Here is a 576,716-nt window from a genome sequence, read left to right on the forward strand (position 1 = left end):
ATCACTGCCCGATATGATAACAGTGCCACAGCTTATCCATTTTGATGGTCATTTTCAGTTGCAGGTCTGCATGCAATAGGAAATAGAATGAGACACACGATATATTTTATACCAACTGTGAAAGAATGAAGACCTTCTAGGTTGAGCTTAGGGAAGAATTTCAGCAGCTGAATATTAATGAAGCCATAGAACATAATCACGTGCTTAGTCTTATGCCAAACGTGGTGAATGGGTGAATTGAGGCCTCAGTTTCCTTGACCTCCACAAGAAATAATCTGGTCAGCCAGAGGTGAAAGTATCCATAATCAAATCACAAAAATCATGATAATTCCAACCCCGTTTTAGACATTTCTCTCATTTCAATTAGCAATCCATCAAAACTGAAAAGTAAGGCAGGGAAAGAGATGAGTTTAGCTCCTTCCTGGATCTGGGAAGCTAGCTGCTGAATACGTTACTTTAATAAAACCCATGGGAAACTTAGAAGGCTTGGATTTGTTCTGTTGTTATTAAAAGAATGTTTTAGTAGAGTGCATAATTTGATTTTGTTCTGCTTGCCATTTGATCAAGTAAACTTGATTTCCACATATTCAATTACCTTTGCCTGTAAAGCTGCTTCACTCCTTTAAATAATAATTCCATTTTGGTTCAGTTTTTACTGAACATTGGATTCTCTTTTGACTTTGAAATCATGGACTAAGCGAAATGTAGGGCTTATGTTACTGGGCCTGATTTCCATTAACATTATGGCCTATTGACGTTAATCTAATTTTGTAACAGGACCATGTACTTGATGTGAATAGAGTTAAGGTCCAGTGTTGGGCTCCTTTGCTCTTCCGGAGCACAGTAGAAGGACATGGTGCAAACTAGAAGCGGGTCCTTGTGATACATTTTTGTCTGAAGTAACAATACTAGAAATAGCTGAATATCATCTGAAGGGAGTAGTTTGACCTACTGTAGCATCACCATGCAAGGGAGATGACACTAAATAGCTGGACAATCCCGAAAGTTTTCTAAATCAAACAGATTTTATAGTGAAGGGTCAGAGCAAAGTGACTATTTGCTATATATTTAAGCACTAATTGTTCAGATCACTACATGGACTATTTTACTACTATTAACTGAAAGCAATATAAGAATGGAAAACATTTGAGAGTAAGTTATCTAGGAGTCACCCACCACTCCATATTTTACATGCTGGTACTGTTAGCACAACAAAGTGAGGCACATCCAGTGTATTTATTCACCAGGCTGCTAACAAAATACAATACTTGACCTTTCGCTTTCCTGCCTCTTTTAAAAGCCGAAGGCAGAGGCTGCTAGTCAGCACTCTTGAGTGTCAGTCCAGCTCTCGTCCTACTAATGTGGCTTGGTGCATGGTGGTTGGGAAAATCCCATAAGAAGAGGATCTCTCTTTTGTTTTCCCATTGAGATATCAATATTTACATCACAGATGCAAAAAGTCCCAGGTTTAATGACTACCTCTAGGGAGCCTTGAGGTTCATAAGAACTTGCAATTTTTTTTTTTTTTAATGTACTTTCCCTGTGGCTTTTGGTCCTGCTGCCATAATTTAGACTCTGTGACAATATACCTCCATTGCAGTTTTTCTCCCAAGATTCCCGTCTTGGTTAGCTCTATCGTTAATTCCTACACCTTTCTAACATTTTTTTTTGTTTTTAGAAGACAGATAGCTTTTTCCAGCTTAATTTTACAACGTTCATCCCAAATTGCTCCTGTTTGACTTCATTTCCTGTTCTCTGTGTTCCTTTTTGGATAGGCTTTGTCCATTCTTGCAACTTCTGTTGCATTATTGGTCTGGCGTGAATGCTACCAATGGTGCAAACACTCGAGTAAATCGAGCACACATATTTCCACCTTCATGCTCTAAGTCTATATAGTGCAATAAAATTAATAGACAAACACTAGAAAGATCTAATGAAAATGCATGTTATGAAAATGATGCCTTTTCAAGGGCAGTTTAATTGAATGAAATATCCACATTTACAAATTGATCTTTAAACTTCTATCCCGATTTTAAGTACAGAAAAAATAACTCATGCAATTTGTATTTTTTTTTTTTTAACTATGAGAGAGGCATTCCAATTTGCTTGGGAATCCAGGCTCTGTTGTTTTGGAAGCAAGTGCTTGCATGTGGTAAACCATAGGTACAAATAAAAAGTATGTCTTTGAAAAACTGGAATCCAGAATGCTTTGTTTTCACACAGTATGCATAGAAAAGAATCTCATGAAATGACATTGAAAAGACTAGTAATAAGAGAGAACACTGGTTGTGGTACATAAAATAATGACTAATTTTAACACATGCTGTGTCACTGTATCAGAGAGGAACAAAAGGAGATTCAATGAATTTTGAAGGAAACAAATTTAAAGCCAATAAAATGAATTTCCCTCTAGTACAATGAGTAACTGGCATACTTAAGTCATTACCACAAGATACAGTATCAGAAATAAACATTTCTGTGAATAAGGAGAACAGTTATATTAGGCTGGATAGAAAATTTATGTGGGATATAAACCTTCATGATTCAGGACATAAAGCAGATACTAAATAACAGGGGTTGGCAAGACATGTTCCCTAAGGGCAGAGTAATCTTACATGGTGTTCTCACCCTTTCCTGTGACACATTTTGAGGTACTAGTAGGTCTTGAAGAAAAGGTACCGAATTAGGTGGAACAATGATATAATTAAACATGGCAATTCTTTTGCTCAAACATACTGTTTCTGGGCATGAGCTTTCACATAAAGTATCAGATATCTCTAATCTTTAGATTATGCTCAACATAAAGAAACTTTAAAGCTTTTACCTTTTTTTAAAAAAATATAAAATATAGTTTGAAACTCAACCCTCTACCCAATGTTCCTCATTTCCTGTCTGATGAATTGACTCACTTCAGATAGCCCCGATAATTTCCAACATTAAGCCATGTCTCTCTTTGCAGTTCTTTTTCCTTACTTAACTTCACACCCTGAATATAAAGTAGCGCTCAAGGCAACTGCTTGTGGTTTGTCCTGTCAGTTCCTAAATGGGAAAACATGTGATGTGGTAAACTTCTTGTCCTACTTATCTTCATTCAAAACGCTTTACCCTTTTAATCCTACAGGGACATTTTGCAGAAACTTCACACCTTCATGTCACTTTCTGTTTAGTTTCAAGGTTGCCTGAATTGCAATTAGTCGACATCTGGACTTTCATTTGAGACAATGTCACTTCCTGAGAACATTTCCGGATGATACAAAGTTATCTCTTAGGCTCTGCTGTTTAATTAGAAATTCCAATTAGTTATTCTTCATGTCCCTTCATATTTCTTGTGTTCTGCAGAGGAAAGTCCTCCTTACCCTACGGGTTCAGAGGAGAATTTTGTCAGGACTTGCTGCCTTCTTCCAACTAAGTGTAAAATTGGCCTAGATAGAGTGAACTGCTATCAGTATAATCTGTTTGTTTCCTTTCATACCGTGAGAGGATTTAATTACAGAAATTGATGTAGAAGATTCAGATTTTCTTATTTTATATGTGTAGGTGAACCAAGATCTTAGAAAAATCTAGCTGAAGGAAAAGATGTGGTCATGCAACTAGGCAAAAAGGTAGTATCATGAGTGTCCTCTATTTTTATGCTTTCTACTGTTATGTTTTCTACTTTATCCATACCTGACTCTCTTTAATTCAGCATTCTTCTGCCTCATCTCCAAAATCACTTCCTTAATCTTACCTTATTTCACAGATTGGTAGTGTGAACATCAGATAAAAGGAACTGCATATTCAGCAATAGAAACTAATCTCTCATGTCTTTTCTTGTCTGTAGGAAGAAGAGAAGAAGAAAAGGTAGAGATTTGTATTACTGCCACTTGATGTTAAATGAAAGAATAACAAAAAATGGTAGGACTCAGAAGGTCATATGTAGTCCATCCCCTTACTTTAGAGTAAAATCAGCCACAAGGACGTCCTTCATGGCAGGTGATTGTGTAAGCTGCTATTAAAACCCTCCAGAGATGAAGGTTCCTCAGCTCTCATGGGCATGCCATTCCAGGACTTTCTTTGTCCTACTGGTTCTCCCAGTGCCTCACCAATATATTTCTTGTTGCTCTTCAAGCTCTGTAGTTCTTATGCCAGCAATGAACATGAAAAGCAAACCTTTCCTCTTTGCTTTTGGCTTTTGCACACCTGAAATCTGTTCTGACGTCTCCCCTTCTGCTTGCCTCCTCACTCCAGTCAGCCCCTACTTTGTTTTCTTTAGCCTAACAGAATCAATTCTTTAAGCCTTTTTTGGGTGGTGTTTTCTAGATCATTCTTGTTTCACTCTTCTGGATTGTTTTTGGTGGATCTGCCTCTTTCTTGATATGTAGTCCTCAAACCGCATACTGTTTGTTGATTGAGTTGAATGAAAGGACAGCTGGGTTAGTTAAATATCACATACTAGAGAACAATTCCAATGGCCACTTTCATTGCAAGAAGAGTTCTTGTTTTGCAAGGAGTTTTTGATTTGTGCAGTGTTCCCCTGCAGACACTGAATTCTTATCAGAAGGAACACTTCCCAGCCAGCTCTTCCCCATCTTGTGTTTCTGTGGTGGTTCCCCAATTTAGTTTCATCTTTTTATTTTTCAGACAATTTCTCTAGTTTGGCAGAATAATTTAGAATTATAATCCTGTTCTCAAATACACTCATTGTTTCTGCTAGCTTTGTGTCATCTCTAAGTGAAACAAGCATGCTCTCTATTCCCTCATCCCGGACATTAATTAATAATTTTTTTTTTTGTAGAGCCAGAACAGGGGCAGACCCTGCCTGATGTAGGCTTGCATTTTGACAATTTCCTAGCAATTAAGTTTCTCTTATAGCTGTTCAATTAGTCTTTATCTATTAAGTCTTTCATATTTTCCTAGCTTGGCTCTGGGGTTGTCACAAAAAAACTATATCAAAAGCCTAGATGATATCAAGATAAGACACCTACTGCTTCTTTTTTATTTACTAACCCAATTATGTATTGTATAACAAAATGAGACTTGTTTGACAGGATATGTTCTTGAAAAATCCATTCCCTTCTTATCTTTCAGCAGTTTCAGAACTCATCTCATGCCTCTGCACTGGGTGTGGGTGCCCAGGTGCTAGCAGCAGCGGTGGGGGTGCCCTGTGCAGGGTGGCCTACAGAGGTGGCCCGGTGCCAGCCACAGCCAGTTCCAGGAGGCTCCAAGGGCCCCAGCGCAGGGCACAGCTGAGCCCCTCAGCCCCAGCTGGGCACCTCGGGGAAAGCCTGGGGAAGGAAGGGCAAAACAGCCCTGCCAGCCCCGAGGGGAGAGCAGGAGGAGGGGAGGAGGGGCTCCGGGCGCCCTGGCAGAGATGCCCCTGTGGCCCTGGGAGAGACGCTGGTCAGGAAAGAAGGGCTGAAGTTCAGCCCGGGAAAAGGGATAGGAGGAAGATATTGTGTCTTTATTTCTCACTATCCGTGATAACTGGCAATAAATTAAATTTTTTTTTTTCCCAAATTGAGTCAGTTTTGCCCTTGATGGTAACAGGTAAGAGATCTCTTTGTCTTTATCTTGGCCTAAGAGACTTTCCATCTTAGTTCCTCCCGCTGACCCGTTGAAGAGGGAAAATGAAAGTGGCTGGGTGGGCATCTGGCTGATGGTCAAAGTCAATCTATCACAGCAGCCTACAAATACTTTGGTTATTTGTTCTTGGATTTTTTAAAGAATTGCAGTTTATCTGACTAGTCCATAATTTCCTTTTTTCTTTTCCCTAATCTTCACTTTTCTCTTCTGTAAAGATATCCGCTATGTTTACCTTTTTTTCAGTCTTCTGATACCTCATCCACCGTTCACAGGTTCTCAGCAGTAAGTATCAAGTGTCCTGAAATTATTATTCTCAAAGCGTTCTAGGGTAGAGTTCAGTTTATTTGAAAACATCTGATTTACGCAAAGGCTCTTAACCTTTGTTCTTCCCTTAATCTAACATTTCACCAACTTTATTAGCGATACTAACCGTGGTAGCTATCTTAAATGTCCTTGTGGACACTTAGAGTCTCATTCAATGCCTTTATTGCGAAGAAGTTCAGAACAGTATGATATAAGTGGGCAGACTTGTTTTGTTTTGTTTTGTTTTGTTTTTTTAATACACTTGGTTTATCAAAGCTGAATATCTGGAAGATTTGATCATAGAATAGAATCGTAGAGTAGTTTGGGTTGGAAGGGACCTTTAAAGGTCAGCTGGTCCAACCCCCCTGCAAGGGGCAGGGACATCCCTGACTAGATCAGGTTTCTCAGAGCCCTGTCCAGCCTGACCTTGAATGTTTTCAGGGACAGGGCATCTACTACCTCTCTGGGCAATTCATTCTGTGCCCAGCCTTTATTTGTGCTTCAGATTGCCCTGGCCCACATTCAGGACCTTGCACTTGGCCTGGTTGAACTTCATGAGGTTTGCACAGGCCCATCTCTTCAGCCTGTAAGGGTCCCTCTGGATGGCATCCCTCCCTTCCAGTGTGTCGATGGCACCACACAGCTTGGTGTCGTCGGCGAACTTGCTGAGGGTGCACTCTATCCCACTGTCCATGTCACTGATAAAGATGTTAAACAGGGCCGGTCCCAATACTGACCCCTGAGGAATGCCACTCGTCACCGGTCTCCACTTGGACATTGAACTGTTGACCGCAACTCTCTGAGTTCGGCTGTCCATCCAACTCTTTATCCACCACGTGGTTTGTCTGTGTGGTGGTTTAGCCCGGATCACCACACAGTTTCTTATTCACCCTGCCCCTACCTAGTGGGACAGGGGAGAGAAATTGGGAAGAAAGGAAAACTCGTGGGTTGAGATAAAAACAGTTTACTGAAAATACTAAAAACTACAAAGCTAACAGGATATAAGGATATTAATATCTACAAAATATACAAAATGAACAATGTACAATTTCTCACCACCCGATGTCCGAATGACCGACGCAGCCCGTCCTGAGCAGTGATCACAGGAACAACACCGAGCAGCAAGCAAAGGGGGAGAGCAAGCTAGCAAGGTAGAGGGAACGATGCCAGCAAGCAAGAGAGAAGAAAAGAATGCCAAGGGTGCCCGAACGGATACCCGACAAGAAAAGGAATAACTGAAAATGATGCCCCCTCCCATGGGCAACCCCCACTTATATACTGAGCATGACGTTTATGGCATGGAATACTCTCTTTGGCCAGTTTGGATCAATTATTCTGTCTGTCTTTTGCCCAGCTTCCCGCATCTGCACGTTAACGCGACCTTAACGAGACTTGGAAAGCCAGACAGTGTCCTTGGTCTCATTAACAACAACTCGTATCATCAGAATGTTTTTATCAACATTCTTCACACACAAAATCCAAAACACACCGGCTACTGAGAAGAAAATTAACTCCATCCCTGCTGAAACCAGGACAGTCTGTCAAATCCATGTCTCTCCAGCTTAGAGAGAAGGATGTCGTGCAGGACAGTGTCAAATGCTTTGCACAAGTCCAGGTAGATGACATGAGCTGGTCGTCCCGTATCCACTGATGCTGTAACCCCATCATAGGCCACTAAATTGCTCTGGCACGATTTGCACTTAGTGAAGCCATATTGGCTGTCACCAGTCACCTCCTTATTTTCCATGTGCCTTAGCATGGTTTCTGGGAGGATCTGCTCCATTGGATGCTCACTTTCCACCGTTGATATAAAAAAATCTTATCATGAAGACTTGAAATTTCATTTCTAAATTGCTTCTTTGGGTTGCATGGCATTTACCTGTCTGAGCCAAAGGGATAGAATCTGACATTTATACTTTTTCATCATCGATATGCCTCTTGTCATTGACTGCAAAAATAGCTACTGAAAGGGTGATGAGGAAGCCAATATTCTGTGTCAATGCTACTGAGGGATTTCTGTGTGCATGGAGAATGCTCATCATCTAAGCCTTTTTCTGTTCCACTTTTTTCCTGCAAAGGAATACAAAGCCGCTGTGAATGAATGGCAGGATCTGGATGTTTGTATAAGTTAGAAGAGCATTATCTCTTCCTTTCTTAAGACACTTTGATCCATGAAGCACAAGTAAGAGTATAGCTGCAGGCTGTAAGAATATCCTGATACCTCTAAACTGTGCAAAGTAAAAGGCCTTGCTAGAGAAATTGTCATGTATTCCATGTGTATACAGCATAAGTTACTGTCTGTGGTATTGTTGGAGATTGGAAAATAACACCTCCTGATTGAAGCTGTGTAGCCTGATAACTCCATTCCATTAGAGGTAAACAAGATCAAGTCTTCTGGTTTGTGTAAGCCTCCAAAAAAAATTTCTTGCAAGTCAGACCTTTGTGTCTCAAGGGACTGGATCTGACAGTTACTGAGGTGAAGGATCAATTTCATTTTAGCTTTGGGTCAAGCCATGCATAGCAGCTTTAGAGTTAAGCAAAAAAAAAGGAAGTTTTTTTACATGTTAATTGTTCAGAAGCACTACTTTTGACGAAAGAATACCTGACTCCATTATTCTTTGAAAATCATAGAATCATAGGATCATAGAATGGTTAGAGTTGGAAGGAACCTTCAAAGGTCATCTAGTCCAACCCCCCTGCAAAAAGCAGGGGCATCCCTGAGTAGATCAGGTTGCTCAGAGCCTCATCCAGCCTGGCCTTGAATGTTTCCAGGGATGGGGCTTCCACCGCCTTTCTGGGCAACCTGTTCCAGTGTTCTACAACCCTCAGTGTAAAAATTTTTTTCCTAATACCCAATCTAAATCTACCTCCCTCTATTTTAAAACCATTACCCCTAGTCCTATCACAACAGGCCCTGCTGAACAGCCTCTCCCCATCTTTCTTGTAGGTCCCCTTGAGGTACTGGAAGACCACTATAAGGTCTTGCTGGAGCCTCCTCTTCTCCAGGCTGAACAGCCCCAACTCTCTCAGCCTGTCCTCATAAGAGAGGTGCTCCAGCCCTTTTATCATCTTTGTGGCCCTCCTCTGGACCCTCTCCAGCTGGTCCATGTCCTTCTCATGTTGGGGGCTCCAGAACTGGACACAGTACTCCAGGTGGAGTCTCACCAGGGCAGAGTAGAGGGGGAGAATCACCTCCCTCGACCTGCTGGCCATGCTCCTCTTGATGCAGCCCAGGATGCGGTTCGCCTTCTGGGCCGCAAGAGCACATTGCCAACTCGTGTTGAGTTTCTCGTCCACCAGCACTCCCAAGTCCTTCTCCTCAGGGCTGCTCTTGATCCATTCTCCACCCAGCCTGTATTTATGCCTGGGATTGGCACATCCCGGGTGCAGGACCCTACACTTGGCCTGGTTGAACTTCATGAGGTTTGCACGGGCCCACCTCTCCAGCCTGTCAAGGTCCCTCTGGAGGGCATCCCTCCCTTCCAGTGTGTTGATGGCACCACACAGCTTGGTGTCGTCGGCGAACTTGCTGAGGGTGCACTCTATCCCACTGTCCATGTTGCCGACAAAGATGTTGAACAGGGCTGGGCCCAACACGGACCCCTGAGGGATGCCACTCATGACCGGTCTCCACATGGACATTGAGCTGTTGACCACTACTCTCTGAGTGCGGCCATCCAGTCAACTCCTTACCCACCGAGGGGTCCATCCATCAAACCCATGCCTCTCTAGTTTAGAGAGAAGGATATCGTGTGGGACAGTGTCAAAAGCTTTGCACAACTCCGGGTAGATTATATCCGTTGCTCATCCCTTGTCCACCGATGCTGTCACCCCATCATAGAAGGCCACCAAATTGGTCAGGCGCGATCTGCCCTTGGTGAAGCCCTGTTGGCTGTCACCAACCTCCTTGCTCTCCATGTGCCTTAGCATGGTTTCCAGGAGAATCTGCACCATGACCTTGGCAGGCACAGAGGAGAGGCTGACCGGCCTGTAGTTACCCGGGTCTTCCTTGTTCCCCTTTTTAAAAATTGGGGTTATGTTCCCCCTCTTCCAGTCATCGGGGACTTCACTAGACTGCCACAATTTCTCAAATACAATTGCCAGTGTCTTGGCAACTTCATCCTCCAGTTCCCTCAGGACCCGCAGATGGATCTCATCAGGTCCCATGAACTTGTGCACTTTCAAGTTCCTAAGATGTTCCCAAACCTGCTCTTGGAGTACAACGGGCGGTTCTTCAACCTCGCAGTCCCTGCTTGTACTTTCCACAGCTTGGGTGGTGAGACAAGAGCCCTTGTCGGTGAAGACTGAGGCCAAAAAGTCATTGAGTACCTCAGCCTGTCAGAAGGAACATCCTTCTTTTCCCTTTTAATTTGTATCAGACTTTTATTTATTTTTAACACAGAATCATGGAAAAGACCACTTGCAAGACTGAATTTGAGCTGTCTGGTTTTGCCCCAAAAAGTAACTGTATGTATGGATGTCAGCACAGAATCTACATTAATATATAAAATACTCACATGCAGTAAAAACAGATAGAAACAGCAGATGAGCCAGAGCAAGCACAGTGTGAAGCTATTGCAGCAAGGCAAATTCAAAGCAAATACTGAAACAAATGAGGTGGCAGACAACAGTATGAATGTTAATGAACCAAAAGCAATACAGCGGAAAACTATTAAATGCAGTTGTGGTGCATGAACAATATATTGCTTTAAAAGGTGCTTTCCTCTATTGGTGGAATGTAAAGACATAAAATTTCATGCAATATTTATGAAACATTCAGTCCAAATATCTCATTACTCATTGGTGCTATAGGTCTGTGTTTTGAATAGCTATGGAAATCTGTAAATCTTTAACTAGATTTTCAGGAGTCATTCATATGACTTTAGGAAAAAAGTATCTGAAAACATCAGTAGTGACTGTGAATTCTCCCTAGGTTTGCACTGCTATTATTTCACTACTCTGGTAATAACATCTATCAAGATCTTTCTTAAACAAAGTGTAAAGCACTCTTAATTTCATAGGACATGGCAGTCATAAAGTGTCTTCAACTTGATTTGTTTGTTTCAAGCCATCAGCAGAATTTTGGAGTCCACAGAGTCCCCAGTGACTCCTATATGACATCCTATACTGAAGAAAATAGGTGATTTGCCTTGAAATATTACTCAGAAGCTGTATTTCTGCAGATATTTTGTCTTAGTGAGTTATTCTGACTCAGCTTTTAGCTGGTATCCATTTCTAGTTGTCTGTACATGCCTCTTTGAGCAGTCCTCAGCAGACTGTTGCCGTAGACTGACTTTGGATCATCTGACTTTTGCACATCCAAGCCCAACTTACAACACCCTTTTCCAATGCAAAGTGCTCGCATACTTGATCAGCTCCTTTGGGAAGGGAGAAGTGGTTCTTATAATTTTGACTTTTCTGGACCTTCTCTTTTCCTTCCTGGATTTGGCTCCCAGGTGAAATGCCTGGAAATAAGCCACTTCACAGGGTAAAAACTTCAATATGAGCAGCCTGTGTTCAGCTGAGCAAGGTATAAAAAGCGGACAGCTTTATTCCTGGTGACCCAGTACATTTGTGAAGCATTTACAGCAGTCTAATTCTGTGTCACCACTTGCACATTTTACTAGACACCCAACTTGCTTTGAAAACAGCATCATTGTGCCATAAAAGTGATATATGCACCTCTTTTGAACATCTTCCTATTTTTATGTTCATGAAACTTGAAAGAAGTTGAAACGCATGCAGTTCTAGCTTTCAGTTGTCCCTGTTAAATGTGTTAACCAGAAGCTAAATAAAATCAGCTGGCTCTCAGAGTGCTAAAACCAATTCAGACATGTGGAGCACAAATTATGGATTGGCAATAGCTGGATCAGGTTTGCAGAACTTCTGTATTACATAATTGCTTTATCTCAGCAGATTCAGTGGAATAGCTGCTATTCTCTTAATAAAATTAAACTAGTGACATCTGGGGAAGAAATGCTGTCAAAAATGATACAATTCCAGCACAAAATCATGAAGTAAAAGTGAACCCTTTTATTAACACTTCTTGTTACCTAGCCAGCACTACTGCTCAAGAAAACAGAAGCTACCATCCCTCTGAGATGCTGTGAGGAGGACTTTGGCATATGCAGGGGCTACTGCAACTTCCCCTATTTTGCTTCGTGACAGGTATGCGGTGTGTATCTATGCTAAGCAGTTTGTTATGGTGCTAAGCAATATTTCTAAGGTGGCCATGGTCCCACCCAGCCTTGAGGGGGTTAGATCCAGAGCTGGTGGCACTTTGCATCAAATTTACACTCACTGCAGACATTTTTTAATAACAGTGGAAGACATCAGGCAGTAAAGAGTCAGGATTCGTCCTCAGGGCTCTTTCATGTGATCCAGGAAGGCTTTTCTGTCACAACAGCTCAGTATCTCTGAGTCCTACAGCAGCAGAGTTTCTTGCTGTTTGCTTATGCAGGCTGTCTCTGATGGCTGCTTCTTGTCTTGCTTTGGTGAAAATCCATCTGTCAGCTACTTGGAAGATGAAGTGAGAGGAGGAAAGAGTGGCAGAAACAGGAAAACAGTTCTAAGTCAGGAAATAACTAAAACTGATTATAGCAATAAACTCTTCAGACAACAATGGGTTATTTGATAATAATAAAAATATGTTGTAAACTCATGGACCAGAAGTAGTCTGAATTTCAAAATGGTGAATGCTTAAAAGAGATGTGCCCATTCCTAAAAAAAAAAAAAAAAAATTCCAAAAGTTATTCTTGTCACTTTACTTGTCTTTTATGTTAATTTTTCATACAGTCAAAACTGATAATTGCTTCACGAAAGATTTGGGTTTAAAAGCCTGGGTTAGAAGATGTTGTGTTTGAAGACCTCTCTCTTAGCAGGTATCATGATCTATAATCTGAGAAAGAATTTGAGACTAGTTGGGCTCCACAGTCATGAGGCAAAACCAAATGCTAGGGTTTTTGAGCTACTGACTATAGGGAAAACAATTTGACATTACACAAACAAATTATGCACATCTAAGTGCGTTCCTTGGTTTAAAGCTTCTGTGCATTCTGTTGCATTTCTTTTACTGAGATTAGAAATTACTGGTGTAATCTTTAACCCTTATTCAACCACAACTCCCAGTGAATTTTACAGAATTAAGAGATAAACTGAAGTTGTCTCCAGTCATTTTCTCACAGAAAGCTTCTTCAGGGCTATTCTTAGTCACAGAACTGTCATTACAAAATTGCCGTCTGACCATTCCTCCTCTATGCTGATGTTTTGAAGACTTTTGGCTCATAACTCCTCTGCTTCTAATGACTTTACTCTTAATATTCTAATTGATTCAGACGCAGGGCATGACAATATTTAGTGTACCTCCTGACAAGGTAAAAATAGGGCCAAAATGCCCAGTAACTTCTCCAGACTTTCAAAAGAGAAATAGTTCTGTTGATTTTGAGCAAAAGGTAATTTAAAGATTAATAATCAAAACAATTCTAAGGACTTTCTCTTACTTTCTCTTTCTTTCATGCAGATTTAATATTTATCCTTAATTGGTAGGTTTTTTTTGTGGGGTTTTTTGTTTGGGTTTTGGTGGGGTTTTTTTTTTGTTTAAAATTAAAACCACATAGCTTGAAATCACCTACATTAATTCCAATGTCCAGAAAATGCAATTGTTTGAATAAAATAAGAGTTGTTTAATAATACCACTAGAAATCTACATGACATTATTTGCATGTTATTCTCAGAATCTAATTTACTCTAGGTTTTAAATATGGATTCAGTTCTTTGGTTTTTTTCAGACAATTTATTAGTCAACGTCTACCATATAATAGGAAATGTCAAAGCTCTGTTATAGTGGCAAAACAAACCAAACCCTAAAATCTACATCAAAGCAAGAATAAAACAATTTTGCCAAGAGAAGCCTGCAGAAATTGTATTAACCTCAGCTGCAGTTTATGGCCAGGCTGTAGGATGAGAGAGGAATAAATTGGTGGCTGATTGATCTTAGTCTTTTCTAGAGTGCAACGGGGTATTGAGGACTGGAGCTGTGTTAACCTATTATACACGGGACATCGCCGCTGTTTTTGTAGGGCTATAGACATGTCGGAAAGGGAGGGACCAGTCTGTTTCATCAGCTTTGCTGCCATCTTACTGCAGTGCTTTAGAGCAGATAACATGTTCTGGTCCTCCTCTGGGGGTACATAAACATTGCATTTCAACATAATTTAGTGGGTACTGTACAGAAGAAAATATCTAATTTTCAGGAAAACAAACAGGAAACATTACAGGAATTTAACAGGCAGAATGAGAATCTAATTAAGTAACAGCAACAACTGGCCCTACTGCAACTGTTCTTGTCTCAGTGGCATTTCTTGCCACAGATATCACTGCCAGAAATGATAAAAGGATGTGGTGCAATAAGGAACCATCCTCCCTCAACAAAAGCAGTGATCAGTCCTTTTACATTTGCAAAGGAAAACTTCCTGCCAGCAAGCTGGATAAATACATTGTGTGGGACCCAGCAGTCTGTCCTATGCATTTGTCAAGTGCCAGTGCAGTTCTGGTGGTTTTATGCTTACTCAAGTTATCAAACAAGGATCATTTAGTCTGGCACAAAGGAGTCTATGCACTTTACAAGTATGAAGCACTAAGACAATAAACAAAGGTGTTATACTTCACAATGTAAAGACCCTCCTGACACATCACAGGCCAGGAATAAAGCTGATATGACAGCTGTAGCATAGGCTTTTTTATATGCTGTCTTCAGTAACATAAATAATAAAAGTTAATGGAAATGCCTATGGGAAAAAAATATTGTTCCACAACAGAGGGATATCTTTCCCGAATAGAGTTTTAGCAAAAGACTGCTGCATTGTTTAAATCCATGTAAGCCCAGATTTGGGGACCAGTGCTAGATATAAGTGATATGCAGATACAGTTGTAGCATCCCTGCAAAGGACCGCATTTCATCCATGAAAAAGCAAAACAATGAGAAACTGCTTTTTCTGCCTGGGGGTGGGGGCGGGAGGGGCAGTTTACTAATGCCAGAATACTCTATCAAGCAGAAGTTCAGTGCTTATTCTTTGTGTTAATGAGCATCTTTTTTTTTTTCCCTGTAATTCCAGAGCTACATTTCCAAGGAGGCCATGTCAGGTGGACTCTTAGAGCATTTCCCCTAACCTACTAATGCACAGGCAAAGTAGCTCTCAAGAGGCTGCCTACCTTGTCACACCCATTTCACTCTTAACATTTGTAAAACTCCAGGTCACCCTAGGAGCATCACCTGGTTATTTTTTATTAAGAACTTGTGTATGCACAGCTGTGTGCATATGAACATATTTGCTTGTGAAGTACATATATCTGACTAGCTTCTGTGCGTTTTATAGCATAACAAAAATAACTTTGTAACTTTAGGAACATCAAAATGTAACAAAAGCATATACTTTTCAAATAAAATGAAATAAGTTCCAGGTACTTGTAAAGGCTTCCACTGCAATGACTGGAGACACATTTCAGCCACTGTATTGTACGTATCAGACATGATTGGTAATCATTCCTGTCACAGCTGAGGAACTGGGAAGGGTGAAAGCAGACAGCAAAGGAGTCAGAATGGAACAATTACAGAAAACTGTCAAAAATGTATGCAAAAAAAAAAGATTAAGAGCTACCACAGACATGTATGACATGCTGAAATGAGTGAAAAATCACCACAGTGACCTAAAAAGGATACATAATCCTATTTTACTACTCTAAATGTCTTTGTGAAGCAATGCCGAAAATTTCAACATAACCTGGTCACAAACATCATTGATTTCAAAAGGTGAAAAATGAGATCATTAGTCTTTGGAAGCCGTGGTGGAAATGTACAACAGAGTTAGAGACCTTTATGCAAATGTTTCTGAAATCCTGCTCTAGCCTATATTTGGGTGTGTGAGGTTTAATTATGAGTAGGATCAAAGATATCTTGAAAAGAGATATTCCTGTTTTATGTGTATGTATATATCGACATTTATATCTCAAGATCACAGAAGTTGGTTACGAGCAGCAATGATAGTGATGCAAGTTATATTATGGCATTGGTAGGACATTTCACCTGCAGCAGAGGCAGAATGGATTACCTTTCTCTGTGGCCTTTAATTAGGGTATATAGCCTTCTAGAGACCCTCTTCTGTGGCATAAATGTACAATTTTGTCAATTAGAAAAGCTTGTTGTCAAAATATTGTTTTCATATTTGTAACAGGACTCTAACAAAAATATATTTAGGGTTAAATATTCTGCATTTGAACATCAGCATTGTTCTGTTGACCTCAATGAAGGATGTGTACCAGAGAATTTAGTCTTCATAGGAGAGGCATTTTAACTGTGTTCAGATTTCCAAAGGATTTAACTACTTTTTATGTAGGTAATGGAACTAGTTATTTCTCTTCTGGGTGACATTCCATTCTGCTTGTTTTCTTTTATTCTGGATTGATCAAAAGCAGCATTTCCAAAAGTTCATGGAAAAAATATTTTTCTAATTTTTCAGTCTTTGGGCCACTTTTTTTTTTCAAATATTTACAATAGATTTTGTGAGTTCTGTCCCATTTTTTTTTGTAATTTCCTTTTTCTTAAAGATACAGGATGCTATTTTTGAAAATTGTTTAATATTGCTGCAGTATTTCCTGTTTCCAAAGTTTCAAATGCTCCTTACCAGCTGCTCTAGTGCATTTATTACAGTCCTGCTAGGAATTGTACATTTACCCTAGCTATAAAGAACAATACGTTTTCTTCAGGGAAGTTAATTTTGGTAAGAAAAACAAGTTTGCTCAGTGGAACTCTTCCTTTCTGTTTTCCAAGCTTATTCCTTTCATATATGCTTTTCCAAATGTGGATAAAAAAGCTTTTGTGAAAAGGAAAAGTGTACAAATGCTTAGACAGAGGGAACTTTGAATGTGAGGGAAGGTAAAAATCTCAGTAGGTAGGAGACCTACCAAGTGAAAGGATAACTATAGGGAAAAGGAACAAATGGTCATCTTTCCCTATGCCTTCTTCTAATCCCTAAGGCAGAAGGATCTACCTGCCTTTGTCACACAGTAGGATTGATAACGCAAAGGACAAATATTCTTTTCTGCTGTTATGTCTTTATAGGTCTCTTCCTGCTGTGCTTAAGTGGTGCAAACTCCCACAGAGTTTTCTTTTGCAAGAATGAAATAATCAGTCCCTGACAGGGTAGAACCAAGAGACAGGGCAGGTAAGGTAGCATTTACCTCACGCCTCCCAAAATACATATGGATCTTCTTCCAGGCAAAGAAGTAAAAGTACATTTCTTAAATCTCAGATCTGTAGCAGGCTATTACTGGTTTATACAAAGGTAGTCAAAAGGTTAGTAGATCGTGCCTGATGAAAATCTTCTGAGAATAACTCCATTTGAAAGATGTGTACTATCTTACAACAACTGTGTAGACAAACTAAACCAAAACATAGGAAATACGTGTAGGGCTGGAAGGTTGGTGCTTGTTTAGAGGAGGAAAAAAAAACCCCAAACATATGTAAAAGTGCTAGATTCTTCTGAATACAGTGCAGTCTGCCAAGAAAGAAAATGAGAAGATATATGAGCTTCGTTGCAGAGCAAAAGAAATTATAAACTAGCAATGAAAATAAAATAATAAAAAATTAGAACACTACATGAATGGTGGTAAGATTTATTACAAAAGGATGTGATAAGCCAGAACAGCCATGGGCCAAATCAATCATTTTCCATCCATGTACAGCTTGTTTGAACATAGTAGGGTTCAGCCACATATCCAGGCTGAACTTAATCTAATATCCTTCAGAACTGATGATGAGTAGGAGTGGAAGAAAGAAAAGAAGTGAAAGACTATCTGAAGTTATGTAATGACACATCAACATGATTTCACATCTATGCAATCGTAGACTGAGGACATGTATTTACATGTACTCAGATGACCTTTAGAGAACCCTAATTCTGAATTAATGTGAAGCTACTCTGAATTGTCTTCTCATTTTTCTCACAGAAATTATCTGATAGAGTTGTGAGGCATCAAATGAAGAGTCGTTTGATCATTCATATTGGGAAACAATTCATTGCTACTGCAACAATACTTAATGCTAGTGAAAAAAAAAAACTTTGTATTAGCTGTACCTTGAGAAGACAGAACTAAGACAGCTGTTTTCTAAAATTGTGTATCATTTGTAGTAGACCATGGTCTTAAAATGCATTTGATGAGCTTAGGTGAAGAAATATTTTATTTCTCTTTTGATTGAACCTCACCAGTCTTTTGTTTAGATTAGACTTTTTGTTTTCCTGACATCATTTTTTATTCTTCCTAATCTGATCCCTATTGTAAAAAAAACTCAAAAATTTGTATTTTCAAATAAATGTGTACAGTGTATCTATACTAACATTTTCAAATATAGTAAACCATGGAAAACTGCTAAATCAAAAGGCAAAAGTTTCTCACTAAGCATTTACAGGTTTTAAGTATTAAATTCTGAAACTTGATAAGCTGATGGCAAAAGGTAACCATAACCCCTGTCAGAGCCCAGATAATCTTGGAAACTGCAAAATAAAATATTACCTTTAAAAAAGGATCTGCTTACAACTGGCACTATTGCATTAAAATACTGCTTGTTGAGTCTTCAAGATTTAGAGTTTTGATACTATTTTGCTAAAATGTTGATTGATTGAGACTTTATTCCTTGTGTTCCGTATATGAACTTCAAATAGGCTTATTAGCTGGACCTCATATTACATGTGAAATCCATTTAGGCTCCTCATTTTAGTCTCTTTTGTAAAGGACTTAATATTTTGTGGTTTTCTTGGGCTTTATTAAGACTAACATGAAAAGGAGGCTTCTGTTGACCCTTCTGAACTTCGCTCCAGAGATAGACACAGGAAGGCACTGATTTCTGGAATGCATTTGTCTTTCTGGTCTGTGAGGACTGCCAAGGTGCTGAGCCTTCAAAAAATCTGTTCTCAGGCCTTCCTTCACAACAGTTTGGGAAGGGTGTGTGTTAAGAGAAAAGGACTTCACAGTATCATTTTTTTTTTAATTTTATGGATGTTAATATGACTGAAGATATTTTTGTGAGGTAGTTACATTTTAGGGTGCATTAGGTGCTCTGTTGCCTCTTTTTATGCATCCACTGTTCATATTAATATTTTCTAAGAGCATCTGTATTATGTGCTAGGTGTTAGTGTCACTTATAAAATTAAATTAACTAGGATGTTCTGAAATTGTCTTTAAAGGTCAAATTATAATAATCTTACCCAGAGTAGTACTTTTACTCAAAGCTAAGTCTAGGTAAATCAATAGCACTATAGAAGAAATAAGATTAGAGACATAAAAGGACTTTGACACCATATACCCTCCTAAATGTACTTATCAGTGCCCAAATTCAGATGTTTAAATTCTCAGAATTCTTGTTTGTTTCCTGAAAAACTTGGAGATATTAAAATTTTACTCCTAAACTTTCTATCTAAAAGTCTCCACCAGTATAATTTCACAGCAACATTGAGATCTGCTTCTGGCTGATCAGAAGACTTGATAATATGGAACATACAGGTGCCTGCTTCTTTCCTGTGTTTCCCCAGCTACATAAACTACTTGTTCCTCTGCTTATCTCGTAAAACTGTATCTCAAAGATATTCCTAAAATATGTGGAGCAGACACAACTGCTCCAGTCATCAGCCCTGTGAGTACTCTGAACTACAGTTCACTTAGTCTTTCCTGTCAATTGTTGTGTTTGATATATGCCTTTAAACTTACTCAGAGTAAGGACCAAAACCTCAGTACTGCTCTTCAGAGGCAATAACTGTAATCTATGGTGCCACATTTCGCTGACCTAGTGTTTGTGTAACTCCTTTTTAGGCAAAGTAGAAAGCTATCTGTACAAGAATTGAGAAAGAGCCACACCAGCATATCTGACAGTTCAGACCTCTCAGCTGAAGGATGTATACATACAAGGAAGAATCGGAAGGAAACTTTGGAACTCTTTGCTTCTTTACTCCAAGCAGTTGCTATAACCATTGAGCTACTCAGTGTTGTGAGAGTGCTGTAGGAATGGAGTAATCCACCATACAAACCATGTTATGATGGAAAATCACAAATATGGAGCTGGGCAGCTCCAAGCAATCTAACTTTAGATGTTTACTTTTGATAATAATCTTAATGGTGATTCTCTGATCACTTTACTGATTTCTGTTTCTCTCTTTCCTCAGTGCTTAATTCTTCCCAAGAACTGTGTTGAAAGAGATCTGGTTTATGGATGGGAAACCTGTAGGAAGCAGTGGCCTTTAGATTTTGGCTGATTTTGCAGAGGAGTTCTGGAACAGCACAGACAGTGTCGGTAAAGGAACATCCAAACTAGGTATGATTGGGTTAGCACACCTACTGAAAGCTATGAAGATTCACTGTTGATTGTAATATGTTCTAGTAAAAAGCAAGATATATAAGGCTTAGGCAGAAAAGAGGGAAGCTTACCAAGCTAGAATGTTTATTCTGAGTTTAGTTCAGGAGTTTAGCTATCCAATTAACATCTAAAAGTGAGTCTGAGGTTTTGAATTCACCTACTGCTTTTGGAAATGCTACTAGGAGTGCCTCCCTCTAGTGTACCCCTCAGCATGCCATAATTTTGATCCAAACAGTTTCCAATACATCTTCTGACATACTCAGTGGTGCATTTTGTTGTGCTGCATTGTGCATTGTGCACACATGGTGGCACAGGGCTTCTGCCTTGGCAGCCTATCCGAAGGGTGCTAGAGGGAACTCACAGACATAGTATGGATGATAACAGCTAGGGAAATCCTATTAGCCTTCTTTCTTCCTTTCTAGTACAGAAATAGCATTGTGAAAACGAGCTGGAAAACTTTCTAATAAAACTATCTCAGGCAGGTTTCTAACCATGCATTTGAGCATGCATCACCACTCAGCTATGACTGAACCTACGAGGATATCAGTCCTCAATGTTGTGTGGCTTCCACTCTTTTTCCAATTCTTTTTTGTTTGTTTCAGTAGATTTTTAAAGTCTAAATAGACACAAAGGCAAGTACTTGCTTGTGAGGACACAACGTATTAAGGTAGTCATTTTTCATGTTTAATGACTGTCATGACTACCCTTCAGCCGCCGGGTGCATCATTTAGCTCTTTGTTCCCGATGTCATTCATTGAACTGTCAGCATTTGTCATTTGCTGTGCAAGCAGCCCTGTTGCAGATACTAGTGATTCTGTTAAAGCCCAGCTTTGATACTTGAAAAAGATGGCTTGTTTGCTGCCTTCATATGCCTTTGCGTGATCAGAGAGGCAAACCCTCAGGGCACCAAGTGCATAGAGGTTCCTACTTCAGCACCCATTTTTCAGACCATAGATTATAACTGAATAAAACCTCTGCTACAAATATTTCCAAGATTGGAAAGAGTCTAAACCAAGACCCCTTCTTAAGCTTCCTTTTGCAAATGTCCAGAGCCAATTGGTTTTCTCTCAAGGCACTGAAGCTTCAAGCCATCTCTCTATGAGCACAGTTGGCTTTCGTTTTCCTATTCAAAGTCTTTTACTGAGGTGAATGGGAAGGGAAGTATTTTACAGAGCACTTGAATCTCTGATTAAGTATGACCTTAAACAAATTGCCTGTGGAAACTGGAATTGTGTATGGCTACTAGGCTTTCCAGGCACGATTTTCTTATCCTTTCCATGTCAAATTACTGATCTCTGTGCTTGATGTCTCAGCAGTATTTGGCTCTCACAGGGAAATTTAGGATGCAAGCAAGCTTTTTTTCCATAGTCCTACTCAGAGTTCTGAAAAGGAGAGAAATGCAGCCAGGCCTCCATATGTCTATAGCGCTGCTGTGTGGAAGACATCTTCTGTGTGCTCATTCTTGTTCCAGAGCCCTTTTTGCATTAGAACAGGGGATAAGATCTACTGTCCTTTGGTGTGTGCCTCAAAGTAAAGAGGACAACTGAGGGAGAGGAGGTAAAAGTAGTATTTTCTCATTTACAAAAAAGCCCCCGCTAAAAAAAAAGCAAAACCAAAGGAAAAGCTTATGAAGGGTTCTTGATATAATGTGCATTGTTCCTCACTGAGCCATCAGATCACTGAGAGTTCTCGGGCAAGCCACATACTTTCTTTTGCCAACATACAAAAGCTGGGAATGGCAATGATATTTGTGAAGCTCCTTGAGACCTGTGGGTGAAAAATACTAACTGTATGCTGACAATACTTTTTTTTTTTTTTTTTTTCTGTAGTAAAAGGCACAGTCTGCCAAGAAAACTTTGGCAAACTGTTTGTTCCCTGCTGTGTTCCTCATTTCTGCTTGTCCCTGCTATGTAATTACTTTCTAAGTGTTAAGTCTCTGGATATACTTTGCTGCTCACTGTTGTGTATCGTATTCATTGTATATCAAGCCCAGCGGAGACCTCGTCCCTGCTAGGTGTTCTAGTGAGCCGAATGAGATGGAGAAGAACAAGACACCTTCTGGAGAAAAGGTTATGAGAAGAAAAAAACCAACCCAAACAGTTAATACACAGCAGCTTCTGGTGTGTATTTAATCTAAAATTTCTAGGATACTTCATCTAGCCACTTTCTTCTGCCCTGCTATTAGCCAGTGACATTTTAAACCCTTCTGCTGTCAGCAGATTGGCCTGTAAAGTGCTCTTTGTCATTTATTGAAAAGGTTTTATGGAGAAAGAAAACAAGACTGTTTAGTTAGATAATAGTTCAGGGCAGTCTAAACAGGCAAGGAGAATGACAACCACTACCTGCTGTCCAATACAAAACTGTTTTATTTGCATCTGCTGTTTCTCCTCCAACTGCTGTTTGTTTCCCTACATTCTTTGTGGATGGTTTAAATGGAGGGAAATAATTCTAATCATCGCATGAATGAAAGCACAGGGAAGCCATTTGCATTCTGTAGATTCATATCTAAGTGGTAATATATGGTGTATTCGCTGATATTCAGAAACTAGACTGCAGTTTATTACTGGCTGCAAAATGGGAAGAGTTCTCCAGAAAAATTCTGAATATATTAGTACTTTAAATAATTTTTTATCTTAGCCACAAGGTTGGGGTTTTTTTTTGTTTTTTTTTTTTGTTGTGTTTTTTTTTTTTAAAGGTGTTGATCAGAAAGCTACTGTAACAAACAGTTTAAAAATAATGAAATATTAACTTTTTTTTTTTAAATATATTCTACACAGGCTTAGAACTCACTGACTTCTAGTTACATTTCCCAAAGCTAGTACTGAAGCTAGAATCCTACTATTAAGTTATCTGACTAGTATTTTTGGAGTATAATATGATCAACAGCAGGGATATGAAGGAGGAGACTAATTACTCATTTCATTAAAGAGCAATGTTGCAGAGTTCAGGAAAAGAAATAATTGCAATAACCCTCACTAGAGTAAAAGAGTGGCCAGTGTCAACAAAATGAGTGGGATTGTCTCCTTTCCCTCTGCTGCCTTTTGTCCCCAGAAGGGTTTCTTGTGATTTCAGCAATCGTTGACAGGAGTCAGTTGAGTGCTGACATGTATTGTGGCACCTGTAAGCATTTTTGACATAATTGACATAGTCCTGCAGGGTTTTGACAAGTTTGTCAACCTAATGAATGGGCAACTGAGCTTTAAAACCTACACTAAAGGTCATCTAAGTTGCTCAATGGAGGATGAAAAATTCTGGTAACCAAATAATACCTTCTGACTTATTCTTCTGGCCTAGAAACAGCAAGGGTGCGGGACACTTTACAGCCTCTCCCCTCCAGTATTGCTTATGACACTTAATGGGAAGGGGAGGGGGGAAACTGTGAAGAGTGGTTTTTTTCTGTTTTTTTTTTTTAAAAAGCAAAATTTGAGAAACCTTCATGGATAGTAATACATTTAACAGGAAATGGCCCTGCTTAGATTAGTGCAACTGCAGTTGTCTTCTTATAAAAGCAGAGTAGATCTTGTTTATGAGAGAAAATGAGTCCCCATAGCAATAAAGCATCTGTGTTTTGCTATAGCCACATATATAACCTTGAGGTTATAAAAGAGTAAAAATATTTGGTTTTCAAAAATCATCAACCTTCAACAAAAAGAGTTTTGCTTGGCAGGCAATGTGTAGACTGAGCCACATGGCTTGTACTAACAATTAGGTTACAGCAAGTAGACAAGGTATCCACAAATCATCTGAGCTTTTGTAGCTGTGTAAACAGTTAGAGCAGACTGAAAACCTACCCATGGAGAGTCGCCAACACTCAGCTGACAAGCAGTAGCCTCTTAGATTGCTGCAACTCAATCATGGTTCACATCATGGTGGAGCAGTAAGACCTATCAGAATACTCAGGATTTTTTGTTTGTGGAAGTCCTGTGTTTTCCTTGCCCATAACTAGATCTTACAGTATTTGAAATAAACATAATTTTGCCTTACATAAGAACTCCATGACTGCACTTTTAACAGTGCCTTCCAAAGGTCAAAGATATACTGGCTAGGAAAAACATATATTAACCCTACTTTAGGGAAATACTAGCATTTCTTCGATTGCAGTTCCATACTCTTGTTTAAGTGATCCAAAGCACAGATGACTGCATTTAGCTGATATTTCTCCTTCTTGACAAGACAAGGAGTCTACGGACTGACCTCAGTGAGACGGGGATATTGACTGTGGTGGGGTTTTGTACTCAAATGGCAAAATAAACATCCCATCAATAATATGTTTTCAGAGCAAACCGCAGTGTTACACTAATTTTAGCAAAGTCGTCAGATCAGTAGCAATAACAACCTGATTAATTTTTACAGGATTAGAATTGCTTCACTGCAGTTAATGACCATTTGTCAAGCGCATACTATTATGGACTATACCAAACAAGCTTTAGCAATTGAGAGGGGCCAGGGAGTAGAAAAGGAAAACATAAACCTAATATTTTGTGATTAAATTCCTGGGTTTACTTAACTGCTTTTCCAGCTGCATAAAATTGATGTATTTTCCTTTCAGGAAAAGGTAATATTTGTGATGCAGAAGGCAATTTTCAAGCTGTCTGTGAGGAATTCTAGCCTCCTATTAAGATATCTAAGCAAAACCTCTTGCTTTGTATACACTGCCTCATACTGCACTTCTCTCTGGCTCTGTGGTCATCTTGGAGTCATCACGCTGGTGGTTTACTTGACCGCATTCCTGCAGCCTGGGTTCTGCTTTAAACTAAGATAGATGTTAATGAGCTGTTATTGATTCCTCACCGGTAAGGTAGCAAGAGGATTTTTTTCTCTGTTTATGAGTAGAACTGTCAAATAAGAGATTTTGTGACATTCAGTTGCTGAAAGAAGAGGGAATGACTGAGATATATGTAGTATATTTTTGTGTAAAATGCCAATATTGACAGAAGAAAATAATCTATCCTTGATGATATTTGCAATTAGACAGGTAACCAAATTAACTCATTGTGAGTTTTTCTCTGCATTTGGAAATTCACACTTGTATCTACATCCTCACGAAAAATCGCACTTTTTTAATGTGTCAGACCCAAACCATTGATCCACACAAGGCTGAACTCACTGGTGTCTAAAAACCAGATGAGATCAGAAATTTTTGGTGCCTTAACTTGTTCATGTTCATAAAAATGAGAAAAAATATACATAAAAGCACAACTTTTCTATCTATTTGTTGACGTATTTAAATACCAAGTTTTTTAATACCGGTTCTCTCAGGTATTATGAAAATTTTCTCTTGCTTGTTCAGTTTGTCCTCAGTTTGAGGAGGAAATATTATAGATGTGTCTTTATATTCAATATTGGGTTTATTTCTGTTTGAGGGCTTTGGAATCTCAGAGGCACAAACTAGACCTTCTGAAGTGCAGTAACTCTGGTAATTTTCATGCACTTTAATAGCTGTAAACTAGAAACTACTTTTATTTTTCTCTTTCCCTTTCACTTTTATGTTTTTAATCGCATTTTCCACTCATGCCACTCCAGGCGATATGACTCATGTTTCATCTGTAAGATTTGAACAAAATATTTGCTTTTTTATTGTTATGCAGATCATTGATATCATTCTGCCATATCTCCACTGATAGTTCAGAAGACATTAGGGAACTGATTGTAAGGATAAACTAACATTTACTTTACGTCAGCTCCCCATGAAGACAATCAATCGGACAGCGAATGAGAAATTGTTTGTTAGTCTGCAGCAGTCTTAGAAGTAAATATACCGATTCTTTTTAAATGTTATAAACATTGCATGTATAACCTCCTAGGGCAAAAACCTTTAAATAGTTGACAACTGCAATGATATTTTTTCTTTCCACCTGTTGTAAATGTTCAGGTGGTCTGGAACATTAGGATGTTAGTAAGACAATTAACTTGAATATCATTGAACTTCAACTAGCCACCATTAAAATTGAGTGCTGTAGAAATAAAATAAGAATTGTGAATACTTTCAGTTTTTTCAAATGCTACAATACAGACATCTATGAAACCTCTACCTGGAACTAGAATATTTTATATTCAGTTTTGTGTTTGTAAAGTGTATTGGGAGCAAGAATGGTTGGGATAAAAACACAGATTAAATAACTGCATACTTAGTAAGCACCTTCCTCCTTACAGGCTGAATGAGAAAGGAGTTTGCTTGGACAAAATACTGTATTATGTAATTAAAGATATTTTCAGGGAAGAACATAATGAAGATTGAAAAGGTGAGCTTAGTTCTGCCATTTTCTAAGTCCTGAGTATTTTACTTTGCAGTCCTAATACAGTTTTCTTTGTGAGTGTTTTGGAGTTAGTATGGGATTTAGTATGTGAAGAACGTTGATAATACACTGATGTTGTTAGTTGTTGCTAAGAGAGCAAGGACTTTTCCTAGCTTCCCAGGTTTTGCTAATGTGCAGGTGCAAAAAGCTGGGTGGGGTATAGCCAATACAGTTGACCCAAACTCACCAAAGGAATTATTCCATACTGTAGACATCATGGTCAATATATAAGAGGGGACTGGCCAGTGGACTTCTCTCTCTCTCAGCAAATTGTGGTTCCAAAATTGCTGCTTGGGACATCACTGTTCCGAGATCGCTGCTTGGGATTGTTCCAAGACTGCTCTCAGTTCTGTTCTATGATCACTGTTCAGGACGGTCTGTAGCAGTTGAGTCATTGGGCGATGAGAAATCATTCATTGTTTGCTTTGTATATTTTATTATCCTTATATTTTATAATAATAATAATAATTAATGTATATATGGTTATTATTGTCTCTTCCTTTGCTGTCCTTCTATACTGATTTTATCTCAACCCATGAATTTTTATTTGCTCTCTGATTCTCTCCTCTGTTCCCCCGGGGAGAGGGAGCAAGCTGCTGTGTGATACGTAGTTGCCGACTGGGGTTATACCACAATGGTAAGAAACACAAGAGTTCTCATGGCAACTACTTTCTTGAGTGTCTGTTTCAAAACCAAACAAAATTATTCATTTTTCCCCTCATGGGTATCATTTTAGCTAAGCCTTTTCTGTCTTTCCAATGCAGATATTAAGTTTGAGAGACTCAAACTGCATTCTGTATTCCAAGTGCAGCTGTAGTAACTGAGAGTACAAAACAAATATCACCTGAGTTGCTGTGTTAGACGTTCCTGTGCAGCTTCTCTACTGTAGAACTTAGCTTGGTTTTTGCAACACAACTTATTTGGAAAATCATGTTTAGTTTATAGCCAGTAATTTCCAAATCTTACATATAATTTATGTAGATATGCAGTGTACTTGAGTGTGGAAGACACACATGCAACAAAGATACTGATTTGCTCTCTGACTTCACTAAAAACAAACAAACAAACAAGCCACCTTAAAAATTCTCTGCAGAAAGACACTGAATAACTTCTCAAATATAATTTCTATTACAACCTCCATACTAAATGTTACCTACCCCTTTCAGGAGACTGTCTGGCAGCAGGTATAGAACAGAAGGCGTAGGAAGCCTCGCAACAGTTACAAGATTATTTTGCCATAAGATAATGTTTCCTATTAATTGCCAATGGTTAATATCTGGCTGAGGTCCAGAAACATGAAGGAGTTACTTTCCATATTGTTTTTATGCTAATGTAGCTGTCTGTGATCTTGACAACCCCATTACTGTAGGTAATGGAGCTCTGGGGAATTTCATGCATTAGAAAAAAAAATGGAAAACAAGCAATAGAAAACATAGTTTGGGGACATTTGAAGGGCTTTGCATGAAGCCAGCATGGAGATAATAATCCATTCCAGACAAAGCTGATTCTTGCAGAACAGTTCTGATGCCCATTTACTTGGGCTGAGTGGTTCTGTGTGATGAGCTTTCTCAGATCTCAGAGGATGGAGGAACTTGAGATGAAGATATTTGAGTAGCCAGCCCAAGACTTTGGTCAGCTTTATGGTCCCAGCTTTTGTGTTAGCCACAGCTGGCTACAAGCAGAGTTGGTTGCTTTCTGTGGATCCCACCTCCTCTGCTCTGGGATAGAGCAGCTTGGTGCTGAAGCATCCAGGCTAGCTCCAAATGCCCTTTCTCTCGTATGGCTCTCTGCTTCAGCTAGTACTCCTGGGTATTATTAATGCCTGGAGATGGCCAGTCTGATTGTCTAAGAACCTGTGGCACATCTGAACACAGGCTGTATATACCATCTGCAGATAATTGACACTTATCTCCACTTGTCCAGCTAGTACCTAAATGCTCATATATTCCTGCTATGAGTGAAAGGAAATGCAACTGGAAAGCAATTAGGTCTGCTGTCATGGCAAGCTATGTTAAAAAGCACCACCCTACTCTGCAAAAATGTGTCCAGTGAATTTCATGCACATCTTTTCCTGGACTGATGGTATGTGAACCTGCGTGGAAAGGAAACCAAGCACATGTAGGGAAATAATGAACTCTGGAGGTGCAGCTGGACAGATCCAAGCCCAGCTCCGTGGACTGGCTGCCTTTCAACCTGTTAATTGACCTGCTTTCTCTTCCCCCATCCCTCCTCACACAGAGGACCCAGCCTAGGATAACTTTCATCTGTGCAGATAAACTGCAACACTAAGAAATTAAGTGATTAACTAACTTCAGTGGCAGCAAGCCTTATTTTCTTATCCTTTTACCTAGCTATGCTCTTCCCTGTCCTACTCTCTTTCCCATGGTGCGAGGAACCTACTTTTATTCCCAGTTATCCTTAGAACAATAAAATCCAGTATCACCTATGTGTCTGTGACATTCTGAGCTCATTTGACTTGATGTAGCTACTACAAGATATCCATAAGCTCCCCACTGAGTTGCAAAAGGCAGAACACAACACAGGGCAAATATGCATCCTTCCAAAAACTGCTATCACAAGAGATGAAAATCTGGGAAGTAATGTGCTGCCTTAGTCTCTCAATTCTGCTTCTGGATTTTTTAAAGATTTTCTTCTCCACTTTTTTTTTCCCATGCAAATACCTTCCTCTATAGTGATGACAGCTAAAGGAAAAGCTATGTTTAAAACAAACAAACAATTAATATTAATCAAATATTTATGAGCATGCATGATGAATATTTATGAAAAATATCAGTGTCTGTTGAAGATGTAAGATGAGAATTAGTTGTAAACTCTTTGTGTGAAAATAAAAATATACAGTAACCATTAATTATGTAGCTACTATTATTAGGTACCATTACAGCTAAGTGAAGCTTTCAAATTATTTATTCACTTGCAGATAGGCTGACTGAAATGATTCATAAGTTTGCTAAATTGTTTTGGCCAAGAGCAAACTAGAAATTTTATTCCGAAATTTTATTCCAAAATTTTTTAAAAAATGTGGTTTTAAAAAAAAAATTCAAATCAGTTCTTTACATCAGATGTGCCAAAGTGTAATTAAAAAAAAAAAAATTTGACACAAGTTCCTTTTAGAGGCACACCGAAACTAATTTCTGGTTGATAGAGAATTCATATTCTCACTTTTTTTTTTTTGTTTGTTTGTTTGCTTATCGAAGTGAAAAATTATTACTGGAACTGAACACAGTTCACCAAATTAGAATGTTTTATATAGGGCTGTATTGGTGGTATAGGATGATTCTAGTATTTCTGTGGGAAAAGTGGGATTTCTTTTTCTCTTGCATTTCTTTGCATCAAGAGCTCTTGAATACAGCAGCTTTTAATGACACTAGGCTAGCCTAGTTAAGTCCAGACTTGAATTCAAGAGCATGTTTTTAATAGCAAAGGTAATTAACTTTCAAACAATTTACCTAAGAATGTAACAGATTCTTTTTATCTTGAATGATATTAATTGAGATGGGATGTCTTTCTAAAAATATGCTTATGGTTACTCAGAAGTTATGGGTGGAATACAAATTTTTCTTGCTCATGTTACATGGGAGGTCAGGCTGGGTGCATGTGTGTGGTTTCTCTTTTTTTTCCCCTGACATTAAAATGTAGAAATCTACGAATAGGAACAATTTAATCTTTGATCTAAACTTTCATCTTTTGATTTTTTCCCTGGCTCGATAGTAAAGCTGTCAATCAAGGACAGCCTATTTTATTATTTATCTCTATCAAACTGACATACAGTCAGCTTGACAAGATGATTGCTGCACACGTTGATATCAGTATTTGGTCACAAGTTTAAGTGCCCAGTTCTGGAACATTTTCTGAGGTGGATATTGTCATATGTCAGCCAACTTCAATGTAATCGATGGTGCCATTTATGAACCTGAAGCAAATATCCTTGACATCTATAGAAAGACAACCACTGAATTTATGGTGTTCCAGGTCATACCACAAATGCGTTATGATCAGATCTTAGAAACCTGGACTCAGATGGGTTACTCCAGCCCCTTTTATCTCCTCTGGTAATGTGCTAGCATACACCAGCACTGCTGCGGTGGTCAATGCTGCATGTGCAGTCTGAACCCGGCAGCAGACAAAACCTGCTGGACTCCTGAGATCTGCTGCCCTTGCAGGTTGCTGGGGCTAGCAGGAGCCTGCCTTTGCACTGGGAGATGCCACAGTGTTCAGGAGGGACACAAGCTGTCTGGTCTGCCCAGCTCTTTTCCTGGGATAGAGCTGGGAGGACAGAGGCAGGGACATGTGCTGGGCCAGGCATGGAGCCCAGGCACAGTCACAGCAAAGGGAGCTGGATGCTCTGCATGGAAGTCCTTGTTTGTTGGTGTGCCGCTGGGAGTGAAGAGTGGGACCTCATCTCCAGCCTAGCCTTGAGGAGGCACTTGAAATGCCAGTGGACTTCTGTTTCCTCTGAGTTCCCAAGGACCCCATAGAGGAGGTGACTTGCCAGCTCCTCTGAGCAGTTAATGAATGAGGAAAGACAGCAAAGTCGAAGCTGCACCCACGTGCTGACCCTCCTCATCCTTCCTTGCTCTACTCTTTGCAGGTGGTTGCCCAGGCTTACCTCTGTGAGCTGGGGATCTTCTGCTGAGCCATGTAATAGTGTGGTCTGCTTGGAAGCAGACCACCTACTCAGGTAAGCGATGCAACAATAGTTAACAGGTTTGGAACTGAGTAGTATTAGCAGCTGATTAATTTTGTTAGTATCTTCTATATAGTTGTTTTTTTTTTTTATTTCACTTATTGCTAGGGAGCTACCATTCATCAGCTGTCTCATAGCTTGCACAGTTTACCACTTAATTGGGAACTTGATTCACTCGTATGGTCCATACTGAGATGAAGAAAAATATCTTGGTAGATATATACTCATTATATAGTGTATGAGCACTACTTGTATATGTCAAAAACAGCTCTTTGGTGTCCTCAGGAAATGGTCTCAAACACTAATAAAAAGTTTTCATGTTACCTTTCAACATCAGTTCAAAGAAGTTGTTGGTGTCTGCATAAAAATAAGTTTCGTTGCACAGTGATTGAATTTTAATAATCTTTTAGATTTTTAGGACTTCAGTTACAGTTTATTCCTGTCTTATTTTCTTTCTCTCCCTCCCTCTTTCAGCACTTTCCCCCTTAATCTCTTTCTCAGTAGGAGAAAACCTGCCTCTGGGGTACAAGTAGGAGGAGCAGAGAAGATGAAGGATCAAGCTAAATTAGGATGTCTTGAAACACAGAAGGTCACAACCCCACATTTTTCTGAGAGCAAATTTCCTTCTATCGACTCTGTAACATTAAGCAGGATTCAAACTGATTTAATTTTCAACCCCTCTGCCTACTCCCCCCCCCGACATTTTTCTTTTTCTCTCTAGACAACAGATGTCAATGTCTTTTTAAGCTGTTGATGATTAACTGCGAACACCGTACTGTTAAAAAATCCCAGTCACATTTTTCAAATCCTTCAGAAGTGTAACTGATAAAATGCTCACCACAGCAATGAACATGATCTTATTGCAGGTTTTTTGAAGTGAAAAACTTATTTTTCCCCTTTCTCTTCCTGCTTCATCTCAAATACATTTAAATTACTCCTAAAAAGTATGCATCCATTTATTAGAGCTGCATATGTAAAGATTTTTACTGGGGGTTTTTGTTTGTTTGTTTGTTTTCTGGTTCTGAAGAGGGTATGCATGTGAATTTGCAGCACAACAGCCTTTGAAGCAATAGCTTTTGTTGTGAGGCTGAAATCTAGCCTTGTTACTAACTTAACTTATTCACACCAAAGGCATAAATTCTTTGGAATAAATCTACACAATCCCTGCCAAGGTGGATATCCTCGCATAGGTGGAAATGTGAAAGGATAGTTAACCTGCTTTCTTCTCATCCTGAACTCTATTTCCCTCTATTGAATCTTTTTCTATTGTTGGGGGTCTGTTTATTTATTTAAGGAGGAAAGAAAATAAAGACCCCAAAGGAAGGATAATAATTAATTTCTTTGCCATGCACTTGAATCATTTAATACAGGAAGTCTACATGGGGACGTTCCTATGTAAAGTCATAAGACCTTATTTTTGTAGCTTTTTTTTTTGGCATTAGTGTGAAAAATGCACAGGGTTTTTTTTGAGGGGGAATGACTTTTTTTTTTTCCCTGTGATTCTAATGAGTCAATAACCTCCTCTTCTTTGCTTTTCTTGTTTGTTTTTCTTGTGGTTTTTTTTGTTTGCTTTCTTTTTTTTTTTTTTTTTTTTTTTTTAAATTGCTCTCTTGTGTTTTTTAACCTTCCTCCACAGCAGATAAAGAAGGATTGCTGCTATGTGCTAAGGTAACAGCAATTATATTTCCTCTCTGTTTATTCAGCAACAATCTAGATATTGGAGCTGTCAGAAATCTCCTGACAAGTCTATCATTGGGTCTGTGGCAGATCAGTAAGAGCTAATGAAAAGATATATAGGTGTGGTAATCTGTTGCAAGACCTGAGGGACTATGGTTAATGCTACTGTAAAAGGCTGGGAAAACTAACTGGAGCGTGGTCTGGCTAAACTGAGATCTTAATCTGGCAAATTCTTGAAATCTAATCTTAACTTTATGCACCTGTGTAAATCAGTAGGCGTGCTTGCACAGCATGTGGAGATAAGTATTTGCATACAACTTTGTAGGTTGGTGTTGTTATGATGTAAAGTCTTCAAAGATGTTTGGTTTTGGTTTTTTTTCCCTCTCCTGTCTGCAGTGCTAGTAAGCCTTGACTGGCATGTGGTCCTTAAAGAGCTGTTAGAAATAGTCATCGTTATTGTCTAGGTAAAAATATTGATTTTTCAAAGCTGCAGCTGGACTGTTTAGTTGGGCCTTCTCTGCAGGCAGGTGAACTTAATTTCCACTCCCAGTACTGTACCCTGATGTCTCGCTGCTTACTAATGTTCTGAGAATTTCCCATGCCCATTGCTAGGTATTTTGGACAAGAATATAGAAAGCGATGGGACCACGTGTGCCAGTGAATCACTTCTTCTGTAGCCAGAGGCATTTCATCTAAAAGGATTCACTGGGATACCTGCAGGGCTGCTGCTTCTCCTGCAGTGTTCCCTCACACAGCTCAACACAAATGTACCAGTGGGATGAGGACATTAATATGGCAGGAGACTAAACAGGTGCCGAAGACAAGGCAGAGCTTTGAGTAGGACAAGGGAAATGGCAGCCCTTTAAAGTGCTCTGTTGCTATTTCAGCAGCAGGTTCTGAGTTTTCAGCTACTTCTAGGGTTTTTGTGGTGTTTTTGGTGTGGTTTGGTTTTTTTGTTTGTTTGTTTTTTGTTTGTTTGTTTGGTTTGTTTGTTTGTTTGTTTGTTTGTTTTCCTAACACCAGAAGTAGCTCAGTAATAAAAGTTTACTCTTATTTCTACAAAGGAAAAACATTAAAATTTGTTATTGAGGCCAGTAACTGGATAAAAAGGCTACTAGCTCCATCGGTATAGAGAAAAGAGGATATGAATTTTAGGAAATTTTAAGTAAGCAAATTAGCAAATGTGTATTTGGAAAAACACAGAAGGAGGTTTGTATAATCTATCCATTCTTGACATAGAATAATAGAATCACAGAATGGCTTGGGTTGGAAGGGATCTTTAATGCTCATCTAGTCAGCCCCCCTGCAAGGAGCAGGGACATCTCCAACCAGACGAGGTTGCTCAGAGACCTGTCCAACCTGGCCTTGAACGTTTCCAGGGATGGGGCATCCACCACCTCTCCAGGCAACCTGTTCCAGTGTTTCATAACCCTCATTGTAAAAAAAAATTTCCTGATGTCTAACCTGAATCTACCTTCTTCTATGTTAAAACTGTTACCCCTCATTGTTTCACAACAGGCGCTGCTAAAGAGTTTCTCTCTATCTTTCCTATAGGCCCCCTTGAGGTACTGGAAGGCCACTATAAGGTCTCCCCAGAGCCTCCCCTTCTCCAGGCTGAACAGCCCCAACTCTCTCAGCCTGTCCTCACGGGAGAGGTGCTCCAGCCCTCTGACCATCTTTGTGGCCCTCCTCTGGACTCTCTCCAACTAGTCCATGTCCTTCTTATGTTGGGGGCTCCAGAAATGGACGCAGTACTCCAGATGGAGTCTCATGAGAGCAGAGTAGAGGGGCAGAATCACCTCCCTTGACCTGCTGGCCATGCTTCTTTTGATGCAGCCCAGGATGCGGCTGGCTTTCTGGACTGCAAATGTGCTGAGACCCACTTTTTAGAGTGGAAAGGCACTCTGGGGAAAAAAAAAAAAAGCTATACAGCACTGTTTTTAAAAAGAGCTTAAAAGGAACAAAGTAATAGTTTGGTGGTTTTTATTTAAAATAAAGAAAAGTCCCACTATACCAGTAATTAGCCTCCTCAGGATGTGTGTTATTCAGACGGCTGCATGCTTCTTAGGTGGCCAAAAGGGAAGGCACTGTGCTTTCATCCTCTTCCCTAGTGCAACAAATCCAAGGTATGCACCAGTCACTTATTAATGCACACCATGTTGAGGCTTAATGCTATTGTACCTGTTCTTTTTCAAGCTCCAGGCTGGTTGTACAAGGAAATGCTGCAGAACAGCTTTGGGAGCAAAAGTCACAGTTAGGGATTGTGTTCAAGCATTGATGATATTGTAGAAACTCTTTTATCGTTTTCCTATTTTTTGTTAATAAAGGACTGTTTCATTGGCTATACACTTTAAAGTAAATTTCTCAGTCATCTTTAGAAAAGCTAGTTTCAGCCACCTAAACATCTCAGAAGGAAAAACAAATTAGGTGGAATTTTACCCGCTTTTCATATATCACTGTGATGTCAAAGTAGCTGTTTATTCCTTACCGTGCCCTTCATTTTCCTATTGAAACAGCTTAAAACAATCTATTTTTTTTTTCCTAGAAGTTGGAAGCTTCCTAACACAGCAGATAGTCCACTCCTAAATAAAGACTAGAAAGGCATCTTTGATGTTTTCATGATCTTGTACATCAAGAATGGCCATTAAACACAGTCAGTGCTTCCACAATGGAGGGAGGAGGGGAGGATACCTGTCTGTGTAAAAGTTAGAGAAGGATAGAAGATATATTTCCCTGATGTCACTGGATAGAAATGGAAAAGCAAAGACTGAGAAACAAGATCTCACTGAAAACTAGGAATTTTTGAAATAATCTTTTCTCCTTTAAAAATGTTCCTGTTTTGGAAAAAGATTGCGTTTGTTAAAGACCATTTTGCACTACTCTTTCAACCAGCTCTGGAGAAGATGCACTTCTCCAGTCTGGTGCATGTGTGAAGATGCAAACCCTTCTGGTTTGAACATTTAGTATTCTTTTGGGCAGAGAAGAGACACTGGTTAAGGAACAGGGTATTTGTTGTTCCTGACACAGCGGTTGGTCTGTCTGTTTGGCACAGAAGTAGTCCTTGGCTGAGAGAACACACAAAAGCACATTACTGGGCACCTCTCTGGTGCCTGGCCAGGAGCACTTTCACAATCTGCATGGAAGGACTGCCACTGAATAGAAATGGGGAAGTGGGGAGGCTTCTTGCTGGGCAGAGAGCTCCGCAGCGCTGACCCTTCCTCTTCCTCGGCTTGCACCAGGCTCAAGGTATGGCAGTTCTGTCATGCCTGGCAGCCTCGCTTCATTGTTTTTTAATCAGCTGTCTCTATCCTGCCAAAAATTGGAGGTAGAGTGATTAGGACAATTAAAATGGATGGTTTGTCACATAAAGAGCTTGGACTGTTGTTTGGTTTGTAACAGCCCTGGGTAATACTGGCTGTATCTCTGGAGGGCTGTGTAATAAACAAACTTGGTGTGCTGATAACCATGTTTTTATGCCAGTCTTTATGACTCTTCTTCTTATTATCATCGTGCTATTGTTATATCATAAAAGCCAGTAAATTTACTGAGCTCCAAAACACCTGTTAACTAAAATCATGCTGCAAACATGCTTTAAAGGTATACCCCTGCAAATGTTTTTTTTCTGATCATTACTTCACAAGACCACATGGGAAAAAATTGCAAGATTATGATCTAAGAGATTATAAATAAAGAAAACAATGACCCCATTGCTGTATTTCTACTCTGAAAAAATATTTTAAATATATTCAATATTAAATGAAATAGGGTAGGTACCTATGTTGTTAGATTCACCCATGTGGTTTTGAAGAAATGTGCATTCACTCACCTTTTGAGACTTCAGGTTTAGATGGTAATTAGGTATTTGCCTTTCCCCCACCTTCATTCAGTCCTATAGAAGCACGATTTTCCAATTACAGGCAGGCTTTAGGATGGGAGTATAATTGTGCATGTGTGGCTACTTTTTGTGGACACATGAAATTGATGAGTACTTATGATTGCCTGAATGAGCCCAGATTCAAGGAACAAATACAGAATCATAGAATCATAGAATAGTTAGCGTTACCTGCTATGTATGTCTGTTCCATGGGGTGAATAACTTGTCTCAGCATTGCTATATTAACATTAATAATGTGTCCGATATGATTGCTATCAAGGAATTTTTGTGCTGTGCCACAGACCTCAACTACAAAAGTCTGTTAAATGAAGTCTTATCTGCCTTCATTTTTTCCAGGTTTCAGTTATTACTATTTACATTTTTTGACCATGAAGTGACAAAAAAAAGTTGAGATTTTTGAGCTATGGTGAACATCTCTATTTCATAGGCTCATAATTCATGAAATTCTTGTCTAATTTACTGCAAATTTGACCTCAGCTCGAGACCTAGACTACAAATCTTGAGGCCAATATATGATTTGTGAATCTGGAATTTAGAACTGGGGATAAGAGCCAAGTTTTGTAGCCTTAATTAAGGGGACTCTTGCTGTTCCTTAATGTATCTTTCCTAGCTCTTCATGCTTCAAAATACAGGCATATGAGTAATGCATCTTCCTTTTTTTTTATCTGGTGCCTATTTAAAAATCCTCAAGTGAAGTAATGCAATGGAGCTCCATAGAGATCAGCACACCTGATTTACACTATCTTCACTATTTGCTCAGTAACCTGAGGAATACTGTATAGCCTTGATGTGCTACCACTCCATGTTTTGCAGTGGTCCCATATTTTCAGCAAACAGAATACCTTTAAAGAGGGAAAACTATCAATATACTTCAAATTGTTGCTTGCATAAAGCCACGTGAAAGCCCTCAGTAGAAATACTTTTCTTGCCCTTTCTGTTGAAGCAGAGCTGTAGGGGGAAGCTGATGTGGAGAGATGCAACATGAATCTTTCCACTGTTTTATAGGAAATAATTTCTTCCTTACTGGGTTACAGCCATTTTGTTCAAATCTTGCAGTTTGTATTCTGTCATTTTATCAGCCTTTCTTGAGTATGTTAGCTTCCACTTTAACACAGTGGCTTTTATAAGTGAGATGAATAGTTCACTGCTTGGTTGTTGTGTCCTGGGGCATCTTCCAAATATAATTATCAAATATGAATGTAATGGCTTTCTATTTTTTTTTACACCAAGTCCATAGAATTATTATTTCAGCATAGGGTATGCTATCAGTTTATTACAATGTCAGATGCCAGTCTTTTGTTTGAGACGACCTGGAACAGCTTATTTTTCTAATAAAATATTGTACACTGTTTGTAACTCCAATATTCTCAGCTTTAGTAATGAATGAAAAACACAATCAAAGTAAGAATGTTTCAATATATCAAACTCATTCCAGTCATTATCAGAATATGGTGAGATGGGGAAGGACAATTTCACCCTGAAGAAATCACTGTAACCTATACACAGCATAGAATTAAGTAATAAAGAGCAAGTGGATGTACATGATATTTGATTTCTAGAAAGATGGCGAATATGTTCAGCTCTCCCATCTGTCCAGAAAATAAATGCTTTACCAATGAGTGGTGTTTTACTGCTATCCCAATACAGCTTTTCTGCATGATTCTTTTTTCACATAAATGTCCTTTATGGAATTTAAAACTTCCCTCAGATTTATTAGGATCTTACTTTATTTTTTTTTTTTACTTTATTTTTTTTTTTTTTTAGCAAGCCTACTGATTATTCATCATAGGACACTTCTTCCAGTAGTCTCAAGAGAGTTAGGCACCTCAATCCTACTGATTTTCAGTAAGAAGGAGGTATTGATCTTTGATGCTTTGAAAGTAGGAGTTTCTCTCATTATTTAATTCAGAGTGAGAATCATAATACTGAGAAAATGCAAGCCTTGCTCACAAAATAATCCTTTGACAGGACAACTCATATCAAGGGAGCTAGTCATGGTAGGAATGATATTTCATCCATTCCAGCTTGGTGTTTAGACCCACATATAGTTAATTATCAAATTCACAATCATAGTCCTGAAACTAAACCAACCACTAAAGGATGTATGAAGGAGAAGAGACTTAAAAAAGATTGCCTCATCATTCTTCCTACTTATAAAATACCTGTTTAGCTTTTTTCCCTTTTCAAGAGATGGAGAGAATGGTTTGGTTTCTATGCTGGAAAGAACCACTTTCACAGGAACACCTTATGTCTAAGATGCTTTATTTTCAGTGGCTTACTTAAGTTTCCCTTTTGTTCATTTTTCAGGAATGTGGCTGGTTCCCTAAATGACACAGTAAAAGCCTCTGTGTTGACAGGAAGCCTTTTCCAAAGGTTAATTATTTTATGAGAAAAGAAATTACTCCTATATTGCCTGTTAACCTTTGTTTTTTCTTTCTTTCTTTTTTTTTTTTTTTTTTAATTATTTCCTTCAGTTATGTGACTGCTTGGGAGTCACAAGAGCTTTTTTAACTTTCTAATTTAGCTTATGTTTTAAATATTTTTCTCAAATCTGAACCTTATCTTGTTAATCTTGTTTGTTCTAGAGAGAATAGATTAAATTCCTTTAATTGTCCACTTTATTAAATTCCTAGTATAATTTATTAGTCTAACAAAATCAGACAAGTAGGAAATTTAATTGCTTAAAAGTGCATAACCCATTGCTACTGCAGACTTTCTCATAAATGTATGTTACTGTTATGAAAGATAATTAAAATGAAAATTGTTTTCTTTTAATTAGACTTTCATAATGAGCATTTTTCACTACCCAAAATAATTAGGTTTTCGAATGATACACTTTTATTTAAAAATACTAACTATATAAGTTCCTTATCTTCTTCCCAGAAAAGAAGTATCTGATTTTGTTTCAATTTCATGTGCCTCCATTTTCACCAACCTTGGTGAGGTAGCAGAGCATGCTGACTCCTGTTCTACAAGTGAGAGGTGGAGGCAAGGTGACATTAGAGAAGTTCACTTTGCCTCCTTGATGCTATTGTAGGTGTTTCACTAGGACCCAAGCTGCCTGAAATTAGGAGCTAGATTCTCTCTGTAGCTACTAAATAGGCTCCTGGGGTTCCTGTAGCCTTCAAAATGGGAGTCCCAGTTACCCTGGGTTAGACACCTATGCAGAATGAATATCCTCATTGTCCAAGATAGCTTACAAGCTGATCCAAAAAATACTTCCACAGATTTGGTCAACAGGCTTTTTGAGGCACTCCAGTCTGGTGTGGTTTTGGCAGTTCTCAGTGCTTTGTCTAAAAGGCTGCAATCATAGGCTTTCAAGAACATTAGTCACACTCTGTTATAAAGAGCTGGAAAAGACCTCCAGGTACCTGACTTGCATTTTGAAAGCAGCCATTGTACCAACTTCAAAGGCATGTTCTACCCCTTGTTTTACACTGAGACACGAACATGCCTGGATCTGACTTTAGGGAGCTGTGCTGGCAGACATGATTAAGAAAACTGACAGTGCATACGTCAGTACTGAATCTCTGAATTTGACTCAAGGAGGTCCTGATAATTCGAAACAGTCATCTTGACATCAGCTTTATTAATTCAAGTGTTTGGTGTTCCACGCTCCACCATATTCTTCAGCAGTATCAGGCACAAGTTACTTTTACAGTTGTTGCCCATGGCAATAAGACAGCAGCAGAATTCCAGGTGAACATACTGTACAATCAAGGGATAATCTTCAGTCATTTACAAAAACTGGAGCTCCATAGAAAAACAGGCCTTGTTGCAGACAATTTAAGTTTTTTTATGTGCCTTCCTTTTTCTACTCTTTATGCCATATTGTGTTGGTGGTGTTTTATTGGCTTTTACTCTAATATTCCATGCCCAATTGCATTTTCAGTGGTATTTTTTCCGTTTTGGTTATGTTATTTTTATACTCTTCCTATTCCCTGAATATTAAAAGGTGTATTTTGAATTTAATTACTTATTCTTTGCTATTAATTATGAGAGAACATTTCTGAATAACTGCACTGAATTTTCTTAAGCCAGCATAGCTCTGGAATGCTAAGAGATGTAGATGCACACTGACTAAAAGAAACAAAAAAAAATGTAACAAAGCCCTGAAATGGTTTAATTTACATGTTGGTTATGAGTTAAATGCCGTTATCATTAACTTGCTATTACTAATAACTAAGCAGTAACTATTGTAGGTCTTGATTTTACAAAGGATGAGGCTGAAGAATGAATGACTTTAAATATCAAAGAAGCATTTTATCTGAATTTTCTGAGAGGAAAATGTGTATAATTAAGGTAAAAATTCACTATGAGATATATGGCTTACACTGTGAAAACCTCAAGTTAAGAGACTAAGTACAATTCACTCAGTAATTCACTCACAGTAATGAATGAATTTAGTAAAATGCATAAAGAGTATGCCTAAATTTCAGTATTTAATTTTTGAATCTAATCAAACAAGATGCATGTGACTTTTAATTGGCTTTTGATATCAGAGTAAATTTTATATAGTGATGGGCTGCAAAACCTGTAGACAGGACAATCATGGATGTGTTCAGATGCTCAAGATGAAATTTACCTGGGTTTTCATGAACGCCAAAAAGAACAGATACTACTTTTCTTTCTTATTTCTGGTATTTCCAAGTTACAGTGGAGTTGTGATAGTGTTACATGTTCTTACAAGAAAAAAGAATTAACAATTTAAGGACATGAAGAGTCTGACAACTTTCTTCAGTCTTAGATTTTGAAAAACTTTCTCATCTTGAGCCCCCAAGTAGGGATTCTTCCTCCTACATGCCTCATTTTTCTGCATGTGGCTTTCCTTGCAAATCGTGTCTCTTCACCCTAAGTTTGGGTACAATTGTTGCCTATTTTCTTCCTCTCCCCTAGAAGAATATTCTTAACATCTGTACCACCGCCCAGTTTTTCAACAACTGAGTAGCTGTGTGACTACACTTCCCAAAATCCTTTTGATTAGGATCCCCCCTCCCTGCATTGTGTCATTGCCTGTTTTTGCCTTCCAGCTGAGATGCTTAGTGTTCTTTTTTGCTATTGTAATCTTCCCTTGAAAACAATAAAAAAGCACTTTGCAAAACTCACCTCATCAAGAAAGGACAGAACAGATCTTTATTCTGCAGGACCATATGCCTCTTGGAGAAAAGATAACTGTTGGGAATGGTTTTTGCAAGATCTGGTGCTTTTGGAAGCCTGTTAGAGAAGAACCCAAATGCCCGACTTATTCCTCTTTTTCAGATTTTGTTCTTAGAAAAGAAGGTTTTAATATAACTGTCTGAGACAGCACAGTATCTTCTAAAGGATCAAGGTCTTATAAAAGTACAGTAACAGCTGTCAGAAAACTGAGTTTGCTACTCAGTAGAATTCTGTGCAGTCCAGTACATAATTAGCAACTTATTCCCCATCTGAGAAAGAGAGATGAATAAAACACGTTGCCACATTTTCAAAAGAGCTTCAGCCCAGCGTGTGATATTCAGCTTAAAGTTTTGCACATGCAGTCATTTGGGCCAGGGTTTTTCTCCTTGCCAGAATTTGTGTCTGGGAATTGCAGCTTTCAGAGTTGCTTCTTATGTATTCTCTTTGTATGGTCCGATTTGGTCTTTCTACAAGTGAAATCAGCCTTGTGTGACCAAAACCATTTTTTCTTTTTAACCCTCAGGCTAAGGTATTGTATTTGAGAGATGTGTAGAATGGCCCAGCAACTCTTAACTCTTGCTGGAGAGTTTATGATCACCTACTATTTACTTCAGCTCTGGACACTGGCTGCCGATGTTCACACAGTTTTCAAAACCTAGCTTCTACTCCGTGAAATTCCTTGGTTAGAGGAATTCTTATGATAACACTGCTTAGTAGGAAGGCAGAAGAAAACAGTTGTTTTTAGTATTCCTGCAAGGGAAAGTACCTTCCAAGGCACTGTGCCTATCAGTTATTTCTTTCAATGTGTTGTGAAAATGTCCTGATAAAGGTATCTTCATTTTTGCCTCCATAGCTCACTCCAGTCTAAGCAAGTTCTTGGTTTACAGGTTTCAATGGATGGATGACACAATGTAGATGGACAGTTTTTTGAGCCACAAATTCTGTGGACACTTCCCATGTTGCGGTAATATGAAAACTTTCTGCCTCATAGGCAAAGTCTCTGAAAGATACTTGTTTCTTTTCCACAAATGCCACCAGAACTAGCTGTTCTTCATTAACTTTTTCACAAGGTGGGAGCAAAGAAAGGCCAATAGTCTCTAAATAAGAAAATGTGCCGCCCACTGATTCAGCAACTAGCCAAACAGACTTCCTAAGGAAGTGGAAATTACAGTGATTTTCCCTCCTGTTTTAACCAAGTCTAACAAATGGATTATCTATGACATGTAATGTTTGATTTTTCTCATTTTTGTACTTGGATTTTGTTCAATTTAGTTTCTTTTTATTTTCTGCTGGGGTAGCTTTTCTCTTCCAGCTCTACAGACACAAGTCAGGTAGGAGCCCTGAAGGCCAGAATAAAAAGTTCGAGGGAGGCACAGGGGACCAAATTCTCCTAAGCTATGTCTGACTCCCTTGAACTCAATCAAATGACACGAGGAATTGAGCAGACTGGAAGCCGGCTCTTAGTAATGCTGTCAACTCCTACTAACTTATCTTTTCTAAATCTGTATGGCACTGTAGGAAAGCTCATTTCATCCTCTTTTTAACTGAGCCTCTGATGTAGCCATTTTTCAATGGCACTTACACACCTATGGGGTGTGGTGGGGGGGGGTTCTGCAGGGCTTTTTTGGCTATTAAAAAGGGATTGCTACAGGGTTAGAGCCTCACCTTGGGGAGAGCAGTGGTCTTTCCTTAGTGCCAACATTAAATTGGAATTGTCTAGAGAATTTTGGAAAGTGCTTTCTGGACTTTCCTGCTTTAAAAGCACCCTCAGTCCTTCTGACTCTAGATGTCTCTGATTTCTGGGAACTGAACTGTTTTATTTGCTGAATGGCAGGCTCCCCACCATTCCTCTCCTCCCCTGTCAGAGAGACTCCTTGTATGCCTTCCACTGTCCATGGCTTGCTCTGAGCAAATGCCATTATTGTCTGTGCATTTGATCACTCAGGTTACACCAAAGTTACCGGAGCTCTAGAAAATACACATACAACTGCATCAAAAGGCACTTTGAGGAGAGTGAGTCCATTGGTGCACACACAACTGTAACACCTGAAAAACTGTTCTTGCTGTCATTCTTCTGCATTGTGTCATTTTGCCTCTTTTTGGCCTTGCGATAATGAGTTGCACTCTGTTACTGTACCTGTCCCTTAATCCAAGCCGCTGTCTCTTCAACCTTACTTAGAAGCTTGACTGAGTTTGGAAAGGAAATTGAAAGAAGTGTTTTTAACATTTCCTGTTGCTAAGTTCTGCTACACTGATGTAACCTCTTATTACATCATTGCACAACTTGTTATCCCGAGGATAACTCCACTTCCTTGGAGAGTTAAATGAAGCCTGGGGAGGTAGCAGGGACACAAGGAATTTAAATCCTCTCAGTCAGGTTTAGACCTGGTGTAAGGAGTCCCTTAGGCAAACTGGGACTTGATTATGTAGTCACCTATGCAAGGTTAGAGTATTGTCACATCAGAGAAAGGGCCTCAGACTGAAATATGGTGTCCAGATTTAGATACTATACTTGCGGAAAGAAGTGGTCCAATGTGAGATTCCAGGGACTGAAGGGCATGTTGTGTGATCAAAGACAGAACATGTGGGAGCAGTTCAGTCAAGGGAAGGAAGGGCTGGGCTGGAAAGCACCTGCTTATATGACGCAAAACATGAAAAAAGGATTGATACAGATGGAAAGGGAATAAACTGTTCTGTATCTCGTGTGTCAGAAACAAGGCGATAGTTTTCAGAAAGGGAGATGTTGTTGTCGTAGTTCAGCCCCAATGGGGACCAGACTACGCAGTCTCTCTCTCACTCCCCCCACTCTCCGAGAGAATAGGAGGAGATTTGACAAACAAAAGAAAACCAGGAAAAAAAAAAACAAACACAGGGGTTGAGATTGAACAAAAAAGTAAATTTAACAGTAATGACAGAAGAAAACAAGAGAGTGATGGAACACCAATACAGTATAATAGCTCACAACAGATCTCCACATCCAGTCTCTTCCAACTAGGAGAGCCTCCCTTTAGCACCCTCCCCACTTATATACTGAGCATGATGTCAGATGGAATGGAATAGCCCTTTGGCTAATTTGGGTAAATTAACCCCAGCTGTTAGCTAATTAGTTAACTATCCCAGCCATAGGGGCTACTAGCTTCAGTTCTCCACCCAGCTCAGGTAAATATTAACTCTATCCTGGCCAGAACCAGGACAGTTGTGTATCAATCAAGGCTTGTAGATCACCAGGATAGTTAAGCATCAGAATAAATTTTCTGGAAAGAGGGGCAAATCTTCAGACGGTGTTTATGAGCAGATTAGACAAGCATTTGGTGGTGAAGAAATAGTTTATAACTGATTTTGTCTTGAGGTAGGAGTGTAGAGCAGGGGACTCCTTGAGGTGTATTTCAGCCTATTTCATATCGTTTTTCATGCTCGGGGCAGAAGGTGGTGGTGAAACAGGCTGTATGCATCCAAGGAAATAATTCTCTCTCTAAGATCTATGAAGTGTTAGCTGTCCCTCAGTCTGTCTGCATGCAAGTAATGGATTTTAATTTACAGGTACTACATGTACAGTGTGTTATTTAGTGGACAGTGTTTCAGAATAATGCAATGAAAGTTGAACACTTTTCCTTGCCAATAATCTTCAGAAACTTCTTGTTGCACTGCTTGCAACACATTCCAAATTTGAACTGCTGAGGTCTACATAAATTCAGGTTATCCATACAGCCATGCAGAAAATCTCCAAGATGAGTTCTGTATTAATAGCAAGAAAGGGTGAGTCAGTCAGCTAACTTAATGATCTGGCCTATAATTTGAATCCATTGAAAGCTGTCTGTAAGCACCTCTGGGAGCAGAAATCAAGCATGACCTTGACTTACAGTAGTATGAATTAAATAATCTTGTAATTTTTCTGACAATCACTGTTGTCACACAAATAGTTCAGATTAGCAGAACAGCACAGGTGTCATCTTGTAGCACACTCAAGGTTCCTTTCAGTGTAGTCTTTCATTTCTTTCAAAGGATGCTTGTACCATTGTTTTTGATTTTCTGCATTACAGAACTTAGAGGACCTTCTTAACGATGTTAAGGGTCACACAAGGGTAATGCATTTCAAATGTATTACTCTACTTGCATGAGGACTTTCCTTTTTATTCCATTACGTAAAGAGGATTTCTGGTTATAATGGATAACAAGTAGCCTTGACACTAAGGGGGTAGGTAGTACCCAGTCCAGTATTCAGACACAGTCAGTTTTCCAGTCCTGTATTCAAATACAAAGAAAAACTTGTCTTTTTCTCCACATCATAGTATTTGTTATTTATCCCTTTGACTCTGGCCACTACAGACACTTACCTATGTGATATGTTGTTCCTGTGGCTAGATAGGTTAAATCCAACCTTCCTGGTTCCCACTACAAGTTCTTTGATGCAACTTATTTTTGTCAAGACAGTAATATTTCTTTCTCTATATTTTTCTTGTTTTTTTTTTTTCCTGTTAGGTTGGAAGGTAGCTTTCAATGCTCTTTGTTCTTTGCTCTCCTTTATTGATAGTCTTTTATCCATTTAACTTTCAGAGCAAAGAAGTGAAAACAAACAGAAATAAGAAGCAGAGCCTCCCTTTAGAAATAAGGGTTATTTCCTCTTTGTGAAACAAAAGGGCAAAGAATTAGGGAATATAAAGTTTACAGACATTGAGTGCATCCCAGTTTTTGAGAATGGTGTTCCGTTTTGCCTTTTTTGAGTTGTTTCTTTGCCATCTTGCTTGAACTGGTAGAAGATCTCAACAAAAGAGGATTAATTACTTTTTTTTATTAGAGCTATGAAATCATCATATTGTGTTGAATCAGAAGCCAGCAGAACCTAATGATTCACAAATGGAAGGGGTTTAGCCCATCAGTTAAAATAAAAAAAAAAACAACCACTCTTCTTCATAAGCTACTTGAGACAGTTAGGAAAACAGCATATATGGTGTAAGCAGGTAATTTCAGTCAATGTAAGCATGCAATTTACATTAATTATGATTTCTTTCTGTCTGCAAACACCTCATAAAGTACACATTTCAACTAATATATTCACTTGGCTCCACACAGCACACAGTGATTTAATTTTATTGTAGTGCTTCTCTTTTTATAGATGCTTAAGAGTGGAAGTGATATGAGTTTTGAAGGTAGTGTAGTACAGAATGATATTAAAATATTTGACTGCTCCTTAACTGTAGGAAATTTTCAGCCTTCCAAACTGAAATTACTGTGCTTCTCTTAGGAACTGAAAAGATTTCCTAATTTTTAACATTTTCTTCAAGTCAAAAGTTCAGGACCATGATGTGTAGAAATATATTCCCCACCTCCATCTTCATGGGTTAGTAAATGATGTCTCAAACTGCTGAGGAGCAATGCGCTACAGTGTTGTGACCTGTGGCAAATAGTCATTTGCAAAGAATATATTTTCTATGTGCTGTTTGCAAAAAGAATAGGGAAAGAGTAAAACCACAGTGCCTATATTTCAACAGACTTCAGGGAACATCAAACCAAATCTCACTGTAAGTTGACATCTCCTCAATGAAGAAATCTAGCTTCATGTTACTGTCAATTGGTATTGTAGCATACTTGGAGTCAACTTCTTAATGGAACAGAAGATTTTACTTGCCTCTTTCTCCCCATTGTAGCATTTGTTATTTATTCCCTGCACCCTGACTGCTATGGACAATATAACTGCGTGATATGCTGTTTCTGTGGCATGTTAGGTTAAACCCAAGCTGTTGTATTACACAGCATACTTTCTGTCAGCCTCCTAGCACAATAGGAGACTTTGCTTGTATGAGTTTTTATATCCATGCACACACAGACATGCACAAGTAAGTAATGCAGCACAGGGTATGTATAGTGCACCTGTCAAATGTATAAATGCAGAGTGGATACAGCTATCTGAAAGAGATAGTGTCAATCAGATCTATGAGAAGGGGGGAGAAGGGGGGTATTGTAGTAGATGGCATATCTGCTGAAAGCAGGTAATTTTAATTATCTAAGATAGTTTGAAGCTATGAATAATTTATTACCCATAGAAGTCTTTTTTTTTTAAGGCTTCTAATCCTGGTGAGCCTCTGATATTCAGATCACAGTCCCTGATGCTTCCCTATTTGAACTGTTACTCTGGAGGCACTGGATAGAAGCTATATGTTTCTCTGTAGCTAGTCAGCATAGATTGAGTTGTTTTGACAGCCCAGCATGAGACTGTAATAGTCCAGCTAAAGATCTGAAAAATACAACACACAATGGAAAATAAAACATTTCCTTGGACAGTGGTAACCACACTGAACAATACACAGCACAAATCAAGCAGAGTTTGGCGGTTGGCTTTGGTTGGTTGGAGCAGCCTTTCTCGCAGCTATGAACACAGCAATGTTTTCCTATAGGCTGATAACAATTAAGAGGAAAAATACTATTAGAGTACACTAGTTAGGAGTTCAGCCACACCATTTCTCTGTTTGAACTCCTTTGAAGCCTGCAGGTTTTATGTTTCCTGCAGATTTGCTAGAAATTAGCAGCTAATGCTCCCCCATAAAAAGCCTGTTTCTCTCTAGGTAGCCTGGGCTGAGTGGGACAAGATTGAAATGTTGGCACAGGGGCAAACCAAAAGCTTGAAAGCAGAAGCACCCACTCTCCCATGCAATTAATCCACTTTTATTTTATTTTATTTTATTTTACAGGTGCCTAAGCATCAAAGAAGGTGGGGAGAATAAATAAGAATGAGGAGCAGGTTCTTGGAAGTTGTCCTGGTTCTGGTCGGGATAGAGTTAATGTTCACCTGAGCTGTGAGGCAAACTGGAGCTGGTGGCACCTGTGGCTGGGGGACACAGCTGGGATAGTTTACCCAAATTGGCCAAAGGGCTGTTCCATCCCTTGTGACATCATGCTCAGTAAATAAATTGGGGATGGTGCTAAGGGGCAAGTTCCTGCTACTTGGAGGAAGCTGGATATCAGAATCCGCTGTGAGCTTTTGTACTGTAAATTATGTGCTTAAGTATTTTCTGTTATTGGTTTTGTTTTCCATCTCTGTTTTCTTTTTCTCCTTTTCCTGGGCTTAACTTCATTTCAAATTATTTCTATGTTCCTCTCCTGTTCCGAGTGGGACAATAGGGAACGGGGCATGTTGTCAGTTCATCACACGTCGCTTTACACTGCTCCTTCCTCCTCCAGGGAAGGACTCTTCACATTCCTCCCCTACTCCAGCGTGGGGTCCCTCACGTGGGCTACAGTCCTTCACAAACTGCTCTGGTGTGGGCAATTCCCTCTGGAATGGCTGCCCCAGGATGGGCCCTCCATGGGCCACAGCCTCCTTTGGGCATCCACCTGCTCTGGCATGGGGTCCTCCATGGGCTGCAGGTGGATCTCTGCTCCTCTGTGGACCTCCATGGGCTGCAGGGGAATCTTGTCAGGAGCGACTTTAGTCCTCCCTCTCCTTCTTCACTGACCTTGGCATCTGCAGCTGCTGTTCTCACAATAAATTCTTCACAATCAGGCTGAGGCAGATGCCTCTCAGGTTCTCCTCACATTTCCTCTCTTCAGTTCTTGCATCTGGGCTAGGCTGAGTCAGGCTTAGACAACGGCAGGAGGCCAGAGGGTGAAGGCTGCAAGGCCCACAAGGCTCACTCCTCCCCCTCTCTGCCCCCTGCTTCTGCTTCTCTCTCTCTCTCTCTTTTTTTTTCTTTTTTTTTTTTTCTTAAATTTATTTATTTTACCCTTTCTTAAATACGTTATCACAGAGGTGTTACCACTGCCACCCATTGGCTCAGCCCTGGCCAGCAGCAGGTTTACCCTACCCCTGGCCAAGTCCCACTAGACTTGGGGGAAACTTCTAGCAGCTTTTCACAGAACCTGACACTGTAGCCCCCTCCACTACACAAAGCCAACACAGAGGTGGAAGTAAAAGATAGGGAAGCATCCAAGAGGTGGGAAATGCGGGTGATGTGTGAAGCACATGTGTGTCATGAGGTAGGCAGGATGGATGAGGACAGAGAGTAGCTGAGGGAGCAGAGAAGAGGCTGACTTCATTGGGATGGTTAAAAATAGGGCAAGCCTCCCTAGAGCTGCTAAGATGTCTTTTATGCTCAAGTCTGAAGTTCACAATGAATGGCTAGGGGCTCCATTAAGCAACGCACTCAGGCAAGAGCCTAGAACTGGTGAGATACCTAGGGATCTTAGTGAACCATAGATGAAGGTAAACCATGGCTTAAGTCCATCTGTAAGCCTCTGCTGCATTTTGAGAGGCTGATGGATATGACAGGACAGAATTTTCTATCTGTATGTGTCCTCTCGAGGTGATAAATCTGGAGAACTGGAAGAAGGTGTTCAGACATGGGGTTTGAGAGCTTAGAGGAAACCAGTGTGGCATCAAAGAGGACTGAAGAAACCCTAAAGTCTTTGTCAGATTCCCTTCTCTGCCCCAAGTCCCTAGCCCAGCCATGAAAAGACTCAGAAAATGGGGAAAGTATTACATCAAATGAGCAGTTCTTAGGTCAAAAGCAAGCACAGGATAAAGCTAGCCCACAAAAGGCAGAAGGTGGTAATACATAGAGCAATGGAGGTTAGGTGAGGAAGCTAAAGGAAATCTGTCTGATGTAATGCAACACAATCTATTACAGCTTTCCTTGTTTGATATATTCTGTCCCTTGTTAACAGTATTATTTTACTTGCATTGTCTAATGCATATTGTAAAATGTGCAAGTTTCACACAGTAACTGAGGTAGTTTTGCTATAGGAACTCTAATTGCTGAATTGTTTGATTTTTATGTGCTGTATTTTTTCCAGGCAGTAATGCAGTGTTGCTGAATTGTACAGGCAACATGTATGTAAAAAAGACAGAGAGGCATGTATGTGTGTAAACACTCCTCCCTGCATAACCCTGGTGAGGATTTTGCTGAATTTCCAGTTTATAATCTGGCTTCAGTGCCGGCCTTGCCACCAAATTATTTTAAAATGAGTTGTAGAGAAAAGCCTCTTGAGGCAGTGAAACAGCAGGTGCCTGCTTAGTTTGTTGTGGTGGCACCTTATGAATAACTCAATTGATGTCCATATGCTTCCGTTCACTCTTGCTCACAGCAATATTACTTTAAACACTGAGCACTCCGGCATCTGATGCCAAAGGTTTTATTCACACACACACAAAAAAATGACATATTGGAAGGAAAACATGTTTTACTGCACACATTGCTTTGTCATCCAAACCCATTTTCAGTGCCAAAAGCTGATGCAAAGCTCAGGTACGGGAACAGTGAAAAATGAAAATTGTATGACTTGTTGTGCAATGATATATTAAAATAGGCTCTGAGATCACATAAGAGGTGTCTGGTAGAAAAATTTGAAATTCACCTATACAGAATGCTTTGCTTGAATTAGCGGTTTGCAAAATCTCTGAGGCTAATCTTTTAGCCTTGGAAAATAAGCCTGGAAGTTTGTATGTGGCAGATGCCTGAGTAATGTCCCTGTCCACTCACATGCAGCAAACTGTCCGTTAGGTATTAGGAGAGTAGGATCTTGTGTTACCTGTGCACTGGAGTGTGATCTAGGTTTCAAAACTAATGCTGATAGGAACAAGCATGTTCACATGTCATGGTGATACTAATGTGGTTCGGGTCTCAGTGTCTGATACCAGTGTGGAGGCAGCATGTCCTTTGAAGTGATACGCCTCTCTCTTAGCAGGGTGTGTTTCCTTCAGTGCAGTACCACGCTAGTGCACCTCTCCCTCTTCCAGTTCAGAGCTACTATGACCATCAGACATTAAAGTGTAGTGTAGACCTGGTGTACTGAGGTGTCTGTGTGTCAAGGAAAAAGTATAAATGGAAAGATTAAACAAAGAAAGATGTTTGATTTGTTTAGTCTGAAGAAGCGGAGGCTGAGGGGAGACCTTATGACTCTCTACAAATACCTGAAAGGAGGTTGTAGTGAGGTGGGTATTGGTCTCTTCTCCAGGGGCAAGTTGCAGCAGGGGAGGTTTAGGTTGGATATTAGGAAACATTTCTTTACTGAAAGAGTGGTCAAGCACTGGAGCAGGCTGCCCAGGGAAGTGGTGGAGTCACCATCCCTGGAGGTGTTCAGAAAATGTGTAGACGTGGCACTTTGGGACGTGGTTTAGAGGCGTGGTGGTGTTAGGTTGACAGTTGGACTTGATGATCTTAGAGGTCTTTTCCAACCTTAATGATTCTATGATTCTATGTACATCCTACTCTGACAGGCAAACACCCAAGGATGTCATACAATGCTATATGTGTTTCTTACTAAGTTTTAGTCACCACCTGCCTATGCAATAGGATCACAATAACTTGATGATGTACAAAAGAGGAGGGAGGATTTATATTTCCTAGGTTTCAGATACTTAGATACTTAACTTATATGGTTAGTCATCTTAATCTCCCTAGGTTGTTAGATGAGAAAGAAACTTCCCTAAGAACAGAAGCTTAAGTTTCTGTCTGAAAGAATTCTGTGGAGGAGCAACATAGCATGGTGGGACCGGGATAATTTTTTTTTTTTTTTTGATTCATAGTATTGTGCACATGTAGTTATCCTCAACCCTTGGGTGATAGTTCACACTGAAGAAAACTAAAAATGCATGCATACTGCTTTTGCACCAAGTGGATAACCCTGAACAAAGCCATATGATGCTGAAGCTGGGATGCTTCTCGTGTTGGGGATGATTCTGGGCTGCCAATGCATGGTAGTGGAAGATACCTCTTGGTTGCACAGAATAGGGCATTGAGCTTTGGAAACAGGTGATATTAAAAGTGCAATCTTGCTCCTGATGTTTCCCTGACAGCTAGTTTAGCCAAGAGACTTGTGTGATTTATATGTAATCTTTTTCTTCTCTTAAGCTTGGCATTAACAATGCAGGATATAAGTGTGCTGGGACAATAGATGTAAAAATAAGTCAGCTTCTGTTAAGTCCAGTAATCAAACTTCTTGAATAACTCAGTTTAAGATCACTGCATGTTCTATGCTTATGTTTTCATGCTAAAGCTTATTATTGAGAAAGCCTCTCCAGTGCAGCCTCCTTTCGTGAATGTAGTCACAGGATTATTGCATTGCTGTCTTCCATATGCTACTGCGTTGACTCAAATTAATTGCAGATACATTTAGAACACTGAATTAAGTATGAAAATGTGGTTTTAAGATGAACAGTCATCACTAGATCATTTTAATGATCTGTTTATCCCTTAAAATAATCTGCTGAATTTATTTTTTCTAGCTATGAAGTGGCTGAGTGATGCCCTGAGTCAAGACTGGCCAGTTATTGCTACATATTGCATCTCGGTCTGATTTGTAGATGGATATGAAAGATGACAGTTTTTAAAGGGAATGTAATATATATATTTAATGGCATTTATATATTTTAGCTTTAGAACATGCTTTGGTTTCATGGCATTTTCTATATTTATGACACGATTTTTTTGTTTCATCTAAAATACTGTTATTGGCCTGCTCGTCAGCTATGATTCATGGTAGCAAAAATATCAATTTTCAGAAGCAAATGTTCTCTAGTACTAGTAGGGTGTGCTACAGACTATATAATAACATTAGGAGAAAAATTCTCAGTATGTATTTAGTTGTTCAGTTGAGGTTACTCAGTATGCCTGCTTTTTTTTTTTAATGCTGCTCTATATTTTTCTTATACTATCCCCAAACTATTTCCAATCCAGCCTTCCTTAATGAATCTAGCCTTAGGGTTATTGTACTGTGTTCTCTGGGGAGACATCTTTCTAGTTTGAATACACATAGGATTACACTTAGAAAACCGTGCTAGGTATGGAAATGTCTTTAAGAGATCTCATCAGTTTTATATCTATATCTGTCTATACCTATATCTCTACTAGAAAGCAATTCCTTCAGTGTCCCTTATAGAATAAGTATTGTGAAAATATTGAAAATAATAAACGCTATTACAAACAATAGCTAATGAAGGATAGAATATGAAAAACAATAAGTTAATTCATTCCAAATAATATAGTGCTTGGCTCCTGGATTCAGAAAAGGTGTATCACTGCTCTGTCCTGGTGTAGTTGTCTTTTACATGGCCAATGTACATGAGCAGTAGTAATTTAAATTCCACTCTTAATCTGGGTGATGAGGCCCAGTTGTGAGGAGCAAGTAATGTTGCTACTTCTTTCCTTCAGATTCTGCAGTGAAAGCCCCTTTAAAACATGTCTAAGGTGTCTTTGCAGCTCATCTTAAAAATACCGCTAGCAGTTGTGCTGAATTGCTGTGATGGTTCAGAGCACATACTTCCCTGGCCTGTCTCAGCGGTTTGCTTTCTTATCCACTTTAGCTACACAAGGTTAATTTATGTGTTGCTTTTACACGTGATTCAGTTGACAAGATTTAGTTGTGTCAATGCAAGGAGTTTGCATGTTTGGTTTTTTTTTTTCTTTTGCCTGTAGCCTGGATGAGTAGGTTATGGGACAATATGTTAATGGTGTGTATGCATGAATCACTGACTATGTCTGCATGTCAGAGAGGAGAAATTTCTGAGTCCCACCACTTCTGGAGATATATCAATAAGAAGTCTACATTATCTATGTCACCTTGATTCCTTAGTACACTCACTCACAGCTTCAGTCAGTTATTACGATTAACAGTAAAGTTCAGGAGAAATCCCCCAAAAATGATAAAATTTCATGAAAAAGAACAACTTTAGATTGTATTAGATTATAGGTATTTTGACTTTGCTATGCATTTGGGGCAGGGGGCGGGAGTGGAGGTGGAATCTCAAAATTACCAGATCTTCTAATAGCTGTTCACCCTTTATTTCGCCAAAGCTCAAATGTGTTGCGAGTCTTGCCATGGGAATATGTTACTCCATATTATTGGAGAGATTTCAAAGTCCCATGAAACAGAAGACTACAGTGTTGAGCTCTTTCAAGCCACCCCTATCTCCTGCTTGTCCCACTGCTACAATCCCGCACCTTTTTCAAAGTTAGTCAGAGCAACAGCAGCCACTGATAGCCTGAGGCTAGTTTCCCCCATGTAATGCCCGTCTTGTCCTGGGCTTGAGTCAAATCTAAAAAAAACCTACTGTTATTTCCTTTCTTGCCTTAACCTCAGATTCAATCAAAGTGGCTGCAAGTCCAATATTAGTTCTCTCGTTACCTCTTCAGTCAGCTACAAGACCCAGCTCTTGTAATTTCTGTGAGCTGGGGTCACAGTTCAGAGACTCATTGTCCCTCTCCTCAGTGCCTGACTAATGAGCTGTGCACCTTTATGTTTTCATATAATTTTGCAGAGGTTGATTGTCTATATGCACTTCCAGGTTCCATTCTAACACACTATTTTATCTCTACCTATAGCTTTGTCTTGGAAAATTAGATGGTGAAAGCACTGAAGCACAAGCTTAAATCTGTCTCTGTGGAGGAAAGCACTCAGACATGTGCTTAAATGTAAATATGTGCTTAGATCCTATCATTAAGTCAAAGAGACTCAAGTGCATGCTTCAAGTTAAGCATATGCTTACATCCTTTTTGAATAGTGATGCTTTTCTGAATTGGCACCTTGACTTGACCAGAAAATTGACACATTTCCTATGAAAGAAAGGAAATCTTTCTGCAAAGTCTAAAGGCATCTTGTCAGACTTTTTAAGTTATAGGTCATTTAAAAATATGCTGATTTGAAATTTGAATTTCTGTCTAAGCTTTTCTTTTTGTATGCCTAGTATAAAAATGATTTGTTAGCACTTAAGCTTTTGAGACTGGTCATTTACAAGGCTATAGTTAATACCTTAAAATGTTATAATGAATTATAAGTAAGCTTCTGGAAAAGCTCTAAAATCTGATTTTCATGTCTGATACCAATTGCTGACTCTTAAAGATCATGTATGAACTCAATGTGGAGGCACACTTTATCTGAGATTTGCTTGACAGGAAGTACTCACACATGTAACTGATGCTACTCTTCGATGGAGGCATAGGATTGGACTAGACAGATCCCTTAGCATATCAGATATAACATATTCTCGGTTCCCATTCAGTTATATCTCCTTCAAAATAAATTAATTATCTCTATTTGGAGGAAGTAGATGGTGATGAGGTTACGATCACATTAGCACAGATATCTGGAAACAGATCCAATTCATATAGCTCCATGTTGTTCATACTCATGTTGTTTAATCCCTCCTACTAACTTGTGACTGTGTCAAAAGAGTGATTTTTCTTTAGCACTGATGGTCAAAAAAATCATGTGCTCTAGGTGTGAATAAGTTGGCTTCTGCTAAGGGTAGCATTAGAATCATAGAATGGTTAGGGTTGGAAGGGACCTTCAATAGTCATCTAGTCCAACCCCCCTGCAAGAAGCAGGGAGGTCCCCCACTAGAACAGGTTGCTCAGAGCCTCATCCAACCTGGCCTTGGGATGGGGCATCCACCATCTCTCTGGGCAACCTGTTCCAGTGTTCTATAACCCTCATTGTAAAAACTTTTTTCCTAATATGCAATCTAAATCTACCTCCCTCTGTCTTAAAACCATTACCCCTCGTCCTATCACAACAGGCCCTACTAAACAGCCTCTCCCCATCTTTCTTGTAGGCCCCCTTGAGGTACTGGAAGACCACTATAAGGTCTCCCTGGAGCCTCCTCTTCTCCAGGCTGAACAGCCCCAACTCTCTCAGCCTGTCCTCATAAGAGAGGTGCTCCAGCCCTTTTATCATCTTTGTGGCCCTCCTCTGGACCTTCTCCAACTGGTCCATGTCCTTCTTATGTTGGGGGCTCCAGAACTGAATGTAGTACTCCATGTGGGGTCTCACCAGTGCAGAGGGGCAGAATCACCTCCATCGACCTGCTGGCCATGCTCCTCTTGATGCAGCCCAGGATGCGGTTGGCTTTCTGGGCCGCAAGGGTACATGGCTGGCTCATGTTGAGCTTCTCGTCCACCAGCACTGCCAAGGCCTTCTCCTCAGGGCTGTTCTCAATCCATTCTCTGCCCAGCCTTTATTTGTGCCTGGGATTGCCACGACCTGGGTGCAGGACCTTACACTTGGCCTGGTTGAACTTCATGAGGCTGGCACGGGCCCACCTCTCCAGCCTGTCCAGGTCCCTCTGGATGGTATCCCTCCCTTCCAGCATGTTGACGGCACCACACAGCTTGGTGTCATCGGCGAACTTGCTGAGGGTGCACTCTATCCCACTGTCCATGTCGCCGACAAAGATGTTGAACAGGGCCAGGCCCAACACGGACCCCTGAGGGACACCACTCATGACCAGTCTCCACATGGACATTGAGCTGTTGACCACCATTCTCTGAGTGCGGCCATCCAGCCAACTCCTTACCCACCGAGTGGTCCGTCCATCAAACCCATGCCTTTCTAGTTTAGAGAGAAGGATGTCGTGTGGGACAGTGTCAAAAGCTTTGCACAAGTCCAGGTAGATTATATCCGTTGCTTGTCCCTTGTCCACCGATGCTGTCACCCCGTCATAGAAGGCCACCAAATTGGTCAGGTACGATCTGCCCTTGGTGAAGCCATGTTGGCTGTCACGAACCACCTCCTTGCTCTCCATGTGCCTTAGCATGGTTTCCAGGAGAATCTGCACCATGACCTTGCCAGGCACAGAGGTGAGGCTGACCGGCCTGTAGTTGCCTGGGTCTAAAAGTAGTAGAAGGATACTTTTATAGTTAAGAACAAAGAAGGCTTACTTTGAGTTGAGTAGGCTGGAGCAAGGTGAGCGTGACCCAAACATAAGGACCTGTTTTGCTTTGGCGGCATCTGTGTGCAAGAAGCAGTCAATGATGTATGTAAGCCTTTATTGCTACATCTTCCCTAGTGAATTTAATAATTTTGGGAAAATTCTGGATTGATGAGCCCAACTGGTATACAAAGATTTGCTTTCACATAAAGAAACTCTCCTAGCCTCCAAAATCAGGTAGCTATATGTAAGCTGCATCTTACCAATGATCTTTGCCAGTATTTAACTCCTGAACTGTAACTGGGCATTGTTTAGGAAAGTATTAGTTAGCATAGCCCTGATGCGTGCCAGGCCCTGCTCTAACAGTTTCACAGCACAAATAATTGTGTTTCAGTGACTGGGAGTACTGCCCGGCAGAGTTTAGTTTACCAGACAGCATGTTTGTAGCAAATAGGGCCAATTTTTTTTTTCTTTGTCGTAGGGGACATAATCCTTGTACTTTGACAGATTAAACTGAGAGGACATTAGACCCGTGGAATGAAAACATGGAGACAAAATTTATTGGAAGTCCTACAGACTCCATAATGCTCAGGGCTCTTCCTCCATGGAGGAAAGGAAGTCATGGCAGCTGATATAATGTCCCTGCTCCAGAGTAACATTGTCTTTCTTTGCCAAAGGGAAAAAAATGCAAAAGTTTTGAGTGTTAGAGCTCAGGATCTTCTATAGGTTGTTCAGGCATGGCAGGCTTCCTGTAACCTAGTTCTTGGTACAATAGCTGAAAAACAAAGGCAAAAGGGAGAAGGCGATTTACATAGTGGGTCTTCTCTCTGGGTTGCATAGTATCTTGTGTGGCTATCTTTTCAGTCCTCTACTTTATGCTCAGACTGCAGTGACTGACTTTCAGCCCCGAATAACTGAACTTCAGAGAGTTTCTGCTTTAATCCCTTGGTTGCCCATTCTCTGCATCCTCAGCATTTTCCCTACAACTGGGGCTCCAAGGGGGAAGCATGGTGAGGTAGCTTCCCCTTACACTGAAGGCATTCAGCACCGAGGAGCGCATCCCTGATGCTGCAGGAGACGTAAAAGGACAGAGGTTTGGATCAGAGGTGGTAGTATAAGACTGTAATTCAATTGTTGAGCTGAGCTGAAGAGTTAGAAATTGCTCCTGAACTCTCTCAGTGAATCAGGAATATTGCTGCTTTGTGAATTTAGAGACTTTGTATGAGATTAAGTTAGTTAATACATAAAAGATGTTTAGACAACACTGTGGTGAGTGGCAATGTGAAGTCAATCTCTCTATCAATAGCAGCTTGTGAACCATTTTAGAGTATCTTCTATAGTGTTTTCTCTGTCTCAAATTATGTCTTTTTTTTTTTATTTTGGAGAGATACCATCAGCAGGAGGCTCAGAAATGTCAACTGTAATTAAAAATGTAATTTTCAAAGGCATTTTGCAGTTTATTCACATGGTAAATGGTTTCCTACCCTCTGAACTTTCAGCCTGCTGAGCTGAGCTGAAGAGTTAGACATTTTCTTAAAATCCTCACATTCTCTCACAAGCATAACAAGGCACTTGTCAGCTGAACAAGTTGGCAATGAAGAGTTCAGCTAATGGTGTAGAGCTTGAAAACATAACAAAGGGGTTTGTTTGTTCACCAGAGTTTTCATCCCTGTCAAATTACTTACTGAAACTTCCATTCTGCTCTATTTTAACATTTTAGTCCTTTGTTTCTTCTCTCACTCTTTTTCTACTTCAGACATTACTTTCTTGTTTCTCTATCCAAATGAAAATATAATCCCATTAACCTCTACTTCTATCTAAATCTGTCTTGTCTGTGGTCTCTAATGCCCTAGGCTTGTCGGAGAGCTGATTATGCTTTAGATGGTTTCCTTTGCCTGGTATTTGAGCACCTAACAATCAAAAATATTTTTTTTTCTTGTGACATCTCTGCGAGGAAAGGAAGTGCTATTATTAAACATTCATTAAACAAGAGAGAGGCTGATTCTATAGCCCAGTGATTAGGGCAGTCACCAGGTTCATGGTAGCCTCAAGTTACTGATCTGTCATTACTCATGCAAAGTAATTGAGCAGCTGGGTGAACTGCCTTACTCAAAGCTTGTGTTGAGCTCTTCTGTGGGATGTGGAATGTCTCAGTTGCACTTCCTACCCCACATTGTGGTTTGACTCCTTATTTAGGACCTCTCATTTAGGGCTATCTCTGTCCATACCTATTGTCCCTGTACCTCCAGCTGCTTTCATTTGGGTTCAGTAAGGCTCTGCTCCCTATTGCTGACCTAGCTCTGCTGCCTAGACTGACAGATGACAAGTTTCAACATATTCTCCTGACCATTGTGAGAACGCCTTTGTGAAGCTTTAGGCTGAGCCAGATCCCTGAGCGGCTCAGGAGTTGTTGGGTGGTGTGAGTGGTTACAGGGATTTGGCAATACAGACTGACAGCAACGCAGAGGTTTATGAGATTAGGTGGGGGCTAAGCAATGGTTTTGAGACCTGCCAGGGATTTACATGATAGATGGTGGTGCCTGCTACCTTGGAAGAGTAAGGTAAGTCTATCAGGCTAAATCTCTTACCTATCCTGGGGATTTATCTCATGGATGAATTGTACAGAGAGGAGGAGTTGAACTTTGGGGGAAAAGAGACATAAATGCAATGCATTGTAACTTGGAGTAGCTGTGAAAGACAGTGAATTTAGTGCATTAACTGAATTTAAAAATTAAAAAAAAAAAAAGGGGAGGGGTGAAAGTGTGCAACTAACAAGAGCTACTGGCTATTACCGTTAAGATTATTTGTTTATTGCTTCTCTTTTCCAGAGTGTAATTTGTCTTTGTCTTTTTAGACTTTACACTGTAGAGCAAAGATTGTCCTCCTGTGCTTAGAAAATATGCCACTGTAATGTAAATCAGTTTCTGTAAAACAGACCATATGTCTTCCCTCTATCCTTACCTTTTAATGTGAGAGGTTAACTAATACTCAAACCTTACACATACAGATGAGGATTCTCTTCTTTCTAGAATTGTTACCAAAGTTGTATCAGGCTATTCTCACACCTAGTAGAAAGCTTGGTGCTTCTTATGTGTGAAGCTCAGACTTTTTGTGGAAAGGCAGCCCTAGGACTCGGTCAGGTATATGCAGTTTTGTAGCTGAAGTCGCTGGGGCTGCCTCCACATCCTGGAATGTGCACTGAAAGAGTACAGCATCACTGGAGCCTGAGAGACAAGTTCCTTCAGAAATTTAGTATCCTGAATTTTTCATATAGGTTGTCCTCCGGAAGGGTGCAGTGCTTGAGGTTTGCATCAATCACAGGCTTTGCAGAGTGATTCAGATTTGCTCTGTGGTTATCAATCACTGCGGAGGCACCACTGGGCAGGGGTGGTGCAACCCATGTCAATGAACAGCCTCGGGTCATTAACATACTATGTTAATCCACTAAGAGCAAATACTGGCTACCATATTGTCTGCTACCTCAAAAAGTCTGAAATGTGGCAGATCAGCTAACAATACTTGCTCTTTTTCTCTGGCAGACTTTCTTCTGTCCTCCAGAGTAGTTTCGCACAAGAATGCACTCTTGAGGATTGCACTTTGGAACAAACAATGTATCAACCTGATTTCATGACAGTGCATAATCTAACTGTCCTGCTTTCACTTGCAGTACCAGTAAACTAGATTAAAGAAAGTGTTGACAGACCATTTTGCCTTGGAAATATACCTTTCCTTCAAATTAGTGTATCTAACTATGTTTATTTTCCCAAAGATTAGAGAAAAAAAGTAATTAAGGGGGGAGTGAGTATCTTCATAGTACTGCAGTGTTTTATTTTAAGTGCAACATTTTATTTTTTCTTTTTGAAATTACTTCTTATTTTAAATGAGAATACAGAATGAGGAAAAAATTAATTCCTGTCATAATTTTCTTTATGACAGAATTCTGCAGTGTTTGGACCTTTTTTTTTCCTATTCAGGATGAATCTGACTTTTAAAATCTTGAAATCCTCCCCAAATTGAATTTGAATTCTCTGTGCAGTTCTCATTATCAACAGATGATTGCCTAAAACCACAAAAGGTACAAAAGGAATCACAGTATTTACTAATTGCATCTCAGACACTTCTCCCCTCCTAGTTGGCAATGGCAGAGCTCTGCTTCCCCTTCACCTGTAATTTTTCTTCCTTTTCTGCCCAACTCCTTTACCTGCTGGCTGTATTAAGGTTTTAAAAACTGTTCTTGTAGATTGCTAAGATTATGACAACAAAGCTGAAAGAAAAAAAAAGAATTGGCTAGGAAATGTGAACATAAAGGAAAATTTTGCCATATATTTAATAGTTTTCAATGCAGTTTTAAAGAGCACTGAGACTGATTTATATTTTTCATTGTTTTTACACTTTAGTCTTTTATTCTTTACTTACCTCAATGTACCAGAGAGAAGAATACATTCCAATCTTTCTTCTGATCTATCTCCTAATAATGACTAGCTAAGAGGGCCTTTAAGGGCTTATCTTACTTTCTGCAATGCTTTATATTTGATGTTTCAGAGGTCATGAAATTATTAAAAATTCAGCGAAGTCTGTTGATTCAATGACACCCTCTGGCAAGCTGACTAAAGTGCTAGGGAAATATTTTATGAATTTTAAGTGAACCAACAATTAATTTAATGTGTAGAACCCTTCTAGTACTGTGTGATAACCCAGAGGCTGGACCAGATATTTTTCCCATAGACCTTCCTAATTTGAGGTATTTTAGTCAAGTCTCTGTAATGCCTTTTTCCAGGGGAAACAGTGCTCTGTCTCCCAGTAACCTTGACTCTAGGTATCCATAGCTGTTCTCATTTGGACACATCAGCGAAGAGTTTGGAGGCTTCCCATCAAGCAGAGGAATCGTTCTTGATGACTAGGCTCGCTAGCTGGGTTTAACTGCTTGATCTTTTTCATGATATTCAGTCTCAATGCATTTACTGCTCAGCAGGAGTCCTCTAATTCCAGTGTAGATAGGCTGCAATAAACTTCCAGAGGAGAAAGTAATATACTGATTTTTAAAAACAGTATTGATGATTAAAATTTCATAACTGCAGGGCATTTAGTAGTGTTTGAACAATGAGATTGCTTAATTGACTGATCATGCTGAAACGTGTATTTCTATAGATCTCTCATTCACATTTCAGCTTTAGCAACAGTAAAGTCAGTTGACTTTCACTCATGCAAAGCTCATTTAAGAGTCTAATCAAATGGCCACTGCATTCCACTAGGAAGTTTTGTTCCAGATCTTCTTGTTTTTTTCAGTAAATAATAACAATTTAAAAAAAATCAGTTCTAGAGGATGAAAGTCTGGTTGGATTTACAAAGTATGCACACTTAATTTATTGAATCCTGTGTAGAGACATTTCCTCTGTAAATTTGAAGAGTCTGGCCCAACATACAGCATATAAATGATAGTCTGTCCTGTATTGTTTCACACTGGTGAGCTCTCAATAGCTCAAAATTTTCCTCAGAGGATAAGAAAATAAAACTAAAACTAAATGTAATTGCATAATTTCTATTAGTTTGTCAACTCTGCAACTCTAAACACTTTTATATCATGCTCCAAGGGAACTTTGTTTTGTAATGGTTGTCTTTCTTCATTGTCTATGCTGATTATACTTTTTTTTTTTTTTTTAAGGTAAAACTCCTGCCCAAACAGCTCTTGAGTCCCTGTTTAATTAAAAGAGAGACACCCTTAGGACATTGTACAGATTTGTCAGCAATGTACTGTCACTAAAAGGCTTCAGCGTTAATCATGCAGTCTTTGTCTTGAGTTTGTTTGAATTGAAAAATGATGAGAAGGAAGGTGAGAGTTGTGCTTTTAGTGGCCCTTCAGTGCTACAGCAAATTGCAGTCTGGCATGTTTCCCCTCACAGGTCACATCCCTCCTTTAAAGATGTCCTCATCACTGCCATTTTGGGAAATCTTTGAGCATCTCAGCACAGCGTGCCTGTCACTGCAGTGCTTTGCGAGAAGCATTAATTCCCTGAAGAACAGTCAATGATAAATTTGCGCATTTGATGTGAGAAAGGATGCATGAGAGGGAAGGAGCCGAGGAAAGAGAGGAGGCTGTTTTGCTCTGAGAAAATACAGAAATGATGTCTTAGTATTGGGTCATATCCTTCACATCTTGAGGATGTCATCCTACATCAACATGAAGGTTTGTTTACAGCAATTTTCGGTGAAGCATGGCTGTCTTTAAACAATTTGCTGATACTGAGAAGTAGTTTAGAAAGTAGAATAGGACCAATGCAAGGAAAGGATTGGTTAGGGGTACTGATATGGGTTCTTGCATCATGGTCACGACAAAATAGCCATGTTAGTGTCCCACAGCAGATTTCACTGACCTCAGCTTGACAATATACTGGAGGAGAAGCTGACTGGACAGTCCTGAGTAGCTGTTACTGACACAACAGCTTCTCCTCCTCAAGATCCCATGGGCTGAAGTACCAAACCACTGAAGCTCAGGCTGTCCTGGGAAGAAAAGCACAGCCCTTTCAGCATCATTAGACTTGTACAGCTGGTGCTGAGGTAACAACCTATGCTTTGCACAGAAATGGAATTACATAAGTATATACTCTAGCTCATTAGTCTATCTGTACAACAACAATTAGCAATGTCTTTGGAGCTGAGCCTCACCGGAAAAAAAAGTAATAGTTTTGCATGTCTTTCCAAGCTCATCAGCAGCTGAAAACTGCTTCTGCTATGATCTTCCCTTTAGCTTTTGCTTCACCCAGCACCCTTTGGATATCTCACTGTTTCATTTTGCAGCACCCCAAGCTCCTGGCACATGGTGCGGGGGGCCATGAGCTGGCTGGGCATAGAGCAAATCCAGGGACAGAAGACCTGATTCATGTGGGTCCTGTGTAGTCTTTTGATCCTCATACAGGACTTACTTATCTTCCACGAATGACTAATTTGATTTTACTAATTTGGTTTTCAAATGCAGTATTCGTAGGTATCACTCTTGTCTATCTGTTGCAATGATCTCTATTTCTGTCTAGGTGTCTTTGCAAAGCTGGAAGCAGGAATTAACTGCTGTAGCTTCTCATGGCGCACTTTTCCCAGGAGAGCAGTCGAATGCACAAAGGCTTTTTCATGAAAAGCTGCTTCTCTTTCTTTTGCCATAGAGATGTTGAGACTGTGAACTGTAGATTCTTGTATCTCTGATTGTGAGTGCAGAGAGTTGGTTGATTATGAGGTACTGGGTGTACTGAAACACATCTTAAAATATGCTTTCCCATGAGAGGAATACCTGGAGGGTAACTGTCATTATCTGACTAGGAGCTGAAGGGCAAGTGACCCTTGGGGAGAACAGGGGAGGACTTTTCTGAGATGGACAGCCTGTCAAGACATGTCTCACTCTAAGAAAAAAAGTTTATGTCCAGTTTTACATGGTGATACAGGTTTTTTAATACTCTGGCTGTGAATCCAGACTCTGTACTTCCCTGCCTGCACTTCCTTTTCTGCATTGTTTCTGCATAAGGAATATTCTTGTAGTTGAACTTTGAATCTCTGACTTGAATAAACAAGAGCCACTAAATCACATTCCTTCACCTTAAAATACTGCTTCAAAAATAAGCAGCATCTCTCTTTACAGCTTTCTGTTGTAATCTGGACATCGAAACCTGTCTGAAATTCTTGACTAAGATTTGCTGGAAAACTGCAATTCTAAACAGAGCTTAGGATTTCTGTTACTCATCTGAAGAGAACACTTTATCGCAGGTGAGGTACATATCCATCTCACTATGTATAGTGAAGTGATGTGTGTTTATGCTAGACAGAGAAAGAGAAAGAAAATGCAAGGGAGTTGTAGGTCTTCAGTTATAAAACTTTTAAAACATATTGATATTTTTTCACATATCATATTTACTACTTAAAACTGCTCCATTGCATAACAGCACTAGATTTTACACCTGAATTTCAAATATGGCTAGATATTCAGCCAGTAAATGCTGCAGCTTTTTGATTTCAAAGGAACTATGCTGATAAATACAGAGGGCTGCCTGCATAGTATAATATAAAGCCTCTTGTCTTGATTCCTGTATCAACACTAAAATGCAATGTGTATCACTTTACACAGAAAGTGTGCTGAACCATTAGGAGAAGTAGTCAGGAGTGCTGAACAGCTTATGCAAAGAAAAAGTGTGAAATGCAATTCCAAAGCAAGAAATGTGGGAAAGGAAATCTGTGTGGATGCCTTTCTGTGCTCTCAGCTCGTCTTCTTTCAAACAAAAATGTTGCATTGGAGTCTTTTATACGTGGCTGGAGCAGTGTAGATGTATATATATGTAGGTATTCATTCTGTCATTCTCCATTATTTTGCTCTCTTTGCATAAAGAGAAAGAGCCTTCCAAAGTGCCTCCCTTGTCAGGCAGAGCTACTTCTGCCATGTCAGTCCAAGGGCTGGGGCTCTGTGCAAATACAGGGCACAGAGAGAAAACTACTTGACTTTGTAGGGGTGAAATACAGTATTATATTGTAACTTTTCCTGCTAGAAGGACTAACATCCATACTTACTCCAGTGTACCACACAGGCTTTTGGGGGTCCTGGCTCTTTACAAAGCTGGATCTTTTTCTACAAGCATGGCTACTGCTGTATTTTCTGGGTCAGTTTTAGGTGTTGAGCCACTGGTGCTTTCTCAGGAGTTCTCCCATAAAAGCCAGAAAATTACATGGCCCCTGGGCCAGCTCTTCTGAGCCTCAAATTAATTCACACAATGGAGGAAGGTAGGAGAAATAATACAGTAGAAGAGAGTGATGTGGGCACTGCCTTTGGCAAAAACATCTCTGATAGTTTTGATGTGCATTTTCCTCAACAGGACTGATTTTTGTCGTGCTGAATGTATTCTATTGTTGTAGCTTTTTCAAATTAAAAGAAAAGAGAAAAAAATGAAGCCTTTGATTAATATCTGGTTTCATTTGAGCTTTGTCAGTGATGGGTGCATTTAAATATTCCTGTCAGGGTGAGCAAGAATGAGATATTTCTATTAGGAGCACAGCACGCAGCCTTCTAAGGAAACACACACCTTGCATCTTGAGTTTTGGATTGCTGAACCAAGAGTAAGACCGGATATGAAAGTTTCCATCAGTTGGGAACTGTAAAACGAGGTAAAAAGCAGAAAGAATATGTTCAACTTCTGACAAACCAAGATCGTATACATTGGGGATATTACAATAACCTTCCTCTACTTAATGTTGCTACTTTTTTCCTTTCATGATAGAAAAACCTCATCAAATCTAAAACACAAGCAGAACATTGCAGAGGTGGATTCCTGGATATAGCTCTTTAAAACTTATGTACTGTAAACAAGACTCCAGATCCACAGGTAGGGAAAACTGAAACAATTCCTCAGAAGGCAAAATCTCTGATTAAAAACTGAAGTCAGCTGAGTTATACCAGTGAACTCAACCTGAAGACCTGGCCTAAGGCTTCATTGGATGTTTTAAAATCTTTCTTACTAAAGCAGTTTTTCTTTGGTATTTTCCTACTCATAATACATTTTTTTTTAGGCTTACAGGAGTTGCTCACCATAAATACAAATCAACTGTTTGTCCATTCTCAATTTACTCATCCACACACCAGGACAGCAACTTAATTGCAGGAGCTCCCCATGGGGAATGGTGAACTTAAATATGCCTGGTGTATATTGTCTAGGCAGTGGAGTGAAGAAAGGCTCAAGTCCTGAAGAAAAGCATGAGAATGGAGCTGGGAAAGAAAAAGGACATAAAAAAAAATCCTCCCTGTCACAGGCCAATTGACTTTGTTAATAATTGCCTTGTCCTCCTGGGAGGCTCAGAGGTAGGAATGAATTTAAAGACTGTTTATTGCTTTAGGGCAGGATCTACGGAGGGACTTTGGTAGTTTAGTGCTTTTTAGTGGAATCCACAGTCACTTAGGGGTGACTCATAAGTGGTCTTTATCTCCTAAAATGCCGTACTAGGCTCCCAGATCCAAAAAACCCCTGTATTTTCATAATGATTGCAGCTGTTCCAGCCTTGGAGGAATCTAAAGAGCATAGAAACCAAAATTCCTGCCAGTAAAACTTACAATTGCTCTACAGCCTGTGCATAAGTGCTTTGGTCTTGACATCACTGAGTGGCCTGGCACTTCTCTCAGGACTGTTTACCTGGTTAGTGTCTTGTCATTCCAGAAGCACAGGGCTTTGATTTCAGAGACTCTCTCAAAAACAGACTGTGCATGAAACATGGTGTCGTGGTTTTGTTAGTGAGGGGGACCCTAAGGAGGTCGCTTCTGTAGGAAACTGCTAGAAGTCGCTCCCCTTTGTTCAGTGGACTCGGCCGGACCTAGGGCGAACCTGCTGCTGGCCAAGGCCGAGCCGATTGGTAGCAGAATGTCTCGTGATAACGCCTCTGCGATAACGTATTTAAGAAGGGGAAAACAGAAAAAAAAAAGAGAAGAGAAGATGTGAAGAAGCTGAGCGGGGGCAGAGGCGCAGAGGGGGAGGCGCAGGCCTCATGGGCCTTGCAGGCCTCACCCTCTGGCCTCTCGTCAGGCAGCCTACTGGGCCCGACTCAGTCCAGCCCGGCTGCAAGAAGTGGAAAGGAGATGAGAAGTGAATAAGATGTAAAAAAAGATCCTGAGAGACATCTACCAGCCTGTTGTGAGGAACGGCTGCAGATGCCAAGGTCAGTTCAGAGTGAGGGGGAGGAGTAATGCGGCTCCTGGCCAAGATTCCCCTGCAGCCTGTGGTGACGACCATGGTGGAGCAGGTTGTCCCCCTGCAGCCCATGGAGGTCCACGGAGGAGCAGAGAACCACTTGGAGCCCGTGAAGGACCCCGTACCGGGGGAGGTGGATGCCTGAAGGAGGCTGTGGCCTGTGGAGGGCCCGCTGGGACAGCTGTTCTAGAGGGACTGCACCCGTGGAAGAGATGACCCACGCCGGAGCAGTTCCATGAAGGACTGTGGCCCGTGGGAGGGACCCCACGATGGAGTAGGGGAGGAATGTGAGGAGTTCTTCCCCCGAGCATGAAAGCAGCGGCGTAAAACAACGTATGATGAACTGACTGCAACCCCCATTCCCTCTTCCCCCCTGTGCCGCTCGGGGGGGCGGGGAAGGTAGTAGAGATAATGTTAAGCTTGGGAAGAGGGAGGGGTGGGTGGAAGTTATCTTGTTCTCTGTCTCATTATCCTGCTGTTTGTAATAATAAATGAATAGTTTTCCCCAAGTCGAGTCTGTTTTGCCCGTGACGGTAACTTTAAGGATTTCTCCCTGTCCTTATCTCAAACCTCGAGCCATTTTTCTTATGTTTTCTCTCCCTCTTCTCTCGAAGGGTGGGGGGAGTGAGAGAGAGACTGCATAGTCTGGTCCTGATCGGGGCTGAACTACGACACATGGTTAACAGAATAGAGGCAGCACGTCCTTTTTAGCCGATGGCATGCCAAGTAGCATAGTCTTAAGTGATAAAAACCAACATTTAGCTTCTCCCACTGCCTGAGGGAACTTGAACCTAGCAGAATAATCCTGCTAGTAGCAGTGTGGTGCTATAGAAGCAAAACTCTCAATCTGTCCTACCAACAGAATTCTGTGTAGCACAGAGTAGTAACTTTGTTGGTCTAGACAGTACCAACCCTAGTGACAGAGACACTCAGCACAAATGGGGAAGTTTTTTCCAGTTTCTACTCTTCGAACTTTTCTAGGAAGCACTCCATGCAGCAAGGCCTGGAGAGTCATGACTTGTCTTGCTTTCCCCATTCCTTTCTGTTAAATACCCAGTTACGCCATGCAAGACTCAAGTCTCTCTCATGTTCTTGTACACTTTGAATGGTCTATGTTCTAGCAGCTGGGGCACTGTGGAGGAGATGTGTGGTCAAATCTCTTTGATCAGAGGGTGGACATCAGTTCTATCCTTCACCTTCTGCACACCAGCTGTGGAGCAGTCAGGATGCAGTAGTCATATTCAGATCAGGAATTAAGCCTGGTGTGGGAGATAGTCAAATCTTACTGTATATGTGAGTAGCTTGAGCTGAGTGTTGGGATGCTCTTGGTGTATTCAAGGTGTGTCTTGCTGTAGACACCTATGGACCTGTATCAATAATAAATTAGGTAGTTTTGAGCTGTAGCTAGTTCTAGGGATAGCTGTAAAACAAGTATTTTCAATATATCTGTTATGACTTTGAAAGCCTGAAGTGATACTTGGCAACAGGTGTCATTTCATGCATCTCTCCTTTACTGTATCTAGCTCTTGAGCTGTACCCAGATTGTAGGCCTGAACATGAGATATATCTTCTTCATGCAAAGATCAGATATGAAATAATGATCATTTACTGTCTTATTGGTATCAAAGCAGTGGGAGCTTGGTCCTCATTTTGTTAGAGAACAGTCAGTAAGAGAACAGCCACCCATACTGATTGTCAGAGGAGAGTTTGTTAGCTGTTATCAAAGCCCTAATGGCACAACTTGTTAACAAAAAGGATGCAAGGAAGTAGCGATGCAACTAACCAGTTAGTTTCTAAACAAATCAAGGTTTTACTTTAACAGTCATGTATCTTTTTTTTTTTTAAAAAAAAAAGTCTATCTTTTTTTTAAAAAAAAACCTTTGAGATCTGTGTTTATCTGGTTATCTCTGCAACCACAGGGGTGCAACACCTAAGATGTCACATAAAAAGGCTTCATCATGTACCCCAAAGTCTGTAGCATCAAATATCAAGAGGCTTTCAATAAAACTACTGAAGTTGATAACATGCAAGGCCAAAACCCCTTCTCCTTCTTGCGCACTTAGTGGTTTAGAATCATAGAATGGTTAGGGTTGGAAGGGACCTTCAAAGGTCATCTAGTCCAAACCCCCTGCAAGGAGCAGGGACATCCCCGACTAGATCAGGTTGCTCAGAGCCTCATCCAGCCTGGCCTTGAACGTTTCCAGGGATGGGGCTTCCACCACCTTGCTGGGCAACCTGTTCCAGTGTTCTACAACCCTCATTGTAAAAAATTTTTTCCTAATATCCAAGTTTCCTATCTGCTGCCCTTTACACGGCATCAGAATCAAGGCTTCACAGCATTAACTTACTCCTGCCTCAGGCTACTGAGATCCTGAGTTACAGAGCCAGCAGGGAATAATTTTTACCTCCTCTGTGCAGGGCAGCTTGCAATGAAAGGATAGTCCGCTGCTTTCGACCCTGTGCCACAGCTGAGCTGCTCTGGAGACCACTGCTTGGACAGTCTGTGCTGAGAGCAGACACTCCATTTGCCCAGGGCGTTTCTTCTGGGAACGGGAATAACAGTGGCATGAGGACTTTTATGATATGATGGAAATCAAGTGGTCACTATGGGGGGATGGAGAGATTTAGCTGCTGAAATTATTAAAGGATCTCATCCTGTGTATCTTTGTTTCTTGTCTGTAAGCCATGGAAAGTGACGCTTCTGTGGCTCATCAGGGCTCTGTGAAGATAGGCAGACTCGATGGCTATGCTCAGTGGGACTGGTAGTAAGACAGATGCACCCAAGATATATCGAGTGTTGCGTCACTGAGTACATTTGGCCTCTTCTATTGATAATCTGCCATTTTTAACTTGTCTTCATAAGTTATGCAAGGACCACTTTTTCAAAAGGAAATTGTATTCGTCAGTTACAGATTTTCATGCTGTTTTCCTGTTCTCAGGATTTGAGTAGATCCTGAAATTATCAAGGAGAGTCAATGCTGTTCTGCAACAGCAGTGATTGCCCTCACACAATGGCCCCCCCCTTTTTGTTCCTCCATCTCTAAATATGGTTTTACATGACAAATTGTAATGGTGCACTGCAAGCTGTTATAGCCTGTTGGGTAAATGATTAACATTTCAAATATATTTATAATTTAATTTCTAAATACTTACTCAAAGGACTATAATGACTCAATTTTAATTTATCTTATATCCAATCCAATTTTTGTAACATTTATTAATTCCTTTTATTCCTGATTCAGAAGTATAACATGCCAATTAGAAACAGATTAAAAAGCCTATTTACTCCAAACCATTGCATGCCATCAAGTAAATAACACATTGTAAAAAAAAAAAATCCCTGATTATGCATAGTGTAACAAGCATGCTTGCAATTACATATTTCTATAGCAGACCATTATATTTAGCACATTCTCAGCTGGTTTAGTCACTTATTTTCTTCAACAGTATTTATATTCTTTTACGCAACTCAAAAACTTTCTCAGGTATTTCTGCCATAGCTTAGCTTCCCACAGGTTTTCTAGTGATACAGTGCAACTATAATTTGTGCTACTAGACTCCTGGCAAGGAAATGTGTAGAACAGTGGCTTCTGGCTGCTCTGGCAAGAAACTTGCTCACTCTAGCTGCATGGATTTTTTTTGCATATTCCACTCAGATCAAGACCTCTCAACATATTAAAGTATATAGATTTCTTATTTTTGGTCATAGCTGTAAGCCCTACCACTGGTCAGATTCCTGTATCTTCTTGTTTTGTTGTTTTGTTTTTTTTTTTAACTTACAATGCAAGAGAGGGAAAAATAGTTTTTTTTTGCTTTCACTGGAGAACAATACTAGAAGATACATACCTTTAAATCATCCTCGTATTCTGCTAAGACAACAGCTGGAAAAAGATGACTCATGTTCTGTTGATTAATTTATGGCAGCCTTATGGATGATCCAGTGAATTTACACATGGCTAGGGATGGTCCTGTTCTAACTTCCAGCAAAAAAATTCCAACAATAAGTTCCAGGCATCTCTATTTCAACACCCAGGAGTGCATGCTCTGCTGAGATCTAGGGAGCCTCAGGTAATTCTGCTTATCATGACTCCAAGATTATGACTCCATTTTTACTAAAGTCAGGAGAAGAAATAGCTGCAGCCTTTCCTTTCCTCATAGCACAGTGGTTGTTGGCAAATACTGCCTTTTCATGTGAACTAAGGCGTGGAAACTAAGACCTATGTACTCTGTCATAGGATTGTACTGCATATCAAGGCTTATACTGAGAGAGTAAGAATGTGTACATGTGTAGAACAGGCATGATCCTCTCCAGAGAAAGGAAGGTGTATTCTTAGGTAAATAATTCTGACTACTAGCTGTAGTAACCAAGAAGATGAAAAGATATTTTTGACCAGCTGTATCAGAGGCTTCTCTTATGACTCCACACAGTCATCTAGCCAGCCCACATCTTCTGCTATGATATGCCATAGGATAGCAACCAAGTGGAAATGTGCATTGTTGTGACGATACAGGAATATGAAATAATGTTGGCTGCTAGAAACATTGTGCAACTCTGTGACCTAAATCAACTCAACCAGAATCCATTAAATGATTTAATTTTTGTCCATCCAGCTATTGATTATACTTATAGTGCAATACAGCAGTGACAGCAGCAGTGCTAAGAGTCTGAACAGAATTATTAAAAGACACTGCTTTGCAAAGTGAATGGATGTCTGATAGGAAGGACTTAAAACAATAAATCTTTGACAGCACTGATTCAGTCTTTGTGAAATGACTAACTGATTGCCACAGACTTTTAATGTCAAAACATCAGATTGTGCAGGTGCCTGAAAATAAGCATGCATTGTAATACTGGTGTCTTTTATATTTTCCCGACAGTAAAGGAATACTTTCAGGTATTACAAAAGAGGATGTGTGATATGAAAAATGGGATAATACAGACTACTGCTCAAAGGGGAATGCTAATGCGTTATTACGGGAATGATGATATACTCATTGTGCATTTGTGGTGCAGTGGGTTTCTATACCGAGGTAGGTGGCTAATTTATCTCTCTAACACATGACCTATATAGATGGCGCAACAGCCTACTAGCCACTGAGGCTGCTTCATAAAGGGACACAAATTTCTTTTCAGGAGTCTGGGGCCTGGAAGGTGCATATATTTAGCTGTGGATGCCTTCACTGTTGTCTTGCAGATTTTCTGGAGCATCAGGGCATGAGAGAGTGGGTTTGCCCCCTCATGGTTTGCCAATGACATCATAGGGTTTGCAGATACGGTTCAACTGCCTGTAAGTAAAGCCTTGCTGGCAGCAGAAGCAATGAGGTGAATAAAGCACATACTTGTGCCTAATTCAGTCTAGACGTGTAGATAAGTAAATTCATGTGGCTGCCTTCATGATTCAGAGTGTAGGTGAAGAGCAAAAAGGAATAAACAAACAGAAAATTTGAACTGATTGGAGTCATGTGTGGCCAGTGTATCTCAACTGGCACAAAGCAAAGCTGAAATCGGCTGGTGAAAGACAACTTTATTCTGCAGTCAGGGAAGGGGCTAGCAGGACTCACCCACAGAGAACTAGAGCACTTTGTCATGGCTCTGAGAGCACCACCACCCTGGCTGTTGGCCCTGACCTGCCTGCCCGGTGCCTCCCCCAGCCCTCCCTATGGCCCAGGAGCCCTGGTTCTCCCCAGCCTGGGGTCAGTTGTCCTGGTCCCTATACCCAGGTGCTCAGGCAGTGCAGGACGATGCCCTGGCAGGAACGGCACTGCCTGTCCTGTGGTCGCCCTCAGCTCCTTGCTCAAACTCCGCTGCAGAGCAGCATGCTCCTGCTGCTCCCTGACATGTTTGTTGAAGCAGCCTCATCCTTGAGCAACAGCACAGCTTGTACATGGGTGATACATCACATATGGCTGGTGGGGAAAGGAAGCTTAGGGATGTATGCACCTGACTTTCTAAGCAGGCAGTAAACTGTAGGCCAAAAGCTGCTGTAGCACCAAGACTGTCTGATCTGAAGAGCTCAGGTGCCTGTAAGGTGTTCAAGAGACCTCTAGAAATACTGCAATGCAGGCTTCCAAAAGGCAGAAGAGAAATGAGCCAAAAGGTAATTTCCAGCTTTTGTGAGTATACAAACAGGGGAATAAAACCAATCATGTTACTGTACAATGTGCCTTTGTCCTTAACGCTCTGTACCAATGCATAAGAAACATATACTACAGTGTCTTTGAGATGGATTCTTCGTATGAGACATTAATGAATTTCAGAGCAGGCTTACATGAAGAGCAGTGCTAGAGGTGGCCTGGGAGTTAGAAGTAGGAGTGGGGAAGCCCAAGAAGGCATGGGGCAAGAGAGGGAAGTAATTTGTGAAAGGGTGAGGAGGTAGCTAGTTTTCCAAAGAGGCTCTTCATCAAACTGAGCAAGACAGAATAGTAATGATAAAATATAGTGAATACCAGTAAAAAAACTGACAGGATTCTTTATGAACATACTTGAACTTTCCCCTGTGCCAGCTTTCACTGCTCCTTAGTAGACAGACTGAGGAACACAAGCCTGTCTGTCTCTGTGGGACCACGGAGGGCCTACTTACATCCTGATTTACTATAACCATTTTGGGGAAAATTGCCAGCTGCATTCCTCAGAGGCAGAGGAGAGGAGCAGAGCAGAGAGACAAAGGCAAGTTCACAGTTGACAGAGTGTCCCTCTGGACATCAGTTAGTAGCAATGCCGATGCAGTCTTGATTGGCCTTTAATTGTCAGTCTTTAAAGGACTCTTTTTGTGGTAGTGGGAAAACCACAAGACAGAACTCTCTCTCTTCCCTTACAGTCTGCAGTAGCAGAGGTGGAGAAAGGAGCATGTTCTTCCTTTTTTGGATTCCTTTTACCACATTCCAGAAACTATTAACAGAAGATGTAGACCCTTCCCTTCTCAATACCAGCCCTGTTGCATTAGATCCTGCTGCAGTAAGGATCATCTCTTTTGATCCTTGCTGGATTCACAGACTGTAAACAAAGGTTGATACTCCTTTTCTACCAAAAAGAAGTCCCATGTGGTTAGAGTACATTTTAGTGTACAAACCATAAGTACAGCATTAACGACTGTCTGTTTACAGCAACATTGTTTTTGCAAGAGGCTTGAAAGGTTTTGCACTGTATTTAGCATGCACAGTTCCCACATAAAATGCTGCAGGTGCTATTTTTATTCTTCTCCTTTGGAAGTGTGGCTTTACAATTTTGAAAACAGAAAAAAAGAATAAATGCTTCACCACAAGTTGTGGTTTACATTTTGCCTAATATCATCTTAGCAAATTTCATAAGACGTGTTTGTGGAAAAAAAAAAATCAAATGCCATGATCACTCCAAGCAAGATGCATTACCTTAATAACATTTTTTTTTAATTAAATATACAGGAAAAAAAATTTCTGTCACTTGGAGTAAGTTCTGAGCTGAAAAGTTTCATTATCCACTCCCTCCACCATACATATACAAGCGTTGCTGAATAGCCACGTTTGGCTCTTAATACGTTTGCACGATTATAGCAGTGTGTAAGGCTGGACCCAGACATCACAGATTCTGCTAAAATCTGGGTAGTTAGACTAAGGAGAAAACAAATTATTTTTTTCGTGTTACAATACATAAAAGAAAAAATATTTGTTAGAATAGAAAACAAATATGAAAATGTGAATTAAGAGGGTGATTAAAACACAGGATTTACTATGTCTAAGAGTTAGTACTGAAACTCCTGCTGAAATCAGTAGCAAGATTTAACCCTAACTATCTGCAGCATTCATGTTTGTTCAGATTCTGAAGTGGAGCTGTGCCTACTGCAAATTGTTTCTTTTATCCTCTGAAATCCAGGAAGATAAACTCTGTGACACAGAATAATAAATGAATGTATGTTTTCTTTCATTGCTGGGGGGCTTCAAAGCAGCACAATACTGCACTATTTAATCTTGAAATCCTTGTTCTAATGAAAGCTGTTCTGCCTTCCTAAAGATGTGCTCTTGTTAAAAGCATAGAAGAGAACACAAGTCATGAGTATACACACCTATGTATGTATATAATTATCTTATGGGGAGCATTGCCTGTGATGGCAAACGCATAATTTTAATCCTTTTCAAATTAGTTTTCTTTATATAAAAATTCCAATAGCATGATAATGAGTGCCATCTCTGTTCTCTGCAAGATAAAAACCATTTTACAGTGCTGAGTTCCTTGATGGCAGTTGCCTGTGATTTAGAGGAAATGAGCAATTCTACCAAACTTACTGTTTAAAAAGTTGTAGCTAGTGTATAGTCCCTGTCTCATATGCAACCAGCATGATGAATAGCCTATGACACATTATGTGGAAAGGTTGATGGAGAAAAGGTGAAGTTGTCTTGGTCCGTATCTGCAAAAACTGAACCTTTACATCTTGATAGAGTGTTATACTGTCAACCCATGGAGAAAAGTATGCCATGTTCTTGTAGCACATTCATACTTGGCACTTAGGAGGACATTAGAGCCCAGAAGCTAATAAATGGAATCATTTAATAGAGGGAGTATAACATGTTTTTCTGTCAAATGTCACTTTAGCATTTAGAAACACAGGGATGGCAATCCCAGGTCGGAGGAATGTTCCATCTGGTCTGGTTACCCAGAGAAAACTCAAAAAGTCAGTGAAGCAAAACCACCTGCTTGTGGAGAAGTTCCTCCTTGATTCCCTACAATCTTTTACCCTTACATGTATTACTCCCATTCATTCCAAAAACCATCTCTGTGTACTTGCTCCAGCTGCCTCCTGAAGGTAGACCCAAATAGACCCTGAGGATGAGACTGACAGATAACAGCCTGACCTGGCGTGTGTCCTGGGGGCACGGGTGTTGGGAGTCTCCTTCAGCACAACAGGTTCTAGGAGTCCAAGTACATCCAGCAGATTTGATGCCAATTGACATTTTCAAATAGATTGTTGAAAGGCAATGCACTCACCTGCAAAGCAGGCATGAGCATGGGCCATGGCTGGAGTGGAGGCAGTGCTGGCCTCACAGATGCTCCAGTCTCTGCTGTTGCACCTTATTGGAGCTGCAAGCATCATCATTATCTCTGGGAAAGTATAATCCCTTCCTGTATCTCAATGTATTTTTGGTCTCCAGTGATCTCCTTTAGCAATAAGTTCCACAGATTATTTATGTACTTTGGCATCTGTTATATATTCATGATGTCTTTCTGAACCTGTTATTAAATATCACTTGATTTCTCTTTTAAGGAGAGTAAACAAGAACTCTTCTTTCCTCACTCTTACTATTATGTTTTTATACACTTATCTAGTCCCTTCTGTAAGACTCTTCCAATCTATTGAATTCGGTGCCAGACTCCCAACAATGCAAATAATGTGAACTTTAAGGAGAGATTGAGTAGGGGATATTGTGAATAAAGGCTACACATCAGCCTAAGACACCCATGACAGTTTTTGTAAAGCTAAACAGGGAAACTAAGGATGTGTAATATGTTCCTCCTTGTTTTTTCTTCTTCATCTCCACCTCCACTAAGAACTTTGTGAGGAATGAGAATCATTGAAGAGCCAAAACCACCAAACACTGTTGCAACTCAGGATATCACTTGCTGCCTGTGAAATTCTCTCTGAAAAAAGTTTCATTTCTGAATCACTAATTGGGAAGAAGCCAAAGTGAATTTAGCACTGATGTTTAACTAAAAGATCTCTCCATGCTCAAATACTATACATAAATATTATTTATGTCCTTATGATCCCAGTATCAGTGTGAAATGAATATACTGACTGGAAAAAAAAAAAAAAGTGGTGTTTTGTCCAAAAATTTAAAAAAAGAAAAAAGTCTACATGTCTTCAGGATGGACTTTGGTTTCAGAATCAGAATTGAGCTTTATGCCTCCCTTTGCTCCTGGTCTGGTAGGTTCTTAGGCTCAATCTTGTCACATCTCTGTGTCTCAGTTCCTCAGCCTACCCTTCTTGCGCTGGCAGTGTGTGCTGTGGCAAGGTGAGGTAACTTTCACATGTGTATATATAAAGTCAGAGCTTGACATTGAGCACTAGTGTGAAACAGTGTATATATTGTCTGAATATTCTGAACAATCCCATGTCTTCATGTGTTGAGTTTGGTGCTAGGAAACCACAAGGTTAAATACTTAACCACAAGGTTACTACTTAAATATTTTGAATTTCTTTTTTCTTCTAGGTTCTTAGACTTTAGGGTGTGTTTGCTTCTTCTTTTTTTTTTGTCGTCTCCTCCTGAATGATGAAGATTGGAAAAATACTTAAGAAAATCACAGATTTAGTTGTTAAAGATATAACATAAACTCCCAATATTGCAATAAAATTGTGGGAGTTGCAAACACTGTGTACAATTAAAATCATACTGAACAGCAGGAATTCAAAGAGTCACGGTGTTACGGGAATGATCATGAACATGCATATGCTTTCCAGATTGTTCACTGACACTTAAATGTATTACAGGAAGATGAGGATTACCTAGTTAAAGTTTTCACAGTGGTTTGAAGAAAAGTGTTAATTAAGTTTTAATCTTTATTGTTTTATTATTAAGTCCTCCAAATATAGTTTGGGACTTCATTGCAAACTCCAAATTCAACCCTGTTTCAGTGAAAAGTCTTTCAAGCGCTATTAGGTAATTTGTAGTTAGCAAATAATAGAAACTTTGTTAAGAATTTGCTGTGGATCCAACCAGGACTAAATCACAGGAATTCTAATTTGCAAGATATTTACGTTGGTCTTTTGTGTGTGTGTGTGTGTCTGTTGATTGCACTCAACTAAACTAAATCTTTCTTTCATATTTCTCATTAAACAGAAATTTCAGCAAATATGTTTGGTAAACAGAAAAGAACAAATTAAAATAAAATATACTCCCTAGTGCCTTAAAGTTGCCAAGTAAAACAGAGCATTCTTGCGACTTCTGCCTCTGATGGCAGATTCTTCCAGCAGCTGGTGGGATCTCTGGATATGGGACAGTACAGCCTTGCTGAGGACACTATCCCAAGCCAAGGACTCAGATTCTCCACACTGCCCTTGACTTGTCAGGACTAAGCTATTTTTTTTTTTAATTTATGTTTTTAAGAATTCAGGGATACCTCTTCCCTCAGCTCATTGTGAAAAAGAAAAAAATATGAACAGTGAGGAAAAGCCTCTGTCAGCAAAAATATCTGAATTTTGTAGAGTGAGGCCAGAATAAACCAATCAGAGGAGCTAGTCTGACTTCTTGCATAACATAGGGCAAAAGACCTCCACAAGTAATTTCTGCATTAAGCCTATTATTTCTGCTTGAACTGCAGGATGCTCTCCACTCTCATTAGTTGTGTCTCTTCCTAATCATTATAAGAAAAGCTTTTATACTAATAATGTTATTTACACAGATTGTAAATATTCAGTACTTATTAGGATATAAAATATGACGCCAGATTTGAACAATTTATAGTTTAACCTTTCTTTGCTATGTTATCTGACATTCTCTGGACTCTTTTCTGCAGTGTAATACATTTTATTTAACGAATAACATTTGGCAACAGTCTGTCTCTCTTTTTCCTCATTTTTCTTGCTTTTTTTTTTTCCTTTTTTCAAGCTGTCTGGGCTCATCTAGTGGTTTTTTTGTCTGGTTCATTGGTTTCTTTTTTTTGTGTGTAGGGTTTTTTTTAAACATTTCTGTATATATATATTGTATTATTTATGAACTATTTATCTCTTCCTTAACTTTTAAAATGATCCTTTGCCTTATAGTAAGACTCACCTGGGACAGCAAGCCAAACAACTCAGAGCTCTTTCACTTAAAAAGAGAAGAAAAGCTCAGCATTTACTCTCTAGGCAGATTTCCTGGAGCTTGTCCAGCTCTAGCTTAAATTATCTTCATGAGGCTGTTGTTAGCAGTTGCACTGTTGCATTATGCATGATTCTTGACGGCTCCTAGTATGAACAAACCACAGTGTTTGGTTAGTGGATTTCAATTTTATGCTAAGCTGTACAATTTGGTGGTGTTATTTAGGTTAATATGCTATTATTTTGCATATTTATAACTCTCCCATTACGTTTTCATTAATAATGATGTCATGTTTTGTAGCAAGGATCAATAAGACTTCTAGTGTGTAATGTTTACGTATTTATATTATTACAGTATAATAAGTCTCTTAGGCAGCTCTCTGCATTGGAATAACTTTGTAGATGCGTCTTTCAGGTAATTTCATGCCTACACTGGCTGCTTGAATAGCAGTGATGCACTCTGCTGAGATTAAATCTAGCCCACAACTAGTATGTAAGTATCAGAACAGGCAATCTATCTTCAATGTCTGCATCAGAAAATAAATGGTCATGCATTTCCACTTCCACTGGATGGATTCTCTTTTGCCTGTTGTGTTGCTTTTGCCCTTCCACAAGTGGTATTTTCGTAAGCATAACTCTGAAGAGCACTTCTGCACTCTCTCGCGCAGTCATTCCTTTTAGAGAGATATACTGAGCTTGTGGATGCGTACAGCACCTCTTGAAGGAAAATCTTCAGGCTCTTCCTTATAAAAGTTCCCTTGCTACCCAACAGATGCTTTGTTTACTTCCCTTTGCACTGTCAGAAGCTTTCTTTAGTTGGTGTTATACCATGCAAACCAGCAGTAATATCATGAAGACCACTTGCCTGGTCCTTTTGCACACCAGAAGGCTCATCAGTGACCCTAACTCAGTGGTTGAAGTAAGGGGCTGCACACGGGCAGGCAGCTGGCTGTTATGACTGAGACCCTTGGGGCAAAAAGGTTTACTTGCCAATCTCCCACTATGCTCCGTATTCTCACTGTTAATAGTGATCACTGTAGTGTGAATGAGGATCGCTGACTGATTATAGAGAGCTAGATTACATCCTGTTAATTCCTTAATGGGTGCAAGAAGCTTGTTCATCTGCCTGTGTGTTTGTGCAGGAGCATGCAAAAGTGCAGTGGTGCATCAGAGTGCACAGACACTTTTCCTGTGGTGCTGGCTAGATGAAGGTGGCCAGGAAAAGCTGGAGTCACCTCTTCTTCTGTAGTTCTCTACCCTGCCCTTCCCCCATGGTCACATCCTGACCCCCCTAACCCAAACTAGAGGTTCACTGAATGAGAGTCCAGCAGGTATGCTCTTTCAGGTTGTGGAGAAGATGCACACTGGGACGCTGTGAAGTCTGCAACAGTGTCAAAAGATCATGCAGTACAGATGACTGGCATTGCCAAATCAAGTGTCAGAAAGTGGCAGGATATCACAGGAAGCAGAGCAAGGTTGTAAAAACAAAACCAACAATAAACCACTTGAATGTGATTGAAAAAAGCAAAATGGCAATAAGGTTTTTTTTTTTTTGTTTAATATTGCAGAATAATAAACAAGTCCATAAGGATAACATTTCACAAAATTTCACTCTTGTATTCCTTTCACAGGTATCTTGCTGGCTCCCAACAAACTCCTGTTCCTCTGTGAAAATGCTCCTGTTTTATGATGTTTTACCTCAAGGGAAGAAATGTTATACAGGATGTTCTTACTCAGACCCCAGAGTAGGGGTGAAAAGGTGGAGCTTGGACAACTTATCTAACCAGACAGACACTTCTCTTTTCACTCATCATTCTTTAAGTGCTTCCCTTTATTGCACTTAAATGTAAGATCTCATGGCTTGAAAATTGTGAGAATAAAAAAAAAATCATTTTTCCCTTTTACGTTTTTAAGCATTTAGTACTAGCAGTTTCTAGGCTTTTCCCTTTTACCAGAAACTTATTGTTTCCTTTCTTTAGTAAAGGTAGAAGCTATTCCTTGTTTAAGAATGACATGTCATAGCACAAGACTTACAACACATTTCTGAGCAAAGCTGAACTTAGTTCAGTGATCTGGCCCATGGCGAACAGCCTAAGCCACGTCTGACACAAATGCAGATCACAGAACCTCCACCACCAGCAAAACTCCATCAGGAATTGTACCTATGCCTCCTGGAGCAATAAGCTAAGCACACACACACATCTGCTCTCTCTCTGCTACTCTTCTTCCTCCCAGAAGTCATCCTCCGATCAGAGCCGTGCCTTTTGCAGAGACCTCGCAGGCAGCCAATGGTATACAAGGTCTCTGAAAGGCCTGTGTGTACATCCTCATCTAGTGAATATTTATGTCTGAGGTATTTTTCATTTTCATTTTCAATTCAAAGAAAAACAAAATTTACACAATGTTTTTAACATTTATAACTGTAGAGGGAAGAATAGCACACAAATAAACTACTACTGCAGGCTTTTTTTTTTTTATCATATGTTGGTAATGAGTCAAACACTAGTGACTAGTTCTTGCCAAGATTTAAAAAAAGCTTGAATGCTTGTGTAAAGCTGTCCACTCATATGCACAAAAGTTTGGTTCTAAATTTCATTTCTCACTTTCATTCCTGAAAAAGACAATGCTGGCTGTAGTCAGCTGTTTTACTCCTTTCAAACTGTGTTAACATCTGCTCATCCCCAGGCTTTAGGCTGGGCCTTTGACTCTTTCCCATGGCACTACACAATGACATGGTTCCTTTGGTTTGGTGTGGGCATTTGCATTTCCACTATTTATTAATAAAAAAATAGATTTGTGTTTATGGCATTAGGCTAAAGTTTGGCCTCCACTCCCCACCAATGTCATTTCAGGGTGTTGTACATATATTGTTTATGAAACGCTGTGGTACCCTTCAGGCTACAGATATATAAAAACAGGCTAAAAAATTTTAGCTCCATTTGGTGCTGCTGAGGAGCAAAGCAATTTATAATTTGTCTCTGCACCCTTGTGCTTTCAATTACTGTACTTTTGGTTTGTTTTTTTCTGCTGTTAGTGTGATTTAGTTAGCAGAGCATCTAGTATTCATACCAGTATCCTAAATGTAATGGTCTTTACAGAGTAACAGGTCACTTATGAATCTGGTGTATGAATCTGGTCTTGAGTTCTAGCTTCATTAGAACTGACAAAGCTGCAGCTGTTTGCACCCTTGCTGAAGTTACCAGTTCCATAAATCATGTGAAGTAATTGTTATAATGCTAAAGTCATATGAAGAACTTGAATAAAGAGTGTTCTTCCAATACCCAATTATGTGTATGTCTGAAGTCTCTGTTTAAGCATTTTCAGTACTGTATTTCTCTTGTGGATAGTACACTCCATTTACAGAAGAATACCTGCACATAAGCAGCCATGACATTCTTTAGTGGATAAAAATAATACATATTATTTTGCAGTCACATAGTCAAAGAGAAAGCAAAAAGCCTTAGATTGCATATAGAGATGAAAACCCCTGCTCTCTGCATTCTCTACAGTTCAGAAGTACACTTGCAATGCTCAGGAGACGTACAATTGAGCACAGGCACCAGATACACAGAGTCAGTTTCTTATTCTGGTGAGGCCAAATGTCATTCTTCTGTATTGAGCCTCTGAGACTGGCTATAAAAACAGCAGGCATTGATTCTGTTCTTATTTTGTTTACGGACCATAAGAGAAGCTTATGAAAATGTCAAGTTCAGATCACTGAAAAATGAAATCCTCTGTTTATTCTAATTTTGGCCTCATCCACACACTTTTACTCTGCCTCTATCTCCATCTATATGGAAATTTTTTACTTCATATTGTCATAGAGTGGAATTCAAAATGAAAAAGATGTCTAGAATATTGTTTAAAAACTCATGCACAGAAATGTACATACAAAAATTCATACCTGTTTTAGCATCCATATTATAACCTCAGAAATTGTAAGCTAGGTACTTTATTCTCAAAAAATCTGTTTACATGTCTAATTCTCCTACCTTTTACACCAGATGTATTCTACTTTATCTCAGTTGTCTTGACTAGATTATGACTGATGTAACAGAAAGTGAAATTGAGTCAGTCAAACCCATAAATACCCACTTTGGAAAGCCGTTGTAGCAGCTGTGTGTTAAAATTAGGAACATAAGTACTGTGACATTTTTTGTGAGCAATTGGATGACTGACCTTTTAAAAATTTGAGGCTCAGGTTAGACCATCGCCTTCATCCTGCTTGTGAGACAGAGGTTACTGCTTAAAGTGTATTTATGAATGTCTTGAAATACTTACTTTTCTCATCCTTCTTACTGTTACCAAATCCTGCTGTACTTGGCTGTCCATCACAATCAGTGCAAGCTGGTATCACAGCACAACTCTGGGGCTTGTGTTCCCAAAGACTCATCCTCTGGGTCTTCCGTTATACTGAAAAGGATACTCTGCAGTTTGGACCACAGTGTTTAGACAGCTTATTGATGTCCTGTTTATCCTAATTAAGACTCCTATAATAATTATTTTCACACTTGGACATTTGGATAAAATTACACATTTGTTTTTAGAGACAAGTCCTAGTTTAGTCTGCTCCTCCAAGTCTTTCTTTTAAGCTGAGCTTCTTCTCAACTTTAATTTGGAACGCACAAAAATAATACAAACAGTATTATTTTAATGATACAAACAGTATTATTAAAATTCTATACACACATGTGTGTATAGTATTTTAATACTATACACACGCATGGACAAATACTTATATATACACATCTACGTGTTCACAATATCTGTTATTCATAAAATATAAGTAGTTGCTGGTTCAAGTTCTTATTTGCTGCATAATGATATAATTTCAGTCTGCTATTTCAGAAACACTTCAAGACCATAATTTCTATTCTCCTTTTTTCTTTTTTGGAGGTAGGATGGGATGTGTTATTATATTGTGTGCAACGAAACGCCTCCTGGTTTATCCAGATTAACAAAACTGAGGCCACAGCATCTCACAGGAAGATACTTGACAAAAATATTATTGAACATAATAGGAGAAGAATAAGAATGCAAGTCAATCCATGAAGTTCAGAGATTCTTGCTACTTTTTTTTTTTTTAACAGGAGCTATATTTATTAAAATACCTTGTTGGTTTTAGAGGGACAGAGACGATTTCTGATGGATGACACAGTGGTGTTTGACAGAAAAATCATGCATGGGTGCTGAACTCTTCTCTCACCTTTCTCAATCACCAGAAAACAAATTGGAAAAGTGGAAATAGCAAGGTCAGGTCAGGTGAATGCCTACTTAAACATTTCATAGGGTGCAGGGTGCAGAGCAGTGATCTGCTTTCATGTTCCATTAATTCAGAGACAGCTGTCATTTATCTTTTGATGGAAGCTAGAGGTTGAAATGCTTGACACAACATATCAGGCCTAATATGGGAAGATAAGAGCAATGTGGGCTCAGTTGTGCAAAAGTGAGTTACTGTACAAAGAAGTTTCATAGTTCTGCTACTGATGTTTAGCGAAGAACCTTCGCCACATTTCAGCAAATACAAATTGCCCAGCTATAGCTTAAAAAAAGAAAGACCAAGGATTGCATGGGGAATTAACCACATAATTTCTATTAGAGACTGTATGAGTTGCATGGCTAAATCCTCATGAAACTTCTTAAATGCTTAATAGCTGTATGTCCATAAAAGAATTTTAAAGATAGCTTTTGAAATGCAGGTAGGTAGGCAAAAAGTTAAATAAATTGGTGAGGAAGCACTCCTTTTTGCCTCTGGAAAAACTGACTGCAAGATGACAACTCAAACGTACCTGTTTCTTTAGTTGTCAAAGTATTAGCATCTGCAAGTCAATTTGGTGGGAAATACCACTAAAAAGATGAAAGAGAGCAAAACTAAAAACAATTTCAATAAAGACTCACTCAATAGTGCTACAGATCCAAGACAATAAAAGTACTTTCTATAAAAACTGAAGTGTGTGAGGGGGGTGACAGTAAAACACAAAAGTGAACCTCTAAAAAGTACATTTAACACAAGAATATATACTATGTGCATTAGAAATAGTAGAGAAAATTAGCACAGAATGCGTCTGACTCAAGAAGAGATCTCATATGTGGCAAAGGGTTTAGGAGCTAATGAGCCGATGCTTGTACAACCCTATATCTTAACCCTCCCTTGCTTTAAGAATGAAAAGGGCTCTCCACCACCTTTCACAATTCAGATGGGACTATTAAGGGTACTGGGGCTTCCTGGCAGGTTCTTTGTGCCTTTGGATACTCAAACTTCACAGGTCATAGCTCTCGTGAAGACATCTCACTGACACCTCTATTCTATTTAAGTCGTGTGCATCTTACCTTTCCCTCCATGCATGAACAGATAATATTAACAACTTGGAAAAGAGGTGTTGAGAAAACATGTATGTGCCTTCACACAATTCATGGGCAAACAGGCGGAAGTATCACCCTGTGTTTCACAGAGGAAGCTCCAGAGACTACCCTGTCTCACTGATCCGACTTTGGGAACCACAACTTTAAATTTACAGGATGACACTTTGTTCTCAGTAATCTGTAGTGATAGAGAGAATAGGTGAGTCCAGACTTTCAATTGTCAGATATAGGTTATGAATTACTGGTCCTAACTCCTCCTGCTCATGACTCACACTTAGTTTTTCCAGACTGATGTGGGGTATCTATTCTAGTAATGTCATCTTGATGAAGGTCTGAATTTGAATTTATATTTACTGCCTCTTGAAATGAAAAGCTCTCAAGGTCTAGATATTTTTGTCCAGTCCTGGCTCTAGCAGGAGAGCAGGAGCAGCAAAAATTGCTGACATACTTTCTGTTCAGCTTTGCATGACTTTTAAGAACTTACTCTGTCGTAGCAGAAAAAGTTCTGTGCTTGTCATTGCCTAAATGTTGTTGTGTGATTTTTTTTTTTAACTTTGCTTGAGTGTAACCATTTTTGAGTCTGAAGAAAACAGAGGTAAAACATTTTTCCCTTGCTAAAGAAAAATTGCTTAAAATATTGTCCTGAAAAAGCAAGAAAGAAATGAGAGTTGAAAACAAAACAAAAGCTCTGTATCAAGAATTGACTCTGACTGCAATAGAAAAAAAAAAGAGGTGTTAATTGATTCAAGATGCCTATCTTTTTTTTTTTTTTTTAAAAAAAAAAAACATACTGAGAATTAATAGCTTGGTTGGCCTTCTGAGAATTTCTTCCCCTTTGGCTTCCCCCACCCAAGTACTTTGAAATACCTTGTTTCAAAATACTAGGGACATCCAGTGTTGCAGGAAAATCTCCTGTGATTCTTGTAAGATGTCAAGGAACTGTAACAGAGCTTCGGTATACTCAGAAAAAAAATACTGGTATGATTCAGTATCACATTATACGAGAAATGCGCCTTACTGGGCTGTTTTGATGCTACTCAATGAAATACGATGTTACTCGGAGTAAGCAAGATAAATTAATCTGCCCATAACACCTATTTCTTTTCAGCTGCAAAAAAATCCTGGATGGGAGGTGCAGATTTTATGAGCCATTTTCAGGTAAAAAAAGTAATGGAAGATGCTAAGAGGGAAGCAAGGACCCTCCTTTTCCCTGGGCTCTGCACCTCATGTGTAAATGCTGTTATTCTACTCACACAAAAGAAAGAAATATGAGTTTATACATTTCAAAGACACAGGCAGCACTCTAAAACAATTAAGAATGGAGAAATGAGGGAGGCCCTTTGTGTTCATTGCCATGGCTCAGTCAGGCTGGGCTGCAGCATGGGGTCCCGGTGAGTTTGAGGGAAGTAGCAGTAGGCACGGTGTCTGGAAAGGGCTGGACAGATGGCTGCTGGGTACCCTTCCAGGAGGTCTGTTTCTCCAAGCAAAAGTGATGCCTCAGTGGCGTTGCTGAATCTCTCTGTCTCTCAGAGCATCAGGCTGGTGCCTCCCAAGCAGCTGCTGCCAGAGGTGCACGACGTTTCGTGGCACAGTCTGCTCGGCAGTTCTGTGTTCACTTGTAACACACCTCTGCTGTAACATGCCTCTGCAAAACAAACGTGGCTCCGGTTTAGATATTTCTCCAGTGATGGGATCATTGTTGCAGTCTGAAGTGCTGAGACGACCTGGTGTCTTAATTTAAATGTCATCTGAGATTTCTTTGATCCTTCTGTTATTCAGGAGAATAATCACCATCTTTAGGGTTCCTTTACATTTATTGAGAATATAGATCAAGGCTAGGGAGGCAGTTGGTTTTTTTTTAATAAAAATTAAAGTAAAAAGGTAAAAAGGTAGATTTCCCTGGAACAAACTTAAGCCATTTATATAGGTCAAGGTCATGATGTCTGAATAAACGGGATACAAAGTTCCCCGTGCTACTTTATGCCTCCTTAGATCTTTCTTATGTTCACTCAGTAGAAGAAAGCAGGAGCTTCCCACTCACTCTGTTAAGCGGGAAGAGACTGCAATGAGTAGGAAGTTAACAAGTGAGCTGATGCAGAGGAGGTGGCATGCATCCTTCATTGTAAAGCTGGAGCAGAATGTTGCCTTCCTGCTCCAGGGGAGAAGTAATTCATTCACAACTATATTTGCTGGGTACAAGCAAGACCTTTATCTAGAGGCATAATCTGTTCCTCAGGGCTTCTACTGAATTCGATTAGAGAGGGGTTGTTGTTTTTTTTCTGTCTGTTTTTCTAACGCAAGCACTAAATAATGACCTGAGATTACCTCTAGACTGAGGGTTTGACAACATTCCCGTACTCCATTTTGCTAAAATAAGACTGGCACCCAGCAAAGGATATATACAATAGCTTTGAAATGTCATATTAAATTGGGTAGAGGGATACGACCTTGCTCTCCCCTTCCCCGTATACTGCAAGAATGGTTATTTTTGTTTCACACTGTTCAGGTTTAAGGAAGCCACTAATTTATATAGGGCATGCTCAGAGGCTTAGCATAATCATTCCCAGAGTAACATGACTGTTTCCATTAGCATAATTATGCCCATACTCATTACATGATTCATATTCTTATAATTTTTTTTTAGGAGTCACAATTCCCCACTTTATTAGATTTGTCTTTTCTGAAGAATTGTTCTAATTTTTTTAATCATCCTTTATTTTTCAATTTAACTTCCAGAGGTGAAATGGGAAATTTAGTTTCTTTCTGAGTAACTTCCCCTAGCTGAAACTGTGACTTGAGTCACGATAAGTTAAGCGAGGAGAAACTAGAACTGAAGCCTATGGCTCTCGGAAGCTGTGCCCATCTGATTTTTGTATCACGTTTGCTTTTCATTTTTGTTATTTCCTAAGAGATAGGGCAAGAGTTGTGTTCTCATCTGTACTCTCTGCACTCTCACTGTTTTCTTCTAGTTGTTAAAGGATCATATTACCCCTCCACCTTTCTTACTGAATCAGGAAATACATATTGTTCCAATTTCAAATGCTGCAGTGTGGGTGAGAGCATATAGACCTAAACAGAAGCTGAACGGACCATTTAGCAGACAGCAGTTTCCTGTATCCAACTGCTTACACACAGAAACCCAATAGGGCTTAGCTGACACAAACTATGATGGGTTTCTTCAGGCTTAAAGAGGTTGCCATATCCTATTTTAGAACAGCTGCTACATAACTGCTGGTCATATGGCAGCCTTTAGGAAACTATCCTGTAAGGGAAAAATCCCCATATTTTAGAAGTCTCATATATATGTGTGTGTGCATATATATAAATTATTCGAGTTTTCAGGATGATCTCTCCAAAGAAAGAGTCTTGATTCACATGCCATTGAAAATCCTGTGTCCCAAGAAACAAAGTTAAGCACTATGATTATGTTGCCTACACCCGGGACTAGATTTTTAAGGGGGAGGGAAGAAGGAGGGAGACAGTGGAAGTGAAAGCTGCAGTATTTCTTTAATTACTTCTTACTTGTGGGGAACTGATCCCAGGAAAACAATATCCCACCTTCAATATGCCATGTGCAAAATACTGTTATGCTTGCAGCTTTGTGTCAGTCAAATATGATAAATCTTCTTTTCCCCAATGCTAACACTTTTCTCTGTGTTGCTCTCAATTTTACACAGACAGAGACATCACAGAGTTTTCACCTTCCCAGTTAGAATAGCACGTGTTTTCTGGCAGTTGTCTGGTTAGGAGAAGGGGATGGGAACTGGATTCCTCTGCTTAGTGTGACTCTCCGAGTGTGGTTTTTTTTTTTTTTTTGTCAGAATCACTAACTGATTTGAACATGGTCTGGAGGAGTGACCACTGCTTGGACTCAGGAAGTCCTCATTAATACTCACCGCTAACACAACTACAAGAAGAGAATGAAGATTCTTTGTGTCTCACCTCAGACATCTAAATTAGGCTGGAAATCTAGACTCCATACAAAGGAATTCCTTCATCTGGAACTCTGAATTAGCTAGCTAGAAGGAGTACACTTAGGTGGAGTGACTACTCTCCTTTGGCAAAACAATTGGTACCTCTTGCCTCAGCTGGTGAAAGTCCAAATAGTTTCACTGAAGCTGATAGATCCTCACTCCATCTTCACGATTGCACAACTTGTGTCCCTTTTTCCAACATGTTAAAAATGCAGAAATACACCTACAAGGACAAGAAATGGCTTTTATCAGAAAGATTGTTGTTTATTCCAGCTCAGTGTGGCAAATTGCTGTGCAGATGTCTTTGAAGAGTTGGACTTGGAGCTTCAAACTGTTTCATCATCCAACCATTTACTTGTGTTTTTTTTTTTCTCAGAATTTTTTGAAGTCTGTGAATGTATAATTTATGATACTTCCCTCTGTCGTGTGACAATGAATGGCAATGGGCTTCTTGAAGAAGCAGCTTAGCTTTTGAGAAGCACCTAACTGAAGAATTCACTTAAACTGCCGTCATCCTCCATTCTTATCTTCAAGATCCACAAACTTGATGGCTTGAAGCACCTGCAAAAACTTCCCTCATAGTGAAATTTTGGTGAAATACAATCCTAGTGAAGCTGATGATCTCTCTTTGAGTCCTTAAACTTTCTTACTGTATGAGCTACTTCTTACTATATGAGCTGCTACTTCCTCACAATACCATTTTGTTGACACTATCTTTTTCTGTGACATTCATGCTGGCTACTAATTTTACCCATCAGAGCTAAATGAAGTTAATACACAGGAGCTGGGATAGCAATGCTTGATTTCGTTCTTTGTTTCATTTCCTTCTGCCACCACTACAGGTATCCTTCTGTATGATCTTTCCAGTTTCATCAGAAGATCCTTCCAATGTAAAAGAACAGGAGTTAGAATGTCCCTATATACATTCATAGCTTTAAAAAACATTGTTGGGAATTAGGTGACTACTACTCCATGCAAAATTGCTCAAAGGTATGGCCTGTTAAGTCCTTTGTATTACCTAAGCTTAACCAAGGCTTGGAACTTAGTCCTTCTAAGGTCCCTTCTACTGTCAATTGAATAGAAACACTGTTAGATAATAATGTAGTCCACCTAAAGTCTGAGGTTACATCTCTGTCCCTCCATTGATGATAAAAGAGAATACAGTTGTTTCTATTAAGTGAGAAAACTGCAGGTCTAAGTATTGAGAACAAAATAAAAATTTGCTGCAGAATGAATACCCATCACTCACTCATACTGCTTCTCAGAAAGTACATTCAAAGTTCGTATGTGTCTTTCTTTTATTTTTCTTTTTTATTCATTTTTTTTTTAATAAATCCAAGAGTGCAATGGGTTATGCATTATTCTCCCTTTGGAAAAAGAAATAATTACTGCTTTATTTATCTTCATTTACTGTTATATGGATGTTCAGGACCAGATATGGTTTGATTTTTAAATGTTCTTTATGTTGAGGAGAATATTATGAATCAAGCTCCCCACAGAATCAACGAATAACTTACGTTGGACTAGAGGTCACCTATCCCAGATGCTTGCTTAAAGCAGCTCCAGTCAGATCAGGTGCTCAGGGCCATGCCTAATCAGATTTTTAACATCTCCAAGGATGGAAATTACACAGCCTCTCTGTGCAACTTTTTCTAGTACTTGACCACCCTCTTGGTAGTTTGCTTTTTTTCTCCCTGCTTATACCAAATTGGAATTTCCCACGTTCCAGCTTATGTTTGTTGCCTTTCATCCTGCCCAGAAAAGTTGTAGATGCCCCATCATTAGAAGTGTTCAAGGTCAGGTTGGATGGGACTTTGCGCAACCTGATCTAGTGAAAGACATCTCTGATCATGGCAGGGAATAGTTGGACTATATGATCTTTAAAGGTCCTTTCCCATACTTCCATATCATTCTGCAGTTCTATATGATCCTTCCTCTATGCACCTCTGAGAAGAGCCTAGCTTAGTCTTCTCTACCCCAACTCATAACATTTTCATACATAGCAGTAAGGTGTCTCCTCAGTCTTCTTCAGGCTGGACAAACCCAGCTCTCCTAGCCTCTCTTTGCACACTGTGGGCTTCTGCCTCCAACAACCTTGGTGGTCCTCTGATAGACTCACTCTAAGTCTGTGGTCTGTGGATAAGTGTCTGTCTTGTACTGTGGAGCTCAAAACTGGACACAGCTGCCCAGTACTCCCAGGTCCTTTTTTGCAAAGCTGATTTGCAGCTGATTGGATCTTTGCCTGTACTGATGCACAGAATTATACCTCCCCAACTGAAGGACTTGACATTTACTCTTGGTCATCTTCATGAGGTTCCCATCAGTCCCTTTTTTCCAGCTTACCTGTATCCCTTTGAATAGCAACTCTGTCCTTCAGGGACTGACCAGTTTGATATTGTCCGAAAACTTGCTGAGATTCTACTCTCCATCATCCAATGTAATTGATAAAGACACTGAACAATACTGGGGCTTGTATTAAGCCCAGAAGGACACTACTAGTAGCTGACTGCCGGTTGGACTTCATACTGCTTTACACCATACATTGAGTCCAACGATCCAGTCAATTTTCCATCTATATTTTTGACCACTTCCCCAGTCACTTCCTAGGCCCATTTACCTGGAAAGAATATTTAGCACTGGGAAGGGAAAGTCTCTGCTTTGTTAATTAAAAAAAAATTATGTATAATAAAAAATTTTATATTGCTGCTATTTCATGCAAAGTTTTATTTATTAAATAAAAATCAGCATCTAAAATGTTTTTATTTTGGATTATTAGTAACTCTGATGCAAAAGGCCCATTTTAATATAGATATGGTTTAACATTTCATGGAAACCCACAAAGGGAAGTGGATGAAGTTGAAAACTACATTAATTAAGTTTATTTTACTTTTTAATAAAAAAAAATATTTTAAAGTTATGTATTTATTTCACACATCTCTTTCAATAACATGTGCTATCTCCAGGGTGAAATGTATTTGAGATCATTGGACAAAAAGCTCTCAGTAGCAGCAATGACCTGTTGCCAGCGTGTTGAAGAAAAAGTTTGGGTGTTTTTTTTTTTCTATATTATTCTAATATTTCTTTAACAAAGAGAAAAAAAAATAACTGGACTCCTTAAAGCTTGCCTCTACTCTCATAAACTGAAAATCTCTTATTTATTTTCTGTGACAACTGCACTTTAAAGAAACAAGAGAACATGAGCTACTTTCCAATCCATTTAGCTGTGAATGAGTCTCATGACAACTGAGTACCCTAGGGAGACTCTGGAGTTAGTCACCAGAGCCCCCTGTGTGACTTCCCTGATGACTTCACTTTTGTTATTGCATAGCAGGACTATAATGCCAGTGACTCAGTAAAGCACACAACCAATTCTTTACTCCTCCTACATAGCGAGACAAGGTGTGATATAACTCTGTTATGCATGAGATACTGCTTGCTTGTCGCAATGCTGAGCTACCTCCTTGGACTCCAGGCCCCTTAACCTCATAGTACAAGTAATCCTTTCTTGGTCAGTGAAATGAATGAGTAAAATTCAGCCTACTTATAAGTCGTGCTTGCAGCACTGGTATTTGCAAGGAAGCCCTTGTTGACAAAGGTACAGTTCATCTGATACCTGGCTAGGTCAAGGCTAAGCAATGCTGTTACTTGAGTACATTTTGTTCACTGCCACATGCATTGAAAATATGTATTTTTGTTGTAAGCATGTTTATCTGTGATGGTTTAGCCCGAATCACCACACAGTTTCTTGCTCACCCTCCCCCTCCTCAGGGGGATGGGGGAGAGAATTGTGAAGGAAGGAGAACTCATGGGTTGAGATAAAGACAATTTACTAAAATAAAAAGGGAAAACTACAATAATAACAGAATATAAGGATATTAAAAATATACAAAGTGAACAATATGTGTTTTCTCACCACCCGATGTCCCAATGACCGGTACAGCCTGTCCCAGGCAGCGATCACAGAAACAAAACAGAGCAGCAAGCAAAGGAGCAAAAGGGAGCCAGGAAGGTAGAGGGAACGATGCCAGCAAAACGAGCAGGAAAGATGGATGCCAGGAAGGCAGATACCCACCCTCGCCTGCCCCCGTGAGCATGATGTTTATAGCATGGAATACTCTCTTTGGCCAGTTTGGATCAATTATTCTGTCTGTCTTTCTCCCAGCTTCCTGCATCTGCAAATTAGCAAGACTTGGAAAGCAGGACGGTGTCCTTGGTCTCATTCACAACAACTCATATCATCAGGGTGTTTATCAACATTCTTCACACATGAAATCCAAAACATACCAGCTACTGAGAGGAAAAATTAACTCCATCCCTGCCAAAACCAGGACATTATTGTAACCTAACAAACAGAGTCACCCATTAATCAGCAAAATAGAGGTTGCCATGCTGAAACAGTTCAGATGCCCTTGTCCCATGTCCATCCCTTGTGTACACTGACACTGATTGCTTTGGGGGAAAGCAAAAGTAGTCTTGCAGAACAATTATGCCATACATTGGTCCAGGAAATGTTCCTTCTTAGTGACGACTACATAGCTAGATTATGCTCTGAAATCATAGAGAACTGAATTTAACCTTAAAAACATGAATTTGAGTACTGAGTATCTTTACTGCCTACACATTTATGTAGCTTTTTCTGAGTCGGGTAACTTGACTTGCTGTTGCAACACGCTGCTAATGAAAAATGTGGAAGGAGCAGAAGAAGGAGAGAAAGGGTATATCCACATCACTTACATTCTAATGAGGTAATGGGAGCTGTATAAGTTAAGAGGTTTATTTCCCTGGGCTCCCTGTATTGCTGATGGAGACAAATGCATTTCTCCAGAGAGGGGCCCAGGGTAGAAGCATCACTTTGGTGCTCTGACTCCTTCCAGGGTGGACTTGTCCTTTTTCTCTCTGCTGATTGCACAGCCAGTACAGAAACATTAACCTGCTGCCTGAAGCCATCAGTCTCACAGGTGGCAATGGCTTCCACTGTGCAGGATCCTTTTCCAGTTTCCTATGTGCATGTGTAAGAATGAGGGCTATGGTCTGAATTTTTTTCAGTATCTACAAAGGTCCTTTGCAGGATGAGGAGTAAGGGTAGCAAGGTGAAGAGTAAATGCTAAGAAATAACATCTGGAAGTGAAGCCATGTTGTCTTTATTTGACTTGACTTGCTTACATTGCAACTCTGTTTTCCAGGTTTCCATAACAATCCCATATGGCTGTGGCTTAACCACCTCATGCTATTTTTCCTGACTTTTTAATATCTAACAAAATGCTTTGAATCAATATATCCAATAGGCTGCCTCGGTGATGTTGTATAAAGTAATGAACGATTAAATAAACCTAGAGCTAAAAATGGATTTTTAAAAGATTTTTAATCTTATCCCCTTTCTGTTGCTAGATTTGTGTTGTTACAGTTAGAGCAGCCAGTGGCTGTTTAGGCGTATGGTGCATACAAGCCCACATTATAGTGATAGCTAGGCCCATATATGCTTGGCTTTGTCTGTTGGCTTAGTATGATTAATTACAGCACAGAGTACTTCCACAGCTGGAATCATGCGGAGAACCCTGGCTGGTTGTATACCTGCCTTAATCTGTTGAAAATGTCTGCAGATAATGTTAGGTAATGGGCTTGCGTGTCCACAGTATTTGATGTCATTTTAATAGCAGGATGTAGAGGGATTGCTAAAAGTGAGCCAAGTACAGAAATAAAGTAAGCCAGTCTGGGGCAGAGCTAGCATTTAATGGTCCTTATCTATATGATTGCATAATCCTTGGTGCTAATCTCAGGCTTCTGTCTTAAGTAAACATGAGCTGTCTGTATTTTTCTAGGAGAAGTAGCCCTTGAGGCATTTATCCATTCCTGGGGTGAAACTGTTACGAGTTCATCAATGGTGTGGTCACAGTTCCTTGTATTAAGACTGAAGAAATGTGAAAACCCTGTCTGCAGCTCCTGTGAGAAGTGGGGGACAGACAGAGGAGCTAAAAGAACCTAGAAGGATGTGAGGTTCCTAATAAACACCTTTCCCCATCACATTTGTTTTCACATTTGCTACTTCAACAGATTTGCATCCTCTTTATCCATTCAGGGAAATTTGCCTGTTCTAAAGAAGGCAAAACCAGCCCTACTTGGTGATTTGGAAAAGCGTCATTTTGATGGGGGAGTGCAACCCACCAGCTAAGTCAGAACCTCCATTTTAAGCTCTGTCTTTCTGGATAGCCTTCAGCTCAGTTTCAACCAATGCCAACCTGGTTACACTAAACTTCTGTTTCTACATGTGTCATACTTAAGGAATGGGCGTACAGAAGTCCAGAGAGGAAAGAAAAACATATATTTCTTTGAATGACTGCTCTTCCAGCACATAGTGGTCTCTACTCCTTTTTCTGAGCTTCAGAGCCCTCTGCTTTTATCTTCTTTCTCACTCCTGCTGCACTTTTGGAGTCATTTGCCCAACCTGCCACCTTCCTCACTCTTTCTGTAGCACCAGAATCCCCAGGGTTACCTGTGTCTTTAGAAAGAAACCACCCTCAACTTTTTGCCACCATAAAAAGGGAACCTCTCCATAGCCAAGCTTATCCTAAGGTTCAAAGGCAGCCCACAAAAGCAGAGCCATAGAGGGGTTCAGTGGCTATGGTGCCTGATATTTGCAGCCACTGAATTCCAACCTCAGTTTCCCCCTGTATCTTTGTGCTCTCAAATCCCTGTACGTTAACTTGTCTGTGAATACGGCTGCAAATGGCAGCATTTATGCATTTCTGATTGAACTGTAAGTATCTTAGACTGAATCAGAAACATCCTGAGAAAAATGAATAAATATTTATTTTCAAAGATACACGTGAAATTTCTGCTCTGTGGAGCATTTTATGACTCATTCAAAGAGATGGTTTTTTTCCTCACACATTGCCTCATTCTCTAACTTCTCAAGTTGTTTGCCGCCTTCTTGTTTTTCAGGATATTTTTCTCTCTCTCATCATCATCAGTGCAAGAATCCAGTAATTGTGATGGAGTTTCGCACAAACACAGGTTTCCGTCTGAACCGTTACACTGACTCTGTTCAATTTCTTGAATGAAGTAAGTGTAAAGAAACGGTGCTAAAGGATTTTCTTAAAAGTAGCTTTGACTTTATATTTGGGAACCTTACTAACATTACTGTTGCCTGTTATACCATAAAGAGTAGTCTTGGGCAAAAACCTGTAAAGAGATTTGCTCCAATAACTGATGATTTCTTCTCTTCAAATTGCCTTGCATTGTATTACAGTGTTTGCTTCTACAGATACAAATTCAAATCTGTAGGACTACTTTCAAATACAGTACTCCAGCACGGTAAGTGTTTACTAGAGACTTTCTACTGCTGAAATGAGGTGAAGAATGAATACCATTTGAGAAAAGTCAGCAGAGGGATTTGGTGATGAATCAAAGTTCAGAAATTTGCAGTTTCTAATGTGAATGACTCTGCTCACACTTCACCTGTGTCTTAAGTTATGACAATAATAATATTTTTTTTTTTCACTGTTTTTGCCTCTGAGTAGTTGTCAGGAGTCTCACTCTGCAGCCTGGAGACAACAGAGACGGTATTCTGTGATTAAAAGTTAGGGAGTTTTTAATGAGAGCTCCAAGGCTGATTCATAGTTCAAAGTTATGCAGAAGGTTTCTTTTTTCTTTGCCTTTTTTTTTTTTTTAATCAAAAGCAGATAATTCATTTTTATCTCAGACAAAAATATGATAATGGTTAATTCATTGGGAGGGGAGAAGGAATGTAGGGAGTTACTGATAGAATTTAAATAAAAAATTTTAGAGGTCTAATATTTTATTTCATTTCAGAAATGTAATAAATCTTATAAAAGGCCTTACACAATTTCTGCTTGAAGATATTGCACTGTGATAATGATGCCATGCCCTTGCCAGTCAATTTCTTGATTTGTTCAGGTTATTCCAATAATATCTACATTTCATGGGAGAGTATTTACATTCAAATCTTCCCTGAGATTTGTCATGCCCTGTTGTCATCATGTTTTCTCCTGTGTCACCTTCAAGGACTGATAGGGCATGAGAATCTGTAGGAATAAACAGGACTTGAAATCCCCAGTGAAAGAAGCTGTGCCTCAGCCCTGTGGGGAACTGAGCTCCTTCACTCCCACTGATGTCATTAGTGCTCCAGGAGACTCAGCATTTTGGAGAAGATGCTCAGCGCCTAGCAGAATTAGGATGTAATTGCCAATTTCAACCCTATGTACAGAATTGTGTCTCAGGCCGGGAGATGGGAAGGAAGTAGCAAGTAAGTTACAGAAAGCCATATGTAAACATTACTGATTGCTTTTGTAGAAGTAGTTGTCCCTTTGGAGAGCAACTTTTTCATTTCTAAAGACCCCTGCCCTGTAGTAATATACTGAAGGTTACTGAAAAGAACCACAGCTACGCTCCCGGAAAACACGTATTCTCTCTAGCTAGTGTGTTTGATTCCTGGAAATGGAAAAGAGTGCAGGGAATAGAAATGACTGTGTCTAATCAGATTAAATGGATATCTTATTAGTTATTCCACATAATTGGAATCTTTCACAAACTGTAAGAATTCACCTCTATTATAGCACAGGAAAAAATGGGAGTTTATTAGTGAGATTTGGGCTAATGGGAGAATTTTAGAGGGTAAAGACAAGTATGAGAGACGAAGAAAGCAGTGATTGGAAATTACAGTGTAACGTATCCCCTAACAAGGGATAAATAATTTAGGATCTGTTTTTATAGTAAGGGACAGTTACTTTCATGACAGTTTTTGTTTGGTCATTAACCAGCCAGATCAGACCATGGACTGGCAAGACGCTTGAAATATCCTTTAAAGAAACTTTAAACTTTTTGAAAACTTATTTTGCAACCTGAACACTCAGTTTGGAGGATGAGGCATAGGTATGTAGGTGTAGTAGGCTATGAAAGTGGAGAAGTAGATCTTTACATGTTAGGTTTTTTGTGAGTTGAGATTTTTATTTCAGAATTTTAAAAAATATTTTAAATTTGAAAGCAAAACCATTTCTAGTCAAAACAAAACATGTGGAGATAAAGATATGTGGGATTTTCTCATTCCCTCAAATAATCTTGTAAACTTACTGTGCTTTCAAGATAGCCATAGTGTACAGAAGGATGGGGTAAATGCCTAGTTTTGTCATTAATTTATATCTTGCATTTGTACTAGTGTAATGAATGTGCTAACTTTGTTTATATGTAATGCACAATAAATCACCCCCCTCTATCTATCACTGAATAACGACTGAAATAGCTCTTAAAACATAGAGTGTTTTAGACACTGAAACAATGCTGTCTTCAACAGCAATCCTCATTAGGGTTGTGCTGAGGCCCACACGTAGCACTGACCTCCGTCCATAGCCATAACTCTCACTGGCATCAGTCTGAGCATAACTGCATATTTGAGCATAATCTTCCACTATATGTGCATGGAGAATGCAAGTGTATTTTTATGATGAATGCCAGAGTCCATCAGGAAATAACTACACGGTCTTAAATTAAATTGCAACAAGTGTAACTACAGGCAAGGAAAGATCTTGAGCAGAGCCCTGTAATTTTTTCCATTCTTAGTTTGTAAGGCTGGTTTCCCTGCTGCTCCTCATAAACTGCTCCTCAGTGCAAAGTTGCCCCTATGAGAAACGAGGGACTCAATACCCTACAGGCAACATCCACCCTTTTCCAGTTTGCCCCCATCCCAGAAGGAAAAGAGGTTGCTGTTGTAATGTCTCCACAGCAGTGACAAACTGTGTGAGAGCAAGCACAGCTGTCCTGGCTGTTCCAGCTGCCTGCAGCTGTCTGAGCACATGGCTGGGTGCTAAGGCTGGTCTGTTCTGCTCTGTGATGTGCAAGTCTTGGAGCAGACCTACGAACATTGAGCCCCTTGATGTGCACATTTTCCTTCTTTCTAGACAGCTGGATGCAGTGTGGCTTGATTCAGAAGCATGCCAGAGGTCCTTGCAAAGTGGGGTCCTAAAAACTTGAGCTTTCTACTGCTGGAATGCTCAAGGACAGAGCCCCTCAACTGTGTCTGAGTGAGCACTTGGGCACCAACGCTGAGGGCGGATGGCGGCTACGTCACTGCACATACTGAACCATGCCTGTATTTTGATGCAAGTACCGTACAAAATGGTATTTAAAAGTAACCTGTGGTCAGAACTAGCAAGTGCAATTTACACAGCTCCGGCACTTCCCTGCTTGTCAAAAATTCACTCCAGTGGGGATTCCTTGCTCAATTTGCTCAGAGGCAGAGCCTGTCTTTGCCAACTAGGCGGTCTTGCACATCCCAACATTAGCATATTTCTATTAATCCATATGTTACTTTGTTCAATTATGACATGTTTCTTCATTCTTAGCCTGAAGCGATATTTGAGATATCACCCCAATACTCTGTAATTGTAAAGATATATCCTATACATTGTACTGAAAAATTGTAAGACTTGAAGAGCATGCAGACTACTCAGGCATTCTATTCTTTTAGTACAGTATAGAGAATAATTATGGTTTCTCATATTCTCCGAGTAATTAATTTGAAGAATTTAATTATATTTTTCAAATTAATTATTAATGTATTATTCACCCAGCATAGTCAGTTCATAATTCATAGATGTATTAGTCAAGTAATTTAGTTGATGAATTTCATAGTTTTGAATAAGTTATTCCATTTTTTTTAATTATTCACTCGGCTCTAGGAGTATCTGTTGACTCTTGAATATTAGATATAGTATGGCAACTTCTTTTTTTTCAGTGTCTTGTGAACACCTGATATTATATCCAAAAGCTAGTGAAATGCTGTCCAGCCCTGAAATGTGTGTTTATGTAAGGTTACTTTACAAATAAATGGCAGTTTAATCTGACTAGCAAATTCAGATTTGGGATCTTTGTGCCTATTTAAATTTAAACTTCAGTTTTCTTACAGTATGTTCTCGTAAACTAAGGGGCTTTTTTTTTTGCCATGTTTTCCCCTCATTTAAACTTATATAGGAACTTACAGCGAAATCCAGTCCTCACATCTACCTTTCACTAATGCTAGAATTACTCCCATGATGACATACTTATTCATTAGTCTATAAATTTGTCATCACTTTTGTGCTCAGGTAATTCTGTTTATATCAGGGAACTTCTAACCAGGGTAGAAGAGAACAGAAATAAGATCTCTACCGTATGCTGCCGGTTCGACAGGATACTTAAGTTAGCCTAAACAGTAAGTATATAAGTGGCCTAGACAACTTCCAGGGAAAATAGTCTTACCATACTGGGAGCAGCACCTCTGGTTGTTTATCAGGTAAAAATTTTGTTGTCGCAGAGGAATAACATGCAGGATGAATTATCAAATCTTTCCATATCTAGATTTAGTGATTGTATCACATAACTGGGGTCCAAAATGCTGGTGGAAAACCAGAGGAGAATACGTATAATACATATGTGTGGTTTTACGTGTTTTTTTAGACAGAGAGTGTCTTGTGTATGAGTGTATAACACAATAGTCAATTCTGGGAAATAACAGAGCAAGTTAAAAGCTCTCAGTGAAATATCCTTTATAATGTTTCTAGGTTCCTTATTCTGCTAAACAAAGTGATTTCTGGTTTGCTTTTTTTTTTTTTTTTTGTATAGTCACATCTTTTTATCTAAGAAAAGTTTGTCCTGTATCTTAAAAAAATTACTATGACTTTAACTACATTCACATGACTCTTGAAATGATTTTAATGTTAAGCATAGCACTGTAACACTGATCTCTGGAATAGAATCAATAGATTGAGATTTTCTTCCCTATATGGACCTCAGGGAGGTTTCTTTCTAACAGCTCTTAAAACAAGAAAGCTTTTTTTTTCAAAACAACCCTATATTTAGAATACATTGGTTCCAAGATCTCTGCATATTAATGTTATCACATTTACAATTTTTTTGTATTGCTGTTTGATACAACTGCAGCATCTGTTAAATCCAAAACACAGCACTATATGCCAAACTTTTTGTGATTTCCAAATCCATGATTAGATACCATATTCTAAAAGAAAAATCTCCAGCTACAGGTTGCTTCTTTCACTGAGGAAGGTGTTTGTGTTTTGGGTTGTTACCTCGCTAACAGGCAGTCCATATGGTGGTAAATCCTGTAAACTAACTATAACTAGGTGTAAAATTCATAGGGAAAAAATGTAATTTATCACAAGTGCACAGCTGGTGTCTGCTTCGAAGTGGTTGTTTCCTAATCTGATCCCAACCTGTTCACAGTCCTATTATTGAGCTATAAAATCAATAACAAATAGCATGCATGATCCCCTAAGAGATTAACCATTTATTCCAGCTGTGAAGAACAAATGAAGGTTAAAGCAAAAGAGCTGCTTTAAGAAACGTGTATGCATGTTTATAGATGCGTGTGCACATTAAATGAAAAAAAGTAAGCCTCTTTTAGAGTAATTGACAATAACTGCAGTAACAACATAGAGTGTTTTGTTTGTTTTGAATTATGGTTATTTTTTCAAGCAGCTGATTTTCAAGCTCAGATTTACATACAGTTTGCTCTCTGTGTGCTCCCAAAAGTGTTTGGAATGGATTTATGTTTGTTCTTTTCCCCAGATGTTTCAGTATTACTTTGCTCTTTTCTTTAATCGCAACTAATATCTCAGGGAGTACTGCCTGGGGCACATGGAGCATAAGCACCGAAAGCTGCGACAGTAAAAAATATAGTAGCTGAAATTGTCATGCCCTTTCTTCCTGGCTCACAGCCGTAAAAGCTGTGGATGTTTTAATGTGTGCATGTGCAATGGGAAGGAAGTGAGAGATCAGAGACTTGGTGAGCAGTGACAAGGGTGAGAAATGAGTGGAAGGAGAAAAAGTGGGGAGCGGAATGGCTCTGGGTGGGCAGAGGGGCATGAGAGGTGACCAAGGGACTTAGCAGGGCATGGGGGGAGAGATGCAGGCACTGTGTGTGGCATGCTGGCCTGTTAAAAGGGGAGCGGGAATGAGAGGAACTTCCACAGGATTTTGCAGTATTCCTAGGGATTGATTGTGCTGGCAGCATCTAAAACCTCAATTTTTGAGAAAAATACAGGTCTTAGCCTTAGATATGGCAGAGCCAAACTGAAAGCAGTTGTTCCAAAGGCAAAAATACTTCCTTCTGAGTCAAATTCCTCCTGTTTGATGCGCAAAGATATCTGATATAATCTTAACATCAAGACTCTGTCTATCTCCCCGCACAGCAGTTAGAAAGATGCTATTACCATTTTAATAAAATTAAGCATTCCTCTTACTATTCTTGGATTTTTTCAACCCTCTGCATGACACTACTTAGCCCTTTGTACCAGTTGGTCTGCATTCTTTATCTCTGAATTGGTTGCAGGTCATCATTTTGCATTGTATGTACTTTGTAAAGCACTTTACATTGGAAGACACTCGTGGTGATTTCACTTTAGCCTAATTCTATCAACCGCAGAAGTGCTGTTCCTAGTTTTGATGAAACAAGATCAGAATTTGACCTCAAAACACTCCAGTGAGAACAGTATTATTTATACTTATTTTGTGGAAGGATAAATTGAAACACCGGGTTTAAGTGACTTGCCTGAAGGCATGAAACTTCTCAGTGCATTAGCAGAGAGTCTAACACATGAATCTAGATGCCAATGTTGTTGCTCTAAATGACAGATGAACTCTGCACTCAGGACTGTGCTTAGATGGAAAAATCTACTAACATGAATGGACGTATAAAACCGATTTAAGCCAGGAAAGAGTCAGGCCTTTGCTTACTTTCCAGGAGCAGAAAAGCGTTTCTGAACTACCTCTTCTGCAAGCATGACAGCTGCTTACAAGATAGGGAAAATCCTCTTTGAAAAGGTGCATTCTGCAGGTTTGAAGACTGTCCGGTAACAGAAAGCCAATTCTTTCCTTCTCACTTCTCAGAGAGAATAGTATTGGAAAAAAAAAAAAAAAAAGAAAAAAGAGAACTCCCAAAGAAAAATATATGCCAAGTTTAATAATTTTCTTTTTTTTTCTTTATTTGTAATTTAATTCTTTAACATCGCTATAACATTGTAATTGTTTATTCATTGATCTGAGACACTCAGTGGAATTCCTTCACTGCGAGCATTGCAGTAAAATTACAACACACAGGAGACAGATCAGGCTTGTACCCCTGGCAGTCTGGTGGGTACTAAATATCTTCAAAGTCAACACATTTGCTGATGGGCAATAAGAAAGAAGAAGAAAAGTGACTTCTTCTCCAGTCCTCTGCTATTTTTAGTGCCTCTGTGGCTGTCTATATACTTTTTTTTTTTTTTGTGTAGTCTGCTCTATCAGTCATGAAGCTACCTCAGCTCAGCTCCAGCCTTGGTGGCATTATCTCAGGCTGTCATACAGATACAGTGTACTGAGAAATGCTGCACACCCCTTGTGAATGACGGGCAGCAGAGACAGCGCAATGCGGGTAATGACATGTCTGAGTTTTATACTTCTTATTCCCTTTACAGATGTAACGCCGGAAGTTTGATGCACTTTAAAGATTATGCTGAATTTTGTGAACTGTTTTGCAGTAAGATATTTGATGCAGAGGATACCAAGAAGAGCTGACAAAGAAACTATTTGATGTTCCTTTTAAGCCTGTGGAAAGCCTGCTCTCAGACTGTAATTTCCTGGAATTTATTATTCACAATTATTCACTGCATTTTGTTTTGGCAAATCTTTTTAACTCTGTTTTGATCATGCACAGTCTTCCATGAATAATCATCATTTCAGACTGAAGCTGTTGTGATAGGTCAAAAGAGAGATACGGCACTGTCATGTTTGTGACTGGAAATGGAAGAAACCACTTCTAGTGCAGCATTTGCAAACATGGATATAAAATTTGGCACCTGTAAATATTCATGTACATACACTTGCAACTGTGCTCTGGGCTTGATCCAAAGCCACTAGAGGTAACAGAAAGAATGAATATTCATGTTACTAAAACTTAATTCCTATATGGTTCACTGAAAGCAAATGTTAAGAGAAAGCAATATAGACAAAAAATGTATTAATGCCACTAAGTATGCACAGGAAAAAAAGGTCCTACTTATTACATTCAAATACTGGTGTGTTTTTGGTTTGCATATATGTTAATATGAAATAACATGCATGCACACAAACTCTTTCTCTTTTAAGCACTATCTTTCCAAACCACAGAAGATTACCAAAGAGAAACTAGGAAAAAGCTAGAAGTTTGCAATATGTGAAACTGGTCCAACAGAAAGGAAGCACATATATATTTTTCCCTATATATAACAGGAAACTGAAAGAGTTGGAAAGTTTGATTTAATTTAGCATACTTTCCCACAAAGCTCAATACGTGAGGTAGCAGTTTCACTATGGACTTGTGAAGCTTTCATTTTCTCTTAGGACATGCACCTAACCTCCCACATATGTGAAATTACCTACATTTCAGTCACCCAAATTGAGCAATATAGCAGAGCAACACAACCAAAGAAGAGTGCATCTGATAGGTTTGATTCAGCTGTTACTATTTTATTTATTTTAAAATCTTTTTTTTCTCTAACAGAAAGGTAGAAAAAAAAAAAAGAGAGAAATGATCTTGAATGAGTCTGAAGAGGCAAATGCACACCTAGAATGCAGAAATTTCCCTATCAGGCAGAGGCTGAACTTGGGAAATGAAGTCATTTGAAGCCGACATTGATTTTACTTGAATTGTGTTCTCTGAGGACATGTAGTCAACTTCACACAACATTGCTATGGGGCAGCCTTCAGATGTCAGCCTCCCAAACTCTGCCTTTAAGTCAAGCTCAGGTCATTCATGAGAAAAGTAGGTGTTAAGATAGAATATCACTCATACTAGATCATCATAGATCTTTAAACTTTACGAAAATCTGTCATCACCCCTATGATTAGTTAATTAACAGAATTGGTGCTTATAGTGCTATAGATCCTCATAATTTGCACAATATAAGCTGAATGGAGGAGTTCACATGTTTGCGTTTGCCTATCTAGCAAAACTTACTATGTACATTCAGGACAATACATTTTTAATGCAGAATAACCTGTCATTGTGTAGTCCAAACATATGGGCTCTATTGTCAGCTGGTATAAATGTCCTACCGCCACTTAAAAAGAGCTGTGTTGTCTTGGACTGAGCACTCATTTCTTTACAGGCTGCTTAGTGCATGAGAATAATCAGCAAAGTAAGTAACAGGGCACCATTTCGTATCCTTTGCTTTCAAAGTCCAAGAGTACTTAACGGTGTGCTTGTGTGAACAGGAATGGTTTGTCTGATGTTACAAAAGAAAAGACTGAACATCAAATACATCAACAAATTCTATTCCAAAAATGAACAATCTCCTGCTATAAGGAAAGCAAACACCCATGAATGAGGGGGAAAAAAAAATCCTAAACCTAATTATTTTGCCAATGAGATAGTTTGTACTCAGCACAGAGTATTCAGAGTCTCTAAGTCAGTCTCCACAAGGCAGAGCTTTGCACCAGAGCAACCCTGTTTCAACTTCCATATGTGAAGAATAATGTCCAAATGTTGCCATAGGATTACATGGCTGCAACTAGACAGTGACAGTAACTGTGCAAGTTTGGAAGTCTCCTCACTTGCACTCCAGCTGTAGGGCTCAGGAAGTGGTTAGAGAAGAGAGCAGAATTTTTTTTCCCTGCCCCTACCTTCAACGCAAGCTTTATAAATTGAGTGACAGCATTTTTCCAGACTATTTTGGTACCTTCAAATAGGTACCTTCAATAGGTACCTTGGCAAATCTGAAGGTCAGCACTGGGCAGCTGTGAAGCTGTAAGTGGAATAATTGCAGTGACTGGCTGCTCTTCAGTATGGATCCTGAGTAAAAAGAAACATCTTGTATAAACCGTAGACAATTGTACTGCACTGTAAATAACGTGAAATGAATTTTTGGTTCTCCTGAAGTCCTTGGAGTTTGAGGTGAGAGGAAGAGCTACCTGGAATTCTTAGTCTTCATTCTAGTTCAGAAGAACCTTTCTCAAATTGGGACAAAAAGATGCAATTTCTTACAACATGCCATTTCCAAATCATTTAACTTCAGAAATATCTAAGTAGTCCCATGATGTGCTTCATTTTATTAAATGTAAAGCATTTTTTTTACTTGTTCTGACTTTTCTATTATTAGCTAAAGGATAATAAGATTTTTGCTGGGTGTGATAAATGTTCATAAAATCACAAATCAAAACAGTCACTGAAACAATGTTTTTTGACCTTGTCAAAATGAAGTATTTCAAAAAACTTGTGTAAAAAGATTTTGTTTATCTGTACATTCCAGAAAATGTTTGGTGTAATTGAACCAGCATTCTCCAAAGGAAAACTGTTCTATCTGTAAAAATAATAGATCAGCTTTCATCACAACGCAAAAGCAAACAAATAAGGAGATGGTGGAAAAACCTTAAGCAAAAAAACAGTGGTTGTGCAAGATTTTCAGAGGGCCTGAGAGATACAGGAGGTCAAACTATAATATCACTGAAGCTGGTGGGATTTCTGACAATTACTTTAATGTGACTAGTGTTCTACTCTTTATCTTAGAAGAATGAAACATTATCTATTTGAAGGCCCAGAGAACATCAGATGTTTCTTGAGACTACACTGACAGAATCCGGTCTCTCTGATGTATTTGATGAATAAATAGAGGTGTGTACATATATATGTATATATAAATGTACATGGTCAACTGGGGATGCCATACACCAAAGTACAGCGGCTGAGATTGTGGATGTTGGAGTCCAAGCGCATAATGAAGCTCCAGTATTTGTATTTGAAGCCCATTGTGATAAACTACAAACTAAGTCTGATCAACAATGCCCCTTTATGGCTACTTTGGATGCATAGTAGGGGGATCAGAATGAGATGCTGATTTCATTTGAATTTCTGCCCTTACTTCCACAGGACTGTAGTTTTGGCATTGTTTGCCTTTGCTGCAAAGTTCATTTCTGTTACAACATCTGTTCATGTACAGGAGTCTGTTTCTGCTTCATTTATGGTACATGTATTGCTGTTTCACCACTAGACATCGCTTGTTTGCTGCTCCTGCTTGTTTTCTGCAACAGCTATGCTCTTTCTTCTTATGTCTGCTGTGCCAAACCCATATCTACATGTAGCCAGGCCTCTGCCTTAAGCATTTGATGTGTCCTAGCAAGGGATGGTTTTCATTTCACTTCTAAATTAATCTCCTTCTCACACAGATCTGTTGTGATAATCCTACATTTTCTACTGTAATGCATTTAAATCACAAATACAGAACCAGCAAAATAAGGTAAGAGGAAATGTTACATACAATAAAATAAATTAATTTCTTAGCATTTTAAGATTTCATTCTTTTTTCATTTTTTTTAAAATCTACTTCTGGGGAGAGGTAAGTTGAGGGAGGATTTTTTTTTGTATCTTATTTGATGTCCAGTCATTTGTTGTTTATAAGTATCTGTAAAGATTTGCACAAGGATTATGCTGCATATCACAAATCTTACTGATATTCATAGGAAATTTGCACAAATACTTGAAAATATCTGTTTTCACTGTAATTTCCCCTCTTTTTTACTCTTTTTTTTTTTGTTGTTGTTGTTGTTGTTGTTCATTTTGTGGTTAGAAATTATCTCCTATAGCTTCCAGATCAATATCACAAAATTAAGAGTATTTCTGTAGCAAGCTTTCTCTAAACTGTTCAAAGACAACTTTTAAGTCTTTCCAGCATGCTGTCACCAGGATTTTGTTGCTAGAGAAACAAGATGCAAAGTGATATGGCATTGAATAGGTAAGCTTTCATCCAGTACCAGATGCTCCAAGTGCACCTGCGTCTCCAAGTGCATCTGAGGCTAACTCCAAGAGATGATAGAAGTGTACCAACCATGATCATCTCTTTCAACGGCCCCTGCTCACAAAGGGAAACTATCTGAGATAATGAATCATTGTCAGAGATCACACTGTAAACCAGAGAAATAGCCTTTTGGGTTGAAAGCTTCTTAGTCATGCAAAGAATGATGTTCAGATAAATTCTGAGTCATTTGCTGAGCTTATTTGCACTGAAAAAAAATGCTGGCTACATGTATGCTAGTAAACTGAGCAGCGCTAGGGCTTGTTGTCTTGTTCTCAGGTTAGCTGGCACAGTCTAGACCCTTCCTATTGCTAAGTTCTCTTGTTTTCAAGGCAGGCTGCTAACAGTTAAGCTTCCAACTGGGAACCAGTGGAGAATAGTCCTTGCTTTGTGTTGACTCCCAGTTTGTGCCCAGTAAATGTTCTGGAAAAGCGTCACTTGCTGGGCCAAAGCTATGCTAATGACTGTCAGTTATGAACAGAATATGAACTTAGAAATTCCTAAGAGTACTACTTAGTTTACAAGTATATATGTTCCCTATGATTATATCCTAAAATAAAAGGTATATTTTCAGGGAAGAAAGTGTTACTTAGCATAAGCACTACCTTCCAAAAGTCGCCTTTTGCAGTAACATTTTCCTTTTTATACGGTATCCGCAGAGAGCAAATAGCAATAAGTTCACTGTGAAGAACATCGTACTTACTATTCTCTATAGTATGCTATATGAAATGTGCAGTTTTACCTGTGCCTCTTTAAAGGCTTCTGAAAAAGAAAAGCAGCCTGAAGTCTATGCTGGGAATATGCTAATTAAGAGATGTGATTGAAATGTTAATCAAGATATTCTAAGGCTGACAAAGGAAGGAGATGTCTTAATCCTCCACATTACCATGAGATCTTCCATTGCCTAGTCATAGCAGAGAAAAAGCAAAAGAAACTGAGATGGAGGGAGACCTTGCTTATTGTGGGCTATGAGTCTGCTGTGTGTCTCTAGTATTTGCAGTCAACAATGGCTGAATGCTAACACAGAGCTCTGAGACTTCTCCTGGGCATGCCAGATCAGGGACAGACTTTTGAAGCTAATTACTGAACCTGAAATGCTTGCAAAGATGAATTGTTAGCAGCAGCCTTAATAATTCATTTTTTCATTTAAGCTCTTTGTAGCTTTGTTTTGTTACTGCAGATCTCTGGTTTACATAAACATGCCTTTTAAATCTCGTCTAGTAATAAGGTGGATGCTGAATAACCTGAAAAGACATTGCACTTTTAAAAATATGTTGAACTCAAAGCTGTCTAAAAGGATTGGACCTCTTTTGGAATGGCCAGTACTTGAATGAATTCAGGCACAGCACTCATATGGCAAAAAAAGATGCACCTCCACTGAGTTACAAGAGTTTAGGAGCCAGTAATGTGGTTTTGTGGTAGAGGATCTTCTTGAAATCAGTGCTAGCCAGGCAAGTTTCTTTGGTAGCAGGGTCTTAGTGACAGCATTTTCAGATGTATTGGTGGCTTAAAAAATGCACTTAAGTTGATTTGTCTGTGCAGCAGCTGTTCTGGCAAATATTATTTATTAGGTTACTATGTGGCTTTGGGAGGACTTACCATTTTGTGTTCACAAAATTTAAGGAAGATAAAATTTTATTTCCAGCTGGTTAGCTCCTAAAGTTATTCTAATTATCCCTTTTTTACCTTTGCTCCTTTTTTTTTTTTTTTTTCCTCTGAGTCATGCCAACAAATAGTCCTAGCAGTCATGAACTGCATTTTTATGGTTTGGATCTCTAAAGTGAACCTGTTAGTGTTGCGAATTCAAGGTCCATACTTCCATACTACACATGCTTTTTAGGGAAGGAAAGTTATTTCAGGCTACACCTAGCATGGTCCCATGGACTAATACCCCACTAGCATTTGGACCAGGTTATCTGTGCTCTTGGTGTTCATTGCCCAGTTTAATTTCATCCAACATGGATATTGATCATACACTCTTAGACTGCTACACAGTGTGAAACAAATTGTGTGGTACGTGGGAATGACTGAGCTATTTGCTTCAAAAGCACACTCCTGATCTGGACTAAAACACCAGTATGAACACACTCCATTCAAAGAGCGTGTGAAAATACAATTTCAAAACTTATTAGGGATGTCAGGGTGATTTTGATGATGCTATTGAATGAAATGAACAGGAAGAGGGCATCTAAATCCTTTAGAAAATTGTTCTGAGCCATAATCATAGAATCATAGAATGGTTTGAGTCGGAAGCAACCTCAAAGATTGAGTTCCAACTCTCCTGCCATGGGCAGGGACACCTTCCACTAGACCAGGTCACTCAAAGCCCCATCCAACCTGACCTTGAACACTTCCTGGGATGGGGCATCCATAACTTCTCTGGGCAACCAGTTCTAGTGTTTCACAACCCTTGCAGTAAAGAATTTCTTCCTTATATCTAACTTGCATTTACCCTCTTCCAGTTTAAAGCCCTTACCCTTTGTCCAGTCACTACATGCCCTTGTAAAAAGTCCCTCCTCAGTTTTCTTGTAGATCTGCTTTAGGTACTGGAAGGCTTCTATAAGGTCTCCCTCTTCTCGTGACTGAACAACCCCAGCTCTCTCCCCCTTTCTTCATAAGAAAGGTGCTTCAGGCCTTTGATCAACTTTGTGGCCCTCCTCTGCACTCGCTCCAAAAGATCCATGTCCTCCTTATGTTGGGGGCTCAAGAGCAGAATGCAGTAATGTCATTTGCAATTTTAAATCTCTCTTTGGAACACTCAAAATATCAAGTAAAATATTAACAGAAAAAAATCCAACAATGCGGTACTACAATTATAGAAAAAAATATTAAAAGCAAATACAGTCAAACTAACATGCTTATACTTGTTGTTTGAAATTAGTTGGCACTGGTATTTATTTGTTTGGAGGACTGGGAGTTTTGGTTGTTTCATTGAGTTGAGTGTAGATTTTTTTTTCTGCTCTTCTTTGCTTTTAATTCTTTATGTAGTTGACCTTTCTAGCACAGCAGTTTGGGACCACCACTGATGAAATGTTATTAATATCTTAGCACAGCTACATTAATAATCCAAAGGAAACACAGCTAAACATGATCTTTCCAAGTTGCTCAGTGACTTAGCACCAATGGTGTGCACAGCTGGCGTAGGTGACCTGTTTTCAGCAGGAGCCCTAGATACCCTTATTCCCTGTGGTGAAGAGAAGGTGATCCTGTTGGCTGCATCATCTTGGACCGACACCATATTCGAGGCAGAAGCTGTTTCTCAGTAGAACTTTCGTGAGCTCAAGGTAGCTGACTTTGCTAGAGCATCGGTTGCAGTGGATGCTCAGTGCCTCTGAAAACTCAGTGTAAAATTTATTTGGACCCCAGAATCAAAATATAGACAACTGGATGACTGGGCAATTTAGAAGATGCAACAAACAGATTTGCAGTTTTACTGCATGCAGATTCTCTGGCAAGGCTAGGCAGAGAGTGCTGAGCGTTCTGCCTTCCAGTTCTCTTTCCAGATCACAGGATGGATTGCTTCATCTTAAAAGATCATATGAACTGTTAATATTTTTAACATTTATTAACCCCTCCTGCAGACTGTTAATTAAATAATGCAGACTCAAGCCTTAATTCCTTTGGTGCTGACTAGATATCTCTTCCACTTGACACAATTTCATTTATCATTACCCTCTGTCCCTTGTGTTTAATTTTCAGATGAACTAAATGCCTGCATTTGATATTTAAGATACCCTATTAAATGTGGCTGTGAACATAACAAACATAAGCAGTGCTACCAGAAGTTGGTACAGTGAAGCAAATAAACAAGCCTGACTGTAGGAAATTGCATCCTGAAAAGTGTGAGGAAAGAACCTTGAATAAGTCTGTCTTTTAATTTAAACTTACAAAGAATAGTAGTTAATAAGCCTTTGCTGAAATGTGGCAATGTTCTCCACATGTGACAGGTTTAAGTTTACACATAAATGTTGGAGGGAATAGATGAGCTGATTGCCAAAAATGTGATCCTAAGTTATGGTAACCCTTTACCCCAGCTTGACTCTTTATTATATCATGCGGCTGTGAGCCATACCAGAGCAAAAGGAATGCTTTGATGAATGTGCTCTCTTAAAGCAGTTAAGTTAATGTTCCCATAAAACTTGGGGAAGCATGCAAATTAGTGTCCTCTTCTGGATGCAGATAAAAGGCACTATTTACAAATACAAAATAATTGTTTGGCAAGCAATATAACCTTTTTCACAGTCAGTGTTATACAATAAACAATATCAGAGGTTTCAAAATCCAGGTAACAAGAGCACTGGGAGAATGGTGCTTCTCCCACTGGAATTTTGTATTGATTTCCAAAGCTGACTTTGGAAGATAGGCTGTGGTTAAGAAAGAGAAGGCTGTTTCCACGATAAATAAAATCTGCCTCCTGGCTGATCACCTTCACAGCTATCCTTTGGTAGATCCAAAATTTTTCATAAAATCCAAATATGGATTTTAAATCCACAAATCCAAAAATGGATTTTTCATTATCCATTTTGTCCCAGCAGTGGCATGATTTTCGATACCAAGAGTGGAAGTGTTGGAGAGGAAACAGATAGCAGGTACTGTCCATCCAGCAGGGCAGAAGGTTGTCACAAAGCAAACATTTATTATTTTCTTTCACAAACGTTACTGAGAAAGGCTTCCCCACCACAAATGTAAAAATGCATGTGGTGAAATCCTGAGAAAGGTACTGCACAAGAGCAGAGCTTGTTGCATTGGTGTATCTCAGAATTCAAGATGGAAAAGGGCAGAGCAGACTTTCTTCATCTCTATAAATAACAAGCTGCTTTTTGTCTGTATTAAAAGATTTACAGAATCCTTTCTTTTGGCACTTGATTACTTTAGCTGGCAGTATAAACAAAGGAACTCCATGAACACAGCAAATCAGAGAAGAAAAATGGCTGTGCAATCCTACTGGGATTCCTCAAACCAAGGCAGTTGGACCTCTCACACATTAGATACTGTTTCTTGATTTTTTTTTTCCCCCCTTTACTGTCAACACCAGCACAGTGAGGACAGAGTGGAGGAAAGGCAGCCAAGTGTTCAGAAATTAAGGGGAAATTAAGTTTTGACCCATGGGCTGTCTAGACCTTGCCTTAGCAGTTTTAGTCAATCCCAAAGTGCTTCAGTTGTCTACACTAAAGCTCTTCCTGAAATAGTGGCAAAACAAAACAGATCCTGCAGGCAGAGGAACAAGTGCTTTGCTACACCAATTGCCATATTTACTACCAAAGGCACAGATTTGACATTAGAACTGATAGCAACATTTTAAAATAACTTTCCTATAAAATTTCAAAATAGATTTTTAAGTTAAAAATGCTTTTCAGAAAAATGCAACAAATGCCATAAATTCAAACACATTTGTAAATTTTGCCTTTCATTTATAAAATTTTGACTCCTTCCTTCCCTTTACTGAATCCCACACCAGCACTTAATAATGTATCCACTTGTCCTGGTTTTGGCAGGGATGGAGTTAATTTTTCCTCTCAGTAGCTGGTATGTTTTGGATTTTGTGTGTGAAGAATGTTCATAAACACCCTGATGATACCAGTTGTTGTGAATGAGACCAAGGACACTGTCCTGCTTTCCAGGACTCGCTAATTTGCAGATGCAGGAAGCTGGGAGAAAGACAGACAGAATAATTGACCCAAACTGGCCAAAGAGAGTATTCCATGCCATAAACGTCATGCTCAGTATGTAAGTGGGGGCAGGCGAGGGTGGGTATCTGCCTTCCTGGCATCCATCCTTCCTGCTTGTTTTTGCTGGCATCGTTCCCCCTACCTTGCTGGCTCCCTTTTGCTCCTTTGCTTGCTGCTCGGTTTTGTTTCCGTGATCGCTGCTCGGGATGGGCTGTATTGGTCATTGGGACATCGGGTGGTGAGAAAACACATATTGTTCACTTTGTATATTTTTAATATCCTCATATTCTGTTATTATTGTAGTTTTCCCTTTTATTTTAGTAAATTGTCTTTATCTCAACCCATGAGTTCTCCTTCCTTCCCAATTCTCTCCCCCATTCCCCTGGGGCGGGGGAGAGTGAGCGAGAAACTGTGTGGTGATTTGTGCTAAACCATTACACCACTATTACAGGAAGGGAAGAGATAGTCAAAGAAAGAGTTTCAGTCATCATAAAGGTTGCAAAAAAAAAAGTCTATTATTAAAAAAAAGTTTTCAAAGATAAATCACATAATTTTTTTCTGATTACAGTGATCCTAGAGTTTCATGAACTTCACTTTGTTTTGTGATCTAAGACGGCTATCCTGGTTATTCCCAGGCTATATCTTAATGAGATTTGATGCTATTAACAACAAGATTAAAATTTTAATGTTCTTTTACACTCTACCATAGTTGTTTTCTGAAAATTTTATTGGAAGTCATATTAGCAGATATCCTTTTCCACTATAATTTTTAAAATGTAAATATTATATTGCAAACATACTGGTTCACATGTTTACATACACAGGAAAGTACATGAAAATGAATGAGACCATGTTTTTAGCAATAACTGAAAAATGTTATTCTCTTACCCAGAATTAATACATGGTGTATGTAACTCACATATTTTATAACTCACTCTGTTCAACTAAATGTGTTCTTATCAAAATCCAGTTATGAAAGCTGTCCACAGAGTACATGACTGATCCATGCTGACTGGATGTGCCTGTAAATCTGAGACAGGGAAGAAATGTGTGCCTAAATTGAAACTTAATTAAAGCAGAGAAATAATATCTCTTTACCTATAGTGAATGCAATCATGAGGTCTCTCTCTTCATTTCTCTTTCTAAGATTACTTCTCTTTTCCTATAGATTTTTGTATTTTCATAAAATAAACTTTATCTAATGTGCACATCAATTTATTGTACAATTTATTTTTCAGTCATTGTATCCAAACTCCCCGTGTTAGATATGAAAATAGGAAAATCCTGTAGTTCTGTAAATGCTTTTTGTAGGAATTCGGTAGGCTCTGAGTGGGCTGCAGAGCCCTTTACACCAGATGGCAAGTGTGTCCCTTTCTCTAAGTAACAACAGGGGACTTCGGTGGCTGCAGAAAAGGGCCTTCTGTCTTGGCTGTCCACACAGTACTACATCTTTCACCGTTCCCCTAAACAGAGCTAACCTGGCAGCAGGGAAGATGAGTTCAGCAGGGATAACATGGGAAATAAGGCTAAAACAGAACAGCAGTTATCAACCAGCAAACATGCCTGAGAAAGGGAGTGAGGTTAGGAGTGCTGGGAAATGGCACTGCTGCTTGTGAGTTGGTTTCTGTCAACAAACAAAGTTATTTCACCTCTATTTGGGCTGAAAGACCTGATCATCTCTTTTGGAGAAAATATGGTTATCTTAGTGGTTCTGTGAAATCTCTTTTTTTTTTTTTTTTTTTCCAACACAACAAAGCACTATTATATTCAATATTACACAGCCATGAATATATGCCTTTGAGAAATCATATCTGTAGGATTGAGACTAATGATAGATCTTAATTTTGGTTAACTTTGTCTTTCTGCCTTACATTAAAGATAAGCAGAGTATGAAAACAAAGCATCCTGGCTTATACAAGCAAAACTCAATTGGTTGATCGTAACAGTCCATAACAGATAGCAGAAAAAGAAAAACAATAAGAAAAATAATTAGAGAAATTTTTAATAGGAACTGTTTCAGAATAAGTTATGGATGAAACTTCCACAGTTTGAAGAAGAAACCAGAATGTTGACACATTACTGTGCTAGTAACTGTATTGTGCTCATACAATACCCCCACAATTACAGCAGAATTTTACACCATGGAATTAGAATAAGCCTGGAGCTAGCTGTACATTGATGAATCAAGTCCCAAAAAAACGCTTATCTGGAGCCATGTCTATCAAGATTTTGGCAAAATGCTTCTCCATGGTTTCAAGCAGCTTTTGTGAAAATCATCTTTCTTTTGCTACTTCAGCATTTCTGTTCTTATAAAAAAAAAGTAATTAAAAGCTTCCTCATCTTTCCTCCTTGATACTGAAAGTTGGACGAAATGAACAAATACCTGGAGATAACTTTATTTCTATCTATTTTCTATCAGTCACCAAAATTTTCTGAAAACATGAGGGAAAATGTTGTAGAAAATGTTAATTTTGATCTAGCAGGCTGTGATGTTTTTGTGGCATACTTATTACGGGAAGAAAGAGAAGGTAATTCTAAGTATTTTGGCTGTATTTTTAAAACAGGATTTTTTTAGCTTTTGTTTTTTGGAGTTCTTAGAGATAATTAGGTCACAAAACATACCAGTAATATCAAGACCTCCATTTGGATGCAGTTAGTCTAGAGTAAAGTCTTGTAAAACTACAGAGGATATGCTTTCCAGAACACAAGTTTATGCAAATTGGACTGTACACATGCATTTTTTTAACAATAAGGCAGTACATCTGTAATTTTATCGGCAGAATCTAATGCTAAATGTGCTACCTTTCAAAGATGTTTTAATTTGGTCCTGAACTGAGCCTGAAACTCTACAAGTTAAGAATTTAATATTTAAGGTTTTAGTTTTTTTTTTATTATTTTTAAACTTTCTGGAAAGTGAATCTCAGCAGCATGCAACTTTGTAGTGTTGCATATTGATTAGTATTAAGACAAGTAAAAATACTGAACCATGACATTTAGTAATATAAACAGAAATCTTGATTCCACTTAGCCCTCTCTAGCTGGTATCTGAGGGATACAATATGCTACACAATCAGGCCCTGATTACTGCACTAGAAAGAGATTCCCAAAGTGATTGGTTGGTTTGTGGAGTTGTTTTTTTTTTTTTTTTGGAGGGGGGAACTAGTTTCAGCAAAAGTGAAACATTCCATGCTAAAATGATGATTTCCCTTAACGTCTACAATTTTTCATCACAAAAGCCAAAACAAAATGTTTTAAGAAAGGTAACACTAATGTCACCCTGAGATTTTGCAGCATTTTCCAGGTGCTGCAGTTTTTGTATTAAATGCTCCTGTTTTCCTCTCTGACTGAGGCTTGTGGGTAAGTCCCTTTCCCCTTTACAGCTGAGACTCCTCTCAGGCTGAATGTTGGTCCACACTGCAGAGCTGATGACGGTGCAGCTGTTAGCAACCTCGCAGCAGTCAGTGATGGGCTGTGCACCAAAACACACTGGCAGCAAGTATTACCTGCACCCAAGCCAGAAGGCAATGCTGCGTTGCTCTTAGTTCTACAGCCAGTGCAACCACCAACGCGCAGCGCATGTGCATCTCAAATCACTCCTGTCTGTGAAAGTTCAGGTTAAGGAAAACTATCACTGATATGTTTAGAAATAAAACACAGCAAATTTTATGCACCAGTTTGGGCTTTTTCTTATTTACGTACTACATGTGCTAGCTGACTTTCTCATCAAGATGTAAGATGAAGATAAAGATTGAAATATTTATGATTTACTATGCAATGGACTTTGGGATTTTTTTTTAAGACCTCCAGAATGACACATTGGTGCTACCACACCTTCCAAGCTAGAGCTGGGAAGGACAAGCACATATGCTGCCTCACAGCCAGTGTAGGACTACAACAAAAATCAGAGATTTAGGGCACATGTTTAAAAATCTGGAATCTTTTATTTTTGTGTTATTTTGAAGAAGGAGTAAGTGATCTACCTCAGGTATGTAAGGCCTATTTTTATATAGACTAAGAACATTTTTAGTACTTTTGCATGAAGTAAATAATCTTTAAAAGAACTGTAAATAGAATTTGTTTTGTCATTAAAGACCTTTAATACTGCCACAATGAGAAAATGGGAATCTGTATCCAAGCATTACTCAAGTCAATAGTTTCACCTTTTCTTCTGCAAATTTTACCCCTAGCCCTTAGCTCCTGACTCATCAATAACTTTCTGAGTGCTTTTTGTTGCTCCATGACAAAAAGTGTATTTTAGACTGAAAATCCTCTGCTCTGTTAGCTTGTGCTAGCTTGTTTTTCTCTTTTAAGAAATCAGTAAAATATATCTGTGTGCATTCTATTCAGCTTGCTTGGATATCACACTGAAATGTAAACTTTTATATTTATACAAATGCTATATATTTTTTGAATATTTTTTCAGAATGTTGTCCCTGCCTGGGAGACCACAAGTTTTTTTTTATTTTGTACTTTATTTTTTTTATTGCCATGTTGATGTGTGTAAAGGTGAACAACATTTACTGAGAAAAAAAAATGTTTAATAGAGGAAAAATTGGTTTTAATTTTTTAAATAATTGTATCTGTGTTCAGACTCTTTTTAATTTTTTTTTTTTTATTTCCTTGATAATGGTAAATGGGAAAAAATGAGGAGGGAGAAAATAATAAGGAGAGAGGAAAAGTGCAAAACCAGGATGTTATTTTTTTTTCCCTAGGATTTTCAGTGAAAGAAGACAGAACTCTTAAAAATTTGCAGATTGAGAACAGCTTCCTACAAAGCATATTCCTCCTCTTAAGCGTCTCATTTGTATTTGCACACAGTTATGACCATGTTTCTTCTCTATATGTGGCAATACAGAAGACAAAATGAAAAATGCGGTGTTTGTCGCAATAAGGTACCAGGATTTTCTCCCTCTCCTTGCCCAGCAGAAGTTAGCTGGTTAGAACAGCTGTAGCTGCATTCCTCACTGTTTTGACTGTGTCTCCTCTGAGTGACTATTACAGTCTTCCTCCTTTCTCAGTTTGAACTTAATGATTTTCTTAGTTAAAGTAGACAAAAACGAGGATCTGTCCTACTGCAGGTGTTTAAACACAGTGGGTATGTGTATGCGGATACAGGGCATAGGACTCCTTTTCTGGCTTTGCGAGAGATGCCACCTGGAAAGAGCTTATTAAAAAGACAACAGGTTAAATTTCACATCAGGTTTCTGAACATAACTTTCCAATGTCTCTTTTCTGGTCTTCTATTATCTCCCATCAACCTATTTTCTTATTTTCTCATCTGGCAGCCTCTTCAAATACACGTGAATGATGATTCAAGTGCTTCAGAAGCTGTTGTTTTCAACTTTTATTAATGTTTCCTAACCCATTCTCTTGTTTTCCTACTGACAGGCTGCCAAAATCACCCTCTGGTGAATTCCAAAATGGTCTGAGTAGTAGAAATTGAACAAAAAAATTGTTATAGATAATTCCTCGATCAGATCTTAGTCACAGAAAATATTTGACAGTGCACACATCTCTATGTTTAAGCAGTCCATAACATAAAATTGTCAGTTTTTCTTTCTTTAAGTGCAAGAAGCACATCGTTAGATCAAAGATATTTCATTTAACTGGGTACTATACTTGATTCTGCATAATTTTTCGTTGATTCTGGAGATTCAGCTTAGGCTAGGATTTTGACCATGTCCAAGAGTGTACACCATTCCCTCCTGCTTCTGGGAATAATACGCTGGAGTGGTAATCAAATCTGAGTTGTTTCATCCCAGATGTCATTCAACACAGCATTACCAGTAATAGCCTGCCAAGAAATGTTTCTGCCAAGTTCCAAACCTGGATCTCAAATGAAGCAAAGGACAAAATTTATTCCAAGAAACTGAGCTAGAGATTGTGTTCTGATTACAATCTATTTTGGGATAGGATTTCAGGATTTTGATAACTGCTGTGTGAATACTCATACACATAGACATGATCAATAAAGTTCATACTTTATGTTTCCCACTTGTGAAGCTTGCTTGAATTTGATTTATTATTTTTTTTCCTGCACCTTGGGACACATTATTACAGATTTACAATGGACAGTCAATTCATAGTGTTTAATTTAAACACTGCTGGGACTTTGTACAAAAGTTTGAGACCACTAAAACAAATCTTAAGTTAGTATCCTAAAAAAAAAAATTGTTTTTTTTAAAAATAAACTGACATAAGAAGAAAACGAACACCAGAAAGAATGGGAGAAAAAGGAATAATTGATTTTAAAAGTGTGTAAAAATGAAATAATCATCATTGTGAAGCCCATCATATAGGAACTGGATAAGAAGGGGAATACAGTTGTGCCTTGCAGAGGATCACAAGGATAAAGAAAGAAGAGTGGTGATGAATATCTAACTTTGATAACTTTTATAAGTAACACCTTATAATGTTCCACTGATGTTCTTAGAATACCAGGATTTCGCTTGGCTGTGGGATTTTGATTGTTCAGTTAAAACTGGAAATAAAACAAAATTTAAAAAAAAGACATGAGAAGGGAAGAAAAAAAGGGCAGAGAAAAGGGGGAAAGACCCAGGCAGAGTGAGATTCTGCAGTGCTCATGGAAATGCCATCATTTCTTCTGATGGTTCTTGACAATATTACAGCTGCATGCTGCTCCACCTGTTTTTCAGGTCTTTACTCCTCACTTTACTCACTAATCCATTTATTTCAATAATTGCTAGCGCTCAGAAAGGAAGGTTGGTTACAGCAACTTGAAATAATTAATCTTATTTGTTTGTAAATTTATTGACCGCAACTGTTTCGGTAAATGAACTTCAGCTACGGGCTGCAATAGCCTCACTGATATGCAGATTGATATCAATTACATTTCTGAATGCATAAATTTTCTTGTACAAACACCAAATCACTACTTACAAGCCTGTCTGTCCTGATCTAGCACCCTCTGAAGTCTTTAATTAGATGCATACATCCACCAGGGTGTTCTTTTAAACTTCATTTGTCCCTAACAACATTTGCACCATTGAAAGCTCAGTGTTTGAGTGCAGGTTAAAATTTACACTGTGTGATTACTTTCAGCAGCAATGCTAGAGGTCTTGCTGTGAAGGTGAAGAAATTGTGGGTGATTAAGTAGTATAACATACTCCAGAGGGCATGCATTTGCTGGAGAATGTCTTGTGTGAGGTATCCTTTCATCTGTTTAGTTACTCCATCAATAGGAAATGCAGTAAAACCTAAACTCCGAAGTCACACATTCTTACAGGTTAATGCTAAATCATCAGCATGCCTGTCTTCAAACACTAACTGATGAATCCTCACAGCAGCCCTGCTTGTGAAGTACATATTATTCTTGTTTTATAGGCTAGACTGGGAAGACAAGAAGGCTTAGACCAGTCATTTAAGGCTCAGACACTGTTGGACTCCCCAGATAGAAGGATTTCTGACCAAACACAAAACCTGCAGGTTAATCTCAAAATAAGTCTTACACAAGGAAAAATAATACTTGATGGTGGGGTAAACACAGTCGAAATGAATAAAAAATCACTGCACTGGAAGGAAGTAGAAAAATGATCTGTATAAGGTTAAACAAAATAAAGAAACACTTTGTTTAGTTTATTAAGCAGACAAAGCCTTATATTTACACAAAATTACTGTAACCCTGCGTTTAGAAACCTTATATGTACATACAAGTATTATAATCCTAGGTTTAGAAATTAACCCTTGAATGGGTTTAGAAACTTCATGGTTCTTTGAAAAGAAGGAAATTAAAGGTATTTGCAAGCCTGTTTGTCTTCTAATAAGTAGCCATGTTTGAGAGAGACCTTGGTCCTAAACTTTAATATTGCTTTTTAGGTAAAATTGCCTTCAATTACACTGAAATCTAGTATTGCTTAATAAAATGTGGTACTACACTGAATTAAAGGGGGAATTTTGTGTTCATAAGACTCTAGAACAGAAAAATAGAAGAGTACAAAATTATTAAACTGATTTACTTATAAAGTGTGGAAAATAAGGCAGATGAATCAAGTAGAAAATAACAAGAAAATTCACAAGATGCCACTCACACTAGCCCAGTTTTGGACCTTGCTGCAACCCTATTGATACAATAAGGTATCTTAATTTTTACAGGCTTTTGCAGTAATTTGTGGCTGTGTATGCTGGTGGGGATACTCAGTCTACAAACAATTGACACTGCACCCTCCATGGATCAAGAGGGTTGAAGACATCATCTTGTCATAGACTCTGTATTAGGCGGGAACAAAAAAAAAAAGCCATGTTGTTAGAACACTGTGTGTGCACAATAAGGTTTTGAATGTCTTTTGGAAAACTCTTCACCAGACTTTAACAACAACTTGGTTTTAATCTTTGTTATTTTCAGCCCTTTATTTATTTTAAAAGGCATAGTGGAAATTGGCTACATCTGTGCTCAAGGTTGCTAAAACATGTCACATACAAATTACAGTCATTTGCTTTTTAAAAAATCCCTCAAAACTTCCTCAAAAGTGTTGAGACTTACATTTCTGACATCCTAAATGATTTAGAAAGCCATGTGTGAAAGGTGGAAAGAATGAAAAAAAATCGCTGGTCCTTAAATGCCTTGTTACTATTGGACCAATTCCTCTTTTCATATTAGGCTGAAATGATACAACAGGGGGGCACAGCACAACAGGATACATCCAAGCACATTTCTTTGCATGGGATAAGTTTGCATGGTCTTTGTGTCAGCCCAGGTTACACAAGGTTCTTAATTTGTAGGACCACAATTTACAGCCATCCCAAATAACTTGTAGATCCTTAACTTATAAGTCATAAGAAGACATAAGCATTAATAATACCATTCCAGCTGGGTAATAAAACAGGAAATTGTATGTAAACTAAAATAATGACCAGTTGTTTTTTCACCTAACAAAAGTAGTGAATTCTTTAGAAAAATGCCCGTTGTTACTTTTGCTTCCCTTCTTGTTAGCCCTAGCTTTAAATGTGACCAGAAGGTTAAGGCTTGACTTACCACTGTGAACTTTGTAGACTGTAAAACAGTGGTTTTGTCACCAGTGGCAAAATCCACAAAGACTTTGAGTATTACTGATCGTAGTTCCTGAAAAGTTGATGCAATGGCTGTCTTAGGTAGGCCAAGAAACTTTTAGCATGAGTAGAAGGGGATTATCAGATATTTGGTACTACCAGAGATGTGAGGAAAGTTGGCAATTGAGCAAGGATTGTCAGAGGCTGTGAATGTAAAAGACACTTTATAATGGCGGAATTATAATTGCAGTGATTTTTCAAATGTGAATAGGAAAACAACCACCTGTTAAATCATATTGATTTAAATCACAAAAGCTATTGAATTTTCCATAAGCAGCTGGATGTTCTGCTGTCATGTATTTTCTGAAAGAGAAAGTAAAATAAAACTGTAAGAGGCAGAAACTGTAAAAGAAACAGTGGGGAAAGGAAGGTTTGGAGTTCCCATTATCTCTTGGGTAGATATGCCTTTGCTGGATAATTGTACTTTGGATTGATTTGCTGCCTCTGGCACTTTGTTTGGAAGACGATTTTTATTTGTCCCTTCTCCCCAACCTCTTCCACTTTATTATTTAAAACCTAATTATCTTATGAAATACTAATTGCCAATCTGGACAACTTAATTTTCCAGCCTCCAAAGTCTCCATTATTTCTACTTGCCATTTTTGACACAGGAACACTTGCAGGGAACAGTTTTACTTTTATGACTAGTTCTCCAGCCACCATAGGCAGGAGCTCAGACACGTCATAAGATCCCACATTTTTGCCCAAAGCGAGTATCTACATTTTACATCCCTTTTTTTTTTTTTTGTCCCAGGCTTTGATAGAATATGCAACCTGATATCAGATGATGGTGGGGACTGGGAAAATGAGACAGCTCTAAATTCAATGTGTGAAGTTTCTAGGCCTACTTTGAATGAAGCAGATGGAGCTGCCTGCCCTGATGGTAAGTAGGAACTGCCTGGAACCAGGCAAGTACAACAGATCCTGCATATCTCTAATTTCCAAGATTTGTGGGACTACACAATTTACAACCCGTGAAACATGAAACGAAACTGTGAGATTTTTAATATCCTTGAGAAGTCAAAGTTAGTTCACTTGTAGGTTGTTTCCCCCTAGATGTTATCTTCGCTCTTTTTCTTCTCTTTTTCACTTCTCCTTCAATGGAACAAACTGTAACCTTCTGAAAGCAGATAGCCCCTGTGGCCCTTTTGCCTTTTAAATAGCAGTGACATAACCTGCATCCCACACACTTCCAAGATAAGGTTAGCAAGGTAAGACTTAAAAGCACTGCTATATTTTTAGCTTACATCTGCTTTGATATGAATATTTTGGTGCTGCTATGGAGTAATAAAAAAGAAACCACAATAAAACCCCAGTGCGTGGCATGGTTTCCAAGCCTATTTATATTATGAGTGGACCTAGAAGCAGAGATCAAACCAACACACACGTATTTTTCTATCAATGCATAAATCTAGGCAGCTAAAGGTACATATATATATGCATCTTTTGTATATGTCTCTGCCAATATGTTATGCTTGTTTGTTTTTGAACAGGTCCACAGTAAATCCCTTTCCAGTTCAATGGAAATAACTTTTATCCAAGAAAAAAAAAATAAGCCAGTCTATTTAGGATGACTGAAACTCTAACACTGAGAAATCAAGAACCAATGGCTTGGTAGGGTCAATGCTGCCCTCTGCTCATGGGTGAAGGGTGAAATACTGTCTCTTTTGAAAGCCTCATCCAACACCAGTTATTCACACTTGTCTTTGCGGAGTGTTTTTTTTCAAACAGAGAATAGAAGGACAGAAACACGGAATGAAGGATGAATAATTTAAAAAGGATGCCATTCCCTCTTTGGAGTAAAGTAATTTTAAGGAGAGTTTTGCCAGAATATTCTGTTAAATTTTGTTACATAATATTGTATTACCTTGGGCAGTTTTTCACAGTCTGTGGAGTTTTTATTTACCTATGATTTAAACCTAGGAAGCCCTGCAAATTTCATTGGCATTGTTTTACACTGTGTAAATTAAGTTAGCATCCAACATTTGCTTTCTCTGACCTGCTCAGTTATCATATTTCCTCTTTTATGAATCTCTGACTAATGTATTTACAGCAACAGTACTCACAACACCACATGCCTGGTGGCACAGTCTGGTATTGGGTTAATCTGAGGGAGAGGGGGAATTGACAGCACTGCAAACTGCAGGAGCAAAAGAGGCTTATTAAAAAAAAAAAAGCTTATAACTTTTGGGGAATGCTTCAGGATAACGGAGCAAAAGCATTCACATTGAAAATGCAATTGTAAGGAAAGAAACTGAAAAATAGAAAACTCAGAGTTCCTCATGTATCTGCACTGCCTGACTTTATACCAGGTCTACCAATTGCAAGATGATCTTCCTGACAGACAGACCTGCTTATAAGGTCAGCTGGAAACAGGAAATTCAAACTGTCTTAATGAGAATCAGTAAGAAATGCTGCAGCTGAAATTTCTCCTTTTCCACTGGAACACGACAGTTTGTCACAATTAAAATGTTTCTCAGGAACAACATGGTTTTAAGCAATTTTCCAAGCAGATTTCTTGTCTTGAAACTACTTTCCATTGACCAGAAACTCTGTCTCAAGCCCTCTGCTGCAGGATTCCCAGTTTCCCAAGAGCTCCCCATAGCCATCCTGGGGAGAACAGGTGGGTTAGGCTGTCTATGCATCCAAATCATTTACTTATTTATAGCTAGCCACTTGAGCAGACTGATTTTGGTGCTACTTGGGAAGCCATGTTAGACTGCTTATGGAAAGTGACGCGTAATGCCAGTGTTTGGACCTTTGTCTGAACTCTAGAGAAATGTAAACAACAATTTAAAAAAAAAATAAATAATCATGATTTGTTAAATTATTATAATTCTAGAAATTTTCTTGGCAAATTTTCACCTTCTGTTTCATTTACTCTGAGACTTAATTAGTACTGACTAATAGGCAATCAGAGTTTAACGAGCAAGGTGGCAATTCACATGAAAGTTTATAATTCCTTAGAGTTCTCCTCCTTCTCCCCAAATTTTTATGATTGTGCTTAATGCTTCAATATTTTCCAGTTAGTCCTGATGAAGCAGCTGTGGATGCAGACTGCTATTTGGATCTCTACTACGTTAACAGTGTTTCCAGTAATGTTGTTTTTTTTTTTTTAGCAATTGGTTCTGTTTTGAAGATACTACCACCTGTCTTTGAGTGATTTAATCCTCAGCTAAATCCTGGTGACCGACCACTCGACCACTTGTTTTGCAAACAACTGAGGTACCCTTTTCTCCTTCCCTGTTTTTGTCACTCGAAAATAGTGTCACTGGCTTTAAGTAGATACCTTGAACTTTCAGTATCATGCCAGGTGCCATACTCCAAAGTGAAAGAATCTTCTGATAGAATTTTGACTACAGGAGGCTTCTTTGACTACTTGCATATTTTTGCGAGCTTTGTTATAGGAAGGTTTTAGTTTGGAAATACCCTAGAGATAGAGTACTTTTCTGGATTAATAGATTTATGCAAACTTCTAGAGATGTAATTCTATTATGCTGTACCTTGTTGGTGAAGAAAGTTACATTCTACATAGGTGTGATCTTGGTGCTTCTCTTCTGACATCCTACCTGCCTGAGCACAAATGCTTTTATTCCTGGACTCAGCTTCCTACAGTCTCCAGCATGTGCCGACATTAGCAATTTTATGAGAACTTTTGCCATATTACATTTGATGAGATAAAGGACAAATCCTTCCAAACAGGAAAACTCCTTATTTTCCTCATTTACTTTTTGCTAAGTAAAAGTTTACTGAAATGGATTTTATTCAAAGTCACAATAAAAAAAAATATAAGAAGTACAAAATACATCGATGTTTCACATAATTGACTAGTATTTTTCAATGTCAGAGGCAAACCTTCAGTTTGAGATCAATGTATTTATCTATATCTATTGATGATCTGGCCTGGAAAAAATTAACATGTAAATATGTCTGTCAAGAAGTGATGATCTTGTAAGAAAACATTCTCTGCTGTTTATCAAGGCTGTAACTGTAGTAGATTCTTAATGTTGCACTTAGTAATCTTGTATTTAACATTTACTTTAATACTTAGGCGCCTTCTGTGCAATAAACCAGCTTGACAGGGGAAAAAAAAAAGATCTGTTTAACATATTGGTGCTATAATCCTTGTAAAGCTAACTTCCGTTAAGCAAAGGGTGCAAAGCACACAATGAGCAAGAAAGGAAGTAAAGAGAAAAGTTGGAAAATGTTTCCAAAATGACAGTACATGTTAATGATCTGATCACAAAAATTGTCCTTCAAACTGGAGTGTGTAGTAAATAGTAATGAATAAATGTACTTGTCAGGAAGATTTGATTTGTCTAGCAAATCCTTACTGACATATACACTCATTTACCAGTATATAGCCTTTTGAAAATGCCATTCCAGCAGAGTATAAAAAAGGTTATTTAGATTAAGTATAGTAACAAGGTGAGCGACATACTGAGTTCATTGGACTGCAGGAGCACTGATTTAATACCCAGTGCTCCACTACTCTGAATGAAACCACCCCTGAAAAAAAAACAATAAGAAAGAAACAGCATATAAAAACAAGCATAATGGTGTAAAAAGAAAAATATGAGTTTCAGTGTAACGCTGTATACCATCAATATTTACATTCAGCCTGTGAATGATAATGCTGGAAGTGGTATAAAGGTATTAGATGGTGCAGAAACCAGCACCACCACCCCCACCCACCTCACTTCCTGACAGCAAAAATGTGAGAGCTAATAATTTGCCTTCATGAGGAACATTTGAAGTCAGCAATTCGTATTAGAAGGATAAAAATGTCAAAGCCAACTTTACATGGCACTCTTATGTCTACCTTCCTCATTCAGAGGAATTACATGAGAGGGTCACATTCTGCACTCAGCTGCACTTTGTCTTTTTTTTGCAAGGATCCTAAGCTAGTAAAAAAGCAGTCTCACTTTTGGGTTCATTAAAGCAATGCTAGTATCTCATGACACTTTGAGTTTAATGCTTACATACCAGCTTGTATTTTTTCCATGTCTTCTCTTAATTTTATTGCCATCTAGAGCTATCTTAGGTCTTTCTATATAAAATTTTTGCTGTTATAGGTTAACATTCTCTTCCTTCAGCCCAGCCCTTTGTCAGGAGCAGTTCAAGCATGACTGACAGGTCAGTCATTATTATGATTGCTTCCTTGCACACGGACAGCACAGGTCTGACACAGGAAGAAACAAGGAGCATCAAACTAAATCCAAATATAGAGCTGGAGGAATACCTGTGCACGTAGACACCTGCATGCACACACACACATGTGCACGCACACATCCACACGCACATAGCTATGATATAAAGGATCAGCCGTTTCACATTTGTGAGCAGTACAATTGTACATTGTGGTAAAAAAATACATGCAGAATTCTCAGATGGCAGCATATAGGTAATATATGGCTATGCCAGGGTTTTTCACTATTATTCTTTATAGCAAGGAGCAGTATGCAGTGTAAGTATGCTTTATGGTGTTCCTTTCCTAGGAGCGTGTTTTACAGTCTTCATTTCTCCAGCGTATGTAGAACAGAGAGGAAGCAAAAAGGGTACTGCATTGAACAGTGTTAGCTCATAAGTAATATACAACCATTTTATTCAGGCCTCTGGGTCAGGTGCCATAACAAAATCTCTTCTGCCATCCACAAGGCTGGGGAAAATAATGTTTGAAGCTGCTTAGCTTGTGTGGTCCTTAATATGTTTTCTGCTCCACTGTGCCCAGCAGAATTCAGAGGTGCTTACCGAGGGCCAGTCTTTTTTGCCTAGGCAAACTAAGCATCAGTTTATGCTCAAAGACTTCCCAGAAGACCTAGGTAATTGCAGCTGCATATTCTGCTCATGTTTAGGAGAAAAAGTGTAATTTTTTGAGAAAAGTATGTTGTCCAGTTGGGTCATCGCTAGTTCTTGCCTGAATAGTGAAAGACAGAGAACAATTTTCTACTTCCACCTTCACAAAAGGCAATTACTGGAATTATTTCAGGGGATTAAGAAAGATTCCCTACAAGTTTGTGCGGGCTCATTAGCCCCACTCTCCTTTTTCTTCTTTCTCTTTCCCCTGAGGTTTTTCTTTTTTTTTTTTTTTTTTTTAATCCAGGCCCATCTTTTTCTCTTTTCTGTAGAAGAAACAGCGCTCGCATGCTTGTGGCAGAGCAGAATAATCAGGTCAGTTGAAAAGGCAGGAGATGCAGAGGGGAAAGGAGGAACAGAGGGACGTGCTCTTTCTTCCTCCAGCTTCCTTTCCTCAGATTGTGCTCTGCTGTCACTCCAAGAATGAGGACCAAATAAATTGGCTGATGCTCGTATGAAGCCTTCAATTGGTACTGTGCTGTGGCAGCAGGACAACATGCACATAATCTTCAACCTATTTTAAAGAGTTTAGTGTGTCTGTAGTTTACCTGCTCACATATTTCCTGTACAATTTATTGAAAAAATAGATCGGTTTTCCGTAGGACTACATTTTTTTTTTTTAACTCACTATGGGATCAGTTATTTTTAAAAAGTTGAAATGGAATAGAATTATGAAACCCAATATCTGTTAATTGTTGGGTTTTTTTTTGGAGGGGCTAGCAAAAACTATTCATTGAAACATTCTTTTTATTCAAAATCTCATTTCTATGAAAAAGGGGGAAAAAGTTTAAAAAAAAAGTATTTTGACTAGTTACAATCATAAACAAAGACTCATAGAAAGCTTTTTTATCTTGTGCATCTTTAAAAGCTAGTCTAGGTAGGCTCAGATAAAGCCTCTCCTGGGTACCTGGGTATGTCTGCAGGGGCTGATCCGTGTCTCCTTGCATACTAAACGATCCACAGCAGTGCCTCTGTCTGTGCCTCTTTCCTTTTTTCTCTCCCTCTCTGTTCATAGCAGTATGTTTTTCTTGGGTGCTTCACTGTAAAGCTGAATTATGTGCTTATGCGCAGCAAAGCGTTCAGAGTTCCCAATCTGAGCTTAATTGAAGGAATGGAGGTTGGCTGAGCACTCCTAGTATGAAACTTCCTGAAGGTCCAAATAAAATTTATTTTGGACTAACAAGGTTACTCAGGATTCTCCCTTTCCAGTGACAAAAATGCCAGATGACACCTTTATCATATTGCCACTTATAGCCTGAGCAAGAAAGGCACAGTTAAAAGGCAGATCCAAAGCCCACTGAGATAAATGAGAGCTCTTGCACTATTCAGAGACAGTGGGATTGGGCCAATAACTGAAGGGCTGCATTTGGGCTCCTTCCTTATCACCTTTATGCAGGACTATGAATTACCATTTCAGAGCCTTCTCCTCTTCAAACCAACATAGTTACTATTGGAAAACTATATACCGCAATAAAGAATCCTGTCCTCGTATGTCCCAAATCAATAAATAACTCACTTCTAACTGAAATTATAGAAGACATTTTGCACTTCAACTGCCCATTGTAAGAATACAAAACACAAAATCTTATTAAATTATTAAGCAGAAACAGATCCTTTTAAATTCCCTGTTTAGTACTCATGGTATGATGCAAAAGCCTTATTTCCCTTTAATTGGCTTATCTATAAAAATTATAATTTTCAGAGAGTTGGTGGTGAAATCCCTCAGGACTTCAGGAAGCATAATTCCCTTTTTAAAATTCTCTACATTTATTAATGAACTTGAAAAATAACACTTAAAATTGCTCAGTAGGTTTTCCCTCCTGTGCATTGTACTCTCTACAAGAGTTTCATAGTGAACTTCAGGCAGTTCTTCCTAATTTTTACCTTCAGGCTATGTTTCCCAAGTGCTAACCTGGATAATCACTATTAAATCCTGTCCATTAATTGTTTGTGAGAAAATGGAAGGTTGCAGATCACTTCTAGTTCACCAAGGCCAATACATGTGAGGGGAGTGGTATGCTGAGGGGAAAAAGACATGCTCACCCTCTCTTTCATCACCGTGCTTTTCAAGTCTACACTTTTTTATTTTCATACTAGAAGAGAACAACTGTAATAGTTTAGATCTTGCCAGCCTAGTTTATATTAAGGGAAATGGGAAGGTGCAAAAGCAGATTCTCAGTCAACTCTTATCTATTAGGCCTATCTTTATTGTTCTGTCAGCTCTACAGGATTCAGCAAAGTGGGGTCTAGACCTATCATTGGACTCTTCGGTGTTAGTGCAATGCAAATAAAATATGTTACCAGCAACCTGGAAGGCACAAGCTGGTCATGTATTCTATAAATGATGTAATATTCTGATGAAAGCCAGCAACAACTGGCTGTTTTTCTTTGCAAGCTGACAGATCATTGAATCTTTTTCTGATATACGAAAGAAGAAAATATTTTTTTGCATACATAGACTCAGCTTAAAACCAATCAAATATAGATTCACGTCTCCTCAATGGAGAGTATGGTTCAGAAACCATTTAATACATTGGCTATAGAACAGAACACAGGGCATTACAGGACTCAGCTGACTGATAACACAAACTCCGCACACATAAATTTCAGGTTTTTTTTCTGTTATCTCATGTAGAATTTCCTTAAGTTTTACTCCCACAGGAAGTAATCCAAAAGGTTTTAAATAAACAGCACTCTACCGTTTCAATCTTTGCTTTCTCATTGAAGACTGTAACAGGGACACCAACTCAACTGAGATACTTATGCTTTGAAAAGTTATCTAACACTTCATGTAGAAGTAACCTGAAGTAAAGGTATAGTTTATTTGTCCTCTATGTACTTAGGTCATTTTTTATTCAGTAATCTTGAAACAAAAGCTGCCATGTGATTATTAATAGTTTCTTATTAAACCTTGTCAGACAGTGTATGGTGACTTGGAGGGCAGGCACCCTCAGTCCTGAGCAAATGAGATCAGAAAATGTTGCTGAAGTGTTATTACAGAAATTCTTTTCTTTGCAAACATCCTTTTCTCACTTTTCAGGAGAAGAAGGCAGAACACTAAATATGTATATTCTTCATAGGAAACCTTCCATTAGTGTAAACTGGGATTTGTAACATTGACTGGGATGAATGGCATCCAGGGAGGATTTGACTGCTGGTCAGGGGAAAGACTTGGACTTATGACAATTGCGGTGAAGATTTGGAAATGCTGGCAGATGACAAGGGGTGTGGTAGGCTTGGGCAGGAGCACATCAGCATGAAGGGAAGAGTGTTTGTGGAAATTTTGCAGTTAGGTTGTGGTTTTTTGGAACATAGTATTGCAAAGGTGGTTTTAAGGGATGCAGTAGCACTAGTTACGGATAATTCCAATGTGCTATGTTGAGACAAAGTGGTGTTTACAGTTTTTAGCCTTGGTGAGAGTCCTCCTGCCCTATCAGGTCTTGTGAAAAGAAACCCTGTCCCAGGCTGCAGGTAAAGGAGACAGAAGGAGAAGGAATGAAACTGCAAAATGCTCATGCAATGACCAGAATGTGAGCCCTTCATCTCAGTCAGGTAAGGTTTTTAACGCTAGTTTTACAGATCTGCTCTTACTTTCCTTGGAATACACATTCACTTTGCCATGCGATGTGCTGAGTTTCTTTTCTAATTAAATTGAGATCACTTGGTAAAAGCCAAGCCCACAGTCATATCTGTGTTTGAGAGAGAGGTGAAATAAGACAGAGATGTAATTTGGTATAACTGGCTTAGCCAACCAATTGTTTGAAAAAAGGAGGAAAAAGTAAAGGGAAAAAATAAAAATACTTTTTACTTGCAATTTACTTCTTCCAAGATAAATCAAGAGCAACATCACTGCAGCAAATGGAATTATAATGATGTAAAACTAGGAAAGGCAAAGGGAGAATAACTCTCAAGTTGTGTTAATAACCTGGATTTATGGTTCATGGCTGTAGAAAGAATGCAAATTTGTGATTTTTCGGCTTTTTCTCTAACAGATCAAAAAATAGATACTTATAAATGTATCAGGAATTTTAAGTGGAACAAGATTTTATTTTATTTCATTTTATTTCATTTTATTTTATTTTATTTTATTTTATTATTATTATTTTCTTAGTAAATTAGAATGCAAAATTAATACCTTTTGACATAATATTTTTCCTGATTGCCTTAATTGTTAAGGTTTTGGGGTTTTTTAAAAATATAATTTCCTTTTTAGTCTTCATGTCATATAATCCTCAGACATCTTATAAAACAGTGATGTGGACCTGACCAAGTATGTGGAAACTGCAGAAGGCTGTAATCTAGAATCAAAACCTTATCTTCTTTTGTGTATAGGCAGATATTTCTATATTACTAAGAGCTTTATTGCAAAACAGGAAATGTACTTTTTTTTTTTGATGGGGAAATTGAAGCAAGGTACAAAACTGTGTTTCAGTAATCAAAGTATCTGTTTTTTTTTTTAAGTTCATACTGATGAATAAATAAGGACTGATATCATCTTTGTATTACCACTCTTTTCTGATCATCTGTTCTGTGAATTCCATTAAGCAATGCTTAACACTGACCAAAAGCAAAATTCCTCATGTCTGTTTTTAGCAAGAATTCAGCATACAGTTTAAACTCTTACCAGTGGCACTGTTAGCAAACCATCTATGGCAATGGATCTAGGCAGTTAGGTGTATCATGACATTTTTTCTGTTTCTTCACTCAATGAATGATCATATTAGTGCTGCAAGCACAAATACTATCATTTGCCTTTGCCAATATACTGTCAATGCTCGTCAAACTTGAATATAAAATAAGGTACAAACAAAGCAGAACTGGTTGTATTTAAAATATGGGCAAACATTTTCAGAAACTATTTTGCATTATTTTTTTTCTTTGTTCAGCATTCTTAGTTCCCAGTGGTATGATGAGAGTTTGAAACATGGAATGTCTCCCAGAGGTGCTCAGCAATTTGCAAGAACAGCCCCATAGTTCATACATCTTTGGTTCAACGGCTTCAAAATAAATTAAAATATTTCTATTTTCTGCTGGCACTGATAGAGATTGAATAGGCAGCACTGTTTGAGCAACTAATTGGGTTGACAATGTAATCAATGCATTATTGTAATGGTTGGTATAACTGGCTATCAATGGTAAATTTAAAAAAAAACAACTAAGAAACAAACTAAGAAAAAAAAAGAAAGGACACTTCAAATAATCTCTTTGTAGCCTGATTAACCGCAAAATTTTTCTTATAAACTGTGACTAGACTATCCTTAGTATACAAGCCACCAGCTTTGTGCAGTGAAGAACACTTTTGTTGCAAAAAATGGTGTATGTTCCAAGGTACTGGCAACTACTGGTTATGCTGGTGGACTAGATGTCTAATCCAAGATATTAAAGGCAATGCCCATGATTCAGTTGTAAATAAAACTTTATTTTATCAATTGTTTCAGAAAAGTCATAGGGAGAAGACTGGGTAGTTAAATGGAGATGTATTAGCATGATTTCTGACACATAATGTGCAAAGGATTACATACTACGACTGTAAAGTATTAGAGGACGTTCCACAAAGGAATCCCTGCCCTATGACTCATAGCTATCAGAATGAAAGCATCAAGGTGATGCACAAGGTACTGTAATGCTGAGGAAACAAACTACAGACATATGCAAGAGAAAAAATTTCAAGTGTGTCATAGCAGTGTGATTACTCTACTGCTTTAAATAAAAATCAATACCAAATCTTTTCATTTTCCAGAGCTTTGTGCATCTGATACAGCCCTTTTCCATTTTCATTTCATGTCAAACCTGTAGAGATAAGATAACAGAGGTCACAATTTTGGAGCTTTCTTTAGGAAAAAAGTTAATTTTTGCAAGAAATCAAATCTCAGTGTAATGTTTCTCTAAACAAGCTGAAGTAAAATGTACTGTGGATAGAATGGGGTAAATACTTTTAGCCAAGAAATCTATCTGCTGGTATTATTTACTGCATGCCCGTGGCAACTCAAAGTGTCCTTGTGTTTGTTATTAGAATTTGCCCAAAGTATTTTTTCCTGGTTTTGTTTATTTATCTCCATTGGTTTTGTGGTGAAAATATTGATGGTGATATTCAGTCTGCATTATTCAACATTTACGTGTTGGTTAGTTATGATTGATGAGATAAATTACATGTTTTTCAATTTATCTGGTGTGATGAGTCACTTTGTAGAAGTACCAACAATAAAATTTATTAGTATTTATACAAATAACTAATTGACAAATAAATTCTAAGTATAAGCATATGAAATTTCTTACTTTTTAATGATGAACTCTAGCTCTCTAATTTCAGGCCCACAAGTACTGAAAGCACAGTATTCCTATTGCAGAACGAGACTCTCTGTCTTATTGGTGCTTTTACCTTTAGTGTAAATTCTCAAGTCCAGGTGTAGAGGCCTGAAGTATCATGACAATATTTTTATTCACAATCCTTGCAATAAGATCTTCAAAACATCTTCTCCAAAGCTTGTTAACAGAAGCCTTAATTTTGACCTACTCAAGAATTAATCCAACTATTAAAATTACTAAAATGTTTGCCTGTTTAATAAAGCACTCTTGAGGTTAATAACCTGCAAATCTGACCTACTCATCATTACTATGACTGCTATTTTTTTTTTAATAACTTTGTGGAATCTATTTTTTTTTCTTCCAGAGGAAGAATTTGGTGATATTTTGTTTATAATACAGGTGCTTAAATTAGCTTCTCTACAGAAATGCATTGTGGGTCTATTTAAGGATAATGTTCCAAGTATTGTGATACATGTAGACTTTGCTAGAATATCATATGAGGTATAAAAAGCAGATTATCTGCAGAAAAATGGCTCTCAGAGGGAAGTAGAAATAGCACAGCTTGAAATGCCTTGTGCTTTGTAATGTCCTTAGCCACCAGCAAGGCAAGTGTCCTGTGGAAAAGACAAATGCTTGACTTCACAGTATATACAAGGATGTAGTGCAGGAGGGTTTGCTGGGTGAATATAAAAACACAAGTGGCAATTGGTTCTTCTCTCACAGCACTCCTATTGGCATAGTACTTCAGGGGAATAATCCTGACTGCGATCTGGATAAATAAAAGCAATGATTTATGTTTTTCCTTAAACTCACAACTTGAGGGTAGAAGGACGGAGGGAAAGAAAGAACACACTTTACTCCAGAGGCAATTGTTCAAATTTTGCCTACAAATTTGTGAAACCAGGATTTCACTCTCTAGTTTCTACAACTGAGGACAATAGGGAACTCTACCAGAGGCATTACACAGATTCCCCTGAGGGCTGACCCGTTAAAATTTCAGCTTTTTTTTCCCTCCTTTTCTCTCTCTTCAATTTTTTTCTGGTAGGATCAACCGTAGGCAGTAAAACTAGCTAGCTTCTCATATATACTGAAGGACATGAAAAAAATATCCATTTATTACTGATATTTGTTGACCCAAGTTTAGTAAATGACTTGCCAGGAAAGCTTTAACTTGACCCACTTAGAAGCTACAGACTGTCTACATGAGCCAAGTTAGATGAGCACTAACTTAACCTTAAACCTCTATCTGCTACATCAGTGAAAACTAGCAACTTCAGAAAAGCAGCATGCTTTGCATAGTAAATCATCAGGAAAGTTTCAGGTCAAAATAGGATAAGGACTTTCTCACATGGCAGCATCCTACTTTATCCTCTATCACATACAAAACTCATACTTATTGTAGTAGAATTGGCCCAAATGCTTAATAATTAAAAAAAAAAATGCTACTTGCTTAAAATCACATTTCAGATAAGTATGTTTTATACAAAGTATCTAAGGTGAACAGTATCTTGGGAATCCACTGAGAGTAAATACTGGTAGATTAAGTTAAAACACACCAGTTTTTTTAAGAGGATATTCTCTGTGTGTGCATGAGAGAGAGAACGTCTGTGTTTTGCACAAATATGTCCACTCAGAGATGTAGGACTTGGTTTGTTACTGCTTTTTATTTTGCATAATATTTTGTTATGGCAGGCTAAATAAGATATAAATTCTACCAAATGCTACCAACTCAAAACAGTAGTGTTTCACATACTTCACTAGTATACATGTTCTTATGAGCTACAGAGCAATTGTGACTGCAGCCCATTAAATGCATGCCATTAGCTTCACTGACATAAACCATGCCGAAGAGCAATGAAGCATTATGAATATCTATGATGAAGGAGATAACAAACACAAATTCCAACTATTATTACATAAAAGCAGGAGAAAAACTATTGTTAACAAAATGCAAACAAACAAACCCAATCATATATTTTATAGTTGAAGCAAAAATAAAGCTTCAGCAATTTCTTCCTGGGAAATTGAAATACATGTGACCCAATAAAAAGCTGATTAAATTGTAATACAGCAACAGAAGAATGTTCTCTGTAATGACTCTAGCCCAACCTCCTAAGCAGGATCTCCACCTTCACCAGTTTCAAGTCTAAATGTCTCCAGTAACTACATAAAATTAGGGTCAATGTAATAATGTTGATGGTCAAATGATATATCACTAGTAGGCTGAGCAAGAAAGAACACAACAAGCTGTTTGTTTGCATTGTTTCAGCATTTTGTAGAGCAAGTCTAACTGTGTATATGAAAAGATTTCAACATAAAAAAAAATCACAGCATGTTACATGGCTGTTACTAGTTGGGTAAGATGAAGAAACCTAATAGGAACAAATCCTCATGATGTGGCTAAATAAAGTTGCAAAATATTTCAGTCTCTACATAGATGGAGTAAATCTCTGGTTTCTCATGAAGGAAGATAGCATTAGTCCTGACAGTTCCTGCTTGGTTCAATAATAAGAGGGATGGACATAAAAACTGACATTTGGATTTCATTTCATAAGTTTACATTTGCAGCTTTTAATTAAACTGTATAACATTATGTAATTAGGACACTTGGGGGTGTAAAGAACAAATCTGTGACATGCAGCAATATAAACTTTTTCCATTGCATTATGAGTATAGAATGAAGAAAATAATTTGTCAATACAAGGTTTATTTAACCTGTCTATGCTCTGTGACATTTGAAATAATTAGATTTTAGTTTATTCTCCTTTAAAGGCAACATTGCCTGTTTAGGTAATGTTCAATGGGTTTGTATAAAGAAAAGTAGAGATTTAGATGTCTCAAAGTCAAAAGTTTGCAGAGATAAAAGTAGAAAGAAATAAAAAGAAAACATAGATAAACATAGAGCAGACAAAAAAACATAAAAAATTGAAGGGTGACTGGATAGAAGAGAGAAGGCTGACGAAAAAGCTAATTTTGGAAAAGAAAAGACTTTGTTTAAGCTTAGTGTAAATCTGTGTCCAGCTGAATAATGTCACAGATATTAAGTATGCAAAGGAACTGTGGTAGATATAAAGTTCATTCACAGTGCAAACTTTGAGTAGTGTTTTGCTTTGTTAATGTAATGGGTGAATGGAGCAGACATCTACACTTCTCTGAGTTTTATTTTTCTCCAGTTTGTGCTGAACTTCATCTGTACAGGTTACTAAAGTCTGGCCCATACCATAGATCAGGGAGGTTTGCACTGATGGCTTTGGGTAGACCTAGAACAACGAAAATGAATAGTTATTTGATTTCTCATGTAGGTTATAGGGGGTCAGTTTTTGTCTAAAAATTAATTTAAATAATTGGGAATTAGGTAATTTCAGATCTATTTCATTTCAATTTTATTTAAGCTGTGTCCAAATCTTGAGAAAATTAGTTGTCCTGTGGAGGACCAAGTAGTTTTCACTGTGCTCAGGAGTGGATGAGGATTATAATGGAAGTTATCAAATTATTGGCAGTTGTCCCTATTATTATTATTCTTATAATCAGTGTGAATATTCTAAGATTCCAGTTTTAGGCTTGAACTCTCTTATATGTCAAAATTTAATGGTGCACTTAATTTTTTTCATATTGATTTTTATACTTTATGTTATTTCTTTAAGCTCTCTAGGGAGATTTGGAATTGAACTCAGTAAAGAATAAAAAGAATCCATACTTAGACTTATTGAAAACAAATCTGTATTAAAAATTAAGAGTGAGAATTTTCAGAAGTCCTTACAGGCTTTAGTTATCTATTATAAATTTAAAAGGAGATCAGTACCAAAGACTCTCAGCCTCCCTCGAAGAAGTCATCTTTAAAAATCCTCTTGAAAGCAAGAAATATTACAGAAAATGTGCAACTCCTTTGCCACAGATCTAATCAGATCTGATCGTTAACTTCATGTCCATCACAGGCAATACTTCTCACTGCTTTATGCAAGAAACGCTGGAGAAAAAGAAAGATGATATAGGGCTTTTTGGAGAAAAGTTCTCCAAAAAAAGATGTGAATTGGGAACTGTGTATTTATGTGTACATATAGGTTGTTTTAAATATTTTGTAAAGTGTGATAAAATGTTTCCTAAGTTTTCACAATAGTTAGGAATATATCTGACCTTCTAGGATTTTGGCAACTTGAGAAAAGACCTACCTTCTTCTGAGTTCCGTGTATTATAACTGCCCTAACATTTGCTCTCCTTCATTGCTTTCAGAACATCTTTTACCTTCCTTGAATGATGCAATCAACACTCTAACTACCATTAAAGGATTCATGTTCAGATTTGGACTGTACACCATTCCATAATTAAAAGTTCAAAAGTATCAAAAATGTCATAGAGAATATTTAGCAGAGGGAGGGACTTTAACATGGTCTGGAGTGTCAGGAAAAAAAAAGACCACATTATCTTCTGAATCTGAGTCAGATTTAACAGGTCTACTGATGTCAGTAGAAGGCTGAACCATTTTGTGATTGTGCTTAGTTATGAACAAAGCCCTCAAACAGAAGGAATATATCCCCTTTGTTCCTTCCAGTACCAAACCATTTCCAGTCTACCAACCATTACATATTTTAATGGTTTCAATTCACATCGCCTTGCATGGTGGAGAAAGGATCATTACTCAAGACTGGATTCCAGTAGTAGTACAAGGATACAGGCAGAAAAAGATGCAGGCCACAATAACAGAAGAATTTGCCTGTCCTACTTCTCTTTCAGATGGACTGCAGCAAGGTGAGAAATTACATTGCCTAGAAAATCCTCTAATTATTATTTTAATGCATTGGCAATCAACATAAAGGAAAAAAAAGGCACTTTTTAGTGATCACAGTGATTGCAATTTATAATGGCACTAAGATGGGGAGCAGGAAATGGAATGAGCAGAAGTATCTGTTTGGTGGGGCAGACAGTGAAACATTTCCATGTGTTTCCACATTCTTCTATCCAGTGCATTTTATTTCCAGGATTACATACTTGTCTGGACTGTACAGCTAAACAGTTTTTACTCTGTGCAGAACTCACAGCCCCAGTACATTGATGGACTCATTTTGCAGAAATGTCTTGCAATTTTTTTACCAAAAACTTGCATAGGCAATTTACTTGAATACATACGATCCTTATTTTCAAAGGTTTTTTCAAAGACTTTAAAGAATGTCCCAAATCCTACCTTAATCTGTGGGAGTCTTTTCTTTTACTTCAATAGACTTTAGATCAACATCTCACATTTTTGGAAGAGGGGAAAACAAAAAAAAAAAGAAGGAAAGGGGGGAAAGCAGAGTTTCTTCCTCTTAAGCCCCAAAGGTCAGTTGTATTAAAAATGAGATTAAGTCAGCTTCCTTAAGTTTAGGAACATACTTGTGTGTTTTCCATTCCATCACACACTTCAAGGTTACCATGACACTTGTTAGAGTGTACAAGGATACAAAATACCCACTGTTTGTGGCAGAAGAAAGTGTATTGTGATTTTTCTTTCTTTTTGCATTGGTTATGGATACAGGTGAAAACTGGGAACATGGGCACAGATTTACCATCAAATGAGCTTCCCAGAAGACATATTAATTGAAACCACAAATTTAAGTGAGTGATATAAAATATATGCTATGAGCGAAACTTAAATTCGTAATAAGAATTATTTTCACTGAAGAAATTGGAATCTAAGAGTGAAGCCAATTCTGTTGCAGAATTTAAATTTATTTTGTAACTTTCATTTATCAAGTTCTCAGTTCATGTAAAGCATTGCAATTTCATAGATTTTAGTGGAGCTCTGCAGCTTACACTACCCAAAGATCTCACTTAGAAGTGTATCCAGTGAAAAAAAACTCAGATGTCAAGTACTGAGTACTCTGATAAATAACCCCAATAAAGATTTTAGTAATTCAGTCAGAATACTGAATGTACCTGAACACCATATTTTCCTACAAAATTAGAAAATTTTCCTTTTGTTTATTTCCTGTATTTATATGGACATGGTCTTGTTTTGATTAGTTTCTGAAAGTGGTTCAACCCATGTCTTAGAGATGTGTCTTAGGTGATCTGCTGTCAGGATTATGCTTGTATCCCTTCAAAGGAGATGATGTTCTGTAAATATTATGTGGTAGCCATTGTTGTTGTTGCCGTTGTCAGGAGAGTTAATAAAACTGGCAAGGAGGCAGAGCTCAGCCTCTTTGAGCTATTGCCTGTTGAACATTCACAGCATTTTTTTTTGTCTTGTCTTGGACAGGCCTTGACAACTTACTTGAAGAGAAAATTATTTCAATTTTTATTCTGGTCTTACCTAAGTCTCAGGGGCAGTGCTTGTGGTGGTGGACTTGTTTTTGAAGGCAGCTATTTTTGTTCCACTAAAGAAGCTGCCCACAGCCCCTCAGACTGCATATTTGTCTTTGCAGTACATGTTTCACTGCCATGGTCTGCTAGATCACATGGTGACAGATAGAGGGACCTAGTTCACTGCCTGATTCTGGAAGGGGTTGATGGGCCTGCTAGGGGTGTAACTCTGTCTTCCTACCCCATATCACCTGCACTTGAATGGTCAGATGCAATGGGTGAACCAGATCCTGTAGCAGCATCTCCTGTTTTACTTACCACCAGGATAACTCAATGTCTCTGTTATCGTTGGCAGAATTTGCCTATAACAGTCATGTCCACCCTTCCGCACAGCAGACTTCTCTTTACATGCAGTATGGTTTTCAACGCTGTGGCCACCCAGTTACTCTGTCAACTGTCCAGGGCTTTTCCACTGAGGATTCCTTTGAGCGGTTGCAACGTCTATATTTGATTCTTCAAGAGCACCTGGAAAAAGCAGGGACTGATTTCAAAGTCTATTCAGATAGATGTCAGCAACCAGCACAGGACTTTGTGGTTGAGGACTATGTTTGGTTGTCTGGTGAACATGTTCATTCAGTGCATCCTTCTAAATTGGACCATCATCGCCTGGACCCCTATATCTGGATATAGGTTCAACTGGATCACTTCCAGCCACAGCCTCCACCTCTGCCTCCAGTTATGGTCTAAGGCCAGAGGGAATACCATGTCTGGGCTGTTTTGGATTCTGAGATATCACTGGATACCCTACAGTATTTGATTTGAGCTTGGAGGACCATGCCTGTGTCAGAGGTGCATGCCCAGCCAAAGATTTGAGATTTTCATGCTTGTTATCATGCTAAGTCAGGTCCACTGGAGGGTGAAGGGGCACACCCTGGATGAGGGAGGTTCTGCTTACATCCTTTCAAAGGAGGTGGTGTTCTATAAATATTATGTCTTCAGTAGCCATTGTCATTGTTGTTGCTGTTGTCAGGAGAGATAATAGAACTGACAAGTAGGCAGAGCTCAGCCTCTTCAAACTACTGACTGTTAGAGCCTTCTCATGCCATGTTCCTGCCCTTTGTCTTGGGACTGCCCTGACTCCTGCCTACTAGGCGTGACCATCCCTTAGACTATATGATTAGTCTGTAGGCAGCTGAGTAATACAATATCAGTTCTAGCCCTAGATGTGGAAACAAACAAACCAACCAACCAAACAAGTTTTGTTTGTTTGGTTTTTTTTAGCATTCAGTAACGTAACGTAGAACACAATGGGATCCCAATCTGGCCTTCAGCACTTGCATCTTGCTAGAAGACATGTGGAGAGGCAACAATAACTAGGCCCTTTTCCCATTAAAATCTATGTGTAATAGGAAAACTATCTGAATGGAAGATTAGGAAAATTGTCTGAATTCTTCCTTAGTAGCCTGCTCAGAAAAAAAAAAAGTGAGGCATGCTCAGTATAAGGCTTTGTAACTCTCATAATGCATTACTGAATGAGGCCCCATCTGGTTGTTTAAGTGAAGTGTTAGTTTTCATCCCAGATAGATTCCCCAGTGCGGCTGTACCACAAGCCATGCTGCCAAGAGAAGCAACAGCAGCAGAGTGTGCATGATAATAATAATAACGTGAAGAAAACTTATCTCATTAAGGAATTGGCTCAATGTATAAGCAATGAGGACTCAGTAGACATCCACAGTGTACTGCAGCTTTGCTCTGTGAGGATTTTAGCCACGCTTACACAGAACCAGGGCTATGCTATTACTGCAACAAGGCAAGACAAGACTTCATAGTTTAAAACCAGGTTTTTTTATGCTTTATAATTTTAACTACAGTTTGATTGGGGGCTGGCAAGAAAAGAGTAAGTTGTTTTGCTGTATTAAGGATCAATATTTGGATCAATCAAATCCTTTAAAAAACCTGTCACTTGTGTTGTTCATCAGAAAAGAATTTATTGTTGGCTCTGTTTGTTACCTCACCATGCTTACAATCACCTGGAACTGAGAAATTAGTGGCTAAAATCTCTTGCTGTTTAGTGACTTTTTAACTGACAGTGCAATGCTGCCCCATTCAGTTTTAAAAACACTTGTCACTTTTAAATATTATTTTTTTTCATTGCACCACATTGGTTTTGCAGTTAAATTATTTGACAAAAAGTCTGTACCACTGGAAGCTTTACTACTGACTTCAGTGGGAGCACGACTGGGATCCGTACAAATCTTTCTGTTGGCTTAAACAGACTTTAGATAATTGTCCCTGGTTTCAGGTTATACTTGGCTGCCAGTCTTGAGTTAAAATGAAATAACATGACTCCCTCAGGTGAGAAAGAATAGAATAATGCTTTTTCTTGCCTCTACAGTACACCCATTGACAATGCCTAGTTGATACATCTTTTTGTAAGTATTTCTTACAAAAGAAAGTCATAGCTTTTCAAAGGCAGCCCTTCCACAACCTTGATCTTTGTGCATATCACTTACCCTGTATCAAAACTGTTGTATCTTAATTTACGAAAAGCTGTAGAACTTCACAGGAGTTGTGCCTTGCATGTTTTGGCAAAGTATAAAGAAAATCAGCTGAGTGCTTTCTTTGTAGAAGATTCTGTAGTTGCACATCACTTCCCATTCAATAAGTCTATTTCTTCTCTTCCTTGGACAGGAAGGGCATATTTTGCAATTATAACAAGGGCATGGTCTAATCTACCTGAGTGTTCTACTTCTTGAGATCAGCAATAAACTTGAAGTATAACTCACATGAAGAATTTCAGCATTTCATAACAAAATGTTTGTACAGTTCTGGTTGAAAAATTAAAGAAGCCTATTTCTTACATAGTCAACTCTTTTTTTTTTTTTTTCTGTGGAAAGTAGGTAATTTTCCCACATACATACCATACATACATTAAAAAAAAAATGCAGACTTTCATGGAGAAACAGTTTTTACAAATGAGTTCAGTTAAAAGTAATGAAGGTACATTAACTTCCTAAGAGCAGAGACATTATAGGCAGTCAGCTCTTGAGGATTTTCTCTGTCCTTGTCTCAGGATAGAGCATATCTGAGTATAATCAACAGTGACAGCCAATCTGATTTTAATTCTCTTAAAAGACCAAAAGTGGGAAATAGTCATACACAACTCTCTAGCATAGCGTTACTTAGACAATTTAAGTCAATCTTTATGGTTATTGAGATGTGTACAATTTGTTTATTGGACTTTCTTATTTTTATATTTCTAAAGAGCTTATAGCTTCTTTCATTTGTAATTCACAAACTGACAACCCAGGTTCATTTGATTTGTCAGCTGACTCTCAATAGTTCTGCCAAGCTGGAGCTTAATAAGAGTTAAAAACAAAATAACAAACTTGAAAAATCAGTTCTTGACTGCGACAATATAGTTCAATTTGCAGCATCTCCAAAACAAAAAATCAAAAACCTCCTGGGAAAAATTAGCACAGCAATAATGAGTGTAAAAGTAAAGCATAATGCATAAAAAAAGACATTGAGTATTATCTTAATTTCAAAGATAATATGTAAGTAACTATCTTTTTCTACATATTATTAACCTTTAAAAAGTGCGCATGCAACTTCAGATTTTCCCTGACCATCTGGCTACTGAAATCCCTAGTAATAGGAACAATGAAATCCAAGCCATGGCAAGTTTCTATCTAAAATCTAGGGGGACCAAAACTTAAAAGTTGCTTCATAAATGCTGCTGTTTTTCGTATCTGCTTCATTCGATGACAGCACTGCGGGGATCAACATTAACCTCTCATTCTTTTTCCTTAGTATCCATCAGCTAAAGGACATTCTTCTTGGGTTATTGCTAATTTTGATGTATGACCAAGATGTCATCATTTTGAGGAGAGAAAACTTGGTTCAGGTTTTAAAAATACAGATAACTCCTTAAAGTGAACTTCAGATTCATATTATTTTTCTGTGCTGTGAATCACTTCCTATTGTTGTGGATAATTTGAACATCCAAATTCCTGTGTCATAAAGCTTCAAATCCCTGCCTTCTACCTCAGGACATCACAGCTAAAATTTAGTGTTAAAATCTGGCCTAATCCCTTTAATTTTTTTACATGAATTAGGACAATTTGTTCAACCTCCAGATGTATCCTACAGGCAAAATTTCCAGGTGGATGTCAAATATTAGACAAAAGTCACTGGCTTATGAATAGTTCCTTTCATTGATGAGTCTACAAGCATCTTAAAAAAAAAAAGAAAAATAAAGGCAAACAATTGTGATCGTCTTACAGATGGAGAAACTAAAATCTGAAGGTAAATGTCCTACTCACTGTTACACTATAGGAGAGCTGCAGGCCTGGAAACAGTAACCAGAGCTGATCTTAAGTAATTTCTTGGGTCTGAAGTAGGAAACATCATGGCAAATACTAAATGAAAAAGTTGTAAGATCTTTACATAACTTACCAGCGTTTGCTGAAATTATAAAGCAAGAGAGATAATTTCAAATGGTCTTATTTAGTCTATAGATTTTTGTAAAACAATTTTGAGTTACTATGGTCTCTCATCATAACTTCTTCATGCATTTTGTAATCTACTGCAACTTGTTAGATTTGCTTCTCTTACACCCACTACAGAGTACCCAGTGCAGGGACAAATTACAGCCTCACAAACCACTGCTTGGAAACTCCCCTCATGCCCTACTGTTTGACAGTCAGCACAATTCATTACTAAGAGGATGGACCTGTTAATCTACTGTGAAGCAAAATAGGAACCTCAGTCTCTGGTACCAGTATAATGAAATGAGGAGAAACACAAGAAACTGAGGTGAACAGAAATAGCTTCCTTCAGCCAATAACAAGACTCAACTAGCAAAAATGAGTTCTGAGAAAAAGATTCAAGTCTACGACTTAATCATTGCTGTGTTTTTATGTTAGAGTAGATCAAACATCTACATGGTGTTATATGCTGCATTATCAGAAATGATCAACAGCAACCTGTTTCAAATTGTAGAGAAGTAACCTTGACTGCGGCAACAGATACACAGATCAAGTCAAACCACACAAGAGACTCTCCTGAGGATCCAAATCTTCCAGAGTGTCTTCAGTTTATTTCACATTTCTTTGTAATATGACTCAATCTAAAAGTTATTTTAAAAAGGGTCAATAATTTTGGAATAATTTTGCTTCCAAGAGTTCAGAATGTTGTTTCATAAAAGGCTCTGTACAATTATTATATATAAATATCCAAAAATCTATGTTGTTTTATAAAAGCAGAAGGCTGGAAAGAGGTTTGCTATGATAGTAGCCCTAAATAGACTTCCAGAAATGTATTTGCTTTGATGCAGACCGTAGTCATTCATCCATTGCACTTTTCATGTAAAGTGAACCCAGGGACTAAAAAGAAACATTACAATCCAGTAAAGAAACAATGACAAATGCTGAAGGTCTTGCTGGGAGTTAATTTGCAGTCTGTGATGAAAAATGAAATAGTTTTGACAGGAACCTGAATGAAAGAAACACTTCTAATTGATGACGTCAACAGCAAAATTAAATAAGTTCCTGCACGTGGAATGGTATGTCAGGTTTGGAATGACTGTATGTATCAGCATTTATTTTTTCATGACAGATACTGTATTTAACACACAGGTTCACATCAGCTTACTGTAGCTCCAGATTGCTGGTCCACACAGTATGTTGCAGGATGAAGCTATGAATTTATTAAACAAAATGTATTTTATGACAAAGTACATCATCCAATCATGGAAAAGAAACAAGTACTTGGCTTTAGGCAACCAAACGCTGATCCCCAAAGGAATACTTGCAAGCAGTCCATTTGCAATAACACAGACTACAAGTTGCTTGTGCAGAATCATCAGCAAGCAGTTGGAAGGAACAAACAAATGGTAGAAATAATTGTCCACTCATAGGTAATTACCACAAAAAGAAAAAGAGCTAAAGTAATTGAATAAAATGTACACACATTGTTTACTCAGCTCTATTAGCAGCAAGCAGCACGCTCTCATTAAAACTAAAGACGAGAAATAAAACATTGCTTAGAGCGTCAGTGAAACAGTGATATTACTTTCCACAACATTACCTGGCATTTTAAAGAACGCTAACAGAACACATGAATTCAAAAGGACCCTATAAATAGATTTGCAAGTGAACCTATTCTGTATAGATTACATACTATGACTGCCAAAGTTTTCAGTGGAAAACAGGCAACAATTTAAGAGTTGGATTTCACTTCTTCTGAAGTCGAGAGCAGTTTGCTGTTGTCTTTGATAAACCTTAGCAACTGGTACTGGAAAAAGAAATAAAAATACTAAAATTCAGTCAGAGTTGCAATCTTTCCAATGGTAACTTTTTAGGAGAAAGACATTTTGCAGTCATGTTTATTTTTTGAATGTGCTTCTGCTTCTGTATTGTTTGAAGACTTTTTTGGTGTTCTTTTTGTGGTAGGGGAACTTAATTTTTATCTTCTTTTAAAAAATATGAATAGCCTATATGAATCTGCCCTTTCTTGTTTCAAGAAGGCTTGGCTGAAATGAATCTTCCCCTTCACCTCCCCATACTTTATCAAGAAACTCAAGAACTGAGCAAGTTAACTTCTCTTTACTCATACAGCAAGCCTATAAAGATTTCACTTCCCCTGGGGCTTTAAGTAAATAGGCATCAGAGAAGTGATGGGAGAGCTATAAGACTAGATTTATTGCTACATCATTCATTCTACTGGACAGACTGGACTTAATGGAAGTTTTGCAGGCCAAATTTAAAAATTGCAGTATAGTTATATAGATACTACCTATAGTTTATTATACACACATGTATAAATATGTGTGTACATACACAAATACACACTTATTTGTATTGATACCCACCTATGTCTACTTATTCTAGTGTGTCTTTTGTCTCCTCTCTGATGCAATTTTTCCTTTATTTGAGCATTTAAAAGACACCCATTAACTTGATGACAAAGCTGAACCCAGGTCCAAAATAAAAACATTTCATATATTGGCTAAGATTAAACTTGAATTGCAACTTCGCTTTTCAAGACAATCTTTAAATATAAGCCACCCACCTTTCTGAATTTTTAAACAAGATACACAACAAAGTCATCCTTAAAACCACTTTTACATTAGTAGATCATACAACTGAGTCTGCAAGGAGAAAACCTTATTTATTATTTATATTTCAGTAGCACACAGTGTGTAAGGCTCTGTCCATAGAGACAGACAGACAGGCAGGTCCATTGATTTCCTGCAGCATTTCTAAGTACAGGTTTTCAAAAAACCTCAAAAGGGACTCTATGCTGATGTCCAAAATAAAAGAGCAAAGAGATGGTATCTGGCCATATATCTTGGTATTACAAGCACTACTTAAGCTATGTAACCCATCATGAGGCAAAATTCCCCACACTGGCTTGAAAACTTAGGTCTAGAATTCAAAACAGCTTAGGCACATCAATTTAGTCCAGGCTTATTAGCCCAAATAAGAGATAAGTCTAATTAGCTAGGATGCTACTCCATTCTAGCACTGTCCAGGACAGTGTCTTGCTATACTGTTGTTGGGCGGGAAAGTGAGGAGAATAGGAAATAGACTGTGGTCCCACAACCGTATTATATTATCCTAAGTGCACTAGCATAGTGCTTTGTCTTTTATTTGCCTCGTTTCCCAAGTGCTCTTCTTCAAACTCAAGCACCATGTATACACTCCTGCACTTTGAAAGGCCAGTCTGATCCTGTGATATTGACTGTATTGCACTGTGGGCATATAAGGTCATTCAGTGCTAACCTAGAGTAGAATAGTGTGCTACAGATAGAATATGGATCACTTATACCCTCCTATCCTCTTGCCGGGATCCCATACAGCTCCAATGTAACTTCATCTGCCCAACAGAAATTCTGCAAGCAGTCATGATCAAAATTGTTTCAGCCCTGCAATGTATGAGCCTTGACTAAATGTTCAGACTCTTTGAGATCCAAGTATAACGTCAGAAAAGTTGGTAGATTCAAGGACCAACTCTGAAGACAAGTTTTCTCATAGAGCTAGTCTAAACAGGAACAGTTCTGAAGAAGAAAGAGATTCAACCAAGACCAAGGAATGTTTGCCTGTGGCCACGTTAATTTCCAGCATAAATCTGCAAGCTTCATTTACCTTCACCGTACAATGCACTTGTTTTAAGATTATAGTCATACATGGATAGAAAAGTATACATTTTAAATAACAATCTGGTCACTGACACATTTTGATGTCACATTCCAGACTTGCTTCTGAAGGAATAATCACCAAAGTCATCAGGCACACTATCCAAAATGCTGGCTGAAATCAAGCTTTTTAATTTAGATCTAAGCTCTTTTGTAAGTTGTTTGGATCACAGCTAAGAAAATACTTTAAAATGAGCATCCTATTTGGAACTGATGATCCTCACATTCAGATATTAAAACTGGAATTCTACATTATTTTTTCTTGAATAATACTGTCTGTTGAAGCATATAGGGTTTTTCTTACAGTGATTCCATGTAGATGACCGCTGCTCATAGTGTTCACAGTGAACACTCTTAAGGGCTTGGGTTTAGTGACATGGGTGAAGAAAAAAGCTTTAAAAAGCATGACTTTTTTCTTCTGGTTCATAGAATCATAGAATAGAGAATCATTAGGTTTGGAAAGGACCTTTAAAGGTCACCTAGTCCAACCCCCCCGCAAGGAGCAAGGACATCTCCAACTACATCAGGTTGCTCAGAGCCCTGTTGAACCTGGCCTTGAATGTTTCCAGGGATGGGGCATCCACCTCCTCTCTGTTCCAGTGTTCCATCACCCTCATTGTAAAAAAAAAATTTTCCTAATATCTAATCTGAATCTACCTTCCTCTATTTTAATACCATTACCCCTCGTCCTATCACAACAGGCCCTGCTGAAAATTTTCTCCCCATCTTTCCTGTTAGCTCTCTTTAGGTACTGGAAGACTGCTATAAGGTCTCTCTGAAGCCTCCTCTTCTTCAGGCTGAACACTCCCGACTCTCTCAGCCTGTTCTCATAGGAGAGGTTCTCCAGCCTTCTGATCATCTTTGTGGCTCTTATGGTTCTACCATAAATATGTTCTGTGAATTCAGGAATCTTGTCTTTCTCTGCTTGGTTTATCACATGTAAGTGGATACTAGCAAAATTTCTTATTGTCAGAACTATTATGAGAGACAATTAATTCATAATTCCAAAAGTGATAGGAGGCTAGCAGAAGAAAAGTGCTATACTGATGTGAAGGTACGCTTCCTTTAAGAGATAAGCAGATTTCAAACTCTGCATGAATAAAAAGAATAAGCAACTTTTTTTTTTTTTTTCCTACCTCACCTCTAGGAACAGAAACATGGGATGTGCCTGAAAAGAACACAAATAAGCACTTAAACATTAGGCACAATAAGCAAAATTTATATTGGTGACTGAAGTATTGCACTACTCATGCTAATTTGACAGGACAGTGAGGTATAAAGCAAAAAGAAGCATAAAAGAAGTCTCATGACAGGCATGAGACAAATGAAGGAAAGGACAAGGAAGGGCTTTGCCTACTCCAGGGCTTTGGAAAAACTGATTTCACCAGTGAAGCAGCACTGCACTCAGCAGAGCTAGGCTGATTTGTACCAGCTCAAGATATGTTTTCCCAAGGCTGAGACTCCTATGGGTTTTTCTTCAGTAGACGAGAAAGCCAAAAAAGTGAGCTCTTCCTTTTCACAAGAATTTTTCTTTCTTTTTTTTCCTCAAAGTTAATTTCTTAAAATTCAGAGTTATTTAACAGCTGCCTCACCTCCACCCTTCTCAGACTCCTCTCTGATATCCCATAGCCCTCAGGAGACAAAGTAAAATGACAGATGAACAGTAAGGTTAAAAAGGTTTCTGGGGATCAATTCCACAACCAGGAAGGGAGGAGAAGACATGGGTTTACAGTCTGAAGGTCAATTCAATGTATTCTCCAGAGAGGCCATTTCCTGGAATATAAGTAATTTAAAGGGTGACGTGTCAGAAGCATTTTTGGGGCCTGATCCAGCAGCAATAATTGCAGCTTTCCAGGTGAGGTAGACTTTGGGTTCTCATTAGTGCTATAGGGTTGTAATTCGGCACTCATTTGCACTTCTGCCTTGTGTGATCAATCTTTGGCAGCTCACCTATACAGCAAGAGGCCAGCATGCTGCAAACAAACAAGTGTCCCTCCTTGCCTCCCAGTGAAACTGTATGCCAAGTCGCTTCCACTTGAGGAAGAAAACCTTACATGAAAGTGGGATTTCTGCTTTCAGTCTGTTTTCATCTCTGATGAACTCTTTATTTATCCTTTACCCTCTATGAGACTGTTGAAGAAAATTATGTGGTCAAAGGACAGAAAGCATTTGCTTTGAAGTCTTATCCATTGTATGAGACTACGGGTGAGAGGTGGAAAAAGAAATTAGTGCCATGAAGCCCACAAACAGATAATTGCTAGGTAGGATAAAAAGGCTGTAGCCCTTTCCATGTCACCATTTTCCTCTGTGGGACACACGTTGTCTGCCATTTGGTTAGAATTACATTCAGCTGCAGAATTCCCTTACTCACAGCATAACTGCATTCATTTAACAGACGCCATTCTTTGCTATAAAAAAAAAATTTAAAACCCATCCTCCCTCCCCAAATGAAATTTACATCTACATTATTTCTGTGCTTAGTCACATTATTTCAAAGATTAAAGTATCTGCTGCACCCACATGCCATCAGCTGTGTATATAAAGCACGCACACATGTATTTAGACACATATATGAAAATATATATTGACACATTCAGATACATCTTTATGCATTAAAATATATTTTTACACATAGGTGTATAAACACATAATTTATTGTGCCTATACATTTATTTCTAAGAAATTACATAAAATATTTTACAAACTTTGGGCCTGTTATCAAACCACAGCATCCAAGAGATATATATACTTTAATCAGTAATAGTCTATGTGCATATACACATGTACACATATGCACATGTGTATATGAGCACGTGTGGGCAGACACACACAAAAAATACAGTGTCCATACGCTTCTTAATCTGCGAAACACGCTTTCCAGTTAAGGCACTATGATCAACAAATGAAGCAGAAAACACCCTGTACTCTACAAATCAGATGCTATCTTGAGGCTCCAAGGAGTTCTTAATTGACTAGGGTGAGGTCAGGTGCTAAAATGATTGAGCAGCAATGACGTGCACAAAAACATTTTTTGCTGCTTCAGTTTCCTTTCCTGACATCCAGGAAATATCTTTCAAAGAAAGGATAGAACCTTTAAAAGGGTCAACAGTGCAAGAGGACAGGATTTTACACTGAACATTTGAAAGAATAAAGAAAATACCCAGTGCTAAGATTTATGCAAGACAGCATGGGCGACATTAGTTTGCAATTGTGAAAACAGGATATTGAGCTTTATTTCAACTTCTGTCCCAAATATGCAGTGTGATCACTTAATCTTTCTTTATCCCTGTATCTTCAAATGAAATTGGAAATGCTTTGTTGCAGACATTGAACTCTGTACATCTCCAAACAAAATTAAGACTCAAGTCAGGAAGAGGGCAACTGAATTGCACCTCTCTTAGCTAAATTTAATAGGTATGTGAAAGTACAGTCAAAGTTATTAATTTTAGGCTTCGTATGGTTATTAATCTAAAATAGGAAGTAATGCTAATTAATTAAGCCTAATTTTACATATCAGTGACAGCAGTATTCCCTTAGGTTCACATCAGAAAACAAGTGTTATACTTTGTGTATTCATGTTCATTTTAATTTGACTGCTTTTACATAAACTATTACATGAATATGTGCAGGAATAGACATACACAATGAGACATCATCATGACCTTAAACCCTACTCTTGTTTCCTACTACCAATTGTTTAAATGGTCTTCTTTTCCTCAGTCTTCAGGATCTGTTGTGGCTCAGAAACTGAATTAGCATTCTGCTTTTAATTTAAATCTAGAACTACATACATATGGAATTATATTTTCCCTGAACTTTGCAAATATTACACTTTCATGATGGATAATGCACTCAATGAATGAAAAATATTTGTTCGTTACTTCTTACAATTGTAAATATTTTGAGGACAAGACAATATTAACAGGTACCTTGTAAAAATTTAATAGTTAATTTACCTCAGAGAATGTGTTCCAGAAGGCTGTAATCTTTCCATATTCACTAGGATTATGATAGTTTGCATGGCTCTGCTCTGTCCTTTATTCCCTGTATTCCCTGTTTGTACCAGAACTTTCTCTGTTTCTCCCTCTATGTTTTTTTTTTCATAATCAATCACCTTTTTATAATTTTTATTTCTCTCTCTTTCAGACCTCCCTTTCATTTATGACTGATTCTTTGTCTTCCTACCACCTTTCCTATTTCTCAGTATCTAGGTCCACATCTGCTTCCTCTCTTGTCTGCTTTTGTTCCCGAAGTCTAGGTTCCCAATTTCTCCATATCCTTATAATGCTACCAATTCTATCTCAATTTTGCTGATACCTCACAGTACATAATTCCTACTTCACTGCTTGGCCACCAACTGAGATTTGATTGACTGTCTGGGGACAGATAGGACTGAATAAGCTGCTATTTAAATGTTTTCATGGCCAGCTTTTTAAAGTGCACAAAAAAACTGAGACCATCAACCTTCAGCACTTGCCTGCAAATTTCAAACTCACTGTGTTTAATTGGATTTGGAAAAATAATCCCACAAATCTTGCCTCCATTATATATTGAGACAATATGTCCACAGTCTCACTCCAATCTACTCTGGAGCACTGAACCCTGGCAGGGAATTTTGAATGCCGCTCTATCTCTCTGAAATCTTTCCTGCTGCAGCAATTTTTCAGTATCATTGAAGTCCTGGCATGCCAGTTTATTTATAATTAATACAGATCACTTAAGTTTTCATTGCAGAACACCAAAGAGTCATTGTTTCATGTTATTTGGATGCTACCTTGCCAATAAATATTTGGAGTTGAGGTTCTGTCAAGCATTGAACTTTTTTTATGGAACATGAGTAACCAGATGATGAAAAGCAGATCTTTCCTCCCAGAGAATAAATCTTTAGTGGATTCTTCATGCTCTTTGAACACAGAAAAAAATAAAATAAAATCAAGACTCGTACCACACACTATGTTTACTTTGAATTAATACAAAGTAGACAGAAGTTAAATATTTAAGATATGACCCATACAACGGGGAAAGTAATTTTGCTTTTCATAAACACTGTCAGATTTCAAATAAGTATTTTCTCAATAAGCCATGAAATTAATATCTGAGAACAATTCTCTGATGAAACTCCCCTCCTAAATGGGACCTCATCTTTCTGAATTCTTGTTTGAAAATTCCATTGTAAATCAGGCTCTACAAAACTGCTTAATTTATTTAAGAAAGAATTAATGACTTCTCCTTTATGAGAGACTTAGGGCAAACAAAGCAGTATGGATAAAACAAAAACAAGTGAACTTTTTTTTCTCTTCTGTCAAAGCAAACATGACCTAATCCCCTTTTAAGAACGAGACAGAATAAATAACTGGATTAATTTCATGTAACTTTCTAGTAAGATTAGGAAGAAATATAAGTACAAAGGTAAAATTAATATTGCAAAATAGTCTTCAATAACATCATGCCCTTTTTCTCCAGCTCTGGGTCCAATGGAGTCCAGGCAGCCCTTGAGAAATTAAGAAAAAGTACTGTTAGAAAAGATGAACTTAAGAGTTTTGGTCGAAAGAAAGGGTATGTTTCCCTCATTCTCACAGAGAGTTTGCTGCTTCATTTCACAGTTTTTCTGTCAGGAGAGTATTGAGTCCATTATTTGTCTCAAAAAAGGAAGAAAACTGCGGTCCTTTAGTCAGATGGATTCCCATGGATTTCCATGGTCTGGCAAGCTCTCAGGCACTATCCTCATTGACTATGTGAGCTGATTAAAACACCAGCTTATTACTTTGCATGGTGTCCCACTGCAACAGAACAGAGAGTCTTTCACAGCTTCAGGAAAATCACAAACCACAGAAAATTCATACAAATGTGAAAATGAACATACAAGGTTCAAGTACTCCTTCTTTAACTTGAATTTCAATTTGGTTTATTTCTGTATTGCTAATTGCTAATTAACTTTTGATGTCACATGCTGTTTTCCATGGCTAATATTTCAGGTATTATAAAATCTGTCAGAAAAAAACTGGGGATTTTGACTGGGGACTTATGGAACATTTGGCTGTCAGCAAGGAACGAGAGGCAGCTCAGATTTTTGGTATGAGCTCATTAAAGTCATGTGTCTTAACAATCAGCACAGAGATTGCTATGCACAAGAAGAAAACATGCATTCTCAGGTAAGAGAGTTAACACCTCCCTAGAAGTAATAGATTACTTGCTTTTAAAGGGGAGATAATATTATTGACTGATGAAAGGGAGAATGATGGAACATCTGATTTATGAGGGGTTTCAATTACAAATTTCACTAAAAAAAGCATTAACTGTGATAAGACAGCTGACATAGCCTCATTCACAGTGGGGTAAGAACTCAGTTCAACATAAAAGAGCCGTTTAGAGGCCCCTTGTAAATGTTTTGCTGAAACTAAATTGAACAAAGAAAAATTTAGTCTAGAATACCTAAGGAGTGTCTGAAACATTCTCAAACAGTATTGGGATTATCTATGAGAATTTGTGGAGAGCAAGTACATTTTCAGGAGACTCCAAAAATGCAAAAAGTATTAGTCTGTAAAGAGAAAGGCAGGAGAAAGCATGAATCAGGACATTATAGATCAGACTTTCAGAGTTCCTAGAAAGACAGATATAGATATAGATATAGATGATATAAAACCAATTATATTAAAAAACCCTACGACCACCACAAAAAAAAAAAATCCCTTTTAAAGACTTTAAAGAATAACAAGATGGGAAGTAACAGTCAGCATAGATTTGTCAAGAAAAAATTATATCAGACCAGCTTGATTAGGGCTTCTGAGAAAAGGTAGCTGGTAATGTGTGTGGAGTAGCAGAAGGCATAATAACTAGAGAGATTGACAGGTATGCTCTTTATAAATCTGTAGAGTACTCAGAGTAAAACTATAATTTTCAAAACTCAAAAATATTTGGTTGAAATAAACTGTTCTACTTATGCCTTGCAGATAGGACAGGAAGTAATGGGCTTAAATGACAGCAAGAAAGATTTAGGTTGGCAATTGGGAGAAATCTTTCCAACTATAGACATAGCAGAGTACTAATGTACACTGCCAAGGGAGAATGTGCAAACTTCTGCCACTGGAAGTTTTCAAGAACTGGTGAGACAAAAATCTGTCAAGAATAGTTTAGCTCATCTTGCCTTTGGGCAAGTAGTCGGATTAGATGACCTCTTAGGAACCTATTTACTATGATTTCTGTGATTCCCGTGTAAACATAACACATTGACTTAAATTCAATTAATATCTAGAAACTTACATAAACTACTTTAAGAAAAATGAAAAATAAAATTTACACTTAACACAAAGAAATGTTATGTATGGAAGTTAGACAGTTTCATTGTTTTACAAAAATCAGAAGGATGGGGAATGCCCATCACAGACACAGCTGCATGATGAACTTCTGCCTCCATGCTGGCAGCTGGCTACAGTTATGTTTCACAGCACATTTAGCTACTTGCCTTCTGCACTACATTTATATTGGGAGAAAAATGCAGTGTCTTAGTTCTAGCAGAACTTTCAGCTCAAACGGCTTAGTGTCTGTAAAACTACCTAGACGTGAAGACTCAGGATAAATCATTTGTGTAGTGACAGTCCTCTAGAATACAGCTCCCCACCCTCAATGTCCAGAGGTACCATCAGGTTTGCCCACAGGATGTGAGAAGACACCCAGGTGCGTACCTATCTAGGGTGCGCACTGGCAAGGACAGCATGATAGAGGTATGGCTTCTTATACAGGCTTGGTCAAGCTCAGGCTTGGGAGCTGAGGTTGCTTTAGGAAAGACATTGTTAAGAGCATGAGAAGTCTGCATAAAGCCTGCAAAAGCATCGTGTTCTACAAAACAGAGGTCATTAGCTGACACTGGATGCCAAACAGTGAGGATCTTCTCGATGACTGCTGTGCTCCAAAGATTTCGTTTAATCCTCCTTACTTAAAGCATTTACTTGAGGCACATAAAATAAAGCTTAGCTATCCTAATCTCCCTCTTTTCCAACTTGGTAAGAGTGAAAGATTCAGAAAATTTAAGTTACACTCCCTTTTGACTACAGAGGGAGCCTAGGAGGGCCAAGCCCCTCATTCAAACACATCAGTTAAGTCTCTCAAGGTAGGAGTGATGAAGGTAAAGTTCTGGGCCCAGGTTATCTGCCTAAGTCAAGAGAGATGAATCTGGGCTAACTCAACACTTCATTCATCAGCCAGGATAACTTTGCAGTGTGTAGATCAATTGGAGATTCAACAGAATAGTACAAAGACTCTCATAACAATATACCCTCAAAACCACTCTTCTGTTTCCCTGCTCTTAGAAATGAGGGAAAGGGGGTCTCTGGCAGGAAGGATATGGCTTTCAAGAAAATTAAGAGTTCTATATAACACAATGACATTTGAGGATACAGGGAGTGGGGAAAGTTACAGACATTGTCCTGATCTCTACTATTGTTGGATTGTTTTTCTGCATGAATATCTTTCCATTCATGAGCACGGAATCCATAAGAGTGATCCTATAGTTTCCTTCCTTGCAGAAGAAAGAATTGTGTGCAGAGGGTCAGCTCTTTTTCATGTACAGGTCTCAGGAGGGAACCAGGCTCTATAGCAGGAAGTACTGAACATCTTGCAAGGGATCTTGAGAAATCTGCAGCCACCTTTTGCAGACTCCAAAGGCTTGGGGAGTTCAGATTGTGTTTGTTTATTCAGTAAGCTGAACACTTACCTGATTGCAACAAACTTCAAGAGCTATTGGGGATTAAGGATCACTACGGCAGATATCTGAAAAAGAGAGATTATCATACATTGACTTGTGAGTGTGCATGATGCACATCTTTGTGCAAATAGATAAACACAGTTATTCACTAGAGCATGTGATACTAGCTAGCTGTGAAATAGAGCCAGGTGAATTCAATTTTAGTAGAGGACAAAAATGTTCCATGTCTTCTCCATTCTAGAGTAATTCAGTTGCTGGTGGTGGTTGCTAGAGACCACTTTCGAGTAACTGTGCACAGTAGCATATGGCTGCTCTGTGGGTATTTTAAAAGATGATTTCCTAACTATGAAAAAAACCCAGGCAGAATTAATAAAAGTCAAAGAAGTGCTTGGGTGGTTGAGCTTTTCACAGTGAACACATTATGGTGTCTGAAGGAATCCAAGACATGCAGTTCTGCATCAAGCAAATTTTCTTAATTTCCAGTGCAGCACCAAAGTTAATATAATTGCAAATAGAACTTATTGTAAGTCTCATATTTTCTTATGGTCTGGTAATTTCCCAATATTTACCTTTGAAATACAGAGGTAAAATGTGATAATCCCAGTGGGGTTTGAAATCTAATTATTTCAGTCAAGGAACACAAAATAAAACAAAAGCACCAAATTCCTCATCGGAGTGAACAAGGATGCTGCAACTTCAGGTTCACATCAACACAGGGACTCAAAGGGCTAGAAAAGAGCTTATAATGTCTCTACCATGTAAACTAGTTTAAAACAATGCTTGTCAGGTTACAGCTGGAGTATTATGTACAGTTTTGGTCCCCATAATTCAAAAAAGACACAGACAGACTGGAGAGGGTCCAAAGGAGGTCCATGAAGATAATCAAAGGGCTGGAGGACCTTTGAGGAGAGACTGAAGGAGTTCAGTTTTCTCCCTGAAGAAGAGATGGCTCAATGGGGACCTCATCACAGTATTCCAGTACTTAAAGGCTGGTTACAAAGAGGACAAATAAAGATTTTTAAAAGTTCAGTTCTCAAAGCTCCTCAGCAGCTGAAGTTCAACCTTGGCAGTGCTTGTTTTCTTGCTGTTGCCTACTATTTGCTCATGCGCAGCTTGCTTTTGATATGAATGGGCAGTTAGGCTTCCAGCAAATTCATGCCTAAATTACTTTGAGGTATGCAGTTTACTTTTTCCTTCTGCCTTCAATGCAATGGACATTCATAAAGTTCATCTGACTAACAAAAACTATTGAGGAAGGTGAAGAAGCAAATAAGTTTCCCTAATTTCCTCTGAGGTTTATAAGTCTAACACAGGATGTACATAATTTACACATGCCCTATTGAACAGAGGTGCTTTTGACAACCAGAGCCTTTCCTAGACTTATGTGATTTTGAAAAACAAAGGCATTGAGATTGAATAATATACATTCTCTCTAGCTATCATCCTCACAGAGCATAAATATATATAAATATAATGTGCAACCTGGTTGACCTCTTCCCTTGTAAGAATTTAGTGGCAGATGATATTTAGAAATTACTGTTATCATTCTAAATAGGCTGAACAAATGAATAGGACTATAAGGAAGTTACAAAATATTTTGGATTATCCCCATAAAACTGAAAGATCCTTGTTATATTCAAAAGTCATAAGTGAATCGAAAGATTCGACTTTTGCCTTTAATATATATTTAGTCAGCGTATCCAACATTATCTTTTGTTTTTTCTGTGTTACTGAGAAATTATTTAAAAAGAGGTGAAAATCATTATAACATATTGATACTGAAATAAGAGTTCAGTATACAGTACATTATGCAAGGGAGAAGAAATACGAAGACATTTATTATTTATTAGAAAAGTTGCTATATAGCCAGTTAATAGGGAAAAAACTCTGACAATTACACTTACTAATTTGTAATGAGCTATTAGAGAAATAACTTTGGAGGATAAGTAAGTGATTTTTTAAACATGAAAAACAGTGAGGCAAGCAAGTTTGTCACTTAATGCCCTCTGCTCATTTTAAATGAAAACATTTTCTTTTGAGTCTTTCCCCATACTTGATACATTCACTCTCCTTTTTCTCCTCCCAGTTCTTTTTTTTTTTTTTCATTTGCACAGCCTGCTTCACAGCAGGTGCATATTCCCTGAAGTAATTGCAGGCCATGGAGAGTCCACACTGGAACAGGTTTATCCTGAAGGACTGCAGCCCTTGGGAAGGCCTCACATTGGAGCAAAGGAAAATCCTGAGAAGGAAGGAGCAGTAGAGAGGAGCTGTCATGGACTGACTGCAGCCCCCCATTCCCCATCACCGTGCACTGCTCAGGGGAGAGGAGGTAGAGGAGTTGGGGATGAGAGAGTGAAGTTGAGCCTGGGAAGGGCTGGGAGCAGGCCTTTAATTCTTGTCTGTTTCTCAACATCCAACCCTGTTTTAATTGGCAATGAATTGAACTAATTTTCTCCAAATAGAATCTGTTTTGCCCATGACAGTGACTGGTAAAGTTATCTCCCTGTCTTTATCTCAACCCAGGAGCTTTTCTGTCTTATTTTCTTCCCCTATCTTGTTGAGGAGGGGGAGTGAGAAAGCAGCTGGGTGGGCATCCGGCAACTGGCCAAGGCCAACCCACCATGGAGTGTCTCATTCTCTGGAGCCTACAGCAAAACTTGAACTCTAACAGATTTTATCTAGCAGTCAAATAACATTCTGTGATTGCAATGCTTCTATTTCATTGTGAAACTTAATGCATGTTTCTCTCCTTCAGGTTGAAAGACAGGGTATATGCAAAAATACTTAAACCTAGCCTGCCATTTTCTCTAATATAAGGCAAGTCAAAGTGTATCCATAGTCCAATGTCATATATATAAACTTTCTTAAAAAAATACATGCTAACATGTGTGGATACCTTCCTAAAAATAAAAATTTCTCCCAATTTTGAAGAGAGGGCGTTTTAGCCTACAGAGCTCAGCCACTAAAGTTTACATGCCACTGAAGCAGAATCTAAGGCCAACTTGAAAGACAACAAAAAAAATTATCAGAGGAAGAATGGAAAATATAGATCAAATTTCGGCAAAAATGAATAACTGAACTCTGTGTCAAATTTTTCATAGGAAACAAACGTACTCCTTTTAAAACACAGTGATGAAGTAATTGCTCTAATAGCCTAATACTTTGGTCAAGACAAAAGTCACATGCATTCCTTTCTTCTCCAAATAGTGACACATAGCAGAAAATGAGGAAACTCTCTTAAACCTGCTACATTTGTATATTAACGTGACAATTCAAAATGTTTAAGAGTAACATACAGAAGTGGTGGCCTTCTGAAGAGACAAAATCAATTACTGAGCACGCTGCTGCCAGAATGATTTGAGTTTTGGCCCCATTTCTCTTTCCTTTCAGTTTCTCACTCTTCTGTTTGGAAATATTGAATGGCCTAGATTTATTAACCAAGAATGACAGCTCCATAGGCAGCCAACCAAGCCATCCAAAGACTCTTATTTCTTCATTTATTAATTTATTTGTTTTACTGAGTGCATTATGTAGCTCAGCTATTAAATGTACAGTTTTCAAAAATATAAGTTCAAAGTAAGTGACTTTTGTTTGTGTGAGTGTCAGAGAGAATACGCATCCATTTGTTATTTAGAGTGAGGGTTAACAATTCTGTATTGGCTCCAGTTTGTACTCTTCTGCAGTAATATTTCCTGTCCATTTGGCTTCAGAGGAATATTTTATTTCACCGTTTTGGCCATGGCATAATAGAGAAATCTGCACACCTCTGCAGGCCAGATTCAGACATACAAAGCTGTGCCCAGTAACACCTTTTCCCCCAGTATAATATGACTGAGAGGAAAGACGATTCTAAGTAAATATGTCACCATCTAACACTGGCTTATACATTTTTAAAAATACTTTATATTTGGAAAGTGATGTACTGAATTAATGATAATTATTAAAAAAAAAATAGTAGCGATCAAATGTTTTATGCAAAAGAAATACCAGAAATGAGAAAATTGTAGCTCTAAAGATTTAAATACCTTTGTGACTAGTAATGCCAGAAACAGGTGTAAGGATTATATAATTAAAAAAAAAAAAACACAGAGAGGCAATTATATCAGACACTTTTTTGTTTGGTTTTTTTTTTTTTTTACAGAGGCCATTATTGTAAGGAGCTATCCAGTAGCTGTAAAACATTCATGGCCAAGTTATAAACACAAACACAGCCAGTGCCTTGGCAGAAGGAATTATGTTGCCAAAGATAAAGTAGACAGTTGGTGTTTGATTATTTACCTGACCTGTGTAAGCAAGTGACCATTTAGGTCGAAAATATAAGTAGAACCAAAATTGTTGTACATTTTGTTATCCTTGGGGTATTGCCATTGCAAATATATAGACCAAATTATAAAGTGAAAAAATATTTTTCAAACTGAAGAAATTGAAAAGATCAAAAGTTATCTTGTTCTTCTGAAAAAACTTATCAACAGCACTCCAAATATTTTTAGGAAAAGGCATTCACTGTACCAAAATTAGTAGTTGTGATGTTGCATGGTAAAATATATGAAATGAGACTCAAGAGACATTGAATCTCAGATTTAGAGTACATCTGTTTATGAGTTAGAAATGTGTATTTATGAGAAATTTTACTATTAGTATACATCTACTGCTAAATAATCTAATATTTTTATTTATTTGCATGTCTGTGAGAGGCAGAGTAAGCTTCTCTCGGATAGGTCTTGTTGCTGCTATTCACCTGGGCCATTGGTCTTGTTAAGCCTCTGAATTAACACTCTTCAAGAAAAATAAGAATAATGATCTCTTAAAGAGGTAAATGAATGTGTTCATGCTATAAAGAGAATCTAGAGAAAAAGGCTGTACAAAATATCTAGTTTCAGGTATTTGAACTCAGAAAAAGAATTTGGGGTTGGTATACTTTGCTGCAAGAATTTGATGCTCACTGGTCTTTTCCAAATAAAGACATCTGAGATAAAGTAAATATTTAGGTTTTATCCTTTACACAATATGACATTTTCATTTGCTTTGCAGTTGTCCTCTTTGATAGATGAAGGTGAGATAACTCAAGTTTCTTCCAAAGAAATGAAACAATCTGATAACTTTATAAAGACTAGTATTCCATTTCAGTGCTTCATAGACAAGTAGATAAACACATTAGATTATTATTAGGGATATTAATTATTATGTCACTTTGACACATAGAACAGATCACCTTGTACTTATATGTATTGATCAATGGTTTCGGATTTTTTATAGAAGCATCCTAAGATAGCAGTAACTGCAAAGTTCTGTCATCTTTCCTTTCTTTATATTATCCTATAGTTCTGTGAATATGAATACCTGAAGATTGTTAATGTAATAAAATATATGCAAGGAATATGGTTTCATGAACCATTGAGATTCACTTGCCTTCTATAGACCTTTAAATATGACCAAAGTCTAAAGCTAAAGCTTGTCTTTAGATAGACTTGGATATGGCTCAAATTATTTGAATCTGGCTATTGTGACTTCATCGGAAATTCTACATTTCCTTAGAGGAATTTGAGAATGAATGCTTCTAGCTTAGCGCTGCTGGAAACACGAAGCAAACAATCCTTCATCAGACTGTGTCTCTGTTACTAACAACAAGGAACAGTGATATAAATGTGGTAAGGAGATACTAAAAACTGCACTTGGACTATGTGTTGATTAACTTAAATTAAAAAGAAATACATGAAATTGTAGAAAACGAATATTCTTTTCATTTGGATAAACCTTGAAAGAATAATGGTGATACTGTCCTTCAAAGATCTATCAATTTTACTCCAAGTAAGGCAGGAAAGCATTGAGGAAAGAATTCTAGATGTAACTAGACAAATAACTTCTTCAAAAAGACAGTAAGAATAAATAGGAAGTCTACAAGGACCGTAAAAAGAGGGATCAGCAAAGAAAACTCCATCAGGGAGGTGTTAGATCTTGCAAATGATGTTTTAACAAGTAAAAGCTTCTTCAGCTATATAAAGTGGAAAAGAGCAAGGAAAGCAGAAGTGGGGTCAGTACACAATGGGGATATCTTAGAGATTAAAAGTGACCTGGGAATTGCCCTCAAATAAATAAGCAATTTTGCCCCAGTTTTCAGTAGAATTATGGTGCTTGGCAATGTCTGTCCCATAGAGATCGTCCCCACTGACACAAAAGACTTTCTTTCCTGCACTAAGTAAGAAAAATGACTGTGGTAATTATATCACAGTTGCTTATTCAAATTTATACCTATTTATGGAAACACATTTATGGCAACAGCTAATTTACATTCAAGCAAATTCAGTTTCACCCATTGTTAATAGCTCAGGATTACTGTAGCTATTGAGAATTCAGATCTCCCCTGGTTCCTTTTTTTTTTTTGGTAGTGAGAATCTCCAAATTCATCCCATTTCTTTTGAGTGGATTATTCCTCACTTCTAAATCAGTGAAAGTATTAATCATCTTTTCCAACTGAATGAGTTTGAATTCCTTTGTTTCCTGGCCCCTTAAAAGTCAAGTTAAAAAAAGACCAAGCAGGTTGCTAAATTGGTTATTTGAAACTTTTCTCTTTTCCCCATAGGACAGTGAAAAGGTATATGGGAGGACAGATCTTTCTCTTTGAGCTCTGTATGTTCAGCAATATAAAAGCAAAGCCTCCTGAGAACTGGAGCCTACACGCTCAAGCGTACACTTCCTCTTGTGAAAAAAAAAGAAAAAAAAAGAAATGTTGTTTAGCAGAGGTCATTATTTATTTTTTTAACTGTTACAGAATCTTCACAAAAAACCTCCAAATCTAGCACAGAGAAATGATAATAGCACAGCAGATAATATGCTACATGAAGACACAACTTCCATACAGACAGGTAGATACATGTATGCATACATGTTACATATTCTAGAACCACCTGGATTTAAAAGATTAAAGTAGGTCTTCGCTGCTTTGTTTCAGGTATCTTTCAAATGGGGCAGTTTGAGTAATAAGAATTTGGATATGGAAATTGCCACTCTAATGTCAAAGCAGAAGCCAAAGAGCATTTTGACTTTCTGAGCACTTTTTGAGTATTTAAGGAGGAATTAGTTATCTCCACTTCTAAAGTGAGGAAAAAAATTATATATGCAATCACATGTGAAGGGAGAATGGCAGGATTTTTTTTCCTCATCTATCATAGGGAAAAAATGGACAATACTACTTTTAGCCTACATTCAATAATAAGCAAAGTATTAGCACAAACTCTGAAGGAAAACATAACTAAGGAGATGGAAGTATTTAAAAGTTGCATAAAATCAGGAAAAGGTTTTTAGTGTTTTATTTTACTAAACCTTTCCTGACAGTTTTTTTTTATTATTCTTTTTCTTAATTGGCATTCATAAGGTGAAAGAGAGACTATTTGGGAGGAAGAACAATATAATAAATAGAGCAAAAGGAATAAACTGAAGAAATTTAGGATGGAAAATAGAAAGGTTTCTATTGCAAGTAGCAGTTTCTGAGAATACTTTAATTCATTTTAAGATAGACTTTACTTGGTCTATGAAAGGAATTAAACAAAGTGGTTGCCCATGATTGCAGAGAATTGCCCTTGATAATCCAGATAACCCTTTCTAGCTCTATTTGGCTAAGACATGACATACTTCAGGTTGGGGTTATTGAACGAACTACTTACTACAGCTTCCCATGGGGATTATTTCACTCACTTTACCCCAGCAACTCCTCCATACTGTCTGCATCAGTCAGGAGCTTGTGGAGAGAGGCTCAGCAAGGAAGTTATGAAATCTACCATAAGATCTGGCACCAAGTAAGATCCCTGACTGAGCTGAGTAAACTGTTGTCTTATTTGGTCCAATTTTGGGTTTGTTAAACACCTAGCCCCTCACAGAATTTACTTCTCGTGAACTGCTGAGTTCTCTCATAACCCACTGATGTTAGTGCAAGTTGAAGGCAATCTTTTAAGGGCCATACAAGAGCAATCCTAATCCACAGGGCACCATTTAGCGACATAGAGTCATGCTTTTTTGAGATGGCCAGGTTTTCTTACACCCCATGTCCAAATCCCTGCAAGTTCCACCTGATCTTTACATCTTTCTGAGCTATGACAAAGACATTTTTTACAATGAGGATGGTGAAACACTGGAACAGGTTGCCCAGAGAGGTGGTAGATGCCCCATCCCTGGAAACATTCAAGGCCAGGTTGGACAGGGCTCTGAGCAACCTGCTTTAATTGGAGATGTCCGTGCTCCTTGCACGGTCACCTAGGTGACCTTTAAAGGTCCCTTCCAACTCAAACTATTCTATGATTCTATTTCATGTTTCTATACTAAATTTCCAGAGTGCTTTTAAGGTGAAACCTTTCTACTAGGACAAACAAATGTCATGACTTTTTTTTTTTGTAGAAGCTGCAGCTTATTCCAGTTTTCTCAGATCGTATTTGTTCTTCCTCTACAAGTCTCTTTTCTGTTTACTGCTGGGTTACTGCTTTCAAGCCCAAAAGCAAATACATTTTCATAGAGCTGTGTATATGCTGTATTGTTTGTGAATGTTCTTTGGAAACTAGGTACTTATTATTGTTGTTGTTGCTATTACTATTATTATTATTATTATTATTATTATTATTATTATTATTATTATTATTATTAACACTACTACTAATAATAATTTGAGTTTGTGAGACAAGTTAAAAAAAATCACATCCAGCTTATCTAGCATTCACTTCTCTGCTAAGGAAATCAGATAAATAGATAGGTGGTGTATCGTATTATGGTATGCCATAGTGATATGATCTTGCTCTAACACAGAACAACAGAGAAGAAGGTCTGGTAAAATCTACTCACAAAGAAGATGACAGTTACTTGCTGGTTCCCACTGTGTGGAAAGAAGCAGTGAGGCTAGGTAGTGCCTCCACACCAGGGATGGGAAGATGCTGAGGCTCTTTCTGTTCCCAGAGTCTTAGATCCCACCTAAAGTTTTGACTCCAGTGTAATTCTTATATTCCCTAGAATTTGGAGTCCCTCAGAAGTAGGCTAGGACAAGTATCTGAGGCCTCATTCTCTACAATGAGTGGAGAGTAGAACTCACTACCTACTGAGGTAGGAGAGGGAGGAGTCCCTTGACTCCCTCCGTGGGGAGCTGTTGCCCTCCTTTTCACTCCACTGCTGAGACAGCGACAGGGCCTACAGCTCCCTCTAAATCGCAATTCCCGGAGGTAAGTGATCATCTATTTTAAAAGAAGAAAATGTCAGTAAGATTTCAGGGCTCCTGGTGTGGAGAAAAGTCTGAAGACATAAGCCCTGAGGGTTCAGTAAGTAAGGCAATTTTTAAAAAGAAAAATAGCACTATTTTTAAATGTCATTGCTTTTTTTTTTTTTTTTTTGGGGGGGGGGGAGATGAGGGAAGAGAGCAGAACTGAGGACAAGAAAAATTAATTTTGTTTTTTTTAAAAACAACCTGAGATTTGCACTCTTGCACTGTCCTCCACAAGGCCAAAATGTATTCAAAAAGCTTGCTCTTGCATGTTTTGGCTTTGTATGTATAGGATGGAACTACAAATGAGCAATAATTTTGCCACTGTTAACAGTTTGTATAATGTACAATAGAGGGATGGCTTTTCCTCCTGTCTTCTGTGCAGAATCAGAGACAGCTGATATGATTTTTCCCTTATGCAAAAGACAAGTCAAAACCATAATTTTAACTGTTCCCTAATGTGCATTTAATAATTATATGACAAGGGTTTTTTTTTTTTCCAGTGCTATTAGTTTGTTTGAACACAGTATTTTGAGAGTCCCAGACATTTTTCTCTTTGTTGACTCATTAGTACCAAAATGCCATTTCTAAAATGCCTTTTACAAAAGACCAAGAAAAACAGAATTAGTTATCTGCAGACAGTGAAAGCAGATAATTAAGAAGGAATATAGATATGTCAAAGCACATATTTGGTCGCTATGATAGATCTTACAAAAACAATTAGGAATATGGTTAGAGAGGAGGAATTTATTTCGGATAAGACAAAAAAACAAAACTGGTATTATCAAAATTTAAATAAAACCTCCCTAAAATAATTCCACACTTGATAACATTTCACATTTTTATGTGTATCTTTGGGATATTTCTACCAACCTAACAGACCTGACAATACCAATATTTTCAAGGCCAAGGCTTCTGGGAAAAAAAAAAAAAAAAAAAAAAAGACTTCAAAGAAGACATCAGAAGCCCATTCAGACACCTGATAAACTTACTGGGGCAAATGCAAATATGTTAGGACATGAGCCATTTAGTGTCTGTGCTATATCACTATTCACCGTTCTGAAGTTATAGATTAGTACAAAATCTAATCAGTTCTTCAGACAACCTTTATAAAATAAATTGCTATTTGCAGAGCAAGTCTTATATTGCATATTGAAGTGACTTCCTCCATTTGTTACTTCTCTGTGTTTATACATTGAAGAAGAGAAGGTAAAACAGAATATAACAATAGATATCATTTCATAAAGCAAAACAACTTGACCATTTGTTTTGCCATTCTTGTGTGGTTAAAGATAGGCTGGGAAGAGACAATTTATTTATAAAACAGATATTTAATTTGCAATGCATCTTGACAATGCAATATACTCGACTGTAAAAAGCCTGTGTAGTCCTTGGAGCTTTGAGAGCTTTGGATAACTCTACAGAGTTATGACAGCATATATGAGTGAGTTTTAATTATATTAGTAATGGCACTCTGTCATGGAATCAAACAAAACAGAATCTTTAAGCCACAATTTTTACCTGCAAGTATGATCACATTCAACCCTCAGAAGGGAAAGAAAATGAGCACCTCCTCAGCCCTAAACAAAACATAAGATCACTCCAACACTTTGGCTTTTCAGGGGAAAAGGGAAAGATTTTTCTGCTATAATGTAGCTGTGCAAACAGAGAAGAAAGCACAATTTCTACAAGGTAGCTTGCCTTTGACACAGAATAATTTATCTACCTGTCAAAGTACAGCAGTAGGTGTGATCTGTATGCCAAGCTGCTAGGAAATGCATGTCTAATTTTCTACCTGTCTTATAGCAGCTAAAATACGGCAGGTACAGTACATATGACCTAAAAGAATATTCATAACTGCATAGTACACAAATGGTCATGAAACTACGTGTTGGGTTTGTGTAGTGGGGAATGATTACAGCGGCAACTTTTGCGAGAAGCTGCTAGATGTTTCCCCTTTGTCCAGTGGACCTGTCTGGCTCCAGGGTGGACCCGTTGCAGGCCGGGGCTGAGGCAATTGGCAATGGTGATAACATCTCTGTGTTAACATATTTAAGAAGGGGAAAATAAAGCAGAAGTGCAGGTAGAGAGAGGGAGGCATGGGCTTAGCCCTCTGACCTCTTGCCAGGTGACTGTCTGGCCTGGCCTGGCTGACAGAAGAGAGGAAAGGAGAGAAGAGAAAAGAGAATATATGAGAGAATACGAGAGGTGTCTGCCTGAGTCCTGTTATGAGGAATTGCTTGTAAGAGAAATGGCTGCAGACGCCAAGATCAGTGAAGAAGGAGGAGGAGGAGTAATGCTGCTCACAGCAGAGATTCCCCTGCAGCCCATGGTGCAGCCTGTGGTGCAGACCTTGGTGAGGCAGGCTGTCCCCCTGCAGCCCATGGAGGTCCACAGAGGAGCAGAGATCCACCAGAGGATCCCATGCTGGGGCAGGCGGATGCCCAGAGGAGGCTGTGGCCCATGGAGGGCTTGTGCTGGGGCAGCTAGTTCCTGAGGGACGGCGCCCCATGGAAAAATGACCCACCCTGGTGCAGTTCATGGACTGTAGCCCGTAGGTGGGACCCCACAATGGAGCAGGGGAGGATTGTGAGGAGTTCTTTTCCCGAGGAGGAAGGAGCAGCGTAAAGCAACAAGTGATCAACTGACCACAACTCCCATTCCCTATTGCCCCTCTGCTGCTCAGGGAAAGAGAAAAGGTGTTCTAGTCAGGAATGAAGTTAAGCCTGGGAAGAGGGGAGGAGTTGCGGGGGGGGGGATGAGGGGGAGTGTTCTTAAGATGTAGTTTGTGTCTCATTATCCTACTTTGGTTTTATTGTTATTAAATTGAATTAGTTTTCCCCAAGTTGAGTCTCTTCTGCCCGTAATGGTAACTGTTGAGTGATTTCTCCCTGTCCTTATCTTGAACCTCAAGCCTCTTGTTATATTATCTCCCCCTCATTCTCTTGGAGGGTGCGTAAGCATCTGTGTAGGGCTAAATTATGACAAACTATTGTTACCTATGCAACCATTCTGCTGGCACTTGCTCCTTTTAAATCAAAGTATGGCACAGAATGGCCATTTTATCTCTTGCACTTATACAGTTTATAACATGACTGTTTTACAGACTGATAGAAAAGAAGCTGTGATCAGACACTCTGCAACAGAACCTAAGCCCATAGCATTTAACTTTTTTTCAGTATTAGCTTTCCAATAGAAAGGTAGACTTCTTTAGAAATTTAGTATAACTATCACAATTGCATCAAAACTTACATCTCTGAAATTGTTTTCTTAGTTGCCTTTCTTGGGCTTCACAGGAATCCATGAACCCTGCACATCATAGGCTAAAAACTTCCCTTCCCATTAAATTAATTTAAAAAATATACATCTTTTGTTTGGACTTATTAACTAGACCAGGGAATTTAGCTGAGAAATAGAAATAAGAAAATGAATTAGTTTCTTCACTCATTTCAGTATAACTACTCAACTATTAAAGTCTATCTGATTTAAGACTGATAGAAATTTTGAATTTAGAGAAAAATCCTTAAAGTTTCATCTGTGTTCACTGTTGTAGGACTATTTTTATGAAATAACTCCTATACTGAAATACTAATATCCAGATGTGAAGTCTATTTGCAAAAATTATCTCTGTTCCTTGCAGAAATGGTAATTTGTTCATGTTAGCAGTGCTTGTCAGAAGGTAGACATACATTAATATTTTAGAGACCAGCCTGCTCCAGAACATAACCCTATTCCTCTTATTCCAACTAGTGAAGCATTTTATTTTTCCTTAACTTCGCAGAAAGTAACATAGTTCTTTCCAAGCCTGCACTGGTCAGAAAAAGAGAATTTGAGAGTAAATATTTGCCATTGAGGGGATATCATCTAGCTAACACTGTAATTCCTGTAAGAGGTACAATACTCAACTGTTCTTAGGTACTGAAGTTACTGTTGCAAATGACGATGTAAAATCCTAAATCCATTAAAGTAAACATGAATCAGATGATCTTTGAAGATGGATTGAACTCAGGCTATAATAGTAACCAATTGTCAAGTCCCCCAAATTATCTTATTTTAAGATCTATACTCTCCTTTAGTTTACTGTAATGAGCAACATTTGGAAGCATAGAAACAATGCTGGGTTAAAGTATAAGAAGAATCCTGATGTCCCCCTTTTAAACAAAACACAGCACTGGGGCAAAAATCACATATTGTATTCTTGTAATATTTCACAGTCTTAGACATTTTACTAATGAAAAAGTAAGTGTGTCAACAACAGAAAATAGTTATTTGCGTTGAAATACATACAATAAGCTAAATACACTGTCGCTAGGTGTAGATTTATGCATAAATACTGACCAGACAAGGCTCTAGCATTCTTGGATGCTGGTTTGAACATTAACAGCTGTTGCTACCCTGTAATGTGTTTGCATTTAAGAAGGCTTGCAGGTGTGTAATCATCAGCTTGAAAACAGAAAAAGGATTTCAGCTCCACACACAGCTTGTAATCCTTGTTCCTTCTGCTATGCTCTGCCATTTCCCTCCTTCTTCCCTTCTTTTTAAATGCATAAATACGTATTTTTATTTCTTTTATTTTGCTTGAGGATAAAAAGAGCTTTAGGGAAATGTTAACTGCATGAAAACACCAGGAAACTACCCTATAGTTTCTTCCCTTCCATCACTATGGTGCAGGTACTTGTTTATTTCACATGCCAGTTTTCAATAATGTTTCCACTGCTGTGTCCCTTTTCTTAGCTGCTGGAAAAATTCCTTGCAGATAACTGCAGTTGTGCTTAGTGATGCTGCTGAGCACATGGCTCCTGTTACAAACTAAGAATATATGCAGAAACAAGCTAAAATACTGTAACCTTTGACTTGGAGGTTTAATTGGCTTAAGAAGACTATATTCTAAACACTTTCATATGAATTTATAATAAGGGAACCATAGGAACAGTGATTCATGGAAAAATCTACTTTGAAAGGGACCTTTGGAGATCATCTGCCATAACCTTCTGTTGAGAGCAAGGCCTTATTCAGGGTCTTATCAAACTAAGTCTTGAATATCTGCAACAGGGAGATTCCTTCGGGCAACTTGTCCCAATTCTCAGTCATTCTAGTTGTAAGTAACTTTCTCTTATACACAAGCTGAATTTACCCTGAAGCAACTTGTGCCTGTTTTCTTTCCTCCTGTTGCCATGCAGCCTCATGAAGAGGGTATGTTTGTCTCCTCTATAACTATCTTTTAGATATTGGAAAACTGTGATGAGCTCCACCTGAGCCTTCTCTTCACAACTCAAATCCTTCAAACTTTCTTCATATGTTAAGTTTCTAATCCTCTGACCATGTTACTGGTCCTCTCCTGGACCCTCTCCAATTTTTCAGTGTCTCTTTTGAACTGGGAGGATCAGTATTTCAGGTGTAGCCTAACAAGTTCCTATATGGTCAACAAATAAAATTGCTAGTAATTCTATCTCCAGGAACAAAAATAACTTAACAAAAATTAATGTTTGTTTAAATATCATACTATTTTTTCAAAACCTGAGAATTAGGGTAGCAACATATCAGAAAGTGCAGATCCGTCTGCAAACAGCAAGCAGATAAAATTCTCATGTATTTAGTAACTTTAGTACAGTTTGTGTTCTTTTAAGTACCTAAAAAGGGAAAGGTTATAAGAGGAAAAAAAGGAGGAAGTTCTATTTCCAATAAATGGAACAAATGCAACAACTCTTGACTGGTAAATATTTATTCATATCTTCTATTTCAGGTGAAGTTCTAATAAGTTATTATTCAGCATTTTTACTAAAATCTCAAGAATAACAGCTTGGTCACAAAAGAAAACTGCTAGTATAGATCTTGAAATATATAACTGGAATATAGAATGTAAAATATATAGTATGTAACAGTTTAGCAATTATGTGAGTGTGATTGTGTATGGACATTTGTGTTCACAGAATACACATATAAATGAGGATGTAAGTAAGAAATTTGCAGATTGAAAATTTGCTTCTGTGCATGCAGAAATGGTTAATTTGCATGAACATAATTATATATCTAAACAGGTACTCACTGACCAGATCATTGGTTCCTCTTACGCCTTCCTTAATTTCTTCTAGTTTTGTCTTCGCTTTGCTGTAGGTGCCCATCTTCCACAGCCTACATAATGGAGGAGGAGAGCTTGCCATAGAAAAAACAGATGAACAGCAGGGCTTTTTCATTTCCAGAGCAGATATATAAAAAGGACTTTGCTTCAGAAAGTTTAGCATGATGTTAGTTTGAAGGAGTAGGAAGGTGAAATTTGTACCATTTATTTAGTTGGATGTACTGTTTTCCTGTGCTGAAGTACTTGAGATATTTTCAGTTTGGATAAAGAGAAAAAAAAGGAAGCTGTAAAATTAAATCCATGTGAAATTCTTTCTTCTTGCTGTATTTTGTTCATTTAGTTAGCAGAGTGCTTTGTTATTTTCTTTTCTTCAAGAGATAAACTACCTTGTTTAACAGAGATCTCTCTGTCCAGGCTGCAGTGAGAGGGTTAATGTGCATATTCCTATGCTCCTCTCTCCTATGGTCATTGATCTTTCAGCTTCTAGGTTCCGTTAAACCATCGGTACAGGTTGTTAGCAATATTTTTGTAAAATAGTTTTGTCTAAAGACGTCTTATCTAGTGGAAGACTAGATTGATGATTGTCTCCTAATGATTTCCAAGCATTTCCTTCAGCCTTCCTGTTTGCAAAGCTGGTATGGTATGTCAAAAGCCCCATTGTTTGTCCTAACATGAACATTTTTAGAAAGATATTTTCTACTGAATGTTTCTGGGTTGGAGATTCAATTTTGCTGGCAGATCTGTATAAGGCAATGAGATCACATTGATATCACAGACCAGTAAGTATTTCCAATTTGAGGAGTTCTCATCTTTCCAGCAGATGAGATTACAAATAGAATCATAGAATCAGAGAACAGTTACAGTTGGAAGGGACCTTCAAAGGTCATCTAGTCCAACCTCCCTGCAAGGAGCAGGGACATCCCCAACTAGATCAGGTTGCTCAGAGCCTCATCCAGCCTGGCCTTGAATGTTTCCAGGGATGGGGCATCCACGACCTCTCTGGGAAACCTGTTCCAGTGTTCTACAACCCTCATGGTAAAAATTTTTTCCTAATATCTAAATCTAAATCTACCCCCCTCTATTTTAAAACCATTACCCCTCGTCCTATAGCAACAGGCCCTACGGAACAGCCTCTCCCCATCTTTCTTGTAGTCCCCCTTGACGTACTGGAAGACGGCTATCAGGTCTCCCCAGAGCCTCCTCTTCTCCAGGCTGAACAGCCCCAATTCTCTCAGCCTGTCCTCATAGGAAAGGTGCTCCAGCCCTCTTATCACCTCCTCTGGACCTTCTCCAGCTGGTCCATGTCATTCTTATGTTGGGGGCTCCAGAACTGGACACAGTACTCCAGGTGGGGTCTCACCAGGGCAGAGTAGAGGGGGAGAATCACCTCCCTTGACCTGCTGGCCACGCTCCTCTTGATGCAGCCCAGGATGTGGTTGGCCTTCTGGGCTGCAAGAGCACATTGCCGGCTCATGTTGAGCTTCTCCTCAGGGCTGCTCTCAATCCATTCTCCGCCCAGCCTGTATTTGTGCCTGGGATTGCCATAGCCCAGGTGCAGAACCTTGCACTTGGCCTGGCTGAACTTCATGAGCTTGGCACGGGCCCACCTCTCCAGCCTGTCAAGGTCCCTCTGGAGGGCATCCCTCCCTTCCAGCGTGTCGACAGCACCACACAACTTGGTGTCATCGGCGAACTTGCTGAGGGTGCACTCTATCCCACTGTCCATGTCGCCGACAAAGATGTTGAACCGGGCCGGGCCCAACACGGACCCCTGAGGGACGCCACTCGTGACCGGTCTCCACTTGGACATTGAGCCGTTGACCACCATTCTCTGAGTGCGGCCATCCAGCCAACTCCTTATCCACCGAGTGGTCCGTCCATCAAACCCATGCCTCTCTAGAGAGAAGGATATCGTGTGGGACAGTGTCAAAAGCTTTGCACAAGTCCAGGTAGATGATATCCATTTCTTGTCGCTTGTCCACCAATGCTGTCACCCCATCATAGAAGGCCACCAAATTGGTCAGGCACGATCTGCCCTTGGTGAAGCCCTGTTGGCTGTCACCAACAACCTCCTTGCTCTCCATGTGCCTCAGCATGGATTTACAGGAGAACTTGCCAGGCACAGAGGTAAGGCTGACCAGCCTGTAGTTGCCCGGGTCGTCGTTGTTCCCCTTTTTAAAAATAGGTGTTATGTTCCCTCTCTTCCAGTCATCGGCAACCTCACCAGACTGCCATGATTTCTCAAATACAATGGCCAGTGGCTTGGCAACTTCATCTGCTAGTTCCCTGAGGACCCGTGGATGGATCTCATCAGGTCCCATGGACTTGTGCACCTTCAAGTTCCTCAGATGTTCCCGAACCTCCTCTTCGAGTACAGTAGGTGGTTCTTCATCCTCCCAGTCCCTTCTTGTGCCTTCCACAGCTTGGGTGGTGAGACAAGAGCCCTTATCAGTGAAGACTGAGGCAAAAAAGTCATTGAGTACCTAAGCCTTCTCTATGTCCTGGGTAACTAGGACACCGGGTTCCTTCCGGAGGGGGCCTACATTTTCCTTGGACTTTCTTTTGTCCCCTACATACCTATATAAGCTCTTCTTGTTGCATTTTATATCCCTGGCCAGATTAAATTCTGTCAGGGCTTTAGCCTTCCTCACCTGATCCCTGGCCACTCACGCAGCCTCTTTGTAGTCCTCCCAGGCTACCTGTCTCCGTTTCCACCCTCTATAGTCTTTCCTCTTCACTTTCAGTTGGTTCAGGAGCTCCTTACTCATCCACGCAGGCCTCTGGGCCTTTTTGCCCCACTTGTTCTTCATCAGCATGCACCTCTGCTGAGCTGGGAGGAGGTGCTCCTTGAATGTGGACCAACTTTCCTGTGCCCCTCTTCCCTCCAGGGCCGCCTCCCATGGCACTTTGCCCATCAGGTCCCTGAAGAGGCCAAAGTCCACCTTCTTGAAGTCTAGGGCTGAGAGCTTGCCATGTAGTTTCCTCGCTGCCTTGTGGATCTTGAACTCCACTGTGTCGTGGTCGCTGCAGCCAAGGCTGTCCTTTAGTTTCACATCCCCCACCAGTCCCTCCCTGTTGGTGAGCACAAGGTCAAGCATGGCACCCCTCCTTGTCGGCTCCTCTATCGCCTGCAGGAGGAAGTTATCGTCCATACATTCCAGGAACCTCCTGGACGGCCTGTCCCCTGCCGTGTTGTCTCTCCAACAGATGTCAGGGTGGTTGAAGTCCCCCATGAGGACCAGGGCTTGTGACCATGAGGCTGCTCCTATCTGGCTATAGAGTGCTTCGTCTGCTCTGTCCTCCTGGCCAGGTGGCCTGGAACAGACCCCCACCATAATGTCCCCTGTCCGTCCCTGTCCTCTAATCTTGACTCATAAGCTCTCTGTCAGCTCCTCCTCCATCCCCAGGCAGAGCTCCACACACTCCAGACGGTTGCTGTCATAGAGAGTGATACCCCCTCCTCGTCTCCCCTTCCTGTCCTTTCTAAAAAGCCTATACCCCTCCATGTTGATGCTCCAGTCGTACGGGTCATCCCACCACGTCTCTTCTATGCTGGAATTTAATCTGGAAAGCACTGTGTGGAAAATATGCAAAGAGGACTGATATCTGACCTGTAAATGAATAATTTGTATGAACTTAAGAGAGTGCTCTAAGTTTTGCAAAACTCTATTATACATTTTCCCAATAAAGGAGTACAGTTACTGAGCACCAAAGCTTTCTGCTTAAGAGATCTCTTCTGCAATTTCCTCTATCTGTTACCTTACTGAAAAGACAGAAAACAGAAAACAACATTCGCTATTAGTTTATTGCTTCGGCTTAGGGATTCTCATATTAGTGTTAACTGGCACTGAGAATAGCAGGTGGTAATTTCCAATGGAAATGAGCAGCTACTAGAACAGACAACCTTCGTTAACTTACACACTGTGCAGTGCTTCTCTGGAATATTATAAACTGTGGGCTCTTTCTCATTTGTCCTTATTTTAGCTGACATTGTCATTCATGCCTATACTGTGAGTGTAGTGTAAATGATGATCTAATGTCACTTCTATAATTACTTGGCACCCTGAATAAACTGTAATCCTTCTGGGTCAATAACTGCTCTCAGTTTGACATTCAATAAACAAGCTTTGAGAATTGCTGTAGTTTCACTTTTTTTTTTCTTCCTAGTGCTTTTAGTGAATGCTATTTAGGCATAGTTCAGGACCCTTAAAAAAAGAAAGGAAATAACTGTACACAGTGCAAGACTCCTGAAGGGATGCCTCTGATTTCAGCACTTACAAATGCCTCTCACCTGTATGGCCCAATTCAGCTCCAATGGAAGTTTTAAGAATGACTCCAAGGGGAGGCTGCTCTGTGCACAGTCATGAACTACAGTTTTAAGGGCACATATTACAGGTATTTTGACTACATCTGTTGCAGCCTTGCTCCGTGCCTCAGGATTTTTGACAAAACTTGACTTTTGTTGCTGTAGCTTCGAACGTGGCTCCACATAATGCAATCCAGCTAGGTGTAACCAAGTCTTTCAGTCACAAAATAAAACCGCCTCTGTTATGCACGAGGATGACACCTAACCAGGACAAATCAAGCACTGTTGCAATGCTGTCTGTGTTGGTTTCTGCTGTACTTACAATCACATAACAATTGCTGTTCAATGACTATTCAGAGTCTAAGTGTGCTGACTGCCTAAAGATCACAGTGACCATGAGTTTCATTCTCAGTTTTCCTATTTTCTTCATCTTCAACATTACAGAAGCAACACCTGCTTTACTTCTGCAGTATCATATCCTAACTAACTGCACGTACCACTGTCTAAGAAAAAGAAAACCGCTAGTCCTTTTTTTGCCAAACCCAAGGAAGACTTTGTTGGCTGGTAGGATTAATCATGAGGCAACTGCAGACACAACAGTCATTGCAAAAAAAAAAAAAAAAAAGGATAAATTAGGATTATTATGAGGCTGAGATGCAAATTATTAATAAACAGCAAAGGTAAAGAAATATGGCAAACCTCCTGTAAGGTGAGGGTGGAGAAAATAGAAACAGCAACAAAAAGATCATAGGAAAGATGGAGAAAAAGTTCTAGTGGATGCAGTAGGGCATGCATTTTCATGTCAGAGACTTTTTGTATTATTTTCACGTATTATTCATATTTGCTCTTTATTATTTTATTTATTATTTAGAGGTATGCTTTGCATACAGCTATGAACAACTTTTGAGTCATTGTTATAAGTTGATACTATAAACAGTAATAAGCAAGCTGCATTCCTGCCAGCAAAGCTGTGTCTCAACACTATGGACTAAGGCATAAGAGCAAATTCAGGTTTGCCTACTTGAAAATCTGAGTTGTGATGGACCAATTCTGTGCTTCATCTAAAAATAAATGCACAGGTATATCACATTAAAATACAGCATACTGCTCCCAGATAAACCATTCATGAACATGCTGAGAAAGAGTTAAATTTAACATAGTTGGCATAGCAGCAAGAATGGGGAAATGGAGTTGCTTTTTTGGCTTGTATTGCTAAGTAGCAGAAACATGCCCAAGTCCTGCATCAGGGAGGCTGTTGGTCTATAGACAAATGTCCTGGATAGTCTAGCAGACACTCTTGGGATTTTCAGAAAAAATATGCATGCAGTTCTTTTGCCCAAGATACTTTTTAATGCCAACATGCAATGACATCCATGGAGATAATTTCTTTGTGCAGTTATGTAGCAGAGGGTCCATAAAAATGCTTTTAATATTCTCAAGAGTAAGAGTTGCAGCCTTAATCACATCATCCAAAATAAGTTCTTTAAATTGTTCCCTACCAAAATACCCACAGCTTGGACTCCTACAACAAACACTTCTCCCTATGTCTGGGAATTAAGGTTGCCACACAGGTTACAATCCTTGCAGTTTCACAACACTTCCAAAGTAAAAGGAAGAAAAATACTTGGATCCTCTACATATCACTAAAAGAATCTTTATAGGGCACCAAGTATGGAGGGGAAATAGAAATGTAGATGGCTTTCATTATTATTTTGTCCCCTCAAACAATCATGCTGCCTTTCTTGGTCAGTGTGTTTGTCAGGAACCTTTCACGGGCATTCAAAGACTGACTCAGATCAGGAAGCACAAAGAGAAAACTGAGCAATGAGGAGCTGGGAGGATCCAACACTGCAGAAGAAACAGAAGACCTGAGGCAGAAAGAGCAGAGGACTGAAAGAAGCAGAGGGGATAGTGCCATAGGACACCATGCATCTGCAAAATAGTGGAGATAATTGCATATATTGGCCCAAAATTCTCTCTATCGTTTCCAATGCACAGCAAGTAATATTGACTCTTTGTGCTGCTGTAAGTGCTTTCTAGGACAGTGAACAATACAATCTATGTCTTTATCAACTGCATGCTGGACAAGCGGAGAATAAAACTAAGTATGGCAAATCTTTGAGGACTAAGCCTCGATAAACAGCTTGCACTCTCCTCACGCTGATTTTTTAATTTTGTTTTTTAAATACCAGGAAAATACTGTTCAATGTTTTTCATCATTTTTAACTTCTCAATAACAATTTTCTTTTAGCACAATGATAAATCCCTTTGTTGCTTTTCAAAGGTCTTTTAGTATGTTAATAAAACATTTTTCAAATATTGTCATCAGAATAATGTATTGCATAGTTCTATACTTGTTTTTCATGGAATGATTAAGTTTCATTGCTTTTATTTGCCTTTTTGCATGCAATAAAAAAAGCTAAAGATGCAAAATTGCATGCACTGTGTTAAAATGTATGTGTTAAAATATTATCCAGGTTTTCCTCTCAAAGAACTGTTGACAGTACTCCATATATACCTAATATTGATCATTCAGGCTGCACAAACAATAAAAATATTTTTTCATAGCACACCACTTAGTAATTTTTTTAAAGCATATCTTAGTCTAAAAGCTTGACAGCTGACTCTAATAAATGCCCTTATTGAAGACCACTCTATCTGCAACTGTCATCTCTCTGACAAGGCACCCCTCTAAAGACACTGAAGCATGCAGTAATGCCAAGAGTATTTGTCTTCGTGAGATCTAGGCTACCACAAGGTCTTTCCCAAAGAAAGATTTTTCTGCACAAGAGCCACACTAAAGATATACTGAGAAAGACTGTTAGACTGGGACCCAAAACCCTACAAATCTCAGGATCCAGAAAGTATTTTTTTTTTCTTTTCTGGAAGCAAGCAAGTGAGAATATAAGCATAATAACCAGTTTTGCACTATGCAGCATAAAGAGATACACAAGATAGGAAGTGAAAGGTGGCAAAACTTGCTGATGTAGATACAGGCTTAGACAGTGGACATAGTGTAAGTGTTATTCTTTGGGACACCTGCAAACGTAACAGATTTTTTTGAGTGGAGAGAATGGTGTCAATCTTTGTTCTGACAGTGTCTTTACATGTGATCTACAGCGTTGTGTTAGAAGATGCAAAGCACTTCTCCACAAGCTTGGTCTCAAGTCGAGGAGGTTCAGCAGGGTCCAGAGAAGCAGAGTCTACTTTTTCATTCTTATCCTTAAATCTATTCTCTATAGCATGATCATGACACTTCAGATCTGTGTTAGGTATCACTGTCTTCACATCTCTGAAATACTCTGGATGACTTTAACAGTTAAAGTTACAAAAAACTTCTTCTGAGTTTGACAACAGCTGTCAGTAAGGGATGGGAGAACAGATGACTGGCCAGCATCCTTTGAAAGTGAATAGTGAGACAACTTGCTTCCTATGTTACACTGAAAGACCCTTGGTCCTGACTGTCAGATGTTACAATTTTTATAAGCTTATTGTGTGTTAATTGCCCTTCTTTTTCCAAGTTTTTTTTTTTTTCTAGAAAGATTATGGCTTTCAGAACAAAAAAAAAAAAACAAAAACAAAAACTAAAATAAAATTAAACCACTTACACATGGCATTGATTTTTTTTTTCCTCAAATTGCATGGCCATTTCATATCTTCCTCTGATTCCTCCACTCTTTTTTGGCACAATCAACTGAGTAGTAAAAAGATTGCTAATAAAGAGCCTGTGTTTCATAGTCCCTAGTGTGCAATCAAAGCTTGAAACCAGGGGAGTGTTGTCAGCTGCACCACTCATTTCTTGTTGTATGGCTCAAGCCAAGGCTGCTCTGAATGCCTGTGGTAACCACTGAAGTAGCAGTGAGGAGAGGCAGAAGCGAGAAATGGAGAACTGTCTGTCTTCAGTAGGGAAACGGCAGCACTTATCAGGTTTCATATAATTCACACAGAGACTGGTACCTGTATAGGAATTACAAAATACTGGGGATGGAATATTAAGCATCTTTGCACTTGATTGAAAAGCTCAGACCTAGGCTAGGTCTGCGTGGCCCAAAATCTGTCATTATTTAGTAGTTGTTCAGTGCTCTGTGTAAAGTGAATTGATAGGTTCATTTAGCTTTTGGAGAAAAGTGACCAGTTTCTTTAAAGTACCATTAAAGAACAACTTTATCTGGTAGTCTAAGGAGAGAGACTAAAGGTTAAGATAAGCCAGGTATCATTTCAAATTTCTGTTTAAAGCAATTGGAAATTGAAAAAATGTCCTTATTTTTTTTACATATAATTTTCAGACTATTCTCAATTGCAATTTATTAGTACTTAACTTTTTTTTTAGTAAATGGTCTCATCTGGATTCAAAATCTTCCCTGGAATACTGAAAATTAATATACTGTTTTCCTTTGTTATCTTGGCTTACCGTTTTTACAGATGGTTAGGTTTGGGTTACATGTTCTCTAACAAAAGAGGCCCAGTGCAGAGAGAGGCAGAATAGGAAGCCGAGTAGGGTGTCTGAGACTGGAGATTCTGAGAGTTTGGACAGGATTACCTATAGTTTTTTTTTTGGTTTTTTTTTTTTTATTTTTCATTTTATGCTGCAGAAAATAAAAAGCTTGTAGAACATTATTGAGAGAAAGGCAGTTCACACTTACCTTCTTTCACTGAAAGTCTAGTGCCACAGTTTCTGTACCTGGGTACCAACAGTCTGATCATGGAGACACTGGCAGACCTCTGTTCAGTGAGGAAACTGGTTAAGAAAATAACACTCAAAGGGGAAAGGCTTATATTTTCCCAGGTACTAGTCAAGAAAATAACTCTCTTAATGTATTTTATTCTAACTTTTATTATGGTTTTAAATTTAAGTCTCTGTCCACTGTCTCTTCCTTTTCTTCCCCATTTTTTACTGCAGGTAACCATCAAATTCTCCCAAACTTACAAACAGCTTTGCACATTTGATAAATTACAGCATTTGTAAAAAAAAACTTTAATTGCTTTAAAGCAATAATGCCCCTGTCTTCAGACTCTTCCCTTCTGTTTTGCTTATCTAGAGAAGACTTACACTATGTGTTTGGAAGCACAATGTCCTTTTACCTTTCTTTACCTCATGAGAGTCTAACTAAACACTTCCAATTACAGTAATTTCAAGTGACTCTGTTCAACCCATACGGAACCAGAGTATTGTGTCTTTGCAAGAGTACATTGTTAATTCTTACTTGAGTAAGTTCCCTCCATTCCCACAAGGCAAATACTGCAATTTCCTCACAGCACATAATATCAGCTTGCTTCTATGACTAAAATCCATAATATATCTTTAAGAAAAGAACAGTATTGGAGATACAGCCTTATATAGAAATAACATCCGCAGTTTTTCAAAAGTACCATGCTATAGCTGACATATATATATTTTTTTTAAGAGCTTATGGCTGGGTCTGGTCAGAAAAAAAAAAAATAAAAGAGCAAGATAGGCACCTGCAATAGCACCATCTGCTGGTCCTTCTAATTTGGTAAAAATTGACAGCCTCTGACTGAAAAATGTACTGCTCATCATGGACACTGTTTACATACACTTACTTGTAGGGAACTGCCAGTATGAATGTAAAATTTTGCAGTAAAAAGTAGCTCATTCTAGTCCATAATGATTTGCTTTTTGCAGAGTGGACAAGAGTTGACAGGAGTTCAAGTTTCTTTTAATACTAAGAAGTGAACTTTAAAATAGGAATGACTGTCTCCTGCTTGCATTTTACCTTACCTTAGGATGAAAAATAAGAAATTTAAGGTATCATGTGTGATGCATGCAATTTATCTGGAAGGGTATTTGTACCACGTAACTTCTTTTCAGAATACTTTCCCTTAAAATGGAAGATACTTATTATGAAAACAGACATTAGTTCACATATTGGATTTAATTTCCATTTATTAAACTCCAATTATATTTTCAAGATTGAGTAAGCAAAGACAGAGTCAGACTTACTGAGTATAAAGCATGATAAAGAAGAAAATTTTACAAATGGAAAGAAAAAGAATGAGGTGAAATCTTAGTGCTACCAACCTTCATTATCAGCACCCTTTAAAAAAAGCAGGGTTGTCTTCAGAGAGCTCTGTCAGCAGAGCTCCTCAGCTGCTGCTAAAGTTAAGTGAGGATACCAAACACAGAATGTCTAACTTTCAAATAACAAAAGATAGTATATAAAGAATTTGTAAATCAAAATAATTTGCAAATACAACTGTGTGTCAGACAATATCAACCACTTGGTCATCAAGCAGTCTTTTTTTAGGATTTTATTCACTTCTTGCAACAAAGAAGAAAAGATAATATTCAGTTAGCACTGGATCTTCTACCAATACCCAGATTGTTTGCTTCTAGAAAATTTTTTTTGAAATCTTACAAAAAAAGTTTTCCCAAAAGACTTGCATTATTTTCCAGTTTGCATCAGATAACTCCCAAAACAGTATCTTGTACCATTACTGAATTTTGGATTATTTCACAGAAGCAAATCAGAATGGAGCTCAATGATGTGTTTCAGATAATTACTTATTCACCAAAAATATGTGAGCCAAAATGGAGGCCTTCAAGAAGTCCTATGTATAAAGTTGAATTATCCAGCAATGTTTAGCCAAAATGAAGAAAATGTGGCAGAAATGGTGAAAGTTTGTTTCAGTACTTCCAAAACATTTGTTTTTCACACACTAGTAATAAAAGCCAAGGCAATGAAGGATTAGCTACATCAGATCAGTACTACTGATGACAAAGGGTAAGGAAACGACCTGCAGAAGGTCTCCAAGGAAACCACTGGCAGAACCAGAAACTGAGGCCAATTCATAGTGTCACACTCCAGTTGCTATTTGCTAGACTATAGAAAAGGTCACTGAATGTCTTCAAAACTTAAAGGTTTCTGTAATAAAGTCTGTAAGAAAAATATGCTTGATTCTTATTAGTAGATGACAGGGTTGCAATAAAACCCTAGCAAAAAGCATAGATATATACTGACCCATGTACCAGAAGGGAATCAGGTATTATAGGTTTCCCTTATTATGAAATATTAATTGAACTCAGTCTCCATTTGCCAAAAACATAGGACACCCAAATCCATGGAAGTATTTTGCATGCATAAAGGCCCTGTAACTGGATATATTTTAATTTATTAGGAATCCACCTTTGTTAGCCATTAGAATATGTAGCACTCTTTACCAAACTTCTTTAAAGATCACTAACATAAGATGAATGTTTCATAGACCTTGTCAAAATAACTTAAAAACAATTTGTTCTATTGAAGTGTCATACTAGAACCACAGCTTTTCTCAGAAACATGCAGTTTTGATAAAAATTTCAAAAAGGAGTATTTTATTTTAACTTTAGCTTCTTTTTAAACATATTCAGGCAGAATTTTTAGTAAAATACAAGAAAGACAAGCCTGAGCAGTCAGTACTGTTGTCACAAAGACTGTCATTTGTAAGATCCATGCTCAAATTTATGCTGTTATTATTATTCTTCAAATATTTTTCCAGAACAGAAGGCCATATAAACAAATCTTGTTTCATTTACATTCTATTCTTAACCACCAAATAATACAGCCCAATGTACTACATGATCATACAAAGTGGAACAGCTGTAATAGCACAAGTTGAAGAGAAAAGCTGAAGTCACATTCTGTAGCAAAGTAGGATGCTCAAGTGATTCAAGTATATCTGAAGCATTCTTTTTCTTCCTCATATTTCTTTCCACAAAGACATAAGGAAAGCTCATTTAAATCAAAATCAGACTAAAGTCACTGCTATAAACAAAGCATAATTTCGTGCACAATTACTTTTCCCTGCCTTCTTGATTTTATACTGTACTTATAGTAAAATAATGCTTTCCTAAACAGAGGTATGCACATGTAAATTTCCTAACACTTTTTGTTCAGTTTCCTTCATTTCCCACAACAGTTTAAAAAGATCTTTCTCTTCTTTCCTAAGTTCTTTTTGTAGAATGAACCTACTTGAACACCAAAAATCCTCTGTGACTTCCCTGAAATAGTGAAGTGATTACTGTTTTAAACAGAAAGATTCACCAAAAAAAAAAAAAAGAGGTTTATGTGTTTCTTTGTGCTTCATGCTATGTATGTTTCTTAGCATTTGTGCCATAGCCAGCAGTTGAGGGAGGTGATTCTGCCCCTCTGCTCCACTCTCTTGAGATCCCACCTGGAGTACTGCATCCAGCTCTGGAGCCCCCAACATAAGAAGGACATGGACCTGTTGGAGAGAGTCCAGAGGAGGGCCACAAAGATGATCAGAGGCCTGGAGCACCTCTCCTATGAGGACAGGCTGAGAGAGTTGGGTCTGTTCAGCCTGGAGAAGAGAAGGCTCCAGTGAGACCTTATAGTGGTCTTCCAGTACCTCAAGGGGGCTTGTAAGAAAGATGTGCAGAAAGTATTTAGCAGGTTCTGTTGTGAAAGGACAAGGGGTAATGGTTTAAAAGAGAAGGAGGTAGATTCAGACTGGACATCAGTAAAATTTTTTTTCACAGTGAGGATGGTGGAACACTGGAATAGGTTGGCCAGAGAGGTGGTTGATGCCTCATCCCTGGAAACATTCAAGGCCAGGGTGGATAAGGCTCTGAGCAACCTGATCTAGTTGGAGATGTCCCTGCTCCTTTGAAGGTCCCTTCCAATCCTAACCATTCTATAATTCTATGATAATTTCTTGACAAAATTATTGAAATAAGTGATGATGCACGTAAATCGGAATGTGAGTGTATCATGTCTGAATGCTACATGGACACAGAAAACTAACAAGCTCTGACATGATACACACGTGAATTTGCTGACATTTGTTCAGTTTTCTCCATTTCTCCCATCAGTCCAAAAAGATTCCTTGGCGCATGTGACCCTTCTTACAGTGCAAAGAACCTTCTAGGAGAAAAAAAAAGAATAGCTATATCTAAATGACTCACAGAATAACTATATTTTGTAATATATTTAGATTAGTTTAGAATAAGTCATAATAGTTCAGACTATTTAGCTGTAACACAACATAATATTTACATTGCCAGACAAACAACCAAGAATGTGTTAAACAACAGATTAGAAAACATCCTTGTGATATTTCTGTCCTTCTCAAAGAAACTCTTGCCATCAGTATAATGAACCACTTCGCTCCTTTATTCAGTACCACTATATGGTTTATTTTTTTGTGACACACATTTCATTTTACACAAACTAGTTAAAACACTGCCTGTAAAAGAAATCAATCTCATCAACTCAGAGGGGGCAATTTTTTTTCATCTCCAGTTTGACAGGAAAGGATACTGCAAAATGAATTACTAGAGGAAAGATGTGAGGATTACTTTTAAGTACTTGCTGACATGTTCCTCCCAGATATCTTTTGGCACAGTTTCACTGGGAACAGACTCAAGTTTTACAGAAAAAAAAAAGTGTTTACAGAGGACCAATAGTTAATGTAATAGATTTTATCAGCACAGCATCCTGGGTTGCATCACAAGAAGTGTGGCCAGCATGTCAAGTGAGATGATTCTCCCCCTCTACTCTGCTCTGGTGAGATCCCATCTGGAGTGCTGCATCCACCTCTGGAGCCCCCAACATAAGAAGGACATGGATCTGTTGGAGCGAGTCCAGAGGAGACTCTATTTCAAAGCCATTACCCCTCATCCTATGGGAAGAAACTCTTTAGCAGGGCCTGTTGTGATTGGACAAGGGGTAATGGTTTTAAAATAGAGGGAGGTAGATTTTGACTGGCTATAAGGAAGAAATTTTTTACAATGAGAGTGGTGGAACACTTGAAAAGTCTGCTCAGAGAGGTGGTGGAAGCCCCATCCCTGGAAACATTCAAGGCCAGGTTGGATGGGGCTCTGAGCAACCTGCTTTGTTGAAGATGTCTCTGCTCCTTGCAAAGGGGTAGTTGGACTAGATGACCTTTAAAGGTCCCTTCCAACCCAAAGTATTCTATGATTCTAACACGAACAAAACCTATAGTATTGATGTTCCTACCATATATAATAGTTTACAGTGCTTGTAGGTGCTTCATGACTAATGGAGTCAGGAGAGTATAATGCTTTCAAAACGGAAGATACTTAAATATAGGATTTTAATCCTTTTTTTGCTTGTCTGAAGGAAAGAAAATTCAGGACTGTTCTTAGGTGACTGATGTTGAAGTGAAGCTGTGAGGGATAACTACAAATGCCAATGAGCAATCTCCAGTGTGAAAAGGACAACTCTGAACTACAGGGGACTTCCAAAATTCCATACTCTTTATGTAAATTACGTGCTACTCCCTATAATACAACTGGTTTTTTTTTTCCCATGCTGCAGTTGGAGAACAGGGTCCTTAGTAATTCTTTCCAGATATCTTGTACATGATTGCTTCTTCAATGTATGGTTTCCTTCTCTGACTGTGTTAACAGAGAGAAAAGCATCTTCCTTCTCTGATGTATGCATGTACAGACATGTGTAAACATATTCACATATGTATTTCTTATAGTATGCAGCAAAACTTCTGTATCCTTTGGGTATCTGAAATGCTGTAGTATAATGGATGAGGGCATTAGGGAAAGTCTTTAAGCTTGCTATCATTTAAGAAAAATCTTTATATGTTCCATTTATATTGTTTTCTCTAGTCTATTCCACTAATTCATGAGGAACAGTTCTGTTGTTAGGGTTACTAACACAGAAAATGAGAGAGAAGAAGTACTCCTGAGTAAAAACCTTATAAACAGCTATTCAGTGAATTTAATTCTTTCTGGAATACTGCCATCAATTACTTTTTGGCATGTTGGCTTACACAGTATTTTATACCAGCAGTTGCTGTGTGTACAAACCATCAGAGCATTTTGTAAGTTTCAGCCTGGCTTGACTTGAGCTTACACAGACTAGGGAAATGAGAAAATAAAAACAGAAGTAAAACTTGATATCAATGTTATTGATAACAAGGGACAGACAGTCTATCCACCCTCCTTGAACTGTGATGATTTTGTTTCCCTTCTTTCTCTGACATTTTTTAGTCTAGAGATTCCTGTTTTATATAAATGAGATTTAATTTCAAGGAAAGTAAAAGGCTCATCCTGGAACATTCTCAATGGTCTTGTAGTGAATGATCCAGTAAAAGCAACATGCATGTAGAAGGACTACATGGACTTTTGTGTGGAGTTCTGCATGGCATTTGTGTGGACTTTTAGACATGAAGTGCTCATTTTACACATGAAGCATGCATGAACAAATATTTTCATAACTCTAATGAGACCAGTGAAGCTAAGATAGTTTTAATTCAGGAGGGCTCACTAATTCTTAGTCCAGGCCAGCAGGGAAACTGTCATGTCCAGCCACCTGTATTTCTGACAATAACCAATACCACATACGGAAGAAAAAATAATGTACAATTGTGGACTGAGACAGTGAGGAAGTATTTCTTTATCCTAAATGTCTAACGACTGAAGTGCAGCCTAGTGTTTATAGCCTTAATCTACACTGACTTTGTGACTTTTTTATTGCAAGCATAGATACTCTTGTTCTCCATGAATATATTAGGCTGTTTTGAATCTAAAAGATAACTTGTGGAACAAATTATCTCAAGCTAATGACAAACTGTGTATAAATTTATTTCCTTTCTATTCATTTGAAAAGGGTTGCCTTTCTGTCTTATAGACTGTCATACCAAGTTATTAGAGGAGCTGATTTTGTTTGCTGTCCCTATATCATAAATTACTTTGTACAGTTCTGTACCTTCCTTTTTATTGACTTTTCTCTAATCCTATAAAAGTTAAACATGTTTTCTCTTTAAATGCTGCTGGACTTTGTTAATTGTATATATATAAGAATGTATAATGTGCACATTCAAGAGTAGATGAAACATTGAGATCTATATGTCAGTTGCATAACTTTATAAAAACATGGAACTTGCTCTATTTAATTAAAGGTAAAACTATTTTCTTTCTCATTAAGATAACTGTCAATTACTTTTATAAAATGTCATAATTAGCTTTAATGTCTAGTTTCTCAGAAAATGTTTACATGAATCTTAGGTCAAAGTGTGTCAAATAGTGTTTACAAATGAAAATATGTATCAAATTTCTCTCTCAATTTTCATAATCCATTGTTTCTGATATGAATAAATTTCAACAACAAAACTGAATTTATGTTTCTTGCTTTCCAATGTTAAATTTAGCTAGCTTTCCTAAGTATGAAGGCCATTACAAAAACTAAGACTATACAGAATTTTATGAAAATATAAATTAACCGCAATTGTCTACTTCAGTGGTTAGCAACCATAAACAAGAAAAGTCTGTGCCTTCTTTATGCTGAGTACCACAGAGTGTAGTGAAGGTTTCAGAGTGAATTGGATGCAGATACCCAATTCTTACACAAGTCATGTTTTGTTTATAAATTTTTGGCCTATTATTTAACATTTAGAATACCCTGCATCTAAGAAAGAATACTCTTCTGAGCACTGAATGAATAGTAAAAAACAGTGCTTGCCCCAAAGTGCTCACAGACTGAAAGGGCTCATGATCAAAAAGCTTTGGTTGAGAAACTGAAGTAAGGAATCTGAAGTGTTAACAAAAAACCACCTCATTCAACTGGCTGAAAGGGAAAGTATTTGAGAGAGGCTTCATTGGGAAAAAAAAAAGTTCTACAAAACAATATTGTCTAGAAGAAATTTTAAATTCAGACACGCATAGACTACACTCTCTATTCTCAGTGAGAATTGTCTGCCTATTGCAGAGAGCAGAGTTCATCTTCAGCAACTTCGGCACAGCTCCTGAGTGATGCTTTGTACATTGTACAAAGCTTACATTATTCCTAGGTTGACAAAAATAACAGACAAGATTCTCCCCTGGTCTCTTTGGCTTTTTGCCATTATACCCATTACTGAAACAAATTGTTCAATCCTCATTATAAGGATGAGGTCATGTCTTGTGATGTAGTTTTGGGGCTAATTTCCTGAGTGAATCGGGAATGTACAGCTCACTTAAGGCATGTTCCAAAATTCAGTGAAATCAGAGGAACTATGTAATGAATGCTGGATTAAGCCCTTCCTTACTAGTTAGGAAGAAAGAGATACACTCTTTTAGCCCCACAGTTAAAAGCAGCATCAAATACCTCAACCATTGAGTTATTGCAAGTAGAGAATATAGGATAATCCATAGGGTGAACAGAAATCAAAGAACAGAAAATATTTCCTAATTTTATGATAGGGATAAGAGTATTAAGTTTTGCCCTCTATGATGTTTTTTATACTTGCTAACATTCAAAATAATTAACTATTTTCAAATGAAAAATCAATTTAAAATAAAGCCTTCAATAACCAAAGTGCTGAATATGTATAAAGAGTTGAAAGCCTTATTAAAATCTCCACTCTCAGCTAATAATATGTTCTTTGCTTTCAGTTTCAGGAAGAGGAAAAGCTTTCTGTCCTACAGACAATACTAAAACAAACAGACATCAAATATGATGTAACATTTTAAATAATAGAGAAGTCAGTAAAACAATATGCTAAGTTTCAGGAATTTACCTTATCTTCCTAACAAAGGAAAAAATGATGGTAACTATAACAGACTCAAAGAAGTGGTCTGTAAGTGGTATATTAAAAAGTATCTCAGAAAAGCTTGGAAGATGATTATTTGAATTGAGAACTTGAGAACCGAGTCAGAAATTCAAACACAAAGAAATATTGATATTCTACTTCTGATGTTTTCTATCTCTGTTTGCACTGACAAAGATGAATTTCTCAGTGGAAAAACCATAGCTGGTTTGTTGAGCCTGTGTATTTTCTATTTTCAAATGTCCCATCTAAAAGACATCAAATAAACAATATATGACACCTATCTTCAGTGCAGATGTAAGTCCAGCATTTTATAGCACAAATTTATCTGGAAACACTGTCAGATACTTTGGTCAAGACTAACCTAACTGAAAGTTGCAAATATATTTTTAAGGGAAAATAAATGAAACTTAAATGTTTCTTCTCCTTAAATAGATAGAAATCATATTCTTTTTCTTTTTCTTTTTTTTTTTTGCACATGGTATGTAACATTATAAAAAGATTAATTTAAAATACATCAAATATTTACAGTTAAAGCATTCATGTGTGTATACATGTGCATCCATGTACATATGCATGAAAATACATGTATGCATCTATAGAAATTCATTGTCACTTTCATACTCACATTCAACATGATAGCGAGATAAACGACCCTGAGTATAAATGAGAATAAGACCTTATGTTTTCCAGTTGCAGAGAGTGGATCATTACCTTAGCATAACACTTGACATACTGGTCAAACTGAAATGCACAAGAGCACAGAGTTAAAATATTATTTTAAGAGGGAAGGGGCACAAGGATCAGATCTCAGGAAAGTGCCTCAGGTCAAAATCCTTAGTCTACATGAAGAAAGTAAAGCTCTGCTGTTTCTGTGATGCTACTTTGCACTTGCACTCAGGGAAGGATTTATGAGAAAATGACAGAGTCCTTCAAAGGCTCTGGTTTGTTTTTTAGGTTTCTTTCCTTTGGCATTCTCCTGTAAACAACGTAACACTGAAAACACTCTCCCTTCTGACTAAACAGATGAAAAGCTCTTTTGGTGGAATTGTTGGTTTAAAAAAAAATACAATCAATTTTATCTAGAAAGAACAAGTAAAACGGCTTGAATTCCAGCAGCCTTTATCTCCATTTCATGATTTTGTCTGTAAATATTTACTTACGAACTTTTGCCACAGACAGTGGCATTTGGATGAAGATCAGTATTGACTTCTGATCTATAAACCACTGTATTAGATATGATAATAAATCTAGAGAATCTCAACTCCAAAGTCTTGTGAGATCTTCTACACTGTTACATTTTGAATATAAATCTGACTGAGTATTTTCAATTTATAGTCACTGTAAGCCTCAGGTGCACACAATTAATGCTCAGCACAACAAAAAAAAAGAGAAAGATAAAGAAATCTTTAAGTCATATGTCTGCTTCTCTAACCTTGTGATATCCAAGACTTGTAAATGCCCTTCTGTATAATCCAGGGCAGCCTAAAGTCTCACCTGCTTTCAATTACACAGACTTCAGGGACTGCCTAAAAGCTTGGCAGTATAAAAAATCCTGACCTGTTCCTTCTTGCCCAAATAATTGACAGAATGGCTGGGAACCACATAAGAAAGGCTATGCAGAAAAAAAGACACAATTGAGTCAAACCCTTGAGTAAAGACTAGAAGGTTCAAGCATTAGAAATGTACAGTAAGGTTAAGTAGTATGCATGCATCTCATATTTCACTTGATAAACACTAAGATGCTACTAAGAATAAAGATTTATAAAGCAGATTTGATGGCTTATGGGTATAAGCAATCATCAGGACTGAGACTTTGAAAAACACCAGTTAAAAATATTACCCTTTCCCTTCTTCAAACTAACCAGATTGATGCGGTCTGTCTCTTAGACAAGACAAAAGATATTAATAGATATACTGGAATATACTCCATAATATTGAACTATACTGTTCATCTCTCTGATATAAATGTGACTCCTTAGAATAAGGAAGTATTTATATAGCATAGTACTCTTGTGAAAAGAAGAATACAAAAAAAAATTGTGGAAAATTTGTGTGAAGTGGAGTTTAAAAGTGAAAAAAAGTAGAGAAGTAGCATGCAACTTTAATGAAACCTTTCTCATCTTACTGTCACCATTACATTACTCAAGGTAGAGCCTCCAAGAGTGGAGCAGAGGGGGAAATTCACCTCCGTTGACCTGCTGGCCACACTCCTCTTCATGCAGCCCAGGATGCGGTTGGCCGCCTGGGCTGCAAGTGCACATTGCTGGTTCATGTTGAGCTTCTTGTCCACCAGCACTCCCAAGTCCTTGTCCTTAGGGCTGCTCTCAATCTATTCTCTGCCCAGAGCCTGTATTTGTGCCTGAGATTGCCCTGATCCATGTGCAGGACCTTGCACTTGGCCTGGTTGAACTTCAGGAGGTTGGCATGGGTCTACCTCTCCAGCCTGTTAATGTCCCTCTGGATGGCATCCCTCCCTCCCAGCGTGTCGACGGCACCACACAGCTTGGTGTTATCGGTGAACTTGCTGAGGGTGCACTCTATCCCACTGTCCCTGACACCAACAAAGATATTAAACAAGGCCAGTCCAAACACCACCTCCTGAGGAATGCCACTCATCACTGGTCTCCACTTGGACATTGAGCCGTTGACCACAACTCTTTCGAGTGTAGCCATCCAGCCAATTCCTTATCCACCGAGTGGTCCATCCATCAAATCCATCTCTCTCCAGTTTAGAGACAAGGATGTCATGTGGGACAGTGTCAAATGCTTTGTGCAAGTCCAGGTAGATGATGTCAGTTGCTCATCCCTTGTCCACCGATCCTGTAACCCTGTCATAGAAGGCCACCAAATTGGTCAGGTGCAATTTGCCCTTCGTGAAGCCATGTTGGCTGTCACCATCCACTTCCTTGCTCTCCATGTGCCTTAGCATGGATTTACAGGAGAACTTGCCAGGCACAGAGGTAAGGCTGACCAGCCTGTAGTTCCCCAGGTCTTCCTTGTTTCCCTTTTTAAAAACGGGGTTATGTTTCCCCTTTTCCAGTCACCAGGAACCTCACTGTATTGCCATGACTTCTCAAATATGATGGACAGCAGCTTGGCAACTTCATCCGTCAATTCCCTCAGGACCCATGGATGCATCTCATCAGGTCCCACAGGCTTGTGCTTTTTGATTGTGAATATGCCAGTCTTCAAACACTTCTGCTCTGTTCATTCATAGCTGTGATTTTTTTTCCACCCTAGGCAAGCTGAACTGACAGTCTACAACACATATATTTCAGAATTTTCTTTTTTTTGGGGGGAATTTGGTTCGTTGTGGAGTTTTTTTGCTCTGTATGTTCGCTTTCAGCTTTTGTCCTACAGTGAATGTGACAATGAACCAACCATTTGTGTTACCTCTCATATAGATCATCATTATGTGTTATTTATGATGTAATAGTGCATAATTTTTTATGACAGGAGTACAAATCATTGTACTGTTGTTTCCGCAAATGCCATAATAACAAGTAGATTTTAGTAAAAGTACAGAAAATGAAAGCAAATTTCAAATTTTCTAATATCAAGGTTTGCATCTATTTAAAAACAGATTAAGCAAGAAATGGATTTTGCCTGAAAGTTTTGTCAATTGTCTGGAATCTTAATGCGAATGTGCAATTGAAATGAGGTTAATCTGCAATAAAGGTCTTGTCTAAAGTTCAAGGAAAAAAAATCTGAATCTTTCTATTGCCAGGAGAGGCTGTCTTGAGAAAAAATGTTGGTGATCATCTCATATAAATAATTCCAGACAAAGCAGAAAAGACTAGGGAAACTGCAATTGCTATTGCTTTTGCTTCTACAGTCCGCCACTACACTTGTCCCTTATGTCATCAAAAAAGTAGGAAGGAGAAAGATGCAATTTCTTTAACTGAATAACTTGCTTGTTAGGACAAGTTAATGATTCTCTTCTGAACTGAAATACACATGCCACAGTGATCAATTTGTGCAGTATTGCCCACTTTAAAAAGATATCTGAATTTCTCCATGGTACATGAGTAACTTATTTCAACTTCTGCTACACAATGAGAAAACTCCCAGTACCACCTTCAATATCTGGAATACATTCCAGATAAAGTCTACCTGACTATGTCTACCCAAGTATAATGGAAAAATGATGTCATTTTCTCCAAAAGTTTTCACGTGAATCTATCCAAGTTCAATAAATATCAAGGAGTGTGTGGCCTCAAGCATCAGTAACAATACTAAAAATTATTAAATCATTTAATAACAACTTTCCCACATGGGTATTCAGGAGCAATCTTTTGTAGGCTTAGATTCCAGTCACAAAGTTCAAAGTAGCACTAGCAATTGCTCTCCTAGCTTGAATGGTAAAGTTTTACAACCTTTCTGTGAAGAAACTGAACAAAAGTTTATGCTGTTAGATGTAACTATTTGTGATTAATTCAAAGAGTAATGATCTCCTGCCTTGCTAGCAAACAAGCTGGTGTCCATGGAGGAAAATTTCATCTTTATATATAAAGCAAAACCTTCTGAGTGTGCCATCCAATGTAAATATACATATATTTTTCCATTTCCAAGGTTTCTTTAAAATTCACGATTCAGCCACCAACATTCCTAGGTAAATTTCACATTTCTGCAGTATTGAGCAAGTTTAAGGGCTAAGTTATTTTTAATTCAAAACTTCTTTTCTATGTAACTTAGTTTAAATGTTTAGGGATAGTTGTCATTTTAGGCTACATTTTTTATACTGAATAATTCAGCCAAGGTCCTTTGCGTTTATCAGGAGCTGACTTCAATTAACATGTACAGTGTAGATACCCAAATGTATGTGCATAGACAGGATATGTTCATTATGAAATAATGTCAGAAAATATAAGTACATTCAATTATGTACTTGGTCAATAAAAATTTAATTTATAACATTAAGTATTTTTTTTTCTTTCCATAAAGTAATGCACATTTTATCCTCCAGTACTTAATGTCATAATTCTGACTATCTAGGAGTAGTAACTGTCAGAGTATTATTTTCACATTCATTTTCAGATTAATTCAGAAGGAATAATTTCTGCTATGAAATTGTTTGTTCATGAACATTTTGGACATAGAAATGTTGCAACATCATACCTCCAGACTGTCAAGAAAATGTAACAACACAAAGAGTAATAACCAACTTATTTTTATTTAAGAAGATTATTTTATTATTCTTTTTTTTTTATATAGGTTAGAATTTAAAAGACTTGGAAGTATCACTAAGATAATATTTTACAGTGGAAACAAATGAAAAACAATTTAAAGTTTTCTGAAGTTAAAATTGTATTGGCATATATAATTATTGACATATCAGTACTAGTTGACTCTCTGATGAAAGGGTAGGTGAGACTGCTGAGGGTAGCTTTAAAATATGCTCTGGTCATCTGTGCAAATTTAGCCTAAACATACAGTATTAATTCTGCTATTTAGTTAAAAAATGAGACCAGTTACTACAGCAACCATTGAAATATATGTGGTATATAGTATGTTATCTGCAAGATATAGAAAAATTTATTGCAGAAATTAATTACTGTCAGTTGGATTTACATTGATGTACAATACTCTCTTAAATAAAATAAGAAACTCCACATATTTTATTTTTTCTCAGAAGATACTGGTTTCTATTTCTAACTATACTTAAATATTAACATGGCTGGCTCCATTATGCTTGTGACTGACTATTTCATTTTATTGATGAGGATTTTGATAGAGCTTCTACGCTTACCCCTAAAGACAGACAGACAAAGATTAATTAACCCCCAAACTAATACAAGAGAAAGGAGAAATCTTATGGGATTCTTTATCAGAAAAATATTTTCCTAATCTCTGATTGTTAAAGTCTTTCTTATACTCTGAAGTAAGAGTTTTCTATCCTTTCTAAAATTCTCTGCTTTCTAGTATGGCTCTCACACTGTTGAAGTCACGGGAAACACATTCAGTTCAATTGGTGCAAGGTCAAATACTTAATCCTTACTATTATACATTTGTATATTCTTGTTATTCGTGTAAATGTTGAATCCTGTTTTCAATCCTGATAAGCTCTTGGCCTCAGTGATACCTTGAGGCAATGAGTTCCCAAAGCTACTTGTGTGAAAATGTACTTCCTTTTATCGGTCGTAAAGTTGCTGCATTTCAATTTCCCTGAATGTCTAGTATTGCTAGTGAAGGTGAAGGGACATGTCTGTTTTAATTCTTCTCTGCACAATATTAATTTATACACTTGCACTTTTTTTTCAGTCCTAATTGTCCTCTTTCTTAAGTAAATATTTCAGCCCTTTTCAGTCATATAGAGAATTTTGAGTGCCTTTTCTTTCTGCTGAAAGTAATGCTGAGAGAGTCTGTTCTTGGTTTAATTTAACATTAGGTAGCAGGACTGCTACTTCCACATTCTGACCTAGAAATATATCTTTTCTTGATGTTACATTTAATTTGATTTTAAAATAAATGTTAATTTAACTATTTTGGGAAAGATCTTAAACAGCTCTGATGTACAGGAAATGTTTTCCACTAGCTAAGCTTCCTAAACTATATATGAGAAAAATTTATGTAGACAAGACTTTGGAGTATAGAAGCAGATAAATAAATTAGAAAGAGTTGTGGACAGATTTATAGATTTTATGCATTTTAATTGCACTGGCACTTTCATTTTTCTGTAATTGCATTTTAATTGCATATATTTTTCTAAATTTTAAAAAGTAGTTAAAATGGCATTGTACTAGATGAAATAATTTCAGGCACTTACTGCAGATGCCTTAAACAATTCATGTGTGGAACAATTTCATAGTCCTATTACAGAAGACATTTAAAAATTGCACTTGACTAATTCTGCCTGCAATCAGCAATTGTTTTTTAGTCATCAAAGAAAGCAAAGCTGAAACCTGTGAACATAAGAAAGCCTATTCCTTTTGCCTTCTCGGAGGCCTCTTGAGGCTCTGAAGCTTTAAGAACCATACAACTTAGATGTCTCCTTCCAAATTTAGGAGACTAGCTCAAAGAATTTTGCTTTTGGATATGGCTCTTATTGTTTGTTACTTTCTGATTCATTTTCATGGGGTATCTGCCTGAATTTTAAGCTTTTAAAACCAGAAATTCTCCCACGTTTCACTATATGGCTAGTGCTTTATATTCCCTTATGAGAAACATTTTACAATACATTATTTATTGAAAATGTTGGACTTTCTTTGAGTACCAGTCCCATATGTAATGTGTGTTGTGCTTCCTAGTGACTACAGTTAATTTGTGGAACCATGTATCATTGTAGAAAATTCCAGCCTTTGAATTCTAATAGTTGCAATCATCTAGCAAGCTCCCTATACTGCAGCCATTAATATTACAATTAATATTATTTTAGCGGCCAGAAGCCATATCGAAGACGAAGACTCATTTTGTACAAGGCACTAACATATTTTACAATAATCCTTCAAGGATTTGTTATTGAATTTAAAACTAGAGGTAAATGTGACTATGACAGACAAACAAAAAAAAAAAAGGTAAAGGAGATAGCAAACAGCATCTCTGCCTGAAATTTATTGCTGCATATCTATGGTTTTCATTGTACTATCAATGTTTAAGCTAAACTGCTCAGTTAATTCTTTAGGAGTTCTGCTTAAAAGCAATAAATTACAGTATAGCTCTTCATGTTTGATTTTTGCTTTTTTTTTTGCCAGCATGCATCTTGCTTTGCATAGTCCAGGGTATGTTTATTAGTATGTAGGTTATTTCCTCTGGTCTCATAAACAAATGAACAATTATTTACACAGATTCTGTATTGGTGAACTAATAAACTGTTTATAGGCCATTGCTAATGAGAAGCAATTATTCATAATTTTAGATTTTGAAATGTTTATAGAGACAGCTCAGTGTACTAAAGTATATGAAACTATTAAGTTTCTCACAGACCAGTGACGTGCACCATTAGTGACTAGCACAAAGGCAGTGCAAAAAAAATAGCAGACAATTACAGCTGGATAAGAATGAAAACTAGAAAGTGAACAGAGAAACTTCTCTGATTCAATATACACAATAGTGAAATGAATTTGCTGTCTTCATTCTGTTTCTGCCCATGTAAAAGTCCCCCTTGGCTTTAATATTGGAAATAGTTGATAGGGCATAGAGCAAATTTTCCAAACACCTACATTTTTAAATAGGAGTTATCTATACATTACCCTTTCCAAGGATAAACATAAAAAAATATAATGTGCAGCTTACTTTAGCTTAATATATAATGAACAATAACAGCAATAACATTTAGAACTTTCATAGCAATTTTCATTTGAATATCTCAAAGCAGCTTACACAAGGGGGATAGTAGAGCAGCTCTGGCATCAAAGAGCCTTTCAAACTCACACATCATACATTTGACAAAGTGTAAAGAACACAAAGTCTGAGTAATATGTTCATCCCATAGGTAAAGTTACAGCTAATGGATAAGTGCTACATATTGAGTTTCTTTTAGCGACAATCTAAAAGAAGGAGAACTGCAGCACTGAAGCTATGAAAATATGTGAAACTGAAGGCCTAAAGGTTAGCACCCTGACTTCCACCAAAAAGTAGAAGCTGAATTCTAGGCCGGTAAAACATGCATCACAATGCTTTGAATATTGGTCACACAGGTATCTCCCCACCTTCACTGCGGGATGAGGAATGGCACTAGGACTTAAAACCTACCAGTTCTGACTGTACCTTGTGAAAGAATCAGGCAAGGAATAAATCAATAAAATTATTATCTTTACATATAACCTTTTTTTTTTTATGGACAGTCAAAGGAAGAAGAAAGAAAGTTCAAAAAAATTCAGCAGAAGGTTTTGCAAAGGAAAATCTCAACGGAAAAAAAACCCAGAATTTTAGCAAAAATATTTCAATAAACTTTTATTTGTGGAGGCAGTGTTGTTAAAAAGAGCAACCCTCACCTCCACAGTTCTCCTTTTTCTCCAGTTTTTCTTTCTTCATCTCTTTTGTCAGCTTTTTGCACTAGAAAAATTGGACAATATGAGGTTAAAGACAAAAGGTAGGAGGAAAAGAAATGAAAATAAAAATATTTCCTACTGATTTTTTTTTCTTTTTTTTTATCCAAAACATAATGTGAACATTAAAGTTTTTCACTTTTCTAAGTAAATTTTTCAGGAATAAGGACATACAGACCATATACAGTACCCAGTACATTGTTGTGGGAGACAAATAATAATTTTATATTTCTGTCACAAGTAATTTCTGAACAATTGCATTCCTGGTGTTTCTGCCTAATGTCTTTTACTACTCCATCTGATGCCTACATAATTGTTGACAATAGAAAACAGTCAGGAAAGATCACCTGCAATTTCACTCTTGTTTCTCTTAAAAAGTCAAGAGGGAAAAAAAAAAAAGCAACATCCTAGCAACTTACAGCACATTTTTCTATAATTTTCTGTTGATCTCTCTTTTGAAATACTGCTAGACAGACGGCAGGTTATATATCAATGCTTCTTTGATCTCCTACATTTAATTGGGGACACCAACAAGATCTTTCATGTTTAGAGGCCAGTGATAGGCAAAAGGCAATATTTCATGTAAAATCTGACAAATTGTCTTTTCTTATTTTCTTTTTTCCTTTTTAAATTTTTTTTTTATTTTTTTCTCTTTCTTCACTATGGATGGACGACCAAGCAGTTTCTTTGTTGGCTTAACGCTGTCAACTTCTGCCTCAGAGATTTAAGAAATAGAGATTAATACGAAAAGGAGAACATTCATTCCCATAGCAGAGTGACTAGCCTGAATCTTTGCTGCTTTTTTTTTGGTGGAAGCAAATGTGACGTGTATATGCACTGAAGCCACTTGACCTAATATAAGATTAAGCAATATATTTTGTGTTTAAGGTAAAATTAAATTAATTTCTGTTTCAGGAGGTTACCTCCTTGTATGATGAAATATGTTTTATGAGAATTTGGCGCTTGAAAGGCAAGGCTCTGCACACTGAAGATATCCAACGAGCCAACACAATGGAACAGTAGGCTTTTCCTGTACTAATCACCTGTAGACAACTCTGTACTTTAACATCCTTCTTTGTTCTTCCGCTAAAAATTAAATCAGAAGAGGCTTTATGAGATGAAAAAAAAAAAGCATTTAATTCCATCTGATAAATTAAGATGTTACCAAACCTTTTAGGATTAGATTGACTTGTATAAAGGCATAAGAGAAATTATCGAACTCCGTTTTTTCTATGTCGATCTTGGCATTGGACCTCCATGATGTTTTGTACAGTGTTACATCCTAACACATAGTGAGTGAAGGAGATGGTGTATACAGAAATTAAATGAACAGTCCTTATTTGCAGCAAATATAATCTTGCCACTTATAGAGGTACTAAAGGAAAAAACCCGCAAGATATACCATATATTATCCTCTTTATTGTGACCTTTTTTCACTTGTGCAACAATTCTCAGTATTTTGCTCTAAACTTGAGAGGTATTTTAAATCAATGCTAAAGTGAATGGCATATGTTTAAAGTGAGTGACTGATTGACTAGGCAATTAGCAATGTCTATTTACCTTCAAGACCTGAGATATTGCTGTGCAGTCATTTTAGTTGCACTGTATTGCTCTTCTAGCATGTAAACAGAAACTATGGAATTCATTTTTTAGAATAATTTTTTTAAAATTTTAAGTTAAAGGAAAATTAGAAAACTATCTGTAATCTCCTCCTTTGGTATGAACTTCTGTTGAACAAGCAAGACGACCACATTCTGCTAGAACAGAATTTAACTCTTGAAGCTGAGTGTTGTTGATTAAGCAATTGTTCCTGTTAAAGCAAAAGGCCTTACTGGTTATAGGGGCCATCTGGAAATTGACCGTTTTTACCTAGTAATCATCAAATCTGATTGATGGGTTGTATTTTCATCTTACCTATTGCTAATAAGCTTCTTTGTATCTGTCTATTTAGAATTCTTGTATCTTTAAAACAGGTTAATTTAAAAGGTCACCTTATCAAACATTTTGCTATTGACTAAAATCTGTAGTCAGCCAATTATGCTTCATTTATGTGGCTGCCTACCTGCTGTCCTGTGATTGCCCATAAGCTTTTGTCTGAAACATCTGATCACCTTTAGAAATGTGGCGATATTTAAATATACATAATCTTGAACCTCTTTGCTCCTAACTTAGATTGCATTGACTTCAGACCATAGGCAGCTGGTGGGATTAAATTTCATATCAAACGTAATGGGTGAGATTCTAGACTGACTAAAGTAGAAAAATTTGGATGAAATTCAATGAGGTCCAGTGTTCACTCACATTTTCAATTTGTAGTAAGAGAACAGACAAATCATCACTTACAGCTATTTGATCTAGCATCAATGAAGTCAACTAGAAAAACTATGATTGACTTCAAAAGTCATGGATTGGTTCCAAAAGGAATGATTTTAACCGTCTGAAGACTCCTCAGCTTTTCAAACCACTTCAGGTAGAATAGAGGCCAAATCCAAAGGACACAATAAAAAGAATAACTATTGATATAAAAGCAATGAACCTCATCTCTTTCTCTTTTTTTATTTTGTAGTAGGATGGAGCTCACTCAATGAGTGGGAAGATGAGTGATTTCATGTTACCATGCCCACATTGCAAACTTTTCCTATCACGTAAGTAATTCATGTGCACTACATTATCAGAAGTGAAAATTGTCTTGTATTTCAGGCTTAACGTGAAAAGCCATTGGGCAACATAATAACCTCTTCAGTTGTCGTTTCTAAGGTCTAAGTAAACCAGACTTGTGAATACTGAGATAAAGATGAAGTATGGCTATTATAGTACTTCTATGCAAAAATCATCACCTTGTATATGACAGTGGTTTGTCATAATCTAGGACAATAATAGAAGACAAGAAAAATATTTTGTGAGTGTATTGCAAATGAAAGAGTTGCTCATGATGGATGAACAACAAAGAAGCATTAGTTTCTACCTGTGTAAAGTATTTGATAGATTCAAAGTTCTTGGAGGAAAAAGATTGCTGTCTGGCTTCCTGCGTATCACAGTATACAGGACCTTCTTGTTCTTCGTCTCAGCCTGTCTATAGCAATTTACTAATGCTAAGTCTCAACAGCATGTTTATGGACAACTGTGAGACATAGCTAGATGTATTTCACCCATTGCTAAGGCAAATATGGAAAGAATACTGTCTGAGAAAACACTGCAACATTGCATAACAAATTAGCATGAGATGTGAAGTAACATAAAACTTCATTAGCAACCTAAACATGCAAGTTTAATTACCTAAGTTGGATTTTTTTGTATGTTTGATAACAGAAAAGAACTGAAATCTGATTTCTTTAAATAGTTTCTCTGAAAATTTTTCAGAACTCTGAAAGGAGTTCATCAGGCAGTAGCTTTGGGGAGCACAGTCCAACATGTTCAATGACAGAAGAAGGCACAGATGATGTGCTAGAAATATTCCCCCTTATATAAACTTCCCACATTCTTCCACTAGCACAGACAATTTATTACCCTGAATGAAATCACAAGTTTTCAATGTATCTTACACTACCAAATCAAGAATAAAATCTACAGTATGAAACTAAATTACAATATAAAATTTCCTTATTTCCTTTGAGTTTCACATTGTAAAGAAGATAAATTTCTTTTTATTATTTAAAAATCACAGCAAGCTAAGTTTTGGGAATAAAACCCAGCACAATCTCCTTGAACAGATCTTTCTTGGGTACTGAAGAGCTGTGGTGCAAATTTACTACAGATCTTACTATAGTTTCAAAATTTTGAAAGCTGTCAATATTATTGGGTCTTACAGTCAGTTTAAGGAAAGACTGAAACCTGCAATGGAGTAGGAAAAAGACCTAAGCCTCCACCTCCCACCGATCCCACCCTCAATTCTGATTTTAACAGAAATCCCACTGTTTTATCAGTATCAATATGTATTGGTGTCTTGCCCATCTTTCTAAAAAAAAGCATATGCAAAATAGATTAACATGACTGAAAATTTATTCTGATTACTCACTATACTGCAACACAAAACCAATGATAAAAATATTTTTACATACTTTTATAAGATAATATTAATATTTTAAAATAGTTTATGTCATTTATCAGTTCGTGATACCACTTCTATGATCGAATTTTTAATTGCCTCTAGAGGAAAAACAAATAATCCCAAATTAATTAAATAAACAATCCCAAATTAATTAAACAAACATTAACTGCTGACCACAATTCTTGTTCTGATGTTAAAAAAAAAGTGAATTCAGTTAGCAAAACTAATAAATAAAAAAAGTTTTAGAAAGTGTTCTCTTATACCTCAAAACCGCAATGTACAAATGGATTTGAAAAATCCAAATTTTCTAATAGATTGTAATCATAATACAAAAGGAATCCCATTATTTCCTTCTTATTAACACTATGTAGTTTACAGGATGAATTTAAAACACTTTTCTCAATTGCTACGTTCATGGCACAGTTTGTAATTATAAGTAAAGGTTATAAAATTTTAACTACTGTTTAGTGACTGCTGCCAAGAAACACTTTCCAGCAATTTAAACAATTCAGAGGACAGACCAAGAGGCCAAGAAAAACAAATACGTTATAGCACTTTGACACAGAAGTCGGACAGAGAGAGAAACGATGCCTGGACAGACAGGAATTGGATAGAAAATTATAAACAGGTAATTGAGAAAAAATTAGAGATTTCCTGTTAAAGTCTTTTTTTATTCCCTGTGTTTACATAAACAAACAAACAAACCCCAAACCCTGAAAGACTAAAATAACTTGCTCTGAATACTCACAGAATAAAATATTTTCATGATTTCTTTCTTCTTCAAAGAAACATGACGGAAACAATGATTCAATTTAATGAGTTGTCTCAAACTCATAGAAATTAGCTCAAAAACTATTTCACTAAATAGCTTCTGATTAAAAAACAGAACTCCAAATTACATAAAACAATGTTACAGCATCACTAAAATTATGGCAAACTTCTATTGTATCTCATTTTAGATGCTGCAGCTTTTGTTGATGATACTATTTTCTTCTTAAATGAAAACTTGATATAACCTGAAAATAATTCTTTGGAAAAAACCCTAGGTCACCTGATGCTTCAGCCTGTTTTCTCAGTTTGAAAATTGAACACTGTTCTGGTTTTCTTTAGTAAAGGGGGCCCTAAGGTGGTAGCTTCTCTAGGAAACTGCTGGAAGTTGCTCCCCTTTGTTCAGTGGACTCAGCTGGGCCTAGGGCGGACCCACTGCTGGCCAAGGCCGAGCCAATTGGTATCAGAATGTCCCGTGATAATGCCTCTGCGATAACATATTTAAGAAGGGGAAAACAGGAAAGAAAAAGAAGAGAAGATGTGAAGCAACTGAGTGGGGGCAGAGAGGGGGGAGGTGTGAGCCTTGTGGGCGTTGCAGGACTCACCCTCTGGCCTCTCGCTAGGCAGCCTACTGGGCCCGACTCGGCCCAGCCTGGCTGCAAGAAATGGAGAGGAGATGAGAAGTGAATAAGATGTAAAAAGGATCCTGAGAGGCATCTGCCAGCCTGTTGTGAGGACCAGCTGCAGACGCCAAGGTCAGTTCAGAAGGAGGGGGAGGAGTAATGCGGTTCCTGGCCAAGATTCCCCTGCAGCCTGTGGTGATGACCATGGTGGAGCAGGTTGTCCCCCTGCAGCCCATGGAGGTCCACGGAGGAGCAGAGATCCACCTGCAGCCCGTGGAGAACCCCATACCAGGGGAGGTGGAGGCCTGAAGGAGGCTGTGGCCCGTGGAGGGACTGCACCCCGTGGAAGAGATGACCCATGCCGGAGCGGTTTCACAAAGGACTGTGGCCCGTGGGAGGGACCTCACAAACAAGCAGGGGAGGAATGTGAGGAGTTCTTCCCCTGATGACGAAGTAGCGTCGTGGAACAACGCGTGATGAACTGACCGCAACCCCCATTCCCTCTTCCCCCCTGTGCCACTCGGGGGGGGGAAGGTAGTAGAGATAATGTTAAGCCCGGGAAGAGGGAGGGGTGGGAGGAGGTTATCTTGTTCTCTGTCTCATTCTCCTGCTAGTTTTAGAAATAAATGAATAGTTTTCCCCAAGTCGAGTCTGTTTTGCCCGTGATGGTAACTTTAAGGATTTCTCCCCGTCCTTATCTAAAACCTCGAGCCATTTTTCTTATATCATCTCTCCCTGTTCTCTCGGAGGGTGGGGGGAGCGAGAGAGAGACTGTGTAGTCTGGTCCCGATTGGGGCTGAACTATGACAAACACCTATAGAATAAATTTTGAATTTAATTTCACAGGCTAGGAAAAAACCAGAACTTTTCTATTTCTGCTTGGTTTTAGTTTGTTTGTATGTTTTTTCTCCCCTACTTAATAGATTTATTATCTATTGCAATGGTAGGTGCAATAATGAAGGACACAACACCAGCTCAAGGTGAACTGAAGTAGGCCACTCTGGGCGCACGGCTGGTCTGATCCGGCAGGGACCCTCTTACACTGCAGAGAATCAGAACTCCTAGTCTGGCTATGTTTTTGAGCTCTCAAATTAAATAACACCTATTTTTAGATCAGACATCCTTTCTGGAGTATGCTTGGTTGCTTTTTGCATATGTAGTTTACATCATGTCTTCTTACATGGTTCTGAAGTGTTAAATATGATGAAACTAATTTTTTTTTTGTGATGGAATTCAAATGTAACTACTGGAAATAAAGTTAAAATTGTGAAACCATTTAGACTTTAATAGACCTTAATTAATAAGAAGCCTTATTTGTTCTGAGTATCTCTAGCCAGTATGCTGATACAGTGTGTTTAATGCAGCAGACAGAAATTACTGAGTATGTTTAGTACAAAGAATGAGTCTGAGAGCCATCTCAAAGGCAATGTCTTGATGACTCTTTACAAGAACCTTAGAAATAAAATTATTTTTCAGTTTTTGCCTGATTGTTACTTTATGCCTCAAACAGCAGGCCATGACATAGTAATTATTCTAGAAAATTGGCAGGTGCAGTAGTTTCAGTTACAATTACTAATACATACAAAAATACATATGTGCACATGGATTAACATACTAATCCATACTGTTAATACATTTTATTCTAATATAGTGATAGTTTGCTAGAAAGAAAGTATTTAGAGCTGTTAGCTTTTGGGTGTTTCTTTTTTTTTCAGCTTTCCTGAAATTTGAGAGCAACGCAGATAAGGAAACTTTTATCTTTGCTTCTTCCTCATGTCCACAACACACATCAGCTGGCCAAAAATTGAGCTTTCAGTTGAGACAAGTGGTAGAGATTGGAATTTAGGTAATCCAGCCCTTATTACACTAATTCACATGATTGTGACATAAAACACTGGAAGGTGTTTAATTTTCTTACCAGAAAGTTTCCCAAGAGTTCATCAAAACAAACACTTGAACCTCCCTCTCATACAGTGCTAACCTTTCATATTTAACATCATGGGGGTATGATTACAGGAAAAAATTTTACAGTAATTAACCACATATATACCTACATATAAATTTGGAACTAATACACCTTCTGAATGTCCTTCCACTAAAAAAAAAACTAATACAGTTTGGGGTCAGCTTAGCGAAGATCTATCTGGATGCCCTTCTGAAAGATAAGCAGGAATTCAACCAGAAGCTATGGGTTTAATGAGGAAAATAATGTGACATTTTTTGATCTGATTTATGTGGGAGATCATATTGAATTTTCCAATTCCATTGTATGATGTATTTTATTACAGAATTGTATGATTTAAGAATGTATTGTTCAAATATCCCTCCACTAGAAAAGTCAATCATAATGGAAAAATAATGCAAGTTGCATACTTCCATGGAGTCAAACTATCATACAGCTTAATTATACATTTGACCTGGTGTTATTACCATCTTTATGAGCTTGGGTATCAAGAGTAGTAACATTGTAGAGTTTTGTCATAGTGATGTTCAGTACACACATGCTCCCCTCTTGGTTAGTCTTCATGCCTAGGTCACATTAGTTCTTCTCTCTACTGAAGTCAACTATTGACATGTTTAATAGCCACATGATGCACGAACAGAAAACTTAGTCAGTTTTTCTCATTACCTTGCTCTGCCTGGTTGGTAGTCTTTTGTGTTGGGTTAAGTTTAAGTCCATTTCTACTTCTGATGAATGTGATTTTTTTTTATTGCATTATATCTAATTCACTGTGGCTAGCAGGGTAACAAATGGACAAGCTATAAGCTGGGGCTATAGAGGCTGGCAGTTTTCAACACTGTGATAAGCTACTGCTTTATTATCAGAAATCAAAGAATACTTCAATGATACTGGCCATAGTTACGGTCATGATTTATTAGCCTCACGTAACAACTTGGTGTATGGTGCCCTGCCTTTTCTCAATTTCTGTTTTGCTGTAGTTGGCATTATAAAATCTCAGTTCTCTTGTATATAATCTTTGTCTCCGTAATATAAGAGAAGGCAGGAAAAGATGTGCAGCACAGAGCTGGAGAGGCTAATAATTGTGAAGTTTTATTTAAGGCCTTTATGGAAAAAAACACCAACCTCTTCAGTCAAAATTGAATGAACATGCACATCTCTGACATCTCTTCCTTCTTAACATGCTTTTAAAAGATTTTCTTTAAACAAACCATTTTATTGCATTTGCATTTCAATACTATGCATAGAAAGATAACAACATGATTTTCCTAAGCAATCCTAAAACTGGTCAAGAAATAATTATTTTGACAAAGACTAAACTGTCTTATTTTCATTTAGGATTTCTTTCACCTTTTTTTTTCCTGTGAAAAAACCAGCAATGTTTACAATTTTAGAATTTTCTTTCCCAAAAAGGTACATTTTCTAGAAAATTAACTGTTCTTTGGGCTCAGGTCAATGCTTAGGGATTAAATAAGCAAAGAAATCCATAGAGTTAGGCATCATGAACATGATATGAACTACACAGTTTCGCCAACAAAAAGATTTGCGTCTAAGAGTAAAGATGGGGTAACAGTTGTCACAAATACGTTCTGTTTCTGCTGAACTGTTTTCAAATTCTTTGTCCTGGTCTGCTCTTGACAACATAGACAAACAACAAACTTTTGCATCCATGACGCCATCCCAGTATCAAGTTTACCAACCATTGAGATCAAGGGACATCTTGGTACTTAACCTTTCATTATTGCCATCATAGCTGTTCAAGAGAAACGAGACAAACAATATAAGAAAAAGGAAGTGACGAAACCTAGATTTCTCCTTATCTCCATTTAATACATTCTGCAGCTTGTAATCTAGCATAGAAACAGTGCTCTTTAAAGCCCAGTAGTCAAGGTCCGGATAGCTTGTTCAGGCTATTTAATGAGTTAGCTCTTAGCAATTCTTTGTTCTTAAGTTGTCTTACCATATTGGTCATGAACCAGACTGTTATGTTTGTTGTGTATCTTTACCTGTATCCCATAGATCCCCACAGTATTTTGGTGAAGTAAGTTATCCCATTCCCTCTGAAAGGATCCTCAGCATTCTTTGTGTCATAGCTGAATTGAGACCCAAATCACACAACTCATAGCATACTAGGGCCTGAATGGGGACCTGTCAGCTCCAAGGTTTCTGTCTAGGAAAAAAAAAAAAAGTGCTTAATTCATCCACATATCTATGTCTAGCCTGTCACCTTGGTACTCTGCTTAGGTTGTCATGTCCTGAGAATAAAATAATTCTGTTACCAGCACTTTTATTAGTTTATCACATCTATTTATACCTTGGTACTGCATTTTTCAGCACAGGAAATTACCTCTTTTGCCCCTCTTTTTCATTCTACTGAGCCTTTCTGTCAACAGTTGTCAAACAGTGGTCTGTGGTCCAGAAAAAAAAAGAGAAAAACGTCACTGGTTTGGTTTAGTTTTCTGAAAAAATGGTGTTTTATTGTTTTGTCGCCAAAATTCAAGAGTTCCTGACCTACCTCATTTCAATATTTCTCTCAAAATTTTCCTGTCAGCTCCATCCTCTTTCCAGATATTACTGATTCCTAATTTATTCTCATCTAGTTGCTTTTATTCCCACACTCGTGTACAGATTTGGCTACTGCAGCTGTCATTTAACTTCAGAACAGAGATGACCATAGCTTACTTGGTCCCAAAATTGCATACTAATATGCTGTCTTGATCAGAGAATGCCTATCATTTTTTCTTTTTTCCTCATGATAGTCTTTCCTAGAATCAGAGTTTTCAAGTTTCCAGTTTCCTGGTAGAGGGAATCAAGAGTCTTTGCAAGCTGACACAACACCATATTTTCCAGGGTCTCTAGATATACAAGATATATATACCCTATATATGTCTCTGAAAATAAATTTGATAGATATTTTCAGTTACCAGTTGTACATAAAGAAAAATAGCACTTGAATATGTCCGGAGGCTGCAAGATCAAGCCCTTAGTTTTAACATTCTATTTCGTATATTTAGACTAAATTGAATGTTTGATGAATCTTACAATTTTCCAAGCTTTCTACAGAAATGTCATGTTTATAACTTTGCATGAAATTCTAGACTTACCACAGTCAATAGGAGTATTCCATTAGTAATGACAGGGAGAGATTCTAGACATAACTACAGATTAAGACTTTCTGTCAGATAATTTCTATTCTTTTACTCAGCACTCTGGCACAATTCTGCAACACAGAATCCTTGAGCAAATTCTATCAGAAGTATGGTAAAGTAGTGTACTAAGAATCTAGAAATGGTCCCTAGCTGTGTCACAGATTCAACGTGTGACGTTAGGAAGGGCCCTTAAACCCTACACTCCTTTTTTTTTTTTTTTTTCTCAAATAGAAAACATGGATTGATTCTAATACTCAATGTTAATAGAACACCGTTGTTCCTTTAGATTTTGGATTTCCTGGAACGGAACCATTTATTGCTATGTGCATTTAGTTGAGTGTGTTTTAATATAAATAGTGAAAACCCACAGGGTTTTTCAAGAATCAAAAGAAAGTTTATATTTTCTTATTTAGACAATTCTATAGAATTAGAGCTGAGCAAAAATCTATTTCCCTTTCATCCCACAATATTCCAAGAAGAACAAAAATGGTAATTCTACAACTAAAACAATTACAAATATTTTGTAAAAAGATTACAGGGAACACTACACAATTGATTACTGCAAAAGTGTTAGACATCTATTCAAATCCTTCTTTTGCCACTTTCCCCCATACATAACATAATATATGTTCTCTGGAAAAAAGAAAAAAAGTCTGACTCTATAAAGAAAGAGTCAGGAGACAATCTGTTAACCAATTGCATTTGTTTGGAATATTATTTTGTCATTCAACATATGATATAAATTTGTAGGCAAAAAGACAATAAACTTCTTGTACAGAGACTGGGCTTTATGACTGTAATCATCAGACATAAAAAGTTCATATAGTGTTCTTATGACAACATTTTAATCTAGATTACCAGTATGGACCTGAAAAACCATGGATCTCTCTATGAGAAAGAAAAGTCAGAGCAGATGTTCTTGAGAAGACCAGCTACCAAAGACAGTATGCCATTATTCTTTAATGTAATTAAAGATAAAAAGATAAAATGCAGCATTTTTCTTCTTTTGTAAAAAAAAGTGTCAAGGCTATCTCATATTTGAAAAAATATTAAATTAAAGTAATTCTCAAAGTAGTTTCAAGATAAACGAAGAAGACCTGAATATTCTTACTTCTAGGACTTCATGAATTTTATTCTTCAGTCTTTCTTACCCAGTTGAATGCTGGACACCTTGCCTACTAAAACTTCCCTTTAAAGTTCTGCAGATTTGTAAAGTGTAGACTTTATCACCTGCTAAACTCCATCTAGAAAGTTATATGACAATATAATATATCAAGGCATTGCAAAGAGAACGCAGTTCACTGGACTGCAATTAAGCTGACATAAGGTCTAATTCAAGTTACTTCTGCAAGGTGGCTTGAGTAGATAATTTCTTTACTGTATTCTCATCTGCAAACTGGGCTTTCGTGTTTACTAATGAAAAGGGCTATCTAAAATTTGTCTAGGTGTTAAAAAGGTGGCAATTATCTGATACTTACTAACAGATCTTTTTCTAATTATCTGTTTAAATTAAATGTTGGTATTAACTCTCTTACTCTGAAGTCTAAACCAGTAAAAAGAGAGGACATAGTATTTCAATTTCAATTTATACAGTCCGTACATACATATGGGTTTTTTTTACCGTAAGCCTGTGGCTCAACGATAAATACTTTATTAAGGTGGTAAGTAATCTTTCTCAAAACATTATATTTAACATTTAAGTTCTGACTTGGACATACCTACGGTACTTCCTCTTTGCATCAAGGAAGTTACACATCCAGCTAATGAAAATTCATTCACTTGAAAGCCAAAGCATGCCTGATTACCCCAAATCAGTTCCTCATCTTTCAGTGACCCTAAATAGGTAAAAATTCCTAATAAGTTCAGTGTGGGACCAGGCTTACTAGAGGCAAAGACAGAAAAAATAAAAAGTATTCCTTGTTCACCAGCTGTTTTCTGTCTCCTAAGCTAGCCAAGATACATTTTACATTTTACATATACATTTTCTAGTGAGACTGGTTTTTGATTTACTGCACATTTTCAGCATCTGTCCAGCATATCCAGATTTCTTTGGAATCCAGGAGGCTGAGAAGGGAAATAATAGCAAGAAAATTCATGCCAGTCTTTTCCTGTGGCAGTCCTGGAGCTCACGCGCAGGGTATATATTCTGGTCTGTTCTGCTTGAAGGCTGGTGATTACATGTCCAAGATGAAAAGCTCCTCTGCATTATGAACCTTTTAGTTACAAATGAGCATTTCTTGATGCATATTAAACTTGACACATTAACTCCTGGATGAATTGCTTACAAAGGGAGCTGCTTAAGACTATTAAGATATATGCAGTGAAATCCTAGGTGCTAAGTAGAGTTAACATTATTCCAAAGTGTATTTGTTTTTAAAGTGTCTGGTTTAGCTTAAGTTTCTCTCTTTAATCATGCATACTGCCCCAGGCTGCCAAAAAGGCAGCCATCAGCATTGCTTAGTGAAGGCAGCTTAGTGCTGTCAGCCATCTTATCTCCCCTGCTGCATGAGCGATAGCTTTTATCTGCCAGTATAAACATTAAAATGGAACTATAATCCTACTTTAGCCCTACAGAAGATTTCCAGCTGTTTCTTAGATATGAAGAAACTCCTCCCATTACAGAAAGGCATATCTGTCTGTTTGTGTGCTTATTTGTGCATACGTGTGCTTGGACAGTAAAAATCATGATTTTTAGAAATTTATCTGGAAAAGGAAATTCTACCTTAGGAACTTTTTTTTTTTTTTTGAAATAGCTAGAGAAGGCAGGGACCTAGTTTTATAGAGCAATCCCAATGTAACATATAGAATGCAATTTAAAATATCTACACATATTGATAACATGGCATCACAACGTAATATGCTTTAAAACTTTTTTCTTTTTAATGCACTGTTCAACTTTAATTTCACAACTTTTCGTGCACAGCACCTCAGACCATCAGTTTAAATGAGGAAATAAAAGACAGCAAAGGTGCAAGCACATGAAATCCTAAAAATAAGTGTGTTTCAGCATTACTTAAGAAATAAAAAAAAAAATTTTTAATCAATGTGGGAAGATAATTTCACCATTTCTGTGGGGAACTGAAAGTTCTTTCCTTCTAGGTCATTGGTTGAATACAATAACATTTTCCAAAGCATGTTATGATTAAGTATGCAAATCTAGAAAATACTATTTTTTTTTTTCCTAAAATGAAGAAAAACATGCAAGGTAGTTTAGAGATATATAGTCTTACCATTCCTTTAACAGCTCTCTCTGTCCTCCTGTCACTGCCCCTGCCTGCAGCCATATCATTATAGATCCTTTGTCCTATAGAACTACCATTTGGAACAACTTCATCTTTTTACTGAAACGATACTTCTTTTTTTTTTCTGACCTTAAATAATCAGTTTCTTAATTTTAGTTGCTTTCCTCTCCTGTTAATGTTGTGTGCAACCTCACTTTGGTTGGGAATACAAGGAATGCTGTTTGTTGAGCTGAGGTTGGCAGGAAAGAAGAAAAGGTGGATAGTAATGGGTTGTCTCTCTTTCACTGTTACCCTGTTTCCTCAAAATGGAGTGTGGATCAGACCAGGGAATAGAAAGTGTAAAGATCTCATCCATCAAGACACAAAATTCCCAGTTTCCCAGTTGACCACTGACTTCCGTTGAAGCTTTTGAAAGATTCCGACTTCCTTCAGCAATTCTGAATTAAACTCCAAATTGTATGCAAATTATGGAAAAGGTGGTTATATGTGTAACTCAAAAAGTGTAATTAGTTGTCATTATGTCAACTCAAATGTTTGAAGTAGTATTCTTCCCTAATGTGGTGGTTTAGCCCAGATCACCACACAGTTTTCTTATTCACCCTGCCCCTACCTAGTGGGACAGGGGAGAGAAATTGGGAAGAAAGGAAAACTCGTGGGTTGAGATAAAAACAGTTTACTAAAAATACTAAAAACTACAAAGCTAACAGGATATAAGGATATTAATATCTACAAAATATGCAAAATGAACAATGTACAATTTCTCACCACCCGAAGTCCGAATGACCAACGCAGCCCGTCCTGAGCAGTGATCACAGGAACAACACCGAGCAGCAAGCAAAAAAGGGGGGAGAGCAAGCTAGCAAGGTAGAGGGAACGATGCCAGCAAGCAAGAGAGAAGAAAAGAATGCCAAGGGTGCCCGAACGGATACCCGACAAGAAAAAGAATAACTGAAAATGATGCCCCCTCCCATGGGCAACCCCCACTTATATACTGAGCATGACGTTTATGGCATGGAATACTCTCTTTGGCCAGTTTGGATCAATTATTCTGTCTGTCTTTTGCCCAGCTTCCCGCATCTGCACGTTAACGAGACTTGGAAAGCCAGACAGTGTCCTTGGTCTCATTCACAACAACTCGTATCGTCAGAATGTTTTTATCAACATTCTTCACACACAAAATCCAAAACACATCGGCTACTGAGAAGAAAATTAACTCCATCCCTGCTGAAACCAGGACACCTAAACTTTTATAGGAGTCCTTAAAATATTTCTGTTGGATTATCAAAGCCATACAAAGGGTTTTGATTCCCAATTATCATCAGAAATTAATTGAAAGAGGGTTTTGAAATCCCTTATGTACAGTTCTGTGTATGCAACTCACATAATATGGATAAGCAGAAATTAATAGGAAATGACTGCCCCCAATGCCTTGAAAGCCTTGGCTTTCTGTTATACTGAAAATAAAGTTATTATATTTTTGAAAATTCTAACAACTCTAATGTTATTCCCTAGCTTTAAAATGACAACGAAATGCTCAGCAACAAATAATAGAAATTTAAACTGTCACATTTTTAACTGTCAAATGTGTGTTTACATAGCAGATAGAGATGGTTACAACAGGGATAACCTCAGCTAGTTTAACAAGATAGGAGCACATTTCTAATAAAAAAAGCACATGTAAATGCATTATTATGTTTAATAGACTCTCTTTACTTCTTCTTCTCACTTAATACCTTCCAAGGAGCTCTGATTGTAGCAGCTTCTAAGCTTCTGTAGAAGCATTTGACATTCTTACCCTGGAATTTGATGCAGTAATGTGCCCTCAAATCAAGACAAGTCTCATCAGAAGGGGATTGTTACTGTCCTCCCTCACTAAAATCAATAGTTTATACCAACTATATTAGATCAGGCTAGATATATGAACTGTTCCTGATGTTATGCTAACTGCATAAAAGTAAGCACATTAAAATCGTAAATAAATAAACTCAACTGATCATTTCCATTTGGAGTATACTCTCTTGATGAAAAAAGAAATCTCAATCCACTCTATTTGCACTGAATACATCATATGTATGAATACAAACACAGAATTATGAAATTATTCTAGCCCCTGTTAAAATCAGAAGAAAAAAAAATACCTTTCTCTTTCTGTAGACATTGGATCAAGCCCTTTACAAGCAGTTCCAGTGAAAACAATGAAACTGCTTGTGACAGAATTTGTCCAGAACTTTTAGTAATTATTCTGATAACATCTGAAGCAAAGATAATACGATGGAAATTAAAAAGAGAAAGGTGCTATTTTAAATCAAACTCAGGGTTTTTTTAATGTAAATTTTTGTCTTGTATAAAGATGATTAAAATGGAACAAATTGTTAAAATAATTCCTAACTTCCTAGTGATACTGAATGAGGGAGAAATTTTACACTGAAGAGATAATTGACATATTTAGCTAATCTTTTATTAATGTAGCACAATTGTAACATACATCTTGTCTCAGAAAAGTCAGCATGGAAGTTTTTATGTCATTATGCTGTGACTCTATTTTTAATAATTCTCTGTAGATTCAGTTTTTCTTAACAAAAAAGAGATTTTTCATTTTTATGTGTGCTGTATACTACACAGTTCTATTCAGTGAAAAGCAGGTTCCTTTCAGTATTAAATTTTTATGCAACACACTCCTATTGTGGGAACTATGCAGAACTTTCACTGATAATCTAAAGAAAGAAATAATAATTACAATTTATGCTTTTAATGTATAACATTTTATACAAAATTATGTTTTATGGAATGTGTAAAACAATACATTTTCAATCACAAAAAGTCACTATATTACCAAGAGGTTTGTGATATCTCAAAAAACTACACAGAATGTTAATAACTTTTAATTCTTTGGTGCATTAATATGAAAAATTCTACTCTAATTTTGCCATCAGTATTTCAGAATAACAAATCTCTCCAAGATTGCAGCAGTGCATGCTATAAATTAATGATAGATACATACTTGACAAACCATCTCTGGACATAAAGAATAGACAAGGATTCCGTATTTATTGAAGGACAAAAAAGAATTCCTCTTTCACCCAGATATCAAGAGGGAAAGAGTATGAATGTCCTCAGATGTCCACTCCAATTTCTTAGCAAGATTACAAGCAACCAGAAATGGAATAATGTTTACAGAATCCATTCTGTATTTTAAATGTAGCTACCTAAGACAGAGATTGGAGAACCTGGTTAGTGCTACATGAATACTCAAATTGGAAAGAGTATTCTTTAATAACACAAATACCATTGCACTTCTGCAGTGATTTTTACTATTTGGATTGTAGAAGTCTTATTAATTGGGAATCCAGTTCTCCAAATCTCTGAGCATCCAGAGAGGACACATCATCTAGGAACATGAAAACATAGTGTAACATATCATTGGTCTTAATAATAAGCTATTATGTGTATGAAGTTATGTTTTTAGAATTAAAGAATGCTTAAGGTTGGAGGAGACCTCCTGAGGTCATCTAGTCCAAACTCCTGCTCAAAGCAGGGACATGATACTCCAGATACAGTTGTACAAATGTTGAACAGAGGGGAAGGATCAACTGCTCATGGCCTACTTGCCACACTCTTGCTAATGCAGCCCAGGATGCTGTTAGTCTTCTTTTACGCAAAGCACATTGCTGAGTCCTCTTCAGTTTGCTGTTCACCATACCCCTTGTGTTCTGCTCTGCAAAGCTGTTTTCTTAGCCAACTCCTATCTTGTACCATTGTGTGGGCTTATTCTACCTTAGGTGTATGAAGTTGCATTTGCCTTTGTTCAATTCCATGAAGTCTCTGTTAGGCCATCTTCCCCCACTGGTCTAGGTCACACTAGCAGCCCTACCCTCCCGCATATTGACCATGACACACAGTTCAGTATTTACTGTGAATTTCTGAGGGTACATCTCACTTCATATTCCATGTCATTAATAAAGTAATTCAGTAGTCTTGGTGCCAGGATCAGTCACTGAGGAATATCACTAAGAAACTATTTGCCAGAGGTCCTTCCAAATTTCTGTTCACTTTGTAGTGCTCTTATCCAGTCCATATCTCACCAATTTGCCTATTATGACACAATGGGAGATGAGATCAGGAGCCTTGCTAAAGTCAAGGAAAATCACCTCTGCTCTCTCCTTGTTCACAGTGTTGGCCTTCTCATAATGATGTACCGAGATTATTTGCATTTGGTAAATTGCTGATAGCTGTTCCTGATCACTGTCTTGTCATTCATTAATTTGGAAATGGCTTCCACTGGATTTTCTCCATAACATCCTCAAGGACGAAGCTGAGGCTGACTAGTCTGCAGTTCTCTGGTTCTTCCCTCTTGCTTTTCTTGAAGATGATTATGATGTTCATCTTTTTCCAATTACCAGCAAGTTCCCTGATTGGCATGATTGTTCAAATATGGTAAAGGTCTTGCAGTGACATTGGTCAGCTCCCTCAGTACCCCTGCAAGCATCCCATCTCAGGCCATTGTCTTCCATACATCTAGATGGCACAGGTGCTTCCTAACTGTATCTTTCTCCAGTGTGGTTACTGTTTCACTCCCAAAGACTCTGCTAGCAGACTCAAGGACCTGAATCATCTAAGGGCAAACTTCATCAGTTAAAAAAAAAAAAAAAAAACAAAATCAAAAGGGCATAGAGTATCTGGACCTTTTCCATGTCCCGTGTCGCCAGATTCCTCACTTCACTAGATATTGAATCCACCTTTTTTGTAGTCTTTTTGCTGCTGTTGTGTTTATAGAAGTAGGTATCTACTAGAAGTAAGTGATAAGAAGAAACAATTTTCTATTTTTTTCTCTCTTTACAAGACAGAGGGGAAAAACGTTTCAGCCAACTCCATCTGTGATCAGAAACTAGAGGTGAGGGAGAATCATGCAAAAATAATATTTTTCTAAATTGCTGATGTTAAAAAATAGCAAATACTCAACCAACTTATTCTTAATTAATCTGAAGAGCACATTCCACAACAATTTTGGTCCAGAAAATATTACTTATTAAATATTCATAAATTTAAAAAAAATACAAAGATATGTTAGTATGGCTGGCATGCATGTTTCATTAAGCACTCTAAACTGTTTACTTTTCTTGGTGAATTGGATACAGTTCTCAGGCAGCATAAACTGATTTAAATTGTGCTATGACAGTTCCCCACTTCCCTCCCTCTTCCTTTATAGCAGCTCCAGCATTCATTTGGCCTTCCAATGAATCAATTCAACTTACTGAGCATTCAGGAAACTATTCTGTTTCTTTGGTTAGTTTTCTGCTGACTTTGCAAGTGAACTGACACATCAGAGAGCCAAGATAAGCAAATGTGGCAGAGCAAAGGGTGCACTGGCATTTAGGCTTACTCGATATCTCATGAAGCTGCATCCTGAATTAGTATCCAAAATATAATGCTAGACTAGATATTTGAAATGCTATGTTTCTATTTGCATCTTGTTTATTCTTTCTATTAATTATTACAATAGCAGCTAGAAGTCCATTAGAATTGTCTGTGAGGTATCGTTCAAACACAGTGTAAGAAAAAATCACCATCCAAATGGATATGGCAAAGGAGAGACAGAAAAACAGAAGTACAGTATCTTCTCCAAACAGTGTCAGTGTGTGAACTGAAAGCAGAACTCAGGTCCCCTTCATTTCATTTTATACCTGTCTGTTGGGGAGAAATTAGGGTTATAAGTGCAGTTTCTGCTCAAAAACATTCAGCACCCCACATATGAATACTGGAGTTGTTCTCCCTGACTAGGAAGTATTTTTGAATTATAGAATCATATAATAGAATCATAGAATGGTTAGGGTTGGAAGGGACCTTTAAAGGTCATCTAGTCCAACCTCCCTGCAAGAAGCAGGGACATCTCCAACCAGATCAGGTTGCTCAGAGCCCCATTGAACCTGGCCTTCAATGTTTCCAGGGATGGGGCATCAACCACCTCTCTGGGCAACCTGTTCCGATGTTCTTCTAAATGCTGACAAGGTTTGACAGTGAAATCGTAGTCCTCATAGAAATCAATAACAAAACCAGTAATTCATTTCCAGCTCCAATTTATTTTAATAAAACAGTATCTGCTGAAGCTTGGAGTGCAAACAGATTCTGAGATAGGTCTCCCTGTGCATGATCATTAGTGCAAGGCAAAGGTAAAAAGCTCAACAACAAGGAAAGACCCCGCATTTTATAGACATGGTTCAACTTAAAGAAGATTCTGATCAATATTTATTTAATCTGAAAAAGTAAATGTGGGGGGTTTTTTCCTTGTTTTTTTTTTTTCTTTTTTTTTTCTTTTTTTTTTATTTCTTTAGACTATTTTATAAACTACTAAATTTAGGGAAATACTGGTTTGGTTTTTAAAACCCTGGCTACATAAAACCCCTGGATCAAGAGAAGAAAGCATCAGCAAAGCTACAGGTAGTTAACTTTAATGCTGGAATGATATTTTACTGTATCTCCAGAAGGAAAAATAACCAAAAGCAGTAAAATCCATGGTGTGCTTTTTATGTGGCAGGGGCAGCCCCCATGCGGGGCGGCGTGCGGGGCAGCACATGGGGTGGCCCAGTGCCGGTCACAGCCGGTTCCAGGCGGCTCCAAGGGCCCAAGTGCAGGGCACAGCTGAGCCCCTCAGTCGCGCAGGTGCCGCGGGGAAAACCTGGAGAAGGAAGAGCAAAACGCTGCCTGGCAGCCAGGGCTGAGGGAAATGGGGTGAGAAACAGCCCTGCCAGCCCCGAGGGGAGAGCGGGAGGAGGGCAGGAGGGGCTCCAGGCGCCCCGGCAGAGATGCCTCTGCGGCCCCAGGAGAAGATCCTGGTGAGGCCGGTTGTCCCCCTGCAGCCCTTGGGAAGGCCTTGAGCTGGGGCGGGGAAAAGTGTGAGGAGGAAGGGGTGGCAGAGAGGAGCTACTGTGGGCTGACCGCAACCCCCCATTCCCCATCCCCCTGCACTGCTCAAAGGGGTGGAGGTAGAGGAGTCGGGGATGAAGGAGTGAAGTTGCACCAGGGAAAAGGGAGAAACGGGGAGAAAGTGGTTTAGGTTTTGTCTTTATTTCTTACTGTCCTACTCTATTTTAGTTGCAAGAAATTAAATTATTATTCATCAAGTTGAGTCTGTTTGCCATGATGGTACTTGGTAAGACATCTCCCTGTCTTTATCTCAGCCTAGGAGCTTTTTCATCTTATATTCTCCTCCTGTCTTGTTGAGGAGGGGGAGTGAGAGAGCAGCTGGGTGGGAATCTGGCAGCCAGCCAAGATCAACTTACTGTATCCATCTGATTCAGGAAAGTCTAGTTGAGTTTTTCCTTGCAGAACATATGCAAGGAGAAGGATAAAGAATTGGCTGGATGGCTGCACTCAAAGAGTAGTGGTTAACGGCTCAATGTCCAGGTGGAGACCAGTGATGAGTGGCATTCCTCAGGGGTATTGGGCCTGGCCCTCTTTAATATCTTTGTCGACGATATGGACAGAGGGATAGAGTGCACCCTCAGCAAGTTCACCGACAACACCAGGCTGTGTGGTATGGCTGATACGCTGGAGGGGAGGGATGCCATCCAGAGGGACCTTGACAGGCTGGAGAGGTGGGCCTGTGCAAATCTCATGAACTTCAACCAGGCCAAGTGCAAGGTCCTGCACACGGATTGGGGCAATCCCAGGCACAAATACAGGCTGGGCAGAGAATGGATCAAGAGCAGCCCTAAGGACAAGGACTTGGGAGTGCTGGTGGACAAGAAGCTCAACATGAGCCAGCAATGTGCACTTGCAGCCCAGAAAGCCAACTACATCCTGGACTGCATCAAAAGAAGCATGGCCAACAGGTCGAGGGAGGTGATTCTGCCCCTGTGCTGTGCTCTTGTGAGACCCCACCTGGAGTACTGTGTTCGACTCTGGAGCCCGAAACAGAAGAAGGACATGGACCTGTTGCAGTGAGTCGAGAGAAGGGCCATGAAGAGGGTCAGAGGGCTGGAGCACCTCTCCTATAAGGAGAGGCTGAGACAGTTGGGACTGTTCAGCCTGGAGAAGAAAAGGCTCCAGGGAGACCTTATAGCAGTCTTCCAGTACCTAAATTGGGCTTATAAGATGGGAAGAAACTCTTTAGCAGGACCTGTTGTGATAGGATGAGGGGTAATGGTTTTAAAATAGAAGGAAGCAGATTCAGACTTAATATAAGGAAAAAGTTTTTTTTACAATGAGGGTGGTGGAACACGTGAACAGGTTGCCCAGAGAGGTGGTGGATGCCCCATCCCTGGAAACATTCAAGGCCAGGTTGAATGGGGCTCTGAGCAGCCTGATCTGGTTGGAGATGTCCCTGCTTCTTGCAGGGGGGTTGGACTAGATGACCTTTAAAGGTCCCTTCCAACCAAAACCTTTCTATGATTCTATGTTTCTATAAAATATAAGCCAGAGTAAGGAATAAGATTGCTGATTATCTGCTTTTTTAGGTTAACCTAAAAATATACTAAACATGTTTCCTTACTACGCTACATTATTTAAAGTTTTTTCTGCACCTCTCCCATTTAATTAACTACTAAGAAAATAAACTGCCATTCTGTATATGTTTAAATGAAACAGGATGTCTTCACTCATCTACAGTTTCCCATTCCAATTTAGCTCGCCTTATCTAAAAAGTAATAATGTAATGAAAATTCATAGAATTACTCTACTACAGTAAAGCTAAAATAAGTGTCTCTTTCCCATCTCCCACAGATTAAGTAACCTGCACTACCACTGACCTGGAGGACTGAATATCCCTCCTTCACCTTACCAGCCTTTACGTTCTCCCAAACGAAGCACATACTTCTGTAGAGCAGAGTTGAGTGAACTCATTGGGCACTCAGCAAAAAGGTTGTAGGATGTGAAAAGAAGGCCAGTTGCTATGGCCATTCTGGAAGTCTGCCCAAACTGTTGTTTCTCAAGGAAAAAGAAGAAGGAATGCATAACTTTAGAGACACCAGGTGCTCAATCAGGCAGTCTGAATCTAAATAAATATATACCTTGTAGAGATAAGATACCTGGGTGGCAAAGGTAGCTGTGGAGTGTTGAGGGAAGCTAGAAACAGGGTCTTGAGGTGGACACTCATCCATGTTCACATTGCTGTCACAGATGATAACTTTAATGAGTATCGTTAGAAAAATGGTGAAAATTAATTATTAAATATCCAGATACTATAGAACACTTAAGTACTCCAACAGGAGCTATAGCCTATAGTTTTTTTTGCTCTTTCTTTTTCTTGCAGGTGATTTGAGAAGCAGAAATTAGAAATTACATTAGAGATTTAGAGTTCTTAAAACTAATTTCTATTTTGTGTTTATTGTACCATTCAAAAGTGAATTATTCAAGCTATAAAGTCAATAGGACATAAACTCACTTTTAATTCTTTGATTGATAGGAATACATTTAAGCATATACTTAAGAGATTAAGCCTTCACTGCTGAATTAAAGACTGTTGGGACTTTGTGGCATTGGTAGCATCATAGATCTTTGACAGTGATATACATAATTAATTAATGTCTTAGAGGAACAGGTAAGATTTTCAAGCTCTTCATAACAGAGAACTTTCCTTAATTATTTACATCCAAAATGAAAATGCATTGTATTGCACGAATTCTCTGAGGTGTACATCTGTAGAGAAGATGGGCCAGTCTATTCAGGTGAGCATTAAGATTAGATCTCCTTAACAGTACCCCTCTGCTTCTCCAAATCTCAGTTTACTAATGATCTTTAAGGAAGTAGAACTGTGTCAGTGATGCCAAAAAAAGACTGTATCCTCTTATAAAATTCCATAGTCTTTTTCAGGAGTACACCCGTGGGCTATCAAGCCAATGGCAGCATATACATTGATTTCCAACAGTCTTAGGTTTCACATAGTGCAGCTAGAAATCATTACCATAAGTAAAAAAGTTCCATCTGAAAGAGGAAAATTTTACTTCTGAACATTGTTGTCTTCTTAGGAAGGACAGTTGGCCTGGATGGCTTTTTGGGGGAAGAAATACAGGGATGAGTGCTAGAGGGTCCAGGATCATAGTTGTTGACTGAAGCTTATTTGAGCACTACAGTAATACAGCGATAAACAACAATTAATAAATAAAAAGCAAATACCACTTTAACTTTATAATTGAGGTCAGATGTCTCTCTCAAGCCTATGTTCTAACACCACAGATTATTTGTTTTGGTGCAGAAATTAAGAGGCATAGCTCTTGGGGCTGAACAATGTCAGTAGGTGAGAGTAGTTCATTCAATTGTTCTTACAGCACATAAAATCTATGAGAGTATGAGCTTTGGAGCTGAACTTTGCATACCAAAATATTTGTTCTCCTACGTATGAAAAAAAAACAAAGCTCCTTTATGTAAGACAGTTGACATTCCAGAATAAAGTGCATCAGCCTGCTTTCTGTAATATTTTCTGTCAGATCCATTGTGAGAAAATTAACCTTTACGTATCTGGCTGCACACACGTTACATAAAGTGCCAGTTTTTGCAAAAATTTCTCTAATGTTCTTTACTATGATATAGGCTGCTGTTTTAAAAGATACTGTGCTATTTCATCGGTAAAGCAATGAATTTCAAGATGTATTTGATAAGATTTGGGCTGAAATAACCTTTAACAATTTTGTATTTTACAATTACTGCTCCTGAATTTGTACTTGCATATTTTATTAGTTACTAGTTTTGTTATTATTTGATACTTGTAGGCTGCTAGCAACAGACAGTTTATACTGTATTTGATTACACAGTTAGACAAAACTATTCAGCACAATATAGTGTAATCAGAACTACTCAAAAAATCAGCTTAGCCTTGATCTTGTAAAATCATGTGTGGTCTAAATATACAACTTGCCCTTTTCAAGAAGATATTCTGTAGCAGGAATGTGCACGAACAAGGCCTTTATTTTCTTCTTTCCTTCTGTAAAGACTAAGTAAACTTAAATGACAATATCAATCTGATATGAATGTTCCCTGTGGGACTTTCAAGAAAAGTAAAAAGGAACCTGCTTCATTTCTGGTCCAGAGCATAAGAAGTGCTAGCAAGTTACAGTGCAAAGTTAGGGATGCAGGACTGAAAACAATTAGATCTGTAAAACTGAAAAGGTCCAAGAACAGCTCTGTTTGGAGTTTTATTTTTTCAAAAGATTTTTTTTTCCCTCACCAGAAAACACTGATTCTGTAATACTCAATACTCCCCATGAAGACACTTCAGAAACATATATCAAAATCATTTATGTTCTTTGGGACTAGGATAAAACTACTTGGCTTTGGAATCTGTTTCTTTCTTAGTCCTTACTTATAGCTGAAGGATCACAGCATCTAACTTTGTATTTCAATGACTGCAAAAGTCACCTGAGATGGGAAAAAAAATGTACAAGGGTGAATATCTGATTATTTTAAAGAGGTAGCAAAAGGGCTGAGCAAGCCTGGCCCATAATAATAAATCACCAGGTGGCTACAGGTCTTATGGGGAAAAAAATCAAGTCTGAGTCTCCTACTTCCTAAATCAAGACCCTCGTTACCAGAATTTTCGGTATTTTCACTTCTGCATAGTAAAATAGCATAAAAGACTGTGTCAAATATTTGTCTCAACATTGTCAAAACATCAAACCAGCACCCAAACAATGGAACTTCAGTTAAACCATAGGACGAGAGTCTTCCTGTTATCTTGCAAGCCAATTCCCGTTATCATGCAAGCCAACTCCTGTTGTCTTGCAAGCCAACTCCTGTTGTCCTGTGAACCTGAATGCAGAGCTGATTCTGAGAAATTTAGCCCTACCCCCCGGCATGCACCCAGAGACGGTACATATCACCCAGTAATGGGCATATCACCGCCAGGTGAGGGGTGCGGCTAGGAAAACCAGCTCTTGGGATACAATGAGCATGCAACGAAACGAACAACAAAAGGATGAAAACAACCAACATAAAAGGGGAGTAAACATTAAGGGAAAAAAACATCGACAGAATCCATGTCAACAGAATCAACATCAACCGAGTGAACCGGACTGTCGGGACGCCGCAGCTCTGTGGTGGTAGCTATTGCAACTGAAACTCTTTTTTTTTCTTCCTCTTTCCTTTCTTTCTCTCTTTTCTCTTGCATTTGCGAACTTGTTCTCAGGTAAATAAAGTTACCTGATGCTTGACTCTGTTTTGAGTCTTAATTCTGTTCCCGAGAATACGAGCAAAACCATGCTCTGGTGTGTGAGAGGTTGGTCTAGCCACCCCTAGCCTCCCAGACTTGTCTGAGGTCAGCTAGAACGTAAGGGGGCCTTTCTCTCATCCGAAATCAGAGCGTGACAAATGGATCACTCTCCTGAAGAACTGGAAAAGCTTTCTAAGCTTGAAAATGTACACAGAAACTGGAAGTATTTCCAACACAGCTCTAAGGACCCAGAAAATGGGGAAAATATCATCCTGGACCAGAATCCCTGCCATCACGGAAGTACTGACAAAATTCAAAGTCACATTGCTTTTCATTATCAATAATTGTTGCACTGGTAGTCTGAAGCAGCATCTAAAGATTTGCTTTCTTTTTCAAAGTTTACCTGAGCCTCTTTAACCTGGCTATGCATTTTTCAAAACAGATTTTTTCATGCTTTTATAATTTCAATATTTCCTGTTTTAGAATAGCTCAAAAATCTAAGAAGATCAGAGTTTTCCAACACCTTATTTTCAGATTTTTGCTCTTGACCTCAGGAAGTGAAGAAAACTAAATGTACCATGATTGTCTCAATCTCTAAAAACTTTAGTTTCATTTTGAAGTTCCAACACAATTTCAGCCTGACAATATTTTTTTGCTCCTTTTACAAATTCCTCAAAATTTGTTTTCACAATTTGCAGGCTACTATCAGGGCTACCTACCTACTAACTCTGTTACTAACACCAAGTAAAGCCCTGTTACATTAAAACACTTTTACTTTTTCCTTCTCCTGCATGAGGAAGATTACATTATGGAAGAAAAAGCTGCCTGTTTTGAAAAACGAAGCTTAAAGCAACTCTTACATTTCATGGCCATTAATGGTAATTTGTGCCTCTGTGACTCAAGGTCAGAAAATCACTAAAGCAGGTAGGTGACAATCCTCAATCTTGTCCCAAGTGCAAATGTTATATAAAATACATATTGTTTGCATTTTAACTGGTCTGTGCTTTACCAACTAGAAATATGAAGTCAGAGAGTGGAAAGTCTTATTTGAAGTTGCATTCATGAACTCCACCAAACCGAGTCCTCACAGTAAGTGTTTCTCATAATTTTAGAGGCAGAAATTACACAGAACAGTACATTTTTATGTACAAGTGTTAATGGCCTTTTCAATCTCTCTCTAACCTAGAGCTATAAATACAGACTAATGTGAGAATCTGCCACCTTTTTGTCTGGAGTTATACTAGCATAACTACACCAGCCTCAGAGCACAGACAGTATGTACACTAGCAGAAGGAATTTCTCCCTCAGTAGTTTTGCTACCTCTCTGCAAAATATGCTATAAGCTGGCAAAGTCTCTTCTGCTAGGAAAGCTGCATGTAGGGGTTTTTCCCACAGCAGAATGATTTCAGCTGGGGTGTGGCTTTCTCACATTATGTATTGACAAAACTAGACTGCAAAACTTGTGGATCAAGCTTAGATATCTGGCCTTGCTGTCTTGGTCCATTTCCATCCATCTGCCATCTTCCTGGCAGCCAACTCTGTCTAGAAAATCTGAGTACAAGGAACCTGATTTAAAGTTGGTGCAGAACAATAGAAAAAAAAGATCCATAGGCGTGGCTAGGCTTTAAGATAGCTGAATGCTATGAATTTCCTAATTTGTATCTCCAGCAAAAATATTTATCTTCTTCCTGTACTCTAACCCTTGTACATCAATGTTTCCAGATATACTTCCTAAACAGTGTGCAATCAAAACAATGTCCTCCCCAAAATTTAATTCCTAAACCAGTAAAAGCTACAATTAGTGTTTAAAAAAAAAAAAAAGAATTAAAAAAAAAAAGAAAAGAGGGTTAGGGAGAATCAGGAGGATCATATCTTAGCATTTCTTGCAGCTTCTTAGAACTTATCTTCAGTACAAAGTTCTGTATCAACAGCAAAAACAAAGCATGTACAATAACATGTTTGGTGAATGGAGCTAATGTGATCCTTCGCTGGGTTACTTCAGCAAAGATCACTGACGTACAGTCTCTACGGTATTTTCTTGACACTGGTGTAAGGACGAATAGGATTTCATTCAACTCAATCATGGAAAATTTTAATGCCTTTAAAGACCCTCACTTTCATTATATATCTAGATATATTTTAAACATAAAATTAAACATAGCTAGTTAGTTTGCAGAGCAGACTCATATTAGTATTATGTGCTTTTCTGTGTTTGTTGCAAAGTTCTAGCTATGGTATGTTGACATTTTTGTTGATGTACTCACCTTCCAGGCAGCTAACTCTCTGGTATAACACTTCTCAGAATGGCCTGCTGCATCAAATGTGAGAAGTTTGTGCGGTTCCAATTTCAAATGTCTCTCAACTATCTTGTATTTTGTTTGGAGCTTTCCAATGTTATTGGAGCTCTCTCATTTGAAAGTATTAAGCTGTTTCCTCAGGCACAGGATGCCTTTTTTCCAGACTTGTTCCTTTGAGATCTGAGCAGCAAATTTGGGTTTAATCCACTTCCATCTTCATTGCGGTTTAACTGTAAGCAGCTGTTACCCCTTCTTTAACAGTTTGCTTGCTGTCAGCCAGCCTGAGGCACCCACCGCATGATATCCGTCCTTGGTTCTAAATATACACCTGCACAATATATTTTCTTGGGGCAAGAGTAGAGCAAAGGGACTCTTGCTTCCTTTTGCACAACTGTACTTTCATCTTTTGACTGGAAAACTTTATTTATTCCCTGTAGTTACACCTAGCAACTTTTCATCTTTTGAATAGAAGGGTTAATTCTACTTTTAGCAGAGTCTGAAAATGTACTACAGCTTCATTGCCTCTTTTACTAGATGCAAAATGCAAATCTGTTACCCCATAAATCTAATTTCAGCTTAATCTAGAAAATTCAGACAGGTTTTAGTAAAGAGAATGGCAGGTGTGGTTAACTATCATGCTACTAGAAGTAGGCTCAGAAAATATGTGTGTAAAATGGTAACATTTTGCAGAAGAGAGCAGTAGATTTAAGTGTGATAGTGAACATGTCAACCATAAATATAAAAATGTCAAAAAGTGAAAGAAAATTCTATAGTATGATGGACAAAAAAGAGCGTAACAACACAGAAACTTGTTATTACATTTTTCGTTTCCTGGGCTTACATGAGGGCACTGTATGACAGATTGATGGGTCATAGTAATGGAATCAAAAGTGAAGGCTAGAGAAGTACCTTTCACTGAAAAACCAACCAACCAACCAACCAAAAAAACCAAACAAACAAACCAAAAAACCAACCAACCAAAAAAAAAAAAACCAACAGTCCTTAGCACTCGTTTCCCTAAAGAGTATGTGATTTGTAGAAGATTTCAAACCTCTAACTTCCTCTGCAAGACTGGACCCATTTAAGATAAGTTAAAGTGGGTACCAAAAAAAAAGAAGCAGTGTCACCTATCTGTAGCCATTCTTAAACTGAAGGCCAAAGCAGACATGAAGTATGTGCCTTACACAACTTAGAGTCTAGTTACCAGGTGAAAGTACAAGTGCATGCTGTTGAAGTATTTCAGTCTCTGAGTCAGATTCCAGGATGAACAAATCAAAGGAGGAGAGCTCAAGGCAGCAGGAGTCACACGTCTAGTTTGGATTTGTGAATATAGATGGCTGGACTGAGGCTGTGGTCTGGAATCTTTCCACAGTTCAGTTCATCTTTTCATTTGGGCTGACTGCTAGCAGAAATAGGAATGCACACAATTGTCTAAATTAATTGTCATTTTCTTGTTTGCCAATACTGCTAGTTTTAATAATCTAGTTTATTTTCAAGACCTACCAGCAGTATATTCATATGCTTTATACCTTTTACATCAGTCTAAGAATTTCAGTCAATTTGCTTTACCATGCATCAGATATGTAGCTGCACTATTTATTGATTCCTCACTTCCACCCACAAATGGCCTATAAAACCTTTCAAAACAAAGTGTATGATTTACAAGGCAATCTCAGCAAGAAGCAGCAAATGGTCTCATACATTCAAATGCCCCTGCAAGATAAAGTAAATACACTGGGTGAAATGTAAGTTGTTCTATATGATGCTGAAGTATGCCTCAGGCATTTTTTATGTATAGAGATCATCTAGTAACCTAGTCTCAGATTTAAAACTATTTATTGTCAGGGACCAAATGCTTAATCAGAATACTGAGTGTTTCTTCAACAACAGCAAAAAAAGGTAATGACTTTTTCTTGTTGTTATTTTTTTTTTTCCCCACAAAAATAATGCAAGGGAAATATGTGCTTGGTAAGCTTACCATTGTCTCAGGTAGGGGCCATTTCCTGCAAAAGTAATTGTGCTCTAGATGCAAGTTGTCCAAATCAGTTGGAACAACATAGTCCACTGCATGTGGCATAGAATAGAAATGTTCACATAGTGCTGTTTTGAACAGCAGTATCAGTCCCTCTACATTTTGAGATATACATCAGAGGAGTCACAAGTTTCCCATACAATGAAATGCAATATGCAGCATGTCCTGCATAATCAAAGCCAACAGGACATCAGACATCTGAGTCTTATAAAAAGTTGTTCCATGGTGCTAGTGATAAGGAAATAAAAATTTCAAGGAGTAGGAGTCTGAATTCAGATTCCTAAATGCATGTTTAGGCACCTAATAAAGGCCTAGTGTTTAAATACGGTAAGATGTGTAGCTGTCTGTCAATGGAGTGGCCTTGAGGGTTTTTTTTTCCCCAAAAAATGTTATGTCTAAAAAAGTATTTAAGTAAGCGTTACACTTTTCATAACATTTTCAGCAGCAAACTTAAAAAAAATCTGGAATATTCCATTTTACTTCTGTTTAGAGTAACTCAAAACGTATAATTTTTTTTTTTGGGGCATAATAATACTGAAGTTTTCAAATGACCTCTGTGCTAATTGGATTCTGGAGAAAGTTTTAAAAAAGTATAATTTTTCCCAGTTCATAGTAAGTGGACATTTCTATACGTCAGCATTTCTTCAGAAATTACTTTTTTTTTTTGTTCTTAAATTTCTGTTCAGTTGTAGCATAAATCTACAGTGGAATTCTAACTAATGCAATGAAGCTTACTAGTGCTCCGAAGAATCAGGATATTAAATAAGTCAAGCTAGATGTGTAAATAATGCACTTGCTAAAAATAAGTCTAGTTAGTCTTAAGAATAATTGGTTTAAAACAGTGGAATGATGCCAAAAAGGTGAAGGTATAATGCAGAGGAAGCATAATGAAAAAGAATGTGGAAAATATGAAGAAAAATAGACATATTAATGCATCATTAAAATTTTCACTGCAGTAGATAAAGCATGTTAAACATCAGGCTATAAATATGTATAGTTATATAGTTTAATTTTACACAAGGGACTGGAGAATATTTTCAGATTTTAATTCCTAAACAGCAGATATATTTTATTTTTTTAATGTCAAATTTAGTTTTAAATTATACCATTTAGAAATCTGTGGCAAATACGGCAAGATATATTCAATGTTAACTGTTATACCCCAATGTGCTGTATAGGCAAACATATGCTGTATTCATTTATTATATCCTGTGGACAGAATTTAATACTTCTCTTTAACTTTGAGCACTAAATGGCAAAATGAATCTACAGAAAGAAACGAGCTGTATACAGGGTTACATGTGGATGAAGGGAGTTACAACTCCACTTACTTTCTTATTTGGTGGGTTATAAACGGATAAAAATCAAAGGAAACCTCTCAACACTAGTATTATTGGATGATGAAACTTTTTTGAGAGAGATTATACATGATTTGTAGAGGTCAGCACCAAGTAAAATTTCAAGGAGGATTTAACATTAATTAACTATCTTAAAACTTTTTGTAAGTACAAAAAAAAAAAAAATTCACCAGCTATTCCCTCTTGCTGAGTCCATCGTTTACTCACTGTTCTATATGATTGCCACTTTGAATTAAACACCTTTTCACACCATTTGCTGTGCAGATGGCAAAGTGCTCTGCGAATGACAGAGTTGAAACCCCAGGAGCTCTGAGCAGTGCACTGGAAATACATCACAATACGCAGATACCTATTATCTACTCTTGACTTGGCTGTAATCTCCTTCTCCAAATCCTTGACTGTCTGCTCTTCCTTTTGGCTTTTTTTTTTTTCTCAGAATACCCCACCTTTGCACCTTTTTTAGAGAGCTCTGGAGAGGAGATCTCTGTCAATGTCTAGACCACCCTCTGTGAAGTTCAACAGATCGACAATTTGCACCTTTCACTGCCTGGCATCCAGCAGTGGGTATCGTCTCTTCTGTGCTCTGAACTGTGAACATGTTTAGCAGTGGTGTGAGAAAAAGAACTACTTAAAGCAGCTGTAGAGCAAATCCTGTGATGCTCCCCATGCCCCTGGGCCATCCAGATTCTGCCAATTGCTGCTCTGGAAGGTGGATGGAGGAGCAGGGACATCGCACCACCTCTCTTCCATATGTCCTGCTGACCTTGTGGTATTCACATGTCCTTCACATCTGCACTCAACCCTTTCTCAGCATTCACATCTTGCTATCAGCTTAAACCTCTGTCACCAGATTTTCAGATGGTCATTTCCTAGCCAGATCTCAAGAACTGTACTCTATCCACCCTGCTCATTCTTCTTCTCAGTCATATTTGACAGTTAACCATATTCTTCTACATGACATGTTCTCCTCTGAGATACATTGCTATCTAAGTCTGAGCCCTTTCCCGTGTCTCCTCCTAGTCTTTTAGTCACTTGTTACTCATTGTGTCCTTTAACAAATGTTTTCTTCTTCAAATTCCTCTGTGCTTTCTAGAGTTCAGTCACAACTCTTCATTCTCTTTGGATTCTTAAGTTAATTTCAATCATATTTACAGACTTAACTCTGATTTTTTTTTTGTAGATTCCATATTCCAAAAGTGTGTCTTAAATTATCAGCTTCTGTCTCTAAAATAAATAACTAGCACTTCACAGCTTTCTTTCTTTCTCCCAACTCATTTGCCGTACTTCACCTCACTTCACACTTCAGTGCTTACTTTGGCATTATCAGATTTTGACAAGTCTCATCATCCTCAAATCAAAGTTACATTAATACTCACAAATTTTCTGTATAGTGTTTTCAACTTTAGCCATTGATAAAATGGCAGCTTGCCATCTTCTTATAACACCTTTCTCAAGTTTAAGACTACAATAATTTTCAACCATCCTCCTTCAGAAGGATGGTTAAGGAAGTTTATTCATCCTGGCTTCCCTTTTGCTCGTTTCTCTACTCATTATTAATGTCTTCTGTATTATACCAAACATACGTTATATGTTTTCATTCCCAGGCCTCATCAAGTACCTCTCTATTGTCATATTTAAAAGGAAAACTTTGTCTCCTCTTTCTAAAGTTTAATATTCTGTTACTTCTTTTTTTTATTGGAATAGTCTATGAACATCTGGCTTTTAATTCCATCTTAAAAATCCTTCTTTTTAGAGACATCTTTAATGAACATGAAAATTTCGTACTTCTGCTGTACTGAGATCACTCTCATTTTCTTGTGCTCTTCCAGTTGACTATCTCCAGTTGTTACTTCTTGTTATATACTATAAACTCTTTGAAGCTGGGATGGTCTTTCCATTATGTTTTGGGTCAGTATGTTACTGGTCCATGACAATATTCTTGCCCTTTCATGAATTGCCTCCAAAATTTGCTACTTTTACTGGACCACTGTTCCAGGGAAAGTCCATAAAATGCTTCTCATTTTTTCAAGGATTTAATTTGCTCATTAGCAATTTTGTTTTTCAATAAATTAATGTAATTTAATATAGATTCCTAAAACTAAGGGCAAAGCTTCAGATTTATTACATGAGTGAGTTATCACAAGGAGCTGGAGGTACAAAAGTGAAATGCATAATGGACACTCCTATGTCTGGATTTCAGAAAGGAACAGGAATCTGATCTTTGCTTACTGGGGAATTCTCAGAGGCAATTCATATAAGCGAGTGACTGCCTATGGGCATAAGTGACTGTTTATGGACACTTCATGTGGGAGTGGAATACCCTGCTGTGTCCTACAGAAGGGAATGAGGTCAAACAAAATTGAGTCAAAAAAAAAAAAGGGAAGAGAAGAATTGCATGGAAATTTAGAAATAGCTTGGCCTTTTATTCTAAGAGGGAAAAAAGACCAATCAACAATACTGAAGAAAGAAATAAAAGATCCTATCGACAGATTTTAAGAAATTGAATAAACTTGAGTCCGACCAAATCTGCAGATAGAAGCAATGTCAAACCTGTTACTGTGGAAAAGTTGCATAGACTTGAACAACTGAAAAAATGCTTGCAAAAGAATTTATATCACTTCGAGAAAAATAGGCACAAAAAAATCCCTTAAAAAATACTCTTGTGACAGTTCATACCTTTCCAATATATCTTTTTGATAAAAATTATACATGATATGAGCCTATTGTACTGCACTCCCCTTCTCCAATATAAATACAGATTCTGAGAAAAGGAATCATTAAAAAGTAATCTGTGTTTTTTTGTTTGTTTTTCAGATCTGAGTGAAAATTATTGACTTCACATTGAAGAAAAAAAAAAAAAGAAATGCAACTAACATTTGTAGTAAATACTAGTATATGTAGTAAATAGTCTGAAAAAGAAATTTAGAACTGCAACCACAGTAATTAGCAATTTACAGCTGTTGCAGCAATGAGTTAGTGAAGTACCTGAGAGGTTATTTTTATCAGACTCCTATCTTAGTGAGGCAGGTTTCCTCTTCCTTTCTATGCCATTTATGGATCCCTGTTAGGAAGAGAGAACTGCATAATACACAAACTTTCCTCATTGGAGTGTCTATGTTCTTTTCTGCTGTATTCTACCAACACGATTCTTTTCCTTAAAAAAAATCTGAGCAGATTCAATCTGAGGTCTTATTACGCTTAATAAAATATTCTGCATCTTCTTTTCAGGAAGAACTGTCTGCTGGTGCCTCACATTGTTTAAGGATGTAACTCAGAATTGGTTTTGCTTTTTGAATATTTTAAATTAGCAGTAGGGAAATCTGGTGTGTTGTTGGTCTCAAGTCTCCCTATCAGCTTTGTTCAAGTCTAGAAGTTAATCTGAAGTGCTGTGTGCACCATTACTCGCTATTCTAACAAGAAGGAAATCCTCTTTTTCTGAGAGCCCACATCTGCCCATTCATACACTAAGCAAGAATGATTCCTGTTGCATACTTTTTTTTCCAAGACCAGCGCATAGATTGTTTCAGACATAACCTACCAGCCATTTACAGCTGAGACCCAAAGACAGGGAGCCTTGCACTGAATCAGGGCAGATGCCACTGAATGTGGCTCCATTCACAAAGAAAATCTAACAGGAGAGCAGATTCCCCAGGAGGAGCAGAGGGCAACAGTCTCCCCCACACTTAACCCAGTGCCTGGCACCTCATGCCCTGGGAGACACCAACTCTCTTCCTCTGGCTGCTAATCAGGTAAGCCTTTCCATGAGTGTCTCTCTTAGATTCAACGGCTGAGGTAACATAGGTCAAGTAATTTATGCAGTGTGAATATGGAATTACACACTGGTCTAAAAATACTTATTTTAACATGTTAGCAATAATCTGAAAAAGTTTTTATGTCAGATGAGCTATTGTTTTCACTGAAATAAAGCCATTTTGATGTCAATGAAGAGAAATAGTATGATTTATCTGTACTTAGATGTCTAATATAGCATGAAATTAATTATTTCCTGGGAGCATTTATTTCTCTTTACTAACTATAGAAAGGGAGCCTAGGGTGATTCCAATGTAGATACTTGGATAAATGAATCTCAGATATGCAAGGCAGTCAACTTCATGTGTTTAGCTACAGCTTACCTGAGACAAGCCAGTTAGTCAGATTAACCATAACTCACAAACTGGTTTAGCAGTGCTTTACTTCTAATAATTCAGCTCACACATCTGTGCAGTGTCAGTAAGAAAGTAAAATAAAAGGAAATACTCCCTGTGCAGCCCAAGATTCCTAGTTGTACCAAGAGGCTCCGTGCTTTATAACTGGACCCAGACATATCTCTTACCTGAACTCTGCAGCAGACAGGAATTACTGTTCATTCATACCCAGCTCTGGAGTGGGAGGTCCTCCAGTATTTATGACCAGATATGCAGAAAACTCACCTCTCTTTGCGATAAGCCAGTGAAAGGATGTAGGTATCATAGATCCTACTATAAAGGACCTAGGTACCTAGCTGGGGAGTAGAAGGGTCTTACCATTAATTGGATTGTGAATGGCAGTATGTTTATTAGCCAGTAGCTCAGTGTTTAACAGCATGAACTCAAGAGCAGAATCCCCATCTGCCAGTAACTTGTATTACTGAGATGAAACAGATGGCAAAGCTAATGGAGTTGAAATTAAAACTCTCAGCCTACATTTACACCTAACTGCATCACTTCTAACTGCCTTATGATTGGCTGCAGAGGGGGAAAAAGCTTGATATTCTGTAGTTCTAAAACACCTAAATACAAGGAATAGGAAGAAATACTACTGCATTCCTCAGGCCACAGGAGAGGAGCTGTGCACCTGAGAAGATATCTGACACCATTGATGAGTTCTCAGCCTATTTTGAAGCATGAGCCTTTTTTTTTTACTCCAAGTGTGTCTAAGCTGAAACAGAAAATTATGGTTCTAACTCAGATAAGCCAGGCTCAGCAGTGAAATAGATAGGCACTTTCACCCATTCCTACAGTCTCAGCCATAGTGTTTTCAAATGATTGATTTTTCATCAGAGCTCAACATTAAACTTGATTGCAGGCAACTTCAAGTTAAAATAGATTTCTTTTTAAGGGGAATGAAGTTGTATAAAAGAAAACCAAAGCCACTTCCTTCCACCAATATAATGGATTGTTTACTGTGTTTTACTCTGAAAAAGCACCCGGCATATGCATTATATTTTCAACTCCCAGCAGTATGAATAGGTAAAATTAGGTTAATAATTCCTGTTGACGCAAAAACCTAAATGTTATCTGCAAAAAGTCCTTATAATTCTAATTCTTAAAAATGCATATAGGTGAACATTTAATTTTTGTCATAGAGATACATTATGTAAATTTTGAGACTATGATATTTCTTACCTTGCAGTGGGACTTGGACATTTCTTTAGCAAAACTGAACTCAGCATTAATTCCAAGTAATTAGTAAGAGCTCTGTATTGATGTCCTGGTTTTGGCAGGGATGGAGTTAATTTTTCCTCTCAGTAGCTGGTATGTTTTGGATTTTGTGTGTGAAGAATGTTCATAAACACCCTGATGATACCAGTTGTTGTGAATGAGACCAAGGACACCGTCCTGCTTTCCAAGTCTCGCTAATTTGCAGATGCAGGAAGCTGGGAGAAAGACAGACAGCATAATTGATCCAAACTGGCCAAAGAGAGTATTCCATGCCATAAACGTCATGCTCAGTATATAAGTGGGGGCAGGCGAGGGTGGGTATCTGCCTTCCTGGCATCCATCCTTCCTGCTTGTTTTTTCTGGCATCGTTCCCCCTACCTTGCTGGCCCCTTTTTTGCTCCTTTGCTTGCTGCTCGGTTTTGTTTCCGTGATCGCTGCTCGGGACGGGCTGTATTGGTCATTGGGACATCGGGTGGTGAGAAAACACATATTGTTCACTTTCTATATTTTTGATATCCTTATATTCTGTTATTATTGTAGTTTTCCCTTTTATTTTAGTAAATTGTCTTCATCTCAACCCACGAGTTCTCCTTCCTTCCCAATTCTCTCCCCCATCCCCCTGGGGGACAATTGAAGTGGAATGTTTGTAAGGATTTGGGATATTTTACCTGTAGTACAACCTGATCTTCCATCTTATTAGCACCACATAAAAATTAAGCATAAGAGCATAATATAATTCTTAATTTATAATGAATTTTGTAATTCATGACAGAACATAAGATTTTTTTTTATAGGCATGGTTTAGTGTAGGATAGTCTTGATTGTCCGAAATGTCACTGAATCTGGTAATTATAGAATGTGTGAGATCTTCATTAAAAATCTACTTTAAGGAAATTAGTTAATGCAAATATATGTTTTGGTTTGGTTTGGTTTGGTTTTTTAATATGTTTTTTTTGTTTTTCTTCCTGGGTCACAAACAGTTTACTGTAAAATTTTGCACTGGTTTAAAAGTACTAGAAATATCTGGGTTTTATTACTCCTGTCACTCTTTAAAATGAGAAATTACAGTTCCTTCTTTACCTTCTCCTTCCAAGAGAGTACAGTAGCATTGTAAAAATAACCATGCAGCATGGCCTTTTTTTGTTTAATGTTTCTAGTGGCTAATTCTTTCTTACATCATCAGATCATTCATCTGTGTAATTTTATCATTTCTGTAAATTCCTGAATAGCCTCAGAAATAAAATACTACTCTCCATAAAGAGATACAAAGGTTTTGGTCTTATATTTCTTCATGGAAAAAGATCCAATTTCATTTCACCAACTTTAGCTGCTTTAAAGTTACATCTCTCGCCTGAGTTAGTTCCTGAGATTGCCTCACTAGTCAGGTCTCAAGATGCCTATCTTCAGCCTAGAAGAAGCTTAGAAAACCAAAATGGTGTAGCTTCCTCATTTTGGAATAGCTAAAGCTAGGGGACAAGAATCCAATCTGGAGTCATAATTTTAAAATCATAGTATCATCATTACTTGGAGTATAATGTTTTCTTAGTGCAACATCTGAATACATTCTGGACACTAAAGAAGAGTTCTACAGTATTATGGATGTAATTAAAACATATGATTTATTAAAGCTCATAGAGAATATACAAAGGGAAGTATCCCAAACAAGAAAACATCTTTCCATGTTAATATCCTACCATCCTACTCTACTCTTGGGCCTTTTTTGTGTTTAGTTCAATTTTTGAATGAAATATTAACTGCATTTTACAAAAATTATGGAAAAATCTATTCTGATAAGAGGTTAAAATATGTTTTAGACTGCAAGTATTTTAAGGTTACAAAGATTAATTTAATTTAATTTATTTTGTTTTGTTTTAAACATCTGCTATGATATGCAGCAGAAAAGGAGCGCTTTCAAACTTTCCAGACTAGTCATGCCTCAGAATTTCTAACTGCTGGAACTTTCAGGCGAATCTGTTCAGAATTGCAGTGAGAGGATACATATGGTTCTCCTTGCCTCCTGGCCTAGCATCAAGCCATGAGGAACTTTCTGATAGCACTTACCTTGATTGAAACTGAATCACTGTACTGTTCCAGAACTGGTTTTGGCTTGCCCGTATTCCTTCCTTCTGAACTACTGTAAAATCACATCCCCATCCCTCCTGATAATGTTTATCTGGAGCTTGTGTGTAAGTTTGGAGTGAACTGTTGGTATGTTACCACCTTTTAATAACTTATCCCTGCTTTCACAATTTTTTTTTTTTTAATCAATGCAATCCCTCTGATGCTGCAGAAAGGAAAGACTGATAGATTTTTTTTTTTGTCTTCACAGTCTTTCTGTTCTCATCTCAGTCTTCTGTGCATACAGAAAAAAAAACCCTAAGTTCCCAAGAGAGGCTTCTGTTCTCTCAAGTATCAGGACAACTCTGCTGTCTCCCAGGAGTGGAGTGGTGCCATAGCAATGCAACTTGATCAAGTATTAGAGCCGTTGGTTTTATGCTGGAGTTGAAGTCACTAGCAAAGACCACAGCAGACTGGACTGAGTACCACCTTGAGGGAAAAAAAAAAACAAACAAAAAACCAAGAACACAAAAAATTCCCTGCAAGTACAGCAATGACTTTAGATGAGAGTAATCATCAGACTTACTGGTCGATTGTTCATGATTTAACTTAAAAGGAAGAAAACTGAATTTTCACAATACAAACATGCTAAGAATTACCCTATTAAAAAGGAAAATAAGCATCATACTATCAACAATACAGGAAAGTATTCCTTTTTTTTTATTAATATCCCATGACATTTAAATGTGTACTTCTATTTGATACTTATAGTGGCCATAGGACTAACATTTATGTTGCCGTGTGTCTTTTTTGGAGTCTATGGTTATTCTGATAGTTTGAAGTTTTCTGCATATTCAGGTGTTCATTGTACAGTGTCTGTCTGAACAGACACTACAAGTTCACATTGTTAAACTTTTCACCACATAGGGGCTAGAAACTTCCCTTGAAATAACGGGCTGACATTTTGATGTAATCTCATGATCTCAAAACAGAAGTGGAACTCTAAGTTGAGGCCCTTGCTTTAATCTTATCTTCAGCTGGAGGGTGGAAAACTACATTACCGCAACTGATAATTACTATTTCTACTGCTGTGCTCCTATGAAACTATTTTATTCAAAGTAATATACATTATTTTTGTTGAGGTTTCTGAATTATGTCTCCTACACTTTAGATTAAATTTTAAAAATTATTGTCTTTCACTTTGTATGCACTTCTGTCTTGTTATCCACATCTACAGGGAGAGAATGCACAGCAACATATCCTGTGTAGTAAGAACAAATAAAGTTCTAAATGGTTTAGTGTAGTAATTGAGTAGAAGATAAAAGAGCCATCCTGAATCCTATTAACAATAATATAGTTTATACTATACAGAAATACCACAATACACACACAGCTGTAATATCTGAGCGTTTTTTTAGAGCAGATTAATTGAAAAAAAATGCATACTTGATTCTATATATTGTAACTTAATATTTTAACCTCTTTCCCATAAAGAATCATCCATTCCCTGGAAGCATATCGTTCATACCCCAATGCTTTTGTATGTAGATAAGAAAGAGGTACTGCAAAGGTGAATTCCAATGGATAAATCATTTTCACATATATAAAACCAAGAAAAATTACTGTTGCCTCATTTTTTTTTCCCCACAGCACACGAATAGGACTCTATTAAAAAGAATGAATTCAATCATTATTTCATGGTGGCATTATTTCTTAGCAGATCTGGGGCTGCTGTATCAATGAAGTTCTCCAATGAGTTATGTAAATAGAAGCTGAGTACTCTGTTTATGCCTGGGGGTTTAATTCCCATCTTACAAGAGAACTTATGGAAAGGTATTATTCCAAGGGACATGTTAACACAAGATAATGTGATTTATGCTCAATATCTATCATAACGGCAGACTCTGGACAGATGTCGTTGTTTGTCAAAACCACAGAGTAAAGCAAAGCAGAACATCTTAATCGGATAAGGATGTTTATACTTTCTTTCAAAAGAGATACCATACAGAACTCTTAACCACAGCTTATCAAGGAGACAGAAGAACAGACTGAGAATCACTGCTACTCCAGAGAAATCTCAGTAAACCTTGTGTCATATAGAATTTTCCATGTGCTAAGACTAAGGGGAACATAGATAGCAAGATAGACTTTGGATGCTTTCTGCAAGATGGAAATAGAGGAGCATCCACTTGCTCTCCGTACACAGTGCAGAGAGAGAGTGTCCTGGTTTCGGCAGGGATGGAGTTAATTTTTCTCTCAGTAGCCAGTGTTCTTTGGATTTCGTTTGTGAAGAATGTTGATAAAAACACTCTGATGGTATGAGTTGTGAATGAGACCAAGGACACTGTCTGGCTTTCCAAGTCTCATTTTACTGAGCAGGAAGCTGAGTAAAAGTCAGACAGAATAATTGACCCAGACTGGCCAAAAAGAGTATTCCGTGCCATAAATGTTATGCTCAGTATATAAGTGGGGGTTGCCCCTGGGAGGGGGCATCCTTGGCATCCTTTGCATCCATCTTTCCACCTCTATCTTGCTTGCTGGCATCATTCCCTCTACTTTGCTGGCTCGCTTTCTCTCCTTTAATTGCTGCTCGGTTTTCTTTTCCATGATTGCTGCTCCGGATGGGCTGTATCGGTCATTGGGACATCAGGTGGTGAGAAATTGTACAGTGTTCATTTTGTATATATTAATATCCTTATATTCTGTTATTATTGTAGTTTTCCTTTGCTATGTTAGTAAACTGTCTTCGTCTCAACCCATAAGTTTTCCTTTCTTCCCAATTTGTCTCCCCTATCCCACTAGGAAGGGGGAGAGTGAGTGAGAAATTGTGTGGTGATGAGGGCTAAATCACCACAGAGATACAGATCGACATGTCCTTCCTTGGATGTTGTTGGGTGTCTCAGATCTGTTGGCTGTGTTGGTTCTCTTTTGCCTACAAGGAACAAAGAAGGACCTAAAACTGCTTTAATTCCTAAATAGATTTCCTGAGGGAAAATAAACGAAATTCAGCCAAGAAAGATGGCTCCCTTGGTCTTCCTCTCACTATCTGATATCTTTTTTTGCATACAGTAATATTCTGGTGTTACAAGGAACTTTGCTTATAAACTTTCCAGGGATAAAATTCCACCACTTTACATTAACACTCTACAGGAGACTTTAGTATGTTCTCTTCATTGAAGAAAACCTGGAACGATCAATTCAAATGAGAAAAATTTCCACCACATATGTCTGATATGTAGTGCTTTTTTTTTTTTTTTCAGATACTGATACTTATTATGGGTATTTGAGGAAATAATTTTGTCTTTACCAGATGTTTTATATTTTGAAATTTGTATAAGTATAATTATATATATTTTATACTTTGTAGCAATTACACAATGGAGTTACAGATGTAAGAATATTGTGAGCTCAATGCTAAATCTTTACAAGATTTTTTTCCCCCTTCATTAGTAGGACAACAGTTAGATAGATTCATGTCTGTATGCACAACTGATAAATATTTCAATGTTCTGTGGAATAGCTGCTAGCATTTTTTAATCAGTATTAGGTCTTTTCCTCAAAAAAATATCTTCCTTTCTGATCTACAAAGCTACCTGTTTCATAGTATCTATTTCACAGAGGTATCCAGTTTCCTAGGAATTTATTCTACTTATTTTGTGAATGGTTCTGCATTTCCCTAAAAAACAACCTCCTTCCCCCTCAAAAAAAAAAAAAACCCAACAAGCCCACAAAAACCACAAAACAACTCAACAAATGTCTTCCTCTGTTTCACTTTCTATTCTGGTGAAGCATGGAAAACTTTTCAAATGGTTTTGGGAATCAAAAATTTGACATTGGATAGGAGAAAACAAACTTAGTAATGTAAAGGAAGACATTTTTGCAAATGAGTAAGATATTTCATTGCTATATAAATCCTCAGAATCAAAGCACTGCACTTTTCAACTCTTATATTTGAACTTCTTCAGAATTTCAGAAGTGTGGAGTGCTGAAAATCTCATTGACTTTCTGACTAATAGGAAGAGTGTTGGTGCTTGTGAAAAATTTGAGTTCCCTGTTTAAAAGGCCATTCTTTAGTACGGATCTTTGAAATCGGTGTGATTCTCTTGATTAATAAAAATATCAAAATAATTTTGCAATGATAGTCTACTATAAAAACAGCATATATAGGTTTTTAAACTCTGGTTTTGCATATGTGCCTTGCGATTAAACTATACTCTATTGTTCTAAGGAAAACTCAGAGGAGGATGAAAATGCCGTCACAAAACTAAATAGTTTCTTCAGTGTGCAGTCTGATATTGCTATGAATCCAGAACTAAACATATTTAGAATCATAGAATCACAGAATCATATATTGGTTTGGGTTGGAAGGGACCATTAAAGGTTACCTAGTCCAACTCCCCTGCAAGAAGCACAGACATCTTCAACTAGATCAGGTTGCTCAGAGCATCATCCAACCTGGCCTTGAATGTTTCCAGGGATGGGGCATCTACCACATCTCTGGGCAACCTGTGCCAGTGTTCCATCATCCTCCTTGTAAAAAATTTCTTCCTTATTTCAAGTCTGAATCTGCCTGCTTCTATTTTAAAACCATTACTCCTCATCCTATCACAACAGGCCCTGCTAAAGAGTTTCTCCCTGTCTTTCCTGTAAGCTCCCTTTAGGTACTGGAAGGCCACTATAAGGTCTCCCCAAACCCTTCTCTTCTCCGGACTGAACAACCTCAACCCTCTCAATCTCCAGCCCTCTGATCATCTTCATGGCCCTCCTTGTTTCTTTTAACTACTGCTATTTAGTGGAAAAGACGGCATCATATTTATTTTAACAGCTGTCCAGAAGTCAGTTCAAGCAAACTTGGCTGGCTTGGTACACATACACAAAAAACTGGAAACGATCCACTCAGAAGAGGAAAACATAAATGAAAAAGGAAAAAGACTGTAATGATCTTACGTTGAGTTAACTATTCTATGCAGCATACAGATCTGAACAAGCTTCCTGGGAACCATGTAAGTCGTAAGTCTTGAACTTGACAGTTGGGTGGGTTTTTCTCCAGTATTAGATAATTTTATTTCCTCTCCTTATGTTGTTTATTTATTTTTGTGTCTATAAACATACAAAAGCTAACATTACATTTTGATAAAACGCATAATGGGTCAGAAAATGGAAGAAAAGGCTTTGAGACAGGACTGTTTCTTGAGTCAGAGAGACTTATGTCAATTTCCAGAGCAAATTTTTTATTTCGTGTTGCATGGAAGATGCACTCTCCTTTCTTTTTTTTCTTTTTTTTTCTTTTTTTTCTTTTTTTTTCTTTTTTTTTTTTATGTTTACAGTGCAAGGTATTTGAATTGTATTTTCTTATCTTATATTTTTATTATTTGTTTATCAAAACACAAAATAGTTATAATTAAATCCTTCCCTGTATATTTTCTAACTACATACGAGAAATAAGTCTGTCCATAGGTCTGGTAATGGGGAGGAAGGGAGTACAATGCAAAATAATTAGAAGGATTAACTTAACTCTCATTGGGATTTGAAAGTAGAAATTCCAGATGCTGCTGTTATTGACTAATCTTAGCTTTTGTATCTGTCCATTAGCTCCATGCAAATGTGAGTAACTCATGACCTATTTTAGTAGAAAATTGAGGTTAAAGGCTTTCTTTCTCATCCCAGTCACCCTCCCACAAAGTTAAACCAATCTTGTCTTGCTGCAGCCTTGCTATTGGTGTTCCTCATGCTCTATCCATCTTTTTGAAACCTGGGTCTTTGCAATACCTGATGTTCAATAAGCAAGGTGATAGAGAAGCATCTGTTGTTGCAGTTTGCTTTCCTGATTGTCCTGGTTTCAGCAGGGATGGAGTTAATTTTCTTCTCAGTAGCCGGTGTGTTTTGGATTTCGTGTGTGAAGAATGTTGATAAAAACACTCTGATGATATGAGTTGTTGTTAATGAGACCAAGGACACTGTCTGGCTTTCCAAGTCTCACTAACGTGCAGATGCGGGAAGCTGGGCGAAAGACAGACAGAATAATTGATCCAAACTGGCCAAAGAGAGTATCCCATGCCATAAACATCATGCTCAGTATATAAGTGGGGGTTGCCCATGGGAGGGGGCACTCTTTTCGCGAGTTTCTTTGCGGGCACCTTTGGCATCCTTTTCTTCTCTCTTGCTTGCTGGCATTGTTCCCTCTACCTTGCTAGCTTGCTCTCCCCGCTTTGCTTGCTGCTCGGTGTCATTCCTGTGATTGCTGCTCAGGACGGGCTGCGTCGGTCATTCAGACATTGGGTGGTGAGAAATTGTACATTGTTCATTTTGTATATTTTGTATATATTAATATCCTTATATCCTGTTAGCTTTGTAGTTTTTAGTTTTTTTAGTAAACTGTTTTTATCTCAACCCACGAGTTTTCCTTTCTTCCCAATTTCTCTCCCCCGTCCCACTGGGTAGGGGGAGGGTGAATGAGAAACTGTGTGGTGACCCGGGCTAAACCACCACACTGATAAACAGAATACATGGCTGCTTTACTTATTTAAAGGGGGATCTGAGTTACTTGAAACATGTATCTTTTCTTCCTCCTCTCTGATGAGGATTCAATCATCCAGGAAATTTTGCCGAGGAACTGACTTATCAAAATACAGAAAGCTGCTAACAGAAGCTGGGAGGCAGCCAACAGGTTGACACTTAGCTATGACAAAAAGTGAAAGCAACATGTAATTCAAATACCAGAAAAGGGCAGAGAAATTTGTTCTATCAGTGGTGGTTGTTCTTCAAGGAGAACTTGTCATGAATGTTCTTCATTTTCTTGTCATGAGCAATCTTCATCTTGAACATCATTACAGTTAGAAAGTTAAAGTTTATAATGGTTTTCAGGCCCGTCAGTCTCTTAAAAAATGCTTCAGGCCACTAAATATTCATGTAACTAGAGAACTGAATGATTAATGGCAATGCATAAGAGTAAGGAAAAAGTAGTGCTCATTTATGATATCCTCTATTATTACAACGGTGGTAAAAGAACTCTGGCAAGATCCAAATCCAAGCAGAATTAAATTTTGAAATTGGGTTGAGGAAGCTGGACATGGTTCTGCAGTTGGTATCTATTCAGAGTTAAAAATAAAGGCCTAGAAACATTTTTACAGTCTTTTGAACATTGAAACTAACTTCTACTTTTTCATTGTGTTCTATTAATAAAATGGCAATAGCATGACAAGGTGGCAGGGGGTAGAACTCAGAAGGTGTAGTTTTCACTGGGTAAACGATTTCATTAAGAAGGAATTCACCTCCAGCACTGAGGTGTTTGAAACTATGTGCCAACTGTGGAGCCATGCAGAACTGTGACTTCTGAAGTGCAGGATTTGGACATTTTGCTGGATCCAGTGCCACTAGATTTTTACTCAAACTGTAGAACCTCAGTGCGTGTCCTGCCTGACTCCGTGTCAGGGAAACATCTGGATGTGCCCCAAATGCCTGTTCCTTCCGTCCCATGATTGAATTCCCATCAAAAGGTTGCCTAGAGGCACAGTGATTTTTTAAATCACTAGGAAACTGAGCTTGGTCTGGACAGGTCTAAAAGAGTCCATCAGCATACCAGGGCACCCACATGACCTGCAAACTAGATACAGTATAAAAGTCTCTCACCTCTACCTTACCATGAAACACTGCACTTAACAGATATCAAAACTATTCACAAAGCAAAGAAGTTGTATTCTAAATAGCAGGCTGCTCCTCTCCTTTGTAATTTATGAGCAAGTAGGAGAGCTATTCCGAATTATGTTGTCAGGACTGCTTTATCCATGCAACCTGAACCACAGCGTACATTACAATCCTTCCTACTCTTTCTCCTAACTATGGTGTAATACTTATGCAAACACTGTTGAGCTACCTATAATTCCCCAAAATACTGGATTTGCAAGTGGAACTATGACTTACTATTTGGAGATGGTTTATGGCCACTCTTCTCTGGTTACTTAAAACCGGAGAAGCAGAATCCCCAAGTGTGTTTTCCACCCCACCAGCACAGATTGCTCATCCAAATATAACAATGACAATAAAGTAGTTGCATGAAACCATCTCAGCTGGTTGTGCTCTCACCTGCTTATTCCAAAATGTATAAAAGTGCAGATACAGTGAAGCATAGTCCACTTGGAATTACAACAAAATGGTGTTAGATTGCAAGCAAAAAAAAAAGTAGCAATGACAGGAAACTGTGAAAGCTGGCTAACTTTTTCATTGCTATGGTTTGGGTTCTTTTTTTTTATTAAGAGTCAGGCCTATATTTATTTCCACACTTAAAAATTTTTAGAGTTTAGTACAATTTTTTCTTAAGCAGAATAGTGCAATTGGTACACATAGTAGAGTGGATGCTACTGTATTACTATAATAGTTCTTCTACCACAATAATCAAATGTGAATAAGCTGTTCCAGTGGAAATGTTTTTATACCAGTTCACCTATACCCACTCAAGAGCTTGTATCTTTTTTAACCTTACCAAGTTCAAGATGATAAAGTACTGCAAACATCACATGTAAACAAACCTCTTAAATTCCATAGGTGAAATTATGACTCACTAATTTAAATTTGGCTAGGAATACCCAGCTGTGCTGTTTTCCCATTTGTCAGATAGGATTAACAGTGTTTACTTACCTCATAGCAGTGCAGGGACGATTGATTGTTGTCTGTATGTTTTCAATCTTTTGAGGATGAAAGGTGCTACATAGATACTAACCACCACAAAAGAAGCTATAATGACCTACAGAACAAGATCCTGCTTAGTTATGTGATGCTTTCCACTGGAACTGGCTGTTCACAGGCATGAATTCCTTCTTGAAATCTAGAAAGTGAATGCTTTTCAGTGTTTATGAGATTTTTAGGTCTGAGCAAAACCAACTGTAATGCTAATCAGTGTGTAGTGGGTAAAAAAAGTACTTATAAAATCATTAATTGTGTCTCATCCAAGGTGCAGCAGTGATTTTGTGAGAGGATAAGTTGCATTCTCTTGCTCTCTCCCGAAGGAACTCTAAGGGCTGCCCCATGTTGTACACCTGTTACTGTACTTTAAGCAGGACCTTGTCTTCCAACTAAGAAGCAGTAGGTGCTTCCCCTGTGACTTACAACAATTATTATTAAGAGCACAATTGTCAATGCTGAGAAATCTATAAATTGATCAATTGATAAACAGATGACTTTATAAATATAGGCATCAATCCCACTTTTCAGGATAGGTTATCTTTTATTATTTCTTTGGTTTATTATTTGTTTTAGTCTTTTATTATTTCAACAGGCTTGATCAATATTTTACACAGATTTATTGTGTAGCTCCAAAGGTTTGGTTATGAAGCACTGTGGTTAGAGGTCTGATTTATCTTAAAAATGCACAGAATTCAGTGTACTATTGGATCTAATCACACATTTCTCTAAAAATCCTTGGAGCATCAGTTATGCTTTTTCTTCAGAGTAGAATCTGAAAATCTGTCTCAGAATATACTACCAATTACATGACTTTCATCTTCCCATCTAGGTAAACTAAGCCAGTGGAAATAAACTAAATTAATGGATCTATAACTGTTCATATAATCCAACATTTTTTTCATGAAGAGATATTTATGAAGAGATATTCTTGAAGAGAGTGTATGCATAAGCCTGGGGGGTTATGTTTATTCCTAGGATTATAGAAGTATAGTTTTACTTTTTGTTTTTATCAGTCTTTTTTTTTTTTTTGTACAAATATATACATTTTATTCTTAAGTATGCATTTTGGTTTATTTCTCTCTTATATCCTCTCTATGTTAAGCTTTATTTTGGAAAATTAAAAAAAAAATGTTGATACTTGGAAAACAAAATATTTTTAAAGAAAGAACTTAAAATAACAAGAAGATTCCCAATCACTCTCCAGCTCATTCTGCGTGTCTTAAAATCTTACGTTTTCAGAATAAAATGTGATGAAAGAAGATGTTGGTGAAATTGAGATTCTAGTTTGTACTGAATCATAAAAAAAAGTAGAGAACACATCTTTTGACATGAATCTTGCTTTCTAACAACAGAATGAAATTTCTATTCATGTTCTTGAATCCGCATGTTCCAGGTACTTATTCCAGTATCTTTTTTTTTTTTTTACTCTGAACCCATCAAACTTTGCTGTTCTTAATCCAGACACTTTCAGAAAATGTAATAATAAATATTTACACCATTACGGTAACTATTTCATGTGTACATGAGGCAAGTACATTAATTTTAACATCTTACAGTTAACTGATAATAGCCAGTTTAATCTTTCTTTTTTCTTTTTTTTTCCTTCTCAAATGAAGCCACCTTGTTGCTATTCCTCTTTTTTTTTTTTACCATTATTTTTAAATCAATATTTGAAAGGTTTGAAAAAAAGTGTGATAATAATATCTGAAGTTATTCAGAATAAATCTGTGTCAAAAAAAAGCTACCACATTATTAACTAAATATAGCATATTCAGAGATCATCAGTAAAGAATGACCAACTATTTATAATCTCTAGATTTAATTTGTTCACTTTTCGTAACAATTTGTTTCTTTGTCCTGCAGCCATTGGTTATTTGTTTGAAAATCAGAGTGAGAGAAAAAACAGATTCATGTCAAAGAGATGCTTTCCAAAGCATCTCCTCATCTTTGTGGATGAAGAAGATATACACAAGAGCACAGACAAGTGTTTTTCTATTAATCAATCATCTGAACAGCTGAACTGGATGTTCACTAAGGCCTTGTGTCTAACAGAAGACCTATTTGTCTCCTAACTTTCGGTGAAAGCACTTCCTGACGTCACACTTCTGCAAGGTCTCTTTTTTTTTTCTTTTTTTTTCCCCTTTTTTTTCCTAATTAAATTTCAAAGGTTTTATTTTTGGAGGACTGAAACAGAGAAGAAGTAAGGAATCTCTTTAGGGCAGGTGATTACTTATCTAACCAAGATGAGTAGGCAGGAAAACGGGTCCAAATAATTATGTTGTTTTTAAAGTGGCATAATCAAACTTGGCATTCAATTATATATAGCCCTGAAATATAAATGTAATTATGTTTGTCCATGGCAGAGGTACCACAAACCTTCCCTTATGATACTTTGTCAGGGGATATGAACAATTCTGCAGTATAGTCAGGGATTATGAGCAGAGAAGGGAATGTGTCCAATACGTACGTGGAGATAGACATTACTTTCCCCAACCCCTTGAAGCCTCCTGCCAATCTCTTGGCATTTTTTGCAACAGACAACACTTTGGCTACAATTTTGAGCTTGTTGCCAGCTTTCTGAACACACCGAGTATACCAGTTGTAGGCCAGGCACATGCTGGAGCTAAGCAGAACTATAAGCTAATCCCTAAATCAAGATTTCTGCTGTAGCAAAGCATAAAGATGAAAACTACTGAACCATTTCAGGTTCAGACCTAAAACTGTCTAGCTGATTTCCTTTATCTGGTTGAAAACCATACCTGGCCCATGAAAAAAACAGAGTAGCAATGACCCACCCAGTCCTCCAGGTTTCTGTGGATCCTACCAAAACCCACATTTGAAAGCAAAGCTAACATTACCTCCCTCCCTGTTACATCAAATTAGTGAGGGACAAATTTTTAAACCTAGGAAATAAATATTAGATTTTATTTGCAGATGGAAATTATGTGGGCAGATAACTTCAGGAATATAACTATAAAAATGGCTGAAGCTGGACGCACTTGAGGCTGGAAAGGAAGTCACCCTCAGAGATAACTATAGAACTTGGAAACTCCTGGTTATAGGAAAAATGCTTAGGTTTCTTATTTTTAACTTTCCTCCTGTCCCTCTGAAATGTCCCCCAGAGAGCCAGATTCCTTTCAGCTACATAGAATTTCAAACAGTTAAAAGAGGGAGATCAGAGAAAGAAGAAAAAATTGCATTTTCAAGATTCAAATTATGTATTTTAACTTCAAATATAAATTAACTATAGTCTTCCTTCTGCACAATTATTTCAAAAAGAACAAATCCAACAACAACAACAAAAAAAACCCAACTGCTAAACCTTTAGTCATGCCCAACAGAGAATATTAACTTTCAGAACCTTTTAAAAGTGGTTTTGCTGGCTTCATAGAAAAGTGCATGGCATGCACTGCATAGTCCTGGTCTAATCAAAAATAATTTCATTAAAAAATTGCTGCATAGGTGTTTTTTTCCACTAGACTACACACAGCATTTAAAGTTATCTTTCCCTTTTTCCCTTTGGACTTTAATGCTTACAAATGGAGTTTCATGCTTGATGAAACAAAGACTCTCAGGCTGCTTAGGCAACCACAAGCAACAGGACAGGAAGATGCCAGTCTGGGGTGGAATCTGAAATCACAGGCAAAACCATATCAGGCTGGGATTCTGCTTATGGTACCTCCAGTGCCTACCCAATAGAAGAGAGGAATAGCAACTTTTATGATTTCATTGTGAAATTCTTTACAGTTATACAAGTCGCTGGCTCTGTACACTGTAAAGATCCAGTTCCTGGAGTCATGCTACTATGGAAAAGATTGGTTCTTTCACACTCCTTTCAGATATCCTATGTTCTTTTTTTGGGTATCCTATTATTTTTAGAACAAGTTGTGCTAGTTCTTGTGTTTGGCAAAACAATACTCATCCTGGCTGCATAGTCCTATCCCCCTAGAATAAAAGTTTAGCCCAGAGATGACTCCCTTTGAGAAGATAACAAAGAGGGCTCCTAAGAATAATATGAATGAAAAAAAATTATTTCTGCCTCACTGAGCAGGCCATCAGAGACCCTGGGGGCAGTGCACAATTGCTATGTTGACTGACTGAAAATCAAGAGAATTCATATTGTCTTAAGGGAATGGACCTCTAGTCTCCCAATATGCACATAACACATGCTCGGTCCTTTCCTATTGAATCCAGTTCACTGCCTCATTTCTTCCTGGAATGAATACTGAGTAGCAACTTGATTAGCATGTTTTGTTTCCTGTTAAACTAAAATAATAATTAAAAAAAATCCTCTGAACTCATTCAGATAGAGGGAAAAACATCAGCCCACTCATACAGCACAAAATGTCTTGAATTAATCTTATCCTTTCAATATGCAACTGTGTTATATAGTCGAGCACAGCCTGTACTACTGAATTGCTTGATATGGCTTTACATTAGAGTGATGCTATTGAGATAGTTGAACCCTTGCACTACTAAGCTCATGGGGGACCACCCTACAGCAAAGCTAACAGGATAAATCAGAAATTACTTCAAGACAAGGAGTAATCAAATTCACAGTACTGGATAATATAAGAGAAAGAACTGAGCAATTATGCAGCCAGAGCAAAAATAATTGTTTAGACAGATACCGAGCACGGGAAAGAATTAATATGAAGATACACACAAAATGTTAGGATCAGAGAAGATATAGATATAGGTTTGACATAATATAGAGAGAAACTCTTTAGCAGGGCCTGTTGTGATGGGAGGAGGAGTAGTGTTTTTAAAACAGAAGGAAGCAGATTCAGACTTGATATAAGAAAAAAATTGTTTACAATGATGGTGGTGGAAGACTGGAACAGGTTGCCTGGGGAGGTGGTAGATGCTCTATGCCTGGAAACATTCAATGCCAGGCTGGACAGGGCTCTTAGCAACATGATCTAGTGAAGATGACACTGCTGCTTGCAGGGGGCTTGGACTAGATGACCTTTAAAGGTCCCTTCCAACTCAAACTATTCTATGATTCTATGATTGTATGTTTCTATAGAGTTGCTTACATTGCTCTGAAGGATTCTGTATGAACTATAGGTATACTATAGGTTGTGCATTTTACAAAAAAAAGAAAAAGGTCAGTGTGTTGTCTTTACAGTGTTAGTTCTTATCAGAGCATGGGCCTAATGTCTGATCTCTGGAAAGCAGTTCTTAGCTCAGTGATGCTGAGGATAAAACATAGACCAGGCACTTCTTAGGCTGTTCTCCACAGTATTTCTTCTGGTTGCCTGCTATCAGCATAATCATACATGTAACCATTCTCTTTCATAAGGGCAGTTATTTTTATTCATAAAGACAGTAGTGTGACAGGAGTCAGACTGTCACTTTTCCATAGTGACACATTAAGTCTACCTTACTGTAGCAGTTATTGCTGCCCTGAGAGGTCTCACATTCTGTTGAATTCGTATAATTGGAATTGCTCTTTCCACAAAGGTCTCAGATAACCTTTTGTATCAATAGTATTTCCTACCTTTTACTTCTGCCACAGTTTTGTGGTGCTTAAACTGACTTGTGGACAGCCTCCCCACAGCTCTGTATCCTCAAATCTTCTGTGTTAACACTTGAGAGCACCACGTCAATACTGATCACAGTGTTTGGACCATGTGGCACAGGGACCCAACAGCACAGGACTCACCATAGGACTCACCTCAGGTGAGCACATCCATAGCTGTCACATTTGGACACGTCACTGGTGAGAAAGTTTAATAATTTTTTTAAAATAAATAAATAAATTAGTCAAGCCACTGTCACAGTCCTGCTACTTAAATATGCCCATGTCTATAGCAATGCAGTACAAATGATGGGTATTAAAAGGATTTTAATCTATTTCATTTCTGAGAAAACAGAGATTTTTTTTTCCTGTGCCCAGCACCAAAAAAAAAAAAAAAACCAAAACAATCAGGCTTTCACAAACTGCAGTCCAAATCTTGCATTAAACATGACTGATTTTATGTCTTACTTCAGTGGTAGAGATTTCTGGAGATTTCAGTAGGAGTCTGCAGCACACATCAAAACATACATATGTACTTGTTTGGATTCCCACAGCTTTGCTTAATTCCCATTGAGTGAATAAAAGCATTCTGGTTTATTTAAACAGCTTTTTGATCCATACCAGTCTCCTTTGAAGTGGCCAAATTCTGTTGACTGAGAACTAACCCCCTAAGAGTTATCACTGCATGCATCTATTTCCTTGTTTCATGATTTATTTTTTTTTCCCTGCCAGCATGATTAACTTTTTGAAATGGTACTAAGAACTCTTTTGCTAATCATAAACCTTAACTTGAAATTCTCTCTACAGCCATCAAATTCCAACGACAAATAGATTTTGATTAAAATGATGAGACACTTTGTACAAGTAGATCCATTAGAGACATGTTACACATTCACAAATTCCTCAGTGTCTTCTAGTTAACATTATTTTTCTTAATGTTGGGGATTTTTTCCCTTCCTTTTTTTTTAGCTGTTGACTTTACCTACATATTCCTCTCAAATGGAACAAAACATTAGATTATTAAGAGTAATGACCATCTTCCTACTACTTCCTTGTGCAAATGCAGTATAAATTGACCCAAACCAGACTGTACACTGTGCTGGGCCTGTGAAATGAAAATCTGTATTATAAAAAGTGGACCTTTTCTATTTTAGAGAACTCAAATAAATTATTATCGGCACTTGGTTGTTACAAAGCGTTACAATCAAGAAATAGAGACGTAAGAAAATTAGTTCCTTTACTGAATATGGATCAACCTTTGTGCTTAGTTTAATCTGCTTTCTCTGAGCAGAAATTTGCCACATTTAAGGGCATTTCATAGTCTTTCATGACATGGAAAGTGACAGATAATATTATTCTATCAGATGCTAGAAAAAGAAACAGTTCTAAAATATTATCATTAATGTTGTAATCCCTAAACTGGTCCTTCACTTTTCAAACATTACAATAATCATATTCAATGATGTGTTAATATTCTAGCATTAAAAATTGTGTCTATTCAGGATTATCTCCCCTTCTAACAGCAAATATTTTAAGTCTATTACATTCTTTCTCTTCCTAAGGTCTTTGACACTAGAATTCTCTAAATAACAAGATAAATACATTTTAATTACAAACTTTCAGAAGATTGCAGCATCCTGTAATTGTTGATGATCTGCTCTGTCTAGGCCAAGGTGATGTCACAGTTATGTCATATTGGATTATATTGCTGTTTTTCATGCAGGATATTGCATGTCCTCCAGAGATGGACCTTTCATATAACGAAAATGTGAACTTCGTTCCCAGTTCAATTATAAGAAGTTTGCTACTTTTTTCCTTTTGTAAATTCTCTGTGGACTTCCAGTTTGCTGCAAGTAGACTAATTTCTTTCTTAAACACTTTTTCCTCTGAGGCAAACATGGTTAAATTGTGTCATCTAGTACTTGTTCATAACTGCATTGCAGTTGGAATTGCAAGGCTGTGTTCACAAAATAGTGATTCCACATACACAGAAAGCAGCAGCTCCTAATCGAGGAAAATAATCTTTTAACGGATTCTCTAGCAGTTCCAGATACCCAGGCACATCTAGACTAGAGGCTTAAATGTTAATCTCTAAAATACAGTGAATTTTTCCATGTAGAAATATAATTTATTAAATTTTATACATTTCCATTTAGACTGTTTGAAATTAACATTTCATTTTGAAATTTTTTTTTTAATGTAAGACAATTCTTTTTTTAACTGCAAATAAAAAAAAAATCCCTCTATTACATATTTTTAGAATTTGGTTTCACACTCTACCTTCTTTTTCTTCATTTGACTGGGGGAAAAAAAATTAACAGAGGGTAAAGAAATAGCTCTGTCATATTTTTTTTTTTTGTATTTTTTTAAAAAAACTGTTTTCTAGATTATCCTAGCTAGAAGCCGAAAAGCATGGAAAGTAGCTCTTTTCATGTTTTTCCCTTTGTCTCATTCCTTTCATTATTCTTGATTGATGGCAACTGACTTTTCCAAAAGAATTAAGGCAGGGGAATGATATCCACACTGTGAACAGTCATAACGTGGCCTGGAATCCCTTACGACAACATTTTAAAATAAGAACAGGAAACATGACAATATTCAGTACTCTGCCCCATTCCTGGGCAGAATATCTGCTTGAAAGCTATAGTACGTGTGGCAAATAATAGCTGGTAGGAGTTGTCATAAGCTTCTTCAAAGCCACCTATAGTCCAGGATATGACTCTGATATTCTGCTAAATTATACTATGTGTACTAAACTATGTTTCAAAATATTATTGTTATGAGTACATAAGACAGCCACAGGTAGAACTAGTGTCGCATTGTTTCGTTCATAAAAGAATAGAATGGACACTTTATGACAATTTGGTCCACCAATTAACAAAGCTTAAATTTAGGACCTGTTTTCACCTCAGAATTGTAAAAAAACGTGTGATCCTAAATGCCAGGTTTTATTTGTTGAGGTTACAAAATGTTAGTCCAGAATAAGGCAAGGCAGACAACAGTCTGGTTTTAGAGCTGTGTAATGTTTTTACAGACATAAAATTGTTGCTTATTGGTATGCTTTAGAACACAGTTACTTCTTGCGAATCTCAAATGTGTGTCTTAGTATGCCAAAGTATGATGAGCCATGCTTTCAGAATAAAAGGCATAATTACAAACAATTGCAACCTGTGGTACATAAATCAAAGCATCGCAGCTGAGCTACCTCCTGCACCTACCAGCAAATGTGTATCAGTTCCCACTGTCCTTCCAGAGCACAGAAGAGAAAGCCAAAACTCTGTAGTCCATTAGCAATACAAATGCAATATATTTCTCCTAATTACTTTTTAATTTCCATCTCATTTATGTGTAGTAGCTGCAGAAGGAAAAAGAGTTCTATTCCTTATTCTGCCACCGTCTTGCTTATTTGACCTTTGTCATATTACATAGTCTGTTGCTTAATTGATTCTTCTGCATCATATGTATAATTAAAACTACTTACCTTTAGGTGTTAGGTGGACTGAAGTTTACCTTTTACACTCTGGGAGAAATTTTTTAAAGAAGCAGCTCAATTTAATATTATTCTTTAAATTTCATATTGTTACTTACAGTCTCGGACTTAAAATCAGTTCACTAGGTTATGTCATTTTATCCACTAGCTACAAATTATTTTAACATTTTCGATTTTAATGTAATTTAGCTTAAACTTCAATACCAGAAATATTTTTCTCCATTTTTTCAGCCAGTGAAAAGAAGGACTCCATAGTCTAAGGAAGAATTTGTTTTCTTTCTTTCTTAATACTACTATGTAGGATCTTACCCTGACTATTGAAAAAAAGGACCTAATTCAGAAGTTTTATATAAGATAAGTAGCATTGCTGAATAGAGATCAAAATGTACAGGATCTTCCTGGAAATCAAGACAATGGAAATCAATGATCACCATAAGTGTAGTTTATATAGAATTTTCTTTTTTCCCATAAATTGGACCTTACTTTATTAAACAAACCTATTGACTTCCATGTGATCGCCTATAGACTAAGAAAAAAATCAGTGCCGTGGAGATTTTATTGTGCTGTGTTGTGCAGTCTTACTCCAAATACAGACAGACAAAAATATCCAAAAGTGCCTATGATATGAAAAAAATAGGCAAGTACAAAGGACAAAGACAGAACGTAACATGTAGAGACTAGGTACTAAGTATAGAACATAAAAATGTAGGTAGATTGTGTGTGTTGTACTGAATGGTAAGACAGAGGAGTGATTAGCACAGTTATTGTTACTTGTACTTAACACTTACACTAAATTTCACTTTGAAATGCTGAGCCTGCCATTTCTCCTGTGAATAACTTATACCTTATTGTCATTTCTGTGCTTGTGTCTGTGTAGAAGCAGCCTTCAAAGGAAAATATCATTTCAGATGCATTGTATGTACAACAAAATGTAAATCAAATCTTCTCTCTTGGTTGTCTTGTTTTTCCTCCTTATGGTCCTCTGCAAAGCAGAAGTATCTCGTCAGGATAAGTCACCTCAGTCACTCAGCTGTCATCGTTGTGAAAGCAGTCAAAGAATATCCAAAAGTGAACTGCAGAAGACTCTTCTGCAGATAGGAATACAATATTGGTGCTGTCTGTTCATGTCTTTACTTATCAGCTGACAGATCATTTACTAAATGCAGACAGAGTATAAATGTAATAAATACGGAGTCATGCACAGAAATAACACGTCAACTGATCAAAAAGGAGAATTAACACAAGTGTTAATAACAGTTTCACAGATATATATTCCAACTTATGAACATGAAACCTGAGACTATAAGAATATTTATTCAGACATAGTAGCATATGTATTTTCAATTACTATTGACAAGTCCGTGACACGATGTTGCTGAAAATTGCGCTATGAAGAATGGACTTTATGCTCAGGACTTTATGGTAAAACTCATGCTCAGTCTGATTTGAGCTGCTTGAGTGTGTTGAGAGTGATAAAGTTGATCTTGTTTACAAGTGAAATTTTTAATGCTGGTAGATCAGTGCAACTGTAGGCCTGATCCATATAAAGTGCTGAAACTTTCTAGATTCACTTGGGATTAGGAGTCAAACCCCAAGTAAAACTTTTCTGTAACTGACACTTTTACAGTCATACTAAATCCAAATAGGCAGTGCTACTTGAAGGTGTGGCTTCTATTGCCAGTGTTACCTCAAAAATCTATCAGATAATTTACTTAACCTCTGTACATATAATTTCCTTATTTTTTAGAAAAAGGATATCATCATCTCCCATCCTATTGAAAGGCTTTCAGATTTGGGAAGGAAAGATTTTATACAGACAAAAAGCAGTTGTTAATCATGGTTATCAATTTAGAAGTTTAATTTAACCAAAGTAAAATATCACCATGTCTATGTTCCATTGTATCATTGCATGCCCGTTATAACTGTTATGTGATCTGTTATTGTGAGAATTTGAGATCTCTTTTGTGACACAAGTTGAAAACATGAAGGAAACTCATGTTACAATGTGTACTGTGGAAATAATTTTCTCAACATCTTTATCTAATAAAGTAGCCTCATAAAATAGCCTTTATCTAAAATAACCTATACATCCAAGAGTATATTCAAGCCTGGATATAGACAAATCTTTCTATTGAATTTCACTGTTGCTGGAAAGCAAGGGAATTTCTGGAATGAGTGAGAAGAGGATATAAGAAAAACCAAACACTGTTCTTGAGTGGTCCATTCTTCATGTGTTTGACTACTTGCTGAATTCATGTCCATGCAGTGCCTGTGGTGCCCCACTTGAGGTTATAAGATGGATTTTCTAAAACTTAGTCTCTCTATCTACAAAGAAGACAGAAACCGAAGACCAGTATTTTCCAAGAACATTTACAAGCAGTTTGAAAATTCAATGGGGAGCCTAGCTTGCAAATATTGTATCTAGATTTTGGTAAGCTGCAGAAGTTGGTGTGCCTTCACGGACATTTGAGCTAGGCCACACGGTCTTCTCTTATAGCACTGCTGGCTTGCACTAAAAGCACGTAGCGCCTTCCCAAACAACTACTTCCAGAACAATCACATATTCCCTCTCTTCAGCACAATTAAGTCAGCTGTTGAACCAGAAGATTAGGATAGGCCCCATCACAGTGTGACTGAGATGCTTTCAGACACATCAACAGTGGTCTCCTAGACAGCGAGTAATCCACAATAACAGCAGTAGTATAACTGCCCTTGTCCAAATATTGGCTCACTAATTGGCCAGTTGTGGCCCCCAATTTTTTTCTCTGCCAGGATGGATATTCTGTTAGATACATGCTACTGATATTCTTTAGAGTTATAAATTGTCTCTAAATTTATGGCATGGTCATAAATTGCATGTGTATTCATTCTGTTTTTCTAAAGTTAGCTAGTCACAGCTCTTTTGTCTGTCTTCTAAAGACTCACAGGATCCCATGATTAAGAGTTGTCGATTCTTGTCCTTGATAGACATGAAACTGTCTTACTTCAGGGAAAGGCTGTTTTCATCCATACCAAACGGTATGCTGTCAGTGTAATAATGACGAAGAGAAGTAGCTGGGTTGTGTAAGTGATGGTGCCACCTCGTGGTGAAATCATGGGTGCCTTGTGGGTATGAGGAAATCACAAGAGTGGCCCCACCAGCTGTGGCTCCCATACTGGAGAACCTGTCAAATCCTTGGGCTGGCTTCATGAGCCTTCTTTTCACTTTCCTTGTGTCAAAAAATGGAAGCTAAGTCAACAAGGCAGCAAAATCGGTGAGGATGCTGAAGGGATAAGCTATGGTACTGACACAGACTGATAAGGGTGGTCATAGGGTTACTGTCTTGTGGCACGAATGTGAGAAGGGACGGCTTTGACCCACAGCAGAGAAAGGTGGGATCCTAGCCATCTATAGCATTATCTTAGTTGGTGTGTAGTGTGAATGTAACAGATCTTGCAGGTGAAATACAGGACTGTGGCATGGCAATGTATGGGTCAGTCAACCTCAGATTGCTATCATGAAGACTACTCTCAGGAGTAGCCTGTAGCTATTAAACCTCTATAATACTCTGTCTGCATAGCCAGAGAGGGCTTCTTGGCATAATATAAATCTAAAATTATTGTTTTCTTCTTTGTTTTTCATACCAAAGGCAAATTGTATCATACTATCAAACTGTTTGGTGTGTGTCGCCAAAAAGCTGGTGAAGAGTATATTTATGTTTACCTTAATTTTTCTTCTTCTTATATCCATTTTCAGTAGGTCCCACTGGGGCCTCAGAAATGGACCTTAGGCCTGAAGGAGGTAGAAACATCAACAGAAGATAATAAGAAGGGCTGCACCTTTGCTGTTGCATTGTGTGTATAATGTACAACAGCTGCTTTTGCAGCAGCTGGAAGGAAACAATTAGCACACCAAAGAGACCTGTTATAGTGTCACATCACAAATCCTTGAGTGACTGAGACCTTAGGCTTCAAATATACAGACAACTTAATATATTTAAAGAGGCACTGTCAAGCTGAAATCTAGTCAGTAAAAAAAAAAAAAAAAGAGTTAAACGTAATTACAGGTACTCTGTAAGCCCCTGAGTCCTCCAGCAATTTTATTTTTCATGTTAGCCATCATCCCACTTATTCTTTGAACAGTAGAGTCTAGGAACAATAGAAGGAACAGGGCAGAACAAAGGACACAAAAGAGAGGCAATTTACTGTTTCCCCAACTTAGCTGACAATATTCTGTAATTTCTGACAAGAAAGGGAAGTAGCAAAAGAAAAACAGATATATTAAATTTAATATATAAACATATTATTTTTCTTTCAATTTATTTGATCTTGTGTTAGATCTTTTATGGTCAGCATTTTTAAGCTTCTTTCTTTCCCATTAACACACGTCACCAACATATAGGATTCTCCTGTTTACTTACTTTAAAAAGCAAGAAGAAAGCTAGAGACATTTTCCTTTTTCTTTACCATAACTGAGAATTTCTCAAAGTAATCTGAAAACTGTAATCTCACCAAGAGGGTGGTAAAAACATATTTTCATTAGATAAGCACCATGTTTAACATCCTCTTTTTATTCATAGAATCATAGAATCATTTAGGTGGGAAATAATCTTTAAGATCATCAAGTCCAACAATTAACTTAACGCTGCCAAGTCCACCACTAAATCATGTCTCTAAGCACCATATCTACCTCTTTTAAATACCTCCAAGGATGGTGATCCACCACTAAATCATGTCTCTAAGCACCATATCTACCTCTTTTAAATAACTCCAAGGATGGTGACTCAACCACTTCCCTGGGCAGCCTGTTCCAATGCTTGACAACCCTTTCAGTGGAAAAATTTTTCCTAATATCCAATCTAACCCTCCCCTGGTGCAACTTGAAGCCATTTCCTCTTGTGCTGTCACTTGTTACTTGGGAGAAACATCCCTCTAGCTACAACCTCCTTTCAGGTAGAGAGGAGGTTATCAAAGAAACTAGTCAAAGAAACTAGTTTGTGCCTTAAAATTTACTTACACACTAAGGTACATTTATAATTTAAATTATTAATGATAGCTTTAATTGTACTAAAGCGTGAAAACACTCCCACAAATATGAAAAAAAAAAAGATAGACATAGTAAAGAGGATCTTTTCTTACAGCCACTGTATTTCCACTTGATTTCTGGCCTTAAATAACTCTGAGTTCAACTAGTATCAGCAAAAACACCTTTCAAAACCTGAGCTTAAAAGTTCCATATACAACAACTGCCCACTCTCATTAGAATGATTGGAAAAATGCCAAAAAGCATTAAGTGGTTAAGGAGGACAGGTAATTTGGGATGTCTGTTTCAGTGAAGTAAGTTGTCTTCTGTTGCTAAAGGCTTTTGGAGACTGAGATCACCAGTACCAAGTGAATAATTTTTTCTTCTTCTTTTTCTTCCTTTTTCTCAAAGATAGAATGATAGTGCCATCCAGACTAGAGTCAGGATGGTTAAACAGGATGAGCAGGAGACGACAAAATGTGGGTGATGCAAGCTGGCCTTGCAGCAATGCCACACGGCCCCTTGAGGTCTCTCAACGTCAGTGGAGGGGTACAGGTTACAGCGTATCTTCATTACTGTGGTATGGACTCCATCACATATAGAGCAGTCAAGCTGAACATAAGGAGCAGGACAGGAATGCTGTAGCCATGCTGGAGTTTCTGCACCTACCACCCAGTGCCTGCTCACCAGAACTCCCAGGTGAGTGGGCAGTCATGGTCAGACTAACGCCACCAGAATAATTCTTATGTCTTCCTCCTGACTGCTATTTCCCCCTTTTGCTTCCTTGGATACCTTCTTATGGGATAATAACCACCTCCAGAACAATTAACTAAACTTACTGCTTACTATTGTGCAATTTCTAACTGGCAGCCACAATCACTGAAGGGACTGGCACTAATGATCCCAGAACCCTTTGTCAGGGACAAACTGCAACAAGTGTTTACTGTCACACCTTCTCGTCTCCCTGTTTTAATCAAACTTTACAGAATTATCAAAAGCTCTTTCCTCGGGCTAATGCCAAAGCAAGAATAACAGGTTGGTAGTCTTATTTATACCTTTTTTTTTTTCTCTCAGTGTCAATAATTGCATTTAAACACCAGTATTCTACATTTTTGCTCTGAAATTAACAGTGACCCTGAACAGAGACCATATATATTATTGATGGAATATAATGTACTTCACTGACAATGATTTAAAGTTTATTGGGAAAAAAATCCCTAAAGCCATCAAAGCTGAAAAAGAAAAGACTTCTGAAAAATATCACAATAGATAGTGAGGGAAAAGAGGAAAAACTGACAGACAGATATTTCGTGGAAAGGAAGAGCTAATTATTGTCTTTTAGCAAATCTGATTTTTTTTTCCATCCCAAAGATGTTACTGCTCTAAAGAATACGTAAGAGAAAGCAGCCAAAGAAGGATTTGCATTTTCGTAGTGTTTGCTCTTATGAGAAGGGAAACAGAAAGGAAAAAAAGGGTTAAATTTATTCCCTTTAGAAAAGGAAAGACTTTGAGGTGACCTACTTAGCTCCAGTGGTCTTTGTTACTTGGCAACATATGAAATAAGATGGCAAACAGAATAAACGTGTTTAAGAGCTAGCAAAGACATTTTTATAGACAAAGGGGTTAAATGATATAGTTACAAAGCAGAAAGGTGAGGTTAAAATAAATCTAAAGGACACAGTCTTACTGAGGCATGTAGCCTTTTCCTGACCAGCAATCCTTTATGTCCTTATGATAGGTTTATTAATTGAAATAAAAGAGAAAGTTTTACATGTGCTAGCTCCAGTAAGTGTGCAGTAAGTGAAATTGTATGTTTAAGAAAGAAAAATACGACTTCTACACACCATTTTTTTTCATTATTTCCTAAATTTTGTTTTCAGAAGTAACCATGTCATTTCCACTGACTAGAGGTGAGGAGAGAGGTATCTTTGAATGTATTAGGGCTAACATATCCTTGACTATGCCAGACCCTGCCTGCTTCCCATCCCAGTCCTCTGCTATCCACAAATGTCACTATTCTGATCGAAGGCTTGTGAGTACTACTCTTCAGTAACCACTAAGTGCGTCCAGACACAGAATCAAGCTTTGGACCTTTAAAACCTCTCAAAAATTGTGTCAAAAGGTTTTACAATCTGTGAGAAAAACTAAGGAAGATTAAAGTGATTAAACAACAACAACAAGACTTTTAAGGTGGAAGAGCATAGGTGACTTGTCCAATCCTGTTTGACATCTGTCTTCTAAATTTTGGTGTGTTTCACAGTATTTAATTCTACTAATTGTCATCTGCTATTACTCTGCAAAGTATCAGTTCAGAAGATGAAGTGAAGAACAACCTCAATACATTTTAGAAAAAAAAAAATTAAAATATTTCCTATGGGAGGCTCAGGGTGAGAGGAAAGGAGGTAATTCTAGAGACAGGACTTGGTAGTGACTGTGGACAATGCAATAAATCCCTTTTCCTGCACACAGGAACCACAAGGATGCTGCCCTCAGCATGGCCAGAAGGACTTTTGGGTGCTTTCTCTGGGAATTTATAGCAAAAGGTGACATCAGAGAGCAGATGGCGTAACCCAGAAAGTCGTTATTATTGCCTGCGATTTAGACACATCTGACAAGCCTTTGGCTACTGGCCAGCCTGCCTCTTTTCCTCATACCTGCTCTGAAAACTGTTACCATGTGCCCCTACTGGCACAGCTGCTGGGGAAGGCAGGAAGAGTGAGGGCAAGATCCTTATAGATGAGATTGGTTCCTCATGAGTTTGGAAGGCACAGACTCAGATGTGAGAACTACAAGGCTTGTGTCTAGGTAAAATCCTTTTCTATATGTACATAAAGGTAAATATATATGCATATACTTAGAGCTGAAACAACAGTATATTTCATATTTTTCAGAACTAGTGAAAATTATTTCTTTTTACCTGCAGGAGGCTTCATCCATTCATAACCCTAAACAAATGTGACTAGCTTTCAACAAAATATATTCTTATATTATAACTTCCTAGTAGAAGAAGAGAAAATTGAAACTACAATTCAGCAAAAACACTCAATGTTTTAGGTTAAATTTGATCAAATTAAGCAAATTAAAAGCCATTGTAACATTTTAAATTTAGCAGAAAATCACGTGAAAAAGTTTCAGTTATACAAATGTTTTGTTAAGTTCTAACTTTTTTAACAATAACTCTTTAGGAGACCAGTTACCTTGGAAAAACTACTACCAGAGTATAATATGAAACAACATGAAGAGATGCTCCATCAATGATATAAAAAATGCCAGTAGAAAAGTTACATCATCAAATTCTATCCTTCACTCCCTTTTACCTCCAAATCATGCCAGATTGGTCTGTGATTTTTTTTTGACTGTTTAAAGCAGATTGCCAATGAAGGAAATGTAGTGAGAAGGATGCAATACTTTATTGTCCTGTCACAAGGGAACAGAGAACTGGCAAATCATGACTGCTGCCTTATTGATTAAAAATCCAAAAGATGAAAGAAATAATGCAGTGCAACACTTTTTGAAAACAAACAAACAAACAGACAGACCAAACACAACAAGAAAATACATGCTAATCTCAAATTTTTTTTTGGCTTTGATTATCCAAAAGTCAGATTGCTCAAAATTTGGACATATTGTTCCTCTCCCATTTCAAAACTCAAATAGAAACGTATTTTGCTTAAAATGAACTGTAATTGCCTGTATTTTTCAAAGGACCCTTGAGTCAGCTAGATAACAGGAGTTTAGCTCTATTTAGCAAATATAAGCAGAAAATACACATCCATAGAGAAGCATAATGCAGCTCTCATGGGCTCAGACAACAGCAATGTTTCTTTGCTAGATGTCCAAGATTTTAGTCCATAAGGGTCTTGCTTTAAATCTCTCCATGGCAATAGGAGAGATTAGATACTCAGCTGAAGAAAATAATCATAGCTTCATGGATTTTAATGAAGGTAACACACACTAGTTAAGAATCTGTACCCCTTATCTTAGCAATAAACTGTGGTCCAAGGAAATATCCTTCCTCCATTAAAGTCCGTTTTACTGGTTGATTACCAGTCCGCAATATGGTACCTATGTGTTGTAAGTGTAAATTGTAGCTTGAATGGCTTTTTTTTTTTTCACTGAAATTCAGGTTTGTGTTTAGCACATCACTTGTGATAAATATCTTAACTTTTATCCATTGCAGGAGAGATTGTGTTTGATTCCTGAGCATGATGGTATTTATGATAAAAATGTAAAAAAGACAAAATTCTGACATGGATCTTAAGTCCCCTGAAGGGTGAATTTGTAGATCAGTAGCAGAAGCTGTGGCAAGAATTGATACAGCTACGCTAAATAATCTGACAGATATGACTCATGCTGTCTACCCACTAACTTAAACATCAAGAACATTTTATAATGTTTGGATGCTATGTTTTCATCTTAAAACACTAGAAATATTTCGTCTTGCTCAAGGACTTACGGTTAGAAGTGAACATGCTCCTCCTCTCATGTATTTACTGGCTACTAGAAACGACATTTTCTTGCATTGCATTTTAAGTTTTTCTGTATCCATTTATGTACAGGTACATATGTATTGCCAAAACATCCCCCTCCCCCTCAAACTTTCTGGTTCAGGTAAACCTGTACCTAATCTTGTTTTAGAAAAAGGGCAGAGAAAACATCAGTGGAAAGATTCCCAACCTAAGCAAAAAAAAAGTTTCACACCATTTCTTTCCCTTTATCCTTTTCCTCCCAACACCTGCCACTGCTTCTTCACACCACTTCCTCACTGCTATACTGCTCAGTACTGCAGAGGTATATCAGCCTTTACTCTAGAGCTCCAGCTCAAGTTAAGAAACATGATGGAATTTATTTGGTTCTTTCCGATCTCACCTACTTTACATCCTCCTAAAACTTTAAGGTCTTTTTTGAGCAATTCCAATGGTGAATATACAACAGTAAAACAAATTGTGTAAACGAATGACTAATGTGACAGGAAAAAACCTTTGTTCCAGTAGGAACTTTCTGTTTGCAATCAACATCACTTCTCTATATGGGGTGGGGGACGGAAAGGAAAGGAGAGGAACAGTTGACTTTTAAACTGTGGTGTTGTCAATCAAGTCTTTGAGGGTACATGATCCTCTCTTTCTGGATACAGGCACATGTATTAGTGATACATACAGGGAACTCTGGATCATTTTCCTTGTAGAAATGTACAATTGAAGATATACAAATACATACAGAATCATTCTACCATTGACTGTGGAAACAGTAAGTATTTTGGGGAAAAGGCCTTTAAAAAAAAAAGTTGAAATATATCTAATAACTTCACAGATATATATATATACTGGAGACAAAAGCTATTCACTTAACATAAGCTTTTCACTATCTTTTTCTTTCTAATAAGAAAAAAAGTGTTATTCAATCAAATGTATCTTGAGAAAATCATATCCCCTACAGGTCAGAGAAAACTTAAGGCTCAGGAGCCATAACAGCTGCGAATGTTAAAATCTTCTACGATCACATGCAGAAAAATAAAATCCAGTGATTTTTAATGGGAAAGGAAAAGTGAATTGTCATCTGAAAGGATTAAGTTAAATCTTTAATCTCCCCATTTCTCCATATGGAAAATACCACCTAAGCCGTTTCTCTCAAAAATGATGAAAAAAATTGCACCATTTTTCAAGTTATTCTTTGTTATCAGCACATTTTTTAACCATTCCATCATTTTTATCCTACATGCATTGCTTCTTTAAATCTACTGGGGCATGGTGGGAGAATGAAGAAGGTCTAGAGTTTCAAAAGTCTTGCTGTTTTAGTACATTCTCAGCTTTTGCTATACTCACAGCACCAAGAGTAAATAAATTACAAATGACCAGAACCCTGCGCCCTCATCCTCCAGAAGGAACTTGGAGCTATATCCATTAATCATATGATTCCAATTCTGATGCAGGTAGTGTCTGCCAGGTGCAAGCCAGCACAGTAAAAGCATTTGGCCAAGAAGCTACACTTTAAAATTAGATGATTTTTAGACTCATTTTTCTCTAGACTGGTTAGGCCTCTGATGTTAAAAATAAATAAAGTCTGATAGAAGTTAACAGGTAAAAGAAGGATGTTACTTCTGACAGAAATTAATTCCATGAGCATTCATTGCTTCCCATCTATTTTCTAGTCCAAGAAAAAGTAGAAGCCAGGGCCAGAAAATACTGTCAGAGAAAAATGGTCTTTGTAGAATAATTTCTACCACACAGAGCAGTTCCCAGCAATTGCTCTACATTGACTCTGTGTGCTACTAAAGCTTCAAGGTGGAAAAGTTTTAACCATCAGCCAAGATCTACATAGAGTATGTAGTTGGATGGAAATCTGTGAAATGGATATTCCACCTGTTTATCCCTACATGTTCTAAACAATTGGCAATAATTCTTGTCTGTTCTTAAAAATGTCCACTGAAGGACATTTCCAATTCTAAATGGATTTCAGTGCTCCAAGACTACTCAGTTAGGAACTGTGATCTACAACACACAGGCTGGAATTAAAGCCCACTCTCTTTTGTCCTTTCTACTGACAAGTCAGGAGAGATATTTCTTCCATCTTTGTCCAGTCCCCTGCATATTAAGGATTACTGTGCCAACCTCTCTCCTTTGCCCAGTTTACCAAGTGCTCACTGCTTTATTTTTTCCAGGTCTGTGACATCTCTAGTTTGTTCATGCATTTCTTCCACATCTGCACTGTCCTGATATTAAGTTAATGCAAAGAGATCACAAACAAGTTCAAGAACTCTGCTTTGCTATAATTTGCACAGATGCTCAGTAGCAGGTTATCAAAACTTCCAGCTGCTTAAGATCTAGTAGGTTAGGTGAGATACCATAGCTAGACTATTAGACTAAAAACCAGGACACCTAGTTGTATCTCTACCAGCAAACTTCCAGTAGATATGTTATTTCAGAACTGCACTTTCATGAACATATATCTAGATATTTTCTACTCACTTTTGAAAATAGTTTTAGAGCTATAGCTGAAAAAGTAACATTTTCCTATCCAAAAAAAAATGGATCTATTTTATATACATGGTTGTTTTTAAGAAGAAGCTATGTGAACACTTACTCTACTAAGACTGTGACTATACTCTCCTTGGTAGTTTTACTGGACTTCAGGCTTAAGTTCCCAGAGCCAAGTGCTCCAGGAATTTGTATCTACAATGTCAGTAGGGAATAGTTTGAGTATAAAGTGTCCTTGTCTGAGCCTGCAGAGCTAGCTGGCTTGCTTCAGGTAGCGTATGGGTATGTATGCACTGGGACATAGAATCATAGAATAGTTTGCATTGGAAGGCACCTTTAAAGGTCATCTAGTCCAACCCCCCTGCAAGGAGCAGGGACATCCCCCACTAGATCAGGTTGCTCAGAGCCCTGTCCAACCTGGCCTTGAATGTTTCCAGGGATGGGGCATCCACTGCCTCTCTGGGCAACCTGTTCCAGTGTTCCACCACCCTCATTGTAAAAAATTTCTTCCTTATATCAAGTCTGAATCTGCTTCCTTCTATTTTAAAACAATTACCCCTCATCCTATCACAACAGGCCCTGCTAAGGAGTTTCTCCTCATCTTTCCTGTAGGTCCCCTCGAGGTACTGGAAGACCACTGTAAGGTCTCCCTGGAGCCTTCTCTTCTCCAGGCTGAACAGCCCCAACTCTCTCAGCCTGTCCTCACAGGAGAGATACTCCAGGCTTCTGATCATCTTTGTGGCCCTCCTCTGGACTCACTCCAACAGGTCCACATTCTTCATATTCTGTTATACATGTTATATGAATAATCAAGGGCTATGAACTGATAACCCATCATAAAATGTATTTATGACATCTGCAGAGCTGAACCTGTTCAGAGTAGTGCTGACTTAGATTAACATGCTCATTAAATCTGTAAAGCTTGTGGCAGTCAATCTTTTCCCCTCCTCCCCCCATTAGTAATTTATCCAGCAGAAGACTTTGACAAGTCAAAAGCCATCTCAGCAGTGGGTGAAATAAATAAAAAGAGGAGATACTTATTTCAACAAAACTGCTTAATGTAGTACAGATATTAGGTAAATCTTATATAGTGGTAATAGGAAAGAAGAAACATTGCTTTTTTTCACACATGGAGAGTCACTGCAAACCTTCATGCACTTGCCTTACTGAGGAGTTCCTGGTACTTTCATTGCAACTGAACCCTTCATTTCCCTTACCCTCAAGGACCTTTCAGCACTTCAGTGACTCCAGTATCCCATAAATCTGTGAGAATTCTTGCCTAACTTCCAGAGAACACTGGTTCTTATCAGTAGAGATAAAGCTTCACGTACACATCTGACTTTTAAAAACACAGCTGAAGCCTTCAAATATTCTGAAGTACTTAAGCAATACATGTCTTAATGTTAGGAGTAGCCATTGTTAAGCCTTAGAGAAAATCTACTGCTGACAAGGATTTGTGATATTCCTCATACCGTATAACACTAATAAATGTCACATTCACATCCCAAATCATGCAAGACAAATAATATTAATTATTTTTGACTAAACTTTAATGTTTGTACTTAAAACATTGTCTATTTAAAGAATGAGGAAGGTGGAGAGGGAGAAGACTAAAAAAACCATCCTGAAACTCGTGCAAAATACTCCTGTTGTGTAAGGGAAATAATATTAAATTGTAAGACTATATTGACAGCTGTAGTCCAAGTAACATGCCAATGTTACATAAAGACCCTAAAATCTTGTCTTTAAAAATGCAGCTCTAAAAAGGAGGGAAAATGAAGGGATATCCAAGTCCTGAAGTGAGTAGTCTCAAGTAAACCAATAGCTTTGTTTGTTTGTTTGTTTTTGTTTGTTTTTTTTTTTTTATTTCTAACACATCACTGTAAATCTAGAGTAATCTGACAGAGGAAAACAACACAAAAAAAGGTAATGTAATTTTACAGTGGATGTTTCTTCTGCAGTAAGCTGTCATTATAGCTAATTGCAAGCACTAAATGAAAGACAACTGAGTCTGTTTTGTCAATTTTGACTACTGTATTAGCATTTATATTTGATACAACGTGAATGATATTTCATTTTCAATATATGCTCTTCACTTTGAAGCTTTATCCACATGAATATTGCCAATGAATCAAGTTGTGAACTAAGTAGCAATGGCAAACCACAATAGCTCAAGAGGTTACATCCTATTATTGTCTTGAAGTAGTTGCTGATCAGAAGGTTAGGTAGCTTGTTCACATAATGCGGTTTTGTTTTATTCTTGTTCAGAAAATCCTGGCCTACCTGGTTAACTTTTACCAGCAAAATTAAGGTTTAAGTCTCTGCTTTAAAGAAAGCAAGCTGAGAACTGAAATCTCACTTTACCAGAGCACAAAACCTTTGGTGATTGCCTGAGCTATTAAGCGAGTCTTCTACTTCATCTTTCCTGTGAGAGTGGTTTCCTGCTTTTTAAGCAATTAATCATTGGAGGAGAGAAGCAGAAGTAACCAGTGGCTCTTATGAGCAGAATTTTTTCTTCCTCATCTCCAGCTACATCCCTTCTTTGTTTCAGACCTCTGACCTCTCTGGTGTTACATGTGACTGGTCTCAATGGAGACTTATATGGAGACAATTAAACCTCAGGACTCTTGAATAGTGGGGTTGTATCACAGTAGCTATAGTAAGAAGAGCCTGGATGTCTTCCAATGTATATTTATAATGCTGACAGTGGTACTGTGTGCTACTTATCTCAAGACAATGTAAATTACTCAGGAAAGAAAAATATATTTTCATAGTCATTTGCAGATGGGCCTTACCCAAAACTCAGAATCTGAATTACCCTGATGTTTAGAAAATGCAGAATCTGACTTTAGATCTTAATTTTGCTCAATGGTTTACAAGCATTGCTGATTTCAAATTTCAGGTTTTGGTTCTGAATAAATGTTTTTAAGTATAAAGTGATAATTTCTCCCTGCAGCATACATATAAATTCTTAGCAAAGCCTGCAGGTCTAAGTTAAATGCAATCATGCCTTACATGTAGAAGTTATGTCTCATTTTAAAAAATACTAGATGAGGAGGGCAAACAAGTTCCCATTTCTCTCAGGTGCTGCTGAATCTAGATATCCTTGGTAATAGCTATATCTAATTATGTGTTACTGCCTAATCCAACAAGCTGCCCTCGTAAGCACTTCTGGCAGTAGCTTTCTTACTAATTTATATGTTAATTTTCCAGTAATGTTGAAAATTGTAGCCAAAATTTTCTTACAATATATTTCCTTGGGCAATCTTCTAATTTTAGATTTTGTGACTTCATTAAATTTGCACTTTACTGTAATCCTATGTAAGGCTTGATCCAAAATCATCAAAATCAAGGCATACCTTTATTTTGATATACACAAGCACACACACATACTCACGTGAGAATTTTTCTATTGGTATTCACTTATTGAAAGAGAGAAATATGATAGGAAGTTTTTGCAACTGATAGTACTATATATTTCACTGACATTTGTCTCAAATTTGAGATTGTTTACCAGATTTTTTTTTCTGATTCCTAACATTCCAATCTATTTGGAAAAATATTTAATAAGAATCAAACAGAGAAAAATGAAATAATATACTTTCTAAAAGTCAAATAATACCAATTTCACTATTCAATATATTCAGTCTGTATTTTGAAGCTTTATCTGTAACTCTACTTTGCATTCTAACTTTGACCTCTTTTCTTAATTAAAATCTAAGAGTTCATACAGGAGTTTGTAAAGAAAATGAAATACAAGTGAGAAAATATAAACACATTAATTACAAGGATGCTGTCATATATAAAAGTTGGGGCTGAGTAGATGATTACAGTCCTAATTTAGATTGACTTTGGAATACTTTCTAATTCTTTTGGAATACTAAGCAAGGATTGATTTTTTTAATCTCAAGTGTTTTCTACAGGAAGTTCACTGATATTACAGGGCCATGTATTGATAGATCTTTCTCCTCCCACACTTATTCTGCATGTGCTTAGTGCAGCATTTTAATTATTTCACTTAAAATGTCATTTCTCTAAGTTAGCTGTCAGCATTTTAGTATGAAGTCTGATTTTTGAAGGTTTATAAGTAATTCTTGAATCTATTATAAATGTAGGGTTGAAATATAATATATGGAATTTAATCACAGATATATTTTCTTGTGAAATTTCAAAACATCTTGCTAGCCATTGTACTTAAAAGCCCATATGGTGATATCAAGTGGGCACAAAAAACCTCCAAGTGTCAAGTACAAGTATATATTCCTGAGCAGATATATATTAGTGAAATAAGACTTTCCTTGTGAAATTATACAGTGTCTTTTTAATACTAATATACAATATAATCTTAGTTTCAACATGGTGTCATAAAATGCAGTGCTGGCATCCAAATTTTAAATGGAAGCTCTGGCTTTGAGTTCAGAGGTCCTTCCTTGAACCAATGCAGAAGTCATAGAATCACAGAATCATATAACAGTTTGAGTTGGAAGGGACCATTAAAGGTCATCTAGTCCAACTCCCCTGCAAGAAGCACGGACATCTCCAACTAGATCAGGTTGCTCAGAGCCTCATCCAACCTGGCCTTGAATGTTTCCAGGGATGGGGCATCGACCACCTCTCTGGGCAATCTGTGCCAGTGTTTCACCACCCTCAGTGTAAAAAAATTCTTCCTGATGTCTAATCTGAATCTACCCCTCATCCTATTGCAACAGGCCCTGCTAAAGGGTTTCTCTCTGTCTTTCCTGTAGGTCCCCTTTAGGTATTGGAAGACCACTATAAGGTCTCCCCGGAGCCTCCTCTTCTCCAGCCTGAACAGCCCCAACTCTCTCAGCCTGTCCTCATAGGAAAGGTGCTCCAGCCCTCTGATCATCTTTGTGGCCCTCCTTTGGACTCTCTCCAACAGGTTGATGTCTTTCTTCTGTTGGGGGCTCCAGAGCTGGACACAGTACTCCAGGTGGGGTCTCATGAGAGCAGAGTAGAGGGGTAGAATTACCTCTCTCGATCTGCTGCTCCTTTTGATGCAGCCCAGGATGTGGTTGGCTTTCTGGGCTGCAAGTGCACACTGCCTGCTCATGTTCAGATTCTCATTCACCAGCACACTCAAAGCCTTGTCCTCAGGGCTGCTCTCAATCCATTCTCCACCCAGCCTATACTTGTGCCTGGATTGCCCTGACCCACTTGCGCTTGGCCTTGTTGAACTTCATGAGATTTGCATGGGCCCACCTCTCCAGCCTGTCAAGGTCCCTCTGGGTGGCATCCCTCCCCTCCAACATGGCAATCACATCACACAGTTTGGTGTTATTGGTGATCCTGCTGAGGGTGCATTCTATCCCACTGTCCATGTCGCCAACAAAGATATTAAACAAGACAGGTCCCAATACCAACTCCTGAGGAATACCACTCCTCAGTGGTCTCCACTTGAACATCGAGCCATTAACCACAGCTCTTTGAGTGCGGCCATCCAGCCAATTCCTTATCCACCAAGTGGTTCATCCATCAAATCCATGTCTCTCAAGTTTAAAGACAAGGATGTCACGCAGGACAGTGTAAACCACAAACACTTTGAGAAAATGTGATGGTGAATCAATGATCTACTTGAGCCTGCAGTATCTCTAAAAATCTCCCCTGAAGGGAAAAAAAAATATACAAATAATTCATTCTTATATTTGGATTCAACCTAATGGAAGGTTGACCATCCAGGGAGCTTCATAACCACTTGTGCTTTCACGTCCTCTGACAGAAACATTCTCTGACCAACCTGCTAAAAGGTGCCTTCATGTTACATCCTAACCACGGCCTGGTCTTCCCCACAGACACGGCTTTTCTTTGTCTCCTATTCCAATTGTCAGCACACCTAAGTCTCTAGAGAAAGAGAAATAATAGACTTAAGCAACCTTTCATCCTAAAATCTGTAGAGGTCACTTTTAAATGCTTTGAGGACGTGTCCATAGTTAGAGTCTGTGCCTCACAGGACTCTTATCTCAAATTTCAATCTGTATTTTTGCACAATAAGAGAAAAAAAATAAAAATAAGAAAACCCAGAAAAAATAGATTTGAAAGAGCATGAAACTTTGCAATTTAATATGTGATGCTATCTCCATCATTTTGTCTGCCTGTCACATCTGAGGCTTGTGTTGTGTTTTTTGGGGTTTTTTTGTTTGTTTTGGTTTGGTTTTTAGTGCTTTTTCTTTCCCTATATTTGATTGTAAGTAAGTATTTAACAATAAAGTGTAGTCAACCATGGATCAATGTCATCAGGCAAAAGTTTATTATATTAAATATTGCAAACTGTGCAGAAGAGACAGTTAATAACCAATATCTTACGTATGATCATTACAAAATAGGCACATGAAAGAACAACACTATACCAAAAGTGGTCGGAGAAAAATGGCCATTTTTCTGTAAATGAAGTAGTATCTTCTTTCATGTGGCACCTTTTCTGTCACTTAATACAGCCTACTGCTCAGTACTGACAACAAGTTTCTTTTAAGGAACTAACATCTACTATCAAAGCTGTAGTTACAGAAGGCCCTTCCCATCTCCACAGAGTCTCCTGCTACAGATTTTTGATGGCAAGTGAGACAACAAGAGGAAATAATAATGTCTGAGTATAATAATGGTGAGTGGGAAATAGGAACAGAAGGCTTTTTGGAAACCTGAAGCTTCCCCAAACTACTTTTACTGTAGCTCCCCAAAACAGTATTTTACTTTGAGGTTGCATAGAACCAAGACCAGAATATCAGAAAGAAACATCATTTGTTCAAGTCTGGCCTCCTAAAATGCACCTAGGCTAAAGCTAAGAAAAGGCAATAACAGGAAAAATTGCTTTAGTGTCAGGAGCGTAATTTAAACCAAGACTCCTTGCCTTATAAGCAGTCTTCATCCTGTTCCTATATTGTGCACAATTTTCTTTTTTATTATTATAGATGTACTGTGACAACAATTTCCCCTGCTTGGGTTTCAAAAAGTAAGAACTTAAGGCTTTTTTATATTGTTTTTGTTTGTTTATTTGTTTGTTTTTCACTTGAGTATGCATTTTTATTTAATACTCTGCCATTGCGGATGACCAAAAGGCTAGGCTGAGTAACGACTAATAGGACACCACTTTAGACCACGGCTATTTACATTTTGTATGTCTTGTACTCACCTTTTGTCCGATGGCATCACCAGGAGAGGAGACTTGTGCTTACATAAAAGAATAAATATGAAATATATTGAATATCAGGGCTTTTAAAATCACTGTCATCACTGTATTCTTCTAGTAAGCACTGAGTAGTGAATGAGCTGTGGAGTAGTTTAGTTTGCTGCTTCCTTCCTGTGAAGTGTTCACTAGACTCTGCCTCTGCACTGCTGCAGCAGTTGTTGGGCTGGCAAGCAGCAAGAAAACTGACAAAGCAATGGGAATCCTCTCTGCTGTTTACCCTGAGGATTTCCGCAGCAAAAGGAAAATGAGGGGTTTGACCTTACCGTTTGACTTGCTTGCTCTGAGCAGGTTGCAATTAAAGGCCACCTATCATTTCTCTATACAGAAAAATACAGAGTACAAGTGCAAATGTAGTTAATGAGATCTTAGAAGCAGATGTTGTCTTTTCCTAGCTAACACAGTAATGGAGGTAATACCAAGAGCTCTTTATTTTCATGCTAACGCTGCACAGCACATTCTTTACTAACTAGTGTTAGTGTTGGAGGCATGCATGTCAGGAGAAGTAAAGTGTTAAAAGGTTACGTTATAATAAGAAGCAGAGGCATTTTGCCTCTCAGACAATGCCTACAAAAAGTAGTTTCTAATCCAGATTATGGTGACTTAGGTTGGGCTGTTTTCACCCTAGATCTTACTAAAGGAGGGAGACGAGTCCTTCCCAAATATGAGTGTCTTGGATGTTACCACTTCTGAATAGATGAAGATAAGCCTGGGATTCTGTACTACTAATAAAGACAGGGCTGTAAAATATCTGGATTGCATCTCCCATGTCTTGTGCAGTAGTATGTTCAAACTAAAATATGTGTCATTTTAATCAAAATTTTAAAGATTTTTTTCTATTCAAAAAAGGAAAATTGATCAATTTCCCAAAAGAAAGAACAAGCAACTTCAATGGTAATGTTTTGATCGAAACTTGTATTCAGAGACACAGCCTCATTACAGAGCATTGTTTTATTGAACTGGCCTTTAAAGATGTGAGTGAAGATGTTCCATTTCTTGCTTGAGGCAGATATTCTAGGGCTTCTACTGAATCAATTTTTCTAATGCATTTGTTTTTTTTTTCCCTTTTTATCAGAAAAAGAATGTATTAAAAATCTATTTTAAAAACAGTAAAGTAACAAAGTCCTCAGATTGCAGGAAATGACAACAGTGATGTGATCAGTGCAATTATGATATTTTATATACTCCACACGGTAATCTCTAATTACATGTTATTACTTCCACAGGACATAATGCCTCTGTGAGGGAACAGAACAAATGGAGACAAATTGCATAATTATAGAATTCTGAATTTCAAATAAATTTTGAATAACGTGGTCTATGTCTCATTACCAATATAAGGAAACAATAGAATTAGGGACCAAGCAGTTTCAGAAATCTCCCTTGTGGAGATCACATGTGTAACACATTAGATCTTTATATGTAATCCTTTCTCAAATGAGAGCACAGTCTGCAGCTGTTGAGAACAAAATGGATGTTTACATAAGTGATGTAGATATTCATGTAAAATTAGATCATCAACAAAGTAAAAATAGATACAAGCAAAATCCAGTCAGATTGTGGTCCTGTGCATGGTAGACAGGCAGTGGGAGGACTAAAAGAGAGAAAGAACAAAAAGAAATACCATTAACAATTCCATTCTTCTCATTGAGCTGCAATACTTAATAATCTTTGCCTATTTTCTACACTGCAGAAATGACAAGCCCAATATTCCTTCCTTTATGAATGTATTTGTGTGAATAATAAATGTTTAACTAATTTTTCTGCTTCAGATTGTTCTACAAAACAAAATTCTATAAATATAATACCAGCTTAGTCAATAGAAATGTATTTGTTGCCCTTTTCTGTATGAAAAACTTCAGCTAACTGGAATCTTCCTGCTTATCCCAGCTCTGCTATGACTACTTATCAGTGTTTAGAGTGTCAGTGTAAGAGAAAGATGTAAAGCAGAAGAAGGAATACTGCTATTGTGGTCCACTTAGAAGGAGCTCCACTTCCTGAAAAGGGAGTGAACTGGGAGTAGCAAATAAGATCCTCCTAATGTGCTGCTGCTGAGACACTGCAACATCAATGGTGCACTACTGAAGATGATAGATAGATGAGAAAAAAAATCAGAAATGTAATCCATACATACCATCTCTGAGAATAACTCTACGGAAGAAACCACCTTCTGCACACCAGTCACAAACTATAATCATGGACCCAGGCAGGTCTGTAATATCCCCACCAACTGGGATGAAGAAATGAGCTCCCTGGCCTTCACAGCACCTGCTGAAGATGTGCAGTGTGCATAGCGCAAGGTTGCACATGGGAGTTCGCTTATGGCTGGCTCCCTCTCCAAATTACGCAAGACTTAATACCTGTGCATGCCAGGTGGACTCACATGCCATGGTGCAGGCTCGGCAGCCTGCCTGCATGCAAAGTGGGGACAGTCCAGCAGCAAGCTGCAAGGCAGTTGTGCAGAAAAATGTCAGTGAGGAGGCAGAGCAGGCTGTGCTCATGCTCTTGAGACTGCTGTTTCAGAGCCATATACGTGTAGCCCTGATACACCTACACATACATATATATAAATGTATGCAATGATCATGTCGCAATGCTGTCTTTCCTTTTCTTTCTCTCTGTCTGTCCAAAAGACCTTGACCCTCTTCCTTCACTTCTCCATCTCCCTACTTGTTTTTGTTCTGAAATTCTCTTCCTCTTTCTGAAGTTTCCCATTCTTAATACATAAATACAGTTAAAATATGCACAAGTAAAGCTGCAAAACAACTAAGGAAGCAAACACTATTGTCATTACTTTCATTACTTCATGTTTCCAATTAATTCAAATGGAAAATTTATTGGAAATCAATACAGTGTATTGAAAATAAATCATTCAGACAACATGGCAAGCTAGGGAAAAAAGCCCTCTTGGTAATTAAAAAGCTAAGTGAGCAGGATGTACTGTAATTGATCACATAGGTAACTTAAAGAGCAGATTTGTTCTATTGTGCTCTCTGTAGACTATTTTTTTTTCCAGTCCAAGGGCAACAGAAAGGATTGGAAATGTATTGCAATGTATATTTACAATTTTCATTAACAAGTTTTTGTAAAAAAACAAGATTCAATTATCAAAGACTATGCACAGAATTTATTTCCATTCTCCTTTAGTCTCTTTTTACTTATGCAATTGTTCACATGCAAAACATGTAATTTCTTTATTACTGTGGCTAGTCTGATCTACCCTCACCTAGGCTGTCAAACATTGCTTAGGTCTGCTTAGCAAATGTAAATAAAAAGAAAATTGCCAAATAAAAATTGCTGTGGTAAACCCTGCTGGCCAGGGACATGAAGATCTCTGTTTTCTATAACCTTTTCTATTCACTCTGGGCAGATTTCCATTTTTGTCTGCAACAATGCTTCAGTGGATTGCAGCCTGTTCCTCCTTCTGACCGGCCTTCTCCTACAATCCCTTCTTGCTTTGAAACATCATCCAAGGGTCACTCCTTGTGCCAGATAGGAAGATTAGCATTTCTTTAATCCTATTAACTTTAATATCAATAGGTTATTTTCATAAAGCCATCTTTTGCTAAATCCTTCCCTGTGCGGTATTTAAAGTTATTCCTTGGCTTATTGTGTTGCCTATTGGGTGGGCACTCTCCTCAGAGGTAAAGACGAACAAGATAAACTCTCAGCCTGATCTGGAACAGTCATGGGAACCAAAATCTCTGACCTTCCAGAAAAGTGCTGTCTGCATCCAACGGCAGAAGCCAGTCTCTTTTAAAGAAGCCATTCAACTTTTAAATACTAATCAAATACAGGTTCATTGGTAAAACTGAGACCATCCTCTGCTCAGCTCACTTAATAGACTAGCAATTGAGGCAGAAGTTGTGGAAAGGTAAAAGAGGAGTGTGGAAAGTTTGTGTCCTCTAAGGCAGAGAAGAAAACTTCACCGACTTTGTTATATCCTGGGTGACTGCTTTAATCAGGTCATGGAAAGATTCTTTCTCTTCCTGAAAATTTCCACGCTTTGTTTCATTGTCCTTTATTACAAGTGGCCAATTTTCCTGTTTTTGTAGAATCATAATATAATATGGATTCAAAGGGACCTTAAAAAGTTATCTAGTCCAACCCCCCTGCAAGGAGCAGGGACAGCTTCAACTAGATCAGGTTGCTCAGAGCCCCATCCAACCTGGCCTTGATTGTTTCCAGGGATGGGGCATCTATCACCTCTCTGGACGATATGTTCCTATGTTCCATCACCTTCATTGTAAAAAATTTCTTCCTTATATCCAGTTTAAATCTGCCTCCTTCTATTTTAAAACTGTTACCCCTCATTCTGTCACAACAGGCCCTGCTAAAGAGTCTCCCCCCGTCTTTTCTATAGGCCCCCTTTAGGTACTGGAAGGTTGCTAAAAGGTCTCCCTGGAGTCTTCTTTTCTCCAGACTGAACAGACCCAACTCTCTCAGCCTGTCCTCTACAGGAGAGGTGCTCCAGCCCTCTGACCATCTTCATGGCCCTCCTCTGGACTCTCTCCAACAGGTCCATGTTCTTCTGTCGAGGGCTCCAGAGCTGCTAATATGTGACAATATATGATTATAAGATGCATTCTAAAATCAGAATTTTAATTCAGAAATAAGATGCTCCACTTCTAACTCTAATTTAACACAATAAAGGAATCTGTGATAGCTGGCAATCTGTTATAAGTGTAAGGCAGAGTGTGAGAAAAACATACAGAGAAAAAAGAAAAAAAAAATCCACTCTTTCACACACAAATATATGAGATTATATGAGATGAGTGAAGAGTTTGCCATTGATGGAAAAATGAAGTACTATCAGTTTCTAAAGTTTAAAGAAATGGAGGAGGAATATGAAACATCAGATTGTGAAAAGACTCTTTCAGGAGGTTTGGGATCAGGAACTGAATTCAATTTTATATGTCCCATTTGTTTTTTAGTTTTCTATTCTCTTCTCTTTCTGGCTCAGATATCCTGTCTTTGTGGCTCAGGACATTAATCATTATAGTTCTAAACCAAAAATTTTAGCTAGATCTGCACAAAACTTTTGTAATGAAACTGAAGAAATCCAGACTAATTTGTTCGGGGGTTTTATTCCTCCAAGTAGGACAGGGAAAATAAAAAGTAAGAGAAAAAGACTGTCAAAAGAAAAGTGAGATACTTCATTTCTGATTTTTAATAAGAAATTTCCAGGGATTCAGATATGTGTTCATTTAGCAAATGGCTAAAATGGTTTATAATGCTACTTTTTCATATTTCTGTTAACAGTTTATATTGGAAGTTATGGCCCTTATGGCAACAGAGAGCAAAACCAGGAACACAGGAGCATGTCCTTTTCTGGTCAGTGCACAGCCAGCCTATTTGATCTGTAACCACCAATAAATTGCTGTATGAACCAGTGTCTTAGTTTAGTCCCACTCAGGACCAAGCTAAGCAGTCTCCCACTCACTTCCCCCATCCTCTGAAGGAATAGGGGAGAGATAATATAACAAAAATGGCTTGAGTTTTGAGATAAGGCTGGGGAGAGATCATTCAAGTTACCGTTACAGGCAAAACAGACTCGACTTGGGAAAACCTATTCATTTATTATCAAAATCAAAGCAGGATAATCAGAAAGAGAACAAGATAACTTCCCCCTACCCCTCCCTCTTCCCAGGCTTAACTTCATTTCAATTATCTTTACCTCCTTCCCCACTCCTGAGCTGCACAGGGGGAATAAGCAATGGGGGTTGCGGTCAGTTCATCACATGTTGTTTTCTGCCACTCCTTCCTCGTTCTCAGGGTGAAGAACTCCTCACATTCATCCCCTGCTCCACTGTGGGGTCCCTCCTGTGGGCTACAGTCCTTTTCCACAGGGTGCAGTTCCTCAGGAACAGGCTGCCCCAGCAAGAACAGTCTATGGGCCACAGCCTCCTTCAGGCATCCACCTCCCCTGGCATGGGGTCCTTCACAGGCTCCAGGAGGATCTCTGATCCTCCGTGGACCTCCATGGGCTGCAGAGGGACAGCCTCCCTCATCACAGTCTTCACCACGGGCTGCAGGGGAATCTCGGACAGGAGCAACATTACTCCTCCCCCTCCTTCATCACTGACCTTGGCAGCCGCTGCCATTTCTCTCACAAGAAATTATTCACAATCAGCTTAGGCAGATGCCTCTCAGGTTCTCCTCACATCTCCTTTCTTCACTTCTTGCAGCCGGGCTGGGCCGATTCGGGCCTAGACGGCTGCCAGGCAGAACGCCAGAGGGTGAAGGCCACAAGGCCCACAAGGCTCACGCCTCTGCCTCTCTGCCTCTGCTTCAACTTCTTCACATCTTATTCCCTTTTTTAAAATTATTTTTCCCCTTTTTAAATAAGTTATCACACAGGTGTTATCAGGAAACTTTCCGTCACCAATTGGCTCAGCCCTGGCCAGCAGTGGGTCCACCCTAGACCCATTCAGGTCCATTGGACAAAGGGAAAACTTCTAGCAGCTTCTTGCAGAACCCACTAAATAAAACCAACAAAACCAGTTAAAATAGAGTTGTCTTAACCTCTAGTTGTGGGGTCGTAACCTCCCATTCTTAGGCAGTCTCATTTTCACCTCTTCAGAAAAAGACATTTTCTCATGTCCTCATTCACACCAATTTTATAATAGCTAATTTGGAAAGGCATGATCCTGTGCTAGGCCTGCTGATACGTGCAGATATTACATTGAGCTATCACATTGCAAGAAGCCAAATTTCAGAAAAGAAAACCCTAAACAGTCATAAAATGAGGAATAGCTCTGTTGGAAACAGTGACCAAATAAAAAGTGACAGGTTTTGGCAGAGTTCTGGGTTTCTGCAGCTGGTAGCATTGTTCCGACTGAGAACCATGTTCTTGGAAATTATCTGACATTACAATTACAATGAAGATTTCATGGTCAACATTGTAAAACGTAATTGAAGTGTAAGCTTCATCACTCCACATTTGTACTGTAGAGGAACATTGTGAAAGCAAAAGTTCATTCTGATTCTGATTATGGTGATAATCTTTTAGACAGACTATTTCATGAGGCACATAAACTCACAGGTAAGAGAACTCTGCATTTTTTTGAGTTTACATTTCCACTTATAGTCCAAATACCATTCATAGTAAGCAATTAGTGAGCTTCAGGAAAAAAATACTAAGAAATTTAAAGAAAAATAAAATTTTTGTCCTACCAGGAGTAGGAAAATGGCTGATGGGCTCACTTGTTCTCTGTGGGGGGCTGACTGTGGAGTCAGTTGGCTGCCCTGGTCTTGCTTGTCACAGAGATCACATCTGCAGGCACTCTCTCTCCCTCCGTCCCCCCCACCACTGCCCACACTTGGACATCTACACCCAATAAAAGTGAATAGAGACAAACAGATAGATTTTAGGGTGAAGTTCATTTAACATGCTCATTAATAAGTCTCTATTTGGGTGAAATGAACTGCACTGAAGAGGAACATATTTCTCTTCCTTGCCTTTGCAGGGAGATAAGATAATTTGATCAAATGCAGATTTTCATGTAGTGGTTGCCTGAAATTAAGTGAGGGGAATGCCATTGAAAAAGATCAAAATAAATTACACAAGGCCAAGTGCAAGCTTCTGCACATGGGTTGGGGCAATCCCAAGCACAAATATAGGCTGGACAGAGACTGAGCATCCCTGAAGAGAAGGACTTGGGAGTTCTGGTGGATGAGAAGCTCAACACGAGCTGGTAATGTGTGCTTGCAGCACAGAAAGCTAACCGCATCCTGGACTGCATCAAGAGGAGCATGTCCAGCACGTTGAGGGAGGTGATTCTACCCCCTCTAATCTACCCTGGTGGGACCCCACCTGGAGTACTGCATACAGCTCTGGAGTCCCCAACAGAAGAAGGACATGAACCTGTTGGAGAGAGTCCAAAGGAGGGCCACAAAGATGATCAGAGGCCTGGAGCATCTATCCTATGAGGACAGGCTGAGAGAGTTGGGTCTGTTCGGGCTGGAGAAGAGAAGGCTCCAGGGAGACCTTATAGTGGTCTTCCAATACCTAAAGGGGGCCTACAGGAAAGACGGGGAGAGACTCTTTAGCAGGGCCTGTTGTGACAGGATGAGGGGTAGTGGTTTTAAAGTAGAAGGAAGCAGATTCAGACTTGATATAAGGAAGAAATTTTTTACACTGAGGGTGGTGGAACACTGGCACAGATTGCCCATAGATGTGGTCGATGCCCTATTCCTGGAAGCATTCGAGGCCAGATTGAACAGGTTGGACTAGCTGATCTTTTAAGGTGCCTTCCAATCCTAGCTATTCTATGATTCAATGAAATTAAACATCTCCATACAAACATTGTAGAAGATGAAAACAAATCAAAATCATGTTCCTGGGAGCTCATGATAATGCTTGTAAACGTTACTTGGAAAAGAAAATAAAAATAGTTTATACTGGCTGTTCACTTATGTTCCCAGAAAAATTCTAAAATGACTTAATTTTGATTTATTTTTTTAGTATATTTTATTCAGATACTAATTTTGTATGTTAAAGGTTACGGTGCATTTTGATATTTTATTTCTTATAATAATCTGACAAATTAAAAGACACTGTGCTGTTAAGACACAAAATCTCATTGTTTCAAATAACGTATTGACAAAAATTCACACTTCAAGAGAAATTTCAGAAAAGTTGGTATTCTATTCTGATATAGGCTACTCCCCCTACATCCCAGTGAAAGCAGGCATACACAGATAGCTTAACTCAAGATACAAAGTATAACATAGGAAAAGAAACATCTTTAATAAACAACAAAACCAAGTGTTTGGCATATCTGAAAACTCATTTACTATTGTTCCCAAGCATACTTACATGCATTCTCTATTTATTAATCTTTGGACATGAGAACATATTTGAATGTACATAAACATTTATTTACTCATACTTAAACAGAATATTTTATCACACTTACATAATCTCTATGTTGCTGGTTTTCAAACAATAATTAAAATGTTGCTGCATACAGATTGCCTCTGCTATATAATTTCACATTCCTCTCTTTATATTACTATTTATTGATGTCTGTTAATAGAGGCCAACATTCCTATCTGGAATAGATTGATTGAACCCTTAACTGATGTCAGCCAAATTGAGCTACACAGTGGACAAATCTTAAATAAATAAATACCTTGCTGTGTCAAAAAATAATGAATTTTAATGATTATTATAATGAAGCTATGTAAAGCAAATTGACTTAATTTATCTGAAATCTAAACCAATTATAAAGTTTGAGGGAATTAATATGCTTAAGGAAAAAACAAAACAAGTGAAACAACAATGGGGGATAATCCATTTGAACCATCTATCCTCAGAAATACTTTAAGTTACATCTTTTTGTAATTCTGTTATTTAAAAGCTCCCTTGTTGACATTCTGACATTAGTACTCTGTTACAAGTATTCTGGGAATAGGATAATATTCCTCAGCATTTGTATACACACTTTCTTTCTCAGACATATCAGCCTTTGTACACTTTCCAGGCTGATTTAGCATTAAGTACATTTGATGTCAGCTGTGTCAAACCGCTCTGCTTTAACTGCAAGTGACATTGTCATTTTAGCCCAAAGGTTAAGAAGGGGGAAAAAAAAACCAAACAAACAACCCAAGAAGCAAGTTCAGTGCAAAATTTGACAAAACAGCAAAAATGTTAGTTTTCTACTTTGTAAATCATTTCACATTTCATCCTGTTCCAACAACACTCATTTGAAGTAGTCTCAAAGTATGGACGTGACAGTTGTCCTCTAAGATTTGGACAAAAGTCCTAAGAAAATAATAAGAGCTTTAGTGTTTATGTGGGCAGTGCTGAGCTTTACAAGGAAGTCAGTATGACACAATTAGCCTCCCTTCCATCTGATATTTCTTGGAAGGAGAAAAGGAAAAGACTGGGAGGTCACCAAAGCTTCTAGCTTTAGTTAAACAAAAGTCTTTATTTTAATGGATATGCTCAACAATGAAAGATATTTTCTTCTTTTTTTTCTCTCTCCTTTTTTTTTTTTAATAACCAAGGATTTAACATTTTGCAAAGCATGTCTAACAGCTAGATGTGTAAAAGATGAAAATATGGGTCCTCACCTTCAGCTTCTCTCCTTTTCATGATTTGGACTTACTTCCTTCTCTGTTCAACTTCAGATATCAAAAGATTTTCCTTAAGCAGAAGAAGGACCTATAAATTGCTGTTTGGTGTTTGAACTACAGTGTAGGTCTATCACTTGAGAGGATGCTTACATGAAAGAATGTTTGCTGTCACCTTAAGTCTGTCCCTCTGTCCCTACTGTTAAAACTCTTTTTCTTATATGTCTGCATTGCTGATGCATTTGTTTTCTTTCCATATGCATAGCTCTGCAGAGCAGATACTGTTTTCATTTTGTGTCTTCCTCAGTGTTAAAACACTTTTTATCCTTTTTTAAAAAAAATGGCATTGAGGATTAATTATATGTCATTGAAAACCAAGCAACCTGATGAAATAATTGTGAGGAAACTCTTCAGTCTAAAATTGTTAACTATAGACTATGCAGATGACAGTCTGTTTATGTGGTAAGAACCAGGAACTAATACTTGCTGTTACTTTTCTGATATAAAAAAAAAAAATGCTATTCATACTCATACAACTATGACATGCTTGGCAAATCCAAATTATTTCATTAGTTGTGCTAACAGCAGTGAATTTTCATTGTTAATTGTTTATTGTGTACACAAATGTACCTTTCTTTTTTACATTCATAGCTTGTCAATTTTCAACAAAAACTTCTTTTTATAAATGGCTTATTTCATCCTCTAACATCTATAAATATTTTTTTTAAAAAAAACCTGAACATATTTTGTATGGTTAATCAAAATATGTATTGATAGAAGTGGAAAAAAATGTAATATATATATGTATAACAAACATGTTTCTGTGGGATGTATGTTTTTGCACTATCTGCATGGAAGTGCCTGACCTGACATCAACACTCTGTGCATACACATTCCCTCAACCTAATCTCTGACTCAGCTTGATGAAATTTCTCTTAGTTACAGGTACCGTGCAAAAGAATCACTTATTGCAGTCAGCTAAACAGCTATTAGGTAAACTAAATGTTCTCTTTATTTTTGTATTTCAGGCACAACTAATTACAGTATTTCATCACTTATAACAGGTTAACTTATTTTATTTGGTTAAATCTTCATAGTAATGAATTTACTTGTGAGCAGATTGTAAATAATCATGACAACCATTACAGAAACACCTTCGTTTTAATATTTGACGTGAATAGGATACTTAAACAGTTCCTACTGCAGGTAAGTGATGCTTTATACAAACACATACATACATGCCAACCACTCTGTTGTTTGCTTGCTGATGCATGAGGATAATTGCTTCCTTGCATTTTCCTGTGTGGCAGTTTGTTTAGTGCCAGGATGCCTCTGTCTAGGCATTCTCATTAAGTATTTTCTTAAGGATGAGTTCTTCCTTGTGTGTGGCTCTATAGTACTATGAATATCTTGGTATAAGAACTCCTATGCCTTTTGGTCAGATGAAGTATGTTGCAGTTTACTTCAGTTTAGTAAAACTTCCGTCTAACTTCAGACATATAAGCAGCTTCTTAGGGACCTGCAGCATACAGAATACCCCTTTTCACCCTTTATTATCAGCATAGATAAGAGCGTGGTGAATCAATCTGACATAAAGAAGCTGAAGCTTTTCTTTTTTTTCCCAGATGGTTCAATGTGCAGATTGTTAAACTTCTTTAAAAAAATAGTAATAATTAAAAAGAAAAAAAAAAAAAGCTTGCAGTGAAATAAAAAGCAAGAGAAAGGACATCAGAGAATGAGAGAAGAAATAGGAGATGGAACAACAAACATACTGTTATGAACTTGGTTCTTAAGCTTTGGTTGTAATCAGAAAATTTTTAAGAAGTAATATGAGAAAGATAAAGAGAGACAAAAACTCTATTTAGTAAGGAAAGAGTACAAAAATGTTATTTTCCTGATTACTACAGTGTGTCATGTTGTCGGACTTTTAATAACATGTAAATAAGCCAGGGTGAGAAGATGACCTGTGAAAAAGTAGTGAAAGAGTTTGAGGAAAGCTGTAATCTCATGAAAAGTGGAACTTCCAGAAGTTTTAGATGGGACTGCAAAAATAGAATCCTTTAACCTTTTTTTTTGTCACTGACTTGATATTCAGAAGTTAGAAATATAATTGTAGTATTTTGACATCAGAAATCTGATGGAGATCAGATTCCATAGTAATAGAGGAGACTGATGAAATATAGGAGCTTATACATAAAGCTATCAGGATGCATCAACAGAGGAGACTGATGAAACACAAGGGCTTATACGTAGAGCTATCAAGATGCATCAAGTCATAAAAAAATTACTCAGGACAGAAAGCTGGGGAGGCGAATCAGAGGTAGTTATAGGTAAGCTGCTGATCAGCGGGAGAAGAAACTGGCAAACAGTAAATACTTAAAGGAGACTTCAGGAAAAACTGCAAGAGGATGCAGAGAAAAGAAAAGACAGTGTATGAACTGTGTCAACTTGCACAGGTCCAGGCAAAGCCCAGAGTCTAGAAGCATCAACATTCAGAAGACAAAAACATTTTAAAATGAGCTGCAATCAAGAAAAGTACAAGCAAAAAGTGGAGCTGCACGGGTAGCAAGAGTGATGTTTTACATAGGTACAATGTCTGAAAAACTGAAAATAAGGAATGGAAAATTTAATGAGTCACTAGTGGAGGTCTAATGAATCATAAAGTGAATTCTTGTGCTTAGCCATCACTCTACATGAAAATGATGCAAAGGAGAAAAAATCCATCACACTAAATGGAAGCTATCAGTGGGAGAACTAACATTTACCTATAAATATTAACTTGGTTAAATGGATAGATAAGATTAATTACATTAATTTAAGTTTATTGTAGCTGTCAAAAAAATAAAAACCAAAACCTACATTTAAAATATGCTAGGACTTATCTTTAAGAGCTGCTATAAGAAAAGAAATACACATGAAGACACAAATTAGTCACTGGTTTCTAATTAAAAAATTAAAATGCAAAATCATAGACGGGGAAATATCCCATGATGGTTCACCAGAATGCTTTGAGCCATCATTTTAAACAAATATTTTAAAATATAAATATATACACATTTAATGCTGAAGTTCTGCAATGTTTCAGCCAGATATGTAGCACTACCACAATAAAAGGCCACAAGTTAAAACTATTTTACAGCAAGGAATTATCCACTTCTGAAGTTCATAGCCCTGCTGGATATTCAGTCCTGTCTATGACACATAGACAGCTTTTTTTCCTTTCTGTAGTTTTTATTTGTTCATCTCTTTGCAAGGTCATAGTTTCAAGGCTTCACTGTTACTGAAATTTCAGGAGGAAAATGTGAATAAACCTCTTGTGAATTTAACTTTCCTTGCTCTGCTATATAAAATGTAGTGGTCATGAAAACATGACAAATAAGAGTAGCTAAACCTAAGTGTTATATGATTGTCCTTCACATTCTACCAAAACACTTCAGTGCTGGCCAATAACACTCTTCTCTCTAGTGTAATAATGAGTGTAGCACTCCCTGTGGAGCTGCTCATACAGTACATTGTTTTTTTCCAAGAACAAAAGGAAGCTACTTGGAGACCTTTAATCTTATTTCATGAGAGAACTGACTACGTATTGAGTCCTGATGAACTTCGTAAGTGAAAGCTAATATATTGAGCCAATACGGCTTTCCAGTACGCAGAGTACCAGTTTATGATAATTACTTTTGCATCTGCATTTAGAGTACCACATGTAATTACTGAAGTGTATACTTTTCTCTCAGCAATGGCATGCAATTTCCATTAGTGGTCTTGGCAGTCATGCACATGCATTACAAGACCTCTAAGTAATCTGTAGCCCCTTGTAATTAAATGCAAAAAGAATTACAGCCAGTAGAACTTAGTGAATAATTCACAACCAATAACTTGCCTGATGAATTTAACCTATTTATATTCACGAAAACACAATCAGATATTCTATCTTTTCTTAAATATTAAGTTACCTATTTATTACTTCATTCATCTGCAGTCCTTTTGCAACTTTTTGCAAAAAAAAAATTCCAAATTGCTACTGGAACAATTCTGATTGTTTACATAATTTTTCACTAAGAGTTTACACCAGAGATTTGAAAAAAAGATGGTGAAACTTTGAAATTTGAGGCTTTTCTCTATACGAAGCCACTTGTCTGAAAAGTTTTTCTGCAGTGAAAGAGGAAACCACTTTGTTGAAAAACTTTATCTTAAAACAGTTTTGACTAGAATTATTTGAAAAGCATTGCTTCCATCCAGCAGGAATGTCTCATAGTTTGAAATACAAATGGTATACAAGTGGAAGAAGCCTCCTAGGTGTTTGAATCACTTTTCTCATGTTAAGAGTTACCATTTTGTATCTTTAATAACTTACCTAGTACGTTCTTAAACATGAGCTACATTACTTTCCTCACTACAATTTCCTCACAAATATTTTTCCACAGGTTCTCTGTGCAAACACATATGCTCTTCTATCAATTCAGTATTTTACTCAAATAGCTCTTGTCTTTCTTTGATGGTCATACACCTGAGGCATTTGGAGGCAGCAGTCACTTTTCTTTCAGAATTTATTTTGTTAGATTTAAATAAAGAAAAAAGCCTACCCTTCTCATTTCATCTGGAAGGTTCATCTATTTCCCTGTGTGTGTGATATTCTTTTTCTGCACTTTTCTTTTACCCTGCATTCTTTTTTTTTCCCCCCTCAAATATGAGTGACTGGAGTTGTACACAGTACTATAAATGATGTTTCACGTGTGTCCATAACAGAAACAAACTATCAACTATAAAATGCTGAGGATGAAAAGATTTCATAAAATTAGTTTTGGAATGATTACAACAGTACATCATAATAACTCTTCTACAGAAACACACCATGATACTGAATTCTATCAGGAAATTTCATCAGCAGAAAGGAATAGGGGATGGAAGAACCTGAATCACAGCTCCAATGAAATGCTACAACTGCATAGGAATCTCAGAGGCCAAAAATGTCTTAGTCCTTCAGTAGAATACAAAGCAATTTATAAAGCAGTACAATGTAATTACCCCCATTTAAACCAGGTGTACTGAAGTGAAATGTGTTAAGAGATAAAAGAAGGGCAAGAACACATATTTTTAAGTCCAGCATTGTGTTTTATGCACAATACATTTTGTCTGGATTTTCTAAGGAGAAAATTTAAATCACTGGTTTTCACAGAATATGAATTTTTAAGTCCACTTTTCTGGCATAACATTGCCACTAATAAATACATTTAGAAGTGTATTCAACCTAGATTACATATATTTAGATTTCTGTAATACTCTTATGCTGTGAAATTATTAAAATAATTTCTGCAAATCAATAAAAAACCCTCTTTTTATTAGACGATGTTGTAATATTACTATCCATATTTATTAAGATCAATCATAACTAACCTGATGTTCACAGGCAGATTATCACTTGCTATTAATAATTTTTTTTTTCCATTCCATTGTCCCTGTTGTAGAAACAGTGGCTCAAAATAATGAAAATGTGTCCTAGTAAAACAATGCAGTTTGCAGAGCTCTTTTTATTTTTCTTTTAACAGAAAATAAGAGTATGTACCTCCCTACAGATTGTGTGGGTTTTTTGGCTGGTTGTTTTGTTTTTCTTTTTTTTTTTATGTGAAGGTGTTTTCAGCTTAAAAAGACTCTGGAGTCTTTTCTAGAAAGAATATCTTGATTTTTCTAATGATGATCAAATGGAAATTTTAAATTCAAGTTTCATGTCCTATAGTTTTTTATGTAAATAAGGTACACTATATGGCATCATGCTGGATAATGTGGTGAAAAAAGAAATCTGTGTTTGTCAGTCAAAAGTTAAAAATATTTCTATTTGAAATATCAAAACATTATTTTCACTGTTACTCTTCTATAAGAAACACTTGTTTAATAGGAATTTGACTGAACTGTTCTTTTATTCACAAATCCTCCCGTGAAAAATGCATTTGTTGTATAATTCAGAAAAAAAATATTTAATGTGGGACTTTTTATGAACATCATGAACATAATCCATCAATAACGTGTCATATGTTCATGGTTTTTAATAAATAACTGTGTTTTCATAAGACATCAAAAACTCACAAAGTTAAGGAGTTCTTGTCTATGAGCCAAGACATTTTTTATATGTCCAGTGCAATTGCTCAATTAAACAGAAATCACAATTTGGGTGTATGATTACACAGTAACTCTAGGAAACAGAAGACATGCTTACCCTTAAGTATGAGTAATTCCTTTAAAAATCTTATTTTAATTCAAGTGAAAAGAAATCACAAGTGCTTTGTTAGAGCAATATTATGTTGTATACCCAGAAGGAAGTCACAAGCGTAAACCCTTGATCTAGTATTTAAAGTTACACAGAGAGATGGAGGTTATTACTTTCAAGGTCTTTCTTGTTTCATTTTCCCCTTTTCCTTTTTTCTTTTGTTCATTCAGTATGTCTGAAACCAGCCTTGGGAGTCTTTTTAATTTATAATTAATTTCTATTATTAGCAAGTCATTTCAACTTGTCTGGAAATTGGAATTTGATTCTACTCTTTCTGAACCAAACTCCTGGGGTAAGGAATATCCCTCAAACATCACAGGCAAGGTAGCATCAAAAGAACCATTATTTCCCTCATCCCCCTCATTTTAGGAGTCCATTTTAGTCATTTTAGGAGGCCACAGACTATCAGACAAGGAAGGCAGGATTCAGAAAGAAAGGTAGGAATTATACAGAGGCAAGGATTGTACTGCTTTAAGACACAGACATGAAGCATTAATATCAAATCCTAGCAAAGTCTACTGCTTAGTGCAATGACAAAAGAGCAAGTTGATTTTAAACCTTTTTTTTTTTTACTCAAAGAACACACAAAGAGCATATATAAAGAAATATCATTTAAATTATTCAAATTACTCTAGTTCTTTATCCCTCCCCCTATCTTTTAATTTTATGTTCCATTTATACACACACCAATGCATAATTAAATATCAAATGTAGTTGTACACGATTATGTTCAAGAATCTTTGACTTGCACACATTAAAATATGTAGCCACTACTAAAAAGAAACATATTGACATACCCATAAAAACATTCAGAGTTTCTAGGGTTGCTTCTACTCACTTGCATTCTTTGCTGGAGAAAATGATGAAGCATGCATGTTAGTTATTATTATCACACACCACAGTATTCTAGGCCATTTCAACCACTGAATATACTTAAATGAACTGGATTATGGCTTGACTTTAATTGCTTCCCGAACAGACATGAAAATGGTATGTAAATTTTATATGCACTGAATACATAAGTGTGTGTGTACATGTATATTATACACATTCTACCTCTTATGCGTGGTATTTACCTAGGTCAAGGACACAACGAACATGATCCCATTCATTTTAAGGCACAAAAATATTGATGTATCTATTATGTAAAAATAAAACACTCAAGTATATGGTTAAAGTATAGAGTCAATTGTTTTGATAGAGCAGAAAAAAATAAAAGAACTGTATACACTACTTTGCTTATTTTGACACAATCAGAAGAAGTTATACCACTGCTTTTGAACCTCTACAGGGGTCAAATTTTCCCACTGGCTATGTGTTGGATTATTATTTAGAAAATAATCTCTTCAATGTTATGTAAAGTATGTGGAATATATTTAATATAAGTAAATTATTTGCCTGAATTGAATGCCTATCACAAACTCTATTTTCAATATACTTAGTAAATAATACATGGAAATTTCATCATCTTCGTGAAACTTCTTGGTGAATAGTAGTGAAAAAGCAATTATTTTGAAGAATCTATAATAAATTATTATCTTTGGGGAAAAAAAGATGTAATGATTAATCAGTTATTTGATTATGAGACAGACTAATTATATTGCTAAAATGTCTAGTGGAAACCCATCAGTAACTGAATAAATCTATTGTCATTGGGGAATTTGTCAATTGCAAACTACATACATATATATTGAATTTTCTTTATTTTTAGCAAGATGTTTTAAATAATAATGATCATGAAGAAGATGAACATTTTAGATTTTTTAAACTGCAAATTAGATGCCAAAAGATTGCCTGCAACAAATAAAGATTGTAATAATATATGGAATTACAAGGCAAATGTTGCCAGTCCATATTTAATATATGATAACAAAAGGCAGACTGCATTCTCAGTAACACATTCAAAAAAAATAAGTTCAGACAGCCCAGGTATATGCAGAGAGAACTCCAACATTTGAACAGGTACTGATTTGGAATTTTGTGGCAAAAACTGTGGTTTTTCTCTCTCATGTCTGGAATAACTTTTTACTTTCAAAAACAAACTCAACCAAAGCCTAACAGAGTCTCATTGGCTTTGGATTAGAATTAGAGGAATATTACTTTCTTGAATCTCAATGCAAAGCGTACATCTTATGTACAGACCTCCACTACGAATACCCTCAAGGGTGGTACTCCTAGTTTCAGGCCTGTATTTCACTGCAAAAAACATCACTTACTAAAACTGAATTAAAGCTGAAAGGAGCAATGCATGTGGAAACAACTGTAGGATACACTGCACAGCACTTTCCCAAAGTATTCTTTCCACCATTGTCCATAGCTGTAACCTTTTATGTATTGTGTCTTGTTTAATTTGAGATCTTTTTGTGGTAAGACCTAGTTGCATCAGTAATAGGGAAATACTACACAATACTTTGGGAACCACTAAATTACAAAGTCCTCACAAAGGGCATAGAGTCATTCTGTAGGCTTGTCTGGATAAAAAACAATATTAGCCTTGAGTTGCTGCTTGAAGACTGACCGTGGTGAATCTTCCTCTGCAAGGTGACAAAGTTTGTATTAAAAGTAACATTTCCCTAAACCTCTTTCCAGCTCTATTCAGAAGTGTAAAAATATGGAAAGAACTGTCCTAAAATAGTTTTAAGTCTATCTGACTTAGCACTATTCCCACTACTATAACGTAAATAATAAGTGCAATAGAATTAGTGTAATAGTTTATTGTGACATAAAAAAAAATTACAAAACACTTATCTGCTCTGGGACCATGCAGATATCATAATATCATAATCATAATGTGTCATAATATGTCAATTATGTTAAAGAGGGGTTAGAATTGGTCATGTACAAGGCCTGAAGAAATTTTAAGATTAATCACAGACTGTTAAAATGTGTCTAAATAAAATTTCTATATGCTCCAGTGCAGAATCATTTTTAACATCATGCTAATTCACTTACAATTCTAACGTTATGCATTTCATGCATTACAGTGAAGAATAATGCATGCATTGTGAAATTTTCAAAAGTGTCTCTGGTTTAGGAGTCAGTAAATGTCTATGGTACTAGGCTTCTAAATTCCAGATCCATTAAGATATACAATTATCCACCATTACTAAAGTACAGAATTAAATGTGCATTATTTTTATGTATTTGGGCTCAAATACGTTCACCTAAAAAAAGTTACTAGTAAAAGATATTCATCTCCTGGCAGGAAGATAAGAAATATTTGTCATTTTATTTCTTCTTTCTGTTCTGAAGTGATTAAAGTATATTTGAGTCATGTGTTTTTATGAATCCGTGTTGTGTAAAAATGAAGTTTATTTCAGGTGGGAATCTGGAAAGATTGATTTTAATATGAATATTCACACTGTCTGATACAAAGTGTTTGATAGCCAGAACTTTTAAATATTTAGGGAGACTATAAAATAGTACATGGTAAAATGTAAATATTTGTCCCACTACAAAACAATTGACACTACATTTTTTGATTTCCAATTAAAAAAATTCTTATGGGAATCACAATGGCATTTGATAAGGTGCATAAAGAACCAGGACCAGCTTAGGAATTTATTGTAGTTTCCTTATCCTAGTATGTATGACAGAAGATAAATGGATTTCATGTTCCTGTCATTTTAATTTGTTCAAATACAGTAAAATTACACAAGATACATTCTTAGATATCATTATTCTCCCTGGATACCAGTTTCTTTTTTGCTTCACTTCACAAGAGTCGGTGTCACTAATTTTACAAAGCAATTCACTGACATGACTTCTTTCTCTGGTAAGCTTTGTTTATAGCTGGAGGTTAAGTTAAATTTATAGAATATAGTAAATTCCTAGTCACTGAGATATTTGCAAAAAGAATTGTATTGTCATATGAATATAAAAAAAAATGTACTTTAAGTAAGTGCCACATTGATAAGTTTCTGCTTACAAGAATTGAGCTATTATGGAGACCTTTGAAAACAGTCAATAGATTTGCTTAGAATGGAAAAGTTAGTAAATCTAAGTCATTCTGATCACCCTTAAATCTAACAAGCTGCGGTATCTCAACAAAATTCTTAGTCAACAATGTTTGATACCAAGTCTGCCAAACATTCGACTGAGAAGTCTGCAGCTTTTACAAGCCTCAGAATATATTAAACAAATAAATAAGAACTCTGCCTGTAAGCAGGAAAATTTTGAAAAGGCACATTTGCAGAGTTTCTGCATGCAACTTCCCTGCTGTTCTTCGTAGCATTTCTGTGCATAAATTGCCATTCTCTGCTTGTAAGTGTGCTGTTGTGGGGAGCATTCATCCAAAGGCAGTGTGGATTCTTCCAAAAAGTGACTTCAGGGCTGGAACACCTCTCCTATGAGGACAGGCTGAGAGAGTTGGGGCTGTTCAGCCTGGAGAAGAGGAAGCTCTGGGGAGACATTATAGCGGTCTTCCAGTACCTCAAGGGGGCCTACAAGAAAGATGGGGAGAGGCTGTTCAGTAGAGCCTGTTGTGACAGGACTAGGGGTAACAGTTTCAAAATAGAGGGAGGTAGATTTAGATTAGATATCAGGAAAATTTTTTTTACACTAAGGGTTGTAGAGCACTGGAACAGGTTGCCCAGAGAGGTGGTCGATGCCCCATCCCTGGAAACGTTCAAGGCCAGGTTGGATGAGGCTCTGAGCAGCCTGATCTAGTTGGGGATGTCCCTGCTCCTTGCAGAGGGTTGGACTAGGTGACCTTTGAAGGTCCCTTCCAACCCAAACCATTCTATGATTCTATGATTGATTCTTTAGGCAGCAGAAAATGTGGAAGTATCAATGCGTAAGTCTGTTTCCTTTTCTGTGAATTAAATAAATAAATAAATAAATAAACGCCATAGAAAAACCAGAAATAATACTCTCACATGAGATTGCTGTCCATCATTAAAGCCACAAATTCTGTCTTGTAAATCCAACCATGCGTTAGACCAAGAACTCTAGGATTTTCTTATTTCACACCCATGTGGTGCTTCTCAGGACCTCAACAAGCCTTCCTGAGCTGATTAATACCTTAGTGTTGAGAGTGAATTTATTTTCCTGGACTTAACTACTCCAATTGTTTGCCACTGGTGATAGAGATGGATGATCGTCATTCAACTAATTAACTGAATGCAAACTTGTTTCTATGTCATTAATGAATCTTGTATCCTAAAATGAAAGTAAAATTGATCTTCTTGGATTAACTGATTGGATGCTTCTACTAAGGAGTCTAACTAGTAGCTGGGGACATGTTGTAGGTTGCATCGTGATTTACTGGAAAATCTCACTTAAAGAACTATAGGAAACCTCTAAACTTATTAATGAAGTATGGCAGATGCTAAAAGATGACAAAGTTTTAAATCCTTTGCATAAAGATCCCAAATTAGCAGGGCCATTCACGTGCTTAACTCTGCATGTGTGACTAAATAGCAGAGATTTCTGTAGACCTAAGATTCCTATTTACCTGCTTTTCCAAAAGGAAGGGTCTTAAACTAATGCCTAAAAGTTGAACTTATCTTGAAGTGCTCTGCTTAATGCAAGCTTAGGCCAGGATTTGTTAGAGAAGTTAACAACTATGTTGATGCTCTTTATTCAGTCTTCAAAGCTCTTGTCCTGTAGCTTTAGGTAACAAACAATGCAATGCCCTGTTTCTATATTTGTTTTCTGTGTACTTATACAGGCAGTCAGCAAGTGGTGTTTATATATGGGTGTAAACCGTTACAATGAGATGGTGGCTAGAAAATTTCTGTGTGTAGCACATATATATACCTTGCATATGCCTTTATTGATTTACGAACTATTTATCTCTACCTTCTGGGAAAAGCAGTACGGAAATAATAGAATTAATAATAGCTAAAATTAATGCAATAACTTGATTTCCTTCAAGATGTTAATTGGTCCAGGGATGCATTTTTTTCCTGTTAATAAATTGACCAGTGCTCATTAGCCTCACTATCTTCCTTTTTTTTTTTTAATTACAATTCTACATAAAGAAGAAAAACTCAGGGAAAAATATTCAAACTTCACCAATCATTCTTACATATCAGTTAATTTCCAATGTAAAAGGAATGTACTTCAGACTTCACAGTCCATCAGGGCTATATAGATCTTACCAGCTTTCTAGAAATTGAAAGAAGTTCCTGCTAGCAGTAGTGGTTTGAAAGGCAGACAATTTAAAACTGAACTGATCGCAGCTGAAATGGGCAGAAAAATGGGCTAACGTGTGTGGCCAAAATGTAAAAAAAAAATAAAATAACAGTTCCTCTCTAAAAGACCCTGCATTTCATCAGTTTCTAGGGTCTTCACTCATGTTTTTTAAATTAAAGGAAAAAGTCTAATATATCTCGAGATCACTAAGTAGATCTCAAATAACTTCATACAATTAGATTTTTTTTTTCTTTATGGAAATAAATTCAAGAATAAATGCAAAGCATCTATTTCTGTTCTATTATGCAATTTGTGTGGATTTAACAAGCCAGTTGGCTTCTGGCTGCCAACACCTCTAGGTTTTGATATTGCACAATAACACATGCTTTGTCATATTCAACTCATTAAATAATCACCTTGTAGTATAATTTGTGATTATATTTTTATTACTGCAAAGAAACGCCTCCTTCCCCCCCCGACCCCCGTGGAAATCAGCTGCTTTCACAAGAGTTAAAAACAGTGCTATGTAGTGCTGCAGGTGTATAACTACTACTACAGTTTTATTGTACAACTTTATAAAGAGGATTATTTTTCAAGGTATATGCCAATTCAAGTAAAATCTGTAGACATACAGTATAAAGAAATGGCTCTTCAAGAAGAAACAAATCTCTTAATAGTAAAGAATGTGTATATTTCTTCAGCTCTGGAAAATATTCTTAACATTGGCCACACCGCTGGTGAATTATGAGCCTTTATACACACAGGGGAAAAAAAAGGAGATAATGGGTACAATAATCCTCATAATAATACCACAAGCTGAATTTCAAATTTCAAGTCTCTCTACAAAGTTAAAAGTTAGCTTCCAAAGCTTTTTAAGAGGCTGCTGCCCTTTTCAAACCACATTTCAGATGCATCATTCTTGCTGATTTATACATACTAAATGCTACGTGCCCTATTCCTTCTGTGTAAAGCTGGAGAAGGCTTTGTAATTTCATTCTGCACCCTGGCAACCTCATTCAGCTTAGACTGTCTGAAAAGTCTTAAGGCTAATTGTGAGAATATTGGTTATGAACTTAGCTAGGAATAGATAGGACCTATAGCTATTGCCTGACACAGACACACAAGACACAGGCAGATCAGTTCTTTCTCTCTAAAACAGTTGAGACTCCCTCCCCTTCATTCAGAACCATTGAGATAACACAGCAGCAAGAAGGCATGGCAAGGGGAATAATGGTAAAAATCCAGGGCAGCAGTTCAGACAGTTTGAAGTATCACAAGCAGAAGCATCTTTCTTGGTTTTATTTTTTTTTTAAAGAGCAGATTAAATCTGCTTGGGGGTTAGATGACTCTGAATTACACATTGGACATACTAAATAGAAGTAATTGTGATTTTACAGAAATGTGCATAAAGCCACCTGTGTTACCTATCCATGCACACTACAATACAAGCTATGGCTAACAGAAACAAGAAATTGCTTACATCGTAACAAGAATCTGTGGAAAAAAATTACTAATAAAATAGCTGACTCGTCAGTGGGCAATACTATGCCTATATATCCATTACCTTTTTGTAAAGAGTGAGATTAAATAATGTTTCTTCTATTATTTGCAGAGCATAATCTGTTACCATATCTGACAGTGTTTTGATAGATTTAGGTTAAACATCAATTGAAGATCAAATTGAAAGGAAATAGCCCTAGTCCTTTCTAGTCACAGTTGAAATACAATAATGTGACAATACCGAGAATCTTGCTTCTGTGGTATTATGGAAAAAACCACAGATTAAATTCTCGAGAGACTGCACATCCAGTTCACCAATGTATGTAATTAGAAATGAAAGCAATAACTGTTTTAAGTTTATAAGGCAGAGATCTGTGACTGTTTTCCTGATTCAGCTGACTTTAAGTCTCAGGCTTACGAAGACTTTTCATATAGCTGTTCTGAAAAAAACTTGCTAAAGCTACAAAATATATTGTATTCTTACAATTTTCAAAAGGATAACTTCCAGTCATGTCTCCACAGAAGAATTAATAAGGAGGAGAATAATGGAACATTGTACATCCTGCTGGTCTTTTTATTCAGGAAAGATATGATTCCTTGACTTATGTGACATCATTTTTTAACTCTAACTCTCAATATATAGTTGGCTATGCTGGTTTAGAAGACAGACTGGTTGGAGTTGTGAAGCTAGATGCTATCGCCAGTTCTGCTACCAGTCTCCTATATGGTCTTGGACAAGTCTTTAAATCTCTCTACCTCTTTGTTTCCTCTTTGACCTTCTGATTCTCTCAGTTTTCTGTATCATCTGTTCTTCCCTGGTTTTGAGCTGATAAGAGCAGATAATGCCTACCCAAAAAAAATGGTTGTGGGGTTTTTTTTTGTTTTTATTTCAGATTTTTTTTTCCTATTTTTTGTTGGTTTGTTTGTGTTTGGTTTTGCTTTTACATGTAAGGTGAAAACTGGTTGGTTTGATATTATACTGCCTGCAAACATTTTGATGACTAGAAGAGGGCTGGGCAGTTGGAAGCACCTGCAGTCATTACTCACAGTGTTCTAACAAACCTTTTAATTTGTATATGAAACTGAAGAACTTGTAGCAGTGACTTCAACAAGACATTAACAGTCCTGCCTAAAGAAAATGTTATTGGTTTTATGGATGAAAGAGGAATCTCCGAGCCCTTGATAGACTTCAAAGCTTTGCTCTGTGTGACTGAGAAGAGGATATCTGAGTTCTGTAGGTATTTTTGAGTGAAGATGTTCAGCTGCAGAGCCAACAGCATCTCAGTACAGAACGTTGTTCTTACAGACTGTAATGAAAACCATAATGGAAGTTAAGCTCATGGGGAAGGGACTCTTTGGAAACAAAGGAAAAACAGGCTAAGGAGGCAACCACAAAATGGGAATTTCTGCATACTAATTTCTGTAAATTCAGTGCAAATGTCCCTACATGACACTAGCTGGGAGATGGTTTGAATGAAATAGGACATGCTTTACACTCTGCAATCAGCCTCCAGCCTCCTTTCATCTGTGAGCAGGAAGACTTGGCAAATGCCAATATTTAAATGCTCAAAAACTAGTGCTAGGAACTTTTGCATAAAAGAAACCATAGAATGTCAACTCCATTAGAGTCTCTAGTAATTTCCAGAAAGATTATCAGTTCTATTTTATTCAGCTGAATTGTAGACTTGCGGAAAGAAAGACTAGAAGGGCAAGAAGGAAGGGACTATTTTGGCTGTTTTCTAGTATTAATTCTTTACTAAACAGCTTCCCCTTAAAAATTATCTGGCTGGATATCATTGGATTATCAGTTCTGGAAGTTCTGACAAGCTTCCTCTCAAGTATCAATTTAAGCCACCCACACTCTAAGTATAAGCAATTAATTGGATACAGGAAAGGGAGAAAAAATTTTCAGTGAATAGACTGTTGCCCTATCAGAGAAGGGGTTGGCACATTTCATCCCTGTACTGCACAGCACTAAGGATTTGGAGAAAAGACAGAATGATCCTAACTTGATACACATGCTTAGGTACTGGTAGCATGAATTTCTCTTCTTCAGTAGGCTTTGAGTCAGGACATAAGATCACAAAACATGAGTAATAAATTTTGGAGAAAAGGCTGTGAGATCTGACCTAAAAAACAAGAGGAGAGGAAGTGAAAGATCCCTCCTCTCCATGCAAGCTCTGTACAAGTTTCTTTCATGTATAAAAAATAGCCATACTGCATAAAAGGTGCTAGATAGATCATCTGTAATGGCTTAAAATAGCAGCCAAAAACAGAATCTTGGGATTTTTTTTTTTAAGTCCTTTTAGCACATTCTAGGGCAAAGTCCTTGTCAAGAGTAATAGACATTTTTGAACAAGCCAGCACATTTGTTCCCATAAGCTCAAATGGAAAATCCCAACCATCCGTGAAATCAAAGAGAAGACAGGTTCCTCCTACAAGAAGACATTTGTAATTATATTGCTTGGGATCAGCATTCTCTCTCTCTTTTATACTCCTACTCCTCCTATTCTTTCTTGTGATCTCTCACCAGATCTCATTAGAGAAGAAAGTCAGAAGGGGGAAAATAAACACCAAAAATGCAACACTTAAGCTGACTTACAATATGAGAAGTATTTCAGTTGCACAGACAAGACAGTTCATCTGCACTTACTGAACAAGTAACAAAATAACATTTCCAATAAAGTAAATATTAAAAACCTATTACTGTATGCACCAATTAATACAGTAGCAGTCAGCAACATTGTAACCTGAAACAATACATAGGTCCCACATTCTCTAGACAGTTATAGCCTGTACTTATTCTATTATAATTTAAGTAGATTTCTTCTTTACTGTAATTTCAGGTGAGAAAGAAATATGCAAGGCTCTTCTTTGTGGTTGAAACACTGTATTTACTGAATGCTGACAAAACTGCTCCTGTTGACCATGCTTGATATACATCACAAGCCTCTAAACTTACAAACCGAATTAATTGCACTGCACATATGTAGATTGAAGGGACTTTCCATGCTGTGTTTCATATCAACTGAGTAGTTCAAGGGAACATGTACATATGTCTGGCCAATGCCACATGAAAATCATGACTTCCCTGCATTCACTGAGGACAAAGGGGGAAGAAGTGCATTACACTACTGCCTACCTCAGTTACAGGGAAAAAAAAAGCAAACATAATCTGAGTAAAACTGGGTAAAATTCAGAAGTGGAAAACCCCACAAGATTTTAAAAAGAAAATAAATTACCTATGCATGAGCTGGCTGAGAAGGAAGTCAGCAGTATGGGAAAGAAGCAGCACTGGGAGAACTCAAACTAGGGCAGTGACGTAGGTAGATTATGGGGAGAAAAGTAGCTATTACCCTGTATTTTCCTTTCCTCATGTGTGTGTATGGAGTTACGCATGGCACCCTGCGAATGCCAAAATCCATGTATTGGAACAGGTCTCTGAAAGGCTATAAACTCTATTTCAATTTTGCAATCCAGCAAGGTTAGCGGAATCTGAGTGCCCTTTCAAACCTGCGGGTATGTGATAAGATTTGGAGGGTATATATTGTACTTTGTACATGGAAAGTTATGCAATATTCTGCCCACTTTCTGTGTTAATCAGACTTCAGAATTTCCAAAAAGTAACCTAAATTAATAGCTCTGAAAAGAGAAAATGGAAACTTAAGGTGATTGTCATCTGTGAATTATTGGTAAACAACTTAAGACAGTTCCCAACGCTAGAAAACTTTCTTACCTCTTTACTGTCACAACCTACTTCACAGAGCATGAATTAAGGTCTATCAGGTATTTCAGAGAGTGCACATGCTCCTTTCTCTCCCTTTTCCCTTCACCTTCCCTCCTGCAGTCATTCCAGGTTCTTTTTTATCACAAGCACAGCTCTGTCAATCTTTTCTAAATAATCCCTGGATCAGTTCAATACAGCTATATCTAGCAAGGTGTTTGCCTTTGGAGCATTTGCAGATAATTCCCATTGGCTGTGGACTGCCCCAGAAAAGGCAGAGTTCCTGTATGTCCTGGCTTTCAGAAATGAACACCCTGAAAAGACAGAAAATATACCAGGAAACCTTGCTCTGCTAAACTTTTTGGCTTTTTGTCATTGAATATGTAAGATGAATAAACAGGCTTAACATGGAATCAAGTTGGAATCCTAACATCAAACATAGAAGAGGTGGTTATGTGTCCAAATGGGCAAAACAGATACCAGAAGGTATGTACAGAGCCAATAGTAACTGCACTGTCTAGCAAAGATAGGCATTCAGAACAGGGCAAACAATGCCAGCTCAGCTGGTTGGAAATTGTTTTCCTCTCAACAGATAAAATGGGGGCACAATAATCTTTTTCATGTTTCTATTACAGGAATACTAAAAGGCTGCAGGTGAGATAAGAACCTTGCTGTTTTTCCTTACACCTGTGTAGCCCAGTTAGACAAGAAATGGGCAATTATTCTCATTTTATGGATGCAGAACTGAAGTCCACTGACAAAATAATGTTGGGGTTTTTTTTGTTGTTTTTTTTTGGTTTTTTTTTTTCTGAAAGTCTGCAGCAAAGCTAAGGAAAAGAACTGAGATATCTTGAATCCTGGAACTTAAAGCATTGCAATCTTCCCCTGCTCTTACAGCAAAAGGAGTAGGCGATTCAATTTGATGTTTCATCCTTTTGTTTCTTCACACAATACAATTAATTCCCATGATTAATTTCTGTGTTGATACTCCCACTCCAGGTTTGATACATCTTCACCTTAATAAGTTCTCCTCTATATATGTTTTACTAGCTGAAAGTGTTTGTGAAATCTCATCTTATTTTCTTGTATAACATGAAATGCATTCAGGAATCAAAGATCCTCCCTTTGTCTTCCCTTTGCCTTTGTGTGATCAATGAACTTAAGAATATGTTTTTTAAAATTGATGCTGGGATTCATTTTCACAACTTGATGGAGGGGTAAATTTTCTAAAGTGTTAAGTGACTTCTTAGTGAGGCCAAGATACTTTAAATATTTTACCATGTTATGAAAACATACCAAATTTTCCAGAAAAATTTGTTTAATATATATGAAAGCTTATGCAATTGTGAAGATTTGAGTTCTTACAGCCATACATGTTAACAAGCAGGCTTTTTGTCATCATAAGCAAAAGTATTTGTGAGAGATTTTTTTTTCAGTATTATGCAGAACAGATATTCTGATGCTGTCCATTACCTTCATATATTGGTGGAAAAAATCAAAGAATAAAATTCAATGAGATCACAGTGCATTAATTTACTTCCTCTTTCTCAAAGGCAGAAATCTATAGTTATGGAGCTATTCATCCCCTGGATCAGTTTTCTTTGTACACCCTACACAGATACAAGGATTAGAGCATCTATCATGAAGATGGTCCACTTATATCCAGGTTGCTTTGTAGAACATGGAAAGTATTGGCTTATTTAGGGCAAACGTGGAATAATTCTACTGAAGTCAATGTGTTTTCTCTGATTTTTTTTTCTTTCTAGTATGAACGAGAGCAGAATATATCTCACTTAAGTAAATTATGACATCCCTGCATTCCAAGTCTAAGAGCGGAAATGCAAAATTTAAAGGTGAAAGACTTAATGTATTCATGCCTAATAGTCTGTAATACAAACAAGTTACCCCAATAATTCTTTTCTGTGCCTGGTCTCATAGCTATTTGTATCAATTTTATACTGGCTTCTTTCATTTCTATCACTCCTTATTACGATTTAACCCACTCAACAAGCAGTTGAGTTGAAACCTGAGAGGCAACAAAAATTATTTGAAGCAGAACATTCTTTTGCTCCATGAACAGCAATCCTGTTTTTTCACACTGGAACACATTATTGCATCTTAGGGACAGACCTGGCTCCCTCATTAACATTGCAAAGCAGGGCTACGGAAGAAATCATGGCAAGATTGAGTTTTGCAGCCTTTCTGTGGGAGATCACTTACATAAGTAATTCCATTTATTTTATTGTGCTGCTGTACAAAATCTGTCAGGCTCTTAAAAGGGGTAAGCTGGGCATTGGCATTAATCAGCTGAGCTGTATTGCCTTGCACCGGGACAGAAAGCATATACCTTTGAGCCCAGATCCAAATTTTAAGAAGATTGTATACCATTTATGTCATAAGGTGTGTGTATTTCTGCACAGGGGCACCTTCTTCCCCAGAATGCAAGTGTGTAAGACTAGGATAGGGTCTGGCTTTTAGCCTGTTTCATCTGCAGAGAGATGTTTCTTCTAACCCAGAAACAGAGACCATAACATGAGCTATTCCAAATCCTTCTAGGAATATTACCAAGGTTCATGATAGAGCATTCTTCTTTTTTTTTTTTTTTCTTCTTTACTCTTGGATCTATTTATCTTCTAATATTATTCTAATTTCTAATTTTTTTTTCTATGGTTGACATTCTGTTATTCTAAAGACAAATGTCTCATATTCATATAGCAAAAGAACATTCCACTCCTGCAAACTCAGATAACTCACAGACATAAGTAGTCACCTTGATTTCAATGTGATGAGGTACATCAGCATGGTAACAAACATCTCCATCTGACTGCAACCAAATTCTTGCTGAGCTATACTTTAACACATAAATAGTCCCACTGAAGTCAAGAGGAATAATTCTTGTGTAAAGAGCTCCCTGTAAACATAAGTATCAGAGCTGCCCTTACCCAAAAAAGCTCCAGCCCTTTAATGAATTTTATACAATTGCTAACCTACAACCACATACAGACCCATTAACTTCAACTAGGATCCATCAGGGACTCATTGCAAGACTAGGGCTTAAAGGCATCCTGCCCAGAATGAATGGTTTAACTAAAGGCATGATGTTAAAATGATTTAGATTGACAGTTAAATTAAGTGAAACTACCTGTGTAGACACACACCAGTTTAGTATGCCCCTGTAATTTACAGTTTTAAATCCCAGGAGCACCCATACACCACCTCACATGGGCATAATACTGCAACATAACAGCCTTTGTTTGCTAACAGCACTCGAGAGACACATTCTGTCTGACAATTTCTCCCTGCTTTCTGAGTTAAGAAGTCTGCAGTGTGACCTGTGCCTAATGATGAGTTCCTTTCCTTTACCAGGATGCTGCACCCACCTGTCCTGTCCTGTCCTGTCTGTCCCCTGTGCTCCCTGATCACCTTGCACAACTGTGCAGGGTAGCCCATTCATTTCCAGACATGCTTGTTCTTTTCATGATCCCACTTGATCCATAAGAAATAAGTGAGCTTGTGAGTACTGGGTCTTGAAATCTAATCAGAGGTACTTCTAACAGGAAGTAGACTTTTTAAATCTTTCATAAATAAAAGAAAAGATCTTTTCCTGGCCTCTCAATCTTGTACTTTATTCAGTGAATGATCTTCCATCTCTTGATATAGTATATTCTGAAAACTACTTGGAGAGACTGATGTTGACTTCAAGCCCTATGCCAGGGATTTTACTGAGCTGTGGAATAAAACCCAAAAGCAGATAATTTGTTGCAGATATGACACAATGAGCTATTTTTTTCAAATATCCCTGTTCTCTGGTTTGCTTTCTTGGATTTGGAAACAAATTGTTGGCCCTTGATCCTGTGGTCCTTAATCTGTTGCAAGCCTGTGCCAGCTACACACAATATACATAAACCCAGATTATGGTCTGGTACGTAGCACTAATATCTGTAACTTGTAGATAACCTATCCTTTTTTTTTTTTTTTTTCTCCCTGTTGTAGAAAAGGTTGGGCACTGTTATGTTCTCAGAATGAATAGGAGAAAATGGCATGGAATAGACAAGGGGTTTTGTTTGCTTTCTTTTCCCTAACCTCTCACCCTTCCAATAAACCACAGATGTTTTATGATATATTTCCTGTTGATTATCATAAAGATATAGAAAGATTTCAATGAGTGATGATAGGACATAGAAAAAATTCAGTGGCATAAACTCAATTCTGAACTTCCCCTCAGTAGTGTATATCTAAATAATTTAGTCTCATAGTAAGCGTTCAGACTAACTAGATATGTCAGCAAACAGGCTTTTTTAAAAAAATAAACAACAACAACAACAAAAAACCCACAAAGAGACAACCTCTAAACATAGAGAAATAGATAGATATGCTTTTCTTCCAACTTTTTTAATCTCTTATTTTTCCTCTTCTTTTGTTTTCTTTGATCTATATTTCCGTGTATATACTACCTCCTCTTATTGCCAGGCCACAACACAAAAATTCTGAGGTAAAACTCTATGCTATGCAGAATGTCATAAAATGTCCATTACATCTAAATTATGTACATCCATCTGGGGAAAACTGGATTGTGAAATAATGGCTGGAACCCATAGCCAAAGATAAGTTGAGTTGTTCCCAGAACCAGAGTAACTTATGTACAATTCCTTCTAGAATTACAACTGGCCTTAGCATTTACATAACAGAAGAACACGAATAAGTTAAATGAAAACTGTGATAGTTAAGTTGTGTTAGTATTCAGTAATCAATTTTCATCCATTTATTTATCTTAGGAATAGATATCTATGATCCTTTCATTTGCTGTAAACACTTCCCAAAGTTGTTTTTTTTTTTCACCAGTTGCTCTTAAAAGCCCCAACTCAAGACATTATTTATAGGTCTGCTGACTTATATTTGTAGGCTTAGTATCTCCAGTCTGGTACAAAATGAAGCACATGTTTAAGAGCTTCCCTGAAACAGAGCCAAAGATCCTGAAGCTGGTAGCAATTTTCAAGTCAACAGCTATTTAGCACTATGAAGTCCATAAAGAAACTGATATATAAGAGAAAAAAGTAGAAAACATACATAATATGAAGAAGAAGCCACACATAGATGAAAAATATACATATATATATTATATATATATATATTTATAAAATCTTCTATATGGCCTATAAGAGAGAAATCTTTTGGGGGTACTAAAATCTGTGCTATCAGGTAAAAAAATGAAAGCTTATTTTAATCCACTTGCTTTATGCAGTTTTAGTATGTATTGATTCAGCCTAGAAAAGCCCAGCAGATAACTCATGGTGTACTATTTATAGTTATGGATCAAACTTCTTATATTCTAAGCCTGTCTAATTTCAATTTTTTATTGACAGGAAAACTACACAATGTTTATAGTGCTGCATTCTTTCAGGAAAAAAAAAAAAGAAAAGAAAAACATTTCTATAAACCCACTCACATGTCATCTCATCAGTCATAACCCACACAAATGACAATACATTCTCAAGGCTCTCTAGTTCTCTGTGACAGTTCTAATAATGCAGTGCCAGATGTTTAAAATGTCTGTAATACCCAGAGGTTCCAGCACAGTGACCTCCATGGTCTCCTATTCAATGGTAAATGTAAATATAATTACAGTGCAATCCATTTATAATAGGGATGATTATAATATAGCACATAAAAGCACTTACAAAACTAAATATGTTAAATTAAATATATTGTTTTCTGATTATAATAGACTCTCTCCGGGTGTCTATTATTAATGCCTCCTAAGAAGAGAACAGAGAAGGAGTTTTGAGCATGTTTGAGAGATGGAAGAACATCAAGGAATGTAACATCTGTGTTTTCATTCCCACAAGCTGTGTAAACTGCTGAGTTTAAACAAATACTTCTAAAAAACAAAACTGTTTTGGTGTTTTGCTAAGCCTCTGCAACAGCACATCGGCCATGTTCTTACTGCCCAGAGTCCTTGACAGATAAATGGAAGAGCAGCACTTGTCTTCTCACATTTCACCAGCAAACTTGCTGTAATAACACTACATTCTTGCTTTCAAAATTAATATAATAAGCATGCAGAATTAACACATAGCCCTTTTTCAAGCCCCCAAGCCTAACTCAAACTAAAGGCAAAAAAAAATCCTCTTTATTCGGAATAATAATAATTCCTGTTAAATAAATAAATAAACCATGTACTGGCCTGTGTAAGTGGATTTTAATTAAGTATGCAAGTATTTAAGTGTGTTATGCCAGTAACATAAAGCATCAACTTTAGAGCTGTCTGTTGCAAATTGGTACGGACTGTAATGATCATCAGATTCCTTTAGTTAGCTGTCGTGTCCTTAAAAGTAGTAAAAGTTGCATCTGTTATTATCATATTGTTGTTATTATTAGCGTATAAAAAGATACTACAGAGAGGAACTGGAGGGGCATTCTTTTCATTCAATACTTCATCACATGGAAAAGCAAATGACAGTGCATGTTATGAATCACATTTCAGGCCTACCAGAGCCACCCCTACTGTCTGACCAGAGGAGTGTTTAGGGTCCCCTCAGAGGAGGAGATGCCAGTGATATAAAATGGAGGAAGCTGGTAGATTAGGAGGTCGGGGCAGGAATTCCCTAAACTGGTTCTTCTTATTCTCCCTTTTCCCTTCATGCCTCATGAAATTTCTATGAAACTACAAGTCAATGTGCTTTCTCTGAGCAACTCAGCAGATGACTAGCTGTTCAGACACAGACTTCCCTCTCCCCTGTGGAACGCAAGGGGTTAATTTAATATAGTGAAGTTTCTCTTATGTCCTAGAGGCAAAGTTCCTATGATCATGCTTCTAAAATGTCGCCCTTTAATTTTTCAAGGGCTCATATTGTCTTTCACTGAAAGAGTCTCAAGGACAGTGCTCAGATTTTTCTCTTCCTCCCTAATTTAGTTATATTTCTAACATCGTGACTCCGAGGGAGAGCCCACTTCCACCTCTGCTGTCCCTTAGGTGGAGAGACAGGTTTTCAGATACCTGCTGTACAGATAAGATATTGTGAACACAACATGTGGATCACTTTAAAGGAAAATAACTTTTACTTTGTTTGTAGAGTTGCAGTCACAGTGTCATAAATCTGGGGCTATAGAAAATGAAACTGAACATTGTTTTTACATCATTGAACTACTTGGGAAAGCTAAAGTTTGAGGAAAAAAGTGTGTATCTTTTTTTTTCAAATACATTAATAATCTTCCATTTAATTTATATACCCACAGCTGTCAGCTACCTCCAAACCCACTTAGTGCAGTGATATGGAAACATTTTTTACTGAAAACTTCTTAGGAATACCTCAGAGAGTTCACATTCATATCTATTTAAGGAAGCAGATGAATAGAATCTACCTAACCTAATTGGGGAAGAGGAAAAAAATCAATAAAGCAAGCTTTCTGCTTATCAACTGTATCCCATTTCTTGTTGGTTATTGCTTGCACTGTGGCTTATTTGGAGGAAACCTTTGTTCAGACTTTAATTTGTTCTGCTTATTCCATGGTCACATCCCCTGCTTAAGCTTAATAAGTAAGGAGTAGTATATGGGAATAAAACATTACAGAAGACATATATTGCTGATGCAGTACATCCATCTAGCAAACACAGTTTCATTTTATTACTGCAAATTCGGAAGTGTTTCATCATAATGGGAAAAATAGTAACTATTCTACTTAATTAACTAATGTACACCAAAGGAAATACAACATTATGTCATACAACAATAGTTTGATTTTTTTCCAATATTGCTTCTTGTCCTGGTTTTGGCAGGGATGGAGTTAATTTTTCCTCTCAGTAGCTGGTATGTTTTGGATTTTGTGTGTGAAGAATGTTCATAAACACCCTGATGATACCAGTTGTTGTGAATGAGACCAAGGACACCGTCCTGCTTTCCAAGTCTCACTAATTTGCAGATGCAGGAAGCTGGGAGAAAGACAGACAGAATAATTGATCCAAACTGGCCAAAGAGAGTATTTCCTGCCATAAACATCATGCTCAGTATATAAGTGGGGGCAGGCGAGGGTGGGTATCTGCCTTCCTGGCATCCATCCTTCCTGCTTGTTTTTGCTGGCATCGTTCCCCCTACCTTGCTGGCTCCCTTTTGCTCCTTTGCTTGCTGCTCGGTTTTGTTTCCGTGATCGCTGCTCGGGACGGGCTGTATTGGTCATTGGGACATCGGGTGGTGAGAAAACACATATTGTTCACTTTGTATATTTTTAATATCCTTATATTCTGTTATTATTGTAGTTTTCCCTTCTTATTTTAGTAAATTGTCTTCATCTCAACCCACGAGTTCTCCTTCCTTCCCAATTCTCTCCCCCATTCCCCTGGGGAGGGGGAGAGTGAGCGAGAAACTGTTTGGTGATTTGGGCTAAACCATCACACTTCTAAATATGTATTCCTTTTTCTTTTAAGATCCTGCCTAGTGCACCATACCTGCCTATTGAAATTCTTAGAGGCAATGAAGTGCCACACAAACAAATGGGATCCATCATCACTGGAGCCCAGATCTCCCATAAGGATACACAAGAGGAGGAAATGTCTTAGCTTTGGTTCTGTCAAAACCTGTTTTTCTGTGCTATAAAGTTTCTGAAACAATTCCACTAGATATAAGTTACCTGACTGTGTACTAAAAGGCAAGGATTCAGTTCCCTGAAGTCAAAGTTTCCGTAGGATATGAAGACCATCAGCTTCTGTGTTACTATCTGCCTTCCCTAGCTTTCTCCTGACATTGTTATTCTGGGTCCTGTTCAAGTCTACTGCTACAGTATCTTCTTTTGAGGCACTGCCTTTGTGAGGCTCCCTGAATAGAGATGGAAGCCATGTGAACAGGAGTAGCAACCCTGTATGAAGTATCCTAGTTTTGAATCATCCTGCCAGTGTTTTGAGTATGCAACAATGAACTCATCAGCTTCTACTATAGCAAAGGCAAGGAATACACTGCACTTTAACTTGCAGATCAAACTCTAGGATACAGACAGACAAAGCAGAATAAACAGTATTCATCATCCCCTGCTTACCCAGACTAGGTCCATGATTCAGGTAAAAAACAAAAACAAAAACAAAAAGAGTAGGGGGCTTAAAGAACCTAGTATAATCTTTGATTGTCACAGTCACAGGTGTTGCAATGTGGAATGCAATATAATGTTGTAATAGAGATATTGCTTCAAGGAAGTCTCTGTTAGACTCAGGAATGTAGTGTGTAAGTGATGAGAGAAAAAGCATCCACTTTGTTATTCTGAACTAGACTTCTGGGAGCAGGCTGGTATTCCAAGACTGGTGATGTACTTGTTACAGTAGATACTAATCCCCAGGAAAACAAGGACTTTCACTGTGGATGAAACACAGCAGCTCATTCCCTAAGTGCTCCCAGTTTCCTCTCTTGCAGTAGACTGCATAAGCTTTAGTGTATTTGTATTGCCTGGGAAAATAAAATAAAATTGTGTAAAAAAAAAAGTAAAAAAAAACCCCTTTCTCTCCTTGTACATTGCTGAGGGAGAAAATTCGGTTAAATTACTTCGAATTGTGGCACTATCAATTTTACGAATTATGTTGAACAATCCCATTTCTTAGGCACAAGTTACACATTTAATTATAAAGTCACTTATTTGTAGTGTTTTTTTCTCTTCAACAAAGAGACTCTTACATCTATTTAAAGGCTTTTTAAAAAAAGAAATAAGCCATAAAACCCATATAATAATAATAATCCCTTGTGTTCCTATTAGGGGAAAATGGGATAGTGTCTACTTTACCCTCTGATGTGTTGCCATGATACGACTGTCCTCATCTCCACCTTTTTAAACTTTTAATGCAGAAGCAATTCTCTATTACAAGTTACAATTTAGTTCTTGCAATGATATTTCCTACACTTGAAGAAATGACCCACTCTGCCTAGTTTCTATCTTTTTCCATCACTTGTCGCTAAGCAAAATCATATAGGCACTTTGGAGAGAAAATGGAAGAATAAAATAACCAACATTGCAAATCTTACAGACTTTCTCCCTGACTTAGGAAATGGTGTATGTTACAAAATGCAATTTAATTCTGTGCCTATTGTTAAGAAGGCTGCTTGCAGCTTATCATAATTTCTAACACAGTGTTGTTAAAAGGACCTAAAGAGATTGTGACACGTTGAATTTCTGATAGATATGCATTGTGAACTCATATGGGCCATTGCTTAGAAGTTATCTGAAATTACCAGTTTTCATACTCATTTAATTGTTTTTATGCCAGTCTGAATTCTGCATCAGAAACAGACTTCATCGCACTGGTAAAACTGCTAAATCTTCTAAAGATCTGGCTGTTTAAGGTTACTTGTTCATGCTATCTGCATAATGAATGGTCCTCTTCAAGGTGATAAATTATTTATTAGGGTAATGAACAAATCAGTCAGGAGAGCTGGATAACTGAAACACACAGCTTTTGGCAAAGTAAGGTCTGGATGTTCACATTTATCACAGAAAAGCCTTGACTTTGATGCAGACCTTTCAGAGGTGTTTATTAATCATGATCTCGTTACAGGTTTGGTTAACTAATAGCTTTTTATTTGTCAGAATTGTTTCTGATGATGTAGTACTGTTGTCCTAAAAATACAGATCTATTTACAGTATTTAACCTTCCACAAAATTGTTCAAAGATAGCTTATTTCTAACATTGTGCTTTATATTAAGACAACTCAAGATTAATAACTTGGGTCAGAGTGATTTCAGAGCTGGTGTCTGTGAAATGATGTCGCTTTCAGGTACAAAACTTGAAGGCATCTCATGGGTTAGCTGCAGCACGTAGCAGTGATTCACTGCAGAATTGAGAATATTACTCTGGGAACAGGTCCAATACTTTTAGAATATGGCAGAATGTGCAGAAAGATACATATTGGGTACATTAAACATATTTTAATGTTTATTAGTGAGAGATTTGCGATTTAGACTAGAATGTGCTCTGAAACTAATCTAAATACACATCTACTGAAGGGTGAAATGGCATATACTGTAACTCATGAAAATAATGAGTGTGAATTAGTTTCTGAACCATAGCTCTACAATTTATTCAGATCAGATTTGGCAGGAACTTGTTAAAAGTGCATATAATGAAGGGAAAGCATTCAGACATGTGTAAGAATTTAGCCACACAATTGCCATTAAATCATTGAGTGTTGTCTGATGAAAAAAAAACATTTAACTGTCTTGGATGTTTGCAGCCAATGAGTCCCATGTTTCTTTTTTTTTTTTTTTTTGTTATGGGTTTTTTGGTGTGTTCTTTAAGTAAATTGAACTGGAGCACTATGTTAAAAAAATTTACTGGAAAATGCCATTTTTATTGCTATGGCAGAAGATGATCAGGAAAGTGAAATATGTAGTGGGGGGAACCTTCTCATGTCAAACCTTTAATCTGTCTTATAGCAAATATTCAACATAGAGCAGTTATACCATGAAATTAAATAATCAGACCAGTTAACTATGAGACCATATATTAGACATGTGAAACTAAACATGTTAATGGCAGAACTTCTTCAGTGTCTATGTTTAAGAGTGAAATTGCTTGGTTTAGCAGAATTGCCTTTGCAAATAAACTCAGATACACTTAGCTGTATATATAATTAATTGCAAACATACCAAGCACTTAGAAATTACAGCCCTCAACATCAATTCATCTTAGTGGTCCTCGTTATTGATGATTAAATACTCTTGATATATACCTAGCTTTGACCTGTATTTCGATGAATATATGGCACAATCTGTTTCCTTCATGACATCTTACTGCTGGAGTTGAAATCAAATTTAAGTTTTAAGTTGGAATCAGGACATCTAATGAGAGTTCATAGGCAAAGCTCTATCAAAATGAGAAATGTGAGCATGAAGCATTGATCAATGAACTGTTCCCTCTTGAAAAACTAAATGCTTTAATCCTGAGGCAGAATATGCACTTTGTGTTGGTCTCATGCATATAAATAGCCACTTTTGAGTCCCAGTTTAATCTGAGTGAAAATGTCTCCATCTAACTCTGAAGTAAAAGTTTCCCACTGCTCCCTTCCTCACTTTAGTGTGATCAACAGGGAATTGACTTGAGTGGAAGAAGGGCCTGACCTATAAATTCAATTAAGCAAATTCTTGGTTGTTTGGCATCAGGTGCAAGACACCATTTTTATTTTATTTTCTTTTAACCCAGTGGTCTAAGTGAACATGTAAACACATTTCTACAAACTTTGAGTGCTAAAGTAAAAGAGGAATAAATCTTTATATCTGTTTGTAATTTAAGAGTGAAATATGAGCAACATTTTACCTCTCCTGATACTCCTGGCTAAATGTATATCCTTGTCTGACTTCTAATAAATGCTTCATTTAGGTGCAACTTTCCTCAGAATTACAAAATATACAACACATATCATCACTGCTGTCTTATAAGTGCTAGTACAGGGAATAACGAGTTGTAATCTTCCTTGATTATGTGTAAAGTTGCTCTAAGGAAAAGAAAGAACTCATTTGCTCCCTGCAGGGGGGGTTGGACTAGATGACCTTTGAAGGTCCCTTCCAACCCTAACCATTCTATTATTCTTTGATTCTATAGCACCCTGAATGACCACAGGAGATAGTCTTGAACTGGAAGAGTTCACATTCATGTGGACAAATAGTGGAAGAGAAACAGCAGGGGAATTTTTTTTTTTTTTTCCTGTTTTAAATGGGAATCTGTGTTAAAGAACTTGCCTGATTCGCACAGAGAGTTTGTGGCAGACAGGACACAATAAACACCTCTACTTCACTCTGTCCTTTTATTTTTAAATTGTATGCTTTTATATCATTTGGATTTTCAGGTACATGTAGCTTCTGTTCACTCTGGTTGAAATCAGTTGGAGCTGCAATATCTTCTGAAAATCAAATACCTCCAAAAATCAGGCTGACAATGTAGAACTGCAGACTGCAATATTAGCATTTTATTTTCTAGTACCTGTGCAGCACAGTCTCACAAATTCATTTTAGACAGTAGACAGCCCCTTTGAAAGCCTTACACAAGGCACCATACTGCACTATAGCCTTTTATTATCTCATGCTGCAGTCACTTTATCCAATTAACACACCTCTTATTTGCAGACTGCTACATGGGTGCAAAAAGGATTAAGTAAGAGGATACAGGATAGGAGGGAAAAGAACCAGTCATATTCTCATGCCATCTAGATTCTGGCCTTCACAATCCTTGCTCCTAAATGCTACAAATGTAATGAATACTGGTTGTCTTATTAGGATAAACTTTCCCAGATATTTATATTGCTTTCCTTTTTGTCCTTTGTACCATTTCAGTAAAACACCCTGAGTCAGGAAAATATACTGATTTACATACTGTTCAGACTCTCAATCTTCTTATCTAGAAAAACTGGAAAAAATTGACTTAAAAGGATTTGCTGCTTCTCCTCTCAGCCTCCACCATCTTTGCACTATCACTGGGGTTTTTTGTTTGGTTGGTTTTGTTTGTTTGTTTGTTTTTTCCTGAGTAATGGGTAGTATCTTTTTCTCTGGTAGTGATATCTCTCTTAGTAGTTCTCTCATGATTAAACTTGATGCCTATGAAAACACATTTCTCTGTTATTTTCCCAAAGCATTTTAGAATATCAAATATTGCCTGGACTGAATTTGAAGAGTGGCTACAGAAGTATAATTCAGACTACTGAATAATGAAGTATTCTGAGCTATTAGTTAATTCGAATTTTATTAATTAACATATTACATTACTCCATTAGTATCCAAGCCTATTTCAGAGAAAGACAAGTATGTAGTATTCATTTTAGAAATGGAGAACTTGAGACAGTAACATCACTTCTTCAAGGTAGAACAGAAAACATAGTGCCTTAGTTTCTCTGTTCTTGCCTTAGTGCCCTTCTTACAGAACCACACTGACAACTGTTCACTATGGTTTTGGATATACAGCATCTTGAAGACTTAATACAGACAAAATTATTAGTGTTCTCACTGGGAGCCTCATCTATGTAGTATCTTAGCTAAAATCAAGTGTATTAGCAACAACACATCCAACAGTGAAATGCAGCCACTGTTTCAGTGAAACATGAGCTCCCTCTAACCATACAACAAAAATATTTTTTGAGTGAAGTTACAAGAATGGACATCTGACCAGCTGACAAGACAAGGCATGGCATTGTATTACTGCTTTTTGGGGTGGGCAAGGGAGAGGAGAGTGCAGAAGAATACTGGTCTTTTAAGTTATTCTACTGCATTACTTGGCTGTAATGTTGCTTAGAAGTGCTGTGGCCATAAAGATAGGTTCATGACACCAATGAAAATGTGTATGAAGGGCCTATAATTAAATCAGACATCTGTTGAGCAATGGTATTGAACTATACATAAGCCAATATATGGGTTGCCATAATTCTGCTCAAGTACTGTCCTGCTGAAAATACTCAGCAATTAAGAAACTACTAACTTCAGATTGGAAAGAAGAACCATATTTTTGGAAGGTTATTATTAAAGTGGTAAACTGGAAGACTACTAATTACACAAGCGCATAAATATTTGCAGGCTGAAGTTTTAATACATGATGATTTAGATATAATACTCTATATTGCAATTGAATAAGATATCACAGATGTTTACATTTATGCACATATTATCATCAATATTTTGCTAAAAATGGCATACTGCTTGGATAATCTGAATGAAGGTCTCTGTTTCAAATTAACCAACATAAAAAATGTGTCAAGAAACCATATGATTCTAGCTCGCTTCAGTGAGATACTAGTTATTAGAAAGCATAAGTCTATCCATAGCCTTTAGTAAGATACACCTTGTGCAGACATATAGGTTGGAAGAGACCACTAGAGATTATCTGGTTCAATCTCCACTGTTCAGATTAGGTCCAATTAGAAGACTTACTCAAGGCCATGCTCAGTGAAATCTGACTATCACCAAGCATGGCAATACCACAGCCTTTCTAGTCACCTGTTGCAATGTCTAACCACCATCACAGTGAAAAACATTTTTCTTGTACTTATTCAGAATTTACCATGTTCCAACCCGTGCTCATTGCCTCTCATCTTTCTATTGTGCGTCTCTGAGAAGATTCTGGCTTGGTTTCCTCTACACTCTCCCATTATGTAGTAGTAGACAGCAACAAGATCCTCCTCCTTGGTATTCTCTACCTCAAGCTGAACAAACCTAGATTTCTCAGCATCTCCTCATATGCCATGTGCTTCAGCCCAGCCCATCCCTGACCATGTTTGTGGTCATCCTCTAGTAAGTCCATGTCTCTTTTGTTCTGGGGAGCCCAGAAACAGACACAACACTCCAGATGTGTCTCAGTAGGACTGAGCAGAGGGGAAGGATCACCACCCTTGACCTGCTGGAAATGCTCTTCCTAATGCAGACCATGATGCTGTTGGCCTGCTTTGCTGCAACAGTGAATTGCTGGCTCATGGACAGCTCAGGTTTATGGACCCCCAGGCTTTTTTTCTACAAAGCTTTCCAGCTATTTGTGCCCTAGTCACTGCTGATGCATGCGGTTGCTCCTCCCCAAGCGGAGATCTTGGTATTGAAATTAATGAGATTCTCACTAGCCCATTTTCCTATCTTATTTAGATCCCTCCTGTCAGCCCTGTCTTTCAGTGATTAGCCAATTTGACATTGCCTGGAAACGTGTGGAGTGCACTGTATCCCCTCATTCAGTCATTGAGAAAACATTAAATAGAAGTGACCTGAGTATTTACTAGAGAAAACACAACTAAGTAACCAGCTGCCAGTCAAGTTTTCGACTGCTGATCACCACAGCTTGAGCCCAGAGATACAGACAGTTTTCAATCCATCTTATACCTCACAAATTTGACTCAATAATACAGTAAACTGTGAAAACCTATGTTGAAATCCTTTCTTAAGCAAGTTATTAAAGTAAAGTATAAAAGCAGAGGGCCGACTCCTGTCCCAAATCAAACGAGTGTGATAACAATGTGAGAAACTGCTGCTCACCACAAAATCCAAACACGGGAAAGGGGTGGCATACATCAACTTGAGGTTAAACGAATAAAATTAATGTAAGAAACGACAACACATTACAAACCATGAAAAAGGAGTATCAGGACTGCTTTTGGGTGGAAGTTGTCAAAAGATGGAAGCACAAGTTCACTGGTGTTCGTATCTAAGACTAAAATTACCATATAAGGGTGGAAAATCTGCAAAACTAGAGCAAAGAAAAAGAAAACAGGACAAGTTTTTTTTTCATAAAGAAACAGAACAAAAAAAAAGAGAATATAGGAAAAGCAAATAGTTTGATTGGGCTGTTAAGGAGAAGCAAGGGTGGTACTGCTGCATAAGGGAAGGGGAAGTGGGAGCTGAGACAAAAAGGCTGGCAGGGCCATGCCCTTACCAACAAAAATAGTCCCCCCTGAAGAAGAAGAGCTAAGAAGGATTGCGGATGGTAACCAGAGATAGCCAAGAGTCTAGATCACCAGATGTGTCCATAGTTACAAGGCAGGTCCAAGGTCAAGCTGGAAAGTGAAGACTGTGGCTCAGGCTCAGGATCAATAGGGTACATGATCAAGCACAGACATATCAATAGTATAGCTTGGGCAAGAATCCTTCACTGCTGCTCCCAAACAAAGGGAGAACAGACCTTGCTTCTCCCACATCTCTGTCATCTGGCTCTTTCCCAGCAGTCTGATCCAAGATTCCACAGCTGCATTAAATCAGAGTGGGCCTTGGGCACTGTCAACCAAAACTCTGGGAAGGAGAGAGGAAGGAAAAGGTTGCAGAACCTGTTAGTGCACTCAGAAGCCTGAAGAACCATTGAAGAGCCCTGCATCTGATCCATGCAGCCTGCAGGCGGGCAATAAACCTGTTCTAACTATACCCCATACGTCCGATTTTCTTCCCTGGTTGTGGGACCTAGTGCAGTGCCAAAAGAGACAGACTAGATGCCCCTAAGACAAGGTAAACAATAGGCGCTGCCCTTTCCTCATTCACATAGTCATCTCATCAAAGATAATAGTCAGGTTGGCAAGGCACCGTTTTCCCTTGGTTAATCCTTGATAGCTGTTCCAAATCACCACCTGTCTTTCGTAGGCCTAGACATGGCTTCTAAGATGATTTGCTCCAGAATCTCATTAGGAGTTATGGTTAGCTGAACAGCCTGCAGTTCTCTGGATTCTTCATCTTGCACTCTTTGAAGATGAGAAGGTATTAGCAAGATTTATTAAAGTGTGTTATATATTAAAAATATATATATATTCAGAATTAGTATGCCTTTTATATGTTTGAAAACACCTACAGAAAAAGAAAATGTATCTCAAATTTCCCCTCATCAAATAGTCCTCTTAAATTTTTTTCCCCTTGTGTTCCTTATCTCTTCCAATAGTCTTACAGACATCCATAGACTTCTCTCTCTATGACAAGTAACCTGGTGTGCTCAATTCTTTGCAGGCGTGTGAGGATGCCTGTTATCCAAGGACTTGCTATCAAGTACTGCTTTTTTTGAAAGGTTATTTTTATATCCTTTTTTTTTCTTTTTTTTTTTTTTAGGTTTTATGTATGAAAAGTATGATAATTTCATTCTTAACTCCCAGGAAGTGTATTATAATTTTAGTATATTGACCTGAAAATGTCCATATTAGGAATGGCAATGCTACAGATAAGCTGATAATATTTGCATTATAATCTGATCAGAAGCAATGTTTATCTTAGAAGCACATAGAAAGCCTTTCTCATCATATCAATCCAGTCTACCCAGCATTTTTAGATGTAAACACCATTCTACAAGGAAGCTCCACAATGTGTCCTTCACACCTGCTGGTCTACAAAGCAGGATTTTAGGTGTTCTGAGGACATCAGTAACAGCCTTCCTGAGGAGACTGCAGAATCTATAATTTGGTTCACTTTTTCTCTTCCTTTAGTGTGAATAAAAGCATAGCTGCTGAACTTGAATGTCAATATTCTCCAAAAGTACAATTCCTAAGACTAACACAAATTTATATAGGCTCCTCATGTGTGCAGATGGCTGGCTCAGATTCATAATTCCCAAACAAAGAATTAATTGCAGTATTTATTACATAACTTCTTATTTATGGGATTTGATGTCTCACAAGCACTTTCCTTGAATTTATACCATCAATATATACGCCAATATGTATGTAGCTCAGTGTATATGTAGGTGTATATCTTTGATACTAAAATTTCTTAAAATTTAAAGATGACAGGTGCATGTGTTATACAAATCAACAAAAAAATGACAGTACTTCCAAACTCCTCTATTACATTGTAAACTTTACCCTATCTGTCACCCTTACTCTTCGTACACCAAAACTATCTATGAACAGAGTGCTTTGAGATACAAAGTATCCACAGCAACTCAGCTGAGGAGAATCTCTTACTGGAGCTGGGGAGAGGAGGGAAGTATGGGATACTCACACCCCTGTTGACATTAGTGTTTTTCCAGAGAAGCCTAGAGAATCATGGAAAACTGGATCTGTCTGTTGGGTGCCTAGTCTCCTTGGCAATAAGGTTTATTGGATCAGCATAGTTACATCCATACCACAAGCTGTCATTCGTTCACTTGAAGATGCATAAGCTTTTGTGCTAGATCACAAATGTGGGCCAGTTTGGACAGTTAATCTCTCTCCCACCTAAGTTCTGCAGGGTAAGTGCTATATTCTACGCAAATGACAGACCAGTCTCATTCAAGATTACTCTTGCACAGTTCCTGAGCCACACAAATCAAACAGAATTATAAAATCAGAGAATGGTTTTGGTCAGAAGGGACCTTTAAAGATCATACAGTCCAACCTCCCAGTCATGGGCAGAGACATCTTCCACTAGATCAGATTGCTCAAAGTTCCGTTCAATCTGGACCTTGAGCACTTCCAGGTATGGAGCATCCACAACTTCTCTCAGCAACATTTTCCACTGTCTCACAACCCTCATGGTAAAATATATCCTCTTTATATCTAATAGCCTGGGCTGTAGAGGTAAATAAACAGTGCTGCAATGGACTTTGCTGAGATCATTTCCACACTGATTGAGATAGACTTGCTTGTGGACAGGGAAGACAAAGGATGCAGAAGGAAGAAACAGGGATGTGAGTGACACAAGCTGGTCTAACAAACACTATCCATGTAAGTAGCTCTTAATTGGTCAAGCAGTCTTAATGAGGAAACTGGACTTGGTGACATGAATAAAGACCATCTATGTCAGGACAACACACTTGGGTGATGACAAGTGATGAAAGCAATGGTTCAGAGCATCAGGCCTTTAAAACATACAGACATGGGAAATTAAGAGAGACCTTAACCTGCCATAAACTGAATCTTAATTACTTGTAATTTTGAAGAATCACATTGCCTGATTCAAAGGTCTCTCGATGCAAGCTTTGATTTAGATGAAATAGGAAAGTATTTGGGAAAAAGGAAAAATAAATTAAATGAACTATGTATTTTTATTTATCTTTTAATTCAGCAAGGAAGCATCATCCTTAGAGAAATTATGTCCTGCTAACAACCTGATTCATTTCAACCTGCAATCCACAGAAAGGAAACAACACTAGCCTTCATCAAAGGTTTGAACCAGTATTTGAAGAGCAGAGAGCTGTGGTAGTGTAAGCCTCTGGACTTTTTCTTGTCTCAGTGTGCTTAAGTAAATAGAAGCAAACAGTTTGCTTTGTATAAGGAACAGAAGGATTGTAAAAATGCCTTAGCTCTCCTTGGAATTAATCCAAACTACAGAAATTAAATTTCTGTCTGTAGCAAAGCTGGCATTCCTCCTTCTTCCACCCGTCACACTCCCCTCTGAAATCTTAAAACGTCAGCTTGAGCTGCCCACCCATACTCTTTGGAATTTTATTACGCTAGTTATCAAAATTGCTTTCCTTTATATCTGCTTGATAATTCCTATGAAGTAGGAGAGGAACATATGCAGTCTCCTGAGTTGCCATTCACAAGAGATGATGTGCAGTTTATGTAAGAAATTATTTTCCTTGCACTCCCACAAACTGAAATATGGTCTTTTAACATTTTTTTTTTATTGCCATCATATTGCTTCTTGTTTTCAAGCTTTTGTTTCCCATGGGAACACCATACCTTTTTTTCCTTCTTTTTTTTTTTCTTTTTTTTTTTTCTTGCTACAGGGAATTAAAGTAGAAGATCAAATGGAAGCAGCATGAATAGAACAGTCCTTCTTTTAACTTCTCAAAATCAACTAAAACCGAGTTCTTCTATTTTCAATAATATACTTTAAAGTAATCAAATAAAATTAATAAAATTAATCACAAAATAAAATTCAGCTTTCAAAATGTCTTTAACTCTAATTCTGTTGTGTTTAAACCCCAACAATTTTCAGATTGTTCTAAAGGTGAATTTAGCTGAATTTGCCTTTAAAATGTATAAGAAAATACCACTGATCTGTAGAAGTAATGTCACTGTTCTTCCCTAATTATTCCTTCATTAAAGTAAGCTGATTTTGGAGAAGCCCTGACAAGGCACAGTCACAGAGATGAAATCTGGTCTGTACAAGCATGAGTGTGTTAACGTCAGAGTCATGTCACCATGAACAAGTGCAAGGGGTTGTCAGTGTGTAATGCGTTACCTGTTCCACCTGGAACAGATAAGGTAATAAAATGGAAAACAGAACATTTTTCTCCCACACTGGATCTTCGTTTGGCATAAGAGATGTGATTGTGCAAAGAAACCAGAAGGCGGGTGACCAATTTACTGATTCAGTCTCAGCCCCTGTGAAGTGTAGGGCAGTAGTCAGGCTACTGTGAGCTGTCATATTGCTGAGCTCGTTTTGTGCTCTGTCATCAACAACACAGGAAGAGGAAGGCACTGTACTGAGTTAAAAAAAAAAAAAAAAAAAAGCAATCATGTTAAATAATACCCATTAAAACATACTTCCCATCTTTTCATGCTGTAGTTTCCTGTGGTTTGGTTTAAAAGGTCTTTGAATGTTCTAAATTTTCCCTGCCTTTATTTATATCATCATTCATGTGCTCTCTGCAGCAAATACTATGCCAGCTCTGTCATTTTAAACAACTGCTAATCTTTAAATAGTCAGCCTCAAAAATTCATTTCAGGCAAGGGCTTTGCATAAAGGATCTTAGCTTAGAAGATTAAAATGAGTTGCCTAATTGTTGCATCCTTTTTCCTCCCAAGATAAGCAGTTACACACATTTTACTGATTCAAAGGATTAGATTTACCAGTTTTTCATATTTTACAGCTTTAAGAGGGGAAAAATTAAAAACAATGTTGGACGTTAGAACTGCAAAGCTTCCAGCTTTTACGTTTGGTTGTTCCTAATTTTTCCAGTTACAATATAGGGACTGTAATTGTTGTTTGTTTTTTGGTTTTTGTTTTGTTTTGTTTTGTTTTTTTGTAAGCAGAATTACTGTTTAATATACCTTCAATCATTTAGCTGAGTATCTGATAATCACTATACTTGCCCCACAGCACTGACGTCTGTGCTTCTCCAGAATTTTTGCATTCTTTTATATTCTGCAGTATAACTTGGCAGTTAAATTATTTCTTGCCAGTGAAACAAACAAGCCAACAAACAGAACTTCCCCAAAATATTGTTGTGACTGATGCAGTGCTTGTGCAACTTTCTTGTTTAAAAGAAAGAAAAAGATACCTAAAAGGAAGTATTAGGAGATTTGCTCCTTTAGGCTCAAAGTTGCTACAAAACCAGAGTTCTTCCTCACCTAACACATAACATAAACAGTAGTGACAAAATACAAAAGTATTTTCTTCACGATATTCACTAAGCATGTTTTGCGGAATGGGAAGTCAACCTTTTCTCAGCCTGTTGTAGAAGACCACCCACAAGGGACAGTTTATTTGGGTTTGGGTTTTACATGCCTTTAAAAAAGGTTTACCTCTCTAAGAAAAGCTAAACTGTGCATGCTACTTCATTCTCCTGAGTTTGTGTTGCAGAAGAAAGCAAGGAAATTATTTTCTAAATATATTCATGCCTACAGTGGAACATATTAGTGGATTTATTTATTTGTTCTCAGGTTGTTCTCAACAGAGTGTGGTAGAGGCCCCTGGAGTGAAGCGGCAATGCTGCTGATCATGGGAGGGTAGGCAAAGGCCCCTATGGGAGAGGTCCTTCCAGCTTTCAGGAGTGCTGAGTAGAAAAATCCATAGTCTCATCTAGGATCTGGGAGCCTGGTGTCCATAGACAAGGAGCTTGGAAAGGGGGTTGCAGTTGCATCTTAGAGGTGATGAAAAGAGCTTTTTTTTTCTGGGGGTAGGGAGTGCTGGGAAGGTTTGGTGCAACCTGGAAATTGTTATTTATTAAGTCTGAAAGTGAGAACCTGATGTGCAAGGAGAAGCAGGAAGGAAAAGAGTGGTTTGCAAGTTTTCTTTTTCAAATCTGCTCTGCCTCACCTACTTGAGTTTTCTCAGTGTAAGAATTTAAGTGTTCCAGCTTATGTTCTAATGAAATCTGGCTTTTTTTTTTTTTTTGGTTGTTTGTTTACAAGTCTTTACTATTCTTTAAGGAAGTTCTTCTATAGAGAAAGACAAAGAAGATAAATCCCAAAGCCAATTCAATCTTCTGAAATAATCTATGTTCATCATTGCTAATTCTAAATTCACCTAGAACATATTTTACCAATCTGTACAAGTATACATTCAAAATACTTCATTGCATGCACGGTCTCTGTAAGAACATGCACAGCTGGACCAGTTCTTTGTAAACACATGTACAGCTCTCGTTCTGGAAAGAAAGCCTTAAAATTTTCCATTGGAAACTTTTGCTTTACGTATTTTAGGTGTTCCCTTCTACACATTTGTTCATGTTGCGTATTCGTTCAGCACTGAGCGTAACAGATTCCAAATTTGGACTTTTATAGGTTATTTATTTTCTGAAGTAACAATAATTATTTTGTTGAAGTAAAAAAAAAATCATAAATGTTCATATTATTTTATCATTGTAATAACTTGTGTTGATGAAAAATCACTTTTCTGCCATATAGGCAAATAAAAAAAAAAAAGTCATCATAAGTCCTCTTGCAAGGACTACTGAGTGTTTTAGAATTTTTTTCCAAAACAATAAGATAGGACACTTTTCATAGTGACGTGAACAGAGAGAGATTGTTCATTACTTCTAACCTTACCATCAGACACAATTTAGCCATGTTAAAAATGGTTTCCTTCCTCCACCACATGACAAAAAGGTATAAAACCATGAATGGAATGATCAAGAATTGCAAGTCCCTCTACTGTAGTTTATGAATATCTAGTCAAGGTTACACTGGTATTTCCTGGATACCATTTAGATTGCCCATAAAAGTCACTGTGAAAAAGCTGTGGCTACATCTAACTTTGACATGTAAGGTAGTGTATTCGTTTTCACAAAAACACAGATTAGATAATATATTTTTTAAAGTTTCTCTTATTTGATGAGTTTTGATATTGTTCATAGGACTGCAGAAACCTCTATCAGGTAAAATGTCAAGAAATCAGTCGGATTCTCCTCAACACTAATAAAAGAATAGGAACCTGCCCAGTTTGTACGAGCAAGATGTTTCAGGCTCATAAACTTCAGTGAATTCATCCTGAGTTTGGTATCAGCTTCTGCTTTGAACTCTCTAACAACACTATTTAGCAAATTTTTCACTAATCTGAAATATCTAACCAAAATGAGTAAGGAGCCAAACAATGAAAACATATTTTTATTTGCCACTCTTTTCTGAATGCAGCCTTTTGCTATGTGACAGAAAATTTAGAGGTTGATTTTGGCTCAATCTTTTTGAAAAAGCTACAAGTCTAAGAATATTAGATTTAGAATTATTGTGACAGGTGAAGAAAATGGCAACAACTATTCTTTTTTCACTTCATCTCTGTCCTTTCCCGTATTCAAGAACATTAGTAAAGGTTAGGTCGTATAAAGGAAAAGAGAGCAGGCAGGAAAAATCCACATGTTGTAAGTAGACGTAAGCACAGATTAAAAGAAAAGAAAAAAAAAGTCAGCTATAACTATTCCATGGCTTTGGACGGCTTCACACCAAGTTAATTCCTTTATTTATACAAGGATGTGAGCTGAATCCAACCAGTTTAATTGTGCAGTGTGTAATCCAAACATTTCAACTATCTTAGGCCTTCTTTCCTATACCAAAAGGATTCTAGAAATTCCCTTCCTGGTCTGACAATTTCCAGGATGAGAGGAATCTTTTTCTCCTTATTTGGCCTGGTATCTTACCTTCTTTCTGTTCCTGACCTTTCTGTGTGCAATGATTTATGGAGCAGAGAGAGGGTAAGAAGAGAATGCCAAGCACTGCTCAAACAACAGAGGCAAACTTCAGCTGACCTTTCCTGTAACTAGGCAATGTGAGGACAGCTCCTTGCTTTCAGTTCATGTACAAAAAGATTGGTAAAATGTAATTTAATAATCTGCCCTCTCCACCATGAAAAGCCCAAAGTTTGGATAGCACTTTAAGACAGTGCAAATAGCATGTATCTCTGCAGATGATGGGATTTCATAGCTACATAAAATGTAGGTTTAGTTAGATTATTAAAGTTCCTTACTTTGTCAAATGCAAAAGGCTAACATAGTCTCCTGTCTCAGCCCAGCATATCACCTGAAATGAAAAGCACCTTTCTTGCCCAGCTATAATATTCCTATCTGCAGAGGTCTTACCTTTGTACGTGGAAGCTGAAGTCATCAGCATCCATTACTATAGCAGATGATATTGAATGATATGATATTTGACTCTGTCAAATATTTGGTGTTTTAAACCGTGGAAGAACCTTAGAGAGACAAGGTATGCTGGCATTTGACAGGATCCACCTGTCCCGATGGGGAAAACTGGTCTTAGGGGCATGTTTGGGCAAGCTGTTGGGGCTGATTGAGAAAGCCTTAAATCAGAATCGATAGGGAAAGGGTTTACCAACAGGATCGCACTAGGTAAGCCAAGGGTTGGCATGGCATTGCCTGATTGTGGCAATCCTAGTAGGAACATTTATACAGCTCCTGGGAGAATGGAGAGCTCAGGAGCATATCTGAAATGCTTGTACACCAATGCACACAGTATGAGAACAAAATAAGGTGAACTGGAAGCATTGGTCAGCTCCCAGAGCTATGATTTCATTGGTATTAGTAAGGCTTGGTTGAATGAGTTCCATGACGGGAGTGCTGGGATGGAGGGCTACAGGATGTTCAGGAGAGACAGGAAGGACAGGTGAGGTGAAGGTGTTGCACTATACATAAGAGAGAGGTTTGATCGTATAGCCCTTACAGTTAGTGATTATGTGGTTGAGAGCCTCTGGGTAAGGATTAGGGGGACTGAAAACAAAGGAGATGTTGTAGTGGGTGTCTACTACTGATTGCCCAGCCAGTATGTAAGCGCTGATGTCACGTTCCGATTTCGGATGAGAGGAAGGCCCCCTTGCATTCCAGCTGACCTCAGACGAGTCTGGGAGGCTAGGGGCGGCTAGACCAACCTCTCACACACCAGAGTGTGGTTTTGCTCATATTCTTGGGAACAGAATTAAGACTCAAAATGAAGTCAAGTGCCAGGTAACTTTATTAACCTGACAAGAAGTTTGTAAATGGAAGAGAAAGGAGAGAAAGGAAAGAGGGAAAAGAGTTTCGGTTGTAATAGCTACCACCACAGAGATGTGGCATCCCGACAGTTCAGTTCGCTTGATGGGGGGATGATCTGTCCGGTGTTGGTCATCTAGATGTCGGTTCTGTGGCTGTGTATTCCACTGAATGTGTATTCCATTGAATGAATGAAGTGAAGTGTATTCTGGAGAAAAATGTTCCCCTTTTTATGTTGGTTGTTTTCATTGTATTTCAAGAGCTGGTTTTCCTAGCCACACCCCTCACCTGGTGGTGATATGCATGCCCATTACCGGGGGGTATGTTCGTATGCCCGTTACCGGGTGATATGCATCTCTGGGCACATGCCGAGGGGGTAGGGCTAGATTTCTTGGAACCAGCTCTGCATTCAGGTTGGCAAGACAACAGGAGCTGGCTTGCAAGATAATGGGAAGCCATTGTTCAGGTGGTGGTTTGATGTTTCAACAATGTTGAGACAAATATTTGACACAGTCTCTCACAGCTGATGAGTTATTCTACAGGCAATTAGGAGAAATTTCTGGATAGATAGCCCTTGTCCTTATGGGAGAATTCAACTTTCCAGGCATCAGCTGGGAATATCACACTGCTAGGACAAGCAGGTTTTGGAAATTCTTGAAGTTTGTAGGCAATAACTTCTCATCACAGGTAGTCAGTGAGACAGCTAAGAAAGATGCTCTCCTGGACTTGCTATTTGTGAGTAGATAAAGACCTGTGGGGGATGTGATGGTAGGTGTCTGTCCTGGACAGAGTGATCATGAAGTGGCTGAGTTTAAAATTTTCAGTGTAATGAGAAAAAAGGACAGTCATGTTGCTACTCTGGACTTCAGAGGAGCAAACTTTAAGCTATTCAGGGAGCTATTCAGCAGAGTACTCTGGGAATCTGTTTTTGAGGGTGTAGGAATCCACAAGTGTTGGTCAGTCTTTAAAAACCACCTTCTAGTAGCACAGGAGCAGGAAATTCTAGTAGCACTGTATCATAAGTCAAGCAAGTGGGACAGAAGACCAAACTGTATGAGCAAGGAACTCCTTGTGGAGCTCAAGAGGAAAAAGAAATTATATGATCTCTGGAAGACAGGTCAGGCTTTGCAGGAAGAGTGCAGAGCTTTGGTTCATTTATCCAGGCAGAAGACATGAAAGGCCAAAGGTCAACTACGGTTGAAACTGATTGAAACTGTTGTTTCAGATAACAAGAAGGGCTTTTTAAAGTACATTAATAGCAACCATTGGACCGATACTTGTTGAAGATGGTTATCTGAAAAATATGGATGAAGAAAAAGCAGAGGCATTCAATGTATTTTTGCCTCAGTCTTTAATAATATTCATAGACCATGGGCTGCCCCGTCCCCTGAGATGGAAGACCATTAGTGTGGGAACAATGACTTTCCATTTGAGGACACTGTATTTGTAAGGGACCAACTGTATCAGCTGAATGTTCTCAGGTCTATGGTGCCTGATGGGATTCATCCCAGAGTGCTGAAGAAGCTAGCAGATGTTATGGTAGGATCCCTCTTGATCATCTACCAAAGGCCTTAGGAGTCTGGGGAGGGCCCTGCTGACTTGAAGCTAGTCAATATTAATCCAATCTACAAAAAGGTCATGAGGGAAGACCCAGGGAACTGCACACCTGTTAGTCTAATATCAGTTCCTGGAAAAATTATGAAGAAGATTATACTGGGTACTATTGAAAAGCATTTAAAGAATAATGCAATCATCAGGCAGAGTCAACATGGATTCACAAAAAAAGAATCCTGTTTAACTGATTTTATATCCTTCTGTGATAAGATCACCTACCTAGTGGGTGAAGGGAAGGTGACGGATGTAGTTTTTTCTAAATTTTAAGAAGGCTTTTGATACTGTCCCTCACAGCATCCTTCTGGACAACTTGTTCAACTGTGGGATAAGCAGACTTACAGTGCACTGAGTGAAGAACTGACTAAAGGTCAGAGTTCAAAGAGTTGTAGTGAATGGGGCTACACCTGGCTGGTGACCACTTACCAGCAGTGTTCCTCAGGATTCAATTCTAGGACCAGTTCTGTTCAGTGTATTTATTGATATTCTGGATGCAGAAGTTGAATGCACATTAGCAAGTTTGCTGATGATACCAAACTGGGAGCTGCTGTTGGTTCTCTTGAGGGACAATATACCTTGCAGAAGGACCTAGATAGATTGGAGCATTGGGCTATGATTAATAGGATGAAATTTAACAAGTCCAAATACCAGATTCTGCACCTATGATGGAGTAACATCAGGCACAAATACAAACTGAGAGAGGAGTGGCTAGAGAGCAGTCCTGCAGAAAGGGATCTAGGGGGCGCTGGTCGACAGCAAGCTCAATGTGAAATTTTAGGAAAGCAACCTCAGCAAATAAGGAATTTTCCAGCAAGTAATAAAGGAAAAGTAAGCAGGAGAGGAGAAAAATGGAATGAAATGAAGACACTGAAAGTTTTCAGAAAAACTTGTCTTTGGTGATTTGTGTTCATTGTAACAGACTTGGAAAATAGCTGTGGAAACAGATGGACTTGCTTTGCTCTATATTCCACTGGTACAGAATAGGAGCAATGTGAGTGGTCGTAAGTTTGCAGAAGAGAGTTCCAGAATTTATCGATACCTACTGAGATGTAATAGGACAACCAGTCTTTTTTGTGTGATTGACACAACAAGAACTGTGGATTTTCTTTCATTTTCAGGTTTCATTTTCAGTTATCTCTCAGTTTCAGTCGTCTTTGTTTTATAATAGGGAAACAACAGAAAAGGCAGAATGATTTGCTCAGATCTATTTCTCTTGATTTGCATGCTTTGACCAATGGATCATTTTGGATCCATATTCAATTACCTAACATTCTCAAATTCACTGCTACTGTTAGATCTCCAAAGTTTCATAAATTTCATGTTGGGAATACACAGTTTGCCATTCAATATTGCTATTTCTTATTCCACTGTTAAAGATGTAGTTCTATAACAAAATAACAAAAGCTAGAAAAAAAATTGCTTGTTGAAGTGAATGGCATGATAGTACACAATGCAACGAATATAAGCATTATCCTGGAAATAAAATCTGTTGATTCTTTTTTGCAAGTAATTTGTAAGCTAAGAAAGAAACACAAATATGAAAACCTGATTTTGATCAATAACCATACTTACACTAAACATCAACTTTGTCTCTGAATTTGCTGAGCAGAATTGCAGTAGACTTATTTCCTTGCCTCATAAATCCTAATGAATTTGTTCTGATGGAAAATTGCTAACTTAATACCTTAAGCGGAGGCTGATTTTTTATTTTCTAGTTGCAGTGGAAAGTTTTACACAGTGCTTAAAGATTTATAAACCATACTTAAAAATTCTGGCAGATTTTGGAACATATTAGATATTCAAAGAGAATATCCAGTTTAAAATTTGTAAATCAGACAGACCATGACTATAAAACTGCTTGACACTTCATAGTGTCCCCCACTTCTCTCTGGGGGCAGGTGCAAAATATCATGGCTGCTTTGTGGGTCTGAGAATCTTTCCCAAATTATAAAACCTCACCTCTCCCCAGGCATATCAGGATTTAGGGTTGGGAACTTGACCTTTTTCTCTGATATGACACTGTGTTGCACAAAAAATGTTTTTTTTTTTTTTTTTCTTTTTTTTCTCCCCAGGATTGTTCCTGTTTAAACTGTCAGCTTTTAAGGAGGAGTCAATGAATCAGCTTAGAAAGCATGAAGGAGTAGGAAATTTTTTCCTAAAATTGTCATATTATCTTTTTGGCCACTTGGCCTGAATTCAGACACAACAGAGAGCATTTAAGTTTTGTATTTCAAAGCTAATCTCATTGTTACTTCAGGGTAATGTAAGACTTCTTCTGACTTTTAGGGGGAGATGAAAAGGAGGAGTAAATTCATCATAGTTAAAAATCAAAAGACAGCGTTACTCTGTTCTTGACTACACATTTCATTAACCATGAACTATTTTCAGTTCAGATGCCTTTTCATATCAAAGCAACAGTTCATAATGAATCTTTCTTCCTCCCTCTTTCTCCCTGTAAAAACTTTCATACACTCGTTATTTCTTATGAAATGTGACTTTAGGGAATCAGTTTTTACATGGAAGTAGATTAAAACTAAACATTTATTATTATTAATATCAGCATATGAGGAGAAGAAAAAGGACTTAAAAGTCTTCAAATTCTTGCTTTGATAAATTGTAGTTTTGCCATGAGAAATACGAATCTATGGTTGCTTAATTACACATGTACAAGTACAAAATATTGTACTTAAATACGTCATATAAGAGTCCAAAATGGCATCTGCTGTGGTGTGTATTTTTATCAGCTTTGATGGATTTTTAAAGAAGTCCTTATTCAAATAAAGTCATTACAACTATATAGAGTTTATGACAGACTATGAACCTACCTTATTTTTAAAGAATCAAAATCCATCACATTTTCTGGCTTTTGCACTAAGACTAAAAGTAAGCAAGTAAGCAATATAATTATCATGTCAATTCCTTATGACTTAAATGTATATATATGCATAACTTAATGATGACCTAAAAAAAAATTTAGTGCTTTTCTACTGATGTCATAGTTTAAAACAAACAAACAAACAAACAAAACCCTAAAAAAGAAAAGAAATGGGAAGTAGAATTACAAATGGCAGTAAAAACTGTATGGACATAAAAAGACGTATTGATTCAATACTGCTGTCATTGCACACACAACTTGCTGGAAAAGAAATATGCAAAATACTTATGAGGATTATAATGAAGTCTGTCAGAAACTGTGTGATGTTGGAGTGTGATATACTTCTAAGGTGTCTGGCAAAATCAGACAGATTATTCATTGAAATAATTGCCTAAAAACATAAAGTATCACTAAATACAACAGTATCAATTTGGCACATGGACTCAGGTAAAACTACGAACTTCCTGGTTTCTTCAATTTTGATACATGGCTATGCACAAGATAAAAGTAACTGGCTAATTGCTAAGAGCCACAAAAGTGGAGTTCTTGTTTGCTCCTTGGAGTTTCAAACACTGTTGCTAGCATTTGTGAGACAACAGTGCTGAGCTATTATATCTTTTATGTGACAGAAACAGAGGAAAACACATGGGAATGTGAATCCAACTGGAACTTTTCATTTTGCACCATGAAATTTAAGGAGAAGAAAAAAAAAAAGATGTAGGCTTAAGAATATCTGTGCAGCAAGATGTGCATTTCATCAATGATTCTGTACTCTGTACTTGGCTTTGATTTGAGTATGTTTGACTTGCTCTTATTTTTAAAACACTAGAGGAGGCTCAGATTGTTTGGTTTTGTTTGTTTGGTTTTTTTTTTTCTTTAACAGGATCAACAAATCAGAAAAGCAATAACTGGATGGTGTGGTATAAAAATGTATCCATTTTTCCTTGATGCAACTTCAAGGCATTCAACTGAACTACATCAAGATTAATTCTGATCTTAGAGGACTATGCTTATATACATGAACTTTTAAAGGACTTCAATAAATGCTCTGTAATAATTCTCATTCCCATGAAAAATGCACTCCTGGCCATTTTCTTTTCCTACCCCAAAAGGCCTAGGAAGTTTTTTGGCATTGGTTTAAGTTCAGGTTTGGTTTTTTTTTTCAGTTTAACATTTTTGGTTATGGCTCTGTGTTTTAGACTTCATTTATCATCCAACTTCCTTGCTATGGCTGCTGCTTGTAAATATTTTTAGAAGACTATCATTTAAGACTAGGTAGATACACCTTCTCTGTTTTTTTTTTTTTCTTTTAATTCACCTGTTAGCCTTACCTCTGTGCCTAGGAAGATCATGGAATAGATCCTCCTAGAAGCAATCCTAAGGCACATGGAGGACAAGGAGGTGGTTCAAGACAGCCAGCCCTTCACCAAGGGCAAGTCCTGCCTGACAAATCTAGTGGCCTTCTATGATGGAGTGACTACGTTGGTGGACAAGGGAAGAGCTATAGATGTCATCCACCTGGACTTCTGTAAGGCCTTTGACATGGTTCCTCACAATATTCTTCTCTTTAAATTGGAGGGCTATGGATTTGATGGGTGGATGGTTCAGTGGATGAGGAATTGGTTGGATGGTTGCTTCCAGAGAGTACTGATCAACAGCTGTCCAGATGGAGGTTGGTGACAAGTATACCTCAAGAGTCCATACTGGGACCAGTACTGTTTAACATCTTCATCAATGACATAGACAGTGGAATCGAGTGCACCCTCAGCAAATTTGCAGATGACACCAAGCTGAGCAGTGCAGTTGGCACATCTGAGTGAAGGGATACCATCCAGAGAGACCTAGAAAAGCTCAAGAAGTGGGCCCATGTGAAGCTCATGAGGTTCAATAAGACCAAGGGCAAGGTCCTGCACATGGGTTGGGGTAGCCCCCAGTATCAATACAGGCAGAGGATGAAGGGATTGAGTGCAGCCCTGCTGAGAAGAACTTGGGAGTACTGGTGAATGAAAAGCTGGACATGAGCCATCAATGTGTGCTCACAGCCCAGAAGGCCAACCACATCCTGGGCTACATCAAAAGAAGCATGGCCAGCAGGTCGAGGGAGGTGATTCTCTCCCTCTACTCTGCCCTGGTGAGACCCCACCTTGAGTACTGTGTCCAGCTCTGGAGCCCTCAGCACAGGAAAGATATGGATCAGTTGGAGCTTGCCCAGCGGAGGGCCACAAAGATGATCAGAGGGCTGGAGCACCTCTCCTGTGAAGAAAGGCTGAGACATTTGAGGCTGTTCAATCTGGAGAAGAGGAGTCTCCAGGGAGACCTTATTGTGGTCTTTCAGTACTTAAAGGGAGCCTATAAGGAAGATGGAGACAAACTTTTTAGCAGGGCCTGTAGCAATAGGACAAGGGGTAACAGTTTTAAACTAAAAGAGGGTAGATCCAGGCTATATATATATATAGAAGACATTTTTTACAAGGAGGGTGGTGAAGCACTGGAACAGACTGCCCAGAAAGGTGGTGGATGCCCCGTCCCTGGAAACACTAAAGGCCAGGCTGGACGGGGCTCTGAGCAACTTGATCTAGCAGAAGGTGTCCCTGCTTCTTGCAGAGGGGTAGTTGGACTAGATGACCTTTAAAGGTTCCTTCCAATCCAAATCATTCTATGATTCTGTTTATAGTGTACTTGGTAAAGCCTTATTAAAAAAAAAAAATCACATAGGGTATTTGAACAAATATATTCTATATAGAACGTAGTTTCTAGATGGTCAGCCCATCTGGAAGAGCTTAGCAGACCTTAATGTGATAACGATTTCATACTATCTAGGAGCAAAACGATGCATTCTGATAATGAGAATTATGATATATTTTCTACTTACTGTAAAACATAGAGTAGATAAATTGTACAAGAGAATTAAAGTAAATCTACATCCTTGTCACTATAAGCACAATTCCCCCCACCATTGTTTTCCATAGAATATAAAGTTTATCCTCAGCATTTCTACTGAGTCATAGAAAAATGCATGTTGGAAGGGATGTCCAGAAAGCATCCAGTCCAACTTCCTGCTTAAGACTGGTTATCCCCCCACACTCTGATCATGTTGCTCAGGGTAATGTGTAGCTGAGTTTAAGTATCTCTAAGATCAAGAATTTCACAGCCGCTCTGGGCACCTTTTCCTCCTGTTTGGCCACTGTTACGATGAAAATGTTTTCCTCGTATCTAGCCAGAATTTCCACATGTTCTAGCTTGTTTCCGTTGCCTCTCCTGCTTCTACTGTGCACCCCTGAGAACAACTTGGGTCTGTCTTTCTATATTGCTTTAGTGGTATGGCAGTGTTGTTGTACTGGTGTCAGAGGCTGAAAAGGTTAATTAATGTCTCAATATCACTGAATGATGGAAGGAACTGAGCAAAACATTGACAAACCACAATGCTAAAAACTTCAATAACTGTGAAAGAATGTCTAGACAAATATCCTGGTTTTGTAGCTGAAGCAGCAACACGTGCCTAAAAACTCCAAAAACTGCAAAATGGGGTATCTTGTTTTTGTACCCTTCCCCCAGAATAGAGCCAAACCCTGTGCATGAGCTCATGCCCTGGACAATACCAAGCATGCACAGCATTGCCAAGTGACTGCACAATGGAGGCCAGCTCTGGGGGATGCAAAATGACTTTGTGGACACTGTCTTGCTGGACATTAGGTAACAACATGCTTCAGGTAACAACATGGCTTACAAAGGACAAGCGGGCCTTGCATTTGCAGAGATCTAACACTCACCACTATAGAGACAGATCAGCATGATGCAGCAGTCACAAGCTAAACCACAGGCAGGAAGCACCTGACCTCCTAAGGTGGAAAGACTGGTAAAGGCCCCCAAAATATCAAGGACTGGCTGATACAAAGGACTACAAAAAGGGTCGCCTCATGAACGCGTGTGTGGACCTCCACCCCACTCAGACAGACCTTTGGGACGCCAATTTTCCGTGGTGGCATTGTCATCCTTCTGAGGCGCCCACCCCACCCACTGTGTAAGAAGGACTTTCAGGATGCTGACTCTCCGTGGTGGTATTTTCTCCCCTCCTTTTCTCTTTTCCTCTCTCTCCTCTCTTTCACTTTCTCTCTCCCCCATTACCCTTTGCATGTGAATGAAATAAAGAACCAACATATGTGTATGACACCGTTGTGTCTTAATTCTGTAACCAAGAAATTTGTACCTCTCATGACCGGACTTTTATTGGTTCGTGACAACTGGAGAGCCCCAAGCTGGATACAGTACTTCATGTTTGATCTCACAAGAGTTGAGTAGGGCACAAGATTCACTTTGCTCAAACTGTTGGCTGTCCTATTGCTAATCCAGCCAAGTATGCTGATGGCCTTCATTGCTGCAAGGATGTACTGCTGACTCCTCCAGTTCAACCAGCTTTCCACCCGGAAACCCAGGTCCGGCATTCTGCAAAGCTGCATTCTAGGTAGCTGTCATCAAAACTGTAATCCTGCATGAGTTTATGCCATCTCAGAAGCAGAAGTCTGTGTTTACCAAAGCTGAACTTGTTTAATTTCTTGTCATACTTTCTCTCTGGCTTGTGTGGCCTTCTGAACAGCACTCCCACCCTCCAGCCTTTCTTCAGGTCACTATTGTTCATAAATGCATGGAAAGTGTACTCTATGTAAGCATCCAGTTTGTTAGTGAAGACTTCCCAGGACACAAGGTGAGGCTCACCAGCCTGTAGTTCTGTGGGTTCTCCTTCTTCCCTGTCTTCAAAATGCTGGTATCATTTCCCTTTTTCAAATCATCAGCAACTTGACAAAGCAGCTAACTCCTCTTGCACCTTTGCATGCATTCTGTCTGTATGTATATGCACATGGCTTAAGTGTGCCTTCACTTGATCCTACATCTGCTAGCAGACTTGAGTACCTAAGAGGCATGTGGGCAAACCTAACCAGTGAGAAAAAAATGAGGTAAACCAATATTGGATAACCTGACTTTCTCTATGTCATTTGTCACTTGCTTTCCAGCCCCACTGAGAAGTGATCCCATATTTCTTTTGCCTTCCTTTGGTGCCAGTGTGCTTATAGAAGCTCTTCTGGCTGCCCTTCACATTCCTCACTAGTTCCAGCTCCAGCCGAGCTTTGGCTTTCCTAGTTCCATCCCTGCATGCTTGGCCAATGCTTCTGTGTTCCTAGCAGCTCCCCCATCTCTGCTTCCACCTTCTGTGTTCTTCCTTTACGTAGCTGAGCTCAATCAGGAGTTCTGTGCTGATCCATGCTGGCCTTCTGCCATGCTTGCTATGGCAGTCCTTGAAGTATCAGCTCACGTATTGGACCAGATTTTCTGCAATTCTTTGAAATTTTAGCTCTTGATAGTGTGAATCAGTTTCCTTTTTAATTTTTTCTTCTGATTTAAATTTTTCTTTAATTTTAATTTCAGATAATTTAATCTAGCTACTGTGTTAGCTACAGGAAAAATCAATAAATTACACAACTGTGAAATAGGAGTGATACGGCAAACAATCAGGTTAACATCACCTCTTAGTAGGCCTGACACTTCTCATGGCCCACTACTTAGTAAAACAGAACTTTGCCAAACCTCCAACATTTCAAACTCTGGTGAAAGTTCTGGGGATGCTTCAGTTCGGCTGTTTCTAAGAATAAGTTTAAGAAAATGAAAAAGGGGAGTGGGGGGGAGGCAACAATGAAAACAAGAAAAAAAATCCAACCCTCAAATCACTTTTTCTTTCCTAAAATAGAAATTCATATAAACTTCTATTTGAAAACCTTAGCATCACTATGGTTAGATATACAATTGGTTTATTGGATGTCAGTTTTATTGCTCCCTCCAAAATCCATTCAGGTACTGTAAAGACTGACAAAGAACAATTGCCAGTGACTGAATGGCACATACTGAAACTCAGAATTCAGGCTATCCCTTCCAGTGTCAATACCAAGCAAAAGCTACATAACTGAGACAAGGAAAATCTCAAGGTAGGCACCAGAACACATAAGTACTAAAACACATATGTACTAGAAGCTTGCACATTACACAGAAGCAAGGTATGGCTGACTAGCATAATTTTCTGCAAAGCAAGGATCTACCAAAGAACATAGCTGTCTGTGGCTAATTTCACCTGTAGGTGAGACGTGACCTACCAGCTCTGGTAATGACGTGTCAGGACCCTGTTTCTCACAGACCTTGCCTGTCAGCTGAACTGACCACTCCACAGTGCCTGGTGGATCTCGGCAGGAGAGTTTGTTTTCTCCTTTGCAAAGCTGAGGCTTTGGTTGAATTCCTGTTGGCATTTCAAATATAAACATTTCGCAGTAAAAGTGAAAAGAACCCCATGTTTATGTTAAAAAACTTCTTAAAAGGTGATGCATAGCCATCACAAGAACCTCCAGTCTCAGCACTGCTGATACTTTTATAATTCATAATTATATACATGTCAAAATGTTTATTCTTATAGAGAATTAAAGTCACTCCAGTGTTTCATGATACAATATTTCTTGAATGTGGTAAAATTTATTTGCCTTCTTACAGTTCACAGCCAGGAGAATTTGTAACATCCCTCTAAAAGAAAATCAGAAGACTAATCTAGTAGCTCCTAGGTATTAGACCTTTAAGAGAATAAATATTTGGGAATATTATTTTAATATAACATACCTGAGGAATTTCATTGCAACATGCTTGAACCATGGCTGAGCATAAATGCACCCTGGTGCCTAACTTTAACACAACACAGCTTATTACCAGCATCAGTGAGGTATTGCTAAACTACTTCACCACACAGGTGGAGGGTGTAATTTTGAAGGCTACTGAACATTGTGAATATCTCAATGTATCACAATTATAGAAACACCTGTGTTAAATAACTTTGCTCTCATTCACTATGAAAATGCATGGTGTTCAATAGTCCTTAGAATTAAATGCCTTGCCAACAAGCCACAGGTGTACACCACAGGAGCACATGATAATGTAATTGTGAAGGATGTGATGACAGCTCTCCATCCATAATATCACCTTCCCAAGATGCACTCATGTATCTATTTTATATTTAGGTATTTTCTACCTGTAGCTTTAGAGTCATCTAAGCAAGCAGTATCAATTCTAAAAGGAGCACTAAACAGGAAACAACCAAAAAAAAAAAATAAAAAAACCACCCCAAAATTAATTCAGGTTTAAAACTGATTGAATCCAGTCCAGGAAGGGCCAAAATAAAACCACCATCTCCTACTCCCCCCCCAAAAAAAAAAAAAACCCACAAAAACCAACATCCTAAAACTTTAAATAGATAGGATAACTTTGATCTTTAATATTTTTAAATTAAGGGTTTGCCAAATGCTTTCCTTACAGAAAATACTACTACAGAAACCACAAACAAGATAAATGCTTTGAACCTGTTGAACACTACAGCCAAATTTTATTAATCCATTAACGTCTACAGGTTAGTCTAAAAGTTGTACATTTCTATTGTACAAAGAAATTGAAAGGGATATTTAAATAAATGTATTCAGGTTCTGTAGACACCAATTGATGTTAGTTCTATTCCTTGAAACAGAATTTTTACACAGAGTAACTACCACTTAGGAGGAGGAGTTACATGATGTGAAAATTCCAGAAACTTTCTGAAGCTTTTAATCAGAAGCTTGTGAGCAGTCTGAAGAAAATAACCAAACACAGCTAGTAAAGAAGCTTCTTCTGGATTGTTCCACAATTACAAAAAAAAAATATATATATGTATATTATATATTAAGTTTTTTGACAAATAAACAGAAAATTACAGTGTCCTAAAAGATTCTGTAGGATCATAAAGCTGTCAATAGCAATTGTCAAATCACACATCTATCCATATCCACAAACGTGTGCTGCCCTTTGTTCTATTGTTTTTTGTGGACCACATAGCCTAAGTATTCAGTTAGGAAGGCTTATTTTTCTCATGATTGTAATTAGGAGATGCTGCACTGCCAGAGTGGATGGCTGGATGAAGGCAGGCTGCATAACTATATATGACTCAGGAATGGATGTGAGTTTGGCTAGCACTAGTAAGGGGAAGAGGGAAGTCAGAGGGACTAATTTTCCTCTCGCTCCTCTCTGCTTTTGGTATGGCTTTTGATTTGAATATTTTCTACAAGTTTGGGTCAATCCATGGCTACTTTTACAGGTATAGAAATTTGCATAGCATCTAAACTATGCAAAATATTTTTATTAGTTCATGGGTTTTTACTTCATTTTAATTACAAACATTAAGGGTAGCATCATCCCAAGTAGCTACAAATTTGTGACAAGTTCAGTTGAAGCTCCTCGTATTATAGCTGAAACTTTAGTTCCCTCCCTTGTGTTTGCCTATTTGCAGTAATGATGACATTCACTCACCTTTTCCCACAGCCTAATTATTAAAATATTGAATAGAAATTCTTTGGGGATAAGAATGAGCAAATCTGTCATCCCTCAATCTACAAGTATGCTAAAAGAATGAAGAAAGGGGATCATATAAGAAATTCTTTCCATCTTCAATAGCCACTGTCTGTCAGATACATGTCATTTAATTACCATCAATGAGTCAGTAACTTCTTCCATTAATTTATATCTATTTAAATCTGGTGCAAATTCTCTCCCCAGTGTTGAATACTGAGTAGTACTGAGATTCTCTCTCACACTACTGCTTCTGTTTCCCCACTTCTGCTCTTTTGACTCTCATACATAAAGGACAGCTAGATACTCAGCCCTTTTTGACTCCTCTATACATATATGTGCATACACACACACACACACCCTGCCCTCGCCTCACACACACTCACACCCCCACACCACACACACACAGCCACACCCACACACCTGGTCTTCTCAACAATAGAATCCGGAGCATGTTTTAGAAACAAGCATTTACCATGTCATAGTCTTTAAGGTACTATAGTTTTAATGACCATCAACTTGATTGATACCAAGGCTTAACAATGGAAGACGTCAAGGAATGAAACTTGAGACCGAAGCTGGAAAGCCAAAGTCTCTGATATGGTTGCAATAAGAGTCACACTCTCTGTGGAAAAGTTGCCTAGCAGAAAGGAATCTGGGGGTGCTGGGTTAGCAGTGTGCCCAAGTCGCCAAGAAGGCAAATAGCATCCTGTTTTATATCAGAAGTAGTGTGGCCAGCAGGACTAGGGAAGTGATTGTCCCTTTGAACCTGGCACTGGTAAGGCTGCACTTTGAATATCCTGTTAAGTTTTGGGCCCTCATGACAAGAAGGACATTGATGTGCTGGAATGTGTTCAAAGAAGAGAAACCAAGCTATTAAAGGGTCTGGAGCACAAGTCTTGTGAGGAGCAACTGAAGGAACTAGGGTTGTTTAATCTGGAGAAAAGGAGGCTCAGGGAAGACAATCACTCTCTACAACTACCTAAAGTAGTGAGGTGAGTGTTGGTCTCTTCTTCTGTGTAACAAGCAACAAGACAAGAGGAAATAGGTTCTAGTTGAGCCAGGGGAGCTTTTGATTGGATATTAAGAAAAACTTCTTCCCTGAAAGGATTATCAAGCATTATAACAGGCTGCCCAGGGAAGTCATTGAGTTATCGTCCTTGGAAATGTTTAAAAGACATCTAGATGTGGCATTTAGGGACATGGTTTAGTGGTGCTAGGTCAACAGTTGGACTCAAAGATCTTAAAGGTCTTTTGCAACCTAAATGATGCGATGATTCTGTGACTCTATGATTCTCTACTCTTTGCTTTTGCAGTATCGATATTTTCATGTAATACACTATGTTTCTCAGCCCAGCTTCTCTTCCTGCTAGATCTTTAGTCAAACTGTAATCCGGCTCTTTTGAACATCACAGTCTAAAGTAATTCAGTATTATGCGTTCCTTTCCAAGTCATAGAAGAGGACAAGACAAGTCATGAGGAAACAAATCTTTGCTGACAAGTAACTAGCTTTGATAATCTAACTGCCAAACATGACAAAAATCAAGAGACATATGCAAATTGATTTAACTAAGCAATGTTTCATTCTTTGCTTGCGTGCTTCTAATCAGTGCTTTCATCAGAATACAGAATAATAGACCAAAGTTTCTGTTCTGGATCAGATGAAAAACAAGGCCAACTAGAGGGGCAAAAATTCCTGTGCTTAAGTGTGTCTACATTGTAGTCCCACATACTTGAAAATGCATGGCCGTAAAAGAGAAAATTAAGCAATTACCTAAGTCCTTTAAGGATCAGGGAATCTAAAAAAAAAATAAAAATCAATGGTACTTTGAAGTGAGTGCAACCGTATCAATTTCTATCCATATTGCCTAGAACATGGTAGTAAGATACTTTCAAAAAAAGTAATAAAGATTTTTAGAGGAATAATGTACAACATACTATTAAAATCTCAATGGTTACCACCTTAACCTGGAAAAAAAAACCAAAAAAAAAAACCTGGTTTGACATCTAGTTAAAACACATTGAAGAATATAATCTCTATTCAAGAATACAGCTGTCATGGAATTAAGTATTCACTTTGTAAATTTATGAAATAATCTGCTGGTTAAATTACTGAGGGGATTTAGTTTGAGATATATAGAAGATAACAGGAAAAACCTAAATCATAGTGAAGTAAGTCAATCTTCAAGCAAAATTATTTATTCAGACAAAGCTGATTTCTTAGCTTTCATAATTTTAAATTGTCCCCATCCACGCATCCATCCATCCATCCATCCATCCATCCATCCATCCATCCATCCATCTATATACCTTTTGTCCCACTTGCTGTCCCAGAACAGTAGAAACAAAAGCGCTATTGAAATTTAAAAGCACCTCCTTTTTTTTCTCAAGCAGACGATTAATAGACAGAACTACAGATATCCATCCACAAAGGCTTTTAAAGGTTGGTTTTTTTAAATCTAGTCTGGTCTAGGTCACTATAAAAAGAATCAAAAATTTAAAGAGTATCGTGTCCTGCCTCCTTCTTAAAGTCATTTTTATCTGCTTTCTTTCTTCATTTAAGCAAATACTATTTGGTTACAAAAAGCTGACTGATTACTGTATTCATTGTTCACAGGTCTCTGCATAAAAGTACAATAGATATGCATGCACTATATTTAAGATAATTTCTGGTTTAGGAAAAAAAAAAAAAAGGTAAAAGCCTGAAAATTGGAACAGTGGATGCACTTACAGAGACGAAAAGGACAACAGCTGTGCAGCTAGACCTGTAATCATGACAACAGTTAAAAATGAATTCATTCTCCCTACATGATTGAAATTCAATTTGTGTTCAGGGACAACAGTGTTAAACGAGTTTCATAAGATGGTTACCTATTGAACTGTTGAATCATTTTAGGAAGAGTCTTATCTTAAAGTAGCTGGATAGTTTTGGTAATTTGCCCTGTGTATGGAAAAATAAAAGTAACTAAGACTATACTTTGTAGTTCACTATATACTACATCAATTGCTTTGATATTTTCTGAAATATTAGCTGCATAAAATTAAAGGTTACTGTTTTCACATTCCCATTAATCTGAGGCTACATGCAGCTGTTTTTTGGAGGAAGAAAACAAAAGCGCTGCACAGGCTCTAAATACCTTTATATTGGCAGCACGTCCCATTTCTAACACTAGCACCCAAAACATTGCTTATCGTCATCTTCCTTCTTATCTGCTTTCCAGAGAAGCTTATGAACACTGATACCTAAAAAGAACAATGAATAAGTACAAGAGTATGAACACTCACACTCTGGATGATGTTAAACAGAAGATTAATACATTAGCTGTTACATTCTGGATATCTATGTTCAGTTTCTGCTCATGAAAATCAGTTTGATGGTTTCATTTTAGTTTTTATTTGCAGATATCACAAAAAACCTGATGCTCTTGATCAGCCTACGATGTAGGGCTGGCTCCCTACAACAGACGACTAAGAGCATCTTGTGCAGATCAGGATTGAAACACACATGAAGAACTGTACAAGAAACCTTTGAACATTGCTATTTCTTCTATTTCATGAACAGTAACCCTATGCAAAAATATCTTAAAAAGTAAAATCTTAATGAAGAAAACATTTTCTTGCTGCTGCATTTATGGGCAGCTGCACATTCCTGTTCTCATAACATACTGGTAAATTGACAAGAAAGGCGTTTCTTCTGTAGGACATTCTTTGCACTTTAACTTAAAATGATAATGTAACAGAAAAATATAAGTTTGCTCCACTTGTGAATGTATCTTAACAATAAATTCTGGTTTTAGAACATTACAGAGAATGACACCAGGGAAATAGAAGGCTAGTTGTGTAATTGAGACCCATCCAATTTCCCACCATACTCAACATGTCTTGTGTCATCTGATTTGAATCCCCAAGATTATACCTGAGTTTATATCTAATGTGGCAGCCCAGACATGCAATTCCCCATCCGTCTCCCTCCTCTGTATGCCTGTACTTTGGTTTTAAAAGCAGAAAGGAAAGCCTGTCTGTCAAGACTGGAAGAGAAACCCAGTGTGCTCTGACAGCTTCCCAGTATGAATCCTGCAGGAACCAAGGCTCTTGCATGGGCCATGGTACATATCTGGTACTCAGCATAAACCTGAACTTAATTTTCCTGCTGTTAGGCAACCACCTGAAGACATTAATACAGTGAGTGTATCACTCCAGCACGTCAACAGCACAGTATTTGAACAATTTAGCTCTCACTATCATACACTTTTGGTTTGAACTGTGGTATCCAAAGTTAGGTAACCAAGCGCAGTGTGCAGTCAAGCTGCCATTTTGTGAGGGCAGGTAATGCAGAAAGTTACGAGTTGTGATGTAGAAGGAGATTTTCCTTTTCTCCCCTTTTTGCTTACTGTAGAACAAAAGTCCTTCAGAACAAATGGATATATATGCCTCTATCTATGTGTTTGTGTGTGTGCATGTTCATAGAAAATAATGATATGTACTGTGGTAGCCTTCATATAATCTTTACATGCTGTGAGATTTAATGGGATTTTCATGCTGATCTTGTAATAGTATGCTTTTAAGTCTTGCTGTTTTTCTTTGGAAGCAAATGGCCTGTGGCTGCAACAACTCAAAATTAATGGCACTAGGTTATCTCTTGACCATCCTCCAGGTTAACTTGGGGCCAGTTATCTGCATATACCAAAGTAATTCCTAGAAACCTCAGCTAAACACTGTGGATTCATTTGTTATATATAGTACCCCTGAGTTGCAGGTCTGTAACATTCATTCAATTGTTGCAGTAGTTACTGAAAGAAAAAGTTATTATTGCAGACTGGAAAAAAATGCCTCAGACTCAAAATTTTGTTGGAAATTACATAAGACTAAACAGAAGACATAAGAATGTCTTACTGTAGACTAAATTGTAACAGGAGTAGACAAGCTAATTCACTTTCATAGTTAATAGTTACAGTGCTAATTCTGATACATTACCAAGGAAGAAAAAGCCCATTTATTTTGGTAAGACAAGAAGGAATTTGTTCTTAATATTTCTAAGTTTCTGGATACCTCCTTTTAGTCGGGTTACTAAAAAAGGATGCTGTCTATTTTATCTGGTAACAGTTTGGGGAAATTAGCAGTGAGTGGAAGTTGCAGGACTTTTAAGTCACTTACAGAATTATTTGAAAAATTCACTGTTCCGAAGGCATTTCACTCCTGAGACCTCATGTAACCACTGAGATAAAAAGGGCAGACAATTTAAGACAAAACTAGCAGTAGAAGCAGATGGGATAGAGGTCACAGAAAAAAAAAAATAATAATAATCTGAGAAAAAGGGCCAAGGTGCAAGAGGAGTATACTCTTTTGTAAAGGTTGAAAAAATACTAAATGACATGTTTGGGAGCCTCAGAGTTAGCTGAAGAGCCTGGGAGGTGACAAATAAAAGAGGCAGCAAAAAACATTCAATGAGAAACAGCAAGAAGAGAAAACAGGAGAAAAAAGTACAATTAGGAAAAAGGATTTCTTTATTATTATTCTCTAGTTATTGTTGATTGCTGAAACTTTCCCTGCTTCAGACAAGTTGGAAACAGAATTGTCTTCGCAGACAAAAGTAGTTCAAGTTTTGGAGCTTACTCTTGCTTTCCTTTTTTACTGGTGACAAGGACTAGATAACATTCATCAGCTCTCTGAAAGCTCGATCCAGCACCACTTGAGTGAATAGAAGTTTTTCTAGTGGCCTCAATAGGCTGAAGATCAAGCAATGAATGAAATGTCTTCTATGTTTGTGCCAATAATAACAAATCCATCCCATACCCTGGGAGTGTGTCTGCTCCAATATCCTTTCCTTCCCCAAACACAAAGTGAGGTGAAAGGGATTATAAGCACACAGCTGCAGCTGTGGCATCTTAATAGATCTCATGTCAGAAGGCAATACAAAGCTATTAAAATGTCCCAGCATAAGCAATTTTTTACTAAAGGAAACAGAACATCACTGCTTATACTTTCACAAAATCCTGTAAAGGATATTGTTGACTCTGAGACACATGCCTGTCCTTTTTAGGGTACTAGAATTACCATCTTCCTTAGGAGCAAGAGAAAGAAAACATAATCAACAGGTAAATGCTTAATAAGTTCAAAACAGCAGCCAACTGCAAAAAGCACTGCTGAGGTAACTGCTGTGTGACTCTGCCAAATTTAAAGGAGACCATTAGAAAGATGCATTGATAATGGTTAGTTCCTTAAAATGGCAACTCTGTGTTAGCTGGTGCAAACCAGCGTGGTAATTGATTCTGTTATTCAGTTTTGCACATGATCATTATATTGCAGATGGAAAATGACACTTTGCCTTTTGAATTTTAGAATAGACCTGTAAACAGATAAAGAGCTGTTCTTATTCTTTACTCATACAATTCCAATTACATCTTACTTTGACTATGGCTATACTATTTGCATTTGATTTAGTTTTTGTATTTAAATTTAACACATATATGAAGACTTACAGCATCCACTCTGATGTTATTTAATTTTGAGAATTAAAGTCTTAATTCAAAACAAAATATTTTCAAATAAAAAGTATCACATGGTGATAATGTGTGAACCTAGACGTAAGCTCTATGTTAAGCCATTCCCAAATATATTAACCCACATAAATTATTTAATGAATAATTAAATAATGCTATGATGCTAATAATATCATTACTAGATATTAATGCATTGCACAATGTCTCTCTTCAGTGACCGAATACAAGATTATAAAAGCCTACTAGTTACTTCAGAGATAAGAGAGCTGTGTTTTAGCTAAAGAGGAATAAGCTGCTAATGCTCAAGGCCTTAGATCATCATTAACCATTTAACAGATTATGCTGATTTGCACACTAGGATTTAATGTAAAGTTTTGTCTTGGACCCTTTTCTAGTCTTTGTTTAATGTAAACATTTAAAATACTGTTTGAAGTCTATTCGTGAACTTCATATTGACCACTTATCAAACGCTAGGTAATGCAGCTGAAAAATTGCTAATGTGTTACGACTGTGCTCTTCCTAGATGACATATTTTTTTACAGTTTTTAGGAAGACTTTCAACTGCAAACTTCCTCAGTAGCTCCAGGCAGAGGAACAGGGGTGGGTGAGGAGGGATGAGTATCACTCACCGCTTTCTCTCCATTAGTATACAATAGACTGAAACATTCTCATCCTCTCTCTATTTATTGCTAACTTTCTACACAGAAGCTTTAATGCAGGATTCAGTTTAAACAATGTATCAGGAGACTAACCTGAAGAAATCATATTAAAATGATAATTCAGCAGTGGTAAAATCTAGAGTTCATGCACCAGTCTTGATTTGCTCTAAAGGTTCATACATAATTTTAAAAACACATGCCAATAAAAATCTGAGAGGGGCAATGGGACACTTAAGGGAACCTGACTTCATAGGTAGTGATCTGCAATCCATAAGCTGGATTTAAGATATGAGAAACAACAGAAAATATAAAAGATATTGAAATTATAAAGACAATATGTCCATATGCATACATATATTCTTCAGCAGGCACATATTTACAGGCACAATAGACATTCTTTTATTAGAACACTACACTCAAGAGGTTTCACTTCTACCCTAACCAGTTGCGTGTACAGCACTCAGATCAAAGCATCAAAATACACATGTATGAAGTCTCCAACATATTTTTCTCTGCTGAGGGTAAACAGGCCAAGGAAGATAATATGCCAGTTAGCTTAGGGGGAAAAAAAAAAAAAGAAAAAAAAAGCTTTTTTTTTTTTTTATTCACAGAGTCATTGAACTGACACTGCAGTAATTAAAGAAGACAGGACTACATATCCTTGGACTTTACCAGTTTATATCCTGACTCAGCCTGAGTTCTTGCATGTTAGGGAGGTTTTGTATAAAAGGTCAGAGTTTAGTTTATTTTTTGTAATTCGTTTACTGTAATCTACTGTTTGCGAGTATCTCTCCACGATTGATTTGGAAGCTCAAAAAGTAAAAGGTTTTCAAGTTTTGCTGTGCTTTCCCACCACTTTGATCATACACAGAGGAGTTAATTCTTGCTAGCATTTCTTGCTCAGAACAGACATCCTTATTTAGTTTGCTTTGTATTATTAAAACATCACTGATGGTAAAAATACATTAACATCTATCTAATTTCAACAAATGTTAATGCAAGAAAATACAGTCCCTGCACAGCTGCTACAGCAGGAACACAGGAATGCATGGGCTCCAAACAACTCATATTAAATAATCTGTATTTTGCTTCAGTTTCTACCATGTCTGTGATTGTATTCATGCTAGAGGTAGCTGTCTCTAGGACTGTAAGCTAAAACTTTACTTATTGCTAGCATCTTCCTGCACAGAATAAAGAAAAAACAAAGGGGTCTGATACGAAAGTCAACAAGCTGGAAAAACTCCCACAAATAATCAATGTCCTGCTGGAAGAAGTGGTTATAACTCCAGAAACAAGCAAGGGCTTGATCCTTGGTCTTTCATGAAGATAAATATATTTACTTTTACCACAGTAAATAGTTTTTAATACAGACATGAGTCGAGCTATCGTGTCGTATGAAGTTTCGAGCTTTCAATAGAAGAGAATCCAGTCCAATTTTTTTCAGGTTTTAAAGATCTTTAAAGCAATTGAATTTTGCAGTTTTTATCCATATTCCCTAGTGGACAGAATTCTGTATCTCAAAACTTCATACATAACTGACAAAAATTTCTGTCAAGCTCAGTTTTGCAGACTGAATTATCTCTCACTCAGAACAAAAAGACAATCCCCATAGATCAGGTTTGAATCATGGGTAGGATAGAGATGTTCTAAACCTCCTTGCCATCTCTAGTAAGCCCGACGATAAATATAAGGGTTCAATGTTCAGTGCTTTTATAATACCAATAATTTAGCTCTATTATTTATGAAGGAGTGGACCACACTTCAATATAACGATAGAAAAATGTGCTGCAAGGCCTTAGGTGCATAAATGGAGTATGCTAGGAAATGAAACAGTTTGCATTAGAGATAACAATACTTTTGGTAGCGTAATAATGTTACTTACACTGGAATAAATCTTTCTGAATCTTGAAGAAACTAGTTTACTCTACTGCAGGATAATTTCTATCCCAGGCAAAAGAAGAGGGACAGCTTCTTGTTCCTGCACAGTTTCCTCTCTGTCACAGCATTTTCATTCACACAGCTGTATATGGTTCTTACGTGATGCAGACAGCCAGTACATTTTATTTTGTAGCTAACATCAAAGGGAAGATTGCGTTCCACGTGGCAAATGTACTCATACCTGTGGTTTACTGAGACCATGCAGCGTTTCATGACGGAGAGGAGGGCACTGAGCTGGCCAAGACAAAATGTTGGCATACTTTTCCCTCAGTTTGCAGGATGCCTGTGCCTTCATTAGGGCACAGCAGATAATCAGATTCATATACCATGGACCCAGGAATTAAAAAAGCCTGGGAAGCATTGCATACTGTGCCTCAAAGTTTTTGGTTTTGGGGTTGAGTATTTTTTTTCTATTTATACTTTTGTTTAGATAAAAAGAAAAAAACAGTGATTTTCATCATATGAAAATCTACTTTGCTGTATCTTCATCCTGAAATGTAAACTTGTTTGTTCAAGTATGAAACACGTGGATGGCCGCACTCCAAGAGTAGTGGTCAACGGCTCGATGTCCAAGTGGAGACCAGTGACGAGTGGTGTTCCTCAAGGGTCAATATTGGGACTGGCCCTGTTCAACATTTTTGTTGGTAACATGGACAGTGGGATAGAGTGCACCCTCAGCAAATTTGCCGACGACACCAAGCTGTGTGGTGAGGTTGATACACTGGAGGGAAGGGAGGGATCTTGACAGGCTGGAGAGGTGGGCCCATGCCAACCTCATGAAGTCCAACAAGGCCAAATACAAGGTCCTGCACATGGGTAGAGGCAATCCCAAGCACAAATACAGGCTGGGTGGAGAATGGACTGAGAATAGCCCTGAGGAGAAAGACTTGGGAGTGCTGGTGGACGAGAAGCTCAACATGAGCCGGCAACGCGCACTTGCAGCTCAGAAAGCCAACTGCACCGGGGCTGCATTTAAAAGAAGCGTGGCCAGCAGGTCGAGGGAGGTGACTCTTTCCCTCTACTCCACTCTTGTGAGATCCCACCTGGAGTATTGTGTCCACCTCTGGAGCCCCCAGCATAAGAAGATCATGGACCTGCTGGAGTGAGTCCAGAAGAGTGCCATGAAGATGACCAGAGGGCTGGAGCACTTCTCCTATGAGGACAGGCTGAGAGAGTTGAGGCTGTTCAGCCTGGAGAAGACCTCCAGGGAGACCTTATAGTGGTCTTCCAGAACCTAAAAGGGACTTAGAGGAAAGATGGGGAGTAACTCTTTAGCAAGGTCTGTTGTGATAGGACGAGTGGTAATGATTTAAAAATAGAAGGAAGCAGATTCAGACTTGATATAAGGAAAAAAAATTTTACAATGAGGATGGGGGAACACTGGTACAGGTTGCCCAGAGAGGTGGTGGATGCCCCATCCCTGAAAACATTCAAGGCCAGCTTGGATGGGGTTCTGAGCAACCTGATCTAGGTGAAGATGTCCCTACTTCTTGCAGGGTAATTTGGACTAGATGACCTTTAAGGGTCCCTTCCAACCCAAACTGTTCTATGATTCTATAAAAACACATTGTAACTATGCCAATATACCTGTTCCTATATGTACACACACACAAGTACAAATGTTCCTACCTAGTCTCCCAAACCTCTACAAGAAGATATTAGGAAAATCATTATATACGTACAAACACATCATCTATTGTCAAACATTATTTAATCTGGTACTAAGTTTCTATCTAGCACAGCAGTTTATCATTCTTTGCCTTTAATATGTGATAATTTTAAATAATTTAATATTTTTATCCAAGGCAGTGAAATTGCAGAAGGGTATTTTTAGAATTCAATATAATGGAAGGAAAGTTCAGAATTAATGAGAATAACTAAGTGAGATATGGGAAGCAACTGAAAGAAACTATGTAGTGAGATTTTAAAAAAAAAAAAATTAAAAAATTAACAAAATGAGGGAGGATCCAGAAACAGGAGGACAGCTGTTAATGGAAGAATGTAAAAAGAGATCTGAAAAAATATTTTAAAAATATATTGCAATTTCCTTCTAAAAATCTTTAGAGTCCTAAAATCTCAAAGTTAGAGGAGTTGCAGCACCTGCAGAAGCTTTAAGAATGTTGCAGATGAGCATTTTACCAGAACACTAGACATATACACATATAAAGGGGACTGAAAGAGAACAAGGAAAATAGAAAGAACAGCAAACGCGCGAAGCAGAACAAATGTCAGAAGGAACTGTACAAAGGACAAAATAAAAACATGAATGACAGTGGAGGTCAAAGAGGTAATGTATGTCTTTACAGAGAAAATTTTGAAGGATAAATAAATACCGAGACACAAGTGGGCACACAAACTTGCATCAAATTAAAAAAAAAAAAAATAATTCTATTCCCATTAGAAGTAAGAAATATGATGTGAAAGAGTCACCTGATTATAAAATTGGCATAGCCAGAAGGAAACAAATTCAATATGTCTGTTTCTCTTAAACACATGCATTCCTATGTTCAGTTTCAAAATAATCTAAAAAATTACATTAAAAATGATATGAGCTTTCAAACATTTCACCTACATTCTCTGTGGGAGTGAAATGTGGTTGCTAACCAGAGAATCTATCGGCATAGAAATACTGTGCTTGATTATCCTAATTTATTATTTAAAATCACATTAAGCAACATTAACATGCCTGAACTTTCATGACCTTGAGTAGAACTGAGGAAAACTTGAAAAACTTTTTTAGGTGTTCACTTTTTTGACCGAACTGTTGATTTTTTTTAATGTGGCATCTCAAACAGTTGAAGATCACATACTGTGAAGGTAGCAGTTATTTATCTTATTCTACCCCTTTCAGCATGAAAGAAACACTGCCTGGGGATGGGGAATCAAACATGGCTTTCAACTGCCTTTGTATGTGCCTTTTTTTCTGCTAGCATGAGTCCAATATATAGATAACTTTGCACATGTGGAAGGGCTTGACATTATAGCTGTAAACAGCAGCACGACATAACACCTCTGCAGACTCTGTGCAACTACTAGGAGCCATAGAAGGTGAGGAAACTACCCCTGCTGCTTAGTGTTGTAATCACCTAGGAAGAAAATAAACATTTCATTTCTCAGTTCACATCTACTTAACATCATGTAAGATAATTGATTTCATGCACAAACTAAGACAGCTACTAATCTTAGTGCTTTTCTCAAATGCATTGTTCCTTAAAGTGAAGTAGTTTAAACTTGATACACTTTACGGGTATTGGCCCCTGTAGGCAGCATTTTTAAAATCTCCAAAACAGTCCAATATGGGCTGTATTTAGAGACACAGTCTGCCTAAGGGCAGGATACAGCTGTCTTGCCTCTTCTGGAGCTGTTAGGGACAAACAATTTCCTTCAGGCTGTTCCAAGCCCTTGGGAAGAAGGGGAAAAGTAGTGAGTGATTTTCCCTCTTCTTGGATATTCTCCTAAGAAACACAGACAGTCTTCAGAAAGATACTAAAGAGCAAAGAAGGGTTGGAGTGGTCTAATTTATCTCCCTGTTCCCTTATCATCCCCAATGTCCTGCTCCTAGAAAAGGCAGAGGGAGCAAGTTGCCTATAGACTCCATAAGCATAAGTTGTCTGGGGAGAAACAGTCTGGCCAACCAGGCTGCATCTTTCTAATGATGGCTTATGGCTTTGGATCTTGAGCTGGCTCACATTTATCTGTGTTGGAAAGCACTAGACTGTGTACCAGCATGCAAAGCCTGTGCAGATATGCCTGCCTTTCTCATTGTTAGGTGGCTTGTAACAACCATTCATAACTAGAATGACTACAGCATTTTTGAGCCCATATGACACTAAAAAAATCTAATTTACTGAATTCACTCAGTGCTGCTGAATAATAGATTTACTAGTTGGGTACTCCTAAACACAAAAAATTATTAGTTAATTGTTGACAGCAGAATAAACCTTAACCTCTCCTAAATGCCCCTGGGACACTAACATTTCCTTTCAGTTTTCTCTAGTTCTCTTCTTGAACATTGGTGAAGTTAACTCAGTTTAACTTCATTTTGAAGTCAAAATGAAAAGATTTTCCTAATACAGTTGAACTGTTGTAATTATAATATTAGGCTCAGATGGTGTAATTATAGTTTAGGGTTGGTTTGGTTTTTTTGTTTTTTTTTTTTTTTTTTTGAAAAGTCCATTTCAGTATTAGCAGATTTCATATATGTCGGTTTCAGCCCAGAGGTTGAAGTAAGGCATATCACAAAAGTGCAACCAAGAAGATACATGGCATGTACTGCCATCCCCCTTCTACTTCATTTAGAGCACATATTGCTGACTGGGTTACTGCTGAGAGAGACATTAATTTTCCACTGTTGCTTCAATAATGAGACAAGGTGTTTCCCACAGGCCGAGCCATTTTCATCCTCAAGTGCTGCTTGTGTGCTTCTACAATGTCCAACTTGAAATATTCTTGACGGAACAGTTGAATAGTACAGTTTTATCACATGGAAGTGTTCCTTGCATCATCAACTTGGTGAAATCTTCTCTGGGAAAGATTCCAAATGAATAATTATTTTTTTTTTAACTTGATTAATGCCAAATCTGTTGTGTTAATTCTACAGTTTAGATTACTTACATTTAAACTTTTATTCTAACAAAAGTTTAATCCATGAATATACAATATTATATAAATAAATAAGAAGGTTTAAGCATAACACAAATTAAAATTCTTCATGCTTTCAGCAATGTTTTTCTGAACTTTTTTTCATGCATTTGGAAATGCTGAAATGGGAGCTATGAAAAGACTGAACAACAGCTAAATGGGTGTACTGCACTGACGGTTACTTTTTGCTATTTCTGCTTTTCTTCTTGAACATCTATCAAGTGTCTGACCAGCAGTGTCAGAAAGATCTCTAAATGCTCAGAATTTCAGTGGTGTTTCCCTGAGGAAAAAAAGTCAGAAATTCATTTTTTTCTTTCCAGATATCCCATTTCTTCAAAGAAATACTACAGGAGTAAGCACATTTTCTTAAAGTTTTGGTTTTGTTTGCTTGTTTCAATTAGGCTATAAATAGTATAAATTCTAGGACATCTGTTTGGATACTGGGGTATAAAATGAACTTATTTTTATTAACTGCTGGAGGACATTTTTCCTATTTTATCTAAACCAGTTTTCCTGCTTTTTCTCCTGGTCTGAATTTTAGTAAACTCAGAACTTTGGATAAACTTAGAAGCATTCTTCACAATGCCATTTAACAAAATTTTAAAGGAAAACACTAACCATTTCCTCAGTGTAAGTTAACACAAATTAAGTGCCAAAGTGTTAAATTAACATAAGCCTTAATGATCTCTGACTTGTATTACACATAGCACCTGCAACTAGAGAAAAATACATGAAAGTAGATGTACAGTATTTAGGCTTGTTGTTTTGCTCTCCTTTGGCTCTGTTTTCAAAAATTCTCAGGTAAAGGAGAACTACAGATGCTTACTTAGAGACCCAGTTGCTTTGAGCTCCTGCTAATTAAATCCACAGTGCATCAGTGTAAATTATTGGCCAAAAATATGGCACAGTGGGGATAATGTTTTCTTTTGGGTTTGATTAAAAAAAAAAAATTCTCTATATGTTTTGTGCTTTGCTTGTATGTTGCACTTCTGAGGAAAACAAAAACAGCCACTTCAGGATTCCTTCTGACAGGACAGGACAAGTTTAATAACTACAACAAAACACACACATTTGTTCAACGTAGGAACTGGGTCTCCAGCTATGCTACCGCAGTATCAACTAGGCATGCAGGCAGGTCCCCAATGGTATATTCCCTGGCTGCACAAGCTCAGCTTACACAAAAACACAGGCCTTTACTTTGTCCCTTCAGATGGAGCTCAAGAAGCAAAGACAGGGTTATCTCCCAACTGGCACAGTCCCTGATAGCACAGGCTCCTCTCAAAGAACAAAACACATACTTTTTCATGTTGCCCTTTCCTTGAGTTGAAATAAAAAGGCTTAAAAAAACCTTCCGCAGAGTAAGATCAAATTAAAAACAGGGAAAAGGGAAAGGGAAAGGGCAAGGAGAAGGAAAAGGAAAAGGAAAAAGAAAAGGAAAAGGAAAAGAAAAAGGAAAAGGAAAAGAAAAAGGAAAAGGAAAATGAAAAGAAAAAGGACCTATATTTTAATAGCAATGTCCAGTGGAAGAAAGAAAATAAGAGACAGCATAGGTCTCCAAAACAGCTGTGTGTTTTGTTATTAAACATAATAATGTGGAATTTGAGGTGCTTATCCAAAGCACATTTCCAGCAAAGATTAATTTTCCCCTTTTTTCCAAATCTGGCTTTGTACCCAGGTGCTGGCACAAACACTGGGGGTGCTGCAGGGGCAGACCCTGTGTGGGGTGGCCTACAGGGGTGGCCCGGTGCAGGCCACAGCCTGTTCCAGGCGGCTCCAAGGGCCCCGGCGCAGGGCACGGCTGAGCCCCTCAGCCCCGGGCGGGCGCCTTGGGGAAAGCCTGGGGAAGGAAGGGCAAAACGCTGCCCGGCAGCCTGGGCTGAGGGAAACGGGATGAGAAACAGCCCCGCGACCTGGGAACCTGGGAAAAAGGGGAGGGAAGAGGTTTCTCACTATCCAAATTATTACAACTGGCAAAAAAATTAAATTAGTTTTTCCCATGTCAAGACCTGGAGGATCAGGCAAGTGACCTGATTCCGACATCCGTATTCTTTCTCTGTTCCACTGTTTCCTAGCTCTTGGATTTTCTGCTAAGAAGTTTAGACAAAACAAAGCATAAAAGCTGTGTATTTAGGCTGTCTGAATATAGAAGGAATGGTTCCTCCCTTCAAAGTACAAAAATGAGAGTCACTTCCCTGTCCCACGACAATTTTATTTGATTTATACTGCATTACAAACTGCTACAGGAATTAGGAATTCCTCGGACAATGTTTTATCAGCTAGAGTACAGCTCATACTGCCCTAGTTTTTGCTGATGTCCATCTATTGCACGAGGTCATTTAGTTTTGGAAAGATTAAATCAAATGATAATATAAACTAGTCAAACGACTGCTAGGGCTGTAAGTAGGTTTGTACAGCTTGTCTACAGGGATCTCAGGATCCGGTTAAAGTTAGGATAAATTTTAGTTCTAATGACTGAGGAATCAGGCACAGCTCATGAACCAGGGCTGCTTATTATTAATTATTGATATTACAGCTCCATATATAGGTCCTAGCTAATAAGAGCGTTTCCTTGTGCAATGTAACTACACTTACTATGAGACACTCCTTCTCCTAAGCCTTACAGTTCAAATGGAAAGAAAAATAAAAACTAAGAAAAAAAGAAGAGAAACAAAACCCCACTCAGAGGTGAAAGTACTTACACAAGACCATACTCCAAGATCAATGACAGAAATAGGGGGAGAATCGGCTTTTTTAAGTCTTAGTCATGCGAGATTCAGACTGAGCCCAGATGTTTTTGCCACATGCAAACATAAGCAGTAACAGAGATCCCTTCCTGCCTCAACCATTAATGGTATTCTGACCCTGAAATCTCAAACACCTCCAAACGTACCGACAGCTTCTTCAGTTTGCTCAGTCTTGCTCTGCTCACTCCAAATTAGTATGCTGCTGATGGTTTCTTCCAGTAAGAAAGTATTATCCTTCTCTAAAACAAGACAGGCAAAACACACACACATTACAGCATAAATGGAAAATAATTCAAGCGCTTCAGCAGCTCCGCTTTCTGTCTCTGTTTATCTGCTCTGGAAAGGGGGAAAAAAAAGCAGGTACATCCTGTATATATTTTTGATAGGGACAGCCAGAGATCGACATAGAGGACAACAGGTGTACCTGTGTATGTCACATTCCTTTTTTTTCCTTGTAGATCCATCCAGCCGGATCTAAAACAAGCCCAGTCACATTGTTTTATCCCATCGAGGAAACTACTGTGAAGTCATAAATTCAATCTGTTGTCTTCTAGACCCAGAGTTCTGCCACTGACTTTCATAGAAACTGGATCTAGAGTGAAAAAGGATGATCTAGCAGTAAATAGATTTTAACCAGATACTTTGTAATTTAATAAAGTGTCTGTGCAATATTTCTAAATTGATGATCGCAAACCCTGTTAGGATTGAATTTTTAATTAGAATTGTTACTGTCTCTTTCCCCTTTTGGTGTCAAATAGATCGTTTACATTTTCAACATAGTTTCCTTTAATATCTAAATAAATGTTCCACTTAATGAAAGCATTCAAGTAATTTTTTAAATGAAGAAGTGAAATATAACACATAGGGCTGAGACTAGTTTTCTTGAATTTTAACACACATGTGGAACATGTTATGAACTAGGGAAAATATTTTGAACTTGATGGGCTGTAAATTACAATCCTTGGTGTATATTCAATTTCTAATTACTTTCCTTAGTCATTCTCCATAATCCTAACAACTGTCTGAAAAAAATGTAGACGCCTTGGGGAAGGCAGGGGAGTGGGGAGGATCACACATTTACATTTCTGAGATGTTTAACAAAAAATTCATAGCTGACAGTAATAAATAAAGAACGTAAAATATCTCAAAGGTACTTAGTAGAAAGCCTATTCAGGATATACTTTTATGTAAAGCAAGTGCATTTTTTTCTCTTCATGAATATAGTTAGAGGTTTATTCTTTCATAACATCCTAAAATAAAATATTAAAGAAATATGCAATCTTCCATTGTATTTCTTATGTTAAAAACTAATGTTTAAGAAATATCACTGCAATAATTTGATAAAGAATGTATTATCTACCAAAACAGTCATATTAAACCACAAGAGTACCTTAGATGTTTAAATGACTTACATACCAAATCATAATTAGAGATAATTCTACCTCAGCCAGAACCTATGTGAACTCTAAAGAAGCATATTATAAAGCCGGTTTTCTTGTGTTTTTTTCCCTTGTCTGGTGTCATATCTTCTTCGGACTTAATGTTTTTAACAGCTAATTCTACCTAATTACATTTTACAAATAATGTCTCTTCAGGATTTTATTGTAAATCAATTTTATTGTTTATGACAAAAAAAATAGCTTGCAAAAGAATTCAGAGGGTTTTTCTTTCACCAAAGTATATATAGCATACGAACATTTTTAATAAGCAGTATAGTAAGTTAGTTCTCTGTATAGTATAACAATGTGTTGCACACCTTCAACGAATGTTATTTTAGTTATCCAGAGCTTGCTAGCTAGAGTTCACAATCTGTACATTTCATGTAGCTTTTCAGGTTGACTTCAGACAAATAGCATGACTCCAGATGAACTGCAGTGCAAACAAATTCCACCTTGTCTTGAATAGTGCAGTATCGTCTGGGGACCAATTAAATTGACTTCTATGCGGTAAGACTAAGACTGGAGTTTCCCTTTCCTTTGATTCTAAGTTAAAGATGTGAGTGGTCAAGAATCTTGTTGCCATAAAGAAGTATCCTTTGGGCACACATAAGAACTGTATGCGTAATGAATACAGTTATGAAGAACATGCAAGATTCTTAAAAGAGCTGAACATTTTATTGAATTTTAATAGGTCTTCATATGGCGAGTGAAAAAAAAGTGCTTTTCTACCCTAGGGTTCATAAACATCCTAAGCCAAGGGAACTATTCAGCTACCCCCTCGAGTGTCACAAGAAAAGCAGTTTGCTTAGCCCACTTCCATGTGCTCACAAAGTGCCACAATTGCCTGAGGAAAGTTGTTGTGTCTTTAAAAGGAGTTGCTAGCATTGGGCCACTCTGGCTTCTGCACAAAAGTAGCCTTTGGTGCAAGCAATCTGCAGGATCATTTGGGTGCCTCTGCTTTTCAACACCTAGCTGTGCATAACTGACTAGCAAGGATTTTTAGAGAACAGATCACACTACAGATGATATCTTACATTCTGAGAATAAAATGTTTTAGAAAGGGTAGAGAAATTATCCTGGATGTTACAAACTTCTTTATTGAGTACCCAGAACTACAGAACAAATGTTGAAAGAAAGAATCAGTAAATGACAAATGGAACAAAAAGCAAACATGGTTTTAGCACATGTAGGTTGTGACATTTATCTGATATCTTTCTTTCAAAAAAAAAATCAAGGACATTTCTTTGATAAGGATTTACTAGACTAGGAAAATATATTTAACTTGGGAAGAGAACAAACTAAATGAGAGACAACAATAGCTCACATTAAAAAGTGGCATGTCAGGCTCAAAGGCAGTTACAAACAAAGTTTCTGAAGGATTGGTCTTCGTTTCTGACTTAAACATTCTCATTCAAGACCCTGGTACTAAATTCAGCCTGCTAATTCTGTTGATTATGTAAAGTAGAGATACTGTCAATACAGGAAAATATCACAATCTTACACTGAAAAAAAAAGAATTAAAAAGATCTTGAGAACTGGAAGAAGGAAATCGCATAAGATTTAATAGCAAAAGTGCAAGGTCATGCATTTGGGGATTAATAACAAGAATTTGCTCCTTCACATGGGAAGTCATTAGTTGGAAATGTCAGAGGAAGAGCAAGATCTAGCTGTATTAGTCAATTATAAGATTACTATGAACCATCTCTGTGAAGTAGCCATGAAAATGTCAAAAGCAATCCTAGGATTTTTCAGGCAAGGTATTTCACAAAGAAATATGGAAGTATTAATGTCATTGGAGCAGGCACTCCTAATATATCAACTGGAATGCTGCATATAAGACAGGTCCATCATGTTTGAGGAAGATGTATTGAATGTCAGGTATATTTCTGCTGAATGTTAAACCTGAGCTCACTGCTAGCAAGCCACTAGTCACTGCTAGCAGTACATCACTGGTGCGAAGTCCCCAGTCAGGCACTGGTGTCAGCTGTGAGGTTGAACTAGTTATTCCCAGTATCCTCCTCTTTTCCCTTTATGGAGATGGTCTGATTGGAGTGTTAACTGCAGTCACCGTTTGGACAATGCTGTGTAAGCACAACCTAGAATGGGAGCAGAGAGGAGCCACAGTGATGATCATCGGAGCAGAGGGCTTCTCTTGCAAGAGAAGGCTAAAAGATCCTGGATTAATTAATCTAGAAAATCTGGTGCTGTGATGAGATGTATTAAATCAGTTCATTCATTCATTCATTCAAAATAATGAAATAAATATTTTTAGAGTAAAAATAGAATACATTTCGGTCTCACCAGAGAAGGGAGGGAAGTATTTTTAAATCTTAAAGTAGTTTTCCTTACAGAATCAGACTTTTCTGTTTTCAAAAATCTAATTCCACATATATTGCTCCCTCTCCCACACAGACTTAGTGTGCAGACACCAGGCTGCCTTGTAATTTTGAAATTTAGATTTTCACATTTATAAAGCTTTCAGTTGTAGAGTTGACTCAATGAAATGCACAAAAAGCTGAATTTTTCCAATTGGAGTTAGCTATATCACACTGCATAACAGCTGGTGTTGAAATGTCACCATTGTTTTCTTTATTTAGTGTCTTTTTCTAGCCTTAACTCTATTCAAACACTTATACAAAGTAGGTAAATGTGGCTATAAAAATTGAGAATTGTTTTAGGCTTTGACTTTGCACATATTTCAAAGGAATAATAGCCTCCCCATGGAAGGAATGTACAGTATGTAAGTGCAACATTACATTAACCTAAAACTTCTGACTTCTGGAAAAATACCCACCAACCAAAACATTTGCCACAGCTGGAGAGGTGGATGATGTCTGGGATGTTAAGCTAGAAGGTTAGCCTTCACCACAATATAGTTGTGGCCCAAATAAAGTAACTGGGACTTGTGCCAATGTATTTCACAAGTATTTAAGTCAAATTACTCACTAGTTACTAACAGCAACTGTTACATTTGAATAATTTGCAGTACCTTAAATGAAAGTTACAAGGATACAGGTGAGATGCTTATGAACTGCGCTGCTTTAGTATACATGTGGCACTAATAAATCTCTCAAGACATTGCTCTTGAGTTTGTAGAAGGCATTAAAATACTTAGATTAACTGTTAACTTAACTGTTTCAGAGGCACTTTTTTACTGCCTCCAAAGTCCTGAGTAGGAATTTGGAAGAAACTTCTTCAAACTTGCCAACAGTACTGATGGAGGTCAACAGACTAACTGATATTTGCAGGTCTTTATGGCTCTACATATGAATATGCAGAAGAACAATTTTTCAAAATAAGAAAATAACCACACTCCCTATATGCTTCACATTGAGAAGGGACTGGGAACACAAGATAATGTTGAACTGGAAATTAATGGTATTTTCCATGTGGACTCTAGATTTCCTGAGGAGAATGAAGGTCACTCACTTCTATTACAGGCCCCAAACAAACTTCTGTTCGTAGGCATGGTTGCTGTTGCAAAAACCTACAGCGCAAGAGCTTTAAGAAGTACCAATTTCAATGGTAATTTCAACATATTATCATGGTAGATATTAAAAATAGCTAGAAGTGTAATGGAAGAATAAGGTGAAAAAAAAAAAATCTTCTCAAGCAGGAGGATTCTGCAGACAGTCTTACCCTGCAGTCCCATTACACTTGGTGGATACACCCACAGTTCTTCAAGTCGGACACATGCATAGGGCATAAGTGCCCACACAAGCACAGATTGCCTCACCACTAGACTTGGAAATCTAGCTGAGCCAGCTGTCACTGACATTGCTATTTGTAGGCCTAAGAAGAAAATGATTATGTACGTAAGAACTATTTTAATTGCATAATTGTACTCTTCACTAGTGCAGATACATAATTACCAAAACACCCTTCCATTAGTGACTCATGTCAAAGCATTTGGCAATAGTATTTTCCATATTCCTTTCCTAGCCATTATTTCCTAAAATGTACTCTGATTTTCTTCAGTAAACCGTTCTATGAACCTTCAAACCTCTTCCACTATTAATATTCCCACTATTAATGTTCCCACATTTTCTGTCTGCTACCATTAACTTTACCTCTGATACTAAAGAGACAAAGATAATAAGCTTTCTAATAGAAGAATGAAGTTAGATTATTCAACTTTCTTACTGATTTTTTTTAACTGTTCTAGTTTAAGAAGGATTGAGGGCTATAATAAACAATTTACACTGTATAATTAGGTTTAGAATTTTCTACGGGAATATTAGATGAAAGGAGATAGGAATGCTTTCAATAGATTAGCTTCTTCTATTGTAGCAAAGCAGAAGGTTATGCAGAATCTTCACAAATATATTCCATGCAGAGTAATGTTTTCTTGTATACAATCTCTGCTTCAAACTGATTAAACAATGATATCAGTAAAAAGTTCTCAACTATTTGTGCTTTCTGTATTTTGTTTAAATTAACACATCATCTTTGTGTTATTACATGATAGGCCCTATCTGAGGTTAAATTATTTCTTTTTATGATAAAGACAGCTTTCTGTTTTAAAATATCTAGATTTGGCTGAAAAAAAAATGGACATGAAGCAATAGCATTCTGATTCTGTTACCTAATCATACCGAATGTAAAACCTATTTCTGTAGACTCTCACTCTGGTCCATTGTCATTCAGACACCAAACCAATGAAGACTGAGAAAAACAGCTCAATTTTTAAAAATATTCTCTCAGACTGACATGCTTTAATGTAGCAAAGACTTGGGAAGGAAGACATTAAGAGAATGGCATCAAAACACAGAGTGCCTACCTCAAAGGCTAAGATTTTGGCAAGGCAAAATGAAAATTAAAAAAAAAAAAACTAAACTAAATTTCCAAATAAGTAATTAAAATAGCTTCTATTTCACAGCTTATTTTAGTTAGAGTTTGATTGTCTTTGTTAAAATTACTGTTGTAATATCAGATGTGCAAAACAAGGAGGGTTTCTTTTTGAAGTGTACTCTTTACACTTAATTTCACTTGAGCTCAGATAAGCTTTAGGTAGCCACTTTGGAAGTTTTCTATTAAATGTCATGCATAATTATGTAAAACTTGTAAAAATTCATGATCGTCATACTTCTGGGTGTTTTCAAGATTTTGGAGAACCTCTTAAGCATTACTAGTCTGCTACTCAGCTTTCCTGTTAAGCAGCCAGCTGCCTTGAAATTCAATTAAAAAATGTTTTTCATTCATTTTCCAAGTAATCAATTTGAGCTTGAACAAAAATATTGAATTGACTATGAAGAAATGTGGCTGCCACATTCCATAATAAAATATGGTAATTTGACATGGCCTGTAACTGAAGTTAGTTTTCTTAAATAACATGCTGTAGAATTTTCATTTGAGAAAAGGTTGTTTGGTTTTATGTACATTCTGTAGGATTAAGAAAACCACTGTATCTGATTAATATTATTATTTTCATAAAAAATTACCAACACTGTGAGAAATGTCATCGTAGTGGTATCTCTCAATGGCTGTTTTACAAGCCAGCTGCCCCAAATTTCTTGTCTGTCCAACATGATCAATGGCTAGTTCCCCTGCTCTCAGCTAACACATAGTTAATAAACTATCTGTATGAATCCCACTTACATGACTGAAAGAAGGGCCACCAGGATGCATTTTAAAAGGAATATAAGGCTCAGTATCAGAAAAGAGCTCTACAAAAGTTTAAGCATTGCTCTAGAAGGCAAAAAAATACTATTTTGTCTCGAAATAGCTCATCAGCTTCCAATAGATTGGTAATACACTGAAGAGTTAATATGCTATTAAGAAAATGAGTATTACAAAGTCTCAATGAAATTTAGAATAAAAAAGAAGTCCTAACCATTAGGTGAAGAGGATGTTTAACCTGAGTAAAAACTCAGGTTGTATTCAATATAAGTGATTATATGTATGCCTAAATCAATGACCTCTTCAATGACAGGCATCTAAATATGTGACACTTACATAAAAAATAAATCACTAGTTCTGTAGTTACACTAAAAAGCACAGAGATAATTTATTTTGGATAGTGCACAGGATGAAGAGCATCCTGGTTTTTGAGAGAAGGAGCAATAGACAAGTGTATATGTCTCTATAGTATTTTCCATATTTAAATACATTTATTTTATAAGCAAAGTTTATTTTTACATTTACTTTTTGTGTTGTGCCTCACTTACTTACCATGGCCTTCAATGAGACAAAATATTGTTCTGAGAGAACATATTGGCATTAGGCAATGCAGTTGAGAGTACTTTGTCTTTACCCTTCCTCCTTCTCCATTTTAACTCTTGATAGTCCAATACATACTTTGTTGGTGCCCTGCTTTTGTCGTGAGTTAGAAAGCATGAGAATGCACGCTACTCCCAGTATGTAGATTTTTCACACCAGCTCACCTTCTTTTTCACTCTCAGCTACAGGATGCAACTGTTCCAAGAATTTGTCTTAAAATTATGGTAGTCTCTTGCCTGATTCTGGTTATGGAAAGCACCACAACATGTGAGTTGCTGTTACACAAGGAAACACAGCTAGCAACGTGTTTTTCAAGGGAAATGTGAGATTTAGGAAATGTTTTACTCTGACTAACAAAAAAAAATTGTGCCAAAAAGTATCTTAAATGCCCTACTAGCACTAGCAGAGAAAGAAAGATATCTAAACCCCTCCCTCCATACTTTTGTGCCCTAGGATATTCCAGGCAATCAACTTCAGATTACTCATTTCTCATATTTTACTAGGTTTTTTTAGAGAGGTATAACATATCAGCAAGCAAATGCAGCATCTTCCAAATCCTGATGTTATGCAATGACAGGCAACATGCACTCACAGTATGTCACCTTCCTGTATGATATTATTCTAGTAACTATGAACATGCTCCCTGATGTCAACTACAATGCACAGGGAACTGCACTTCTCTTTGAACATTTGCTGACAACTAAAATATTGAATGGAAGCACAAAGCACTTACTGATGTGGATTGGAGGTAGTCAAACAAACCAAATACAAACTGAATACTTCTTGTAACTATGTCTCCTTTCAATATTCAAATTTGGGGGGGGGGTGTGCGAGGGGAATTCATTTAGATTAATGCTTTTTCTTTTTTTAAAAAAAATGACCTTGACAGGCTGGAGAGGTGGGCCCGTGCCAACCTCATGAAGTTCAACCAGGCCAAGTGCAAGGTCCTGCACCTGGGTCATGGCAATCCCAGGCACAATTACAGGCTGGGCGGGGAATGGATTGAGAGCAGCCCTGAGGAGAAGGACTTGGGAGTGCTGGTGGATGAGAAGCTCAACATGAGGAGGCAATGTGCCCTTGCGGCCCAGAAGGCCAACCGCATCCTGGGCTGCATCAAGAGAAGCATGGCCAGCAGGTCGAGGGAGGTGATTCTCCCCCTCTACTCTGCCCTGCTGAGACCCCACCTGGAGTACTGTGTCCAGTTCTGGAGCCCCCAACATAAGAAGGACATGGGCCAGTTGGAGAAGGTCCAGAGGAAGGCCACGAAGATGATAAAAGGGCTGGAGCACCTCTCCTATGAGGACAGGCTGAGAGAGTTGGGGCTGTTCAGCCTGGAGAAGAGGAGGCTCCAGGGAGGCCTTATAGTGGTCTTCCAGTACCTCAAGGGGGCCTACAAGAAAGATGGGGAGAAGCTGCTCAGTAGGGCCTGTTGTGATAGGACGAGGGGTAATGGTTTTAAAATAGAAGGAAGCAGATTCAGACTAGATATTAGGAAAAAATTTTTTACACTGAGGGTTGTAGAGCACTGGAACAGGTTGCCCAGAGAGGTGGTGGAAGCCCCATTCCTGGAAACGTTCAGGGCCAGGCTGGAGGAGGCTCTGAGCAACCTGATCTAGTCGGGGATGTCCCTGCTTCTTGCAGGGGTGGTTGGACTAGATGACCTTTGAAGGTCCCTTCCAACTCTAACCATTCTATGATTCTATGATTATATGAAATACTCTTTTTCCTTAAGTGGTCTCTCAAGTCACCTAAGTGTTGTTGAAATAAAGATGTCAAAAACTTCTGACAACTTTGTGCCTAATAAATATTTTGGTCTCTTCTTTGACTTTCCACTTAATTACGGAAAAAAAATAAGGTTGCTTTGTTTCATTTTGTGTTAAAGGCAGCTCAGATGCAATGAAAGAGGAATAAAGCTTTCTACAAATTTTAATACCTAAAACTGACTCCTTATCCATTCAGAAGAATAAAAAAATAGAAAGGACTACGTGCTACATTGTCCTTCCAACATAATGAAACAGTCCTCTACCCTGATTTGGCTTTGGACATTTTGCTTATTGAAAGAGCAATTCATACCTGGTGCACTATTTCAGCGCTATTTCAAATGCAGAGAGATGAGAAAGGAAAGGCGTGAAGAAGGCACAGAAAAAGGGTAAAAACCGAGACTCTTTACTTGAAAAACCTAGGACTGAAGACACTTAGATAACTTAGATAACAATCTACAAATTTTAAACAAATTCTGCTCCATTGACAAGTCAGTATTACTGGAATATTGCATTTTGTCAAAATGTGCCAAAAAAAAAAAAAAAAAGCAATGAGAAAAATCTAACATCTCTCATTTTATATAAGAATTACAACACTTCATTTTCATGAGAGTGAAATATTTGATTGATTGTACAAATTTGATTTTTTGCATTTGACTATAGTTTAAATTTAATAATATATTTTAGCATATTGGAAAAGTTGTGAAGACACCGAAGGATTTTATTGGAACAAAATGCTGTGACACTGGTACAAGATATAAACATCAATATTATTTCACTATTAGTGTTTTTAAATCATGCATGCAGACTTCCTGCTCATTAATGCAACTTAGAAGACTGAATACTCCTATTTGGAGATTTAGGAAGCAAAAGCAGTAATTACCTTGAATCTTGCTTAATGACATCAACTTTAACACAAAAATAGAACCCAAATCTCCACAAAATGTTGCATTTTAAACTCTTGAAATTTATCTTACTGATCCAGGTTTCCAGTGTACGTGAGGATATAATTCAACTTTATATGCTTCAGCTTTGTGTGGGATGTGAATTTGCTTACAAAATGTGAGAATTCCAATGTTACACAGTCATAGAGAGTGTAACTAGAGACATAGACTACCTTATATCCAAAATTTCAACTTATTTTTTTTAAAAAAAGGCTCTGAAATATTTGGCTTTATTAAGGCTACATTCTTCTTATTTTCCATCTACTTCACTGTGACTTTTAATTATTACATAATATTATTACATATATATTATTACATAATAATTATGTACTTTGTACATAAAAATAGTATGTTTAATACTTCTGGGCATCTAAGTATGCAAGAAACAATAATAATAAAAAACCCAAACACCAACAAACAAAAAAAAAAGTATTATTTTACAATTTCAGAATTGCTAGGTTTAGACAGTCGTGAGGACAGTATTCAAGTATGCCTATATTTAAGTGTGCCTAATGACGTGTAACGTCCACGAACGCTTCAGCGTAGCCATGTTTCTTAAACCTTTTGTGCCATTTAATCTGCCTGAGCTCTTCTGCAAAGATTTCCCCTGACATACCGGCAACAAAAGAAACAATGGCCTTCCCTAAATAAAAAAAAAAAAAAAAAAAACGATGCAGCTTTGGGCAGTCTGCCTTTACAAGCGCCACAACATTTCTTTCAAAGACACCTGCTGTTACACATCAACCTTAGCCTGCAGAGGACAGCAACAATGACAGCATCCTTTTTTTTTCTGCTGTGTGAAACCGCAGTCATGAATTGTGTACTGATGGCTTTAATTTGTGGCATGCAAACAAGTCTGGGCTTCCTCAACCTTCAAAATCATGAATCATAAACATTACCAAACAGGGTAAGGGGAAACAAAGGATTTTAATAGAAATTAACTCACAAAACATTTGTTTTGGAGTAATTCATTGCTTTTCCAGTGTATATAACTGAGCTTGAAGGTGCAGGTTAGACTCCCACATACAGAAAGTACAGATTAGCAACTATTAGCATCTTTACTGCTTTAATGTTTGTCCAGGACCATTGAGTTTGCTTTTACATAGGGACGAACCTAATGTGATGGTAAGAGGAGAAAAGTACCATCACAATGGCTGCATTTTAACAAAGCCAATTCCCATGGTAGCATGTCTGCAAAAACACTCTTGGTGAGAACATAAGGATTCATCATCACTGGGCTGGCAGAGTTAGACTTATTACTGGAGCTGTCAGAGAAACTCTCAATATTTCCTTTCTTTAAAAAGCCTATCGCAATGCCCTCCTTCCTTTTTTTAAGCCCTTTTCTTTTTTTTTTTTTAAAAGGGCCTTTTTGCACTAGAATTTTCTTAATAAATATATTTTCAAATTATAAGTGAGTAGTGATTTTAAATTTTGATTGGGATTGAGATTGCCATCAACTTTGTCCTGTGTTAGAAATGACCAGAAACCTGTATCCCAGACTGATATGTAATTATCCTGATAGCCACAATCTACCTTATAGGATTACTAAGTGCAGAGGCTTAACAAAAACTAACAAAAAATGCGGGGTACCTGAGACCAGAACGGTAAAGTATTCCAAATACAAAAGCCTGACATTTAAAGGTCTCATTTTTTCTGTTTTTCCTAGTGTCAGCCTTTAATGCATGCATCTCAAGAATAAGTTGAAGGACACGGAGGAGTTGCAGTTGTTTAGAAGATAATGGTTTGATGACTGAGACTGCAGCAAGATCCATACATTGGGAGATTGTAGTTTGGATGTGTGATTTTCTAGATAGTAATTTTTCTTGTATTCCTTTGTTGATTCTGAGAGCTATATGTATTAGCTTGTTTTTCAAAGGACATTTCTTCTAATTCCTTATGAGAGATATTTCTTAGATTCCCCTTCTAACTGGAACATGATTGGTTCTTCTCCCCCCACTCCCCGCCTTGTTCATGCTCACATCATTTACAAAGAAAGGATATGTAGCAATCTCTTTAAGAGTTTAAGGAATTTTTGTCCCTCGTGTTTGTGAAAGACAGGGAAACTGTCTCCTAAAGCAAGAATGTCTTTCAGTGCAGACCTTAGAAGAGATGTTACTTGCCATGGAAGAACTTCAGTGAAAGAGGGAAAAAAAACCTAGTAGGCATGGATACCCAAGCAAAATGCTAGGTTAACCTGTTCTCAGAGCCAAACAAGTTACTGGTTTGATTATTGCAGTAAGGAGTTTCTTCAAGGGTCACAATACTTTTCCCCAGTTTAGACAGCAGAGGGGCAGAGTAGAGAAGGGAGAGCAAAGAAGCTCTTATTAGACATTCTAATAGTGGTGCTAAGCATCATGGCTGTGGTAACCATTCCCTACACCATAGGGATTTCTAGAGCAGAACAAAACAGTGGTCCATCTAATCCAGTATAGTATTTCTGGTACTACATAATCCTGTGAAGTATAACCTCGACATAATGCTTTTAAGTAATTTCATCTTGATCTTAGCTCCCGACGATTTTATTCTCTGAAGCACTGAGGTTTGCTGCTATGAATTACGTAGTGCAGTCAGAGGTGTTAATTTGCCTTCATTTTCTTAATTTAAATGTCCTTTGTGTTCATCTACACTATCATAGTATGCAAAGAGAAATTCACAGATTCACTACTCACTCATTATTTGTGTTTTCAAATATATTAATCTACCTTGAGATTTTTAGAAGATTCTAACCTTTCATTACATCTAACTGAAGTCCTGTACACTTCAAAGTCATTTGTTTAGCCTTTTTAAACTGTCCAGTTCCTTGTTACCAATAGCAATGATAGTAACAGTAAGATAATACATATATACAAACCATATGAATGCTTAAAAATGTGCCTTTTAAAATGGTTGACATATTCTTTCAAAAAAAAATAACATTTTTGAAAATTCCCACCTGTGTCATCAGAAGACAAAAAAAAATGGACTATCTGCACACTTTTTTTTTCCTCTCTATTACTAGTAAAAGTTAGTGGATTTTTTGCACATATTTTCCTTCACTTTCTAGTTAGTGAGTTTGTGCTTTCTAAAGAAAAGTACACAGATAAAAATATAGATTTTGGTTGTACAACAATGAACTTTAAAGACAGCTAGCTCACAGGCTGATGTTTCAGTGTGATTATAAATAAACACAGAAATAGACATGCTGAACTACAAGGTTGTTTTCATTTTCTTTCTAGAGCTAGTGCTGAAATATATAAATCTTAATCTATTTGAACAATGAAAACGGCTCAGTGACCTGATAAGTTTAAGTGCACTCTAGAACTTAAAGGGATTCTTTTTGTTTTCTTTGATGAAAAAGAACAAGTAATTACAAGACAACAACAATTCAGAGAAGTTTAAATTATATCATTTAACTTGATATAAATGTACTGGTTCACAATAACACATCAACAATAATAAAATACATCTGTCAGTTTTAATGTTTGAAATTCAGATTGTGTGACTACATGTAAAACAAGGCAAATAAAAGTTATTTTTTACCTTCTATGTCATCTTCATAACTTTGAGCATAACATAAAGCAGCTTTTGCTCATATATGTCTTGTTTTCAAAAGATGAAAGTATGAATTCTGCCTACATTTCATTGTCCTCTGAAAAAAATCCATTATAATTTTATTCTTTTTATTTATGAAGGAATAATTTGATAGGACAATCATTCTTACATTTGATAATTTTTTTTTCCCAAATTAACAGAAAGAATTTCTAGTATTAAGAGGGAAAATGATGTATAAACCATATTCAACGTTTAGAATGCCCTGGTATTGTGGAAGTCTGAAATACAAATCTTCAAAGTACTCAAGGGATGAGTTTCAGTAATGGATCATTTTGCTATATCAAAGAATAATTAACTTGTTCATTAAAAATTTAGAAACATGTCTAAATTTATTCGTGAATGTATCTAACACTTATTAATTAAATTTCTCACTTGAGGAAAAAACTATTCAAGTATGAGCTTACGAGCTTAAGTGTTTTTTTACATGCTTACATCTCTCTGAAGTCATTGAAATGTAAGCAGGTGCTTTTATAACCAGAAACATTATCTTGGCTAGTGAAAATTATTTTTCAAAAGAATGACATGTAAATAACTAGTGTATTCAGGATTAAATGTCTCTAAAAATATGAAAAGATAACAAGTAAATATCTGCGCAATTTATTTTTACTTGTATGTCATGACTGTATTCCCTAGATCAGATCATTCATTCGCTTACTGTGTTCAAGTTGGAATCTGAACATCATGACTCAAGTTCATCTGAGCAAATCAGAAAACATTACTTTTCCTTGCTAACATAGCCTCACAATTCAGCATTAGCAGAAGATTGTACTTGCCACCAGAGACAGCAAACAGTGGAAAAATAAGTTGTTACATACTGGAGATTTGTTGGAGTTTCCATTTGGTCCCTAATTCTTCCACAGTCACTTCAACTTCAGTTAGATCTTCTCTGGGAATACTCTCTATCCCTATGCTGCTCAAATTTTCTGGAAGTATTTTCTTCCCAGGTTTTCAGTCAAACGCAATTTATAAGCCTGATATTTAACTGAGCCTGACTCCTTTGTTTAATCTGCTATGGTTTGCATGTCAAATCTCATGCTAGTGTAAAATTTGTATTTGAATGTATTTATTTTTGTATACAATGGGCAAATTTACCTAAGAATTCCATTAAAGAAGGGAAAAGTTGTTGTTTTAGTAATATATACTTCCAGAGATATAGTGTAACATACCAGTAGCATGTTTTGCCTCTGCTTGCTACTTTGCCTTGGCTGTGGCACTACAGCTTTGGGGATCTACACAATAAACATGACTACTGAACTGATCTTTTTTTAAGAATAATTTGGGTTTTTTTGGTCCATTGATCCTTTCTGTTACCTACCCAGTAAGGGGTAACACTCACACAGCAGAAAGGACAGGAACATTTTAACCTACTTTGCTACCTTTAACCTACCTTGTCTGTGAGACATTTTTGTCTCTCATGCCTGAAAGACGTATGCCCTGTTCCATATGTCACCATTTTATTTTAATGTACTTCACAGTATGTATTAAGAGACAAATAGTTCAGGATTAAATGGTCAAAATGTGCATTTCTCTCTAAGTTATGGGCCACAATCTCTCTTGACCTGTAGTTGTGTACTGATTTCTGTTGAATTAGGAAGGATATAAGCTGCAGCAGAATTTGCTCTTAAGTCATAGAGTAAAGCCCTGCAAGTTCCGACTTGCTCCCCTTTCGTGCTATACCTCTGCATCCTTTAATTTTTGGTTTTGTCTATGAACTATAAATATTGGTCATTTGTACCAACCCTCAGGGGTACACTGATCACAGCGTGCATGAATTTTATCTTGCCCAGAACAAAGAATCCTGTCAGGAAGCATAAATTTGAAAAAAAAAGAAAAAAAAAACAACACCAAAAAACAAACAACCACAAAAAAAAAAAAAAAACAGAGGAAAGGAGAAACAAACAAAACAAAAAAACCCCTGAAATATGTTTGGGAACAACTTCCAAATGTAAGAAACTAATGACATTGCTGATGCTGTCATGCTCTGGCAATCTAATTTGACTGAAATAGCATTCACAATCAGGATGGTTGAACAGACTTGAAGCTTTTCTTTTAATAGGTGGATTCCATGTATAATAGTATTTGGCTAAGTCTTATGAATGAAAAAGAAGTGATATGAAATATCAAATCATATGAAATATGATTAATGACACGAAAATCATAAAGTCTACCATTTCTTCTAGCATTTAATATTGACTATATGACATTCAACACAGATTTAAAATACTTAACAATGATCCAACAGGGTTTTTTTTGCATTTACTTCATGAAAACTAAAAAAAAAAATAATTTGAGGACAGTTGAATTCAGTCCTTTATTTTAAAATATATTCCTGTTTGATACAGAACATACTTGCAGCACTTTAAAGTGTTTCAGTAAAATTTTGTTATAGGCAAGACTCTCAGTCTGCATCTGAGCTGACAGAAGTACATTATCTATAAAACCCAACAGAGCAATGTCAGTTGCATGACAGGATATCTTAGCAGTAGCTTAGGAACTGTACTATATTTTATGTCTGGCATTGCAAGTTTTTCATTTGGACAACAAAATACTATGATGGAAATTATATCTTCTGTGTTTTGTTTTTCACTTACTCAAGAACTGTTTTTCAAGAATTACAGAAGACCACAGGAAGACTTACAGAATCATAGAATAGTTAGGGTTGGGAGGGACCTTTAAAGGTCACCTAGTCCAACTCCTCTGCAAGGACCAGGGACAGCTTCAACTAGATCAGATTGCTCAAAGCCCCATCCAACTGACCTTGAATGTTTCCAGGGATGGGACATCCACCATCCCTCCAGGTTACCTGTTCCAACATTTCACCACCCTCAGTGTAAAAAATTTTTTCCTTATATCAAGTCTGAATCTGCCTCCTTCTGTTTTAAAACCATTACCCCTTGTTCTATCACAACAGGCCCTGCTAAAGAGTTTCTCCCTATCTTTCCTATAAGCCGCCTTTAGGTACTGGAAGGCCACTATGATGTCTCCCTGGAGCCTTCTCTTCTCCAGACTGAATAGCCCCAACTCTTTCAGCCTGTCCTCATAGGAGAGGTGCTCCAGCTCTCTGATTGTCTTCATGCCCCTCCTCTGGACTAGCTCCAACTGGCCCATGTCCTTCTTATGTTGGGGGCTCCAGAGCTGGACACAGCACTTCAGGTGGGATCTCATGAGAACAGAGTAGAAGAGCAGAATCATCTCCTTTGACATGCTGGCCACACTTCTCCTGATGCAGACCAGGATGTGGTTGGTTTTCTGGGTTGCAAGTGCACATTACTGGCTCATGCTGAGCTTCTCATCCACCAGCACTCCCAAGTCCTTCTCCTCAGGGGTGCTCTTGATCCATTCTCTGGTACATTCTCTATCACAAAACCACTCCTTCTTTCTTCCTTGCAAAGACTATGCTGTGGTCACAAGACTAAGAGGTCATTGCTGAGAAGTCTTCACTTGCATGTAATGAGACGTACCATGTGTGAAGGAAAATATTTCTGGTCTGTTTCATAGAATCATAGTATGGTTAGGGTTGGAAGGGACCTTCAAAGGTCCTCTAGTCCAACCCCCCTGCAAGGAGCAGGGACATCCCCAACTAGATCAGCTTGCTCAGAGCCTCATCCAGCCTGGCCTTGAACGTTTCCAGGGATGGGGCTTCCACCACCTCTCTGGGCAACCTGTTCCAGTGTTCTATAACTCGCATTGTAAAAAATTTTTTCCTAATTTCCAATCTAAATCTACCCCCCTCTATTTTAAAACCATTACCTCTCGTCCTATCGCAACAGGCCCTACTAAACAGCCTGTCCCCATCTTTCTTGTAGGCCCCCTTGAGGTACTGGAAGACCTCTATCAGGTCTCCCCGGAGCCTCCTCTTCTCCAGGCTGAACAGCCCCAATTCTCTCAGCCTGTCCTCATAGGAAAGGTGCTCCAGCCCTTTTATCATCTTTGTGGCCTTCCTCTGGACCTTCTCCAACTGGTCCATGTCCTTCTTGTATTGGGGGCTCCAGAACTGGACACAGTACTCCAGGTGGGGTCTCAGCAGGGCAGAGTAGAGGGGGAAAATCACCTCCCTCGACCTGCTGGCCACACTCCTCTTGATGCAGCCCAGGATGCGGTTGGCCTTCTGGGCCGCAAGGGCGCATTGCCTGCTCATGTTAAGCTTCTCATCCACCAGCACTCCCAAGTCCTTCTCCTCAGGGCTGCTCTCAATCCATTCCCCGCCCAGCCTGTATTTGTGCTTGGGATTGCCATGACCCAGGTGCAGGACCTTGCACTTGGCCTGGCTGAACTTCATGAGGTTGGCACGGGCCCACCTCTCCAGCCTGTCAAGGTCCCTCTGGATGGCATCCCTCCCTTCCAGCGTGTCAACGGCACCACACAACTTGGTGTCGTCGGCGAACTTGCTGAGGGTGCACTCTATCCCACTGTCCATGTCACCGACAAAGATGTTGAACAGGGCTGGGCCCAGCACGGACCCCTGAGGGACGCCACTCGTGACCGGTCTCCACCTGGACATTGAGCCGTTGACCACCACTCTCTGAGTGCGGCCATCCAGCCAACTCCTTATCCACCGAGTGGTCCGTCCATCAAACCCATGTCTCTCTAGTTTAGAGAGAAGGATGTCATGCGGGACAATGTCAACTTTGCACAACTCCAAGTAGATGATGTCAGTTGCTTGTCCCTTGTCCATCGATGCCGTCACCCCGTCATAGAAGGCCACCAAATTGGTCAGGCACGATCTGCCCTTGGTGAAGCCATGTTGGCTGTCACCGACCACAGTTAGTTTCTCCAACTATGGATTGCTGAACCAATTCAGAATAAGACAACTTTTTTTTTTCTTTTCATATTTTTCCTTCTCTTTTTTTTTTTTTTTTTTTTTTTTACCTGCTGGCATTTATACACACCTTGGATGTGATTTTTAAAACTTTGGAAACAGCAGTGTTCAAGAATGTCAACAGTCCGTGCATGTAAGCTTTCTAAGAACTTTTTGACATCTTTTCTTTCGGCTACAGATAAGCCAACTTGAATAGCTACTGCTATACATCCCCTTGCTCTTCACTGTCATGCTGCTAAATGCTGCCTCCTCAGAACTTGAAAACATGTTTATTAACCTATTTCAGTGAAACTGAGTTGAGCTAGTTTACAGTGCTTAAAATGTAGGTCTTTTCATATGAAACAAGTTAACAAGTGATCACAAGAGTATCTCAACGGAAAGATCTGAACTGTTACAAGGAGTAGGATGAGCTTAGGTCTGGTAGGATGAAGAGATCTCTCCAAAAGGCTCAGGTAGAAAAGAACAGTCCATCAAGCCCCTCAGTCAAAATTAATTCTTTATTTTGATTAGTTCTCTCTCACTCAAAAAAAAAAAATAAAAACAAGGAAAGAGGAGAATCAGGGGAATGTAGAGAAATCAGAGGCTGTGCACGAGTGGTTCTATTCGTATATATATGTATAAGACAATAACGTGTGAAAGAACAAATTTAAATATAATTTGGAATTTGCAATATTAAAAATGGGAAACTAAAAATATCCTTAAGAAGTGTCTGTTTAGTTATGATGATCAGTTATTTATTTAAGGCCCAAAGAGTGCAAAAGTTCTTTTTAGTTTAACCAGGTACAAGGCATCCCTTTTTTGAAAGAAAAAAGACTTAAAACCACAAAAAGTACTACAGTGAAATGCAAGGAGACATGACCAGATAAATATACCTCCCTCAAAAGAACGGTATTGATTTTTATAGTGTTTGTTCCGCAGGGATTTTTTTATTCAGTCCTGGCAGCCATTCAAAATCTGCATTTAAAAAAATTTTTTTTCAAGTGATGATCCTGATCCATTTTCAATGTCAGGAAATACAAGTGTATTCTTAATGAAAAAGGCACTTTAGACATAAAATATTTAAAAGCTTCATTCTAGAATACTTACTGGTTAAAAAAGAAAATGGGATGGGGGTGCAAAGGACACTTACATTTATTTTTGTGTACCAGCGCCAACAAGCAATTCAGCCAAGAGGAGGCTTAAAACCAGCACTCCATCACCGTCCATCAGGCACACATCTTTTATTGAGGATGATGTTTGAAAATTATTGATGACTCAAGGTGCAAAGACTGTTTCAGGCTTCCAGTTTCCAGCTGATATGATGAGAATGTCACCACAAAGATGTCTGTTCATTGATTTCCCCTTCCTCCTTCTTTCTTCCCCCTCCTTCCCCAGGAACTATTTACCTGTTAGTGGGTCTTCCTGTATGTCATGTAGTGAACAAGCAATGATGCCAGGTGGTTATAACTGTAGAACCTTATTGTTAAAAATAATTCTTTTTCTTTTTACCAAATGTTTACACACTACAGACTTTTCCAAATTCTTCAATGTTGAGTTTTATACTAAAGAAGAAAAAAGGTCAACAAACCAAAATCTTCCTGCCTCTCATGCCTCCCTTTTTTTTCTGCATATACTCTGCAAATATTTGGTGGGAAAGCTGCAACAGAAGACTTCTGTTCTATTTGTTTGTTTGTTTGCTTACAAATCTGGCAAGAGTTTTGAAGCTCAGAATCACATCACATTTGTCCAAATGTTTCAAACAGATACTCTTACTGCATCAGACCACATTATAGCAATTCTAAACCCTTGAATTAAATTTAAATACACCGAGAACATTTGCATGCACCTGGGTACAGCTGCCATGGTAGGAGAGACAACAAGGACAGTTGCTGGGAATGTGACAAAAGAGAGAAGGAAGCATTTCCCACAAGCAATAGTCACTACCCTGTCATAGAATCATAGAATAGTTTGGGTTGGAAGGGACCTTCAAAGGTCATCTAGTCCAACCACCCCTGCAAGGAGCAGGGACATCTCCAACTATATCAGGTTGCTCAGAGTCTCATCCAACCTGGCCTTGAATGTTTCCAGGGATGGGGCATCAACCACCCCTCTGGGCAACATGTTCCAGTGTTTCACCACCCTCAGTGTAAAATTTTTTTTCCCTATATCAAGTCTGAATCTACCTCCTTCTGTTTTAAAACCATTACCCCTTGTTCTATCACAACAGGCCCTGCTAAAGAGTTTCTCCCCATCTTTCCTGTAGGTACTGGAAGATCTCTGTGTCCCCAGAGCCTTCTCTTCTCCAGGCTAAACAGCCACAGCTCTCTCAGGCTGCCCTCATAGGAGAGGTGCTCCAGCCCTCTGATCATCTTTGTGGCCCTCCTCTGGACTCGCTTCAACAGGCCCATGTCCTTCTTATGTTGAGGTCTCCAGAGCTGGATGCAGTACTCCAGAAGGGGTCTCACGAGATAAATTTTTACATAGTTCATATGTTATATTTGCAGCCTTTCACGGGTACACCCCTTTCCCCTTTCTTGTCTGCATTGTCATCCACCTCGTTCCCCTCTTCCTCCTTCCCTCTCTCCCTCCCACTCACGCACAAGCAGCATAGGAACTTCAGGTACCTGAACAGGCTGTAGTCAGGAACAGAAGGTAAAAGAGGAAAACCCTGAAACACATCTTGGAATTATCTCTTCAAAATCAGATCAGTGAAAGGGTTGCAAGTTACATTAGGAAGGGTATGGAGTGGAGGGAGAATGAACAAACCAAAAGAGACTTCTCACCCTTCTAAATTCCCTATAAGTCCCCTGATTCTCGTCCCTTCTTCACAGCCTCTGTCACTGAGTATTTCTCCATTTTTCTCAACTACTCACCCCCTTGCCCTGCTAGTCTGTCCTAGCCTCTCTGTTACCACTATGTACCACTGCTGTTAAATTGGTTTTATATATATTGTTAGATGCCTTCAGTCGCCTCTTTAGGGCTCTACCGTGGAAACCGTACCTTAAATCCTGTGTTTAAGGTAGAAGCAGTTTTGCTGCTACCACTGTCTATCCTCAAAGCAAGAGGGATCATATTATAATTTTCATAATTTCCTGCTTTACCACTCCCTTAACTAGGAGCTGACATTTTATCTCCTAAATCTTAATTCTAGAATGCTCTATAAACATCTCCGTGTATGTGTAAAAGGGAGCATGAATTACGCCATGCTTAAAAAGCAAAACAGTCATAACTAATATTTCAACAAAACCATAACCACTTTCATGCAAACCAGTTCCTACTATTAAGGAACTGAATGCCTGGTGAGTTTTTTTGCCTATTGTCTATTTGACAATAGAGCTAAAATTCTTATTTCGCAATACCAAAATACTGTCAAATCATATGCATCTTTCCCCAGGAGACTTAGAGTTGTAAAGAAAATGTGAAGAAGAGAATTATTCACAGCATATTTTACAGAACACATTCTTAAGCCTGACAGTAAGCTACGGTTGTTTTATTTTCCTTGAGTGCCTTCCTGGAGTACAGCACAGTAGGAGAGAGGACCTAAGTTGTTCAGTGTCACTTTGGCAGACAGTGCTGACAACACGATCTTCCTCAGTGGACAGTGATTTTTATGCTGTGTAATAGCGACAGCAGGCACAGGAACAGCAGGTTTTCTTTCTGGCATGGGGCAATATAAGACAGTTTGTACTGGGGATGTCTGAAGTAGTCCAACAGGTCATTAAAAAGAAATAGTAAAAACATATGCAAAAAAAATTTTCAGCTATCACATAATGAAATAGTCTTTAAACTGGTTGGTGAGGATGGAAGCAACAGGTAACACTGTGGACTAGTGTTATTAGAGTGATTCCTAAGAGACATGGACATGAGATAATTGTAATTTCCCATGTAAATATAATAAAAAAAATGGTTCATTGTTGCAAGTAGTTCAAAGATTACAGTCTGCATCAATAATAGCTTTCTGAGGAAGAGCTTTGAAAACATGTGTACTAATCAGTCAGCTTAAATCAAACCTGGAATTAAGGATCTACACTTTTAAAATAATTCAGGAATTCCCTGAGTTATTCTCTGAGTTACTCCCTGAGGAAATGTTATGAATATAAAACCATTCATATCAAGAATGTAAGCCTGATAGTATCAAAAATGTGGGGAGTGTAGGATGTAAAAGTAGCAGCAATGTAGTAGGAAAATTACAAGATGAAGTCTTATCAAAGGATACTAAACCTGGCTTGGATTTTATTCAGCACCTATTTCTTCTGTTGTTAACAGGACCTTTGATGAATGCACTCACTGTGTCATTTCACTGGTGCTCTGGACTACACACCCAGGATAGGAGGTTTTGTCAGGCTTACACAGCAGTACATCGTTGTGTTGCTTAATTAGTTAAATCACAGGGATGCGCTACCTCAAGGATTAAAGTGTCTGGGTGTCTTTGTAAAATACAAAGCCAAGAAGGATTGTAAAGTTAATAAAGTCCCAAAAGGCTTTTTTAGTCTCCCAGCTAAAAGTTCCTCCCTGAGCTGAAATATTGGAAGCAGCTGAGTCCAAATAAGCTCCAAATCTTAAAGATAATTTGGTTCCACTCATGAGAGGGGAAAATGGGGGGTTCTGGAGGCACTGGAGCAGCCTTTTTTATGCTTCTTCTTTCAAGGTTAAGATTTGTTAAGGGAATATGGTCAGTGACTTTGCTGTATGTATGTTTCAGCTAACAAGAATCTTGTAAACAGAACAGATATTCCAGAACTATTTTTTTAGTTAGTACTCACTGTTGCTTATTTTGATTTGTCTGCCTGTGTGACCATGCCATTCTGAAAACTATTTAGTACTTATAGAACACTATAGAACAAACAGAAATAAGATTAAAAGCTCAGATTTTGGCTCACATTTCGTTGACAAACAGTCTACACTGCGAAATCGCTACTTTATAATAATCAGAATTTAGATCTTAAGTACAGGGCAGAAAATCATACAAAAACATATGTCCTTATCAGAAGAATGAAAGTAAGCACACTAAAAAAAAAATTAATTCAGGTTATTAAGAAAATGTGCTTCATTTTACTCTTTGAGAGATAATAGTCTGGATTGCCACCAAGTAACTCTCCTCCAAACAAGACAAGTCTCCTATAAACCTTACATTTATTTTTAGGTCAGCTAATCTGAAACCACTGGAATGACACTATGGAAAAAAAGACTAAGAACACTCCATTTGCACACCTAACTTTAAGTAAATTATTCTGGTTTTGATAGTCCAAAGGATAAAAATCATTTTGTAGGACAACCTTTGGTTGTTAATGGGCAGACAAATGTTACAAACATGTTCTCTTCCTTCTGGCAGTGTTAAACAGACAGGAAAACGTCCCGGAAGTATGCTTTAATACTTGCATTAATGACTCATCAAAAGCGTGCTTAATAGGAAAAGAATCTTTATCTTTTTTAATCTGTTAGTCTTAAACAAGCATAATTGAAATCTTCTGTCTAGAATACAAACAGACCATGTTTTACCTCAGTAAGCAGACATGATTACTGCTGCTCTGTCAAAGCCCTGTTGCTTAGCTGTCTTGGGCTTTCAAATCAAATTATACGTCCTCTCCCTCCACTGCACTGAAAGATGATAAAATAAACAAGGCAGTCACAAAACACACTCTCTTTTTTTCCCCATTGGTCTGGCAGAATCCAAAAGAGGATGAGGTTGAAAAACAGAGTGGAAAAATCCCCTCTGGACCCTCTGTATTAGATAAAGCAAGCTAACAGAGAGAGAAGTGATCGCTTTACAGCAGAGATGAACTTCTCTCAGGAAGTTTGATAAATTGACATCATTCCAGGCAATTTGAGGTAATACAATCTTCATGTCTGAACAGTGTAATTACTAGATATGTTTCCAGCATTCAGAAACACTCTGTATCTATCACCATGAACAGTTTTAGCAGCCATTTCTTTCAAGAAAGAAAAGGAAGAAGAGAAAAAGAGAGAGAGAGAGAAAAAAAAAGAGCAGAAGACAGAGGGGAAAATACTATACAGGAATTTGAGTTTTTAACATGGCAAACAAATGAATAGATCTCGAGGAAACATGCCACCTCAGTTTGAGGCAATGAACAGAAGACCTGACGCAAGTGATCACCTGAGGAACCTGAAGGTGCACAAGTCCATGGGTCCTGATGAGATCCATCCGCAGGTCCTGAGGGAACTGGCGGATGAAGTTGCCAACCCACTGGCTATCGTATTTGAGAAGTCATGGCGGTCTGCTGAGGTCCCCGATGACTGGAAGAGGGGGAACATAACCCCAATTTTTAAAAAGGGGAATAAGGAAGACCCAGGTAACTACAGGCCGGTCAGCCTCACCTCTGTGCCTGGCAAGGTCATGGAGCAGATTCTCCTGGAAACCATGCTAAGGCACATGGTGAGCAAGGAGGTGGTTGGTGACAGCCAACATGGCTTCACCAAGGGCAGATCGTGCCTGACCAATTTGGTGGCCTTCTATGATGGGGTGACAGCATCGGTGGACAAGGGACGAGCAACTGACATCATCTACCTGGACTTGTGCAAAGCTTTTGACACTGTCCCGCACGACATCCTTCTCTCTAAACTAGAGAGACATGGGTTTGATGGACGGACCACTCGGTGGATAAGGAGTTGGCTGGATGGCCGCACTCAGAGAGTGGTGGTCAACGGCTCAATGTCCAGGTGGAGACCGGTCACGAGTGGCGTCCCTCAGGGGTCCGTGCTGGGCCCAGCCCTGTTCAACATCTTTGTCGGCGACATGGACAGTGGGATAGAGTGCACCCTCAGCAAGTTCGCCGACGACACCAAGTTGTGTGGTGCTGTCGACACGCTGGAAGGGAGGGATGCCATCCAGAGGGACCTTGACAGGCTGGAGAGGTGGGCCCGTGCCAACCTCCTGAAGTTCAACCAGGCCAAGTGCAAGGTCCTGCACCTGTGTCATGGCAATCCCAGGCACAAATACAGGCTGGGCGGGGAATGGATTGAGAGCAGCCCTGAGGAGAAGGACTTGGGAGTGCTGGTGGACGAGAAGCTTAACATGAGCAGGCAATGCGCCCTTGCGGCCCAGAAGGCCAACCACATGCTGGGCTGCATCAAGGGGAGTGAGGCCAGCAGGTCGAGGGAGGTGATTTTCCCCCTCTACTCTGCCCTGCTGAGACCCCACCTGGAGTACTGTGTCCAGTTCTGGAGCCCCCAACACAAGAAGGACATGGACCAGTTGGAGAAGGTCCAGAGGAAGGCCACAAAGATGATAAAAGGGCTGGAGCACCTCTCTTATGAGGACAGGCTGAGAGAGTTGGGGCTGTTCAGCCTGGAGAAGAGGAGGCTCCGGGGAGACCTGATAGCGGTCTTCCAGTACCTCAAGCGGGCCTACAAGAAAGATGGGGACAGGCTGTTTAGTAGGGCCTGTTGCAATAGGACGAGGGGTAATGGTTTCAAAATAGAGGGGGGTAGATTTAGATTAGAAATTAGGAAAAAAATTTTTACGATGCAGGTTATAGAACACTGGAACAGGTTGCCCAGAAAGGTGGTGGAGGCCCCATCTCTGGAAACGTTCAAGGCCAGGCTGGATGAGGCTCTGAGCAAGCTGATCTAGTTGGGGATGTCCCTGCTCCTTGCAGGGGGGTTAGACTAGATGACCTTTGAAGGTCCCTTCCAACCCTAACCATTCTATGATTCTATGATTCTGTAAGTGAGATTATTTCAGCAGGGAGACAGCCTAACTGGTACGAGGTAGATGGCCATACTCTAGCATAATCTAATCTCATTTCCTCAGTGGATCTACAGGTTTTGATGCTGTTTGTATGATCCTAGACTATTTCTCCTATCAATATGTGTAACTCCCAGGCTTAACAGTTGGACATTTTGCCCAGTGATGTGTGGGGTAACAATAGTGTCCCATTTTCGAGGGAGGTGGGGTGGTATGAAAACAGCAGAACAACACAGAAGCACTAGCTGAAATAAATCCTGTGTGTGTATATACCACAATCTGAGTGTGAGAAAGCAATTTCTGACACCTATCTCAAAGAGAGAGGTAAAGTTGCCTGTTGGGTGAAATTGTAGCAAATGAAAACAGCTTAACTATTAGGCTTTTTTCCCCCTCGCCCATACTGGAAATGTTTGCCCCACTGACATGCTAGATTAATTCCCAGGAGCATGTTTTCCAGTAAGTTTTCTTTATTCCGTTCCATATGAGGGGAATGAGGTTAATTTTTCAACCTATATGTAAGATTGCAATTATTCATTTTTCGTTTATAATGACATTTATCAAAGTGGCAAAAGCCACCACTAAAACACCTACTAATTGACTTCCTTTTATTTATAACATTAGAGGCAAGCAACAAAAAAATGAATGACTGTTTCATATGGTCTGTGCAGAGTGTTTTTGTAGGAAGATGAATCAGTGGAATTGCTCTGAATAGTACACTGATTAGCCACAAATAGGTTCTGGACAGCTGTTCAAAAACATTGTCCGGACTGAGCTCCAACTGTTTTAATTTCTTAACAAACGGAACAGATTTAAGATTCTCGGTTATTCCCATTGCACATTCACAATGGTCCACTTTATTCAGCCCCGCTACTTTTTGTACTGTATGCTGAGGCTGGAGCTTGACTCAATCATATATGTAATTTACAAAAAAAAAAAAAAATGCTTTTCAAAATGAATTGCGTTAGAAGATAAAAGTACACCATGTGAGAACTGCTGTTTGTTACATTGACAGGCATTTTTCCTTTATGTTGCTTTAAAAAGAAAGTTATTTGGCTTATAAACAATCCAGGAATCCCTGTCTTGAAAAGTATGTCTTGTAATTCCACTAAAAACAAAAGTGTACCTAAGATAAGCAGCTCCATTCTGGGTTTAGTTTTAAATTCCAAGGTTTACACATAAACAGGTATGGATCATATTCTGATTATAAAACTGAGATTTAGTGCCTGAGTTAGGGTTTGTTTTTTTTTTTTCAGACTTACATCTAGTAACTATGCAACCTTTAGGTCCCAAACAATAAAGTGAACGGCTTTACTGAATTCAGAGAAGGTTGCAGTGATCTTACACAAAATAATATGTAAGCATCTACAGCCAGTCAGGACAAGTGGAAGGGATGCCCTTTTTTACTGTTACTTTTTGTAATGAATCTTACTGTCTCTAAAGGAATCACATAGGGATCACTTTGATTTCTGCAGACTCCTTCGTAAGAGAATGTAAGGAGGCTTTTTATTCTATAAAAGACATTCTTTTAGTGCAAATTAGTCTAAAGAAACCTTTACTCAATAAAGTGATTGTGTAAGTATTTTTATACACTAAAATTTTGAATAAAAATAAGACTCATCCTTTATTCCAATCTTAAATTTATTATCCAAATGGAATTTATTTATGCTGGTTACACAAAGATGGTAATGAAGAAGCCCAAAACTGTGGGCAAGCTTAAAAGAAGGCCACAGGGGCTGCTACTACAAACAGCAGAATTTTTGCTACATGATGAGAGATGAACCATTGCTTCATTTAAACATCCAACAAGGAATTAAAAAGATATTAAAACCGAAAAGTAAAAGTAGAAAGATTGAAGATTCTAGGAAGGAAAAAGTGTCTATGGCTTCAGATACTCACTGAGCTGCATTTAGTCTGCTACTGAGCACGTGCAGACAGACTATTTTTCAAAACTTTGATAAAAATATTTTCTGTGGGACTTCACATAGCTGTTTAGAGATTTAACTTCAAAATGGCTATTAGGAACACTAAGAAAATTAATAAGAATTTTTCTGCAAGAAATAAAAATATGTTAGAAAGTTTAACAGAGTTATCTCATGACTCATGTAGATATAAATTATAATAATATATAGGAAAATGTGTGGTCACAATGGAAACTTTTCTTCACATTTATCCACATCATGCAGGCTATATCCCACCTTTATTCTGCCACATACACAGAGTTCTGTCTTTATAAAGCTAACCAACAATAACTTTTAATACAATCTCTGGCTATAAATGCTTTATCTATTCCTAGAAAAATGGAGGAACTCTGAATCCATATAGTCCTTGATAAGAAAGGATCTTTTAGTAACTCTAGTGTCTGCTAGCTTCTCAGTTAATCTCTGTATTTTAGGCTGTTACATAGACTATCTTGTACTTACTGCTCCCTTAAAGTGGTCAGAAAATGAGTTGTTTAGTCTGTGTATATGTGTCTTGATATACATGCATATGCATTTTACTGAAATAGTTTTACTAAAACAGAAAAAGCCATATCAAAAAAAGTGTCAGAAATAAGAACTTCAAGTAATGGTAATAAAAAATAATTAAACAGTCCAGCTGAGTGAAGAACTGAAAAGATTGCAGAAGGAACACAAATGGAAGATGATGGAAAAGAAAATATACCATAATAAAAGATATTAAAACTAAATAATGATAAACTGTTCCCTTTTCTTGCAATGCTAGCACAAGGAGCTACTAAACGAAACCAAAGAACCGGAGTTAAAATTAATAAAATAAATCTTTTTGAGGTCACAAATAACCAGTAATAATCCTTGCCTTATATATTGCTTAGATTAAGTGATTGGAGAAATAAATTAAAAATAAGAACAGATGAAGCATTTATATGGTTAGAATAACCACAGTCACAGTATATAAATCATCGGGAAAGATTCGTGTGTGAGTTTAGAAACCCGTATGCTATGAACAAACTCGTTTATAATAGCTTATTATATTAGATAATTCTGATTTTCAAAAGTACATTGAAAACTGTACATTTTTTTCAGAAACAAAAAAAACCCCCACATTCAGTTACATTGAGTTTATTTTAATGGTAAGGACACTAATATTTTAGTATAGTGACTAATAATAAATTGACCAAGTATGACCATAAGAGTGTCTACACAAAGATGATTAAATGAGGCAAACATTGTTCAGAATAATCTCACAACACCAGCAAGGCATAAAAGATTAAGCAACTAATATAACTTGTTCATATTATTGCAAGCTAGAGGATCCAAGCATTTCCCCACTTTTATTCTGAGTTTAAAAACAGGCTTACGAGAAGAGATCCATCTAATTTTCAGAAGACATATGAACTGGATATAATTATCTGGTGAAACACCTTGAGAATGCAAATTAACTTCAACACCATTGTTTCTCAGCTTCAGCTTTTACCTGGGAGACTAATGACTAAATGCTTTCAAGGCAATGGGGTTATTACTCCTCCCCACTTTTTAAAAGCCGTACTTAAGCTATGACACGGCATAGAACTACTAGTAGCACTGTTAGGTTCTGTGATTTTCTTACAGTTCGCACTGCTCTAATAACTCAACCTGCATCCCGTGTGACCAAGGAGTGACAGTCACATACACAATCCATCAAGCTGCAGATACCCTCAAGATTTATCCAAGCATGGTTTGCTGTTTGCACTGTGATCAAAAGATGAGCATACCCAAAGCACAATTAAAGCACGCAGCAATTAACTGGAAACCTTTAGAAATAAAACTTCAAAAATAAATCATCTGAAGTTGGAAAGAACACCGAATGTAGCAGCTGTTACAATCTACATTATTATTAAACCCTTTAGCACTGAGACTTTATCAAGATGGCAATGAGATACATAAGATTTACTACTTAGCTTTAATAAATAATTTAAAGATCCCAGGAGTTAAGAATGGGACATTTTCACATCTACCAGCATACACAGGAATTGAGGAAAATATCTCATTTCTTATAATAATTACAAGTTATTTAAAATAGCATATTCTGATTACTGAAAATATAATTTAATTTTGTTGCACTTTTTTTTCAGGAATACTTACAGATGTCATTTCTTGAATTGATTCTTTTTTTCATAAACCATTTAAAAAGCTGGAGGACATGGGTAGGGTTTTCTAGGCCCCTGATATGTGTCTGTTGTAGAAGGTCAGTCAGTCTAAGCAGAAACCAGTACAACAATTCACTTGTTCCAGAGATGTGAAACTTACAGCTATTGAAATGTCACCCAGAAAGAAAAAGGAACCTTTCCCTGCCTACATCATCCAGCACTAAAGCCTCATTCTTTTTTGTCACCCTCACCTTCCTAGAATGTAGGAAATATTCCTTACCTGTACAGCAGTAAATCTTCACAGAAAGTGAAAGATACAACTGTTGCCCTCCTCTATCATTCCTAAATATTTTACTTCAGGTTAATAAAAAAAAAAAGTAAAGAAAAAATATAAGAGTAACAATGATTTTTAATATTCTTACAATAGATGCATTATTATGTTGTAGGGCCCTTCTTCCTTCCTTTTCCTTTCTAACTTGCACAATAATATGCTTCCCCCAATATCTAGGTACTAACAGAACCACAGTCAACACCTGCTGCTTATCCCATGCTCCTTTTCAGTGAGGAAGAACTGAACCATCAATAATGTGGAACAAATAGTTTAAAAAAAAATTCATGAACATAAGCTACTAATGTCAAACATTTTCAAACCTTTCCATGAACATTTGCAGTTCACAAAAAAATATATAAATAGAAGTTTAATTCACACCAAAGCCTGAAGAATTTTTTATTTACATAAATATCCATCTTTGAATGCTAAGTGAAAGAATTTCTGTGAGCAACCTGATCTAGTTGGAGGTGTCCCTGCTCCTTGAAGGGGTGTTGGACTAGATGACCTTTAAAGGTCCCTTCCAACCCAAACTCTTCTATGATTCCATGAATTTAATATTTTTTTTTTAATTAAACACTCTTCACAGAGTCTTGACAAAGAAACCAAAGCAAAACAAAAATCACCCAATAAAGGTACTAGAGTTACACATCCATATTTAAAGTCTGGCCAAGCAATTCTGTTCTTCAGAAGGAATCATTACATGGTAATTAATTTGACTTTCTGTGGCTGCAAAGGGAACATGTCTTCTTGTAACAGCTCTAAACCCAGCAGGTCTATACAACATCAGTGGACCATGGTTTTCAGTTTGATTAAACTTTTAAGCCCATACTGTGTGAGGCTCAGTAATGATAAGACTTGCAAAATGTATATGCATGTAAAATGTAAGCGATGTGATTTGTTTGGAGGCAAACCAGCTTTCAAATGTCGAAGGATGAAAGAGCGGTTTTACTCCTTGAAAAGATCATACTTGCTCCATTTTGATGTACAATACATCCTTAAATCAATTGCTAAAATTCTCCAAAATATATAATTATGTTGTTCAGAGTGTTAAGCAATTATTGCCAGTTTCAAGGCATTGCTACTATAGCATGCCTAAGGCAAATACTCTCTGCATTCATTAATATTGAAAAGAGTAAGTCATAAATCTATAATCTGAACACAAAAATCTTTCAAGTTGCCTGTAGTCTAGGGGGTTTTACTAGTAGTACCATATATTTTATTTGGAGACTGGGCTGCTGATTTTATTGGCCTCCCTCCAATTTCATAGGTTTTACAGTATTTCTACCTGTAATCATCCATCCACCCAATACTTTCTAAATTAATAAAGGCTACCAAGGAATGGAGAATGACAAGGACACAGTGTGTCCAGTATTATTCATCTCCAGTGATGTAGCTGCAATGGAGATTCTGTCTTGTCCTTCAAAAGTGCACATGGTACAAACCACATTTTTGGGTGCATCAAGCAACTAATTACCAGGAGAAGAATTAATGTTTCTATACCATTAGATTAAGTGAAGTTTGTCAAACAGAGGTAATTAGACAAATTCATCCATTCAAATGCCATTCCAAGCACATAAAAACCCAAATTCTAGAGCTCTAGTTTAGAGATGGTTGCATTATATTCTTCCAGAGGAAGACAGCACTGATCTTCTCTCACATAAATTAGCTCTTAAAGGTGTTCCCTCTTTGTCACAGTCTTCAGGACATCCTGTATGGACCATCTATCTTGCTTACAGCTTAGGGTTGAAACAAAGCATTTTCTTATTTTGTCCTTCTTGAAGAACTAATATTCAGTATTAATAGTTATTGGAGAAGGAAGAAGAAAAGGAAGGCTGGAAGGAAGTTGGGAACAAACAAACTAGACAGCACTAACCACTTAACCTTTCCTTTCTTCTATCAATGGATATCATTTCCCCAGAGAGAAAGAAGACCAAGAAAGGAAGACAATGGCAACAGCAGTGAATTCACAATGCTTCCAACTGGGAGGCACTGCCAAGACAGCATGCCTCATGTGCCTTAGGTTGGAAAAATGTATAATTAGATAGATAGCAATTACAGTCTTTTTCTTATGCTTCTCTCCAAACAGTGACACGAAGAACACAGAGGTTCTCCTGAAATTATCTTCTGCTCTAGAATCACTCAATTCATGGGAAACTCAAAAAGCTGTCCATGTCCTGTCTCAGCCTGAATGCAGAGAAATGGGTGCAGGAATTTCCATTAATATAGTGAATAAGGATGTTAATGCTTTGGTAAATGTAGCCAATTGCAAAGCAAACAGCTGTGTGCTGTAATCCATGGGGATCTTCAGGGGACCTAGGAGCTACTTTATATTACCCAGTTTCTCAGTATATTATTCATGAGGTACTTTCTTCCATCTAGTCTCAGATGGAATTCTTTAAACATGAAGAACAGTTATGCCTGAAAGACTAATCTCTGGTAAGCCAATGATCAGACACAGTACAAAACATCTAGAAATTTACGGGAACTTCAATGATTTGTAATTTATATTTCATATTGCACACATGAAAACCCTTCCTAAAGTTGGATAAACTCAAGAGTTTAACCACCCAGTGTTGTGGTTTTGTTTAGTGAGGGGGGGCCTAAGGTGGTAGCTTCTGTAGGAAACTGCTAGAAGTTGCTCCCCTTTGTTCAGTGGACTCGGCCGGGCCTAGGGCAAGCTGGCCAAGGCCGAGCCAATTGGTAGCAGAATGTCCTGTGATAATGCCTCTGCGATAACATATTTAAGAAGGGGAAAACAGAAAAAAAAAAAAGAAGATGTGAAGCAGCTGAGCAGGGGCAGAGAGGGGGAGGTGTGAGCCTTGTGGGCTTTGCAGGCCTCACACTCTGGCTTCTTGCCAGGGGGCTGACTGGGCCCGACTTGGCCTGGCCCGGCTGCAAGAAGTGGAGAGGAGACAAGATGTGAATGAGATGTAAAAAGATCCTGAGAGGCGTCTGCCTGCCTGTTGTGAAGAACTTTTCTTGTGAGAGGAACGGCTGCAGACACCAAGGTCAGTGAAGAAGGGAGAGGAGTAATGCCGCTCCTGGCCAAGATTCCCCTGCAGCCTGTGGTGATGACCATGGTGGAGCAGGTTGTCCCCCTGCAGCCCATGCAGGTCCACGGAGGGGCAGAGATCCACCTGCAGCCCGTGGAGAACCCCACACTGGAGGAGGTGGATGCCTGAAGGCGGCTGTGGCCCGTGGAGGGCCCGCTGGGGCAGCCATTCTGGAGGGACTGCGCCCTGTGGAAGAGATGACCCACGCCAGAGCAGTTTCACGAAGGACTGCAGCCCATGGGAGGGACCCCATGCTGGAGCAGGGGAGGAATGTGAGGAGTTTTTCCCCCAACAAGGAAGAAGCAACCCCCATTCCCTTGAGATCATGTTAAGACCGGGAATAGGGAGGGGTGGGGGCAGGCTATCTTGTTCTCTGTCTCATTATCCTGCTTTGATTTTAGTAATAAATGAATAGTTTTCCCCAAGTAGAGTCTGTTTTGCCCATAAGGGTAACTTTAAGGATTTCTCCCTGTCCTTGTCTCAAACCTCAAGCCATTTTTCTTATATTATCTCCCCCTGTTCTCTCGGAGGGTGGGGGGAGTGAGAAAGAGACTGCGTAGTCTAGTCCCGATGGGGGCTGAACTACAACCCCCAGCCAATGACTATGATACAGTGGATCTTAGCATTTTTATCCACCACTGTAAAACAAACAAATAAACAAACAAACAAGATCAAAAGCCCAACCTGGAGCTGTTTGCTATGCTGCATAGATCATATGATGCAATCTACCTTCTTGAGGAATTTGCAGATTGAATGGTTGCTCCAGCTGGTAAGCTAAAGTACAATTTGAAGTAAAAATATCTAACTCATTGAGAGCAGGAATGGATTCATCAGCTTTGCTACTTTATGAACGCCATGACCTGAGTGAATTATATTGCATTTCAGATTCAAAGCAAGAATAAACCACAAATAGAAATGAAAGTCAAATCAGAAGTACATAGTAGTTCTCTTCTGTGAGGACAGTGGTTTTCTCTGTGTGTTAAATCCGCTCTGCCACACATAGTTTCAGCTGCCTCTCTAGGCCACATATGAATAAATACCTTAAGCTGCAATATAGACTAGCTACACATTTCATCCAGTATATGAAAAAGAAAATAATATTGGACCAGAAGAATTTTCTAATTCCACCTCTTCCATTTACCAATTGTTTTCAAGTGAAAAGTAAGTACTTTCAAACTAGTATACTTGTATCCTTATGACCTTTATGAATTTCTTACACATCCACCATTCTCACTGTAATGACACGGAGTTAACAGTATGTCTAGAAAGTAAAGATATGGTTATCAAATGATGTAATAAAAATAAATTCTCAATCTTCAAAATTCAGAGAAAAATCTCAGTTTTGAAAATTTAATTTTGACCTTTAGTGGTAATAATATCTGAGGATATTGTAAAAAGAAAAAAAAAGCAACAACAACAACAAAAAAGAATGCACAGGGCTAGAGGGAAAGTTGATTTTTAAAGATATGAACAATTCATGTTAAGAGTTTTGGCTTGGGGTCCTCATAAAATAATGGGGTCCTCTGGGATAAATTATACATGGCCTGCTCCTGTTTGTGGATCTACATAACTCCAGAGGGCCCCAGAGGGAATGTGTGCTTACAGGCTACAGCAGGAAATGCTAGAAAATGGGGGATGAGGTAGTAGTAAGTCATTCAGGTTGGGCAGAAGGCAAGCATGGAAGAAAGTAAAGAGTGAGTATGTGTTCTTGGGGCTTTTGGTAAAAAAGAAAAAGTGTGTGGCAGAAAACACAGAAGATAAGCACACATGACAGATAAAGAACTCAGAAGTATTCCAAGTGGCATTCTTAATGAAACTGAAGTTTTTGTAAATTAAAAACTGTTCGTTATTCAGTTCTTATTTAACCTATTATTAGACAGGGATTAATTTCACTAAACGTTAATAGAGATCTTCAATAATAAAGATGAGGGGATGGAAAGGAAGAGTAATTCTTGATTTCTACAAGCATTTTTTTAATGAGTAAAATCTTTCATTAGAATGATAGCCTTGTACAAGTATAATAAAGACGCATTCTTTGTGTATCATAGGGTCAAAATCTGTAAATCTAGTTGTTGAGTTTTGTTTGTTTTTTTCTTTCCTGGGTGGCATATATTTTTTCAGCTAATACTATTTAACATCTTCATCAATGACATGGACAGTGGGATTGAGTGCACCCTCAGTAAATTTGCAGATGACACCATTCTATGTGGTGCAGTTGACATGTCTGAGGGATGGGATGCCACCCGGACGGACCTGGACCAGCTTGAGAAGTGGGCCCATGCAAACCTGATTAGGTTCAACAAGGCAAAGTGCAAGGTCCTGAACCTGGGCCAGGACAACCCCCGGTACGAATACAGAGAGAGATGAAGAGATTGAGAGCAGCTCTGCCAAGAAGAACTTGGAAGTATTGGTGGACAAAAAGCTGGACATGGGCCAGCAATGTGTGCTTGCAGCCCAGAAGGCCAGCCATATCCTGGGCTACATCAAAAGAAGCATATGCAGCAGGTCAAGGGAGGAAATTCTACCCCTCTGTTCTGCTCTTGTGAGACCTCACCTGGAGTACTGCATCCAGCTCTGGAGCTCCCAACATAAGAAGGACATGGACCTGTTGGAGCGAGTCCAGAGGAGGGCCACAAAGATGATCAGAGGGCTGGAGCACCTCTCCTATGAAGAAAGGCTGAGAGAGAATTGGGACTGTTCAGCCTGGAGAAGAGAAGGCTCCGGGGAGACCTTATAGTGGCCTTCCAGCACCTAAAGGAGGCTTATAAGAAATATGGGGAGAAAGTCTTTAGCAGTGTCTGTTGTGATAGAATGACGGTTAATGGTTTTAAAATAGAAGGAGGTAGATTTAGACTGGATATGAGGAAGAAATTTTATATGATGAGGGTGGTGAAACATTGGAACGGTTTGCCCAGAGAGGTAGGCGGTCAATGCCCCATCCCTGGAAACATTTAAGTTCAGTTGGATGAGACTCTGAGCAGCCTGATCTAGTTGGAGATGTCCCTGCTCATTGCAGGAAGGTTGGGACTACATTATGTTTCAAGATCCCTCACAACTCAAATTGTCCTATGGTTCTTTGATTCTATTCTATACTTCTTTTATCATCGTCATTTTAAGCTAAGAAAAGTCTGCCCTACTATATACTTTCAGGTTTAACCTTTTTCTGTTTTTTTCCTTGCTAATCTGTATTGTTTTTCTTCTATGGATTGGGACAGTGGCATATATAGGTTAGAGAACACCATATAGTGTCTGTTTGAAGACTGAGATACCAGAAAGCAATTGATAAATCATGGAATTTATCAAAGCAAAAAGACAAAATAACCGCAACTGTTGTCTCTAGTATTCTATAAAGGAAGTAATATTTTTTAAGCCTGATTTTACTAGAACACTGGTTCCATGATGAATTCTTATGATTAAAAGTTATATTAGGTCAAAACATTAAACATGCAACATTCTACCTAAACATATGATATCTTTCAAAACTGGCCTCCATAAGTTAACACAAAGAGTTGTACCCTTCTGTTTAAAGACAAATGCACATGATCAATTGGTAGAACAAGCATTGAAAACAAATTTGTAATTCCAAAAATATATCTCGCACTTCTAAAAGGCTGTTTTTCTTCATCAGAAGTTTCTATTTAGTCAAGTTTATTTCTTGCCCAATACTTCTAGCTCATTCTCTTTTCGCATTACTGGTTCAATAGCTCCAAATATTTTTTCTTAATAACTTACTAAAAAAATGTTTATGGAATTTACGATGTAGTGATCCAAGAGTTATATTATACATACTACATACCCCCACAAAAAAAAAAAAAACACACAAACCTCTGAAATCTTAGACCAACAAGAACACCTAGTAGTCTGACTTCTGCAGTTATCCACTGTTTACAGTCCTGACAGTCTTCCTTATGGTATTTTCAACACAACCCACTTATTTTTTCATCTGGCTAGAATCTATATATGTGGTGTCACATGCATAAGTGAAACTCTGGAGAGAGAAATTAAATATTTCCTCATTCTTCCCAGAAGAAAAGGAAAAACAGGGAGAAAACTAAATATGACCTTCTTTGAGACAACATCTGCTGATATTTGGTTGCTTATTGTAATGCAAGAAAAAGCAGAGGCAGACATGTGAGGAAAAGTTTAATTTAAGCTGAGAAATAACAACATATTTGTGAGGCAGCCCAGAATGCTGTAGATTTAGTACCAGCATGGAGTATGTATCCAAAGAAGGTGGGGCATTATGAGAAATTAAATTAATAGGTGTGACATTAAAGAACTGGTTTAGCCAAGTTCAAAGAGAAAGCTAGGTGATTTCAATAGGATTTTAAAACAAAAGTCGTAGGAAGTAAATGAAATGATTGACTATTTTATAGATAAGTACAGTTAATTGGTGGATGTTTTCAAAGTATTTGCTATTGCTGCATCTTTCAAATGTGGAGGGGTCACAAGAGGGGCAAAATAAAGTTCTGAGAACATGCTAGGATGAAGGCAACCAGGGTGGTATGGCTTGAAAGGAGACTAATATTTAGAAACCTGTGAAAAATATAAAGAAGCGACTTAAACACTATGCAATCAGATTGTGTGGGGTAATATCTGCTTTCAAAACGGAGTTGAATGTTTGTTAGAGACAAATAAATAAAAAACCCTGCTGAAGAGTTCCATTCTCAAATAAAGGAATTTAAATTTCCTTGAGAATGGAATTAAAAGCTGGCAACATCTGTTACTATAATTATTGCTTATTACCTGTATTACAATAGTGCTTGCAGCTGCAATTAAAGTTCATCCCCCATTACGCCAAATACTTATAAATACATGATAAAAATCACAATCCAAAGAGTATTGAAGGAAGCAGACAAAGGGGAAGAACTGTGATCTCTCTTGTATAGTTAGGGAATGAAGACACAGAGGTTACCTGCTTATTCCATGTAGAAAAGTGGGATTTAGACACCTAAATTACTGAGGTGCTTAAGAAAATTTGATCTGGCATTGCAAATGAGGAAACAACACAATACAATACAGGGGGAAAAATGATTCACTGTGATTTATTTCCCAGCTGTTGAGATTGCATTAATACAATGGCTGGATTTTTCTCTTTCACTTCTGAAAACAAGACTATTATTTCCCTACTGATCACGAACTGGGTCACAGCAGGAAGAAGGGGTCAAGTTTAAAATATCTCTGTGTATGGGCATTAAAATCAGGATGTTACTCTTGTGTTTGACAAGCATTCTAGGCACACAAGAGGCAAGTTTGCAACATAACTTTCAGGCAGCCTCCAAAAATTTCAGGAAAACCATCTTTTAATAACTAAGTCAGTATAGCTATACAAGGAGGCCTTTATGAAAGCTAATGTGGATGAATTCAGAAAACAAGAAAACGAAATTGGTCTTCACTTATTCCCTATCACAACAGATCATTGTGCAGTGTAACAGGTAGTGTAGAAGAGCTCCATCAAGCCAGATAGCAAATAGAAATTATCTAGAAATTATCCACAAATACTACTCTTATTTTGAGGCAGTTGCTAAAACATATCTTTTTGAGAAGGTATCCCATCAGTTCCTAAAAAGGGAGATTTCTTTAGAAGTAGGAAGTAGGAAAAAATAATTTAGGAGAAAAAAAATGTACATTTTCTAAAGCAATTAATTTTAATTTCATTTTGGAAGTGTCTATGTGTTTTTAAAATGCCTGTACTCTTCGTTAAGCAAAACCACATTGGTAACTAGAAGCTTAAAATGTCTTTTAAATGTGGACAGAGCTCCTAACACACAGACTGTTGAAGGTGATTAGGCACTGAGATTTTCCACATACTATACCTCCTAATTTGATCAGTTAGATCCTAAATATATATATGTTAAGTCCTATCTGCACTTCTAACAAGCCAAGTTGAAAAACTCATATCCTCAAAAGGAACTACATGTAGTGATGAAGGGCCAAACTTTTTTTTTTTCCTTCCAGACCTCTGAAGGGAGTTGATGAACCAGGGTTGGATGCCTCAGTACAACGTAAAATGAACAGAAATATGGATGCCCAGAGGTAGGTTTCACAGTAATTGGCTTCCTAAATAGGGAAATGCATAGGACAGCCAACAAAAAAATTCGTAGACAGAGATGATCCACAGTGTTTCCTCCCTCTTTTAAGTGCCTAAGTGCAGCCCAAATTATGTGCTTATGTGAAAGTGAGATTCACAGCCTGGAATCCTTTGATTATGGAAAATTGGTTCAGTCTTTTCACTTGAAACCTGTCTGTCAAAAAGGGAGGAGAAAGGAATGTTAAAACAGACTAGATATTACAGCAGTTTCTAAGGAAACCAAAGTCAATGCCCTCCTCATGCAAATTGAGCTGAAATTCATACCTCTCACCTCCCACAGGAGTGCCCTCTCCACTGCTCACCTAGGGCTAGGGCTAGGCCTAGGGCTAAGAAACACATCAAATACAGCAAGTACTAAGCAGATGCGATGTGGTAACTGTCAAGGTAGGTACCCTCTAATCCCATTATAAAATCCTTTGAGGCTGTAATCCTATCATTTTGAGGTAATCATTTGAGAAAAAGGTATATCTCCTACTGTTGTAACACTCAAATTTCAAATAAAAGCAAAGATTAAGGAAAGGCTAACAACACACAGAAGCGGATCAAATAGTGGGGAAAAAAAAAATGGAACGCTGCACATCCCCAATAAAATCTCTTCAGTAGCACGGGAGCTATAACTGAAGTGTTATTCTTAGAAGATCATGCAGATGTGAAAAACGAAAAAAAAAAAAAAAAAACAAAACCCAAACCCCACACCTACACAGAAGAAAAATTTTTTAAAATAGAATCATTACAAATAAGAACAGGACATTTTTGCCAGAAACAAAAGTGCTTAAAGCACTGAGACCACAGATATTTATGACCCTCTTTTAGAATAAGAATATATGCTGTTAGAGTTATTTACTGTTGAATTAATAACTGAGAAACTGAAGCTGGAACAAAGCTGAAAAACCTTACCTTCTACTGTAGACATATTAAACACTCCCTTATCAAAGACTAAATTGCGTATTTATTATGGAAGACTAGTTTTAAAAATAGTCGAAATGAACAGAGCTACTTTTAAATAAATGGTTCTGTTACAATTGTACATAGCCTATGAAGGGCTGAGATCAAAACATTAATTTCTAGAGTAGCAGCACAAGAAATACACATGCAAAAGTTAAACAAAGGAAGACAAGAGCAGATGTTCCAAGATGCAGGGCATACGAAGAAATATGAAGCTGAGAGGGGGACTCCGAGAACATGGAAATTACCAAAAGCTAGGAGAGTAATAAGGTAAAGCAAGGTATGAGAGCAGTACAGAATATGGAAGAAAAATTTGGAAACAAGAACCTTAAAAGTCAAGCATGATAACTAATAGGCTTCTGTGGGCTTATGGCAAATGTGATGCTCTTACAAGTATTATTAGGTATGCATTAATAGTTACTGCTTCCAAAAAAGTGGGCAAATGCTAACTCACTTACACCCAAAACAAACACACGAAAAATGAAATGTTTCAGTCAGAATGAAACTTAAAGCAGACAATTTGCAGCAGCTTGAGTGAAGACATGGGGACTGGAGCCTGAGGAAGCCGCTCCATCTCCATCCATTTGTTCAGAATGATAGCTGCACATTTGTAAGTGATTGCATTAAGTGCCAGTTTTGTTTCCCAAGTGTGGAGTATTTGTGTCTAAAACCTGAAAGCCAGTAACTGGAACAGAATTTGCAGCAAGACAATGAATGTGAAATGCCACAGCCTTGCTTAGATGTAAATAATGTTGCTACCTAATGCAGCAGTCACTAAGTTTAAACTAGGACCTACTGAAGCTCATTGGAATTTTCCTCAATTCTATGTGTCCTTTATCCTATTTTCTGCTGTATGTTAGCTGCAGGTTCTGGCCTCTGAAATTTTCTTACATTCCTTGGAAAGCAACCTACTTCCTTAGAAAGCCAGCTTACCGGTACATGTCTCTTTAATAGAAAACTAGCAGGGACTGTAAATAGCACCTGCCAGTCACTGAGTGATAAGATGCTGCACATGAAGCAAAGGAAAGTTCAATGGGAATATGTGTTCTGAGAGTCAGGAAATACATTTTTTAGCAAGAGAGAAGCATCATTTTCTATTCTCCTAGTATTTGCTGCCAGATCTGGCATTTGCTTCAAATGTGTTGAAATATGACAAACCACCTTATGGAAACAGCCCAATATATAAGACCTTCAGTAATTACAACACGTGAAGTGTGCCTAGCAATTTCTGATTAATAATCACATTAGTGTGTTAGATTTTGTTTTCAAAGCTAATTTACCAGCGTTGTTACAGCACTCATTGTACATTGTTGAATGCTGATTACAGAGTTAATCCACATCGCAGTAACCTGACATCTGAAACGCCTTGACAACGGCTGCACCAATACCCGTGAACTAGCTTGCATGTGCAGATTTCTATAATAGCCAGGAAGACGCAATTCAAGGACATTACTATCACAGTTACTGAAACCAGAGAAGAGATAGAAAATAATATTTCAAAAGCAAGGAAGAATGGAATGAACAATATACTTAAATGTAATCAAAGGTTTTATTTCACTCTAAAAGTACATGAAAGTAGTTCATACTGTTAAATATTGTACTTAGCTTAACATGTGAGTAAATTTCTCTATCAGCTGTGGGTATCTCAGTTATTGAATATGTTTAGTTTGGCATTTTTAACTTTAAGCAAGCTTAGAAGTGATAGCTGATACTTCTACCAGAGAAGAAAGTAGGTGTACAAGATCTGCATGAGTGAGATTGCCCATTCAAAGGCAGGACAGTATAAACTAGCTCCATCTCTACTCTTAGCGTGGTGGACATGAGGCGTACTCAGACTGTGCCAAGCAGTATTAGCTACCCTGCCAGTTTGTGTCCAGGCTGTTTGAAATGTTGCTGCAAAGTGGTCTACAACCCTCTTTGCTTCTAGCAGAATAGGTATACCCCTGGGGACACCGAGAGCCTTTCTCCCCTGACCCAAAATGAAAGGTTATTTTCTAGTTTGCTTAGAAATAAAAAATCAGTAATCCAAATGTTATACAGTGTTGTTTACAGCAAGAAACTACAATAAATTCCTCATTAAATAAGAATGTTAATTGAAACCAGGCAGATCTCTCTAGACATTTATCCCATTGTGTCTGTCCTCACTGATTTCACGTGTTCTAGATTTATTTGATAATATCAATAGATAAGAAATCATTAAACCAGAATAAAGGCCCTACATTTGAATATGTATATTTATAAGCTTCTTGCAGAGATGTTAGTGCCCTAACACTTGGAATATGGATGCTACTCAGTTTCATGGCATTAGGAAGTTTTTCCTCATCTTTAACAGTTTAATTTCATTTACAATTAATGTAATTTCCATGAAATATTTTTATAAGAAAATAACTGGTTTGCCCTTTTTAGTTCTTATTATGAAATAATATTGCTGAAGAGAAAATAATAGACTGGTCTACTAAGACATCAAAATAAAGCAGCAAATCAGACACTGAATTTGCAAGTTTAAAGTCATAATTTGTTATAGATGCTAGTGTTACTGATGACGCTTCTCAGATCACAATAATAAATACACATTAGGAAACTTCAACAGTTGCAAGATGCTATATACTACTGTGCAGTATGGAGACAATAATCTAATTAAATAACTACCAGAAAAAAAGTGAGAGTTTGTAAAAAAAAATCAAAAAGCACATAATCCTTGGAAAAAAAAAAAACAAGACAAGATATTAAACAAAAGTATTTAGTTTCCAGCAAGAAATTAAAAAAATAGTTAATCTCTTGTAGTGAAAATTGTCTAAGATATTATAATCAAAACTCTCTTTTGTGAATTACTAATCGTTTTTAGCAAAAACTTTTTCAAGAATATTTAATTTTTACCAAAATACATATCAAGAATAATTTTACAAATTCTCATTGGAGTTTTTCCACAAAAAAATAGTTCAGCAATTTAAAATCTTGAGTTGCCTGTCAAGATCTTCAACTCAAATATTTGGGACCTAGTGTGCACAGAACCTAAAAAGTATTTGCAGCTCCCCCTACCACTCACAGGTAAATGTTTTGAAATAAGAATTTTTATTCTGAGTGGAGCTCTTTTTCTGATAAAATATTTCTAATGATTTCTCCAAGTAAGTAGGACAAGAAAAAAAAATAAAATCTCAAAGAGTTTTGATTGATGTGCAAATTAGCATTTATCAAATGGTAATTGCAACAATAAACATTTTTATTTGATTTCTTGAATTGTTTTTTTTTCTAGATAGTTAACAACTGCATCTATTTCCAACCCTAACTATTCTATGATTCTAGGATTCTATTTTGTTGAACAGAAACCTACTTAATTATTTTTTTATCTTGTTTGCCTTAGATGGAATTAAAAAAAAAAAACCCTCAAACATCTCTTATGTTGCCCAGTTTTTACTTGATGTAGCATTTTCTGGATAAAACATTTTTAACAAAATAGTTTAAAAATGTCTAGAGTGCTACCTGTGCTATGATAATAATACCGCCCTCTTGACTCTTCGAACTTTTCATTGGAAATTATTTTACCTGCATTGCACATTATTATCAGTCCTATAGAGTAGAGCTTTGCTTTGCAAAGAGAAATATCCAAAGATACTGTATGTTCTCGAACTGTTGAAAAATCAGCATTGTGAGAGTACACATCAGACCTTACACGCTGCTTCTATAACACACACATGCATTCTCTGTGCCTTTTTTTCTTCCCTAGTGTTTGATAGATAAGGGGTCCTGCAAAATTTATGGCTTAGTCTGCCTCTGAAAGCTGTTGTAGTGGTACCTCGCAGATGTATGTCCTGAAAGATCTGCATAGCAGCCTCCATCCTGCTTCAAGAGGGCAAAGTCTAGTAAGTTTTCTGCAGCTTCTTTGACCTTCTCTGTCCATTCCCTCTGTGCAAACAATTCATCTTCTTCAGTGCAGTCGAGAAGAAGAGCTCTATTGAGCCAGCTGACTTGTGTCAGGGATTTCCCCAGCTGGCTACCCCTTTGCTCTTTCCTCCTTGCTGTCACAGCAGAGGAATGACTGTGTGGCAGGCTAAAGCTTACATTTTGTGATGAAGGGTAAGAATTGTGGGGGGAAGTGTGTTTGTGTGTAGATTTTGGGGAGGGGGAAAACATATATTTGTAACATATAAAAGGCCAATATAAGCTTTCCATTTGTGTTGTGCAGATTAAATGTATTACTATACCTGAAATTGTACTATGGCAATGGATTATTATAAACTTTGAAATAAATTTGTATTTTTGTAGGTCTTGCCAGGGTTTAGAAGTATTATAAAACGTTTGTTTTTTTTTTTCAATAAAAGTAGTGTATCTTGTTTGAATAGCATGTTATTATAACTGTTGGTGAAATAACATAACAAAGACAGAAAGTCTTTACAGAAAAGGTATTAGTTACATCAGATACAAAAGGTAATTGAATCTAGGACAAAATCAACTCTCAGCTTAAAGAAAAATAGACTGAAAGGGTCATGCTAATTAGTGCTCTATTTTAATAAACTGGAAAGATTAAATATGTTTAAGGTATCTATGGTAACTTTTTGCATCTATGGCAAATTATGGAAAACTTGGAACCATCTGTAGTTTCAAAAACAAAAACCCCACCACTCTCCTCAAAAGAGACATCTTACAAGATGGTTAATGTAAAGAACTAATAAATCACCAGTAACAACAACATAAAATCTGTAAGACTTTAGGATTACTAAAGGTTAAATATTTCAAAGACTTTTACAGGTCAAGGAGTCAGATCCTTCCTATAACATTATACTGCTTTCTGAAATTAAGTAAATCTACAATACGGCAGTTCTGAAGTTTTAGAGTGTTAGTGAAAATCCTATTCAGATGCTTCAAACAACTCTCTTCTTTCTAGACCTTCTACACTGTTCCCCATGCCTCCCTACTATACCTTTTTCTAGTGTTTAAATCAATGTCCATATACACACTATTGATAGTACTTTAATATGCATAGACCTACTATTCAAATTCAAATTGAGAGCAAATATTATCTGATAATATTAGGCACTGACTTCTAATGGTTTAGACCAGATCAGAACACAGTAGTAATACTGCAGGTGTACGTTGTGTACAAGCTATTGTGTTGACTCAGAACACTGGAGCTGTACCGCACTTCGTCTCTTCTGTATGTGGGATGACAAGTACAGGTGGCACAAAGCGCAGGAGCTGAGAAGGGTCAGGACGGCAGAGCCGCATGTCAGCAGCATGGATCAAAAGGACAGTGTTGTACAGTAACAGAACGGTAGCAGTAAGATGCAATAGCCCATCAGTCAGCATCAGACAGGACGAAGCATCACCGTAGCAAGGTCTCACACAGTACAAGACAGGAAGAACTAGCTGTCAACACTTGCTAAGTTCAGGAACCATGTGCTAATTAAAATGACTAAGGAGTGAAACACTGCCCATTAAATCCTCCTGGTGATGCTTAAGACTGGAAAAGCAAAACAACAACAAAAATGAGCACCCACGTGAATTCAATATCTAAGCATTGACATTCTGCAGAGAAATTAAAGCCGTGTTCAAGCAGATGCAAAACATTAATCATTTTCCCCCACGTAATCCATATTTATGCAGGGATTTATAAGATCATAGCTATTCTTTTAATGATATGTCCAAATTAGACAAAGTCTAGCCAAGCATTTTTTCAAGGTGAGTATCAAAAAAAAAATGAAAAAGCTAAACAGTTGAACATGTAAACACACAGCTAATGTGGCTGGAAACTAAGGGTAAATTCTAGGAGATAGATTTCCAATACAGTTTTAGCATGAGGAGAATTGCAAATAAAATACATGAGACAGACAGCAACAACTCCTCATTCCATGCCCACTAGGACAAGTACACATTTTCTTCAATGGATCTGGACTAAGGCGTCTTTGCCAGCACTCCTCCGCTCCCACTTCTGTTTGCGCTTTGGAGTGCCACCCAGACAGTTTTCCCAGCACAACAGCTTGTAGGGTACTCTTCAAACACACTCACTAAAATAATTTTGTTGAACTCACACATGTGCGCACACACAGTTTGTAGATTTGCCTTTAACTTGGTTCATTTCAGTGATTTGGTTTGCAGCACAGTCCCACAAACAGCTACATGGGGAAAAAATAGAGGGATGGCAACTGTAAATGCAGCAGGAAAGAGTAGTCCTGAGTCGTAGTTGGGGTAGGAATACTTTTTAAAAAAAATAATTTTTTTAATGCAGATTTATGGCCAAAGAAAATATCATGCATAACTACATTTGGGAATATATGCTTGTAATCATGTAACACTTCATCAGATATACTAGGGGAAAAATCCACCTGCTCTATTGGCCTAGGAAGTTCGGCATCAGGTGCTGTAAGAGACAAATAATGAATTCATATAACTCCCTTCCTCTCCCATATTCCACACTTTGTTTACCAATTTCTGCAGTATTTTATATAAAAAGTGTGTTATTATTATCTTTTATATTATTTCTAACACTGACTCTTTAAATGCTTATATAGTTGTTTAACAATACACGCTGTGAAAAAAAACCAAAACAGTAAATATCCATGTCATCACATAAAATGACATAAAATCACATAAAATACAAATGAAAGAAAATCTCTTCAGTAAAACATTTAAAAACACATGTTCAATTTGTGGGATGACACCTCAACCCCTAGACAGCTAACCTTGAAGAAAGGACCAGAGTAAAGTTCAGAGGGCAGTACTTTTCCTTTGTAAGTTAAGGAAGACTCCCCGATTCAGAAATTGTGTAATGCAACTGGAAGGGCTCCTCTGGAAATCCTTGTGCAGCATGTGTACCGCGGATGGTGCCGTGTCATGTCACACTAAAAAGGTATTAGGTTGTGTTAATTCACTGGGTTAGCCTAAAGGGAATGCTGCAGCTCAGACTGGCCCTCAGGAGCATCTATATTACACTATTGCCTCCAGGCCGCAGACCTCAATCCACTAGTGTTAAAAGTGAACCAAATTCTATTAATTTTTATATATATGAACCATTTCAGCAGAAAATGGGAAATAAAGGCAAGCTAAAAGAGTGAATCACATTTAAAGTAGCCCCACCAACTAGATCTTCAAATACATTTATTTACATACCAGCTGGAATCGTATTACTAGCTCCAGCTGCTTGGCCTTGTCCTGGCAATTACAAGATTACAGAAATAGCATGTCTCATCTTGTTTCATCCACCAGACACAAACAACCTAACACTGTTCATGACCTGGATCCACAACTGTACTAAGAAATGTGGCCAAGCTGAAATGGAAAGCATAAATGGATATATAAGTTTATCAATAACAAAAAATTAACAATTACAGAACTTTACGGATGTATTAAATATCCACTGAATCCTGAAAGTGTTAACAATAAACTCAGTTGTACACCACTATTTTCTTAAACATAATGCCATATAATAACAACACTTTCAGAAACTTTCAATTTTATATGGAAATACATGAACCTTACCTTCAATCTTGATTTTTTTTTGCGCCAGATATATATTACTGTTATAATTTAGTCTATTAAAGAAACATAAATGGACAACCAGTGTGCTGTATCTCTGATATCTAAAGTATTTTAATTTTATCAAATGTTTTTATCCTTCTTATGTGCTATCACAAGCCTTTTCTGTGGTTTACTAAGGCAATCCATCCAGAAGTAAGATATTCAATAAATGGTTATAATTGCATCTCTTTCTTGAAAAGTGTTCATTCTTTTTATGTAAATATTAGCATAAGATGTCTGTTATATCACCATCCTCAATTACAACAAAGGATTTTAGAGAAGTAAATTATGTGAAAGAAAACTATCTATCAGGTATGTTTTAGCAAGAATGAGAAAATGTATGTCTACCTCTTAAAGGGCAAGTGGATAATTTATAGACAATTAATTAGAAAAGAGACAGCAAGGAAAAGAGTGTAAAATAGCACAAGAAAGGACTAATAAAATCTCCTTTCCTGACAGGAAATTCTTAACATAACACTTTTCCTTTTAAGGTTGAACAACTTGTTTTGGTTCTTTCTCAACATACTCACTTTCAACAATTTTAATCTAAAGATTAGAAGACAGAGTAGATGTTTTTTTTTCCTAATGAAAAAATGAATATACATACTATTCATAATGTGTGTAATTTTACAGTACATGTTTATTTAAATTTAAAACAATGCAAATCAGAGTTTTGTGTGTAGATTGAGCTGTTTAACATATATTATTAATCAATAAGAAAAAGAAGCACATTATAATTTCATGTTATTCTTTTTTTAGGTACTTGGATGAAATTTTTCCTTGTTAGATGCAGGATACTTTTGTTAAGTAGTTCATGTGTAAATACAACTACCTAATTTTGTCTTATTCTCTGTGCAGCTATTTACATTCTAATTACAATGAAAAATGCAAATAACTTATTTTTAGTCTCTCTCTCTCCACTCTTTCTCCATTTTCAGAACTAGATCTAATGTGCCTGTCTGGCATAGTAGAAGATAATAAGCAACTCACTATCAGATATCTCTTTCTTTAAAATTCTAAAAGGTACAGTTTTATCATATATTCAGTGAAATACTATCCACTTTTAAAGAATCACACCTGCCTGAAGGAAAACTAGATGTTTCAAGGAAGAGAACAAAACCTTTTCTGTATATATATGTTATAATCCCTCAGATTTTTTTTTCCTGTCATTTTCTAATTGTATTATCTTTAATTCAGGCTACACTACTTGCCTTCAAAAATATAGTAACCAAGATCAACTGGAAATATCCAGCTGCAGTTTTTAACTTAACAATCACCATTTCCTTTTAAAAGAGGGGCTAGAGGATTGTTTCCACATAAAGTGCCTTTAGTAGGCTTTTGTATTGTTCTAAGAATACAGTATTGATGCAACAATGACATTTGACTCTGCATATTTTGAGTAGAAACCGACCTTAATTCACCAAGTCCTCAAATATACAGTTAAGCACTTTCCCCTCATCCCACTGCTTGCCAATTAAGTATGTGATAAAGGAGTTCCCTGACCGTAGCCAAGGATAGCAGCTGGAAAGTTGCAAATAACTAACAGTTGCAAATGAAACCAAGTATTTTCCAGAGATAAAACTGATTCATTTCTGCTTCTGACTGCTTTACCAACTACTCTAAGTTGAGTTTCTTTATAATATATATGACACATCAGTGTGGTTTTTATTCACTGAATGAAAACACTTGTATGGAATACAGTAGGAAATGTCATTTTAAGTTAACAACATTAGCTTTCAAAATCTTGCTCAAGTTCATTACAACTATTACCAGATCTTGTCTAGGCTTATATCTAATTCAAAAGGTATTGGCAAACCAGAATTTTCTCTATGTTAGAGTAAGTTTAACATAACAGAAGCGTCATATTCAGTCATATCAGAAAAGTCGTGACTGAAAAGACAGAATAATTTTTCATCCAAAAACTTCATTTCTATCAGTATTAAAATATATTGATACATTGGTTTCTTTAATAGTTCTTTGAACACTAGAAAGATTCTGAAAACACGGAACAAATCAGTGATATTTTCTGAGCAAAAAGAAATTACTTTTGGTTTAGACTCATAGGAAACCTTTTGGTTTAGATTCATAGTAAACCTTTTTAAGAGAGAAAAAAATATTAAGAGAAGAAAAAAAAATAAATTTTTGTTGATTCAATAATATCGTTTTTCCATATTTGCAGGAAATAGAGACACATTCAAGTTTATGCTTTTATTTAAACAAAGGTAAGTTTTGAAATCTCAGAATATCTACCTTATTTAAATTTTATTAAACTACTTTTCATGGATGTCAAATTCAGTTTTTCAGGATGATTAATCATTCTTCTTTTTTTTTTAATTTCTTTTAATTTCTTCTTTTTCAAGGCATCTCATTACCTGAAGGTTTTTCTGATATTACAAGAGATTACTCGCCAGGCAATTTCTTTGTAAACATTTTTCAAGGTTCCTGATCTAATTTTTTCACAGCTCCTAAAACATCTGTCATAAGTGATTAAAAAGTGTAAGATTTCACAATGCTCTATTTGAGAAAACATAATTAAACCAGCTCCAATAAAATGAGAATTACCTGAACTTGATGAAATTTTCTCTGATATTTAAGAAAGTTAGGGTCATTTTCTACTTTTTCCTTTTACATAAGATTTGATTTGTATTTTCCACTATAATTTTAGATCCAAGTGGAATAGAAATATCAAATGTAATGATAAAATATTACTGTGGTATCTCTGACCTCTGAGAAAGAAAGCCCCAGAAATTTCATTAACCTCTCCATTCTTGTAAGATTTAAATTCCACATCAAGAGATCTAGAGAGTTTGGATAACCATCATATTATTATGGTGACATTTGAACTGAAATTACAACCATTTTGAAGATTACTTTTCACAATAGGCAACATGAAAAAAATATTTTTCCATGCTGCCAGGTGAATCAAAGTTAGAGTTAATTTGAAATCTGAGTGGTTGAATATGCAAGCTCTTTGTTAATTACAAATTTTTCTACACTACTTTATTCATTGAGGAAAAAATATGTATTTATGACACTGCAAAAACAAGTTCATGAGCAAACCCGTGTTCAAAAGTTAGAAGGAAAAGGCTATGGGATATCTGACCAAAGCTGTTCTGAAGATGTACACTGGCCCTATATCTTGTAACATCTTTACATATCTATCAGATGGCTTCTTTGGAGGTTTTTTTTTTTGGGGGGGGGGGGGGGGGGCGGGGATGGATTTCTGTTGTTTTTGCTGTTTCCCAGCAAGTCTGTTTCAATCTTTTGGAAAAAAAAGGAAAAATATAATAGAATGCAATGTCCTCATTCTTCCTGAAAAGCTGGGGTTTGCAAAACCAAACTTGCTTCTGAATTGGCCCCTAGCTGTATTTTAACATGTATAATCCTTTTATTTTACAAGTTAAATCAGCGGTCTATCCTTCAGAATATTTCCCTTCTTCAAACCAAATTGTTTCACATATATATATGTTTACAGATGAAGCAATCTAAATTGTAAGGATAATATTTTTATGACCTCTATGTACTACTTGATTCAGAATTCTACAAGAAGAGGTACATGGATATTGGAGCTTAATGGAATAACTCAGTAAACTGGATCAGGACCCTAACTTCCAACATTCATCCAAATATACCACTTCCAAGAAGAGGAGGCAGTATAAGCTATATTCTCAAAAAAAAGTATATGATATAAATTACTACTTACATTAACATGGTAATACACATGCTGCAAAGACAAGATAGTTTCCTTGTTTTGCTCTTTTTTTTCAACACATGGAATATCAACTTTGCAAGAGACACAGTAAATACAGTCTATTTACCAAAAACAAGGCATACCCATTACTTGATTGTCAAGTTGGACATACACTCTCTCAATAAATCTGTCCTTTTTTATATATATCAGAAAAGTAAAGAATAAGGATAATAATTTTTTTATAGGTTCCTGTACTGATTTCGCACTCAGTTGCACAAGTTTGATTCGCATTAGATTAAAGCCATATGAATTGTTGTTACAACATTTATTTAAAATTCATGATATCTGTATGACAGCCCCGTTACGTTTCTTATCTTTTAATCTTTCCTTTTTTTTTTCTTTTTTTTTTTTTTTCTTTTTTTTGTCCCTACTCACCCGAACTTCAGAAGGCTAGATTTTTACTCCTTAGCTTCAGTGCTCTGGAGCCAAATAGACCTTTCCATCTTCAGCACAAACCCATCTGTCTGAGTTTCTAGGGTTTGTTTTTTTTTTTTTTTCCCCAGGATATTCAAACTCTTCATTTCACTTTTGACAAACCTTCATTATTGAGTCCCAAATAGTGTAAATTCCAAATGTTGTACTATCCTTGCACCAGAAAGAAGAATTTTAAATAGCTGCCTCAGTGAAATCCCACACACGTTAGAGCTCACCTTAAGCAGAATCTTCCTTGAACTGGTAGGAACTGATCTGAAACTGTTTCTAGGGTATGTCAAAGGCCTGCAGTTACACTTGATTATATTAGGATATCTGATAGGAAACAAAGGACTACACATATAGGAATTTATTTTCCAAATATATGGGTCTTGAAGGAAAAGCCTTTACTTGTAAACCAGTGGAAGTGCAAGTGATTGCTTTTATACATATTTCTGCCCATCATTTATTTTTTTAGGATACAAGAGATGTTTCTGATGCATTTAAACTGATTGTTAATTCCTACAATGGAAAAAGTGAAAATCAAAGCAACTGATACTCTGGAGACAGCTTCAGAGAAAAGCCAAAATAGCAGCAGCTATCCAAGACTGTCTGCCAAGTAGAACACTGACTAGAGAGGAGTTTTCAAGTCTAGATGATCTTATGGCAAGAAAATAGAACCGTTTATTCCCTCCTCTATCTCTACGCTACATTCAACAGTTTATATTTCTTCCCCATATCTAAAGATATCTTTTCTTTGATATCATGCAAAACCTGTGTTTAAGAGACACTTGCAGCATTTAAATCATTGATCCATGCTTCCTGGCTACATGCATGCTACTGCCCTCATCACACTCCCCTATTCTATAACACTACATGTAAATATACAATATCAAAGTCACTGGCAGCCAAGCTATGACAGATTTAATGCCATTCTACTTTTAGCACATATTTTACATCAGCTTAGACCTGTAGCTATGAAGGACACATAATTGTTAAGGGAATATGAACAAATATGAGCCTAGTTCATACTATGTTATGCACTGCTTCTGAATTTGGACCAGCCGGCTCTGTCTCTTTTAGGTTAACAAGATACATACTGGGGTTTTCTTATGTATATATAATACCTTTTTGTTTCAAGCATACAAAAAGTGGGAGGAAAATCTTGTAATTACAGAAGTTTGCTCTGTGCAAGGCTTGACTACTCTATAATTAATCCTCTAGATAGACATACAATCAGAGAACAGCACTGCTTAAGTATAGAGAAAAAAAAATCTATTGTATTTTATGAAAAGTTATTAAAAAATCAATATATTTTGGAGTTAATGGGGCTTCTACTTGCCCTTTAGGCAACTTTTTTGAGGTATTTATTAAGATCTAGAGCCTGTTAGGGATAGGTAATGGACCTTTGAAAAGAGATAAGGAAGGTAAACAAAAAGTGGGGGATAACAGAAAAATAAATATGTTAATTTTTAAAAACTTGTAGATGAGAGTTTTCAGATATATGGAATGATGGATTTAAAGATAAAAAACAATTAGTGAAACAAACTTACAACACAGCTGAAAGAGATTTGAGACAGGGCTGCTAAAAAACCAGCTGTAAGCCCACTATTTGGCAATAGTGCAGAACATCTGCAGAACACTTGTGCTGTGTAATACAGAAGAATTCTTTGCTGGTGCTGAAATGAAAAATAAAACAAAAAAAAAAAAACAAGACCTAGCGCAGCATATAACAAAAGAATAAGCTGCTGTTAATTGTCTGGAATTATTTCTATATTCTTGTGATGGGGGAATTAAATTATTATCAAAAAAAGTGAAAAGAAGTAATTGCAATCTACCCAAATTGGAAATGGTCATATTTACTTCTGACATTTGTTAAATGACGGCTTTAAACCTTGAAATGTGGTAGTAGAAGAAACTACCTGCAATAACAATAACTTTACCTAAATGCAATTGTTTTTTAATGCTTGTTTAGTTGAGAATGAAATTTAAAACACTGCATCAGCAAAATGAAAATAAAATAAAAAATCATTCTAATTATTATCTACTTAGAGCCAACTGTTCAGAACAGATGGAAGCAAGCCTTATTAAGGGGATGTTCTGAAATGGGGAATGAGGGAAAAATCTGAAAACTTTTTCTGTAGCAAAATAGTCTATGTAGAATTAAACAAATATTTCATAGATGAAAAGTACATAACGTTTTTATTAATGTTGAACACCTATGTGGCAATGAGAGGAAATGGGTTTGCAGGACTGGAATTTAAAAGCTTTCTTTAGAATGCCAAACAAGTCCTCAGGTTTCTATTTATTCATGAGTTTCTGCCTGGAACATGATAGTTTTCCTGCATCTCTCTCTCTCTCTCTCTTTCATGCCGTGTCACTCATTTTTTATGCAAGGTGGGCAAGAAAGACTTCACTGTCACTCACATGACTTGATGAAGGAGCACAGCTCTTCTCATCTTGTTTGTTATCTGATGCCATGGATGTCATCCTGGTTTTGCAATGTTTGAGTCCTTGTGAATAAAAATAATACCAACCCATTCCCCTTATAGTAAAACAAAATTAAATACATCTTGGAGAGATGCTTGTCTAGTGCAAGTCCTATCCTCTTGCTGACCTCACCTACAACAGCCTAATTCTCTTCCCACAGTGGGGACAGATGAAAAAAGAGTGGAAGTAGATGATAGGTAATTTCCTTTTTTTTTTTTCTCCCACCAGATTTTGCTTAGTATCTTCTCCAAGTTTAAGCTATATACTTTGACAAATCTCTTTTCTCTTGGAATAATCTGTAATATTGTTTGGAAGAAAAAAAAAAATATTTCATAGGAAATTTTGCAATTTTGATATTGGAAATACAATGAAGTTGATTTTTCCTCTAAATCGGCAAATCTTAAAAAGTCAAAGCAGTATCATATACAAAATTATAATCCAGGGAAGAAAAAGCCCACCAGTCAAAAATATCTTTGAAGTCCTTTCACACAGGTCCTGAACTTAATATATTAAACAATAAAGAAAGAATTCTGATTCAAATTTTTATTTTTGACAGAAAATATTGACAATTGAAAATGTTGCTTCAGAAAAATAATTTACTTTTACCAACCACTTGTTTTGTAATGTATCAAAAGTTTTTTATTTCCATCTATCACTTGCAGCAGTTAAAGAGGTAATTACAACGTAGATATTTATTACTGCATTTTAATTTCCCTTTCCTTGGTTGTTTTGGTGTTTCTTTTGTTTTTTTTTTTTTCATTGTCACAGATCTCCTTTCTATTGCACTGAGTTTCCAGCCATGTTATCTACACTGTAGCATTAGTGTCCTTGGTCATTACAGGTTCCTAGAAATAAAAAAGTTTCAATTGGGACCTTTGATATCATGAAGGGTTTAAAAGCTTAAAAGGATTATTTGCATGATCATTCTAAAACTTCTTAAGGGAAAACTAATTGCAAACTGTCAAGAAGCATGTTTATGCAATGAAGTTTGATTTATTTATTTATTTATTTATTTGTCAACTAATTTGAAAATCAAGTCAGTCTTGGTTAGTTTGATAATTAATCAGCTTTACCATCAGTATACATTCTATAAATACTACATAGTCTTATCTGTACACTACTTCTTTTTCTGCTAACATCATTACTTTAGACATAGTATACAAAATCCATAAGCTTCTATTTTGGTTCATGTGAAAAACATAATCTCACAGCTGTTTTTATTTTCCACCCACAGTGCTCTCAGAGCAATTTACTTGCAATTTACCAAGTTTTTAAAAGGAAGTACCTAAAACTACTCAGGGATAGGCATCAATAGCCAAGCTTTTAGTTCGAGCAACCATACTGTCTATAGCAACAAAAATGTACTAACACCTTTAAGTATAGGAAAGCTATGTCATGATAATGCTTTTGTAATCTTTATCTAAACTATTACTGATTTTTACTATCTATATCATACTATCTATATCATACTATACTATATATGTACTATACTGTACATACTGTACATACTATATATGTCTTTCTATTTTAAAAAAGAGACAGATACAAAGCTATCTCTTTATCTCTGCCTGTTAATGTATCAATTAATCAAATATTAATATGCACACATGGATACACACAAAGGCACAGTATATGCATGAAATCACTGCTGAAATTGTTGATTAAAAAAAAAGGTAACAGATTGGAAAACTTTCATTGGAAAGTGATCAAGTAGTATCACTTTTTCATTTATCACTGCCAATAAAATTTGTTGAAAGTGAATGTATTATAGTTGTTCAAGATTTCTTTCAAATGCTATATAGTGGAGTTTACATTTTATATATGTGCCAAAATTCTTTAGAGATAGTGAAGTCTGCTGTCTATAACCAGTCAGCAGTGAAAGTCAGGAACAGGCAAGAGAAGGAATTATTTGCCTTAAGGTGATAGATGCCCCATCCTTGGAAACATTCAAAGCCAGGTTGGATGAGGCTCTGAGCAACCTGATCTGGTTGGAGATGTCCCTGCTCCTTCCAGGAGGGTTGGGCTAGATGACCTTTAAAGGCCCTATCCAATCCTTGTGATTCTATGACTCTAAAACTATTTATTTTATTATTAATAAAACCAAAGGAGGATAATGAGAAAGAGAACAAAACCAAACTTCCTCCCACCCCTCCCTCTTCCCAGGCTTAAATTAATTTCAAATTATCTCTACCTCCTTCCCCCCTCTGAGTGGCACAGGGACGGAAAAGGGAATGGGGGTCGTGGTCAGTTCATCACACATGGTTTACTGCCACTCGTTCATCCTCAGGGGAAGAAGTCCTCACATTCCTCCCCTGCTCCAGCATGGGGTCCCTCCCACAGGCTACAGTCCTTCATGAACTGCTCCAGCATGAGGTTCTTTTCCATGGGGTGCAGTCCCTCAGGAACAGGCTGCCCCAGCACGGACCCTCCATGGGCCACAGCCTCCTTCAGGCATCTGCCTGCCCCACCGTGGGGTCCTCCACGGGTTGCAGGTGGATCTCTGCTCCTCCAGGGACCTCTATGGGCTGCAGAGGGACCGCCTGCCTCACCATGGGCTGCACCCCAGGCTGCAGGGGAATCTCAGCCAGGAGCTGCATTACTCCTCCCCCTCCTTCTGAACTGATCTTGGTGTCTGCAGCTGTTCCTCTCACAAAAAAATTCTTCACAATCAGGCTCAGGCAGATGCCTCTCTCGTTCTCTTCACAGCTCATCTCTTCACTTCTCTCGGCTGGGCCAGGCCAAGTTGGGCCCAGACAGCTGCCCGGTGGGATGCCAGAGGGTGAGTGCCGCAAGGCCACAAGGCTCATATCTCCCCCTCTCTGCCTCTACTTCTGCTTTTCATTCCTTTTTAAAAATTATTTTCTTTCCCCCTTCTTAAATCTGTCATCGCAGAGGCATTATCACTGTTGCCAACGAGTTTGGCCAGTGGCAGGTCCACCCTAGACCCAGCCAGGTCTACCAGACAAAGGGGAAACTTCTAGCAGCTTCTTGCAGAAGATGCCACAGTAGCCCCCACTGCTACACAAAACAGCACACAGTTGTCCAATGATTTCATAAAGGACAGAGAAATAAGGATAAAAAATAAATGGCAAAATCTCTTTTGCACAGTTTTACATCACCAGTTATCAAAGCTGACTATCAAGAACTGTGAAGGCTCTGAATGACGGAGAAATAAAATAGCAAAAAAAAATTCATAGAAAACAGGTCTTAATATATAAGAAGAAAAGTTCAGTTAATGTGCAACTGTAGTTAATATTGTCTGACAAGAGGTCATAGAAGATCTCTGGAAATGCTCAAAAATTTAAGTGAAGTGTAAGGATTTAACAGGAAATATCAGGAAAAATCAGGATACCATTATATAGAGCACTAATATGGCCCTGTCTTGAATGCTACATGCAGTTATGATCGCTATATGGAAAGGAAGCAGAGAGAAATAGAAAAAGAAATAGAGGCAAAAAGGACTGTCACAAATGTGGAACAACTCTATAGAAAGAAAGAGTAATTAAACTTTGAGATTTTTTAGAAGAGATGGAAAAGTGAATGACATAGACCTCCTCAGTCATGAATGATTGGGAGAACGTACATCGGAGATGATGTTTACTTTGACCTTCTTCTGATCAATTAATTTTATGTTACCTATGTCATTATACTAGAAAAGACAGTAAAACAAACAAACACACACAATCCCTGCTCACTATCCCATTAATACTTATTTTCGTAGTTATCTACCACATGGCTTCTCTCCAATCCCATAAAACCCAGAGAGGAGTATCTTAGCCTACATTTGTCATGACTCATTAGGAAGATAATTCTTCAAGTGTCTCCTCATCAGAACTCTGAATCTTCCAGTTTTAAAATGCTTTTTTTGTTGTTGTTGTTGTTGTGGTGGTTTTTTTGGGGGGAGGGTTGGTGGTTTTGATTTTGGTTTTTGGAGGTTTTTTGGTGAGGTTTTTTGGTTGTAAGTTTGTTAGAGTTTTTTTTTTTCCAAGTAGAGAAGAAATCAGAATTATCAAAAATATTCAAGATGTGAGCAAACAGTGCTGTCTGCTGTTTTGTTTTTTGTTTGTTCATTAACAATTCCTAAATTGCTCTATTTGTTCACTTTCTGGCACTTTTTCCTCCAGCATCTGCCAGCAAGCAGAGAAGCACACCATCTAACTGATGGAGAGAGGGTATAGTACTGGATGAGCCTTTGATCTAGTGTAGTATATTGTGTACATTCAAACAGTGAAAATGTAAATTAGTACTAGCTATTTAGAATGTATGAGATCACTAAGAAACGATGGCACAAATAAATCCTACAAGATTATAAGAAATCCTTCACTGATAATGGCATCAGCAAAGGAGAGGTAAGCACCTACATGGATCAATTTTTCTGCAGAAAAATTGTTATCATGCTGACTATTTAAAAAACTGGTGCAGTAAACTTGTAAGTAAGGAAAACTTTCACATTGTTTTACAACTTTATTAATGAAAATATGGCTCAACATTAGAATGACTGAAACAAGACAAGATCTTTGTTGCTGTATTTATTAAGTCTATCATCCCACGGATTCCCCAAGCTAGGACTTTATAAATTGCTGTAAGAAATAAATGGAAAAAAATTGAAGAGTTAAAGGAATCAACTATCTTTTGTGCATCTTAATTCTGCTCTGCAAATAACAGTCTTACCTCTATTCCTTCTTATAGTTACAGGAAGGAGTTTCAGGGAGAAGGTAGGTGAAGAACAGTAAGTGAAACCTTAAATATGTAAAATAAATTTTGTTTTTACATTACCACTAAGAGCTAGGGTGAAGAACTTGTTTATTTGTTTCTGAGATTAACAGAAAGTCAGGATACACAGAATTCATACGGTTGTAGAAATCACAGACAGATATACATTTGGCATAGGATATGTAGTTCTGAGAACGATATTTTGTAACAGCAATATTAATAGTTGAGTTGTAGTGGGGTGGAACACCACTGCCCTATAACCAAATGACATTATCCAAATTTAATACGTCAGTTACCTGTGAATTGTCTTTTATTGTTATAACCCATTTTTTTCAAGATGTACAAGTTTGGTTTTGGATAATACTTAACTCAGCAGTGCCTCAAAGGAAACACAGTTTAGACTCTAATGCCAAGTCACCAAAAACCAGACAGTAATGCTAGCCTGTTAAGATGCTACATCCATTTAAGAAAACTTTCCATGACCAAGAACACTAAGACATAGTAATCCAGGTTAAGAATGTGCAACCTTCACCTACACAATGACTTCCAGATTTTTTTCCAAATATTACGTATTCTGTATTTGGAACATTGTCAGTCTTGCAAATAGGTTTGTTGAGGTCCTATGCCCTAGAAAGCTAAGATCCTCAATTCTCTTCTGTGCTATAAAGTCAAGCAAAGAATTTTTCAGGAAAAATGAATGTACAGTTAGGCTGCTCTTAGAACCTGATTTGCACTGTAAAGTAAGTGGAGCTGATATCAAAACTGGTATATACATACTAGTTCCTAAGCTGGTTGTTGTATTCTATTTTCTTAATTATTACCTTTACCATATATTTAGAGACCATTATTAGATATCTGAAATTAACTGTAAGAAAAACAACACATTTCAAGGCTTCTGACTACTGTATAATCATTATTTGTGATTCCAGAAGGTCCTTTAGAAATCAGATTTTACAGGCCAAAAAATATGATCATTTATTTATTTATTAACTTTGAGAACTCTTATTATTTGTCAAGCATCTGTTTTGGAATATGGACAATAAAATTAAACACTATTGCAAAAACTTTCATCGTAGTCATAGAATCATGGAGTCATTTAGGTTGGAAAAGACCCTTAAGATCATTGAGTACAACCATAGACATAATGCTGCCAAGACCACCACTAAACCACGTCTGTAAGCGTCACATCTACATGTCTTTTAAATATCTCATGGGATGATGACTCAACACTTTCCTGGGGAACCTATTCCAATGATTGACAACCCTTTCAGTGAAAAAATTTTTCCTAATATCCAATCTAAACTTCCCCTGGTGCAGCTTGAGGCTTTTTCTCTCGTCCTAACAGTTGCTACTTGGGAGAAGAAACTGACACTTATCCCACTACAATCTCCTTTCAGGTAGTTGTAGAGAGCAATGAGGTCTCCCCTCAGCCTCCTCTTCTCCAGACCAAACAATCCCAGTTCCCTCAGCTCCTCCTTATAACCCTTGTGCTCCAGAACCTACACCAGATTCATTGCCCTTCTCTGGACATGATCTAGCACCTCAATTTCTTTCTTCTAGTGAGGGGCCCAAAATTGAACACAGTATTTGAGGTGCAGCCTCAGCAGTGATCAGGGGCTCGATCACTTCCCTAGTCCCGCTGGCCATGCTATTTCAGATACAAGCCAGGATACTGTGGCCACTGGCCACACTGCTGGCTCATATTTAGCTGACACTGAAGTTGTCATAACAATGTCACTGAAGTTGTAACAAGCTTGTCACCTTCTACTTTGTGTTCACGTCAAGGACCATAATTTTTCCTTTTCTAACAATTTATCTAGCATAATACACTAAACGACACCATATCCCTTTTAAAGCTATGATTTTCTTCTCCTTGATCCTATAGTCCTTTTACTAGGCATGGCACCTGCAACAGTGTGTGAATTTTCACTGTTTTTCTGTAAACTCTGAATAATAATCTGGGATTTATGAAGATAAAAGTGGGTTAGTTTTTTTTAAGCAAGATTTCTCTGCATATTTAGAATCCTATTAATTTCTGTCATCTGTAACTTTTACTGGCAATTATTTTATTTATACTTCCAAACCATTAACAAAAAATAACATGCTGAAAATGACTTTCTGATTAGCCTGCCAGCATACTCTGGCTAAATGATGATTCCCTACGTGCTTCTATTTTCAGATCTATTTATTAGATTAAAAAATAACTGTTAAACATATATACAATTTTATGGTGATTATACTCATTGTTTTTTGTCAGAATGGCACACTGTACTTAATTAAATACTTCACAAACCAAGAAAAGTACATATAAAGTGATGAAAAGAAATTGTAATTTAGTGAAGCAAAACACCAAATTTGTTCACTATCCTTAAAAATGTGGTGATTGATGTTGTGGGATATTATTTTTTATTGCCCTCTGAAAATCAACATATTTGTTTTTCATTGGCTCAATATCATGTACATAGATGCCAGTTAAATTAAATTATACTCTTAATTGTTTCTCTAGCATTTTGCAGCTCATTCATGTCTGTTCTGGTTTTGTTTGGTGAGGGGGGGCCTAAGGTGGTAGCTTCTCTAGGAAGCTGAAGTCGCTCCCCTTTGTTCAGTGGACTCAGCCAGGCCTAGGGCGGACCCGCTGCTGGCCAAGGCCGAGCCAATTGGTAGCAGAATGTCCCGTGATAACGCCTCTGCGATAACGTATTTAAGAAGGGGAAAACAGAAAAAAAAAAAGAGAGAGGATGTGAAGCAGCTGAGCAGTGGCAGAGAGGGAGAGGCGCGAGCCTTGGGGGCCTTGCAGGCCTCACCCTCTGGCCTCCCGCTGGGCAGCCGACTCGGCCCACCTCGGCCCGGCCTGGCTGCAAGAAGTGGAGAGAAGTGAATAAGATGTAAAAAGGATCCTGAGAGGCGTCTGCCTGCCTGTTGCGGGGAATGGCTGCAGATGCCAAGGTCAGTTCAGAAGGAGGGGGAGAAGTAATGCGGCTCCTGGCCAAGATTCCCCTGCAGCCTGTGGTGATGACCATGGTGGAGCAGGTTGTCCCCCTGCAGCCCATGGAGGCCCACGGAGGGGCAGAGATCCACCTGCAGCCCGTGAAGGACCCCACGCCGGAGCAGGTGGATGCCTGAAGGAGGCTGTGGCCCATGGAGGGCCCGCTGGGGCAGCTGTTCTGGAGGGACTGCACTCTGTGGAAGAAATGACCCACGCCGGAGCAGTTTCACAAAGGACTGTGGCCCGTGGGAGGGACCCCACGAAGGAGCAGGAGAGGAATGCAAGGAGTTCTTCCCCCAACCATGAAGCAGTGGCATGAAACAATGCATGATGAACTGACCACAACCCCCATTCCCTCTTCCCCCTGTGCCGCTCGGTCGGGGGAAGGTAGTAGAGATAATGTTAAGCCCAGGAAGAGGAAGGGGTGGGGGGAGGTTATCTTGTTCCTTGTCTCATTCTCCTGCTACTTGGAAGAAACTAGGTATGGAGATTTGTTGTAAGGCATTATACTATATTTGTATTCCATCGCTGTTTTGTTTTCTTCTGTTATTGCTGTTAATTTTTTTTTTTTTTATCTCAACCCACGTGTTTTTACTGGGTTTTCCTTTGTTTGTTTGTTTACCAATTCTCCCTTCTGTCGCACTGGAGGGTGAGGGGAGTGAGAGAGAGACTGCGTAGTCTGGTCCCAGTCGGGGCTGAACTACTACAATGCCTCAATCCCTATATTTGTAAAAAAAACCCAGTCTTTACTTGATTTTCCTAACTGTGGATAAGGAGCAATTATTTCAATTATTATAAAAGAAGTCCATTAAAAGGTAGATGAGCAACAGCTTTTGATGTCTAGAGGAAAGATTTAATATTTACTGGTCTACACAGTTATTATTACTGTGTACACATAATTATTTTTACAGCTCTTTTCTGGAGGTGGCTGAGTATGGAGTAAATTAATCTGATTTGCTGTTCACCAGCATTCCTGTGGAAACATAGACATTTATTATTCAACATACTTCATGCGCATTTCAGCTCTCGGATGCTGTGCTCTACTAAACCTCTAGAAATCAGCTGTCTACCCTTTTCCAATGAAATGTCTCTTCCAGCGGGCCTCTTTGACAGAAGCTGTGTGCTAATCAGCTTGTCGTTACGGAGGCCAGTAGAAGTTACAGTGCAATTCCCTGCCATTGTTAACATGAGGAATCGCTGCTGGGAAAGGGAGTTGTCCCAAGTAGTCACAGTGAAGTGCTGGTTAGGAAGAGGCACAGCAGTTTAAGATACTGACCGGAAGACTATCACACTGGTAAAGATGTTTAACATAGAAAGAGAGCTGGATGAAAAATGAGTGACTGGATAAACTCCTTTACAGAGGGAAAGCAGAGTATGTGTCACATATGTCTCACCAACACTGAAAATGTTTGTAAGGGAACTTCTGGCAAGCTGCTGGTACAACAAAACCTGGAATGATGTCTACAAGTTCTTACCAGAGAGCAGTTAGAGGTGTGTACCTGCCTACTAACTTGCTGAGCACACAGAACTCTGATGATTCATGGCTGCGGCTCCTTGCGTATTGGGTCCTTGCAGGCTTTTGATGTGGAGCACTCTCTATATAAAATGCTAGACAGGTGTTGTAGTTCAGCCCCGATCGGACCAGACTACGCAGTCTCTCTCTCACTCCCCCCACCCTCCGAGAGAACAGGGAGAGAAAATATAAGGAAAAACGGCTCAAGGTTTGAGATAAGGACAAGGAGAAATCCTTAAAGTTACCGTCACGGGCAAAACAGACTCGACTTGAGGAAAACTATTCATTTATTACTACAAACAGCAGGATAATGAGGCAGAGAACAAGATAACCTCCCCCCACCCCTCCCTCTTCCCGAGCTTAACATTATCTCTACTACCTTCCCCCCCGAAGCGGCACAGGAGGGAAGAGGGAATGAGGGTTGTGGTCAGTTCATCACATGTTGTTTCACGCCGCTGCTTCATGGTTGGGGGAAGAACTCCTCGCATTCCTCCCCTGCTCCAGCATGGGGTCCCACCCCTACGCCACAGTCCTTCATGGAACTGCTCTGGCGTGGGTCATCTCTTCCACGGGTGCAGTCCCTTCAGAACAGCTGTCCCAGCGGGCCCTCCACGGGCCACAGCTGCCTTCAGGCATCCACCTCCCCCGGTACGGGGTCCTTCACGGGCTGCAGGTGGATCTCTGCTCCTCCGTGGACCTCCATGGGCTGCAGGGGGACAACCTGCTCCACCATGGTCATCACCACAAGCTGCAGGGGAATCTTGGCCAGGAGCCGCATTACTCCTCCCCCTCCTTCTGAACTGACCTTGGCATCTGCAGCCGTTCCTCACAACAGGCTGGCAGATGTCTCTCTGGATCTTTTTTACATTTTATTCACTTCTCATTTCCTCTCCACTTCTTGCAGCTGGGCTGGACCGAGTCGGGCCCAGTCGGCTGCCTGGCGAGAGGCCAGAGGGTGAGGCCTGCAAGGCCCATGAGGCCTGTCCTCCCCCTCTGCGCCTCTGCCCCCACTCAGCTTCTTCACATCTTCTCTCCTCTCTCTTTTTTTTTCTGTTATCCCATTCTTAAATACGTTATCGCAGAGGCGTTATCACGGGACATTCTGCTACCAATCGGCTCGGCCTTGGCCAGCAGTGGGTCCGCTCTAGGCCTGGCCAAGTCCCCTGAACAAAGGGGAGCGACTTCTAGCAGTTTCCTACAGAAGCTACCACCTTAGGCCCCCTGCTACTAAACAAAACCACGACAACAGGCTGGCTCTATAGATCAGAATATGGGTGCCAATAGGCCAGAGCATCCCTTAGTTGGATCAACCACTTAAGCATCAGTCCAGCACTGTGACTCTCTCCCCAGCTGTGTCTTCTGTTCTTCAGAATGTTAGAAAATCTATGATAAATAGATTTAAATAAAGGTAACTTCTGAAAGAATGCCACTGCAAAAAATGTGTGGATGATTCTTACAGCTTTCTGCTTATGGACTGTGGAAAGTAACTTTGAATGCAGAATAATACGGTTTTGCAAAGTCTGTCTCCCTACCTCCTCATAACTAGACTCTTCCAGGTTGATGCAGGTGGAACTAGCCATATCACTTGACAAGATTTTGCTGTGAGCAAAAGGAGTTGGTAACATTGAACACTCAGTGTTACTGGGCTCCGATAGGAAAAAAATAAAAAAATTAGATGACTGGGGAGTTTGAGGAAAAGAAAGAAAATCAACATTGAAGGCAATACTGTTTTGAGATCTAAAATTTTAATTTAAATGTTTGTTTCACAGACAAAACTACGGGCGTGCAATTTGTTCTTGTTAACCAGGTGAAGGAGGGAACAGATTTTGGATCTCAGCTTGATCCAAAGTCAGAATCCTAATCTCATGCATCCTCAATTAAGCAAAATACTTTGAGTTCAGTAGTGTTGTTATATTATTTCTTTCTAGAGATGAAGAATGAAAAAGTCTAGATACATTTTTTTTTGTATAAAAGTTAAGAAAAATCTTGATTATTTCTAAATGTTTTTATTATTTTCCTTTTTTCATCTTCTTTTTCTTTTTCTTTTTTGGTGTTTTTCCTTTTTGTTTTTTTTTCTTTTCGTTTTTTTTTTTTTTTAATTTGGATTTGAAAGCTACCATAACATCTAAAAATTGCTGCATGATGCAGAGGTTTACCTTTTCCCATAGTGGAAAATAAGTGTTCTTTTGGTACTTTCACATGGTCATATTTTAACAAAAAAAAAGGAAAAAAGTCACTAAAAGGAAACAAAAACTAAAAAAAAATAAATAAGGCATTTAATCAAAACAGTTTTCTATAAAGAAGTACATTAGGAGACTTTATTTTTGTGTAGCATAAGCTGAACTGTGTGATGAAAGGCAATTCTGAACAGGGCTGAGGGCAGATAATGCCTTTGTCTATTTGAACTTTCACAACTTTATTGGAAGTTAGCACTGGTCAAGGTTCTGTTTATTCCAGAAAGTAATTTATCCTCAACAAAAACTATATGCATCAGCATAGGGAACAGTCTAATCTCACCAGTAGGATGTCTTGCTGTTTTAAATACTCTCTCCCTAACTTTGGAACATAAAAACTGTTTTTCTGCTTTGTTATAGCTAGTATGTGTTTTTATGTGCTTATGTAATATTTGGAGAAATATACATTTACCTGTAGAGCCTATGGACACTGAAGACAAATTGGTGTGTATGATAAGTGACAAAGGGGTGTAATTATTTATAATATGGATTATCTGAATTATTTAATTAGTTAACCATGTACTATGATGCAAAAACAATAATAACTTTTAGATTTTAATCACCAAGTTTGAAATCACAAAAAAAAAAAAAATACTATTTAAGATTCTGCAAAATCAAGTGGATATATTGCTGCAAGCATGACTATGAATGAACAATTATATGTCTGTTACTATTCTTTCCATTTGGCATTTTATATACCACTCTCTGAGAAACGATCAGCATCAAAGAGAAAAGCAGACACTACTTGGCATATAAACCATAAATACATACTACAATATACCACTTGCTTTCTTGTGCCAAAGGAAAATTGAAAATTATTCCTGTTTTGTACACTACATGCATTATTGACAGCAATATTGTTGATAAAATACTCTGGCTTTAGCAACAGCACACAAACATGAACACTGTCATCTCGAGGCTAGAAGTGCTTTAGAAAGACAGGCAAGAATTTATTTCCATTTTGAACACGAATGAGCAAAGACCAAAGGTATTAAGCAGCCTGTGTTATGTCACATGAATCAGTCACAGAATCTGGGCCTGTGACTCTTAAAAATATACTTATTCATTTGCACATGGATTTCTTGTCAGTGTCTTGAGCTTCTAAAGTATTCATCCTTTCCCTACCGCTCTACACCCTCATCTTTTATGCTGTAATCCTATCAATTTTCATTATCCTATGGTGTGACCATGTCATCTTTCAGATTAAAGCTCTCTAAATACAGGATTATGAGATAGTTATTGCTGATGTAGCTCTTTTATTTTCTATTCTTTTTAGATTTATTTTTTTAATAAATAAATCAGAAATCTTTCAACATGCAACTTGTAATACAAGTTATATCTGAAAGGGGTATTATTTCTCTCAGGTAGAGCCATTTCAGCAAAGAATTTTAAAAACTTAAATGTAACTTGATATTCATTCTTTGTTTTACTCTTTATTCTTCTAAATGAACTTGTAAGAAATAACACTCCTCTCACATCTTGAAGTCCAAAGACAACCAAAAACTTGGAAGACCACAAAGTTCATAATTATAATTTTAATCAAATATTAGAAATGAAAGAGGGTGGCTATCAATAAAATGCGTATTTGTGATGCTGTATATGTTTTCAGAAGAGTGAAAAGGGGTGGCAGTTAGCAGGAAGTGGTTTTTAAAGAAAAAGCAAATATAGAACACAGAAAAGCAAAGAAAAATAAAAAGATTTTTTTTTTAATTAAAAACCAATAAATTGCATTAAATGTAGTTAAATTTATCTTTTAAAATTAAATTTCTAAAAATTATTTTCATCAAAAGAAAACCACAAATATAATGAAATACCTTTTCCAGTGCATTTTTAAAAAGGTATCTCAATATTATAAGTCAATATATTAATTATGATTGGAACAGATAAAAAGTTTCAAAATAAATATATTAGCTCTCATTATAATTTGATTCACTACTTTTTAATTTTTTTAATTATTAGAAAATATATGACGTTGCCTGCCCATGAATTTAGACTTCTAATGAAATGCTTTGTTTACACTTTGATTTTATGGACTCATACATCAGAACCAACAGTGTTTATAAGATGGTGGCAATTGTACAACTGATTATGCTGACAACTGTTAATCATTACAACTGCACATTCAGAACAGTTTAGAAAGAAATGGAAATGTAGTCAATAAACCAACACAGAACTGGAAAGACTAGTGTTCTTCCAGAGAGGTACTAAGTCATTTAACAGCTTCTGTAACACTGCTAGTGTGAAGCAGTACCTGAACAGGAAACAAAGTCTTTGCAAATCTCTATGGGATGCATCCCTTAAGAAGTGAATTTAGATTCCATAGTAATTATCAATAAAGTGTACCAGTGTTCAGTAACTAACTCTGCTGTCTTTTTCTATTACTTCACTCGTCTCTGCTGACCTTTTTTCTTTGTTACCTGGAAAATTTAAGGTTTTTTTTTAAAGCCTTTTATGTATTCACAACAATTAAACTCTGAAAAAAAAGAAAGCATCATACAGTGACAGGTAGAAAACAATGCTGAAAACTAGTCTGTAGATATGGTCATTAGTCTTGCTAGAGGAGAAAGGATGCAGAAAAAAAAAAGAAAATTTAAAATAAAATCATGGTCTAATTGAGAAAAGAAGTTGAGCTTTTGTGCTAATCTTACCAGGGACAAAATTTCACTGCATTCATTGAATTCAGTAAAACTGAGCAGCAAGCAAAGGAGTGGGAGAGGGAGAGATAGAGAGTCATGCACCACCCCGGGCAAACCCCACTTATATACTGAGCATGACGTTTATGACATGGAATACTTTCTTTGGACAGTCTGGGTCAACTGTTCTGACTATACCCCTGCCAAGCTTCCTGCACCTACACATTAGCGAGACCTGGGAAGCCAGACAGTGTCCTTGGTCTCTTAGCAACAACTCATAACATGAGTGTGTTTATCAACACTCTTCACATCGGAAATCCAAAACACACCAGCAACTGAGAGGAAAATTAACTCAAACTCTGCCAAAATTAGGACATTGTGTTAAAGGCATACCTAGCAAAATAAATATTTTTTCCAGTCTTAAATGAAAAGAACTCTCAGTCACTATGCTAAATATAAATTTAGTACTTTCCAATGGTGAATTCAGAGGAGGGAAGAGAAAGGCCACCACCGGTAACTTCCAGTCATCCATCTCCTCCAGCAAATGAAAACAGAACTTCCAAATAAAAAGCAAATATACATCAAACACCAGCATTGTAATTCTATAGGGATTCAGGACTATATCCTTAACATCATTATGTTAAGGGAGTGTTCCTAAATTTCTCAATAATTGCAGGCTTGAAATGCACTTTACAATGCAATGAAAAAATGAGGATAAAGTAATGACAGAGACAATGTCTCTGTCTCGATTGCAATCTAGTTGTGAATATAGATTCTAGTATATTAAAAAAAAAATTCAACACATCAGTCAATATGGGATACAAAATAAGGAGATTGCTTTGTGCTATTACTGGCTAACATTCAGCTAGTCACTAAGTGCACAACCAAAAAGGTCTTACAGTAAATTTTTCTGTGGGAGACTTTCCATCCTATTACACAACTCAGTGGGTGCCTGTCATGATGACGGAAAGATAATGTATCTCTCATTTCTGTTTGGTAGATTAATTCAGCCTGGAAATACAATAAAATGTTCAATCCACTCTCTATGTGTCACTGCCAGTGTCGTGTCATTGTCACTGTCATGCCTCACCTGCTTAACTTACACACTAATATCAAAGTGACTAGGACACTTTGTTATATCAGATGACTTATATATATGTCACCTGGTCTAAAACTCATTTATGTTAGGGTTGACTAAGGTTCCTTATAGTGAATTTAAAGCCCTACTCCATGGCAATATCTAAACCACTCGCATTCTCCTTTAGAAACTATCTTACGTTGCTCAAAACAAAAAAAACTGAAGTAGTTACTGCTGATAGAAAATGTGGGTTCATGTTTTGCCTTAATGAGGGATGCAGTTACTCAGGGAGCTATAGATACTGTTTCTTTCACCTTCTCCCTCTGAGTCAGCAAGTTATTCATACTCGGTCAAGCAGTTCCAACGAGAAAGCTTAGCCCTGTACATGCGTCAGTTAAGATATCAGGTCCTCACCTGGAATAAGGATTCAACACCCTTTCAAAATGTGACAGTTGTGTTCCGTATCTCAGGCAAGTAGCAACCACTTGGCTACAAGCAATTTGCAGCTCTAGTCTACCCTGCTTCCTCCTTTTAGCTTGGTCACCTCAGTGGTTTCTCTCAGAAAAAGCTCAAAACACAAATTCCCTATTAAAAAAAAAAAAAAAGAAAAAAAAAAAAAAGAGATAAGTCGTTTTAATCATCTAAATGAATCCAGGCTTGAAATGCAGAGAATAGGAGTGGAATATAAGGTTTTCCTCAGAATCTCTTTTTGGGGATACCTAACTACTCTAAATCTGTATTTTTATCTAAAAATTGAGAATTTACTGTTAACAGTTACTCTGGAAATCATTTGCTCTCCTATCTCAACACTGAAACGTCCTCGTATTTGTCTTTAGTCTTTTTGCATTTAAGCTTCTGACCTGTGAAACAGAGATCTATGAGAGTTTCTCGTTTAACAGTTTTGAATGAAGTTAGCTCTCTAAATTTGCATCTGTCAGAGACCTAAACACTGTGGTAGAAACATTCTAATAAACAAAGATAGTAACAATTGATTTTGTTTCCATTGCATCCAAAATACAGTAAACTAGAAATCTCCACTTACTGGGGACAAGGCTATTAACCGGCACACCAAAACACAGACTGTTGTGATTATTTCCTTTAGAAAGAGAAAGCATGTGATAAGTGCTTTACTAGATCATAGCCTGTTATCAACAAGCACAACTTCAGAAAATACTGAAGGGGTAAATGAAAAAGTATCCATTCTAGAGCCAATTACACTGCTTTTTTATTGGAAAAATCATGGACTGCCTTATATTACAGATTCCTCTAAGGTGGCTAACAGGACCCTGCCCAGTAACAGTTCTGCTGCTCTTGAAAGGACCGAACCCATTGGCTCTAAAGGCTCATTTGGATATAGTTGTGTTGCATGTTTGCAGACACAGTTGTCCAATCCTTTTAATGAATTACCACACATTTAACCACTATGTAAGCTTTATTTTGAATCTAATATCAAAAATAATTATCCAAATGACAATTTTTTCAAATTACTCCTACTAATAAGTTTAGAGAATGTCTTTGGCAAAGCAGACTCGATGTTTTCCATGCTGCACTGCATGGGCTAGGAACTGTAATTACACAATGACCTTAATCCACTTCCTCTCTCGTTCAGATGAGCAGCTTAAATTCAAAATGATTTCGTCTTCCCATAGCAACCAGGCAATCATGCCTGTTGTACCTACTACTTTTTTTTTGGTTGTGCAATTAAATCACTGGCTGTTATGCAATACAGCGATTCAAATACGCAAAGTGTAAATAGATAGGCACAGTACACAGCACATGTTCAGTTGTTGCAGACCACTCACAAATCAATTTGTCTTTAAGGAGAAAGATAACAAAGCAAATACTCATGCCTAAAGCACTGTATTCATGACAAAAAACAACTTAAATAATTAAATAAATTATAATAGTAAATGTGCTGCCTGAGTCAGCTTCTGATATTAAGGAGACTAAGCAAGTAAGATAAGCTAATGTCAGTAAAACAAGCTGTAAAATGTCTTATGATAACTGAATTTCTTATATTTACCTCTTTGCTTTTCCTGAGGGAAATACCTGCCCTTGAAGTCAAAATTATCTTAGAAGCTTTTATTAGAAACTTACCTGCCTTGTTTAGGTACATCCACATCAAAATACCCAGTCATCTAGGTCTAAATTATCACTTTTAAAAATTAAATGCAATGTGCATACACACTATATATACAAGTGAATGGGTGGATGGGTTACTTATGCTAGCTGTCTAGAACTCTTTTTAAAGCTCTGATGTCCCATGGATTCTATCTCAGGGCAGAGTCCTTTTATTCTATATAATACACAAAGAGAATCCATCAGCACTCACAATTTCCATGATGTACAAGCAGCTTAATTTGATCTCTGGCTACAATATCACTTTTGAACAACAAAGACCAGCAGGAGTTTTGAGTATTTCATATAAAGTTGAACTGAGTAGAACACAAATATCTATAGAAAAAAAAATACAGAACTCTTAAAAAGATAAGCAGTTATTATAATGAAACATAAATGACACATTTGAAACTTTTCAAATTGATTTCCTACTAAAACTTCTGTGTGCCTTTCAATAGACTTTCTCCTGTTTTCTTTGTACAAGTTACTGTAGCAAGAGAAAACAAATAGCAGACTTTCTATCAATTGACAAGATCTCCTATCTTTTGAAGGACTAATGGCCTTCAAAATTTTCATTTCTACCCCCTTCACGTCCACAATGATAATTCTATAGTCCAGCAATTACAAACAAAATTGAGAGAAGCAGACATTAATTTGGGAGTCAATATTTTACCATAAAATTGTTACGTATACATAGCACACACTCATAATATACAGTCATACACATACAAGCATACATGGAAGGTTTAAGAAAATATCTCGTTTGCATTTGACAAAGTCCAGCCATTTATATTTTGCTAGATCTCTCTCTCTCTCTAAAAAGTTACTTTGTCAACAAGCCATAACACTGCTAAAAAGGTGGATGGGAGAAAAGGTCGTTTTGGAAAAAGCATTAAAGCAAAGTCCCTTGAACAAGTACCAGACAATAAAGAGATAGTTCAGGACTTTGGAAACACATGGCAGTACTTAACCTTTGAAATAAAATGAAAATTGAATTTCACCATATTTGGGGCTACTGAGGTTTTAAAAATGTTTCATGCCTCATTTGCTATAAAAGTTTTTCAATATCAGTGAAGTATCAAAGAAGAAATCAACATAATGATTTTATGGCAAATTGCCGGAATAATTTGATTTAACTACTTTGCACCTGGTTATTTGTCCTTTTTCGGCTGATCACTTTTATAATGACTAGCCAGTCAGCTCTGGAGCTGAAGGTATTTCAGTAACAACATACTCTGATTAAAGCAATTTTCATGCTTTGCTGGTACAAAAAGAAAAAGGAAAAAAAAGCAAAGAAAAATAATTCTCGAGCGGTGGAGAACATAGTGACAATAATAAAACTCCCCAGACTGACGTTTCGGAAATAACAAATTCACAACCACACGTCAGATGATAGCCTCAGAAAAACTAATACAACTGTAATGAACAAGTATGATCCAAAATGAAGTTTTCAAACTGAAAAATATATGCATTAGTTTCCTTATAAAACCTGACCAAGTAAACTAATATCAAGCTCAGTTGTTTCACTTCAAAGATCTTAGAAGAGGCAAGAAATGCAAGAAAAGTTGCACTTTAGAAAGTCTGACTTTGATATAAGCTTTAAACCAGCCTTAGATCTTAAATTTAGCCTTGGTAGTCAGTCTGGGGAGATAATATTACCTAAGTACATTAGTTGTATAAGTTGTAACCCAAAGGAATATTTTAGTTTATCACACACTGCACAACATTTTCAGAAATACTTGTGCTCTTTATTGCTCAAAAAAAAATATGCAATAATTATATCTATCCTTATTTCCTTCTTTGATAGGAAAAAAAAATGGAAAAAGGTCCATATAAAAGACATATTAATATAGACCTATCATAATTAAGCACTTAGTTTTTATAGGGGGTAATTTTTGAAAGGCTGCCAAAACTAACATAATTTATGCTATCCTTGCATGATTAACATGCTTTGTGAGTTTGTAGAACCTTCCACTTTTAAAAAGCAAATGATGTGCTAATTCTACTGATTTAAAGTCTAGAGGTTGCCCTGTTTAAACTATGTAAATTACCAACCTAAAGCAATTACTACATCTTATTGTCATCACATCATTAATTCTCTACAGGTTAAACAAATTTGGATTCATATATGCAACTTCCACATTGCATCAGCAGCTTTTCCAGCATATTATTTTAAGACAAATTAATTAAGAAAAATTGGTATTATAATTTGACTAAAATATGAACTTTTGAGAAGAAAAAGAGGTTCTGATATTGTTACTGAGTTATAATATACTGTCAAATATACTAATGTACATCTCAGGTATTTAATTTTTAAATCATTGCATTCAAGTTGGTATCCTTATGAAAAATGCAGATTGCAAAACTTTCAAAGTCATATAATTGCATGAGGAATGTCTCCTAGTCCTACACACTCCTAGCCTTTACATGCTTATTTAGGATTTTTGGTCCAAGTATTACCTAATATACAAATACATGGGTATGCACCATGTTTGCTACAATCCAGTCGGCTTGTTTGAAATCCTGAAAATTTTTATCACAAGAAAAAAGTACACAGGTAGAAATGAGACCTGAAATGCTGGAACAAGAGAAGGAGCTCTGGATTACAAGGTACTGGGGAGAACTGGGTACTGAACTGACTTGTTTGTGTGTCTTCTTTTGGATAAAGATCTGACAGAAGAACATTTCTCCTCTTAACCTACTCTTAGCAACTACATGCCACTTCATTTATGTATATTATATTCACCTCCTCAGATCTACCTTCCAAACTACTTGTCTAAGCACTTTTTAGCTTTTTTTTTAAGTAAATGAGGTAAGAAAATAGATTACACGGTCTTTGCTGGTTCAGTTTATTTTGACTAAATGAGATTAGAGAGAGCTGTAAATTTTGGCAGCAAAACAGTGACGAGCTGTGCCAGGTGGGCTGAAGATGATAATCTTTTCAGCTGATACAATGGCTGCCTGAAGAAAACACTGAACAAACATTAAAGAACAGAAATACTTAAGAGCAGAAGGAACTATCCACAGTCACTGCTGGAGAAGTGGAAAATGACATAGCCTTGCCTTATTCTCCAGCACTGCCGTGCAGCCCAAGGACGAGCACCATTCAGGTAGAGCACACTGGAAGAGCGACATACCGAAGGATGTAAGCTTCTCCTAACCTACTCACACTCTTCATAAAATATGAATAAAGTAATTGTACCATACAGCTACTTGGAGAACTTGTAACACACACAGGAATATCTACCTGTATTCTCTCTTCCTTGTTCTCTCTGTTGAAATACAAAGCATATATATTAATTGTTAAACTGTCATTGAAAACAATCATAAAAGACTGCTTTTGACTTTTTTTTTTGCTTTTTATTTTTCTCATGCACACCAGCCTCACCCATTCGAGCCACAACAATACTTCTAAAATTTCATTTAAAACCTGTTCTTATACTTTTTTTATACTATTTTTTCACAGACCTTTTAAAATTTCTAATAATAAGCAAGGTTTGCTTTACTAAACTGAATTCATGAAAACATCATTTCTCAGTGTAATGAGAAGTCTCCTTTGTTAGTATTCAGCTTTAGAGCAAAGACATTACATTTCAAAAGATAGGTCTTTTACAGAATTTATTTGTACTAGAGACAACTCTTTTCAGTACTGTACTCACAGCTGGTCTGGTTTAGGACCCTGCATTTTCCTGAACAGAAGGTTTTAATTGTTGTGTCAAGTAAAACAGAAATTCCAGAGACAGAAGCCAGTTCATTCCCTATATCCTGTCTGCCTATATGTGACATATTTTTCAGGCTACTAAATGGAAGTAGAACATACATATTTTATGATAAAGTGTAAAAATAAACTAGAACATATGGCAGAAACCCCCATAAGTCCACTTAACTCCTAGATGGATATAAGGAAGTGCCATGTTGAGCTACATGCTGTTCCTGAGATGTGAAAACAAAGGAATCTCATAGTTATCTGAGGCAATTACCAAAACAAAACATAATAGATATTCCTAGTGCTAGTCTGAAATGCCATTGAATGCTCGCTTCATCTTGGTAACATAGCATTTTATATTGATTTAATCCACCTTAAAACACAATGTATAACATTTCACATTGTGAATAAAAGTAATTTAATGGTGCAGCAGCAATTTAAGACACAAAAAATTCCACTTCCTTAAACTCTGGGTCACTTTACATAGTTAAGCTTTCATTACAGAAACATTGCCTTTGGCCATCGTAGATAATGAGGTTCATCCAGACACACTGATCCACAGAGTAACTAAAGGCAAAATAGAACAACCGAAAATTCATGGCTTTTTAGTCCCATAATATTAGATTCCCCCTCCGAAAAGAAAAAAAAGTTTGAAATGTATAAATATCATAATATTAGATCCCCCCTCCGAAAAGAAAAAAATGTTGAAACGTATAAATATAATTAAAACAGAAGATTACATTGTCCCCTCACTACCTTTCTTTTTTAATCCTTTTTTTTTTTTTGCCGTTTTATAGGCTACAAGGCTGGAGACAGAAAGACAAGCGAGTTGGCATGAGTTCTGCTGCTGAATATGAAGAACATTATAAAATTTTATTCAGTCATTCATTCAAAGTGACAATGCACTAGACACAGAACAATAAGAATATCCATTAAAAATCTTGAGATGGTAGAAGGACAAGTATTTGGTCACTATACTGCATCAGCCCTTTTACAATATTCAAATCACATGTCCCAGCGTGATGCAAGTAAGCAATCTGGGGGTTTGTGTGTAACATAAACTTTCAAATATTCATATACTTGGTCCATCAAAGATTTATTTCAGGAGGAAATCTTATTTAAGCCTCCTTTAAGACTTTTTTTAATGCCAGATTTTTGAGAAATCCTAGACCAGAGTCTGATCTTGATTGGCACAGTACAAATTTAGTAGCTCCATTGACACTGCTCTAATTAAAAAAATATGTGTAATGAAGCTTTAAAACAGCTTATTTCAATTGTTGTAACAAAGCTGAGACTTTTTATTTAATTAACTTCTAAGTAATGTTTTGAGATTTAAGATTAATCATTTGGAATAGAAATTTGGTCACTTATATGCTCACAAAAGGATATTGGTATTTGGAACACCAGCATTTCCTTCTAGTAACCCCCTGCATTTAACTTCAAAGTTCTTACAGGACTGTAAAATGAAAATATTTATGATTTGTTGTTGTTTTGGCTTTTTTTTTGTAATTCAAAAATAGAACTTATCCCAGAGCAATAAGCAAAATTTTAATAAGTTCTTGACTGATCAAGATCAATTAAGATTTAAGATAAAGATAACATTACATTGCACTTAGAAAGTAAATGTACTTATTTATTTTTAGAAAGCTGATCAAATGGAGTACATACATTTGTCTACACCGTTCCATTTTATTCCATGACAGGTTCATGTACAACCAGATTAACAGCACAAATGTTTTACAAAGTTTCTGATTTTTCGAGATTTTTGACTCACAGAATAGTGCATGCTATGCCATGGTTTTTTAAACAGAACTCTTACTGGATGAGGTATAAATTTCAGATAATAAATCAGCAGTAAAATATCGTTCTAACAATGTCTTTAGATACATTTTCAGACACAGTTTCTTGTCATAACAGGCTTATGATATTATAAGTACATTATCCTTCACTACCTAGCTGTAGATTTTTCACAAAAATTTACCTTAACAACAAAATAAACCTTCCTGCCTTTTTTGTCTTTCTACCTTCAGTTAATATAATTCCACAATTGGCAAAAGGAGAAATGTCTCTATTTTATTTGGGAAGCTAATGTCAAAAGTGCAATTAAATTAAAAAGTAGAATGCAGGTGGAACATAAAAACTCTCTTCAACCACCCACTGATCAAATAATTACTATGCAAGTGCTGTTATTATCGTTGTTGGGTGTTTGTTTTTTTTTTTTATAAAATAGAAAGCCTTAAACTTCAGGTGATTATTACAATCTTACCTCTACAAGCCCTGTAAGAGAGAAGAGACAGATGATGTATTCCAGATCAACCTTTTGATACTCTTTAGGTTACAAATTTCTCTGAGTCTATACAGCTTAATAAAATACGGAAGAGGGGAATCAAAGATATTTAATATTTTTTCTTGGAAAAGGAAATTGTTTCAAAGAAAAGAATCTATTGTAATTCAAATGGAAGTATATGTTTCAAAATATTTGGATGAGAAAATTAATTAAGGAAACACTATATATATCAAACTGGGTTCTCTTCTCACTTGCATTAATTTCATAGCAGTATAATCCCATCATCTTTCATAGAATTTTTCCCAATTTCCCATTGTCATAAGAAGTGTGGTGAATATCAATAAGATACTTCAGTTCAGGCAGCATTATAATACCGAAAGAATGGGATACTTAATGATACTAAAAGGGTTCACAAAACTATCACCAATGGAGGAAAACACTCTTCTTATATTCTCTGGAAACTCTCACTATCAAATATCATTGCACTTAGGAGACAGATACATTCAAAAAAATTGCAGCATCACTAGCTAAAAATATCCAAAGTTTTAATAGTAATCCTAAGACAAACCTGTGTTTATCCTTATTTAGTCATTGTTGATATCTATAAGAAAAAGAAATATAATAGTTCTACATTATGATTCTCCTACTAACTTCTTATTTCCATAGGTATGATACAGTCAACAACAATAACTGTATTATATCGTCTATTTTATTATATATGTAATAACAGTCCTTAATAACCACAGAACATGTTCTAATGCTGCTTTAGTAGAAGTGAAAGGGATGGAGGGACTGAGTCTAAAGAGAAGTAGTCCACCAAGTTCATGACCGTGAGGAAGAAGTAGATCCTACAGGCTGTATCTGAGAAGCAGTACATCTGAAAATCAGGTAGTTTTGGATTAATTGCGTAAACTATGAACACACAGAGACATTCCTAGTTGTTAGCTATTGAAGAAAAAACTTCCTGTTTTCTCAGAACAGAAATTGGTTTGAAGTAGATGACAAAAAGCAATCCAAAGGCAGCTTACTTATGCCTTTTTAGTATACCAAAATTATCAGGACTAAGTCATCAGCAAATTTTGCAGCATTTCTGCATACCCTCCTGTCCAGACTATAAACAAATACATTAAACTACAGCAGAACATGACACTTAGGAGAGTTAGACCTTCCACATCAACTTCTTTGCACTAATCCCGCATAGAGAAAAATCTCCATTTGCAATGCACACAGTTTCTGTATGAACAAAAGTGCAAATACAAAAATAACATGGAGAATTATGAACAGTACAGTGATTTTATGTGCTTATTTATAATTTCACTTTAAAGGCTACACAGGACAGGAAACTACATGGGCTTATTTGTAGGTACTTTAGAGCTGGTTATTGTAAGAATATAAAACGTACAACTTCAACAGGACTCCACAAAGGGCTATCACAAAGGTCACTGCATACCCTGTAAAGCAGTGTCCTGCAGATTACAAGATCCCTGGTCAGAGCCTATTCCTGAAAAAAAAAAAAAAAAAAACCAGTTCAAAAGTGGTAAGGAAAACTTCCAGAAATTAAATACAAAGAATTGCTAGTGTCTTTTCATGCAAAAACCCACTGTGAGATGTCTCATTTATGCTGGCTTGTCTGTCTTAGTTTCATTACATGCAAAACAGAGATAACACTAGCCTCCCCAGGTGCATGAGGTGACAGATAGGCAGTTAGTTAACATTCCTGAAGCACTACCTATGTGCTAAAAGATTCTAAGATAAATGGAAATAAATGGAATAAGTTGTCAATTCTCATCACAGAAAAATCTCATGGTTTAAAAACCCACAGTTGGATGTAATTGTTTACACTCTGGACAGCAAGATATACAGCAATGTTGCAAAATTTGATAGTGACACCAGATTTTTAAATTACTGAAGTCCAGAGGAACCAAACGGTACTGTGCAATTTGTCAGCACAATGGCAGGTTAAAAATGTGCAAGTCAAGTCACACTGTGAAAATTTGCATGAGTCACATACATTGCTGAGTTTTAAATTAACTGTGTCTACTCAGGCAGAAGTCTTGACATGTCACTGCAAGTAAGCACACTGAAAACACTAATAGTGCTGAAACAGCTATAATAGAAATATCACAAAAATGGTAAGAAGGATGAAGAGATTGACAGAAAATAACGGAAAATATTTTACTGGAGGAATATTAATTGTATTCTCCTAGATATTTTTGTGTTCTGTTCTACATACTCCAACTCAAAGTGAAATACTGCAGAAGTTTGGAGGGTTGCAGATCTATTTGGAAATACCTTCAGAGGTACATAAAGAATAATTTAGAAATGAAACAAATTAGAAGGGGCATTATATCCTGACTCTGTGCAGAGCCATCTGAAAAGATTAAAGGTGTTTAATGAGTTTCAAAGAAAGGCCAGACCAACTCAACCATCTTCATTCAGAAAATCAAACTCAGTAAAGACTGAATAGAAAGAAATTTTAAATTTATTAATGTAAATAGTTTACAAATACCATTATGAAACACAAGAGTTCAGAGACACAGTAGAATTCAGAAAAGAATGAGCATGTAGCACAGAATAGGATAGAATCATTAAGGTTGGAAAAGACCTCCAAGATCATCAAGTCCAGTGGTCAGCCTAACATCACCATGCCTACTAAACCATGTCCTGGAGTGCCACGTCTACATGTTTTTTTAGCACCCCCAGGGATGGTGACTCCACCACTTCCCTGGGCAGTCTGTTCCAATGATTGACCACTCTTTCAGAAAATAAATTTTTCCAAATATCCAATCTAAACCTCCCCTGGTGTAGCCTGAGGCCTTTTCCTCTCATCCTTCCTTGGGAGAAGAGACTGACACCCATCTCACTACAATCTCTTTTCGGGTAGTTGTAGAGAGCAGTAAGGTCTCCCCTCAGCCTCCTCTTCTCCAGACTAAACAATCCCTGAGGCTGTTCCCTCAGCTGCTGCTCATAAGACTTGTTCTCCAGATCCTTCACCAGCTTCGTCGCCCTTCTCTCCAGCATCTCAATGTCTTTGTTGTAGTGAGGGGCCCAAAATTGAACACAGGATTCAAGGTGCGGCCTCACCAGTGTGAAGGGCACAATCACTTCCGTACTCCTGCTGGCCACACTATTCCTGATACAAGCCAGAATGCTATTGACCTTCTTGGCCACCTGAGCACACTACTGGCTCATGTTCAGCTGGCTCTCAACCAGCACCTCCAGGTCCTTTTCCACTGGGCCGCTTTCCAGCCACTCTTCTCAAAGCCTGTAGCGTTGCATGGGGTTGTTATGACCAAAGTGCAGGACCTAGCACTTGGCCTTGTAAAGGAATCCACACAGTAAATTGAGTATTACAGTAAGGGATACAGGGCCCTTCTCCCTCCAACTTAAATGTTAGTCAATTTCTAACTATTAGAAGTAAAAAAGAATTGTATTTTAGGGCTATTTACTGTGTATTGTCGATCATGTGTTTTAAGAATCTTTGAAAATATCTTCACATCCTCACAACCACAGTGACTTCTTATGGTTCCTAATATTTTTAGTTATCAAACTCATTTCTCATTGCTCTGGGGAGACCTTATAGCGGCCTTCCAATACCTAAAGTGGGCCTGAAGGAAAGATGAGGAGAGACTGTTCAGTAGGGCCTGTTGCGACAGGACAAGGAAAAATGGTTTTAAAACAGAGGGAGGTAGATTCAGATTAGATATTAGGAATAATTTTTTTACAATGAGGGTGGTAGAACACTAGAACAGGCTGTACAGAGAGGTGGTGGATGCCCCATCCCTGGAAACGTTCAAGGCCAGATTGAATAAGGCTCTGAGCAATGTGATCTAGTTAAACGTGTCCCTGCTCCTTGCAGGAGGGTTGGACTAGATGACCTTTGAAGGTCTCTTACAACCCTAATCATTCTATGATTCTATGATTTCTGAAAAATGTAAAGCAATATATCCCAGTCTAGACATTCAAATAATAAGTCAATCACTTTGGAGTCTCTCCTTTCCGGCTGATAGAAGAAAATCACACGAGGGTTAAGAAAAGGGTGGGGGAAAAAAAGAAGATAACAAAGTAATCCCTATTGTCAGAAAATTAAGGCTTCTGTCAATGTTGAGAAGACAGTGACTTTGTGTACAATTGCATTAAGAGAGCCAGTCAAGACAATTACTTTATCATTTACCTCTATCAGCTGTGCGGAGGAGTCATAAATTCACCTCTTCAGTACCTTAGAAGAATTGATCTTGACATTTCCTAAAATCAAACAAGATAATGTTACTATGTGTTGCCATTCTTGTTGCCTCTGAAAGCCGTATCAAGATTAGCTTCAGTCCACCTGATCCTGGCAGCAGCTAGGGTGACTCTTCCCTCCAGTTATGATTTTTTTTTTTCCTGGTTATTAGAAGTTGATCTGTTTTTGCTTCTCTAATCATATGAATTTCTTGACTTCATGAAAGCAATCCTGTTCCTTCTGACTCTTCGGAAAAATGGCATGAGAGGAAAAAATAAGTGGAGTCAGGGTTTGGAATGGGGAGTGGGCTGGAATATAAAACACAAATGTAGTCATAATGCTTCTTACACAAAAGAAAGTTTAACAAACCCATATTGTACTTCAGAAGTGTCAGGGACAGAAGATTATGTCTGGAAGGCTGGCACAAATGGACAATTTTCTCCTTTATTCCTTCCACATTCTGATGTCTGCAACTTGTTTGATCATTCCCGTTCTCCAGTTAAGGTAAATGTCACCAGAACTCCTGCTGTTCTGCCTTGTTTTCCTGCATCCTGCTTATGAGTGGTTGTCTCTGAGAAGATATGCTATGTTTTGCATTCCTCGTAACTGGGAAAATAAATAGGATCATGACTCTCTCAAAACAGAGTTTCCTCTTCTTTAATTTTTCATGACATTTTAAGATGTTTTGAGCTTTCCTAGTTAATAAAACTTTATGCTCAGAACACCTGGCAAGACCACATCCCTCATCAAAATATTCTCTCCCCTTCTTTGCAGGGGGAAATCAACTGCTTGGGCAGCTTAGAAGTTTCTTGCTGTTTAGAGGAAAAAACAAAAATCCTTCTGGCAGTTGATAACTTTTTAAAAATACACTAGCTCACAGATCATTGTACTTTCTTTGGTTTGAAGCACAAAAGGGTTTTAGCCATTCTGTTAAAAAGAATCTGTGGGGAACATAAAGTGTTAGCCTTAAATAGCACATGCAAATCTCATACTCCTCTAGAGAAGGAAAAAGAGCAGAAGCAGGACAGAACAGTTAAATCCAAACATACAACTAACAATATATATTTCTGCTTCTGAAGGCAACTTCTGCTGTGATATCAATGTGAAAATAAAGTACAACAGAGATGTTTAGTGGCAAGAAGAGCTGCCAACAAGTATTTGATCAATTCAACTAAAGAGATGTTTCAAAACAGACACCAGGTTAGCTGAGGCACGCTTTTAGTGCAGACTTCACAGCTTGACCCAAATGAACAACACATCAAACCAACAGATGAAAGCAGGTGGGAACAAATGCTAGAGTGTATTCCAAGAGCAATTGCCTTGGTCAGTCTGTGACTGTAGGTATCTCCTTCAAATGAACTATGTCTCCGAGTTAGCGATATTTGTCCATCTTCAAAAAATGCTTTGAGATTTTCCCCTAAAAGGCTTTGTGCAAAATGTGAAATTCTGTTAGAAGACTGCCTCGCCAAAATGAAAAAATACTCCATGCCAGGAAGGACATGGCCATAAAGAGAGATTGACCACTTCTGCAGTCACCAAGGTCTCTAAATTAAGCTGAAGAAGCAAATGGGAGCAGGGACCCCTCAGTGAGAGATAAAATTCACTACAAAGCAGAAACCTAAGAGAACCTTCTGTGACAGATGCTGGACTCAAAAAAAAGAGGACTCATCTTGTATTCATGGTTTCAGCTCAGAATGACTAGAAAACACGCTGCTGACAGTTTTTATTAACAAACTGTTTAAGCACTTAAAAATACACAAATTTGGCTTATGTTTTATTTTGGGGTGCATGCTGACATAAAATGGAAAGAGACCATTTCTGCAGTAATCACATAATAAACCAACAGTTTTCATGCAACACTCTTCTTTGGGGAAAAAGTAGACTAACCAGACTTGAAAAAACTAGGAATATCTAGACAAAACCCCGTACTTTTAGCATGAGGATGAACCCACTCCAGTCTATAAAGAATGAGTAATTAAAAGCAAATATCAAAAGGCAAAGGATACAACAGAAGATTACTTAGATTATGAAAGAGCCAGACAAACACTAACACAGAAAGAGAAAAGATTATTACAGAACTATGACACCTGTATGTTGTACATGTTGCATACTTACCTACGTGGCACACTAATAGATAGGGAGGTATCATTCTCTTATTTTAAAGTTGGGACAATCTGAGTTTCAGAGATTAACAGATTTGTTTTGAACTTTGTCTGTGCAGCTCATGGTTTGGTTTTGTTTTGTTTTTACAAAGGGCTGTGTCTCAGAGCCTTACTTAGTGATTTAACAAATGAACCTTTCTTATAATACTATTTAAAGCCATGAACCTGATTTTTTCCAAAAGTACTCATCACAAATATGAAATAAAATATATCCATAAAAATACATTATTATTTTATCCTGCCCAAAGAAAGATGTCACTACTGTGACATTCACACGTTGATACACTCAACGTGTATCTCAATGCAGCTGAAGAGCCAAGTAAGTATAAGCTTGGATTTGTAGTTAGGAGAATAATGAATTAGTTACATAAGCATAACAGCTAATCATACTTATTACCAGCTTGGTAAAACAGCCATGCCAGTGATTAACTACCCAAGATCTAAATTTGAGAATTAAATGCAATTTAAGATTCTTTGTTTTCATTTATGTAATTGAGCTGTTTTGTATTGTAACACATTATCATATTTTAAATATTTGTATGTATGTGCTACTAAACACTATTAAAAATAAGTTGTTACCATAACTGGTAAGTTTGAGGAAACAGATAGGCAAATTAGAGCACAAAATTTAATTATATTTACACACTTGAGAATCACTTTCATTATATAAATTTTATATGCAAATATGAGAGTGGTGCAAAGGATAAAAAACACCAATAATAATTTTAAAAGATTACTCTGAAACACACATTAATGCTGAGTCTAAGTAGAATCATCTGTCCTGATTTTGGCAGGGATGGAGTTAACGTTCCTCTCAGTTGACAGTGTGTTTTGCATTTTGTTGTGTTTTGGATTTCAGATGTGAATAATGTTGATAAACACACTGATTATATGAGTTGTTGGTAATGAGACTAAGGACACTGTCTGACTTCTCAGGTCTCACTAATGTCCGCACGACATCCTTCTCTCTAAACTAGAGAGACATGGGTTTGATGGATGGACCACTCGGTGGATAAGGAGTTGGCTGGATGGCCGCACTCAGAGAGTGGTGGTTAACGGCTCAATGTCCATGTGGAGACCGGTCACAAGTGGCATCCCTCAGGGGTCCGTGCTGGGCCCGGCCCTGTTCAACATCTTTGTGGGCAACATGGACAGTGGGATAGAGTGCACCCTCAGCAAGTTCGCCGATGATACCAAGTTGTGTGGTGCCGTCGACACGCTGGAAGGGAGGGATGCCATCCAGAGGGACCTTGACAGGCTGGAGAAGTGGGCCTATGCAAACCTCATGAAGTTCAGCCAGGCCAAGTGCAAGGTCCTACACCTGGGTCATGGCAATCCCAGGCACAATTACAGGCCGGGCAGAGAATGGATTGAGAACAGCCCTGAGGAGAAGGACTTGGGAGTGCTGGTGGATGAGAAGCTTAACATGAGCAGGCAATGTGCTCTTGTGGCCCAGAAGGCCAACAGCATCCTGGGCTGCATCAAGAGGAGCGTGGCCAGCAGATCGAGGGAGGTGATTCTCCCCCTCTACTCTGCCCTGCTGAGACCCCACCTGGAGTACTGTGTCCAGTTCTGGAGCCCCCAACACAAGAAGGACATGGACCAGTTGGAGAAGGTCCAGAGGAGGGCCACAAAGATGATAAAAGGGCTGGAGCACCTCTCTTATGAGGACAGGCTGAGAGAGTTGGGGCTCTTCAGCCTGGAGAAGAGGAGGCTCTGGGGAGACCTGATAGAGGTCTTCCAGTACCTCAAGGGGGCCTACAAGAAAGATGGGGAAAGGCTGTTCAGTAGGGCCTGTTGCAATAGGACAAGGGGTAATGGTTTTAAAATAGAGGGGGGTAGATTTAGATTGGAAATTAGGAAAAAATTTTTTACAATGTGAGTTATAGAACACTGGAACAGGTTGCCCAGAAAGGTGGTGGAAGCCCCATCCCTGGAAACGTTCAAGGCCAGGCTGGATGAGGCTCTGAGCAAGCTGATCTAGTTGGGGATGTCCCTGCTCCTTGCAGGGGGGTTGGACTAGGTGACCTTTGAAGGTCCCTTCCAACCCTAACCATTCTATGATTCTGTGATTCTAATGTGCAGAGGCACGAAGCTGGGAAAGAGACAGGCAGAACAATTGACCCAAACTGGACAAAGAGAATATTCCATGCCATAGACGTCATGCTTAGTATATAAGTGCAGAGGGGGCATCTCTAGCATCTTGCTCTCTCTGTCTTGCTGGCTCCCTCTCAGTCCAGTTTAGTTTCTGTGATTGCTGCCTGGCATGGGCTGTATGGACATTGGGACATCGAGTGGTGAGAAATCATACATTGTTCATTTTGTATGTTTTAGTATCCTTATATTCTGTTATTATTGTCATTTTCCTTTGCTATTCCAGTAAACTGTCTTCATCTCAACTCACAAGTTTTCCTTTCTTCCCAATTCTCTCCCCCATCCCTCTGGGGAGGGAGAGAGTGAGTGAGAAACTATGTGGTGACTAGGGCTAAACCACAGCACCATCGCACATCTTCTCTTATGGAAAATAAATCTTCAAAGGTATTTTATTCAGAAAAGAAAAAGTATGCAACTAAACATATATAAATGGACTATAAGCCATGGCAGAGTACGTAACATTTCACTAGGAAAAAATTTCAAAATGATGATATGAAGCAGAACTTTAAAAAACATTTTTAATTTACTAGTAGTTTAAAGGTAATGTTAACATTTAAATCAGTCAGGAAAAATGTATTAAAGCATTACAATTTACATTAGAAATTTACATTAAAATATCCTAAAATTTTAACCTGTGAGAATATCAAGCAGTAGAGCAGCTCGTACTTTCTTTAAGATTAGACTCTGTAGCAGTACTGAAACACATAAATACTTAATTTAGGTTAGCTGATGATTTTTCCTAACATAAACCTACCAACTATATTAAGTTAAACCAGACAAACCACCCATTGCATAGGGATCAAACTTAGAGCAGAAACATATCAACAAATTGGTTGGGAAAAGATTTACTACTGTCAGCAATAATGAACCCATGATAGTTTTACCACTGGTGGTGTCAGAGATCTCAGATAATACAGAGATAAACTTTCCAAACTTTTCTTTTCAGTGGTAATAACCACATTCAAAAGTTGCTTGATATTTTAAAACAGAGAGTCCCTCTTGAACTTGTCTAAGTGAGTAAAACAGCTTAAACAACTTTAATAAAAAGGCAGTGAGGGGTTTGGAGCAGATTTCACTCCATGCTTGTGCCAGCTTCTCTCAGTCCTGATCTCCAAAACACCCGGTTGCCAAATCCATGGACTACACAAAGCAAGGGCTGGCAGCCACATCTTTGGTGACATACGTTTGGTTTGCCATGTGTTCAGGCAGGGAACAGAGTGAGATTACTAAACATATCATTTGAGCCATTTGGTGCAGTGTTTAGCCGTGGAATTAGGGACTGGAAGAGGAAAGGGAGTAAAAACCCCAGGATTTTGCCATTTGATTGAAAGTATTTAGTGACAGGGAAATCCAGAATACTTAGTATGCATTTCCAAAGCAGAAGCAGTAGTCTGTCTGTGTTGGCATGGTACATTTTAATGTGAAATGTACATTGTGAAAATGGCTACTGTGCAAAACAGAAAGCATATAAAGCTCACACTTTTAACAGCATTCCTTTTCCTCATAGAGATGATAACTTAATGCCTGGTTTTCCAACATTTATAGCTTAAAAACTAATCATGAATATTCTGTCAGGTTTAGAATTAAATTTAGGATTTTCTACTCATTTGAACTTGGTGTCCACATACTGGCAAAGAAATTTTTTAAATCACATTTATTCTCATTAATTTTACTGTGTTGTTTTTTTTTTTTACATCTGATATTCATTCAGTTCCATTACAATTATTCCACTTTTGATTCTGATTTTTTAATATCAATTCATTTGCTGAAAAAGGAAGCTGTCATCTCATCTTGATGACAAAGTTCAACACTTTTTTTTTTAAAAAAAAAAAACAAAAAGGAGAGGCTGTGGGAAAAAAAAAAAAGATGCTTCTAATTTCTTGAATAGTTTCAGCTTGCACATATTCCTTCTTATATCTTTCATTTTTCTACATACAGGTGATAATTGCATGCACTATGAATTCAAGCAAAATTTAATTGTGATGTGAAGAAACAGTCTGACAGGGAAAGCATGAAAACATCTTGTGCAGAGAATTGATTTTTTTAAATTATTTTTTTAACTCACAGAAGTTAGTGTTCAGATAGCACAGAAGCTACCTGAACTCACTGACATGTAACATTACACACATAGGTGAAAAAATTAGTAAATCTTTTTTTCATCTGCTCCATTCACAAATAACAAATTACTGTAGATATTGGTTTCCTGGTCCTATTACAATCTCCTTTTCTATCTCACTCTCTTTCAGATAAATTAAAAAAAAAAAGTGATAAATTATTTTACCCACAGTGAACATTTTTTCTCCATAATGGTCTTCTGATGCTTTTTGAATAGGAAACCTGTAAGCACCATGCTTTGAGGTGCACTGCCTACATCTCCATCCTAGCCCAATCTATAAAGGGGACTGGACTGTGAGGGAGCTCTGAGCAGGGCAAAGAGCAGAAAGCCCAATATTCACCCCACATCTCTGGGGTGAAGAGGCACACTTCCCAGTGGTTTCCATATGCTTATCCCCACACAGAGTACCTGCCAGAGGATATCTAAAATAAGATTGTGCAGAGGCACCGTTTAAGTAATCATGAGGCTTGTGGCCAAATCCCACAAAAGGCAGCAACTCAGCTCTCTTGTTCCCGGGAAGCTCTGTGGGGAAGCACTCTTGATGTTTGGTGGGCAGAAGCAGCTATGACTTAACAGCACCATGGTGAAGAACAAAACTATGACAAATTGGGGGTGAGGGGGGTGGGGAAGGGAGTACTGTGTTTGGAAAACATGTCACAAAGTGAGAGAAAGTTTACAGTTCTGGGAGCATAGAAAAGGTTGTGTTGCCATAAGAAGCTATAGGACTAAGCGAGTCCAGAGTAAACAGCTACACAAAGCAAAGGAAACAGATTGTTTGGAATTTACAGGTTTGGAGATGAGTTTTAAAATATACTCCTTGAAGTAGGAAGACTGTATAGCACTTGAACAATTTGCAATCAAAATCTAAGGAAAGCCTGCATACTACATATACTGTTGCTAGGAATGGAGAAAAACAAATCAACCAAGGCTTTCACAAAGGCCCTATAGTCATCTAGAGCATTGTCAAAGGACATACAGATGTGGAATAGGCAAGTAAAAGTCTCAAAAGCAAGCGCAGAGCCAAGAGCAGCTCACATCCCAAGATCAGCAACCCGACAAAACAGGTGACAGGACCGGAGGATTTGGCAGTCACAAGCTATAATTGCGGTGCCACTGCAGGAGATGTCTGACATCTTCCTTATGAAAATACAAGACAAGGAAAGTAAAGGAACACATGCCATGTGGAAGTCACAGGATATGTGCTGTCAGTGCCAAAATGTTTATTGTGCTTTTCCCCTCCTTTAACTGAGCAGAGGAGGTTAGGGTGCTGCAGAGGGTGATCTGGAGCAGGTCCAAAAACCTCATCTGGCTGAACTTGACAGTCCTCAGCAAGTCTGCTTTTCCTTCAGATCAAGGGTTTCCATTCCCAGGCAAGCTGCAGCCAGGGAGCTCTGCTATTCCAGCACTGATCTATGAGCAAAAACGGGAGCTTTGCCAGTTTGGGAAGTGCAGCTGCCCACTCATTTTGGATCTGTGTCAGAAAGCTATGGTAAAGGAATTTAGTGGGGATGCCGTCATCTCACAGTCAAATAATTTAGAGTTGTGACTTTACTAAACAGCTCCATAAAGCCACTTCTGTGGGTTAGTAATATGTATTTTAAGCAGCTGTTTTAAAACCCCTCATACTCTAGCATGAGTGAGGAACATAGAAATTTATATTATAGTAAAGAAAAAGTCTGCAGTAAAATAGAAAGAACAAAAAATAAAGCAACTAACCTCAAGATGAGGAGAGAATTTCACCCCAGGTGAACTACTGGAAGAAACCGAGAAAGGAAGACTACTATTCCCTCCTCTGTTTCTCTGTATAAGGCCTTTAATAGGGGAAAGCCTCTGAGTAAGAGGGGAAAACCTTTGTCTTTACAGAAAATACTCTCACTCTTGACAATGCTGGCTCAAAGCGATGTATAGGTAGCTATTCCAGGGAGAACATGCTCTCAGGAAAAGGACAAATGTTTTTTGGTTTACCCACCTCTAACCTCACTTCCAGACTGACAACCTCCCCCTCCCATCAAAGAGAAGCACATTAATGGCACTAAATAAATTACTTAAAATTCCTTTTGATAATACAGACTAAATTCTCAGATGAGTTAAATAAACATAGTAGATCTTCCTCAGATACCTATTTCACTTTAAGAATATTTCTATATGGAATAGCAACTACTATATTAAAGTACATACTCTTTAACCTAAGAGAGAATCCAATTTCCCTAAAGAGTCAATATGTTTCATAGAATCTGTGGTCAAATTATCTGCCACTGTGAATGAAATTATTATTCTTCTTATTATTACTGAATTATATTGTTATAATTTAAATTATGCTGTTGCAGGCACTAACACTAACTTACAGAGTTTTGCTCAGTTGTAGAGTTTTGCTTTGGTCTTGTATCTGTCATGCTTGTTCAAGTGAAACAAGAATGTTCATTCCTTTGCAAGATAAACTTACATTTAGAGCACAAAATGAACAATTCTAACTTAAATTAGACAATTTAAACAACACAGAATATAGGATATACCCTCCATGTTTGGGAAAGAAAATAATAAAAAAAAATCATGATTATGATCTTCTATTCAGTCTTTTATGCTTTTAGTGCTACAACTCTTTCCATGATCATTTCTGTACTCCCTTCTCTAAGGCTTTGACATAAAAAGTAAAAATAAGGAACTTGCACTTAAATGTCTTTGCAATATACTTGTCACAGTGCAGAATTATGATCTAAGTGAATGGTTTCTTTTGATATCTGTTTCTCACAGTATTGTGTTACATCTAGCAATGTGAAAAATAAAATAAAAAAAAAGTTGTATGTTAAGGGGAAAAGAAAAAAGGCTTGTTGTACAGAATAAAAGAAAAAGCAATATCCTTACTCAGTGTTTTGGGAAAACGAATTTTCAACATCTGATTCCAAATTAACTTCCACAGAAAAATTAATCCTATCTGGTAAGGAAACTTTTTTTTTAGGGAAATTAAAACACTATTGGGACATCTGAAACTGAAATCAGTATATCAACAAACAAAACTAACAACACGTTCAAGAAACCTACCATAGTGCAGCACTTTGGCCTGACTATGTCCAGAGTGCCTGATTTTAATCTCCTGACACAAGAAGCAAACAGACTGTTTAAAAAATAATTTTTCTCTAAAGTTGCAGGCATCCCAAGATCATGCAGGAAAAGTTGTCCTTCTTTCTCTTTTTTTTTTTTAACAACTATACTGACATTATTATTTTAAAAACCCAAGACAAACTCCACAACTCTTCCATAGACATGCATCTGTTGTATTAAAGCACTATTTTAATTGTGTGTGAAGAAAACAGAGCTCCAAATTGTTGGGGAAGCAGCATACAGTGTTATTTTTTTTCACTCAAGTAAAACTCTCATTAAGGTCTATTTAATCTGAAAAGAAGCATTGCTCTAACACAACTTTTTAATGTTGTTGGAGTTTAGGATTAAACATCTTGAATTGAATCACTTTTTACCTAAGAGTAGAGCCCCTGTCCTTAAAAATAATAATAATAATAAAAAACAACAACAAAACAAATTAAAAAAAAAATAAATCCCAACTCATTTAGAAATACAGAAAATTGTTTAGATGTCAGAAATTACTCCAGGGCTAAGGTTGCACCCATGCTTCTATTATTAGCATACCTTATTACCTACCTCATTAATTTTTTTGTTAGAGAATTCATCTGAAGAGGAGTAAGATAATTTCCTCACCTCATTCACTTCCATAATCACAATCCTGTCAAACAATTAACTTCAAATTAGAACTTTATAATGCAACTTCTTTTAGAATTGCCATACAGGCCAGAAATGGTTCTATCCAGCCTAGAACCTCTGATAGTAATCGTTACAAGATACTTGAAGAGAACACAGAAAAAATGCAATTACAGAATAATATTCCACAGTGAAACTACCTTCATAAAGGCCAAAGAATTAGAAAAGAGAGCACAATTAAAATGTTAATTGGCATTTACTCCTCTTTCAGGAAAAGTTTTTGTAACATTTAGTCCAAACTCATAAAAAAACTTGAACTGTTGACACAAAAGCAAGGAACACTTAAAAAAAACATGAGGAAGTACCTTTTGACCTGAAAAATTAGTCTGCTGCCAATGTCACTCATAATAGCAAGACTATAATTGTAATTTTTGAGGGTTTTGATGTTGATAAATAAAACTTATTTAATTTCTGATTTAACGGTGATAAGACTATGATAGAAAGAAAAGGAGATAGGCTAAAAAATTCACACACAGAAAAACTCCTAATCTATTGAAGAATCCAATTAAGTGCATTGATATTTTTAAAACAACATTTCTTTTCACTGCTGTAAACTATTCATCAGGAATAAAGTACACTGGAGACAAACTCTGCTATGAACGGGATAAACAGCATTTGGTTTTTTTGAATAAAATATTAAATAGTCAAAGCTGTTATCAGGATTCCTAATTCTAAGTCAATATAGATCTGGCATATGAACATGACAAGTAGTTTGATGGAGGAAGAATATGATAAAATCTTCTTCTATTGCTATGGGCCACTGGGAATCATTCAAAGAAAAGGCAATTTCTTCACGGAAAACGTGGTTATTAAGGCAGAATCTAAAGATAGCAGTGCGTATTACATATACCTAATAAAAAGAATATATGCCCCAGCCCAAATGCATCAGGTAAATTATGGATGCATAACAATCAACAAAATAGCAATGTAGGTAAGAGTGATGTGAAATGGTTGTCTTCAGTCTGGCTGTGTTGTCTTCATCACAGAAATAAGCATTTGAGTCACTTCTAGTTAAAGACCTGAACAGATAAATTATAAGAAATATGGCTTATTCCATTTCTTTTTATCATAACTATGTTTACCATAGAATTCAGAGCTAAAACTAATCAGGAGTCTCTTTTCACATAATCCTTCTCCACCATCCATTTAAATTTTTGAGATATTGAAGTCATAATCTGAAAAACATTTGGAAATAACACACACACACAATTCAAAATCATGTCAGCTTTTCAAAAATGCATGCTTTGATAATATAGAAGCTTTTGATTTTGAAAGTTAAACTCTGTGCAAACTTGTTTAATAAGAATATATAACTTTTTATTTAAAAGCTTTCTAAAATTTTTTAATGAAAAGCACTTTTGAATTGGTAAATGAACTAAGTGAGCACAGTGAAATATGTAATCTTGATTATCTGAAATATTTGGCCATTACTTTGGGTAGAAAAAATTGAATGGAAAAATCTATCAAAAACTATAAGTTCATTTTTGATAGATAAGCATCTGAAAGATGAAAAACTCTGAAAGAGTTTATTTAGTACAGGAGTTCAAAACAAATGGGATTGCAATGCAGCCTTCTAATTCTGTACAGTACAGCACCATGTTGCAGCATGGTAGAAGTCACCCTCGAAAACAGACTGAAGCATATGGAAAGATCTCAGTTAAATGACTTGGACACAGTGACCAAACAAGCTAGTAAATGACCTGGGAAACAGCCACAACTCAAAAGTGCATATAAGGAATTTTTCCCCCAATCTTCTTTTTTTCGCCTCTTCAACAGTTTCTAAAGAACTTTTGGACCATATAGTATTACAGATGATAGGAAAGTATATAATTAATTCCAACTAATGAAATGAAGCATACATTCATATTTAGGTTTAGATAAAGAAACATATTCACAATAAAATCCTGAAGTTTTAGTGTTAAAAGACAAGATTGCCTAATTTATTATTTTATTTTTATGAAAATCAAATAAAAAAATAACTTCAGAAACAAAGGAATTCAAGATATCAAGCATTTTTTCCATGATATCTTCAATTTCAGACTATGAAGATAACCTGAGATTTAAGCTAGGAACTTCAATTTTCCAGTCACAGCAAGACAGAAACCAAACATCAGCCTCTTCAAATAACTTCCAGCACTGCTTTTATCAGATGATGTAAAATCAGGCATCAACTGCTCCTTATGACACAGAGGATTCACAGGACAAAACAGAAAATCAAATTACTGACTGCCTTTTCCTCCAACAAGGGCATTCAAGCTTTCTGTGTATTTCTTTGGCTCCTGAAATTCTCACAGCTTTCCTGAATAGTGAGCTACAGAACAGGAGCAAAGCAATGCCAGTGACCTCATTAAATCCTCCTTTACCTGAGTCCTGACAGATCAGCACAATATCTAAATCACTTTAATTCTCCCTACTGAGATTCTATAATAGGAAACTATGCTCATCTGCAAATTTCCTATATGGAAGTAGACAAACTGTAATTGACCAACTGACCTCTGAAAAATTATGCTATTTCCCCCTCTTACTTGAGACCCTTCCAAGCATCTATAATTCTACAGAGCTGTGCTAGCATAAAATGCCTCAAAAATGTGTTTTAAAAATGTGACAACTTTCAGCTTTTCTTATATGATCTATAGCGTATTTTTAAAATTAGAATATACACATGTAAAGACACACTTATACACTGTGGTCCAGTAAGAATGTTTGCATCTGTGTCGTAGTTCAGCCCCGATCGGGACCAGACTACACAGTCTCTCTCTCAGTTCCCCGCACCCTCCAAGAAAATAGGGAGAAATAACATAAGAAAAACGACTCGAGGTTTGAGATAAGGACAGGGAGAAAATCCTTAAAGTTACCATTATGGGCAAAACAGACTTGACTTGGGGAAAACTATTCATTTATTACTAAAAACAGCAGGATAATGAGACAGAGAACAACATAACCTCCTGCCACCCCTCCCCCTTCCCAAGCTTAACATTATCTCTACTACCTTCCCCAGACCCCGAGCAGCACAGGGGGGAAGAGGAAATGGGGGTTGCGGCCAGTTCATCACGTGTTGTTTCACGCCACTGCTTCATGGTCGGGGGAAGAACTCACATTCCTCCCCTGCTCCGTTGCGGGGTCCCACCCATACACCACAGTCCTTCCTGAAACTGCTCCAGCGTGGGTCATCTCTTCCATGGAGTGCAGTCTCTCCAGAACGGCTGTCCCAGCAGGCCCTCCAGAGGCCACAGCCGCCTTCAGGCATCTACCTCCCCCAGTGTGGGGTCCTTGGCGTCTGCAACCATTCCTCTCACAAGAAAAGATCTTCACAACATACTGCTACAAATTGGCTCGGCCTTGGCCAGCAGCAGGTCCACCCTAGGCCCGGCCAAGTCCACTGAACAAAGGGGAGCAACTTCTAGTAGTTTACAAAACCACAACAATCTGAGAAGTGCCAATCACTCAAAATTTCAAAGTATTTGAAAGTATTTCAGGAATTTATTTGAAGGAAATAGGAAGATGAGTCTTTTGTTCCTGGATAACAGTCAAACACTCAGGTTCATTATCCATTTCATACTAATACTCAAAGCAATTTGTGCAACTGAGTTGGCCAATCCTGCTTTGGGCAGCTGATAGAAAGTGAAAAATGAAGAATAAAAAGATCTTTTATCTTAAAAAGACAAACAAGCAAAAACCTTTAGAAAGTGGCAAATCTGTGCCTTACTTTATTCAAATAAAGAGTAGAATAAATTGTTTCAGTGAAGTCTATGTACGTTTAGAAATCTAACCCTGCATCTTTGTGTCCCGATGTACACCTCACTCAAGGATTTTCACTGTTCGCTTGCAACCTGATAGGAGTTGAGGGGACAAAACATTTTTACCAGAAAGTCTTGCAACCTACCCAGAAAATACTAGCATCCATCGGCATAGCTCTTAGATCAGAAACTGTTAATGCACAACTGCTGGGTGCTGGAATTTTTTTTTTTTTTTTTTTAAACTGAGCTTGAATTCTTTTTGTGGGGCAATGGAGGACTTGCTGAACAAGGTAAATTACTAATTTAGCAATTATTTATGCAAGAAGATTGGAATGCCTCACAGAAAACAGGCCTACCTACCAATCTTGAATATTATCTTAGATTTAACTTACCAAGTAGTAATGACTTCTATTGAGATTTGGATGAGGAATTACATAAAGCTATTTAACTCTTTACTGGATTACAGGGAAAGAGTCTCGGTAAGCATGTATATCATGTTATGGTTCTGGTAAAAAAAAAAAAAATAAAATTATCTACTTGCATCTTTTTATATTTGCTTAAAGTTTAGGTCTGAATATTTTTTAAACTGCTCTATAAAATTGGTTGAATTGAAAAGATAGAATTTAATCCCAAATAAGTTCACATTCATGGAATGCATCACACTCATAAAAATACATTTTTCTGCAAGCATGGTTCAGTTCAGCCAGAACCAACCCATTCACTGTGCTGTAAATATCTAGGCTTACGTACTTTATCTGTAGTGCTAAGAAGAGCAGACAGTGCACGGAAGACGGAGAAAAAAATAAAGGGAAAAAGCTGTCCCACTACAAAGACAAAAGTAAAGAAGGAATTGAAAAGGGCTATAACCCATAATTTTTTTTTGAGTTACCAGCATTTGGTACAAAAAAAAAAAAAAATTATCTTTCCAGTTTAACAATAATTATGTTCCAAATAATAGCTCAAACATAGCTTTACAATAGATACACCCTCAAACCTATTAAAGCCACAACTATTATAGCTATCTGCTACAAGAGTCTTAGAAGACAGATACTTTATAACTGGAAGCTATAAAAGCATTGAAATAAAATTAGACTCGTCTTTCATCCCTAATTTTCCCTGAAGACTCTGACATCTACTTTGGTAATAGGAAATACCTAATGAAGAGATATGACTCATGATTTCTTGTAAATTTTAATATTTTCAAGAATTTAAGAACTAAAGTCCTCTATGTTCTTTAACAACACATTTCAAAATAACAAAAAAGTGAAGTACTCTTTTATAGATGCTTTCTTAGTAAGAAGTTCTTAGACTGTCTCCAAGCACCTACCTGGATGTGACTACGAGATGGACCGAACACTGGCATTTTCTGGACATGTTGTGTGTCAAACTGTTGAGTGTTTCTTCCTGAAGATCAGTCTAGCATAAACATTGAACCTTAGATAACTTCAATAATTCTGAATTCAAGTCCCTGAATGCTTTAAAATTACACACCATTTTTTCATGCCATGTGAAGGTTATTTATGTGTATCCCTCTAGACCAGAGCAGCACTCACCTTCCCATTAACACTTTAAGCTATACTCTCCAAATTGAGATGATCACTTCCTTTCTAGATTTTTCCTGCTTTACTTGAGAGTGGCAGCAGGGATGTTTCCCTTCCAGCATTCCTTTATGTAAAGAAGACTTAACCACAACCCAGAAAAGATCGCAACTATCCATGTTCTCCAGTCATTAGGCTTTTTCATCACTGAATTTCAAGATCTGTAACTAATAATTATTTATTAGAGTGGACAGAAGAATGTTTGCCAGAATTTCAAATTGTGATGAATAAAGCCATAAAGGTCACAAGATTAATGATGATTGCCAATGCAGCTCACACTTCATCATGAGCTTGAAAGTCACAAATAGTCTTCTGATGAATAGTAAACCAGGCAAAAACTGTTGAGGAGGGAGAAAAAAAACAAAAGGCAACAAACAAACCACAAGCCTTAGATATGATCAGAGTTGACTCAGAAGGAGATTCAAGAGCTACTGAAACATGAGTTAATAAAAGCAACAGGACTAATGCATTTTGTGATGTGTACAGGCTGAAACTGAGACTGGAGTGGGATGAAGGGAATTGACTGAGCTCAAATGCAACACTCTTTCCCTTTGGGAAAAATATACTTTGAAAGATGAGAACAGGAAGAGAGACTAAGAAGGAGGAAAGCAGTTTTGCCAAAAGAGTGACAAGTATGACCCCCCTCAATAACAATCAAGACTAAACAAACAAACAAAAAAGTCTTTAGTTTAGCACCAAAATGGTGCTTAAAGACAGCAACTGAATTATGAATAAAGGCCCTTAACATCATGCAAGTGGATTTTCTTGTCTTTTCCAAAAGCTCTCAAGAGACAGGACACAATCTTCTGCAATATTGCCCCAAATGGTGATGTGACTTGTGAACTCAGCAAATGAGCACAGTTTGACCAGGCATGTGATACTTCTGGAAAAAGCAGTCAAAAGAATTAAGAAAACAAAAACAGCTACAAGGATACATGTACAGATAGGTAACCTCTAAGGACATCAAGCATCCTAACAGAAGACTTGTGACACAAACAATGAAAAAAAAAGAAACACCTTTTTTAGTGAAGCACCACATTTCTTTTTTTAATTTTCACTTAAATTTTTTAAAAGTCCATATTACTATCTACTACTATGACTAAAATAAAATCTTATCAAATTAGCAATCAGTCATTAAAAGCTCCTAAAGGCAAAATAATTTACAGTATCTTTTTGATTCAAGAAGAAATAAAGAGATTTGGTTCACAGTAGTCAGGTAAAGTTGAATATACTGAGATTATAACTATTTGGACCTCTGAACTGAAGTTTATTGTCAAAGTGAACCTTTAAGTAAAACCATGGAAATCGAGAGTATACAGGCAAGAGGAACTGTAAATATCCCAACAAAGCTCCTAGCACTGACTGATGACAGATCTGAGGCAGAGCTGGTCAAGCCATTAGAGAAGTTGTGGCAGAGAAGTCATGGCAGTCTGGTGAGGTTCCTGCCAACTGGAAAAGGGGCAACATAACCCCCATTTTTAAAAAGGGAAATAAAAACTAGCTGGGGAACTACAGGCCGGTCAGTCTCACTTCTGTGCCTGGCAAGGACATGGAGCAGATTCTCCTGGAAACCACGCTAAGGCAAATGGAAAGCAAGGAGGTGATTGGTGACAGCCAACATGGCTTCACCAAGGGCAGATCGTGCCTGACCAATTTGGTGGCCTTCTACAACAGTCTTACAGCATTGGTGGATAAAGAAAGAGCAACTGACATAATCCACCTGGATTTATGCAAAGCATTTGACACTGTCCCACACAACATCCTTCTCTCTAAACTGAAGAGACATGGATTTGACAGACAGACCACTCTGTGGATAAGGAATTGGCTGGATGGCCGTACTCAAAGAGTGGTGGTCAGGGGCTTGATGGCGAAATGGACACCAGTGATGAGTGGCATTCCTCAGGGGTCCGCGTTGAGCCCGGCCCTGTTCAACATCTTTGTTGGCAACATGGACAATGGGATAGAGTGCACCCTCAGCAAGTTCGCCGACGACACCAAGCTGTGTCGTGTGGCTGACACACAGAAGGGATGTCATACAGCAGGACCTTGACAGGTTGGATAGGTGGGCCCATGCAAACCTCATGAAGTTCATCAAGGCCCTGCCTTGGGTTGTGGCAATCCCAAGCACAAATACAGGATTGGTGGAGAATGGGTTGAGAGCAGCCCTGAGGAGAAGAACCTGGGAGTACATGTTGATGAGAAGCTCAACATGAGCTGGCAGTGTGCCCTTGCAGCCCAGAAGGCCAACCACATGCTGGGCTGCATCAAGAGGAGCATGGCCAGCAGGTCAAGGGAGGTGATTCTCCCCCTCTACTCTGCCCTGCTGAGACCCCACCTGGAGTACTGTGTCCAGTTCTGGAGCCCCCAACACAAGAAGGACATGGACCAGTTAGAGAAGGTCCAGAGGAGGGCCACAAAGATGATAAGAGGGCTGGAACACCTTTCCTATGAGGACAGGCTGAGAGAGTTGGAGTTGTTCAGACTGGAGAAGAGAAGTCTCCAGGGAGACCTGATAGCAGCCTTTCAGTACCTCAAGGGGGCCTACAAGAAAGATGGGGAGAAACTCTTCAGCAGGACCTGTTGTGAAATGCCGAGGGGTAATGGTTTCAAAATAGAAGGATGTAGATTTAGACTAGATACAAGGAAGATATTTTTTGCAATGAGGGTGATGAAACAGTGGAACAAGTTGCCCAGAGAGGTGGTAGATGCCCCATCCCTGGAAACGTTCAAGGCCAGGTTGGATGGGGCTCTGAGCAACCTGATTTAGCTGGGGATGTCCCTGCTCCTTGCAGGGGGGTTGAACTAGATGACCTTTTAAGGTCCCTTCCAACCCAAATCATTCTATGATTCTATACACAAGACCAGAAACTCAAGGAGTGTTTACATCAGCTCTGGGGCTAGACACTTATTTCAGTTTGTACATAGAGTTGGAGAAGCTCATTTACAGCTGGTAAAGCACTGGGCTGGACCAGAACTGGAGATACTAGGCCCTCTTCAGGGCTTTCTTGATATATTTACATAGTCTTGAGCAAAGGATTTCATTCCCTTATGAATTTCATTCCCTGTTTATGCTGCCTCAAAAAAAACCAGAATAAACTCTTCCAGGGTCACAGTTTTATTCTATATTATGAGAGTTTCACATAAGCGCAATCTTGGTTAAAAAGTTCTGAATCAGAATTAGCAGTTTTGAGTACAGAACACATTCAGAGCAGGGTAAAGATAGACATGCAGCATCTAAAGGACAGTATGTGGAAGAGGTCAGTGTCCTGCTGTGTTTAGGCTTAGAGAGATGCAGGAGCAAAGACAAAGGATCTACAGAAGGAATAAAAACCCTCACCAGTAATATCTTGCCTTTTTGAGAGGTTACACTTCCAGCCCCCAGGGAATTTCAAGGACCATACTTAACTTGCACTTTGACAAAAGAAAATACAAGCCAGCACACAACCCTTGAAAGATTTCCAGTGTCTGCTTGAAGAGGTGCAAATCGATAATACGCTTTCCCTGTTCTTTTTGTTTCCACATTCTTTTTGTTCCCCTTAAAACAAATAATGAATTTTATTATTTTACCAAATTACAACAGCAATTTTTATGTAGTTCCCTTCCATCTCCAGTGAACCATACCATATCCAAGATTAACACAGTCTGATGCACAATAGAACATTACAAAAATTATGTATCTTTTTCCCTTAGTAAGACTGCTGCCACCAATAGCAGACTTGAATCTGCCAATTGTAATTACAACTCTAGGAATTTATTGTCAAATACATTTCCCAGATAAATGGTTCTTGCCTTTGCAATGATTTTGACTGATGGGTTGAGCATGGAGTTATCTTTTTTTTTTAAAAGCTGGAATGTATGGGATGATGCAAATTCTTTTGCCTTTTTACAGGCTATACAAAACTCTTTTAAAAATGTATTTTTATTTTCAGTGCTTGTTTCTTATCTGTACAGCTTATTTTATGTGAATCTACACTGCTTTGCAGCAAATCAGATTCAAGTGTATCATTTGTGAGCTACATACAAAGACAGCAGTAAGAGCATTAATCTGTTCTTTTCAGCACACTAGGTCTCAAGAAGCTCCCACAGTACAGCATTAACAAGCTATTTATTTCATTTACCGTCTTAATGATTGAAGAAAAAAAAAAAAAGAAAACGATGATTGCTTGTTTGTTAATGAAAGGGTGCTGTGGTTAACCACTGGAAAGACTATTAAGCATCATAAAATTGCCCTTGAAATTTGACACTTTTAATATCACATCTGATATGCCATACTAGAAGCGCAAAAGAAATAAAAAGATCAATAAAGGTTTCACCTAACTCCCAATTAGATAATTTCATGGATTTGGGGGAAGAAAATAAAAATAAATAGAAAATATAAAAACAGAAATATTAAAGCAAATTAGATTATTGAACAGCGAGAGATCACATGGATTGAGTTTTTGCTCTTTTACAATGCTAAGTTAGCTGCCTTATAAAAATGTGATCCTATGTATTTATTTGTCACCTGTATTTTTGTCTACCTATTAGGAAACTTGCAGGTCCTTGCTAAATTAACAATTATCCTTACAAAAATGGAAAGAAAAAAAAAAGATTTTTGAAATTAGTTTGCCATTCCATGCTCTCTGTTTTGGGACCCTGACAGAAGACATTATATTGAGGAGTTAGTGACCTTCTGGCCATGTCTGCTCTACTGGGCCTCGTACTTAGGGCCTGTACAGCCCCTATGTCGGCATGAGGAGCTGCTGTAGGGGAACCTGCTGGCGTGCCCGGTGCCAGTCTGTGCTGTGCTGGTGGGAGTTATGACAGAGATAACATCCCAGCCTGTCAGGAAACTTTCTGTTAGCTGAAAAGCTTCCTAATATAATCTGTAACTTGTAGTATGTTTAGGAACAGTGAAGATTATGTGGATCAAGGGGTGTAACATAGTGATTCTGACTGGGAGGCTGTCTTGCAGGGAAAAGCTTATGGTCTGTCTTTCTGCAAGAAAATTATTTTCTTCCTTTCCAGTTACAGTCATAGGAGGCTGGAGAGTAAGTGGAAAAATATATTTCCTCCACAATCTAGAGTTTGTGCATGAAATTGGAGCCGAGCTGCCTGACAGCATCAGGACTAAGATGCTTCTAGAGCTGCAGAGGAAGAAAACTTTAACTATAAACATTACTATGGATGTAAGAATGCTTGCTGGTTTTCAGTAGTTGGCAAAATTTTTAATATCTAAGTTCTGGACGTAAATAAAATGAAGACATTTTATTAATTCAGTTCAGACGTCCAAGTCCTTTCACAGATTTAGACAGACACGTATAGAGAGGAAACACTAGGTATCTTGAAAGTACTTTAGTAGTTTGTCAGCAAATATCAAGATATCCCTGTATGGATGTCAGATCCTGAGAAGCTCCTGGTCATCCATCTTTTGTGTGTTGATTAAATTAAACATAGAAAGCTTACAAAGTCTACACACACTTCTTCCTGTTACTTTAAGCTCTGTAAAGTGTGAGATCTATGATTATGTTCACTGATTTTTCTAAGAAAGGTGGGATTTTAAATACTGTGAAAGTAAATTTATGACAACATTTTGCACATGAAACATCAATATAAATTAGAGTATAGGCTGATTTGGGGAGCTTAAGTTTATAAACTGACAATTTATTGAAAGAGTTTATGTTCTTTAGAAGTACTTAATTTCATGGCTCACAATTTTTACAGGGCACTCCGGAAAAAAAAAAGTCAGTACTTATATCTCAGGAACATGAGAAATGGTATGTCAGAGATGAACATGTAACCACACCAATACTTTTGGCACTATCCAGACTGTCACTCTGGCCTCCCAATTAGTTTTTTTTGGTTGTGTTTTTTTTTTTTTTCCTGACCTCTGAGGTATGAGCTTATTTATATAAGATACACAAAAAGAAGCGGACACCAAATCCCATTTTTTTTTTTTTTTTTTTGCAAAGCTCAGGTCTATGATTGAGTAACATTCAAGCCATTGAAAAAGAATTTATGACTCTGTTATGGAAGATCCTACAGAAATGAAAAGCAATTCTTGAAGGAAATGAAAAGTAATTCTTGAAGGGAACGAAAAGTAATTTAAGGAGCTTTAAAGCTTGTTACAATTTCAAATCCAGAAACCATTGTAAACTAGCATCCATTCACCTGATTTTTGAAATATTTGCATTATATACATCAGCTTTATTCTGCTGTAAGACTAGCTTTTACCAGAAAGAGGAAAACCCCACTTATCATTGGAGAAAATAAAGATTTTCTTTTATTTACTAAAGCTATTTCAGATGAAAGGTGATTTTAGACAGTTACTGAGTCCAGCAAACATGTCAGCCTGTACACCTTTGCTCACATGAATAGTTCTAGTACTGATTTTATTACTAAAGTAACGAAAGGGTGTGGAAACAAAAAGAATACTTGGATGATTGTGGAAAGAGAGGGACTGAACAGAATAAAGTTTAGATCTTGCCAAAAGCTCTTACTAGTACATTCAATTATACCAAAATACAACACCTGAATTAAAACCCACACTGTAGATATATTAGATACATATACAACACCATAATAATAGAATAACAATAGAAAGTAAAAGAATACTCCAATAAGTTAAGGAGTTAAAAATTACTTTTATAAAATAAACAAATTAACCTATAAGTACATTTCTAGCATCTAGTAAAAACAAAGCAAATTATATTACACTATTTTCATTCTTTGCCGTTCTTGTGTATGATCTTCTTCTACAAAATGGGACTTAAGTCTCAAAGTACAGTAAGAAAAGTGAAGCTCATTGGTAGGGGTAACTAGGGCAGAATTTGAATTCTTTCATAAAATTTGAGACATTTTAATTTTGTTATCTGTTGATTTTGATTGATTCCACTGACCTCATCAATGCATTCCTTAGGGGACTGAAACAATGAACAGAAAACATGAATGAATAATTTCTCATTGTTCTTTATAACAATACAAACTAGAATATTGTGCTGTTTTTGGCAGGGATGGAGTTAATTTTCCTCTCAGTAGCCAGTGTGTTTTGAATTTTGTGTGGGAAGAATGTTGATAAAAACATTCTGATGATACGAATTGTTGTTAATGAGACCAAGGACACTGTCTGGCTTTCCAAATCTCACTAATGTGCAGATGCGGGAAGCCAGGCAACAGATAGACAGAATAATTAACCCAAACTGGCCAAAGACAGTATTCCATGCCATAAACATCATGCTTAGGATAGAAGTGGGGGCATTCCATTCAGGCATTCCTTTTGGGTACACTTGGCATCCTATGCTTCTCTCTTGCTTGCTGGCATCGTTCCCTCTACCTTGCTAGCTTGCTCTCCCCCCCCCTTGCTTGCTGCTCCATGTCATTTCCGTGATCACTACTGGGGAGGGGCTGCGTCAGTCTTTCGGACATCGGGTGGTGAGAAATCATGCATTGTTCATTTTGTATATATTAATATCCTTGTATTCTGTTATTTCTGTAGTTTTTAGTATTTTAGTAAACTGTTTTTATCTCAACACACAAGTTTTCCTTTCTTTCTCATTTTTCTCCCCTGTCCCGCTGGGTAGGAGGAGGGTGAGTGAGAAACTGTGCGGTGATCCAGGCTAAACCACCACAAATATGCAAAATGAGATTATCAGCTATTTAAAAAAAATTACACACACTCCAGAATTAAATCTAGATTTTTTTTTTTAATTAACTTACTGGAATAAGTGATCTATCATGGGCTATAATGCAAAGGAAGGTACAATTTATAACTTAGAAAATTCCCAAGGTCAGAGTGCTGAAAGATGAAATATCAGTATGTGTACATGTATTTATTCATTTTGTCTTACATATTTTCCTCTCATCCCTGCTGCCAGCCATTTCCACAGACAGGAGAGTGGGCTGGGTGTCTTTCAGTTCAAACCAAGTTGACCATTTGGTTTTCTACGAATGTGAAATTTCTCATCTGGAAGATTTAAAAGCAATTGTCTTCAATAATAGAGAAAAATTTATTAATAATAATTTTTTTTTATGAGTAATCATGCCGGTCTTAAGGAAAATTCTATGGAAAACACTCACAAAATGAATTGAAACAATTCTGATAAAAACCCATTCACATTAGTTTTATTACCCGGTAAATCTATTTTTACTTTTATGAAGAGGTGGTGTTTTTTTCATTTCTTTGAATGAGCTTTGATATAATTCAACAATTATTTCTTGTATGAAAGCCATGAGGAAAGAATTAAAATAAAATAAAATCCCTGCTAGATAGTTCAATACAGAAATTATTACTTTAGTATGGAAGGGACTAACAGTCATGGGAACATCCCCTCCTATGCAAAATTTTAAATTTAATCAGGGAGTAACGTGCCTATTTACTAATATAGTGAAAACTTATGAAAAATTTTGCACAGGTTGTTCCTTGAAAAAAAAAAAACCCAACCCAAATGAGATATTTCCTTACAATATGATTTATGCTCTTAGATTCACTGAGAGGGGAATAAATAGCACTTCCATGTCCCAGGAAATCCCTTTAACTGTAATGAGACAGCAGCATACCTGAAAAGTCCTTGCTTTACCTGTAAGAAACGAATGTCAGTACAAGGAAATTCACAACAGCAGATACGGAAATTCCACCCTCACCACAGAAAGGGTCAGAGACTGCAGCGCATGATCCCATAAGTAGCTCAGTTTAGATTTTCCTCATTAGTATATTAACTAAACCATAGGCAACTTTTTTTAATTTTCTCTTTCCTCTTCCTGTTGCCAGAGTGGATTAATATTAGTCAGGTGATGATAGCATTCCTTACTTCTATGAGATTTTACTGGTCATATTAACACTCATAGAAATAAAAGATGGCAAGTTTACTTAATCAGAAATCCAGAGATAAAGCTAACATTCATTTTTTGTCTAAATCAAAAGTACGCTTGAATACTGCATAGCAGAAGGAGGATTGAATGATATCCAGAAATGTAACTATGGAAAGTCTTCATGACTTATTTTATCAATTGTACATACTGATTGTAAAGCATCACTTAACCAGATTCATTACTATAGCTAGGTATGATTGCTATTAGTCTCAAATCACCTTGTTGGAATTGCATCAGAAAATTCCATTACTTGTTGTAACGTTTATTGTTACCAATCTGTCTTAACCTTACTCTTCATTATTAACAAAAAGTAATTGTAGCTTATGACTTTACATTAATGTCCCATCTGTAATTTAATTTCTAAACAAGGTCGGTATAACCTTTCATACTTTGTTTCTCTGTTGTCAACAATGTAATTTGCTTATGCCAAGCAAGCTTCCCAAGTTTTCCCTACTTACAATTCTACACAGTTAAAACACTTGAATATAAGAATCCCTCCCATATTCTGAGCTTCAAAGGATCCCAATGCTTTAAAGCAGCCTTCTAAAGAGTACAAATGTTTCACAATTCATTTACATCAGTGCCAGAGTTACAGGCTACTGTGCATTTCAAACAAGTAAGAGGGTCCCTCCTCCAAAGACCTCACAGTAGGAGATGAAATATTAAGATACAAGAAAAACAACAGCAGCGGTGGAACTGATAAAGAATGCAGCTCCATTCATTGCAGCTATCTTGGGGATTTTCCCCATGGTTGAGTATCAATGAAAGATATAAGATCAATGAAACAGACAGCTTTGTTAATTGGACTTTGATATTTTGACAGAATTCATGGTGATAAAGGTAGGAAAATCACAGGCAGAGTGCATGAGGCTTTCAGTACAGAGAAAAGGTCGTCTGAGGGCAATATGATGAAGTCCAACTCAAAAGAAAGAGGAATGAGACAGCGTAACGGGAAGGGTTGAAGTAGGAGGGAAACTTAAACATCTTCAACAGTCTTTCGAAGATGACATAGCCTATTTTCAATTAAATTACATTCATGATGTATAAAGACAGACTTCTACAAAGTTTGTCAAAATAGAGATTTTTTAAAACCTATTATTAATAATTCTATTGATTGCTTGCCTTAAAAAGTGACCATTGTACCAACAGGACAATAGCAAAACTAGGACATCACAGAAAGTAACAAGGATGGCCTATTTCTAGCCTTTTACAGATGCATGTAGTATTTCAACACTTTGGAGAGGAATTATTGGTTAAACTACTCTAAGTAGGTTTTTTGATAATAGTTTACAACATAACATCAAATTAGATGCATTTAAACTTTTCTATTAACTCTTCTTATGCTGTCTTTATTTCTGAAGTAATGCCATGATGCAACCTTCTGCCTAAAACCAGAAAAGGAATAATTCCTTCCACAAAAGCATAGAGAAAACTTTAGTGGAATAAGTACAGTATTTTGATGCTGAGAAAAATACTTGTTTATAAACAAAATTTGAAAGAACAAAAAGAGAAACAACTGTAAATACTGCAATGTCATGATGAAAAAAAAATCATAAAAATCCTATCACAACTATAGCAAAGATAGAAATACAAGAGTAACAGACTTTTTCTTTTCTATTAACTACACAGTAGATATTAAACCAATAATTCATAATAAACCTAATAGCTAGTCTCAGGAAAGTGGGAAATAAAACAGCAGGAAATAGGAAGTTATGCATGAAATAATATTATGTAAGTCTCCCAGTGCATCTGGATTTTATACTTAGATTAAGTCGTATGCTGTAGTAGACATTGTGGGCCTTTGGGCTATTTGCACTGGTCCTAACTATGCCTCATCAACTACCATATAAGGATGTAAATTTTACCTCTAGTTTATTATTTTTTTTTCCTACTACTTAGCAAGGAAACTGTATTAAAACTGAGTGTGATGTTGTAAAACTGTCGCAAAACGCAACTGAAATATTTTTGTTTACAAAACAATCAGGCTATTTTCTAGCTTCATTGTCACTGCACCTGTTGTATGCATGAATCCAAGCACTATCCCATGCTTTGTCCAGCTAAGGATACCTATCCTGCACCTCCTTGGCAGAATGAGGGCTGCATGTAGGATTCAGGCTGAAGGACTGAGCATCCTTTCAATTCCTTGTGTGGTCTGTTGACTTTGGCCAGTTACCCAACACTAAACCAGCTGGTCGCTCTCTCTCTCTCCTCAACAGTACTGAGAGGAATTAAGATTCCTCTGCCTCCTTCTCTGACCTTCGTGTTTATGGGGTTGTTTCCCCCCACACTTCCACTCCGTGTGCAATGCCAATGCATTCACGCATTGCCGACTTCTCTGTTATCTGCTTTGACAGCACCAATCCCCCTTCTTAAATTTCGTCCCTCGTTTTAATCCTCCATCCTAACCTCCTCCTCTCCCTGATAATTCTTGTGCTTTCTACTTAATTCTTCACATTCAAAAGGTACATTGAGAAGTGTAAAAGGCTTACACCAAGGGACACTGGCAAATATATATTTACATATATATTTACATCTAGGAACAGAGTTTAGTGATCACTGTAAAAACACTTCATTCAAGTGCAGCCTCATTTCTTATATGCATAAAAAAAAATTTAAGTACCATTTGTACACTTAGTCCTTTCTGTGTCTAAGGCTCTCCTTTTCAAAGCAGTCTTCAACATTTCTTTTCTATTCTTGAAAATGATTTTTTTTAAAAGTAGGTTTGGGTTTGGGCATCAAAGATTTACTACCTGAGATGGCACATGTTGAAGTTTTTTTGACAGCAGTTACAAACTCCTCTTTGCAATTCTTTTCTCCTGACAAATTTCAGCTTTATAAATGCCACTCCATACAGGAAATCTTGGAAGATTACTACTATTCTATCCATTCAGTTTGTTAAGCATGTTTTTTTAACAAAGTGAAGGATGTTCCAAGATAATATAGTCTTTCATTTTGTCCTGTAAGCAAGACATGGCACAATATAAAGCTTATCAGATTGATGAGCCAATGAATTTCAGAAATCTGAATTCATAAGTTACGCGAGTTCCCCAAAGCATCATAATTAGACCTCCCCAAAGTACGAGAAGAGTATGGCACACATGTGCATGTTTAAAGTGTAAGCTAGCAAAATTGCCTATTGAATTTTCAAGAGAAGTACTTCAAATTTGGAAGTACCTAAAGCTTGAACTGACTCCTTCTGACATTGAGAAAGGCCAATGTTATAAATCCTACTCATGTACAAAACTCTAACTCTTTGATTATTTCTCTACTGGAGAAATTTTGAAAAGCTTAGCTGAAAGTATACACAATACATTCCTTACTGTTCAGTGCCTCAGTGTTTGTATTATACAAACCAATTTCTCTACTTTTATTCTGTAACACAAGGCTGTACAGAACTAGTATATATTCATCAAGTTTTTGCTGATCAAAATTTTTCTTATGTAAAAGCTTTATAAATAATACTTTTTAAAGCAGGTAAATGTCAACAGCTACAAAGCTGATGTATATAGGAGAGAACAAATTTAAAAAGTATCTTCCATCATTCAGCATACCTGCAGATAAAACTAGAGGGTGGACAAGCAGGGTAGAGTTTGAAAGCCTACCTCTTTAAAGGATTTGATCAGGTCTCATGGCTCCCTGTAGCTTCTCAGTTCCCCTGCTATTGAACAGCCACTCCAAAAGGTTCATTCCAGGCAATCTTGTAGTTAACATTATTTTAGAGAATCTCTTCTCTAGTCCTTTAATATACTGCACTCTTTTCTGTATTTTTGGGCACTACTATACTCAGGGATATTTCTCCTTGAAAACTTGGAAAATTGAAAAAGTAGGAACAAAAGAAAAACCCCAACAGCATAATAAAGTTATGACTAATCTTCACTTTCCCATTTGGAAATGAAAATCAGTATGAAGTATCAGTTACCTCACTATTATCTGAAGTGTGATGTTGAAGCATAAATAGCTCAAGTATTCAGATGACCACATATGCTATGATATGAAAAAAATTAGGTGGTATCTCATCTATGATAGAAAGTGGCTTAATTTTTAAAGGGCAAGACCCAATATCTTCAGTTTCACCAACAAATACATGCAAATAAACAAAGCACTGAACTACTTCCTACCTTATTTCAAAAATATAATGCAGTTGGTTTAAACTAATTCAACTTCAATGTGACAAAAGTATGTCAGGGGAAAAAAAAAAAAGTCTTGTTACAAAAAGTACTTTGACAGTGTTGTTAAACTATTATGAGCTTTTATTCTTCCACAAAAATAAGTCTCACTTTAAGGTATCCTAAATTATTTTCCTCGGGGTGGTGGGGGGGAAGGGAAGCCTGACTACCATCTGTAGCACATACTTAGACTGTCAAAATAAAGGGAAAAAAAAAAAAAACAAACCACCATATATATGAATACTGCCTTTCATAGTTCCCTGAGAAAGGACTGGTCAGATACATGAGATGAAATACTTACAAAGATCAGCAAAGATGTTTCCCCTAAATCGTTAAAGATTGTTTGACAGCTTCCAGACAACAACTGCACAGAGAAAACTTTTGGTTCAAGTAATATTGTGTTATTTTGTTGCCTGTATTTCTGAAAGGGTAAGTAGTAATTAGCTAAATACATGAGGTGGAGTGGTGGCAGTTCCACTTGTGTATTTCTTACATCCACTTAAGATCATTTTCTCTGAAAGCGTTTATGTATATTGAGATATATGTATATACACACAAAAATCCAAAAACCCCCAACCAGCCTCCACACACACAAAAGAAAAAAAAATCCATCACAATTACTGCATCAAATAAATGTAAAGGACTGGCTTCTACAGTTTTCCATAGTCATAAATTCTTCCTTCAGGCACTAGTATCTTTGGTCCTCACACTCCTACATACACATATTTCCAAAAAATTCTGTATGAACATTTCAGCTTCTGTTAATCAAAGAATTAAAGAATTTCACGGAGATTTGATAGTTGTTCAGTTCAGTACATTTGTGAAAAATAGGCATATAAAATCCTCTGATGTCTGCTGATCAGTCACAGTTAGTTTTTACACCCCTGTAGTACCGTTATCTTTGTTTAAGATTAAAGTATACATTAACATGTGTTATCCACTCACTGCATCTTGCCCTCTCTGGTTAACAAATATAAGACACGCAGCATGCAGCCTTAAGTGTAGTTCTGTTCAGGCAGTCTGTACAAACAGCAACTCCACATTTAGAGATGCGCTTATTAGCAATTTTGCCCAGCTTCTTCCTAGGCTATAGTTAGGTAAAATGAATGAATTCTGCCTTGCTCAAATTAGTTCTTTAAGTTAAAGACTTGAAGGAAAAGCAAAGGTTAAGGGCAACACACATTTCATTTTATTACACACAGAACAAGCAGCTTTCCTATTTCTGTCTTTGACGCTTTGGGCAAGATTCATCACATTCCACATTAAACAAAACAATAGATTGCAGTTCAAGTCCTTCTGGTTTCCTGTTGCTAATTAGGGTTTTAAACAACCTTTTAGAAGTGTAAATGGATCAAATTTACAACCAAGTGTCCTGGAGGTACAAATAGATTTCCTCCCTTTGCTGCTAGTAATCTCTCTCCTAGGCATCCTGTAGAATAACTCACTTCATTTTGATGGCTACTTCACCTGAAAGGTCTGACCCTCACTGGGGTGCCATTGGGCTAGACATTTACTTACAGCACCTTTAAATTCCCTGCAATTTTTGGCTTATAAATCTTTGTCTTCCAGCCATGCATTTCTTTCCCCACCTCTGTATTTCAGGAAACAGTCATTCAGCAATGTCTAAACACACACAAAAAAACCACCACCAAAAAACCCAAGTGTCATACAAAACAATGTTATTGTAGTTCCCTCTGGGAAATACCACGTTTCCTTGTAACCTTCTCATCTCGCTTCCTCTCTCACACACAGCATCTGAGTGTAACTGGGATGACACAACTTGGTTTATTGGCGTCTTCATCCAGCAATCAGTAGCAAAATGACAGAGTATAATTTCACCACATGCTAAAACACGGGAACATAAGATCTCAGTATGATATTCTGTGTAAGGAAAGAATACTGTCTTCAACAGTTGGTAACTTACTGGACAACTCTTTTTCTGTGGGAATTATGTCCTAACACATTACACACCAACAGTTGTAGCCACTTAAGTTTTCAAAAGAAGCTCAGAATGTTGAAATATATCATTACACATTTAGGTACATGCTAAGAGCACATCTGGTTTGCCACTGTCCAAACTTGCAAGAACAAAGAATCCCTAGATCCCAACCATGCAATGACCTCCCTTTGTAGCTCTACATACATACAGGAATTTGTTGTTAAAGATCTAAAACGTTTGCCTGCATCATTGAGCTCTACTTTATGTTCCAAACAGAAGACTCCTGTGACTGCCAAAAACAAAATAGAGCTTCCGGGTATAACTGCTTAAAGTTTAATATGAGAAAGGAAAGAAACACTGATAACGAGGTTGCTTAAAGCAGATAAAAAAAAATGTAAGTTTTAAGATACTTACATGTACTTTTAAGACATTTTCAAATGTGCATAGGCCCTCTCAAATGGTTGGTGGTTTTTTTTTTTTCCGGTTTTTTTTTTTTGTTTGGTTGGTTGTTTTTTTTTTTTTCAGAAAAGTATGCAGGGGAAAGTAAACTGCATGAATTGTGCCACTGAGGCTGACCTCTTTCACAGGAAAACAAGCACCATAAACTTAAAATCTTTATGGAGCACTGGCATTTGCTTTTCACTAGATATTCTAGGAAAGTTACACAGAAAAGCTTGCTAGATGCAGCACTCTCACCACTTTAAGGAGTGGTGCTCCCTGTGATGTAAGAGAGCACATCAAGTATGCAAACTTCAGGTCTTTTGAGTGACAACAAACAAGAGCTGTGGTCTCCTCAGGCAGATAACAACCCTTGCTAGATAAGAGCTTTCACCCATTTGGCCAAAAGTACAATTCAAAAGTTCCTCCACCTTTATAAAAAAAAAAATTGCAGCTATACAGATATTATGGATATACACCACAAAACAATTTTAAGAAAAAAAAAAACAAAAACAAAAAACTTTTTATTCCGCTATAAACCATGTTTTTCAGTTAACCAATGAGAGTATTATACAGGTTTAGACATAACCAATCTTCCTTACTTCCCACCAGGCCCCATTAAACATTAATTCCAGTGCAGTTTTACTTCCTCAAAAAAAAAAAAAAGAAAAGAAAAAGAAAAAAAAAATCATTTATCATTTTCATAATCCCACGCTTAGATATTTTGCTTGATCTGTTCACTTCTGTCCTGTTTAAGATGAAATGGCAGTACTTTCTCTCCTTGGTATTCATATTTTCCCACTAAGTGAGAGAATACATGTGGTTTGTTGCCTGCAGCTGGGGTAGATTGGACTCCCTAACCAACCAGATCCCTGTAGTACAATGTTTTGTCTTCCTGCTGTTGAACATACCATTAGCTCAATTGCAAGGAAAGTTTAAAAATGTATGTTGGTAAATTTGTTGCTTACTGGAGAAAAAAAAAAAAAACAAACCCTGAAGACTAATATATTTCACCAGGACAAGGATTTTTGCCTTGAAATCCATGAGCAACAACATTATTTCACTTGGCTCATTTCAACACCTTATCCTAATAATAAATATACATCTTTACAAGGTTCCTAAAGGATAGAGAGATGAAAGGCTACTTAGTTTCAGGTCTGCTTTACTCTAAACTTGGTCTGACCCTGATATAGTCTGGAGGCAGAATACCATGTCAAGCCACAATCTTAAATAATGTTCAGAAAAGACTACCAGCTGGCAAGAAATCCATGAAGATCATTGTTTACCATTCCCTTGCCCATTATAAACACTTCAGGCTTGGAAATGAATAAGGTAACAACATTTTATTCTTCACAGGTAGATTTCCTTAAAAACAGGATTATATAATCTTGCTATATGACTATGGTAAACACTCACAAGATAAACACATTAGTCATCCTCTCTCTCTTTTTTTTTTTGACCAATTTGATTTAAGATATATATGTTTTCAGCTCCATGCCTTTGTCTCCTGTTGCAGCTCTCCAAAATCTCATAACATTAGTGTCTGGTAATATAAAATGTTTTGCACAGGCACCAGGGACACCTCACATAATAAGGCAGTGATTTAAAACAAAGTCTGCCAAAATAGCTACAAAAATTGCAGAAAATCTCAAAATAAGTATTCTCAGGGGAGCAGGATACCAATGAGCTCCAGGAGTTGAAGTTTAAATCTGTCAGAGGTCAGGAATAAAACAATTTGGTTACACCTGATTATGATAGGTCTCTTATTACAGCCTACCATGCAAAACACACCTTATCTTGGTTGTGATCAAGCATGCTATTGAATCCAAAAAGAGAGATCTCTAGAATACTCTGGGATTTTTGGCTGTTATGAATGTCACATCTACAATTGCTCAAAAAGCCCTAAATTCACCTTAGAAAAAGCACCATCTGGATATTGCTGGCTGCAAATTACCAGCTGCGAAATATTACTATATTAAGAATGTCAGCCAAAACAACAGCTGACCTTTTGTGCAATAGAAATGCTGTGTATAAACCTAGCAAGATTTTCATCCAGATTTCAACTTACAAACAAAACTTACGCTAATTTTGCCTTTTCTCAGAAGGGTGTATTTTCTTCAGTACTTTAAGGATAAAATACATGTCTTTACAGAGAATAATAAAAAGATTGTCGTTTTTTAAAGCTTTTTTTTTTCTTTTTAAAATAAAGTCTAAAAGACAGATAAGTCCTTTGCCAGTTCCTTGCCCAAGAAAAGATTTCTCCTTTAATAGCACAGCACCAGTTATTTTTAGAGAAGGTTTAACTCCGATATTTTCTCATTATCACTGAAATTTAGTGGAGGATTTCTCTTCAATGATAAGTCAACCTAATGGACAAAGGGAAGGTGGTAGATGTAGTTTTTCTGGATTTTAGTAAGGCTTCTGATACTGTCTCTTACAGCATCCTCTGGTCATGTTGCCCAACTATGGAATGAGTGGGTTTTATGGTACGCTGGGTGAAGAACTGGCTGAAGGACAGAGCTCAAAGCATTGTAGTGAATGGGGCTACATCTGGCTAGTGACCACTCACCAGCAGTGTTCCTCAGGGTTCAATTCTAGGCCCAGTCACTGGTTTAGGATGTTTTGACAAAACTTTTACTTTTATCAGGCTGTTTATCAACGATGAGATTAATTCTCATATTTGTTATTCATAGGTATAGTATATTATGAAAAATAGTTGAAAAAAACCCATGATGTTGAATTAATTAACTAGAATGATGAAAAAAACCCCATGCTAGACCACACATTTCCTTCTCTGTTCCATAAGTGTTAATTAACAATGAATATTAATGAAATATCAGAAAGATGATTAATACAGAAAAGCAGCTTGGTACTGAGGGCTTAGCACACAACCGAGTAGCCACTCATTAAGTCAACTGCAATAACTGGTAAGTATGCATGCTTTTTGCCCAAGGAAGTGTACAAATGATCTTTTATGCAGATTTAAATAAGTACATTCATAATAGACTAGGAACATTTGGCTAATCATTATGGTTCAGATAACAAATGGGGACTCATTTTAGACTGTGATAAAACAATTGTCAGGGTGATCCCGCATTTCATGCTGGTGTTTCTAAACCTGAAAATATCATACCTGCCTGGCTTTTAGTTCAGGTGTAAAAACTAGGTTCCACTAATCATCCAATATATGAAGGAACAGCATTGCAAAGTTTGGACTTCTGACACTGCATAAGGAGACTACTGTCAGTCTTCAGTTACTACCTAACACTGCCCATTATCTGAATGTATTAAAAAAACCATAGTAAAAAAGGGCACATTCTAGTAAGCATCCAATCCAGCTTCTGTTTCCAAAATACACATGCTATTTAGGAAGATCACGCAGGCTTAGCCACTTTGTGTCATCCCTTCCATTCCCTCAAATCACCCCAATATTGAGCACTGTTGTAGGGTTAGCAGATGGTACACTGAACAAAACATTTCACAGAACTGTCAATCCAAAATATCTTTGCTGTGTTATAGCTTTCAGTTGTGAGTTTGCCATAATTTAGACATGCTTTAGATTATTCTTCCCCGAGTTAAATTTTTACATTAATTATCTACATGGACCCTCATCTGCTAATTTTTTTTTTTTCCCCTCGGTTTTATAAGGTTCTTTTACACTTCCTTATCATTAGCCCACTGTTTGGCTTACTTCAGAGGTTCCTGTCTATCATCTGCAAGCTTGGAAGTTTCACAGTTCATTCTCTTTTCTTGGTCACTACTGAAGCTAAATAAAACCAATCCCATTACCAGTCCTGCAGGACTCCACTTCTGTTCCATCCCTCCTCCCTTATCATGAAAAACGATTGCTAAGCCCTACCCTTTCTCTCCTTTAACTGGCTTTCAATACAAGAAATGTCTTCCCCCAAAGCCACATGTCAGAGTTCAATATACTCTGATCAGGTTCTTTTAGATATTCCACGTGTGGAGGTTATTTCTGATTTAGCAGAGTGATACAAAATATACTGAAAACACAATACATTTGTAAGTTACACTTAGCAAAATATAGCAATTGTGATATATAGTTCGATCTCAATACCAATGTGATTTTCATTATTGGTCTTGTCTCTAAAATATGCTTACTGTCACTATGCTGGGCATCCCAAGTCACCAGGAATGAATACGTGGGTTGAAGTCAGCTCAATACTGTTGTTCTCTTGAAAATACTCTTGCTAGTTTTTATACTTCATATTGGACTGAGTCATATATTCACTGCTCTCATTCTGGTCTGGCTAACTCAGAGAGACATTTACATCTCCATTTAATTCATTCAGCTGTTGTTCATCTAAAACAAAATACACCCTCCAGTCCCAGTCCCTTTTGTGTGAAGATAGAAGTCAGCTTCTTTGTATCATTCTCTGGGCTTCATGCAGACATCACCCTCACCCGTCTCCGCTGAGTGTTCTTCCATCATAGAGGTTTATTCATTGAGTCATATTCCACCCCTAGGGGTTTAGTCAGTCACACCATGGTAACTGACTTTCTTTTCTTAATATCCACTGGATTCCCTTTATCCACATTTACCACATTCACAGAAAGAGGTGTTACACAGCTCATTAGCAAGGCAGGTCCTCCCTCTGCAGAAACCACACTAACTCCCAGACAGCATTTATCCATATGCTTATATTTGTTACTACAGATTCTGCCATCTCACCAGAGATATACACCAGCCTTGTTGCTCTGCAGCTGATGGGATGTCCTTTGGAGTCCTTTTGCAGATAGGATCGCACTGGCAATATTCCACTCCTCCAGTATAATGGCTATTTGAGATGTTGGACTGCAAACCAAGGTCAGCAATTTTACATCTGAACTCCTTCAGAGTCCTCTAATGACTATCATCCTAGCCTTACTTGATGCAACTTGCCTATCAGATCTAATACAACCCATATATTTACTTAAAATTGAGCTAGCTTCTCTGCTCTGTCTGTTAAAAAGGATGGGTCACTGCAAATCTACCCAATATGGACAGCAGTAAAGGCCAATGCAAATAATTCACCTTACTTCTCTGCTGCACCTCTGGCTCTTTTGTCACCAAACAATACCACCAGCTACCCACTTGGTTCCCTGATTTTGAATTATTTTAAGAACTTCTTCATCTGGAACAAGTTGCCCAGAGATGGCTAGATGCCCCGTCCCTGGAAACATTCAAGGCCGGGTTGGGAGAGGCTTGGAGCCACCTGATCTATGATTCTATGAGCTCAAGCATGGCACTTACCATATTTTGTGGGCTTTCCTGTTCTCACTTGGAGATTTAATTCCCACCACTTTTTTTTTTAATTATTATTATTATTTTTGACCTTTCAGTTTTATTTGTCTTCTGTTTGAACTGCAACTTACTCTGTCTTCTAATAAAAGGGATTTTTAACAGGCTGCTTTTATTTGCTTGCACTGCTTCCTTTAGGGAGTGGTGTTTGTTTTTAACAATTTTTTTTTTTTCATTTTCATATAGTTTCAAGTCTTAACATTGAAAATGCATCCACTGGATTTATTTTGCCTGCTGCCTCCTGCTACAACATTAAACTAATTGTACTGTGGTAACTACCGCAGAGCAGCTCAGAACCAAGTGTTAAGCAGCACTCAACGTAAAGCAGAACAGCATATTTTCTTGTTCCAAGTAGCTTGTCTCAGAAATAGCCAATTATTGCATCTAAAAAATTGAATTGATCTGTATGCAGTAGCTTAAACTTCCCATTATTAATACCTGTCTTAAAATTGCAATTTGACTGATTTTGTTTAAAATAGTGTTCATTATCTTTCCTAATTATGGTGTGAACAGTAAAATCAATACAATCTTATTAGAATCAGAGACTTCTACCCACAAGGATTCCATAGTACTTCTCTTTCCCTTTAGAACTTGTCCCATTACACCTCACATAATTTTACACACGTAGAGTCACTCCTTTCACCCTCCCATCAGCATAAACTACTTTTGGTTCCTGTAAAGTTGGTAGCCTAGTAACATCACGTCCCACTGAATTTTCTCCTTCTGAAATGCCTGCTTTCAGGTGTCACTTAATACCATATGTTCTAATTCTCCAATCTTACTTTTCAGAATTTAGAGTGGTATAAAAATACTTCAAAGCTTTTACACTCACTCCATCACTTAATGCCAATTGGTTTATATGTGCAGTATTATAGGTGAACTAATTTACCTCTTATTTTTTTGTGTGCTTTTTATTTCTCTCGGACTTTTCAGAAGTGCATTGGACACTCATCACATCAGTTTAAACCAAGTTATCTTCTGTGTGTCTAAGCTTTCCACCGATTTCTAAGTTTCAATAATCCTCTGTTACCTTTCCAATTCAGTGCCATCAGCCTGACTCCATTATTATTAAGGCATAGCTCATCCTTCCTATACAGTTTCTTCTTGTCCAGAAAGTTTCCTCAGTTCCTAATATAACTAAATCTCACCTTTATATCATGTGCTCATCTTTAAATCATTGACCTCATCCACATATTGGGACTTAAAACATCTGCCTGGCACTTTTGGATAAAACCAGATTATTTTATGGAGGTCCTGGACCCTGGTCTCTGCTGAGCAGACAAGTTAGACTCCTAAACACCGTTCCTACATCTTTGTGATGCCTGTGGTGCTGGTACCAACATAGATCATAATTACTGTCTGTTCCCCCCACATTCCTGAATAGACATTTTCTCATGTCCATTACTTTTGTGCCTAGTGCACAATTTACCATTGCAGTCCTACTGAATGTCAAAAAAGCTCATGTACCTATGTATCACTGAATTTCCCCTTACTACCACCTGCTTCTTCCTACTTGTGACCACTCCTCTTGCTGTATCTTCAGTTCAAGAGGACACTGATCTCAGCTGGAGCATGGATGTCATCCAAAAGAGTAATTGTTAGTAGAGCATTCTCCATCTTGGAGAACTGGTCCTTTTCTGTAGCACAGGGACTTCTGTAACAGAGGTGAGGCTATCTTGCAGCTTTCTTGTCAGCCACCTGAAGGACCGTCTCTGTTTCCCTAATTTACTTAAATAAAGCAAATCCCAACTAAAGAGCACAAGCCTGTTCACTTGGCACCGGGGGGTCCTTGCATTGTGCTGACAAATACAGAATCTGCCCCTTGGATCAGTAATTATATATACTGCACTTCATAACAAGCTGAGTAAGCTCTGCTCTGCTGTGGGTCTTCTGCCTGTATCTTGAGATTTTTTTTTTTTTAATTATTGTTTTTAAAATTTTGGGGGACTAATATTTTTTTGTTTCTCTTTTCATGAGGTGATTATGATTATTCTCTGAAGATAACCACCAATAGTTGAGAGATATGCAAGAGCACAAAAAGAAAACATGATTAAAGACACTCATTAACCCTCTTTTTCCCTGGACCACGTCAAAGTTTCAGTGCTAAAAAAGCTGCAGACTTTGTTCTCTTCCTTATGTCTTGGGAGATCAGCTTTATAGACTTTAACTAGCCTTAGCTGGGTAGCCAGACAGAAGAGTTTTCACATTAAGACTTGAGTAGCAACCTGTACCCTGTATTGAATATTTATGAGGAAACTGCTGACTGAGATAGCCACAGCATCCTGTACCTCATGATGTTCACATTGATTTTCTGTATTTAGAGATACCAGAGAAAAACAAATAAGTCAACTCAAGATCCCTGGTTATTAGCTTATGTCAACTCAGGTATATACATGCACACAGTAGGTTATCTGAAGCAGATCTAGCTATGTTGGTAATCAGATCATATGGAATGTACTTACAGTACCTTTGTCCTGGGCCTGATCCAGAGCTTAACTTGTAAGCATCCTTACCTGCTGCTGTAGTGTAGCAGGTTATCAAGCAGCCATGAACAGCATCTCAGCTGGAGATGGCAACTGACAACACAGTAGCAATAAGAAATAGCTTGTTCAATCATCCATCAGTTGTATCTGACTGAGTGAACACTTGTCTACTCCAGCAGTCATTTACTTACAATTCATTGAAAGCATCCGTAGCAATGATTTTTGTGGAAAAAGACTAGCTGCAAATTACAGCAGAGAGATAATTCAAGAAGATACACTTGCTCAGATGCTTCTTATTGCACTCAGGAACTCATTTCTGCCTCCCAGTCAATGTTTTACATGGCACACCATGCTGAATTAAAAAAAAAAAAAAGAAACCTTAAGCACATTACAGAAGACAGACTTTTCTCAGGTTTTAGTTTTCCGAAGAATGAAATTTAACACAGTTTAGGCGTGCTGGCTTAACAATACATGTAGGCAGTGATTTAACTGTACAGACATGCCTACAGAAAATTCAATAATTAGTACAAGTTAGTCCCTGCAGCTTTCTTTCAAGAAAAAGATAAATAGGTTTTTTTTTGCCTCCAGAACTCCACAGATTAAATTGTCCTGTTATTTTCAAAAGGTAGCTTTAAGTAGAATACTTCAGTAGTCTACAAAAAAAGTTTATAAAGTCTGGGGCAGATATTATGAAGTCTGTGTTCTATTTCTCCACAGAAAACTTGTGAAGGAGTTGGCAAAAATAGAAGGACAGTGGGGAAAGAAAGGAGAATTAATTCATTACTTAAGGTTTCAAAGCCAAATAATGAAACTAACCTACTTTCCACTTTATTCTTTTACTTGCCATTTTATTTCATTGCTTTGGTGATTAAAAAAAAAAAAAAAGAAAAAAGCACATAGAAGTTTTATCAAAATTATCTGAACTAACTTCGTTAAAATTTTCCTCCACTAAAAGCCTATTTTTTAAGCAAACCAACAGATTTGATAGTTCTTCTGTTAACCTATCTAAAAAACTTTTTAAAAACAAACAAACAACAAAAAAACAACAAAAAAAACCCTCTCACATTGAAAGGGTTTATTTCAATAAAAATACCTTTGAAAACAGGTATGTTTAAACAAACAAGCAAAAAAAGTTCTGATCATTGTATTTTTAAAGAATGGTTTGGGTTGGAAGGAACCTTAAAGATCATCTAGTTATAATGCCCCTGTAAGGAGCAGGGACATCTTCCACTAGATCAGGTCACTCAAAGCTCCATCCAACCTGGTCTTGAACACTTCCAGAAATGAGGCATCCACAACTTCTCTGGGCAACCTGTTCCTGTGCCTCACCACCCACACAGTAAAGAATTTCTTCCTCATATGTAATCTAGATCTACCCCCTGCCCCAGTTTAAAACCATTAGTCCTTGTTCTATTACTACATGCCCTTGACAGAAGTCCCTCTCCAGCCTTCTTGTAGATCCCCTTTAGGTACGGGAAGGCTGCAATAAGCTCTCCCCAGATCTTTTTCTTCTCCAGGCTGAACAGCGCCAACTCTCTCAGCCTGTCCTCATCGAAGAGGTGCTCCAGCCTTTTGATCATCTTTGTGGCCCTCCTCTGGACCTTCTCCAGATCCTTCTTATGTTGGGGTTCCAGAGCTGGATGCAGTACTCCAGGTGGAGTCTCACAAAACAGAGTAGAGGGGAAGAATCACCTCCCTTGACCTGCTGGCTACGCTTCTTTTGATGCGGCCAGCTTTCTGGGCTGCAAGCACACATTGCTGGCTCACGTTGAGCTTCTCATTAACCAACAGCCCCAAGTCCTTCTCCTCAGAGCTGCTTTTGATCAATTCTCTGCCTAGCCTGTATTTGTGCTTGGGATTACCCCAAGCTATGTGCAGGACCTTTCACTTGGGCTTGTTGAACTTCATGAGGTTTTCATGGGCCCACATCTCCAGCCTGTCAAGGTCCCTCTGGACTGTTGTCAGGATCCAGAAACTATATCCACCTTTTAATCTTCTTTCCCCATTTCATATTTACCATTTTTTTTCTCCCCATGCAAGGCTGTTGTAGCTTGTTACAATTCCCATTATACCTCTCACTTTGCTTATTTCTCTGCTATCCCTTTCCATTTTAAGCTAGCTAATATCTTCCACGTTTTTTACACTGGAATAAAAAAACAGCAGAATCAGAATAGCAGTTGCTATATAGTCTGTTAAAGATATCAAACATCAACTAAAAATGCCATCCTTTACTTCATTTAAATTCTGGAAGTAGAAACAGAAAAATAATGTTGTGGTTGTGGAAACCTGCTATGCTATTGGCAGAAAGACTGAAAGATATCTTTCATATGATTTAACATACTCATCTTGCCCCTATGTGAATTTTTACCATTACAGTATCATTAGCACACTTTTCCTATGTTTTCTTTTTTTCTTCTTTTTAAGGAGGACAAAGAAATATGTTTTAACTAAAACATCCTTATAAACATTGTCTGTAATATTAAAACCTCTTTCAGGATTAAAAAAAAAAAAAAGAATCAAGACTGAAACATCTCACAAAGTATCTCCTTTAATATGTTTCTAAAGCAGAGATGGAAGTTGAAACAAAAATTCTGAAAGAGAACAAAACAATAACTGCTATGAATCTTCAACATTTTACCTACAGACTGAAACTCTGCAGGAAGGACCAAGCTTAGAAGCAGCACTAGGAATACGACCTCTGCTAGACTGGAGGAGGAAGCCACTAATAAATATGGGATTGGCCAGTGATACAAAGGTTCCTATTAGATTCCCTTTTAGGAGATAACTGGTCCACATATAATCCTAAAATTAAAAGCCTCATCTGAACTGGGAAGAGGACTAAAGCATATGATGCGGGGTAACAAAGCGAGTAGGATGATTATGTAGTGACTAGAGCTAGGTTATTTGATTGGTTTGGGTTTCTTTTTTAATTTGGTTGTTTTTTTGGTAGGTTGTTGGGTTGTTTTGGTTTATTTTTTTTTTTGGGGGGGGGGGTGTTTGTTTTTGAGGAGGGAAGGGGTTGGTTTTTGTTTGTTTGTTTGTTTTTTAAAGCAGCAATAGTGTGCTTGAGTCAGTGACACAGCTGGAAGTAAAAAAATCTCCCAAGTCAAAACTTCTTGTTCCCTTTCTGGCCAGCAGACACTACATCCTCATTAAGGAATAACACATACCAATGCTCTAAGCCGTATTCTGTTTATATAAAATAGCAAATTAAAAAAGACTATTGTTCCAATTTTAATCATGCCTGCAAACAAATCCAACCCAACACAACATGTTTGTCTCAAGAGAATACTATATCCTAAGTAAATTCTTGCAAAGATATAATTATGTAAAAAAGCCTCAATATATTTAGAGTTAGTACTTATTATTTTATCTTTATCTTAAGTGCTACTGCAATTAAAATTTCAGCTATCAAATGACCCATCCCTGAATGTTTTGTAATAATTAAAAGAATATCACCCCTCCTCCAATTTGCCCTATTCTCTTGAGCTGCATAAAAATTTAAAACTGAAATACATAATGGGAACAATTAAAACTTTATCAAACATTTAGCAAAAAATACAAAACAGCAATCAAAAAAAAAAAAGCAACCAACCAAACCTCTTTCCACCTCTTTTTATACAGTTTCCTTCTAAATTCAATAATAAAGCCTGGGACACATGCAGGAAATCAATTAATTTGCTACTGCCTCTTTGCAGGGATTCATTAGCAGGCAAAGGAAAAATAGCAGCAGGTATGGGACATACAATTGCTGCCTGAATCTCTAACAAGAGGAATTTCAGCTGACAAAGAAAAATCGGTGTCTACCTGGGTTTTCCTATTGGCTTTCTATTCTTGCCTAGTCAACTTCAATAATAGCTAACCAATAGAAAAACAAAACAGCAGGAGAGGTTATTCCTGCAAGTCAAATCAATCTCCACTGAAGCAGTAGCCACTGCCTGCCCCAATCCCAGGCACCAGAATGCTCAGAGACTGAAAAAATAAAACACCAGCAAAGTTAAAAGTCCAATCCAAGCTATACAGTATATCCAAATTTTAGTCATATCTCATCTCTTCTGTTGCTGAAGCGCGAGTAATATCCTGATATCAAAGTAACTTTCATAAACATGAGTTCTGATTCTTTTAAGTTTCATCCTTTAAATATAGCCTTCAACCTAGCCTCAGGTTGTTACAGCTCTTAAAATAACTGAAGAATCCTGCAAAACTTTCAATCAAAGGAATCTGAGTGCCCTTCACAATTCAATCAGCTTCCTCAATGACTCCTGTCTAGCTGAAGTCTCCTGTGGCTTTTGTTTGAAATCTGGTATAACAAGTACTCATTTTGGAATATGAGATTGTGTTCAAAGTTGAGTTTTTATCTAAGGGGGGGAGGGGGGGAAAGAGAGACAAATGAAAAGAAAAAACACACACCCCAACCTCCCCAAATTATCATCTTAACACTCAGAATATTTTATCATTTTACTTTTTTTACTTTTGAATTAACAGCAAGGGGTGGGGGGAAGCAGAAGGAAAAATCTGAGTGGGTGCACAAAATGAAATTTAAAAAAGAAAATAAAATTAGAATTAAGAATGATTCAAAACTAGCAGAGGCTGACTCAAGTCTTACCTTACCAAAATAGTTCAAAAGCTAATAGTTACATTGACACAAGGGATATTCACACTGGTAGTGAGGGAGAGGCTTTCAAGATGCTATGACGATATGCCCCCTTGTCATAGTTCAGCCCCGATCGGGACCAGACTACGCAGTCTCTCTCTCACTCCCCCCCCACCCTCTGAGAGAACAGGGGGAGATTTGGTAAACAAAAGAAAACCAGGAAAAAAAACCAAACACGTGGGTTGAGATTGAACAAAAAGTAAACTTAACAGTAATGACAGAAGAAAACAAAGCAGTGATGAAATACAAATACAATATAATGGCTTACAACAAATCTCCACACCTAGTTTCTTCCAAGTAGCAGGAGACCCCCTCCAGCACCCTCCTCACTTATACACTGAGCATGATGTCAGATGGGATGGAATAGCCCTTTGGGTAATTTGGGTAAATTAACCCCAGCTGTTAGCTAATTAGTTAACTATCCCAGCCGTAGGGGCTACCAGCTTCAGTTCTCCACCCAGCTCAGGTAAATATTAACCCTATCCTACCCAGAACCAGGACACCCCTGCTCCAGAAAAGCAAAAGGTCTTGGACAGGAGAAACTGAGACAATATATGCCAAATATCCTGCTTTGCTATCCAGCAAGCAGTGTCTGACATTATCTGTTCCAAGCTCTCCTCTTTATTTTATGTGCAGAAGTACAAACAATGATGAATTACATGGTATTTAGAATTAAACTCTGCATCTGGATTCAGATTAAGCTTCTTTTCTTCCTTGCCCCTAAGCATATTTAATATTGTGGGTGGTATGGAACCAAGTGACCAACTATTAGCCAACTTACAGTGACAGATTATTTCTTTGATATAGTATCTTCTGGTAGCTCCCTATTTAAAACCTGTATTTCAGTTGCTTTGTTGTTTTCACATAAAGAAGGTGCTTCAGTAGTCTCCTGATTGGATGTCCAGAAAGGATATTTGAGCTAAAGCTGCTACTGATTTTAATTTAAGTTTCAAAAACCGCACAAAACTAGTAGAAAGGAGTGCAGCTTCTTAGACAAGAGCACCTGAAAAAGAAACCAGTAATTCTCTGTATATCCACCACTAGGATGCTGTTGTACTTCATAATAAGGTCTTAATGACACCGGATAAGCAGCATCAGACAAAATCTTCACTGAAAAGATCATGCTATCTGTCCTCTTAATGAAGTTCACCAGACAATATTCATATCCTATTTTCAAGGTTTGGTTTTTTTTTTTTTAAACTGTAATAATGTTTCCACTGTTCTGGTGAAGTCTTCCATGTTAGCAATGTGCTTCAGAAAAGGTATTTTTATGAAGCTTAAGCCAAATATCAGTCATGTCTGAGAATGAAAATGGGTGCAACTATTTATTTTTCTCATGTAGAAAAAATAAAAATCTGTTCAAGTGTGCAGCTGATAGTCTTTAGCATCTGCACACATCTGTGCAGAAAATAAAAGTCTATCCAATGAAAAAATAAAAAGAACTAGGCAACACTAGCTCTGATATTATCATAGATAGTATCATAATGTATACACATAACAGGAGAGAATTATGATTATTTGCATAATGCAACATCACTTTTTAGATTTTTCTGGCCTTTTACTGCTTGGCTTAGCAACTTTCCTGTTCTTTTGCATACTATTTACTTCTGGTAATCACCCCTTGCTACATAAATGTTAGGCTTTTGAGTTAGTCCCATTTGGACTGGAAATTGTGGGAAAAAAAAATAACAGTGTTATTTGCAGAGAAATTCATTTATTTACCAACACATACTTAAAGTCCCATTTCTCTCAACGGCAGTATAAACATGCAGAATGAATGCACTCTCAAAACTCCTATGTCAACCTTTTCCTCCTTCAGCTAGGTACATAGTTCTCTATCTCTTCATCTTGGTTTCTTAAAAAAAAAAAAATCTCCATAATCCTCCATTCTCTTTCACCTTCTATGTAATTTATTATGCTGAAAACCACTCTCTGGTCCTGTTATGCTATGCATACATCCAATTCCTGAAACTGGGAGCTCATCATTAGTAGATCTCTAAAATATAAGATCTACATTTCTGTAGACAATTTTATATAAAGCAATTTAAAAAACACTAGGGGTAATGGTTTTAAAATAGAGGGAGGTAGATTCCGATTAGATATTAGAAAAAAAAATTTTACAATAAGGGTTGTAGACCACTGGAACAGGTTGCCCAGAGAGCTTGTGGATGCCCCATCTCTGGAAACATTAAGGGCCAGGTTGGATGAGGCTCTGAGCAACCTGATCTAGTCAAGGATGTCCCTGCTCCTTGCAGGGGTGTTGGACTAGATGACCTTTGAAGGTCCCTTCCAACCCTAACCATTCTATGATTCTAGTTCTAAGGTGTTTAGCTGAAAAGGCATGAATTTTCACTGGCTATACCAGAAGTCTGCTTTGAAAATGCGGTCTTTTAAGATGTCTCAGGCTGAGCCTTGAAATTAACCCATTATTTGAAAAAAAAATTGCCTGCATATAATAGCCCTCAAAGTCTTTGTTACGGTACTAATGTCAACAGAGTTTTGGAAATTTATAATGCAGTTAGCTGGAGCAGTGGAAGACCCAGAAACACTCCCCATAAATATAGAAAGGTTTCTCAAGTATCACGTGTCCTCACCTTTGTGTGAGGCATACATGAAAATTAACAATAAAATACACTTTGGCATCTGAGATAGCAGCAGGGAGCAGAATAATGGTTAAAGTGAGCATCAGGTGTATTTTTGAAAGGGAAGATGAGAACTGAACAGGCACTTCAGAACGCAGAAGCAAGAGATTTAGTGATAAGTTAAGAGTTTGTCAAATTCAGTTCACTCCCCTACCTGAAGAATAAAATGGGAAATAACACTTAAGCTACTTGGAAAATTCTTGTTTCCCTGATAAATTACATATCTAGACAAATCCCCAATTAACGGATTCATTGAAATAAAATATGTCTCTCTATTTTTACTGCTCATTTTATAGTCTCAGTAACATTTTCAGGTGTGTAGTTACTGCAGAAGGATTACACATTTAATCTAAAGTCATAACTGAAAACTTGTCACTGGGAACCAAGGCCAGTAACACTTCTTACTGCCTGAGAACAGGACAGAGCTTGGATTCTTGAGATCCTTTAGCAGTATGCATAGATGTCACTCTTCTATACAAAGGGAATAGTGAACAAAGGTTCACAGTTAGAGCCACCTTAGTAATAAGCCTATTATTTCCTAAACCTCTTATCATCTACCTATCTGGATTATAAAAACGTAATAAGGGACGAGCAACTGACATAATCTACCTGGACTTGTGCAAAGCCTTTGACACTGTCCCGCATGACATCCTTCTCTCTAAACTAGAGAGACATGGGTTTGATGGACGGACCACTCGGTGGATAAGGAGTTGGCTGGATGGCCGCACTCAGAGAGTGGTGGTCAACGGCTCAATGTCCAGGTGGAGACCGGTCACGAGTGGCGTCCCTCAGAGGTCCGTGCTGGGCCCAGCCCTGTTCAACATCTTTGTCAGCGACATGGACAGTGGGGTAGAGTGCACCCTCAGCAAGTTCGCCGACGACACCAAGTTGTGTGGTGCCGTTGACACGCTGGAAGGGAGGGATGCCATTCAGAGGGACCTTGACAGGCTGGAGAGGTGGGCCCGTGCCAAACTCATGAAGTTCAACCAGGCCAAGTACAAGGTCCTGCACCCAGGTCGTGGCAATCCCAGGCACAAATACAGGCTGGGCAGAGAATGGATTGAGAGTAGCCCTGAGGAGAAGGAATAGGGAGTGCTGGTGGACGAGAAGCTCAACATGAGCCGGCAGTGCGCCCTTGTGTCCCAGAAGGCCAACCACATGCTGGGCTGCATCAAGAGGAGTGTGGCCAGCAGGTTGAGGGAGTTGATTCTCCCCCTCTACTCTGCCCTGGTGAGACCCCACCTGGAGTACTGTGTCCAGTTCTGGAGCCCCCAACACAAGAAGGACATGGACCAGTTGGAGAAGGTCCAGAGGAGGGCCACAAAGATGATAAAAGGGCTGGAGCACCTCTTTTATGAGGACAGGCTGAGAGATTTGGTGCTGTTCAGCCTGCAGAAGAGGAGGCTCCGGGGAGACCTGATAGCAGCCTTCCAGTACCTCAAGGGGGCCTACAAGAAAGATGGGGAAAGGCTGTTCAGTAGGGCCTGTTGCAATAGGACGAGGGGTAATGGTTTTAAAATAGAGGGGGGTAGATTTAGATTGGAAATTAGGAAAAAATTTTTTACAATGCGAGTTATAGAACACTGGAACAGGTTGCCCAGAAAGGTGGTGGAGGCCCCATCCCTGGAAACGTTCAAGGCCAGGCTGGATGAGGCTCTGAGCAAGCTGATCTAGTTGGGGATGTCCCTGCTCCTTGCAGGGGTGTTGGACTAGAGGACCTTTGAAGGTCCCTTCCAACCCAAAAAAAAAAAAAAAACCAAAAAAAAAACTTCTCCATATTATTTTTCCCTGTTTATTCCTGGTGGCAACACCTGTACAGTTTGGAAGACTACAGGTATAGAAGAAGGCTCAAGAACGGTATTTGGTAGGTCCCACTCTATATATGTCTGCCCACAAGTCTTCTGTGTTTCATTGCTGCATGACCACCTGATCTCAAGGCACCTGGAACTTAATGCACCACAGGCACCCTTGCTGTTGTTGCTCATGACTTCAAACCACTTAAAAAGGATCCTTCAGCCACCTTGTCTCAACTACGTCTCCTACATAATGTCTTTTTAAGACACCATATTGGTAACAGACTTGACAAAGCACTTATATCTGTACCTAACCCACCTACAAACCAATCCAAAGCCAGGCTGTGGAACAGAACCAACTCAGGTTTTGTCCCTGACACAGCTTGTTTCTTGCATTGAAGCCTGTGGACACAGATAAGCAGGCTGAATGTCACATAAGGTCCAGCCATAGCACAAGTTGTTCTGGAAATTTTAACTGTGATGCAGAGGGTGAACAAGTATAGAACAAGCACAGTGAAAATGAGAAGAGAAAAAACAGTGGGGAGGGACAGATGGATGGAAATACACATATCTTCAAGTATGCAGGAACAGAACAGAAGAATGAAGAAGTATTCAATATACATATCTGAATTATAACTAGACTAAGGAGAGTAATAACACCTTTGCACAGATCTGGAGAGGCAGAGCAGATATCTGTAATCAGAGTTCAGCTCTGTGCATTTCCTATGATAAGGTCAATTACAGAAACTAAGTAAATTACTTAGTATGTATATTTATCAGAGCATTTGACAAGAGAAAAAGAACATTAAGTCTCCACCAAAATGCACACGTATAAAAATTTATCTCAAATATTTCAAAGACTGTTACAGCACTATACAAAGAAGCCTTCTCAAGGAACCACTACCCTAGCTAGAACTGAACAGCTGTGTTTTTGTTGCCACAGACAGATGTGAGTGAACTCCTAGCAGCAGATTACCCATGTTACCTATCAATCAGTCACTTTCCATGAGTTTGAACAAAGGCACCTGATCTTGTTGTTGTCACAGTGTTGTTCCACTCTGTCAAACTATGATTTCCTGACTGCTTTCAGATCCAAGAGCTATGCAACAGGGCAATATAGAATTGCAGCAATAGGGTATCCTTTGTAATAATTATTTGCTTGATGGAAACAGATCTGTGCTTCACACCACTTGTAGTATCTGTCTTCGCCCCTCTCCCCAGAGGATTTAACATTTTTAAATTACTAGTTTATTTTCCCACTGCAGCACATTACCAAAATGCAGAAGTCTGTTATATCTAATACCACATACTCTCCATACAGGACATAGGTTCCCAAGGAGAAGTGTCCAGAACGTCAAAAGTACCAGACAGCTTATAATCCCTATTTAGTTCCTTTCAGTATGTCTGTTATGACGCCATTTTTCGTTACAAATGACTTATTTTCCATAAGATTCCTGCTTAAACCAGAAACTCAGAAAGGATAGCAACTGTTTCCTGGTTGACTGGGCAATATTTTTCTCCGTATTCATCACTCATCTTTTGACCTCAAACTTTATTTACTACCTGCTGTTCAGACTGTTATAAAGATAGAATTATTAGTTCCCTTAATAGACTTTTCTATAGCTTTAGTTATTCCAGCATCCAAGTACTTTACAAAAAAAAAAAAATAATGGCTACAAAAACCTCATGAGATTAAAAAATATTTTCCCATTTCACAGACATAGAATTGAAGTAAAGAAAGAGTAAGATGTGTAGGACTTCAGACCCCTGGAACCAGATTTTTCAAAGTAACTTATTTCAGGTAAGTATTCTTATCTTTATAGAACACTGCTCCTTGTCTCTCCATACAGTTACTTTGAATATTCTTATCTCCAGCCCTTGCTCTACCATTACATGAAGACCAGCTTTATTATTCAAATAGATTTCCTGTATGGCTAAGTCATTGCACGAGATCACATCCAATTCTTATTGTTTTTTTTTTTTCTCTGTAGGTTCTTGAGTGATTAATAAAGTATCTGACCTTATAGTATAGCCTCTTTCTGGAAGCACTGGTTTATGATTCTCATCCTAAACTGTACCAGCCACCTACTTTCACAGGCCCTGCAAATCCTATGAGTTCCATCCTGATGGCAAATTTTGCTGATGCTAACCTTTTTCCTGAGTGTTTTAGGAAACTCAATTTTAAAAATTCAAGAAGTATATTGAGCAAAGCAACTTTATTAATTTGAAGTATTCACCCTTCTCTCTCAGCCCCTTGAAGAAAAGGGGCCATAAAAGAGGGAAGATAACTATAGCATAGCAATAATTCAGAAGAAACTAAGCACTGCTACTGAATAGCCATCAGAACCAACACACAAAATCCACACTTATTTGCGTTACTGCAAGATTCCTTTTATTCCCCAAGCGTAATAGGTAAAGACAGTTTTATATCAAGATATTCTTCCTTCCCCACCATATTCCTAAAAGAAGGCATGTCTGAGAAGAGGCAAGTTACATTAAACATACTGCTAATTCAGTGACTAATCAGAAGTCAGAGGTGCCACCTGCCAGGTTCTTTCACCAATCTCTCCTCTCCCTTCCTTTTATAGCAAATTTCAGTTCTCCAGTTGCAGTTAGTACGTGGATGCCTTACACTGGGTTTATCAGACTTCACTGTCTGCAAGTAAGGAATCTCGGTTAAGTTAATTGTCTAGACTGTACATAATCATGAGCTGACAGACTCAGAGACCTACTTCAGGACAAGATGAGTCAATGTCTAGAACTACATACTCATCAACTACACAGCCTGGATATCTAGGCTTCACGCTTAATTTGGAACTCTGAAGACAGAAGAGAGAAATATGCCAACTTACTCTCAAAGCATAAGCAATCAGACCACAGGCAAGCTGAAACTATTAGGAACTATATTTTGAGCCAAAAAGCCCAGCAAAAAAATACAAACATACTCAGAACTATAAAGTAAAGCAGCCTTTTTTAACCCAGGCAACTTGAGAAAAACAGCCCCTAGTTAAATTTTCACAAGGCTTTCACAGAAGATGTCCATTTTAAAAGAACAGCTGTTTCTGAACATTAACCTAGTCACAAACAATTCATTTTTCCCACCTTTTAGGTTAACAAACCTTTTCTTCTGCTCATCAAATCAATCCCCTCTATCCTCCTTAAACTAAAAGAGGAGAATACCAGTAACAGTAAATAAATCCTCTAGTCAATCCAGCAACAGCAAATATAATGCTTTCCAGGAGCCTAGTCTGAGCAAAGGCCTGTTAAAAACATGACAACAGCACAGGTGTGCCAGTAGCAGAGCTAATGAGTAGCACATGTTTTCAGTTAAAACCCTTAATTTAAAGCCTCAGCTGAGCCAGGAAATGCTTGGGAATGGATATAATAGCAATCAGTGACCCTGTCAGCCAAAAAAAAAAAAAACAACCAACCAACCAACCAAACAAACCAAAAAACCCCAAACCAAAACAAAAAAGCTAAAAAAAAAAAGTCTCAAGATTTAGTTTTATTGCCAATATACTGCCAAGTCAGTACTTACTGGGTTATGTTTTTTTTTTTTTTAATTTTTTTTAAATTAAATATTGGAGGGGAGAGGTGGAGGGGGGAGTGATGTTTTCATAGTCACATCATTTAGAAAGAATTTCAGAGAGTAATAACAGAATTAAGAAAGACTTTGAATTGTTGTGCAGTTATACTGCTTTACCTTATACTTTATCTCATTAACTTGCTTCAACTAGAGGCTGAGAACAACATTAGGGTAACAGAGACTGAATAAAGTTTGTCTTGTATCTGTCTGTTAATTGTCCCATCTTGAACTTAACCTGTGCCACTGAGGTCTACACCACAGTGATTACAAGCTTATTCAGGTGATAAGAAGAGATTTGGTCTTGCTCCACTGGTGCACAGACAGCTACAGGTCTAGCAGCTTTCTGCCCTCTTAGCTCCTTGTTTTGTGCTATTATGCTGCAGCTTCTGATAATGAAGAGAAAACATGTCAGAAACCCACTGTGACAGAGAACCTTAAATAGTAACTAACAGGTAACTGCTTCCAGCCCCTTCTTCTGTCCTTTCAGAGATGAGGAGGAAAGGATGGAGCACAGACTGATGAAGAAACCAGAAAACACGGAGACAGGACAGAAAAACAGGCACAAATAAAACCCAAAGCAGGAGGAAGCTTCCACGTATATGTCAACTTGTCTGAAGTATCTCTGTCCTTCCTTAAGGGCTTTGACAGAACAGAATTAAAGCTTTTTCCTAACGACACTGGAATTGTTTCTACAAAGAAACAGGAGATTTTGGAAGAAGACCTCCACATGATGGAAGGAACATCTTATATCTGGAAACATCTCTATACCTTCCAACATCTGGCTTCCTTCTCTACTGCCAAGTGGAAAGAACCACAACAGTCATACTGTAACAAGAAGAGTCTCTTGGGTGCAGGCAAAACCTCCTCCTGATTTGAAGAAGGGCTTCTAGGAAAACTCTGCTTAAGGCTCTTTGCTGGGCTTGCCTGGTGTGCCAGTGGAGCCCCTCCTGCTCTGCAGACGTTTGCTGCCTCCTGCTGCCTGGCCTTTGGGATGACTTTCCAATTTACAGTAGGGTGGGTAGTTTCCAAAAAGTGCAGGGATAAATTCAGCATCTAGGGTCAAAGAGGACCACAAATTACAAGGATGAACACCCAAGTCACTAATGCGATGTGCTCAAATATTGAATACAATGGTTGAAGAGGTCAAATTGCTGCTTGAACTCAGATTCTGCTAGAATTAAAGCTACAAATGCAGTTTGCATGAAAGGGATCACCTCTTCAGCCTCTGATTGCTCAAGACTCAGGAGATCCCATGGCATTCTGTAGTGCTTCCCTGACTGTAATAGGTTTATTAGGAACTAGAAAAAGCATGGTGTTCTAACTAGGCAGAGATGTTGGCAGAGCTACACTTTATTTCATCAGCATTCCACCACTTCTTCCTTGATTAAAGGGAGCACTTGAAACATACCAAAATTAGTTGCATTTCTGAGTCAGAGAAACTCAGGTGACAAGCTGACAACAACCTTATGTCTCATAAATATCTACACACTGTTTTGAAAAGCCTAGTAGATTTTAAATGTCCTGGTTAAGTGAAGATCAAATTTTCATTAATAGCTATGCTCTTGATAAATATATAGTTGTTCACTGATTGCTGTCTGAATTCTTTTTTTCTTTTGCTAATATTTTTATTAGACATGGACTTTGGAGAATCCCCTGAGGTTGTTTGTTTTGGTTCATAGAAGTCAATTGTTCCTGTAAAATGGGGCAGAGATGACTCTGCACTGAAAGTGTAGCAAATTCTTTATCTAGCTTTATTTTTTACATAAATGTGTTTTTAGAAAGATGGGTCGCTTTTCATGGGGTAGCTTTAAAATATATTAAATGCCATAAATCTTTGTCTGCAGAGATCATATTCAGAAGAGATAGATTCTAAATGAATAAATTTTATTAATGTGGAGAAGTTTAAAACAGTCATGACAAAGTCTTTTAGAAGTTGCTAGAAATTAAATGTTTAAGCTCAACTTTTTTCCTGACCCCTGTACCATGCATACAAACCTCATTCAACCTCATTTACCAGAAATTGAAAGGTTTGCTTTATCCAAAACACAGGATTTTCAGATATTAAACTTTCTTGCAGTGTATTAGATTTTGTGTTATCTCATCTGGTCATTTACTTGAATGCTTACTGTTGCTCTAGCTAGATAAATGGGTAATGGCCAATGACTTTAGCTATCAGCCTGGAAATCAATGCTCTTAAAAAGCTGTCAGGTAAACATTGAAACACATTGGTAGACTACATAAACAAATATCTACAGAAAGTAGGACTAGTGCATGAATCACGCATACAAGCAAATAATAAATCAGATGTCTATGCATTTTAATAAACAAATACTGTGGCAATATAAGACTTAATAATTTCAGTTTCTGACACTTTTATTTGATTGTCCCCATGCTCACCTAACTCAGTCTGTTTTTTTCACCCCTATTGCTTGAGGGAGTGATAAGAGTGTTCTGTCCGTTATAGTACTAGCCTCACAACAAAGCTTAGTGATACTGGTGACCTCAGAAGTAACTAATGTGTGAAACAAAAAGTGTTCCCTTGATTTTCTGGCATAGTAATGTTAGAGATATACACACAAAATTCTTCTATTGTGAATAATAAGGTATTGACTCCTTGGTTGAAGATAAGCCATAAGTTCTGCAAAGACTCCTCTGAGCAGAAGCTTGTTAACATCTGTGAGACTAGGTATAGAGATCAACATAAGTTTCTATAGAATCAAAGACAGTAGTGAATTTTCTTGATTAAAATAAAATTAATTACCTTTGCTAGCAACTACAGATAAAGGACGTAAAATTTTTCTTAGTTCTAATAACTTCTCCAGTGTCTTCAACACACTTTTTTTTTCCTTACATTGCTTCTTTGTTCTATTTAGTGTGTTTTCTACTACGGTATTCTATTTTTTCTAATATGTTTTTATTTGTTTACTAATGGCTGATTCTTGGTTTATGAATTTTTGATTGAAAATATTTAAAGCAACATTATTGGTTAGCTGCGATGGGATGAAGTACACTATTTCTCCTAATTAATTATTATCTGGTATGCTGTGTAAATGTGTGCATTTCAGAACAAATTTTGATTTCCCCTAAGGATATCTTCAATATCACCTTAGATTTAGGGTGTGATTTCAACATCAGCTTTGTATCCAAAAAAAAAAGAAAAAAATATTTTTGCTGTTACTGCTAAAAGTCCGCAGTCTTTATATTAAACTGTCAGTGAAGTATTGAGACTTACTGGTGCTTCTCCTGCCATGAACTGGTGTTAGCTGTGATAACAACTATCTAGGGTCAAAGCACTACTGGGTAACCTTTTTCACCTTCCCTCTGTGGATATCATACACAGTTAAGATCTAAGAAACTTAGTGAGCCACTGTGTAACAAACAGTAGTCTGTTCTGTGAAGGGGGGCTGGAGAAGGCTGCAGTGTAGCTCTCAAACTTTAGTTGGGCACTAATGAACAGAAAACAGACTTTGGCACAAAAAGTATAAAAATAACCCCAGACTGGCACCACCAGCAATGAAGTCCTCATGCTGAAGAGCCTGGAAGGCTGATGACTTACTGCATCAGCTCCACCTTTCTGCTTGAGGAAAACAGACACTGTAGACCTTTGGACTCAAAAGGGGTTAGTGTAACACCAGAGAAAAGGAGTAGATAGTAGGAAGATTTTTGGTATGGTATGTTAGTTAGTATGAGGCCTTTGAACTTATACAAGCGTTACAATTACTGTAACTGGACTAACAATAATAAATTTGCTGTATTTTTTTTTTACTAGGCTGTTAAAAATAGTTAGACAAACAGTAAATCCTTAGTCCTACATATACAGCATGTTCCCTTTTGCCCAGAAGAAGATTTTTCATTGTAACAGCTTGAGCTGGCCTAAATCCATGATGCTGCTGAAGGATTCACTACCTTCCCCTTAAAAATAAATACTTATAGTACTACTACTCTATTTCCTCTCAAATTGGGTCTATGACTGAGCAGCCATACTCACTATTGCTAGAGAAAGGAAAAGACATGGTAATCGGGGAGAGAGGATGCATGACCATACCTTGCAGGGCAGAACACGTTTGGGATGAGTTTAAGCCCATGTCTGAAACCTCAGTGTTTGTGGCTTCAGAGAGGTTTCCTGTAAATGGCATATTTCCATTAAAATTCATAAAAACTCAAGACATATTTCCAAAAGGTAAAATATAGGTACTTATCCATAACTGAATGGAGTTGGAAGGGGGCTTTAGTGAAAATTTTTGTGTTGGTATTTCGTCCTCACTTCTAATTTCTGTTCCTTTTAGCACAGACACATAGTAAAAATCTTAGAAAACACGAAGGCACACATAATACAGAAGTCCAAGTTAAACACATTGCCTAATTCTTCATTAAAACAAAAGTCTTTATTCCAAATTATTTTAGGGTTTCCTACAGGTGTCTTGTTTATCAATCAAATACTACAGAGAACATAGAAAGTCTACTGAGAATCCAATACCAAATATGGTATAAGTTTTATGCATATAATAAACAGTATTGTTAATAATCACAATTCAGTGAGTCAACCATAGGAAAACATAAATCCTTTACTTAAAAACACTCCTGCCTCAGAAGTAAAGGAAATTAAGACAAAGGAGTTTAATTTAATATTTATATTAAACATGCTACTTAAGTATCTGTTGTGTTCTTCAAGTAATCCACACAGAAGTATTGATAATGGGTACTAAAGTTACTCTTCTCATATAATAGAGGAAGATGCTTTGGGATCAGGACTTCAGGTAGTGATCATTTTTCAGTCTTTCTACTTACTGAAAATCAGAGAGTGAGTTTGTTCTCCCAGTTTCAGTGCTGCACAAGACTCTAGTTGCATGGAAATGAAGCCACCTGCTGACATGCACATGTGGATTTACTTCTCAAAGATGCAATGGCAAACAAGGAGAGAAGAAATAGAGGAAGTCTAGTGTTGTCCTCTGCTTTACCCTGACATAAGTCCAGGATACGGCCAGGAAAAATATCTGTGCCTGGTTGGCTGAAAGAGTTCCCTGTATCTGATGTTCAGACAGAGCTTTTAAGCTAGCTCTTTCTACTTGATTTCCCTATCTCAGGGCTTTAGGAAAGAAGCAGCATGAATATTTACAAATTCTGGAAACTGTATGGGAGTGGACACAACAGCTGCAAGGTGGAAGTGTGGAGGTGTGCTAGAGAGGAACAGAAGCACACAGTGTTTTGCATAGACCTTTTCAAGTGCTGCCATGGGCTTCTGTAACACATGGACTGATTTTGCACTTCATTTATAGTGTGAGTAGGCTTGAGTTACACCGCACTTTAAATAAGATTCACCATATCTCAAAGATGATCTTACCAGTTCTGACCTCAGGTTAGAGGAGCTGGTAATTAGAAATGTTAAAAGCTTTCTTAATGGCAAGAAATAGCATCTGAAATAAAAAAACAAACAAACAAAAATTTATAAATGTTTCCCATGTCCTTCCACAAACAAACACCACATAAGCCACTGCGGCTGTGCTACATAAAAGGTAAATTATTATTAGGGATGGTCTTCACTAGCACACTTAGATTCCAGTAAACCAGATGTAGTTGTTCCAGTTCTCATGCCAGTGTTATTGGCAAAGTTCACACACTGGTTTGGACATCTTTAGAAAGAAATACTACATGAACAACAACAGTATTACTGTTTGTCGTAGTTCAGTATTACGCTTTGTTTGGAAGGTTTGAGCTCTTCTTGTTTATTCTGTTATTTGATTGTTAAAAAAATCTGTTTACATATATACCAAGTACTGAAAAGATACCAAACATCTTCATTATCACTGACTAAAGAGACAGATACTACCTTTTCAAGAAAATAATTTATTGCCTTAAGTAACAGTATGACTAACACTTATCCAGAAGAGTCAGTAAGAACATGAAGCTTCTGAACTATTTTTCTTTTAAATACAGAACAGAATTAAGCTCTTGTACTGCAGACAAAAGTGCTTTTGTTATTTGACCACCTAGGTGGCAAGCCTTCTACATTATACTATCATTATGATTCTGGGATGCAAGTGACGTACAGTACTGCAAACTTTATTGTTTCTGCTACTGACAATGTTAATGCAGGATAATAAAGACATCTCTAATACAAAAAAAAAGGTAATTGTAAAACACATACAACCAGCTAATAATTCAGAAAAGGTTATTCAATAAATATACCAAAAAAAATGCATAGCCTGGGCTATGCCAAGAGAAAATAATTGCTGAACTGAAACAAAAGAAAAAGAAACATAGTCAGTAGATACTTAGATTCAAGTTCATATCAATGCCGATATACCACTTTAACATGAGAACTCCTGTGTTTGAGAGACTGAGAAATGGAAGTTTCACTGAGATGGGAATGTTTTACTTTCAATGCAATATTTTCCAATGCTTCTCTGAAAAGGACTTACTGGGAGTTTGGTTACTTTGGTCCTAGGCATGTTCACAGTGAAATCAAGGTAAAAAAAAAACCCCTCCATGTATAAAATCACAGTGTTGGGGTTTTGTTTTTTTTTATTATTATTATTATTTACTTGCTGGCATCAGTAGCAAAACAAATGAAATTTCTCTGGACCTACATATAGGTAGCAGCTGCAGTGCAGAAGCTAAATGAATAAGCCCTCTCAATTTAGCATACAGTTAAAATGCTTCAAGATGACTCCAGCTGAACAAAGCAGTTTAGTATCTGCTAAAATCAATATTCAGCAAAGCATTTAAATACATAGATTATCAAAGACTTAAATACATTTAAGCACAAGTGTCTAAGCATGTGTCTGAACAAAATATCTAAAATATCTTTGCAAAGACATTTAGATGCCAAAATTTGAATATAAACACCTTGTGAGATTTTTCAGAAATGGCTAAATTGGAGAATTAATTCCCAGTTAAATTCCACAAGTAATTTGCACCTGAGTCATAACTAAGTAAATTACTAGACATCCTGCACTTTACAAAGCTAAGTCAAAGGATCAAAATACAGACCCTTGACTTTCATTTTTGGTACCAGTGAAAGTAAAATGGGCAGTCATTATTCTCCATGTAAATATCTGAGCATTAAGTGTAAAGAATTGTGTGATCCGTACAACAAAAACATGGCAGTGATGTTCCAGATCTCAGCTCCTGAGGAAGACTTTGTTGTTTGGCTGTACCTGATGGTATTCTTTCTAATGTCTGTGTAGAACGGAGTTGTGGAGCTCAGATTTTCATTCTAGTAGAATTTTTATTCAGTAGAATACAAAGCTCACATAATTTAGGTAGGTTTTCTTTTGGTGTAACTCCTCTAATGAAACACAAAGTGCTCCTTAGATCTTGCTGGGTCCAAAAAGATTCAATCTTCAAGATGCTCAGGTCAAAAAAGCAGCACAATATGCAACAGCCATTTGGACATAATAGGAATCTCGAAGTTATTTTAAAGAATATGGCTTGTCAAAATATCTTCTAAGGAACTAACTTTTTTAAAAATTGTAGAAAGTAATAATTGTCAGGATAATTTGTTGCAAGAAATATTATTGTTTTCATCAAGAAAAAAAAGAAGTGGGTGGGGAAATAAGAAAATTCAACACTTAACTTAAAATTAGTCACTGCATGTGTATTCTGATAGCTTTTGTTACAGAAAGATAATTAATCCTTAAAGTAAATAAATTTCACAGTAAGTAAATTTCCTACCTCCTCACATTATATCTTTGTCTTTTCTACTTAATTATTTTATTTTTCTGAATACTAAGATACATCAAGTAGTATAAAGGCTAAAGTTTGGCCTAACCATACAGATACAAAAATATATTTCAATATTACCTTGAAGAAAAATATTTCAAGAAGAAAACATTGGAGAAAACATCTTGAAAAAGATAAGACAAGGGGTAATCATTTTGAAATAGAAGGAGGCAGATTCAGAGTAGATATAAGGAAAAAAAAAATTACAGTGAGAGTGGTAGAACACTGGAACAGGTTGCCCAGAGAGGTGGTGGATGCCCTATCCCTGGAAATATTCAAGGCCAGGTTAGACAGGGCTCTGAGCAACCTGATCCAGTTGGAGATGTCCCTGCTCCTTCCAGGGGAGTTGGACTACATGACCCTTAAAGGTTCCTTGCAACCCAAACTATTCTATGATTCTATTTACCTCATAGCATGATGTGTTTGTTACAGAAATTGTGCATGAAAATGACAGAGGAAGAGGTTTGAGAGAATTAGGCCCAGCAAGTACAGCTAGGTTGGCACATCAGGAAAAAGAGGTTATTTTACTTTGTATTGTACAGGTCTCAAGGCATGGATTACCAGAGTCATGTACAATATGTGAAAATGAAGCCAATAAACTTTACTGAATTTAAGAAGCACTAGGTACCTCTTGCAGATTCTTTTAAAAGTCTCAATCAGAGAATCAAACCATATTTAACTGTTACAAAGAGATAAACAGGTGAGGTAACTTCATGGGTGAACATATTAATAATAATTGCTTCAAATAAAAGTAACATTGATTTTTTTTTTTTTGCATTTCAGTATCACTTGCTTTTTTTTTTTTTCCAGTATGTCCTGTACTTTTTTCTCCTTTTTTTTTTTTATTTTTTCCTTGTGTGTAGACTCCCAAGTCGAAAGAGTCATTGATAAAATTTACTGACTGTGACTGAGATGCTTTTACAGATGGACACATTCCACTAGGCACTGAAGGTGCATGTAATAAATGGCTATTTCTATACTAAGTAGTTTAACATTCAACATCTACTGAAATTCTACTTGCACTGAAATATTCGGAAATCAACTTAGACTACATACTTCAAACAGTGAAGTTACCAAACATATTGCATTTTACTTTTAAATGAATAAATGCTCCTGCTTTGCACATTATTTCCTACACCTACAAAGGTATATGTCCATTGGCTATCAATTCCTATGCTGCTTCCTCTGATATAGTGTTTTAAAATAATTGTCACCTACTATGTTTTGCATTTAATCATAGATCTGTTTCAGAGGTTAAATAACATGTTTCTGTTTGGATTAGTACACATTTTCAAATCTGCATGATTGGAATTATCAGAGATAACAATTCCTATCTGTCTGTTCACCTTTACTCTGCAAAAGAATCCATATTTTGCAACCACCAAATGAATCATTGCAGCTATTCTGGAAACTGCCTGCACAGAATAGCTCACATATCTAGCGCCTCGCTTTTAATCAGGCTTTACAGCATTTCCTTAAAGTATCCTTCTTTTCAAAGTATTTTTCTTCTTTTAAGACCACTTGCAGTAATATTAATTGAGAATAAGCCCAATTAAGCCACATTAGCCTAAAAAATTAGATTAAAATGTGAAACTGATCACTGTCTTTTTTTTATTTTATAATATTCATTTAGATTTCTGTAGTAGTGGAAGTGAGAGTGCCTATCAGAAAGCATGTGTAGTCATAGAAATTATTAGCAGGCACTTAATCAGCACATCAACATTAAATTTGATTTATTCTGTAATGACGTTTCCATTTTGAGAACTGCATAAGTTTCAAAATGGAAACATCCTTGCAGAATAAATTACTTCCCCGATAGTTTCCTCTACTGTGACAATGATGTTGTGTAGATTAAAATAGTTTATCATTCAACTAGTTAGCTAAGGTGCTTTTTAGCTAACTAGTTGGACATAGCAGGGAACTCATGAAGAGCTGATTAACTTGCTAGTCCATTCTAAAGTTCACATCCTTCCTCACCTTGCTGCTAGCAGTATTTAACGTGTCCAGGTTTGTTGCCCATCAGCTATACAGTAACATCTGTGTAGGCATACCTTACCTGAAGAAATTTTTTTGTTTATATAATGAATTAATCATCTTTTGAGCAAAGCATGTATATTAAATAAATGAAGCAATGGTAAATAATAGGTATTTTTTTTGTTTGTGATTCTACTCCCACTTCCTACAAATGTAATTTAAAAAAAAAATATGTTTTCCAACATGAGTTTACGTTTGAAACTTAAAACATAGCTGTACAGCCAAACAGACAGGCTGTAAATTAACAACAGGACAGTAACACTAGGTGAAAGAACAGAAAGCACTTTGGTTACTTAGGCTGCCATCAGCACTTTGTTATTCAAGCACTAGTCATCATAGTGAGTTTGTCATAAAAAAAATCCCTAGTTTGGGATGACAAACAGAAATAAACTTTGCATTCAGCATCATCAACACCTTAAAGGAGGTCTAAATACTTAGGAATTCTCTGGAGTGCTTAATGGCATCTCTTGTCAGTGCTCCTGCAGGTGCCTCGCTAGGCACAGTGAAGCTGCTTACAGGACAGACTCCAACCGTGTGCTGCCTTGGGTTTGCTTTCAGAAGAAGATATCATTAAATTATTTTTGTGTTTTTATATTGTCTTCAAGGGGGAGGAAAGTGATTTTTGAAGGTTGAAAAAAAAAAAAGCACTAGTGACTACTACTGTCCTAAACTTCAGCCTCAGGAAGACTTAACAATTAATGACCTACGATATTAGGGTGGGGGGTGATGCAAGAGCTTTCTCAGCAAACACTACAAGGCTTTTATCAGATTGATAGAAAAATATTTCCATGCAGGGCTGAGAGAGACCTGAATTTTGAAGAAGAATTCCTTGTAAAATACTGAGTGACACAATCAAATGATTTTGATACAAAATAGCAGCCTCAAAAGGCCCTCGGCAATTAGAGACAAAAAAAGGCTTAGGCGTTTGCAGGCACCTTCCTATCTACTTGGTCCATAAAGAACAATGCAAAACCTGAAGCTAAATTCCTGGGTTTACTGCACAGTGGTGTAAAGAATCAGGACCCTTTTCAGAACATCCTCAAAACCACATTCACACTGAGTAAAAAGCAGCCAGATAGCTAACAGGAAATTCTCTTAGAGTTTAGGTGTCTAATTCAGGATTGCAGAGATGTGTTTTCAGTTTAGTATTTCAATTATGAAATACAACTTGAGCTTGTTTTTTATCTATTCTAAAATATGAATTCTGAAAGAACCGTTATGTCAATGTTCATGGCACTACCTAAATCTATTGTAACAGTTCAGAGGTTTTGAACCCACTTAGGAAGTTGAAATTATAAGATCTAGGCTGTTTTCAGCCTGAGAAGGTTCAAAGCCATATTTCCTATTTCTCAAATTAGCTTCTATCAAGGAAGTGAGAAACACAAGACTATTTTCAGGATAATTCTGTCTTTTAGTTTTTTAATATAAAATCTATAAACTATGATGGAAACAAGACACTTGATTTGTACCACTTTTTTCCACTACCTGCATTTGTAAAAAAAAGCCACTGTGAGTTTTTTGGGGACTATGTCGTATTTTAAAGGAAGCTTCTATCTTTGTTCTTTTTCTTTGCAGCAATAGTGGCATAGCCTGGAAAATACAAACAGATGAGCCTCAGAAACTTTCCGCTCTATCCGTCTAAGCCATATCTATATAGTCCTATACCATTATATAAAATCCGTAAAGGAGAAAATCAATCTAAAGGCTACAAATGAACAAGTTTATTAGCCTACATAAGTGCAACAACAGATAAGAAATCTCGGTTGCAAGATAAAGTGAATGAAAATGACAAACAAAAATGCAAACCAGGTAGTAATGGAAAAAACTTCATTAAAATTATTACAGCATGCAGAATCTGGGTTTCTTGTAAAAAAAAAAGTATACATTTCATTTGTTGAATGTACTCTTAAATAAAAAGAAACTTCAGAAGGAATTTCACTATTCACTTCATAGCTATCTGTTTAAAAATAGGAAAGATTATTTTGTAAACCCTTTATCAAGATATTTGCAAGAAGAAAAAAAAAAATTATATACTTTTCTTCCTGTCATGGAATATTTTGTGGAAAAGGATTTCCAAACTGTCGTATTTCTTGTAGTTACTTACTTAAAAGGATTTATTAAGAAAATTCATTTGGAGTATACTTTTGTTTACAAAAAGTAGTTATATACCAGTCCCACAAATTATTTGAGTGTTTGCACACTCTGTTTACTTATGAACTTTATGTTAGAAAACACAACTATGTGTCACAGTGCCAGGAAGACTAATGGATTTTGTAGTTCAAGAGAAAATGGAATATATTTTAGAGTGGTTATTTTTAAAAGGGTTGTAATTCTGGGGAAAAAAAAAATATTTTCAACTTCCTAATTTGGTACAAAAAGACAGTAAGATTACAGTTTTACTTGAGTACTGAAGTATTACTTGAGTCTTATTTTAAAAGAATAACTAGAAAGATAGATTTTTTTTAATTCACCAAAAATATACATAATCCTCTATTTAAACTTCAATCATATGATTCTGCAATCATTAAACTACAGCAGAACTAATAATGAGCTGAAAATTATGCAAAGAATTAAGTACCTCACTGAAACTGGCTTTAGGAAAGAGACCTCTTTTTAAAAATAATACTTTACTTTCAAGCTTCCAATCAATTTCCCTACGGTTTATTTTTTTAGTACCTGTACAGGTAGGTTGTTTTTTTTTTTTCAGAAGTGAACTAAATATTTTAATTAATTCATTATTTTAAGGAATTATTCTTGTTAACACTTAGCTCTAACATTTTTTTTCATTTTCACATATTTTGTTTTGAAATACCATTGAAATGCTGAGCTATGCTTATATGTACAAAAAATTCTTACTAGTCTTGCTATTTATATTGATTTATAGCTTCCTTTTTTTTTCTCATTCAGAAACCACAGTCTTCTAAAACGTAGGTTGACCATTTGCCTAAAAAAGACCAGAGCTAAAATGAAATTAACACCTAAACAAATTCTTCCAGATCATGGCAGTGAGTTAGTGAATCTAATGAAGCTTCAAAGTAATAATTGGTAAACATTTGCTTTGTACTAAACACCCCTCTAAGTATCAGAGCATCAAATCATTAGAACCATTTAAAAATGGAATTCAAATCTTATTAACTCCTTGGCAGACACAACATCTAATGTTTCTACTGCTGCCAGGACATGCACAGAAAACAGGTTGATATGGAACATAAGAAGCGCAAAATAATACACTTAATCCAAGGTTGTTGCCATTAATGCAAAAATTTAAAAAATCAAGATGCACAATAGAGTAACACTAAAGGTGGCTTTTGAAAAGCTAGCGGTGATATCCATTTGGCAGAAGAAAAGTAGAGATTTTGGGGAAAAGGAAGGTAAGAGATGTTCAGAGAAAACTGATGTTAAAGCATTTACATGTTATGCTCTTTTAAAAAGAAAAGAATAACCAAGCATCAGGAAAGATCAGAAATGCTAGAAGAATGAGCAGGAAGTAAAAATTGGTTTGATCAAATATAATGAGAAATTATTTTTTTTTCCATGATACTTAAGCTATTAATCCTTTAGGTTTGGGGAATTAAGCTAAAAATTAAGGTATATACCATTTTGTACGGTCATAGGTTGTATTGCTTTTTTTTCAGATTTTCATAGGCTAACAGCATGATGACCATCATTTTAGCTGATTTATGATGAGTCTTTTAGCTGATTTTTTAAAAAGTTTTAACTGTACTACCATTAACAGGAGATCAATCAAACTGTACATTTATATAGTTTAAGTTTGCTTAAGTCACTACAGAAAATAGAGTCCACAGCAATATCTCAGCTGTCATCAACGAGAGCTTCGGCCTTTCTATACAGCACCTACTATTTTGAGATTTCATGTAACTTCATGGTATAGTCCTGTTCCATAATATTATTCCCTAATACAAAATTGATCCTCTTATCTCTTCATAAAATCTGATAATATTTGGGATATTTTCTTAAAAACACCTAAATGGCTACTGGGCCCTGTAAGGAGCAGCCACACGGAGTTAGAGCAGAGCTATGCATTCAGTACGAAAGCCTTCATGCCAGTACGAATCTTTTGGTATGAGAGAAGGTGTGAGAGATGATATGTTCTAAGGAAGAATGTGTTTATGAATTTACTCACTAAAGGAAGGAAGAGGAAGATGAGGAAGGGAAAGAGAAGACAGATGTACTCTGTATGCCCATTCCAGGCGGCACCAAGGGCCCCAGCACAGGGCACAGCTGAGCCCCTCAGCCCCAGGCGGGCGCCTCGGGGAAAGCCTGGGGAAGGAAGGGCAAAACGCTGCCCGGCAGCCAGGGCTGAGGGAAATGGGGGGAGAAACAGCCCTGCCAGCACAGAGTGGAGAGCAGGAGGAGGGCAGGAGGGGCTCTGGGCACCCCAGCAGAGAGGCCTCTGCGGCCCCGGGAGAAGATCCTGGTGATGCCGGTTGTCCCCCTGCAGCCCCTGGGCTGCGGCTGGGGCAGGGAAAAGTGTGAGGAGGAAGGGGTGGCAGAGAGGAGCTGCTGTGGGCTGACTGCAGCCCCCCATTCCTCATCCCCCTGCACTGCTCAGAGGGGAGGAGGTAGAGGAGTCAGGGATGAAGGAGTGAAGTTGAACTTGGGATAAGGGGTGGGAAATGTGGGGGAAGGTGTTTTAGTTCATGTCTGTTTCTCACCATCCAACTTTATTTTTAGTTGGCAATAAATTAAATTAATATTTGTCAAGCTGAGTCTGTTTTGTCCGTGATGGTAATTAGTAAGTAACATCCCTGTTTTTATCTTGACCCACCAGCTTTTGCATCCTATTTTCCCCCCTGCCCTGTTGAGGAGGGGGAGTGAGAGAGCAGCTGGGTGGGTGTCTGGCAGCTAGCCAACATCAGTCCCCCACAAACATTAAAATTACAACTTGAAGAAAATTTTGCAGATAGGTTAAGAAGTGCATTTTGGGAGTACCTTACTTCCATTCCTTCTGGTACATCCAGAAATGCTATGAAAGGAAATAAAAAAGAAAACATTTTATTTAGGGATAAACTGAAACTCATTTTCTCACATTTCTCCTTACATGAATGTGCAGATATTCTGCATACTTAATCACCATCACTGCCTGCCATTGCAGAAGTAGAGCTTTAAAATAAAATATAAAAAAATCTTTACTACAATTTAAAAAAAAAATAAAAGTCATTAGGACTGCCTTGTCATCTCTCGGTGATTGAAAGTTCTAGATTTGCATGACAGACTATTGCTCTAATATTCTAGACTAGATAAAATAAACATTTATTTGAATATTAATTTCATTTTTAGTCTTCCAGCATCAATGGAGGTAAAAAAGAAGTGAAGCTTTCTATCTCACGGTCATCCCTTCACAGATCAGATCAGCATGTTGTGCTGTGGAAATTAAGAAAATATTAGTTCAAAACTCTTTTGCACAACTTTGCCTGAAAAGATCATCTCCAGTACCTAAAGAATTTTCCAACAGACAACATACATGTGAAAGTCAATCTATAGCTCTGCCCCAGAACAGAGTTGATGTCTTAGTTTGATTTGTCAGTGGAGGCAGTTTACAGAAGGATGACAGACTTTACACCAAAGGAGCCAAAGAGCACATCTAGTTTGGGAATAGTCACCTCCAGGAAAAATGGTGAACTTAGAAAATGAGTAGATGCAGAGAAACAAAAAAAAAGCAAAGGTCCTTGAATAATTTTCAATAGTTCAATAAAACTCATCTCCCAAATGATTCTTTCTCATCTCATTAAAGAACAAAAAGATTCACTAAAACTTCTTCCACTTTATTTTAATAAAGCAAACCTTCTGAAAGAGATCATGACATAAAAATAGCTGGTATATATCTTGTGAATACCATAAAATGGAGGTAGGAGAAATACGATACATACCTTGCAAAGATACTTCTTGAAATCCAGGGAGCAAATTATTGGATTAAGAGAAGTTAAGAAAGTGAAGATTTAGAAATTTGAAGAATAAAATATGATCAAAACAAAAAAAAAAAAGGTGTTGTTTAAAAGGTTTTTGTGCTTTTGTTCTGTGTTCTTTGTCCAGAGTTTAACAATTCCTAGGTCCTGAGAATTTGTGCAAAGCCCTTGTCTTGTTTTCAAAGCTTACTTCCTCTATGATTAAACAACCTATTGACCCAAACATGTAAGACTGAACAATTGGTCATAGCAAGTGGAATTTGTCCATTGACCAAATTATCTACCAGTGTTCACTGTGAACTGTTGATTGAATTTCACTTATGCCAAGTGAAAGGATTTTTCTGTAGCGGAAACTTAATTCTTATAGACATGAAAATAGACTAGCAAAGAATGTTGTGTTTTGGGGCTTATATACTTGGTAGAAAGACAGAATTTGATGGTTTCCATAGTAACTTTTTGGGACAGCAGGCCAAGCAGGAACGCCTTGTTCACATACCTATGCTTTTAACACAATTCTACCTTCCACACCACTGGCACAGAACATATACAGGCACAGAGATGTGAAATCAAGTTGCAGGTAAGTACAGGTGGAAAAAACCAAACCAATAAAACCCAAACCCAACCCAGTCTAACAGAGCTAGATGCAGATGATCAATATCTTGTCAAGGCAAACAATGTCATATAAGCTGATTTACTTTCTGAATGATACGTATTCACCCATCATTTAATAATAACTGGGAATTCGGAAGTATTTCCTTTTCTCTTTCTGATTAAAGGTAACATATAGACTCAACCTTACACCTTCAGGGAAAGAACTGATGCAAAGAGAATGTTAATTCTAATTAGCTTTTAAGTGCTTGCTTTTTTTTTTTTTTTTTTTTTTTGTGTCTTTGTGTTGATACTGGGCAGAAGCTAGGTAGACCTTCTTTGCTTATATGGGGTTTTGCAAAGTCATACTTTCAAATGCTGGCTCCTAGCAGAAGCTAGAAGCTAATCTTTGAGAGACATCTCTTTCCCTACCCTGGCTGCCAGAAGTCAAACAGAACCTTTAATCCTCGTTTCAAACTTGCCTCTGAGATTCTCAAAGTTATCCTTGATTGCAGGCATCCAAAGTGTTTTCTTGGATTGTTGCGTAGTCTTTTGTAAGAAGGTTTTTCCTTCGAAAAAGAAGAGGCCATGTTTTAAAATCTTACATGACATTCTAATATCAATTGCACTTTGCACATCCAGACATGTTTTTTTTAGTCTTTTTGGTTTCATAAAAGAAAGATTTTGTTCAGTTCTTCAGTTGTGTAGACCTATACTGTTAATGTCAGTATGATACTGGCTCACATTCTGAACTGTTGATTTCTGTTGTTACACTGGACTCCTCTGTGGTAAGCAATAAAATCAAATTATGATGTTTGCTTTCTTCTTTCATATTGTTTGGGCAGAGAAAAAGATAGAATATGTCCAAAATGACAGCATTTATTCATCAATCAGTTTGTCACTATTGTTAGTTTTCTAACTTGTGCACATACTCAGTGCACCACATCTAAATCTGCACAGACTGTACTGATTCAAATAACATATTTCAGAAGAGTTCCACTCCCACTTAAAGTGTATCTTAGCACATTACTGTAGAATGTGAAGAGTGCTCAATCACTTTTATAAACTCATACTACAGGGATTCATACCGACTATAGAGTGAACACTTCTTTCAGCAGTTTCCTAAACTTAGTTTCACTCGGATCAACAAAACCAAAAGCATAATGTGGCTAAGAATCATTTATTTCCATTTCAGAGGTGATTTTCCTTGTCAAAAAAAAAAAAAAAAACCAAAAAAAACCAACCAAACAAAAAAAACCCCAGAAGACATTAATTCAAGGAAGTTCTCTGTCTGGCATAGCATTTTTATAAAATATTGAGTGTGCACTAATTTCTCATGTGACAGTAGTCAAGCCTGAGTGCCTCTGGCCAACTGATTTTCAATAAACTTTCTGGAAAATGTCCAGAATTATATTTAGAGGTAATAGCTCAAAGGTGACATTTCTTTCCTTCATAAATACCAGCATTATGCCTGTGCAGTGAATTAGAGGACTAGTTTTTCACTATCAGAAAATTTTAAAAATGATGCATCATGAACAGGGACAGTATTTACCACTGTTCAAATTTGCAGAGCCCAGTAAAGAAAAATACGAAAAATGCTTATAACTTTTTGAATATTTTATCTTTATCTTTTATCCAAAGAGTGTAGTTGTAGGCAGCACTATGCACTGTATTATTACCATATAATAGACATTATATTCCCTCTCTGTAAATAGATACAGACATAGACATATTCAGAGACATGAAAAAGCATATCATTATCTGTCAAAATTCATTACCTATTTTACCTATTGCTGACAAAGTCCAGACTTCAAAAGAGAGCTGACCTCTTGTTTCACTGTTTCCTTAAAGTCTCTCTTAAACCAATCAAACAGGTCTTCACAAGTGAAAATGGTCAAAACCAGAACTGCAATCAGCTTCCAGTCCAGGAAGAACACATATGGTCAGAACATAACTTTAAAATACATATTTTTTTTCATTCAATTCCTATTTTTTTTTCTATTGATGGTTTTCATGAGCTTCCAGAACAAGTGTTTTTTTTTCATCAGCTAGGATGAACATTTGGCCACCAGTTCTTCAGATGTAGTTACATGACTTCAGACCAATTCTGAAACATTTTGCAATCGTAAATTACAGACTTTTTTTCTAGAAGTATTAGAAATTATGCTAATGAAACAGATCAGAACTTTCTTAAACAGTACTAAACTGAAGTGAAGAGAGAAAACACCACCTAACCAAAAAGCCTGTTACATCTCAGAGCAGGCAGCTGTAAAGCACCTGTGAATTGCTAGAGGCATGGAGACACTACAAAAGATTGATGTTATTCAGTCTGGTTTTAGACAAAATTATTTTGTTTATTTCAGCAGATAAAAAAGCTAAACTGACAGCATTTATGTAAGAAAATCTTTACAATCTCAAAAATTATCCTTCTCACTCATGCTTTTCCCATAAGGGAGTGTTATATTTGGACTCAAGATCTAAGGGTCCTTACAATTTTTAAAATTCCTTAAAATTCTGATGTCCTCACCTATAATCACCACCTCTATGGTCACCACTAGAAAGCCTCCTTTTGTACTCTGTAACTCTTAATACCAAATTACTTACTCCTTATTTGCACTGATTTGAAAGAAGGGAGTGTCAGGGTTGATGGATCTAAAAGAGGGACTAAATAGCCTTTAACAAAATTCTCAAACATGTAAAGAATATAAACATAAAGTAATGACAAGTTCTTCAGAGTTCTACAGGGCAATATACTATATCAATAACACTACAGTAAAGTTACAAATATATTATTTAAACAAACAAGTTCATCCCTCTCCAAAATAAACTTAAACTCCCAAACCCCAGGTACTATGGCAAAACATTCCCCTAAAATGAAAAAGAAAATCTTGGAACATTTAAAACTTCATTACAGAGAGCAATATGTGCTAAGTTCTTTACTACAGCTAATATATATGCAAGCATAACTGCTAAGCTGAGTGCCTGACATAAATTTGAAGAAGCAATTAGTTGCTTTAGGTGCTATGAGTAACTGTGCTTTTTAAGCACTTCCTTTACTTTCTTAAAGATAATTTCTTGGGACTCTGGGATTAGCACTCTTAAAGTTGTTTACTAACACTGACTACGGAGAGCAAATACATTCCTTACACAAATCTATATAGCTACATTTATTATCCCTTGACTGTTCTACAGTGCTGTCCTTCGAAGTTTCATAGAAGAATAAGGTTTTTGGTTGAAAAGTAGTCTTTGATTACAGTATCTGAAATATGTAACTGAAGGTACCTTTACTAAACTAAACTCTATCTGTTTACTGAAATGATGAGAATCTCACTGTCTCTTCAGTGAATGAACACTCTGCCGTTTAAAATATACACTTTTCTACAAAATGGCTGAAATCACATAGATTTATATGAGACAATTCATTCATTCAAGTACCTTGGTGAGTCTAGACATCATCTACATACAACCTCTTCCTGAGATTGAGTTGGGAACAATTTCAGCTGAACTTGCATCAAGCCCCTGTTTAGGAAGCTTTTCCCTTTCAACTAAGAAAAAATTTATATCTGCACTTAAGTTGGAAGGAAAGGATGGTTCTCAGTAAGCATGAAAAACAAAATAATTATTTATCCCTTTCACAATATGGGCAATTATGTTTGTATTTCTATAGTTAACAGGCAATCCCCAGGCTGATTTTTCTTTCAGGTCAGTTTTAGAATTTTTAACTTAACAGTTTTACACTCAGTGTTTTCCTCACTTTTTGATCCAAGAAGCCTTTCCACAGTGGAAGGAAACATTCATATCATTGCCGCAGTTTTCTCTTCCTTCTCTACGAGAACTTCACGGTTATGATCCTGTCCTGGGGTCTAAAGTATGCAATCTGAATACACTCGAGGAAGTGGACATTTAAGTGCTGCTCTTATTTCCGAGAAAAAATCTCTAACAACTAGGCTATTATATACAAGTCCAGAATCACATCCTTCTCTGCCAGCACCTAAAAGTTAAGACAGATTTAAAATGCTTTTATGAGGAAATCAATCCTGTCAGTCTATGTTAGAGGTGATTTATCATTGCCTACCACAGACTGAGCCCCAAAACAGTGAAAAAAATTAAAAGAATACTATTTTCAGATCTCAATGATGTGCAAAACTGACATACATGTCAAGATTCCTAGTATTACTGAGACTGTGGCTGTTCTGAGCATGTTTCTGAAACACTGTTAAGTTGAAAAAAAAGAACTTAGCTACGACATCCAAGTTTGTATAAAATTATATCAGAATAAAGAGTTTGTGGGCTCACAGTCTCAGCATCAGGTACTTGAATCATGTCTCAGTCTCACTTTAAGTACTAAAAATCTTTACAGGATGTTGAAACTACCTCAGTCTATTCATTATTCATAATTCAGTTACTTATATTTTTCCTGTATTTCAGGGGTTCTTTCTCAGATTTAACTTTTCAGTACCATCACATTCCTGGTCTTCTAATTGTGGCATATTTTCTGAAGAGAGGAATGAAGATCTACTTTAATTAAATTGAAAATAATACTATAAAAATTCAGCTTCCTTTTCCATAGTAAATGTATTGAGAACCTAATTAACATGAAAACTGTCTGTTTTCAGGATAAAATAGAGATTGTCTTGTGAACCAAAACCATCATTTAGTTAAAATGCAAATTACAAGGGCATGATTTTAAAGGTATCATACTTTTTATTTCTAGAGACTAAGGGTAGAGATTAGATCATATTAAAGTGCATAAAAATGTTGCAGCGTTCAGTCCTTTCTCGTGTGTTCAGAGTCTTTTAATCCATGCTTATCCTTAAAGATAGCAATAATGAGAAATGTGATAATCATAAAACTTACTGTTTAAAAATTACACCTTATTCGGTACACTAATTCTGGGATTATATCTGCTTATTTTAATGACAACAAAATAAATCTTTTACTGCTTCTTACTCTTTTTAGCACTGAAATGTTAGAAGAGAAAAGAGAAATTTAATTTTATTCTATCATGGTTATGATTAAAATTGTAAACTGAATTTTAGTTATAGGACTTCTTTTACTAATTACCATGCTCACATCAGGAATGGAGAGAAATGTAATCATTTTAAAGCAGAATAAAACATTTTGATAAAACTAAAGGCAATCGGGGAAGATATTATTTGTTAAAAATACAGCTCAATAAATACAAAGTGTCTTCAGATTCTTCCACATCTACTCCACAAATATCTCAGAAAAGCATCTTTCACAACACTGTCTTCCATAAGAATATGATGTTAAATCTTTCATAGTTTGAAGATGGAGTGACAATCAGCAAAAATCCAGTGCTGTATAAAAGCCTACTCAATTATGTTAATAACATACATTAAAGAAAAACTCAAATAAAACATCAAGCTGGAACTTTTTGCACTTGAATCTAACAGTGTATGAACAACATAAAGCACTCATTTCCTCTCCAGTGAAATGTGTCATTGTTTATGAAATAAGAAAAGGAAAAAAAATGAGTAACGATGAGTATCTGTAGTTAGAATACAGAAAATAAGGAATACTTTATGTAAGTGCCTTTTTAGGAGGGACTGTATATAGGTAGCAAATAGCTTTTCAAATTTACCGGAACACGTACAAAATTACCCATCTTCATGGAAAGAATATTATGCTGCTCAACAGATGAGCTGTTCAGTCTTGTGCTGCATCCCAAAGAAATCAGCTAAGGGTCTCTGTAAGCATCATTGTGTTTTGGTTTTATTTGTTTGTTTCTGGAATGCAGCCGTGTGCTTTTTAAAGTGTTGTATCAGTTCTGCAATTAGTTTTCTCTGTGGAAGTGCTGCTGCAAATAACAAGAGGATTTGCTGTCTGCCTTAGCCAATCCTATTTGTGAAAAAACTTAAGTTCATTGGAACTTGATACTGGTTACCATGCATGAAATAGGATTCTGTTTCTACATTGCTTTCATTGTTTCTGCCTATATGAGTAAAGAAAATAGGCTACACTGTGAAAATAGCCAGTTACATATCAATGAATTTTCTCCAAGGCACAAAGATAATCCTGAAAAGCCTTCATTTCTTATGACCTGGCAAAAGATCAAAAGCATTTATTGTATATGTGTGTGTGTTTGTGTATTTATCACAGTGGTACCTCGGTGCTCAAAAGCATTTAAAAATGTACTTGATCAACTCAATGTGTTTGTGTCTTGTTTCATAGTAGTAGGCTGAATTCATAAATTCTGTTTAGTTATGAAGAATGTTTTTTGTGTGATACATCTACAGATTCTCTCTCAGATATGAGTAATGATTCACCAGGGAGTGTGGGTTCTTATCTCTCACTTAATTGCAGAGTTGTTAATAGGCCAGCCAAGTTGAAGTGATAACAATTCTATTTCCAAAGAGCCATTTTCAGAAGGGGCTTTGATGGAGAAAGAGTGAATTTGAAAGAAAACATGGAGGACTCTAAGGAAGAAACAGGATATAAAAATTATCCACCATCTCTACAAGACATTATTTGAAAAGTGTAGTGAATGAAGCTGAAGGCCCCCAGGAAAAACTCTGAAGGGATTCAGCTAAGGAGAAAAAGAGTTGTTGATCTTAGTGTAAGCAGTGCAAGTGTTGATTTCCTTTTTTTCCTCATCCATACCTTTTCTAATGAACTTTTTTACATAGGACAGACTATTACATATTATATACATATATCACATACATACATATGTTTATACCGGTGCATATACATATATATATATGTGGGCATGTATAATCATTTCCTCACATCAGCAGAGGAATCTAAAAACAGGGTATTAAGGATTTTAAAAATTCTTCTGATTTTTTGCATTGTGTACCATCATAGAAGCTGTGTGAACTGAAAGAGAGCTGCTGCTGCAGGGCCAAGGGGATGAAATGTCTTCCGCTGTCAGGGTAACCCAGAAAGCTCTCACAACCTTCAGGGCAGTGCAGAGCTCACCTATAAACCCCCAAATTCCTAAAGCAGTGTATGATTTTTGCCTTACAGTTATATAAGGCTTTTTACTTTCTTGAAAAGACATACATTCTCAAAAAGCAGATTTATTCATCTGAGAATCAGACAACAGGCTGTTCTTTATGATTTGGCAGGCTTTTAAAATAAGAATATTTTTACCTTTCTGAGTGAAAGAGTGGTGAAGTATTAACTTCAGACTTAAAGGAAGACTGTCACTAGCAAAACCACTCCTCCTGACCTTATTTTTTCCTTCATGCAGATCGCCCAGTGCTATCATGGCCCAATTATGCTTCATTTGTGAGATCTGACAGAATTACAGCACTTGATGACAAGATTACACTCTGTATTTTTTTCTCTAATTAGCATGTATCAAAGTATCCAGAGTCCTTTTGATTTCATACTTTGATTGATGATAAGTCCATATTTATCCCTTACGTACCTTACTGAGGATCAGTTCCTCTTAGTCTGGATGTCAGACCACTAACCGTAACCACAAGGTCAGTAGTTTCTGCTGCAATGCTCCCTGACTTCTTTTCCTTCCGTCCTTGTTCAGAATGAAAGCGATTAGACTGAACACACTTACACAACTTCACCTGCCTTTGGTAGTTGAACAATATGGCTTTATAGTTTTCTCAAAGATTGTAGGCCATTGCTTTCTTCAGATATGACTGGATATCAACCTTTTATCTTTATATTAAATCAAGATTTAAATGAAAGAGAGGATGAAATAGAGCAAATTCTCAGTTTGTCACTGCATTTGAAATTCCACTAGTATTACAGAGTTATCTTCTGATAATTTATGTTACTTAAACCAGATGGAAAAATAAATTTTAAAATCAACCATTTTCTTTTACTTACTTGATTTTGCATATACTCATACATATTGAATAGCAGTTCAGATAGGAATGATAAGGTCCATATGGTTTTATGATCAAATATAGAAGACTCAAAATTTATAAAGAATAGGGTCAAAAGGAAAATTTACTTTCAGACCCTTCTCCTTTAAGTAATACTTCTATATGTTCCTCTACCAAAATAATTGCAACTGAGTCAAGCCAAAATTACTCCTTTGATTTAAAATAAAATGGTTTCTTTCTTTTTTTAGATTCTTTAACTCCTTTATTTAACTTTCATTTTGATTCATAAAATATATTTTAGAAAAGTCTAAAAAATCAATTTTGAAAATGAAAATATAGTAGATTTCAAGATAAAATTTGAAATATGTTTTTTAATGTGTGACTGGCATCTAAAACCCTCCAATTTCAACGAGTATAGGGGAAAAAATGTGACCATTTTCACAGTGGGATTGCCTACTAACTGCTACACCAGGATGAATAAAGTAGATAAGGCTTTTAAAAAGTATCTAGCAGAATCAGCCAGCATCCATAAATTCGAAGTAACCAGAGAAGCAAACACAGGAACACACAGGATGTCCAGCAAGTTATCCAGCAAGTACCTCCTACAAGTTATCCCCAAAGCAACAATCTTTGAAATCTGATTCAGTCACCTTCTTCCTATTGATAAGAGAAATGTGGGGTCTTCATCGAGTGTAAGCCTAAGCAGGCATACAGGAAGAGGAAAATGAGTTGAGGTTACTAATGACACACAGAAAAAAACATACCATGAATATATAAGGGCAAAATCAGAACAGATGAGCATCAAGTGAAGAACAGTTTACCGTTGCTGCTTATTTCTGAGACTCTATGAAGGATAAGTAATTTTCAAAATAGTAGAGAAGAAAAAAATAATACCTTTCTTTTAAAATATGTAAGGGAGTTGCAAAGGGACGAAGAAAGATTCTGTGGAATTATAGTCCAGAGAACCAAATTTCAATTCCTAGAAAAACAGAAGCACGATCTATTTCTGTAAATAGCTGTTAGATAACAAGCAGACTAGTCAAAGTCAGTATTTGTATCAAAATAAATCAAGTCAGACCAATCTACTTTCTTTTTACAATATCATAACATGAGAGGTTTTGTAGACAGGAAAGATATCATTTATCTTGACTTTAATAAGGCTTTTGACACTATCTCAGAGACATTCTCATAAACAATCATTGGAAGTTTTAAGAACAAGGTAGACAAACATCAGTCAGCGGTGACACAGGTATAGCTCATTTCAGTGTGGACATGGGCTGATCTTCTGGAGCCACTTTCATTTCAGTGATTTTAAGTAAAATTAGCTTCCCAGAGTATTTGATATTTATTACTACTCTACTAGATTCTTGCATTGCTTATTCAGTAATCGTGTATTTGAAAATCAGTACTTGAGCCTCAAAAATCCTGAGAATTGAAGTCCAATAGATTAAAAAAATAAGTGGTTTAAATTGCCTTTTAATTGCTTAGTCATACAAACACACTTGCCACAACAATCAGAAGGGTCAGTTGTTTTTTTTTTTTTTTAATTGAAATAAAAGCCCCATGATTCCTTGAAATGGGGCTTTAAAAAAAACCCCACTATATCAAAAGGGGTAGGTGAAAATCAGTTTGTGCTGGAAATATTGTCACATACTGGTGAAATATCAAGGGAACACTCTGTATCGATAACATTCAAGTTTCATACGCTATTAAAAAAGGGCTAGGACTTCAAAAATTCAGCCATATGTTTAGGACAGAAATCTGACATTGGGAAAGGAAAATGAGAAATCAGACAGCTGGCTTGTTGATTAATATTCACGTCAAAGACAGAATTCTTACTAAGTTATTTTTTGTAGGAAATGTTAGTTAATTGAAATGACTTGTGGAAAGGGTTTATCTCTTTTGACGGGGGTGATAAATTTATTGGTTTTTCAGAAAGTGGGAAAATAAGACTTAAAAACTATTAAAATGACTCATTTTGACCTTTACTTAAAGTAAGAATTTGAGCTTGGAGAGATGAAATTCCTCTTCTTTAAAATGTATGTTGCTCCATGAGGCGAGGATGGCAGTTAAAAGGCATATGTGACCCTTACAAAAAAAAAATTACTTTTCAACGTGATTTACTTTTCCAAGCTCAAGAACTCTTCCTGTATTGAAAACCAGTTTCTTATTTATATCTGCTACACTCAACAGCTATCAATGCCACAGAAAATCAGAAGGGACTTCTGCCCTGCCTTCCTTCAAGGAGCATTTGAAGTAGAGGCCTTTACGGCCTTTCAAGAACACTAAGCACTCTTGTCAGATTGACACTTATTGTTTAATTACCATGGAAAGACAGGAGTTATATAGCTGCTTTCTTATTATTAGCACATAATTATGACTGAATATCTGCAAGGACTATAACTTTAAATGGGATAAAAGTATAAACTACTCTGTTTTAAATTTATAGGGATTGAAAAATTAAATGTTATTACAACTTGAATACTAGGTTGCACAGAGTAACATGAGAAAAAGCTGTGCACAATGATTTTACTGTATTAAAATGAAAAGGACATTCCTGAAGTACATTTTGAAATAAACAATTAAAAGACAGTTCTGCTACATTAGTTTTGAAAAACTCGTGGTTTCACGATCTTAAACATAGGGCTACTCAAACAGAAAAATCTCCTGGCCTTGATCTGAACTCCTTTCACCAGATCTGAAAACCTTTTAGGAGAAATGTGTCGAAGAAGACTCAGGGAAACCTAATCTCCATGGAGGACAAATCATGAAGAAACTCTGGCAACTAACAGCTCAGAGGAGGTGTTTAGTTGCTACTTCCCAAGTACCAAGAGATAAACTCTGTGAGTACGTTTTCTGCATGTCATTGAAGCATAAAATTAAGTAGGCTACCATGAGTGTGTTTTTAAATCAAAACAATAGATGGGAAGAGCCCACAGAACCAGACCTAACATTCAGCTATTAAGCAGATCCAAAAGCATCCCTTGAAGCCACAGCAAGGGCTAGCTGAAAGAGTTAACTTATTCTTTTTTCATTGTCCAACCAATGACTGAAAGTAACCTGATTGTATGGGAAATGGACATCACATCATAGCTGGGGGCTGACCTCAGGCAGAGTATGGTGGCAAGTCTCAGATGTGAAGTGGTAGCTGGTACGAGGGCTTGATTATGTGACAGGTCCCCACACTGTACCCAAAAGTATCTGCGCACTGTTACAGTAGCTCAGACGAGAAGCACACACTCTGTCAGGCTGTTTTGTCAGACGGATGAAGGGCTCCAGCAGTCAGCGCGTTCTGGATGGGACACGCTGCTTGCCAGTAGAGACATATGCTCATGGTGACTGGGTGCGATCTCAACTGAGGAGTGAGTGGCACCGATGTGTCAGCAGGCAATGTTGTCAGTTGCCTTCGTGACTAACAGCAAATATGTGCCTGCTGTCTTCTGATCTGAGTACAGGAAGAATAGTGGTTCAAGATGCTTGCTGAGCCAAGAGCTAAGACTCAGATCCTGACCAACAAGCGAGGCTAACATAACTTACTTTTATTCTCCACATTGGCCCAAGCCATAGATGATCTTGTCATCATCCAGGGAAAAAAAAATCTTGGTTTCTGTCTTAAAAGTTTATTTTTCTTTCTATTTTATTTTTTTAAAATTAATTTTGAAACATGTGAATACTAAACCTAGCTGCATCTCTGCATTTACTAGCCCAATGCAGATTTTTGCTTTTTCGTTCTGCATTTATCCATCTTCTTCACTACACAATTTTGTCATTCCACAGATATTTAAAAGTGTCAGTTCTTTTATCTTGCAAAGCTGGACTGTTTTGAGCTGAACATTCCACATAAATAGGAGCTTGTAACAGAACTTGAACTAATGAGCACTGAACTTGCATGTCACTTCTGGAATGTGGAAAAACACAAAGAAGCTAAAAATGCTTTCATTGGAAGCTAAAAATGACTATTCTTCCGTGTCTGTTCCTAAGCAGCTAGTAACAGACTGAGCAGAAAAATCTCGTGTACTGAACGTGGCACAAGACAGCTTACGACTTCTGAAAAGCTGTCAGTTTTTTGTCATTTTTAGCAGAGTGAAAATTATTTCAGCTACAGCTCAAAAAAAAAAAAAAAGTTTTGTGGAAAAAAAAAAAAAAGCACCAAACCCAAAACACTAAAAGCAAAAGAAAAAGCCTGGGAGCTACCTAAATTTAAAGTTGTTTGACTTGGAAATTGCAGTGCAGTTTCTGCATACAAAATAAATTTTAAGAAATAAGAAGAAACAAGGTTTTTCATAATCTGAGATGTTCACAAGATTCATTCCTGAACAAATCAAACTAAAGAAATAAGTCTGATCATTTAGCAGATCTGGATGGATAATTTTATTTAGAGAGAGAGATAATATAAACATTCCAGAAAATAAATCAGAAACTTAATACAGTTGTTATCTATTAGATTGTTTGTTACTTCTGTAACATTTTTTCTAGTGGCCGCTTTTTTAAGTCCAGTAATAACAGAAGGCTTACAAACATTTGGAGGTATAATCCCTCACCCTAATATTTGCAATGGAAATAACTGACAGAGTTGTTTAAAAAAGCTTCCTGTGGATTAAATTTCAGAAAAAAAAAAGTCTTAAATTGTACTCACACAGAGCTCTGCCACTAAAAAAAAATAAGTTATGTCAAATTATACTCTAGGTTTTACAAAACAACCATATCTATTTGTATGTCCAAAATCAATACACCTCAAGGCAATATAAATATATATTTTTATACATAGCCTTTACTGCAAAATCAGCTTCTAAATGTCCTAATATGATCTAAATTTCCTGTCTCTCTCTTTGTATTTTAGTCATTTCTGACTACTGTGAAGCCCCAGAAATACTGGGGTTTTTTTTTGTGCTTCTTACCTATGTTAAATTGAGATATCCAAACCAGGAGACAGGATGGATCTCAAATTACATGTGATTGAGTTACCAATTACAAGCTATTTAATTTTTTAATGTAATTAAAGAAAGGAAAAATTCTAGCTGTTCTCTGCAAGCTAGGGAATTGTTTATCAATCAGTGAAAAACATTAAGCAATTTCTAGAACAGACAATTTTTCTAGAAGGCAGTTTTCAAATGAGCTATGCTTAGATTTTGCTCAACTGATCAATAAAATAATTGTTCAAGTCCAGGCATCCACGGGATTGTGAATGAGCTTCCAGTCTATTTTGTCCTTAATCTACCTATGCTTATCCATATAGGCCTGCAGGCGCATCTTGTTTCTATAGGATATATTTTAGGATTTTTTTCTCAGCTGTATGCATCAAAGAAAGAACTTGTTTGCCACCCTCTATGCCCTTTTGAACAGGCACTGAAGGACTGTCAGCACTCAAGTGACCAAGCCTGCTGACTGCTAATTAGATCACTGCCCAGATCAGCATAAGTACAGCTTTTAATAAGCTAAAAAAGTGCCTCAAACTCCACATAAAGTTTTGGTTCTTTGTAAAAAGAGAGGAAGAACAAAGAATAAAACTTGGTAAAAGAAGTGCAGACACATACAAAATCAGCAAAGAAAATTGTTCACATTGCATCCATTAGTATGTGGAGAACACACGTTATGTACACACAAATATTCTCTCTAAAGTTGACTTGGTATGTTTCCTTATAAAATTTGTCTTGTGTCCATCGCCTTGGTGATGTACCTCTGCTAAAGCAAATTTGGAGAAAACAAACCTCACTGGAGCCCCATGGATACTAATCAGACCTCCCTAGGCCTTCTAGATCTCTGTCCTAAACAATTTGAGTTCAGCTCTGATTTTACACAGTACTTAAATGAAAAGTTAAACAACAACAAAATCATCACTGTACTTCTTAAAGCATGAGGGAAAATATAGTTAGCCTGTCAGGAAAATAAACCCTTAGAATACTTAATAGAAGACTCAAAGCTTTGGGAGGCAGTTGTATAAAATTTTTACAAAGAATTGTTTAAATTAAAGATGGAAATAAAAAAAAACAAATTGCATTCCCTATGTAATCAGTATGCAAAGCTTTCTTTTTTTCCCAGCATCTCCAGGACCACTGAACTTTTTGTGGGTTTGTGCTTAGAATGAGAAGCATCTGAATTTACTGGGCAGATAAGCAGGGTTTCACACAGTATTTATATTCAAAGCCCAGATTTGAACAGGAAGCAGGAGCATCAGAGAAGGGTCATAAACATTCCTTTTGCAGTACTACCTAAGAGCAGAGGTGGACCATGTCTTAAGTGCAGTTGAGACTCTGATGTCTTTGAAATACAACCACCTCTTAAAGTAAACAAAGGTTGATATGTTTTGTCTGGTAGTGACAACACATCTTTTATTTCAAATTCAGTGATTACCAAGAGAAATTACAAAAGCATTTATTAACTATTAAAATAAGTCTTGCCTATAAATAAATAAATTAGCATGATAGAAAAGGACTGTCACTCCCTAAAGTTAAAGGTTATTAAAATTATATATTTATTTACATTTATAATAAAATATTAACTTTAACAATGTTTTCCAAGGATGTCTTTATTTCTGCCTAGCAATAGTCTTTATTACTTTATTTACAGATTTAAAATAAGTACAATTTTAAAATCTCATGTAGAACATGTGACTTTAATCAACGCAGCAATAAAAACAGCTTAACAATCATATTAGGGCTTCAGCCTTTCAAACTCCAAGCAATCAGATATATCACATCCACAAATTCCTGATTTATTTTAGAAATGCACTAAGCACCTAACTGAGCCTCAAGAGGCCTACCAAGAAATATTAACTACATCAGGAACCTCTGCAGTAATTTTGGTATTTTGGGCTTCTTTCTCCATAAAATTTTGAAAATGCTATTACTTCCTTTGTAAGCTGTTTTACGATCTTCTTAGGAAAATAGCTATACATGAAATAGGCATTACTAACAAATACGGAATTCCATCAGACTGATCCTGTTGCAGCCTTTTCTGATAGCAATGGAAACAAGCAAGAATAAAACTTCCAAATTATTAAAAAAATTAGAAAAGAACATTATTTATTATGGGACTATGCAGTGATTCAGACAAAATACTTATCATTTCTATATACTTCATGTAGTAGCTTGCTAAAAATGAGATCAAGGAATGTCCAGGAGCAGATTGTCTCCCTTTTTTTTCTGTGCTTAGCTCCACAGAAAATAATTTTGCTCTATCACTTCAACGCAATCAAGACTGACATAGTGGTAAACTCTAATGAGGTGTTTAAGGGAAAACAGGAAGGAACATGCTAAAAGCAATGCAAGAAAGGTAAATTCAAATTTATGAAAGTGAATTATACTTGGGCAGTGGTTCATGGTTGATATTACTGTTGTGGTTTTGTTCAGTGAGGGGGGGCCTAAGGTGGTAGCTTCTGTAGGAAATTGCTAGAAGTCGCTCCCCTTTTGTTCAGTGGACTCAGCCAGGCCTAGGGCAGACCCACTGCTGGCCAAGGCCAAGCCAATTGATAATAGAATGTTCCCTCTGCTGAGGCCTCTGCTATAATGTATTTAAGAAGGGGAAAACACAAAAAAAAAAAAAAAAAAGAGAAGAGAAGATGTGAAGAAGCTGAGCAAGGCCACAGGTGCAGAGGCGCAGGCCTCATGGGCCTTGCAGGCCTCACCCTCTGGCCTCTTGCCAGGTGGCCAGCTGGGCCCAACTCAGCCCAGCCCAGCTGCAAGAAGTGGAGAGGAGATGAGATGTGAATGAGATGTATAAAGATCCTGAGAGGCATCTGCCTGCCTGTTATGAAGAACTTTTCTTGCAAGAGGAATGGCTGCAGACACCAAGGTCAGTGAAGAAGGAGGGGGAGGAGTAATGCAGCTCCTGGCCAAGATTGCCCTGCAACCTGTGGTGACAACCATGGTGGAGCAGGTTGTCCCCCTGCAGCCCATGGAGGTTCACGGAGGAGCAGAGATCCAGTTGAAGCTCATGAAGGACCCCACACTGGGGGAGGTGGATGCCTGAAAGAGGCTGTGGCCTGTGGAGGGCCTGCTTGGACAGCCATTTTGGAGAGACTGCACTCCATGGAATAGATGACCCACACCTGAGCAGTTTCAGGAAGGACTGTGGCATGTGGGTGGGACCCCACAACAGAGCAGGAGAGGAATGTGAGGAGTTCTTCCCCTGACCATGAAGCAGCAGCATAAAACAACGCGTGATGGACTGACCGTAATCCCCATTCCCTCTTCCCCCCTGTGCCGCTCGGGGGGAGAAGGTAGTAGAGATAATGTTAAGCTTGGGAAGAGGGAGGGGTGGAGGGAGGTTATCTTGTTCCCTGTCTCATTCTCATTCTCCTGCTACTTTTAGAAATAAATTAATAGTTTTCCCCAAGTCGAGTCTGTTTTGCCCGTGATGGTAACTTTAAGGATTTCTCCCTGTCCTTATCTCAAACCTCAAGCTGTTTTTCCTTATATCATCTCTCCCTATTTTTCAGAGGGTGGGGGGACTGAGAGAGAGACTGCATAGTCTGGTCCTGATTGGGGCTGAACTACAACAATTACAAATCACCAGAGTGAACAGAACAAAATAGAAGACAAGAATGTTAAAAAACATAAATTTTCATAATACTTCATTTTTCTAAGTGCTGGGATAAGAACCCATATTGATTGTAAACTGGTCGAAAGTTTGCAAAGGTCAGTGAGACAGGAAAAAAGATTATACCAAAGAGTATAGGTTTGCTGAAATACAGCAAAAGGTCCAAACAATTGTTAGAAATTTGTTTATTAACATACAGAGGTTTAAATTTGCAGACAATTTATGTGTAACTATAAAATAATCTTCTAACTTAGTCCAAGTTTATAGAAATAGGAATCATGAAAGACAGAAAGGTAGTTCACTGCTCAAAGAGCGATTTAAGAAAAATATAGATTTGTTTCTCTTTTACTTTACATTTGGACTATCATTACAGTCAAATTTACATTACTTTCAAATTAATGTAGAGGGATGGTAATTCAAAATAGTAGCATTTTGCACCTTCTTGTACAGGGCAATGATTACAATCTGTGAAATTGCATTTTTATGAGAATTATAAGGCCCAACTTTTTGTTGTAGGTTTTCACAACATATAAATATAAGTATGTTCCCTTCTGCAAAAAAAAAATAAACTTACACTAAGTAAGAAAACAGTCTGAGGTACACATTGCATTTGCAGTGTTATTCAGACAGCTTGGTCACAAAAGAATCTATAGGAGGCTTAGAGTCCCTGGGGAATCTCTTCCCTCACCTATGGGAAGTTGAAATAGTAATGTATGCTCTCTGTGTAGTGTAATCTTACCTGCAAAGCCATAGAGGAAACAACAGTTTTTCTCCTACTGAGGTTCTTAACATAACAAATAGTGCAGGCATTTTCTTATAGTAAATCTGACCAAATGTCCCAGACCTCTCATAAAAAAAAAAAAGAAAAAAATAACAACAAAAAACCAACCAACCAAACAAACAAAAAAGCCCAAACCCTGTGCATTAATATTTCAGAAAGGATGTGGCTTGATTCTTCAATTGCTTGCTCCCTATTTAATCTTTCGAAATCATTTCAGATGAAGAATCACCTGATAAGCTAGGTTTTGGGTTTTTTTTTTTTTTTAGCCCTGCTCTGGATCTGTATATTATTCAGAAACCAAATTAGGAACTGAAAGACTGAGGTATTTATTCCAGTGAGAACAATTTTTCTGAAAGTGTAAAGCCCTATTGAAAGTCCTACTAAAAACTGTTTCTCCACTGTTATCTTTTATGTAACTGCTTCAATGATTATATCATATATTAAATTAGTGAATTATTAAAATTCACACTTTATTCCTCATTGACATACATGTAATTGTTAATAATGTATTTTTTAAATTATATGTCTATCTTTGATATATCAATTTTAAAGACATTTGTCTTTCATGTAATGATAGACACCTATAATTTCTTCACTGGTGCAAATCACTGCTTTTTCAGGCTGAAATCTGGGAAAACATGAATGATTTGGATGACTCTTCCAAAATAACAATATCTTTACAATGTAGTTACCTGGTTCAGATTTGGCCTTCACTTAATCTGGAATGGACCTTTGTTCTCTTTAAAGAAAGTAGATGAATGAATGATATAAAGACACTGGATCCGTAATTTTGAATCAGTTTGGAGAATTTGCATAGGACTAAGAACCCAGTGTGGTAATAATTGTCATCTGCGTTTGTGACTAATCTCAGAACAAAACCACTGACTGTAAATATGTGAAAAGATGGCATGGAAAATAATTTTCTTTAATTGGTATCATCAATGACACATTCACAAAACTAATTATTCAAGCTCCTTTTTAAGAAAGAAGTTGAACTTGATTCCAGAAAGCAAAAATTACTAAAGAATAGTTCATATTAGACTTTTATATATTGACATAAACCATTACCTAAACAAAGTGCAAATTTATTTCAAAACCTTACTTATGCATCATTTTAATGAATGGATTTTAAGTGATCTTAAAATATTGAAAAGTTCCAAATCCATCATCAAATTTACTTTCCTGATAGTAAAACTTTTGTGTTACTGATTATGGTGACCCATTCTGTAGTTACAGCTGAGACACCCTCTCCCCCTCATCTGACCAGAATACTACATTACGTCTATCCTTCAGTTCTAAATTCTGGTGTGAATTTTCAGTTATATTAGCTCATGGAATAGGATATTAGCTCTATTATTCTTCAAATATCCACTCCATAAACTAGTGAGACAAATGACAGCACCCAGCAGTGTCATCCATAGAAAAGACGAAAGCTCTAATGAATTTATTTCTCTATTTTTACAAGTGGTATTTTTCATGCTGGTGAAGAAAATGTCCATAAAAGCAACATTGTATGTTTGGAACTACGTACTGTGTTCTAGGAAACAAATAAAAGCAAAACAGAGAATGCTCAAGAAAATGTAGCCTCATATGTGATATAAAATATGTTAGATGTTATATGTTCCAAGACTGGTATAATAACATTTTGTCCTAAAACAATTTACTCAGTGACAAATTATAAAATGGAATAAATCTTAAACTCCTAAAAATTAAACTCACAACAATTGAATGTTTCATTGAGGTTTTTTAAATGAGTGTAAGTAACACAGAATGATTTGCCAATACACTTCTAGTGAAGAGTGAAAATCTTTATTTTGAAAGAATCTAACAGTAAAGAGAAAGGGCTTTATATGCGTTAGGTGTAAAAAAGAAACTAACTGATAGAGAACAAATGCTACCAGAATTAGATCCGCATGGCATAACCAAAACTCCATTAGTTCAGGTAGGATGAATTAGACATCATCCAGAAAATACCTTAATGTTTCTTTCAAGGATAAAGTAGGAAAAAAACTTGTTACTTAAAATTATTGGTTCCTTCTGGCCTCTTAAGGGGAGAAAAAAAAAAAAAGAGAGAGAGAAACTTAGACAGATATGTATAGAGCATGATTCTTTGCAGTTCAATACACATTCTTACAATTAAAATTCAAATCAAGACCAATTCAAGAAATGAGATGAATGTTAGCAGAGTTACTAGTATTTGTATCAATAAAATAGGCCCGTGTGGATGAGCAAGGAGCTCCTGGACCAACTGAAAGTAAAGAAGGAAGACTATAGAGGGTGGAAACGGAGACAGGTAACCTGGGAGGACTACAAAGAGGCTATGCGAGTGGCCAGGGAGCGGGTGAGGAAGGCTAAAGCCCTGACAGAATTGAATCTGGCCAGGGATATAAAAAGCAACAAGAAAAGCTTCTACAGGTATGTAAGGGACAAAAGAAAGTCCAAGGAGATGTAAAAGACTGTGTCAAAAATTTGTCTCAACATTGTTGAAACATCAAACCACCCCCACCCCCGAACAATGGAACTTCAGTTACTAGAGTCTTCCTGTTATCTTGCAAGCCAACTCCTGTTATCTTGCAAAGCAATTCCCATTATCTTGCAAGCCAACTCCTGTTGTCCTGCGGACCTGAATGCAGAGCTGATTCTGAGAAATCTAGCCGTACACCCTGGCATAAGCCCAAACCCGAGGCCAGAAAGAAAAAAACAGAGGGGCCCAGAGATGGTAATGAACATGCATATCACCACCAGGCGAGGGGTGTGGCTAGGCAAACCAGCTCTTGGAATACAATGAATATGCAACAAAACCAACATGAAAAGGGGAACAAACATCAGGGGAAAAAACATCAAGAAAACAACATATCGATGGAATCAACATCGGACGGAACGTTCCCCCACCGAGTGAACTGGACTGTCGGGATGCCACAGCTCCGTGGTGGTAGCTATTGCAACTGAAATTCTTTTCTTTTCTCTCTCTTTCCTTTCTTTCTCTTTTTTTCTCTTGCATATGCAAACCTTTTCTCGGGTAAATAAAGTTACCTAGCGCTTGACTCCATTTTGAGTCTTAATTCTGTTCCTGAAAATACGAGCAAAACCACGCTCTGGTGTGTGTGAGGTTGGTCCAGCTGCCCCTAGCCTCCCAGACTTGTCTGAGGTCGGCTAGAATGCAAGGGGGCCTTCCTCTTATCCGAAATCGGAACGTGACAGGAGAATGTAGGCCCCCTCCGGAAGGAAACCAGTGTCCTGGTTACCCGGGACATGGAGAAGGCTGAGGTACTCAATGACTTTTTTGCCTCAGTCTTCACCGACAAGGGCTCTTGTCTCGCCACTCAAGCTGTGGAAGGCACAAGCAGGGACTGTGAGGATGAAGAACAGCCCACTGTACTCGAAGAGCACGTTCAGGATCATCTGAGGAACTTGAAGGTGCACAAGTCCATGGTCGTCAGGGAACTGGCAGATGAAGTTGCCAAGCCACTGGCTATCATATTTGAGAAGTCACAGCTGTCTGGTGAGATCCCCGATGACTGGAAGAGAGGGAACATAACCCAAATTTTTAAAAAGGGGAACAAGGAAGACCCAGGCTACTACAGGCTGGTCAGCCTCACCTCTGTGCCTGGCAAGGTCATGGAGCAGATTCTCCTGGAAACCATGCTAAGGCACATGGAGAGCAAGGAGGTGGTTGGTGACAGCCAGCATGGCTTCACCAAGGGCAGATCGTGCCTGACCAATCTGGTGGCCTTCTATGATGGGGTGACAGCATCGATGGAAAGGGATGAGCAATGGACATCATCTACCTGGACTTGTGCAAAGCTTTTGACACTGTCCCACACAACATCTTCCTCTCTCAGCTGAAGAGACATGGCTTTGATGGCTGGACCACTCGGTGGATAAGGAGTTGGCTGGATGGCCGCACTCAGAGTGGTGGTCAATGGCTCAATGTCCATGTGGAGACCAGTAACAAGTGGCGTCCCTCAGGGGTATGTGTTGGGCCCGGCTCTGTTCAACATCTTTGTCAGCGACATGGACAGTGGGGTAAAGTGTACCCTCAGCAAGTTCGCCAATGACATCAAGCTGTGTGGTGCCGTCGACACGCTGGAAGGGAGGGATGCCATCCAGAGGGACCTTGACAGGCTGAAGAGATGAGCCCGTGCCAACCTCATGAAGTTCAGCCAGGCCAAGTGCAAGGTCCTGCACCTGGGTCATGGCAATCCCAGGCACAAATACAGGCTGGGCGGGGAATGGATTGAGAGCAGCCCTGAGGAGAAGGACTTGGGAGTGCTGGTGGATGAGAAGCTTAACATGAGCAGGCAATGAGCCCTTGCAGCCCAGAAGGCCAACCACATCCTGGGCTGCATCAAGAGGAGCATGGCCAGCAGGTTGAGGGAGATGATTCTGCCCCTCTGCTCTGCCCTGGTGAGACCCCACCTGGAGTACTGTGTCCAGTTCTGGAGCTCCCAACATAAGAAGGACATGGACCAGTTGGAGAAGGTCCAGAGGAGGGCCAAGAAGATGATCAGCGGGCTGAAGCACCTCTCCTATGAGGACAGGCTGAGAGAGTTGGGGCTCTTCAGCCTGGAGAAGAGGAGACTCCGGGGAGACCTGATAGTGGTCTTCCAGTACCTCAAGGGGGCCTGCAAGAAAGATGGGGAGAGGCTGTTCAGTAGGGCCTGTTGTGATAGGACAAGGGGTAACAGTTTTAAAATAGAGGGAGGTAGATTTAGGTTGGATATTAGGAAAAAAATTTTTACAATGAGGGTTGTAGAACACTGGAACAGGTTACCCAGAGAGGTGGTGGATGCCCCATCCCTGGAAATGGTTGGATGAGGCTCTGAGCAACCTTATCTAGTCAGGCATGTCCCTGTTCCTTGCAGGGGTGTTGGACTAGATGACCTTTGAAGGTCCCTTCCAACCCTAACCATTCTATGAATCTATGATTCTATGAAAAGTCTCAATGACTAGTCAGCAGCTGGTTTATAAACACCCAAGACTGAATAATTAGTAGAAATCTGCACTCCTGAATGCATTTTGCTGAAGTAGGGAAAAATCCTGTCTGAGATCCCCATGAGAGCTTTTCCATCGACTAAACAGTTTCTTGGAGATTTCGTCCTTAATGTGTCCTCTAAGATGTTATCCTCCTCCTGTTGCACATCACCAACTCTTGCAATATTATCAGAAGTCCCACAGTAATGTAATTTCTGTTTTTAATACCAGCATTTAGGCTCAAGGGTTACATGCGAATATTAAGTTACAGTTATTAGGAGAAAAAAAAAAAAGGTGAGACAGAAAATATTTTTTTAAATTGCAGAGTTGTGCAGAAATACTCAAAATATCAGCATCATAAATTCAAAGGCATCAGAAGCTATAGGTCAATCAAAAAAAAGGAACAGAGATGCTTTATGTAAAATAACAACAAAACGGGCATCTTCACAACTTTGTGTGAATAAACACTTTGTTTTTGTTATCAGTCTTGATAGATGACATGACGGTAGATGGGAGTGATGAGAAAAGAGTCTTGGTGAATCACCTGAGACATCTACAAGTTTAGGAAGGGAATCTTGTTTTATTCAGGAGAAATAATAAAATGCAATTTCTCTGCAAGCATGACCAGGTAAGACTCAGGCAGCCTCCTACTGAGCCAGAATGTATGTACTGCTGTGTTTGGGTGTGTGGGGCACTCTCCTTCTCCTCTGCAGCACCAGAGGTCCCTGCAGCAAAGAGGCACTGTGTCCCCTCTCTGCCACTGTCAAAAAAGAGACCTGTAAGGGCCCAGAAGAGCCAATGGCCACTGGTGTACCCACCGTAATGGATGCAGAGCAGTCAGAGAGCAGTGGCAGGGGGTCACTAGGCTCCCACCACCACGAGGAAGGGGGTAGCAGTGTGGAGAGGGAGGTAGCATGGCTGTGGGAGGGGTTCAGGTCACTTGAGGAAAACACACAGCAGACGAGTGCAGCCCCCAGTGGGACAGCAGCCCGAGAGAGCCACCCTGTCGAAAGGCCTCCTTCAGCAGCTGGCTGGCCCACCCCACTCCCAGCTCCAGTGTTTCTTCTAGTTTTCTCAGAGTTCAGGCACGACTAGTTTGACTTGAAACTAGTCATGACTGGCTTTTGTTAGAATCTCAGTTTGCTAAATATTTACCAAATTTTTGTGGTTATCTGACACAAGGTTTTGTATCAAAATTTTCATACATATTAAGAATCTTCACAGAAATATTGAATCCTTAGATGCTACAGGCCAAGTTCTGCCTTCATCCCCATTGATACCATTTCAAATAAGCTTCAGTTACGTTAGTGAGTGCTGAATTTTACTCTAGGTTGACCAAATCACATGCTTGAGACGATAGTTTCCTGACAATTCTTGCAATTAATTTCTAGAAAGGAGACAGACACTGTCATTCTATCCTTTCATAAGCACTTTGAGACATAAAATCCATATGCCTTTCACTCTGTCATACATCACAAGCTTTTATATTTCTTTTTAGAGTTCCTTTTATACCCAGAACAGCCATTTCACTGTGTGTAAAAGCTTGTGGTGTATGTAATGGTAGGATAAACAATTACAGACTATAGATGACATATTCTACAAAAGGACAGAAGAAACACAGCCTGAATGACTGTACAGAATAAAGGGGATAACAGCAGAGGGACACAGAGGAGAAAAAAAGAGGCAGAAGCAGGTGTTAGATTTGGCTTGGCAGTCTGTTTTCTAAATAGAGTGAACTGACGGAATAAGTTGACAACACTATCTTCCCTATTACATAAACCCTGTCTAACGATAAAGAGGACAGTTTACTAGGAACTGGCTTAAATTAGACACATAAATCCAGCATCTCAAAAGTATTCATACACCTAATTCCCTGTGAAATAAATTAGTTAGGTTTAAGTCTCCTTGTGTTCATCGCCTGTGAAACAAGGAGAAAATACGAGGCATTAAAAATTTTAATGATCAACGCTGCATTGCTATGGTAGGCAAACTCAAAATGTATGCTAATAGTGAGTATAGAGGGAGGTCTGCATAGTCCCTGAAGGGGACAACTGGTACCAAGGTCAAGTGGAATTGTCAGGGCTGACCCAAGGCCAGACAAGGGGAGAAACTAATGTTTCTCACACTATTTTCCCTCTAGCTCCTTGGGTTTCAGGATCTGCTCTTTGGCAGAACAGGATCCAGAGAAGCTCCTGATAGGAAATCCTGTTAGCAAAAGGATAGGCTTGCTTCAAAGTTGTTTACCTTTTGTATATCCTTCACGTCCCAGGCTTGGCTGCTATCCAGTGAAGTGAGATCTAGAAGAATATTGTCTTTTTTTACTTAAAGATGTTTTATTTTCCTGATGACAAGGAGAAAACCAACCCTATCCCTCTGCTTTGTAAGCATAGGAAGCAGGATAATTTTTAAATCATTATTATACTATGTCTGTAGCCTGGTTTCCAAGGAAAATAGCACTTCTTTCTGTCAGTTTCTCCTTGAAATCCTTGGAACTTGTTGGTTAATTTTGATCACGTCTAACAGAGGTCTCGGTGATGTGAAGATCAGGTAAGCATCATAAAAATAGGAAATTGTATTGAGAGAGACTTGATTAAAGTCTTCACTGAAGAGAAGAAGCATGAGCGCAAGTATTTTAAAAATTAGAGACCAACACAGGAGAAAGTTATTACAAGTGTCCAAACCACAGGAAAATTTCAACAGAAGTTCTCTTCTGTATTTTATATACATCAGTGAATCTATCAACAGGACAAAAATATTTAAGGAATCGGGCTTTATAACTTCTGATCAGGATGAAATTAGTTTCTTGGTTATATCTCACTGGTATTTGGTAGCCCTCATCATGAGCTAGGCTTTGTACAAGACACTATACAAACACAGAACAAAAATATGTGCCCTGCCAGAAAACTCACTATCTTGAGTAATTACCTGACTTTGTATGAGGGAAACAGGAAGGAAAGTGGGAGAAAGAAAGGAAAAGAGAGAGAGACAAAGTGTACAGGACTCACTACTCTGGTTTTTTTTTCCATTTTATAAATGATTTTTAATATTACTTTTAAACAGTTATAAGACCATGAATAGATTTCTTTACAGTCAGTTGATTTTCACTTAGTTGTACTGTAACAACTATGATCAGTTCTTGACATGACCTGACATACAGGTTTCCAGTTGGATAGAACTACAAAATGAAGTATATTGACAAATTCATCCCTGGCAGAACTAGGTAGACTTCAGACAAGCACCTGAATTTAACTTACGTGATTAGTCATTTTTAAATAGTAAAAAAAAATAAATAATAGTACACTCCAACTTTAAGAAATAAAATTAGGATTTTGGTTCCATCTTAGGGAAGACAAATCTATTTAGATTAAAATATTAAAATTTTAAATAAATGTCTAAAAGCACACAGGTTATTTGAGAAGGATACTTGTTCCTCTAAAGAATCCACTGAGTAAACCACTGAGAGTTATCATCTTTTACCCATGCACACATAGTCATGCCACTGATTATCCGCAGTGGAAGACATTAATTTTCATACACACAGGAGGGAAAGTTAAAATTTCAGATGAAATAATTTGAATTATTTGATTTGTCCAAGTCTGCAGCCTCAAAGCTAATGTCATTGTGACTTTGTTGTTGCTACCCATGTATTTTTCGCAGTGCCCTAAAGAGTTTTCAATTAATGGTTCAAGCCCTAGCTACTATAAAGATAACATAGAAGTCTTTGAACCAATAAGACAGTTGTAGTCCTTTAGGACAACAAAGATTATAAAACTCAGGTAGAAGAACTTGAAGCTGGGAAAAGAAATCTCAGGGGGCAGGAACAGATCTAGCTATGCAATGTCTTTCTAGAGCTTATTAAGCAAATCCAGCATAACCATTTTAGAATACACCAAAGAACTGTATGATTCCAAAGGACTTTTCCAGCACCACAGGAATGACCTTCAAAGCACTCACCCACTTGTATTTGCCTCACCCATGTTCTTTGTTCCTCTAAATTCAGGTAAGAAGCAAAAACAAATAGAAAAAGAGCAGCAACAAATGAAGCAAAACATTTCCTCCTGCCCCTTGCCATAGCTTCTGATACAATTGCTCCTTCCTAGCAGGAGAAAATACAAGTTTGTACATTTCACCAGGACCCTGGTTATTTGCCAATTATTTTTATGTATATTATTACATACTGTGGTGATTAAATAGATAGACAGGCAAACTGGTGGTTTAACTGTAAGTTTTGTCAAAAAAAAAACCCCTTTAAATTACTCTTCCTGAAAATTAAAAGCTCAAACGTTGCATAGGAGTGGTTCGGATAGTGCCAGGGCTTTTCTTAATATGTTTGAATAAACAAAATTCATTTCAAACCAAAAACTCAGGATGGCAGTTTTTCTCTTTGTAAAAGGTACTCTTAGAGAGTTCCACTGTTTTTTATTAGTAAGTAAAAGACTCAGAAAAATGTTGATAGGTGACTGAACATGGTATTTTTCAAAGCTGTTTCATTAAAGCTGTGTCAATAAAAATTTAAAAATTTTCACTGAAGATTATTGAATCCCAAATTCTATACTACCAATTCTGTGTGGTATAGAGAGAAACGATATAAAAAGTTCAGAGAAACAGTTAAGATGGCTGAATTATTCAAATTAAGCCCATTGATACTAGAACTGCTTTTTATTGTGTGAAAATGAATGAACTGCTATGAAAATGCTCAAGTGAAACTTACTGTAGAACATTACTTTTCTTACTGTCATTCACTGCTTGGAAAATACCCCCCCCGAAAAAAAAACAGATCAAGAGTTTGCTTTAAAACTAAGCCCTGAAACATAGTACAGAAGTTCTGTCATTTAGAGGATGTAATTCCATGAATTCTGCATCAGGACTGAGCCAGCATCAAGTAGCTTACCAGTGTGTACTGCTGAGAGACAGAATCCAATAGTGTCTTAAAAGACATTTATATTTACATTAATAATTTTAGTAGTAATTTTTTTACAAATTGCTTTGTTTGGGAGATCTTAGTAGAATTCATTTTTTACATATAGTACTTCTCATTTATCATTCAGAAAAATAGGATTTTAGCCAGTTACAAGTAAGTATAATAAGCAAACACTGAAAAAAAAAGATATTCCATCCCATGAAAAATACTAAGATCTTGAATTTTAGTTTCATGCTGAATTGGAATGAAAGCCAAATTTAGGATTTTTCTTGTTACACAAAATATTTTGAACACATTCAGTTTCAAGCTAGTGGAAGTATTTTACTTTTTACCTTATAATTCTGTTATTGCACAGATGTTATTCCAGTAATTTTACAGAAGCATTTAGATCAAACTGGTTCTTGCAATTTTTTTAGTCAAATGAAAAATGAACAGTTTTCAAGGAAGCTTTTTAAAACACATATTTCAAGCATCACTTGTTCTATATAAACAATTTTGAAACCTCTTTCTATACTCTATTTTCCGTACAGGAAAGCCACTAAAATACATATAACATACAAATTTATTTACTTCTCATATATGTAGGATCAAATTGTTTGTTACATTAAATAGACTCACAGATTTCTATACAGCTACATCACTCTGCATCAAGCAGCTCCTTCCTTCACATACATATCCCTGTAGGTACAAGTCTGCTTCATAGGATGTATATGTCTAATCCATAGATTCCAGTGGAGGTGGCACATATACAACACCAATTTGATCTTAAATTTTAGTTTGAGGGATTCTGAGGCCTGCATCTTGCATTAAAACTGGCACAAAAGTGCTTCTTCTGGAGGAATGGACCCACATGTGAGCTAGCAGGTATAGATACGCAAATAGCAACAATGGGACATTAGTTCTGAGCCTTCCTGTTCCTCATATAGTCCGAGATTATTCACTGCGATCATTCTGCCTTTTTGTATGATGCAGTTGCCTACAGGGATTTTGAGATGCAGGTCATAGTGAGAAAGATCTTTGAAGTGTTCAATTTATATGGATGAACCGTAGCCAACCAAAAAGATTATTTGACGAGCTGTGTGTAGAATTCATCCTGAAGTGCCAGCAAATCATTTCAGAGGGGAAGAACTATTCCAGAGGGGATGAACTATTCAATTCCTTTCTTGATAAAAAAAAATGCAGGAGAGAAGGGAGACAAATCACATTTTAATATAACACACTATATCCATATTCTCTATACAGTGTATCAACAACAAAACCCTGTAATGGATCTCATAGAATCTACTTGTCTGCAAGAATAATAATTCCTTTTTATGATAAAATCATCTGAGATCAGCATGGAAGTGAAAGCAAATAACTCAAGGTAAAAAGGTAAATATAAAGTGCACTCTTAAGATTTTTCACCTCCGGTATCATTGTTGCCTTAACGTAAGTAAAAACACATAGAAACTGACTTCTTGTGATCACCCACATACTGAGATTGTCCTTGTCTGGTTTTTTTTTTTTCTTTTCAAAGATTTTTTTTTCTGTCTTAATGCCACAGTAGCACCCAGTCATTTACCTTACAAGCATTCCTGAGCAGCACTGAGGACTACAGAACACTGAGGAACTGAAAACACAGATTGGCCAGGAATGCAGAGATGATTTATAACTGATTTTTCAATTACTATTTCCAGCAATTCAGATTCATGAAAGAAAAAAAGTATAAATATGCAGTCAGGCTGATAAGTGCTCCTGCTTCTTCTGTGGAACTGGAAACCAGAGAAGTGCTTGAACCAATATATTTTGTAAATTTAATCATAAAATTATCAGGAAATAGTGTATTTTAATTTCAATATTAAAAATGGTTTCTGTATTTAATTTTTTTTTCATATCAAGAAATATGTTAAAAGGGAAAAGCAGTTGATAGGAGATGGAGAAGTGAGAGTTTAAAGACCAACAATGGACTTTAGAGATTGTCATTCAGAGAGGCCATTCAGACCAGATATTTTTATATTTACTGCTTCCATATACTTAGTGACATCCAGTGACTCATTGACACTAGATGGTGACTGGTTATCATTAGATGCCATTCTTGGAAGAATCATCTTTAGAAACTGGTTTTTAGCAAACTGATTCTAAAGTGTCAGCAAATCACTGTCTCCCAGAGCTATATTTTATAAACAAGAGACACTGCTCTCTGGAGATGGAAATGATTATGTGAAGCTGAAGTTGTTGCAGGGAGTGGGGGAAGAATCCCTCTCTAGCGGAAAAGAGAAATAAACTTTTTTTTTTTTTTGCAGTTAACCAAGCCTTTGCTTGGTTAGAATATTGAGTTCTAGGTGAGTTTTTTTCCTTTTTCTTTTTAATCAAGACTTTAGGACTGATGCTGAAGTGCTTCTAATTTCTCCTGTTCCATTCCAATGGAATTTACTGACTAATGCCTTTTTTTTTTTTTTTTTTTTCTGAGCTTAGTGGGCAGTTCTGCCTGTAATGCCTGAGGTAGATTTTGGAGTTCCTTCTCATCAGATATGCAAGGAATGAAAAATGTACAATGTGATTTAGACATCAGAATCTGACTTATCAATTAAATTTACCTTTGAAAATAGAGTTCACTAATGCATATTCATGTATATAGGTTTTAGAATTTTAAGATGGATGAATGGAGCTCATATTATTCATAGGATATAGTTTTCATGTGGTGTTAGTTTCCAAAATCCAGTTTCTGTTTTGCAGTTGGTTAGTTATTTATATTCAATAAATTGATCTTACCTTTACATTAAAAACATAGCCATGAAAATATGAAAGTCATTATGAATATTGGTATTGATCAATTGCCACTGCTAGCAACTAACAGTGAGGATCTCAGGCTGAATAAGTAACTGTTCCCTTTGAAATTAGTGAGAAAGAGTGAGCGGGCAAGAATGAATGGAACAGACTGCTGGGGTGTTAGAAAGACTATCTGAAATATCTCTCTTGAGATAAACTTTAATTTCAGCCTTTGACTTCTATGGAAAAAAAAATATGGATGTATTGGGAAATGTGATAAAAAATGCTAGGGAGCCTGGACTTGGGTCATAGCCTGATGCCCATGGAGTCAACAGCACCTACATAATTTCACAAAATAGTCATAATTTTAAATTATATAAATATTCTTAATTGCCTACAAGGAAAGGATATCTGTGATAACAATCAAAGATGAACAGCAGTCAAATACAGCTCCCCAATGGGTTCAAGTTCTCATAACTATTATTCTTTTCAATAAAAAAAGGACAGTTTGATAATTCCCTATTTTATGAATCCTGAAGGCAACATTCATTGTGTTAATATTCATGGCAAAAATCTACAGTAACAATCCACTGAATTATTGATCCAGAACTGATATTTCTGTTATTTTGTTGATATGAACAATAAAGAGTATTATCAACAATCTTAAGAACAGCCTCCATCTAGTTTTCTTTTAAAGAAACTGAAGACATTTGCTAACAATGTAAAGCCTGAATGTAGATTAGAGCTTTTCTCTTTGTCTGAAATAATATCTTCTGTCAGAAAATATTAATCCATTAATCCATTGAAATAAAAAGTCAGTTTAACACTTTGTCTAAACTGTTTTTTTTTTAAATCCTCAAAATAGCTCAATAAAGTGTTGGTTTTACTTCTACATATTAAAAATAGTTTAATTTTTGAGTTGTGTCTTGAAGTATGAACCTGTCATTTAAATAAAATCTTCTAAATAAAATAATGAAAAATTTTCTTTTCTTAACTTATATTTCAGATAAAATCATAATGAAGTTCAATATTTTGATTTATACATCTATTAAGATTAGGGGATTTGAAATTTCAGAAAAATAAGTTCACAGGATGGATAAACTTTTTTTAACCTACTTCAATCTGTAAATTCAAAATTCTGATGCATTCAATTTTGAAAGTTCAAATTCTAAACACCTTTGGTTATAATTTTTTTCAGATTGTTAGCATCTATAAAGATCCACCAATACAAGTTTTGACAAAGCTGTTTCACATCCTCACACTTGCTTTAAAGTTTTACTTCTGAGATGTATATACACTTCTGAACACAACAGAAAAAGTAAAATAAAGCACTTTCTTGCCCTAGAATTCCAATTAATTTTATGGAAAATATACTTGATGAAATAGAGCTACCTCCATTATTCCATTTATTTTGCAGTCTGTCATGCCATGCTAGCAAGTGAGAGGAGTAAAGGCAGCAAAGTGGAGAAAAGTATGAACTAAACAGTATCTTCCTCCCATTTTTTTTTTTAAAGAAAAAAGTAAGCATCCCCCATAAAACCTGAGAAAGTGGAAAACTGGGCTTTCCTTGTCTCCAGAAGTCTCTTGTACTCCAGGTTTTTCCAGCTTATGAGAACATTTAAACAGTGAATATTGCCTATGTTTTGTAATTTCATAGCAATCACAAAACATGTAGGCCTCTGTCTTTTTCTCATTTCTTTGCTAACCTGATCTTTGCTAACCCATTGTCTCTCCATTTACAGATCACAGTATATAAGGGGTCACAAAAAGCCATTAATGAGGCAGTGGAGAAATATTAGTCATTGAAACTTGTAGTCTAATGTAAGAGGAAGAACACATCTTGTCCTTTCACCCTTTATGTGCACTTCCTCTTCAAAGTCAACCTCTGTCAAGCTCTTGAACTACACAAACACATTCATGCAGGTTATATAAAGCCTTATGATTAACAGATACACATTTTTACCCCTACTTTAATTAAAAGTGCAGTGGCACTTACAAATTATTTCCAGCTCAAGTTAGGGATCACTAATTGATTAGTTCAGAACACTAAACTAACCTATTCGGTATCCTGTGAGTGTTACAATAAAACAAAACAAAACAGTGGCAATAAAATAACAATAAAAAAAATACTGCTTACTCAAATAATTAATGGTATTGAATCCTTAACTGTTCAGGCAAGTCTACTAATAAGCCACTTTTTGGTAGTTTATACATAAAGTAGACCATTAGCAATTACAGAAGCCATTTAGCAGTTTGTCCTCGTTCTGGCTAGGATAGAGTTAATTTTCACCTGAGCTAGGAGAGGAGCTGGAGCTGGTGGCACCTTCTGCTGGGGGACACAGCTGGGATAGTTTACTAACTAGCTAACAGCTGGGACAGTTTACCCAAATTAGCCAAAGGGCTATTCCATCCCATGTGACATCATGCTCAGTATATAAAGTGGGGATGAGGCTGAGGGGTAAGTTCCTGTTTCTTGGGAGGGAGTTGAGTGTCAGGGTCTACTGTGAGCTATTGTACTGTGAATCATGTGCTTAAGTATATTATGGTTTGTTTGTTTGTTTTCCATCTCTGTTTTCTTTACCTATGTTGTTCTCTTAAACTGTTCTTATCTTAACACATGCGTTTTGCCTTCTTTTCTTTCCTGATTCTCCTCCTCATCCTGTTGTGGGGGGTGAAGAGTGAGTGAATGTTAGTATGATATTTTAGCTGCTGAGTGGGGCTATACCATAATAGCTCTTTTGGTGCCCAATGTGGGGCACAAAGGGTTGAGATAACTACAGAATGGCTTGAAACAAAATCTGTTATAGATGCTTATTGTATTGGTTATTAGTTGCTGCTCACAATGATGCTGTGGTTGGTCCTGTTGTTGTGTCATATATACTCTCATATGTACTGTATATTCCTTGTGGTGCTGTTTATCACCTTGGGGAGAATGATGCAAATTATCATTTTGTTGTACTATGCAATATCAGTTTATGATATGATAGTATCAATGGCCCTGAAGTTAAGCTGGTATCTGTATGTGGATGAGTTTCCCAAAACTTTCACCTCCAGGGTAGTGACAACAGTTTTTGAGAACTTTGAATATTCCGAGGATATTCAAGTCAGCATGATGTTACTGCTACGTCTCTTGAATGTGTTCCAGGTCTTGTTTAGGGTTACAAAAACACATTTTAGAAATGTCACCCATGGACCTGTCCTGAGGTGGGAGGGTCATGTGGAGCATGGTATGTGGGAGAATATGGGTGGGTATCTAGAGAACTTCTCACCTCTAATGGTTTGGAATTTTAGTCCTGAACAATTAAAGTACCCCAATGAAGTGACAGAATATCTGAAGAAAAAATGTTGTGGCTGTTCTAAAGAGGCACAACTTACTGCAAGGTGCTGGGCCCTGGCTACTATCTACCAAATGCTGCTCAATATTATGCAGCACCATTAAGGGGAAGAGAGGGAAAACAGACTGACTGGCATTGTGGCTACTCAAACCCTGGTGGCAGGCACTGCAGCTGAACCAGGGAACAAACCCATATTGGTATCAGTTGCCCTTGTATGCAAGATGAAACTTGGAAGCAGAAGTCAGCTTGTTTAGTAAGGAATGAAGAAGCTTCTCCTAAAAGGGAGCTGGGGAAGAAGCATATTGGCCTGTCAGTGAGAAGGCAGACTACTTTGAAGCAGGGCCATCACAAAAACAGGAGGAAGTGGAGGAAGAATTAACTGCTTCACCCAGAGGAATTGCTTGGCAGGAGAACTCCTCCTCTTCCTTGGAAGAAGTCATTTATGAGATGCTAATAACCCAGTCTATATACTTGACTGAGCTGTAAGATATGCAAAGAGACTTCAGCTATTGTCTGGGAGAGCACATTGTCACCTGCTTGCTCTAGTGCTGTGATAATGGGATTAGTAGCCTGGGATTAGAGGGTAGAGAAGCTAGACAGCCATTTCTAAGGAAGGGGACATTGACAAAGCAATTGGAGAAGGGGCATGAGCCCTCTGCCTTTAGAGGCAACTCCAGTGAGGTATAAAGGAAATGTATCCTTTCAAGAAGATCTTCAAAGAAGGCAAGTGGACCACCATGGAGAGAGGTATCCAATACCTGAGGGAATTAGCTGTGCTGGAGGTGATTTATGATGACCTGGACAATGAGCAGTTATCCAAAGATCCAGATGAAGTCAAGTGCATATGACCCATGTGATGGAAGTTTGTTCAAACTGCACCATTGTAATGTGTGAACTCATTGGCAGTTATGACTCAGAAAAACTGAGAGAAACAAACAGTGGATCAACTGGCTGGCCAACTCGAGCAGTATGAAGAATGTCTACCTTCCTCCCTACAGGCCTGTCTCTTGGCTGTAGAGAAACTGTCCTGGGAGTTCCAGCAATTCAAAGATGATATGTCCTGCTCCCCACTGGTATGAACCAATATTTCAGCTATTAGGAGTAAAGATTCCCCTGCTCAAGAGAGATCATAGAATCATAGAATGGTTAGGGTTGGAAGGGACCTTCAAAGGTCATCTAGTCCAACCCCCCTGCAAGGAGCAGGGACATCCCTGACTAGGTCAGGTTGCTCAGAGCCTCATCCAGCCTGGCCTTGAACGTTTCCAGAGATGGGGCCTCCACCACCTTTCTGGGCAACCTGTTCCAGTGTTCTATAACCTGCATCGTAAAAAATTTTTTCCTAATTTCCAATCTAAATCTACCCCCCTCTATTTTAAAACCATTATGTCTCATCCTATCGCAACAGGCCCTACTAAACAGCCTTTCCCCATCTTTCTTGTAGGCCCCCTTGAGTTACTGGAAAACCTCTATCAGGTCTCCCCAGAGCCTCCTCTTCTCCAGGCTGAACAGCCCCAACTCTCTCAGCCTGTCCTCATAAGAGAGGTGCTCCAGCCCTTTTATCATCTTCGTGGCCCTCCTCTGGACCTTCTCCAACTGGTCCATGTCCTTCTTGTGTTGGGGGCTCCAGAACTGGACACAGTACTCCAGGTGGGGTCTCACCAGGGCAGAGTAGAGGGGGAGAATCAACTCCCTCGACCTGCTGGCCATGCTCCTCTTCATGCAGCCCAGGATGTGGTTGGCCTTCTGGGCCGCAAGGGCGCATTGCCTGCTCATGTTAAGCTTCTCATCCACCAGCACTCCCAAGTCCTTCTCCTCAGGGCTGCTCTCAATCCATTCCCCGCCCAGCCTGTATTTGTGCCTGGGATTGCCATGACCCAGGTGCAGGAGCTTGCACTTGGCCTGGCTGAACTTCATGAGGTTGGCACGGGCCCACCTCTCCAGCCTGTCAAGGTCCCTCTGGATGGCATCCCTCCCTTCCAGCGTGTCGACAGCACCACACAACTTGGTGTCGTCGGCGAACTTGCTGAGGGTGCACTCTATCCCACTGTCCATGTTGCCCACAAAGATGTTGAACAGGGCTGGGCCCAGCACGGACCCCTGAGGGACGCCACTCGTGACCAGTCTCCACCTGGACATTGAGCCGTTGACCACCACTCTCTGAGTGCGGCCATCCAGCCAACTCCTTATCTACCGAGTGGTCCGTCCATCAAACCCATGTCTCTCTAGTTTAGAGAGAAGGATGTCGTGCGGGACAGTGTCAAAAGCTTTGCACAAGTCCAGGTAGATGATGTCAGTTGCTTGTCCCTTGTCCACCGATGCCGTCACTCCATCATAGAAGGCCACCAAATTGGTCAGGCACGATCTGCCCTTGGTGAAGCCATGTTGGCTGTCACCAACCACCTCCTTGCTCTCCATGTGCCTTAGCATGGTTTCCAGGAGAATCTGCTCCATGACCTTGCCAGGCACAGAGGTGAGGCTGACCGGCCTGTAGTTACCTGGGTCTTCCTTATTCCCCTTTTTAAAAATTTGGGTTATGTTCCCTCTCTTCCAGTCATCGGGGACCTCACCAGACCGCCACGACTTCTCAAATACGATAGCCAGTGGCTTGGCAACTTCATCTGCCAGTTCCCTCAGGACCCGCGGATGGATCTCATCAGGACCCATGGACTTGTGCACCTTCAGGTTCCTTAGATGATCCCGAACCTGCTCTTCGAGTACAATGGGCAGTTCTTCATTCTCGCAGTCCCTGCTTACACCTTCTACAGCTTGGGCGGTGGGACAGGAACTCTTGTCGGTGAAGACTGAGGCAAAAAAAGTCATTGAGTACCTCAGCCTTCTCCATGTCCTGGGTAACCAGGACACCGGTTCCCTTCTGGAGGGGGCCTACATTTACTCTGGACTTTCTTTTGTCCCCTACGTACCTATAAAAGCTCTTCCTGTTACATTTTATATCCCTGGCCAGATTCAGTTCTGCCAGGGCTTTGGCCTTCCTTACCTTATCCCTGGCCACTCGCGCAGCCTCTTTGTAGTCCTCCCAGGCTACCTGTCCCCACTTCCACCCTCTATAGGCTTCCTTTTTCACTTTCAGTTGGTCCAGGAGCTCCTTGCTCATCCACGCCGGCCTCCTGGCCTTTTTGCCCGAGTTGTTTTTCATCGGGATGCACCTCTGCTGAGCTTGGAGGAGGTGTTCCTTGAATATGGACCAACTTTCCTGGGCCCCTCTTCCGTCCAGGGCCGCCTCCCATGGCACTTGGCCCATCAGGTCCCTGAAGAGGCCGAAGTCCGCCTTCCTGAAGTCTAGGGCAGAGAGCTTGTCATGTATTTTCCTTGCTGCCCCGTGGATCTTGAACTCCACCATGTCGTGGTCGCTGCAGCCAAGGCTGTCCTTTAGTTTCACATCCCCCACCAGTCCCTCCCTGTTGGTGAGCACAAGGTCGAGCATGGCACCCCTCCTTGTCGGCTCCTCTATCGCCTGCAGGAGGAAGTTGTCATCCACGCATTCCAGGAACCTCCTGGACTTCCTGTGCCCTGCCGTGTTGTCTCTCCAACAGATGTCAGGGTGGTTGAAGTCCCCCATGAGGACCAGGGCCTGTGACTGTGAGGCTGCTCCTATCTGGCTATAGAGCACTTCGTCTGCTCTATCCTCCTGGCCAGGCGGCCTGTAACAGACTCCTACCGTGACATCCTCTGTCCGTCCCCATCCTCTAATCTTGACCCATAAGCTCTCTGTCAGCTCCTCCTCCATCCCCAGGTGGAGCTCCACACACTCCAGCCGGTTGCTGATGTAGAGAGCGACACCCCCTCCTTGTCTCCCCTTCCTGTCTTTTCTAAAAAGCCTGTACCCCTCCATGTTGACGCTCCAGTCGTATGTGTCATCCCACCACGTCTCCGTGATGCCAATGAGGTCGTAGCCCTGCTCGTGTGCAAGCATCTCCAGCTCTTCCTGTTTATTTCCCATGCTGCGTGCATTGGTATAGAGACACTTCATCTGGGCCCCCGACAAAGCTGACTTGCTGGCTGGAGCTACAGGGGTGCTATTGCACCGCAGTTTAGGTTTATTTGCACTTATCTGTGATCCCTCCTCAGCTTCTGGACCCTCAGTGCTGGCACTGCCGCCATGCTGACAGCAGTGGGCTGAACTGTGCTCCCCCTCCCCCAGCAACACTAGTTTAAAGCCCTCCGGACGAGCCTAGCAAGTCTTTGTCCAAGCACACTCTTCCCCCTCTTGGTTAGGTGCACGCCATCCGCCCCTAGCAGCCCGGGCTTCTGAAAGCACGCCCTGTGATCTAGATACCCAAAGCCCTGGCTGTAGCACCACTCCCTGAGCCAAGAGTTAACCTGCCAGATACGTCTGGCCCTTTCAGGTCCCTGCCCTTCGACCGGGAGGATTGACGAGAAGATCACCTGCACCCCAGATGGTACACCCCCCTGCAAGGAGCAGGGACATCTCCGACTAGATTAGGTTGAATAGGGATGGTCATGTGTGACATAGCATGTAGGAGAATATGGGCAGGCATCGAGAGAACTTCTCACATTGGAACCTGGACACAGTTCAAAAGTGGGGAGGCAGGAAAGATATATCTTCTCATTCAATGAATCTTATCTGGTAAACTTCTTTACATTAAATAATAGCAACAATCTGAGGAAAATATATATATATATATATATTTTTACTGCGATCTTCTGCAAGACAGTGTCAAATGACTTGCCCTGTTCAACATCTTTGTCGGCAACATGAACAGTGGGGTAGAGTGCACCCTCAGCAAGTTCACCAATGACACCAAGCTGTGTGGTGCCGTCAACACGCTGGAAGGGAGGGATGCCATCCAGAGGGACCTTGACAGGCTGGAGAGGTGGGCCCATGCCAACCTCATGAAGTTCAACCAGGCCAAGTGCAAGCTCCTGCACCTGGGTCATGGCAATCCCAGGCACAAATACAGGCTGGGTGGAGAATAGATGGAGAGCAGCCTGAGGAGAAGGAATAGGGAGTGCTGGTGGATGAGAAGCTCTACATGAGCAGGCAATGCGCCCTTGCGGCCCAGAAGGCCAACTACATCCTGGGTTGCATCAAGAGGAGTGAGGCCAGCAGGTCGAGGGAGGTGATTCTCCCCCTCTACTCTGCCCTGGTGTGACTCCACCTGGAGTACTGTGTCCAGTTTTAGAGCCCCCAACACAAGAAGGACATGGACCAGTTGGAGAAGGTCCAGAGGAGGGCCACAAAGATGATCAGAGGGCTGGAGCACCTTTCCTATGAGGACAGACTGAGAGAGTTGGGGCTGTTCAGCCTGGAGAAGAGGAGGCTCCAGGGAGGCCTTATAGCAGTCTTCCAGTACCTCAAGGGGGCCTACAAGAAAGATGGGGAGAAGCTGTTCAGTAGGGCCTGTTGTGATAGGATGAGGTTTTAATATAGAGGGAGGTAGATTTAGATTGGATATTAGGAAAAAAATTTTTTACAATGAGGGTTGTAGAACACTGGAACAGGTTACCCAGAGAGGTGGTAGATGCCCCATCCCTGGAAACATTCAAGGCCAGGCTGGATGAGGCTCTGAGCAACCTGATCTAGCTGGGGATGTCCCTGCTCCTTGCAGGGGTGTTGGACTAGATGACCTTTGAAGGTCCCTTCCAACCCGAACGATTCTATGATTCTGTATTAACTATTATTTATTTGAAATGTGCAAGCCCTTGATTTTTTTTCTTCACGTGGCACTAGTGGCACTTTTTTCTTTTTAAAAAAAAAGTTATCTTGTTGAGTAAAAAACAAAGTATACCTTTTCTCATATTGAGCATCTGGTTAACTATTTTTCACTAAGCAAATGTATATTTGTTACATGGATCTTATGTTGCTGATGCCCTAAGAAAGCAGGAAACTACCATTCATTGTCATATGGCCAAAACACTTTCCTGAAGAAAAGCTCTATAAAACAGCTGTCTCAACTCAACATGTCTTTAAGTATAGTGGTATAATGTTGTTACTTATTCATTTGTCAACATGTGATAAATTCCAGTAACAAAGAAAAAATTCAACACTAGCTAAAACTGTGAATTACATCTACCAGCCACAAGGTAATCTTCAAATCTTTCCTTATGCACTAGTGTGTTTACAAATCACAGATTGGTAGAGGTTGGAAATGACCTCTGGACATAATCTGGTCCAACCCCCCTATTCAAGCAGGGCCACTTAGAGCTGGTTACCCAGGAACATGTCTTCTGAGGTCTAGAGAGAAATTAGAACATTTCTAGTGTCAGGAGTAGCAGAAGAACTCATGAAATGTGAGTGTTGCCAAGGAAGAAATGACAGAATGTGATGTTTTTTTGGCATACTTTATTTTCTCACACAAAGATTAAGTGCTATAGGCTAGGAAAGGAGGAGAAATTTTGAGTCTGGTAACGTTAAATCTCTCAAAATTTAAGATTACGAGAGAGTCATCATAAAAAAGATTTTAGAATTGTTCTTATCTGCTAGATTAACATAAGATTAAAACCATAGAAATATTTCCTATATTAATCTAACAACCTGAAATCACACACACCAATTTTAGTACTAACTGTAGTCCAAAGCAGACCTTCATGTAAAGTTTTAAAAGATCTCCATGTGAAACATAATTTCTTCTTACTCTTTACAGACAGAAAGAGTATTTGTGCCTTCAGTTGCCATGTGTATAGATATAAACTGGCTAAAAAATCAACATGAAATCTATAGTGTAACATGGAGAGAGTAATTCATAGTTTGGAGTTGTAATTCACAACACTTTCGTAGGTGAGGCACTCAAACGAATGGCCATTTTCTGCTCTTTGTGGAGCTTGTTTCCATGTCTTCTCAGCTATAGGGCACTCACCCCCTCCTTGCTGCTACCACTTTTACTGCAGTAAAAACATTCTGAGACCAATTATGTAATATTAAAAAGATTTGACTCAGTCATATAAAATTAAATACAGCTAAAATAAACTATACCTGTGCATGTTTAATTTAAAATGTTGGAATTTGAAATTGCTAATTAAAGACATTAGTGAATGTCAATACAGCATTATTTTAATGACTCCAAGATAATCCCAGAGCAATCAATTTAGATCAGAAAGAGTTTATTGTAAAGTGCCAAAGGTGTGGAGAAAAAATGCTTCCTTAGCACTGCAAAGTAACGATTTCTCAAATGAATAATGCCTGTTCAGAATTTAACTAGATAATTACTTCATTTGCATTTGCTAAGATAAGAGGAATGGAAATAACAGCTCAGTGGGAAATAATGTAAGTGTTAAAAGGTGACACGCAAAAGACAGTGTTCCTCAAAGTTCTAGCTTACCAACAGAGACCATTTTAAAAGGAACACATTTATTAACCTAAGCATCCTGGTGGGGAAGAGACAAAACAGAAGCAGTATGTAATAGAAAAATACTTTACATCACACAAATCTCTGACATGCAGTTCAGAATGACTGGAGGCTGGTGCAACCAGATATATTTCTGTTCTTGTTTGCTTACAATGCATTTGAGGAATGAGTAGAAGCCAGAGCATGAAACTGCTGAGGTCTATTTCCATATCTACTATTTCAGTCTTGCAGAAACAGAAATTGTGCAAGTCGTAATCACTCCTGCAGAAATAATATTAATTTGAAGCAAGAAAAATAATTCTAGGCCTTCAAAGTGGCCCTGGAATGACCCTATGCTTTATAAAAGGTGAAGAGTCTCTCTATTTCTTTTCAGCTTCAGGTGATTACATTTAGTTTTTGCAAAGATGATTAGGCACCTTCTTCCCTTTAAATGTACAACAAACAACTGGACCTTTGATATACTTAAAATTATGTATGTGCTGTAATCAATTTCAGCTTTAACACTTTCTAGGTTGAGGAATATGTACAAGCACACACAGTATATTTCTGCTGGTGGTATATTCTGCTGTTATGTTGTGGAGCTGGACTCACTGCTAGCATGTGTTTCATGCCCACTTAGTGCGTGAGGGACATAAGATTCAGATTTCTCTGAGGACTAGAGAGTTTTGGTGAATGTGGACCTCACTCTTATTGAAAGAGCTGTCCCTGGTTGCAATAGTTACAAATAGTCTCATATATGTTTAAATACACAAACAACACAAAATACAGGTAAGAACTTTATAGGTTTTAGTTAATTGTCCAATTATTACGCAGTGGTCTAGCAGATTTCATGTTCTAAAACTAGGCAGATTTTTACACTTCAGGATGTATGTAAATATCTTAACATCACAAAATGTTTCTCCTTTGAAACCAAATTAATTTGCCATTCATGTTGGGTTCAGCAGCTTTGGTAATAGCTAAGGTTCCGACTATTTTCTAAAAAAGAGACCAAGCATATTTAAATTAAGGGTTCTTGGAACTGATGGGGAAAAAAACAAAAAAAAAAGGCCTCTTGAGGCTCCAGGTGAACAAAGGGTTGCTCCAGAAGTTCCCTCTGCTTCTCCCTTTCCTCCAGTCCTCACCCTTCCTCTATGGCTATGGTATGGTATTTTCAGTAATACCATATTACTGAAGAGAGATTTTTTCATAGAATCATAGAATGGTTAGGGTTGGAAGGGACCTTTAAAGGTCATCTAGTCCAGCCCCCCTGCAAGGAACAGGGACATCCCCAACTAGATCAGGTTGCTCAGAGCCCCCTCCAATCTGGCCCTGAATGTTTCCAGGGGTGGAGCATCTACCACCTCTCTGGGTAACCTGTTCCAGTGGTCTACAACCCTCATTGTAAAAATTTTTTTCCTGATGTCTAGTCTGAATCTACGTCCTTCTATTTTAAAATCATTACCCCTCATCCTTTCACATCAGGCCCTACTGAAGAGTCTCTCCCCATCTTTCCTGTAGGACCCCTTGAGGTACTGGAAAGCTGCTATAAGGTCTCCCAAGAGCCTCCTCTTTTCCAGGCTGAACAGCCCAACTCTTTCAGCCTGTCCTCATAGGAGAGGTGCTCCAGCATCTGATTATCTTGGTGGCCCTCCTCTGGACTCACTCTAACATGGTCACGTCCTTCTTATGTCGGACATATCCAGAGCTGGATGCAGTACTCCAGGTGGGGTCTCATCAGAGCAATGTAGAAGGGCAGAATCACCTCCCTCGACCTACTGGCCATGCTCCTTTTGGTGCAGCTGGCTTTCTGGGCTACAAGTGCACATTGCTGGCTCATGTTGAACTTCTCATCCACCAGCACACCCAAGTCCTCCTCAGAGCTGCTCTCAATCCATTCTCTGCCCAGCCTCTGTTTGTGCTTGGCATCTGACCCATATGCAGGACCTTGCACTTGGCCTTGCTGAACTTCATGAGCCCATCTCCCCAGCCTGTCAAGATCCCTCTCGATGGCATCCCTCCCCTCCAACACATTGACTGTACCAGACAGCTTACTGTTGTTGTCAAACCTGCTTAGCATGCACTCAATCCCACTGTCCCTGTCACCGACAAAGATGTTAAACAGGGCGGGCCCAAATAGACTCCTGAGGAATGCCACTCAGTTGGACAGTGAGCCGTTGATCACCAGTCTCTGAGTGCAGCCATCCAGCCAATTCCTTATCCATTGAGTGGTCTGTCCATCAAATCCATGTCTCTCCAGTTGAGAGAGAAGGATGTCATGTGGGACAGTGTCAAAGGCCTTGCACAAGTCCAGGTAGATGATGTCCGTTGCTCATCCCTTGTCCACCGATGCTGTCACCCCGTCATAGAAGGCCACCAAATTGGTCAGGAGTGATCTACCCTTGGTGAAGCCATGCTGGCTGTCACCAACCACCTCCTTGCTCTCCATGTGCCTTAGCATGGTTTCCAGGAGAATCTGCTCCATGACCTTGCCAGGCACAGAGGAGAGACTGATTGGCCTGTAGTTCCCCAGGTTCTCCTAGTTCCCCTTTTTAAAAATGAGGGTTATATCATCTCTTTTCCAGTCACAAAAAAAACTCACTGTACTGCCATGACTTCCCAAATATGATGGACAGCAGCTTGGCAACTTCATCTGCCAGTTCCCTCAGGATCTGCAGATGCATCTCATCCAATGCACTTGTGCCCCTTCAGGTTCCTTAGATGGTCTTGAACCTGCTCTTCTGCTACAGTGGGCAATTCTTCATTCTCCCAGTCCCTGCTTGTGCCTTCTGCAACTTGGATGATGTGGCTAGAGCCCTTGCTGGTGAAGATTAAGGCAAAAAAGTCATTAAGTAGGATCACAGAAGTACCTCAGCCTTCTCCATGTCCCAGGTAACCAGGTCACCTGTTTTCTTTCAGAGAGGGCCTACATTCTCCCTGGACTTCCTTTTTTCCCTGACGTACCTATAGAAACTCTTCTTGTTGCCCTTGATGTTCCTGGCCAGATTCCATTCTGTCAGGGCTTTAGCCTGCCTCACCTGATCCCTGGCCACTTGGACAACCTCTTTGTAACCCTCCTAGGTTACCTGTCCTTACTTCCACCCTCTGTAGGCTTCCTTTTTGACTTTCAGTTTGTCCAGGAGCTCTTTGTTCATCCATGCAGGCCTCCTAGCATTTCTGCGTGACTTCCTCTTCACTGGGATGCATCACTCCTGAGATTGGAGGACATGCCCCTTGAATGTCAACCAACTTTCCTGGGCCCTTCTTCCCTCCACAGTTGTATCCCATGGCACTTTACCTAGTAGATCCCTGAAGAGGCCGAAGTCTGCTCTCCCGAAGTCCAGGGCAGAGAGCTTGCTGCACTCCCTCCTCCCTGCCCCAAGGATCTTGAACTCCACCATTTCTTAGTCACTGCATTTTTGCTTTTATGCTGCTTCTTGTTCTTTTTCCCAAGCTTATAAGATAATTTAGAAAAAGTGCACTGTTTCTGTTGTTTACATGTTGCATTTCTTTTAATCAAAGATCCCACTCCTTCATACCCACTAGTCAAAACATAAGCATATTTTATCATTATCGTTTTAATCATCATTGTCTCAGAACAAGACCCCAATTCTGAAATGTTAAAAATGCACTGATGGACTCAATAATATACACTGTTTCTGGTCTGTTTGTTTTTTTTCCCTTTTTCAGAGTGGGAATAGGATTATTGAAATAATTATATGTATGTTGATGTAAAATATTAATATTATTTATTTGAAGAAATTTCTGAAAATAACTATGATAGGGATATATTTCTAAATCCTTCAAAATCATGAATGACATCTCTTTTTTCTTAAGTATGTCCATCGCAAGGTACCAGAGCTTTTGAGCTTAATTCTTTGTGTAAAGAATTCTGAATATTTACCTTTTATTTCCATTTAGATGCTAAAGAGATACATCATGGAGTTTATTAAAGTGACATTTTTATCATCTGTTTTGTTTCCAAGTTAAAACTGTAAGCAAGGAAAGCAAGAATACTATTCTGAACGTGATGAGAAAAGATCTGTAAGTGTTGTCCGCATTATGTGTCTACTAGTCTTTAATGAGAAAAGATTAGAAGGCTTGAATGAATAACAACTTGGAAGGCTGGTAAGGTCATTTTTGCCTAATTTGTGAGGTGTTTTCATATTATTACAGCAGCATTCAAACTAAATGTTCTATGTAGATAGTTAAGAAGCCACAAGAACCTTTTTTGGGGGGAGAGGGCTGTAATAACACTTGACTTTTTTCTACCAAAGCGGAAGAAAAGACTCAAACTACTCTTAAAGTCTGGGTTTTTTTTTAAAAAAAAAAAACAAAAAGAAAACTCATGTAAGACTAATTTCAATCAATGATGAATTTCAAAGTTGTGAAAAAATTCAAGCAGCAAGAAATAATAATGCAAAAGATTAAAAGATAGCTAGCTTGGTTGAAAGCCAGCCTGGTGGAGAGAGTTGGTCATTACTGATCAGAGAAGGGAAGCCAAAGGCATGACATGTCATATCAGAAAGTGACATTGTCTGCATTTTAAAAGAATATTTCACAATATTGTTTTCTGCAATACTCGGTTCTGCAATAATGCTCCAAATGTGGTGTGATAGTCTAATCAGATGTATGGATTTGCAACATTTTTTAAAATGTTGCAGTAACAGGATGTTATAGTGTAAAGAAGGCACAGAAGCAATCTGGATTATAGTACATATCTATCAGTTTTCTCAAAAGTAGTTTTCTGGTTATGATGACTTCCTTCTTTTAAAAAAGAAATACTAGATGACATCTCAGATATATGTACATAGTGTGCTGATAATTAGCGTGTATATTTTGTGACCTTCTCAGGTGTTGACAACTGGAAAATAGAAAGCTGGATTGGTTTCTGTTTCCTAAAGCCCTTTTCTGGGGGAGCACATTGATGTTTTGTCCTTCCTCAGTGTGGTTTTCGCTTAGGCTCATTTATATAAGTTTACTGGCAAGTAATACACCTTACCCTTTATTTATGTATATATGTAGTTCCACCTTAGGTCCCAGTTTACTATCTAAGGTATGTGTTATGTATATTGAATACTTAGTTTTGTTCTCTTTTTACCCTCAAGGCTGTTTTTCCCAGCTCACAAGGATGCACACTTTGATAGACAGTTATTGACCACAGGCAAGTTATTTGTAGTTCTGGGCTTTCCAGCATCATTCTGTGTCTATACTTTCAAGGTCTCTGCTGTAATCCCACGCTTTTGCTCCTCCACACTGTATTTTATTCTGTGGTCATAGACAGAAATATACAGCAAATAGCTATTTTGTGTAGAATGAACTATCTAGAAATTAGTAACGGTAGCCATTACATCATCATATGATTTTAGCTTTTGCTAAGCTGTGTACAAAGTAGGTAATTAGTTAATCTCCTGATCATTAGATAACTGCTTTTCTTTTTTTTTTTTTTTAAAAAAAAAAACCTTCCAGGCAGGCCACAAGTTTGGAGAGAGCTTGATGATAGTGCTATGTTGTTAACTTAAGTTGGTAGCTGATCACTTGTAATGGTAACTCCATATTTACTGGCTCAGTCTGATAGTCAAGTACCCATTTCTCTTAAATGGGACATACTGGCTGCTACTGGAAGCAGTTTGTTCCTCTACACAGAGCAGTGAACTATTATGTTCAGAAAGCTGGGGTTTATTTATGTAAAAGAGAAATAACTATATCTTTATTTCAGCATAAATATGGTTGCTTAGATGACTCAGCATCTTTAGTATTAATAGCCTTACCTCTCAGAGCAAAGCTTAGATTTTTTCAGAATTAAGGCATTAGTGAGTAAAGACATACCCAGAGACATAGAAATACGCTTTCATATCAATGAACAAACTGCACTGCAAATGATAAAATATCAGATCTTGGAAATTTTAACTTTTTACAAACTACTGCTTCCCACTCTTCCCTATTTTCTTACTCTGTCTTTTGTGGGATAAGATTTAGACAACACCCAAACTCCCTTAATATGAATTGAAGTAAACATTCAAATTTTGTGTGCATGAGTGTGTATGCACATTCCTGTATGTGTTTACATGTGTGTCTGTGTGCATGTGTGTGTGCATGCATCTATCATACCAAGGAAATGTGTATATATAACCAACAGATGTCAAAATCGGACTTATGGCAATGGCAATACTTTTTTTCAGGCTACTATTACACAAGCAGGTGCCATAAAGGCACCATGCCTTTGATCAAAAGTGTTTGGCCACAAGTAGCCTCTCATACATATTCTCTCTGGTCACATAAGCAAGATAATTTGACCTAATAACTGCTTATATACAATCTCAAACCAGAATTCTACTCAAACTTTAATAGTGCATTTGTTCAGTTGCAAGCTACATGCATTGTTGTGCTTTTCTAGTATCTTTTATTTAGTCCTTAATTAGAAGGAATAAAACACTTCCCAGGAAATTTCAAAGGACTTTGCAATATGTGTGCTGTAAGCCTAATCTTGATATTTTCTCCATTCTCTAGTAAGAAATTACACTGAGAGAATCGTGGAAAAATTGAATGTATCTTAGAAAAGTTTAGGTTGGAAGGGACCTTGTTTGGGTTTTGTTTAGTGAGGGGGGGCCCTAAGGTGGTAGCTTCTGTAGGAAACTGCTAGAAGTTTCTGCTCTGTTCAGTGGACTCAGCCGGGCCTAGGGCAGACTTGCTGCTGGCCAAGGCCAAGCCAATTGGTAGCAGAATGTTCCCTGATAAGGCCTCTGTGATAACATATTTAAGGGGAGAACAGAAAAAAAAGTAGAGAAGATGTGACGGAGCTGAGCAGGGGCAGAGAGGGGGAGGTGAGAGCCTTGTGGGCCTTGCAGGCCTCACCCTCTGGCCTCCCACCGGGCAGCCAACTGGGCCCAACTCAGCCCGGCCTGGCTGCAAGAAGTGGAGAGGAGATGAGATGTGAATGAGATGTAAAAAGATCCTAAGAGGGGTCTGCCAGCCTGTTGTGAAGAACTTTTCTTGTGAGAGGAATGGCTGCAGACACCAAGGTCAGTGAAGAAGGAGGGGGAGGAGTAATGCAGCTCCTGGCCAAGATTGCCCTGCAGCCTGTGGTGACGACCATGGTGGAGCAGGTTGTCCCCAAGCAGCCCATGGAGGTCCATGGAGGAGCAGGGATCCACCTGCAGCCTGTGGAGGACCCCACGCCAGAGCAAGTGGAGGCCTGAAGGAGGCTGTGGCCTGTGGAGGGCCTGCTGGGGCAGCTGTTCTGGAGGGACTGCACCCCGTGGAAGAGATGAGCCACGCCGGAGCAGTTTCATGAAGGACTGTGGTCCGTGGGAGGGACCCCACAAAGGAGCAGGGGAGGAATGTGAGAAGTTCTTCCCCCGCAAGATGAAGCAGCAGTGTAAAACACCACGTGATGAACTGACCGTAACCCCCATTCCCTCTTCCCCCGTGTGCCGCTTGGGGCAGGGAAGGTGTTAGAGATAACATCAAGCCCGGGAAGATGGAGGGGTGGGGGGAGATTATCTTGTTCTCTGTCTCATTATCCTGCTGCGTTCTTAGCAATAAATGAATAGTTTTCCCCAAGTCGATCCCGTTTTGCCTGTAATGGTAACTTTAAGGATTTTCTCCCTGTTCTTTTCTCAGACCTTGAGGCTTTTTTTCTTATATTAACTCTCCCTATTCTCTTGGAGGATGGGGGGAGTGAGAGAGAGACTGCATAGTCTGGTCCCGATCAGGGCTGAACTACGACAGACCTCTGGAGGTTGTCCAGTCCAACCCCTCTATTCAAAGTAGGCCTAAACTTGGAAGTTAAATCAGGCAGATTAGGCTCTTGTCCAGTCAAATTTTGAGAATCTTTGAGAATGGTGATACTAATCTCTCTGGTAAATGTACTCTAGTGCTTAACTTTCTTCACTGTGATTTCCTTTTTCCTTCTGTCCAGTCAAAATTATCCCTGTTGCAACTTGTAACTCTTATTTGTCCTTTCATTAAGCATGTCTGAGAACTGTCAGGCCTCATTTTCTTTATATCAATGTGCCCCCCTTCAGGTAGCTGAAGAAAGAATCTACTGTCCATTCTACTATTAGTATTCTCTTCATTAGTCTTAAAAATCCTAGTTTCTTCAGTCTGCCCTTGTATATCATATGCTTCAGGCAGCAAACCATTTTAGTACCCATTTGCTGTATTCTCTCTAGTTTGTCAATGTGTCTTGGGAAGAGGCATGGAGACTGAAAACTGGGCATAGTATTACAGATGTGGCCTTACCAATGCAAAATAGAGATGAATAATCACTTCCCTTTACCTGCCAACTACACATTTACCAATACATCAATATGTAGTTGCTTTGGCCCTCCTAATTCAATCCCTCTGCATCTGGGTGATACTGGTACATTCCTCTTTAGCAGTCAATTCCTCTTCCCACTTCCATTTCCTCATATTTTTGTGTCTGAACTCAGTCAGAAATTTCCTATTCAGCTACTGTGGCCCCAAGCTATGCCTGCCCATTGCCTTGCACAAGGGAATGGATAATTCCTGCGTTTTGAGAAGATTGTCCTTCAAAACTGGCCTGCTCTCCTGGGCTCTTCTGTCCCCAGGCCAGCCACTCAGAGGATTCTGCCTACCTATTCCCTTAACACTGTGAAGTCTTCTCCTGAAGTTCAGGATCTTTATTGTACTACATACCTTTTTTCCTTTAACATCTTAAAGTCCACCATCTCATGGTCACTGCAGTCAAAGCTACCCTCTTTTTCCACAAATCCAACCAGTCCTTCCTTGTTTATGAGCAACAGATCCAGTAGGACACCTCCTTTAGTATGCCTATGCGGCATCTGCAATGGAAAGCCTCCAAAAATTTCCTGACCTGCTTGCACCTTGTAATGTTTCTCTTCTAGGAAACATCGGGGGAGTTTAAAGTGCTCGATCCTACAATCATGTAGCTTCTTTCAAAGGTGGTTTTTTTTAGTAGAGTTACTCTCCTGTTGGAAAACCTTGTATCTTTTACAAATACAAAAGAGTATTTAACAAACTTGCTAAGTCAATGCAATTCATAATGGTTCTTTACTAATTAGGTTTAAGTACAGCATGATATATGCATTCTGTGGCTCATCAGACAGAGGAGATGGTCAACCTGCCCCAGTGCTGAGTTGTTTTTCAACACTTTGTCTCCCATTTGGTTCAATAATCACCTTGAATAGTCAATTGTACAAGAGTTTTTGTTTCTTGATGTGGTAACTTAAATTATAATATAAGCATTGGATATGATAAACTGAATCTTTTGTGATCAGGTGGAGTTACAATAGGCTGTGTTAGGGCCAATATTTAGTGTTATTCTTTAGATTAAGGCTTATTGGTTATAGTATGCTGTCTTTCCTGGGTAAATGTATCACCTGTGCATAAACCAACTTCCATTAATGTGGCAGCAGCTGCTGCTTCAATTGTTTGGCTAGGAGCTGAGAGATCTTCCAACAGTAGAAAACTTTGACCTTTCCCAACAGGTTGCATTGAGCTCTGTATCACACTGAATAAAAAGAGTAGTTAAAATAAAAATAGTGATAAAAAAGCAGAGGAAAAATAGCCTAGTCCAAGACTCAGTCTGATAAAAGTTAGATTTCATTATGTTGATCATCTGTTTGATTCAGGGTGCAATAAAGCCATGGTATTGAGACATTTAACTCATATAGTGAAAATACAACTACACAGAAGGGAACAACAGCAATTTCTTTTCTGAAAGTCAGAGAATGAGCAACCAGAGAGCCAATTCTACCATCTCTGCCCTTTTCAGAATGAGTCTGAGTAAATATGTCTTTCAGCATGTTTTAAATGTCAATGGAGTCTGATATCCTGGAGAAGCCAGAAGGTAGTTTGCAATGGACTCATGGGAAACCGTTGGTAGCTATTTTTCCTTCTTTAACAGAGGACAGCAGAAGAACTGTTGTATTTTGACAATGTCACCTCTGGCTCTGTGGCATCAGAGACTACTCAGTGCATATCATAAGATAATTCACTTATGTATGCATTAGAGTAAAAACTGATAAAGTGAAAGACTGCACAGCTGTTTGAGGAGGCCTTTGTGCACCTTTTGTCAGTGGACTGTACAAAGAATAGGTAAAAGATAAGTTAATAAAAGGGTAGTGGTCTGGACCTCATAAATTTTGATCATTCATTAATTTTCTCTGCAATTTGGGGCACACTAATTTAATCTACACTTTATTTCAGCTTTGCAAATTCAGTATCAGAGTAAGACAGATGTGTCCTTAGCATTTACTTGTATTTTGCACAACTATTGTGGAGCTACAATTCTTTACTGTTTGTGTGCTGCTCAGATAATTACAGTAATAGATTTGACAGAAAGAATAAATCCTAGTTGAACTGACAGATCATAAAACTGAGCTTATACACTGAGCAGTTAGGAAAAAAAAAAACAAGTGTGGGTTTTGTTGAGGTTTTTTTTTGTGTGTGTGTGAAATGGTCAGCTCTGGTTCAAAATCAACAGTATCTGAATGCACTTCATTAAGTTTTCCTATAGGAGTTTCCCTCAAAATAATTATAGGGAACGACCTGCCTATTTCAGACCATGAAATTGGTTTGATTGGGAAGTATGTGTCATAAATAAGAGTGAAGATGATGTTGGCAAATTGGCCACAGTTGACCAATAAATAATTACCTGAGAGATAAAGAGCACAATATGACTGACCATCATAATGTATTTTAATTATGAATTTTAATCTCCTTTTGAATCCTATAAAAACCAGTGGCCTACAACTCTTCAGCTGTTTTTTTTTTTCTTAGCTGTACAACTGTGCCAGCATTTGTCTAGTACCTGTAAAACAGCAGAGGACACACTGCCTTTTAGCAGGGGATGAAAAAGTTCTGAAAGTTGTATTAGCATATCCTCTTGAATTTTGTCCTGTTAAAAACCCAGCTTGGCAACAAAGTTCCTTAGACTTATCAACTAAGAGAAACATGAGAATTAAAATGAGCTGGAAAATAACAAAAAAAAATATAAAAGAATACATTAAAATATACATGCAGCTCTCCTTGCAGTATTTATTTTTCTATGATAAAATTAAAAAAAAAACCAAACAGCAAAAACAAAACCCTTGTCACGAACTGATAAAGGTCCAGTCATGAGAGGTGTGAGTTCTCGGTCACAGAATTAAGACACAACAGTGTCAAACTCATATGTTGGTTCTTTATTTCATTCACACACAAAGGGTAGTGAGGGAAAGAGAGGAGAAGAGGGAGAGAGAAAGAGAGAATGAGGAAACGAGAAAGAGAGGAGAGGAGGGAGGGAGAGGGAGAGAGAGGGAGAGAGAGGGAGACTGGGTGGGGTGGACGTAGAAAGAGAAAGAGAGGAGAGGACATACCACCACAGAGAATTGGCATCCCAGAAGTCCGTCTTACAGAGTGGGTGGGGTGGACATCTCAAAAGGGTGAAAATACCACCATGGAGAATTGGCATCCTGAAAGTCCATCTTAGTGGGTGGGGTGGACGTCTCCACATGGATTCATGCGGCGACCTTTTTTGTAGTCCTTTGCATCAGCCCCTCCTTCTTGACACTTTGGGGGCCTTCATGGGTCCTTCCATTGTAGGAAGACAGGTGCTTTCCACCTGTGGTTTCACACCTCTGAAGGCTCAGACACAGGCAGAGGAGTTTGTGGTTACTGCATCCTGCCTATTTGTCTCCATGGTGGTGGTTGTTACCTCTTTGCAAATGCAAAGCTCGCTTGTTCCCTGTAAGCCATGTGGTTATCTGAGGCATGTTGTTACCTAATGTCCAGCAAGACAGTGTCCACAAAATCATTTTGCATCCTTCTGAATTGGCCTCCATTGTGCAGTCACTTGGCAGTGGTGTGCATGCTTGATATCGTCCAGGGTCTCAGCTCATGCACAGCGTCTGACTCTGTTCTGGGGAAGGTGTACAAAAACGGCATACCTGCCTCACAGTTATTGAGGCTTTTAGCAAAAAAGAGACTTTTCTGGTAAAATGAGACATTTGTGGTTCATTGATGTTTTGTTCAGTTCTTTCCATTGTCTAGTGATGTTGAGACAATAATTATTTTTTTTCAGTCTCTGACAACCCTTAAAAACTGTAAAGAAAAGCAATTGAAGAGAAACTTTCTTGTTTTATGGACCATCCAGTACCACAAGTGCAATGGCACCTACAATTATTTCTAGTTATTTAAGAGACCTTTTATTTCTGAAAGCTCTAGGGAGTTAATTTTGTGATGTCAAAGACACAAGGTAAACTGTGACAATTAAAAGATCCTCCAGGATTCCACAGATTCACTACGGAACTATTTTCGTATTTGTTATGTGAATAAAATGCAGTAAGAATTTCTTGGGTTTCATTAAAAAAAGAATATGTGTGCTTATATTTGTGTTACAGAAATGCACCTGTATGTCTTAGAATAACTTGCAAAAGCTGATAGAAAATGTTTGGAGGGGTTGTCAACAATTAATTAAATAATTTTGAATTCAATGTATTAATTACGCTGTAAAATGTTCCCACCTATATCTGAAGCTTGGTTTTTCCTCTCTTGCAGCTTGGTCTTAACACAGATCTTCAGCTCTGACCCTCAGTGTTCTTTCTTTCCTCTGAAGTTACCAACAGTGCTTCTCATCTACATGTGTCAAATATTCAGCCTGCATCACTAGAGTAGATGTTATGCACAAATAGTTTTGTTAACTGTGCTGATGAGGTTTATACTATATACAAGTAAAATTGGAGGAAAGGGATAAATAAAATAACTGAAGGATGTATATGATTCAGGTAAGCCATTTTGTCTGTAATCCAAAGCATAGTTGAATATCGAAGAATATTAAAAACTTCTAAGGCTTACAGATGACCCTATGAAAATATAAAATATTCATCTTTATTTAAAAAATAATAAAAGGTAAGGTAAAATGTCTCATTCATGACCTATCTTTGACTTTATTTTTAAATAGTGGGAGTGCACTTGAAATTCCTGTTGAAGGAGTGGAGGAAAAGAGGACTTTCTGTGCTTTATCAGACAGTGCAAGAAAGATTTGCTTTCAAGAAGCTTCTTACAGTGGATCTTCTGATGGAAATGTTCTGTTCCCATTTGCTGAGCCCATGCTATAGACAAGGCATTTCAGATTTTTAGCTCTTTTTCTCTCTTTGGAGGCCTGATATTTTTACTTATCATATCTCCATTTTATCCTCAGGTCAGCAGTGATTAAGCCAAGAAAATACCTATCACTTTTCCATATTTTCAGTTTGCCACACCCTAAAAGCATAACCCAGTCCTCTTTCCTTCTCTCTGTGCTTGCATTCGCAATGTGAAACTCTCATAAACTATAGCATTGAGTAATGGTATAGCTGAATGTAAATTTGGACATTTTATGCATATAAATATTTTCCCTTACATGGCATAATTGCAAACTATTTATTGACAGAACAATAGAATCTTTAGTTTGGTGTGTGCTGTTGTCCTGTGTGTGTGTCCCGCCCCACCTTGTTACTACTAAAACAAATCCCAGCCAAAATTAGTGTAGTCAAATACCCACTCTATCTCCAAACTAACTAAGCTGCTGTCTTTGGAAGAAAAATTGATTTTTAATGGAAAGTATTAATTATTTTAATTGAATGCATTAAACTTAAAATCCAGTATCTAGTAATCCTTTTTGAGATTATTTATTTCATTCCTCTATGTAACTGAATTTTTTGTCCAATATTTATCTCCCATAGTTTATCATGACACAGAGAGAAGGTATGTAAAAATTATTTTCACAGTGCAAAATGGAAAGCACAATGGGAACCACAAATCAAGCAGGAAAAGAAGGGGAAAACTAAGTACTCACCCAGAATTCCTATGAAGTATCATGAAATAATTTCCCAAACAGATTGGTTTTTTTTTTATTTTTAGTCAAAGTGTAAGGACAGTCATTTTCAATTTTGAAATAACCGTCTTTCACTTCCAAGCTTTTACTAGATGAAAAATAGAGAAGACATTTTACTCTGAATGAAACATGAAAAGCAACTAAGGAAGGGTACAAAGTACCCACTCATACTCTTGTGACTCTTGGTCTCTTGAGCCATATGCTATTACCTGAAAACCTAGCACAATAGCATCAGTGGTGAGATTCTCTTTTGTATAGAAGAGAACCCTCACATACAAGTTTCCCTTGTAATATAATCATGGTCCTTTGATGTTTGGCCTTTGTTTCTTCAGTTTCTGGAAAGTAAATGTTCATACTCATGTCCTGTAGATATAAGTACAGATTTCTCAAATGAATTATCTACATCTCATATAAATATAAGTAACATTTCTTTCTTACAACAAAAAGGTGTTCTACTTTATGTATTGTGTGAGTCAAAACTATATAAAGCTATATCTATGGATAGATTATCGGTTGCAAAGATTTCTTACTGGGTTCTACAATAGTGCAAGCTGGTCCAGTTGGTGAGCTGTATTTAGAGTATTAATCCAGTAACAGAACAGTAAAAAGACTTTTGTATTTTTAATAGGTTAAATTCCAGTACTTCTTTTGCAAAGAGAAGCCAATGCTCAAATATTTCCTCATTTCCACTATATGCAAAAGTGAAAAATCTATAACTGTAGCCAAAACCCTTATGTTTATTCATAACTAAAGTACTTACAGACTGCTCATTAAATGCAGCCATTACTTACTAGATTGTGATCCCTGGCTCTTAGGTTGCAGAGTAAGTTTTACCTTCCACCCTCTTGTTTTAATTAATCTTAAGAAAAATATCATAATTTTGTTTAATGTTTCTAAAGGTGAGTAACTGAGAGCACTTCTGAAGCTTGTCAGCACTGAGAAACTTCCACAGTTTTGTCAACTACTGACCACTAGCACGTCACAAGAAAACTAGCTCCCCCTGTAAACCACAACATTCTATCCCAATGGAGTCTAAGATTCTGCAAGCAAAGCTGTCTTAAACTCAGTCATGGATGTATTCAAACAAAGTCTTACTGAGTGTGCCTACAGAGCACTCAGGAACAACATCAAAGACCAGCTTGCATTTATATTTACTGCCTGCCCGTTGAATTTATCTGCTCTACTCTTTGTGAACACATACATTTTTGTGTAATCTTAGCCTTGGAGCAGTAAAGGGGCTCTGGTCTCTGCTGTCAGATCTAGGCTGCCCTATCCAGCCTTGCAAAGAGGGGCAACTCGGACAGGTTGATATTCTTCCCATCAGGACTATGACAGATCACCTGCTAGCAGAGCAGATAGGGTTTATAGGTGGCCTGAATCAAGCTGAATCTTGGCAGCCTGCAGAGGAGACAGACAGTCAAGAGACATGCTGGATCATGAGCATACTCCCAGGTTTGCCTTGTCAGAGAAGACAGCAGAGATTAACCTCAGTGGTGTCTCACCTACAAGGAGCAAGACCACAGCTGGTAACACAAAGCATATGGAATGAATGCAGAAACAACACATTGGAGCTGTATAACTAGGAAGGTTTTCTGCTGAGGGACTTTAACACTACTTCATTGCTCTAAGGAGCAAATGTGTATGTTGGTAATATTACCTGGCTTGACTAGAGCAGGCATGAACTAATTGTCTGTATCTAAACACACAGTGGAAGAGTTGATAGAAAGTTTGAAAAATGCGGGATGAATGTAAATCAAGGCAGTGTTTCTGACTTTCACTTCAGAGAGAAAAAGATTTTGCTGCACTAATCAAGATGACTCATTCTCTGCCTAAGCAAGTCTTGTTCACCCCTCATCCCCCCAGAAAAGGGTGGGGGGAAAAAAGAATCCAAGTGTTTGGTACACATTACTGGGACAAAACTCTTCTCCCAAGAGTACACGTAGAAAAATACAACAATCCTGAAGGTGAATGCTTATCAGAAATGTCATTAGTGAAAACCTGAATTTCAATGCTTATGGGAAATGCCATTAGTGAAAAAAATACTTTGTCATCTTGTAGTGTGTAAATTGATAGTGCTGGGCTTGACAGATAGCTACGAGATTAACTTTGTACATTACAACACAAGATGATGGTTCAAATTCTCTTCTCTATCTTATACATTAAACTAGAAGAGTATAATGGTCCTTGCAAAAAAAAATATTAATTTTTATTGAGATTAAAGCAGAAGTGAAAAAGCAGTTGTATTTACTAATGGCAAACGGGAGGGCTTCCATCATCACAGGGTTTTACATGAGTGAATAGGCTTTAAACAAAGATGAAAGTTTGGCAATACAAACAGTAAGCAGAGTATAATTTTCCTTAAAAAAAAATGCAAACCCCAAATTCTTTGATTCTTGAGCTTTCTTTTTCTGACTGCCTGTACTCAAATTCATATATAGGTTAAACTCTGCACTGTTACTAATACACATTTTCTGATTAGTAATTTAAGTAGCTTCTACTGTCTAAGAATTAAGGACAGTATTAGGATACCACAGGTTGGCTAATTTAATTCCATACCTAGAGGATGTATTAATGACATAAAGGAGAGAAAGAACATGAACATTGGAACAGTAGTATCTTACGAAAGGGTGTTTTTTTCTAATCAGTTTGACAGGTACCTCAGAAGACCCTTGATGTAGCACAGTCTTCTCATTCCATAGGACAAAGAGCTGAGTTTTGTTTCTGACACTTCCAGCTCAGGTTTTCAGTTTAGTTCTTTTTTTTTTGAGTATGTAGTACATTGAAGCAACCAAAACTGAGTAGGCAAAGGGGCTTTTGTTTGCTTGTTTGTTTTCAAAATGATTGCCAAAATATTTAAGAGTGTGAAAGGATTCCCCAAATCATGCATCCACAGGATGGTTCCTACTCAAAAGCAGGTCATAGGTACTCATAATGGTTTATTCAGTAAAATGCTGACATGGTGAACTGTAATTTCTATTATCTTCTTTATTAATTTAATATTTGCAGGTTCTAAAAATAATATGAGCTCTATAAGGAATAAATAATCATTTTGAAGTGTTTTGTGGGTTTGATTTTTATAGATTTGCTTATGGAATTAAGATACGCAAAGATTTTCTCAGAGCTTACATAGGAAGTATAGGAATATCAGTAGAAATTAATGAGATACAACAAAATTACAATATATCATTTAGATGGTGTTGTTCATCTTTAAAATATTTACAGGTCTTAATTGACTAAATTGAAACACACCCAATGATATGCCACTGTTTTTGTTTATCCCCACCATTTTTTACAATAAGTAAAATATATGAGAAAACTATTTTTATATAAAGTTGTGGAGTGTGTCGATGTCAGAGATAAATTTAGAAAACTGATATTATTTTATTTATTCAGAAACCTTGATGTCATTAGAAAGACATTCTGGTGTTAACAAATATAGTTGAAAATATTCTAGAATAATACAATGTAGATCTTTTTACTCTTAGAATGTTTCCTCTGTCTTCCACACATGGAATATTGCATTCCTAACAGTGTATTCTCTGATGCATTAAGCAGTTTGCTATTTGCAAGTAATTTCCAATTCCTCTGTTCCAGGGAGTAGCACAGATATACCAGATAAAAACAAAATGTTTCATTTTGCATGTATTGTAATTTTCTTTCTGTGCTTTTTTCCTCATTGCACTTCTTGTTCAATCATCCCACAAATAACAAATTGCAAGAGATGCTTTTTTATTAGGTTACTTGTTTAGTCATTGTTTATTCTAGCTAAAGGTGTTCCTTCATATTGTGCACGAGCTAGACCTGATTTTATTTTTTTTATGTGTATCTGTATGCTGTCATTCTGCTAGCTATTTCTTTGGCTTCATTATTCCAGTGAAAGATCAAAAGCAAAATTTTATATGCAAGCAATGTGATGCAGAAACATACTTATCACACCTAAAGATGTCTGCCTACTAAAATAGAAACTTGTATATGCTGTATCCAAATCTACTACTTTAGCCTGTTCACATACCACCTTTCAGAAAACAAAAAATAACCTTTTTTTTTCTTAACTCCAAAACCTTAGTTTTGTTTTCCCAATGTTTATAAGCAATAATAGAACAATCTCTCATAAACCCAAAATATCAGTCATGAGTACTAAGAGTCAGCATAGAGTCCATCCAAGCATATTGAAGTTAAGATTGTATATTTCCATATGCATGGCTTATATTTGTCCATATTAAACCTCAGCTACACTCCTATCACTGTGGCTGTGCAACTGGCCTTCACCTTTACCACTCTGTAGTACCTGTTAGTACCAACAAGCTTCATCTGACTATTTCTTTGATATCGAGCAAACAGCCTCCAGGGCACACTTCAGTATGAAAGAAAAAAAAAATTATTTCAGTACTTTGTTTCTTATCTTTTAATAAGTTATTTATCCATGTGGAGACTTGCTCTCTTATCTCATGGCAGCTTAGTTTCTTTAAGAGCCTTTGCTGAGGATCGTGTTGATTGCCTTTGGAAATCAAAGGATGTCATATCAACCTTTGTGCATAGGCTCATTTATTCCTTAAAAAAAGCTCCCATAGGTTTGTGAGTTCTGACTCTAAAGAAGCCACTAGTTCTATTCTTTACACTAATTCTCACTAGTCTTCTCAGAAGAAGCAAAGGTGAACATCACTGCTCTGTGTTATGCAGGTGGAAGCTGCTGGAGTCTGCCCTGGAACGCTTTTGAAAATTGGTGGCGTATTTGCTATGTTCAACAGGTTGGACACCACAATCAGTAACTCCCTTGTCACCAGTTTGAGTTCCTTTAGGTCTACTAGGTGAATATTTGCTAGTCCTCATTTACCAATATTTTAAAAGACAGGTAGTCAAAAGTCAATTACCTGTATGTATTTCTCAGACCAATTTGCAGACAGACTGATAGGAGATGCAACTGGTAAAGACTTAGAGAATGATAATATGACATTCAGCATGATTTCTGGAAACATTTGAAAAATCAAACTCATATTGGCTTTAATTTTTTTACAAGGTTGATTTATAAAAGTAACTGGTATAATGGGCTTCTATGGGGCATTTGACTTAATCCTGCATAACAGCCTGAATGGAATTAGCATCATAGAGTATCAGTGGAAACCTTATTAATAATTTTAAAAGCAGTTTAATGTTAGATCTCAGTGGTATTTTTAATGAGAAACAAGGATAATATTAACAGAGTTCCACAAGAATCTATTCTAGGCCTCATGTTAGTTTTATCTACAGTTTAAGTAAAATTTGTAGAATAATACTAAATTTTTAATACTGCCAAAAGCTAGCTGAAATACCTAAGGATAAAATCCAACTCCTATAGGTAAGGGTGGAAGACAGCATTGCGCACCATCAATGAAAAGACTTTCAAAAACAATTGCTAGTTGATGGTATTATACTTCAGATTTAAACGGTGAATGCAATACATAGATACCCAAGTCGAGTCATGTTAAAAAAGAGGAGCTACTTTCTCTGGAAAAGTCTGTGACAAAATCAGCACTAATTAAATTATTTCAGGTTTGACATCAATCATAAAAAAAAAGGGGCCTGAATAACTGGAATTTAGAAAAAATGTCAGCAGAGTAACTTGAGAGAGAGAAAATTTGCCTTCTTGTGAAAAACTTGGAGAATTCTGTTTGCTTAGTTTACACATGAGAAGATTAACAGGTGTTTTTATCTTAGCCTTGAAGTACCAACTCAGGGAACACATTTCTGAAAGTAGATTGTGCTTTAATTTGGATACAGGAAAAAAATGTAACAAAGCACAATAGCTGGAGGCTGAGCACAGGGTAGAAAAAAAAAAGTACATATTTTTAACAGCACAAATAGTTAACTGGCAAAAAATTGCCTACAATTTTTTTTTTTTCATGATTTGATGTTACTGGATCAAGATCAAATGTCTTTTTACAATTCAGAAGCTGTGAACTTCAGGCAACTTGTTCTGTCTTATGCAGAGGTTCATATGGCCCATCTTTAAAATTTGTACATTTCCAGATACATTATGTATATGAAAAAGAAGTTATGGCATATGGAAACAGAAGTCTTTAAAGTCACAAATTATACCATTTTAACAACTCTTTTCAATTTGTTTGCCATCTCCTGTCCTGTTTTCATATCAGAAAATTATTTAAATTAAATCAGTATTATTTCACTGGAATATAATAAGGAAATAGGTCAAATATATATCCTGAACAAGGAGAAAAAAGTATATTAAAGTTCAGACAAAATGTTTGACATTAGAAAAACATAGTCTTATTTTCATTGTTTATCTTGTCTGTAATTATTTCTGTTTATATTTTGCTATTGCCAAAGGATCTGAACAGGAGCAGAGTCTCATTGTTCTAGGTCCCAGAAGAGCTTACAATTAACAGTATAACCCCCATAAAGAATATTAAACACAACTCAGTGGCTGCTTTTTTGTTTGTGTACATTCTTAGCAGTGGTTAATGGTTCCTATGAGCCCTGCTTAAGAAAATAAAAAGCCTCAAATGTTGAAATATTTCAGGAAGCTGCAACTGATGAAGAAGGTTATTGATAGTAGGAATTTTAATAGAAAAAAAATATGAGGTCAGCACTGTTATAGTGTTAATTACCCTATCCACGTGTGTTGGTTTTGTTTAGTCAGGAGGGCTACAGTGGCAGCTTCTGCAAGAGGTTGCTAGAAGTTTCCCCTTTGTCCAATGGACTGGACCCGCTGCTGGCCAAGGCCAAGCCAATTCATGACAATGTTCAGTGATAACACCTCTGTGACAATGTATTTAAGAAGGGGGAAAAGAAAAAAAAAAGGAAGAAGTGAAGAAGCAGAAGCAGGGGCAGAGAGGGGGAGGCCTGAGCCACGTGTCCATCTGGGCCTGACTTAGCCCAGCAAGAAGTGAAGAAAGGAGATATGAAGAGAACCTCAGAGGCATCTGCCTGAGCTGATTGTGAAGAATTTTTTTTTGTGAGAGGAAGGGCTGCAGACGCCAAGGTCAGTGAAGAAAAAGGGGGAGGAGTAATATTGCTCCTGGCTGAGATTCCCCTGCAGCCTGTGGTGCAGCCCATGGTGAGGCAGGCTGTCCCTCTGCAGCCCATAGAGGTCCTTGGAGGAGCAGAGATCCACCTGCAACCCGTGGAGGACCCCACAGTGGGGCAGGCAGATGCCTGAAGGAGGCTGTGGCCCGTGGAAGGCCTGTGCTGGGGCAGTTCATGAAGGATTGTAGCCTATGGGTGGGACCCCATGGTGGAGCAGGAAAGGAATGTGCGAAGTTCTTCTCCCATGGAGGAAGGAGCAGCAGAAAACAATGTGTGATTAACTGATGGCAACCCCCATTCCCTATTCCCCAATGTGCTGCTCAGGAGTGTGGAAGGAGATAGACATAATTGAAATTAAGTTAATCCTGGGAAGAGAGAGGAGTGGGTGGGAGTTTATTTTGTTCTCATTATCCTGCTTTGGTTTTGCTAATAATAAATTGAAATAGTTTTCCCCAAGTTGAGTTTGTTTTGCCGATAATGGTAACTTTAAGGATCTCTCCCTGTCCTTATCTCAAACCCCAAGCCTTTTTGTTATATTTTCTTTCCTCTGTTCTCTTGGAGGCTGCAGGAGTGATTGAGAGACTGTGCAGCTTAGACTCAAGTGGGCCTAAACTACCATACCGTGGATAGCCAGTTCAATAAATTTTTTTTTACTATACCGCAAATTTTAATACATATTATAAATCTCCTCAACAAGTTGCATAGAAGAAACCAAATTACAGGGATAGAGGAAACCAGTAAGTATTTGTAATAAATCTGTGGTTGCTCTTGCCTACATAAGCATAAAAGTTTTTGCTAAATGCAAGCTGCACTCACTCTGTGTTGTGTGTGTATAGATGTTCCATGGGTAAGACTGGACTTCTCTCTGGACCAATTAACAGATCTATATAGCACCATGAGAGGATGTAATGCTGATAGCTGTTAAATACCATGACATAAGGATATCCCAAACTTTAAAGCTGCCTTTCCTGAAGCAGGCTCAGACATTGTCATCCATCCTAAGGAAATGATACAGCAGCTGTTCAGGATAAGCACCAGGCAAACTCACATAATGATAACACAGACTAATGAATAGCACTTTTTCATTTAGTAATATTTTCAAATTGATATAGTGCCTTTTACTGAAAATCTTTCATCTTCTCGTGTTCCATAGTCTAAAGAATGGGCCTTTCTCATCCATAACCAGCTGCTTAATTGGTGGACAGGTTTGAGACACCAGAATACTTGATGTTTTACTTTCTGGAGCAAACACTTGAAAGGCAAAATCTGTAAATAAGAAGTGTCAACTCTGAAAGTTGGAAAAGGGTAGTTGACTGCAACTCTACCCCTAAAGAATAGAAAACACTGGGGGAAAAAAAAGAGCTAGTAACATCATTATTGTGCCTTGTCATAGTTCAGCCCCAACGGGGACCAGACTACGCAGTCTCTCTCTCACTCCCCCCACTCTCCGAGAGAATAGGAGGAGATTTGGCAAACAAAAGAAAACCAGAAAAAAAACCAAACACGCGGGTTGAGATTGAACAAAAAGTAAATTTAACGGTAATGACAGAAGAAAACAAGACAGTGATGGAACACAAATACAGTACAATAGCTCACAACAGATCTCCACATCCAGTCTCTTCCAAGTAGCAAGGGGCCTCCCTTCAGCACCCTCCTCACTTATATACTGAGCATGATGTCAGATGGGATGGAATAGCCCTTTGGCTAATTTGGGTAAATTAACCCCAGCTGTTAGCTAATTAGTTAACTATCCCAGCCATAGGGGCTACCAGCTTCAGTTCTCCACCCAGCTCAGGTAAATATTAACTCTATCCTGGCCAGAACCAGGACATGCCTAAATCAATATTTTATCTTTTGTTGAAGTTTTAATTTTAAAAAGTTAAGACTTTCCGTAGATTTGTCCATATATTTGAGCATTTCCACATGTGCAGATATTGAAGGTAATTATTCAAATACATGCAAAGAAAATTGGGGCTGGAAGGGAACTGACATCAGCACTGAAGAACAGTAATAAAAAATGGGAAGATATGAAGGAAAAATAAGAAAAGTGAAAGATCAGTAAGAGTTTGTTGTGAAATGACTAGAAAATAGAAATCTGAAGAATTTTGAAATACACTATTTTATGAACATGTTCATCACTAGCACAGAAATGGAAAATATTTTGTGCTTGTGATCTGGTAATTTTTCAACTATGATATCATTCGGATTCGGAATAAAAACCAACTGCTAGTGGAAAACAAGCTCTCTTGAATTAAAAAAGATCCTTGAGAAAGGCATAAACGAAGAGCCTTATGAAATCTCACTGTTATATCAGTGTGTGCTACAATTTCTATTTTCATGAGCTCCAAAACTTGTGCTGCTTTTTCTAGTTTTATTACTTGGAAAATTGATAAGGAAACAGCTGTAAGGTTTATACCCAAAATGATAACTATAGGTTTATGCCTTTCCCTCTTTAATCTGATATTCTTCCTTCTGTCACTTGTGTTACCATATCTCTTTCTAAGTGCAGTACACATATAATTTTGGGTTTTCACCAGGAGTCGTGGCCTCTAACTGCTCTTAGGCATTGCAATTACTTACTGTAGCGTAGTTTAGTGCAGGGCAAATGGAGATCCTGAAAAGCTCACTACATTTGATGCCACATAGCATCCTTCATATGTTACATTTTGGCATAAGATGTTACTCAACCAATAGATGTAACTAACCAAATATAGGCAAGTTTATCTATTGCAGGTATTTACTTCAGTATTAATGATACGGTATTATATTTGCAGTTTTATTTACACTGGGGTACAATTTACACTATATTTAAACATGTATTTAGAGTCTATTGATGCCAAGCACTCCGATAAATAGCAAACATAATGGTTAAATATGACCTACCATATTCCAAATTCAACAGAAGTGAAACTAAAACATAAGACAACTTGAGTGTTCAAGGTCTGTAGGACAGAGGAAAAACTGATGGGAAAATGCAGATGAATGGGTAACACCTAAGGACTCAGTCTTTTTTTTTTTTTCTGAAACAGAAGAAAATATATTACCACTGATATCTGAGAGGCCTGTATTATCCTATAGCGGGGTGGGTTTTTTTGTCAGCAGCTGGATAAGTATGCAAATGAGAAAACAGGAAGAGAGTGCAAAAAGTTGTCTAATAATTTTTCTTATTGTCACGTTCCGATTTCGGACGAGAGGAAGGCCCCCTTGCATTCTAGCTGACCTCAGACGAGTCTGGGGGGCTAGGGGCGGCTGGACCGACCTCTCACACACTGGAGCATGGTTTTGTTCGTATTCTCGGGAACAGAATTAAGACTCAAAACGGAGTCAAGTGCCAGGTAACTTTATTAACCCGACAGGAATTTTCTAAATGGAAGAGAAAGGAGAGAAAGGAAGGAAAGAGGGAAAATAGTTTCGGTTGTAATAGCTACCACCACGGAGCTGCGGCGTCCCGACAGTTCAGTTCACTCGATGGGGTGACGATCCGTCCCGGTGTTGGTCGTCTCGATGTCGGTTCCGTGGATGTGTATTCCGGCCGTTGAATGAAGTGAAGTGTAGAAGAAGAAGTCTGAGTCTGTAGTGTCGAAGAAGAAGTCTTTCTGTCTCAGTCCAGAAATGTCCCTTTTTACGTTGGTTGTTTTCATTGTATTTCGAAAGCTGGTTTTCCTAGCCTCACCCCTCACCTGGTGGCGATATGCATGCCCATTACCGGGTGATTCATTACCGGGCGATATGTATCTCTGGGCGCATGCCGGGGGGTAGGGCTAGATTTCTCGGAACCAGCTCTGCATTCAGGTTTGCAAGACAACAGGAGTTGCCTTGCAAGATAATGGGAAGCCACTGCTCAGGTGGTGGCCCGCTGTTGCAACAATGTTGAGACAAATTTTTGACACAGTCTTTTACACTTATCATATTCATTTTAGCTGAGAAGGAGTTAATTTTCTTCATAGCAATTCATATGGTGTTAAGTTTTGGATTTTTGACAAAAATAATAGATAACACAGGGATATTTGGCTATCAGATTCTTAGGGAAGCATTAATATCCTCTAAATTAGGATATGTAAATTTAGTTGTATTGTTGTAGCTAGTCATTGAAATTCCCTCAGTAACAGTGAAGTATATGAAGATGATTTAAATACCCTACCTGTTTTAAAATTATCTTATAGATCATAGACAGGATAAGTCACTCCAGAAATGCCAGGCTACCAGCATTAGATTTGGAGACATCCTATAGATCTGGTTTAAATTACACCTGGCTTTCACATAATACAATGTAGGCAAGATAAATCCTGACCTTTACGCACTATTTGTAAAACATAATAATACTTCTCCATATTGCAAGCTCAAAACAGTAACTGTAATGATCTTGGTACTCAAATCTTATACAAACTGAAGCCAGATAAATATTTAAACATGAATTTGCAGATGCAAAAGAAATCTTTACCCATGTAGGCAATTTTCATAAAGAAATATCTCTATTATCTTGCTTGGCCAGTTCCAAGCAAAACTTCAATATTAAATGACTGCTATGTTTAGCATGACTTTCAAGATTTGGACTCCTGTTTCTGTGTTTCTCTAACTAAGATCTAGCCTTGCCAAAATTCAACCTAGGTATGCAGTTGCAAACAAAGTATACAAAATTAAATAGATATAAAAATGTGTATCCTAATTGTTCTTTCACCCTGTAGGGCTAAGACTAGATAGCCAAAATTCCTTTGCAATGTGAGGTATAGCAAGTGTAAGTAAGCAACATAAATGATAGAAATAAGAATTTAAACAAAGTCTATAGTACTCTGAACAACTAGGGAGTGAACACGTTAACAACAACCTCAGAGTGACAGAAACTTTGAGTGCTGAAAGTACAGAGAGATTGGCACTACACTATGTCTGAAAATTACTAAGGGAAAGTTTAGAAGTTAAACAAGTCAATTTTAAGGGAAATTAGAGCCTATCTATTTCCTTTCAAATGTGGTAATTTAATGGTTTTATAGTGTGCTTGCGTGTTATGAGATAAAGAGGAGGAAGATGTGATCCTTTCAGGAGAGTAGGACTTGAAAGCTGACACAGGGGTTTATACACTAACAGTAGTTTACCCTCTGAGCAAATTTATATAACTGTAAACAAAGGGTTCCACTTTCCT

Source organism: Chlamydotis macqueenii, chromosome 2 (assembly GCF_036417535.1).
Source record: "Chlamydotis macqueenii isolate bChlMac1 chromosome 2, bChlMac1.mat, whole genome shotgun sequence".
Taxonomy (NCBI): Eukaryota; Metazoa; Chordata; class Aves; order Otidiformes; family Otididae; genus Chlamydotis; species Chlamydotis macqueenii.